The following is a 483,861-nucleotide window of genomic DNA, read 5'->3' as shown; positions in this document are numbered from 1 at the left end:
TTCCAATAGAGCAGATTTCAAACTAACGAGTGCTTGTTGAATCATCTTTCTATCGTTTGCGGTTGTCGAGATATAAGCGTTTAATGAAAATAAAAAATCGCTTGGCCCCCGAATCCTTAAGATTTTGCGCGCTTTCTCGTCTTAATAAACGGAAATAAATAATTGCCGATAATAAAAGTGAGCAATTCTGATAGAGTAGAGCACGATCTAAAAAGTGCTTTTTGAATCATCTTTCTATCATTTACGGTTGCTGAGATATAAACGTTTTATGAAAGTCAGAAATCATTTGGCGCCCAATCTTTACGGCACTCGCGCGCTTTATCATGTTAAATAAACGGAAGGACGTAATTGTTAGTAATAAAATCGAGATATTCCAATAGCGCAGAGTATAAACTAAACAGTCCTTTTTGAATCATCTCTATATCTTCGATGGTTGCCCAGATATTTGCGATAAACGATAGGGAAAAGACTTTCTCGCGCCAAGCCAGCGACACATGGCCTTGACCTACTTGAGCGGCGGGCGGCGCGGGCGGGCGGCGGGACACTTTTGTCACGGGCTGTACATTGACCTACTTTCTAAATTGGCCTTGACCTAGATCGCCGAGTCCGGAAATGCCAGCGCACGCCGCGGCGCGCACGGCACCGTCTATCGTAAATATTTTGATGTTTTCGCTAACTGATTTTTAAAGGTTTATTTTAAGTAGCGAGTGACCTGCTTCCAAAGCAGCGTCGTTTACGCTGTCACACCTTCCTCCCTAATGTGAGATGTATTATTAATGATATTGCAATCATATTAGCGCTAATTACAATATTTTATGTTGTTTTTGAATGATGTTTATATCTGCCTAGGTTGCTGAGATATATAAGAATTTATCGTTGGCTATGCATTATGCAAAAGCATTTTATAACTTTTTATCGTTCAATCTTGTTCGAGAGAGCATGCCTCACGTTAAAGGACGCATAACAATAATAAGATGAACGTATTTCTTGAGATTAGTCCCGTGTCGTTCGTCGCATTTCGGACCGTCTTCCTGCCGAGCACGAGCGACGGCATTCGTAGTTTCTTTTTTTTCGCAGGCTAGCATTATGCTACAATTTTTTTAGACTTTTTATCGTTTAATCTTGTTCGAGAGATCATGCCCTATATTAAAGGGCACATAACAATGTTAACATAACGTCATTTTTTAAGAATTCTTTAAAATTTGTATGCTGATTTAGGAAACGTTTCTATTGTGTTTTTTTTTATTCAATAACGTTTTAAAACATTTTATTTTAAAATCTTTAAATCGCATATTGTTTATTGGCATAAAGGCATAAACAATGTACGTACTATTAATATTTTTAATATATCTTAACCAAGATCCGACGGTAATCACTGACAGGATATTATTACATCAAGGAGAAAGCAATTGTTCGTATACTTACTGATCAAATAAATTTTGCATTATACGAAGATTCTCCTGATTATAAAATAGTACCTGCAATATTTAATTTGTGTTTATTAATCAATGAAACAAACTGTTTTCTAAAACCACAAGGTATACTTTGTTAGATAAAACATTCATTACAGTTGATTTCAATTTGTTATCATCTTATTGTTAATCTTGCAATATACACATATATCGCTTATATACGTACGCGTGAATTATACGTACATATGTATCACACAACACAATGTATTGACACAAGTCGACACAAACGTCGTTCTATCTTTCTTTGCATTCAATGAGTAACAAAGACAGAACAACACTTGTGTCGACTTGTGTCAGTGAATGAAAAGCGCCCAATAAATCAGCATACGATTTTTAACGAATTCTTTAAAAATGAGGTTATTTTAACATTGCTATATGTACCCATAGGGCATGATCTCTCGAACAAGATTAAACGATAAAAAGTCTAAGAAAATTGCAGCATAATGCTAGCCAACGAAAAAAAGGAAACTACGAATGCCGTCGCTCGTGCTCGTCAGGAACACGGTCCGAAATGCGACGAACGACACGGGACTAATCTCAAGAAATACGCTCATCTTATCATTGTGTTCTTTAATGCGAAACATATTGTATCAAACATGATTAAATGATAAAAGGTTTTAGACTGTTGTTGCATATATATAATGCAAGCCAGCGAGAAAAAGGAGCTACGAATGCCGTTGTAGTTCACTCGGCGAGAAAGACAGAGCGTCGAAAATGCGACAAACGACACTAAACAAATCTCGAGAAATACATTCACCTTATCATTGTTATGTATCCTTTAATGTGAAATATATTCTCTCGAACAAGATTAGACGATAAAGAGTTACTCGCAATTATGTACTTTCGTTTATTAAAGCAATAAAGCGCGCCGAGCTGGCCAAAAGAATCGCGCGCCTCGCCGCATTTATCATTTTCATTAAACGTTTATATCTTGGCAATCGTGAAAGACAGAAAGATGATTCAAAAAGCACTTTTTAGATCGTGCTCTATTCTATTAGAATCGCTCACTTTTATTATTGGCAATTATTTATTTCCGTTTATTAAGACGAGAAAGCGCGCAAAATCTTAAGGATTTGGGCGTCAAGCGATTTTTTATTTTCATTAAACGCTTATATCTCAGCAACCACCGCATATATAAACATCATTCAAAAACGACATGAAATATTGTAATTAGCGCTAATATGATTGCAATATCATTAATAATACATCTCACATTAGGGAGGAAGGTGTGACAGCGTAAACGACGCTGCTTTGGAAGCAGGCCACTCGCTACTTGAAATAAACCTTTAAAAATCAGTTAGCAAAAACACCAAAATATTTACGATAGACGGTGCCGTGCACGTCGCGGCGCGCGCAGGCATTCCCGGACTCGGCGATCTAGGTCAAGGCCAATTTAGAAAGTAGGTCAATGTACAGCTCGTGACTCGTGACAAAAGTGTCCGCCGCGCCGCCCGCCCGGCCCGCCGCTCAAGTAGGTCAAGGTCATGTGTCGCTGGTTTGGCGCGAGAAAATCTTTTCCCTATCGTTTATCGCAAATATCTGGGCAACCATCGAAGATATAGAGATTATTCAAAATGGACTGTTTAGTTTATACTCTGCCCTATTGGAATATCTCGATTTTGTTACTAACAATTACGTCCTTCCGTTTATTTAACATGATAAAGCGCGCAAGTGCCGTAAAGATTGGGCGCCAAATGATTTCTGACTTTCATAAAAGGCTTATATCTCAGCAACCGTAAATGATAGAAAGATGATTAAAAAAGGACTTTGTACTTCGTACTTTGCTCTATTGGTATTACTCAATTGTACTACTCGCAGTTATTTACTTTCGTTTATTAAAGCAATACTTAAAGCGCGGAGCTGTCCAAAAGAATCGCGCGCCTCGTCATTCATCATTTTCATTAAACGCTTATATCTCGGCAACCGTAAATGATAGAAAGATGATTAAAAAAGGACTTTGTACTTCGTACTTTGCTCTATTGGTATTACTCAATTGTACTACTCGCAGTTATGTACTTCCGTTTATTAAAACGAGAAAGCGTGCCAAATCTTAAGGATTCGGGCGCCAAGCGATTTTTTTATTTTCATAAAACGCTTATATATCTCGGCAACCGCAAACGATAGAAAGACGATTCAACAAGCACTCGTTAATTTGAAATCTGCCCTATTGGAATTAGTCATTATTAATACTGGCAATTTTACAGTTTCGATTACTAAGACGAGAAAGCGCGCAAGTTCTTAACGAAACGTGCGCCGAGTGACTTTTTATTTTCATTAAACACTTATCGTATGTAGTGTATTTCGGTAATCATAAGTGATATATAGAAAAATGATAGAAAAACTAGAAAAACACTTCAAAATGGTTTTAGACTTTTTTTCTCGTTTATAATGTTTTTTTTTAAAGCTGATTTTATGGATTTTTGTTAAGTATTTTTGCTGCGCGCCGACTCCGGAACTATATCAAAATCCGAGTCATTTTTGGCTAAAATTAGGTATATGGAATAAATATGTTCTCGTCAAGATATAAGGTAAATTTATATTATTTGTTTACTGTCGTCAAAATCGCCAATATACCTTAATATTGTCAATTTTTATAGTGTCGATCGTGAAACTATATGCTTTTTATCGTTACGGTTAATTTAACGGCAGTCTTCAAAGTATATATACGATTGAACGGTATAACTTTTCGGGACATTGTCTCATTTCTAAGATTTCGAGATTATGACAATATAGCGCATTGTCACGTTTCGTCAATTTTGGGATTTTGACCTTTCGGGACATTGCATGTCCACCAGTTCTACGTCTGATCGATCGCTTAAAGAATATATATCTGAGTAGTACACCTACACCTTGACCTCTCTTTTCCCCATTTTTATGACGTCACAATGCCTTACATCGGCGACGTCATCGAAAGCTTACTTTAAGCGAGCGTTGCTCGCTCAGTAGAAATGGTCATAATGAATATGGCCGACACGACGCGGCTCGCGTGTCGGCTATTTGGTCTCCTTATCACATTCGGCGGAACCTTAAAAACAGCAGTTTTTCTTTAATCAATTTGTATAGCCGGAAATGGTGGTATTCAAATCACACGCCACCTACGTACAGCCACATTTTTCGTCTGCCCATATCACGAATAAATGGCCTAATCATTTGGTCTCCTTATCACATTCGGCGGAACCTTGAGAACCGCAGTTTTTCTTTAATCAATCTGTATAGCCGGAAATGATGGTATTTAAATCACACGCTACCTACGTACAGCCACATTTTTCGTCTGTTCATATCACGAATAAATGGCTTAATCATATATGTTATGGCAGTTATGGCATAATTGCAATTAATAATCGACTTAGCTGCCTAGTCACTGCGATCGAATTAACAGACTACAACGTATGAACAGAATGATATTTTCTATTATCTTCTTTTATTTTCTAAAATAATTTTTTAAATTTTAACACAAAAATAATATATTTGTCGGAAATTTTTAATTTCTGTAACACATTTTCTGTCAAAGAATGTTATTTGTAAGTAACAACAAACAGTACAAGTCACTCAGTTTTACAGAATAGTTGTGTCTTTTTATTATTGCAAAAAGTCTCATTTTCGTCTCAAATCTAAAATAATTTACTAGAAAGTATAAAAGATATGATTAAAGGAAGTCCCATAGACACAACGTTAGTTGCACCACCTGGAAAGAAGCACGATTTAATCAATTTATTATTCAAGTTGGCCTGAATAGTGACAAAACGGGAGGAGGTAAATGACGATAAAAGTAGCTTTCATCAGTCAAACGTAGCTTAGAAGGCGAGTGCTATTTCTATCGTTATCGATTTTTACGCGATAACAGAATTCACGGCAGTAAACTTATTTCCGAGATTGTGTGCTCGAGAAATAGCAATGTTCGATAGAGCACTGCTTTTCACACTTTCTATGAGAACGAGCAAAAAGTCTGTTAGATGGGTTACGTTATTGTAGGCACGTCTTATCGATGCTAATCGCAAAAATTACAACACAGCTCTCGAACTGGCGTGCGAATGCGCGACTCGTAATTGCGAGCACATTATTCTGTCACATAAAAGGGTTTTATGCGCACTTGAGAAAAGGTTCCCGTTAATCTACATACATTGCTTTCAGGTAGGCGGAAATAAAATGCGGCAAAAATTTTCTATTAATTGACGCTTAACTGAGTCAAGGTTACTTACCCCTAAAAAAGAATTTTGAATGTTGCGAATGTTCTACACAGACACTACTGTTCAACTTCATGTAGCCCCAAGTGCACGCGCATTTCCCGTTTTTGCAAACTATTCTGTTCTGATTGCAGGTTTCGTAACATTCGCGCAAATTCGTACAAGCTTCTCCAAGAACTGCGAGAATTTAAATAAAAGAGTGTAAATGTCTTAAATGATTTTTACGAAAAATTAACTCAGCATAAATTATTTTGTCTTACATCTCTCCTTATAACATCCTCCGAATCTGTAGGTCATATTACTTGTTTTGTTACAGATACACACTTTGCTTTCTGCTACCGTTGACGATACCATTACATCTGCAGTATTAGTTTTGTTCTTCTCAACGGTCGCGTTGCAAATTGCGTTTACTGTAACGGCAGAACATTGAGAGTCCGCTAAACAAGGCTCGCCAAATCTTGATACTAGAAACATATTAAATCCGAACATTAAAGTTAACGATAATATAAATATGAAATTTTTAGCAATATTTCCTATAGACCAAACTAAGACAAATACTTACCTGGCATGCATAAATCAACAGATACCTCCGCGTAATTCGGTTTACAAAAACATTTGTTTGAAATACATATGGAATTCTCTGGCGCGCAACCCTCGTCATCCATGCATTCAGCATTGATACCTAAAATTCAATTGCTGCATCACGTAAACGTTATTTTTGTTTTAATAATTAAATTTTAGTTACGCGTTACATCAATTATTTCTGTATTTCTTAAAATCCGTAATTTGTTCAGAAATGTTAATATAAAGTATATAAACTATTTACTTTCATGAAAAATTGATATTTTTATCAGAATTAATAAGATATTACCTGGCAAACAAAGCTTGTGTGATTCATAATAGTTCTTGGCACACGTGCACACTTTTTTCTTTTTTTCACAAGTAGAATGCGGAATCGTTGCACAATCACTGTTTTTTTCGCAAACGTCTCCAATTTCTAAGATTTAGTGCAAAAATTTTGTCAAATATCAAATCAATCAATTTTGTTACATAATGAACTTTATAAAAAAGTAATAATAAGATAACCGTTTACCTGTTGGTCCTATACAAGTTATTTTGTCCTTGCTTAAGTGCGTGCCCTCAGGACAGCCGCATGTACCATTGCATGCTAGATTGCCTTTGAAATCTTTCACATAACAGTCTCGGTCTCGTTTGCAAGTTTCACCGAGCCCCGTGTTTCCCCAGCAAAAGAGTTCATTCTCCACATAATGGGAAATATTCTCGTTGCATATACATGTATTATTATCACATACAGCATCCGGACCAAAGATATAACACTGTTCGTCCAGCTGGCAATTTCCCATATACTCTCTGGTCGCTGAATGAGATAAACATATTAAAAATCAATATAATTTTAATGTATAAAATCAGAATCCTTTGATACATTCCAGCGCGTTAATTTTACATTGACACCATAAAAAGATAAATTTATCAAAATGGTATGTTTTAGCTTTTTAGTTAAAGTTACTTACCATTAAGGCATTCGCGATTATCTTTAGATGCAACCGTGCCTGTCGTACAACTCCATCTCCCTTCACGACAAATAGAATTCTCGATGTAGCTGTCGTCGTCCTTGTGACAGGGTTCTCCAAGTTCTGCCGACATAAGTGCCTGAATATTATTACCTGTAAAATTGTGTCTGGGATAGTGTCATTAATATTACCTGGGATACATTTGGTGCCTGTATTCGATGCGAAATGTGCACGGTCACAACGGCATGTCCCGGTAGGACCGCATATGGCATTTCCCATTTCTTTGCAGTCCTCGTCGGTCTTACAATTACTGCCCACTTCTAATAAAAACATACACACATATGGACGCCCTTACAGTTTCATCATTTTATCATTAAAAATTTTTAAGGATTCTACATTTATACTATCATACATTTAATTTGTTACTTATTGTTCATATACTAACCTTTATCAAAAATTTCTTTGGTCGAAATGACGTCAGACCAAAGTTCGACAGTTTCATCAGCTTCGGATTTTATAGCGCATACGAACTTACTACATGTCGCATTACCGAAAGTACAATCGATATCAACTGTGCACTCGTCGCCGACGGCTGCGCGAACAACATTAAATAAAGTTTTACAACACAATATTTCAATGTTGTGTCATAGCATTATAAATTTATGTATTTTGTCCGTGTAATATTGTCGTTGTAAGCATCTTTACCTTTCCCCTCTCTCCGACAAGTGCGATATTCACGCTGATAAAAACCAGGACTACATTTGCAAATCCCTGCATCGCAAGTGCTTGCTTCAAAGTCGGCGTTCACATAGCAGTCAATATTTTGCTTACACTTCTCGAATAAGCCTACATATTAACAATATTTTTTATCATTAACGACTTGAAAATACATAACAAGTAAAATAACAGAAATCACTCACCGACGTGTCGATTACATCTACCATGTAGATAGTAGTAACCGGGACCGCATACACAGACATTTTCCACACATTTAGCGCCGCTGAGGAGATAAGCCGAACACTGTATTGTATCCTCACATAAATCATAAAATCTAGTTGCAACTGCGAAAAGTAGCGATAATTTCTTTGTTCATGTGCAATCAATAATTATTCTAATTGTAAGAAAGCATGGCAATGAAGTTTGGATGAAACAATGTTACCTTTAACGCAGGCTGTCATATCAGCGTTAAAAATAAATCCGGACGTGCACTGACACAAACTGTTATTGCACACACTATTTTTCGCCGTACAATCATTATTAGAGCTGCATTCCCATTCATTAATCCACATTATATCATTTGTATCACTAGTATCGCTTGTTTCTTTCGATGAAATGTCGATGTTAAATGTGAACACTAAAATATTTTATTTCTTGTTTTAATCTTTATCTGAATTTCCATCTTATATGTATATTTAATAATAATTTATTATAAATAATATGTTTAATTATATAAAAGCACACTTATGTATAATAACAGCTATTTTAAAGAATTTTTGCAAATGTACTGTACAGTGGATCAAAAAAGTATTTGCACACCCAGTTTTCTTACAATAACTTTATTTAAGGGAATAATACATAATTACGAATTGTGTCTATAAGTAATTTATTACATACAGTATATAAGTAATAAGTTACTTGTGGACACAATTCGTAATCATGTATTATTCCTTCGAATAAAGTTATTGTAAGAAAACTGAGTGTGCAAATACTTTTTTGATCCACTGTATACATAAAAATGTAAAATTTATTGTTATATCCTAAATTCTTGTAAATACTTACCATTGTGGACGAAAAATTGTAGATATAATAAAATGTATACAACTTGCTGAATTTGTCGCATCTTTAGAACATGCGAGTATTATTGTAACGTCTTCAATAATGAAGTTTAATCAGAGACTCGCTTCTTTTATCAAATCTAAGACCAGTGCCGACGCTAAACAAAGTAATATAAAACGCAGGAATTCAGTCTCATAAATTTAGAAAGTATAATAGTAATTATTGTAATATCTTTTTCTTTTCATACAATATTGTACTCTTTCTTTCAAATATTATTTTTAGGAATTAATTATTTTTAGGATGTCTCTCTCTTTTTTTATATATATTCTATCATAGCGTTCACTATATTTTATTTCCGTAGCTATTTCTAACATAATCATGAAAATTTTCGTCTTTATTTCATAATATGCACTTATGTATGCATTATGTTATAATAAAAAAACATTCAAAAAATCTCATTACCTTCGTAAAAATTATACTGTCGTTTTTTATTTACTTCTTATTAGAGTTATAACACATTTGACACTTGGTTCTTTGGAATATACGACCGGCACTGTCTTACGATATCATCTCGATTGGAACACCTGTTCTGTTATCGTAAGAAAATAATCTTTGGAGTGATATGTGTTATTTTAACTTATGTTCAATATATTATAAAAGACGGAAGTAATACAACATACACAAAACATTTTTTAAAAATAAAAACTTGTTTATATTTTTTGGTTTTAATGTCCAAAAGTGATCATCGTTTCATAAAAAAACGCTTATACAACATTAATCTCAAAAACAGATATATAACACTTAATCATTGCAATTTGTTATAACATAATTAAATATAATTTAATTTGATTTACTACAATTGTTTAAATCCAATCAAATTAGATCATTACAATAAATTACAGGTAATATATCAGGAATCAAACGGTGACCAAAAAATACAATACGATATTAATTCGATACATGCAACAAATTATATCTTATTTGTTGTTTTCAACTTGTTCATGGCGTGCAAAATTGATCTTTATAAATGCAATTGAATTCAATCTGTTTCTCGCTCAATATATTATATATTTTTAAAAATTTTTTACAAAACATTAAAAAAAATAGAATCTATTTATATTTTTTTAATTTCTGAAAGCGATAATCGTTTTATAAAAATGCTTATACAACGTTGATCTAAAAAGTAGATATACATTTAATCACTTCTTCTGATATAATTAAGATAATTTAATTTATTGCAACTGCTTGAGTTCAATTGAATTAACAATAAATTTTAGATAATATATCGGCAATTATGAGCAAAAAATACAACATCCGATTAATTCAATGTACGCAAAAAGTCGTATTAAATTTATTGTTTTCAATCTGTTTAAGGCGTGTAAAGTCGATTTTTATAAATGCAATGGATTCAATGTATTTAAAAAAATGTTTTCTATGCTTTTTATATTAAATTAATTTCAAAATTAAACAAACATATACATGTAACTACGAGGTAAGTTTCTGTTGACAGCGAGACATAGTCATCAGCTCTGTTGACCCGGGAAAGATAATTGATGACCCGATCTACGTCTTCCTCGTACCTAAAAATGTGGAAGGGGACAGCTTTTATCTCGACCTTCTATATGCTATTTTAGCAGGTCGAGATTAATTCATACTACTGCGAATATTTATTACGATCTCGCGTCTCAAAGGAATGTTCAGTTTACGATTATTCGCTCATCACGAAGGAACAGTGGAGCATTAGTGACAGTGAGCAATATTACTCGTGTTTTTATGTTAAATATAAAAGAGTGATAATTATTCGCGTTAATTATAGAAAATTTATTAAAACATTGTTTAAAGTAACTAAAAAAGTTTTACCGTGCTTCTGTTATATTAATATTTTTATTCTTACATTTTATTTTTTTAGTCTTATAGATTAATTAGGGCATTGTATTGTAAAAAATCGTTTTGTATATCGTTTTTGAATTTTGATTATATAATAAACACATTGTGTTAAGCTCTTTATCTAATATATTTATTTAACGTTTTTAAATAAATATGTTCATTAATAAACATTTAGTTATTTTGTGAATAAAATGCTTAAATAAAAATTTAAATTTACACAGATAAAATGCAACTCGCAGATATGGAAGAAGGATTATATCAGGAAAAGCAAAAGTACATGAAGAGGATCGAATATAAAACCAACTGTTGCATAGGATGCATACCCTATCTCAGACTGATACTCTTATTAGAAGTAACGTTGTTCTTCGGATGGGGCTGTTACATGATCTTGCAGAATTATCGTCCCGGAGAAATAAAAAGTGAGACTACGAGTATCACTATTGAGAGACATCCATCAATGATTGAATCTGAATCATTATCTGAAATACAGAAGTCCAAATATCCAAATACAGAGATCCCTGGGATATTTGTCAAGCCTGAGGTCATTATAGATAAGATAAATAATCTTTTAGAAGACATGAAATTTGCGAATGATCAAGATTTAATGGAAAACAAGGAAACTGTAACCCTGGTAACAAATGTACCCAGGATGATGCAAGCAAATATGCAAAATTCTAATAACATGAGAAGTAATAATAACATAGGAATAAATGCCATCGACAGATTATTGTCAACACTATCATCTAGAAATTTAGATAAGAAGTTTACGAAGAGCTCAGTACCCCAAATATTATTTTCAGTTGAATACATTGATAAAAATACTGACGATAATATTGACAAAGACGATGAATTTTTCCACCCCGCACTATTTTTTGAGAAACTACGAAATATAAGTAAAATAAAAGCAACCAACGATTTAGAAGAAATCGAAAGGAATGATTTTACTGAGAATGTTAATCGTTTGACATTAGGAAGTCAAGAAAAACATGCGTTAGATGAGTCCAACAAGCTTGATGATTTAGAATTAAACATTGTAACAATCTTAAATCCTGAGAATTTTATAGATCATAGTGAAGATCTGATAAATACTTTGCAAGATTCGGAACAGGAATTTTCCGATTCAACCAAAGAAGCGACACAGGACGATCGTGATAAAAATTCTTTATTTGATGATACCGATAAACGAGTAAATGCACGAGCTGAAGAACTAGGTATTGTGGTATGCCCACCTTACGAGTCTCATGAGTTTTCTGATATGTTAACAAAAGACTCGTCCATAGGTTCTCCTACTTCTCAGCCTCTATTAGCACAAGAAAGTTCAGAACAAATCGAAAATGGGTCAAGCGATGATATTGCTGAAAGAATTGAAGATAAACACGATATAAAAGCTAGCGATATGTCGGCATTTACGTCCGGAAGCCAAGATCGTTTTGATTTATCGGGCATCACTGTGCAAGATATAGAAGATCTATATTCATCCGAGAGTCTCGCAAAGATGAAAGAAGATGAGAAATACGAATCAACGGAGAATACTGAGAATCCTTACAAATTATGGTTTTTGCGACCAAATTCCGAGATGATAGAATCCTCGACGCCAAATGTTGATAAATTCCAATGGTTTAATGGGCCCCCTTCCTTTGTAGATCTTGGATTGGGAGATATACCGAAGTCAAGCGAGATACATCATCGAGATAGTTCATTATTGTGGAATACGAACGAGGACATGGCCGTCTATGTTGACGATGTTAATCCAGGAAGTCAGTGCGAGATAACAATTAAAATGGGTATTCTCAAAGTGAATTGTCCCGCTATTAAGTTCGATGAAGAATGGAATTTTACCTTGCCTGAAATACCTCCAACCGATGTTCCGAAAGTCACTAATTTTGGAGACATTTTGGACGCTTATTTACGTGAGTGTGACGAAAATGCAAATGAGAAATTGGAGGTTGAAAATATTTCTAATGAAAATTCTGATAAAGAAGTTACGGCATCGCGGAATGGCGTATCTAAAATAATCAACGCGATTGAATCACAAGAAAGCACAAGTGTGAAAATTGACGTGTTACCGGACGATGCGTTACCGGATTTATCTGATGCGGCTTATATTGATCCTTTCGATGGCGAAGAAATAAATCACGATTATGCATTTTATGATTCTTTATCTTATGATTCAAGTGCGGACAATGACAAAGTAAAACAAGTCACGACAGTACCATCCTCTATTCCTGAATTCGATTCCAGTACCATCGATTCAAACGAAGGACAGAATTTATTTCTTGATATTTCCGGTACACAACAACAAGAACAATTAGTCAGCAAAGAGCGAGATTATTCAGTTTCTGATAATAGCGAAACTTCTTTGAAAGATTTCGAACATTTTCACGCTTTGGAAAAGCAGCTAACTTCTCTACTTAAAAATGAAATGTCAAATATCATGACGCGGTATTTACCAAAAAGTTCTTATAAAAATAATTATCGGAATAATATTTGCAATACTCTTCGTTATATGCGTTCCATATCCCAACATCCATGGCGTGAACAATACGCTGCTTTAAGGAAACTTTTGGAATATGAACGAAATTCCGACTATCCACACAGTATGGATGATTCTCATTATCGAAGAAAACGAATGACTGATGATCTTACATGGCAACAGGGTATGTCAATTATTATATTTAAAAAATAGATTTGTTAATATATTTTATTTATATTTTTCAGCATATTATTTGTCAAATTGCTTTAAAAAATTATTCATTTTGTTCTTTAATTAGTTCTTACAATATCCTTTAAGACAGTAGTTGTATTACATAAAAAAATACATCTCATTATTAAATACATTTCTTCATTTGACATTTTTATGGTAAATATAAATTAATGCAATGTAACTTGAGATATATATCTTTGCTGCTATTAATTTATTTAAAATAATGTTGCATTATTACAGATCAGATATCAAATACGTTAGAAGAAGATGAGAAAAACGTGGACTCGCTAGAAAATTTGAAAAAAATTTTCCAAAAAATGGAAATTATTGCTTTCTGCATTGACAGACTTCATGAACGATATCTTCTTACCAATAAGCTTGATGACGATTACGCTTCGAGTGAATTTCCGATTGAAACTGAAGAACACCGCGAATTATACACATCGAGAATTGTATAAGAAAAATAAGTGAAAAAAAGAAACATAAATTTCTCTTTTTTTCTTGTTCTTCTTATCTCTCTTCCTCTCTTTCTTTCTTTCTCTATTAATTTGATACAAATAATAAATAAATGATTTGTAAAGATATTATAAAAGTTATTTATATTGATTATCACATATTACAGGAACTTTTATATCATAATAAGTACGAATATACAGCGTTGAAGCGCATTTTAATTGTTTCTATCGCAATGCGTTAGTATACGTAATATATAATGTGCTCACGAAATTTGTTCGTAAAACCTGTAGGTATTTGACAAAAGCACGCCATGGAATAATTAGTGCGTTGCTCATATGCCTGCGCATAGACCTTGAACTTATTCATGCTAATTTCTTACGATTTATACGTAGCTGCGTTAATGCGATAACGTCTCATGCGTTGGCTGAGTGACGATTGCAATTGGTTGTTCGGTGATTATAGAATTGGAAAAGTAGGTCAAGCTCATATATCTTGAAAATAGGTTCTTGATTATACTGAAAGTGCATAACCTTTGGCTACTGTTTCCACTTTAAAGTAAAATTTTAAATTGACGTAATATTTACTGTAGCGAGCAGCTCTTTGCATATAAATAAAGCAACCAAATTGTTATTTATTGCTCATTAATTCAACTGTATCGTTAGTTTATTTGAATTTAATGCGTTGTGGGTGCTGTCAGTCAAAAGGATATAAAAGAATATATTTTAGTAAATCGCACAGTATCGTGCACAGAAGAAATCAGTAATTCATTCAGCAATTTCAATATTCAAACTGATCGTAAACAGAACGCTGCAGGAATTGTGATTTATTCAAAGTTACGTAAATGGAAATTTTAATAAAATATGATTGCTGATCTTATCAAGTATGTTGTTGAGTTGATATAGCATATAGCGTTGCGCTTCTTTATTAATGCCAGCACTTGTCAGCCAATCACGGGCTTAATCGCGCGCTGACCTTACACCTTACAGTTTTCGTGAAACATGCAAGATCGGCCACGACAGTTCGATCAGTATATTGCGATCGCCGGACGAGCATTCCGGTAAATTGCCTTGTAAATTACGGCACGTCTTGTACGCGTCTTGTTAAATTTATGAATCACACGCGAGCCTTCGTGATCGACGATCGATGGGGAGCTTTCCCCGTCGGAACAGAAGGCGACGCGATAGCTGTAAAATCGTCACGACAATCCGACACCCGCCTTCCTGCTGCTGTAGATGTTGCAAGGCGAGGCGCGATGCACTTGGCGTGCGAGCGGACACGTTTCTACGACTGTCTGCCTATAAAATACTGGCAACAAGGCGATAAATTTTCGGTCGCTTTCGTGCAAGAGCAGCCGGATGCGCCTCCTTTGTAACTTGCGTAGTTAACATTTAGAACTCGATAAAGGCTCTCGAGTTTCGAAGAAATGTAACGTCGTGATGTCGAGCACATGATAACGGAAGAACTAAGCTAAATAATTAAATGAGAACTGCGTGAGAAAGCCTTAATAATAAATCTTATTCTACAGGAAAAATGCTGCTAAATTCTTACACTTACATTTTTTATGTTTCCTCATTTACTTTTAAACGTCACTAAAGAAAATAAATGAGAATATAATTATACTTTTATACTTGTACTAATGTTGTTAAATATATCGTGCGATACATATTTCATGATAAATGGGCGGCGATGATATTAAATTTTCTTGCGGTAGGTTGCTCCTGTTTAGAAGCAATTATACAAATAATGAAAAAGCATTAATTTAAAATTATCGTTTTTGTATCACAAAAATAACTTAGTTTTACTTTCTTTTTTTAAAACTATTTTTTAAAAAGTTTTTATATATTACCTATTCTTTCCTCTGTATTTGAGTTTGTAACAAATAGTTCATTAACATAAAGAAGATTACTGCAATTATTGAATAAGAATTATTGAAGTTATTAAAAACGATAATTATGCGATAATCTTTCTTTGATGATGGCAATCATTTTCTTTTGTTCTCAAATTGTTTGCTGCAAACTAAGAAACAGAGACATAAAAAAATAAAAAAAAACTTTCAAGAAATTATTTTATGGAAAGAAAATGTGTGGGTGAATAAAATGAACAAAACAATTTGCTTTTTGTACAGTGATTTCTAAAAAATATTAATTTATAAATAAGTTCTTATTATCTTGTATGAGCGATAAAAATTCAAGCGAATATTTAATTTAGTGCATGTAGGTCGATTAAAATAATTGCGGGGTTTTCAGATGAGGCATGTAACCCATATTCGGCGGCAGCGTGAGACCAACTTTTTACTTCAATAATCTCGTGCTTGCAATATATATATGCTATAAAAAAAACTCAGCGAACATTCCCGTAATTTTCTTCGAATAGACGGGAGAAACTTAATCAGATCGTTGATATGGCTGCAGTAATTACAAAAGTTTGCCTCAGATCAGACATGTAACTTTATAAAAAATAAAAGTTAGTGTTATAATCAGATTTATGCATAGTTTAATCATATAATTGTGTAGAAATTTTTAAAATTTGCTATTAGTATATAAGAATTTATATTGAGAATAGATATAGAAATAAATGATAACGATGCAAAGTAGAATGTTTCATGAATTTCCGAGTGATACCCTGAAAAGGAGTCAGATTGTATGTGTTAGATTTATAAATTGTGCTGGTAATGCTCAGCAATGGCTCAGTAATAGAACATCTAGCCGCGTCTTTCGAGGCGATCGAAGTTCAGCCGGCTAGCTTCGTATTCAGATCTTAAGAAAGGTGGTAAAGGTAACCACCCTATGGCAGAGCATTTTCTGCTTCAGTAGTGGCAGCACGTAGGAGGTAGTGGGGGGTGCTTCGAAGGCTTAAAAGGCCTTCCAACGTCCTTGTAACACGCAGTCTTGGAATCAAACGTACTAGTATTCCGCGTAAGATAGATCAAAAGTGCGAAGAATAATCTCGCCTAACTTTGCCGTCACGGGTTCCGTCAGACTTCCATCGGAGTGATCTGGTGTATCCGAGATTAATCCGTTAAGAAGATAAGAGGAATAGTTTGGGGTGAAAGTATCGAAGTGAAGAAATTAAAAATCTAATCAGGAAAGGAAGTGATTTTTTTCCCTCGCAAGTCATCTCTTTGATAGAGCTTGGATTCGTGATTTGTGACCACAAGTGGTAATAATTAAATATTGTTTGCATAACAATTGAGAGATCATGAGAGACGGAATGGGTCTTCGAATAATTATATCCATCCTATTGGTCATATCAATCTTTTCGCCGCCGATGTCCGCTGCCCTCACAACTTTTGGGAAGAGCAATCCACAGAATCAAAACCCGAATCCACCGCCGCCGCCTACACCAAGTATGTAATAAACGAAAATTCAAAGATTATATTGTTAATCTAATGTATAATGTTTCTAAATAATTATAATTTGAAAATAATTATTGAATGCAATAATTTAATATGTTCTCATATTAATTTCACCATTCATAAAGTACAATCCAACTTTATTTTAAAGCAAATTTATGAGTAGCAGACAAACATCATAATGCATGTATCGATTCTGTTATATTATTTTCTAATGACTTAATATTAAGAGAACGACGAATGTACGATTGTACGAATTTATATTACTCTATTATAAATAATATTTGTATATTTACTTTATGTATACAAACTTAATTACATCGTAGATTATATAAAATGTAATTTTATTAAGCGTGATAACTACTTTAATGCGTAAATTATGATACTTATTTTCGGTAACTTCAAAACAAGATAGTTATGGATTTTCAGTAATTTCAAAAACAAGATAGTTATGGATGTGTTTTATAACATCAATCATTTCTGTGCATTTCTATGACACTTCTATAAATATGCAAATTAATGTCTAATAAATCAGTCACAATTTAAAATTGCGTAGATATAAAAATCTGATGTTTAAGTGTCAAGGTTAAACTGAAGTGAATACTAATGCTCTGCTGAATGTCAGAGTTCTAATCTGCATAGTTTTCAACGATTCTAATGTTTACATTATTTGACATTATATGCATTTGTACAATTAAGATTTTATAACAATATTAAGACAATTATAATTTAGCGAAAATTGTATTACGTACTATATTTTATCTTTGTGATGTTTCACCGGACTCGGTAATAAAGAAGAATAAAAGACGAAAAGATTCTTCGAACATTTAAATATCAAATATGCATTTATGATTACTGCAAAATCTTAGTTATTACCTTTGCTTTAAATTCGCAGATTTAATCTCTAGTTATATGGCAAAATATAATATTGCATAGATTTTTATGAGACTAAGAACACATTAAACTAGTTAAAGGTCAAATAAAATTACGGTTTCTTACACAGAATGCTAGTACATGATATAATACAATTGCAGCTGGTAAAGCTCGCGAGTGTAGGATGGAAAGTGACTGTGCTGGAATTCAAAATACAACGTGCATGGCGGATCCCCGGGATGGAAGAACTCGATGTCTCTGCGGTGATTACTCGGCACCACTTAATGGTGCCTGCGCTAACAAATTCAAAGGTAAACCAATTTTAATTAGGAAATTAATATCAAATATCAAATTTTAATTTATAGGTAAATATATCTAAAATATTTTTTGGTAGACTTCAGAAATATAGGTACTATATAACATGTGATATCACTTTCTATTTAATATTTTATGTACGTGCTTACATTCTCAATGCCTTGCATATCTTTGTTATATTTATCGTCTGAATTTCTTGAAATTAGTCAAATTTGGAAAGTCGTTTTAACTAGAAGGCGGTAGAGATTTGCATATACTTACGTGCTATATTGCAATATGTGAACACACACGTGTGATAGTGTTCGTAGCCGGTCTATGGTTATCTATGCAAATTGGTACGGGTAAAGGAGTACCGGCTCGACCTACCTTCAGTAGTTACGCCCGATACAACTCGTTTTTCTGTAGCTTCGCTTCACCGCAAGAAAAGGCGTGAATGTAGAACGGCAATAACAGTAAAAATAATAGCTCTCATATTACATTGTGTCAATAAATTATTACATTAAATATTATCTTTTCAATAAATTATTAACCAAAGTGATGGCAATAACCGTACCTGGTACGATGCAGCAAATAAATTTTGGAACTTTGGAAATCGTATAACGTGTACCAAGCAATTTGTAGTTCGATACGTAATATTAGAGGTTCGTGAAACGACCCGGAAACTCGGCAATTTCATTTGATTAGATGATCACTATGCACGTTTCCTTTCTGATCTTTGGCAGAGTTGCCGATGATTGCCTCGAACATTTTAAGGGTAATTAATTGTGATAACGAATCGATCGCTGCTTGAATTATGCTCACGCTCGAAAAGTTAAATGGGGTAATTACTACATATTTATAGTAATTAAAATCATATAAGCTCACATAAATCGTAAATCGTAAAATCCCAGGCTCGTTAAAAATAAATTTATAAATATAAATAATTATTATATCTATTGTACATATTCGGACTCCACTTTTGGAGATAGTAAGATATTTTTAATAAAATCAAGAAAGAATTCGCGTTTTGCTTTTTACAGTCGTCTATGCAAATTCTTAAGTTATTTTAAAAATTATGTTTTTGTCTTTCAGCACTACATGCAACCTGCAATTCTGACGTAGAGTGCATAGAAGATGCTCACTGTGTACAGCGTAACGGTACGGGAAGACGCTGTTATTGCCGAGAAGGATTTTACGAAGAATCTCCATTATTTTGTAACGGTAAATATTATTTCTCTTTATATTGCAAGAATTATCGTTAATAGAAATATATTATACACATTATACATATTATAGAAACATATTATGCATCTAACTGTATGGATAATGGATAATGTCAAAGTAACTTTTATCATTACTGTATTAATAGTATGGTTCAAAAATAAATTATTTTTTCATAAATATTTAAGTAAAATGTGATAACTATCATTAAAATAGTAAGTAATAATTAAAGTGAAACTTTCAATGTCTGATGAAAAGAGTTGATTAAAATAGATTTTTTTTTATTTTAGGTAAATTATACAAAATATTCACTGCAAATCCAAGTGTGTTATTTTAACTGAAGCTCTTTTTACACATTTCTTGCCGTTTTAAATGACGTCATTTAACACGGTTAAACGTATTAATACGATTAAACGTGTTAATTTAACACGGAACAAAACATGCAAAACGAACTTCAGTCAAATGTGTCATTTTTAAACGTTTATGGGTGTAGAAATAACACACTTGGATTTACAGTGTTCTATTCGGTGACAAAATACATTCTAAAAGTTTTAATATAAATATGTCATATAACATGTCGCTATATTAATTAGTATTTAATAATACTAATTAAAAATTTTGTTTTAAAATTGATATTTAGTATTTTTTCTGCCTTCTTTGAAAAACAGGATGTTTCAATCTATATCTACATTAAAAATTGGTAAAATATGATAATAATATTCTTGCAAAATACTGCTTATCTCATCTTTAGGATTATAGGAAATCCAATGACGCAATAATCTCGCGTTCAGCTACTTTAAGATTTGCTATCATAAACATGTGTTGCAACAAATAAAAATTTGAATTTCTTTCAATAATCTATGAGATAATTGAATATCGCCTTTCATGTGCAATGTATTAAAAAATTAGCTTAAAATATTTACATTTTTTGTAGGTTGCTCATCCATCTTCACGTTGTATACAACGACACTTCTGGCTGTTTCGCTCGTGCTTGGAAGATTTAACTGCATCTAAAATATTCAAGCTTTAAAGAATTATCTTGATAACTCCTGAGTCTGTACGATAACCTACAGTAGAAAAACATAATAATTCTTCGAACCAACGAATCAAAAGAGAAGTCGCCTAAACCATACATTTATCTGTAAAAGTATCCATTTAGGTTTTAATGAAAGCGTTTAAGTAAAATGTTGTACGTACGAATACGTTTGAGTTTCAGAATGGTAATGCACATTTATGTGTCAAATAACTATGAACTACGAGAAATGTTCACCGGATATAAATTATTTCAATAATCGCGCACTTTTCCTTCATTATTCTTTACAAATTTTTTAGAGAGAAATGATTTTCTTCTTCAACGAGAATTTGCTTAATCGCCATCTTACTAGCAAATTTCTGACAAACGATTATATGAAATAATAGGATGTTTACGTATCTTGTGTAAGCTATTTAAATTTTATAATACTATTTTATAATACTATCATATTTAATATCATTTAATATGAAATACGATAGCACAAAGATTAATTTCTTCACACTGAAACAATCGTTATTATTTTTATTTGTAGTTTGAGAAAAATACGCGATTTCTAGAAAAGTTTTATGTAAAAAAATGCATTATATGTTGCAAATATACATGTAAAGTTTAGTATTTTCTTTTGATTCCTTTTAGACTAGAGAAATGATCTTCATATCATCTTATAGCTAATATATCAATTTATAATCGACAAGTCTTATACAGCTGGGCTATAAGATGCATAAAATATACTCAATTTAAACTATTAAAAAAACTTAAATATATTCGAATTATTATTCTTATTTTCTGTAAGAACAATGAGTGGTTCAGAATTTCCAGTTGCTTTTAATTTAAAAAATCCTCGGAAATAAATAATTTTGTCGCATCTGGATAACTTTTATTCAAACATCATCATTAATTATATCTTATATTATTGTGCGGACAATATAATTTAATTATGAATCTATAACTTGGATTCGTAATGCAAAATTAAAGAAATAAACGTTAATTCTGAATCACTTTGTGACTATAAATCAATCGTAAATAAGTAAGCGATCTCGCGATTCTTCGTACTCGCCTATATTCTTACAATTAGTACAACGAGTGCTTTAAAGTTATTACAATTAGAAAAAATTGTTATAGTTGTTATAATGGCAATTAAATTAGGATAAACACCAAATTCATTATTTTATATAAATTTTTTCGTGTTTGATGTGTGATCATAGTCTGCCATTTCATTACTATTACGATATTCTTATTCTGTTATATGTAATGTTATATGTAATGATCATAACACGAGTGTGAAAGACTAAAAGAATATATAACGTATTTCAGATAAAATTTATTAGATATCGAATTTGACTACTTTTAGAGTCTGAAGTAACAGAATACATAATGCTTTGATAGTAAATTTTTGCAGTGTACATGATTGAGCTTCGTATTTTAACTGCACTCTAAAGGATAAAAGCATTCACAAAGATGCACGTATTAATATATTTATAGTTAGTATAATTTATTCTTAAGTCATATTCTCCTTAATGCATGAAGTGTATTAAAAGAAAGTAAAAAAGATCTATTAATAAAATGTTCACAAAATTCCTACAAAGTTGCACACCACATGCAATTTTCTAAATATTTTAGAATTCTAATCTTAAAATTCAGTAATAATTAAATCGTTCATCAACCATTATATCAATTTTATCTTAAATCTGCAAATCGATTTGAATGTGCGACATCGAAATAAGTTCTGAAAAAGTTGTGAAAAATATACACTTTTGCTAATTATATATAATAAATGCATTCGATAGATAATATGTATATTTATTTCTCCGCGCTATTTTCTCTACATTTAGTAATCGCATATAGATTAGTCGCGTAGTTTAATTTATCATAATGTAAGTATCTTTTGTATAAACTTTGTAATGTGATAATGGTCAAGAAAACGTTATAGTACTAGATATTAATCTCACTGTCGTTTTATGTACTTAAATATTTCTTGCACAAATAAATTCTTGAACCTTTTCACAATACTTATTTATTCTTTAAAAGGAGTATTCAGTGTAAAAAATGAAAATCTCTTCATAAATTTAACACAATTATTTTATTTATCTCAATGTAATCACTTTTATATTGTCACTTTTTTCTAAATACCAATTGTGTTACAGTGTTTCCCTTCTGTCCACCAAACTGGAAGGTATCCGTAGGAAGTTCACTATTGAGTTCGAAATCTGCGAACAATAATCACATTTGATAATGTACATACATCCCAAGAGATTATGTTCGCAATATTTCCAAGATAATGATGCGAAAGCGATAATTTCTTTTACGAGAACAACACCTGTCTTTTGATAAAATAATCCAAAAAATTGTAAACACGTCATCGCACGCGCGCGATAAATCTGATTGAGGGAATATTGTAATAATATAAATAATAATATATAATTAATATTTTAAATTATTATTGTAATTAATATTTTGTTTAATATTTACTTCAAAAACAGATACTAAAATTTTAATTAATAATAGTACTAACGACTCGCAAAATGCTTCAGCAGTTCCTCTTTGGTCCAGTTACAGGATGTCAAGACGAAATATCCATCTGGCAAAAGGATGCGGTATATATTTTCTATATATTTCTGTCGCTTTGCCATCGGATCTTCCGGGTTTAAACTGATAGCGTCGTAAGTGCCTTTATCATGAACGACTTTAAAATCATGCGGCAACGTGTTGTTGAGTATGTCGCAGATCTCGATCTTTACATTCGGCAAATTGTTATCGTTCAGCACCATGCGGGCCAGATCCACCCCTTTCTGTGAGTAATCCACCCCCGTCAAGTTCGTGAATCCCTCTTTCGCGAGTTCCACCAAAGTCATCGCATTACCGCATCCTACGTCGATCATCTTATCGCTCTCTTTGTTGAAATCCAATTTCGTGGCGATCCATCTAGAAAATGACTTTCCTTATATCAGTTTTGATATTTTTGAAGCTCGTTACCTTACACGTAACGATCTTCATTCGTTTTATTTGCTTTTGTCTATTTTAAACATCTTCAAAAAAATAATGGAATTTGTTTTCGAACAGACTGAATTTCAGGAAAAATTAATTATTCCCCTTTAGTATGGAGTTATTTCCTCTATATTGTATATTACGTATTAAAGATATAAATTGTAATATAAAGAATTTTGTTTATTTCACGCACGTAGTAAAATTATACTAATAAAATACCCAGACTGCGAAATTTTACACGATTTTTAACCATTCTAATTATCTCGAGCTGCGTGAAAAAGAGCGGACGAATTATTTCAAGGAGCACTAAATCATAAATATTTAATATTTCTAAAATATTAATTAACGCAAAATATTTAAATACTAGAACTACCAAAGTGGTTAAAATGACAGGTGAGTAATATATTTTTCATAAAAATTATTCAAATTTGTAACGGTGCATTTTCTGAGAGTTTCCACGACTTTTGCTGCAATCTATAAATGATTAGATGACTAACATTTCAAAGATATATAATATATATTTAAATAGTAGAAATAGGTATACGTTAATCGTCGGTAGTTCTAGTGCCAGGAAGAAAAAAATAAACGGCCGAAACGAGCAAAGGATGTAAAGATTAAATTAAAAATCCCGTTTATTCATATTACTTATTTATATCCTATCGTTGCTCGTTTTCCTTTATCATATAGCTTCGCTTCTAACGAGTGGAAAACTTTAGTTTAATTAGAAAATGATAATTTTTAATCCGACAATTGTGAATTGCGAATATTATTCATGTAAAGAGTGGGCTTACGATTATCCGCAGTAGAAAAAGGTATCGCGGGGCCGACGCCGAAACGCTACCGACGGAGAGGACGGGACGCCGCAGGGTCTCACAGATGTCGCCACTAGTAGCGGCGCGCGGGGTAGAGTCTCGATCGCGGCTGTTTGCGTTTCCGCGGGAAAGAGTTTATCGATTTCTACCGCGGTGTGCTGTTTACTCCGCGGTGCGAGACGCGTGCTCGCGTGCCGGCCCTTGGCTACGCTTACCGTACGACCTTGCGTGCGTTGGCCGCGCCGAACCATATCTCGCCCACGTCCCCGTGGTCGCGGAAGTTGTCGAGCTCCTGCGCGTACGCGTTCTCCCAGCTGCGGCAACAGAGAGCGGGGGCAACAGAGGCAGAGGGTCAGAGAGAAAAGCGGCGAGTGATGCACAACGGGTGTCGCGCGGTCACGGTACGTATTTACTCACAACTCGAGAGTGCCCAGATCCGACGACGTCAGCTCCTCGCTCGCCCGCTCTGTCATTATTCCGCCGCGGCTTCGCCTGACGAAGTCGAATGCGACGATGCCGAGATCCCTGTCGGGTCTCGCGACGCACGAGGGATCTGCTCGGGCGGTACCGGGTCCGACCGCGTAGACTTTTAATGAGTAATCGCGATCGCTCAACGGGTTGATCGCGTTGTCGTAAAAAAATGGAGTTAATTGGGAGTCGGACGCAAACTTGACAGGCGCGAACTGTCAAGTTTTATTCACTCACGAACCGGTCCGACAAAATCTCAACGTGGTAGGATCTCGTTAGTTCGAAATTTCACGACGAGGTGGTAGCACCGTTTAGATATTCTCCGCGACAAACGCACGTTGCTTTGCTAATTGATAAATAATTAGAAATGCGCGCTTGCTAAAGCACGATTAGAGCAAATTATCGTTAGATTAAGTTAATATAATAAAAGCAACGAAGATAGAGCTCTTTTGTAGCTTTACTCAATTGTGCATATTTATTTGAAATACAAAAAAAAATTAGTTTGTTAGTAGTCCTTCGCGAACTTTTCTTTTTAAACACAGCAACGAGGTCCCTTGCTAACTCGATTGCGTACCATTAGACAGTCCTTTGGACGGTCCTTCGCTAATTGGTCCAAATCTTAACGAGATGAATCTCTATGATTTCTTTTGGACTTGCTGTTATGTATTGATTTCTTAGACATAATGATTTACTAAATGTGGGATTTTTTCAAAACAAGGAAGGAAAGAAGTTTGGTTTATTTTTCTCTTAACTATCTAATTGTTCTTGACATTTTTTTTATATGTTATATTAATATTTTGTAATATATTGCACGGCTAGTGCAGGTGTTTAAATTTTTACTGCGCTATCTGGTAGCCATAACGCTAACTGCAGAGTTGTCTATTTCAGACTATTTTATCCACGTTGCGAAGGAACACTCTTCGGTTTTTTACTTCGAGAGAATTTACTTTAATAATTTATTTCAGGAAACGGATGCATTTGCCAGGAATAATATAATATAATATTAATATGATTGTGCAATAAATATGTGAAATCGAATGTGTAACGTTTAGTTTGTTTTGTTGTGTTTAAATAATTTCTGTTCACGTGGAACTGTCATTATTTATCTGAGGAAGCAAATTGCGTAGGATTAAAAATCTTGATTGATTGTATACCGAATCGTTTACGCACGATTCCTACTTATACGCGATTACATGTGTATTTGCCTGTGTTACGTCGAACCTAACCTAGTCACGAGGATTTGACTTATTTGCTGTTATCAAACGGTATAATTTGCACTGTCATCGTGATAGTGCACAACTCACTAGTCTCATAACGCTCGTCGTGATAACCTCTACGTTGCAATTTTTAATTTTTCAGCCTTCAAGGTTATTAAGTGCTATTTAAATATGAGCATTAACAGTATGTTAACGAGCCTGTTATGTTTCGGTAAGTCAATAGACCCCGATACTTTAAACCACCTCTTGCAGAAACAATGAAATAAACCTGTCAAGTAACAGCAGTAGAATGTTAATGATAAATTCTCCTTTTATCGCGCTCAACATTTAGAATTTTATTAGCCATAATGTGAACGCCGAGAATACATCTCACTGTTTAAAGTGGCACGCAAATGGGCTTTTTTAATATTACAAACTTTGAATTTATGAAATCTATTATATTTCATGAAACGGGATATTACTGTAAGCTATAGTTTGTGCAGTTTTTCTGATTTACATGTGGAATAGTTTTATGTTTTGCTTCATATTCGTGATTTCCATTTGTCTTTGAAATTTTCTTCCGTAGAGTGATGAAATAAATACTAGATAATTGTAATATAATGTTGTACAGGACGACAGTGCACAAAATCTGCTGCTGTAGCACGATGCTACGCTTCTGTTGCTGCAAATCCAGTGGACAAAGACGGTGTAAAACCAAAGACTGGTATAGTAATGTTAAATATGGGTGGTCCTAGCAACACTGATCAGGTCCATGAGTATTTGTTAAGAATAATGACCGATCGTGACATGATCCAACTGCCAATTCAAAGGTTTTAATTTTATAATCTAAATTTGATAGATATATCATGATATAGAAGCGGATATTATGTAGGAGATATCTTATATAGAAGTATGTTGCAGTAAATTAGGTCCTTGGATAGCCAAACGACGTACTCCGGAAGTACAGAAAAAGTATTCTGAGATTGGTGGTGGATCGCCAATTCTAAAATGGACGAATAAGCAGGGCGAACTTTTATGCAGGAAGCTGGATAAAATTTCGCCTGAAACCGCACCTCACAAATATTATGTTGCCTTTCGGTACGCAGATCCTCTCACAGAGGATGCTCTTGAGAGGATACGCAAGTACGGTTATCATATTTTCTTATTATTAGATAGATGTAATGTAATCTAAATATGTGCAGCGTATAAACATGATTGTAGAAACATGAATATTAGATAATTCGAATGAGTTGTGCTTTTTTCAGCGATGGAGTACAACATACTGTACTTTTTTCTCAATATCCTCAATATAGTTGTTCAACTTCAGGTTCCAGTTTTAATGCTATATACAATTATTACAAGACTAGGTGATTATTATATTTAATCCATTTTTAGCATAGATAAGACTAATTATATATAGATCGATATGAAAGATCATTGTTTTTGTTATCTATTTGTTCACATATTTCTCATAGCCAGATTTATTCAAAATTAGAGATGCAGTGTGTGTTCCGTATGCTATTGTTGAAATATATTTGCAATACATACAGAAAATATTTACATTATATAAATAAAATTATTACCTCTATTGTTTTAATGTATAGGATATAATAATTAAGAATAAATAGAAAATATAGAATATGTTGAAATATATACACAGGAAACAAGTAGAAATTACTTTGCAGAGAGTCACCAAATGGCATGAAATGGAGCATAATCGATAGATGGGCCACGCACCCGCTTCTTGTAAAAACATTTGTCGAAAGGATTAAAGAGGAACTTGCACAATTTCCTAGCGAAACAAGAGACGATGTGATAATTTTATTTTCAGCACATTCCTTGCCATTGCAGGTTACGATCACCGATCACGAATCAATGTGTATTTAGTTTTATAATCTTATTTAGAAATTAGTCTGATTTGTTTCTTTTCCGTAATTAGGTTGTAAACAGAGGAGATTCTTATCCCGCGGAAGTTGGAGCCACAGTTGCATTAGTAATGCAGGAATTAAATTACTGCAATCCATACAGCTTGGTGTGGCAATCGAAGGTATATACATAAATGTACATGCTGTAAAATTTCGTTAAAATTTAACGAAGTTTAGCCGGCTTGGAGAAAGTATTGCGTTTAGCGCGTTATGTATTACGAAATATATGTATATATTTAGGTTGGACCTACGGCATGGCTAGGACCCTTTACCGATGATGCGTTAAAGGGTTACGTTAAACAGGGCAAGAAAAATTTTATTTTGGTACCAATTGCGTTTGTAAACGAGCATATTGAAACCCTTCATGAATTGGACATAGAATACTGCCGAGAGCTCGCTGAGGAAGTAAGAAGTGCTGTCACATTTTACTGTCTAATATAAGGAACAACTAATATTTTATGTTTAATCATTCTAGCTTGGTATCGAGAGAATACGAAGAGCTGCCGCGCCTAACGATCACCCTATTTTTATCGACGCTTTGACGGACATTGTTGTGTCTCACCTTAGATCGAAACAATCTGTAAATCCGAAATTTTTAACACGATGTCCCCATTGCGTAAATTTAAGTTGCGATGCCAGCAAAAAATGGTACGCTCAGATCTGTAAAGATTAATGGTATTTGCGATAACGCGCGGGCGAAATAATAATTATAAATATTATATTATATTTAAATATTAATAATGATTATTTGTATAATCTGGCATATCAATTATATGTAATGTTATATAATGGCTTGTTAATAATTGAGTGAAAATGTACAGATCCAATGGAATGTACCTATATATTATATTTGGAAACCGTGCAAATAATATCGAATAAATTATGATACTTGTTTTATTTCGTAAATCCCTCGCAAAATTCCTCTAGAAGTTAACAGTTGAAGCAGCTGTGTTAATAAAAAGTTTTTATTTTTTTCTTATACGAACATATCGCTAGAATAGTTCTCATTTATCTTTTCGCTCCCGACTGAATCATTTCAGGATAGCTGCAGTAATATCTAGTTTCCATTAATTTTTGTTTGGTATATTTTGTTTGAATTCACGCATTCGGTGCATTTTACTTTTTTAACGAAGTAAAATCATAATTATACATCAGGTGTGCAATCAGCGATCTCGATGTTACGCTTCTCCTTTACTTGCTTATACCGGCTTCGTCTTGTAAAAGCATCGCGACAATCAGACCGTAATAATTCTATTATTGCTATACAAGAAAATTACTGCATGTCAAGCTTGATAGATCAGACCGTAATAATCCTATTATTGCTATACGAGAAAATTACTGCATTTTACATATCAAGCTTGATAATTTTCTTTAGCTGCACAGTTGCTCACAAGGTGCTCGCGATTTTGCGAATATTTTTCCATATATGGTTCTGCACATTTCTTGCATTTGCATGTAAATTTTATTATTGATGAAACCTTATTAAAATTTTGACTATTTATTTTTAATCTTTGAAACTTTTAGATAAACTCGAGAGGATAATTATATACGACATACATTTAATAAATATGATATATTACAATACATTCTTTGAAATAAGATGCGAGACAGCTATAAATAATTTTTTATTTTGCACTTACATTAATTTCAATGACTATTATAGTTTCGGTAATTGTAATAAAGTTATCGACAAGAATATCGCTATGATTGATTATCTTTATTATTTGTAGAAATTTTTTTTAAAAGATATAAACTTTATTGTATGTACAGCTCGGGATCTCTCAGAGTTGACTCTAGTCGAAGCTTCGTCAGCCTTATCATTCCGTATAAAGCAAAGAATATTGTCACTAACAATATTATTTTAACCTCTTTGAAGTGACTTTCTTTGGTCACGTGTGTAAAAAGAACAGGATTCAGGTTCTTTTCGAGATATTTAACGCACTAAATCGGCTAGCGATTGTTCGACGGATTTCAACATGCTTAAAATGGAATTTATTAATTTTTATTAATTAATTAAATTTTAAAAATGCGTTATGAGCTCTTGAATTATTTTTTTATGTATTTCATTTATTTTATATTTTATGTTGTATATCGGCATATCGTAATGTTTACTCCAATATTCAGTAAATTATTCTGACGCATAAGTACCGGATTATATATCAAATTTTTTTCATTTTTCTCGCATTTCCAAGCGCAAACATGAAATACGATGATAGATACAAAAAACTCTCTCGACCTCCTTCTGATCACGACGGTATAAGGATCAAATTTCTTGTTCCGTCAAGATAGGTATGACTAACTACGACTATCGCGAACGACGGTGGTATAGTAAAGGTCAAGTTACATCAAAGAATCGAATAAGTTGATTAGGATTAGTGATTGGAGCTATTTGATTTTAATACTCAATCACAGATAAAGGAAAAAGCGAATTTAATATCATGCTGATATTACTTTATATATCTTACGATGTGTAAAGTAAATTAATCTTTCCTTTGATAAATATCTATATAATAATACGATATCTATGGCATGTATCTATACGATACCGATTTTTTCTGGTATTGAGTGATTCTGGCACTGACGTTACTTGATATTAAGAGTATTGATAGTAACAAGATTACAGATAGAAAGTGATCTCAAAATGTATACTTATTTAATTATTTGTATTGATTTATTGGGAAACTATTATTGTTGTTAAGATATCTCTTTTCTTTCTGTTGCAAGTTATATTGAAGAGTATTAATTCTTATGAAGAAAACTCGACTAAAGGAATTTGATTTTATCTAAAATAGTTTGTCTAACAGATATTTCAGGGTAGAAAATTAAATGTTTTCCAAAAGATCCATGTCTACATCTATATTCTAAAGTTAACTTTCTTCACTCGTATATAGAGTTACGCTAAATATTTTTGAAAATTCTGTGGATAGGTATATGTTTCATCACTGGAAAAAATAAATAATTATTTTTAAGAATATATGAACGATCGAAAAAATCGTATTCGTTATTTTGAGAATGTAGAAATATGATATCTAATATTAATTTATTAGTCGGTATTTTCTTAAGTCGTGAAAGCTTAAAATATCGTTAAGGTAGTTCGTCCGTGACAGTACTGTCAAAAAGTTAACGATAGACAAATGACATATAGCCTATAGGCTGCGTTCGGAAACTTCACTCGCGTGCACACCAGTGTCGTTCTGTCCTTGTTCAATTTTTAGTTAGTAACAAAGATAGAACAATGCTGGTGTGCACTCGAGTGAAGTTTCCGAATGCAGCCATAGTATTTGGCTGGGATTGTCCGCGTTATGCATGTGTGTGTGTAAGAATCTCATATGTACATATATATAGATACTAATGTGTGCTATTAGATCTTCAATGGTTGGTTGTAGATCTTGAAAGGTATGCATCCACCGCTGTCAGAAATTGTGTACTTTACGTATCAATTGCTTCGAAAGACGGTCAAAGGTCTTGTATTTTTGTAAGAACATTCTCGTAAGTCTCTTTTTATCGTCTTCTTATTTTTCGTTAAAACCGTAAGAGTAGTTTGATCTCTACAATTAGAAACGTGATATCGGAAGACGTTTTCGTCCTGTGATACATGCAAAAAGTGCTAATTTTGACTTCCATTATTTCAACTTCGGTACGGTCAGTCTTTTCAATTGCACATGTGTGTAGAGCGTGTTTACATTAATATGCTGTCCAAATTTTACAAGATTTCTAAGAAAATGAGTTTACGGACGTACTACCTTAAATATTCGAATCAATCATATAACAAATGAATCATGTAAATAAAAATAAAACAAATACTGTATGCAAATGATAGCATTTTGTTTTAAAATAAAAAGCATACCTACAGTTAAAGCATATTTTACAATTCGTACACTTAACACGAATAATCTTTTGTTCGGTATTCTTTTTAACGTTATCATAACAACACACATTAACATCTCGAACATATGCGAATACATACTGTAAAATACAAATTGTACGTTTTATTTTTATAATTTAAATACTTCAACTAAGCAAATATTAATATATAGATAATATAATTCCTTTTTGCTTCAACTTTTTACAGTATTTGCTTCGACAGGGGTGTGAGCGAAGACGATTACTATTAGTTTCGCTATTCATTATTAAACGGCGAATAAAAGCTGCGTCGCATTAAATTTAAGCTTTATACCTCAGCACGTCGTACAAGCCCTTCGATTTCTTCGCAGGTTCTTTACGACGAGGGGTTTATCCCAGCGACAGCGTCGTCGTCGTCGTCGTCGCTGCCGCCGTCGCTGCCGTCCTCGTCGTCGGAGTGCCGTCTTCACCACCACCACTACCACCACCACCGCTGCCGCCGCCGCCGTCGCCGCTGCCGCCTCCGCGCTCGGGGTATCGAACGTGAGTCGCGCGGCGCTGCCAGCCGCGGCGCCAGCCATATAAATGCGTGGGGCCGGCGGGCGCGCTCAGTATGTGTCATGCTCTGCGAGCGCGCGCGTCGTCCGTGATGGCGGCCCGAGTGCGGTTGAAGATGCGCCGCTGCACCGGCGTGTCGCCGCTCGCCGTTCTGCTCGCGGTGTGCGCTGTGTTGGCTCCTGCCAGCGGGATGTTCGAGCACCGGCACTGCGATCACCAGCATCCGCGGGCGCACGAGGTAAGTGCCGAAAGCGTTCCCCGGAGCGAAGAGGGTCGATTCTAACCTCTCTCTCCGCGCTCTCCTTCGTTTCTGCGCCTACGGCGTTACTCCTCTCTCACTCCGCTTTCCTATCCGCGTGTATATACGCGACATCTCGTATCTCTGCGTTGCCTTTAATCTTCGCTGTATATTTTCGCGTCCGTCGCGATCGCGCTTCTCCGTTTCCCGTCCACACGCCGAATGAGTTTTTATCTCGCCGAATGTGTGGAACGTTGGGCCGAGCGCGACGGATCCAGTCACCGTTACTCGCGGTAGTAACGTCGCGTGCGTTCGCACGTGTTCGCTCCGTCTCTCTCTCTCTCTCGCGCGCGCTCGCGTTGTGAGACGGTAACAGCTGATCGCGTTTAACGACAGTCTTCAAACATTTCGACCGCTTTCTTTCGTTGCACAATCTCTCGTAATATCGCTAAAGTGATGTAAATGGTGCGCGGCTCACTGTTACTGAATTCGTTACGGTCTTCGAATTCTTATGGTTATCTTCTCGAGACACAGAATTGGTCGCGGAACGATTAAAGACGTGCGTAAATGTTTCGTTTTCGCGCGACGTTTCAACGCGCCATTCATACGTTGCGCCGATAGAAGGAAGACTCCGGTGAGTGTTTCCATGCGCGGCGGCGGGAGGGGGGAAACACGTGTTTTCGGAACAGCACGTGCTGCTGCGGGATGTCTCGGCGCGTTGACCTTCCAACCGACGCGACGCGTCGCGCGTTTCACGAACGACCGGGCTCGATGACGCTTTACGGTTTATAGCTATTGATATTATTGAGAGACGGAGTATCGCTAAAATCTCTAAGATATTTTAGAGAGTCGTTAAAATCAACCGCGCGGGTTTCGTCAATACTTTCCATTACCTTTCCCGTTTTTCCGCTTGATCTCGCGTCGCATTGACAGTATACTGTCTATAGATATCTATAGAGATGTGAGGTTCGCGTAAACAGCGCAAGATATTGACTAACTCTTGTTATAAGATATTTTAACTCTTTGCAGTTCTACTTCTAGTTCGATATAATGCTCCGCGACAGCTTATCGATGGTTCTTCAAGCATTTAAATTTGCCCGTATGTGACCTGATTGTAATCGGCATATTATATTTTTAAAACTATAAATTATTTCAAATAATAAAAATTCTTTGAATTATTAGACCCGTCGTTTAAATAAAATTGAGGACAGAATATTCGATTTTGGCTTATTTGTGAAAAATAATTTTAACTGCAAAGGCTTAATATATAATTTGGAAAGACATTGATTTTATTTATGAACAACAAAGGATTTGTTGATTGCTATTTGAGGTACGAAATTGTTGCAGTTGAAGTAATTTTATAATAGTGTATTTAAGAACTAATGTGTACCTCCATCGTTTATTGGTTTACGCAGATTGCGTACCGACTGTCTGCATTGTCTTTTCGAGGAAAATGGAATTATATTTGGATGAGATATATATTGCAATATAATGATTTAACTTTCTATATTACACGTTTTCGATGTGTGCTGTACTTTGGAGATCATTTACGTTCTATCGTAACGGATATCGTTTATCTCATTAAATCCCTATCACTCGCTAATAATATGCGTTCTTTAGACTGCGCTGCATAATATTGCAGAACGAACTTCGCTGATATTTGATGCTTAATGAATAATTCATAATTATTGTAATAATCATATCATCGATGAATATTAATTATATTCGTTGCAAATATTAATTACTATGTCGCAAATGTTCATTGATCTATAGGATATTCCATTATCTGACGCCATTTTCTACTATTGTGGGTAAACTTGTCAAAGCAGAAATAGTTTCGGTAATTAGCGTCTATAAATGAGAAGCCGTTTGCTTTCTAATTCAGCTGCAAATTGAAATTAAATCTTTTAATCGATTTTGTGATATTTTCTGTTTTAACAGATTGATTAGAAGTTATACAACAAGTTAATACTGAAGTTGTATAACAGTTAATATTGAAAATTGAAAACTTACGAGAAAACAGTTATCAAGCTTTGATTAAAGAAATATTCATTTCGCTTTGATCAAAGAGTCTGTATGAGAGAACCGCGAGATTGGTGGGAAATGTTATATCGTATGACTTGTATCGTTTATTGGGTACTGTAATAGTTTTGCGCAAATTTTAATTTCGTCCTTTTGAACGGCGGACTATTTTTCGTATGACAGAAAACAATCGACAGCGATGTGGCACAAGTTTTAAAATCGTGAATAGGCAGACAAGCCGGTCATCCGTTTCCTTTTCCATCTCGGCCCCTTTTTGCTCCCGGAAAAATAGACTCAATTTTCAGGATTGGAACGATTGGTGTACGGATGATTTTCTATTCGCAGAACGAAGTAACTTGATTGACTTTTCACTCGGTCAGATTTAACAATTTTTGCTTGGAAAAGTCAACGTAAAAATTCCCTTAGAAATAAAAATGCAACATTCCGTAATTTTTAAGATTTTCTTTCACGCGGTAAGAAAAAACGAATAGACTTTTATCGTTATCAAACATATATATTAAGCTTTTATAAAAACTGAATTTGTGATGCGTGAAATAAAAAATTTAGTGGCGATTTTTTAATTTTATCTTCAGCCCTTTTTGTTAAGCTATGGTGCAAAAGCATTGTATTTTCGCCACTTCAAAATACAAATCCGGGTCAAAAACATATTTTTCTCCAGGGGGCCGGTTATTTTCTTGCGAAAAAAAACAGGTTTTTCCATTTCGATATGAAATTGGGTGAAAAACCAGGATATTTCGATGGCACAGTGTTGTGCCCATGGGCGCAACTTCAGAATCTAACGATTCTATTGTCAGCATGTATGGTACGTGAGTTTACATATCATTCAAAACAAAAATAAAAAATGTTAACATTCAATGTTTCGCTCGGAGAAAATGAAAAGTAAACGTATTCCATCGCGGCGTGCGTTAAAAATACATGTCGGAACAATGCGATTATTACGTGAATGTGCATTACGTTATTATTAATCCTCAAAACTTTATAACAGCGCATTGAACGAACAATTTTTTGAATAGTTGTCGATAAATCAATCTTTTTCTCAGTCTAGGAGGAAATAGTAAGGATTTATATTTGCGGCGTAACTTATTTCTTATTACAGACTAACCAGTTTCTAACGTTTCGGCAAACGAGTCAAAGTGCTTTTAGTCGAAGTGCACGATGGCGGTTTTATACGTAAGTGCAGTATTCGTTTTAAGGATCGTTTCAGTGAGAATTTGTATGCGAATGTAAAAGTTTACGATCGTTCCACTCGTGCTTATGGCACCTTGTACTAGTATTCGGGGAACTTTTCTGTTTGGCGATCTCACTGTCATCACGTATCAATTTTGCGCTCTCCTAAGGACGTACATAAACTCGTCTTTTGGTAAGATCGCCCTTTATTCCGTAGCCGTAGGGTCTGACGATAAAAGAGACATGGAATTATGCGAACTGCCTGTCCCTCGCTGGCGATCAGCCAACTGTTTACGAGCTACTCTTCAAACTAATAATACGGGAAAGTCGGTATTATGCGTAGTGTAAATTTATTTTCCTTCAAATTTGGTCATATTTTTCCTCTTCGTAAGAGTCGCGTAATAATTTATGTAACTGCCAGAAATTTTTTCTTCTTAACCGTGATTTTAATATTAAAACTGTACGAGGAAAATTAATTATTCCGAATTAAATGTACGAACAGGAAAGACGGATGAAATTTGAACCTTTTGTATCAAGTTTAAATCTGTTTGACGCGACGAAATTGCACTCGTAACATCTATAAAAGGGATAATTACCACGTAATGTCTTGCAATTTGTTCGCGCCGCGCGAAGTGTCGAGTTTTTTCATTACGATTGTCTCCGTAATTTTCCTCGTCTGCGAGAAGAACGCACGACGCCGAGTGTCAAGTTTTCATTACGATTATCGAAAGTACTTTGCGCTCGCTTACTGTCGCGACGAGAATAAAAGTAAAACGAAGGTCGCACGATTTCGTAGGAAAAACTTTTCTAGTACGTGCGCTTCAATGAAAGTGTAATGCGAGTGGAATTTCACTGGAGCACACGTAGGCGCGCGCGCGCGCGTTCTCTCGCAAAATCCGGTATTTTTCTTTGGCATTGATTTATTTACGAGGCGGTCGGCTGAAATCTCGTGTGCGGAAAGGTTATTAAGAAACTCGATTCCCATCGAAGTTTATGGGCTTCGTGAGATGTGCAACGATATATGTGACGGTGAGGGGCTTAAGAGGGAGGACATCGTGGAAACCGGACACGCGAGCTTTACGTATTGCATTTTTTTCGACGATCCCTCGGCTCGGATCGATCGATCGAGGGCGTTAAGACCTGTCTGCGCCGACAAATTATAGATGGTATACAGAAACCGTGATGGATTATCGATGATGGTTACATTCTCATCCGGGGAATCGGTATTTACGCATATCTCGTTCGAGAAAATTTTATTTCTCAAGCACGCTTTTCCGCGGTGAAATATTTGATAAAATTCTCGATATGGACTTTTAAACATACAAACATATTTAAATGCATATTTATTTAATTCTGATGGCAAAAAAATTCTGGTTGAGAAATTTTAATGTGGAAATATTCGTTTTTAGAAATTAACGCTTATTTCTGTGCGGACTTGCTAATTTTTTAAAATTTAGTTTAAATGATATAGTTAATTATGTTATGAGTTTACATGTTAATTAAATATTTTATCTGAAGAAGACGTTTCATACTGTATCATATATGTATAATAATTCAACGTACTACATTTTAATTAAATTTTTTAATTAAATATTACTGTCACAAGTCTAACGGTATTAATTTTATGCATAATGCATAATGCACTAGAAGTTAGCATTTAAAATCCAGCCATTACAAGATTAGTGTATAATTTTATTTCAACAATTGTTTTAAACAAGGTTTTAAACTTGATTGTTGGCAAACTTAATGGATTTATTCAGTTTTAAAGAGAGAGATGACAAAATTGATGAAACGCGACATTAAGCTAAATAGCGAGCTAAATATATATTCTGGAATATATAAATACGTTTACGTTATTCCAAGCGTGGACGTTGCAATCTTTCGAAAGCGAGTTAGCACGTTGCAAAATCTTGTGCTCAATGTAACGAATCGTCAAGGATACTGAGAAACTTGCTGGTATAAATAGAATTATCTGTATATATCTATGTATATAATACATATGTAAGTGGTAACAAAGAACAATGAATCCATGATTGATTATAAAGTGAGAAATATTTTTAAAATTAACGGAGTGAGTGATTCATATAGATGCATATATCTGACATCGACAATATGATATTAATTAGTTATAATTACAGAAAAAATATATATTTATATGATTGAATCAATTAATCATAATTACAAAAAATATTATATTATCAAGTAATATTATATAATCATTTTACGAACATATTCTAATAACGCAGAAAGTATATGTTACATATAAAAGTTTGTGTTATAGAGTTGCAACATTACTACGAGAAATGCATATTTATAAAATCTAAATTTTATAAAGTTGCTTGTGTGGGAAGATAATGATTCGTATGTATAGTTTTGTAATCCGGCCATCTGGCACCGGTTAATTAAGAGGATCTTTGTAATATTCGCACGCAAACGCTCGATTAGGTACTGACGTGTACTGCTATGTGTGTCTTTACATTTGATAGGGAATAATACTTCACGCAATAAGAATCGTAACTAGAAAATATCTCTCGCAATCGCGTGAGTTTGCCGAACTGTAAAAAGTGAAACGAGACGATAGATCTGAATCTAAAGATAGAGTGCAATAGTATCGTTGATAACAGCAATAGTTTTGTAGCGATTCGTTTTGTTAAATATGCAATTTTTTTATGCATTTATTAAGTAAATGTTGGATAAAAAATATTTTAATATTTGAAGCATATACAAGAGATATACTATCTGTAATTTAACACTCCGCAAAGTGATAATATAATTAAACAACATTAATTTGATATTCTAATTAGTTTATTTTTTGTGCTTTATCTCGCGATATTGCAATATGTACATTACACAAGTGGAAGTTAAATATAAAGTTTTTAACTTATTGTAAATCTAAAGCAAGATTTGTTAGCAATTAAAAAGAAATTTTTATAGCATTTACCATATGAATATAAAGTACATTATTCGATTTATCATGCGTATATTAAAGTTTTGTTCGTGTAAAATTATGCAATGTATTATAATATATTCAACGAATAAGGAATTAACGTATATAGATTACGATTTTCTGCGAACGTAAATCCAGTTCGAGGATTTAAAAACTCCAGGCACGTGCGATTTAGCCGCGTTTTATCCCGACCGAATGTGGAAACATATGCAAGCTGTGCTTCGAAGCACTTGCGCGCCAACCGCTTTAACATACCCGTATTAACTGTTAATCAGGTCGGGGATGCAACACTCCTCATTAGTAGCTTCTGATTACGCGGCCTACTTAAATCAGCGCGCAACAAAGCTTTCTAAATTGTTGTTTGTATATTGTATCACTTCCGCGCACGTCGGGAGAGGGAGGATTTGATAACAAACGTATCACGTCTATAACCAAGGCCATGCATTATATCCGATACGGTATGTTACAACGGGGGGCACGTTGAACGGGCAAATTAAATTTCATCTCCATAACGTTTGTAACAATGGTGATCTGGTAACGCCGCGGCTCTTATCAATGGGTAATGATTATTGCCCGCGCAGTTTCGCGTATGTCGCTTCGTATGTCGCTCGTAACACGCGCTTCATCCGCCCTCGTCATACCAATCATTTCATCAAAACATCTACGCGGCGCATCCGTTCATGTTATTTGCTGTCGCTATCAGTAATCAGGCGATGTACTCCGCGGTAGCAAATCGCACGTATCGCGAGAAAGCGCTACGCGATGAAACAACTTTCACATAACGAACATCTTTCAACATCAATAAGCTTTCTATCGCTAAGTATATACATATATGATTCTATACATGATATAGGTATGTAGCAATTTTGGAAAATTGTTTTTCCATATGATGAATATTTAATAATTTCACTTTCACATGAAATCAAACTGGTTAACTCTATGAAATAAAAAGTAGAGAAAATTGAGAAGATTATGAACGAATTATATGTCCCGATAAAAAATTAAAAAATGTACAGTTGTACAAATGTGGAGTTGATCAGATTAGCACGCTTCCGAAAGATTAAAAACTCACTCTTATACTTTGAAAATTATTCTGTATGATTTATTTACACGCGATGTTAGAGTAATATTTTATCCCGATAATAAATTCTATAACAATTTAATTATATATTGCTTTTAGCAGTTAACGATACAGTGATGTATGTTAGTCGAATAAAGTAATTACATCGTACTATTACGTGATTAAGAATCAAACTGAAATTATGCTGTTTGCTTCATAATTTGATAAAGATATTTGTATGCCTCTGTGTGCCTAAGGCAAAATATCGTGATAGCAATGGTAGGCAACCAGAACTGTTAACGAATGTCGAAATAAATCCAATTTTAAACTCGACGGTTACAAATGATTGGATGAACGTGTTCCGGTAGATAACTTCGATGAAACGTTCCTCCATTAATTGAACTTGCAATCAAGTCGAATTCGTTTAATCTAGACTGACTCCGGGCTGAGATTAAACTTTTTACGTTTGCGTAGAACGTTGATTGACCTCGAACGATGAACGGAAGATATGTAGTTGCGAGAGATAAATTGATTTGACGTAACGGATATCTCTTCAAAGAAAATAATTCTCATTTTACTCTTCCGATGCGCTCATGAACGGGACGTTCTCAAAATTCTAAACACGAAAAACGCGAATCTCGATTTATTGAAAGAAATTTCATTGCAACCGGTTCCTGGATGCTTTGGCACTTACCTTGTATAGCGAAGAATGGCATTCCGTACGCGTCCGGATAATTATCAACTCTGTACGAACAAAAGCAAATTAAAATGCTTCTAGAGTCGCTTTCCACGTTCGCTGTTGCTGGAAAATGCAAACTTTCTCCTGGCAGGCTGAGAATTTAATAAAACGAATCGCTCACTCGGGAGTAGTATAACGGTGTAACCTTAACCTCGATCAAAATAGTGGGACGTGAAATTGGCGGAGTCGCGCGTCACCGGAGCCGGATTACGTATTGCCTTTGCGGCCGCTTTGAAAGTTTCGGGGCATCGCTTCTCGAATGAAAATGGATGGCCGGTCGCTCTTCGTGCGGCGCGACGGTTCTCTTTTTTTCTACCCCTTTTCTACCGCTACTGCGCTTGTTCTCGTCCTTTTACGTCTCGTTTTTTCGCCGCTTTTTGCCCGGCCAACTTTTGCGTCCCTAGGGACCGCGCGAATTGCATAGCCATGCATATTCGGAACTTTCTGCCGGCGTGGCACCTTCGGTTCATCCTTTCGTTAATAAAGAACGGCCCGTTTGGGACATCGATTCGATCGGAAAAACTGCCAACTAATTTCTCGCGTATAGGCATATCGGAATCCGCTATCGCTTGTCTGTCCGAGTAAAAAGAGGCGCGCGATGCGATTTGTCCGTAAGATAATATTTCATGTGGCCGACAACATGCGAGTTTATTGATATAACAATCAATTTTCTGGTATAAAACTGATATTTAGCGCAAATCTGCAATGTTTGATACTTTCTTTATTTTAGGCACACACGCAATTTCTCTCGCGGTAATTAAATTCACGCCGTACGAGTTTCAATTATCTCCAATTGCCTCTCTTTATATTTACATCCGACAGATTAAGATTTATCCATTGAAATTTGAACGATCTTACTATTATTGGAATTAATTAAAGTTAAAAGAAAGTTTAAAGAAACTTTTATATGTTGAGAGAAGTACATTTATTTCGTACGAGCCAAATAAAAAATTGTTGGGTTCTTTTAGATCACAGTGTATCCTTTGAATGTGCATGCTTTACAGCAATGTGTGTAGAAAAAAATATTTCTCTCAGATGAGACTTTAGTTAATTCTCTTATTAACAGTTTAGAGTCAATTTTCAAGAAAGATCACTTATGTATTCTATTCATCGTTTAACTTTCAAAATTCTTCGATTTGCGTACTACAACACCCTTACCGTGTTATTAAGGGAACTTTATTGGCATAAATCCCGCAGTCAGACCGCGTGAATGTGGTCGACTGACTGGCCCGTCTGTCCAACGACAGGTTATAGTTTTCGCAGGAAACGTTCCGGATTAATCACGGCGGATTGTTTGAACAGACAATGGCAGTCACGGGTAAACTCGAGGTGTAGATGAATATGGTTCAAAGCAGCAGGGTACGAAACATTTCGGGAACGTCACTACTGCGCTAATTAGTGGACTATTCGCAGATGAGCTTAATATTCCATTTCCGCAAAGGTGGCCGCGTTTCACATTTTCTGCTACGCATACTGAAATATCGCGTCTCAACCGCTGTCGTTCTTTCGTCGCAAGTTTGCCGGTCCGTTGTTGAATCTGCCCGTTTTTCCGACAACGCGGTCTTGATTGCGAAAAATTACGCTATTCTTGTGAACTTTGGCAACCGTGACGAAGTCTTTTCATGGTTACAAACGGTGCGATTTCTATTATGAGAGAATGAAGGATTTCTGTACCGATTTGGTGTCCCAGTGCACATGATAGCAACTGGTATAAAGAGTAAATATAATCTTTCATTAAAATATCCGAGAGAAAGCAATAATTATCTGCATATAATTTAAATAGAATTCGAATGAAATAGTTGAGAGTTATAATTGAGAACTATAAATATTTTTGCGCTCATCTGAAGTTGGCAGATATACTGAACTGCTTAAAAAAGTAATTAAACTTTCAGAAACTCTTGGAGATATGAATTTTTTTCTATTTTTGCAAAGCGTGATATTCCATGACATCTTTTTTCTTGATCAAGTTTTACGATAGACGCTAAGTTGTCAACTCGCCGCAGTTGTTGAACTTATTATGTATTCCACGTCCAATCGCGACTCCCGCTTCCATTATTTATATCAACCGCCAACTTGTCCTATAAAATAGTATTCTTCTTGACCTGGGAGGAAGCGTTCGCGTGTCGGCGTCTCCGCGAGGCACAATTTCTTGGCGGTGCGCCAAGCGTGACCCTCTAGACTAGACAACGTCACGCCCATCTTCACAAGTGTTGTAATTCCGGTGCTCTTGACGAAGTCGAGTAACGAGGGGATCTTTGGAGTGGACGCGCGAGGGGGGAAGGCGGGTGGAAAGAGTACGCAGGGATTTCTCGCGAGCGAAACGCGGGAGATTTTCGATGGTAGATCCGGCACGTCGAACGAGAATCCGGAGCGAAGTGGCCTTCCGAAGTAAACCAATCTGGCCGGGGCTTTACGTCGCTTTCGTTCTTTCTTCGGTAAAAGTTCTCGCGCTTCACGTGGGCGGCCCCGTGAATGCGCCGGGAATGCCGGTGTAAGCGAACAGTGTGCAGTTCGTGGGTGGCCGAAGGTGGGATGAATGAAGAGGCAACTGGAGTTGCGCCCATCGATCGGCCCATTCGCACGTGCACATATGCTGCGTCGTACAAGAAACCAAAGCCCCGACCGAGCAAAATAGGATTTCTTCTTCCTTGCCGATTGTGACATCAATCAGAGATATATATACCATTTTGCTTCGAAAGCAGGGTCTTTCGATTTTCTTATTTATTAATAGACCAGTCGATAATGTTATATTTGGAAGAATATTATTTCAGTTATAGTACAGTTATAGACTGTTGATCAACGCTAATTGTGATTTAATTCTGTTTTTTTTGCTATTATAGTTTTCTATATCAAGTATGAATTTCTCTAAAAATTTAGTACACGTTAGAAAAGAATTGACCTCTACTTTTGAGCATGCGGGCTTTAATAATATTTCTTTAGACTCTTCTGAATGAATGAAAGAATGAAGTCTTTTTCCTTACGATAGTCACAATCTTCATGATATATACACAAGTATGTCATATTGTGAATATGAAAAAAAGAAATAATAATATCTTCATGATATCATGAATTTTTTAATATTAATTTTTCTTATCTCCTCTCTCTTTTTTGATTCAGGTAAATGTATTTCTATTTGGCGTTTCGGTATTTTTCGAATGTATTGTTTCGCAACGAATATTTCAATTGCGCTTCAGTAAATCTGCCTGTAAAAGATTAACCGTTTGAAAATATTTAGGCACTCGTTTAATTAACTATGGATTATTGCAATAGCGATGAATTGTGCTAATTGTAAGCGGTTTTACAGCATCGCGTAATATATAGACGTTCACCGAGAAATTAAAATTCGAATTGCCTCATTTGGTTTAAATGTATCAATATTTATGAACAAATGGTTCTCGGCGATTAGGGGAAAGCGAATGTTTGTACGGTAGAGTGGATTCGATGGATTAACGCGAGACGAAAATAATGGTGTGCCTTCATCCCGATGCTGCTAGCTATTAATTCGCCCATAATTAATGATCGATTTAGATCGAAATCGAAATCAAGAGCCATGACGTCGCGGTTGATGCGGTTGCTTTAACGCAAATATTTGCCGCAATCGTGCTGCAGGGCGCGAGGACTTAGATTAAACTATTAATTATTCAGCCATTGAGTGGCGTTTACAGACGACGACGTTCAGCGTAAGTTCTATAAATGCGGTTAAGTTGCACAATTACATTTTCGATACAATTGCTCGTTTAATTTAGCGATTGTTCGTTCGGAAATAAATTAATTTACGTCACGTTGCCGAGTTATTTTCGTTTACTTGAACTGTCTACGCAAATAGTCGTATCAACGGTTAGTACTGAGTAGGTATGATCAATTTTATTTAAAAATAAATCGATTAAAAATAAAATTAACCGAATAAATTAAGTTAAAATCGGTTTCTCATGTTGACTTCTCTAGTTGAAAGTGTAAGAATTGGTTGTTATATTATATTTTATTACATTATATTTTTTTTATTTTTAAATTTTATGTATTAAATATTAATTAAGATAATTTTATATTAATATATAGTACACACATACCTATATGCATACACACAAAATTGGTAATTAAAATGTTCGAGTTTTTATTTTACTTTAATGTAATACACATGTCTTCGCATGAAAAACTTAAAAGATATACTATATTTGTCCAATTAATCATCCGTTAGCCGTTAATTTGCAATCGACGTGCCGGTGCAAGAAGCCAATTCGCACTGGTGCATTATTAAGTCTATGGGAATATATTGTACAGGAATGCACAGATGATCTCTTACAGTATACGGTACGGATAACAATGTTAATGAATTATATCACCGACAGCTAAAGTACTTGAGAAAATCTCGGGTAATAAATCCATACACATGTTGAACTTGTGATATATTGATTCATGAAAGTCTCTTTGACATGGATCTGTCCGTAAAACAATTTGGAAAATTTTTGGAAAATCAACTTGATACATGCGCGTAGTAAATTTCTTATATCGCTAGTGCTATTAAAGCGGTTTAAGGTCGAAGCGCGAAACCTACTTTCAAAGAACTTTTATTGCGCTGCACACCGTACCGTGCTTAACAGAATATTTATTGGAGCTTGTCCGTAGTTGAAAGCGTGAAGTTTCTTGGCCGCTATAATACGCACATGGTCATCCATGGGGTCATATCCGGAAAATTGGCGAAATTATAAACAGCTCATACAATGGTACCTGCCGTTACACTGCGTTGATAAGAATTACTCGATCTTAATTTCACGGTTCTAAAGACGTAAGAAAAACCGTAATAGCAGCTATAAACGACGAAAAACATTCCGAGCGAGTTGAACTATATTTATAAAACTAATATTTATTGAACGATATATGTCCACTGGTGTTTTTCTTTTAATCCAAACGATTGTGTAAACTTTAACTGCAAAAAAAACACAAATGTTACGCGCCCAGCTTTTAATTTTCGCGATTAAGGCCATGTAGCAGGTTTTAATAAGTTTTCTAAATTAAAAAAAAATCATTACTGCACAAAATGTTTAGTAATCATGACAAAAGAAAAAAAGAGAAGGTTAGAGAAAAAAAGAAAGAGAAGATGGAGAGAGATGCAATTTGTTTATTTCGAAATATAATATATTTAAATAATAAATAAATGGTAAATGTAATATGTATAAGATGAAAAGTTATATAGCTTCGCACAAAGTAGAGTTTCCTGCAATATTTCACCTTGTGTCCACGACTACATCCGTGATCACGATTGTACTAGTTATGATATCAGTCGAGAGGTAGAATCACGTCAGAAGCTCATTGTATTTCATTGGAATCATGGGCGAGTTCAAGCCGTGAGGTCAGGACACAACTGACTTTGTTGATTCGATGAGATTCGCCCACTCGGGATGCGTTTCACGGCACGTCTTCTCGGACGAGGTCGGAGGGCGCACAATCTCTGATATCTGCGAAGGACCGCTAGAGAGGGACACGCCACGGCGCTTGATTTTACAACTCGAGAAGTTGCCCGCGAAAGTTTCCGCTGAAGAGTTCGGAGTTTACCGCTTCTTGTGCAAATAACGTTTCGTACGCTAAACTTATTTCGAGGTAGAGGTTGCCGCCTATGCGCGCGCATACGCTGCAGATGAAACTTTTGCCTCGCGTTTTCCTACCGTCTATTCTCTTTTGATATAGCGCACTTCCGCGCCCGCGTCAGATACGCACTCGATGCTTTGTAGGTATTGCGTGAAACAAAGAGCGAATTTAGAGTGCGCACTTTTCGCAAATCGGAACTTTCTCGAGATTAAAAGACTGTATCTTTTAGCGTTTCTCTTATGTGTTTCGCCTGACATAGTTTGCTTTGAAAGATGTGAATTATTTTAAAAATGTCAAATGTAATAGATACTTTATAACATATTAAAGGAACATATAGAGGAAGAGAACACGCACACAAATGTGAAAAAATAATTTAATGCTTTAAGGGAATTGTAACCAATTTTTACCTATAATTATAATTTGTAGTATAATTTTTATATCAGCAACAACCACTTTGATATAACTTATTATCACAACAATGACTAGGCTTTTACCCGTAATATTTCAGACATCATGTCTGACGTTGAATGTGTAATTACTTCTGTCACATAAATGGAAAAATATCTGATACCTTTCCTATGCAAACTTAGAAGCGCGTGGCACAAAATATTTTATAAAGCTTATCGCAGATCCATTTCCCGTCACGCATAACCGCATTGTAATTGCCCCGGGTTCTGCATTAATACAAACGCGATACTCGCGTATTAACTCGTAGGCACGAACGGCGATTGCATAGAAGCCATTTGGCAACTATGTAAAAACCGTTCTCTCACAACGACACCGACCTGCGATGATGATTCCTTTAAATACCGCGTTTCTGTAGTGAATGTGAGTTGCGCTAATTACAACCGCAAAGTATAACCGCACAAGCAAAAGTGTTCCTGTTGTGTCGCTTTTTCCTCACCGCCTCGTTATTACTAAATGCATTCACAATGCAGCATTAATTAAAAGGTCAGTTTCTGCAGCTTGCTGCTATCCTGCTGCGTGCACGATGAAACTTTTCTAATTAAAAATTTACAGTAGTCATAAGAATACGGCGACGCGATGTAACGTAAAGGTCTCTTTAATTAAATCGAAGCCGAACTGATATTTTCTATAGAAAATAATATGTTTAAATTGAAACTGCTGAACTTGGGAATATACGGGAACAAATCATGGATCGTTTCATCGTAATATTTATACATTATTCATAATAGGAGAGAAGAGACGCATGAATTATAGCATCGGACATATTGATTATTCTCTGCAGGGGGTTTGCATTTTGAAAAGCAATCATTTGGTCTGTAACAACCGACGTAATTGATTTGATTTCAATTATGTATTATCCATCGAAACTAAATATAAGGAGCATCAACATTAAATTTTTTAATTAATCATTAACTGTTCGTACGAATTAAATAAATGTTAAGATTTTTATTGATTAAATTATGTAGTGATATATATTTTATGCAGTTTTTAAGTCTTTTATCGTTACACAGATTATTCTGTAAACATCTAGTCGTGATTATTACATGAATCGCTAGTAAGTCTCTTTTAAGTCTGTAAATAATGGAATTTCTACTTGCGAGAGATTGTGGAGATACCTAAATAAAATAAAGCTTGTGATATACTAACAGTTATTATTTATGTTAAATTTATGACTTTAAATGGCTCGTCAGGAATTACATGACGATGAAACAAACTGTTAACAGCTTATGTTAATATATTTATGACGATGTGACAATGATAAAAATATTTCGTGATATAAACGTTAATCCTGAAAAACATTTTGGTACTTATCTTTTTATTAAATTTTCTTTTATTTTTTGAAAAATAGGCTACTTGTGGCACTATGTAAATATTGAACATATAGAGAGTGTCTCGGTCTTTTAAATCTTCTTAAGAATATTTCTAGAATTTATTATTGATAATTTAAATATATAGGATTTAATAATATACGGAATATTCTGAAATTATTAATGGTATCCTTTTAATGTAATAATAGTCTCGTTTATATTTGAAACAAGGAGTGACGTTGCGATGTAATTATGCAAGTCAGTGACGTGAACAATGCTTATAGAGTGAATGATAAGGTAATGGGAGCACCAGGAAAAATATACAGTCAAGGCTGTCAATCACGTTGGATTTTCGCAACTATTGTTTACAAACGCCGCAAACGTACAGCTGGTTACTTACTTACTTTCTGAAGATATCCCTGAGTGCAAGTAGAAATGTATGGGATTGCGTGCATTTCCGTAACCATTTTCCCATGATAAAATTTAAACTGTTATATGTGTCAATAAAAATTCCACAAGCTGCATTAGATGGCATGCACTTCAATAAATTCGCTACACTTCCATCTACGAAATCTACCAAACTTTTCGATATATTTCCGTAGCTTTCAGGATATCGAGTTCACGATCACTTGCTTCTATTCGTCTATTCCTATTCGCCTCGTGCTGGGAAAAAAATATTTAGTCGTTTATTTAATGTAGAACTTTCACAATCGTGATATGTATACACATGTAAAATCGACTATTTTATTTGTATTTTAATCGATCAAAGTAACGAAAATGAGAACTGCATATATTTCTATTATCACGACAAAATTTATCGTAAGAAATTCGAGATATGAGATAACTTCACATTCTGGCAGATTTAACATATGACGTTAGAAATCGTGAGATACGGGACACTCCTACATGTACGCGGAACATCAGGCGAGACCACTTCATGTAAGAGATGTAACTTAAACATATCGATCACGTTACCGGTCTAGCCGCGTTCCTGTATACACGCGACGCATTCACGTCGACAGCCGTGATTTGTCCCAGGGTGCCCCGAGGAAGCAACTCGGCTCGATAGCAGAGAGAGCACAATGCACATGTACTCAAGACGGCCGCGGGTATACACACAATGCATGTAGGTGCCGCATACGCGCGCCTTAACGGCGACTTAGAGCCGTGCTAAATGGTACCCGAACCTTGATACAGCTCAAAGGTCTGGTATCCCTGCCCCATCAGTCTCAGTGCACAACAACGGGCTCACCACCGTTTGCTGTGATCTAGGTGAGTCTCTGTCTCAGAATGCAACGGGGATGATGCGAGCGGAGTGATGGTAGTATGTAGACATAGTGGAGCTGTATACACATACATACACACACACATACACGTATACGTATGCACACGAAGAACGGTCGGCGGCACGTAACCGGTGCGAATTCGAGATCCTGAATTCGAATCGACTGGTTGGTTCCCTTGGTTGGCCGCTCGCTCGTCTAATCAGATCGGGTTTGTAGGCGGGGCACGATCCGAGACCTCCACAGGCTGGAAAATCGAGGGTGCGCAGCGTATATATCCCAGCGACCTGGGCTACACCGTCGGAACAAAAGCTCGCTTGTAGCTACCACGGATGTGAATTGACTAGAAGTTGCTTTTTCGGTGCGCGTGTTGCGCGGCGTTTCCGCAAATAGGAAGCATTGAAATAGGCTTCAATCGGTTTCACAATATAGTCGAGTCACCACATAATATCGATCGATTCCGTCACGAGAATCGTAAGTTGCAATTATTGAATATTTTTAGGTTCTGTATCTATTGAGAAGTATGAAATTTGTGAGCAAAGAACATTCCGTTTGCGTCGTTTAGATACCCACATATTATAATATTGTCGTATATATCTATAGTTCGAATATCTGCTTTTCTTGGGTTTAACTTTGAGTTATTTAATTTATGACATGATACGTACACGTTAGTAATAAGCGTATTATTTGTTGGACGACTTCGTAATAGGGGGGCCCTAAAGAAAGAAATCCACACATATTGCAAACATATATGTGTTATGATAAAGTTTGAGCTTTATTACGAAAGCCGTTATATAGTATGTTATCTCATAAGATTGTGCTAATTTTATGCTACCATCTATTAAGAACTATTGACTGATCAACGAAAATTTTTTGCCATGAAGCATTACTTTTAAATATACTACGAAAGGTATAATCACAAAATCGTAACAGTTCTTCGCGTGAAAGCATCGTTGGTTTTGAAACGGCGCTTTCATTTTGCGCAAGACTGCGCATTATACTTTTATGTGTATCGAAAACGATGTGCCAATTTGTTGTTAATAATTTAGATGATGTAATGACGACGCAAGAATTATTGATTGGTGAAAGCAAAATTTTTTTCTTAACATCGCCGATGATTGACTTGTATGTGAGGTGAAATTGGACATGCAGATGGAACGAACAATTGCAAATTGCAACGCGCGTTAATTTTATATAAATGCACTCTATGCATTTTGCAGAAAAAATGTATCACTGAACGATCTGTACAACGAACATATTTCTTTTCGGTTTTCGTATACAAATGTGTGTGCAGTTCCGAAAAAAAATTTTTTACTGTAATATTATATCTGTATCACGATGAGATCGTGTGTTATTGTATATATATATATATATATATATAGTTTTAATTTAGTTCATCGGATCGCGTGGAAATACTGATGTGAAACATCCAGTGAAGCATCAGCCATCGTCACGATTGCGAATCGATCTTTGGTGCCGTATATTAGGCCGCCGCGCCGTTTAAGTATTCCTAAGCGGGAAAGCTACGAGCTCGTTCGTGCTGAGAATTTCGAGCCAGGTGCTATTAGGCCATTTTGATGCCGACATTGCATACCGATAGTCCGACAACCCAGTGGCTTACATATGGCGTCGGAAAGCGTGCTCGTAGGCGTTTCGCGAATTACGACCACTCGGCTGCGACTGCGATAGGAATTTTATTATATCGCGCGGAATCCGGCCCGAATCCGGAACCGCGCCTGCTTTCTGAGAGCTTGGCTACGTTCCGGCGTGATCGGAGAACTCGCTATATTATCGGGCGACGTAGGACGATTTCCACTATATATCGATTGATTTTATTGTCTCGGAAGATTGGCCGTAAAGCGAACGAATATCCTTCTGTGTCTCAGGTACGAGACGACTATGAGTCCTGTTCTATCTGCTTTCGTCCCACTTATTTCCCTGGGCGATATCGACACCTGAAAGCGCGTTGCTTTACTCCACCAGTTTCAAATTTTCATCAGCCGATTCCGGAAGAGAAAAGGCCAAAGATCGATATCGATGTCTCCCTCGCGAAGCGTGTGTTGCATTTCGTTTACATTACCGTCCCTGTGGGGTATGTGATATTCGAATTCGACTAAATAAAGAATGTGCCCGACGACAAATGAAAGCTCGATCGTCTTTTCAATTGATTTGCTGCAGTCTATTTCAAATATAAGAGAATATATCGTATCAATCTGAGGATTTATGGAAGAACAAAATATCTTTCTTTAGACTGTCGCAAGAAATTCATGACGTAATAATAATTTTATTAATTTTCTTAGCGGATACTAAGAATGAAATGTTTATTAAATTGATGAAATCCCTTTTTGTAATATGTGCAATTAGATATTATATACCCACATTTCGATAATTTCTTATTCTCTCTCTCTCTCTCTCTCTCTCTCTCTCTCTCTCTCTCTCTCTCTCGGTTTGTAAAATGTTAAATTTTAAATATTAATTTCTTACGTCTTCTTTACACATTATCAATCGTCTCGTTAATCAATTTTCTTTTATGCGAAGTTATTGCAGAGCATAATACTGTGTCGTGTTGTTCCGCACCTATTTAAATCTATGTACTAGTTGGATACATAGTCGCGCGAGGCGAATACGAATGCATCGACGTGTATTGACACGGTACATATAGCATTGTTACTGAAGTATCAATAACCCGGTCGTAACGCAAACCACGTGCTTAGTGAATGAATTGTTCAGTTACTGTAAACATTAAAGAGTTTACGACGTATATGCGGAATCGTATGCAGATTGCCGGTACTTTACGTCGACCGCGTGCATGATAATGCGGATGTGTGGTAATAATGTTACGTATCGAACTATAAACCAACAAGCGGTATGTGATATTTGGAAATTAGCGGATGCACGAGTGGTAAATTCAGGGTATTTGCTGCAGCAGAGTATGCTAAATGCAAGTGTTTAATGGTATAGTCGATAAAATGTTGAGAATTCTCTTAATCGTTGAACTAATGAACAACGCTTAGTGCGCAAGTAATACACTCTTTAAAGACGAACGAACGGATCTCGATTTTCGCAATTAGTAAACTTTGCCTTTACGATTATTGCAATTAGTAAATACTTTTCTTAAGAATCTTCTTTCCTCACTCAATGTGCTTTTCGTATATAGAAAAAGATACATTAACTAGAAGAATTTTAATAATTAATAGAGGCAAATAATGTTTTATGTAATAGTAAGACCATTACCGAAGTTTCTTTTTTAATTAAAACTGTTAAAAGTTAAACTGTTCCATTAATATAGTTTAACATAACTTTGCCACTTTTCGCGTATGTAATAATAACAAGTATTGAGTAGAGCATTATGAAAGATTTTCGTGAAACTAAGTATTGAGGTTCATGCACAAGAACTACTTGAAAAAGTAACAACGTGGTGAGAGGTTGAAGTTACTCAGCATTATTAATTTCCTAATGTACGGGAAGATTTCTTCGTGCATGCTACGATGCAACAGTCGTGAATATTGTATCGTATTTCTTCGGAATCTTGCAAGAAACACTCTTTATATTGTTTTCCTCTATGCATAATATCAATTGTAGATTTCATTACTAACAAAATGGAATGATTTTGCAGGTAATATAATTAATTACACTTAATATCAAATTGTTCGAGAGCTTCTAAGTAAAATTAAATATTTTCCTTGAGTCTCCCAATTAATCTTGAATAATTTCTTAAATTCTAATTTTTATGCTAATTTGTATAAATATTTTTTATTTGTTTATTTTTTAAAACTATTAATCAATTTTGCTTCATTATGTTTTCCATAGTTTTCTGAAATGAAATATTTATATTCTGAGTGAACGTTTTTGTTGCAGAGAAACTTTTTACTCGACATAAATATTGTAGGTATATGAATTGTGTTAACGTAGAAGTGACAAAGTGTATCATAAATGCGATGTCATGGAAAAGGAAATATAATGAAATATGCAAAGCAACCACGAGCTTTTTGAAGTTTTTGCTGGAAACTGTGGTGATATTAATTTGCGGTTACGAGAATTGATAGTCGCAAATTGAACTCTATTTTGTTTGTTTTGTTGTCAATAATAAAAATACTATGGGTTTACTGCAAGCAGCAGAAATTGTAGATTGATACGAATGATTACGGACATGAATTCGAATTTATTTCAGTTGAATTTTCCGGCCAGGGTCTAAAATAGTCAGATTTACGATAACGATCGCGCAAAGATTCTTCCTACTCGTTCTCGATGGTTGAGAGCAATCTCTCTTGTGCTTTCAATTTAGCAATTTTGCTTCCTTGCTCCGACGAAATGACCATCGGAGACCCTTCCGTTTTTCACCGTTCTTTCTTTCCCTCGACAGTCAAGATTGGAGTGACGAAGGAATCCATTCTGCCCACGAGAACCATCGATCGCGGGAATTGAGAGGATTAATCTTAACGGCGCATCTATCGTTCTTAGTTGCGCCGTTTTCTTCGTTCATGAATTAGGATGTCTCACTGTTTGGGGGCGATGATAGATGGTCGTTAGGGGCGTCAATCTACATGGCTGTACGAATCTCCGTGTGAATACAATACAAAGAAAAAAAAATGATTCATATCAGTATTTTCCCCAGCACTGTTATATACGCGTGACATAAATAGAATGAAGAAAAATATATCATTTATTTTTTTGTGATATAAAACGACCATGAACCACGGTGCAAAAAGCCAATTTGCGAAGAAAACTCAACATTTCAATTGCTAAAAGATGAATTTATTGAGAGGTTTCGTAAATATAGATAGTAATTTTATACAATTATCTTTTTTTAATATGTTCTTATTTGGATTTTGCGATTTCAAATTTGGAAAGTGGACTTTTTGATGCAAAAAGTTCTATAACGGTTTATATTTGCTGTATATTGATATGATTTATAATAATAGCTCGCGAAGAAACTAGAACGAAGAAATCATTTTTTGCTTTCATGCGTTTATTCCTTTATAATAATTTTGCTTAATTTTCCATCTTGAATTGAGAGACGATGCTTATTTTCTTTCTTCGACGATTCTCTGTTACAAGGATTGTTCATTTCTGAGCTCTTACTCAATTCCAGGTATTACTGACGTCATAAAACACGCCTTGTTAAAGGAAGAGTATATAGTTTTCCTTTTTGATACTTTATTATAGTCTCTTTATTCGGCTATAATTGGTTGCCTTTCGTGAATATAGAATGTTGATTGCACAGTATGATACGTTAAGAACACAAAGTACAATATACGTATTTAGAAGAATCGCGGTGATACCATTTATGACGTACAAATCTTATTAGCCATGTTTGTCGTATTAGCCGTAATATAACGACCATAAATGTTATGATGTTGATAGTTTATTATAAAGGCATTATCAACAATCAAGTCGTTTTAAGCGTTTAATCATGTTTGCTGATTTTTATTTGACATTGTATCGACAAATCCAGTACGCTTAAATTAGAAATAATGTTTTTGATACAATATAAAGGATTTTTGTTCAATGCAAATTACCTACAAAACTGCTTAATAGAATATATGATTGTCTTTTTCACGAGCTTTTGTAACACGCTATAAATTGCAATGTACATTAGATACGACCTGATGCAAGTATGGTGTAAAGTCGTTGTCAGAACTTTCGATGCGAAAAAAAAAATAAACGCAAATTGTGGCAAAAAGTAATAAATTTTAAATAAATAAAGGAATATTATACATAAGTAAAAATAACTGTATTGAGAGAAAAAGAGATGGGAGAGAGAGGGAGGAAGGTGAAGGGGGATAGAAATATATTCTTGTTTTTTTCTCACTTTTTCCAAATAATATCTGATAATTTCTAATAAAGTATTATTGGAAATTTGCTGTTATTTTCGTTTTATTTCAGCCAAATAATAATTATAATTGCAAGTAATATCGCATCGAAAACGAATATTTTTATAATCACAAATTTTTATATAGATATTTTTGGTGTGTTTAAAATTTTTAATATGAAAATGCACAAAAAACATTTCCTACATTTTGATACATAATGCTTGGTATTTATATATGATACGGAGCAATATATTATTTGTTTGGGATGATCTATCGTAAATTTTTATGTAGAGAGTCTATTAAAGCTAATGAGGCTAAAACGGATAATTGGGTATAATTATTGTCATTTTATCCAATATGTAAGTGTGTAAATATTTATGCGACATGTTTTTCAACGCATTACACATGCGGCTCATAAAGCATTTGTATTAATGTCAGAATCAGGCAACGTGCGCCATGTATGTGTCATCTCCAAAAGTTTGCCGCCATATATATCACATTATTTGAGTAAATTATATCCTCACTCTATTCTAGTCCATCAACTACGTATATCAGTTTTACGTATATCAATTTTTCGAGTTTAATTTGGCTCTCAAAAGAAATATGCTCTCAAAGATAAACATTTTGATTTAAATCGAAATGCTACTACCTGTGATAAATTGTGATAAATTGAATAGAAAAACATTAATAAACGTGACGGTTACAACAATATTTTCGAATGTGTTTATAAAAACTGTGAATTTACACTAAAAATATAAAACCATGCAGGTATATATATGTTTTTTAAAATTTAAATAACAATAATATTATACAAATTAAAATTTGGAAGTATACAATAATAAACAGTATGAGTAAAAAGAAATAAAATACACGTTTTACATGTATAAGTTTTTGTACATTTTGATCTGAAAATTAACATTGACGAAATACGAGTCGCTGTTACATTTAAGACTTAAAATATACGCTTATATGTATAAAGCAACAGAAATGAAATAACAATGTCAAACTAAGGTAAAGTATGTTAGTCTAGTTTCATTAACTTTTATGACTCGACTAACGATTTTCATAACATCTTTATCAAAATTTCCCGCGGACAATTTATTCTGTCGAGCGTTTTAGTAGTCACATACGCCTGCGCGCACATAACAAAGCACGGAACTTTTTATGGTCGGCTGTTTCGCGAGGGTATATTACAGCGGCTTACGAGGCGCGAGGGTGAGAAGCCTTTCCGAGTGAAATGTAGGCAATCACTATACAAGGTTAGTGCGTTTAATCGAAGGGGTAAATGACTCTTACGTTCGAAAGAATTCTTGACCATAATCAAACGTGACTGCCGTTCGAACGAATCTACACGTGAAAGCCGTTGCCCGAGAAAGTTAACGAGCCGTGCGTCACGATCGCTGCGTAATCGTGTATGATGTACATAAAGATGCGAGAGACGTGATGCGGGCTAAGACCTAAGGCGGTGTTATAAAGCAATGTTTAACTCACTGTACACGGAATTCTCGCAATCGCTACGATTTACGAGTCAAACTCGTATGCGATATCACGCGGTATCAGTTGTGTTTCTTCCAATTGAGGTTGCCGGACGTTGTTTCATTTGACATATGACTAATGCATTGCGCGATACATCTCTATAGGTAGTTTTCCCAAAGAGACGCAGATTTGGACGAATCCAATTTGTCCGCTTGCCTTTGCTCGCGTTATTGCCAGCGTAAAGTTTGGAACTTGATTTGCAAGCTTTTGGGCGAGACATTCTAGACATAATTCTTACGTTCCACGTTTCAAAGGAATAGATAATATGGCCTTATCGGGCGCGTCGTACGACACGTTTCTCTCAAGCGGGGTATTGCACCGAGCTGTAGGAGCCTCGTGTGTACTACATTCGGTCGTTGGTTGTAGCGCATCGGAGTATTATTGCCATTGTGCGATGTCAGTCTCATTTCCCCGTATCTGTAATGAAATCTTCGCCGTTGCTGCTGCCGGTCTTCGCGCGCAGCGGCACAGTCGAAACCTCATTGTCCTAGGCTAGCCGTATCTCCGCGTGTTCTCTCTAATGATATATACATAGCGGGCACGTTCTTGCGCCTCGCGTCTGCGCGCACATTCGCAACCACGGATCCAGCGCGCATACGAGTTAATGGTACTTCCGAAAGTCGTTGTTGCGGGACGTTAAGTGCGGTTAATGATCTCCCGTCGAGTTTCCTTCTCGCGTCCGAGGGGAAATAATTACATTCTCGTATTCGGGCGCATCTTGCTGCAACGCACGATCGGCCGGCGTTCGCGCGCGCGCGCAGGTGCCAACTGTGAGAGGAACGGGATGGAACCGGCTAAATCGAGAAGATGCAATTTGGCCGAAACGGGCACGTACGCATTTTCCCTGCTGCATCTTATTTACAAAGTGAATAGTAATAGAGTTCCGACGCTTGTTCGACGATTCACTGGAAAATTCCACTGAAAAACTTGATATTCTTTTATCGCGATCGCGCGCAGAAATATTTCGAATCAATATCGGGAAAGGAACGGGGGCGATATCGGCAGCCGCAGGAGGAACTTCCCCGGGCGCGAATCGAATGAAATTATACGATTCGACGAGCCAATTTTCCATACGACGTCCTTAGACTTCGTGTGCCTGCTACGCGTCGCGGCAGTACATCCGCGCGTCTTCCGTATCGCACACGTAACCGCGCAATGAAAAAGTCATTTCTGCTCGATTCCGTCGCGAACACACGCGCGATCGTACACACGTGTGTGGGTGGCATGGTGTGCGAAAAGGTCGTACACATACCTCAAGCCCGCCGCTGCACGTTTCTGCGGGTAGATACCGACATCCTTGAATTCCATGAGCGCGGCGAGGCGAGCGCCGTAGGTCCGACCATAAATTTCGATTTCCATCGCGACGGGAGACCATTCGATTCCACTTGGCGATCTATATTCGCGCAAGGGTAACGTACGTGCGGCAGATAGAGCCGGAAAATCGCGCGCATGTGTCTTGGAGATCACGCGAGGCTCCTCTGCGGCGTCCCGTGGGTGTCTCAGCCCATCTATCGAGTTCCTTGACCAACGGGTCGTTGCCTCTATCGTGTATACTTAACCTTTGGACACCGAATCTTTATTTATTCAGTGGTAATTTCAAATTTTTCATAAGATGCCTCCACGTAACTGTAGGCCTTTCATAAACTTTGCTGGTATTATCCATTTGCATGTATTATACACGTAAGATCTAATTTGTCGGGGCGATAGTGTGTAAAGTAACTAGAACTTGTTTTTTTGTGCTTATGTTGCATTCCACGTTTTTAATTATATGGCATTTTCTTGTTTATAATTTTTAATATTAAATAAATAGATTATTTTTGAGAAAGAAAATTGGAGACTTAAAGCATATAATTCTAAAGGTCCGGCCGCATTTATTCACTGTACGTTAAACTTAAATAGTTCGTTACACAAGTTTCACCAACGTCGCGATGCTAAGCGCTGTCCGCGCTTTCACCTATCTCCTCTTTCTGATATCATTCGTTCGGAATGTATTCACCGTGCCGCTGCTGCGCGGGTCGATATTCGTGCGACAACATAGATACAGCGATCTCCGTGTTATTCCACGGCGCGCGTATATACGTATGTATACACAACACGACTTGTGACGTACTACACATTGCAGATTCTCGTGGAAAGAAGGATGCTCCAGATAACTGTGATTCTTAGTTTTCGCATACCGGGAACTTTATCTTCATCGCGACCGTGGAATACCTTTGAAGTTCATAGAAAGCAACTCTCTTTGACTTTACTAGAGAACTATACTTCTTTGTGAAGCTCTGTTGTTTCTCCGCGGTTATCGTTCTTTTTGCAATATTCTGAAAGCAACGACCCGTAGCGAAACGCAGTTAAAATGTGTTCAGTAACATAAAAACAAATATTAATGTCTAGCAAAATCTTTGCGAAATCTTTGAAACGAGAAACGAATGTTTTTTCCCCAACACTTATTTGAATGAGCATTATGAAATAATATACACGTTACCTTTCACGTGGCAAATATCGCGCGAGGTCATTGACGAATGGTGGAGAATCCGTCCGTGCTACGTCCCGCGGAACTCGTGTGCCTGAAACGTTTGCGATTCCTCGTAAAACTGTCTTATGAAGACGTCGCAGGAGCTATGAGAGCGTAAGGCAGGAAGACCTGACGTAACCTGCAATATCGTTTATCCGACGGAACTTAGCTTAAGAGGTTAGCATAATCTTATGCACTTTGCCCTGATAAACTGGATTACGGCTTCTCTGCCATCCCACGCCAACTTATTCGGCCGTTTATCCGTTCCTCTCCTCTTCTGTCTCTTTGTGTTTTCTTCCTTTCTCTTTCACCTTCTCTTCTTCCTGAAGTTTTTTAAAACCCTTCTCTCATTTGTCGCTCCTCTTATTTGATGCCCTTCCCACTTTCTTTTACACACACGTTCCCCGTCCTCTCTTTCTATTTAATAATTATGGTTTGCGTTTTACACGCATTTACTACTCTCTTTCTCTTTCACGTTTTTCTTACTCTTTTTCTTCTCGTGTAGTATAGAGAGAGAGTTTTGCAGTTTACTACTATACGCTTACATATTATCTTCTCATTATTGCATAAACTCATCTACTTTCTAACTCTCCTAGCCCTTCAAATTCAGCCCGGCGCACTTGACTTTATAGCCCCATGGATCCTGGCCGGTACCGCGTTTATCGGAGATTGCACACCGGGAGCATATACTTTCGCGCAACCCATCGATCAACGGCGCTGAAGCGATTCGTATCTTTTTTGAAATATATTTTCACATATCGCTGTCTTCTACCTTAATTACAGTTTGTACAGAGGACATTCTTACATATTTACAGAGTATTCTATATATGTATATATTTCATTTTATCCGTTAACTACTCGTGCGTTTACAAAGACCAAAGATAGAGATTTGTCTATAATAATAAATGTAAAAAGATTTATTTATAAAAAACTCTTGGAGTAGTTGGAGCTTTTTATCTTGTAAAATGAAATGAGATTGAGAATATATATGACTATGATGCAATCGTTTTATAGAGAACTGATTTCGCTAAGTACACATCGAAGTGCTTATCCATCATTTGTGGCGTGCACGATAACGTGCATTTCTTTGCTTAGCTATCCCCGTTTGAAAGGGAAGGAAGTAATCCGTTGGTGAGTTGTGCGTAAATACACCTTTAGCATCGAGTAAGTAGCAGATCGTTCGCTGATAGTAGTCTGTATGCATCGGAGAAAAGAATCGGGAACATTTCGTCGTTGCATAAAGTATAAATCGTGCCAAGAATTTTTGCGCATGACGGCCACGCGTAGAAATCTCAGACATATGTCGATGCCATACATACGACAAGAGCAAATACGGAGAAATACGTTTTGCAACGTATGTCGAAAGCATAAATTCTTTAAACTGATAAGTTTGCATTATTTTTGCGTCCGGAGATACGGGCAATCGAAACAGTCATTGTTTTGTATATCTTTATTCTGCTCATCTTTGCCGCAATCTATAACTGGAGCGAACGTGCTTACTATTACGATGCATTTCTAGATCAATGTCTTATGTATCTCAGTACGTCAGACACAGGAAAAGAAATGGCAAGGCCAGTCGCGCGCGCGCGTGTAAACCGGTTTCTTCTCTCTTCACTTAGAGCATCCATACCACGTCACGTTTCGTATAAGCGTACATTCTAACGATATATGTGCTAACAATACGTACAAAATTTCCACGCTATTCATAGACTATTTAAACTTTCTTGTCACGCGTATATACCTTCGGAAAGAATCTAATAAAATTCGATTTTATTTCGCTTTATTAAATAAGTAAAAAATTAAAGGCAAAGATAAAGTTTGAAACTGATCGGTCAATTTAGATATCAAAAGTTAACAAATGGGCAAATTCTTGGTTCCGCATGACTTTGTCGCCACTTTAAATCACTATATTACGGCAATCTGGATAATTACAGTATGCCCTCGTTTCTGCATCGTAGATCTGCAGCGAGTCGAGAGGAAGTGCGTGCCGAGCGGACATATGATTCGTATCGAGCGTGTCAACGTTATACGTTTCGAAATATTTCGTAGTGCGAATTCACTCAGCTTCCTCAGAACTTTACGATGACTTTGCAAATCGGTTTTTGCGAGTTTCAACACAGACTGATATATTATATTTATTATATATAGTTTAATAAGGTTCAAGAACCCATGCTCCGTCGAGCTCACGGGGTGAAAGATAGCATGCATCATATAAATTATGGCCATATTTCATTATAATATCGTCCAAACGTTTTGAAATGAGGACGAAGGGTTTTAATGGTCCACTCATTTGCATGTTCGTGTCTAATTTCAACGCAATCAATATTTTATTATATATCTATATTTAATATCTTGTTACGCATATATATGTTTATTTATTTATTGAATTGATTCATAAATAAGTTTCGCTATACATATTTACTGAATTACTTCTCTCTTCTGAGAAACCAGTATTACCTACGATATCTATAAATTATTTTAGTTGCTGCAAACAGTTAACAGAGTGTATCATTTCGAATCAGAGAAAGAGAGAGAGAGAGAGAGAGAGAGAGTATTTATACTGTTATGTTTTTTAAATATAACAATTTAGTTTGTTAAGTAATACGAACTTATTTATGAATTAATTCAATATATATTATGTTTGCGTTTATTATTTATATTGTATAATATATTTATATTTAAACGGTGCTTTACTCTATATCACGTGTGTATTACGTAATGCACTTGTTGACAAAATAGAGGCGTTTTTTTTAAATGCATCTTACCATTACGTAAGCTGCATTGAGAAACTTGCACGTTTATCAATTCACGGTGCAAAGAAATGTACGCGTAATAGTTCGCTATATAGAATGACAGGTCGGCTAATGACGTGTAGCAGGGGAGAGGTAGCATGCAAATTACCGCTTGCATACGATTTTCCCGGTAGCGGCGTCATGGCGTGTTGCTATTAAACTCAATACACGCTCTGGAATTGTCGCACCTCCATCATGCGCCATTGTAGAACTTGTAAAGTTCCCGCGTGGCGAGAAGATTTTGTCATTAGCATGATTGCGGTAGTTCTGCCGCGAAGCATTTACAAGTGATCCTACCCAGTTGCATGCGCGTAACAATAGGCGGGAGGGGGGGGGGAGGATGAGGGAGGAACGAGCATTTACGCGAATCGATAGATACAATAGCTGCCGCCGCATCGATCTTTAAAGCGACGACGCGATGGCAATTCCGACAAATATTCTCTTCCGTATTTCGCCGTCATCTCCTCTAAAGAAGTCAATCACTCAAAGAGGTTGCACGTCACCATCGTTGCTCTTTGCGCTCGCATTAGCTGACATGCGCGCGATAGCCTTTCATCTCGACATTGCTTCGTAATGCAGCAATGCTTTGCGCTTTGTTTCCCGCGTGTAAAGCACAGCGTGACACAGAATGCCCTTTGAGTACTCGCGATTTAACATTGTTTGCGTATTATGCATTTACATTACGCGCAGGTACGTGAGCAGCACGTGAACATTGACAAATGGTTCGCCTTCGGCGGGTTGAAGTTGGGCTTCTATATATATAAGTTGTAAATCTGACAGTTTTACTAACAAGAGTTGTTCTTAGAGAGAAAAACGCTTAGCGGATTCGGAGTTATTCATACCGCAGTATGTCCACTGGAGTAATTTATTATGACTATTTGCTCGAAATGCATAAATCTACAAGTATAAGATCAATTTCATTAAGAAATTATTGTACAATATTTAGCTCTACTCTGACAGAATTGATTCTGAGTTCATTTAGAATTTTTTTTTATTTTTAAAATGTAATTTTGTAAGAATAAAAGAAAAAAAATAGATAGTATTTATACCTTTTCAAGTTTCATAATTTTATATAATTATATAATTTTAATTCTTTACTTTTTCATATAAAACATATTAAAATATATACATATAAAAATTTATTATGTCATCATTAAATTTGAATGCATTGAAAGAGTTTGTAGCAAATGAACGAATTAACAGGGTCAAGTGTCTAAAGGATACTTCGTTAAGGGAGAGCGTAGGTGATCATTTATGTATAGGCAGGGTTTTTACGAGGTAGATTTTCTTTTTATTATATGCGTGCGTCATTGTCGAAAGGTCATGTAAATTGAGGGAACAAACAAGGTCAGGGCACCGGTTAGTCCGTGGTATTTGACAATCAAATTGTACGCCTCTGTGGCGCCGTCTTTCGTGGCTCATAATCCAATATGCGATGCAGAAAATTTCTCGCATAGTTTTGCCCATCTCCCCATATGCTGCACTCGTTTAGCAGGCAATACCGTTCCACCGAGGTATATGTAACAGAATTTTGGAATACCCGACGTTGTACATTGTGCATGTGCAGAATCACTTTTGGCATGGAAAAATAGATTTTTCGTTTACCAAATTTCAGACCCGAATTTCAGTGACCATGTAACGCTGCGGACGGTAGCTTATGTAAAATACATAGCGGGGAACTGCTGTTGCAATCGCTGATATAATCGCTGATACAATCGCTTATGTTCTGAAATCTAAACATTAATGTACATTTTGTCATTATCACAATATTGCCTCGTGTGCTCGCTATTATCATAATTTGATATAATCAGTATTTACGGTTTCATGGGTATGCCTCGCCGAGTACCATTTAATGGTTTTCGTAATAAACCAGAATTTGTGTAAATTGTTTGCGCGTCCACGATACACTATAGATTTATTTATTCGTTCTAAAAGGTAAACATAATATACTTTCTAATGATATATTGAATAATTGTTAAGCAATCAAATATACACACATATAAATATGTTTTTTGTTTTGAGAATAATGATCGACTAGAGCTCGTTAAATATCCTAACAAGTTAGATATTAAGTAATTGCCTTTTTTCCTATGAAAATTACGTATCATAGACCACAAGCTAATATATTTAATTTAATATATTTTTGTGTTGTATTACAGTTTATTTTTCACGTTTTTTAAGGAAACCGCAAGAATATATATATAATGTATAAAAAGTTATTATATTACATCTAAATTGCGATTATATCGAATTGATAATAGCATTTCTCATATATTGCATATGCTTTTATTTTAATTAAAAATACGAAAAATTTATTTTTTTTGTATTGGTAATCTTAAGTAATACGGTAAAATATTTTTACTCTATGGGAATGAGGGACACGGACATACTTATAGGCAGTTCCAGATAGAATCTCGCGCTTTTTTGTAGATTAGTAGCGGTACTGATGGTCGTTGTAAACTACATTCGGTTATCAGCTTAATCCCGGCGCATCGTGTTTACCTTCATATGGTTCGGAAGCAAACCGTTCTCGTCATGTTCCTCACCGTCCTCACATCACGTTTTGCTCGCCTTCAACCGCGCATTAGCGACATAAATCAAAACTTAGAACTCGAGTTTTAGTTCTCCATCTGGTTTCGGTACCGTTCTGCTCCGTTCCATTCCGCCGAAATCCGCCGCCCCGAGCGCTACTTACTTACGGGGGAGACGCAAGTTACCTGGGCGTAATACGCTCACGTAAGAACGTAGCAGGTTGGGGATGTGGAATATCAGCAGTTTACTGGGCTACCGTCGCGCGACGGGTCCTTTCTCCCCGGCTTCTGTACCGCGCGCAACTTTCCGGTCGAAGAACCAGTTACTCGGTATATTTGGTTATCTTCCCGACTGGCTCTCATTTAGCCATTTACTCTAAAGTATGTGAAGTTCACGAAGACATTACGAGGTATAACTAAGCACGTTGCTCAACTAATAAGAGCGTGATTCAATTACTACCGAAATCGGCGAAATTGGAGTTAATCAAGCATCTGTTGGACAGAAATTAGCAAATATATGACAATTTATTCCTGCGCTTTTCGAATAAAAGTGTTTTTTTGGCGTTCTAAACATATTTCTTGTAATTTCTTTTATTATTGCTGGATTATCGCCGTTTTTATTAGTGCTGTACAAATATCCTTTTTTATATCCATTTTGATTTGATAAAACTAGGGTAATTTCGTTTATTAATTGAATTCAATTTGAAGAGTAAAAGAAGACACATATAGGTAAGAGATTTATAGAACATTATTGACAAAAACATCGCAATTTTATCGTAGCAAGCGAGTGAAAATTAGCATTGACAGTGTTCTTCAAATGTATAATTAATTATTATATTTGATTACTTTGAATTTCGCGTTTGTATTTATAGCGTTTGACTTTTGACGATTTTTTATAATCAACATCAATGTATGTATAGATACTTGTTGACAATAAATAATGGAATGAATAAGTTAAACTTAAAAGCTATACTGTGCGCGCGTTTGTACAAGTTTATTATTTTTGTTTATAAATTTACGACCAGCAATTTTCAAATAATTGTCAAAAACGTTAAATTTTTAACTTGAAAAGTAGAATGTGGCAAAATCTCCCACATAATTCACTTGAGCCAATGTCGAGATTTTACGAGTTCTCCAATATTCCCGCAAGAGTATCAAGATTCTCCAAAATCTCATCCCTCATTGCGGTTCCTCGTCTTTACGAGTCTACAAATCATAAAATCGTGTAAAATCGTCTTTATGGCCACAATCTCATTGGTCCGCATCATTGATCACTAGTGTGTAGATTCCACTCTATATCGCGGAAAAAAAAAACAGCTCTTTTTGTCTTATTACAAAATAATTGACATGCATAATTGTGGAATTGTTGTATATTTATCTTCTTAGCACAATTAATTTTTTACTTGAACATTTATTTATTAGCCCTGAACAAAATTAGCAAGAGGCAAATACTAGATTAATTAATATTTGCATTTGAATATTAACATAGACTTTGACAGAAACCGTTATGCTACTAATTATGTTGAGATTGGCAGCATATCAAATGATGCATGGATAATTACGAAGATTGAATTACATGTAGTCGTATGCACGTTATGAATCGATCGATCGATTTTAGAAATTATATAATAGAGTTTTGTCATGATAAAGATATTGCTGTGATAATAATAAAATAGTGAATAATGTATATAAGAATAAGAAGAAATTTCATCAGAATAGTTATCCAAGAAATTGTTTGACTGTTTTCCTTTTGACGAGAAGTCGATGTTTGAAAAGCTTAAATAAATATAGGTAGATATTAAACGAAAGCGTTCTCGATTTCGAAATGACGGTCTTTGGCGACGTTCTTTATGGCAAGTTCTCGAGCGTGAGCATTCGTTTGAAAACGGTCTACTTTGGCAAAAGAGCTTTAATTAATCGCACCATGGTTTACCGATTAATTCAGTGCCTTCGCTTTGGACGAAGAAACGCGGAAAGAGCGCGTTGATGAAAAGGGCGTGTCTCTCCAGTAGGCAACAAACACGGAAAGGAAAACATGGGGAACGGCGATGACGGAGTCGCTACTTCATTACAGAGGATTTCAATTGGGTCGCTCTAATTATCGCTGAAAGCCTCTGAAATCGCGTGCTCGCAAGCCAGCAGTAAAATAATCCGACGATTCATCCGCCTTGGCATTTATACACGCCCGCGTGAAAAACACGACCGTGCGAATGAAGGTGTAGTTCCTAATTAGTGATAAACTCAGCTTCACGATCATGATATATTCATCCCAATGGTATTTTTAATCTTTGAAAGCCGAGAGATACTTATAATGAGAGAAAAAAAATTATAACCTTTAACATATCTCTTATGTATATCTTTAAATTCGGAGTCTGTACTCTATTTGTAAAAGCGTTGTACAGTACCTTTTTAGAAAATTTTGGAAAATTTCGGTGTCATCTTAAATGGTAGGTCATTGGCATAATTTATGTGAATCAATTTTGTCTTGATGCAAATTGTTGAAATAGCCTTTGCAAAATTTCAAAGAGAGCTGTGTCTTCACTTGGTAGATGATTTATGAATTATTTATATTCGTGGAAATAAATTTTAGATGTTTGCATGAACATCCCAGTTATGGAGATATTCACATTAGCCTATTTCTCTCGGAGTCGTATGAAACATTAAAAGAATGATGTAACATGACGGAATTTATATTTTTCATTTCTGTCTTGCTTCAATCGCTTTAACATCGTGCAATCGGAAATATTCACGCAGCGAAGATATAGATCCGTCGGCTTTAAGAGATGACGTTTATCGTGCTTGAGGTAATATAACGTCGAGTTTCTTGCTCACTTCCATCCATCTTCCGTAATTCCTCATTTCTCTATCTATCTATGAGCATCCTTGCTTCGCGAGATACGTCTGGCAGATCCGACATCACATTATACACCGCTCTACGGCTTCTTTCGGCAAATTGGTTTCTCGATACAGCTTGCCGTAAAATAAAAATTAAAATAAAATCTTTTATTTTTGTTGCCCACATTGAAAGAACGGTTTTGCTGTAGTATCTAAAAAATTAGCTAGATACAGATCTGGAAATAATTTTGTTGCACTATCAAAATAACTATAGGTCGCTGAAGTATGATAAATAATGCTGTAAAAAATTTTGACATTTTAGCAATTAATTTGAGCGTTCTACATAATTATTTTGATGGTGCAACAAAATTATTTTCAGATCTGATAGTTAAATTTTTAAATACTTTAGCAAAACCGTTCTTTTCGTGCAGAAGTATTAGTGCAATGTGTCAATCATTTCCCGATAAAAATTAGGACGATAGATGGAAGTTTTCTTTTTTCATTCAAAACTTACTTGAAATTAATTAAATATATTGTTGAAATAAAGTAATCTATTGTGTGGCAGATATTTCGAGTGACTTATATTTCACTTTACTCAAGTTAAAAAATAATTCGTCAATATCTCGGATATACTGCACGTCAGTCAAGTAAATGCTCTAAATAGTATTGAACTACTTTCTCAATTATTTTCGCGCGAGCACATTAGTCTCTTGCTAAGACAAGAAGTAGTCCTTTTCGCTATCTTTGTTGTCGTCTCACTTTACGTGAAACTGCAAACTACAAATAGCCCTTAGCAGTGGATTTAATTAAAATCCTCCTACGAGCTTGCCGACCTGCATGGCTCCAAGCCTTCCGATGCCGCCTCTTTCCGACGTTACAATTTCTGGCAGTGACGGTTTCTGGCAGTCGACCAAAATCAACCGGGGATTCACAACATGGCCGCGGAAAGAGAAGACGCGCCGAGCCGAGATAACGTAATTAAGAGTTCGCTTTGAGATAGCGATGCACCTGGTTCTTTCCCGTTATCGCGAACCGGCTTTGTTTCCGCCATCTCGTGCTCGCGATTTCTATCCCCGATTTTTAGCACGTTTTCCAGAAGACGAAGCGGAATCTTAAATTTTTTTGTCTTGCATTACCGGAGGATTTGCGCGCGTGGGAAACGTCTGCCGCGATTCGTGAGATTTCTCCGAGATTTGCGCCGGATGTCTTCATGCTCCGCTGAATCGTCCACCAAGTTAGTCTTATTCGCGAAATACATTTTAACAAGATTATTCAACGAACGTAGCCTTCTCAGTCGGGGAGATAATGGCAATATTTTATGCCGTATCTCTCGCGAAACTGACAACGGTTAAATCGACCGTTCTCGTCCGCGAGATACGTGAATTTGAATATTTCAGAGCTCGGCAATGTATAATTAATGTTTCCCGTATCGGCGGCACGGATAGATACATGCTTTGCGGACGCAATGTAGAAACCGGTCCGCCATTCTAGTTTTTATCTTTTAATTTACATTTATATTTTCTGCGGCACATTATTTTCATGCACTAACGCGCAATATTCGTATTGTTGTTTCAATAGGAATTTGCTGCTTTTCTGTTCTGATTATTATTGAGAGATACGGGACCGATATATTACAGTATAGCTCAAATACGTGGAAATTGTCGCTCGGCACATGTATATACCGCTCGTATTGCCGCGCTGATCAAGCGACAGACATTTCCAGCAATTCGTGTCCTCGTTTGTTTCGCGGTAACTATTCCTAGGTAGGGGATTGCCTCGTCGACGAGCGCGAATTGTCGTCTCCAGTTATACATGGCGACGAGAGGTGGGAATGGAGAAACGACGGAGGGTAGCGAGCACCACGAGTGGAACGTGGATGGCGGGGGAAGGGGTCGAGGGGAGGGAGGGGTGGAGCCTTTAGCGGTGGTGGAAATGCAAGGGCACTTTGTATCCTGAGATTCATTGTCCGCCACAGCTCGAGCAACCTACCAGCTTAAGCAATGCATTATGCGGGGCCACCGACAAGACGCCATTTAAATGCTCCGGAAGGTAACCGCTCCGCTGTCAGCCCTCATCCTGCCCGCGGTCGTGGCTGTCGTGTCGCGTGTCACCGTACCTTAAACAATGCCTGCGCGCGTGCAGAAGCGTGCATGTCGGTTAGACGAAGATTACCCGTCTGCGAGATGCACCGCGCGCGCTTCGATGTCGCGGCTTCGTGTATATGTTTGTTGCGCGCATTAGATCATTCAACAACAGTTGGCGAGATATGATAAGTATCCCGGAACGCGCGCGTTGCGGGCGTAACGGCGTTATCAGGGACAGGAAATTTTGATCGTGTCATCTGGAAGCAACGGCGTAATTTATTGTTGCGAGGAATGAAATATATGTAAGTTAAAGGAAAGGTTAATCTCATTCGATTGTGCGCGTTTTAAAAACGCAACGTGTCGCTTTATCAATCAGCGTCAACGTACTTATCGCGATGCTGTTTAATTATTTCATTCTATCTTAATCAGATCTTGGTTGTTGTGTTATTGCATAATTTCTATCCTCCCTGCGTGCCATTCTCCGATAAAATAAACGCCGCAGCTGCACGCGTATAAGTGTGCATACGTCTAATAATCCGTCTTCGTAACGCCGCGCCGTCTTGTATTTTCTCGCTCAGACTGCCGCGCGCCGCCGTATCAGGCGGCAGAATACCGCGCGTTTCGCGGTCGAATCCCAAAGTCTTTAATTAATCATCGCTCGCTACACAACAATGCATTTCGCGGAATGTACTCATGACATGGCTCGGCGCAGTTTGTGGATAGCTTGTCAGTTATCTCCACGTAATTACGTATTCATTTATTGCATATTAAATAGACGGTTACGTTTATGTTTCCCACGGAAGATAAACAATATTTTTCACGATGCGTATCGATCGATGCTTCCAACTTTCTATAAGAGCACAAAAAATTTCAAAGGAATCGAAGCAGCCGGTTTTTTCTGCTATTGACAAATGAAATGTCGATGGTAAACGATGTTCTTTTCACGAATATTTTACGATGTCAGTAGTGTTTAATTAACCGATTGAATCACAAGGTATCAGTATCGGTGCCTTTGTTTGAGATTGATATTTTATACAGAGAAAATACATGCGTAATATTCCGTCCACGAGTTCTTGGACGCTTTATCCATCATTGCGGAAATATTGCGCAAACGGTGTGTGTATGTATACACGTGAAGCTTGATGTGAGATACATGAGGGATGTGTTAACATGTTGTAAAGAGGACGCGATTTCTCTTCGTCTTTCCCCATCTCACCCATGTTTCTCTTTGTCGAACCTATCTCATTCTCACACGTGTTTTTCCTCTTTTCCACATTCACCAACCTCACTTTTTATCTGCCACCCTCGCGCGCTTAGAATTGTGCTCAGTGATAGGACGCAAAAAAAAAGAGGAGGACAAAGGGGAAAGAAAGTGTCGAGTGAGGGAAGTGGATGTAAAAAGCAGTACACATACTGTTGACAATCACGAATTGCGTACAGTGACATATATATTCGAGGATTATTTCTAACTCAATTGGTGCAATCAAATAAATGGTATACAGATACTTAGCGCTATTTTGCTAATTAATCCGATTATTATTAAATACGCTTTTTAAATCTTTTATCGTTTCTTTTATGTCAAATTATATTTTACTAAATTTATTTAAAAAATATTGCAGGCAATTAAAACAACACTGCTGCAGTTGATAAATACATGACGAACAAATAATAAATGTTTCAATGTTAACGTTTTATTTCGAAGACTATTCTTTGCGTTATTTTGCAAAAATAGCTGAGTAATGCTGACACAGTTTTCTGAGAGCAACGGTCAATCAATTTTCAATAACCGAACGGTTCAATTACGGCGTATCACTATCGTCACTATCGTTTCCGTCTATCTTCCTCGACGTTTTTGAATTGGATAGGTCAGACACGCACCCCCGTTGTGGCCGACATTAAAAGCGCCCTTCGTACGGCCGGAATCGCTTTCTGACATGCCGGCGACGCGCTTCGGCCCGAATGATCGCTCATTACGTCCGTCGTTAATCGTCAACGGCATCGGATGCTCGTTTAGCGCGCCTGTCATTGCCTGACATTAGCCGAGCAGGATGTTTCACCGCGTTTTCCTCGCGTTTTACGGTCGTGCTGTTTCGCCGTGAACGACAACGTTGCGTGTCATGGGAATGGTAGCCGCGAAACGATATCCCCTTAATCACGACTATTATGTTCGTCGAATTAGTCACAAACGTGAAAATCGATACCGTACCGATAATCCATCATCCGAGCGATGGCATCCACACGTCGTTGTTGTCGTTAGTGCAGCGATTAAAGCGTCGTCAGACGTCCCTGCGTGGTGCCGCGGTGCTAGATTTACGGTCGATCCAGATTTAAATCCAGTTGATATTTATAAGCGAAGAATTTGCGGAATAAGTAGACAGAATTTTATCCTATTATTATTACATTTGTCGTTTTGAGTCGCGACGCTAGAGATTTAATTTCTGCGACTGCATCTTCGATCTTGAATGAGATCTCGTTTCGATTGGATATTAGCTTGTCGCATTGGTGACTGATTTTACGAAGAATTTTCTTACGCTAAATGGGCTTTAAAACCGTTTGAAGAGTCTTTTTAAGATAAGAGCTTGGCTCGATGAGGATCTTAAAGCCCCCGTCCATTTCTGCCCCTCTTCCTAGACACGTAGCTCCTGTTAAGAAAGAAGGAGAAGAAAATAGCGAACGGATAGCACTCGTTAAAATCACGAACGATGTAACGGTGGAACAAACCTGCATGAAATTATGAGCGGAGTTTATTTTCCTCTTTCTTCCTCCCTTATCTTCCCCGTCAGTTTTATGCTGATCCATCATGCTTATCTACTGCGCGCTCGAATATTTTTTACCTCAGCTTATGGAGTAGCCATTGGTATAATATCTTTTTCGATTTTTAGATATCTCGAAGATAAACGATTATTTTAATCTCGAATGCGTATTTCTATAAAGGAGGCTTTTTTTTAATTATTTCGCAATAGAGAGAAAGTGTGAGAGACACCATTCAGGTTTCTTACGTTTCGTAAATGACCGTGCGATTCCACAAGCTGCTTGGAGCTGGAAATTACCCAATTAGGGAGATCTACTCTGTTTATGCACTCTCATAAGGAGTCTTACAATTAGCAGTTTTTCCTGGACTTGAGTCTTGAGAATCTCTCTAGGGGATTCTTGAGATGGAGTCTCGAGGAGCTTACTGGGCGGCGAATCTCATTTCTTCGCGCTCTGCGAAAAGGGCAAACAAATCGGACGTAAACGATAATCATTAGAATAACTGCTAACTTAGAATGCAGCAAATCGCCATGAAATTGCTATCATTTCCTTCTCCTTTTTTTTTTTACGTTAATTAGCCGCTTGACAGGTTCATGCATATCCCCTGTTCGCTTCCGGGATGAATATAGAATGGCGTTGTCCTTGTCTCTCCTCTCCCATCTCATCGAGCGACGGTCTTATCTACTCGCCGTTCTATTACTCGCTTCTACTCGAAACCCGATTTCTCTCGGCGAAAGATTCACGAAATCCCGACCTCTCTCTCTCTCTCTCTCGCTCGTCGTCTTCTTCTGCTGGCTGCTGCGTTCTTCTCCATCGCTGAGCATCCGTCAACGTCGCGGCAGGAAGTTCTCTGGAAGTAAGCGGTCTGTGAATTTACGTACGCCGTTTCTGTGTGCATCCATGTCACAGTTCTTGCATTCAAAAATGCGGCAACCGTGATATTCTACTCGTTTGTGTGTCGCTCCGAGGTACTTAAAAAAAAATACGTTTGATGTTGAATATTTTTTACGCTCACCGAAAGCAAGAAATACTTAGCTTGAATATTGTAATAATAAAAAAATGTATTTTTAAAACATTTTTTTGTCTTTAATCGTCGATTTATTACGCCGGAACCAGAGAGTGGGAAGATTATTTTATGCAAATCTTACGTGAAATCGTGCAGAAATGTTTGCAATCGGCGCTAAACATATACAAAGATCATTCGCTTGCGCTTAGGAGAACTATTCTAATTTAAAGTAAACGCGGCGTCTGACGGGGACACCGAGATAACGCTGTGCATAATCGCGGCCGAAGCAATTTAAATTGGAGCTTTAGTTGCTTGTCGGTTTCATATCTTACGGCGAAGACGGTTTTGCGCGAAATACCGTTGTTCGTTTCCAACCCCAGCGCGCGCTGGGGGATGCACCTTTCGCCCGCCTATTCTGCCTTATTCGAGTTCAACGTTAATCTTCCATCTTACACAGAAGAAAGATGTCTTCCGCACTTTTCTCCCGCTTTCAGACCGAACCTCTTTGATGCGTTTTTATCGGACCACTTTATCGGCGTCGTTCACGCGCCGACTTCTACCTGTTCTCATCCCCTTCGCCGGTAAAACAAGTTTCAGCGTCGTGTCGACGTCGTTGTCGCCACTGAAAATCTCTTACTACGGATGAGAATCGTGTATAAAACGATTCTAAAATAATATGACAAAAATTTGCAGACGTATTTGATTATTGTTATTCTAAGCGAACACTATATACTAATTTGTTTATTTATTTATTATTCCTTAATTTTTAATATTAAATGTAATTTGTTAACAAACTAAAACTAAATCAAAATTAAAACTCTATTAAAGTGAGAATAATTTGAAATTGAAAAAGACAATTTTTACTATTTATTAACATTTTATATTTTTAAATTTTTCATTTTTAATCGTTAATATAAAAATTAAATTTCAACATTTTAAAATTATATTTTTGCTAAAGAAAAACTTAAATTGATGAAAAACTTTAAATTGATGAATGAATGTTTTTGTAATTTTTGTGATTTTAGCATCGTTTTTGCATATAAAGATTGCCAATTTCAGTCGTCTTTCATTGACGATGCAGCGATAATCGCGTGGAAATTAAATTTATAATAAGAGGGATTTGTATATTTCTCACACGAGGCTACATTTGCATCATATAATGCATTGTTCTCGCTAAAACTCATTTGGACATGCGTTATTTTTAAAAATAATCGATACTCTGTCGCTCCTAGCATATTTCAAGCTGCTGCATCAGTAACATCAACTCTAACTCTAAATGAGTAGTTCATATATATGTATGTATGTATATATAAAATATATAGGTGTATATATATATATATATATATATATATATATATATCATATATATAATGAATATAACGGGACAGAGAAAAGTAGGAAGTAAAAAAAAGCGGTTGTCATATTTTTGCGCAGGAACAAATAAAATTTGTAACTGTAGTAAAATTTAGTAGTGAAATATTTCGGCGACAGCAACTAGGGCGTAAATATGTCAACGACGCAATCTCAGAATAGGTATGTCGTTAAAAATTTAATATAGTTGGACATTTCCTCGTTTTGTTCTATTGTTTTCAAAATCTCATTACATAGATAATATTTTTTATGTTATGTTGTTGCCTTCATGTTCGTTTTTTCTCATTAATTTATTGATACGGGATGAAGAGTATAACGTCAATTTTTATATTTGATTACACTGTTGTTTACCTGTACTTACAGTATTTAAAGTAATGCATTTGGATTACGTTTAAATAACGTATATAAATTTATTATATTAATATATTTTAAATGAAATAAATGGTACGATTAATAGAGAAACATCTCGTGGATTATATGTCTATATGCTTATCAGTCTTTATTTTATGCATATTTTATAACGGAAAAGCATTATTACGCAAATCTCTTTATGATCTTTGTATTGTGGGTGCTAAAAACCTAATAAATCATATCGCATGAATAATTTGCGTCATCGTACGCATAGTGCATTAGTCATGTTACTAATAACGCTTCTGCGTTATCATGATACCGCATAAAATTCAAACAGTTTTATTTATCTTTCATCATTCTGATCCGATAGAAATGTATTTGCTAAAATTGTTGGATTTTTGCTAATAAGATTTTTGCATAATGGGATTTTAATTATATTTCAAAATATTCTTGTTATACGTGCAAGGGAAGCCAAGTTTAAATGTGCAAATAAATGTTACGTAATGTAATATTATAATCTCTTTCCCTTTCTCTTCTTTTATAAGATTTTTAAACATTTAATTAAACTTCTCTACATTTTCTGTTTTCTGATTGCTTATTGTTTAAAATATGTACACAATGTTTTAATGTTTATTTATTTTTGAAAATTATTTATCGAAAATTCATTAAATTAACCTGCTGCGAATAATGCACGTTTTAACAGAAGTACAGTGTATCTCAGAGCTATTAAAATTACAAATTACAAAAGCATCTCATTAAATTGAAAATACTAACATTTATGTAACATTTCAAACGGGCATTCAATCCTGATTGCGAAAGTAAGCAAAACACATTAACCAAATTAATTGATGGAATTTACATTACGAGTTGAACCAGAGTGTTTGAATTATGTTAAATGCCATTCCTCTTTCGTTAAAGTAATCCGTCCAATCTCACGCTCGGAAATAGTCCAAGAAGTTTCTAATGGAATCAAGTAGTTTGCAAAGTAGTGATGGCTTTGAATTACATTGTCGAGTATGTCAAGTTTATAGTTTTAGTTGTAAATCTTTTGCCTGTTTTTATTTATTAGGTATATTTAGTTTTTAAGTATATTTATGGCGTATTTTAAATTGCTTGCAGCATTCAGTACTGCATATAGAGTTTATCACTTGCTAATCCCAGAGCGTTGCTCTTGTTTTATCGCCATTTTGAGACGGGCGATGAGACGACGGCGTGTCAACTATGCGAGCATTCAGCAATAAAAGTTGTGCCGTCTCCGCGCATTCGCACGTGTACGTAATTTTTTTCACACGGCGAGAAATGCAACTCACTTTGAGCGAGTGTTAAAGTATCCGGAAAACGATAGGACAATGCTTCACATAGACCTTTACGCGGCAATGAAATGTAAGCCGCGGTAATACACCCGCGCGGGCTTTTGAAAAAGTAGCAACACGAGAGCGTTCATTATATAACGAGTACGAAACGCTTAACGCAACGGACATGTGCAGTAAACCGAATGCGTAATCGGGGCAGCATGAGTTTTGCCTTTTAACGTTGGTTTAACTTGGTGAAAATTATTTGCTTGGTGAAAACATTTTATCTGCACCTCGCGTGTGAGAAGGACGGAAATTTCTACTTCATGCTACGTTCTACTTCATCATAATCTGATGGCCACGTGAGATGTGTTAATTGACACACGATATTTCACGTTAGCTGCGCCGCGCCGCGCCGTGGGGAATCGCAACTCATTCCGACGAATATCGCCTTCCGTCATTAATCACGCGATACGTTCGGACTAATCGATTGTCGACAATACTTCCGCCGCGTATCGCAGGAAATAACGGCGAGCGAAGCGTACGGAAGCATCGCGAGAGTGGCTCGTGTCGTTCGCTATCGCGCCCGTCCATCCCGTTTTATCACCGCGGCTTGAAGAGTGCGAGTACCTCGCACAGAGAGTTAGTCGTGCGCACGAGTATTTCGTGTAGGGGCGGGGAGAAAAAAAAATAAAATTCTGTACGTCCACCCGTTCACATGTATACGCGCGGCACTGCGCGACGTGAAAATTGTAATCTGCACCGAGCAGATAGCTGAAGTGTCCGGTAAACGCCGAGAAATACGGTTCACGCGCGAGAGGTTCATTCGGCTATACTGCGCGCTGTGTCACGTTATAACCCAAGGCAAACTACGAGCAAAACTGCGAGCAAAAACAAGATTTTTGACGCGCGCAGAAAATGATGAAAGATCTACGTGAAGCATCATCGTAAGCGAAATGTGTTTTACTATTGATTGGTCAAATATATTTTGGGCCTCGAATTAACGAACGCAAAGAAACGAATTCTTATTGTAATGCATACACAATTGACTGGCATTCTTTAAATGATTTAGTTAATTGTAGATAAACGAGAATACGAGGATTGCAAATTGGCATTTTTCTCGAAAATTTATTCTCTGAAAGCGAGATATATACTACGATAATTTATAGCGTAACTTTGTTTATCGATATTATCATGTTCCGAATATTAAATGTTATTGTATCAGCTCGCATCTGCTTGTTTAAAATTGAATTCACAATCCGCGTTCGTAACGAGGCGTATGTCGTTTATCCAATATCAAGCAAACGTTGACGTTATCTCTCGGTTCATCGACCTGCAGTCTGTCGCTGTCTTTTTCGTTTAAATGCGTTTCGGTGATGGATGGTTTCGAGAATATAACTGTCGGGCTCGGAGCTTTGTTGGAACTGAATGTGAGAAGCGCTTGCGCGTAATCTGAAGGCTAGAAAGTGAGATGTGGCGAAAGTCAAAAAGAGACCGTTGGGTAAGAAAAAGTTACATTGAAGAAGAACAATGGAGAGAGGGAGAGACAGAGAGATGGAGAGAAAAGGAGAGCAGATAAGCGAAGAAGGGATGGAAAGAAAGAAAACGAAAGATGAGGGGGTGGAAGGAGAGAGACGGAGATAGAGAAAGACTAGCTCCTTCACGGCCGAGCGACAACGCGAATCATTTTCCCTTAAAGCTCCCTTTTGCTCCGGGGCAGTCTTCCGTTTCGAAAGCAATTTGCCCTGCCGAGCGCCGTGCTACGTATATCTACCTACGCGGATCCAACGGACCGGCAAAAAAAGGCTCCGGACTCGTTACGTTTCCCGAGCGAGGTAAATTCAGGGTGCGAAGCGTAGGAGGAAAACAACCAGAATTTTCTCTCTTTCTCTCTCTCTCTCTCTCTCTCTTTTTCTCTCAACGTAACCGCGAGAGAAGACGGCCGTTTTCCATTAGGCTTTCGGATGTGCCGGATGCAATAACTTTCTCCCGATGCGAGCGGTAAAAATTCATTTGACCGCAATTCGCCGCTCCTATGAATTATCAGTATATTGATTTATTGTACCACGATGTTGGGCGACATTTTGATGAAATGTCCGATCGTTAAAACCACTTTTAATCGACTTGGCTCATGTCGCTCTTATATTCAGTATTTTAATATTTCGGAATATTTGCTGCGGTCACGAAGATATTTCTATTATCTCTGCGCTATGCTTGATTAATTTACGTAATTCCTCCTATTGACAATATTTGCACGTTAAACTCGTTTACTCTGTTTGCAGAGGAGGCATTGACCTATTAACAGATTTCTAATTAGCAAGGTAAATTAATGAATAAATAATTATTAATTACAATGTGTTTATTTTATGTACATAATAAGATGCCAGATGCGCTCGATGACATTGCAAATTATTCTTGGAAAAATTTTTACCGATTTGAACCCACAGTTAAGCACTTTAACATTTTGGTTAGTGCCCCTTAAGTGAAAATTATCTTTGCGTAACTGAATATCGATAGAACTAATTGAGAGAATTGACTAGTATAACTTAAAAATCTTTGAAATAGATAGAATAGCTAATCATGATTTTTAGTTACGCGGTGTTATTTCTAGTCCAAATACGTAAAATTAGGGTTACGATATCCAAATAATTTGATTACTATAATCGTAGGCCCAAATTTTTCCCAGAGTAAACAGAACACATGGAGTAAACATATGCCAGCGTGTAATTTTTGTTACCCCGTAATTATTCGTCCTCTCAAATTCATATATGTATATATTTTAAGTGTATCGACAAAATCGTTAAATATATTTCCCATGTTTGTCTGTTCGTTAATTATGACAGATTCAAGCGAGGATAATAATTTGCTATAGATCACGCAATCTGCACGAACAGATCACGCGATTGCAATGAGGATATATAAATGTCAGAGAAAGCTGGAAAAACCAAATTATCAAATGGCAAAACAAAACTGTCGAAAAAAGGTTTCTATGTTTGTAGAAGGTTTCAATATTTGGGTACGCCGTCGCGTCGTTAATTTTAGCTAGTTAGCTAATTTTATGTATACGCGTGTGCGTATTTACTTTATTCTCTAAACAATTATTTCAAATCGTATTTATAGAAAAAACTTTTTTCAAATTTATTATATTAAATCTATTTAATATTTTTTAAATCTAAAGAACAAAAATGTACTAGAAATAGATTTATTGCATTTAATTTGCAATTAAAAATAAAAAGTGAAATTTCCGTGTCGTCACCGCACTGTGTGAACTAACCATCATTGAGGCAACGCGATAAGATCTTTATTATCTTTACGTGCGGTACGGTTTTTTTTGATGCCACACAAACGCAACACAGAACTACTGTTGAAACGAACGTGATCTCAGCAATCTACGTTCTCACGACTTGCAGATTGCATTTCCTGCTTTCTTCTATTTGAGCGACAGCAACGCCCGAGCTTGTTCCGATTTTAACGTTCGACGAAGTGTATTTTCGCGCGGCGAACAGTGAGCTCTTAGATGCGCGCCTCGTATGCAAAATAGAAACGCGGGAACAGAAGAATCGGTTTTACGTTGGTGATCGATAAATCCATTCTCTCTCTCTCTGTCGCGTACGTGTGTTTGCTCTGCCAGCAGGTTCCAACACGACCGTTTCCCATCCGCGTCCTGTTCGCAAGACCGTCTGCGACGTCGCGATCGACGTTCCGTCCGCCCTCGTCGGAATTATTTCCGTGGGGCTTGGCAAAGCGAGATGACATTGCAGTCGCCGGTTTCCAACTTCGAGATTTTGCATGCAGAAAGTTGGTTGTCTCCGAACTGTTTGATATTCTTTTTTCAGTCTGAAAAACCGGCGAGCCCCACTAGTCTGCACCACCGTCCGTCGACGTCGCGAACATACGTAATACTCTTTTTCACTTCGACGCTTTTTTGCGTTTGTGCTGAATCTCTTACTTCGATATGTAGCTGATGTTATTTTCGTATTATCATATTATTCTCTATCAATTTGCATATCATATATTGAATGCTATAATTATATCAGAAGATATAAACGTACATATAATACATATAAATTAAATTATTTAGGTAGGAAAAAATTGTGGAGAAGAGATTGACTTATTGTTTTCCTATAATTTCAGAAATATTATTTTCACCGCTTTAGCAATATAATATTTTTAAAGTTATATTAAGCTGTATTAAACTTATATGGAAGTAACTTTTTTAGAGAGAAAAAACTGATAACACAAGATATTACAGTAATAACAAATGTATTTTGTCCTCAAAGAATCTCCACTTGTTCACCATAATTGTTAACACATATTCTTAACGTTAAAATCTTCTCCAGGTGATCTTTAGACCCCTGAGACACATTTCTTTATTGTTTATTTCTGGGTATTGTTGCAATCACATTTGCAATTTTCAAATGAGAAATCCGGTACCTATACTAGTATATTAGACATTTCCAGTTGGATAGTGCTCCACCCTACTGTGACTGTCTGTACTCACCTTAACAGGGAATTCGGACGGAGATGGATTGGAAGAGGAGGGCCTCTAATGGCCAGCACGTTTCTCCTGACCTCACGCCGTGTGATTTCTGGCTGTGGGGTATGGTAAAAGAACGTGTTTATGCTACGAAGCCAATGTGCAAGATCTCCGACAGACAGTTGCAAATATGATTGCAAAAATATCCAAAGAAATGTACCTCAGGGCTCTGGAGATCACCTGGAGAAGATTCCAAGAATATATGTTGACAATGATAAACAAGTGGAGACTCTTTGAAGACAAAATATATTTGTTACTATGATATCTTGTGATATGTTATCAGTTCTGTTTCTCAAAAAAGTTACTTTCATATAGGTTAACATTTTTCTAAAGCACCCTGTTGTATCGATGAGTAACGTAGAATATAATTATTTATTTGCTAATTGATTATAAGAAATATTTTTCCATCGTTTACTAACGGTTGTGTTATTTAATGCAAGTCGATATTATTTTTCATTTAAATAATATCAGATCATATTTCTAATTATACGTCGGAAAATACGTCAATTTCATAAATGACATACGTCTAATTGATACGGATGCATTGCATGGATACTCATTATGTGCCAGTCTTATCATGTAGGTCGAGCTAATTGCAGCGAACTGGGATATGCTTCAATTATAGTGGTAACAATGATAAATGATGCACGAAGCTTGACAACTCGAAGTATCCAGTTTCATATATACGTTGCTAATTACGTTCCACTAATTATTATATTTTTCTCGATATGTCTTATCTCATGCTGTTAGCAACGTCAGGCGAATAACATGCAGTCTGTAAACAAAATACTGTAGAAACTTATATGTATATTGGAAAATCGAATCGTGATATAAAAGTTAAGCATTATATCTTACATATGATACGATCAACTCATGTCATTGAATAATTACTTATGGATCATTAGCCGTGTCATAAATAATAACATCGTGAAATAACAAAATGATAGAGAGTGCACTGCAAATCCAAGTGTGTTATTTTAACTGAAGCTCTTCTTGCACATTTCTTAATTGCCGTTTTAAATCACGTCATTTAACACGATTGGATCGTATTAACTTTTAATTTAATACGATTCAACATGTTAATTTAACACTCAACAAAACATGTAAAACAAGTTTCAGTCAAATGTGTCATTTTTAGACATTTGTACGTGTAGAAACAACACACTTGAATTTACAGTGTGATAAGAACAATAGAAATAATATAGAATTTGCGCATTTTACAAACTACTGAATATCCATAATGGATAAAAGCGGACGTGGGGATGTGGCGCCGAAGGGTGCCGAAGATGAAAACGACGCTAAAGAGGTTTACGAGTATCGATCAACGCTATTATAGAGATCGAAAATGCCTAAATAAATTCGCTACACGTATAATGCGCTTACTGATATATTATCGGCTTTATAAGAACGAGCGAACTCGTTAGAGAATATATATGACAATAAAAAAAAATTACCGATATTAATTATCATTAATTCCTGAAAATATTATGGCTGATGCATATATATGCATTAATGCAATGAAATACGACGTAATACCGATTAATGGAACGATTGGTTAAGCATGCAGATATAGCAATTGCTTATCTTTTTTTTTTCACTTTTACGAAACTTCCTCCATTTCAAGAAAGGAAATTTATCGATCTGAATAAATAGGTCTTATTGTATTTTGATAATTATTTGACATAGAGCTGTACTTTTGTCAGATATGAATGATCTTGTGTGATACCTCTCGGCGATGAAAGTAAAATCGAACATTATATGTACTTAGTATAGATGAAACCAGAACCGGTCCGCATCTTTCAATTTGAGCAAAAAGTAATCACGTCTAACGAGTTTGACATGGATTTTATCCTCGATTAGAATAGAGAGTATGCGAGAATCAGATTAGAACGTCCTACTTTCCTGGGCTTTAATTTAGATATTCTTTTGATAAGTTTTTTAAAAATATACATATCTTACAATTCTAATTGAGGTATGACTTTTGATTTGACATTATTGTGTTTATTTCGAACGCATTTGAACGATTCATAATGTATTACTTTTATTTAAATTACGATTAATAAGTGGACATCGTTCACTTACTGTTACAGCCTCGCATCTTACAGCTTGCCATTTATTGCTTGTCAATGTAACACTTTGCGGGTGGGGAAATGTGAAACTGAAGAGAATACTGAAATTACTTTCTCGTTAACGAATAACGCGATTCGGCAGAATAAAGCGTCAAATACGTTTTAACGATGGTATAGCAGCGCTACTTTCGCATATACACACTCTCAGTCTCTGCGTAAATACAAACAAATGCAAATTTCCATAACGGAGAAGTACTAATGCTATTGCGTCTGTATCGAATGGCAACGACGCTCGATTATTTTCAAAGCTTTGCCGCAGTTTTACTTCCGTCCGTATTGTAAAGCTGATTGCTCCGAGGACTTTGTCAGGACTGGCTTTTATATATACGTTTCGACTTTACAATTCTCATCTCTCTATAATTGCAATACAGATTATTCGTTCACAGAGTTCGAGTTTACTTCATAGTCTGCGTTAGTCCATATAATAAATGCCTAGTGACTTTTTGCTTTGATTACGGCAACGTTGGAAATCTTTTTATATTGGAAATGTTCGCTTCGATCGTATTTTGCTTCAAATATTGTTTTTGTGTAAAACAGAAAAGATAATAGATTCGGAAAGAATTCACTGTATATGTATATCGCAGGTCGAAGACTGCTGTGGTGAAACAACGTGAAAAGAATTCCTGTCGGAAGTATGCTCGACAGTGCTTCTTCGGGATGTTTTCTCTTGTGTATACGCGACGGCGTTTCTTCGATCGTCGAAGAAACGCATCTTCTGGCTTGGCGCGACTCTGTGTAGCTACCTGACAGTCGTCAGAGAGGAAACACGTCCAGGGACCGATCAGGAAAGGGAGCGCGGAAATATCGCCGTTGATTGCGTTCGCGCCTTGGCGCGCTGCCGCGCCGCGCCGCGGCGGCGTACAGGCTCCCGCGCCGCGGTATGTCAAAGCGACTGGCATCGATCGTACGGCGCTCACCTTGTTACCCGTTTCATGGCTCACCTCGCGATAGCTTTGTGAGGGAAAATCCTCTTCCAACAAAATTCAATATCCACCCGGCGGCGCAATACGCTTTGGAACAGCACCAGAAGGGCGGCGCAATCCGAGAATCTGCGTGCGTCTTATCGGCGGAATTCTTGACATTGCGGAGAGAATTCTTTCGCAATTGAGGCGCGCCGCCTGTTCTCGATGCAGTTCGATGAACTTTCCGACAGAAAGTGTCGCGCTAGGGAGAACAGATTGAGAGGATGCGAACTGCGTATGTTACTTCGAAGGAATAACGCACTATCATCGTTATTCGTTTTCTCGATTTTAGTATTTTCTGACATTCGGGCTTTCAGTCTTTAGCGACGTTTAGCCTTGTGTTTATCACAGCAACATTTGTTTGCTCTTAAAATACGAATAATCGATAGATCGGTCTGCGTCCACGTTTCCATTGCTCTCGCCTACTTTATTCGTTGTTTGCTTATACGTAACCGTGTGCGATTTTCCGGTCCGTATGACGTACTCTCAAGTGAAGAGACCTTCTCTAAATGCTAATCCTAATTGCTACGCATGTAAACATCGCGGAGACTACTTGAGTTTAATCTCCTGTCGCGAGACAAGGCTGGCCTGCCTTGAGATCTCGACGAGTGCGCCTACGCGCTGCATATCGATACGACGAGCTTTCACTCTAACGCGCGCAACATTGCATGCGAGCGCACGCGCGTCGCTCGCATATCTGTGTATAAATAATAATTTCCCTGAAGGGAAAATGTAACTAACAGATGGCAAATTTTCTCATGTCTAAAGATTCAACGTTCTATTCCAGCGACGTTGGTCAGTTTTGTTTCGGCATCCATCTTTGGAAAACATAATTTTATTTTCAGTTAATTAAAAATCGTCGAAGAATCGTCATTCTATGCCGTTGCGAATGTTATATTCATCTCTCTTGAATTCCGCGATTTCTTTTCCACAAATCTATATGCGCCTAGTATTCGCAAGCATACCATTTAATCTTCCTTTTGTCGAGCGAGTTTCAATATCTCGATATCATTTAAACGTTCGACCTCAACTATTATCTTTTAATATTCGACTTCAGTCCCCGTGGGTCTGCCGTCGCACGACGTAATAAATCCACTATTCTTCTCTTTTCCCATTATTTCCGCTCTTCTTTTTCTCTGTACATATATCTTTCTCTCTCTTTCACGCGGTATATACAGAGTCCCAATTCTATGTTACATAATACAAAATTTTCCCTTCCGCCATCTTTCGTTCCGCCAGCCGTCGCCGTCGCCGTTACCGCCGCCATCTCCTTGTCGGTTCTTTTTCCGCTCTCCTAATACCACTCAAAGCCAATATACCTTCCTACTTGCCCTCGTAATGGCCCATTTGCCAAAAAGGGCATTTTCCTCGGCGCGCAGCGACGACGTGCTCTTAACACCTACTGTAATCGACTTTCTCGCGTAGCCCCACGGCACGGTGTAATTTTTCGGTAAATTTAAAATCCAACGTAGCGATACATCATATTTCAGCCGCCGTCGCTCTTACTGCATTGTCGTCTTTACCGGGCAGCATTCCTTTTGTCTTGTCTAGCGTAATTTCGTCGCGATCTTCGGTACGACGTACGTGAATATATATTCGCTCGAATTTATCATCGCGCGCGTTTCTTACGGCGCGCCGGAGAACGAGGGAAGAGCGAAACGAGCCGGGATAAGGCGAGAGGAAGTGTCCGACGTTATCGCGACGGACGAAAGTAGAGAGAGGGTGGTAAAAGTGAAATTATGACTGCGCTAAGTCCGACTCCGCTTCTACGGCGCAACTTCCCTACGCGACCCGTTTCTATAATGTAACGATGTGATATACGTGCTCTCGCGGACCGGAGGCCGGCAAAGGCCGAGGATGAGTTATGAAGGCGGTGGGCCTGCGGACTCTTCGCGGAAGAAGCTAAAGGTGCATCCGGCGTGTTTAACATCCGAAAGAGCCTCGGAGTACGTACTCGACACGTACGCCAGGTTGAAAGGATCTTTGCGCCCGGTGGAATTAATATATCGTTGAGACGTGGCGTCAAATTCCTTCCTTCTGAAAGCTGAAGCTTTCCGCCGCTCTCTTATTAATTTGTTGTTAATTAACAGTATACGTAAAAATATATGCCCGTGTTTTTTTTGTGGTCTTTAACATGGGAAAAAAGGATTAGCTACCAAATTTAGGGATAACTAACATTTTTTGCAGCGAGAGCTATAATTTAGCAATGGCAGTAAAACCTTTTGTTATAGTTTGCTACTATTGTTAAATTATAGTTCTCGCTGCAAAAAATGTTAGCTGTCCCTATTTTACAACTAAATTTGCTACAGTAGCTAATTCTTTTTTTCTGTGAACATTCAGTATGATGTGTATTCGATAATCTCATTAAAGATAAGTTTTGAAATCGTAAGAGAAAAGGTATTTAGAAAAGGTATAAAGATTTTCTATTTATTTTTTTTACTAGATTTTATAATCAAACTCAATATTGAAGAATCGGGAAAATGTAGAAGTTTGGAGAGAATTCAAAGTTCGATTCTTTATTAAATCAGATGTATATGCATGAGATGGTACTGAAAAGTCTAAAGAATTTTATTAGATTACAATAGAAACTTAACGAAATTAGGAATTGATAAGATTGTAGAAATTATGAAAAATTGTACAAAGATTAAATCCGTATTTGTAATAATATATTTGCTAATAATGGCATTAGGGATGGCAACGTGTCAATTACGCATTTTTTAATTTCCATTGAAATAACACGTCGCACGTTATATTCGTATTGTTGGATCTCACTTTGCTACTGTTTTCTTGCGTGACTATTCCCTGCCGAGAGAATACTTTGAGAAGATGAATACCTTGTGACTGCTATGAGACATGCCGGGTTAATGAATAATAAACACCTCGAGTTTTACCTTAGGAAAAATGATCGTGTCGTTAAACTTAATTGAAATATTTTCGCAATATATTAACCACATTTATACTACTGGACGTATTATATATAGGTATTACCAATCCCGTGGATTAATAGAATATGAATAAACAAATATAATACTTTGTATATATAAGGATACATTTTTAAGTGTATATTATTTACCAAAAAATCTATCCTTTTATTTTGAAATAGACGTGTGAATTATCTTTTATAATCGACATGTAACAACAAATATTAATTTTGAATTATAATAAGAAACATATGACGTAATCTCTTGTCTTTTATTCTCTTAATTTTTTCGAGTTTCTCTCTATTTGTCACCTTCTGCACTTCGCTAGGATGCTTTCCTCTTATTATCAGACCACGAGCGTGCTTTCTTCGTTGTAGAAAGCGCAAAATCGTCATGAATATTTCACGAAAGTGATGGCGTAGAAATAAAGGGCAAAGTGGGCGGGATTTCATCTCTCGTCGCGAATATTAAAATACCGAAGCGAGGTAAATGAAAGGTCGAGTGGCGCGACGTTCGATGCGGAAATAAATGGCGGGATAGCGAATGAGCGTAATCGAGGATGAAAAGCCGATAAGATCAGCGTCGCTTGATGAATGCTGGTGCTACGGGAGGACGTATGACGCACAATAATCGCGTTGCGCGGATTAATCTCGAAAGTGGTCCAATAGTATCCACAGAAATCTGACGGAAACCAATGACAAGCAGGATACCGGAAGCGTCGCGTCGATACGGCGATGCACTGCTTAAACAGACAGAATCTCTGCTTAGATAGTCTGAACCATAATCCTGATTCTATTAAGATGGTGGCCCACTTGCCTCTCAAATCTCCGTCCAATCGGGTTCCGCGTATTCGCTCTATTTGCTATGCAGAGTAGCTGCTAGACGTGATGGATATCCTGCTGGGTGAATTTCAAAATCCAAACTCATCGTGCCACGGTATAAGCGCCTTCGTTAAGGTTCCTTACATTATCTCCTTTGGTTTTAAGGAGAGAGCGAAATATTGGTTAATCATGAATGTGTGGATGCTTAATCATTGGGCGAAGACAAAGAATGGAGAGAAGTGTGTATGTAACAGCTATTAATTATATAATTTCAAGGGGACATATTTAAGAGTCTCGATTGACAATGTGCTTTATATGTCGTTTAAGAGAAAAGTATAGCATGCTTATGCTCACAACTTTGAAGTAATACAGCGAAAGGCAATCACGCTTGAAATGACTTTTTTAAGCGCGCCAGAACATTTCCTTTGTACTTTGCCCACCTTGTTCCACGCGCAGATTATGCTTCTCCGGTCGTGATCGGAGCCGAGTTCACGTGCATACGCATGTTATCGAGTGGAATGATCTTAATTCCCTACTGTGATTCGCGATTGGTGTGCCTGTGATATCGGTGGCACTTCAGCAACGTTCGCGTGAGAAACGCGAACCAATGAAACTGCTCCTCGCATTATTCACAATGATTTATCCGTAGAACGACGACGGCTCGGAGGCTACGTCGCGGATTCTCTCTCTTTCTTTCTCTCTCTCTTTCTTTCTCTCTCTTTCTTGGCTGTTAACTGTAAAAGTCCACCCGAGGATTAACGATCGATACGTTTGAAGCATGGCTCGTGTTCTGGCACGAGCCTCAAAGGGATTCCATCTCGATCTTCGTGCTCTCGATTCTTCAAACGGAGCGCATTATCCTTCGTATATCTGGAAATGCATTAAGCTACGTTCCGTGAATTGCTATAAAAATTGGTTTCTACGATCCTTGTACCTTCGCCGGCATAGATTAAATCTTTTCTCTGAGAGTACCGGGATTATTTCAACGTCAATGCACACTATCGAATCTATCAGTCGATAGCTACTTTTAAAATAATCTCTTGAATTTTGAACGCGTCACTGCTTATTTATCTCTTTCATACTTTGTTATTCATTGTCTTCTTTTCTTGATGATGAATAAAAGAGTTTCTTATCCTAAATCTCATAAAAGATTCATCGCTGTGCCATATTGGAAACGTGCTTACGCAAGCAAGAGACAAATTGATCGGATATGTAAAAATACTAGAAGCGGTGCTTTTACATTTTCACATTGTCGCCTTGTCTTAAAGTAAAGCGTATTGCTGTTTTTCTGGCGCTGGAGAAACTAATGACTAATGGATCAGGCGGAAGCTGAGTTACCGTAGGAAGCGTTAAGAAAATGCCAGGGTCGAAAGTAAATACCATCCACTTCAACTTATGGTTAGCGTAAGTGCACGGAAATTTATATTTTACTGCGAGATTTTCCGTGTTCGCGATAATACAACGCGATGTCTATAAAGTATTGTATTCTTAGAGATATCCTTAGAGATATTTTTAGAAGCTTATCTCTTATGATGCAACACCGGTTGTTCGCGCCTTAATATTAAAACCTAATAAGTAAATCTTAGCGCGTGGGTAATAATCGTTATTTTTTACTTGTAGCTGCAATTATCTGCTTAAAAGTTAGTAAATGTCGTTACTTATTTCTATAAAATTACACTTAAATATGTCTTATAATTTATCGCTGTGATTATTTTCTATTTTACAAAGACTATGTGAAAAATAGTTATTAATGATGTCTGCGTAAGAAATTGCTTGAGACGGAAGTTACGCAGGTCCCAGGAGGGGAACTTACGTGGGTCTCTCTCAGTGCCAATTTCACGGGGAGGCACTTATCCCAAATGGTAGAAAATGACGGGGAATTATTTACAGTAGTAAGGTGAAGTAGCGAAAATTGGGCGCAGCCGTTCTAATTTCATGCCAGAGTAACGATCTCAAGCGCAAGCCATTGACTGAAAGGCTGCACGAGTTACTAACCCACCTCAGCTGCCGTCTGCTTTCTCATCCTACCCTGTATATGCTTCATCCTACTTCTATACCCCTCCTCGAACATCGATGTAGAGCTCACAAGTTCTATGGTCAAATTTCGCTGTACGGGTATACCTATTGCATACGGGTGCGCTTATTTAGCTACTCCGCATTACCGCGTGCTTTGAAATTCGAGCAATATGCGGCATTAACTTCTTCATATTTCGCCTTGAATAAAAATTGAAGAACCAGGCATAGCTGAGTTCCGTCAAAAATACAAATAAATTGATTGGAAGAAACCGAACACTTTTTGTTCTTTATAATAAAAGATTATTACCGATAAAAAATTAGTATAAGACCTACAATATGCTTAGCTTTAAGACAAGAAAGATAAAATGCAAAGGTCTCTCTCTCGACCTAATTGCTTTCTCTTCTTGGTTCTATAATTACTTTTTGCGTGCCGACTGTGTCGAAAGTTTTACTGTCGCTATGAAAACTTTTTATTTCTATCGTGTATTTTATCTTAAACGTGCTATACATATTTATAAGCAATATTTACTGGTACAAAACACAGACCAAATTATAATCCCAAATGTATTTACTGTTGGAAAGAATATTCGCATATGCTTATCAATGTATGTAGAAACTAATGTTTTTTTTTTTAAATATACTTAATGTTTTGTATGTTTAAATAATCTCACAAACGATTTAATGCTGTTTCAGGTACGTTATTTTCACAGCATTCTACCCGATGGTTGCTCTTTAATGATATTCTGGGAACACGTCCATTGCGCCGATTGATGTCGGTATGTAATTTGACTCACATCGGTTGCTTGGTAATGTTCGATACTCAATTTCCGAATGTTCTCCATCAGTGTCTGCTTTGATATTGATCCAATTTGAAACGCTAATCACATGTTGAACGATTAAATTATTGCATTAACATGGCAGTGCCTGCATCGCAAAGTGTTTTCACGACGCGCTTCCGACTTTGAGAATATAGTGCGATCGCGATTATTACATCGAGATATTACTCATACTTCTGACAATTAGATGAGCTGGATTTGTCTCAGTTTGATTTATTACATTTGTTAAAGCTATGAAAACTACAACAGGATTATGCCTGCGAAATCAGATATATGTCCATATTCGTCGCGCTTCTATTGAAAAACTTGTTAGTCGAAATTATTATAGAAACTGTACGATTTAATAAATCTTGAGCTTGAATGTCAGTTTGATATTATGTCATATTTGCATTTATATATATAGATTTGCAACTGTAATTTAATTTAGGAACTCAGAAGAACTGTCTTGACTGTCAGACTGTCTTCAAGTACATTCTGAATTTTATCTTCAATCATTAATTCGTGAGAGGTAATGTATATATAAGTTAATAGTTTTTAAATCTTGTAATATTTTTCTGTCTTGCAAAGAAAATGATAACTTATGCAAAGAACCTGACTTAGAATCCATCAAAAATATATTCTTAAAGTATTAAAACTCAGAATTATGAAATACTATCTTTTTATATTGATTAATGAGGTAGCAATATGCACGTATTTTAATTTATTTTATTTTTACTGTTTTTCCAAATTTGATACGAACATATTAACGACATATGGACATGCTGGCGACCTACTAAATTTAACATTTATTTGAAGAATAAGCTTATCTATGTTTTAATTGAAAAAGGATTTATGAAAATTATTTTATTATTAAGTTGTGACATTTTTGTGGTATTTAACTTGATTTTTTAAATCACTACAATTGTTTAATGTTATAATGTTAATGTAATAATGTTTGATTTAAGAAATTTATATAATTTACTTTTCTCTTATAACATAAATCTGAAAGTAATAATAATAAATTGATTTACATGAACAATTTTTTTTTAAATTAAAATAAAGATAAATTTTATTTTTCAAACAATTGATTTAATAATTATTTTTAAATAGGGTAATCAATCATTCAAATTATTATTAAAAGAAAGAAATAATTTGCATGTAGTAATTAAAATATGCTATTAGTAATATACATTTGTATACAAAACAATCAAGTTGCGGCAAATTCTCTCATCAATTAGAATTTAAGTGATAATATTTCCATTTCAAAATGCTGTTTCCATTGAATGGAATTAATTGTCATCTTAGGCAACGCTAACGAGCCCACAAAACGTAAACCAAAATGTACAGTAATATCTTCAATGTTATCGGAAGCTTGCGATAAGAGACTGTTTTTGTTTTTAAGATCAACTATTTAAACGCATGTCAGAATCAAAGGGGATATTTCGTACCTTGAATAATGAGCGCGCGAATTCAGTCAATACCGTTTCAGGATAGCGTCGCTATATCAAGTCCATGTAATATCCTTTTGTATTATGCGTAACGCGTAAACCTCGCTTCTATCGATCGATCTCGTTCCACCTCGCTGATTCCGTTGATGTATCTACATATGGATTCATATATAGATTCGCGACGTGTTACAATCGCGCTGAGTTATCGCAATTTGCATCTCACGCATCAGCGAGATGGAAGGACTTCGAGAGTTCATAGAATAGTAGAGGGTGACTGAAAAGGAGAGCTTGCGTTCCAGTTAACGAGTTCGCTCTTACTTTGATGCATCAAGAGAGAGAGAGAGAGAGAGAGAGAGAGAGAGAGAGAGAGAGAGAGAGAGAGAGAGAGAGAGAGAGAGAGAGAGGGGGGGGGGGAGCAATCATCCTTTGTACGAAGTAATCGTATGTCAGCTATGCTAGGTACCAGTAAATTATGGCATACGCGGAAATTCAGAAAATTAGCGCAGAAGTTTATCGATCTATCGAGTCTAATTAAAATCCTTTTTGACCCTTCGCACATTTATGGATTATAAATTATAAAGTAACGAACGATCGTTATATAAAAGGGCGAAATTTACGATGCGCCTCAACCGTTCTGTATAAAGAAACGTGAAAGAAAAGCAATTATTCTGATATTCGATATGCAGCTGCATACTTAGTACATACGTATAACGAGGATTCGCGTTATGAGGATTGCAGAGCATGCGTTACAATTTTGTCGAATGGAATGCGCACTAGCGAAAGCACGTGGTTTATAACAGAAATTCGTAGAATTTTCAATGAACTGCGGTTGTTTGCTGGCTATAACATTCTCCACCGCTCAAAATTTTATCTTTCTCGTTCATGCCGCATTCATCTACAAGCATATATAAAAGGATGAAATATTTATACTCTAAAACATTGATTTAAACGTAATTGGATGGCTCTTGTGCAAAAAAATTAAACTGCAGTTTTAAATTAGAGACATTTCGAGAAGTTATATTGTCTAATCTGATTTGTATATATATTAAAGCCAACATTTTTGCTTTCTAGTAACGTATACGATAAGAAGTAAACAGTCAAATAATTGCTGCTTTTCTTTCTGTACAAATATAAATTTAGATATCAAATGTTATCTGATGCATAGATAATACAGATCCTACATGTAGAAGGGTCACGACGCTCGAAATCGAACAATACGATTTAAAAGAAAAAATGTTATAAATTAATTAATATAAATTTTAATCTGTTAAGTAGATTAAGATATTTATATTACGTTCTAATTGTAAGTTATTCTTGCCTTAAAACAGTATATCATGCTCTTTATAAAAATATCTAGAAGTCTGTTTTTTAGTATTAATAAAAATATTTGTTGTGCGCCAGTGAATATATTGCTTGATATTTTTTATGCAAAAGCTGTCTAAATATTTGTTCATGAATTTATTCGCTCTTTTATTTACAATTTTCATTGTCCGTACGTCGTTAATATAACAGCTTATTCTTTATAAACAATTTATATTTATATATAATATTGGTTGCCAATATCAGTAATTACGAGAATATAATGAAATTTATCGAACTATTGTTGTGAATGTTTGATATAGAGGATATTTTCATCACACAAAAATTCATGCATTAGGTATTGATTGAAATATTTTTACATCTTACTAGACAGATTTTATATTTTAAGTCATGCTTAATGCTGAAGAAAGTGAATATTGTTATCGCAGAAAAGTGAAAAGTGAAAAAAATGGGATAATTGAATTAAGCTACATATTCTATTTTTGCGATAAATAGTAAAAATTATAGGTCAATGAAATATATCGAGAATAACGAGGATAAAGTCGAAAATGCTTGATGGGCTTTAGACGAAATGCACTTAAGATGCATTTATTGTTGATGCATTATAAATATTTTCTATTAATTAATTTTTATAAAAATAGGCAACCGATCTTCGAACTCGCGTATCTGATTTTACCTTACCTTTTTTCTATGTAGAGCCGAAATAAAGTCACCGATAGGCGTTCTCGTTTCAAGATTGATCGTTGACCTCCAACATTGCCTCGTGTGACCGCAGGGGATCTTCCTTTAAATTTTCAACGTTTACGACACGTCGAGTCATCTTTGTGGGCGTGAACGATCCTGAAAATACGTTCTTGCGAGATTGCGACCTCCGAGGAAGATCTCCCGTCCTATGTATACCTAGGTGAAATCTCTGCGAGAGAGAAAAATCTCTCTCCGATAGTCCTGGCGCGAGCGGGGTCTCCGAGAAAGTTGATCGGATTGAGCATTGTAACTGGATAAGGGTATCCAGGTATATGTGCAGACTCTCTGAAGACGCGCGTGCGAAGGCGAGGGACCTGTGGCCCTAACAGCGTCTTCGCAAGCTGTGTCCACGGTGCTTTCTCGCCGGCCATTTTGCTTGATCTCCAAACAAATTTAATTAAACCGGAGACGCGCGGTGCCGTGCTCGTGGAAATTGAAATTAGACGCGCGCGCGACTCGGTATTTTTTTTACTTTTTTTTTCATCCTCTCTCTCTCTCTCTCTCTCTCTCTCAATTTTTTTATACCGCAAAGCACTTGTACATCATCTCAAGTTCTTCCCACTACATCGCGTGGTGTTTTACGCCGGTTTCGCCGCTTTTGTGATCCTTCTCTGTACGCGCGTAGATCATGCAGTCGTTGCGTTACTATGGCGACCTTAATTGAAAATTTCTTTGTGCGTGCCCGCAAAGTTTATGCACAATAATAACTTACGAAAGTAATCACTTTTTAAGGTCATCATATATATTCTCTTTTTCTTATATCCCTTTTCCAAGACGCAGAATTTATATATATTGTATATTCCCAACAACGTATTTCGTATGCTACGCAGGCTATTCAAATTCTGCTTAATACGCAAATTTCGATATTTATTTTTATCGTTGATTTTTTAAAAACAAAAACAATTATATAGATATGCACTTATTTATTTTTTCTATACAATTGATATGATTGAACTTTAATTGTTCCGTATCAATCAAATTAAATTAATTATAAATGCCATAAATACGGTGATAAATATAATGTTACAGCTTGTAACTCTTAATTGCTTATGTTTTTTTTGTACTTGCGCGTTGAATCATGTAACAGGATGCTAACAGAAATTATAGTCAGAGTAAACTGGATCTTCATAAGCCGCTAAATTCGCTGGGATGTTTAATACAAAAGGGATTAAGGATTACTCGGTATATCATCCATATATATGTTACCGTTGATTACGATAGTTAGACAACAGAATCAAACATGATTAATGAAAGATTTACAACAAACAACTACAAAAAAGCTACGCGATATGTAGATTAATATTATTTTTTAGTTGCGCAGTGTATTTTATAGCACATGTACTAATAAATTAAAAAGATATCAGCTCTAAAGCAATGACACAGTAAATTATGCGAAAGATTTCGGATGAAATGCCCTTGGCACAAATTGTTCACGTAGACGAGCTCGCATCTGGGAGACGCTGCATTTGCTTCAAACTCCGAGCGAGAGAAACAGGTTAAATCTCAATCGAAGTCTTGAACAACGTCGTTTGTGGAGCGGCGGGTCACGGTGAAAGCGTTACCTATATCGAGTGTAATTCACTTCGGAGAGGCTCGACGCGCATGAAGTTGTACCGATCGCGCGAGGATAGGAGAGTACCGGCTGCGAGTTGAAACCGTCGTTTGAGAGGCCCTTTAATTGCAACAATACAGAGGAAACTCTAGAAACTTTGGGTATTCGGGGCCCGCAAAATGTTGTGACACGGAGCGAAGCGTAAATACGGTGGGGCGACCGGGGTGCGGAGCGGTATCGCGACGCTCTTCTGATGGCCGATCTCTTAGCCCCCCCCCTCTCATCTCAGAAGAACTTCCCGTAGAAGACTCTCCAAAGTGGCAAATAGATCCGTGAGTTTGCAACGATCTCGCGGATTAACTTCCCGCTCCTTCTTGCCGTATCGGGTCAGCCGCGGGGCATTCCATGTTTCATTTTGCCGTGAGTTTCAAATATAACTGAAGTTTACGATCATTTCGATTGACGTAGCTCACACAGCCTCGTCTGATTCCATTTCTCGAATCCCCGATAAGGCGAAGTTTATTTGAGCCGCGAATTGGCTCCCGTTTAATATGATAAATCATCGAACTTTTGCTTTCGCAATTTATTCGTGGACATTTATTCGCGTGACTTTTGAGCGAAGTGCCAGAATATCAAGTTATTTTACATTTTATCTTTATCGTGAAAAAAAAGTCCTATATTTATTTCAATGATTGTAGCGAAGATTTTTGTTATCGTCTCATCTTTTATGCATAGCGATGGAAAACATATCATAAAATTCCGTTACTTTTAAAACTTTGTTTTATTTTATATTATAAATTAAAGTATACGTTTGTGTGAATCTAACAAGAAACTTTAAAAATATGTCTATAGAATATAATTTTATTTTATTGAAATACTTTTGTGAAATATTTATAATATTATTTAATTATTCGTATCTATTTCGGAAACGATGTATACTTACTGTATAGTTATATTAATTAATTGTAAAAGGATTATTTCGTATTGAATGAAAGAAGAACGTGCGTAAACAGAACATGACAAAAGATAAACGAGGATAGTCGATTTGTCACGAAAGAAACAGCAGTCATTTACTTAGCCCTGATGAGTCTATAGACATGGTACTTCCACGGCATATTGTATTAGAGCTATAGACTGATAGACTGTCAAGATGTTTATTAAAGAGACTCCCGCGCATTTCTACTGCAATTTATCCCAGTCTTTTTTTAAAAGCGTAATTACGCAGTGAACAATAGGACCTTATTCGTGTTCTTAGCGCATATTTCATTGCTTGATGTAGTTCACGAGAATTATATCGCAGAACTAATGCGAATACTTTGTCTACATTATATGTTTAAGCATAGTTAAAAGCGGTATAGAACGGATTACTTCAAGATTAGGTGATGTAATAAAATAAACTATATTTCAACTTCACAAAGAATTTATTGAATACGTTTGTGACATATAAATGTCAAAGCCGGAGAAATGGCTTTATTTAAATTTTGGTCGCGTAAGCGATGGGCTTAATCGAAATAAGAAAAATGCTTAGCTTTCGTTATGATATAGAATCATCACATATATGCGAGTATGCAACCAGTGAAGAAATAATAACAAATCTTTCATATCATAATTCAAACCCGAGAGAGGCGAGTGATTAAAAACGTGAAATACAATCGCGGTGAAGCGCGCAACGAAGGTGAAGTTTTGTATAAACGTGAAGCCATTTGGCCGATCTCGATGGGCAAAATTTAGTACCTTTGCGAGCAGGATAGATCGATAGCTGTCGAGTTGGCTTTATTAAGTCCTCGCGCAGCTTCATATTCTACGGCCGCGGTGCAAAAACCTCTTCGCGTACCGCTGGAGAGGTGAGGTCGGCCGGTTGTTAATCGATAGGGTCGGGTGTGGTATACTTGCGTGACGACTCGATAATTAATTGGCCCCGAATACATATAGCGGGAATCGTGCGCGCATTTTTGCGATCGTCGTATAACGCGGCGGAGTTGCGTAATCCGCGGCGGCGTCATTTTATGTTACCATCGATGGTGATTTATTGTAACGTTCGACTTTTCCGTGAAATGGATATTTCAACGACAAGGAATAATTCATTAAAAGCGCAATTGATAGCTACGTCGATGCGCTCTACAGCGGCGATAACGAGCCAGTGTGCAATTTGTTTCGCTGGAAAATACAACAGCGAAGGGATTACAGTCGCTGTGCGGGAAAAGCACGTTCCTGCGAGGTTAAAAAAGGAGTCAAAAGAGAATTTTTCTCCAGAAATTCTACCAGAGAGTACGTATGTCATGAACGTATGTAATGCAACATGCGTAATTACTTAAAACATCCTTTTTTTACTCTTCTTGAAGGTATTAAAGAAATTTCGTTACTGTTTCCGTATATGTATAATGATTTTTATATTGTATATATGTCAGACACACTAAAATATACACGCATTAAATATTAAGAAATAATGTTTTGCAATATCACATTTGATGTATCAGTTACGATATATTGCAAAACACTATTCTCGCAAAGTATATCGACTCCCCACATTTTTCGTGTCATAATGATAAATCATACGACGTTAAATCATCGCGATAACAAGTTTTGTTTAAACATATATATCTTTCTATGCTGCGCACGCGTTCGTGAAAATTTTCTGTCGCCGACGCGAGATACATTGCGGACATAATGTGTCACGACCAAGCTACGTGGTCGTGAAAATCTTTCGCGCTGACGAGATTGCGATTCCACCGTGGAAAAAGTGTCCCTGCGCCAAAGAATCTTGTCTTTAATACCGTATCCGATGATCCTCGCGTTCCCGTTTTTTATCTTCAGCTAAAAGAGCGAAAAATCTCGCGCGCCAGTTTATTTGTCCGGCACCGATGGTCTTATCGGGTTGTCGCTTTCTCATTGTTATCCTCGGGGATGATGGTTGCCTGTACGACTCAACTCCATTCTTCTCGTTATTTGAGGTTGCCATTTGTGTTGGGTATTTTGTACACAATACCTACAAATGCAGCGACTTTTTCTCTGTTGGTTTGAAATTCGGAGTAATACTCGCTCGATTTACCTTCCATTGCGAAGTAAAGTTTGAATATGGATGCAAAGCAGCCGTTAATTTTATATAATTACTGCGGTTCTTATATTAGCATATGTATTAGCAGAGTATCCAACACTTTCTTCAACATCAAATTAAATTACATTAACCAAGTTTGCGTTAAAGTAATGAAAAGATTTGAAGTTATTCGATATCAATGAAATTAATCAACAAACATTAGGAATTAATGAGTTGGAGATAACAGCTTTTCTCATATTAAATGATAGTCACAACATCTATTTACTATAAAATTACTATATATGAGTAGACGCATTTTCTTCTACGAAATTTTTCTCTTAATGCTTAAACGTTATTAAACTTTTGATGTTCGCGTATTCGAATATTCTCATAATATCCACCGATAAAAAGAAAATGTTATTGATCCAGAACGTGAACATAGAGATAGCGCTTGGCATGGATATACACATTCATGGCGGAGATAGCTTCAAAAAAATGTTATTAGGATGGCGTCGCCATTGGGAGTAAAGAGCAGCTTGCCGCTCTTTGTTTCTAAGTAGCACTTGATGCGGTGCAGCCAGGTGCATTCAGCATTTGATGCGTCAAATGGTTCGGAAGTCAATGTCTCTCGGTTGAGGCCGTTGCGAAATTGCATTTAATTTAATTTAATTTAATTTAATTTAATTTTATTTTTACGTAAAAAAAGACTGTTTTTATGAGTTGCTAATTATTATCATTAGGACGTAGAAGTTTATGTTGTGATACAAAGTTTTACTCTAATTATCCGAGTTTCATTGTTTGACAACGCCAATAGTAGAGTAGAAGACAGATTTTATTTAGATTAAGCGACATGCAAAAACAATCGTACGTCAACCGATTTATCATTGTCAGGAAAAATTTACCGCGGAACCTCCCAGATTTCCGCGCCATTATCATTTATCTTGAAAGATTTTGAATCTTTCTATTCAGATTTGTCATTTTGTCTTTGAAATTATTATATTAGTTACAATTTATATTGCGAGAAAAGCCTGTTTTATTTCACAAATAAATTCTGAACTGTCTCTTTATTTGTCAAAGATTAATTATGACATTTAATTTCTGAAACATCTTTTTAAAACGAGCTATGGCACGAGCTAATGGGTGTACAGTGCTCTATATGTAATCCTAATCCAGATTTACTCCTGGTCAATGTACCCGTTAACGTCGTTCGATCAATACGACGGCATTCAATGCTCAATGCTAATTATAATTGGTTTCAATTCGCCTCGGGCATGACATTGAATCGGTTCGTGTCGAAGACGCAAGTATTCCCAGTGCTGCGACACTATTCGTCAACGGATAATAGTACTAAAAGGACGAGGCTTGAATGAATATGACAAAATGCATTTTTAATCCTCCCATTTCATTTAATATTGATATGAATTGTCGCAAGATATCTTTTTTCCTTTTAAGCAACAACATAAGCAGATGATAATGATACTTTAATAATAAATTATATTATATTATGTATTAAATATCTCTCGCGTTACATATTAAGTTATGTTGTAATGTTTACGACCCTGCAAATGAGATATTACGACTAATGGACGGAGCTAATGAGTATCTCTGGTACGTTGTCATACCTAATGGCAGCAACTGTTGCTTACGTTTGCACGTAATGAATAAATAACAGAATACGTAGCATATTTATCATTAATAGTCCTTAATTTATAAGTTACGCGATCATAATGAAATTTCTGCTACCGGAGATATGATATTGGCGTACAACGTTCATGTCATGTATTTTTAAATTACTTCCTTATCAGATATATATACGCGCACGATATCCATCAGGCAACGGAAACATGCAATGAAAAATTTTTATCGCGATGAGATGCACGGATTTTCTTTTTATTTTGGGATGTAAGTTCGTGCTAATATAGATAACATCGATGGATTTGCACGTTGTTTGTGTAACATTGTTAGTTCTCAAACGATGCGTCCGAGAACTCGTATAGTTTAAGGGACAAGAAAGTTCTTGTTTGAAAGTTAATTTTAAGATCTTATATCATAAATTCTTAATTGATTATTAATCCCGTGTTGATTTATTGCTGAACGCGCTACGGGGAGGCACGTAAGTTTCTGAAACATTACAAAATGAGACACGAAACTGAAAGCTTTGGGAACCTCTGATGTATTATCGATAATCGAAGCAAACCGCGTAGAAGTAGTTGCGTCGGGGTTTATGCGATAAACCTTGTTCTCTCGTATCTTCGTGAAAATGAGGTTGAAGACATCGATCGAACGGAGGCAGGTGTTCCAGCGAGATTAGAACTGATCACGATTATATGCATTTAAGTTTACTTGTTGGAATAGATCGAGCGTGTTAACTACGTAGCTGCATTGTCGGAAATTAATCTATTAAATATTAGAAAATAGTGACAATTGTGAAAACCAGCTCAATATTTAAAATGTAAGAATTAATATTTACTTATTATGTTTTATTATTTATTATTAGTACAGTAAAATTCTATGTAATAGATATATTACTATATATCATTAAATTACTACTAATATTATTCACATAATTTAGCAAAACGAAATTTTGACGTATAAAATGTATCCTAAATTCTATGGTCACATAGATATCGTACAAAGTATTTTAACTTGTTATTTTTCTTTGTCTCGATCTCTCACGTTGTTGAAATACACGAAGTTGTTTTAAACGGACTCGATATTCCCGATCGAATAGTTTCTGTTGTAGAGAAGCAGATTGTAATTTCGAACAGTTGGCTTTGAGAACGCTCATTGCGGAAGCGCGATACGTGACATCGGGGGTCTTGCAGTGCACATTGCAGTAACGGTATCTTTCGCACGAACACGCGTGAACTTTGCATTGTGGTACGTCATAAGGCGCCTATCTACCGTAGCGTCCCCGGGATTCTAGTATGGAGCGGGAATCGAAGGAAATTAGTTCGAAGTTCCACTTTCCAAATGGGGAATCGGGCGTGCTATCCCGCAGCGACGCTCGTAAAGCGCGAAACGAAGTTTCTTACGACGGCGATAGGATAAAAGACTTCGGAAAGCGATACAGGGGCGCGGCGTATTGCACGGCTAGCAATATATAGTTAAGCAACATGGATAGAAGTAGACTGTTCTTGGCGAAAGTTTTTCTCAATCAGCCACGATACTTTCTTCCGCCCGCGCCGGTGCTATTTCGTGCGGCTTACGATCCCTAGAGACAATTAAATCGATTCCACGTGTGATTTATTTCTATTGTTCTTCTTATATAGAGAAGTATATAATAAAATAATACATAGATGTTGATAAATGATATAGACTCATAAACGTAAATAAGAAATTAGAAGAACACAATTTATGTCAGGAACTACGGCGTTAAATTTATTAGAATGATTAGAGCAATATATTAGCCTTTAGAAAAAAAATTATGACAAAATTCTTACTTAAGAAAATTGGAACATTTGCTTAGACATTTTATTATTATTTTATTATTGCTACTTTTTATTTATATGTCTGGGGTTAAAGCTTTTTTTTGTATACACATGTATACAAAATAAAATGCAAAACAATACAATAAAAACTCATTTTTCAACTAAATTTATTTCCGATTAAATTTAAAAAACGAATAAATTGTCTATGTGGAGAAATTTTCGATGCAACAACCTGCAAACACTTGTTTGCTGCATTATGCGATTTTCTAAACAATTGGACATCATATAATAATATTATTATTATACTGCTTGTAGTCTGTGTGAACTGAAGACGTTCGCGCAGGAAGTACAATATAGGCGATCTGATGAATAGGTGACTTAACTAGATGACCTACACTGAGGATCATCGAGTGAATCATGTTCGGCAGATCGCGGGCATCCTTCCCTGAATATCGTGTCGCACCATTCCGGATGCCTAGGATGCACACACCAATTAGCGAGATAATCTTGTTGTTTAGATCGATTACATAGCCGCCGGCGGATCTAAGTGTTTCGTTAGGCGAGCTGGTGATTAAGTTTGATTAAACAGAAACCTACGAGTGCATCACCATCGGCATCTTCTACTAGGACTTAATCTCTTCGTTGTAAATGCATTTTAATATAACAGTAGCATGTGGGGCGGCAGTGTGGTCTAGTGGTAGAGCGCCAGACTCGTAATCTGAGGAACCAGGTTCGAGTCCACTAGAGCCATGTAAACATGGAATGTTTTTCCGAAGCTGCGCCCCTCCGTGCAAGATAGGCTCTTGTGCGGAGCAAACTGGGCTCCGTCTTTCGGAAAGAGACGTTAAGCCGTTGGTCCAAAAGGGTTAAAGTGAGAGGAGAAAGGGTAGTAGTGTAAAGGTTTGGGTAACGTTCCTTATAAAAACGACTTGCAAACCCTGCGGGGATAAGCAATAAAGATAGTTTATGAGTTTTTTTATAACAGTAGCATGTTTACTCATCTCTGTTTACAAGATTAATTTTAAACGTATATTTTGTTTAAATATTTGTCGTAACAATTTGATAATATTTTAGTTGATAATATTAATTACTGCAATACAAATTTAATGTTTTAATAGTAATCAGAGAGGAATGCTGAAACAAAACATAGCTCCGAAAGTCAATACTTTTGATGTAAAATGAAATTATTAGTTTCAGCAATACAAATTGTTTATTATTATTTGTCACTAACACTGGTACATTCAATGGCACCACTTTATTAATCAATGCAATTGATGTAGATATCTAAAATATAAGTATATTAATTTAGTGAAGTTATTAATCAATGATATAATTTTATAAAATATAGATTCACATTTATTGTTAAAAAATATATTTAGAGAAAATTTATAATTTATTCAAATTTATCATTTATTTATTGATATGAATATATTGCCATACAGATAGCACACATTATGGCAAGACACTCCCATAACATTTCAAAGTATCCAGCTATATTATCTTAAAACTTCCTAATGTGTCGAAAAATAACACATTGTGTTGTAAATATCTAATATGAGTATACAAATTTTCTCACATTCAATATTTCAAAATTTCATATTTTTTGTTTAAAAAAATCTATTTCTTTTTTCTTCTTTTTCCATTACTTATTAATCCAATCCTTATTGAATGTTTCTTTCATTCTATGATTGATATTTCTAGAAATTACCGGGCCGGAAAATCGGACTATTACTACAGTCCCGATGGTATAAGATCTGGTGCTCTTATTTTTCCACAACTGCAAAATCAAGATAAAGTGCTTACATAAGACAGTAAAATAGACACAGTGCGTTACTGTTTAATAAAGGAAAAATGCTTTATCGAGCACATAAGATTTTCATAATAGGTTATCGCAGGAAATCACAGCGGGGAGCTTATAATGCTATGTAATATCTAATATAACACGCGTATTGATCTTGAACAAAAAATGTGTGTGTTTATTAAAAAACATAACGGAAGTAGCATAGCAATAAATATCGCGTCTAAAAGATGTCATTAATGTGTAGATTGTAGTGTATATATTCATTATAGAATTCTATTTTATTATTTGAAAGCGTAAAATTAAAAGAAAGGGAGAGAAACCCTAAATTTTAAGAGTCCGTTGATATTGACACTATCGCGCGCTTTAGTTTTATATATACTGCGTCACGACTATTTTAATCCGAGAGGAGAAAATTCTCGACTACATGTGGAAGCATTACGTTATCTCGAAGCAGCAGCGTGGTCGTTTCTGTGTAAGCGGTATTACATAGAGCGCTATATGCATGCAACTAAGGATAGGTAGGTATTTCGTGGGTTCTCCACGATATACGCGTGAATTGTCGGTCGCGGATCCGATTTATCGCAGCAGAAGCAACGTTGGTACCAGCACGCGCTTTCAAGCGGCGCGACGCGGTGCGGTGCACGGCGCCGTTGATTAATACGATTCTCACGAAGAGTCAGAGGAGGTGCATCAATCACGGATACGTCGAAACGGTCGCTCCTAGTGAAGAAATATGCGGCTGCGCTATCATTCGCGCATGCATGGGTATGTCGGAGTGTAGCGCACGTATCGCGTGCATGGGATGTCTTTAAAGTAATCGTAAAGCGAACCAAGAGCCTCGCCGGTCGACCGTAAGAACGTGATCAGCTCGAAAAAATTCCCGGCGCCTTTGGAACATATTCGCGCATCGAGTCTCTCTTCTTGCCCCTTTCCTGCTGAATTTTGATGCAGATTACCCCTGATTTCTTTTAACTGCTGATTTTTCGTTATCCCGTATATGAGCCTGCGCGCTCACGTCGCGTTTCATGCATATGCAGAGGCACATGCATACATGCATCTATGTATGAGGGATATATCCCCGCATCTCTCGCGACGACAATAGCGTCGATAACGACGGGCTATCTACACTGCACGGAAATATCGCGGGGATAATTCAATTGAAATAAAATAATTGCGCTGCAGAATTATATAACCAATTGTTTTTTGTTTTTACTGCGAACGGATACGGTTACTATTCGATTGTAGGGCTTTCGAGTGTACCACATATTATTTTTTTGATACGTGAAATTGTCCGTTTTTGAAAGAATGTAACAGGTGTTATCGGAGGAGCTTTCCTTTTGTTCGTACGTACACTTTTGAAGAACGAGACGAATGTACTTACTCATGATTAGTAACGCGAACGAAGAATATGATCCGTCGGATCGTAAATTCAAACGGCGATAACTATTTTTTACAGTTAACAACGAATACATATATCTTCTCTTCTCAGGCGCGTTTTTATTCTGATGTAACATTATCATATATAACTGTGTGAGAAGAAGAGAAATACGTGGAACAAATAGACATCTCTCTGACTTTTTCTAAATGAGTTGCTGGCTTAATGTGACATCTAAAAAGCCACGAAAAAAATCTCAATATAAATGGAATATTTGCGTTTTTAATTTAAAATAAAAATTAATAGAAAGTTAAAGAAATATGTATATTAAAAAATTGCGATAAAGTTAATGCGCCAATAGTTAAAGACTAATAAAATATTTTAAATATTTTAAAGAAAAACTATTTGCAAAATTATTGAGAGAGAGATTGGAGGTATTTGGATTGAAAGATAATAAAAGAAAACTCTTGCAAGCATATGCTATATATTATTTGGGTGGTGACTATAACAGTAATCAGAGAGTATTATTTGTATGACTTTACATCATTTTCAACGCTTTGTCAATTATCTGATCAGTTGATTGGATATCTATATATAGATTAATTACATAAAATCGAATTTCTGAAGTACACACCCCGGTTACCATAAAAAAACTCGAGTAGGCTAGTATCAATGACCGATAAAATAAGCAATCGTATCGTTGGATTACTTTGGCGCGGTCGGTTTAGCGCACCAATGCAGCTACTAAAGGTCTCCATTTTTCACTTTTACCACACACACACACACACACACACGCGTTCGAGAAACATCACCAACTAGCGTGGAGGTGTGCTCGCGCGTTGTTATTCCTCGGCGATATTCCGGGCACGTGAGAAACGGCGGAGTGCCTTATTTTTACGCCTGCGGTCCTACGTGCGCCCGGCTCGACGTTGAGTCTTACCACTCGGTCGAATCCGTCTACTCGCTTGGTACGTATCTTGGGCGACAATAAAAGCCGATGGGCGACGTTGTTGGAGCGCGTCGAGTTCAACCAGGTTGGATAGGGCCGCGGTGTTAGGAATAGAAGCGTAGTAATAGAGAAGCGGGGCATTGCTTCACGAACGTGCGGGTTATTACGGCTCTGCTGAGGCACGTATATAAAATGCGGCACCTGACGACGTAAGACGGAAATATAGAGTCCCTTCCGGTCGATTACTGATAACGGATGATATATTTCTGATGTCGCATCGCTGATTGCTTCGACAGGAATCACGTAGGAGAAATATCATGCATAAATCTAGGCAAGGCAAGGCAAGGCAAGGCAAGGCAAGAAGAATTTTTCGCGAAAATATTGCTTTTGAGATATGTCCATAGTCCATATTACGCGGAAGATTGATGGTTTTGATATATCTTCAAGTCGCATATGGCAAGAAGCAATTCTTCTTAGCTTAATAGCATCGTTTATACACGACAAAAATCGCTCGCTATTGTAGCCCTGAAGAGAATTTATAGGATAAGTGCGCAATAAATTGTCACTTTTGTATAAAATTGTAGTTATATATTCTCTTATATATGCAGAAGATTTAATAAGAAGAGATTTATCGCATGCAGCATTAATCTTGGTAATAATTATGCGATACCCCTCGACCATTATTTTTTAAAATAATATCATTGTTATTCTGTTTTATTAAAATTTGTATTATATTTTTGAATGTTATGCATGAAAGTTTATATCTATCTCGCAAGTAGAATATTAATTAATGTAATGGATCCTTTGATGCGTCCATTACCAGATTAGTTGGTCATGGTACTTCTTAAGAGCATCAAGTTTGAAAAGAGCATTAAGCTTGATATTTCTGCTGGTGCGGCATTTTGCATTTATAAGTGCATAGAAGTGAAAAAAATTCTCATATTGGCTTTCATCACATTCTGTCCTTGGTAGGTAAAAATGACGTAAGGAGAAGGTTTTATTCCTAGTTTAACTGCTATTTGCCGGCATTTTATGTCATACAAGACATACGCGTGTACAATTTCTTTTGGGGTGTAATGTGACGTAACGTGCATGACGCGTAATATCTACTGCGCTGTAATACACTTTTTAGTTATTGCGAATATGTTATATACGTATACGTGTACTTACTTCTGCATCTTCTTCTTTGAATGATGCTTCGTAAAACGAGTTAGAATGCAACATTACGAATTTCTCGTTTTGAGCGAGTTCAGGAGCGCAATATTCTGCAGTTATAAACGAAAATATTTCACAGAACCACGGCATCGTCCGCGTCTAAAATTAAATTCAGATTTACATTAAATATTTTTGCGAATGAAAGAAATATAAATTTCATTAGAATTTATGAATATCGGCGGATGGTGCCTGTCCTTATTATCAATTTACATATTGAATCATATATGTATATATTATACATTATAGATTATATCTACATGAAATATTATTACGTTTTTGTTGCAAGAAATATCTATATATCTCGATTTGCAAGTATGGGATATATTTTTACCTCGTAGTAATACGAAAATAGTGCATTTATATAAATTTTTGTTGAATGAAGATACGAACACGGTTTAACTTTCCTTTTTGAAATTATTTTAATCACGCAGCCTCTGATGTTCGACGGATACACGAACGATACAATTGATGCGTTAACTCGAAATGTGGGCTTTTTTTAACGGATCGTGTATTTCGGCGCATATTGTGCGGGCACAGAGAAATCGGTCGGGATTTGAACGATCAGATCTGTGCATGCAATGTCGCTACGAGAGAGCGAAGGGAGACACGTATCGTTGACCAGAAACGGAAGTTTTCGCGTGTTTGCTAACCAAGAATCCCGCAAACGCATCGGACACCGTCCTGGATGTTATTCGCGGCGCCTGCATTGCGCAACGATAGTCGGGGTCAACGTCGGGCGCGAAAATCCGCGATCGCACAATCCGCGGTCGCGCAATCCGATCGGGAGTATCCCTGTGTGTGCCGCATACCAAAGCGCTCTCGCCTGCGATATAGGCTTTCATTCAAAACTCTGAATCTCTCCTCTCTGCCGCGTTTTCTGTCAACGAGCACACCCTTGCACCTATAGCGGAATTCCATCCGCAATAGCGGTATATGCGAGATAGATTCAGACGTGCGCTTTGTCCATTGCTAATACGGTTCACTATACTATTATATTCTTGCGTTCATTGTTGTCACATACATTATTCCTCACTTATTTGTACTCTGTCTCTTCAATAACGCAATCTGTGTTTTATAGTTTTACCTATATTTCTTGTTAAATTTACTGACAGTAATATAGAAAATATTAAACAATTATTTCTGTTTTATTTCGAAAATTTATCTTTGTTTATCTAAAATATATTTCGTGGGAATAATATTTTTGTAGAGCGAAGTATAAATACGACTCTTTCGTATTAATTTCAATAAATACGTCAATGGAAGCATATTCATCAGTTTATTAAATAAATGAGTTACGTAATACTCTTTACTTTAAAACAATTCCTCATATAAATTATATTATATTAATTCATGGATAACTCACGATATTTTTATTATTGCTAAATGTATTGTTCTGACTTAAATAATATTTTCAGCTTGTATTTTTGCGAAATAAATGATTAAGGCAATGTGTTTAATAACAGATCTATGTATATACTTTGTAGATTTATATCTCTACTAACGACACAAGAATGACAGCCATAGCGCTACCGTGTCATAGCACTGAGAAATAATATGCTTTCTCGATAATGAGGGTAGATATTGAATTGAAACAAAGGCAGATGTATATCTAGACAGTTACATTTATCTTCGTTGGCCGCTGTAATCGGCTTTGCAATAAGTACGTTTTTTTATGCATATCCACAATTTCTTTACTGTTCATTATTCGTATACGTTTATACAATTTAGTTGAATATCTATTCATATACATATCACAATGTAATTAGATGTCTTATTTAAATTTATAATTATTTATGATTATTGATTTCCTAATAATGTAGGTAATGTGATAGCAGTTTACATATAAGATTGAGATATATGAGTTCAGAAATGGATATAATAATAATAAATATATTGTTTTTTTCAAAGTATATACATATGTAGTTTAGAAGATCTTGTTACACGGCGCGCGATTTATATTTGCACCATAAAGTTTATGATGTTTTAAAACTAAACTTACATTACATTTGCAATAAGCTCATATATATAGGCTGTGTTCCAAAGTTCACTGCGCTGGAAATCTATACCTACTATAGATTTTCAGTGCTGGCAATGAATTTTGGAACGGCCAAATAATCTCTGTCGAAGTAAAACAAAATTATTTCGATATGACAATTTAAAAAGAAGAAATTATAAATATATCTCGTTAAAAATGCGCGTTTATACTAGAAGTCTTTTACGGCTATAGATTGAAAATAGTATCTGGTGTGTTTATACTTTTTGCTGTAGTGAATGCCGCCGATATTCTACTTTTTCTTGCTATATCTACGGATCTCTCGGATTTCACCGTCGATGGAGACGGAAGAAGTTGACAAATGGTAGCGATTGAAGTCACTTGTAAGGTCCATTACGGCGCAAGACAAGTATACACTGCGCTCCTTTTAAAATCCGAAAACGTTTATCGGCTAACGCTCAGTCTTCTCATGTCTGCGCCATCGAATATATCCTCTAACTCCGATTGCCCTTCGGTTCAAATAAGAAAATTAAATTCAGTTTCACGAGGCCTCTCCATCTAACTTTCTGCTCGACTTTTCGGATGGCAAATCAAAAGCGGTTAATAGAATTTAGAGGCGTTATGCTCTCGTAAAGTGATATCGAAACTATTATCGATAAAATATTGTTAGAAAGTAATGTATAAACTTATTATGAAACTATTATAAGTTTAGTTTTAAAACATATACAGATTAAAATATCTGTGATTTTATCATAGGCACCAAAATTATATATCAATTTTAAATTAAAAATTTTAGAAAAAATGCTTGTTCTAGAGGGATTAACGTAATCCGTTTCCCCATCTGTGTCTCACGTATGTGTGTACTGCTTATAACGAAATTGCCAATAGAGCGGAGCCAGAATTCGAAAAGGCACTTTGTCAAAGGTCAGTGTGCGTCGTTGCGTTTCTGCGGGAATTATTCGTTTCGTTTGTCCGACTCGTGGGTCAAGTACGGGGAGGGCCGAGCAATTCCGGAATCGTATTAATCTTCTGCCGTCGATTGGCTGTCCGCGACACTGCCGGGATGCTCGCGAATTTTTCATTCTCCAACCTCCGCTCCTTTTGCTCCGTCGCGACTTCGCCTCTATCGTTTCCTCGAAAAGAAAGAAAAAAAAAGAGAGAAGACGATCTCTGTAGTCGATAGCAGTCTCCTATAATTTATTGTTTATTGCCGAATAACTCCGCTGAATAACTCCCCCCCCCCCCCGATTCGTTGCGTGCTTGCCGTAATTGCTAGCGAGATTAATCGTTGAGTCAAATAGCGTGCTCTTTTCTCCGGAATGCTTACGCATGACCGTCTGAAGAAAATCGATAGCGACGCATATCTCTATTTTGAAGCGTCCGCGTTGTTACGTGATATATGCGGACAATCGTGGGTTAACGCGTCAACCTGGAATTCGATTAGTTAATCAGTCGCGTGTGGCACGGAATTTTGATACAATTTTACTTAATCGGCTGAACGATCACCATGGGATTATTATGCGTAAAACAGAAAACAGCTCGTCGTTTTCATCAATTATTGCGCTAGTGAATAATTGAACAAGAACTGACGGGCCCGCATTAATCAGTTACGGATTAAACGATTCATAAATATAATATTCAGCGGACGAGCGTGCGTATTATCGTTTTAATTCAATTTCTGGTCTAATCTTATCGACCTTTGATTTCATGGAAATTATTTTGTTTGGTGAGTTTTATCGTCTCGCATTACCGCACGTGTCGCGTGTGAATATTTATTTTGATGTATGTAGTACGGGATTAATGAAAGTGTACGAGATATTATAAATTAACATGGATTATTAAACAAACATCGTGAAAAAGCGTCAACGTAAAATGCTGCTCAGAACCATATAAACGATGACATTAGAAAAAAATGTTGAAAACACGAACCAATAATCTCGTTGGACAAGTTGATATTTCGATACAATGGATTTCGTATATGACACACGATAAGAATGGTATGTAATACACGAGATTTCACATAGTGTTTCTTTTCGGTTATACTGACGCGTAAATATACACTACGAAATCTGTTGTATCCACGAACCGTAAGAATCACGACGCTTCATGAATGAGTCAGTTTCCGCCGCGCTGACAATGAGTCGTATTTATCGCGTTCATTGAGAACGTTTGCTCGTAGCACACGACGGCGAATTAAAGTCTATAAAATCCAACCGAATACGCTGCGAAATATCCATCTACGCACGGACGGTACGAATCGAAACGTATTCGTCCGCACAACACAACGGCATCCGTCCGACAACGAGTGTTATACGAAATCACGGGCTCGTAAACGAATCTGTCGCCGGTTCTGCGCGACCGCCCGATTTTATGGCATCGTATCCGAACAGTTCGACAAAAGCTTGCGGGCGCTGCGAGTTACTCGAACTCTATCTTCGGCCGGCTTTTGCCGCTCGTCAAGCGTAATGCTGCTGTTTTCGTTTTCACCCGTCGCATTGTATTGCCGAACTAGTCTCACGTATCACGCTGTGTGCACGCTATCTTGCATCAATTCGGTGCCACGGTACGCGTTTTGTTCTAGCCGGCAAGGACGGTGTCAAAGGATGCAGTTGTGGTTATGCAATAAAACTAGGACGATCGACCTCGCAACACGCGACAATTCCCTCAGAGTATTATATCCCGATCTTCATTGAACATTATTGCGTCTCGTCGTCCCGCTGTGTATGTAACTGTTAGTAGAAGCACATTGCATGACACATTTGTACAACGATGGGGTTTCTAAATTTCGGTTCTGAATCGAGTAACGTAGCGTAACTCGAAATAGATTAAAGTGACCGCGACCGATATTTTGTTACCCGATATCGAGTTCCGCTACGGTTAAAATGCTATGTATATATACTCGAAATTGTGCTGAATTAGCTATCGATATAGGGTACATAGGATAGCATGTAAATTCTGTAAATAGCTTGTTACAGGTCGACTGAGAACCGTTTGATTTAATTAGCAGCATCTGTACATTGGGTAATCAATTAATTTTGAGAATCAATGATCATTATCATAAGGATACAGATATATGTTGTTATATAGCGATGCAAAATAACAAACTAAATTTGCGATTTTAACATTTTATTATTGTGAATTAATGAGAGAAGAAACTTCAAACTGCAGTTTCTTCATTAATTCATTAAAAAAAACACCAAATAGGAATTTCTTCATATTAATAACAATATTAAAATGTTAAAATCAAGTTTAATTTCTTATTTTGCTCTATAACATTTTTCTATAAATTTCGAACTTTTGATTTTAATAAAATTGTATTTGCCTAAAAAGGTTTTTCAGATATTTTTTCGATATTTTTAATTAATATGAAAAATGACTTATTAATTGATTACGTTCTGCTATAATAAATATATCTCGCGATATTTCTAGCTATATTTCCCTACATTTTTCTAGAGCCAACTTTAATAAATAAATCGGGTAACATATCAATATTGTAAAGAAACAAAATCGGCATTGATTTATTTGAAGTTTTTTTTATCGCTTTATCTTTCAAAGTCGTAGAATATACGTGGGGCGAAGTATTCGCTTGAATCCGAGCCTGCAGAAAATGCTATACTGTGCACTCTGCGAATGCTCGAAAATCGCGCTCATGCATAACGCCCTAAACACCACCCGTGCAATCCTCTTGATTTACGATTTTAGCGAAACGACCGGTTGGGTACCGACCCATAAAGTCCCCGCTTTTACTTCCCTCTTTCGTGTCAACACGCGCGAACTTGACGTTGATATGCAGAGCCCGATAAGTCGCTATGTAACCGCGCGTTTCTGTATAAAGTTATTATCTTTATCGGATTGCCAATCGCACAGCACCGGTATACCTCAGTCGATGTAAGACATTGTGTCTTCAGATAATGTCTTCTTTTTGTTTGACTAATGTATTTATTGTTAATATTTCATTATTCAAATTAATAATACATATATTATTATTAAGAGAGAGGCCTTCTCTCCCTCTCTCTCTCTCTCTCCCTCCCTCTCTCTCTCTCCACCCAAGAACTATAAAATCAAAGTTTGTAGAGAATCGGATTGATTATGTAATCATGAAAGTGACTTACGAAACTGTAAGTATTGATTAAATACGCTATCGCGATTATTCGATTGCATAAACTATTTATTGTGACTATTACATTTAAATTATCATTGTAGCAAGAATTTCGAAGCAAATATTCCGCATTATTAACTTCTCGTTTAATATCGTCGTCGTTCTGTTTCCATTGATTGCGTTAACGTCCAGTTTGACGTGAAATCTCATTGGTAAGTTTTCGTTAGGATGTCGAGCACGCGCGCACGGAGCATGCGCTACTCCCCTCGCTCGCACGTCTCTTCGCATTTTTTTTCTTTCTTCACCTGTACCTCGAGGGGTATTTTGCGAGCCCTCGGAGCCCCCTCCCCCAACGGTGTCAGTATCACCAGGTTAGATAACGCCGGCGTCATCCTCTCCTGAATCCCAAGTACAATATCTCTTCTATTCGCTTAAGGCGTCCTGTCCAAAGATCAGCGGCTTTTCAGTCGCGTGAGCGATAGATCTCATGCCTCTTAAAATTCCAACCTCGACCACCATCGGTATCGTCCCGTCCCTCCTTCTCCTCCACCTCCTCGATTTCACGAGGACGCGTCGCGAATTCTCCAGCAAGAGAACATCATCGTCGTGCCTGTGCTATATAACCGTAGTCCGATTCGTAATAAAGGCAGAAACGTCTTTATTGCGTCGCGCAAAAAGCGACGCCGACGTTGTGTTTGACCACTTAATGAAATTGGTTTAATGATTAACCCGAATAAAATGGAGAAGGTGTACAATAGAGACATGGCAGTTAGAACTAAGTTTCTCTGGAAAATACTTTGGCGGAGATAAAGTGCAATCCGAAGTCTCGATGCTGTCGCGCGTAATTTTTAAAGTATATCTATACTTTAATTAACGACTGACTAGGATTGGGAAATTGAAATCATGCATATAATATTACAAGTTGTATACTTTTATTGTGAGAAACGGTGCTTTTTTTGGAGAAAACACGCTACTAAAATTATATGTGTAGATAATTGTTAACTAATTTCACAAAATTTAACAAAAATAAGCTTAATTATTTAAAGTGGCATATAAATATTATAATATTTTCAACATAAGATTCTTAGTATCTAAGTTATGAAATCTTTTGTTATTGACATAAAAACACTACACATTAAAATGATCTTTAAATCTCAAATCTCTTTACGGAGCCAGATTGTTAATCCAGATGTTTAAGCAGCGAATCAAGAATCTTTTTACCATATAATTTTTTAGCGACGCGTTTACAAAGATACTTTATGCTTTCTACACTGATTGTAATCTTCTTTTTTTTTTGCGGGAATTAAAATCTCCCATTTGGAGAGTGAAGACACGTAGATACTCTCACTGCAGTGTACTATCCTCCAGGGGCACGAGTAGAAATATAATATCCTGGAGAAATTGTGTCTCATTTATTGCGTCTCTAATTTTTGTCGTTGTCTTTTTCGTATTACGCTTGCAACAGTGTTATACGCTCTATATCTCGCCAGCAGCGTCATTTTAATCAACGATCCACCATACCTTGCGACTATTATTTTTTTCTTATAAAAAAATAACAGGGAAATAGCACCAAACTAGAAAAATCAAGAACGGCACGAATTTTTGTATTATTATTTATATATCATCTTCACTATTTTTATTCTACGATATTCTGTACACAGGTACATAAATTTTTATTCCACGATATCTTCCGTACGGAGGTACATTAATCGACATATTTTCCGCGAAGTTCAATCAAATTTTAATAAATACATCGAAGTTTTATGTATACCAGAACTGCTTATATTTTGTTCAAAAGTTCCTGGCAAATACGCGCTTATACTTATGATTTGCATATTTTACATCACCCTCTCAGAAAAAATTCTGATAACGAGACAAAAATATTCTTGACATATTTAATCTTATCACAATCTCGTGCAGTATAACTTAATGCTTAAAACAATATTAAAATTAAATCAATAATTTCTATTCTCCTCTCTCGAATTTAATAAGCTTGACTTACTCTATTTTGAAATAAGAGTAACATATATGTATAAGCTTATATATTCTTGCGTTTAGAATAAATCTCTACTCGATGTTATACATGAAGCACGATGTTAACGTCACAATAATATTTGACGCGAAACCGATACGTGCTACCGTCTTTTGACGGTAATAACGTGATACACGAGGAACGCGTCATGCCTGGGTATATGATGGATTTCAAGTAACCCTACAAGAAATGCTAAAGAATACAGAGATGTCCTATTTCGAATCTTATATTTCTCAAGTATACGTATACATATTGTGATTCTAATTATTAATTGATGCTAATTGAATCAGAATTAGGATGTTCTATATGACCAGTTTCGTCGAATATATTTATCAGATTATACACAGATTAAATATCATTCATTTGCTTATACATTATAATAATATATTAGGGTGGAAACGTGAAAAGTAAAAATTTTTACCATTGAAGTTAATGGAAAAATTTCTCATTTTTCACGTTTTCACTCTTAGGGAAAAAATCAAGATCAGTGTCCAGGTTTTATTATGGTCAAAATGTTTATTAATTTTATTTATTTGCATGCTTATTAGTTTTATCAATATTATAATATCGATTTTTATAGCCTTATTTGTTTTAACTTAACATTTTTTTCTTCTTTTTCAGACAACGGTGTGGATATTAATACATTTTTAAATTTAACTCCAAGTCAGATTCCTCTTCTTTTTCCCCACTCCATCTTTTGCTAGAGGGGATTAATTAAAGTTATAAGTATACTTCTTTTATGGTTTTAAATAAACTTTTAAGTACATGCTCTTTCTTTTTCCTTTTTGGTATATTGAAGGATAATATTGTTTTATGTATTGTGTGTGAGTGTGTAGATCACATAATATATGTATTATAAGTGTAGAATCATTATATTTATTTTAAATTCATACACTCACATAATATCACACAGGTGTGAATCCAAAATAAATATGATGATTGAATCCACATTCATGCGCTACATCGGCTACATAATTGTCTGATGTTATTTAATTTAATATTTTAATATTTTTGGTATTTTAAAACTGAAGAGGGAGAAGACCGAAATGTTTCAATACATGATCATAATAAAACATTAATCAAATAATCTGTGTTTTCGTTCGTGAAAATCTTTATTTTATTCCATTACAAAAAAAAGATCTTGAATCGAGAATAACATAAAGTTCCTGATTCTACATACAAATTTGTTTTTCATAAGAATAGAATAAGATTTACTTCAGATCGGTCTATTGTAAAATGAAGAATATTATCAAATTGCCACAAATTTCCATCTGAGAAAATCCTTCTGAGAAAATTAACGGGATAGCACCAAGCTCATTTCATTCTAGATTTAAGGATTTTCCATATTTACGACTAAAATATTCCTTTTTCAATAATAAATATAATGTCCCTATATCGATCTTATTTTATGATAGATTGAAGAGTAATAGCATTGAATCTGGAAATCTTTTCTGTGAGTGCATCTCTATTTTCTGCGAATTTTATGTTCCAGTGGATATCGAGAGGATATCGGAAATATTAATCAAAAATTAATATTAATTTTTTACTTAATAAAATATATACTAAAGGAAGGATAAAACTAGTTGCAGCAGTTTAAAAATTTACTTCAATCGATTATTTCAGAATAATATAATTAGCTTTAAATGTGCTTGTACCTATTTGATCTGGTTTTGTATCTAGTAATACTTATATCGGTTATCCTTCCTCACCTTCCATATGCGGCAAAGTTTGGCGAGGTTTATGCAAATATGTAAAACTGCAACGTGAGTGAAATTCTCTCAGATTATGCGGACGTTCTTGCTGAGGCAGGTACATGTTTACAAGAAGCCGACGAAGATCGTGAGTTTGCCCGAATGCGCGATGTATCTTCTCATGGAAGCGGGTATCTCCTTTTTTCCTCTTTTGTCATTCGATCTGCATCTCCATCCGTCATCGTTTCACTTTGACGTGAATTTTGAAAAAGTTCCTTTCGCGTAGCTTTTGTAGAGAAAAGCATGACGTTAGAGCAGATAGATTTCGGTAGCAAGATAGTAATAAATGACACTCGTAAGGAAGATGTATTACAATGCAGATTACATTACCTTATGTGGTGTACCCTAAAGCTTTATAATACACAATGTAAGGGTACACAACGTGAGTTTGTGCATTTCTAAGATCATAAATCTAGCTACACACGAGATGATTAAAAAATTATGCACGCTACACGCTATCTTTATTCGTTTGGAAAAAAGACAATTTGAATGGAGTATATCTTTTTATATGAAACATGGTCACACATCGATGAAATAATTTCCGTTTCCCTTTTCATATCAGTCGCGGAAACCGACTGCTTTGCAAGATTGACTTGCGGGCAGAAGCTTGTCACGTAGCTTGAAGTTCAGAGTCTCTCGAATGGGTAGCAAGTGAAGGCTCAAAGATACGGACTAATTGTCAGTAATGTTTGCGACTGAACCGAACGCTACCGTGGTAAATGTTTGCGGTGCGCCAGCGGTACAAGGATCCCCCGTAGTCTGACCACTGACTGTTTTCAGAAACGTCCGCTTTACCCGGTAGTGGAAATGCACGCTGTAACTATTTGGCCAGACCGACGGTCAAACTTCCGGCTGCGAAATTCGACAAATATCCGACAAGTACTGTTTACTGCTTAGGAAGTAAGACGCAGAACTTCCTTACGACTTTCGTGATATTGGCAACGCGTTAAGCAAAAGCAAGGTGTTGCTTGTTGTGGATCTGATCAAATTATATATAGAAATTATCAAGGCGGGACATTCGGATGTACAATTTATAATTTTATTATATGTATATATTATGTGACTCATATTAATTTTATTTCTCCAAATCGATCAATTCAATTTTTGAATTTTAATTTTTTATATAGACTGTTCTGAAATTCAATAAAGACAGACGTTCGCTGAACTCATTTTATTTGATTTATCGACAATGTAATTTCTTTTACGTTAAATGTTTTCCAGAGTTCAACATTTTTAATAAATCAAATACGTATAAATTTTGAAGTTAAACTATTCAGTTATTATTAGCTGTTTTATTAAATGTTCTAAAAGTTTTAATAATGCAAGTATATAAACGGCTTATATTTACAGCTAATTCTAATTACTGTCTTTCTGAAACAAGCAGCTTCTCTCGACACTGAAAGCGCCCGATGTCAAAATATGATCTTCATGATACGACCTTAAGAAAGCTTTTAATGTCGCGAAGCTGAGCCATATATTACAAGCAATTTAACGTACGAGAGGCAGCTTCCTTGCACCGGCGACGGCGGCGGCGGGCGGCGGCGCGCACCAGCGCTTTTATTAAAACGGAGGAAGACACGTTTGCCGCTCTGGTGAATCGTTTACCCGCGTTTGAGAAATTACTTTCGAAAGAAAAGGAGGTCCATTCACGATGATTTGCCGTTTGTAGTAATTCTCTTTCTCTGCGTTCATGCAAGGCATCTCATTGCCACTGTAAAATTAGATTTTCGAATTGCCGCTATGTGCAACATCATAGCTGTTGTTATGCATTTTCGCTGTGACGGATGGCTAAGTATAACAGAGTGAAAGGACATTTATCGGCATTGCAGCCAGCGGTCACACCGCTGTAATTGTCCACCCCTAGTGCACATGGCGGAACTCAGTTCTATCGATTTTCTAGATATGATAAGCAAATCGTGGCGAAGTCGTGCACTTTGCGAAAATTGCGAAAATTCTCGGCAATATATGTTTTATTCTTTTAACGAGCTTGAAAGAATTTACTTTGAATACGATATAAAAGTATATAATATATTTATGTGTGTGTGTGTGTGTATGTGTGTGTGCGTGCGTATGTACATATGATATATACACTGCATATATAATGCTGGAAGGTATGGATTCACAAGTCGAAAATAAAATTATTTTAGCGATTCTTACTGGATAATAATTTAAATTTAGATTCGTATCAGATAGATGCGATATAGAGATGTATTTGTATTAATATCCATGTCAATGAACAAATATAAAGTAACATATGCATATATAGTGCTATTGCATATGATGTTAAATGGCAAGATTGTAAACAGTACTTACTATGCATGTGCACAAACATCATAATAGTAATTAAAGTTGAATCAAGGGATATGGTTTACGAATACTCGAGACAGCTATGAAAGTTTCTAGGGCAGCTTTTGAATTATATAGAGAGGAAGATACGTAATTCATTGCCATAAACTCTTGAATGCTATTAAATGCGATTAAACTCACGATTTGTTTCCTCTTCTCTTTCGCTCTCTTTCTATTTCATTGTTTCTTTTTCACACGTTTTTGCCCTTTAATCTCTTGTATAATATATTACTGACACTGCGGCAACTTTTATTTCTGTAGTTTTTATGCTTGTTATGTCTGACATCCTGCTACTTACTAATTTAATGTGATCACAATTCTGACTTGAAGCTATTTTTCACCGAAGAACAGATGTCAGAATTTGAAATTAGCTCATATGGCAGCCAATGATAAAAACAGAAAGAATGGAATATTTCTTATTTTTTCTTAACGAAGACATCAATATTTTATCGTTTATTTATAAAATTCCTCTTCTAAATCTTACGATACATGATTCAGTTTATGATAATTTGATATCTTATCTAAAAATTGAAAAGAAATTAAAAGTAATATAGTTAAAGCTTTATATATAGCCGTATATATTATGTAAAAAATCAGTAAATCAATAGCCATCAGTTGCATACATGAAGAAAGAATTGGACAGAACGTACGGGTTTTAATGCGCTAAAGGGTTTACGTGTTTCGACGAAATAAAATTTGCATAAGCATCGTTAATTTTGCACGCTTGCGGCGAAGATTTGTAAATCTCTGGTTTTATCTCGGGGCAACGGATGGTCAGGTCAGGGACAGCATTATGCGAGTTCGCAACTATTCACAATGAGACAAATTGTTAGATAAGCCTTCTACTAACCCGTAATATTCATTTTCCTCGGTCGCTCGGCTGAAACTCTTTCGCATCGGACCGAGGATTCGCGTCTTCGGACCTTTTCCATTTTCCGGCAAATCCCGCAGCGAAACGTGCAGCTGCAGGACGCCCTGGCTTACGTTTTCAACTTCTCCACCTTTCCTCTTTCCTTGTACGATATGTCAGTCGTAAAATCTGTTTGTTTCCGCCGCTATGCGTCTTCATGCGAAGGGACAGGATAGTCGCAACAGAGTCATGTGTCAACTAGCAAGCTTTTTCTTCTCCCTGAATTCGTATAATCATTGTATAACATATACACAGACATCGACTACGTAGTCGCACCGTATTACCGTAATTTCTTTCTTGCGATGACATTTTGTCAGTCACTTACATTCATTAATATTACAGTCGGCTGTGTTCAGACGCCGTGTTTATATTTGTTAAAAGTAGGTGCTCTCTCTCTCTCTCTCTCTCTCTCTCTTTCTCTCTCTCAGTTATTTTTCTGAACTTAAAAGATTGACTTGTGTGAAATATATATAGGCTTATTTGTTTCTAAAGCATTTTGATTTCAATTCAACACATAGTAAATGCATTACGTACATGCATACGACGTGTCTCTGCCTTCTCCTCTTTGCAGTACAGTTTATATAACATTTATTTCTAGTTTAATTAATGTCCCATAGCATAAATCACATATTCATCTTAAAATTATAATTTTCCGGTCGAGATTGAATTTCAAAGTGTCATGGAAAATTAAGCGGACCCGTCGAGTTTTGTCAAGGACAGAATGGCATGTTTCCCCGAGATTTCCTGCAGATTAGAATAACCGTGTGATAGAAGGTCTACCTGCTGTTTGCGCAGTTTCGCTCTTCCCTTTTCTCTTATCTCATACATACCTAATCGCGCAGCTATTCCGGTCGCGCTTGTGCAAAAACAGGCCAGTCGTCAAGTATTCATCGCTGCGACACTCTTGCGCCGTTTTCGTTTCTTTGCTCTCGCTCGCTTGCCACCCAATTAGCTGAGCCCTTTCGTACATTTTTTATCATTATGCTTCTTAACTTTTCTCTTTCATTAACTGCCGCGGGCACGCTTGCTGAAGTTTAATTCTATCCCATCCACACTATTGATAAATAGAGATTTCTTTTTGGGCGACACGATGCTTTTTTTCCCTATAAAAATATTAATTTCACAGCTAAATGGAGTGGAAGCACTTCCCACTTTGGACGCTCACCCGTTCTCGGTTCATTATTCCGATATCCCGTCACTGCGTTCAAATGTGTTTTTATTCTGCCTGCGCATATTAAATTTGCACGAACGGAAATGATATTGTCGCTATCTACGCGCGTCCGAGCATCACTGGGAACATTTTTCTGGACTTTTGTTTCATTTTATCAAAAAACGTGGCATGCATAATGGACATTGACGTTGCTCGATAGAAGAAATATGATATAAAAGAGATATTTCTGTTATATATATATATATATATATATATATATATATATATACACACACACACACGATTCTTTACCAAAATTAAATTGTTTATCTTTTAAACTCGTTCATTTCAGTAATTTATTATCTTGTGTAATTTACGTAATATATTTATGCACGCGTCTGACGGAGGAAGTTTCTCTGGCTGTCTTGAAATCAGCAAGATTTATTTCACGACGCGCCACGATAACTCCTCTCTCGCCTCCGTTTTTCAGCAGCGGAAAAAGTGACAGTACTAAATGACCGAAGATGAAAACCGTGCCTAGTCACGTACAGAGCGTCGTGTAGACTGTAGAGCGTTGAAGTTCTTCGTCCGCTAGGCGAAAATTACTGATGTGTAAACCGGCACTTTGGCGTGCGCTCGTCTAGATAATACGCTTGAAACGTTAAAACACAACGAGAAGCTCGTCTGTTTACGCGAGCGACTTTTACGACCGTACGGCCAAAGTATCGCGGCATGCATAGCGTGTCGAATTTAGTCTTCCGTACAACTGTGTGCGATTTCATCGACGGGTTTCGGACGGGCTATCTGTATCTTGCGTCGCGCCTAGGATTGATCATAAAAGCGTTTACATTTGACTAATAGATTTTCTAGTTGTTAAAAATTTCCGTCTTCCAAAATGTAAAATCTAAATTCAATTTAACACCATGTAGATAAATTAGAAAAGTATTCTTGACGTTATAAGTTCGCTAATTATACTATACGTTATTTGAGTAAAATTCAAATTACAATAATGACGAGTTGCAAATAAATGAAGATTTCTATACTTTGATACATAAAATAATACTGCATTACCTATTATATTATTTTTTATCATTATTATATAAAGTCAATAGTTCTCTATCTTGCATGATATACATACTGTATCTGTATAGAAATAGAAGAAACTTACAAACGACGAAGATCCGATTGGCACTTATCTTTAATATCTTTAAGTCCTTCGTTAAAGTTTGTTCGTTTCTTACTAAAAAGAGAGTAGAGAGAAAGTTTGATAAGAACTTTCTTGAAGAAAAGAAAATCGAATTTTGCGATTAAAAAGCCCATTCCTGATTCTAACGGTGCAAGCTACTTCACGTGGTAAGTGAGAAGGATTCGTGGTTTCGAAGTTTAAGGCGTATCTGATCCTGTATCGGAGAGTCGTTCCTCGAAAGTGCTCGAAACCGATAAGCCTCGCGAAAGATTCGCAAGCATCTCGGTTTGCTATCTATCTCTTCTCTCTCTATATATCCGATCTTCTTTCTTCATTCCTCCAAAACTTTTAAAGCTGTGGCTTTCAACTTTTCGATTTTCCTCCGAGTTTTCCAGTAATATCCGGTATTTTACAACCGCGTAGCCCCGAATATCGGGCACGTGTTCATTGTTAACGGGAAAAGTCGTGATGCGAATGTTAAGCTAATTAGCGGAAATGTAAGAAAGGCGGAGCACTCCATTGCTCCGCATCAGCGGCGAATTTATTTAGCATGAATGCAAGACGGCCATAGCAATTCAGCGCTGCCGGAATCCCTTAGCAGGGAACGATTTCGGCGAAACGTTCCAGAAAGTCGTAAAGCTCGCCAGCCACGAGAGAACCTTTAACTTGGCATCCTTCACGGCAACATTGCGAAAACCATACATCACCGCTGGCCGCGGACGCGCATTAAGTCCGCGTCTGTCCCGAGTTTCTCCGTGCGGCGCGGCGCGGCGCATTCGTTGACACGTTGTAATTTTATCATCCCGAAGACGAATAATTTTAACGCTTTTGTCGGCGAAGTTCCCGGCAGTTTGACCAGGTCGGAGTATACATGTACGCCGTGGTCAAAACTCTCCGCCGTACGTTTCGCAGGAAGTTGGGAATATATTTACATATTTACGTAACTTATTTGCATCCTCGATAGCGACCTTATATACGCGCCATCGTTAAGAAAGCTCTCATTAACAATGTGGTTTAGGACCTCGAGTGGCGGAAGGCAAGAAATTCACGAGACAATGTGGTAATTAAAGAAACAATAACTCCACTTGGAAAAGATTTACGATGGCGAATGTTTATGCTACTTCTCTGTTCCATCTCGGCCGACTTTATTTTCATCGAAATGGTTTTCTCCTTTGGTTACCTCGAACTTATCATGCCATGGCTGGCGATTACGTGGGTCTGCACCTTCGTCTGTGTCCCGTAAAACTTCATACACATTTATGCGCCTTCGTAAAGTGGAATGGTTGCTGCGTCCAAATCGCATTTGGCGCGTTTCATACAAATGTACCGTCTGCGTGTGCTCATTTATCATGAATATTGCGGTATCCGGGAAAGGAAGGCAAAAGGAGGAGAAATTTGATGCAGAAAATCAGAAGAGAAAGGAAAGAAGAAAGGAGCGCAGAATCGGAAGGTACTTCGGTGTAAGGTGACAGCGTAGTTGTGTAATTCTAGCTCGCTAAATGACAGTTTTGCAGGAAATGTAATATATATCCGCGCATCTGCAAAAATCCCTCGTGAAGGAAGTCACAACGACAATGTCAAATTACCGTGTAAATATTTACCGAAGGATGCAATATTAATAGCTCGTAATTAAATCCCTTTGCATAATTTGCGAACCGTGATGGATTACAATCGTAATAATTTCATGCTCATGTATGATGGATTTCTCTGTACCACCTATTATCAATACAATTTCTGGATCAGAATTCAGCAACGGCGAATTATATGCAATTTGCTATGATATTAACGATGCACTGTTGACGAGTACATAACGTCGGTACATATAGCGTATAGCCCAATTTCATGGAAGATGCTAGAGTTACGGTTTGTAGGCACATCTGTGATGCATTCGAAAATATTCCACTGCGGTGGAAGTGCATCGTAAGACATATCAAGCAATTCTACACTCGGGAACATGCAACTGCTGCAAAGTAGTTCATCTTTTATTCAATACGCGTTCTAAATATGAGTAATGCAAATTTCACGTGTTTGAAAGCATTTGATGAACACTTTAACCGAACCTACCGATGCGTATTAGAAAAATGGAAATCAATTGTACGTACTGTTTTGCGAATTGTGCAGATGTCGGAAAAAGAGGTAAGCCGCATACGTTATAGTTTACATGAATCTCTGATGCCGCAATACTAGAAAATAACGGTTCTGACATGAAGCGATGCTTAAGATTTTCGCTTAGCGTGCCGTGCATTCGCTGCATTTTGCGCTGAATGGACTGATGCGATACGAGCACATACAGATATACGCCAGACGCAACAGCGCCCCCGCAATACGCTACGCTACGGTACGTGTACGGTATTTGCTTAACTTGATTGATAAACAGTCCCTCGATGGCGTGGAGTAGCTGCGCCACTCCCGAGTTTCGATCTGGGCGGACCTCTGGGGACCCGGAAACGTTTACCTCGCACGTCACGTATACGTCGTGTGACGTAGATACTTTACGAACCACTAGTTCTCAGCGGTGTCATTCATGCGTTACATTTGTCTGCTAGGGATGATGCGGGCGCACGTACCTACCTACCTACCCTACCGTTGCACTAGCACCGATGAACCGTGCGGCAATACGCGCGGGAGTGGATATATAAAAGAACGGTCCCGTTTACACATCGGTAATAGAATCCTGTTTGCGCCGTTTGGCTGACGTTACACGATAGAATAGAATTTCGCGGAATTACGTGTACTATACGTGATCGGACTGAACCGATCACCTTTGTGTAAAAAACATATGGCGAAAAAACAATACCGTTGTCGGTCGTTCCCCTCTTTTTCTCTCGAGACGAATTTTAATCCCTTTAAATGGAGACGTTATATTCTGCCTGTTGCATTTTCAATAACATTTTAAATACTCATTGTACATTTGAGATCGCTAATTGAATTCGTCCGATGTTAATGTACCTAGCGAATTATTCAGTTATGCACGATCGATTTATCATAGCTTGGCACATCTGTATTGGGTGAATAAGCGCACCCAAGTACACGTATACGTCTAATATACGTTATATAATTTATATAACATCTTTTTATAAAATTGTTATGGTTATAACCGTATTATGTAGAGACTTAAAAGAGATTTTTAAAAAATTTTTATATTAAATCACATATTGCAGTTTTTATGCCTATGAGCGGTGAAGTGTTCTACCGTGATCTAGAATTAGAGTCCGAAGTTTGCGGGCTTTCTTGCCGGCGCGATGCATTAAAATTCAATCTTCGTGGCCTAAAGCGTATCCTCGATCTTTTTTTTTATTTCGCGAAAAGTAATTAAAGCCGGCTTTGCCGTTTTGCTCCTCGTTGCCGTAGCTTGCGGAGACTGCGGGCAAAGGACGCGAAGAGAGGACGCAAAGCCGAGATTCGATTTACCCACCGTTTCCTCCGTAGCCGAGCGTCGTAACACGAACGGATAAAAACCCACCCCACACGCGCTTTCGTTCCGAACTTTTTCTTCCATCTCGACGTCATTCTGTGCCTGCGGTTCGCCGCCATATCCCCACATATTACGCCGACGTCAAATAATGCCGCCATCGAAGGTGAATTTATATCGAATACCCTACCAATTTCGGCCCAACAAGCGATAAAACATGTTGGAAACCCTCTCTACATACATAACTCAGTCTCTCGCCAATCACGCGCCATGCATTTTCCTCGGCCTCTCCACTCCGCTCTCGGCTTTTCTTCTCCGTAAATGGGTACGGGGAGATTGCATAAGAAAGGAGAAAAAATTTAATTTGTCGCACCAATTTTGTGCGGTTGCGGCGTTTTGGACTACGCTATGTATAGGTACGTTCTCTGTGGTCAATATCGAGCGAAAGTAGAAATCGTTACGTGATATCATGTCGCGCAAAATATACCGATTGCTTTTGTATCATGCTAGCATGTGTTAAGTTAGATTCAATTTTATGGACGCGATGGGTATGTCTCGAAAATACGCTTGAATATTGTCGTTAACAACATATTTAACTGTCAGACATAACAGGAGTAGATCTGTGATAGAAATAGCATCCTGAGAATTTGATAATCATTCAAAGTAGTGCTGAATATGGTGAAATATAGTGGACCAATATATCGAAATTTAAGTGTAACATTTATCATCGTCTCATATGACTCGCATATCTACGATCCTTTGAAAGTTTGCATTTTTTTACCGTAATACGGCGAAGCTGTTCGAGCTAAATGATGAATGTGGGGAGTATAAACGTTATTCACAAGGGAGAAACACAATGTGGTTATTTGCGGGCTTGAAAAAATGGACTGTTAACCCCATAAATAACTTCGCGATACGTGACGCATGGTAAACATGATACATAAAGCAAATCAAATGTTTTGTTGGGATAGAAGACTGTTTCTGCGGTTGGGAGTGACCGGAACGTTGTAACGCGAAGGGTGTGTTTGGGCAAACCAAAGTGGGCTTGAGTGTACGGGTCTGCCTCTATAATCAATACTTGCGTACGTGAACGGGCGGAATGTAATTTACGATGTGCCAAGCGCTATGCTCGGAAATATCTTGTGGAACTTGGAAACTATTTTAAACGCTACGGCGGACGCGGTATTCCTGAAGAGGTTCCGTTGTTGAATCACACTTTTTGCCATTGGAAGCAATTTACTTGCTCAGCAGAGCAGCTAACATTCGAAATAATGTTTATTGCGCTGTATTTCAATGATTATTAATTTCTGCCTATAAATTCAACCGCAATTTTTCTTCCGCGCGAAATAGACGTTTTTTTTTTTTTTTGCGAAATTCTTCCTCCTTTTTACATGTCCGTTCGCGACTTTTCGTTTCGAGGTTTCTATTTTTCGTAACTTTTCTCGACGCATTTGGGTCACACGCGAGTTGTCTGCAGTGGAAAATGTCTGTATCCGTTATTGGACACATAGCTCCGTGATTTTACCATCTAGTATCTTTTCCACGTTCGATGAACTAGGACACCATATATAAGGATGGTTTGCACGTGCGCAAGGCGGTTCGTAGATCGCTGCACGTAAGGATCGTATGTGGGACCGTCCGGATGATTGGAAAGGGTTCTTGCAATAGAGAGAGATATATATATATATACGTATATATACGTGCAAGCATTGCGACTCGCCCAGTTTCGTTTACCCAAAGTTAGAATTACCGACACGTTCGTAACGAAAACTGGGAAATAGTTTGTTGTTTCTTACGTAGCCTTATGTATTTTAGAGAAAACAATTCTAAACTCTCATTTTATTTGATAGCTATTCGTATTTTTACAACGCTTTCGAAACAGACTGTCATTTCAAAATTAAGTTTTATGTGTTCTAATATTTTGTTTTAGTAATATAATAATTAATTCCATAAAAATAATTACTGTATTTTTTCTATAAAATTCGATGCTTTTTAATTATAATCTAAATATTATTTTTTTGCACTGTAAACTTTTGACATTTTCAGATTCAAGTTTAGACTCTAAAGTTGCAACGTACGAATATGCACGCGGAACTCGACGGGATAACATAGAATAATTTACTTATACTATGTTAAATTGTTTCAAAATGTTATTTACAAGATTTGCGGTGAAATTAATTCTGTATTTTTTGATGTTTTTTTCTCGTAGTAATTAAAGAGGATACTATTTTTTCGGAAATTTTCATTAAAATTCCGTTGAAATCGGTTCGACAATTCGGTTGGAATTTAGGGTTCTATCGATGCAAGCATATACACGTATATTCGTACACTTTTCACAATAGCCAATATACGTTATGAAACTGGCGACTGCCTGTAGGTAACACGCGGGTATGTATCGAATATAGGTCATATAGCAGAAGTGACTGTCAGAAAAGAATTAAATTCACTGACAACATTTCATTTGTACATTTATATCTGTGTCTGGTGATATATGAAAAAAGTCTTGCATAATGCCATTGATATTGAGTGGGAGAAAACGCGACGGGGAGATACTTTCGTTACAGAATAATATATCTACGTTGAAGTGGCGGAAAAGTTGGGAAAAACATCGGAACATATGAAACTCTCTCGCACAACCATGCATCATAATTCTCGTGGCAGTTTGTAACGGTAAATTATATAGATCTTTGGCATTTAAGAGCAAACTTTAAGATTACTGAATGACATTATTAGATTTTCAATTAAGATGGAAAATTCTTATTTCATATTTCTACTTAATAATTATATAGGAACATAAATATCTAGACTTAGATGAAAATATGCTATCTAAATTTTAATTACCCTTGTTCTTTTGTGAGATTTATAATAGATTTATAACTTGCATTAATATTGCACAACGTAGTTGTTTTTGTCTCACGTCGAAAACAGTTTGTTAGAAAAAACTTCTTATTTTGTTCGATATTTTCGACTTATTATTCGAATATTTTTGGCATTCTATTTCCATTTCGTACTCACGAAATTAATCTCTCGTCTCGCGAAATGTAATGCAACGCGTCGAGCTATTTGTCACCGAACAGTTTGATAATATACCTACGCATATCCGGCTGTCGTGCAGCGTGGTAGTGAGAATCGGGAGACCTGATCCCTCCAGATATACAAAATAAAAACAATAAAATCGAGGAAGAAGCTGGCGCGGCCGACAACCATGCCGGCAATAAATCTGTCAGCGGGATAAAATATGCATCCGGGGAAAACGGGCGTCCCGCGCAATCAGGGTGCGAGCCTGGAACAAATGTACCCCACCAAGCGAGTGTCGGTCGTTATCGGAAAATAGTTTTGCGGCTGCAAGCCACGATGGTCCTCGTTGAGAGCGCTCGAGCCGCGGCTGTTATCTTGCAAGAGTAATACCTCACTGAATGAGTCTCGCCGTAGCTACTTCTATTCTCGATCTTCGATTGTAGAATTTAGGATCCTATAGAACCAAAAAGGACCACTAATGTTTCGAGATGATAGCGTTTTTTTTAGACCAAGTGGACAACAGTCGGTCAAATCATAAAAAATACTCTCGGTTAATTAATCATCAACGATGCTTTATACGAAGAGTATTATGTTCGAATGCTTTTGTTGGATTCCACGGTGCATTTTATACGTGGAATATTACATTTTGAGATCGGAAAGGCTTTTGGATCAATTTTTATTCTTCGTGGAACTCGTAACTTCAATCGTTCCAGAAATGTGTCATTACTGAATTATTGCTGTTTCAACGAAGCATTTGTGATTGGTCGACGTAGTTCGTGGGAGTTTTGCATTGTCTTTCTTTAAATCTAGCTCCTGTTTGATTTTATTACAATATTCGTGTGATAACTAAGCATGGTATAGACTTTAAGTTTGTGATTTGAATAATGTTACTCAAATTAGAGTATTACTTAATTTATCTTTAGCTCAATTTGAATTCGTATGAGTTAATAATTTTTGAAAGATAATTTATATTATAGTTTAATAATTATTACTATATCCGCGAGTCATATTGTTATATGTCATACTACAAAAAAGTGTTTGCACACCCATTTTTCTTACAATAACTTTATTCGAAGGAATAATACATAAGCACGAATTGTGTCCATAAGTAATTTATTACATGCAGTACCTATATGTACAATGTATGTGCAAATACTTTTTTGATCCGCTGTATGTGGGATTTGCAGGATAACCAAACGATCGAAAGCAGAAATAATAACTGCACTGTGTAAGAAAAAGGAAGAGGGAGCATGTTTATTTTAGTCGCGCACAGTATACTCTATCTTCGAGCTCTCACTACGTCTCTTTTTTTCGCGAATTGTACAAACAGCGGAATTGTTATGGAAGAGACCGCGCTCTTCTCATTTGAATCTTGCAATACCGCGAAGGATTTCCAATATCGCTAGGACGTATTTAATTAGTTTTTGCACGGACCGTTATTACCGGTGTGTGTCTGCGTCAATGCATCTTTCGCCTTTCGATTTTGCGCGGAATCGGCACGACTATCGATTATTCGCTCGATTCTCCGTTGCACGTAGCCCACGGGCCACGGCTCGTAGTTTCGATTAGGGATTCTATAGCGCGAGGTTCCGGAGGGAGCTTTTACTTTGTTTCCGCGGTGATTTTCGACGAGGGACAGACTCGCGCGTTCGCTCGTCGTGCCGGACGATTGCCGAGGGCTGACCACTTGAAACGGGAAGGGAATGGCGAGTGAGAAGACAGGGAAAACGAGAGGTGGGACAAGAGAGGCTCCCATTTGAATAGCCACCCATACCAACGTACACTTATGCGGCCACTGCACCGCCTCGCGACGTTTCCTCTCCCTGCTATACCCTTTTCCACAGCGTACTTTCACCCTTTGCCATCCGTCGGCCTCCTTCCTCCGTCTACTTTCCCAAATGTTCGAATTGCGTCCTGTCCGAGCCGTCGATTAACATCCCTCTCAACTACTCTGTCGCTCGACGCCCAGGGGGGATGCAGTAACTTTTTCAATCTCATCGTAAAGACCGACAAGAATCGTTAACATAGTTGTGCAGCTTGAAATTTAACTGAATAGATTTTACGTGCTTTTGTACATTTGCTCATCTTTTTTTCATGAGATTGTTTTGCTTTGCCGTCTCTTTGTGCTTCTTGTAAAAAATAGTTCGTACAATCACAAGAAATTTATAAAGGGTATTAAACGAAGCGTTTATCTCTTCAAAGCTTCGAGTTGAACAGAATTTGACGTAACTTGCTCGCAAAATGTTGATAATATGGAATGGACTATTATTGTGTACATTTTACAAGAGAGAAATGACAATTGCGGAATTTCAGAATGCACATCTCTCCTAAAACATCGGATACTTGCATGTAGGTATATAAATATTAACAACTCGCTCTTTATTAAAAATTTATGTCCCAGTTTTATTTTATAGCGCAAAATGATTGATATGACACATAATATGCATCGCACTGCATATGGACTTGCATGCACCAAAAATAAAAAAAAATATACATGTCTGATACATGTATTTTACACTATACACTCAATTTTTCAATAGAATTTTTTATTTAACAAAGTGGAGTCTGTTTTTAATATATTTTTTATAGATCAAATAATTGCTCGCTGTTACCTTATTCGTAACGTTTACTGGAAGGTACAGTCTTAAATAAAGACAGCATCCGTTTTTTTTATTGGCTGGCATCTTTTAATCATGAATACTCAATCGAAGGAAAGTCATGAGTTTTTTCAGCTGCGGACAATTCATATGCGCCGACGACGAATAATTATTTAAATATTATTCCCGTTCTTCGGCGGAGAATCGGAATTCCGAATTCGGAAGAATCGAGACTCGTGGTTCACCGCTCGGCTCATTAATAATGTATTATCAAAATCTCCGGGAGAGTCTTCCGGGTGGCAGATGGAACGCGAGCGTGGGATGTCAATGTTGGTACCCGGGCGAGAGGGTGGGACACGCGGGAAGGTAGGTCCGTGGTGTATGCCCCCTCGTAAAAGGCGTCCCGACGCCACGCAGCGGCGGGTGGCGACGGCGTCGGTGGCGGCTGCATTATCGAGTACACGGCAAGTCGCGAGTTTACAAGTTAATGCATGTTAAATCGCTCGAGCGGAATCGACCGGCGTGCATAATGGAACGTAACGCAGTCCGTGTGAGGCCCGCAGGGTTGTTTCAGGCGCCGCCCTGTAAGCGCCGCCGGTGTCAGGGGTGCCGAAGGGTATGAGAGGGAGAGCTCAGAGGTCGACCTGTGACATTATTAACAGATACGACGTGCATAGACGGAGAGTTAACACACATAACGAGGCGGAGTGAAGCAAAATGAGGCTCTGCGACACTTGGGGGAGGGGTATCGCTTAAAGTGGAGTGATCCTCGAATGCAACGAATATTTAATAAATTAATTTACATTTACATATATTAATTAAACATAAAACGTAAATTTATTCACGGTTTACACGTACAGTTGTCAGATTTTTTAAAGCAAATACAGTTGACATCATAACATGCGATATTTGCTTTGTCTGACTCTGTTTAGCTTTTACTACTTACGTTGGATATTTTACAATGTAGTTTCAGGAGACGACAAGAGAGAATATCGACAATCATGCAATATTATATGTTTCCACAGTAGCTAAATATCGACGGTCAATTAACGAAAATTGTTATGCAGATTGTTTCGCTGGTAAATTTCGATAATAAATTTATAAGCGAAGAGCGAAGCAATGAGTTCGCTATGCATTGCGTCACGCATTCGGTCTCTTTCATACCATTTATAGCTGCAGGGAATTTCAAGCGATATCCTCATGCGTGCGCGGGATCGGCCAGGCGGCAGAAATGGGTAGATTGTTTGACTAACGACATTCGGCCTTCGCCGTTTCTACCGCGCCAAATTTCATGTCTAGAACTCGTGAGCGCGCGTGACATGCAAATTGCTTTAATTTATACGGGATCTGGAGACTGTTGTTTGGTCAGGTTGGCGACTACCAGCCAGATTGGGGTGGTCTGGGTTCGGCGGACGTGCCTGAGCATCGATTGCTACGCTTGCTTGGTACCGTGCGAGTCGTATTCCGTCATTTAAAAGCTTCATCTGCAATAAAGGCAACCGAATAGTGGAATATAAATAGGAGTATACTACGAAGTAGGATCGTTATAATCAAGGAATATAAAATTCTTCCTCTACTCCGCGAATATGCTTTGAAAATACGCGCACAAACAGACGTTTAGTTTGAATCCTTTTTTTCGGATGCTGAAATTGCAAGAATTTGTGCTTTATTGTAATCTACTATATTGCTTCTTTTACCGGGATCAAGGAACAGAAAGATTTTATGTTTTGTTTACAATTTCTATCAACAAGAAGTATCAAAAATATTCATATTAATTACAAAAAAACAATTCTCATAAAAAATACATATTTTCTTTCTAACTTTAACACTTCGTATATGTATTACGTAAGAATAATTGCGAATATAGATGTATTGCTCGTGTAAATACAAATTCACGCAAAGGTGCGTGCGTGCCAGACACGTGGACGACAGTATACATAATTTTTTCGCTCCCCTGGCTGTAATCGATCACAAAGGAGCGAAAGTGTGTTTCGTACAAATTTCGAGTATGGTGAGTGACGTGATCTTATAACTTCGCTGATCCATGCTTAGGTCGATATCTCATAGAAACGTATCGCGATAATGGGGATGAACAACCACGATAAAAGGTTTTCGATGTACCATGCCATTCATCCAATAAACGCGAATGATTGTCAAGTCATGTTTGATTTATTAATGTTGTGTTTCTACTCTGATATTGTTATTAGCATAATCACGTTGATAAATAAAATCGTCGCAAAGTTTAATATAGATTGTGGTTAAATGTTGATAGATTTATATATTTTAACGAAGAGAAACTTGTGTGCGTGGCTATGCAATTATCGTAGTTATTATTTCAATTGTAATTGCTTACGCTAAACTCTCTAATGTTCATATTATTAGTTTTATTAGAAACATTATTCGCTTAATTATTATATTTTTTGCATGACATTTTCACAGAATACAAGAATATATAATGAAAGTTATATGTAATAAGGATAATATATATATACACGTGGATTAATTTAAAAAAAATTTATTATAACCATTATTTGAAATAGAGAATTAAATAATATTAAAAAAGCTTATTTGGTAGCATGTGATGTTATTGTGATGAACAATATTAAGATCAAGAAAATGCTTTTTAACCGATACTATATATTCTAGAATTTTGAAAAAGGGGGGCCAACTTCACAGACATTATTCTAACCTATTTATTTAGAAGCTATATTGAAAATAAAAATTTCAAAGCTCTCATTAAATGAAAGACACGGACTTTAATATTCACGTATGACTCTTATTAAATAATCACAATTTTTGTATGTTATATAATTATTTAGTACTTGATGAAATCCAATAGTAAAGAATGCAAAGCGATTTGTTTAAAAATGTCAGCCGTTTCTCCCTGGGATATGGGATCAAATTTTACATCTCTTATGTTGATAACTATATTTTGGGACCCAGGTGGACTTTACCTGTTCAGTATGATGCAAGATTGCTGTGCGAAAGTGCATCTCATCGCAGATCCCGCAATAATGTGGTCGTAGAGCTTTTTATCGTTTCTCCGTTGGGCGAGCTATAAACTCTTACATAATTCATAGCATAAACAGCGCCAGTGAGCCGCGAATTAATCGGACGGGCAAAGATTCATAATATCGGAGATGCAACGCAAACTTGAAAAGACACAGTTAGGCTTTCCGCTTAAAATCGACTAAAGATTGCTGTGGTTTTAATGGGTCGGACGAACAAGGGATGGTATCTAATGGTTATTATTAATTTTTATATACGCATAATTTAAAATTTTTATGAATTTTATATGAATTAATTTTATGAATTTCAAATTTATGATAAACGTTTCTCAGATTTGCCACTGACACGTTTCGCAAGTTCGAAGGGAGCAACGAAGTTATTTTTTTACTCAGATTTTTATCATTTTTTCAAGTTTTCTTTTATACTTTTACTTTTGTAATATTCTCATCTTCCCTTGTTTTAAGTATATCTCAACACTTATTTAACAGCGCCATTTATTTTTGAAATTAAAGCACGAAGCAAATGAATCCATTACGTTCTATTTTAGACTCACTGGATTGAATCACGGAACTTAATTACCGTAAATCGGGTTTGCCTAGCCCGAAAGAAATTTCAGATTTCGGTTAGTTTAGAATCAAGAATGATGGAATTACAAAATCCAATTATCGTAAATCTTGTTTTTTAGTCGGCCGCGGAAGAATTTCAGACTCCATTTGGTCTCGAGACAGGCGATCGATCTATGTGGGACCATAAATTTTGTTTTCCGTGCTGGCCAGAGAGGAATTTACGGTACTATCTAACGTTTGATTAACTCTCTAACTTAACACATCGAACGCATCGCCATCGGCGGGATTATATGACTGGTGGTCATGCCATTATCGTACGCTAGGTCAGTTTCTCTATTCTTTTTCGTTAATCTGAACGAGCGACTCTCTATCGTAGCACTGATCAGCATTGGGTTACAAAGTTGCGAATATTTATATTACTCGTGCGTATATAATTTATATAACACCTGCTTTTAATAAATATTCATCGATGCATGTGACATTTCGTGAATAATGTTATTAATTCATCAAATAAATTGTCGCAGCCGTGTGTACTGATTGAGTTGACATTTATCGATGTAAAGATACCTGGATGCGCTGACATAATCTTTGTCAATCCTAGGATCCCGGATTGACCTAGGCTACCCTAAGCTACGCGAGTATAACCCAATCTGTAATGCATGCGGCGAATTAGTAAGAGGATTATGGTCGCGTGTACGATCGATGAGATATAGGATTGGCCAAGATTGAAGAGATGTGCGGTCAACGTAACACAATGCCCGCTTTTCATGGTGCATCAGGTTTTTATTCTGGGTATAGCTACTTAGAAGATTAAATTTATGCGCATTCGTCGAGATTAAAATTGGTGAAATATATTCTGTTTTACCTATTAGAGTTTTATGTCTAATAATCTAGGGGATTACATTAAAAATTTTTATTACACCTTTACTTTAAGTCCTTGGAACTCGTAAAAGAATACGCGTAAAAAAGAACTAAAAACTATATTTATTAAATGTTAGAATATCACACATTACTTGTATGGTTTCTATTGTTATAATATTTTTTTAATATTGAGTTTCTATGCTGAATCGAAAGCTTTTTAAAAGCAGGCATTTGTTCTTTCTAAAATAAGTTCTCTCTCTGAAACAAATCAAGGAAAACACTAACCGAAATAGCTCTGCTGTTGAACGTGACATGCACGTACGATAAAAACCACGAGATTTGTGGGACATTCAAGACGTCGCGCGTCGGCTAGATGATATAAAAGTCGCGTCCTAATATCTTTCCAATTTTCTTATTGTTATTATGAGATTGTTGGCCGAAACAAAATAAAATTCGTGACGAGATTGCAGCGCTTCGAAATCTTTAAGACGTGTCACGCTATGCTGAAACTGATAGATTTACTTGCATTTAAATTACAGCTTTGTTATACAATCAAATCGAATACTATCCAATGTTAATCCGCGCCGTCTTGACAAATGAATACTCCCGTTTCATTCGCCGCGTCGCGGCGGCGATGTGACGTTGCCTGCCCAAACACTCTCTACCTCGTTGTCCACCTATAAATGGTCACTGGCTACGGGGCTACTTCAACGATTGCAAGCACGAGCGGCGCATGGTACCGCCGTCTCGATTAGGTGAAATGGCTCTGAGAGAATTCACGGCATGTGGCGCAATATTGCCACGTGTAGATCACATCGTGCCAGGTCGAAGAAGGCGGAGGTGGCGGTCAGGTTGTCGAGTGGTGGTTTAATATACGCTATGAAAGACGCTTACTGTATACTATATACACATACATATACACACGATATACATGTAAAGCGATACCATACATTACACTGAAAATCTCATAAATTTTATACGACTGAATTCGTGCTTGCGGTGATAAAGAACACTGTATCGTAGATAATGGGATTATTTTTTACCTTTTAGTCATTTCTGTATTTTTTAGTGGTTAAAAGAAATACCATTGTAATAATTATTAGGCATATTCTTGTTCATAAAAAAACATGATGATACTTTCAAAATACAATAATATTTATTTTTAAAAAATGTGCTATTCAAGATGCTTTATTCAAGATTTATTCATAATTTATTATGTGATTTTAGCCAATTAATACATTTGCAGAATAATAACCTCTAAATACATACTAGGTACTGCTAATCAACGGACAATTGGCGTGTCATAAATCGTTACTAGACATTAAAGTGGATTGTCCTTAAGCGGATAGATACATGTGTCGGATAGAATGTGCGGGTGTTTCATTGTTCAACAATTATACATGACACGTGTATAACTCATGATTAAATCGCTCAGGAAATCTCTTACTACCTACATTGATCGCTAAAACATAACTGCATATAATTCCATTGATGAACAACTCGACGTAAAAGAAAACTTTAGTTTAAAAATTTCTATATTTTTATACTTCTGCATATAGCTAGATTTTACATGTCTAGTTTTATACGTTTATCTTCTCTTTTGTTAGATTTAATTTAAAAATAATTAGCACATTCTTAGAACATTTACTTTAAAAGAATTATGTGTTATATTACAAAATTATATTACAAGAAAATGATCTAATATATATAGTGGTTCATCGAACACTATCAAATTAATGATTGACAAACAGAGAGACGCTTGCAAATTGAATGAACCGGTTACCATTGTACGTAGATCTTAGTTTAGTGAAGCGCACATCTCGCGCTTGACTTCGAAGCTCGCGGGGACGGCGCAGCTAGACCAAAAGAGCATCTGCTCGAAATACCTTGTAACATTCTCTAGGAGCGTATGTACACCGACACACCTAGGTACATGCCTGTAGAAATTTCCTGTCGCGTTAGAGTACAAAGCCCCACGACGCGAAATTTATTTAGGGCCCGCGCTGCACAATTTGCTGCGAATTTGCCGCGACGCGTGCGTCTGGAAATTTACCCTCTCAGCAATAAGGTGAACTAAGCGAGATTAACCGAGCCAGAAGATTTTTCAGACGACGCAAAATGTTAAGAAAAGATCCGTGAAAACAATTATTACGGCACATGAGAAATATATTAAATTGTTATCGATGTTGTATCGATGTCAAGCTCAACTTTTCGAGATACATTAAGAGATATTTATCTTAGAATAATTTTTCTTCAACAATACATTACATTTCATTTTACATAAATTATAGACAATGATGTATTATTGTCTATTATACTCTATAATAATGTCTATAGTAATCTATATATAATATTATCTACATAATATATTGTCTATAATAAAAATATGTAGATTTCAATAAGACAATTTTTATTCTCGATTTCTTTGAAAAACACGTATATATGAGAAACCGTAGAAAATGGATTCTCAAAGTTGTCTTTTAAATCTTTCTAAAAGTAAATGTTGAACCCTCAGTTGAATCATTGTGCTTTCAATCTGTCGATTCAATTTGCTCTACCCCGGTTTATACTGTCACGCAAGATCTGATAACTGTTTGCACTGACAATAGGGACGTGTACACGTCCAATGCAGTTTTACCCGTGTCCTTCCTTATCCCATCCTTATGTCTCTCCCATTTTGCGCGACGTGCAGCAAATTAGTTCGTTAGGTGCGGGTTGCAATGTCTTGCATAATGGATTCCCGACGTGAGCAAGGCCCTTTCATGTCTATAGTCAGTTCAGCCATCTACTCGACTAATTAGCTTGCCTTGACACAAACACGACAGTTGCGTAAATTATTGCACCAATACAAATTGCGCCCGATAGAACTGACCAAGCATGAAGAACTCTCGCTTTTGATCAGCTATCTTTAACATTTGGGGTTTTGTGATACTGCAAATTAAAATACAATAAAAAACATGTCAAGGTTCTCTCTTTCTCTCTCTTTTCTCGTTAAAATTTTACTTCCATTATTATTTCGTCTAACCAATTTTTTACATGAGCATCTCATTATTTTTTAAATAATTTTTTAAATAAAAATCTTACTCTCCTCTTCATCTTGAAATATATATAAACTTAAGTTTGCATATCATTTGCAGTATTCATATAGATTTTCTATAGCTGTGCAATATATGAAATATGATTTATCGTCTGAAACACGGCTGCGAAATATAGATATCTACGTTTGTCGTCCTATCAGATTAGAACGCAATTGTAATATATATAGAAACCGTGTGTCTTTTTTTGTAATGTTCATATTACTACGCAGAAAGAAATTAAAATATCAAATCCATTGAAATGTGTGTTTATACATGCTATCTATTATACATACATCACTAACATTATGTATTAAATCCAAACCTCGAAAGATTCACGTTAATACAAATGCAGCGGGTCCGACAAAAATTCAAGGGTTGATTCACCCTTAGGCTTATCCGTCGTATTGTGCATCGCGCGCCCATGCCATGCCATTCGTACATTATGCATGCCGGCAGTATGGTAAGGTCGGGAACACGGTTGATCGTACCGCGGCGTGTAGACGTTTAACCGTTGCTCCGTATTCGTATGTGCGGCTTTGTGTCAGATAAGACTCGAGCACGCATTCGATCACAAATGCAGAGATACGTGTGTGCGGTACGTATCTTACTATCAAGGGTAATAAACGTAACCGAACCGCCTGCGGAATCAATTCGCATAAGTCGAACCAGAGCGGCGTCTTGCATTCCGCGAACATCCAAGAATAGTATATACCGGAGCGAATTCGCTTCGCGTATATAATTAGCATTTGCCATCGCGCCACGAAGCACCCATTTGATCTTTCTGGATGGTAATTCGAGGATTCAATTACGTGTGCGCGCATCGATTCCGCGCCCCGGAAACTGATATCATTTCAATGAACGTCATGCTCGTATTTTGCGGCGGTATGGCCCGCATGGGATATCTCGCATTTACCTCGGGTGGCGGTTTACGTCAGTATGTGAAGCGGGAGAACATGACTGAGAAGAATGGCCGGCAAGTTCTCCGCTGCGTATTTGATTTCCCGTACTTTAATTAGATTTTTCCTCATTTTGTTCCACCGACGTTTTCCCGCAGAAAAGCTCCTCGATGGAAAGATTATATATTACCACAGCTAAATGCGCGTATATTTTGCTTGTAGTAGTTAAAGAGCAAATTTCACAGAATTAACTTTAGCATGTGCGTGCATTGTCTATTGTTATTACATTTCCGCCGTTCTCTCTTCATTGTTAATGCTTATCTAAAAACTGTTACGCATATGCTTCAGATTTAAAAAAACATTGAAAATTCTATCCTAAAAATAAAAGTAACATGCAATTTTCTGTCGTTTAAATAAGTATTCAATTTTATAGCGATATGTTAAAGGGACTTTATGTGACAGAAAATATTAAACAGGCGACACGTCCGACTGTCTATACATATATAGTCGTGTGCGCGCTTCGATATCACGGAAGCGAGCCGTCCTTTTTTCCCCTAACACGCTACTATATAATGGATATACAAATCATATTAACGTCAGGTGATGGCATAATTCAGTTTCTGTCGAAATTCCGGGGTATTCTTTTTACGCCGATACTACGCCGATAAGCATTATTTATGAGATCTTTATTTTAAAAAATTGTTTTTTTTATTAAACTTTCTGAAACTTATTAAGATAAAAGAAATAGCTTTCTCTAAATTTTCTTTGAACATTTTTGATAGGTATGTGTACTTACCAAATCGAATATCTAACTTAACAATTAATTGAATTTTCTGGGATTTTAAAATAAATTTATAATATAAATGAATTTAATATGTTTGTACTTCGACAAACGAAATTAAATTATAAGTAATTACATTTTACATAGAAAAGAACTAGGAAGAAGGAAATTGTATCTATTCATTACTTAGTACATTTACTCAATTAAGAATATAACTCAATTTAGAAGTGTGATTTAGTTTGATAGATTAGATTAACTTATATTTTTATACTCCGATTAAATTTTTCAGCTTCAAGCTTATTGATTATGCTACTTTTACTGAAAACAAATATTGATTTTTTTATTTCCATTGTCAATACACTTTCTGGTAAAAAAGATTTTTGCGCTTTTGAATCGAGAGTTAGAGATATTTTTAACAAATTGTATTGAAAATTGCGGAATATAAACAGACCTTTAATTGCTCCATATTGTTTCGTGAACTACTCGTAGCTCTGGCAAAAGCTGGAGACCTGCTCTAATGATTTTGCATTTAAGCAGGATGGTAGAAACAACTTTGCGATAATGGTTCCTTAAGTAGCGTTTTAATCGTCCAAACATACGTTTTGGCAAAATATACTACGTCTTCGTAATTTCGTCAAAAAGTTAAATGCTTTGCGCGGTGGTAATTCTAATGTTAATGCTTCTATGTTGATACACTGTTTCATGCTAATGCGCGAATAGTATTGTGCAGTAGAAAGAAAAACAGGTTTTGTTTATGTTAACGTGTTTATGTGGGTTATATAGTACCTCTATCGCTATTTGCGTGTAATATACGTTAGTAAATTTGTATGAACAGCAAATATGTTCAGATATGTTCACATTACTTATCGATATCTTTGCCAAGCAATGCCCTATCAAGATAGCCCATTTTGCATAACTATAGAAATTGCTAGCTATAATTCTGCAGATAACAATGCAGCTGCATATTCATGAAGAGGCGCCATACAAAATGCAATAGCCATTTATCTGTCGTTATATAGGAATCCAGAATTTCCAATTGCCACGATTCCAAAAATCGCAAATATTATCGCGCCGCAACCGTAATGCGCGCAGATTGCTCGCTCCGAAAGTTGGTGAAATTCCGGAATAAAATTTAACAAAAGATATACTCGATGTCTATTTTTTTTTAATACGAAATATTTAATCAATCGCGTGCGACCTCGCGCTTCCTAAATAAGCTATGACTGCGGAGAATCTAGTTTCGCCGGGATGCTTTTACATGATACCCACGTTCTGCAGACACCGGCACAAGGGGGATTCCGAAACGACGCCTTCTCCCTTCCGTATTCCCAATAGTAGAAGATTCCACGTACAACCAATCGTGTCTGTATACGTATAGCAAGCTCGGTAGCAAGTGCATAAAACTGCTGGCTTTAACCAAATGCGTGCTCCAATTTTTTGCTGAACTTAATATGAAATGCGGAGACGAGAGTTCGGAAAGATCGAGGGTATTTTGTCAAATTTGGGGCAAGATTTTGTGTTCGCATGGTATACTAATTTCGTATGCATAATCGATGAATATCGATGAACTCTTTCGATGGCGAAGCTTATAAGCATAAATTAAACTTTGATCATTTTCGCAATATTGACGAGCTTGTAGCTATCGCGGTATACGTGCCCTATCCCAGAAACCTTGTTGCAAAATCAGAGGATGATATTTCCATGCAGAAAATGTAAACTTGGTTTTATATATGTGTTACTTTACTATAGTATCAACCTATGTTTACAAATAATGAAACTTGAAACTTTAATGTTTCCACTTTTGATCAAGTTCTCTTTGTTATGAAAGAAATACTTTGGTTTGAAAGACGGTTTTACAATATATATTTCGTTACTTTTCCCAATAGCTTCGCTTATCCAATGAGATAATTGTACTTGCGCTCGCCTAGCTCTTTCTTCTGTAACTGTATTTCTTAAAGAATACAGTTAAGCTTTTATAATTTTAAACTGTATTAAAGTTTTTCAAACTACTGTATTTTGCGATTAAAATATTCGCAACAATTAGATAATTATACCGCACAAAACTCTCGGTGTTTTTTTTTTCGGTTTCCGTACTGTATTATTTTCTTTCAGCGGTGAAGCCTGGCACATCGAGTGCGAAAGTTACACGCTTAAACTGCATTCTGCGAAACGTGTGATTAAAACAGGTAACACGATACGTCAACCGCGGCGTATTTCACAACAATAAACTCTAGAGATTCGTTTTCAGATATGCCATATCAAGTGACACCCGAAACTACTGAACACGTATTTCAACGGGGCGCGCGATATCGTATGGCGCGTATATTTTCCCCGAGCTAAGTGCTGTTCGCAGTGTAAAAGCGGAATTGATGTATTATGCCGACTGGCACGTTCCAATTCGTGCCGTGGCCACGGTAATGCTTGCGGTGTTTCGGACAGCTCCCACTGCACCAGCATTATGATCATGACAGAAACTCGAGCGCATAATTCCGCGTACTTGCGCGTCTTGTCTGGCGTCTGGTATTATCCGCTATCGGACAGCCCTGATGATGACTGATGGAAGTCGGCCTATTCGATTTGTCGTGACGCGAAGAGAGGGAAGAGGAGGGGGTGGTGGAACGGGGGTGAAAAAGTGGAGTGGATCGCAATTACGGGGCTTCTGCCGCGACGACGTCCGTGGCACGAAGCGGGGAATTACCTCGTCTCGACCGACAATTAGTCCGGTTTCGAACTCTCTGCCATGCCGCGCCGCGCCGCGGCCGTAACCGCCCTCCATTGTACGAGGAATCTTTTGCCGAGCCTGCGCGCGGCAGAAATAGGATTACCGTTTCTCTCTTCCCCTCGAGTCCCTTAAATCTCATTTCGAACGGACATGTCTTTTCCTCTATTTTCTGTGGCCCAATCCTCTGCCGAAGGGAGTTTTGTGGCAAGAGCATTAACCCGCTTCGATGTTGAGCCACGGTTCTTACATTCTAATCTCTCTTTTTATATATGAATAGCTCTGTGTTAAATGTTTAACTTTTCACGCTGCTTTCTCTCGCCGATATCAATTATTTCGGAGCATGAATCTTCGTCGTTAATTTCTTGTCAACGCTAATGAATTTATGCGCGACGGAGTTTTATCATTTGCAAGACGCACATTGAGATATATAAACGACGAAGTTTATTTCGCTGTTGACGGCACTGCAGCACGGAAGCTATTCTCCAACGTGTTTTCAAAGTTTAGAAGCTGGAGCTGTCTTCTGACAATCAGAGTAAACGGATGGAGGAGTCGGTGCGACCGGCAAAGATCCTGGCTGTTCGAGAACAACTAGTTGCAAATGATAAAATAACAGAGTTCATTGAATCTCTCGTTCGTGCGTTCCGTTAATTGACGAGAATCAGCATTGTTTCTTGGTAAGGTAAACTTCGACTATTTTCCTTTCTCATTCGCGCTTGTTAGAAAAGGTAAACAGTCCATTTTCGTGAATCATTTTGCAAAATTACGTTAATTACACGTTTTTAGTATTAATATTTACATTATTTTTTAAATATTCGACTTGTATATATTCAAATCGCGATGTATTATTTTTGCGAATTTTTAATTTATTAAATTTCCACGGCTTAAAAACTTTGAAAATATAACATTTTTACTGGCTCTAGATAGTAAGAGCACTTTCATAAAGCATTACATTTCAAATAGATTCTGATTGAAATAAGCAAATTATTATACTAATTTCGGTATAATAAAAACGTGCAGTTGACACTCTATACTTTCAGACATCTATTTTTTAATCGCTAAAACTTCTGAAACATATCATATTCTTTGAAAAACAAGCCGAATTCTATTAATTATATCCGCATTTTTAAAATGCTATGCGCGTTAGCTTCACAGAAGCTGTACAACTTTGCTAATTATCCGTAATTAATATCTGTATTGCTGAAATATCGCGCAACTGTATTGGTGAAACGGCAAAGAATTTAATTAAGGTTTGACCTTCTTGTAACAATGCGATCAATCGTTGATGCTCGAAGACTATATCCGGTTAATTAAAAGCTATTAAAATGGAGGACTCGGAATAAAGGATTCCGGGAATCTCGAGAATTTGCTCGCGCTCTTCGGTTCATTCTTCCGCGTGGAATTTGTTTTATCGCACACGGCTAAACTACTCCCATAAATTACTTTCTCCATGCGATCAGATAATGTCCTCAAATTCACGCGCGCAACTTCCGCCGTAGATCAATCTCTTCCCCAACCTCGCTGGTTGAATGGGCGACCGAGCGACTCGCACTACTTCGAGAAACACCGTAACATTACGCCGGATTTCGAAAACAGATTGTTTCGAAAACTCGCCGGACAGATTCGCGCAGATCACTTATAAATCATGACTTTTTTTCAAACAAATAAAAAGTTGAAAGACAATTTATTATCGTTAATAGAACCGTGGACTGAAGTTTTATGTATATTAGCACGATGTTAGATTTATCTTACATATCCTATGAATCTATAATCAGTTTTTTAGATGCTTTTGTTACGTTGTGCTGTTATAGAGGCATAACACATTGCACGTACTCTTGTGCAGCCATCGGTCGTAAAAAATTGAATTTTAGATTGACTAAAGCTTTAAAAATTGAACATGGAATGGATATGAAGCTAAATTATGCATCATGCAAATGTGTCTAAATGGAACGGCGTTTGAAAATAGACGATACCACCGCGGTTCGGTATATTCGTGGAGATGATAATAATGAACAATTCATCTCTCGCCGTTTGATGAGGCATATATGTCGGAAACCTCGAAGACGAAGGACGAGCAATCGATGATCGGTTATTTACGTTTCCATCGAGGGGGAAGGACGAGCATAAAAATGCTACAAAAATGCAGTGACATGTAGGAAACACAAAATTTCCATCGTGCCGCGTGTAAATGCGGTACGGCCGGAAAGAGACGGGTATATCACGGTAGACGGCTACCACGGAAATTGCCCACCTGCCCAGTTTCCACGATCTCTTCATCCCCCGATCCCTATTTCAACGCGTAGATATATGATAAATCGAAGTGCATCGAGGCACTTTCTCATCCAGAGAAGGAGATACGGCCATGCAAACGTGTACTGGATATTTTATCTCTCGTCTCATTTTCGCAAAATATATACTTCCGTAATTAACAATTGTTATTAAATGGTGTATTGTAGTAATATTATAATATATTTACATCGTCCAATAAAAACAACGGAAGTACGTTGTTATTGTTACACATTTTCGTTGTACTACGTTTCATGTGCTTTCTCCTGCTGCAGGTAATTTAATTCTTGAAATGTTAATAATGAAATGTAACTGCTGGAATATCACTTATATAGAAATGAATGGATGAATAAATACGGTAGCTTCTCTATTCCTCCGAAAATAACAGACAAGTTTTTCCTTTGAAGTAAATTATGAACGACCAGTCTTTTTACCTTTCCTACCCTTGATCAATATATATGTCATCGCACAAGATTTTAAAGACAGATATCGATAGGCGATCTTATCAAATAATGAATATGCAATAGCAAATTTTTACTGCAAATAAAAAAAATTAATTAAATGTATTTTTAGACTGCGATAAAGCGATTGTAATATAAACACTTTTTCAATTTTTTCGCGATTATGTGGGAGTACAATTCTAAAAAAGATATAATTATTTTAGTCTATACGTTCATTGTTGCGCAGACATGTATATTTGTTTATGCATATTATCTTTTTTCATCTTTTAATTTTATATTCAAGCAACACTTTCTTATTCTCTGGTTATTTTAGGAATGATATTTCTCAGACTATATATAACGCACCACTTTAATAATATCGCTTCATGCAGCTAGTAACGTTTCCATTATTACTATCTTTATACGACCAGTGGACGTAGCACTGGAAAATATCGATTCTCCGTGGAAATCATCTTAATGCCGACTGGCTGGTCTTGAATTAAGGTCAATAACCAAGATGGATGAGGCTTATGGAATTTCTCTGCGGGATATTTGTAGACCTCTATCTTCTTGTTTTCCACCATATCACATGAACTGTCCACTTGCTTAATCTTGGCATTTCCTTTCCATTAGTCCGCAAGTAATTGCATTGATGGTAATGCCATTGTACTAAATACATTTATTGAATTCGTTTTTAACGTAGATGTAACATATATGCGTATAACAGGATCGCACAATTAATATTTTACTGTGATCACCATTATTAATAATTATGTTTACATTATCGTTATCTTATGAATATGCGTATAATAATGTATTTTAAAACTTTTGTAGACACTGTTAACTCAAAGTTTAATTTAATTTAATAAACATTTAATTTAATGAACATAATTTAATTAAAATTTTCGTAATTAATATCTAGTTTAATTAATTTTAACGAAAATATATTTGACATTAAGGACTGAAATTAATTATGTAAAATTTTTTAATTTATTGATTTAACACCGCGCGGACACCGTGTTTTTGAAGCACTCACCCGGCCACCTTGGTACTTTTAAGTCCAAAGGGGTTTCGAAAGCGTTTCTGTGTTACAAAAAATTTATAAAAATTCATATATCATCTTTAAGGTTTCAAAAAGTGATTTCTATACTTACATAGGCCGGAACTGTTGCAATTTCTTTTTTCTCCATTCCCGTGGGAATCAAAAATGTGAAAAATCGATTTAGGCCACGGTGTCCGCGCATGCAGTGTTAATGCACATACATGTACTTGTACAATAAATATACAGATTAAATATTTGAATAGTTTAGCATAGCGGTAGAAAGTCTATGCTATATACAGTTAGTTCTTGGTCGAGGGGTGTACATCGGCACGCGCATCCCGTCGTATTACTGGATAGACCATGGGTATAAGGATAGAAATTAGGAGCGGTCTAAAGTTTGATAATTAAGAGAGCACTATTCGCTAGAGTGGTTTGTAAGTTACGATGGAGTGCGCGTGGTTTAGCTACCGTTATCTTCTATATACGTGATACTCGAGCGCCGCTGCATCTTAACTTCGACCTTCGATCCGGTATTCGTGGTCCTCTCTGCGCTCCTTGGCTGGCGCAGTTAATGCCACTCCTATCCTCTTAAGATATCGCATTATCACTAAGAAGCTTTCCGCGCAGGACGCAAACTCTCCGCAAGTATAAAAGTGGATCGGATTAAAACTTAACGTGGATCTTCGCATAATTGCATTTCTAACAAGCAAGCCCATTGCGACGAGGCAACGGTGACCTTTCTCGATTACACGAGAAACACGGGGCTCTATTAAACGAAATGTCGAGCCCATTCCGCCAGTCAAAGTCCCTCTTGTGGCGAAAACTCGTTACAAAGTGCCGAATTAATCGATATATCAAACCGGTAAATTTGTTCTTTTAGCTTATCACAATTTTATCGTATTAAATAATTTGATTTACGATAATATATAGATTTATCGTTACTTTTTGCATTCTCATAAATAATTAGAACGAAATGTCAATGTACTAATCGGTGAATTCTCGCTGTTACGAATTGCAATGCATTTCATTGAGGCGCGCGTCACTTTGTTCAAGTTCTCTTCACGTCCATTTATCTATTACCTCCTCTCGGTTCTACGGCTCTATCGTTCGCAACTTCTGATTGAAGCCCGACGGTGTGTTGAAGTTAACCAGAACTTATAGCTAGTTTATGCACCTGTCTCTTCCCTCTTATAACCTCTGTAAACGCGGCTGCGGCCTTTGCCGCAAGCTGCTATTCCTGCGAGCGCGAGATTGCAGCCGCCTCACCGTTAGAATTCGCAACCTGAAGCACCGTCGAAGAGCGTATCAGTTTCACGCACCGCTGGTATCATAATACCAGGCACGATTCAATATAGTTAGCACATCTTCTATTAAGATCTGTCAGTAACGGGCTCAACTTTCGACGATCAATTATCGCGCGGGAATAGACTTTAATGTGAGCATTCACGCGAGTCTCTAATATCCATACCAAATTCTGAATTTTGTGAATGTATAATAAGATATATCGCGTCTTTTTCTGATCGTATACGAGTCTATCTTTAGATTTACATTCCACGTGCCAAAAAAGGAACATGGCATATATATTCTAAATAGCCAGAGGGTCATTCCATAATTTAAGATATCAGGGATTGAAATTAATCTGCTATTTGCTTGGCGTATTTTTATTACATTTACTGGATTGATTTGAGCATAATAGGAATTTGTAAAAGCAAACTGACATTCATCAATTATAAAAACAATTATTCGTTCGTGAATGAAAATAACGCCATATCAGTGAAATAAAATAGTACACCAGAATATTTCTTGTAGTAACAAATACATCATTTATAAAAATATTAATAACTTCCTATAAAAAGCTCGATATATTTGATTCCAGGTATATGACGAATTTAGCATTGTGTTCATTTTAATTCACCACGTCACTGACACAATTGTAATTATATATATCTCGAGTATTGTCGCGATTTAAACTGCTTCGCATTATTTTACAATCTATTAATATATATTTATTATAATAAACTATGAACAAAGCTCTTGAGTTGCGCGGTATTTTACATGGTATTTCTGGTATTTTATGTAAACTCTAATCAAATTCCGCCTTTGTTTTCCAGATAATTCACGGCGTACACATCGAGCCAGCGCACGAAGTAAAAAAACGTAGCATCAGTCAGCCAGTACGCATTCTGTTATCTTACGACGAGAGCGTCTTTAGGTAAGTTCGTACACATATGTGTTTCCACAATGTATTCAACGATATTTGTCGACGGCATGAAATTACGGAGGAGTTACGGATCGACTATATCAGGATATAAATCGAGTTCACCTCGCAGCGCAGCGAATTGCCGCTAACTATCTTAAGCGGCAATCTCCTGCGAGCAATCGAAAATAGAGGAATGTTCAGGTCTAATTTGATTTATCCGCGAATTTGGATGCTTCCGATTCCGTGTGACGTGGAATATTTATCAAGATATTAAAATGAGAGAGAGAGAGAGAGAGAGAGAGAGCGCTTTAAAAAATTTTTCTTTTTGCATCTTAAACATTATAGGTGAAAAACGGTTAGAAATCAATGTTTCAAAGTATATATCCATGAAAATAATGCAAATTTCTTAATATATTTTAATTCAGTACAATCTTATAATTTCTTGGATTGTAACATATTATAAGATTACATTACAGTCGTGGAGGAATAGTTTTTCCTGCCTGATAAAAAAAATTCGGCATGTAATGAGGTTAATACACTCCGTAATTTCTTCTTGTGATGATTAATCTTCCATGCGCGCTTACGCTCGCAATTCACTCGAATAAATACGGTTTTTACGGACGTCGTCTTGTCGTCACGCTTACAGTGGGTGTGTCCAATCCGCTACGCATTTTATACAACGCACAATGGAATCTTTTGCACGGAGCTAATTTAGTAAAGTGCTCATAAATATTTTCTCTGCCGTTTAATTTTCAAATGGTGGCAGAAATTAGCTCGGCCGTCGTGTAATACTTCCGTTACTGCACGACGCCCCCGGGTTACCTGTCACTTACTCGCGTCGTGAAAAGAACAGTACAATTCACCACTCTCGCAGGAGGATAGTCTCTATCCGTAATTGCCGCTCTTGCAGACGTTATTTCTAATCCGCGCGAAAATTACTGTAAGGTGCTCCTCGAGGTGCTCCTTAAACATTTACATCGCGAATATACGATCGCGTTTGCCGTTTCCGAGGGATACTATTCGAATCGAGAGAGGTATATGGTCTAGCGCGAGAGCTCCACTGCGAGCTTCGATATTACCGGGTAATGTCTTCAAGAGCTACAGTAATGTAACTCCAGATGGCGAATTTTGCACAGTTATTATTTGTATTATTTTCTGTAAAGTACTGATACTCTTACCTCCTAGGTTATTTCTCGAGATACCATCCCGGAAATTTAGAGAGCTAGGTTGCAGATAATCTCTACTGCATCCCTTTAGTGTCTTCTGCCGCAACTGCGGAAGGTAATGCGTTAAGGCTATAATAGCTGGAAACATGATAAGCAAAGATATCGTTACTGCTCCAAACGGCGATTCCGTAGTAGCTAATGTGAGACATAATATCGAGATGGTGTATAGCTAGTATAACGTGATATTTACACATTAATAAACGATCGCTTATTGACTTGAATCGCAGTATCATATATACGCTGTTACGACATATTTTACTTGAAAGCAAAATATTTAATCATATCAATCTCATAAATAAAAATTTTAAAATTTTAAAATTTTTTCAAGAGATCTTTTTAGTTTACTCTTCTTCTTTTATAAGCTTTCTCCGCGATCGTATTGTGAGTCATCTATTTTGATATAGGATTATTGTTACGCAAACGGCAAGTGTCTAGGGACTTATAAAGCAATTATTTTTATTGCCCTTCTCGCCCGTTACTGCAAAGCAAATAATCCTGCGTCAGCTATCCAGTGACAATTTCTGAAACAATCGTTTCACTCGTGTATAGCGCGCATGGAAACGCGTATAACGTCGCGCAGTTTCGATAGTCGCATATTCTCAAAAACCGTTTCCGTTCTCGCGATCATCGGATAACTCGGCGTACCGGCGTGTCACGAAGTGCAACGCGGCGACGTAACCGTTATGAAACGACTATTGCGAACTCCTATCTTGTCGGCGATTCACAGACCATTGACCCGTACTCCAAGTTTGATGCGGCGCATATATAAGCGACGCTCTCTTTCTCTTTCTCTCTATCTCTCTCTCTCTCTCTCTCCTCGTGTTTTGCCGTCGCGAACGTATAATTATATCCCAAGGATGACGCATATATTAACGATTCGCTATATTCCGTGGTAGCCCGGCTGGAACACCGTCGCATTACGCCAGTTATGGTAGGGCAGGATTTCTATCGCTCCGCTGGGTTTGCCAAGATTTCTTAGCGTGTGGTTTTTTTGCACCGTGCGTGCACGGGAATACATGAGTTATGCGGAGCGGAAGCGCAATCCGGATAAGTGCGCGATGTACTCGAGTTTCATTATACCGAAATTTCACTACCGCTTTTCGCGCGGTGGAAGGATTAACGAAGTGCTTCGTTAGGATACTGTAAGAACGAAGTGCAACGTACAGATTTTTATTCGAACATGAAACACGAAAGATAATCGAGCAATGGCTGCGGAGAACAGATTGAAATAGCTCGGGCAGAAATAATCAGAAGCCGAGGGCGGACATCCGAAGTATGTCATTTCGCACGGTGATGACGTGAATTGCATAAGATTCAGTTTAAAGTGTCGACCGCGGCGACAGAGCAACTTTTATAACTTTCGAGACTGAAAGTTCAGCAGTTGTTAAATGCCTCCGTGGCACTCGGCGAAACTTTTGGAGTGTCGGCACCCGTACTTTCTACGTTGCATTAACCGCGCGTCTTGTTCCTTGGACGTGTATTCATCTGTAAACAAGATCTTAGCTATGCATAAAAGATTTTTCATTAGTCAGCTTCCGTATAAATATTGTAATATGGGTTCAACGACGTCGTTGAATATGTCAGTTGCGGCAAATATTTAAAGAGTTTTTCGGTTTAACAAAGTTAAACCGTACAATCAATTTTGGTAACAGCTCAATGTATACTTGACACTTTTTGACTATTCTTTTAGTCTCGTTACATTTTTTAATTTGTATTCAATAGACCCTGTTTCTTTTATTTTCAAGCTAATGATATTTCCAATTTCGAGATGTCATGTTAACGAGCGTTCAAAAGCCGTGCTTGGGCATGTGCTTGAACAGCTTCAAAAGTTGAAGTGACACATAATCGCGTCGCGCTGCAATGGCGTGTATGCATGTAAAAGTCAGACCAACACTTTCCGCGAGATAAGGTCATGTCGCGCTGTACAGGTGCGCGACACTTTGTCATTATGCACCTCTTCCTGTATGCCATTATACCTGCGACCTGCGCATCGCGACGGAATCTTTTCTATTCGTGCACGCGTGGAGGAGCGTTGACCTGTAACAGCGCGTCTCGTTGATTTCACTTTTCACGTGTGGTGTGCAGGGTGTGCTCGTCGAATATTTACGATGTTAGTTAGTTACGCGTTATCGCGGTAACACCTTCGATATCTGCGATCTCGTAAAGCGAAATACAATTTCCGGGGATGCATTTGTTGCATTGTAGCGGAATAATAAGACTTATCTCCTACGAAAGCTTTTGTTCCGATCTACCGAGCGAGTAATATAATTGCATCGGGTAGGAAGTTAAAGAAATATTGCAGCTGACGTGAATTTACGTGCATTGACTTCCGTCGTTTTAATTATGTGTGAATTGTAAAATCGTGTTAAGAAATATTTATACGAAATAATAAAATATGTGTATTCAAGTGAAGAATTTATGTTAGGCATTAGGTATGAAAAAATTTTCGTGAGGTTTTACATCCTAGATATATTGCCGGGTATAAATATTTTAAAATCTTTTTTAAATTATTTTGTTGAAAAATTCTGTGACACGTCCATGCATCGTTGACAATATTACATGCATGCAGCAGCTCTTCAAAAAGAGCTAAACAAATAAATCCGCAGGATTTTCAATACTATTCATCTGTGACATTTCTCATTTTTGAAGGATTATCCTCAGGTTTTGAAATATCAGTCATAATTTTCGCATATCACACGTAATTATGTGCATAAAACCTTTGAACATATCGTCGTATCAAAATTAATTCTAAAAACTGTTTATATTTATATATATTACGAGAACAATCCACTATATCAAACCTATCACGCAGATTGAAAACTCTCATTTGATAGGATAACATTTTTTTGTTACCGTGTTCGCGTGTTCCTCGATGCGGTGTTATTAGCAGATTCGCTCGCGAACTGGATGAAAAAATTGCGAGCAGCATGGAATAATAACGTGCAGCGAAAACAGCAAATTAATTAACGAGTGAGTCGGGAGTTAAAATGTGACGAGATGGATGGTTCGAAAAAAAATTACCTTTTCGCGCGGGAGCGCAACATGGAGCAAATTTAGTGACTACTGCATTTGGCTGGGTATAATAGTTACATTAACCTGCGCGTGTGGCATTTTACACATGCCATTTTATCCATCGAAACCGTGCTGCCAGATTGAATATATATTTTTCTTTTACTAGCGAATCGCTATTTTATCATGCGGCATCGCGTGATCTGCGCTTTTTCTCGGTTTCACTCGATAATCTCAATTATTAACTCCTCTGTTTTTCGTATTCGATCGCGCTTGTTATTTGCGGGATCGATTCGGTGAGCGATATCTGTGTCGGTGATTATAATCGGCAATATTTTTTGTACAGCGATACAGTTATATTATATTGATAAAGCACTTGCGAGTATTGCACTATCTCCCGCTACGGACTAGTGACTAGAGTATCCGCAAATATAGTTGAAATTCGCGACCGTACGCGTGCGTGCATTTTCCGTTTCCGAATATATTACGAGCTGATTCGATCAATTTCTGTTACATCTGCTTTACATAAATAGATGTGTGGACAGAAATATATGCTTCAGCAGTTAATCCTCTCAAACATTTAAGCCTATGATGTGTTTACATCTATTTCCTGTTACAGATATAAATGGTTGTTGTTTACATTGGATTTTATTTAAGTATCTAACAATAAGAGAGTTCATTAAATGCTTAATAAATATCGAGCTAGAAGTAAATTTTGTGTGTCGCATCTTTATATTTCAAGTTCTTTCCATTGGTTTATTTTTTTTTAATGTTTGGGATAAGATTAATCTTATCACCGTGTCTCCAACTGATTGCTCCAATTTTTTGACATAAATCTTTTAGTACCTTCGCTTTGTAATTTCTCCTCAGAAATCGCCTTTTTGACTTTTTTCTACGTTTTTATATTGATCTCTTTCACTCACTTCCATATGTTGATCTCCCTTCCCTCTCCTTGCTTTATAGTTTTTTCTCTCTCTCTCATCTCCCTTCTGTCCTCTTCATATAGATAACATTGCAACAGCAAATGTTCTAATATACTTTCGCACTCATACCCGCATTCGCATCTGTCATTATCTACTATATGTTCTTTCTTACTAGCGATTCCCCTAGATTGAAATGGTTGGTTCTTATTCTGTTGACCATTAACCACTCTACTTTCGCTACATCACTAAACCGTGGTTGACTTCTTTTCCTGTTATATATTTCTCTGAGGAGAGTATTTTCTTCCGTTATATGTTGCCTTCCGCTTTTAGGTATTCCCTTGTCCTTCCTTTCATTTCTTCCTTAAATATTTTCCTCATGTCCATCACTGGTATCTTTATTTCACTTTTATGTTCTTCTGTAGCTATTTTGGCCAGGCTATCTGTTTTTTTTTTGTTCCCTTTATTAGTTCACATAGAAACCTTGTTATGGAAGTTTTAAGTCGACGTTTAATTGAGCGAAATGTGCTCAATTTGCGTCAAATTGCAGCGCATTCGAATTTTGACTGTCCTTGTGCTTGTCTCTTGTAATTAATAGCGGCTCCTCATTGCCGATAATTAATCCCGTATCGCCCGTATACGACTAAATGGAAAAAAACCTAGAATTAACTGGCGAAGAGAGATCTATTGATATTGTCGCTATCCGACCGTGGGGCGATTCCTCTCGGGAGATCATAGCTGGCGTACCATCCCACAGAAAGCGGCGAAATTTTCGCCGTGTAGCGTCCAAAATTTGGCCGCGCGCCAGAGAAACCGCAGTGATGTTGTATAAAAGCCCGCTCGCAGTTACGCGGCCTTATTGAATTTCGGCATCGATATCGACGTTGGAAATGGAGCTCTCAATCTAGGGGTTTATCCATAGCCACACGTATGCTCTTATTTTCCGGATACAATCATTGAATACCGCATTGAATACGAATACTTGATGTCCGTACAAATCATAAAAAGGGTTAAAAGTAAAAGATATATAAAACTACTGAGAATGAAAAGTGGTTGTCTTAAAAGTGATATAATTTAAAAAAGTATAAACTTGTAAGGCAAATTCCGCGAGCACTTTTCAAGTATGCGCAAATCACGGGTTCGCAATTTGTTTCAACTTCAGCAATAACTCTAGATAAAACGAAGTGCTTAAACTTAAGAGATTGCTATTCGTGAACTTCCACGTTAATACTGGCACGCAAGAAGCCATAGTCTTCAATATAATTGCACATATTGGAATTCCCTTTGTAACGCTATACAAAGGCACTGGCGCAGTTTCGGCAGTTTATTAAGCGTGAACAAACGTATCAAGCTTGAAAGTTAGAGATCTTACGTCTACATTATTTGCATCGAAGAATTAATCTTCATCATCAATACTTGGAAAATATATCCTTTCATTTAATTTCCTATGATTATTTCAGTAGCTGCTCTTTCAGCGTGGCCTTTTAACCCAGCTGAACCACACCTGCAATTTGTCTTTCTACTCTTGCATGCAATGGTAGTCTATAACTAGATTGAGAAGCAAGTTTACAGTTCAACTTGAATTCGTTAATAGAGATAAGTTCTCGGAATATAACGAAGTGGAGATCGTAGATTTATTTGCGTTTGAAAATTATATAAACCAATTTGAATGTCTTTTAACGACTCCTTGTCTTGATTAGCGCGCAGCATCCATCTCGATATTGATTATTTCAGATATAGAAAGCTCGGAGAGTCATAGCTGTTTTTGCCTTTGCTTTTTCAATATAGAGTGCCGCGCTTCAATAAGTAGGAAGTTCTAGATTGATATCGATGTTACGGATGTTACTTTCCAAATTAAACTCTGTTGCGACTCATATCAATGTGCAAACATTGATATGACCGAAATACATGGATTTTGTAACTTAATACTCGCTTTCAACAAAGTGAGAAATTAGGAATGTTATAAATTTTATAAAAAAGAATGAGATATTTTTTGTGTATATTCACTCGAGACATTAGCATTTGTTTAGAAAATATAAGATTTTTGGGCAACATAAGCGCAGCCAGGGATACTCTTTTTTATTTATAAAGTAACCTACTGGATTATTTGTTATTGGATCAAGGTAAAGTTGTTTTCAATTAAAGTGATATACATTCCTGCACAAATAACGGGAAAAATGTTTGTTGTTAATTTAATTTGCGTTAATAATTTTCGGTGAATATGTTAAAGCACATTATTTAATTGCTCTTGGCAAGAAGTTGAACATTAATTGTCTTTAAATATAATACTGTGACTAATGTAAGAACTTTATCCGCTACATGATATACAGAAACGTTTGTTCATGTGTTATAATGAATTTGCAACGCGTGTGGCACACAGTCAGCTAGTTTCTCACGAGCGCGCTCATTCGCAATGAAAGTGTAGAAAACACGGTAAAGGGAGAGAGTCTGGTAATTTTGTGCCCTTTGTGCTCGTTCCCATGTGCATATTTATGTGCTCCTGACCCAAGTGGCGCTTCATCAACGGGTCCCAGTTAGCAACAATTTCTGAAACGTTAACATTCTTGCCTCTGCATACGAAAACAAGTACTGTGATACTGATAGTTTGCTTGCTGCATGGCTGGCTCCCTTTATATCCACGTGCTCATCTCTAATTCATGTATAAAAACGGGATAACGAACAAAAAATAGTATATAAATGCGTGCTCTTATATGTATGTATGCAAATTAAACAAAATTTTGTTTTCATATATTTTAAATTTATTAAAAGTCTTTTTACAACGCTTCAAATATTATTATATTTAGTGGAATTATTTTCAAATTGTAACAAATAAGAAAAACATTATTAATTGAATTTTTTCTATCAACGAGTGTTATTTATATGAAATATAACTTTAAATTATAACACTCTGCATGCACTCTTTCTATTATACATGATATATAGCGCTCATAAATACTATAATTATTTTATATGAAGTACATATGTATATTATTAATAAAACGGAAATCAATTGGATTGTTATCGAATAGAACATAAATTTACATACCGTATGCTTGCGTGAGTGCTTTCTATAAGAAAGTTTTTGATAATATTTCTTAGGAAAAACCTAAAGTCGAGAAACTTTCTTTAAGGGTGAAATTTTTTCATAGAACTTTCTATTATAAAGTTGTTCGTTGGGAGAGAACTTTCTTCTATAGGTGCTAATGTGTTATTTTTTAATGTATCTTATGATTTATAAGCTATTTTTTCTCGTCAGCTTTAATTATAAGCTTTATACGAAACTTGTAAGAATATGTTTCTTATTTAAAATCAATATTTTTATTAATCCTCATATCAAATAAAGAATCAAATAATCAAAGTTTTCCTACAAGAAATTTTATTTTTTATGTTTTCTTCCTACAATATAAAAACGTAAAAAATAACAAAATCTCGTTTATTTACAAATTATTTTTTAATACATATAGCTTTTATAAATACACATTTTAACACTTTAGCTTTTTATCTTCTCTCTAATCAATATGTTCACATAAAGTACATATAAAGTTAACAAATTAAATTACTGTTAATGAATTAATATAGCGATAACGAAAACTGATGGTTTGTTGAACCCAGCGCACCAGTTTCATATTTCACAAATCGTAACGCCTTTTCGCGACAGTGTCGAAAATACCGGTAAACCGTGAAAGCCCGGTAATTTTTTGCTTTCACTGTTCGCCACCTATGTGTCTACATATAGCTACGTGCGACAAAGACCGACGCTAGCGGCCATTTATAAAATATTAGCGAGGTGGCGTTTTTTTTCAAAGGCAACCAAGTCCATGTTGGCGCGCGTGCTCAAGCTTTGCCCGTTTCTACGTCAAAGGTCTCGCCCTAATTGGTTGTTTGCATTTGCACGCGTAAATTGTACATTTCTCTCTTTCTCTCTCTCTCTCTCTCTCTCTCTCTCTCTCTCTCTCTCTCTCTCTCTCTCTCTCTCTCTCTCTCTCTCTCTCTCTCTCTCTCTCTCTCTCCCCCTCCCTCCCTCCCTCCCCCCTCTCCCTCCCTTTCTCTCTTTTTCCAGCCCTTCTTCCTAATCCCCTTTCTCTTTTCTCTTCATCAGTACACTGTCTACGCTCTATCTTTCTTCCGGCAAATGTTTGTCTTGTTATGGCTTTATACAGTGCTGCAACAGGCCGCAAATATCTTCGGGTGACATTTGTGTAAATTTACCGATTCTATTTGCCAATCGTAAATTAACCATAATATCTAGATATTTAAATAGGCTTACCGACATGTTCGGTGTACTAATGACACTAAGCTATACAAAAACATACAAAGGACTTTATAAAATAGACAAATGAAAGTGTCGTTTATCGATAAAAATATTCAGATTATATTTAAATCATCAACGCTATGCTCAAGCTAAATTTTTAGCAACAGTATTCCAATTACTAAGTATCTTTTTTTTATGCGCGTTTGTATTTCGTATGATTCGAGTATATTTTACGTGGAAACTTCACGAAGAAAAAAACGAGTTATGGAATATCTTCATAAGCACTGGTAAAATGACACGTGTGTATATAGGTCGATGAAATAATTCGAAATATCAGAATTGTTGGCCGAATTGTTGTAAGTTGCACAAGATGTTACGTTGAGTTACAGATCAAAGAAGCAATAATACCGATATAGCTTTTATTTGTTTCGCAGTATTGGAATTGCGCAACCAATTAGACTAATTGCAGAATAGTAACGGTCAGGCAAGTCTTTGAATAAGTTAGTGTGCCGTAAATTTATCGTATTAATCAAGGGAAATTGATCACCTTGGAATCCATGTCGATGTCACGGACTTCCATCGTTAACCATTTCCTCACAGGATATTGAATTGTGATATACATGTATATACAGTTTGAATTGGAATTTAGAAATTACGTTACTTTCCCAGTTTTCTTCGCGAAACTATCGCGTAGATCCTTATCTATCGTAGAACCAGCCTCGCTGCCTTCTACGCTGCTAATGAATGAAACTTTCCTCTTGCTTTTTTAAACAATACTCTCTCGTTGCTAAACTTCGTAACGAACTTCGGCAATCGCTTTATCCCGTAGACGGGGGGTGGCTGTGTATTAAAAGACTTTTGCGAATACTGAAGGAATGTGGACTGTGGAGGGTACGGGGGAAAGACTCGCTCGGAAACGGAAATACCTTTCGAAGCTTTAAATGTTGAAGAAACGGTGCGGGTCTGAAAAGGAAGTAAGCAGAAGGCATGCTGGGCTTGTTCGCTCGCGAATAAATTTGGTTTCAGACAATATGTATAAATCGTTTGATTAATAATATTATTACTGAATCCACTAAATTGCTGCACTATTATTGAATCCTGCTGGTGTAAAAAATGTGCATAATAGGTTTTACGTTTAACAATCTTTAAATACATATATATATCATAAGACTTTTTTATTTATCTATTGTTTTTTATTTTTCATATATTTTAAGATATCCGATCGCGTGAATCTCTAGTACCTACATTCGTAAAATCATAAGTTTCTTAAAATAAAATTATTTTGATCCGCCGAAACAGAGTAATCCGTGTCCTAATATGTGAATTTTCGTAATTAAAATGATTTTGCAACTTGAAAGACGATAATCCACTTGCTAAATTGAAAAGTTGTCGACCTCTTTCGTATCTATAATGAACAATTTCATGAGTCAATATGCATGCCCTTCTATCTTGATGAATACAAGCGGCGAGTAACTATTCCGTTTCGCTAGTCTGAAGATGTTCACATTTTCTGCTGGCTGGAATATTTATAAGGCACATTGCATACTAATCTAGTCTTTCAGACATGCTTTGTGTTTTGCTTTATAATGTATTTGCATTTGAAAGTATCCTTTTTGTATTTCCACGCGCACAAGGATTCGAATATTTTGAGTAGAGCTTTCAAAAGTGTATTGCATACGAAGCATACATTTCATTTTGATAAAAATAAATGTTACCTATAATATTTTAATCAATATATAAATTCTTTTAAATATATGTATGTACATATACATGTTATTTTCACAAATGGAGATAATTAAAATGTCCCGATAGCTAAATAAAGGTAATTGTTTTAAAAGTCAGATTAGAACATGAACAGATATATGTGTATTACTATTTCTTAAATACATTTCCGAAATCTCCGCAAACGCATCTTGAATCTATCTACGGTCTTTGCATTATAAAGCTCTTCGTACTCGCGCATATCTTGTTAGCGAGAGAATCACGTACGGCCGCCGTCGGCGTTCGTTAATTGCCGTAATTGCAATAATTAATTCGATTCATTCCCAGCTGCGTCTGATTAATTCGGTCCCTTCGCCCTCTGCACGCAGCCATTCGCTCCAGCCGGTGCGTCATCGTCATAAACGTGCTTCGAAATTTCGTCGTTCAGAAATGAGGAAAATGCAGTAACGCACTTCCGTTTGAATTCTTTCGTCATTGCATTACATATGGATGCACGCGAGATCAGAAAGTATTATTAAAAGAAATTAAAATTAAATGTAAAACGTTAAATATCTCTAATCTTGATTTTTTTTTGCGCTTTCAAGTACACATTTACGTAACGTTATGTGTAAGAAGATAATTTCTTTCATTGCGATGTAAAAAGATTACGGTTTTTACATTGAATTGCTTAACGCATGGAAGCTATAGCGTAATTTGCAGCACGGCATAGCGTAGTCGCGTAGTGCATTACGTATAAAGTATCTCGCACGGCAATGAAAGACATATTCTTCGCGGGACACGCTGCATTGACGATTGTTGGGCGTTAACCGCATTTGCCGCTGCGCTTTTGATTCTCATGCCATTCAACTTGACTTTTGCCGCGCGTGAGCACTTTCACCGCATTGAAACGGAGAATGCTCGGAAAGCGCGGGCAGGACGATACCGGTATTACGAAAGTGCAAACCGTCGATAGTGCACTTGGCATCGCACGCGTGAATGCAGCGCATGCAGAGTTCATCGCACGACGATATATGAAAAGCGTTTTTTGAAATAAAATAATTGTTTAAATTGCAATATGTGATGTTAATCGCGATAAATGAGGTTCGTGGAAATGTAACATTGTCGAGATTTGTTATGCAATTAAAAATATATGTTTAATTCGAATCGTTATGTATCTTTCATTGAAATGTTTTTTTTTTTTTTAGTTCCGCACAAATAAGTTGTAAAGATTAAGCGAATGAAAGACGTAAATAAAGATTTTAAATTTCTGGTTTTATTATTTTAATTTGTCCGAATTTTCTCGTTAACATTTCGACGGAAATTATACATTTCTTCTTTCATGGATATGTAATTACGAATGTCGAAATGGAGCACTTGTACGTGCCGCGGATAAATAATTCCAATTCAGTTTGTAATGCGCGCGTTCGCGCTTTATTCACTCCAAACATTAAACGAAGTAGATAACGGAATCATTGAACGCGCAATTAATTTGCGTAGATCAATGAATTTAATACATCATCGCCGCTAAATAATGGCTCATCGTTTAAAATATTAAACTCATAACTTTTCAACATGTGAACGCTAATACAAGGGCCTTACATGGTATCGCCAATATCGGGGTGCACGATTGAATTTTGTATTAATATTTCATAATCAGGCTGGGTATGCGAGATTATATTACGCCACGTTTTCACGAAAATGATACATGATTATAACCGATCTAATGCATTCATGAGTAATACGAGTGACACTGCGTTAGTTACGCACGCATTATAACGTTCCAATCTATGAAACTCGGAATAAGCTTTATATTTACGAGGAAAATACAAACTGTTCGATGCGTTCACAAATAACATGTTTATCTTTAATTCACGATAATTACTGCAGTCTGTTAATACAGTGTTTTCGTAATATCGTTTACGTTCGAGCAATTCATATTGTTAATGCGATCATTTATCCGCTTCATTGACTATTGAAGAACTACATGCTACTTTTGTAAAGTATCAATCTAGAAACGACGGTGTAGATCGCGTGGTTACGAAACCAGGCCAGCTTTGTAGTGTGACATCCTTTCTCCGAAAATGCAAGGGTATACTCAAATGTCAGGTTGCAACAAAGCTTCGGAAAATAATTGGACGTAAAATTGGCGAAAATACGCGCGGGGCGACTGACCTCATGACAAAACTGATCTTGATAAACAAGCGTTTACTGTTACACACTTACCACTTAACCGACAAGTGGCACGCGCGCAAAATTTCCAACTACTTCTTGATGCTAATTGCCGTGCATCAGGGTTAAATGGGGCCATGTCGTAACACGAATTTTCCATATAATGCTCGCACAGCTCTTTCCCGCACTGCTCTCTATCAGAACTCTTGATTGCTAATTATGAAATTTGCCCGTGCCAGTAGTAATCATAATAATGATAATAATATCAATATTGCGGTTTATTTCATGTTTGTAATTAACTCATAGCATGTAGATGCTCTTCCACAAAAATTATCTAATTCCGGTGTAATAAAAGGGAAATTTACGCGTGACATTACCTATTATGTTCCGCTTAATTTAATTAAATCGTTAAGTTCAACATTTACTTTAAAACATTGAAATTTTGTCTTGTACGTTTCAAAAATATATCTTTAAGGTGATTTTTTTTTAATTTCATAATGAATTTTTCTTAACCCAACAATTCAATATTTATTGATATATTTTAATACATTTCACAATTAACTTTCATTATATTTAAAAAATATGCTATTAAAAAATATTTTTGTTATACTTTATCAAGTTAGAATTAAAATGAGCAATGCTTATGTTAGTTTAATGGAATATTTAATATCTTTACAAAAAGAAAATATATTTTAGAATTTTTAATAAAAAAATATCAATTTGTTGCGTTAAATTTTTATCTTTTCAATGCATATTTAGAAAAAATTAAGTTTAGCAAGTTGGATTTTATCTTTAATCGATGGGTCCCGAGGCACATCTCATCTTAGAATTTTTTATTGAATTTGTACGGAAATTTTTCTGACACTGATTTCATTCGATCTTCGTCGCCGTCAGTTTATCATATTACGCGGACTTCATCATACATTTAAACATTTTTGAATATTTAACTTCAAAATTCTATTTCGAGCTATAATATATAATGCTAAATGCAGAATCTTTTCAAATGCAATTGAAAAGAAAATCGTGAATTTCGCATGACCATGAAATATCTGTTGTATTTTTCCTAATAAAGGAATCAAAATGAATTAATTATCAATTTTATGTAAATATGCGAATAAACATACATTTCTGTTGATGTCAGTTCCTTATTTTGCCGAAAAAGGATGGGGTAAAGAAAAGGTCATACAAAGGAGGGAAGCGTGAGTGGAAAGTTTGGTGGAATGCGTTACTGGAAAATCTACCAAGCAACTTGGTTCCGTCCGTGAAAATACGTAAACTCCATCTCAGGTTCACACGTTCCCGAGCTCTCTTTTTCTTTCATCTATATTCCCTGTTTTCTTGCGAATCGTTCTAAAGCGACAAGTTATTTTCTGTGGAACAGATTAAATTGTTCTGCACCGCCACTGTGCTCTTTGGTAATACCGCGGGTGATTTCCTACAACAAATGGTAGCTTACATATTTTTTCTAATTTTTCGCGTCATTTCACAGTACACAGATTGTATCAAGAATCATTTAGATTAATTCGGTCACCTTCAAAATATAGAATCACAACTGTACGGATGTCTCTTTACGTCCGACTTATGTCTCGAACGAGAATATTTTTTGTTGAATTATAATTTTATTAATTTTAATTTACTAAAATGAATATCTTTATATCCTCATATTTTTTAAAATATGAGGATATAATTTACGTAAGTCTGCAATTAAAATATCAGCAGATTACATATCATGAGCTAGAATAATTTATGATGATGATGAGTTTTGTTAATAATATAATTTATCTTGCAAAAAGTTTATATTCTTATTTCGAGTTTTAATATATTTTTTTAAATATATGTATAATATTAAATTATTTTAATTCATATTTAATATTAAAATTTTTATGCAGTATTAAAGACTTTTAGTTGACAAACCATTAGCGATATTATAATCACATTAGATGATCGATTAGCAGTACCTACTAATCACACATTGAAAGAACTATGTTCGACGTCGATTTTGGGTTGGTCGGAAAACGGAGGGAGAGGGAAGGACGGGGTACGGCCGGGGATAGCTGTATAATGCGAAACCTCGTAACTGCATCCCGTGGTTACGCAATAACTTCAGCCCGTAACGATCCGGTTCTCTAATCGTCACGATAATGGCGCGGCGACACGTTCGGAGCTTAACGACCGTGTAAACGGGCGTCCACGTTGTCAAGTGCCGTGTTTTAAGCAGGCGGATCACGCTCGTGAGCGAGCCGGCGCGCTCGCAGCTGTGTCAAGCGTGTTACCGAATGACAAAACATATAGTGCCGCCGAACCGATGAAGGATGTGTCCCTGCGACACGGTATTTTCACGCTGAACGATACATCGAGCCGCTCGCGCAGCTGAGTCCTGGTCGCAAAAAATGTCTTCCCATATTGCGAATGTCCTTGAAATATTTAGCAACATGGATTTTACGTGTGTTCCGCGAAGTTCCATTTTTTACCGATACAATCATGATCGATATATTTGCTGTCAAGGCATTTAATCTCCGTGCCAATCGCGTCGACGGAAAAACGAATTTATCTTCGTCAGACGAATATCTAAATGTTCTGATTTATCCCTCAAAACGAACTGTAATTTTTCGTCAACTAAGCTGGACTCATGCTGGCGCTTTATTAAATAATGTTAACATGCTAAAATAATTCTGAAAATGTTCACGTAAGTTCATTAAAGTGTTAATTAAATGTCCAAATATAAATAAAATAAAAGTTAGCACAGCCATAAAGAAAAAAAGCTGGAAAGTGAAAAACAAAGACGTATTATTGTATAGTGCTTATTAATTGCTTTATTCCCGATTTTGTTACTTCAGCCGTTAAAAACAATGCTAAAAACAGCGTCTGTTTCGCTATAAAAGCTGGCTTACCGAGATCCGCTGTACAAGAATAAGGCTTATTAAAAAATTTAGTTGCTCGTACAAATATGGTGTCGAAATAATCTCTGATTAAATTGCTCTCGAAATATATGAAGTAGAAATTTGTTGCTCCACTTTTAATACAAAAAGATGACTTCGGAATGACGGTTATAGTACCCGCTTACGAGAACCGCTGTACAAGAGTAAAAGTAAATATACTATGAAAATTAGTTTACAGTAAAATTAGTTTTAGACAGTATTAGAAATTAATCGTACTATTTTAACGGCTGGAGTATAACAAAATTGGGAATAAAGCAATTAATGAGCATTGCAAAAATACGTCGTTTTTCACTTTCCAGTTTTTTTTATGGCTAACTTTACAATGGCTGTGCTAACTTTATTCTGAAGCTAGTACAGCCATTGTTTTTAGTGAATCGGCTAGAGCAATAACATCGAGAATGGAGTAGTTAATTAGCAATTAAATAGAACTACAAAAATACGTATTTGTTTTTTAGTTTCCTACTTCTTTTATTTATGGCTGTGCTAATTTTAATCTTAAGCTAGCACAGTCATTGTTTTTAGCGAATCGGGTGGAGCAAAAAAATCGGAAATAGGGGAATTAATTAGTAAAAAAAATAGCAATTAATTTTGATATAAGTCGCATTCGATTATGCTGAAATGGCTGTGCCAGTTTAATAGACGTAAAGAAAAATACGTTTTTCAAAATTTCAATTTCGATTATCAAAAACTAGACTCATATAGGTCTTTCATGCCCACCACCGATTTTAATCAAATAAAAATTGATTGTCAACAAGCTTCTGGTCTTGGAGTATACCCACCATTAACTTTTTATTCATAGAGGTGCTGCCTATAAACTTGTGCAGATTTTCGATAAATCTTTAATAATTGAAATCATTAGGGCATAAAAAATCCATGAGTATGTTTTATTAAATAGAGGATTTAATAAGAAATTTAATTCATCGATTATTATTTTAATTGGTTATATAATCGCAGAACTATTGTTATATATTACAGACTGATTGGATATAATCGGTATAAACAGAATCTCCAGAATATCTATACTATATTATTAATACTATTGATATTAATTATCTATTATTATATTATACGATATTGTTAATACTGCATATTGATATTAATTATTATTATACTTATGTTATTCGATAGTGTCAATGTTATACGAAATCTTTTTTTATAAAATATTTTAAAAATTATTCCGTGGTTGTATAAGCATGTAAACCAGTATTGATGATCCTAAAACAGATCAAGATTATTATTTATTCTAGATTGATTAAAAGTTTCATATTTATGAAAGCGTATGGTTCCCGAAAATAGTTGTCGATTCGTTTTTGATGGCCCGTTAAGCGGATATGATTAAATATTTAAAAAAGAATGAGGACAACTGAATAAAACATTTGCGATATAAAAATTGATTTGAAGTTTCTATTACAAATCTTGATAAAAACAAATTAGGTTAACAGAAACGTCGTGCTAAGAATATGAAAGGATACCGTAGAGAGCGATATCTTAAGGAAAACTGTACTGAGAGTAAATTTGATTCACGCGTCGAGAGGGAAGGTGTTCTTATCGATTTTGACTTCGCAGCGATGTAGATGCCACTTGAAACTTCGAAGCCTCGTTATAATGTTGAACGTCGCGTCTGTGTGGAATATTAGCATAATGGGAAAAACTTGTAAGTCGCCATACACCATAAACGCGAAAGGAAATCATCGTTCTTTACGGCAACCAGGAAGGATCCTTGAAGGATCGCATAGAAAGTCGCATGATGCTGCCGACAGGTTTTCGCGAAATTATTTACTTGCTATCGGGAGACAACCGACTCACGTTTTGTCGTTCTTGAAAACTTCCTCGGAGATCTCAGCGATCATTAATCATGCCGCTATTTACGTGCTGTCACCCGCAAGACACTATCAAGCGAATAAGAAGAAATCTGTGAGATTCCCTACGCAAGAAATATGTCTCCGCAATCGATCTGTATAGTAATTGTAATTAAAATTAATGATTAATACACTCTCGAAGGAGAGTGTAATTGAGAGATATATACGCGTGACATATCGGCATGCAAGTTTATCGTTAGGGAAAATGTTTAAAATGCGCGGCAATTCAGTTCCTTTATCCTTGGATTTATCCTCTTTATACTCCTTGAAATGTCTCGCATATAACGAGACGTAGATATCCGATTCTTTTATGTAAATAAGATAATATTTGTTGCAATTGTCTTCGATTTGCAGTTAGTTCATCGGCATGCTTTCAAAAATTTGCGGGCATTCATAGGTTTGTATATTATTTTTCATATGTATAATTTTTTAGTTACACGACGCGAATTATACATGAGATGTTTAAAGTTTAAAGATTGTGTTTATAGCTTATATATTACGTGACTACGGCACTTTATGCATAATGCCAATTACTTTCAACGTCGTAATTATGCGTATACATATATCACGTGCTAGTGCAACGCAATATATACGTTATTTTAAAAATCAACAGCCTTGTAGGCACGATAAGTACGAGAGTAACATGGAGAACTTACACGCATTATATACTTTATCGTACGATATGCTTAACAACGATTTTCAAATTTCTTATTCAAAATTTCTTATTCCGACAACTTTTTGCTTAATTTGCAACTAATGTTTTACCCGTTACCGTATATGAATATTGAGTATAGATATTTGTTAAATTTTATTTTTATAATATCTGTAAATAACCTTTATTTTATCAGCACAGAAAATGTAGTATATATTCTTTTCTGTGCTGATTTTAATAATAATGTATATAATACGAGGCTATTGAAGATTCTGTTCCTTTCCTGTTAAAGATTTCACGAGGTTTACTTTCGGGAACTTATTATCTTGCCGCAAAGTACCGAATTGATATCAAACGGCAAATGGTCGGACGGGCAAAACTTTTTGCTAGTGCACGTACATATATACCTGGCTGAAAGAGCACTTTCATACTTCCGATACCTTTTTTAATCGTCCATCATATGTAGTCTGTTCACGAGTGGGAGAGCAAACTTCTCCGAGATCCAAACTACTAGAGACTCCCGCCGAAAAGTAATTGAGCGGAAAAACTTTCTGCGCGCGCGATCTCTCTCTCTCTCTCTCTCTCTCTCTCTCTCTCTCTTTCTCTTTCTCTCTTTTTCTCTCGCTTCTCCTTCTGAAGCTTTTGCGCAAAAGAGAAACCTACGAAAAAACCGCCGACTAAGGGCTTCGGCTGTGCGCGGCCGAGAAAGAAATGATGGTAGGTGGAGTTGGAAATATTTTTCACAGCTTCAACAGCGGTTGATCGGGCGATAAAAGAGGTTCTCGTTAACGTGTTCTTAATATAGCCGCCAGCAAGAGACGCGGCTGTAAAACGCGACGAGGAATAATTCGCGTGACGGAAGACACGTTTTAAAAACACTTTACTGTCGCCTTCGTTTTTCGGCGATTTTGCCGATTCCGACACTGTTACGGCTCGCCCTTTTTACACCTCTTTTCCACATAGTTCATTTGCCTTCATAATGGCACAAAAGGATCGGGACGCGCGTTTTCCCCCTTTTAACGCGGTGTAATAACGCTGCCCGGAGTGCCCGGTATTTTAACGAGGCTGTAAAGCAATCCGCAATAATCTCCACGTTCTTGTACTACTGGCGACTGCTATATTCGGCTAACGAAGGATGCCGCGGTAAAAGCACGCCAGTACTTTCCGCCTGAAAAGGGATTGGGCACAGAACCGTAAAGAAAAGCGCAAATAGTCACCTTATTCTATGACTATGTGTTTGTGTTACTTACAGAACAGACGTCTTAACAATTCTTTGTATAGAACTCTTGAATGTTCTTTTACACAATTCACACAATGATCATTGTATCTCGCTTTCTTTAAGATCAATTCGTACTATTGTGACACGGAAATGTAGATAATACTGGAATATTTTTTCTGTGATAAAACTGACACAAGACCTCTGTAAAGCTAATTTTCTAGTTAATAAAATGATTTTTATTGATTGTATTTATTGTTATAGTGTCAGAATTATATTGCTTTATTGTGCAAAATAAATGTTCATAACTATTTTAGTATAGCTTTAAGTTATAATCATTCTTTTTCCTGCGTTTAAAAGATGGAAAGATGGATGGTTTATATTTGCCGTTATCGTTTAAGTCATCGGTCGTTCTGAAAGTACTGTCACGTTTGACCTAAATCGACGAATTCGTCTTCGAAGTCATGCGTGACTCCCTTCATGTTTGTATATCGAACCTTTGGGGTGCTTCGCAAAAAAAGATATCGAAAATGTGAGAGGAATGCGAGTGTGCGGATTTAATATGCAAAGACAGAAATATAAAGAATGGAGAAACGCTTAACAATCGATAATGGAGATTTTATGCAAAGCCGGCTACCAGATAAAGAAACTCCTATATTTAGATTCAGATCAAACAAATCTGGGCAGAGGACTCTTTTTCCAGGTTTAAAATCGGACATCGAATTATCTATGCTTTGTCGACAGTAATTCACTTCGGACATCACTGTTCAACATTTAAACTGCGCATTTTCAAGCAAACGGCGAACGAACAAACATCCGTTTCGTTTAATCTGACAGACGATTTTATTCAACACCCTGCCGTCAGTTTGTCCGGCGTCCAAAGATAATACCGTCATCTGCAATTCGCTGGCGTCATACGCGACGGTGTTAATCGTAGCGACACGTGATAAATGGCGCGCCGCGATTCCCTCGTCGACGATTTACGCAAGTACGGGCGCGATCGCCCATCGCCGGCATGCATAACGGACGATGCATCGCGCGAGCTGTCAAAATTATCGAATGGAATTATTAATCGTAGCGCCCGCGAACCGGCAGACCACCGGACAATAGACAGTTTGATGTACATTACGCTTTTACTCTGTAGTCGTTCGATGTGTAGTTAACACGTCGAAACGCAGTATCAAACGCAAGATAATCCATTGAACTTATCGACGATTGTTCCTCGAATTTTATTGACGAGTAGGGCCGCTTGTTAAGCACGACATAACTACAGGCGCCCTGGATAAATTTGCCTGCGGTAATTTATTTCCAATTCATCGACGCGCTTGATTTTATCGCGCGTCGATTTTTACCGAAAATTTATCCGATTGGATGCACCGATATGAAAATAATAATTTCATACATTTAATGGGGCATCCCGTGATATGCAGAATAAATTGCAACAAATCCATGAAAGCTCGTGATCAAAGAAAATATAAGTTACAAGGATAAAATAACTCCTTTTTTTTCGACATTTATTTTAATTTCACTATTATAACGCTTACATTATACCAAGTGATTATCGATAATGTCACCTTTCGCTTATATTCCAGCATTGTTTTCTTTTTCATCTTGTTTAATGGAATTGTTCAGGACGCAATCGCGAGAGCGGAAGGGCTGTACATTAGTAAGAAATAATTTTCAAGTTGTTCTGCCTTCGCGACAACTCTCTCGAGGTCACGTCGCAGCTGAGCTTGTCGTTAACCTTGTCCCAGGCAAACACCAACTCTCCTTATTACTCTAACGATTCCGCCGCCGTCCTCCGTCAGGTTTCCTCTTTTACTCTTACCGCGAAATTCTCCGTCCATTATCCCTCGCTTCGGTTAAAACCGCGCGCGCGTTTCGAGAGATTTCCCTTCCCTTTTCGACGACGATATATAATTCCGCGACCATGATGAGAAACGACGACGACTATCACGCAGCTTTTGGCTTTTCCAGGCCTGAGCGGCGTTTTTGCGCGAAGTACTTTCGCCCTATGCGCGCGCGTTAAAACGACATAAAGCCAACGGGGGCCTCTATAATATTTATTACGCATAACTGAGGAAAATATAACGTCGCGTTAAAGGATGGCGAAGCTTCCTTCCGCAGGAAAAACATTAATTATATCCGAAAATTCCGTCTTGCACACTCGAACGAGATTTCTTACGGCAAAGGTGACTGATGTGGTTTCAAAGCCTGAAATTAATCATTTTTGCGGGCTCCCAGCGGAATCGTAAACAAGCAGGGAGGCTTTAAAGGAAATGTATCCCCTCCTATCTTTCATAATACATATAACTTCAAGAAATTAGAAAATATTTCTGAGATAAAATTGTACGGCCAAATATTTCCCAAACTGACAACTTACTTCGATAAAAGTATGTATAGTACATATAGTGTTATCTTTTATGTAAAAATGTATTATGTATTATTAAATCGTTTAAAATTTTCGCATATTGTTTAATTTTACTTATATTCCTTTGATTAAAATTTATATTTTTAATTTATCTTTATATACTTATTAGGTAGTTTATATACTAAGAGGAATTATTTCTCTTTTTTTTAAACATACATAATATATTTAAGTTTAAACTGTATTGCGTGTCGCATATATTTGTCTTTCGCGTCGCATAGATTTGCGTTGTAATGCATAGAGGGACATAAATCTCAGATATGGCTTTTCTTTTCAATTTCCGCTGCAATTAGCATTTTGCATTTTGTCATTTTAATCGTCCCATACCTCTCTCTCTTCCTCCCATGTGTTACACGATCCCGGATCGAAATAATCATTCGCTCCGCTGGCAATTGGTTCAGCGATATCACATGCCGGGCTCGCCCACCCGGATTCTGCACAAAAGAGCCCGATTACATAAATACCGTAAATCTCGCGATACCTAGGTGCCAGTGCGGCGTTCGTACGCAACTTTTACGCGCGGACACGCATTTCGTATCTCGATGGTTATCTCTCGACGGTTTATAGCCAGCCGGTACAGGCCACGACCGGCTCAGAGGCCGTGATAACGTTCGTGCCCAAAGGGGGTGGTAGTCGCCCATTATTCGGCGTAGGGAGGAGAGAGAGGCAGGGGCGCGATGTTTTACGACGAGCTGTAAAATATATGCATACCGTGTATATAACGGTGAGGGTGGTCGCGTAAAAAAGAAGAACGGGCCACGATGGAAGAATGGGGTGGATATGGGTAGGTAAGAAGGTAAAGCCCGATGAAGCGCAGAAGATGCGGGGAGGAAGGGCGTATCAAGGGGACAGAATAAAGGATGAAACGTAAGGTTGCTGAAAGGATGTACGCGCATATAGCATGGCGTGTATGGGCCGGAATGATATGTTGCATCTTTCGAAGCGTATATAGACTATTGATTTCCACATTGTTCGGGAAAACCTCGATGAAAAATATAATTAAGTCGTATTTTTATTAAGTATTATAGAGGTATATTCCAACGACATAACTAAAAGTAAGTGGTAATCGCACGTATACAGGCTAATCTTTTCTTGTACGAAATTTATCTTTAATATTTATTACTTTTTTTAATTAAAATCTATATTTGTGTATATACTTGTTGTTTCTGGAAAGATTAAAATATATACATAATCTGAAGTAATTCTCTGTAACATTTTACAAAGATATCTCATTATACTCATAAGCAATGAAGTGGTCAGAATCCATAGAGGATAATCTTTTATATCATTGATCTCTTATTTTATTATTGTATTGGATTATTCAGTTGCCATACATATTTTGATATCAATTTTATTCCCGAATTATTCGCATCGATACATTTAACAATAAGCAGTTAATCGGAGCGTGTATCAAGAGACCGTTATATCTCGAATTAATTGAATAACTACATATATCTTTAGTAATGAAGGTAATGTATTGTTGCAGAGATTAATTAATTAAGTTAATTACGACATTGCATATGAAACGGATGAGGACAACTTGGAACAAAATCTTCACCCAAGAAATATATATTTATCTCGTATGTCGTATATATATAGAATAATTATATTAATGGGATTATATACCTATATATATATACACACATATAAATATAGTAAACACATGTGACAATGTATAATTTTAGAGTAAATTTCATTACTCTATCATTCAATCAGCTTAATCGTCCAATTTTATCAATTAAATTTATATTTGTCAAACATTTGCAAATTACACGAACTAAAATTGTTTTACAAAAATATAAATGAATATTATTTTACGCATTAATGTAAAGACTTAAACTTTAATATAAATGTTAGACATAAATTTTATCGTTCACGATCCGAAATATAACCGTTTCATTTTATTTGCAATCGATACGGCTATCTATTAAGTAATTGGAGGGAAACGGTTTTTATACGGAGTTAAATGATATGTATATGTATACACACACATGCAATAATATCGTTATGGTTTGCGTCCCTATAATATTTCGAGATTAACTGCCTACGATCGATTACCGGATTACAAACTCGTAAAAGCAGGATATCCGATAACGAATTGCCGCGATCCTGAGATAACCGAAAGTTTCGGGTAATTGGATATCTACTTGGATACAGTATAATACCAAGCTCTCTCTCTCCCACTCAGAAACGGCGGTATTTGTGGTGAATCGTAGGATTAATAAGCTTTTTGCAATTTAATTTACTCGTGATTGTAATATGCTAATTACATTTGAGGAATGGCTTGACGGACTGTCTTTTTTTTCTTCTACAAACTAGTTTTGTTTTACTAAATACAAAGAAATCTTCATTATCAATTAGCATTTATTTTCATATTTTATCTTCTTTATTTTTTCCCTCATTTTTATGCAAAATAATCCGCATCGGAATCTTGCGATAATGTATATGCAAAAAAATGCATAGAAATACATAACTTTCTTATCGCTTATATCGGCGAATATAAATTACAATTGTAATTGAACTAATCCGAAATCCATGGCGAGACCGTGTACACGGAGGTCGAACATTTCGAATGACATTATTGGCCTATATTTTTGCGACGTTAAGCACACCCAAAGGGATTAAGTATCCCTCGGAGAAATACCCTTTGAATTATAATCGCACCCATCGATTCACATACGTTCCAGTCTACTTATACGCGTTTTGGCAAACGGGCCAAGTACCGGCCGCGGCGCGGGGCGAAAAAGTTGGGACGAAAAAAGGAGATCGATAGCGCCGCGCGGCGCTAGGTGGAACGTCCTCGAGCGATGTTTTGCATTCGCTGCGTGGCTCCTCCGGGCCGTTGTTTATTTAATCGTGGGAATCGCGATGGCTCAGTGCCAGGCTCACACAGCCCGCCGGTATCCCGCTCCACGCCTGCGCGATCACGCGACACACGAGTCGAGTCATCGCTCGAACACGAGTCCGTATATAAATTTATGATAATGACGTCCCTCCTCCATATATCTGTAACCTACCGCGTTCTTCTTTCCTTCCAATGCTACCACCGCCGCAACCGCCGCCACCGTTGTTTCCGGTCTATGTGTGCACATTCCCGACGCATATACACCAACGTTTCATACTCTCTGCTTTCTACCTTTCGCCGCATTGTATGTCGTGCGCGCCCGACGGGACGACGGCCCGATTTTGCATTTATATTCAACCGTTCGTGATAGTTTGCAAAGCCGTGGCGCGCACGTGCCATGCCACGCTCGGTTTTGCCGAATCGGCAGGAACGACGATGGGCCGCGGTATCCCGGTATCACAGCGAGAGACGCGAAAACGCGTAACGGTGCCAGTGCGCGAGAAGAGAGGTGCGCGCGCACTTTTTTATCTTCTTTTTTTTTTGTTTAATGCGCGTTTCGGCCGGATGCGCCGCGTAAATCTCGTCGCGCGCGTTTAATATCCTGTAACACGAGCGCCGCTCCATTTTGCATTAATTTCGCACCGTCGATTTATTCGCGATTTGCGCGCGCTAACGGCACACGGCGGGTGAAAGCCACCTTGCGAGCGTTATCAAACTTTCACACGACCGGGACGGATTAATTACACGACGATGGAACGCGCGACAATTGAAGGGCGGCGGCGGCGGCGGCGGCGCGCGGTTCCGCGAGACTGCAGTGTAAAACAATTTTTTCCATAGCGCACTCTCCGGCGTATGTATGTACGTTGCTTCGTTATGCGTAAAACTTTCAGGCGCAACAGCGCGCGCTGTTATACCAATGCCGTTGCTGCCGTTCGACTGTCCGGCGTCAGAGCAGACTGACGGATAAATGCGAGACGGGGGTGTTACACGTCGAAAAGTTTGCACGGCGGAATTGGAATTTCAGAGTGAGGGAAAGAGACGAGGAATACGCCGTCACAGTTCCCAGCAAATTATTTATTCTGGCGTTTTACGTTCTCCTTTTTTTCCGGCGAACTCTTGTCTTGCAAGCTGCAACTAGCGCGATTATTTATTTAAGCGTTAGATAGTGGCAGATGGGAATATCTGTTTATTATTACATGTACATGTCCGAGTCAAAATGTGGCCAATTTGCCCATTTTCAATTAAATGAAGTTGAAATAAAGGTTCAATTTCAATAAAAAGGACAGTTTGAAATTGCGTTGCCAATGTAATTGTACGACTAAATTTTAATTAATGAAAAAATAGTAAAATTTGTAATTTGTTAATTTATTGTGTATACTGTATACAATTAGACAATAGAATCATAGACAAATCACTTATAATATTGCTCTGATTTTGTTATTTCTATTATTAGCGACTATAATTTCTCTCATTCGTTCATTGAACCAGAAATTTTTACTGTCTGAGATAATATCACGTGCGTCGTACAATTATGTCAGCGATTTTAATCCAATCAAGACGGAGAGTCTGCAGCTATATTAGACACAATAATAATTGATGGTCTCTTTTGATTAAATAGTAAATTCCTGTTCTCACACACACAGTAGGCGCATGCAATATGCATTATCTTTTATGTGAATCATATTTTCGATCCACATGAAATGCAATAGCGTGTCAGTGGTATCATACGCTTGAGGGAAATACTAAAAAGATGTAGTCTTTCCTTCGACTTACGTGCCAATCACCTTTTAAATGTCGATAACAATATTGTTAACGAATTGGAACTCGGAAGCAAGATTGATTCGTAGGAAAAGTCTTTAAAAATTTTTCAAACATATTAAATATGCGAAAACTATATTGTATCCGGAGAATACTGTCACAACTCAAAAAATTTCAATTTTGAGTTAAGCTCATAAAGAGAGCCTAAAATGTTATCTACATATTATAATAGTGTCACAAGTCTATAAACGAAATTCACTACACGAGACACAAATGTCGTAATTTTTTTAAATCGGAATTGTGGTTTCCTGGATGAATAGTGACATAAGTGAATTGACAAATGAAACACAGCAGACCTCTTCACACACACACACACACACACACACACACACACACACACACACACACACACACACACACACACACACACACACACACACACACACACACACACACACACACACACACACACACACACACACACACGCGCGCGCGCGCGCACACGCACACGCACACGCACACGCACACGCGCACACACAAGAAACAGTATAAGTTGTATTATAACAAAATATCGTAATTGCGTTTTAGTTATCTCACAATTAAAAGAAAGTCAATTAAATTTATTTTTTCTCTTCTGAAAATTCTCTCCTGATTGTACATTTTTGAGTGACAGTGTTCTTCTCGAGGTGCGATGTATACATCTTAATATTAAAATTTAACATTTCAGACTTTGCATCGTAATATCTCCGCTCGTAGGGCACGTAGAGAAAAAATGAAAACACTTTTATTACATAATTTAAACTCAAGTTATTGGTTGAGCGGTTATTGAGATCTAATAATCTCGAGTACACTTGCAACTCGATGGTTCGCGTGATGATGATACACAGTACGGTCTTGCTGCGCGTATACTTGGCGTGAGACACTACCGTGTCTCTTGATACGTGGGAAAGTCAGATTTTCTTAAATAAAACTCGTGTTATTGAAGCGCTTGATCAGGTAAAATCGATCGCGCTTCCTAGCCTTCTCTTTATTAAACCACGATATTCTATCGGACATCGGTGTCATCGGTTTTTTTTTCGGGATTCTCTTGTTACCGCTCGACGTTTGATCTCAGCGTAACGATACAGCACGGCTTTTTGCCGGTGCGCGGAATAGTTGAAAAAACTCCGTAACGAGTTACCGCGACGTATTCTGTTTACAGAGCAAAACCGTCCGTTCGTCCTAGAATTACACGCCGTGCTCTCGCCGTCGAACGGTACCGAAAATATTTTTTGGCCTCGAAACAAGCAACTGTTCCATCATCGATATCCGGCGCGACGCACGGCGAGTTCCGCAACGGAAGTGCGGTAAACGTCGATAATGGACGAGCGTCGATCAATGCCGGGTGCGCGGATTCTCTTTAACGCTGCTGATCCTGTAACAATTGGTGTGAAATAGCGGCACGATCGGCGCATATGTACCGGCTCGCGGCTGGAGAATTAACGCGGATGCGTCAGAATCTGTACACATATACATATATGCATGTGTATATATTCAACTTTTGAGCAGATGTGTCTTTACACACACACACACACACACACACACACACACACACACACACACACACACACACACACACACACACACACACACACACAACACGCACACACACGCACACGCACGCACACGCGACGCACACGCACACGCACACACGTACATGCATTCAAAAATTGCGGAAGTGTAGTAGGCGGGCAGCTAGTCGTCGGAACAGTTGGGGGCACCTGCGGCGAGCACGCGCAGGTATACAGCCGCTTCTGAATATTCATCCGACGGCGTTATCCCGTTCGAAACTTACCAGGGACAATTTAAATAAGTCAACGAACTGGTTCTCCTTGGTCGGAATCCCGAATGAGCGCGCGGCGACGATAGACGCCGAAGGCCTTGTAATGGGATTTACTTTCGATTATATCGGTCAGAACTTATCTGCTGCTACGAGCTGCATTAACGCCGTCGGAACTTCAGCGCTGGCGAAAGTTTCACGCTCGACAAGTTTAACATGTCTCTGTCCGGATATTGAATTAATCACTATGGCACTATATGTAGAAATCCCTCTGGAAGGTACTTTGTTAAAATTCTATGCAGAAGGTGGTAGATTTAATCAGGTCACTCAATTGTCAATCCCACCATTCTAAATTTATCTAGAGATAAATACTTTACACATGCAATGAAATTCGCTAAAATTTTATTTATTATAATTATGTTAGGTTTATCAATATTAAATATCTTGGCATAAAATTCTAATTTTTCTGAAAGCAAATTCCGTTTAAAACTTAGCTTTTTTCATTTAACTATCTCAAATTCGAATGTCGGAAGAAATCAAGTTTGTCGGAAAATATATTTTTGCTGTATGATGCTTTAATAAAATACAAATAATAAGATTTACTTATTTCTTTGCTTCAAATTAAACGTTCTCCGGAAATTCGACACGTATAAGTATCGATTCCAGTCGATAAGTATCGATCACACTTTAATTTCAATAAATAGTCCTTAGTAGGTTTTTAATCCGTCTTAATAAGAATCCCCGTGAGAATGGGAATGTGCTGAATGCGAATGTGCTAGCGCGCGGAAAATCGCCGCAATGTCTGATCGATCAAGAGGAAGATGGGAAATGAGAAAAAGAGAGATTACGTCGCCTCAGGAATGATAAAGTTTCCCGGACGATTTACCGAGGTAAGCGGCGAGGTAAAGCCTCACGGTTGAATCCGTCCCTAGATGTTCCCACCGATTCTCCGTCGTCGAATCGATCAAAATCTTATTCTCATCTTCCGTCCGCTATGCTTCGGAGCTCTTACTTAATCCTCTTCGATAATTTTAATTGCAGCCGTCGATCGACACGGAAGAAAATCTTCACAATATCTGTATTACGAATATATGAAATACTATTCACGCGGTAATTGCGACGTTCCTCTCGGACGATAAAAACTTAATTTAAAATGTTTCGTAAATTGGCCTAAACGAACAGCGCAAATTAAATTATTTAATAAGAAGAAATTGGCTACAGTTGTTACAAATAATTGCTTTACATTAAAACATACTTTATATAATAATATTTATTTGTAATATAATCGCAGTTTTTTCTGTTGTTTTTTTCTTTTTTCGTGTTTTTCGTGCAATAATTGCGCGCAATGCGTCGAAACAAGCGTATACGGTTGATATCTCTTTTTCCTTTTTACACCACAATATCCGCTTGCACTCGTCAGCGCACTCGTTATCTGTGGAGATATTCACGGACGATGTAAAGTTTAATAATTGCACATTTTGACGTGTTGCTGATGGTTGCAGTACCATGGTGGATGAAAAGCGTGAAGAAACTTCTTTATTTTCATATATTTAACAGTTCTTGTTTCCGCATTCTTATCTATTCGTTTAACAACGTCGTTACCGCCAGAATAAGTATCATCAAGTCTTGTAATTATTGCAATTGTTGGTTAATCGTATCTTCACATTTTCAATAAATTTTTCTAAGTGCGTTTTAGAATCGAAATGATTTCTCGCGAAATTGCATGTTTTTTGTGCAATAATTGCGCGCAATACATCGAAACAATTGTACATGGCTGGTATCTCTTTTTTCCTTTTTACACTGCAATATCCACTCGCAATCAAAATCATTCTTTTGGAATCAGAATAGTATAATTGTCAACTATTTTCGTTTAATTGTGAGAATATGCTTGATGCTCCCAAAGAATATAAGGAAAAAGAATCAAAAAGTAAGCGCATTCTCGCACGATCTTTCGCGTTTCACCGAACGTGTTGTTTTAATGACGGCATTATCAGAACGATTAACACGGTCGACGCGCCGAAGGCCCAATTAGTACAACGAAGGCTATTAGTAGCGAGCGATAATGACGGAATTGTGGAACGGATCGGCAGTTTCGATGTCGGATCCTGATCGTGCTTGGGGTAGCGTCGAAGAAATTAAGCCCCGCCGACGGAACGCCAAACGGTGCGGCAACAAAGCGAGGGCGTGATTATTCGACTCTCATCGGCTCTCCAAGCCAGCTCCCGTAATTAATAGCCGTTGCGATTAGCACGGTCATTTCCGAAGATTGCGGTGGCAATGCGGAATCCACGCGCAAATTGACGCGAAGGGCTCGAAGATGACGGTCGATTGGCGCGCCAATTCATCGAGTAAAAACGAACCGTGCTTACCGCGCAAAGATTACCTATATACTGGCGGCGGCGACGGGCTGCATTGTCTCCTATTAATTAATCGAGCACATCGTGAAAATCCTTCTATGGTGCTTATTAATGCGATGACGCAATAATCCGGACTAATGCGCAAAATCCTCCTAATTAATTGGGATTCTTTACATATACATATGTGTGTGGGTACTGGATAAAAACGATCGAGTTTTCCATTATCTATATTCATTGCATCGATTCTGATTGCATGGGTTATTAAAGATATTTACGCTCTGTACTGTATACAGCCTTTCAATCAGCGATTTTCTTGGACTGGTTTCTTCTTTGTGCAGTATATTAACATTTTTTTCATTCTTTTCAAGTAACTTCCGTTATTTTACCTGTTTATTGATTATGAACATTCCACTGCTTGAGTTATGTCATCGGCAATATGATTATTGCGTGCATAAAGGAACAAAGTGGAACAATGTGAAAGAAATTTCTTTATCGTTTATGCTCGTTATATTTCCGACATCAATGTCGCTCGCGAGATAAGATAAAAAAATTGCCTTTGCTTCTTTGATTTTCCTCGTCCATCCGGAAAATGCGCGAGTGAGGGACAGAACGGCTAACACCGGCGGCGGTGCTCCACAAAGGTAATTATTTTTATCGCGTATTTTCTCTGTACATTTGTTCTTTATTATACGCGCGCAAGGATGAGGTTCGCGTTAGTACGTTTCCGGTGCTTTTACGATCCTCCGCGATGCGAGAGCGCGGTTTTAACCGCGGACGGGGGAGTCAGAGCGCTAAATAAAACACGCGCCAGCCCGATTAATGCGGTTAATTAAAGGAATAAATTAGTACGTTGATTTATATGTAACGGCCGCGGAAAATATTAAAACGCGAATCCGCGTCAGTCGTATCTTCTCGCGCGATAACGGCGCGGTAACTCGGACGTGTATTTTACCACCCCCCCCCACCCCGCTCCTTCTCTCTTTTATTGCGAAATAAATCGAGAGAAAATATTATTGTCTTCTCGAGAGCTTACGAACGCGAGATGCACGCTCTGTTGTGAATTATCGCACGTGCGGACGTCCGCATTTTTAATTCGCGCCGAAACAGTTTTTCACTCGTAATTAATTAACTCATTAAACGCTCTGGAGGCACGTATACGTTTCGTGTATATGATAGTTATTTTGTTCCTACGATTATTTCGTGAAATTAATATTTATGAGGAACAGCGGTCTCGCGCGCGTTCTGTTATTACGCCCATCGCGCTGCGGGGTCATTTTGCAGCGTTTCTTCGAGCAAGCGCAGAAATTGCAACATTTTCATCCGTAATCAAATCTGTTGTGATATTTCAGCTGCAGCTTATACGAAAACTATAATAAGGCAATAAGATAAAGTACAATAGAGCGAAATAATGGCGAGTAACTCATCTTTCGTTATCAGATACGCTGAGAGAAGCGTATTATATTTCGATAAGAAGCATTATTATATTATTATAATATTGAAAACGTAGTCGATAAAAGCGTGTGCGCACGGTATCGTGTTGTGTTGCGGGTATATAATAAAGGAAAAGACGATATTTGAGATCAATAATTTAGTTCGCATTACAACATATAATTATTCTACTTTCTTGGTGACATCGCCTTTTACCCTTAATGTAGACAAGAAAATTCCATTAAACTCAGAAGCTATCATTTATCGATGTAAATCAATTAATATCTAGTACGACAGAGAGTAATGATTAAGACTTAAAAAATAAATATTTAAGCTCACCGAGTGTTTATATATTTAGTTTCGGATATTATAATCACTTGAAAATATTAAAATAATTATGGGCTTTGACAGATTCTGTCTGTTCGCTTTTCCAGAAATGGGTCACTCCGATAAAGATTAAAATGCCACTTAATACGAAATGTCGTTTGATGTCGCTTCAAAGTTTCTAGAAAAAGGTAGTGAGCTTTAAAAGTTTTAGTATCTTTATCATTAATGTCCTGTTTCAAAAAATATAGTCTCGACGTCTAGTCTAAAAGACGTTTAAAAATGGTGTTAAATAGTTAAATGATAGTTTTAAGAGTGGAGGAAATTGCTTTTTGATTTTTTTTTCTTAACCGTGCACGCGCAAACGCTCATAAAGAAGGATTTATGTAGCTTAATGAAAGAAATAATAAAAAAATTATATGTTTCATGTATTTATAGAAGTCCATAAAAAATATTATGATGTATTCGTTATTTTCATAGTTGTACTATGTTATCTACGCTATACACTATACATGTAACAACTGCATACGTATGAGGACTTCGCATGAGAGAGTTAAATTTCCATTTTATCTTCCACCTTGATCTAGAGCGTGCCATTAAAGTGTGCCATCCGGTAAGATGGGCAATCGCTGATCAAGGGACGAATCGCCGTATTAAGTAACTGTAGCCCGCTAAACGACCCGACCGTGGGGAACGATGTGGGCGACGCGAGGGAGAGGTCAAGGCTTCGAATTCCGTTTTCCGCAGCGTCATCGGACGGAGCGGAAGGCGATAGCGAGCGGTAACGTCGAGGCCGTTAAGTCCCCACTCTCGGAAGGGGTTTGGTAGATCCGGGGGTTGACGTGCCGCTCCATTAGCGACAAACGAGGCACCCGGATCGATATGAATGTGACGATAAGCGCAAAATGTGGAACAGAAGCTTTATTGTTCGTCTAGAATGCCGACAATAAAAGCGCGTGGTCGCGCCCAACAACGGTGCCGCACGTGTGTGTGGCTCGGTGCAACCATTCCGCCGCCATTTCCCATCTCCACTTCCCACACCGTCGGCGTCGTCCCGCTTAATACCGACCCTCGAGTGCCAAGTACGTAACCGCCCCCCTTTTATCGCAGCGATATCCGGACCTGCGGTGGAACCTCGATCGTCGCCTTTTTCCCCGATAATGAGCTGTTCTTGGTCTCCACAGTAGGGGCTCTATCGCTTTCGATTATTCGTATCAAGCTCCGTAACTTCCAAATCCGAAATAAATTTTGCCGAAAGAGAATTATACCACGCTAAGTTAGGGCTCTAGGATTTCTTGTTGAATGTGGAAAATAAATACGTATTATGGCGATAACAGTTCCGACTTTCGAAAAGCAGAGGTAATAAGAGACAAAAGTACATTTTTTCTCTCGTGCATTGTTGCATTATTATACGACTCGCACTCGAAACTGCACCGGAAAAGGCATTAAAAACGCTGGCCGGCGCGTTTTAATTCCATCATATAATCTTTCAACGAGAGAGAATCGCGTTCGAGCTTTGCTTCACTCGAGAGAGACGCTCCGTTCCTTTCTTCGTGTGAATAAACCTGCCTCATACGGCGGAGAGTCTCGTAGTGAGGGAAACACAGGATTTTTATCTTTCACCGTCCGTTTCTGGAACCCCCACGCGGACCCATCTCTCCTTTTATCCGTATCTGCCGTGCGACGACGCGAGAAAAGGGAGAAAAAAGGGCATGACAACCGCGCTGTCCGCATCTGTCTGACTGTTGGGGAAACGCGCCGGTGCCCATTTGATCCCGGGCTCATGGTACCCGCGCGCGCAACGGTCGCACGGCCAGGATGCAAATGATGCACTCTCCAGAATTAAAGTGTCTGCAGCTACACCTGCCGCCGAATTCAACGATGCGGAAGGGACGAAGCTGTTTCTCGGTTGCCACGTATTTCCGCACATCCTCAGGCGTACTTTTCTTTTGGTCCTTGGTCTTTCCTGTCTTCGCCTTGGTCGCCGCCGCCGCCACTTATTTCCATCGACCGCCGGACAGTTCTCTCGTAATTTCACTTACGCGTTTATCCTTTTTATTTCTGCTGTAAATTACATTTGCATCAACAGTCGAAATGGAAGGAAAATACACGTTGAAAATTAATGCTACACGCGCGCAATTTGTTATTCATCAGTTTTAATTTCGCGGCCAAGTGAAAATGTCATGTGATGGAGTTTGAAATTGCGGCGCACTTGATCAATGCGATTAATCATGTTTATGTCTGTTCCGGACGTGATAATATTACAATGCACGATAAATGCCGCCTCGTAAACCTGCAATGGTCTGTACGGAGCTTCATCTTCTGGGATAATAGAGACATTATGATTATTATCATGTTTGAACATATTCACCACGTGTCTTGTATATTCCAGCTTAGTTGCGGGCTTTGCGCTTATCCGTGTGTTCCTACCCTTCTGTTTCGTCCGTTTTCCCTCCCGCGTAAGGTCTAAATACACCAGTTTTCCCCCTGCATCTATATCTAAACTTAACTCCCGTCTCGCCTTAATAGCGAGTGCAAGTTGTGTTCAAAGGAACTTTTGAAATAATCTTATGCTCTATTATCAATGTATCAACTTTTTCATCGGGTTATTCGACCACGTTTTAAAAACAATTTATCTCATAACTGTTAAAAGCATTGAACAATATAAGTACGATTAAGCAATTGTAATGTTTCCAGTATAAATATAAAATTAATAAATATAATTTTGTTTGAGTACATATATACAATTAAGTATATTATTAAGTAACGGATATATTCGCATTTATTTACTACACTATCGAATTTCTGTTCAAATTGTATCGTTGAGCGGATAGAATAGCAGCATTATCAGAAATTATTGTTACGAGACTTTAATGCGTTATCGATATAAGGAAAACTCTCTCGACTCTCGGCTCTTATGAACTACAGCTTTTCAGCGCACGCATGCTCCAGTTACTACAGCACATGTCGAGCTTAACGTAGGGCAGTGATCCTAAACGTCTCCGGAAATCCGTTGATCGTGATAGATCTACGTATAACGTCCATAAAGTTCCAGTGCACAGTGTAGTGCAGTATAGTGCGAGGTTTATGGTCTCCCCTTAACCCCATGGGAGAAGTGCGTCGCCTCCATATCCTCGTAAGATTGTAAATCACTACCGTATGCTCGATTCATTGGCCATTCCTTGCAGTATGGATTTTCAACCAGGATAACGTAAATCGTTTTCATAATCGTATTGATGAGTTTCCGTTCCAATTTCCTGGCAAAGATTCAATCTTACTCATTATTTTTGCAGATATTCATAATTATGAATTGCATCCGAAATCAAGCTGTAAATTGAAATTGATGTTTCTGCAATATTAACGTGCACTCCGTTCTTGAAGCTTCTCCTTTAGGCTGATGAAAATAGACATTGATTTCGAGCATTATTCATCTTGCATGCTGATCTATAACATCGCGACAGATGATAGATTGTTATTAGGTAATGGATGTTATTACATAATCTATGTCGTTAATTTATTTCTCTCGAATTTAATTTCTTTTGAAACTTATTTATATTATATATAATAGAAACAAATTAAAAAAACAAATTAAGCGATGCGAACAAGTTCTTGATTTTTCACCAATATTGCTTTGTGTAATTTTAGTATTTTAATATGTTATGGAAATTGGTTAATAAATTATTTCAAGAAATTTCAAGAAGTTTCTCGTCGGAAATAAAAATGTACATATTATATATAAACTAATTGTCTTGCGAAGCATGACAATAAGTGACTATTTATAAACTCTTTAATAAGAATATTCAATAAAGTAGGGAAGCGCTGTACTACATACCGATAGGTATTTGTGTCACTCGAACCATACGCCCATTTTATGCACAATAAAAAGGGAAGGTTTTCGCAGTTCTATTCAAATTGTTGCTGTATTATGATCGATTGTTGAAAGAAAAAGTTCAAGCGAGAGACAAGGTATCATAAACTCGCTCTGTAAGTTCGTAGGCGTTATGAAATTATAATTGCTACTGTGCTCAACATAGAAATGGCATGTCTGTTTTGCAAATAATGCGGACAGCAAGTATAATGTACATAGTTGCAACATTTCTTATTTCACGCCATTAGACTTAACAATGGCTTTATGAATATTTATTTGTGACATTTGAGGAATTGTTATATGATTTATTTCTCTTGTCCAGGTACGTCACGTTCTTATTATTTCATTACATTTTCTTTTTGATGACAAGAAATTTTTTTATTTTAGTTTTTTTTCCATTTTACTAATTCCATTTATCGCGCAGAAATTCAAGCTGGATTTCAATTTCGTATTCTTTCGACAGTCGCACATAACATGTGAATAAGTTGCGCGGCTTTCGACGACAAGAGGCTTTACCGATGTCTTTCAGCGGCATGCAGCGTGAACTATGGCTACAGACTCTGTAGCCGCTTCACGTTAAGTTGCTTGCTACGAAACTTGAAGGTATGAGACGCGCGCAAAAAGTCGACCGCGCGTCGGGAAGCCTCGCAGATAATTTCGCTTGGCTTCGTTCGCATTAGAGGCTTCGAAACGGTTGCCAAGTGTCGGCGAACTCGGATGGAATGCCGAGTACTTTATGCAAATGAATACACGTAGGAGCGGTGTCTGAGCGGCGTAGCAATAATTTGTTGCTATGCGCGAGACTGATCGGCAAAATGTCGAAATGGTAATTTCTGCATTCTCAGCGTTGAAAATTTACGAGGGCCTCTCGCATGTCACAAGTATGACTCGCATGGGAAAAGGAATTTTACGGAAATTATAATTATGATTTATATTTGTTCCATTTCTCTCTTGATAGGGATTGTTTCCCAAGGCAAATAAATTATATCACTGTTTTCCTATCCATAAATCCCGTTATTTATCATCTCGTTATTAAATACGTTGTAACAAAGATTGTTTTGCTGTATTGTTTAATATAAATGAATTTTACGAATGCGCTGGCCTGCTTAATACGCTGAAACTCTAAGTTGCGTAGATATATTGGTATAGGAAAGCATTCACCAATGATATGAAATCATCACAATGGACTATCGATACACTAGAAACTCTATTGTATCGAATCTATTATTTGATAGTATTCCCGATGCGATATATAAGAGCTTATATATAATTATATTTTTGCGGATGAATTGAAATACAAGCAAGCGCTACCTATTAGTTTTCTGTGCATTTCACGACTTCTGACATTTCAAGAATTTATGGCGACGCAGCAAAGAAAAAAACACGATCGATCCTATTATACAAATGCGATTTTATACAGAAGTTTCCGGAGCCAAGTAGATCGTAAATAAATAACAAGGAGATAATAAAATCTCATATAACTTTATAAATTCCATGATTCGCGCGAGCCTGTTATTAATTTTATTATACTTGTAGCGTAAGCTATATAAATTTTGTTAGTTTCAAGAATGATTGACAGCCCCGAGGTATTTAATGAAAGATCTCTTACGCAAATAACCGAGTGTTACATAGTAGAATTACTATAATTTGAAAATATTAATCATATCAGTATTTACGCTATTTTATCGATTTTGGCAAAAATATTAAAATATATTAATAACTTTTCGTAACTGCAAATAATTTTGCTTTCTGTAAATCAATTGTAGAAGCAACTTGAAATTTCTGACGTCTCTTTAGCTCGAGAAAGATGCAGGAATATATCTTATAACTATTCCGTAATTGTCAATGCAATTGTAAGGAAAACAGTTGTTGTGCGTGCAAGGGAACCACGGATGTTTCAGTCCATAGCGAATCCACGCGCAAAACGGGAATTTCACTTTTGGACCGTGATGATATCGGGCCCTCGTCCGCGTCGTCACTTGTGCCCGATGCACAGACAGAAGTAGTCAGTCGTGTTTCCGATGACGTTCATTTGCGGGACGCGATGCTGATTCACCCGATGATCCCCGGATCGGTCTGGACCGGTCTGGTTCAGGCCGGACTGTCCGGCCAACAATCGCCCTGTCCTGCGAATTACGGTCGCGTCGTCATTATCGACGCTTCGGCGCGACATCGGGCTGAATGTGTAAGCGGACGAGCGTTATCGTTATACGCGTCAACGTAAACAATGCCGCCACATCGATTGGATCGCCGGATAACGAACGCGCAGGTGAGACGGGTGGGAACGGAAGAGAACGAGGCGCGGGAGTGCACGCGAGATCGGCTTGGCGGTCGTTCGAGGTAGCAAAGGCGAAGCGCTCGTAATTCGCTCGATTGTACAAGCAAATGACGCCATGATACATCAGCACAAATTGATTTGGCCGCTCCAACTGCGCCAGGCTGCCCGTACTTTACAGCGAAATGATCGGGTACACGGGCGCATCCACGGCCATCAATTAACTCGCGATGGCTCTTCCCCGGACCTCATCGTGGACGCCCGTTTTTCGGCTATTAATTCATTTTTTTTTTACGTCGCGTGACAGGACTGCGCGCCTAAAAAAAGGTACTCGTGTAAAATAACGCGCGCCGTACCGGAACATGAAATATTGGACGGGATCGGTTAGTGCTTGATTTATGGCTAAATAAAGAAATCTTTCGTGTGCTGGAATTAAGTTGGAACGAAACGAAAGTGCCATGCTGCGATAAAAAAAAGTGTTGAGATTACGTTCGATCGGTATAATTACGTCGACCCACGAGACGGCTATCAATTAAACCGAGATGGCTCTCTCGGATCTCGTACTCCGGAAGCACGTTTTTCGAGGCTACACTCATATAAAATATCGCGCTGTGTTAGGTACCTACGTGACGTATTGCTCAGGACCACTGTTTACTTTATAGGGAAGTAAAAAGAGACGCTGCAGGAATTAAAGTTTGGATAAGTTTGGAAGTATATTAAAAGCTCTGCGTGTGTGTGTGTGTGTGGTGTGTATACTTACGTCGAAACGAGAATTTAGTCGATATTCCTGTTATATCTTTGGGCAAATTTTATGAGTTTTCATAAATACTTACAACTTTTTTCTTATAAAACTGAAATGATTAATTTACTTTAAGGATGATGTTTATCCTACTAATATGAGAGATCCTTTGATATTTTCCGTGAAGATATAAAATTGTATTAAAACGTAAATTGAATACCGCAAGCGACATATGCGGTAATGAATAACGCATGGTTCGTTAATGAATTATTTAATTAGAGTGTCGGATCATATTATTTGGCGATAATACCGTTTATAGGTCATATGCAAAAGCTTGTTTTCGAAATGTAGGGAACTTGTTTTCGAAATGTACATTTGATTATGCGAATTTCAAATCTGACACGCGAGCCTTTCGTGTGTTATATTAACGAGGAAATTAATTTGTAATTGTATTGTGACGATAATTGCAATGCTATATCTACGAATAGTAAGAATTATTTATAAATCGTAATAGATACTTAAAAATTCACAAGTGTACTCTATTATTATTAATCAAAAAATGGATGGGATATGCAAAATATATCAATTCGAATGATGGTAATAAAACAGGCGACAGCGTCAATGTGAACAATACAATAAATAATTATTGCATGTCGACTGTGTCCTTTCATCCGTGGAACCGGAAGCATAGTTCCAGCAGAAAATGGGTATATGCGTTCAGTTCTCGGTCGGCGTAGATTTGACAGCCCAATTTTTGTGGAGCTGAACGAGACGGGGCCATCGCAGTTGACGGGCGTCCACGTGACGTCCCTCAATTAATATCGACGGTATCGATGTGCATACGCACCAGCGAAAAAGAACGAGCCGCGAGTTTCATGCACGCCCCGTCACGAACCGACGAGATAAAACGCACGCGTCTGCGTTATTTCGGTCGAAGAAAAATCACTGACTATGAAATGGCAAGCTGATAATTCTATGCGGCGGATATTCATTAAACGAACGCGGGAAATCGACAGAAAATTTGTTTCGATTATGTATGCGTGACACCTGTTGGGCATTTCATAAACAGGATGTCTCGTCATTTCCATATCTGTTAACGATTCATTGACGAGGCCATTAGCGATTTTTCTTCAGTGATAATTCAACCTTTTCATTACGGAGTTACTTCATCATAACATAGACATAGAGACATAGACAATGATATTGATAGATAATTTCAAGTGTGTAAACGAGCGACGAAATTTAGGTCTGTGAAGTTGGTATCCCGAAATGCGAATTTTTACAAAATTGATATGGCATTTGATTGTCCACAATTTATCCACATTTGCCCATAAATAATCGTTTTTGTCCATTCAGTCGACATGCAAAAAAGTTAAAAATAAACAAAAGAATTGAACAAATTTTATCATAAGTACTCGTGCATTTTTTTTTAAATTATTATATATACATTCCATTATTTGTCCATATTTGTCTATAAATAATTGTTTTTTATCTACCTTGCAAAAACACTAAAAATAAACAAAAAAGTTGAACAAATTTTATCATGGCATGAAGACCCCTAAGGGCGTTTTTTTTAAATTATGTATGAAATTCGATTGTACGCAATGTGTACACAATTTTATCTATAAATAATTGTTTATTGTCCGCCCTGTAAAAGGAATGATAAATAAACAAAAATTGAACAAATTTTATCATAAGTATCTTTAAATGTATTTTAAAAAATTATGTATAGGATTCGATTGTTTAAAATTTTTTTATAAATAAACGGTTTTTAACCATTTTGCAAAAAGATTATAAACAAATGAAAAAATTTAGTGAACTTTGTAATAAGCATCTCCGATTGCATTTTCTTTAACAAAATTGTGCATGTTTCTCTCTCTCTCTCTCTCTCTCTCTCTCTCTCTCTCTCTCTCTCTCTCTCTCTCTCTCTCTCTCTCTCTCTCTCTCTCTCTCTCTCTCTCTCTCTCTCTCTCTCTCTCTCTCTCTCTCTCTCTCTCTCTGCTTATAAACTTTTTATTGATTATATACGAACACCACATGCCATTTAATTACTAAGTATTGATATAAATTACATTTTGATTTTACAATTAGATTTATTCAAACGGGACAAAGGTGAATAATCTAACAAATAAAAAAAAATAAATGTTAGATAATATTTTATTTACAATTAGTTGAGGAAGACAAAGTTGCTTAGGGGTCTTCGTAATGAAGTTTGTTCAACTTTTTTGTTTATTTTTAATTTTTTGCAAGATGGACAAACACGAACAAATGGTGGACAATCGAAATCCATATACATATAATTTTAAAAATACACTTAAGGGTGTTTATTATGAAACTTGTTCTCCTTTGTTTAAACTCCTTCGTTTACTTTTTTTTGCAAAGTGGATAAAAAATCGGTTATAGACAAATATGGACAAATTGTGATCAATCAAGTGTTATATCAATTTTATAAGAATTCTCATTTTGGGGTGCCAACTTCATAGACCTACGAAATTTTAGCTTTTAAGTAAATTTAGATGAATATAGACCCGATGCTTGCACCTGATTATGTTCGGAGATGAAAGGAAAATCTCTTATGTACCCTTCACCATCGTGTTCGTGTCTAAATCTCTATTGTATACGAAGAACTCTTAATGAGCATCTTGATAATGTGCAGTATTGTCGTACTACTTTCGCAGAGAATTATACAATGAAAGTGCGAGTAAAAAGTCTCTGCGGCCTCTTGTTCCCGCTGAAGAACATTCTGAAGTCCCACTAATGATGCTGCGCGTATGATAAACACGCTGTGCAAGCAGTCCTGTGTATATCTTTCCTCAGAAAGTACCAGCACACTATTTGCGCTTGCATAAATATGCGTCCTCATTAACGACGCTTTACGCGCAACCGGAATGAAAAAGGAGAGTTTTCTTTCCGACAGTTTTCTCGCAATGTTACATTTACGATGTTATACTGATTGTGCAATATCGTCGATAATGATCGTACGGAAATATATTTTATACGCGCATGTATCCTCATCGTTATGGCAAACAATTAATAAATGTATTTATTTTCCTCGGAATACCGCGCGCATTACCTCCAATTAATTTTCCGCCAAAAATACAATGTGAACGAAAATAACCGATATCGATACACAAATTTTCAATTAATTTAGAATAGTCGGACAAATATCTGACATATATATATATATATATGTCTGGATACGCGCATTGGTATTTAATAGTGGTTAATTTTGAAATATCACGCTATTTGTTTCTATTATCATGTTAATTTTGATATTGATCTTTTTAATAAATATTTACTAAACCGCTCGTTGAAATTAAAACCATGTCTGTCGATCCGTGTGACTTGAGATTCTCCTCTGTGCAAGAAGCTCGCGCTATTTCGTACTTTTAACGTCCCAGTGCACACCGGCGCGGGCGCGTAACTCAAAATCCTATATTTCACGCGATATTCCGTTTCCTCCTTTCCCTCACGAAGATCAGGTAGCTCGATCTCCTTTAACGAAGCCCGGAAAATCCCCTGAAGCAGTGATTTATCTCCCACGTGGACACTAATCCTTCCTCACGGACGAAGAATCTCTCTCAGGACAATGTTGTCATTTTTTTTCCTTGTCTTCCGGAAGATTATACATGTTGGGTCTACGTTCTTCTTCTGTGTCGTTCGTTATCTGCGTTAATAATTGCGGTCTGATCTAAGCTGCCATAAAGAGCTTCGTGGATGTACCGAAACACAATGACAACCGAATGTTGCCTCTGCATCGTTTTGCCGGAGTCCTCACGGTATTAAGTAATGCCATACGTATCTTCGCGGATGACGTTGACTTTGCCACACTGGCGAGAAACCTGTTGCATACGCAATTGAGGGTGTGTATGTGCATGTGAGAGTGTGTAGATGTGCAAATGCACGCGGGAATGCGTAGAACAGAAGGCTCCGCAATATCTACATGCACGAGTGCACGCCCGAGAAATGCTGCTGCCGCTTATGTATATATAATGTGCAGTAAAGTTGCAAGCAAATATTTAAATTAGATCGTCTCGAATTAAGTGAAAAGCGGTGAAGCCCTTTAACTATTACGGTCTAAGAAGATTGAAACAATCGTGCAGGTAAAACAGCATCGCGCTTCTTCTCTCTCTCGTGAAAACCAGACGAAGTAGACGAAAGATCTGTGACCTATAAAGTGGTTTCTGTTGAAATTTAGCACGATCAAAAGTTCAGAATAATAGAGAATGATATTTTAGGAGGCTGAACGATACGGCGTATGATAGATCTCTTCTCCTAATTCAAACCGGCACGCCGCGTGACAAAGGGCATCCCGCGCGGCGGATTTATCGGATCTAAAAGTTGCAAGCGCGGATAGAGCACGCTTCATAGGTCGCGCACCGGACTCGTTATTCCCCTCGTCGTCAGCGGCAAGACCCGGCCATCCCTTAATCCGGGATGAATCCCGACGCTTTAATCTGGCGATTAGACTCCGCGTCCCTTTGATTTCTTCTGGTTTCGAACTTTGCTGCTGTGCTCGCGCGTATCCTCGCGCTGAGATTTTAATCCGTTCTGAGCGTAACCGAAGCTTCTATCTGCCATCAGTATAACGAGATATGCCTATATACATATAACTAACATTTGCCGTTTCCTGAATTTTATAGGCTAACACTAACTTTATGCGGGAAATAATTTATTTTCTAAAATTAGAACGTTAAAACACTGATATGATATCAGATTATCGAATGATTATTTTAATTTAGGATTCTAGAATAAAAATTTATGGCATATTGAAATAAGACTGCTTTACATAAAAATAAATGTAAATCTGAGTGTTATTTGTCTCAATCTTGTGTATAATTACTTGGCGCGAGACGTGTTTCTTGATACTTCTCTATTAAATATTAAGAATATCTAATAATTAAATATAAAAATACATCATGGCCTTAAGATTCGTTTAGATTTAGATGTCTTTTTACTAAGTAAGCTGGTTTGCATGAGAATTATAAACCGAACGAATAAGGAGATTCACAAGAGGTTGCTAGAGCACAAAGGCCATACTGTTCCCAGGCTGTTCCCACTGTCGTTGTTTGTAATCGAGGCGATTCACGATCCACGCCTATTGTGCGCGAATCGTGCCCGAATATGCCGGGCACAATCAAAAGGTAACTTAGTAAATTTATAAAAACAATTTTTACATTTGAGTTTGCAATGCAGTTTTTTACGGAGCTTTTAACGCTTCGTTTAAATTTTATGATTGTTCCTTCAAATAATTCAAATGTTTACTGATTTTATAGCATAGCAGATTCGTTGAAATAATATATTTATTGCATTTTATAATCAACGTTATACGCATTAATGTGCCCGGCTTACGTTCAATATATTTATTTATTGCCGATAATTACTAATTACTGCTAATAGATGTTGTTTCGGATTAAATGGCAAATTATTGCCGCTAAAGAAATATGCTATATATTTATAAAGTTGGTTTGTTAATTATGCAATTGAATTTATTATGTATTAACGGAGAACGAGGACTACCTCGTTAACGGATAAAACATTGCCGGACACCACGTACATATTTACATCAAATGATTAAATGTCGTATTCACGTGTCTGCTGATCGATAATCACGACTCGTTAGTATATTAAATCAAGTGATTATGGCGATTATTGATTAAATAAATTATCACCATGAAAATAACTTTTATTATTTATATAATTAATGGTTGTCCTTTTTATCACGCCTGAGATTTACTTTTAGTTTTACTTTTACATATTTTTAAGTGAGCAATTATTTGATCGCATTATTCATTTGGATAAGTTCGCGTCAGCTTGAAATATCTGGGGTATTGGCTCATTTATATATACGGACGATAAATTGTAATATGTTATATCTGCTAAAAAAAAATCTATGTAAGTTCTGATACAGAAAGTGCACAATTGCGACATCAACTAAAAGAAAGCGGGAATAAAATTATTCTTGATTGTTTTATATTTAAATTAAAAAGAATTGCGAAAAAATAGAGTTTTTCGTTAGATTAGACATTGTTATGATTTATATGCTATTTGACAAGTTAGTGTAATAATTTGTACAATAGCAAAGTGAAGAACATTCGAAAAAATAAGATATTATGTATTGAAAATATAATTTGCAGATATTTTCATCGATTTAGGAGTTGTATTCACCAAGCATTGATTCGTTTGTCGATATCCAAGCAATCTACGAATCTTTTAATATTCAAATGCAATCATCAGGATGCTTCTCGTTATAAACTGAAAAAGCTATGTGCTTAATGAATGGCCCGTAATATCCCGTAGACTGATAAACGATTAGAAGAAACGGTAGGGAAAATTGCGTTTGCTTAAAAATAGTTCTCGAAATTATCGGAAAATCGAGTTCTTCGTGCAAGCGACTCGAAGTAGAGAGTTCATGTCGATAACGGGAAGAGTAACGATCATAATGTATGCATTGGACATGAATGAGACGATTTTATTTGCCTATATACGAATGGATTGTACTACTTTCGTGAATATGTACCGAGGAATATGACCGTTCGTGAATCGAGTTGTAATTTTTCAACGTCTTGTCTTTTAAGAGTGAATTAATCGTTCGTTTACATGAAATATATTTGCAATTATAATCATATTAATTACAATGTGCAAAGACAGTTGTTACGTACGACAAAATTTTAACACACACATATACATAGGTATATAGATATATATTATTATTTAGTATTTTTAATAGTATATAACATTGATTAGAATAAATAATATGTAATACACAATGATGTGTTATCTTTTATACTACTTTTAACTATTTCAGTTTTGAGCGCAAATTTTACATACACGTACATTGCACTTTTTCGGAATGCAAGGCGAAGGGATTGAACTGTTGAATGCACGCACCACGCGATCCTCTATTGGAGGCGCCGTGCATAACGCAGGTCACCGACGTTCATAGCGCGGCTGGCGTGGCTTCCGGTGTGCGGTGGCCGTAAGGCGTTCGCGAGTGCATTCTCGGGCGCATTGCACTCGCGTGCCTTACGAGTCAGGCATAACGGCGATCACGCGACCGCCGCTGTTTCATTATTGGTACTCTCGTGACAGCAATCGAGAGATTTTCTTCGCTTGGTTGAGAGTGAAAGGTATCTTCTCGTCGAGACGTTTTAGAACGCGAGCAAAGAGGTGAAGAGCACGAGAGGACCAATAATAAATAAATGTAAGAAAAAAAACTGTAGAAATGGTTATACATTGAAAATAATCATTGCATGTATAAATAAAGATAAATATATAATAAGTATGTGTAATAAATATATGATATAAAATATTAATGCTATCATTTTCTAAAAACTCATATTGTCCATAATAATCTTTTGTTCCATAATGAAGATGGAAATTTTGTCTTTATGCATTTGCTTTAATGATAATCACTAGGCGTGTAAATCTGCTCGATAGAGAAAGCGAATTATAAAGACAGTATTTATGCGTAATAAGCGTTTCAATACAGCACGTACAAGAAGGAAGAACAGGTGGTACGTCGCTGAGCGGGAGATGGGGATAGGCAAGGTGGCAAGCTTTCAGCAAGTGTTACAAGGCTGTTCTCTTCTCTTCGTGACCGCTAGCACGTAGCGTTAAGTACTTGCGAAATTACACGCATAGATGCTCGCTACGGCGAACAATGGCGGATGGTAAATCCCACGAATACACCTGACCTCGAGAATTGAACGTTGAACTTAAGCGCCGCTCTTCGACATATTAACCTAGTGACATATTCGAGGAATCGGAAAAATAAAAATTGCCTATTTTCCTCGGGATACTTATCGCGTGTATTGCTATGTAAATCGTTCGTCTTCTTCGAGCCACGTTGTTATCATAAGATGCAATAGAAGAATAAATAATAGCTTAATGGCGTGCTGGTTATTATTATTACGAGGCATCCTCTCAGCATTGCGCAAGATCTTTTTTATTATCCATCGACTTTTGTGCGAATCCTTCTGTAATTCGATTTTCGCAATGTTTAATGAGGCACGCTTTGCATGACTGTGTTATTATATCTGCCGTAAATTGAAAGAATTTGTTATTATTAATCGAACAATTATTAATACGTGGATACTGCTAAAAGCACTATTAGATTTCAACTTTATTTAAACTGATTATAGTAAAATTATTCGTACGTTTGACGCCAACTATAAGTAATGAATTTTGAGTTCAGTTTGCTTGTTAGATAAATTGCATCCAAATTCCAATGTTGACGCTGACATGAAATGCAAATCAGAAGTTTAACATTCCACGATAAGTACACGACGAGAGGGATCAAAGAATCAATATAATTTTGCTTAATTGGCGGAAACAGTTTCAATGTAATGATGACTAATTACAGATTTTATGTGAGCACACCTATTTTCGCATTAATAATGAAAAAACACTACGATATTGGCAAAACTTCCGTCCTCGTTACAAATGCATGCACCTACCCAATCATGGATTCTGCCTCACGGAAAATCGTCTGTGGGAAAATGATCTAAGTGCAAACGTAATCATCGGCGGATCTCTCTCCGGTACACGAATTGCTTCCAGCTGCAATATTCCAGCTTTCGTTGAAACGCGAGATGTCAACCCGAATTTCCGAGAAACCTAATTTGGGTTAGAAATACAGAACCATTGTACGTTGCCGAGTGAAACAACGGCTTTTGCAAATATGGATAAAATTGCGTTCTACACCGCGGCGATAATTGCGAATCTACATTGTTGCGTGTATGAAGTCGCGGCAAATCTGCGAAATTTCATTATCATTGGTCGCAATGTTTTTCTTGTCATTATCGAGCAACAGGCAACGCGCGGAACACCGATAATTCTTCGTGAACGGCGATATTGTTTGATCGTATCATGAAACTGGATTATTGTTTACAAATTTAATTATTCCATGCGAGCGTGGAATTGGTCGAGCTGAAGAAAACAATGATTTTACAATATTCGATTATTTTGATGTTTCTAACGGTTCAATCCCTTTTTTGCGTATCCTAACGTAAATTTTATTGAGGACACGCAAAAAAGGGATTGAACCGTTAGAAACATCAAAATAATCGAATATTGTAAAATCATTGTTATATTTAACTTAAGTGGATATCATTCAATGGCATTTTACTACACTTATTCTATTGATATGTTTAGCCCTTCCCGTCAATCTACAACATTACTTATTATTTTTTTCTTGTTATCATCCAAACTTAATATAATTATATATAAATAATTTCTGACTCAATAACAGTACTTTTTTATGTTAACGAGAGAGAAAGAGATGGTTTAATTAAAATCAACATGAACATAATAGCAAATTAATTTTAAACATGTTATATTATTCGGAGAATACATAATCAAATGCTGCTGTTACCGAGAAAGACATATTTTAATGTTTATGATGTCTACAATGTTCTCGAAAATAATGTAGCTCATATATTCATACAAATTTAAGTTTCTCAATAATAACTGGGCCAAAATTGGATTAAAATATGCGAAATTTGAGCATTCGCAATGAAGATACATATGTAATGTGCCATCCAAAAATGGACAGTGATAAAAAGAGTTTCACCGGGTGTTAAAACAAACCGATAGAATCAGCCGAAGTTTCACAAAGTGTTCGTGTTTTGATTGAAGTATATTCACGATTTTCACAGAAGTGGAGCAGAAGTAACACGCTCGTCGATTGTCCACGAAATTGGAAAAGTAAATCCCGTGCGTATCGAGCGCAATCAGATCCGCGCTGCGCACCTGCGCCCGCCAGGAATTGATCGTTTCGCCGATAGCGCGGCATGGCAGCGACTACAGAGCGACGATGACGGGGGACGACGTGGTATTCATTCCGGACAACTTCCGCGAGAAGAGCGCGCGTAATTACTCTTCGTTAAGTTTTCAAGAGCTACGGACGTACCGGAGACTTATCGAGGAAATGACTCCTCACCGGTTCGCGCGCGCGCGCTTCTCTTGTCTCTTTCTTCTCTTCCCTCTCGGCGAACCTGTTGCACGTCTACGCGCTATTCGCAACTCGTCTTTCTCATCCGAAAGCGTCGCCGCGGAATCGCGTTTCATCACGGATGCCATAGCGTTCGACCGCGAAATTGTTACGCTGCAAAGCGGCCAAGCGCCAAGCGTGAGAGATTAATGAAAGATTAATGAATATGGTGGCCGCGATTCGTAGCGCGAGCGAATGTTAGATCAAAGCGGAAATGCAACCAGTTAACGGAACCACGAGAATGCGTGCGAACTGCGAAATTTATTGACCGACATGTTAATTATTCGCTACAACGCGAAAAAAAATTAATGGTACCGCAGCACGTTGCTGTTGGCTCATCCGTTTTAGAATCGTAGGTAACGACGTGAGATATAAAGAGATGCTACCAAGCAAAATTAAACAATTACGAAAACTTTGATGATTTGGTAAACTCATACAAACGCATCGTTTGGGGGTATTTCTCTCTATAGGATAGAAACTTTTGAAATATTAACCACCTTTTTTCTTCCGCGTAGTATTTCTCGTTCATATTCATTTCTGCGGCATAGCAGTTTTCATTACAACCACCTGCCATCCTATACTAATATAAGCTAAAACAATACAAATATTAAATTTGCGATATTTCGAAGTCTGTATAAACAATATACGCGCTTGCAACAATAACAGCAAAATTTGATGTTCGATTTAACAGCTCGTAACTTTGCAAATCGATTTTGTACAACGTATTTATTCACTTTGTTTCAATAACATTTAACAATCGTGGATGATGCCTTCAATTTTTCATGTCTTTTGTTTTCCAATTGCATGTGCAACAATTATTATATAAATATATTCATATATTATATAACATGTATGAAAATTGTGCAAATGAGAAAATAAAATGTTGCATCATTTATTTTATATGGATGTTAATAAGATAGAACACGAGGGCTGCGAACTCGACCAAGGTCACCGATGTACTTGGTGCCTGTCGAGCAAACAGCCATCATGGTAGCCGTACCATATGGAAATTAGATTTGAAGCCGTAGTTGCGAGGATGTTGTTTGATAGCGCACGCAAGACTGTATCCGAGCAATTCCGAGAGGAATAACCTGAAATTGAAATTACTGAAGTTAAGACCGACGTGCCGGGGACCACCGAGCGTGAACGTGAAATGTAGACCGAGAGCGACAATATAAACGCGGATGCAAATGCGGAATCGTATTTGACTAGCTTCGGATTTCTTCGGAATTTTTCTTCCCGTGTGTCTCCTTCTCCTTATCGCTGTTTCCTCTTTCTCGTATTTTTCATCAGAAAAATGTTCCGCTGCGCTGCAATCACTATTTTTCGCAGATGCTTTTAGCGAAATACATCGGTGATAAACTACGTGAGATCGTTTATTTATCCTTAGCGTGTATTGTCTCATATTAATTCGTTTAAAATTTGATAGCGTTCAGTTATGTATCATTGAAATGTAATAGATGGTTTGCAATCATTAATGCCGTTGGATAACAATGGTAATTAATATTAAACAGATCAATAGTTTTAGTTGGTAATTTTGATGTATCATGATTTAACGAACGACTATGAAAGTGTCATACAGTTTTGATTGTTATATTTAACAGTTGTTTCGCAGGAATTGTCTCTTATTAATTTATGCACATGACACTGTTATTTTAGATTAATTAAGCTTGGGTATCGTGACTGTCAATAGCAAACGGTTTTGTTTATGGATGCATCGCTATAACAAATTATAATCATATTATATCTGTGTACCTATGTTATGAATGCGATTCATAGAATTTACTATAATTGTTCTTGGTAATTGTGGATTAGTCTTTTGTATTTATACAATATCAATGCGAAATACGATTCGTATATCCTAATTCTCGGGGCACGCGCTCCGCCTAACCGAGTAAGTAAGGAAACGATGAAAGTAGTGGTATTTCACCGGCGCGCCGGTGAAATACCGCGGCGATGTTGCCATCTCCCACTTATGCTACACCTCTCATGTCTCCTTACAGTGCCAGACTAGAGTCAAGCTCAACAGGGTCTTCTTTCCCCGCTAATTTTTCCAAGCCCGTTCCCTTGGCAGTGGTTTCGCTAGATAGTAGATAGTAGATAGTAGATATGTAATAAAGAAATCTTTTAAAAGCACATTTTAATGTAAATCTCTTAAAAGTAGGATATTGTGATAAATTTTTCGTTTAATTTATATATTATCTATTAATATGTGCCGATTATCTTAGAAACCAGACTTTATCTATATACAAATGTAACCTCTGGCGTACCGTATTAGGGGTAACCGTAGCGTCAGCAACTTCGCTGTCGCGAAATGAAATCTTCGGCGTTTATCGAGTTTCGAAAATAATCTCGTTTAGCCCGATTTCATTTCGCGATAATATTAATATCTACGGTAAACGAGTTTTTCAGCGCGAGCCACGCGCATACTTTCTGAGTTTTTCCCGTGTCCCATCTCCGCCTTGTCGTCCGCTGATGCATAGAAATTTCCTCCGTGTCTAGTAAAAAATTCTATGCATCCGAGAGTATTCTCAATGTAATGGGCAGTTGTGAAACCCCAGAATATTCCCCTGGATTGTAACAATGATGCGAAACATTACCCAAATAACAGTTGATCTCTTGCCTCATTCCCGAAACAATTCAGAAAAGCAAATTTACTCGCGGAAAGTTGCAGTTCGACGCGCCGGCTGCGCTCACTTCTTGCGCACGAGCAATCTTTTTGTCATGAAATGCATTGTTAATTTTTCATATTCCTTCTCTTCCGCGTCCATGTTTGCACGTAAACTTATGCAATTCACTGCCGTTAAAATTTCTTCTGTTATTTCTACTAGTGAAATTAACTGCGTAATATTCGAAACGATAGTAAGCAACTTTTTACAAAAGTGTAAAGAAATGGGGTCTACTTTTAAAATGATGACCGCTCAAGAATGATATTATTGCTGCGTGATTGTAGGATTATAATGTGTACCATATGCAATATAAGATCCTGTTTATATGATATATTGTACATAGTTTATACATATCATGTATATTGTAAGTTCTACTGATCGGTTTCACGATTGTGTTCCCGTGAAACCGATAGGTGGAATCATATTGGAGAAACATTGTTGATATTTCGGATAAAGAGTAATCGAGTCCTGATCGTCGAATATATTGGACACGTTGTACATACATATGACTATATATGAGAGAATGCGCGCATTGTATACGTATATCCGGACATGTAAGCGCTGTACATATGTATAGACTATACATATATACATATTTATATGTATATAGGCATGCATATGCCGATAGATGATTTTGAGGATCGCAGCATCCAAGAGAGAACAAGGCAGGCGAGACAGCGAGTACCGCCGGAAGGCACACGGTGTGGAAATCAAGAGAAAACCGTCGCAAATCGCGGATAAATTTACCCGGCAGGCAACCCGATTAAATTGACTTCGATCCCGCGGCTGTGTTGGTGGTAAATACTCTCTCTGGCTTGGGAAATCTCGATTGTTAAACGGCACCGGTGATTCCTCGTCTCCCGGATTTTTGCTCGGGTTATTGGATTCTTGAGTTCGGTTTCTATCGTCGTTGGGCAGCGACGACGGTGGATGCCAGAACGTCGCGTCGCTGAAATCTCTCGTAGAATATAGTTCTTTTTCAATCCGATTACGTATACACGTGTTTCACGACTGGGATTCTCAGCTCCGACTACGTAGCTTCTCAACTGGTAATGCGATTTATCCTGACTGTTCTTGCTATTCCTTGCGTCTGATTGTGAGAACGAAAACGAACGGTGGATTGAAATGTTTTCGTGTTAAATTTAGTTTTATTTTTGTTTCAAATTTTTGAGATTATTTCTATGGTAGTCAAGTTCGATGAATTATTTAACTGATTTCGACACATTTAATATATAATTCGCGAAATTATTGCGAGCAATGAGAGAAAGCTTTGAATAAACTTTGCAATTTCAATTTAACTTTCATATTAAAATTATACCTATATTATTATAATGTTACGTAATATTAAAAAATACGAATTTAATAAAATGCATGATAAAAGCCCTGTTTAATATTTCAGTCATTAACACGATTCAACTTTTTTATTCGTCTCTCCCACGAGGAACGCTAGCGTTAATCCTGTTTCCTGGCTTAAAGCTAGACTCGTTTAATTTATAAAATTCCATGGATTTGACAAAGTTCAGAATGGATAGATAGCACAACTTTTTCCGCTTTTGTACATCTGTGTTGCCGGGCTCCGCGTACATTTATTCATATATATATCCTTAAGATATTAAATTACGTAAATCCTAAAGCGAGATTTACGCAACGAACGCAAGAACAGGAGCAGCGATGTCATTTTAAATGAAATTGAGCCGATTATGGAGTAAATTAATCAAAGTTCATTCCTTTAATCTCCTTACCACCAGCATATCTTCTTACAAGCCGGGTACTTTCAGCTCGATCCTTACCGCAGTATATCAATTTTATGGTTGTTACCATCTGGATACTAACCACGGAAATCTTTTGAGAGAGATTAGCCGCACTTATATCCGCAGGATGATTACGTCTCGCTGAGCTTGGCAGCCGTGCGAAAGCTCTGTCCGCAAAGAAAAAAAAGCACCGAAATTAAAACTAATTAAAACTCGTATTTTCTCACGAGTCGCGCTGAACACCACCGGAATGTTCGTTAAACGAACGACTTTCATGTCGTATGCTACCGAGGGAAACAGAAAAAGGTACAAGGAAACGACTCCGGAGACAAGAAAGACGCTAATGACTCTCGCAGAAAGATACTGAAATACGCTAGTACGAAGCAATATCTGGACAAATTCTGGACGCATCGCGAAAGCCATCAACTTTAAAACGTTCTCAATTATTTAATTTAAGCATAACATATCAATTCAGCACTTTCTCAACGTTTTTCCAATATCTTAAATAAGTTTCGCAAATCTTTTCTGAATTATCTTGCTATTTTTATGGAGAAATATAGATGTCAGAAAAACTTGATTTACCCGTCATTTAATTTAACGTCTTCGAGGCTTTGCATAATTTATTCCTGTGCAATATCTTGAATTTCATACTTTATCAATAGCCATACACTACCTACAATTGTACTTTCGGTAATCGCTACTTCAAAAAAGTGGTATCCGAATAACCATATTAGGAACAGCCAGTGCCCGCTTAATCGTGATTTCAGCATACGTACTGGAACGTATTTACACACTTATTGCTCCATACATTAAAGGGTTGCCGTATATGCTCGTTGGAATTGGACGTTCACAAAGATCAGTTTATCTAATTAGGTCTAGCGCGGGCGTCGCTCTGCTCCGCTTCGTCGCCACTGATCCTCGTTATCCCGTCCAATAATTGGCGCCCTTCCAGAAGCATTGCCACGGATTTGCCAATTTATCGGACCGCGTCGGTCTGGCGCTTCTGAAATTCGATCAGCGCATAAGAGGAGTAACTTTGAAAGCTATTAGTTCGGCAAGCCTAAATGGACAGAATTAAATCGGATCGAGCGTGAAAATCCAATAGAGCATAAACGTATCTTAATAATCTCTATTCGCATAACGGAACGTCGGCACCGCGGAAAATTATTATGCGGTATTGTAATCTCGTTCCGCGGATATAAATGGAATTTACATGGAGATATGATCAACGCACTGCCGCAATTATGATAATCTATGCATGGGCTTTTCTTTTATGTACGTATAATCATGTCCTGTTCCCAGGAAAGCCTTTCAGAAATCTGGAATGACGATATTTATTGGTATACATTGTATACAATACTATCGTTTCTATATGAAGCTAATTTTCCTTTGAAATTTCTCTCATATAAAGATGTAATTAAGAAAGTAGGAAATAATTATCAATTTCTTTCTTCCAACAGTCACATTCTTTCTCAAAGTCTACATGTTTAATGGATGATTTGAGATGGAATTTTCGTTATCGAAATTATTAAATCTGAATGACATGAGTTAAAATATGTGGTTTTTATTTTATTTATCATCGTAGAATAAAAGTAATGGTTGAAGAAGTGACACGTGATAAATAAAGGTTGCTATGTGATCTCTCTCTTTCTCTCTCTTCTTTTCTCCCTCTCCTTCTTTACCTATTTATCTATCTATCTATCTATCTCGCGCTCGTCTCAAGTGTCGATAGTGAATTAAAGTTGCGTGACAAGGAATTTATTTTGCGGTGTCTTGTCTAACTTTGTTAGAAACTTCGCGACAGCAAGTATACGGTTGTGCATCCACACCGTGACGTAACATTAAGAAACTGTCGCCTTGCGATTAAAAACTTTGCGTTTGACGTGCCCAAAGTTTCGCTTTATCGACGTGTAGACTCACAGACTGCATCTTAAGTTCAGTTTAATTGATCGAAGATATCTCTAAGCCGTGCTTGCATAGTCTGTATTTGATTTGCGCGGAATTTTCTATATAAGGATATCTCTTCGTTAGAGCGTGCATCCTCCGTTGCAACTTAATGATCGATTGAATTCCGCCGGTAGCATCACCCGTTCGCCAAAATTATCTCCCCAGGCACGTCGAATCTGCAACGGCATAAGCCAAATACTTCATCATCGCCGGCGAATTATTACCTTCCTCGGGAACATAACTCGATAACCTTCATTTTTCATCCGCCGAGCATGTAGGCGGGGGGGGGGGGAGTTTCCGGCCGTGACGGTCGACCCAGGAAGCCACTGCGATCCGAAGGGCGAAAGGTGCATTCCTAGGGCGCAAACTTGTGCAAAACCTGCGACGCGGAAAGACCTTATTACGATAAATCACGTTTATCGAACGCTCTGCTGCCCGACAGCGCAGGTAGTATGGCTGGCCTAGCCTCGTATTTGACTTGCAAAGCCTAGAACCTGATTCAGCGATCGAGAAAGGAAGAGAAAAAGGATCGAGCCGCGCGTCGCGTCGTTAGGTCGCACGCGATTAGATTTTCGTTTGGGCGGGTTAACACGCCCTCCTCGTTTCCGCGTACGTTTAATGGACTAATCGCAGTTCTCCAATAGAGTTATTTCGTTTGGTTTGTGTTTACCGGCTGCTGTGCAGTAACGAATTTCGCGGTTTATGACGAGTAACGTTCGGTTATAAAACAATCCGACGAATGAATTCTCTTTCGAGCTTATAAATTGAGCCAATAAAATGAAGTGTTCGATAACTGAACAAGCGAAGACTTCGTAGACCGCAAAAAGCCGCTGAAATTTTTCAAACTGTACATGACCCGGATGGATTCTACGGTTAGCAACAATTCAATTTTCCAATGTTTTAATCTGCGAACGGATAAGCCATATTGCTGAAAAATCTCGATGCTTCTCCAATATAGAGAATTGGATCAGTCTCTAGCATACGTGAAAGACGTATTTCCAATTTATAAGTTTTGTTTTTATAAATGCTAAGCCACACGGATGAAATTTAGGAAATATTGTAGATATATGAGCCAAATATGAACATTGCAATTGAGAAAAATCTTTTCGGACAATATTTATTTTACGACGGAGAAAATTCATTTTATGTTTCTACTTATAGACAATTTTCTTTGACATCATCTTGATATTTGAGAAGTTAATGCAAGTTTTCTTATACTGAAGTTCTATTATTTGACACAAAAAAAATCACGATTTCTACAGCTAACGTATGCATATGCTTTGATAACTACGCAACATTTCCCGACAGCCAAATCGATTTTAATATTTGCAGTACGGCGAATACACATTTAGCTTTCCCGTGAACGAAAACGTTATTGATTCGGTTTAGCATATGCAGTCAGCGGCAGCTGCAGTTTTCACAGAGATACGGATCCCAGTTTCGAGAAGATTGTTGCAGAAATCTCGCACAAAGCGAAAGATTGCAAAGGCGAACTGCTACCCGGTAGTCTAGGGAACTTGCGCTTTGTAGAGTTACGTCAATGTCCGTCCATGTTCTACCGTTGTTCCATTTACACGAAGCAACCGAGTAAATAGCTCCTACCGTATATCGGCAAACTACTTCCATATCGATACAAAGTACAGAGGAATCGGATTAACTTATCTGGCAAAAAACGTATATGTAACGCCTGGTTCACGTTTGAATGTCAGCACAAGTGTACGCAGTGATGCGAGAGAGTAAGCGTAATATAACTCCCCAGTGAAATGACTGTCGATCGATATCATTTGTTTTTATTTTATTATGCAGGATATTTGAGTAAATAAATATGAAATAAATAATTGAAATATTCTTGTATTTGCGTCATAAGAGGGAACTACCCGAACTACTGTCAATAAGTTAAAAATCTCTGTAGAAAAATATGATTTTAATGCTAATTCTGCTCTAAACGTATATTTATATTATTGCGAATTATATTATTTGACATTTTGAAGAAATAGTTTTTAAAATTACTTTTAAAAAATTTTTTAAACATTTAGTTCTTCGTTCAAATATAAAGTTACCTGATTTTTTTCACGAGCAGAAATTTCTTTATTGCACGAATATTTCGTTTTTAATGCTTACATTTTACCGAACAAAGCTACGTGTGTTTTTAAAAAAGGCACAATTGGCAATTAAAGTCTAGTCTGGTCTAAAAAAAATTGCATTCTATCTTTTAATTAAAAAGCTAAAAAAATCGCAATTTCCCAGTTTCTCTTGACATTAAAATAAAGCATCGAAAGATTAATGGTTCGTTTACATTGCTTTCACAAAAAAGTAACATTTTAAATATTTTTCATTAATTTGTAACATTATCATGAAAATATTTTCCTATAGAAAATTATGTCAGTTAAATATGTGGCAATGCACTTTGTCACTTATTTAAAATAAATTATATTTAGGTTTTGAAATAATAGAAAAGCGAATAGAATACTAAAAGAAAATTCTTACCGCCGGATAATATTAAAGATAAATGTCAAAATAATATTTCAATTTTATTATTTTTACATTCAGCATGCATATTTATAAAACATTCTCTTGGCGATATTTTTCTGATATACTGTGACTCGTTACTTACAAAGTTTGCGTCTCAGTATTTTATCACGCTTAGTTGACATTGGCCGTATTCTGAATGCATTTTTTATCGATAATTGCGCGCATTTATTTTTGAGATACTATGGCCCATATTCCGAACGCACTTTTATCGATAAATGTGCGCATTTAGCATGTAATTTACGTCACATATACTACAGAATTTTAGAAATAAATGCGCGCATTTATCAATAAAACTGTGTTCAGAATATGGGCCGGTCTACGTAAGCAAATGTATTTAAGATTCCTGCACCAATATATATATATAAGATATAATGATAAAAATCGACGAATATAGCGACCACCAGGCGACTTAATAAACTTCCCGCGTATTATATAGGCGTCTCGGTTGTTAAAGTAAAAGGTCGAACCTTGACGGAAGTGAGTCGTGAGGCGAACAGCGGCGACACTTATTTCCGGTTTCGTATATTCTCTATGGTCATTCTTGCGCACCGGAAATTACAAGGATATTCGACGGTCGACTTGGGATCAACAAGGACGCTGCCGTATCAGGGGAAAAACGTGAATACGAATCTAATAATCTCTTGTTTTCTTGACAGCTATATAATAATCGAAGATACGAAATCAGAATTTTATGAAATATTTGTTATTGTCGTGATGCGTTATTTAACTATCATCCTTATCATCATATATTTTGATTACCATATCAAAAATGCCATATAAATGGAGACTGACTTTATGTGTGCTATTTATTAGTATCAAATTTAAATGAATTAATGGGTAGAAAATAAATGGAGTAATTATTGTTTATTGATAAAATTGATAGCTATTTTGGAATTATTATAAGGAATAATAAATGTCTATATATTATTAAGTATAACATTTTTATCATTCAAACTTATTACGTAACTCTTGTGTCGTATTTGTATCTTGTGTGTAGCTTTGCTTTTATTAAAATTAAAAGATAAATTAGGATTTATTTTAAACTTTATATTTTTACAGTTAGATAAATCTTGATAGATCTTCATCTCTGTATAGCCATACATATTTTACCTATGTAATAATTAAAATCGACATTATAATCGGGAGATATCTTACAAACTTAACAGTACTTCTAGTACTTTTAAGTTTTTGTATATATATATATATATATATAACGTCTGTCATACTGTGTTACATCAAATATTGGATGTTGAAAAATGTAAAGATATGTTATCAGCAATTTCATGGGTGGTATCAGTCGATGTTATCAGTCGCGTTATGCTTTTATGACTTTATGTCATACATCATGTATATTCTTTTACCTTTTAAATGGTTTGCAATTTATAGGTACACTATTTGAAACAAAAATAACGGGACTAGCAATGAGAAATGAGTACTTTAATTTATATTTAACTACAACTATAATGACGTATAATACTACGTACTATTACGTTCTTTGGAAACGACAATGTAATTATTTATTATGTGAATATCGAGAGCGAAATAATCAGAGATTTAATCATTGACTGGTGATTGCTTATTCATATATGCATCTACCAGCTCAAGATTCAATTTTATTGAACCGTTGCTTGCTCGAGGACTACCACCGAAGAGCCGGCGTTTCTCGGCTTACATCTCGTTCGACGTAAACCAATCCGTTTCTGTCGGTGGAGCTAGTCTGCTGAGGAGGTCCGTCTCACCTCGTCTCGTACCCCCGTATCGACCTACCGGCTGCGTAAACCTTGTTCCGGATCATCGTCGAATTTCTCACACCGCGGATGGCCTCAGGCCGAACCGGAAATTTGATTTGATGCGGGCGAGGGCGGGAATGCGATTTATTGAAAGGTCGTTACGGGCGTACGATATATTCGTTATTCCCTGGGTGGTACGGCAAATATTCCGAAGAGTCGCGAGCGAGAGGGTGAGTTTGCGCTGTCGGTGGTCGAACAGTGACCGCGGCTAGCAGTGGTATCATCGAATTAGGTTGCCCGCCGAGCGGCGCTAATGTGAAAATTACGACCGCGGAAAGGCTCGTCGGTTTATAATCGGATCTACGCCGTTGAGCGGAGAAAAGCTGAATATTTGTGCGCGATCCGAGAGAGACACGGAGGGTTTTATAGTCGGTTGCTTCATTACGGATTCCTCGAGGTCGTGTCTCCTCGGGAATCGTATTGTTTATACGATAATGGACGGTAATAATGAAATAACCGCGCAATTTTAAAAGAATCTTTCGCCATAATAGTTCATAATTTCATAATTTCATAATTCCTCGATGCAGCCGTTCAGACTAATAACTCTCTTTAATTCGTAATTAACGTCGGATAAGCTGCGCGTTTTTCCGCTATCGTTATTTCTTATAAATCTTTGCTTGTAGTCGTACATTTTAACGTTTTGTAGCTCTTTTTTTAATTACTTTATTCTAATATTTGATGATTTGTTGGCTGAATTTATTATTTTAAAAAAATTAATATTTTTTAGATTATACACGGAGAGAATTTTATATTAAATTTTACTATGCTGCCGCACCAACTGCGGACCATCAAGACGCCACAAGTTTAAATGCTATGAACATAGCATTTAATCCTACGATCATAGCATTTAATGCTATAATTATAGCATTGAATGCTATGTTCATAGCATTTAAACTTGTGGCGTCTTGATGGTCCGCAGTTGGTGCGGCAGCATAGTAAAATTTAATATAAAATTCTCTCCGTGTATGTTTATCAAAATTTTTACAAATGTACAGATGATATTTATATGTATCTTTATATGAAATTTGATTTTAAATATGTCTATTAATATTGTATCGGTTTTTTCTTTAACATTATTTAATAAAGTATCAACGAATAACTAAATAAAGATTGGAATTGATATTATTGTAAATTTAAAATTGAAATCTTATTTACGAACTTCAGACGCGGATCGTATACGGTTACATGAAACTATTGTATACAGTACAAACGAAAATATCTCGAAGGATTAAATCGCTGAGAGAAGGATTAAAGTACATCATCAAATTTCGTACATTCTTTGTCAAGCAGCAAACAGAAGAAAAACGAGTCATACAGAAAGGAGTCGGTCTCGAGACCAGCGTAGCGTCAAAGGTAATACAGAAGAATATTGGATTCCAGAATGTGAATTTTGTCGTTGCATTGCGCTTGGCGCAGGCCGGCACAGAGGCAAATATCATCCATTAAAGCCAGAATAAAATATTATTTCGTGCATTTCGCTGTACCGTCTTAAATTTTAATATAGCGGGACGATGCGACTCGCGTCCTACGCTATATCATGCGGCGAATCGTTAAAGTGGAAAGCACCAAATTGTGGTATCGTAGTGCATTTCGTCTCCGTTGCATAGAGTAGTGGCGCGAGTACATTCGCAGCGTTAAACTAAGCATGAAATTATGACGAAGTGCCGGTGTTATTACGAAGCACGTACGAGATTTGGGACTGCGGATTAAGTTGCATATTACGTAAGCCATACTTCAGAGGGGCAGGGGTTACGTCTATGTTACGCTGGACGTAACAAACATTAAATTCTACTCAGAGCTGGTAGCTGCAACGTTGCTCAAAGCATGCAAAGCCCAGAGGATGAAAGTTCAAACAATATTTATCACAGTTCGCGCAGCGACGTTTCACCGCTGTCCCTTGATGTCTGAAATTTGCGATTTAATCATATAAGCATTATATCATTTTTGTGACAGGTAAGATCGCGAAACAGTTAAATTTATGCAAATTTGCAGCTATATGATTGATGATCTATTAAAATTATCTTTAAATAATACAGAACTACTATACAAATCATGTAACACGTGAACAAAGAGATTTTATTTTACTGTTATAACTGCTATTTAGAGAAGAGGTCAGAATCAATAACTTTTATTTGTTTTAATATAACTGCTTAAAGCGAAGACGCTGGATATTAAATCGCGAGCAAGAAGAATCTCATGCGCTATATCGCGACGCGTCCCTGCGGGTCGCGGAGAAATTCCTAACTTTCGAGACGTTATAACTATCGCCAGACACGAGATTTAGGGAAGGATTAAATCGAACATCACGCGATGAGTTATATCGCTAGATACAGGCGACGACGGAATACCAAACTAGATGAACTGCCGCGTGGAGTTAGATGAGACCACAGGACATAGGCCAAGTCATGCACGCGCGCGCGAGGTATCATGTGTTTTCAGAATTCCGTGGTTACGCTGCACGACGGACAAGTATCTTAACCGGCGCGGCGGCGCGCCGGCGCGGCGTGGCGAAAACCCTGCAGCGCGTCTCCTCGTAGCCGTCAAATCTGTTTAGCGCGTGTCACGAATCCAAATGGATCGTCGTCGCGGTCGTAGCTTGATCTTCCGCTCAGCGGGACGCTTTGAATGCCACTTTGTGTGCACGACCGTCTCACACCTGGGCTACATAAATTCCGCATAACAGCTAGATCTGAATTGCCGTATATCCATAAACGACAGTAATCTTAGCGTCGCTGCAAAACGTTTTTCCCTACGAAGAACAGAGTTCTTTTCGAACGCTTTCCAGATACAGAGATATTTTTCTCATTACGATTGCAAATATTTTATATTTAACGAGAACTTTTAATACAAATGATAGAATTTTAATAACAACTTCTTTCATAAATCTAAAATCGATTTTTCAACGATGGATAGTTGGCATCATTATTCAAAAATTATTGATAGCTCTTCATTGGGATAAATGTATCTTAATATATTGAATATTCAGTTCTATATTGAAATGAATTTAACATTAAATGTTACGTAATAAAGTACAATTTACAAAGAGTGAAGTATTCACTCTTGATGTTACGCAAGCAATATTTAATGGTTCTTGATAATTTTGATTACAGCGATAGAGCACGTTTTTATTGATCTACAATTCTACATGTTGCACTTGTAGATACACTATACTATATACACATATCGCATACCTTACTAACTTATAGCTCAGTGGAATTAAAAGAAGAATAGTTAAGTGACGATCTTGCGAGACGTCTCTCATTGCGCCGGTGGAGCTTGACGAGAGCATGCTACTCTCCTCCTTCTTCCTCGCTTCTACTCTTTCGCCGAGGGGATAAAGAGACGGAAGGAAACGGTGAACTGTATGGGAAGAGCTCCGAGAAGGTTATATCGTCACGTAGGATTAAACTTATACGACCAGCCGTTGTCTCGCGGGCGTATTTCAAGTACCATCGGTGCTCTCTTCCCCCAATCCTGCTCTCGAAACGTCTGCCGCCGCCGAAACTTCGCGTCGACGTCTCTCTATGGCAAGGCGGCCCGTGTTATACGCGCTTCGCGACGAGCAGAAGAACGAGAGAGAGAGAGAGAGAGAGAGTCGGAGAGGCAGACAGAGATTGTGCCACATCGGATACCAAGCGGACGCTGAAGCGGAGGATGTGACGTTCGACGTAATCTCGGGGCGCAATTCTGACGGTACCGCTGCCGTTGGGAGCCCGTTAACTCGTGCATACGCGTCAGCCTTTCAACGTGAAACAAAAACTATATATGACATCGGCGAGATTGGAAAAGGGCAGAAACACGCGTAGCGATAGGCAGGTATATCCGGCAAGTCAAGTCCGCGTGCATTTTTCGTACATCTCGTATCATAAGGAATGACGCCGCTGGGGATCGCCCGTAACATCTCGGCTCGCGTAGTCATTGCACTCGTATATATTCCGTTATTTTACAGTCTTACATCTTACCGATGTAGACCATAATTATGGCGCAGCGAGGAAATATTTTTTCCTTCCTGCATACAAAACGCGTTATTTTCTTCATTATTTTAGGTTCTGATTTTTTAAAATAATTTCGAGGAAAATTTTTTATAATCATAAAAAATATTTGTAATATAATTTTGTGTAGTCATCGACTGAAACAATCCTATAACAATCCGTTCGTGAAAAATCAGGCAGATCATGTTCTATCAGAAAAATGAAAAACACATTCCCTTTTTTCTCTAATGCCCTTCAACATATATGACTTTATACGGTTGGCTTTACACGGAGCATCGTGCATACAATGTATAGGAATAATACGAATTTTCACAAACGTGGATTTACCGGATTTCGAGCGTGAGCCCATGCAATTATTGACCGCGACTATCGTTATATGCGCATCGCAATTTCCGATAAAGCAGATATCTTGTGTCATAATGAAATTAATAAACGAGAGCATGCGTGCGTTTATTAAATCGCAGCCCGTACTCTTGGGGTGGCCGCGTATCTCGGACCACACAATTCCTCGCATTTTCCAAAGACAAATGGGCGAATATCTGTGACGCATTTTTCGTATAACGGCCACCTATTACATGGTAGTAATTTTACATCGAGGCGTCGTCGCACGTAATTTTGTCAGAACCATAAATTCCAGCTTAGTTCGTTAATCCGGCCGTGCTCTTGCCGTTTACATCGCGACATAGTTCCTGCGCTAATACTTTAGCGTGGAGCATAAAGCAGCCCTCCAGTGGCTCGTTGCACGCTCACGCGAATGGAAGGTGCGATCAGCAACGTTACAGCAAATTTCTATCCTTCCGCGTGAGGTTTCACCTCGACGCCGCAAGTGGCTGGTTGTGCGATGCCGCAAGATGCGCAGGATACGTTCGCCGGTGTGCTTAATTAACTCGGATAACTCATTACTGACACCCCTGCCTCGCTGTTTCGGTCTCTCGCGATATGACGCGTCTGCTTCGCTTATCAAGTTATCAACTTCACACGAGAGACGTCACGTCGTATTAACGCACGGAATTTTGTCAGTTTCGTTAATCCTTCGCTACATTTCATTGCGTATAGGTACGTTGCAGCCATTTAAAAATTCTGCTACATGTTGATCGCGTTTTAAAAAATCTCATTATATTTGTGATATTTTTAATATACATGGTATAGCGGTGTATGTTATAGGTACAGATAATTTTTAATCCCAAATAATTGTTCCATACTATTTCTTTTCAACAATACTGTTAAACAAACAAAAATTCCAGATGATTATTATATATTTCTATTAAATGGAACAGAGATGAATTTTGTCTAACTATTCTTATTTAAGTATGTCAGAGTTATTATATCATAAAATGACATAAATAAAATTTAAACCTTTTCAAAAAGAGAGTTTTATGTGCCAAGAATAATATCCCTATAAAACCCTAAAAAAAAAAGAACATCACTGGCGAGGAAATTCACGAGATAAAAGTTGAATAGAAGCTATATTTCCACTTACATTTTAATAAATAAAATATGAGTAGAAAAATTTTATGTTTATTAGCATTTATCATCTTTCTTTATGTCAAGTCCTCGATTTAACTTTGCTACTTTCTTCGTAGTAATATGACGAAACGAGGCAAAAATGCTCTGCAAAAGACGTCACGATAGAACGTCGCCCGTAACATTCTGTTGAAACTTTTTTAGCGCTATCGTCACGTATGCAGCTGCGCATCTTCTTCGTATGCCAATGGCCCATCGATTACGAAGCAAGAGTGTACAGGCGCGAGACGCGCGGCGCGGCGCGGCGATGAATAACGGCGAGAAGAACGACGGACGGGCCGGGAGAAAGACGGAGTACGGAAATTTCGTGCGTTCCTCCCTGTGACGGGACGGGCATTAATACACGCTGCTGTGAATTTACGATGCCGTGGAAAAGCAATATCTGTCGCTCCGGGGGCGTACTGCTGCGTCGGGGGGCCCGACCGAATGTTCTGACAACCACCTGGCAATCCCTTCGATTATTCGTTCGTCCGCGTCGCAATAGCGTGCACGGACCGGCGGCGCAATCAAAGTCGGCCTCGTAAACCCGCTGGTTTTATGCCAAATCCGCCGGATTCACCGTACTGCCGTCAATCTCGGACACGCTGCCCGTCACGTCACGTCCGCGCGAATTTCACCCCAACGTGTTGTTGCGCGAAAGAACAAGTTTAATTCGCGTCGGCGTATCTAAGTGTGGTGGCTTTGGACCGAGCGAGAGGTAAAAGGCACTTTATATAATCCGACATTAACGTATATTAATCCTCTTTCTCTGGAGACACTAGTGTCTGGTTTTGTGTTGTCTTTTTATTATGTTTTTTTTATTACATTATTGTTTTACTCATAGAATTATTCAGTCTAATACATCAATTTTTAGTGCTTATCATGTGACATACATTTTTCAATGTATCATGTACATTTTTCAAGGTTTTTAATTGCGGAAAATGGAGTTTCCAAGATTCTACAAAGTTATTTCTTGCATTTGACTATATGATATGCTGACTACGCGACATATATATTCATGCTATTTTCAAAAATATCGGGATTATTTAATTTTAGATATAATATAAGGAATACGAAAGGAATACGAATATGGATGTTTTATTTTAACTCCTCAAATCAGAATGCTGTTCTGTCAAAGATAGGAACCGTGGATTTCGAAAAATATAACATATATATACTGCCGAAAATATCATTTTAAATATTAAAAACGACTTTTCCGAATTTAGAAGTCAAACTTTGTAATCGTATTTATACAATCTAAATTTATTAGTTTTGGATTTATATAAGACCGCATTCTTCGTTGCTTATTTTTGTCCTGCTTTGTGGACGCAGAAATATTCTTGAAATATTATTTTTAAAATTGTATCTTCAATAAATTTTAGTTTATAGAATTTTTTGCAAGCAGTTGTCAATGAAAAATACCAGAACTACGAGGAACAGATACACGAACAAGTATGCGTTGTATTTCTAAAATGTATGTTACATCTACTTGCTGGAAAATCATAAACTAACATTATATTAATATTATTCTTATACCGCTCGACAAATATATTTCTTCGTATTTCTGTTGAACAGAGTTGAATTTACTTTTCTCAGATAGGGAGCTTTGTTTATTGAACGTCGAAGAGCAGAACGCTTTTGTCACGTCGTGTTGCTTTGCCTTTCTCATCGTGTGGAGAAAACAGCGGCGTCCCTAAATTCTCAAATTTCCGGCTAGTAAATCGAACGATATAAATTTTCCGATCTATTTCACCCTTGCCACTTTATCTTTCGTGTTTGTTCTCGCTGCTTTATCTCGTGCCACAGAGTCGCTAGATTCGATCCTGCCGTTGAGATTTCTGCGGCACAATCGGGAAACGAAGATAAATTCAGCGTGGATCCAGCGAACGAACTAAAGTGTGGAACGTTGGTAAAAGTGAAGCAAACTGACTGTTAACTGGGGGAAAAAAAAATCTGTGGATACGTGACGTCACTAGTAATCGAATCGGCTCGAGCCAGGCAGATGGAATCTTTTTAGATTGCCTGTTAAAGAAGTCATTTTCGCGTTGTCTCTGCGCCAACGACGCGACTTATGAGCTGGTTATAAAGGATCTGTAATCGACAAGCCTAATGATCCGCGAGCAACACGATTTCTCCCGCCTTCCTTTGTCGGAAAGGCAGATTTTCGTGATAATATCGCTATCATCGATCGACCAAGTTGCGTTTGATCTTCCCTTCTCGATCTTCTCCATCGCCCTATCTGTTTATCCATCTTTTGCCCCCTTCCGTGGCAATCCTCTTCCCTCCCCCTTCCTCTCCATCCAGGATCTCGCTTGATTCCTCGCGCAGGAGGCATGTTGGTCGATAATGCTGGTAGGAATCGCAAACTTTGCGACGAGAGAGAAAAAGATGTGACGATAAATCGTCGTTCTTCGTAAGAAACTGTTGCGAAGTCGAAAATAATACGTAACATATATATAACATGTTTCGTATCATTTGAAGTGGAAGTGAATTAACTGCGTGTCGTAGTAAAATTTGCATGGTGCAGCTTACATGGAAATCACATCTATTTTTTAAGAAAAATGTTATCTTTTTGAAAAGCAATTTGGTGACAGTGAAATATATATTTCTCATACCAAGAAATTCATATTGTTGCATCGTTCTTCGAGAAATTTTTTTACAGTTAACAAAAAGATTTAGTTTTCCCATATAATTATTTGATCAAATATTCTTAAACATAAATGAAAAAGTTTTAGGAAAAAACGAACGTTACGAATAAAATTCATAGTTTTTTTGTTTCTAAAAGAAATATGCAGATTACTTCCATTATTCCAAGTGATAATTAAGACATGTGATTTTATATGAAAGTCTCTCTATATCTTTATTTGTGTTTTAATTATACATGAGTTAAATTGCGAATCATGCATAAGCTTTTTCCGATATCTTTAACATTGTAAATGGGTTTTGATTGCATAAAATAATTATTACATCGAACAATCACCTATTGATTATGAAACAATAAACTTAATTTCTCTCTCTCTCTCCCTCCCCCCTTTTCTCCTGCTCTCCTGTATATACGCACGTTTGTACGCCAAGAGCTGAATTCTAATAGATAGTAAACAGAACATACACCCAGCTGTAGCGTGAACGCAATCAGGATGCGCTATCTCATGCAAAGCCTCGCTGGTCATCTCTACCTCCTTCTCTTCTACCACCTCCTCTTACGTGTTTCTCTCTCTTTCTCCCTCTTTCTCTCTTTCTCTCGCCCTATTCCCACTTTCGAGCAAGAGCTCGCTTTACGCTCGAATTTGAACCCTCGAGAAAATTATAGAGGTGGGTTTGCGGCGGTGCCGGCCAAGCTAATCCCACCGTATAATTAACCACCGGCAACCGTCCGAGTTCTCCCTGCCACCGTACGCCATTACTCATGGCTAAGCTTCCACGAATGTGTATACACATACGCCAGTCCCTCGCGATCCCGCCGATTCCACTGCCCGCGTACAGGTACAGGTAGGGAGGAGGGGGGGGGAGGGTCTACCCGTCTATATCCGCAAAAAGAAGTATACGCGCGTCCGTATAGCCGGTGTATAGCGCCGCGGCGACACGTATGTACCTGCCGCACGCCTCTCGACGGTGGATATCGATTCGACGCGGTGGATGCGGTTAGACCGCGAGAATGGTCGGACGATCGTCTTTAGAGCGTGAAGCGTGTCGGAGGGCTAGGGAGTAATCCCTCATTCTCTCGATCTCCACGATATAGCCGAAAAACCTGAGGAGAACAGGGCGCGCTCCGATTGTAATTGAACCGCGGAGCGTAAAGCGAAGCTCCGGCAGGTCGAATGGACCATGGTATTCTCACGCCGTCGACTATTCTACTTCCCGGTCGGCAATCTATGTTAAAGCTGCGATCAGTGAAACATCGTATAAAGGCTACATGGCTACGTAATTGCGACTTTAACGTTTGATGCTTGGATATTAGCAATAATAAATTATTGCATATTTTATGTGCCCTAAATCTGATAGTAATATATTTATTTAATCGTCTTTATATTTGAATATTGCATGATTATTTATATATTTTATTAAGAGAGGAAGCGCTTACGATTATTAATAACAATGATTAAATAATTACATTGCATTAGCACTTTTATAATCGGTGATTGTAGTCTAGCAAAATAAAATTTTACGATTTCAGTAGTAAGAGTCAACGATATGTTTGACGATATATGACTGCTCTTATACAAAGCTGACGTGGCTGAGCGTAACAATCCGTCACTGCTCGTTTATCCTACAATATGAATTAAGATGGATTTGATATTTTAATAAATTAAATTAATTATTTTTTTATGTTGACTCTCTATAAATTTTCTCTCTGTATGAACGATATATATTATCCTATATTTTTAGCGATAAAATAATTAAAATAAACTTTTAAAATCTTTATATATTCTCTGCAGAATATATAGCACCTATTAAATATTAGAAATAAAGCTAGTGTTAAATTTTAATGAATAAACATCTCGTATTATAAAATGTGTACACGTACTGCAGACCTACTAAACGGGCCACTTTGTTATATTTACTATTTAGAACGAACGAATCGATACATTGATTTTCTGCATAAGACACAAAACATTCCGTTACAAAGCGTGAAATGTTTGTATGAAATATCGACGAAGCGATACCATTTACCTGTCGTTTTAATTGCCCGACATGTTTTACGAGAGCTGTACTACTAGCGGACTATCCGGAATCGTTTCATGAAAGCACCGGAATAGTTACCATATCGTCGCTGTTATCGGCATTACGACTGCGTTGGCGCGAGGCCACTCTCGTTATTATCGTGTTTAAACGGACGGAAAAGTTCGTCGTTAAGGTCGACGGAGAGTCGCCGTCGCCTCGGGCGTTATTAAATTACTCGCTGACTTTCCATGCCAGCGATCACACGATACGTTCTCTCTCTCTCTCTCTCTCTCTTTCTTTCTTTCTCTTTCTGTAATCGTGGTAATACGGCTATCTTATAACAATATGATATTTGCTCGCGACTTAGAGCTCGCAGGTGCGTGAGCGAGACACTTTTCTACATCAGCAGTTCTCAAACCACCGTGGTTTAAAGCTAAAAAGATATCCGGAACTGAAAAAGCTTTGATAACCGTTGGTTCTACCCTCTTTACACACGCGTCGTGCGATAAGCTTTAATCGGCCTCGGAAGGCATTTGCGATCGAATGGGTGTCTCGAGACTGCGACAAAATACACTTCTACAAGTGGAATACGATCTATGAATAAATATAAAATTGAATGTAGTGATATCGCTTGGTACGCGAAACTTTTGTTTTACAGCTATTCTTTTATAATCGTATTATCTGAGATAATTATATATGCTTAAAATTTCGTACCCGTATATATTAAGCGTACTTTCTCGATTTTACGTTCTCGTGTTTATTATGCGTATGACTCAACTTTTCTACTCCTCTTTTCTTTTTTCTTTTTTTTTAGCGCAGCGAATTTACATTTCCTGGCGCTTTTGTATAGGAGCTCACTGCAAAAGTCATATAAGCTGAATTAAATGCTCCGTAATAATACTAAACAAACGCATCGTGTAATGAAATATGACATAGCTAGAAAAAACAATAAAGTCGTCAAAATGTCATGGGATTGTCAGAATCTGTAGGAAAATAATTGGAGTTTCAAGCATAAGTGCATTTATGCTTCGGACTGCTAACGGAGTCCGCTGTTATGCGTCCGGAGCTGCGTTAAATGCACATTTAAGTTACTTGCGCTTTTCACGCAATCTTCACATTCGGGATATTTGCGGATTTTTGCGGACGTAAAATAATAATTCGCGTTGAACGAAGAGTTGGTGATAGTTTTGCCTTATATCTGTCGAACAGCAATATCTTCTAACTCGTCCAGCGAGCGTAATGAAGGAACACAGTGGCTCTAATGCACCGTCAAATGAAGTTCGTGATTTCGCTGAGTCGATTCGCTACGGACGAAAATAACACAGCTGCGCAATAAAAGAAACTTTGAAGAAACGCCGCCATTATGATGGCCGCCGCCGCGAAAGAAATACTTTAACAGAGCAAGCGATCGATCGAAGTTATCGCACTTCTACGGCCGGTCCGCACTAACGACACGGTCGTTATCTCAGAAAGTTCTTTTTTTTCTAATTGAAAAAGAGCAACCCCTTTAACAGAGAGTACACAGAGGGGGCTGAGCGATGCAGCTTAAGCGATCTCGGTAATGGATGGTGGAAAATAGTCTTCGTTATCGTTGCCATGACGGATGGTCTCCGTATCGGGTAAACGATGTTTCGCCTGTATAACCCGCCCCGGCCATTGCCGATTCCTTAAGCTGTCCTCGGAAAACGCCGTCATATCGCAACGCTAAATCTCCGTCGCCGAGGGTAAAGCGTAGCGGCATTAGCGCGACCCGACGCGACGGCGAGAGCTTTCTCCGTGGAAAATGTAAGGGTGGAAGATCAAGGGCCGGCCTCGCGATGAAGGAAGTAAATTACTAGCGCTCATGAATTTTTTATGGGCTGTCGCGAGGCCCGTCATCGTCGTCGACAAATTCTCGAGCGGCCCGGTTTAATGAGGCCGATTAAAAGTCTGATATCAAACGCGCGCTCGATCGTCAAACGAATGCATAATGCAAAATCGCTATACTAACGAAATGCCAATTCTGCGAGCATAGCCGACGTTGAAATACTTGTCCCCCTCCCCCCCATCGTCGGCGAAATGAAAATCTCATTTAACTGGCTGTCTCGCGACGGTGAAGTGTTGCCGAAGTGATTATGGATAGCGCCCGTAACGCACGGCCGGCGAAATAACTTTTTCTTCACGGTGTGTCACGTTTCCGCGGCATAAAAAGTGAGACGACGCGTCCACGTGCTTCCACGTGGAACAAGATGGTAATAACGCGGTAAAGCGTTTAGCACACACACGGCGGGACCCGTTGCACTTCTTACGCGCGTTTACGGTGTGCAGTCAGTAGAACGAGCGAGAGGCGATCTCGTGCGTCAGACTGCTGTGGCATTAAGTCCCGCTCGTGATCTTTATTCACGGCGAACTGTTGTCTTAAATATAGAACGGTCGCGAGCGCGGCGGTCGCGAGTCGACATTGCGCGACGCAGTCCATTACGACCGCATAAAACGAAGAAAGATTACGACGAGCAGGAATGATTCCGGAGATTGTTGCGATCGTTGCGAACCAGGTTCACGCACGAGTGACAAAGGCGCACACATTTCCCCGCATATTATGGACCAAACTGAGGTTTAATTTTAGAAAAGCTATGAAAAGTGTCTCTGATTGACTTGCATTCCATTTTAATGAATATTACACGAGCATTTCAAATTTACATTCTAGAAAACTATTATAATTTCATTATTTTTCGGTATGAGATATAGCTCAAGTCAAGTATCCATGATGGGTCATTTGGATCAGTCACTTTAATATTAAGACTGTCTAATAGCAAGACTAATAATATAGTAAGACTAATAATAGCAAGATTATCTCAATAGTGAGATATGCAACTGTGTAAATCTGTAAATAATGTATTTGTGCACTGTCTCATGCAATATTCATATAGATCAGATTCCCAAATATATATGTACACAGTAAAAAATTTTGTGTCAATGGAAGTCCACTCTCAATTTTGTGTTAAAATAACTTATTTATCGTGTTATTTTTGACATTTAGAAATGTTATAAATGTCGATATAACATTTCTAAATGTCAAAAATAACACGATGAATGAGTTATTTTAACACAAAATTGAGAGTGGACTTCCATTGACACAAAATTTTTTACTGTGTACGATTAGTGTCTAGAATAACAGAATAGTCCAGTGTCCAATATTATATCGCGTGTTTTGATACAACAAAGATTGTTAATCGCGTTATCGCATTAATAATTTGAGAATATTACGTTATTAAGAAAACAAAGTTCTCTCCCGCGCTTTGCGCTTGCATATTACATGCAGACCGCATAAGTCGATAATCTTAGTAACGAAAATTTCGCATTTATATGAGCGCTTCTACGTCGTATGATAACATGCAATTCGAGTTCAAGTTAATTCGAATAAAGGCTGAATGGGGTACTCTTGAATTTAATAGTCACTTGCGAACAATAGAATCTCCGATTTGCGTTGCGAATCGTCGCTCGACGTAGACTAATCTTGGAAGCTAATAGTCATTGTGCTTGCATTTCATAACGAATTATGCACTTACATAAATGCAAATTGTGCGCGCGCATACGTCGCCGAGTATGTAAATTCTTGCCCACGGATGTTCTGGTTCGTGGTCTAGCGACAACCGCGCTATGATGGTTGTGTGCTCGTACTTTGAATTTACAGGAAACGCATTTTGAAACGTTCTGTTTACACGGAGTATAAAGCAAATGTAATATTTTTTTATCAGATAAGCAAACAAATCACAAAATCGTCTGTTCTTTTCGCCCCGAAATGATAATGGAACATTGATCGTATACCTACTGTTTGAAAGAAAAAGGTCTGATTAGCACAAGGATAATTTACATCTTTCTATTCCACTTTGATATAATGAATATTATAATATATATTTTATTACCTATAAAATCAATACTGCAAAATGCTAAACATCAACTTCAACATGCGCGGCTTTCGTGGCATGTAATTATCACTTTCCAAGCGATAATTAATTTCTCTCTAAGTTCTCCAGCATTTGTGGTGTAGCTGTTTCTATCGCAATAACAATTCTGGTCTTTAGTTTATTGGTGGATTCGATCAGTATCTTCCTGCGAAGTACTTTCCACTCCTTTTTGATGCTGAACATTACCAGTCTCTTGAAGTTGCTTTAACCAACGTCGGACAGCATAATCTGAAGGTAGATCTTTTCCATACTGACAATAAGTTATGTAACGATGTTACGTTGTGATAACGGACGAACCAAAGTTTCGAAGAACCAAAGTACACACATTGCTTTCTCTTGAACAGTTACCATTTTGAAATATGATATATTATCAGACATCAATGCGGTGAGTATAGCGTTGTCAAATAAAACTTTTGGAGTCACACTTTCATATTCTGTAAGTTTACTTGTTTCCGGTTTGAAAATACTACATAGGCCACGAAAACCCCAACAATAATTTAGAATTACATATACATATATGCATATATATAATAATTTATATATGACGCAATTTATATATTGTACATTTTTCGGGACAAGAAGAAAGAAATTGCTTGCTAATCTGATAACTGCAATAAAGGGCGTAGAAGTTTGTGAAATTTCGTGATGAATCTTATTCTTAGGCAAATGGTACAGATAGGTTTAGTCATCGCTTAATTTGAAAAAAATGTTACTTCTACTATTTTAGCATCGTTAGGAAAATGATGAATTTCGCATCACTCGCGTGAGACGGCTCAATATAAAATCTCATGAAATTTCCGCGCCCTATATGTTAACTGCTTGATCATTGTTTCTCGCATCGTAATCATTAAGGTAAACGTGTTTTTAAGTAAGTGTTTTAAGAACGTGGGAAATGTTTGCTACATTTTCACGTTCCTTATATCGCTATTTTGTCACGTGCTTTACTGGATATTTTATCTCGCGTAAAGGGCTCTTTTGCTACGTAAAGTTTCCTTTTTTTTTTCCCTTTACGCGACAATAGGCGGTCTTGAAAGCGGAGATACTGCGATGTAATGGCACGACAACGGTAACGGGATAGACAACACGTACGCTCATGGTGCCCTTGCTCGAAAAATCTTATCACTTGTTACTTGTACACGCTCTCAAAGACTTTGAAGAGACGAAGAAGTGTAACTGTCGTTTAGTCTCTCGTATTGTATGCCATGCACCTTCCTTGCATCCTAATGAGGACTTTAGACGCGGCACTTGTATCTATCTCTCTTTCTCTCCCTCTGTCTCTGCCTCGCTATCCCTCGACGCGTGAGGCCGTTGCGACCGACTGCTACTTTTATTGCGGCATAAAGCGTATGTTTCCTTGAGAAAATGAGAACGTTTAAAAGGATTTTATGCCGGGAATAACGACGTAAATTCAGCAGATGTGGATTTACGTGGATAGAGCGCGCGATTACGCTGGGAAATGTTCTTTTAGTGGCAACATGAATTTTTATTCCCTAAAAGTCGTTTTACCATCCTCACGCTGGCGAACATATATAGACATAAGAAATTATAGATAGCGATTATATACGTACAATGTAATATCGTCTTTTTTCACGATATTAATAAAAAGCTAAAATACATATCAGATATGTGAGACGTAAAAATAAAGATAACCAATTGTGGGTTTTTTTGCTGTTCCCGCAATGTGCGTTTTATCTAAAAACAGATTAACTTTGACAATTTATATCGTACACCTACCAGCAACGCACTCGCCAATTGCCAGCAGTATTTCGCCTTGCATTCCTTGCAGTAAATAGCGAATAGGCGATATTTCGGATCGGCGGGCGCGTTAAGCTCGAAACAATCGCATAGCATTGCCATATTTATCCAAGGCAACGAATGACCGCGGCCCCATTTGCAGATCGTAAAGATAATAGAGACGCATAGTCGTAGCCATTCTGCGTCATCAATAATCCAACACCGTAACGTGGCCTGCAATTTGCAGGACATTAGCACCGCGGTCAGATTTCGGTGTTCTGTGCTACGAATGATGACTGATTTCGTTAATGTAGCGAGTACACGTGCATACCGCGCGGTTTCTGTGTCCTGTTACGAGGTAGCCGAAAGATAAGACCGCGAGTAATATGATTTCGCGACCTACGTGACTTCCAACCGCGACGAGTACGTGATAAAAGTTACACGAGTTTTTGCGCTGCAAACATTTTTGTTTTATTAGTCCAGAATTAGGGTAGAAAAATATCTCAATGGAAATCAAGAGATAGGAGTTGTTATCTCACAGCTTAGAAATTATCATAATTAACATATTTTTACGTATTTCAAATTATTATATTATTATTCTTATCGATTCTTTGATGTAATTCTTTTGCATGAATGTAGTTCTTTTCAGCACAATTTTTTGAAACTGAAAAGGCTATTTCGCCTATATAAAACAAATTTATAAAAATAGCAATAAAACTAAAAAAATTTGAAGGTATTATTTCTCAAGTTTAGTATTTATTGTAGCATATTTATTATTTTTTAATTAAATATGTTGCGAATTTTCAACACAACAGTTTATAAATATGGTTTAAAAAAATCTCATATATATATTCAATTATATATGTATTTTAAAACAGCATTTGCCAATTATTTGCCAATTAAGTCGAAATAATTAGTTTTGATTCTGTATATGTTCGCAAGCCTATTAGGCGCACCTATTACATTTCTAGACTCAGTAATTAGTCGTAAGAGCCTACTCAAAATTCTGCTACTGCGGAATATCACGGATGTTATAACCAGATTCACACTCAATTAACACGCTCGCGCTTACGTTGCGCGCGACTCCGCGGTGAGGCGACATTATGGATTTTATCGCGGCGGCCGCTAATTGCTACTGAAATTTATCTGGCGCCTCCATATTCTACGGGATATTACTACAGCGCTGCAGTAGTGCTCGAGATCATAACTTACCGTCCTAAATCAACACGCTGTTCTCCGTGGCGCTAAAACGCGAGAGTGGTGTCTCGTTTGATTTTGCTGGGTAACTCGCTGAGTAACTCGCTAAATCAAGTACATTTGTTTAAACTTTTTGTCTCCTCTGTGCAAAGTTCTAGACTATCGCTGCCAAAAGATGCAATGAGATCGAATCACGAGTAACAATGACATACTCAATAATAATGTTGAAAAAATCTTTCTTCTTTATTTAGATATACCGTAAACGACAAATTAAAAAAAAATCAATAGCTTTTATACAAGCGCAATACCACGATTTATATAAATATACATATATTTATATAATAAACTATTAATTGATTATTTTTGTCATTTGCTAGCTAATACAAAATTATAACATAAAAGCTAATGCGATAGAGGATATGATAGAAGCTTTTTTGCAACTTCAATTTAGATGATGGAGATTGAAGCTAAAAGAGATGTAAAAGATATGCGCTAGCGCGACATGTACAGGAAATTACATGTTGTATGTAAAATAAATAGTGCTATAAGACACGGGAGAGAAGAAGTAGCCGCGTGAAAGAAAGAGAATGAGAAAAGGAAATAGGGGGTGGAAATACTAACGGAAGATAGAAGGCGATATGGTAAATGAGAAAGAAAAAAAGTAAAGAAAAAAACAGGGGAAACAAAGAAGCAGAGCGATACGAAGTGAATGGAGAAAATAAAAACTAGAAAGATTTTGGACCGAGACGGAAGACAATGAGGAAAGGGGCGAAGGGATAAGTTGGATTAGCTGAAACTATCCAGTATAAGAAAAGGCGAAGGACAGAGACTCGATGAAGGAGTAGGCCGCCGCCCACTCGCGCGCACAGATTAAGCATCTTAATCGCCTACGAGCAAAACTGCAAATTGCGCACTCGGGTGAAATGAAAATGACACCGAGTATACGTACGCTTGCTTGTAAGAGAGCTTGCACGACGCGTTTAAAACAAAAAAAGTTCAACGGGCTTGAAGCACAAGCGAGGAAAGGACATGGAGCTCGTGAACGCGGAAGCGAAGGGTGAATGGTCATAGAGGAAGGGTCGACTAAAAAGTCAAGACACAGGAGACATACCCGATTGAATTGGAGACGCTTTGAGTGAGTGAAAATGGTGTGAGTTACAGGGCGCTTACCAAGAGTGCAGATAACTTTTTTTTTAATCAGCGACGCTATTAAATTGCCGCTTTAATCTCGGTCCTGCAGTTTTAACAGCAGCATTCCCTATGATTAAAAACGAGCCGGTTTCGAAACTATGCGATTGCATTAACAATACAATTTTCCGCCGCGAGAACTTTGTTTCCTCCGCGAGCTTTTATTTTTGCGACCGCGTTTTACTATTGTAATTTAAAGTGGATATTTACCAAACTTGTAGGAATGTGTGTTAAATGCTTATAATTAATAAAATATGAAAGATATTAATAATTTTACACAATTCCTTCTTCCTATTTCATTCTTCTTCTGGATTTATCTTCGAATATGCACTCCTATAAATTTGTACGTCAAAACGGATAATATTAAGTAAACTGGCGTGGCGCGGCGCGAATATATTTTGCTGACAACTAAGTTAATCTACTTTTATGCAGTAATTTTTGTACATACGTCGCCTTCATTAGAGCAGGTCGCAATCTCATCTTTTCTGGCATTTTGCTTAATAATGTACGACTTAGCGTGGGTGGTTATATTACCTCAACGATGAAAATTTATATTTACAGAGATCTCACTTCTCGTGAAAAACGTAATATTCGCTAATGCGGAAAATTTATTTCCATCTCATTTTCGAAATGTTAAAACAGCAAGTTGTTCTAACGTTTATTCTCTCGAGATATATTAAAAATAAACAGTTAAAACAGAATTTTGGATAAAACAATGCGAGTTATCACAATGCCTTGCGTTTCAACATAAAATAGATTTAATATCAAAATATTGTCATATGCAATAATACCAACGAAATAATAATATCAATAAAGTTTTGATAATTAAGAACACACTAGGAAAACCATGAAATGATGATCTGCAACAATTAAACAGACAATACTGATATTTTATTATTCATAGAGGATTAAAATCAGCATAATTTCAATGAATACAGATTTTGATGTGGGTAGACGAAAACAAATCCCTCTAAAATTATTCTTGAAAATTTACATAAATGCGCGACTAATGCGAAACAAATTTTTTTTCCGTATCTGCATAAGTGTATGCGTTTCACATATAATTTTGTATTTCTGTATTTAATACGTCAAAAATTAAACTAAAATAGAAGTTAATTTCAATCCCTATTTTTAACAAAGCCTTGTTTTATTATGATGCCGACGTTTCTTTTTTGCTGCGCAGAAAGTGAATTAGCGCTAAATAACGCTGAGCAAAGAAGAGCTTTACAACGTTTCTAATCGCCGAAGCTCCTAAACTCACCGGTCGCGAAACGCGTGACGTAGAAAACGGCAGCTCGTCAACTTCTGACATTCCACACAAAGCGCCGTCTCGCGAGAGTACTCACCGTGAAATCGCGTATCGTCGTACATACATACCGCGCACCTTTTTGCCCCTCACTGAGATTAAAGTCCTTTGCGCTTTGTCCACAAGAGTGTCTGACATCCTCCGTCCTCCACCTCGTTTCGCGCAACGTTTCTCCGCGGGCGGAAGATAGACGCCGACGAATAATTTTCTTCAACGCATATCAGGCCGAGCAAAATTAGTCTTGAGGATGAAATGTGGAGGGATAAGAGCAGTGGAGCGGGTGGGACTTGCGCCACCCTAACGAGACTCTAATCTTCTTCCCTCGTTGAAGCTTAGGGCAGCTCGCTCAAACTTTCGCCTCGTACACCGGGTAATTAAAATGTTAATCGAGGAATTAGCCAGTTAAGGAGAAGGTTCGCCCCGGCGCGGCGTATACTTTGGTTTTGCCCGCACGTCGTCTGTCTTGGTTAACGGAACTCGGGAGTCGAACTTTGATCGAATTTGACGTGAACAGAGCGACACCCAGAGGAGGTAGTGACAATTCTGTCTCATGAGAAGTAGATATCGATGTACCTCAAAAATTTAATAATGATTTCTAAAGTTATTTTAAAATATGTATAACGAGATGTGTATGTATGTAATATAACTATAATAGATTGAACTTTAGATATAGCTTTATTGAAATTGGTATTATATGTTTATTTTCCAAGTAGTTGCAATTCATGAGAATTATGTTAATTATTTCCTATAGTTTGTATTACAGTCCAATTGGAAATTTAAAGTTTATGGATTTATAAGAAGTGTCAGAGAAATAATATGCATAGAATTGAATAAAATGCCGATTCTGTCTATATATACTTCTACGCGTCATGTGCTGCGAACGTAATCTCTCGGTCATCTACCAGAGCGGTTTGGGATTCCTATTTTGGAAATTAGTTGGAAAATTAGTTTTGGCCACCAGTTTACTATGAACTTTTGAAATTGGTAGGTTGGAGGACTGGCATGACCGGGGAACATAGTTTTATGTCGTCAACGAGTCACCCCGTACATTGTCAAGTTCTAATGTTATTACAGTTCATTCCGCGCGGCATTTCAACGCGCGCGGTCAGCAATGAAATGTCGACAGGAAATTGTTAGCTTCCGTTACATCTAAAAGACCATCTTTCACTTTTTGTTGCAGGTTGGACGACGAGAAGTTGGATCTCATTAACGTAAGTAATTCCAATAAGATGAAGCATTACCTTTTACAACTTTAATTAAACGTCTCGCTCGTGGAACAATGTAGAGCAGAAATTATATTTATCTAGAATCTGAGACTGAGAATCAAGTCTTCTATGAAATATATGCAATTGCAGAAAATGCAATATTAAAATAATTATACAAAAATGAAAATAAGAGCGATATTAATAATAATTTAATTGTCCAATTTAGTCTCTAATAAAATAATATTTTTAGATAAAACAGTAATAATAATTTCAAAGAAATAATGTAAGAAAAATGTTAAATAGTAGATGTCATTTATTATTAATACGTTAATTTAATCGCTTTAATTTCAAGAAAATATATAAATTAATTCAAATCATCCGCACGGATTTGAAATTATCATTTTGCAGCTTAGTCCTCTTTGCACTGGATCGATTAAAAGCCCCGCGATATTAGCTCTCTGTAATCGCGTAAGCCTCCGTACGATTTCGTCGACGTTGATCGACGTCGATATACGGGACGCAGCGGATGGAAATGGACCATGCAGTAGAACTACGCATTCCACGCCATATCAAACGTTGCCGGCGTCATGGCGGCCTAATGCACCGCGTCGCAAGCATAACTGTATGTGCCAAATAACCGGAAATTACCGGGCGCATTTCAATCAGAACCGCCCGGCAATGTCCGTCGCATGGACCATCGTTTGTTCCGCATAAATAGACGCCTAGCTTGTATGATAATCTCTCAAATCGAGCCGGGAAATCTCGGGGAATTGCTGGCTTCTCTCTGGAGAACCGCTTTTCCGGTAAAGCTACAGCGAATGATCTCTATATTCAACGGAAAGGATCGCTCGTTTATCATTCATATCACGATTATCATTCATATAGTTATTTATCGTTGCTAATATATCGGTAAAATGTGGAAATTAGAAATATATTTTAATTTCTTTAATAATTTATTTTTCATAAGTTTGGCACCAACTATCTGACACAAATTTACAAAGGTTTAATTTAAATATTACTGGTATTAAATATTGAATAGTGAATGAATAAAATCGGATCATTGTACGGATTCGAAAAATAGAGTTTTATGAATATGAATAAATAATAATATTTTATATAGGTATTAGTTAATTCTATTTTACTTTTTGTATTTGAATAATTAAGCTAAAATTGAATTTCTAAAAGCACTCAATATAATCCCTTTAATTAAATTTTCGTTATAAAAAAATCAAACGCAGACTTAATTGTCGCAATGTTCCAATTTCTCAAAGAGCGCAATTCTGCGTAACCCTTACATTCTATTATACCTACTATACAAATACAATGTATTTAATATTCATGTTTGCATAATATGTACATTTGAACGGCAAAATTATAAATACGACAAGCGCGATAATAACGATATTTCGAAGTTCGTCTTTTTTCAACATATAAAATGGAGTGTAAATTGCAATGGAATAGAAACAGCAATCTGAACAGTACAGAGCGATATTATATATTGTAGTCATCACTGAATATTGAAAATGATTTTCCTCCGTTTATCCTACATCATATTGCGTGCATCCGCTATGAAATTGCGCACTTAAGCAGGATAGAACGCAATATCGTGTAAACGCCCGCAGATTTATCTCGATCGTACATTGCTGTATTTACCAACGTGTTCCAATTGCATTAGTTACGATACTTCACGCGTAGTACAGCAAAACAATCGTCTTTGACTTGGATGAAGCCACGTACATTTAGCTTGTAAAGTGCAATTGCACTTCGCTAGCGATATAGGAGCGCAACTCATTAAATCTGCCCTGCGGTCGAATGTTTCAGCGAACCACGACACCCTAAATAGCCTTTTGATAAATATAAATTAAACGTAAATGGTGTTCCGTGTAGCATGCTTTAAATTAAATGTCTTGAATAAACATTATGTTGCAGTAGCATTTTTTTTTATATTCTACTAAACACTTCTTGATACATAAAGGATTTTCAAATATATGTATTTTTTCCGTATTTTATCTTCGTACAAGAAAACTAATAAAAATTAGTTTTACTATTTTTATGTAATTATTAAAAAATAATAAAACTAACCTTTACATAGCTGTTATCTATATGAAAGTTAATTTTATTATTTTTACATATGTATATACAGATAATAATTTACACATTAATTGTACACACACATCAACTTTCAGCTGTTTCAAGAATTTCCAATTTTTTATCATGTTTTCTATGTTTTCTATCATCGCGTCTTAGTGATATATGTTATAGCTGGTTGTAAGAGGATCAATTGAAAGGATACATATTTTGCAATCTTCTTGGATACCAAGATACCGAGAATCTTTATTCCTCCTCTCTTTCTCTGCAATGTCAGTATCGAGCATGGAGTACCAACAATCTCAAGAGAGTGCCTTTTACTCCACAATCTTCCGCTTGCGTTTTATTGCCGGGCTACTCTCCTCTCGCTTGTCGAACTGCTCTCTTGATTTTTCTCAGCCACTTGTTTTCATCGTTCTCTTTTCTCGGACATTCCCAAGGGTGCTTCTTGTCCCGTAGAAATCTTGCTTGGTATGTGTGTGTACACGTGTATGTGCGATTATAGACATACGTTCCCTAATATATCACATTAATCGAGGTAAATTCTCGAACAATTCAATGACTCGTAAATTAAAATAATTAATATTCGTAGTAGATTAATATTAGTTAACTCAATTTTGAAGCGTTGTAATCATCGTGTAATTTATTTTTTTCGTAGAAATATTAAAAAATTTTAAAATTATAATAAATAAAAATGTATAACAATAAAAAATTTATAATTACGAATTTACCGAAATTTCATTTAAATAACTAATATGCTCTATATTTTTATTATTAAAAATGCATGAAATGCATTTTTCCGTTGGGATGTCATGTAGCGCAAGTCCTTCCATTTGCATATCATTTTACAGTATATGCGATGGTAATCTCAGGGGAGTGTCCACTCTACAATCTTCCGCATATGTCATATTGCCGTTGAACGACAATCCTGATTGTTCCCGTGGAAAAAAGAATCGTTCTTTTTCCTCTTGCTTTTTCTCGAATGATCTCCCTTACGAACGATTTTATGTAATTCTCATCGTTATTTGTAATGCATACGACAGGATGAACAGACATTGATGATCAAATTTTATTCTGTTAAACCTCGTGTTAAACCCTGCTAGCAGAATTACTGTCCTTCGATTATTGTATTTGATTATTGTATTATCTCTTAATTTTATAAATATACGGAAGTAAAAAGAGCATCTATTTTTATTCCATTAATGTAATGTTTTATTATTAAACATAATCCGCCTCCCATTTTGTATAAACCGAAAAGTAATTACGTTATAAAGAAATCTCTTGTATAAAATTTTTTATTGGATAAAAAATATAAAATTAATTGGATAAACTTATCTCATATATATTGTCAAAATATATAATAAATATTTTATTGTAACATTTATGTTAAATGTTTCATGGCATATCATTTTTTGTCATTATGTCATAACAACGATGACATATAATACATAAATTTTACTATACTATTAAATAACTACATAATACCTACGATTATGTAGTTAATACGTAGAAAAACTTTCACAGAACTTCTGTATATTAATAAACGCAACATTTTTTAAATTATAATACCTGATGCTCTTATAATTTAAGCATGAATCACACTTTATAAGTTATTATGTGGTTTAAAGATAACCGATCATGCGATCATACGACCATAACTTTTTAATTAATTTTTTCGATGTTACCCAATCTCGCAGCATTCTCGCGTTGCTATTATTGCCGGTGACAATTTTGCGAAGTACCCTCCATGAATGGAAACTTGTTAATGAGTTTACTCCTCGTAGATGCGATTCTCCCGAGGTGATTTAAATTAAAGCGTTATTGTGTTTCGTTATTTATTCGGAAATGAAAGGGGAGACGACCCATTTATAACTATTATCTTATATCAGAGAGGCATACACTGATAGAAGGAGCTCGGCGAGAGAGCACTCAATGGCGGATTTTACAATGGTAAGATCCAGTATAACGATCGTCTTTCGTGCAAAGAGTTCAATCATGGAAACTTTTGCCGAAGCGTGCGCACAAAGAAGGCATGCCTTTCTCGTGGCGTGGTTTCTTTTTTCTTGAAAAGTACAAAAAAGAAAGTTCTGCTGGGGCGAAAATCTTTACCCGACTCGTGAGACAATGGCAATGGTTTTTCCTTTCGCGTTGAGATCGATGAACATTACGGAGAAAGATGGTGCGATCATCCTGTCGCCCCGTTCTATTATATATGTTTTGTCACGATAAGTTTTTGCGAAGACCTATTATATATTGTACTGTGACACATTTATCTCGAGACTCTTGCAATTAAACGCAATAAATAAGCTCAGCTTATTTCGTAGAGCTTCTGTTTTGCTACGCACGTGCGAGTTTATTGTCCCAGTAAATTTACACATAATTATTGCGCATATGTGAGAAATAACAAAAGTCTTGATTTTAACATATATGTATATATATATATATATATATATATATATGTATGCATGTATGTATGTATGTATAATTAAATTTTGTCACTATGAGACAAATCAGATATCATCTCAATAATGTGAAACATTTTCATAAAAAATATAGTAAAACTGTAATTATAGGCATAATCTGTCCACGCATATCTATACATCTAAGCTGTGGACAAAAGACACTGTTGGCTTCAACTCGATTTAGAATGGATCAGGGAACAAGTTTCTCTCGCGACCGAATTCTAAGGTTTAAAATGAAAAAGGGACATTTAGCGCGGTAACTCTACGAGCCAACTACGCCGTTTAAATTAATTCCTCCACCGCGTTAAACGCTCGCCTACTTCTGGCTGCTGCATTTCCGCGCCTATCACCTCGCGATCGTTGTCGGACGAGTCATGCACACACCAAAGCAGCAAAACAGGGTGTCGGGAACAGTTGTCGCGACAGATACCCACCACTTTGTACTCTCTCACGTTTGGCTCTGACATTAATACGGCGAATTATATTGCGAATGAGTTTCGCGAGTGTGAGTGCGGAAACGGATTTAAACGATCCGTATTAGCGCAACAGTTATATTTCATCAGCGAATGAATATTCATAATCCCCGTATCTCACGTTTAGCATTATTGTTACACCTCTGCAATACGTTATCTTGATATTAATGATTAATTATCGGTATTATGTAGATACGTTACATCATAACATAGCTTTGAACGGGAGCAACCTATATTTCCATATTGAACATGTTCCGCCGTTTCCCTAAACGATTTATTATACTTTCTATTTATATTTCAGAGAAATACGATTGGCAATATTACTATTATATTTAACAAGATAATAATTTAATTATCCAGCATGTACAAAGTAAATGAAATGTAATTAATATTAATATTTCCGTGAAAGTTCTCGCAAACAATTTGACAGTAAACGCGTACTCATAAATGAATCTACAGGATATGTACAAGATGTTCCATACATCTTTGAAACAGATTAGAGATATAAAGAAAAATTGTAAAATAAAATTGAATGATAATGATTATGCTTTTACATATCTATAAATGATAAATGCAATTTATCAGTTTGTAGAAATAATACCGGGTTCGCGTCAATAAACGAAATGATTTGTACTTGAACAATGTATTGCAGCTATATATACTTATTATAGTTTCTTCCACTATTGACGATCAGGTACGAAATCGACAAATGCATGGTAAAGCGTATTTTTATATATTGCCACATGTACACCTTCTACCTTTTAACGCGCGGGCGTCCCTCAATTCGAGCCTAAAATGGATTTGCGGAGTTAAAGCACACGTACACGAGTTTGCCTTTAAATTCGTCATCGAGGGTTGCTGCATGTCTGCCGTCCGTGCTCGCTTCTAAAGGAATTGCGTTTTTCGCAGACCGTGTTTTCATCTGTTTCTCCGTTTATTGTATTACCCATATGCCTTTAGTGATAAAAGCGCAATTTTAAATTAATTTATTGCCGTTGTTACGTACAATAAGATTAAAAAAGGAACGACATACTGTAGTACTTATTAGGAATTTAATATTAGAAATTTAATATATTGAAATCTATATGTAAACGAGAGTTTTCTTAATTTAATTTCTACTCGAAAGAAAACACTTGATCTTAAGTATCCTATTATACATAAAATCAACGGTTCATGAGACATTTTCACATTTTAAAAGTAGCGATTTTTCACAAAACGCCGTGAATGATATATTTCCACAGGGTTAGGATTTATAGCTGACAATTGTGATGAGTTTTGGATTTTGGCCAACGGAAACGGAAACGTGTAAACAAGTTGAAGCATTTGCAAGCAGGTGTATCGATTCGTCACACACTATCGAGACATATGTCATACAATATTCTCTTTCGCGCCTATGCATCTCGAATGCATATATAATTCAGTCAATATTTTAACAAATTAATTCGTGCATAAATGAGTTTTTTCCCGGTATTTATCATTATTGCATTGCGAGGGTTGGCTGCAAAATTAATTAAAATTTTTTGCGATCTGCCGTAAATATAGCATGCGATTCGTGACATTTAATGAACATCAGGTGCAGTGAAAAATGCGAGTTAATTATATTGATGTAAAAAATTGAATTTTTATCCAAGTTACAAGCGCCAGCGATAATTGAATTCAAACTGCGAGTTTTGACGATGAGTTCGCGACTTTTTGCCATATAATAACAACAGCGGTATCTCGGTGACGGTAGATAGATTAAGCCGCAACAAGGTAAAATTAAATAATAATTTGCAACCAGGCGAACCCGTGAATATGTTACGCACGTGCTTGGCGTACAGGCGCGTCGCGTATAATATACTCGCGACCACACATCCCCGATAGCTGTATCCCTAAAGTATACCCCTTTTTACCTTTATTTCTGTCCTGTTGATTTTATTTGCGAATACGCGTTGCGAATAAAACAACACGAACAGAGAGTGCGCGTTCCTGCTCATACACTAGGAGCGGCGGTCGGGTCAATGGAAATAATTAGTCGGATAAAAACGGCAACTTGACGGTCCAGTCCGTTGTGTAAACTGCCCGGGTTTACGAAAACTCGTCAACAAATATATTCCGAAATAAATTTTGTAAATTGCACGACGCGTTAACGCGATGGCAACTGTGTATTTGCAATTTGCTAACGGCGCGAGCGTATATATAAAATAGATAATGACCTCGGATAAATAGATAGGAATGAAAATCAGGATTATCGTGTATGCTCCTTCATTTTATGTATCCACTTATCTTGTGATAAGTGTTGTATTTTTTTTATTTAATTGTTTTCATTTATAAAATAATTGTAAAGAATTTTTTGTTACATATTACGTTAAATTTTTGGATATACTTATTATCGCTGAGTAATATATGAGTGGTTGTCGTCATTATAATTCGCGTATGCGTGCAATGATCTTACTAATATATTTATTAAACCTGTAATTTAATATTTATCAATATTCTCTTTGTATATATAGAGGCTATCAGTCTCGTTTACCTCTTTACCCTTGCGCCGCAAAGCAGGCTCTTCTCGTAAAATACAATTTCCGATATCATGGGAGGAAAACCGTTTTCGCAAAGGCAAGCAAAGTCGTGCTCCTCTCGAAAGCTCTTTACCGTCTTGATAGCTGATACTATTAAGAGGATCATACGCGCACACGTACACGTATATATACGAGATACCGGGTAACTCGTTGTAGAATGCTATTTTCAATTGTCCAAAATATTATTTTGTAATTTTGTAATAATGATAAATATTATGCAATGGAGAGTTGTAAGAAATATTTATTATTGCAAAAGATACTTATTTATTATCGTACAGTGATTTTAATTTGAAGCTTATTACGACGGAATAATACGTGGTTCAAAGTCCACGTATACGAGGTTTATTAATCCGTGTACGTGGGAGAACTTGGATAGACAAATGATGCTGTTAAAACTTAGGACAGCTATCGGTGGTTGAGGGAAACCAGATCTTAATACCTCGCATGTATTTAATGATGTGCGGTTGCAGACTGTCACGATGTGACGTCCGGAACTCCAGCGAGGGAGAGTTGTAATAATATACCGACTCTCACCCTGCAATATCTCCACCAAATTCAACTTCGTGTCATATATGTATGTGAATATTATCTCCAGACTAAATATCCAGACTAAATATCCCATGATAATATATTTATATTATTATGAAGGAGCTTCGTTATATATGTATAAGAGCGAATATTATTAACAAATATATGGAGGGGTAAAAGCCATAGTGGTGTAAGTCAATATTTTAAAAAATTTGACTGTGTCACTATGGCTTTTATCCCTCCGTATAATAAGCAGTTTTATGCAAGTTTACATTTGTTTTAAATCTCAGATTTTAACACGTTCAAAATCTTCTGTTTAATTAATATCTTCCTCTTCACGTTACATTCTTCGGTCGAATCCGCATTCACACCAATTGCCGGTGACAACGGGTCGGAGCAATTCGTCTTCCGACATACGTTATTTTCTTTCCCACCGGCCGCTACTTAGTCACCAGAAAGGCAACGAGCGTTCGCTCCATGAATAAAACGCTAGTTATCGAGATCGTAAATCGCGAGGAGCATGCCGCGGCCGTTTGCAGTGTTTGCACCCGTAGCATCAAGTGGAAACAGCGTGCGCGAACGCGCGCGCGCGAGGTCAGCTGTGGGATCGCCCGGCGCTTGATTTATTCAGAAAATTTTCACCGCGATACGATTCCCTCCTCCCCGCTGCCAACTTTGCGCGGTAAGTCGAATAATTGCCACCCCCGGGAGAGTAAATGAATCTAATTGCATCTAAAATTTAAATGGGCGTTTGGCATTTGCATTTAATACCGACGTCTAACTAGCTGTACGAAGCTCGATAAAGCAAGACCAACCGCCCATCCTCAACGTGGCCACAAGATTCGACGTCCTAAACAGGTCCCCTTGTAAAGGTCCACGATCATTAAGTTGCGCGGTTATGCCGCTAACGTGTCACCTGATCGCACGACATGCGGATACATGTTGTAAAGCTAATCGTTCCATTAACGTCTTTATCATCTCTTCGCGGAGAATTAAATGTATATTTTTGATAGTTTTTTAAATACTTTACTTTTAAGGGAAGATATCAATTTATTTAAATTAGAACTGAAACATGCTTAACTTGAATAGAATAATTTTTTCCACATGTATCTGCATGGTGTCAAAATGCGCGATATTAATATGGAACTTGAGAATTCTCGTAGACTTTTAAAAAACATTTATCGCAGTGAGAAATCTTGCCCGAGTACAGAAGTTTAATGCGGTCAACTTCGAGCTCTCGCACAGTTCTAAACAATGTTCCGGTCGATGTTTAGCAAGCGGCAGCGCCGTTATACTGGAAACTTGCCGCTTGATTGCTCGCACGCAGATACGCTTTCGAACATGACGCGAAAGGAATTACTTCATCAACGACGTAACATCAAACTTTAGCCTGAAAGCTGTCACTAGGTGTCCCAGTACGAACGACTACTTCGATTGCTTCGACGACGGTATGTCAAAGCGCTGAAACAGAGTTGCTGTAACTTACGTGATGAAAAGAGGAGAAGGTAGTAACAGCAAGGTAGCAACAGTGCTAATTTATTCTACTATATAGTTAACGCTAGGAATATCTAAAGTAATATATATTATTTTATTACGATATAAATACTTATTTTTGTTCTAAGGAAATTGCATTATTATATTCTTTAACACTGTTGCTAAAAACTTTGAAAAAAATTAAAAATTAAACAGTTAAAATTAAGTAAATCACTAAATGATTTATTTAATCACTAAATGAATATTTCAGTCTCAACCAAATTTGTAGGACATATTATCGATTTTTCGTATTTATATCTCGATATTTCTCTTGTGGCATTATAATGCTGTCAGTTAGCTCAATGAATAATATAACATGGTTTGAATTTGATGTGCTTATATGCATATATTTTTACATCGATCGAAATTTAATCGGTATATTGTAATTAATATATAAGAAATCTCGGAGAAAATAGTAAGTAACATTTATTTATTATTTTGTTCCACTCAATTACCTCAATTAATGTCATATCTATATCAATAAATAGGATTAAAACTTGTGAAGTCTAATTTTGCTTTCGAACTTTTACTATACTCGCTCAAAGGTACTTTCTTCGAGCGTCACCGCTCGTCATAGCTCGAGTTGTGACTTTACGCGTGCAGATAGTACCCCTTGCAGGAAGCTACTCATCCTTGCCTTGACGACGGAAAAGGCTGGCAACTGATAAGACGGCGGGAGTTACGCAATATTGTGATAAAGGCGAACGTCGTCCCTCCTGTGTGGGGTGATAAACGCGACGCGGAGACTCGTAGACGCGCGCGGCAGACGCGGAGAGAAGGACGCTCGGCATCCCGTCGCGCGATGCGAGGAACGCTCGACGGGACATGGCGAGGCACCGGGAGAGAGGAATGCCGGTTAACGAGGATAAAGGGCATGGCGTAATGGACAGTGTGCGCTGAAATTCATGCCCGGCCATAAGAAAAATTGGACCCGCCGACGCCGCCACCGCCGCGCTTTTCCCACCGGAGAATTAATTCGTTGGAACTTATAACACGGTTCTCTCGCGGCGTGTGCTATACACGGTGGCCGATAAAGCGCGGACGTCGTTAGCAGGAAGAAAGAAATTCCAAGTCGGAGGGTGTCGACTTTCATTAATGAAGTTTCAAGATAAAGAACGTCATTGATCGCAACTTTGAAATTTTTAACGTAAAATTATCAAAGCTTTTTTCTGCCAGATTTCTGTTGAAGTTGAAGCTGCTGAGAATTAGACTTCATAAACGTTTAAATAGTTGCAAATTAAATTACGAGATATGTTTATTAAGAAAAACACACATATGTCTGATATACTAATTCATCTTTTCAGAGTTCATGCTATATGTCCAATGGAATATTGTGGAATTTTTAGGCGTAAAATATTTCGCGGATTGGCGACGTCGAATGACGATAGAATTTTGTCTCTCTTTTTTTTTTTGGTGACGAGAGAAGTTCCCTGTGTATATATCGAGAGATAAAATAATATTTTGTTTTGTGTGTTACTATCTACAGAGCGATAGTGCGAGAGTTTTGACAGGTGTATCTTGCCGTGTTTATCCACGTTACCGCAGAATCCCATCGTAACGGATAAAAATCGCGCAAGCGATTTTGGAGAAGATGCGATCTCAGCACGGATTATTTTCCTTTCCGCTTCAATCCGTTGATGTGCTCGGCTAAGATCACCTTTTCTCTCTTTTCCGTTACTGTGAAAAATCCTACATGTGAAACTTTTCAGATGTACAACATCGCAACATCGAATTGTACACGTATAAAATTTCCTAGAATGTCCATCATTTTTCCCGCTGTCAGAATGAGACAGGTCGAGAACTGACGTCGCGAGCTAGCTAATAATTATCACGGTCGTTGGCTGAGCTCTCATTTTTAGAATCGTATTTTTCCGAAACGGTCGGGACATATTACGCATGCAGGATTCGTGAAATAAAATTCAGCAGGCCGAATTAATCGCCCGCGATTCTACGATGGAACCAGCTGGCATTCGCATACGTTAAATAGGTCGTTTCCAGGGACCTGCGAGCGCGCTACCATCCACCAGCAGCACGGCGGCAGGACCCGGATCTGCGAATCCGAAAAACCAAGAGAGAGACCGGGCCTCTGTTGGATCTCTCCACCGCCCTTTCAGCATCCGTCCTTCTTGCTGTTCTCGTTTCATCTCTTCTTTTTTTCTAGTGAGCGTTGACGCAACGCCAAATTGAATTCGGCCTCGCGCGACGGTTCGTGAATAATTCTGCGAGAGCACCCGCGTGTCGTCTCTGTCAACAATAATCGGCCGGTTGTCGCGCATTCCTCTTCCCATCTTGCATGCTGCCTCTTTTCGCTGTGCGCTGCAGCCGCAACTGCAACCGCGCGATGAGGACGCGATGAAAAAAAAAAATATATATAGACAAAAAGAGAGCGATGCCGCCAGTCGTGGAGTCGGGGGTTTTTCTCTCTTATATTTTATCCGGCGCGCGCGTATCGATTTATTCATCGCGGAAATCGAGCGTAACGAGGCGCAAAATGCCTCCAAACGTCGGACCCTGTATCTGTCCGCGTCCAATTTTGTATTCCACCCTTTCCGCGTTCTTGCGGTCACTTCTCTTCGCCTGCTTTTTCCTTAAGTAAGTTACCATCATGAACAGTTTCATCGCTCAGTACAATTTCACTCCTCCGCAAATTCGCTACTTGTCGCTGTTTAAATACACCAGCCAATTTTCCCAACACGCCATCGTTATTATTATAGCAGCCAATTAAACGTGACGAAAATGAATTTATCATAAAATTACATTTAACCGTTCCGCTTTGCAAAGAGAATTAATTTATCAAAAAGTTTAAAGTTTTAATTTTCGAAGAAATTAATTTTTCTGAGTAGTTTATATAAATACAAAAAGTTGTGCAATACAATTTCATCAGCAATTAATCGATGTATAAGGCATAAAGATGAATAAATAAGTTGTAAATTAATCGCAACCAATTAATGAAACTCTTCTTTATACGTTTCAACATGTTAATTATAATTGTAAAAATTACTAAAAAGATATCGGTATAATTAGTTTATATTTAGAAGTAATTTAGGAATGAGATGATGAATTTTGGCAGGTATTAGTTATATCTTAAAATATAGTTTAATATTTGTGATAAATAAAGCCAAAAAATACATTTCAATATTTTACGTAATAAAATTTATCATGATTGGTGATGATTTAAAACAGGCATATTGCATATGACGTGTGCTAACAGAAATCTTTTTTGCGTATTTTAGTTTTTGTTTATTTCCGTGGATATTGGAATGTATATGTCTGTCGACTCTGTCTCGTGAATTTTATTTTACGTTTTTTCTGACAAGGTTTATACCCTGACCATCATACTGCTGTTTAAACACTATTCACATTAAAATATTGCATTTTGCCGCGATAAAATCTCTCTGTTATTTTCTGAAACGGCTTTGTGTTATTATCACAAATGGAATATCGGTTTCGAATCATAATTTCCTGGCGATGCGACAGTTTATTTTCCCTCCCAGTGCCTGTAGATAGAAAGAAAATGTAATGGAAGGACACGAGATTGTTAACGGCTCGTCTCCTTCCACGATGCAATCAGTGAAAAATAATTGCAGACAAAATTAACCGCTTACGCATTTCGAGTCTGTTTTAATTATCAAGCGCTCGCCACTACGCCGATATTAATGGTGTGCATCTGTTCGAACGTAAAGTTTTCTCTCTGCGCGTGCCGTTGGTTTAATCGCACGTTCTCAGGCGGTAACGATCATTTGTTTAAGATAGTCGAAAGTCGAAAGTAATGCGCCCCATTTCTTCCTTTCTTCTTCTTCTTCGACATATTTTAACGAAATAAGGGGTCCGTTCCGTTTCACGCATGATGCGCGCATTGTCTATAGTAAACGTTACGTATGCTATAGATAAATGCACGCATATGCGTGAAACGGAACGGACCCAAGGAAACAGCGCTGGAAAGAAAAGAAGCACCGCGTTCATTGTATTGATTTTTCTAATAATATGAAAAATACATCTTTTATGTTTATTATTATTCTAATTTCATACATTACGGATGTCTTGTGATTTCAACGACGAGTCTTACAGATGATATAGGTACTATTAATATTTTATTTTTATTTTTGTTACTTCCATTAAATTATGTTAGATTGACTTTTATATTTTGCGTTATGTCATTTTATAGTTTACACTTGATAAGGGCCCAAACCAAGGGCTGAAACGTCGTGATTTTGTACAAAATTGTGGCCAGTTAAGTCGAAAAAATTGAAATATGTATATTCGTTAATCATCACTGGCAAGTTACGAAATTGTTTATGTTTATTATTCTCCTATCTTTATCTGAAAGTTGAATTCTGTGTTTCATGGCAAGATAATAAGGCCACTGGCCACTTTGTATCGAAATTACGTATAAAATATCTTAAATAGAGAGACTATATAAGAGGATCAGAAATTTATAAAACTTGTAAATTTTCATGGTCTTCGAATATTTTATTCAACATAGAGGGCTGTGATTACTGATTACTCATTGTGTGTAACCATGATAAATGTGTAGAACAAAGGGACGTGTTGCTCTGGAATCGACGTTAGACTTTTTACGTCCGACATGAATTGTATAGTGGCGAACGTCGGAATTAAAAATCGCGCACAATCCGACACCCTTGGCCAGGATTAACTCTGAAAAGTATTGCGTTCTCACAAGACCGTGATTGCGCGTACATTATAGAAGGGCGCATTATAGAAAGTAATTTTGTTGTTACATGCCCGCGAAACTTCATAAAATCAGACCGGGCGCTTTTTCCATCTGCGAGCTTGCATTATTTCATTCTTTCGGTGTTTTTCATCGCGTCCATTCCGCTCGTTCGCTGTACGCGATTTCGTCCGCGTTATGTTTTCGCGGTCTTGCTTGGCCACAGGCGTTTCGCAGACAGAGAGCAGAATATATATTAAATACAGAATGTTGCGTAATGGCTCTGTTATCATCATTCTCTATGCAGTGATAACGCGGTCAGCGATGATATTTTTCGCAAAAAAGATTTTTTTCTTGCTGGCACACACTTCTCAAGCGAAGATGTTTTAAATTAAAATTAGTTGTGTACATGTAACTCGCTTATGTACATTTTTGTTTGATTTGTTCGATTGTTCGATGTATCGCGTATTTTTCTGTCTATTGGATGTTCGACGTGTCGCGTAATATATGCATAAATCCTCATGTTATTCAAAATTTGTCTGTCGTTTGATTTCAGAATACTATTTTACCCGAGGCTGTGCACTTTTGGGAACGAGCATTGATGGTGCGAGAGACAAAGAGCACCATTAGATTGAACAGGTAAGGATAATTACTTAATTATATATCCTATTTCTTTTTACAGCCGATCGCGATTTTAATTAGACAATGTTTCGCTTTTCCTGCTTATACTGAGTGATAGTTTTTCAACTTGAATACTTATCATAATGCTTTAGAAGAGGACATTAAATCATTATATCATTAATAAATAGTTACTATATTAATTATATTATTTACATTTATAGCTCATATTTTTCGTTCTTTGGGAACATTTATTTAGACTGCCTTCCACAACCACGCTCTTAACGCTCAAGCATCGTTCTATCTTTGTTACTTACAGAAAATTGAACAAGAACAGAGCACGCTTATAGCGCTAAGGCCCGGTCTACAATCAGTCGTATGTCGGAGTCGGATGTCGCAACGTAGCCGATGATCCAATAAGAGAATTTCTTTTTCGGAAACGAATTTTCCTCATTGGACCATCGGCTACGTTCCGACATCCGACTCCGACATACGACTGATTGTAGACCGGGCCTAAGAGCGTAGTTCTGGAACGCAGCCTTAGTAGGCAAAAAAAATAGAATATTAATATCTTAAATACTTTTTCAAGAGACTTCATAATTTGTAACTATTTTTCATAAGGCTTTGGGCAAGTATAGTTTTAGGCAGAAATTATAAGTGTATTATATTCCGTTAGGTATTAGTAACAAAATATTAATGATTGAAAAACAAACTTTTTTAAGACAAAGAAGTAGCGGAAATAAAAGGAAATGAAGGAAGAATATTAATGCTAGATAGTATAATCCACCGAAGACCGTTTGCATTCTTTTATTATAACATGTTCACGTACATGGCTGCAGTCATAGCGTTTATTTGCATAGATACCAAGATGCTAAGCTAAAAGCGTGTGAATATGTATCGCACGTATTTGCGTGTTCGCATAACCGTTCGTCTGATTTACCACTGTAGAAACACGTACTAACGTTATTATGGTCTTGCAGCATTGTGACGTGCATACTTGTCGTGATCCAATATGTTGCTGCGATAAAATGACGTTCGTTTCGAAAAGTGATTGTTCGACACAGCGATGAGGAGTAAATTGTTCAACGTTTAATTTTAAATTTTTCTTTGGAGAGACTAAATCGGATTACTTTTTTTATTTTTCTTTATTTATATTTTATTATCATTTATTATTATAAGATTTTAGTTCTCTAAAAATGCAAATGTCACCTAAATTGAATTCGTCATATCCAAAAATGCATAGAAGATATGAAATTTCCCACACATGAATAGTTGATATATTCGAAGTCTTTTTGCAGCAACGTCGGCATCGGCTGTGTTGCTAGACACATCGGAAAGAGATAAATGTTCGCCGTTCGTTCTAGACCCTTTTCCGGACGCGGTAGCCAGCGTAGTAGTTTGGCCGCAGATACGCTAGCAACCTAAATTAATGCATCCGTGTCCGCCGACCAGATAAATAGAACACATGGAAGTGCATGGACATAAAGTCGCGTGCGTGTACACATAACTGCATAGTTATGTGGTTTTCTGCGCTTGTAAACAGGCTCTACATTCCTCCCGTGTTTCTAACGAGGCATGACTTTTCGCCACGATGTTGGCACGTATTTCCGAAACCACGTGCGAATTGTCTCGCGTGAACAGCCATTCGCGAAGACAGTGTAGCTATGAGTTTTCTGTGATTACGGATTTATGACCTAGCATGTGGATGACTTACAATTAGTGCAAAAGTGTGTAGCTCAAGATACTAAGCTTTCTTGCATCGGGGATATCACTTTGCTCTCGTAAATGGAACGTTCTCATAACAGTAAAGCAACAACTGTGTTGCGGATTGGAAACTTGAGGAAAGAAAGAACTTTATATTTTTGTAACCTTTTCGATGTTTTAAATTTAAGATATTTATCGGCAGAGATATGTTATAAAACAATTTTTATGAAATAATTGTTTTTTTTATTGTGTATGAAATTAACTTTAAAATATCTTTGCAAATTTAGCGATTTAATTAAAAATAGTTAAAAGTATAATTTAGTATAGGTAAGATAAATTTATAGTCAAATAAACAATGTGTTCAGGAATTTATCCCGTTTAGGGTAGAGCGGGGTCAAAAGTAACGCGGGGCGAAAGTAACAACTCAAATATCTATAGTTATAGGCATAGATGCGCATGCGTCTGTTGCATGGTTAACGAATGAAGCTGAACAAGCTATAACGTGTCTCAGAACGCCTCGGCCTGGGTATTGAGTATAAACTATAGATATTAACTATAGTGTTAAATATAGATATTTGAGTTGTTACTTTCGCCCCGCGTTACTTTTGACCCCGCTCTACCCTATCTGTTTAATCTCTTGTATATGATTTCTTGATTTCCATGTCATTCATTATTATTATTTATTATAATATAATATTATTGCGCGCGATCATCTTATTCTCGACGTATTAAATTCATTGAGTATTGCACTTCCTCGAGTATATTTTTTATCGCAACAGATCGCGTTCATACATATTCATTCGCATTTCTTCTTCTATTTACTACCTCTCGCTCTTATTCCTTTCTCTCATTCAATGTGAAATTATAAAAATTGCTTGTACATTAAATGCATCATTTCAGCCTGAGATCAGCGCCGGTATAGACAATACTCTTGATAATGGAGCGATTATTCCCCCATCTAAGCCTACGGATATCCCGGACAAAAAAAGCTTTACGCTTCCGGTATTTACTGCTGCCGCAAGCAAAGGGTGTTAAGGGTGAAAATTACGCGAGGGATAGCCACCCTCCGCTTAAGCTGTGGCCAGTGCAAATTCGATCGATCGGAATGGACGTGCGCAGCACGACTTTCTTTAGTTTATCGTGCTCAAGCGTATATTTCGTAACCTTATAGTGTTGACGTTCAGAGAATAAAAGAGAAGAGAGCTTACGAGAGATACGTCGAGGCGCAAGCCGGGTGCCGGATATAATACAGAGAAATGCGTGAACTAAAATAAGACAAGAAGAAACGTGGGTTCGATTCTAGGGCACATACATCAATCTCTTGCCAACTTTCGTTTCTATTGCTGCCAATAAAAATCCAGGCGGGAACTCGTGGTAATCTTCGCGTGTCAGCTGCCGCCTCGCGAAAAACTTTGCACGTTTATCGATCTTCTATGTATCATTATATACTATTTCCCGTCACGGCTGCGGTGCAAACCGGAGATAAGACATTTGCCATTAAAGTACGTTCAATAGAGTTGATCGAGTATCCACGCGAATGGAGATGTCAAATTCCGGAAAACCGAAAGTGCGAATGACGTCGTGCTTTACGCTAGTCGTGTACACTACATTTTTGATGAAGGGAATGTATCTATATAAGTACAATAAACTGGGAAAAAATTGCTTTAGCAGGGTTAACTTTGCGCTACAATAAAAAAGGAATATCGAACAGAGTATTGTAATTGTACACAATAATGTGCCAGAAACGGTTTATATATATATTTCTAGTAACAATAGAGCTGTAACGATTTCTGCCGTAACAAAGGAAGGTTGTAGAACCATGGCAAGTATCAGAAAATAATATAAGTATCAATAAGATACGATGCCGTTGACATGGACTTTAAAACGTTTTTCATCGACAATGTTGAAAATCTTTTCTCTCCTTTTATTTTTTTTTAAACTTTGATATAAGATTAAAGTAGTTGCAACAATTTCTCAAGTTATTCCATCTAAAAGATATGATTTACAATAGAACCACGGAATAAGAAGCAATTTTTCATGGACATATCTTATCTTTATATAAAAATTTAACAATCTTTTAGATGCAAAAATCTTTTTATTAAAAAAATTTTATTTATGAAAAATTTGATAGATACTTTATTATTAAATTTAATTGAAAAACTGCCTCATTGTTAATTATTCCTGAGCCTGAATATAATTTTTGCACGATTTATAATGTAAGTTGCTACAAAATTTTTATAAAATTATCTTCAAATAGAACTTTTTTTTTATAGAACAAAAATGAATATATTACAAACACGCAATTTTTCATGAGATGTTAAGAAAATTGCATTATTTATTTGCAATTCCCTTCCTTCCAAAGATTAATCGCGTCGAAATATCGTGTACAATGTATCCCAGATTATGGACGGGCAGCACATTAATTCGTGTCGGTCTTCACAAAAGGTAAATGTAATGCCTGTCGCTCAGAATGCAGAGTGAAATCGGATCAAATGAAACCTGTGCACAGGGGCGCCCACACATACAAGCGCAGGATTGCGTCGGGCACGCGTCAAAGGAGATTCGATTTGAAAGAGAGAGAGAGAGAGAGAGAGAGAGAGCTGGTGCTGGTTGCGTTTAAACGGGGCGAGCACGCGTGTAACGTTTATCGGTCGAATGCGCGCTACGATATGGTCGGTAAGGGGCAAGGATTGCGGAGGATGATTCGCGGGTCGTTTACATAACGCGATATTACGGCATAACGACTGTAACGCTTTAATGCACTTCCGGACCGTGCATTGAGTTGCCGATTGAAGATGCTTTGAGAGCCTCTTTAGCCGCGTTTGCATGGGAAGCGGTTTAGCTTGCATTCTATCTCTCTCTCTCCTTCCTTCTCCCCCCCCTTTCTCTCTCACTTTGTGCTTTGGATCATGCGAGCAGGATCTATCCGTATCTAAACAATGCGCACAAATCTGAGTACTATGGTCTTCGATAGAGACATTACCCATTGTCGTTCGAAACATTGTTCAAGCTTTCGCATTGCTATGTCTAACCGATCAATATCGTATTTTCTCTTAGTTGTTTCTGCATTTAGTCTATCTGAAGTATAAAATGTAGTACATTTCAGTGTGCTATATGTAGGAATGTCTTTTACAATTATTAGTCATAGAATAATGAACTTTTATCAATAAATTTTTTTTTTCGAAATGTGAAGCTTTGTTACATGGCATATTTAAAAAATATATATGTAAAACGTAAAACTATATGTTGTCACATATGCAAAACACATTTAGAGCAGTTAATTTATATAAAATGAGATATTTCGCTTTGTAAAGTACATTTTATTAGTACGATATGTATATTATTCATATCTATTAGTAATAGAGATAAATAAAAAAGAAAAATGTAGTGGTGACCACATATTTATGTCCATCCAACACAATGAAACAGTGGTAGTAATTTTATATTTAAGGCGGCTGTATTTAGGCTAGTATCTAGGGAACCTGAATCCTAGCAGCAAGCTGTAATTACTTCGCGTCGAACATAAATCTCACGTAACGATGGAACGCGTTAACGTCCGCTAATAGCATTAATTAGAATGCCCCTGCGGGCGTACGCGCTAACGCGAATTGTATATCTTGCAATTAGGGCAATTTTTTCGGTATTTCCTACTTTTTGTGTGACCGCGTACTATGCACGCTACTAATTATGTTGTCCTGATATCATAATTTGCATTTCTAAGAATATTGGACTATCAATCATTTTTTAACACTTAGTATTGTTCGAAAAAATATAAGCTATAAATTATAAATTTTATAATTTGTTTGTTATTATATTTCTTTAGACAAATTCACAGAAAAAAAGAATTGTTAAATCAAGACTTATATACTTGTATATAAGCAAGACTCTATAATCTTATAAGAATTTCAACTTTTTTATTTCAACTTTTTTTCTTGATTAATACAAATACCTTTATTCAAACAAGTTTTCTTCGTTTAACACAATTTATATCTCATTTCGAGATTATAGATTCTTGCTTATATACTAGTATATAAGTCTTGATTTAACACTTCTTTTTTTTCTGTGTCTATATTTGTATTGACGATTCAACCGATTAACTTTCATTTCCATATTATCAAGCGTAATATAATTAATCAAGTCAATCAATCATAAGTCATAATTGGCAAACTATTTATAGATAATTTATTTGCCTCATTTAATCTGACAGTTGGAAATAGCGTGTATGTAACTGATATAATTTAATGTACAACGCATTAAATAATCAAATTCTAATAACTGAATTTATTGTGTAATTAATAAAGGATATTAATATATTCCATTGCAAAGCTTCTATATAATAAATAACCTTCGAAACTCTATGTGTTTCACGAGATTATTATATATTCACAAAAAATATGCTGTTAATTTGTACGTAAATATTGACTAGTTAGAAACGAAAACTCTTTAAGCAACAGTAAAACCAGATGATATCAATTAACAAAGCAGAGTAAAGTGCGGTATTACACTCGCTGGCTTGTGTACCGGTTCAATTTAAAGGATTTATTTTTTTTTTTAATACGGATATCACGCGCCGCAATCAGGGTATTGTGCATTTCAGCTTGTATTGGCTCGATTTCCGTCAATGGCTTTGATAATCGCGCGTACATAACATATCATTGAAATTTCTATGGGAATGTTGGCAGTATAATCACCTGGCCATACAGTCAAGCGTCACATATTTATACACGATATGCATGCCAAGCAAAATATTCTATATTGCCCGTATCTCTAACTGAATATGAATAATAACGTAGAGAGAATGTACATAGATATGGCAAATATTATATTTTTAATTCCATTTTAATTTCGTATAATTATACATGTTCAATTTTACGTTCAATATGTTAATATTTTGAATTTAATATCGTATTTACGTACTACTCGTACTAGTAATATATAAATACGAATTTTATAGATTCCGTCAAAATTTTCCTAGCATTTATGTTCCAAGTTGAAATTATATGCATCAATACTTTGAAGCTTTATTCACGACATCGTGCATGTTTTTTAAATATGATTTCTTTTTCGGTAAGATTGCGACTACTGTTGACAAATATCATCTAATACATTTTTTACACTTTGGGCATTATGAGCATGGTGTCGCTTATTAATATCCAGGAACTCTCTCTCTCTTTATTGCATACCTGCATCGGTATACGACCGGCTTCAGTTAGCCGTGCAAGACCGTAATTAATTTTAATGATCTCCCAGCACGACAATAGCGCCTAACTGCCTCTCGGTTCCCGGTTCTCCCTGTACCAGAAACGCGTACCTATCGTAATTCGGTCGGAAAGTGTGAGTGAGAGAGAGAGAGAGAGGAGAGAGAGAGAGAGAGAGAGAGAGAGAGAGAGAGAGAGAGAGAGAGAGAGAGAGAGAGAGAGAGAGAGAGAGAGAGAGAGAGAGAGAGAGAGAGAGAGAGAGAAAGCGAATCAAATTTCAGCGAGCGCGACGTCGCGGTCGTTGTACGAGCTTCAAGAATTATGGTAATCGTTTTGTTTTAATCCGTGTAACCCGGTAAATCACGCCGAGGCAATCAGGATCGTCATAGTTGAAATGCGGAATAGACGCGCGCCACGTGTCCGCGGTAACGATTTCAGTTCGTATCGGCGATCACGGGAATCCTGGTATTTTCTACGACCATATGACCGGGCCTCAGGTAATCACATCCATTTACAGCTCGCGCGTGCGACACAGAGACATTTTAAGCCGGGCTTGCCGGAACGTTATGGATATGCCAAACGACCTCCGGCGGCAGCGTAATTGAATTTGATGCGATGACCTGCAAAGCGCATGCTTGTTTCAGGACGACGTTGATTCTCGTTGCGACGCTTTAAGGCTCGCATCTGGATATTCGATCTCGGCTCTCTCACATATTGATAAAATTCAGTAGCCGGGTTGCCTCTCTAGAGCAGGGTAGTGCAATGTAATTCGATGATATAACGCGCCGCGCTTTTCGATTTCTTTTCGCTGTACGCTTTTCTTTCTGGTTGAAATAGGAAAACATTTTTGGAAACGTAAAAAGAAATCGTGATACATTTGTGTGAAGGATGAAGAAATACCTACTAATGTAAGTCAAGAATTCTATCATTGTATAATTATCTTCTCTTATAATCATATCTCTGAAAGTTATGAAGATACAAAAAATGAAAATGGCTTACAAACTTACATAACAATTATTGCAGTATATAATTGTTAGAACCATAATGAAAGATTATTAAAATATTCTGGTATGTTTAACATTGTTAAAAGAATCTATTTTATGAATAGATTAATGTATATAATGATTTACTATATTATTCTCTAAGTGCAGTTAACGGAAGAAAAGTTTTACCGTATAAAGTGATATTGGAAACTGTGTCAATGTATCTGTGAGATTTGTATATAAAGCATTTCGTTGCGAAGCAATAAAAGTTAACAAATTCCTTGCGCTACGTTTGCTTTTAACTTAAAAAAAGAACTTCTTTCAATTAGATCTCCGTATCTGATGTCAGTTTTCCCGATACTTTTTATTATGTTTCGTCTGCCTTACGTGACATAGATCTTATGTTCAATGCTTTCATTATTTCCTGTTCCGATCATTCCATTTGTGTTCTCGCGTCGTAAGAGTCACGGAACTTTTTCATCAAAACTTTCGTCGGTACTCTCTGACCGTCGAATCCCGAAGAAGGACGTTGCCTACATTCTTCTTTTACTTTCTGTCCATCTCTATCTCGGATTTCCGGATCTGCTTTATTTCTCTGGCTCGCCGTTAGAGCATTTCTCGACAATAAAAGTTTTCTTAAATGAACAAGAGGAAGAGTAAAGCAAGAGGATGAATACATCATATAGATGATTATTATTTATGATATCATCAAATATATAAACGTGAAAATGAGAATAACAACACAATTCGCGTGTCAAAAACTTCACACAATGATAATATAAAGAATAAAAACGATTTAACATACACACATGCACGCACGCACGCACGCACAGTAAATTAATATAATATATGTAATATATTTATCTCTGTCATTATCTTTGTAATAGGATAAAAAATAAAAGATACTATTTGAAAAATGTCTCATCAGATATCACGGATTAACAATTAAATAATATTTTTGCGTAAAATTTTAATAATTTAATTATCAACATCATTATCTACATTTTGTTAACGAAATTGCATAATTCGACGGCTCGGCTTTATCGCGCAAAAGCTATGCTAAATCACTCAAGTGCCACCGAACACGATCGCGGACTGACGAGGTATTCGGTTAATTGGGCGAATCGTATCTACCAGTTGCTTGTCTCTCGAAATCGTGTTTCCGTGGTTATAACTAGCTGTATGTAGCGGATGTTTCTGTTCTGGCTTATTTGGCTCATCTGTTATATAACTCGATTGTCACACGGAACAGATACGGGATATCCTCGTGAACGATAGATCAGAATACGGGCAATTAGTTTTGTAAATACTAGTGTTCGCGTTCTCGGTAACAACCGTTTTTTGCGTTTTTTTTTTGAAAAAATTCGCAAATTTTATTCTATTCATATTATTAGTTCAACTATATGTATATTCTATATATTTTTTGTTATTGATCTTGTAGGTGATGATCCCGGAAAGTTTTATTAATTTTTGAAGCAAATATATGCTTTTTTTTGTAATTCATATATTTAATTTTAATACATTAATACATTAAATGTTACATCTCATTATCGAACTTGGTAGCGGAATTATTTTATCATCTCATTCTCGATATGTATGCAGAGAATGATTTAACACCAGAACTGAAAGACTGAAGTATTTCGATAGAATCTCATCTTGCGGACTTTGGATTATAACCACAATACTGGCTGCCTAGATTGTCTGTTAACGAACGGAGAATATCGCTCCGTTGGGATTTACATAGGTATTTACGGACATAGTTGACATTGCAGGTGAAATTATTGAACACCAAATATTTCTCAGTTGACGCGACAGTACAAATCTTCAAGCGTTGTCAGAAGCGAACCATTTGACGCGAAATATTTATGCCATTATATTTATGCAATATTTACAAATGTGAAGCGAAAACGTCCTAGTAAACTACTTTTACAGAGAAGTGAATTTTATGATATTGAGGAAATGCATATTCTATAATGTAGGAAATTCGGTTTTCACACATTTCGCTTCTATTCTGCTCGTTCCAAATTGTTTCTTTTGTGATCTAAATTTCGATAGAGCAGTACTTTTGATTTGGCCACCAGAAATAAAAACGTACAAAGGTTATAAATTCAGCATCATATTTTATACGTGCACAGAAAATCGAGATCAACTAACATCGAATGGAAAACCAAATTTGAATTCGCCCTATTTCATAGAACTACATTCCATATTTTTCCGTTATTATGCTTGTACAACCACCCGGTATTATGTACTCCAACAGCTGGTGATACTTTATTATTCAAAATGAAACTTTCGGTTCGAATATAGGTCGCGCACATTTGCTTCGCGAAAAAGCGGAGAGGGCCATCGTGTAGAGAGGTAAATGTGAATTCTTTACTTGTTTATAAATTATTCAATCCATACAAGTTAAAGAGCGAGGTGCCATAAAGTGGCGTTAATTATTCCCAGAAGATTAAAGTTAAAGAGAAATAAATACATTTACAAGTTAAGTTTTATAATTTATATAAGAAAAATAATGAAAAAGATAATCTTTTTACTTGGCGTTAAAGTACAAGTTATATTTATATAATCTGAAAAAAGAGCTGTATACGAAATGTTATTACATTTAGAAAAGAATTTATTATTACATACGAAAGAGATTATTTTAAATTCTGCGAATTAATTATCGAAAATATTAAGCGTCTAAAATTTACTTGCAGCTCTACCAAATTTGTAATGGACTTTTTATCGAGAGTTTGTGCGGCGTTCTATGCTCGACAAAGCTTTCTTAGACAAGGAAGAAAGCAGACTTCCCACTTGAAAGCCCGGCTTCGGTGAGATGGGCAGGTTCTTGGGTTAAAACTTGGTAATCCCGCTCCAATTATTTAGGCTAATAGCGAAAGTTTCGTCGGCAGTCGCGTTAATTAATTGGCAAATAGTTGATTCTCGAGTCGGGCCGTTTTTCCGGCTCGGTAGATTTTCGTTCTCGTTGTGATTTAGTGTGACTGGTGTACGACAATAATCCTCTAATAAATGCTTTATGTTTACATTTTTCTTTGTGGCTTTTATTCCTACTAGATCAACATATATGAATCAATTTATACCTATACTTATTTTTTTCTCTCTGTTACAAAATGTATGACATCTTGTGTATACAAAGTTTTAAAATTGCAACACGCACGTCGCTTCAGAGATCTTGATAAATGCCGCTTTATGTGTAAATGAAGTTATGGGCACTAGTTGAACGTACTCTCCTGCCGTGCTTTATCCTAGAATCGTGTCAAAACGCTGCCGTCGTACCACCATAAGTAAACAGTGCATTCTCTATGTTATCCTTTCCTTCATCTCCTACTATGCAATGCATAACAACGGGAACTCTACGTCTCAAGACGCAATTGTTTGCCCAAGGTTCGTTGCCGCAATTTATTTCGCTGTCACCTGTCCATAATTTTTCACAGCATAAAACGTGCCATGTGTCGAGAACAATAAATCTAAGAAAAAAAAACAGTACTAGGGAAGAAATATCGTAGCCGTAATTCCACATGCCTTTTCCGCGAGATGTAATTAATTAACGACTTAGGAAGCGCTCTTACAAAATCTATCATCATTAGGAGCTTTACGATTTTTATAAGTCTTTACTGAAATTTTTGTCATGCAATTAGTGTTGTGTTTTCTTTTCATTTTATTTCATCCTCATATTAGATAAATGAAGAATTTAAAATCGAACGACACATTTAGCATCAGGATTGAAAAATTAGGCTTTATTAATAGCTTGATAAATTCATCGTTGAATACGTTCGCAAAATGTCCAATAGAAGACCGCTTATTTCATTCAAAAAAATTGTAGAAAGTTATCAATAGCATCGGGAGATTTCCTATTTCTTACAGACAAATCAGACGTGATATTAACAGTAATCTCTAGTTGAACGTACTCTGTCCCTGAGGAAGAGACGATCGATGAAGAATAAATACAGCGTTAGAGAATACTGCACACAGCAGGGAAATACTTCCAGTCAAACATGTTCAATAATTCCTGAATCCTTTTGAGATGTACGCGGTAGAATTTACCTCGCTTCGTCTTCTTCCCACTCGCCTTTTCATCTTTCTCGGTTCTCGTGACGTAACGACAGAGGAAGCCAAGTTTAGTCCCGCTTATGTATTCCCTTGCTGCTTATCGGAGCAGCCTCCGCGCCTCTGGAGCGAGAGCTGTAACGAAATCTATGCGTAGAATCAATCTTGCACGAGGCTTCCGGTTTCTTTCACGACTTTTGGCGTTCCCCCGTAGCCTTCGCCGTCACGCAAAAAGACACGAGCGAGGAGAGTGACGCCCGCTCATCCCACTATTCACGATACGAAAAGGAGGACCGTTGCATTATTCAGCGAACGCATACCGAACCGTACCGGATACGGGAAGCATTTCTTATTTTTACAAACTCCGCTCGCTCGGGAGTCCGGCGGCGCGAATTTGTCGTGTAGCTACATGAACGCCGTAAACATCGATCGTGCTATCCGACGGAGATTAAGCGAAGCGGAAAATGCAAGGGACGTGCATTGGCGAGTAACGCTCTGTTTTGAATTTATCGAAAGACCGTCAGACACGAAAACCACATTGAAAGTACGATATGAATATGAATTAATTTTTTTACGGCCTGGTCTGTTTCCGTTCACCGTGATTGTGTCTTAACTAAAGCTGTTACAATGCGCTCAATTTTAGATGCACATAAAATTACAACGTTTTGTTGCAAATTAACAGATTTCTAATAATGCACATTACATAAACTCACGCAACGTTAAATGTAGGATCAAACCTCAATCTTAGTCTTCATAATGTTGAAGCGATATGTAGGTGATTTATGAAAATATTGATATGTTTTCTGTAACTTTCATTGATGAAAGTTGAGAGCACTCTAAAATATACTCCGTAAAAATTCGTCACAATATAAGCGTCGTGTCTCCGGCTTTTACATCACGGAGTGAGAATAAAAAATAATACGAGCTGTTACACTGTACGTATTGAAAAATCGACTGCCATAAAATACTTAAAATGTTTCCCGTATTGGATTGACAATATTGTCAAATTTGTTTAAGAATTTACAACTGACAAATTGCAACTGATAGATTTCACATCGGCATTGAAAATTACTTTTATAATTAACAGATGTATTTTGTATTTTGTATAGTTATGGTTATAGCTATTGTATAATTGTGCACTCTCTTTCGGAGATCCATGCATATTTCAAAAATAAAAGTTATTATCTCTTTCCTCTCTAATACTCGGAAATAAATCGGTATGTATGAAAAACATTTTTCCGATAAGGAACAAATATCCATTGTCGAAGCTGACATGAAAACATCACGTCGTTCATATTCATGTTCCACTGTTTTAATCGAACTTGTCGTGCATGGAACATCAAGCTTCCTGGTTTTACCATGATCACAGGCAACATTAAGGGTATGAAAATCATACAAGATATCATATACCGCACCGCGCAAGAGTATTTTCAATCCTGCATCATGGATTGCGTTTCATGGAAACAGGAGACATCAAACACATACGAAATGAGAAATCAAAGCTTACTGAAAATATTGCAAAAGGGAGAAAATAAAACGTAATTATTGGGGGATATATATTGCTTCCTACTCATTTTAGGGTCGAAGTTTTTTTTATTAATTATCTTCTGAATGACGTTTACTAATAAAGTTTGTGTTTAAAATTACTAAGGAGCACTTTTTAGATCATAAATATCTTGTAAACTGTATGCATATCTTACTAAATGCTTCCTTTATGAGGAAGCAAAATGAAGCGCGAAGTGCTTACTGTGTGATAAATTTACTAAAACAACAAACGATAAGACGATCATATTTAAATCATGAAAATTAAAAACAATGCGATGGAAACTTCTGAATTTTTAAACTGCCGATTATTTATGTAATAATGGCGTAATGCAACATCCGCTATGCTATTCTTCTCTCTACATTAAGATCTTTCTATATTTATTTATTTATATATTAGTCAGTTATTTATAGTTGTCCAATAATTAAAAAGGTGTAATTTATTGACGTATAAAACGGATAACGTACAATCAAAATATTTTTGGATCTTTTAATGTTTTTTTTAGTTACAATATTTTCAATATGTACTTTATATGACATGCTGCGTGACACTAATCCGCTTTTACAAGCGCGATGTATCGATGTGCTCGCACCCTGCGTCGATCCATGCCATATGTATTCCATGTTATCCGCTCAACAAGCATGATCTGTCTCTGCTAAAGACAGATAGATTAGGACAGAGAGAGAGAGAGAGAGAGAGAGAGAGAGGGGGAGAGAGAGAGAGAGAGAGAGAGAGAGAGAGAGAGAGAGAGAGAGAGAGAGAGAGAGAGAGAGAGAGAGAGAGAGAGAGAGAGAGAGAGAGAGAGAGAGAGAGAGAGAGAGAGAGAGAGAGAGAGAGAGAGAGAGAGAGAGAGAGAGAGAGAGAGCGCAGGAGTGAGGCAAAGAAAGAGAGAGACAGCAAGATGCATTAATTCTGAGTTGCGAGACGAGCAGTTCCTGACATTAGTTACCGACATTCGGATCGGTCCCCGTTATTAATCTTAATCTCGATACTATGAAACCGTGCAGACTATTCGTTACCGGAGAACGGACGAACGTGACATTTTCCTCCGCGCCAATCCGTATCGTGGTATCGATCTCGCACAGCCACCACCCTTTACCTCTTCTTTTTTGGATCTTTCGTACTTTGAGGACTAACCACCCCACTGCCGCCGGTACCACCACCACCACCATAACCACCACCTCCGGATGACGAAGAAGAACGAGCTTGTTGCGACGGCGCATTTAAAAAAAAAGACCAAAAGAGAGATACTGGCCGTACCGGTGCAAAAAGACTGGAACAAGGCGTGTCGTGAGAAGGAAAAATCCGATCGAGACAAAGGGATGAACGCAGATGGAGAAAGAAGACTGTCTCGTGAGAAAAATAAGAAAGAATGAAAATACCAGATTTAAAATTATTATTCTTGAAGGATGATCAATGTACTCGTATGTACAGAAGCAAGCAATAACTAGAGATAATCAAGCTAAAGCTAATGTTGCATAATGAAGCGATTACTGATCTGAAAGTGTGCATAATAAAAATGTATAGAGGAAAGTGCCCTATTATGAGATAGGATCCTAATATGAGATGGCGGGGTTTTTTCATGGTGGAATCAACAAATACGGCCTATATAGGGCCTTTTAGCTTAACATATCTTATATTAGGATCCTGTCTCATAATAGGGCACTTTCCTCTAATAAAAGCAATTGGATAAGATCAAGGGAAAAATCGCTTTTAAATTTAAAATTCATGGAAATTATAATAATGACTGGAATAATGACTGGATAACGGTTACTATATCTTTCAGCGATCGGAAAAGTTAGTTAAATAACTTGAAGTGAGCGGAAGTGAATCGTGAGCGAGATTTCAATTTAAAACTGGTAGATATTCATTTTCATTTATCATATTCTTACCACCATCACCTTATTACTTCATGTTATCATATTTTAATAAGAATAAAATTAATTCGGGAATCAAGAGCCGTCAGAGCATTGCAAATCATTGCTTAGCGTTCGCTTAAGGAATCTAGATTAACGCGAAAAGAAGCGAGGGACGAAGAGTCATTGTTTCTACCAACTAGGTAGTAATAAAATTTAACAGCGTTGCAACGTGCTAACTTAATTTTAAAAAAGATATATGCTACATGTTTGTTTAGTATATCATTAACAGAAAAGTGAATAGATATATAACTATCTACTTCTATAATTACACTATATATGTATATATATATTGTTTTACAGATTAACATGAAATGATTACATATACAGGACAACGATAAGCTAAGTTATTTTGTAATACACTGGTGGAAATGGTAGAAAATCACCATGAAGGGCTTATACATTCACTACTAACGTACCTGTAAGGTACCCTCAATAAAGATTTCCATGTTGTACGATCTTGTCTTTTTTGTCATGCACCCTGCTAGACCGTACGAATGAACAGCGTTATCGGATATCGTAGGGATAAAGTGTTCTTGATGTTCTTTTTTCCATTTCCATTAGTATAGTTGACTTCGTTCTCTTTTTATATATTATTTTTGCGATAAAATTTGACGAAGATTATTAATAATCTTATAAATTATGAGAATACTTAAATTTATATAATAATTGTTATATGAATAACGTTTTTCTTACAATTTTTATTATTAAGCTCACAAAAGTAATTAAATGATTTCATGGGTATATCAATGTTCGAACCATCTCTTCGCGACTATTGTATATATTGACGTGTATATTTCATATATGTATGTAACTCATGTTACAGGCATCATTTCGTAAGCGTGTTGCACAGTTACGTAATCGGATAAAGCGTATTGTGTAAAACGCTATTTTTGATAGTTTCGCGGTTACGCGCAATAGATCGTTTCAAACGCGCCGCACTAGAATACTTTTTACGATTCCTGTTATGACAAAAATTACCATGCTGTGAGTTTTACGATCTTCCATATGGAGAAGATTATAACGTCATGGGGGAGATACGAGATTATAACGTACGACGGGCATTCGAAATTTGTGGTTATACTTCAGTTGATGGATACTTTACTGCGACGGAGTGTAACTATACATTATTGTATTCTGTACTGTATACATACAGTATTGTATATATACTCTCGACAAAATAGTTACGGATAAGATTAGTTACTCAAAACATTCTTTGACTATATCATCGATCACAACAAATAGATGCCACGATGAGTTAGCAGAAATGTGTAAAAAATAATAAGGACGGAAATCGATCATCGCTACGGGCTCGGCACAACATTGTAAGCGTGCCTAAATGACAGTCTTGTCTGTAACAATTATGTTATAAAATCAATCTAAAAGATATAATTAAATTATCAAATAATCTATATTATAATCTTTTTCATGATAATTGAGGAAATTATGTCATCTAGTCATTTTGAGTGAAATTAAATAATCACAAACTATGCTCTGATATATTTCCTTTGGTCATTTTTAAATATCTTTATAATAATAACGTTTTATCGTTATCGAGGAATAACGCTTAAAGTTATCTTCTTTATGCTTGATAAAGAACAAATTTCTTAAATTTATATTTCAGATATGTTGTAAGTAACAAAGCTATTAAGGAAAATGTCAATTGAAATTAGACATTGCCGATATATGCATATAAGTCCACGTGCCATTACTTTACAAAATTTCATCATCGCTAGTGGTGTCATGAAGTGATAAAGTCCACAGACACTAATGGGAGCATCAGTAGTGGTCGCATTATCGCGGTCGTATCGCTAGCGAGACCATTTCGGAAATAAAATCAGCGGGGGTCCGAAAATGGTGACATACTCCGCGAGATTAACAGCTTCTGCCGCATAGTGGGTAGAAAATAGGACACAATAGAAGATATGAAGTGCATATGACGAAACCTTTGACTCCCAAATAACGTAATATCTTATGTGAGGTTAAATCTCATTTTTTCAACTTTCCCTGAATAAGCGATAATACAATTGAAAGTAATCACATAATGATTTTTATTAAAAATGTAATTATAGATCAGCATTATATCACAGTCACAGTAGTTAACTGATACACATGCTCCTGAATACTGTAAACAGCTATCTTTAAAGCATTAACTCGCTGGAAAGAATATCAATTCGTATATTTTCATGTCTGACCATATACGTCATTTTCCCTTGCAAAGTCAGAGCGAGTACGCGTAACGAATTCGCACGCGTAGATACGGGCGCTCTTGCGATATCCGGAGCACGCGGAGATCTTTGTAAAAATTCACGGAAGTCCGTACCACGTTCGATACTGGCCGGGTACTCTAAAATCCATTACGAGAACGCGTGGCGCAAGCGCTCAGTTTCGCCGCGGCTAGTGGGTGCCCGTTCAAACTTTTAATCGGATCACTTCTCGGCGTTTATTTTTGTTCCGTCTTCGACTCGTCCCATCTCGTTCCCGTCGCCGTTGTTCTGCCTGTCATTCTCACTTTCAACCGCGCTAAATCGCTCTTTCCTATGAACGTCCCTTGCCAATTGGCTGGAGTCGTGCAGAACCGAGCCTGAACTCTCTTTCCTCGCATGAATGGCATAAGAGACGACGACGAGAATTATTGGAAAGAGCAAGCGCACGTCGCTTTGGCAAATTGTCAAAGAAACCTTGCCGTTGCATCGCGCAATCTGCTCGCGTTGCGTCAAATCTGGTACAACACATACGTCGCGCCAGTTTTGTGACTGCGATCGAACATTCTTTTACTAGAATACAGTCTATTCTCCAGTAATAGACGTAACATTTATATTCATCATAAAAATAGCAACGTACAAATAATTATGAAAGCTCTATTAATAGTTATATTAATATTTTAATAATTGTGTTGTTTACGAGATATCTCGAAAATATATACGTCCATTAAATCATGAATATGAAAAACTTCAAAATAGATTTCAATGTAAAAGTACGTACGTTTTTGGATTTTTAATAATAAATTTGATAATTGTACGACGTATCTAATTTTAAAACATGCTGCAAAATATTTGATATCGATCTCTTTTTCTCTCTATCTATTTAGCTGTCTATCTCATAAAATTAGGATTTATTCTCAAACTCGACCAGTCGCGACCAGTTCGATTTTGCAGAAGCTTAGTATATGCATTCAATAAAATGGCTACGCTACCATGGCATCAGCGTAGAACGACAACGTGTTCGAACGGCCTATAGCACGGTTTCTCTTCTACGCCATACGGTTTTCCTTTATCAACCTCGGCAGATCCAATAGGGATTACGGGAGACTGGATGGGATAGCGCCACGGGATAGGATGGGATAGCATCTCCTGCAGGATTTCCGGGGATCCTCTTCCTTCGATTCATAAATATCCCCCAGCTATAATACCCCGCTGAAAAGGCTCCCGTGAGTATCTGCGCGATACTCGCTATCGGTACAAGCTCCCGGCACCGTTGATGCAGCCCTCCGCTCTCGCGAATCCATTATTCGCAACAGACGAGCGCAAAATTTACTTTCACGTTGTGTTCCGATAACAATGATCTCCCTCTGTGTAACGTTTCAAAAAATTGACGAGGGTTAGAGGCGGTTCAGCCGTAGTGACATTCTAAATAACTCAAACCTGCTCCGATTGTTGCCGTGTAGAGAATTTAATAGTATAATCGTTTACTTTATTTTCTTATTCAAAGTGGATTTATAATTTTAATTATTATTAGTTAAATTAGCACTAGACAAACGGTTTGAAATTTAATCAATTTAAATTTAAAAAATCTTTCTTTCTGTGTTAAATTGTCACATCGCATTTTACTTATATACCGCAATAAAAATGAGCAATAAAACATTTTCGTGTAGGTACTGCTCCTTAAGCGCAAATAAGTTCTAGATTGATCGAGCTCGTTGCTAGAATCCCTTCGAAGCGGCAAGTAATATGGAAACTTTGCTTTCGCCTTACGTCTCAGTAGGGTGGCAAAGTTCTTGGAAAATGTTACGGTAGACAAGTTTTTATCTCTCTTGGAAAGTTGCGCTATAAGCAGCCGATATCCATTCGTAGAATTCCTATTAAAAGGTGTTCTGCGAGCAAAAGTTAATATTTTCATCCGCGAGATTTTACGGCAAGCGCGTAACTCGCTAAATTAATTTTCGATTTATCGAATAATGAAACGTCGCTAAGTTGCTATATACTAATTTAGGAATAAATAATGACCGTATTATTTGACTGGGACGTGGTTTTACTCAAGCTAATTAGCAAAAAATATCAAAGGTCATCAACGTATCAACGTCGACAAAGATAAATTTAGCAAGCTATCAAAGAGATTTGCGAGAAGTTTAAATTAAGAATGGCTTTAGCCAACCTTTCTGAAACGCCTTCAAAAGGACATCTTATGCCTCGTAAATATGATCGTTCTTACTTTCACATTTTCTAAGACGTTCGCGCCGGAGAAAACAATGTACTATTGTCTCTTTGAAAGGGGTGCGCTTTAATGCCAGCTAATTAACGAAATACTATATATTCGGTATCCGTGCTACGGCGCGATCTTTTTTAAAGTGCCCTTGTGTGACGTCGCTACATGAAAGAGCTTTTTTCGTTGTCACGTCGACATTGCACGAAAATTAATTATTAGCTGGCAGCTTTGAAAATTTTTCTTAGCGTCGCGCGTCGGCTACACTTTAAGTATGCGGTATCAAAAGGTTACAGGTTACAAAGGATAATTAGTGAACTTCGAGTGCGTTAACAGATCACATTGTAATTGGATCTCCCCCATCTCTCGCACGTTGCTTGAATCATCTTAATTATATTCGTTCGTAATGATATGACTTTTTTTAGCGCAGATTTTTATACTGATTGGCAATTTATATCGAGCGTTTGAGGATATTTTAATTAATGCGAACGAATTTTGGATATTAATTAAAACTTAGTTTACTTTCTAATAATACTTATCAGTATTATTTGTTATCTATCGAAATAAATAAAATGATTTTTCCAAAAAATACTCCGAATTTTTTTTATAGAATATCTCTTATCCATTCTGAATATGTAAAAAAATTACTTCATAATGCGATATGGATTATCATAATAAAATGAATAAGTAATATGCATATGTTTTCATCTTGTTACGATATTTTTAAAGGGTTTTAATCTGAATCTTGTGTTTGAAATTCATATAGTTTGTTCGGAAATGAATGTAAGCATTTTGACAAAGTTGTGTGTGCCTCGTCTACACGTGTCTACAAATACGAGGGTTGGTACGAAAGTAATGCCTCCTAATTTTTTTTTAATCTGGCACCATAAAAAATTTTGCGTTTCACTGAGTTGTTACTTGAAGTCTCTAAGTTGCATTATGTTGAGTGGCATTGTAATCAGTTACGTGACTATGTCACACTAGCAGTTCAAACTGGTATGTGTTTTAGACAGTAGAATGCGTACCAAACAAGAGCAATGATTGAATTTCTTACCGGAAGAAATGAGTTCCAATGGCTGCATTCACCGGAGAAAACAGCTCAATGAGTGCGCAATGATTCTTTATGATTCGTTTCTACACACGGATCCAGGGAAGAACTAAAGGCAAGGATCAGTCATTTAAAAAAATCAGATTGCACTGAAGTGTTTTTTCTGCTGAACGCAGCCATTGAAATCTGTTTGCGTCTCAGAAATGTTCATGATAACACCATTTCTGAAATGTGAATGGATTTCAATAGGACTCATTTCTTCCACGGCAAGAAATTCAATCATCGCTCTTGTCTGTTATACGCATATTTGAAACACATACCAGTTTGAATTGCTCGTGTGACACACTACTCACGTAACTAATCACAACGTCACTTAACATAGTGCAACTAGAGACTTCAGGTAACAATTCAGTGAAACGCAAAATTTTTTATGGTGCCAGATTTGAAAGAAAAAAAATTAGAAGGCATTACTTTCGTGTATCGACCATCGTTATAATTACATTAAAGAGGCATAATTAGAAGGGAACCAATCTATTCTTCAAGCTCATATACTGGCGACGTCACGTCCCCGCTATTCGTAACGCGGAATATGCAGACGCGATAGAAACGAGAAACGAGAAACGCAGGCTACTGAAAAGGGATAATACTGCTCTAATTAATGTCAACACTCTTAACTTCAGCCGCAAACCACGATGACTCATTAACGTTATATCTACTTATTGCGGTTTTTTTACATGATACCTGCCAACAGGCGTATATAAAAAAATTTCAACGTAAGAGTTTTAAATGGGTAATGAAGTGTATAAAACGAAACTGGAGCATGATATTCTTGCGTCAATGTTTAGAATTGTAGCTCGCTAACAGAAATATGAAGTTCGTAATTGATCTTCGGATATATAAATTTAAATTGAAGAATTTGGACGAATAATAAAAAAGAACTTTTAAATGTGATTTTATTGATTTGAAAATTGATTATTGTCTTGTCTATAATTTGCAATCTCTATTCTTGGAAGAGAAAACTTGAACATATAGCAATCTAGCAGCATTTTATCGATATTTTCATTTTTATTGCGTGTATTTAATGAGCACATTACTATTATATATTTATGATATTTGGTTTTTTAAATATAATTACGATATCAAATAGATGTGATCATAACACTTGATATATCCACAAACTTCTTTCATTACGTTGCGCTTTAGTATTCTCTATTACAAAGAATAGTAAATCTTTGGTGGACAATAGACACCATCTATTGTTGTACATTTTTTTCAGCCTTTCTTTTATTCCAGCAACAAAGGGATTGCAAATAGTTATTGCATTCAAATTGCACCAGGTAGGGAAACTCTTGATTTCACTAGTAACATCTCTTTACTTTCTAAGCATAATACAATTGACAAAGTAAAAGGCACGCCAGATATGAAAATCTTATCGTTATTGCATGAAATCGATCGACAAAGACTTTGCGTTTTTCTTCTTCCGCTTTTTACGTTTTTTTACTTAATGTTTCAGTTTTGCCTGCTATCGAGAAAACTATTGTCGTTTCAACAAAAAGTATGAGATAATTGACGAGTCGGCATTAATCTCTTTGTTTCAATGAGTCTGTATTTATCTTATTTATTTCCATCCTTTATCACTATCACCGGCAGCCTTTCTAATTATCCGTCACTTTCGACAATCAATTTTGAAACGTTTTTGGAGTTAACTCATTACCAATTTAATCCTCGTACGAAGGGTTGGAAGGGTTTTCGAAAATTAATAATGTACTCAGTGTTCATATTGGTAGGTTTACTTTAAGGTGGTCTTTAGTGGTCAGTGTTAACGCGAACTTACCTACCACAAGATTGGAATCCGCCAACATTTACCTAGTGGTATAGGCTGATCACGTACGAGAATACACTACTTGACCCGTAGGCCGCAGTAGCTTGTTTTGCTGTTGACTTCGGTCACGCGCGCGCGGGCGTACTGCGTGCTCGGCCATATCTACTTCATCGTCAATGAAGGATCTGTACGCGCAAGTAGTATGCCGCTTTATATGTCAGACGGGCCAGGTGTGCCACTCAGAGCGATGACTACCCGCCGTTTTTGGAGAAGTTTCTCTCTTAAGTACTCTTCGTCCTTAACTTCTTCGTTACTTTACTATATATCTGTGCAAAATTTACGAGTACATGTAGCAGTGTTCGAGCAGTTATACTTTTACATGGTCAATATATGGCGACTCTCGAGTACATCGTCATATTATTATGAGTTCGATAAAATTTCTAGTCTCACAATCTCGTCTACTGAAATTCGAATTAAAATTGCACGACGAGTACACGTGAATGATCCATTCCCAGCATTTTAACAGATAGTTTAATTAACATAGACATCATAATGTGAACAATATATGAAAGCGCGACTGTAAGCCGTTACGAAAAATTCAACGAATATAAATACGAATTAAATTAAATTTTCGCGGAAAAGAGATGACGCGGTTACACATTTACTAAAGTAGCTTTAGAATTGCATTAACACTCTTTACTGCAGCAACGAAGGAGAATATAAGGTACTATTGTGGCTGAAAGGATGCAGGAAGAAGACGAATATAACGGATTTCCGTTTTCAAAGGAAAATGAGCATTCTCAGTTACATATATATGCATATATACAGTTTTACATATAACGTGTACATATAAACTGCATAAGGCGCATATAAACGCCTTCTGCTTTTATCTCTTGCTATGTTCTCTACAAAGGGCTGAGCGCTAAGTGAAGAACATTATCACTTGAATGCCGTGAGAGCTTGCGGTTGCGCGTTATAATAGTGCCAATGAAACTTATATTATTTATTAAAAATTAAAATTAAATTTTGAAACTTTTATATTATATTATATTTGGAACGAGTATATCTTTAATCATTTTGAAATCCTTTTTATAAGCTATAGACAGTTAAAGATTTTTTTTAAAGAACATAAAAAAATTATAACTCTTAAACATAGATATATTTGGAAACAACACGTACATCTTTATAGATCTAAAAATCGTGTTAATTTTTATCTGATTTTTTTCGTTCGACCACATGATAACTGTGAATCATGTGGTTTCCACCAGCTGTTATACGTCTTCCGAGGAACCGAAGGATGTTGGGTTGGTGTCGGTACCCAACGAGCTCTTGGTAATGCAGAAAGCGTGTCACTGCAACAAATCCGTACTCACGGCATTACGTGTTCCGAGTAAGTGCAGCGGAGTGGTGCTTTCAAAGTGCTCGGGACTCCTTTAAGTTACCTGAACGATAAAGTTCTTTAGAAGTCACCATCAGCGTCTTCGTCCTCGCCATCGCGCCGGAAAGTATTCCCGAATTTCGAAAATTCGGATATCAAAGAAGCTACGGATAGTCCGACGACGACTTTATGCTTTTAGTATAAAATCGCGTTTGCATGATCAAACACTTTTGCAATCTATAATATTTATATAGTATAGATGTCATTCTTAATTAGCAAGTTAAGTTTGGGAAAATTTCAGCATGATAAAATGCAGAAAATCTCGGATTTAAAGGGAATGTTATCATTCTTTCGGTAGCGTTAAAGTTTTGTCACATTTTAATAATTTTGATACTAGGAATAATATCAATATTAATTTTTAAAGCAAAGGTAAAATAAACTTTATATGAACTTTATATAAACTTTATCTATAATAATTGTATAAAATATTACGATATGATTCGCGTTATATATATATTTCCGTTTGTCAATATAACGTATATCGCTGATTACCGTAGCAGAGAAGGTTTTCGCTTACTCATCGTTTGTACATATATGTGTATTTAGATGGGATCGAACGTCATTTTGGTGGGATCAATCGTCATCCCGAAGGGATTAAGCGCTAACTCTGTAAACCCGCGCTTCCACGTTGGATTAAATTTGCACGTTAGGCAAATATGAGGCAATTATTATGAAATAAATTGCTACCGTTTCGAACATGAAAGAGAGAACACAATAAATGCGCTTCAAATAAAGTTTTAATAAATGAGCATTAGACATGATATGATTATACAAAAATTATTTTTGTCCCATATCTCACGTATAAATTAATAAATTTGTATTACGAAAGAATTAATTATTTTACTTTTCTAGTCTATTATTGTACAATTACACTTTTTCTAAAGAATAGAATCAATATCAATATTAATAAGTGAAATAAGTGAAAAGACCGCTACGATATACAATCAATTTAGAGAAAACGCCAATTTTGATCAGGACTTCGTAGCCTAATAATATTATTCTCATACATTTCTTCGCCTTAGTATGAGAATAACCTAATAATATTATTCTCATACATTTTTTCGCCTTAGTACGAGAATAACCTAATAATATTATTCTCATACATTTTTTTGCCTTAGTACGAGAATAATATTATTAGGCTACCAAAATCCAATCCTAATCGAAATTCGATTCGACCGATCAATATCGATTTGAGATTTTAAACGTCTCTTTGAATTTATTTATAATATAATTAGCATGCAGACTAAAATTTTATTAAACTTTACTCTATAAATTAAATGATAAATATTACTTTATTTCGCTAAAATTTAATTTAGGAATTTTTGTTCATTTTGTTATTTTAAAGAGATCGAATTATATTAAATAAAAAAAAAATTATCAAGATAAAAATAAATTTAATATTTTGTATTCATCATTTCATGCTTGCCATTATAGGTAAGTAGACATTTTGAAGTATTTTACTTCCCTTGGGAAAAGAAAATGCGAATAATTTTCACGAAAAACCAGTAGCGAAATCGAGCCGACTTTGCGAAGTCCCCGAAATTGTGAGATTCTATCTTGACAAGAATGTATCTCGCGTCGGCAATAGAGAAACGGTTTAAGTCGCACCTTCGTTTTCTCTGCGAAGATCTTGTACCTTCCTCGGAACGAACACAAGAAGAAGAAGAAGAAGAAGCCAGAGGATACTCTTAACGGAACAGTAAATTGCTTGGAAACTGCTGTACTATTTACGGACAGCGTTCCTTCTTATATAGGACTACGTGGTCGATTTCGAAGCTCGGCGTTACATGAGATCGAAATCATAAATTCCAAAAAATTGAAAGACTTATACATCATGATCACGAAACACGAGAAATATTTTCACTGCGGTGGATGGTATATGCCGGATAGCTTTTCTCTGAAAGTCTCTCGAACAACCAAATGTCCCTATCCGAATTTGGAATTTCTCGGTGAAATTAGAAAATTGTTTTGTCTTACGTGGTCTTACTTAAATCAGCTCGGCCGGAGCATGATCCGATTAGCGACTTATACGTTTGGCATGCACCTCTCGAAACCGTAAAGCCCAGGTTTAGTAGACAATTCAAGTCTTTTGGATTTACACGTAACGTATAGTACGATTAACGATTAATATGGTTAACGGTTAGTGAAATTACTGGAAAATTAATCTCTTTTTCTCTTTGTATAAAACAATGCAAAACTTGTACGTCAGCAAGTTACATGGTTTACATTACATAGCGCTTAATAATAGATATTTTTCTCACTATTAATATGACATTAATTAATTCCCTCGGTCTTTCATTCAATTTGCAGTGATCAATGTCGCATAATATCGGACGCTGACGTTATCCGCATATTGTTCGGTGAAAATTAACCAGTCCGTTCATGATATCAGATCTGGTTAATCCCCCCCCCCGCCCTCCTTTCCCCACCTCTCTTATTATAGCTTGAAATATATATTGTGTAATCATTTATAGTAAATTTAATATTCATAATATTTTCATGACTTTGATATTTTATGCGTAATGTTGTCAGAATATAATTAATGCATCTGTTTCAACAAAAATATCAATTAAACGAACAAAAAGCATACGTATCCATAAAGAATATTTGCATGAAAATCGTTTTTAGATAACACGTTATTCTCTATTTAATCAAGCTTGCGATATATGTAATCACGTATATTCTTTATTACATCCTGCCAGAATTTATTAACAAATTTCCATTTTTACGAAGAAATACACTAGCGGGTGGTGCATTATTATTGTTCCTCTTTTCAATTTTAATGCAACATCAACGAGAACGTCTTCTTACCAGAGACGTCGAACATGCTTGTGTCACAACGTTTATTTAGCGAAGTGCACCTTCTCTTTAGTGCTCACCTCTCTCTAGAGCCCTCTTTATCCTTGCTTGCTGGTAACACCATCGTATCTGATATAGTCGTATCCACTTTTACCTTATAAAAGTATATACTAGTGGGTCGATATCGTCCAGCGTCGATGGACCATCGTTGTCCTACGATAGCCATTTCAGTTCTATCGGGATGTTCCGAAGCAGCTGCTTGCTGTCGTGCTCTCGTCAGATAATCCTTTCTAAAAAAAGGCATGTTAAGTCGATAGTCGAATTTATTGTTGCCGCTTTTCCGCGATGCTGATTGGTTTTCTCGCTGCGCTTACTTCATTTGCAGCTGTCATCGTATATTTTGACAGTTGTGTGTATCAAGAAATTAATAGTGTAATAGTAATAGCATAATGTTAAAGCTAAATAGCGCGCGCGAAGCGCGCGTCTGTGGTGCTAGTACCATTAAAAAACGCGAGGGTATATAGTACTTCGGAAAAAAGAGAAGAGTGTGAAGTCTATAGTCAGCTTCATTGTAATACCACGTCAATATTATCATGCTGTATTAATTTACATAGCACGTTTACACAAGACCTAATTTCACGTACTTAAACTTTAATAGAATATTAATCTGAAGCTCTCTTTCATTTAAATACTTATTGGCACGTGCATGTATGAAAACGTTTTCACACACAGGTGCATTATTTAATTAAATTACATATTTGGAAATATATATTTGAGAAATAATACGGATGAGAGAAGATAATATAACGTAAATTAATATTCGACATATAAAAATGTCCGTAATTGAGTTAGTGTTACTATATTCCCGTTAATTTAAGTTAATCTTCTCCTAGTTAATCTGTTTTATGTAATGCGGATCTTTGTAAATATTTTATGTTCCTTTGTATTTAAAACGATTCCATTTTTTTCTGGTTTTCTTTCGTTAATATCCGTAATTTCATCCGACTTCCTCAGGTGCTTTCGTTTAAGTAACGGCTAATAATTCCGCGTAAGTTCTTGCAGAAAGCGTGTCCAATAGAAAGAAAAAATAAAATTTTATTTCTCTCACTTGTAAGGCTTGATAGTTATTTCCCCCTTCAGAACAAGTTGTATTTATGGAGAGATCTATGCGAATACAATATGAAACATTTTTACTGAAGGTATATTGAAAAATATATATATAGAGCACATTCTTATGGGAATTTATGTATATTGAAATTTCTGTATTTGCAGAATATAGAATGTTTGCGAAATAAATGTCCCATAAGAAGTCAAGTTAATTTACATCAAAAATTTATATTAAACAACGTTGAACAATTTCGTTGCGTGTGTTGAGTCTAACATCGCGATATTTTATAATTTTATTCCGACAAACTTTATTTCCATGAGCAATTTCCGGTATTTTAGTGCGCTTGCGGAAACGCGATATTTCACAATCTAATTCTGACGAGCTTTATTTCCGCGAATAATTTCCGACAACTCGGTATGCTTGCAGGAAATGTGAGAGTAGTCAAGTTTTCGTCAAGGACCACCACACACACTGTATAGATACTTGCCGTCCTGTTACTATGTGCGGTGAAGTACGCGTCCCGGAGGACCATCTTGACGTAAGTAATTACCCGATAAGTTGTCTAAACCGAGTTAAACCGTGCAATAAATATCGGAGCCAGTCAAAGAAGTAGATCGAACATTGGCATTGGTATTTTGGACATTGGGGAATCACAAGGAAATGACAATTTATTTGTCTGTTTACGATGTAAAGTGGTTAAAAATCATAATTATATTTTAGAAAAAATTTTATTTTGTAAAATTAATTTTAAATAAACATTTATTTTAATATTTAGTTTAATATTCCACAATGAAAATTGTAAGAGAAATGACACCCATATAAATTCTTATTAAAAGAATAATCGATTAAAAATCTGCTAACGAATTCATAAGCTATAGAAAAATAGGATGTGTTTTTGGGGATATTTTGTATTTCATTTTCTCTGTCTGTACATATACGTACTATATAACCATTGAATGATTTATTTTTGACAATTTACGTTAAGGGAACAATTATTGTGATCCCATTTGACAATTATTTAGTGTAAGAAACGGGAATTTATATTTAACATTAGTGATTACATTATATGTGTATATATGTGTGTGTGAATTTTAATACGTCAGTATTTATTTCATTTGTATTAAATGATTGATGAGCAGTAATAATTTAATTTAGGACTGAATTTGATAACACAAAATGTCAAAATTAGACTAATATAAACGAAATAAATCCTGAGAGATACATTAAGAATTGAACATTTTTCATTATTTATTCGTTGGATATATATATATATAAATACAGCATCGGATGCTTTTTCAATCCGGAATTTTTAATATTGAATAATATTTTAATATTTACTATCAAAATTTGTTATAATTATTTTTAGAAAACTCCGATTTACTAAATTTATAATTATCAGAATTTTTAACAATACTACAATGATGTACAATATATATGTAGTTTATATTAGCAATTATAATTACTATAATGAATCTACTCGTGTATAATTATTAGTAAATATTAACTGCGAGCTTAGTGCTCATAATATATGAAATAAAATTTGGTTGAGAAAAATTTTGTCTTTTTATGAGAGAGAAATGACAGACTATAATTGCGACAGTTGACAGGATATCTATATTTTTACGTAAATCACGTATATTCGAAATAAGAGATACGATATTTCATTGACACCTCATCTTGATCGATTACCGAGACTCGTACTGAGGGGATGTGCTTTAACGACAGCAGCCTGGAAACGAGAAGCGCTAATTGATGAGTAGCCCTGAGAGGCGAATTGGTGTCGGATAACTTATTAGGGCGAGGGCGTCATCACCCTTGTTGTTGACGGTATTCGCTGACGGCGTAAAATTATTTACCTCCTCGCCGAAGGTGTCTTGACGGTAATGCGATTCTGCTCCGGTTCGTCAGCGTTAATGTTTCCGGATACTTCGTCGCTTATAAAATGCAATCTTCTTTACAGTATTTTATCTGACATTCAGATAAGTAAGGTTGTTTATAACTTCATTTTAAAATTCTTGACGTCAACGATCAAAAGATTCGAAATTTTTTTTCATATCTAACTGATAATTATTCCGAAATCAAAAATTGCTTGATTTGCTTGATTGTTTGATCTCTTTAAACTTTAAAGTAACAACAGTGCTTTCACTAATTACGTCTTTTTTAAATGTGCTCTTCTATATAGGTTTGCAGAACGTGCAACGGGACGGGACACAATTGCGGAATAGCTGAAGGGAGTATAGCTGGTCCGGGAATCGACGGTGCCGATTTTGTCTTTTATGTATCCGCTATGCAGACTGAGAGATGTCATAAGGGTTTAACAGTAGCTTATGCTGCTCATTGTCAACAGGAAGCAGCCTTAGATCGGTACGTCCGAATTATTAGTTTAATTAGTCAATAGAAACAATAATTAACTATTTTTTATTAGATATACCTATAGTAGATTTAATTAGTACTATAATATTCTTTATAAAAGTTTTATAAAGACACGTTATTGTCACTAATATTGTCATTAATAACGAAGTAAAAAAAATACAAACAGACATTTTAACAGAATTACGAGTTCATATTGTATAAATTGAAAAATATATTTATCACCATTATTTATAACCATTATTAGTAGTAGCGTGAATTTAGTTTTCGCGATATTTTGTGATACGATATTGGAGAACGTCATTAATAATACATTAATACATTGAATAAGTGCGCGTCATGATTGAAACATGTGCAATTTTAGCTATTTGTATGAACAGAGAGGGTAGAGACGAAGGCAAACACCATCTGGCATGAATATATTTCATGAGAACGTCGGATTAAATATTTGACAAGATTTATAAGAGAGGTTGTTTGTACGAGGCGAGCGATTTAACAATGGCGAACTTTCATATTAATGATTTTAATTAAAACGATATATTTTATTTTGTTTACACAGCGAATTATTTTTAAATATCAAACGGCTCGTTTATTTAAATTTATCTTTGTTTTAAATTGTTCTAATCCTGTTTCTATACATATAGTTGCTACAGTCGTATCGATAGCATTATACGTAAAAAACAGATCCATTTATTGATTAGATCTCAATTATTAAATTATTGATTATTTAGAAGAAACCGTTTGCAATTGAGGAAATATTTTACAGAACCGAATTTATAATTGAAAATTGCAGAAGCAAAACTCGACGCTCTCTGATTTGACGTCTAACTTTATGACTCCGCCGAAACGTGAACGCATATTGAGTAGATTAAATTTGTCTGTCAAGTACATACGTCGCGCACGTCGTACCACGGTCGATGTAAATGGCGTTGCGCGAATTTTATTATTCGCACAACGTCTGATCGTGATAGATCGACGATATTCGTGCGTTCCGTTGCCGCTTGCTTATGGAAAAATCCTTGGAATATTCGAGTGTAAAAAAACATTTTACGTAACATATAGCATTACACAGCTTTAATATCGATCTAGATATCCCTCGCGGAAATTATTCTCTTGTGTCTATATGCAAATTTATTTTTCCAGTGTCTATCTTGCAAACATCTTAAAGAATTCCTGTATATTTTTCAAGGAAATAATAATGGAACTAATACAATTTCTAGATTATACCTTATAATTATAATAAAGAAGATTTCGCGGTGGCTGAAGCGAACTAAATTGTTTCCAGGCCGATAGCTGGTCATGCCAACCTATGCCCGGGAAGCATCAGCACGAAACCGCAGGAGTTGGAAACGTTGCTCAGCACCGTTAAACACGAGATCCTGCACGCTTTAGGATTTTCTGTGAGCTTATACGCTTTCTACAGAGACGAGAATGGTGAGCCCAGGACGCCTAGAAGAAGCGATACTGGAAAACCACCCCTTAATGAAAAGTACGTTCTGCCTTTTGTCTTACGTAAAAATTCCTTTATTACCGCGCATAAAAGACGTGCAAATTATATTAGTTCGTTCACTGAGCATGAAATTTAATTAGCCCGTATGATGAATAATTTCTCGAATATGAGAAATGAGGATATACTTCAAATTTGATCGCAAATACAATGAAAGTAATTAACGGTAATTAAGGGATGTACTCTCTGATACTCTCATTAGAGTGACATCAAATGTCATATCATTTATCGATTATCTTTATATAAATTTCTACCAACGGACAGAGTTTAGCATAAAGATAATATTAACGATTCCTCGAATAGAAATTAGTATTACACAAATATTGAGTACCTAAATAAGAAATAACCTGTTTTGTCGAATAAACTCATATTTCATACTTAATGTAATTGTTTTCACGCGATAATTTTTATTTATCGATACAATTTTCAATTAGCGAATTTGTCTCTTTGATAAGTAAATATTCATATTATATATTATTTATTATGAATATTCACATATATTATAATATTCATATTATATTCTACTTCTCGAAGATAAGTGAATATTTTTTCATAAGTAATTTTTTTATAAGTGAATTTTTTACACTCAATTTTGCAGAAATTGTTACGCCGCTTCAATATAATGAGAAAGAAAGAGAGAAACAGATACTTTGCTTCGTTCGTCATTTTATCACTCGACTACTATGCGTTAGCCATTCTTCTCTCTCCTACCTTTACGATTGTCTGACGGTGTATCTGCCTTTAAAATTGGAAAATTCCTGGTATCCCGTTCTATACGAGTCGACGGACCGTAACGAACTGGCTTCTATCGTTGGCAGATGCGAGCCTCTTCCCCATACGATCTTTCTTCACGCGTACCCGTCTGTCTGTTTCCCCCGTCCTCCATCCGTTACTTTTCGCTGCTCTTGTACTTACTTCTCATGTTCTCTCCCAAACTCTCTTTCCCAATTCGCTGTCTCGCTCGGGTCTATATCCAAGTGGTGAAAATCGACGTCTTTCCACTTTGAATCACGAAATTCCGGCAACAGATCCACGGCATTCTGGACTATAATAGATTATTTTAGGAATGACTTTGGCGTTCTTCACAAGTCTCTTCCTAATGCTTGCTCTGGCGTATAATTTTCCAGTATGTTCTCGGCGCGTTTCTCCAAGTGTGTCTGGTTTCTTCAGCTGATCTCATGAATTATCGCGTTGATTTGCGTTTTGAATGTTGGTGCAGATAGAATTTCTTCTATTTCTCTTCCTTTAATAGAACATCACTCATCGCATTGCATAGCATTAGAGAATTATGAAGCCACTTGGTAATGTATACGGGACTTCTTAAACTCTCAGGAACTTTCTGCCAGAGAATTCTATGATTCTTTCTCGACAACGTCCCAATACTTAAATCGAGAGACTGAGATTTTTGTCGGAAATAGCTGCTCGTTCCCTGTTCGTCACAGCCCTTTTTATCCTCCGTCTTTCGCTACCTCTCATTTCTACCCATTCTTTCCATCTATTTTTGCTCCGTGTCACAGACTGCGCATTCTCTGTTACAAATTCCAGCGTTTCTCTTCATCTCCTGTTATCTATCTGCTCGTGAGTTCGCGCGTTCTCAGCCTACCGCACTTGAATATCTCCACGAAGATCCTCTTACGTTTAAGGTTTACATTAATCTGCAGCAACGCACGTAGAGAGGCAGAAGGATAGAAAGGGAGAGAGGATCTTGAATGTAATCTTGGATTTCAACATGATACAGACCTTATAACACGATGCGGCGATATGAGATGTAATTGTTTGTGAAAAAAATAGAGGTACATTTGTCTTTATCTACAGAATAAATAATTCATTATCATTAGTTTCGCAATTGTTAACGACTGCTTTCTTTGACATAATTGGGAATATCCCAATACTATTCTTGTCTGACACAATTTGTTTTTATTGAAGGATACCTATTGAGAGAGAGCTTTTAGTGCTAATTAATTACACATTTACATTGGTTCTTATCCGTTCTAATTAGCTATCTATATATATAAAGGAAAATGTCCTGACTGACTCATCAACTGACTATCAACGCCCAGCCCAAACCCCTGAACCTAGAAACATGAAATTCGGGTAGTGTATTCCTCTCATGACGTAAGCACCCACTAAGAAGGGATTTTTAGAAATTCGATCCCTAACGGGATGAAAAGGGGTAAAACGTGTTTCACGGATACCGTAGCGAAGCACGGGTGTATCAAGCTAGTTTTATATAAATGCAAATTATTCGCATTATTCATACATTTGAATTTGATCTAAATGGCGATATATCACTACTTTAAATTGTAACAACAAATTAACGTATAAAAAAGGCAACATAAATATACTAATCGATACTTTTACAGCTCGTGCGATTTGTCGCGAATTAATTTCAAAAAGCTTTTCGATGAGATTTAAAAGCGTGCGCACAAACAAGAAATAAAGTTTACAACACGTTTAATTTTCTTTGTTATTTCATTATGCGAGATTGACACTTTTTTCTCACGGTCGACACGTTACATTCGATTTCTATACTCGCGTTCTATCACAGTATACACCGTTTCTGTGCCTCTAGCAATTGTGTACATGAGATACGCTGAGCGATTTTGTATTGAACGCTTGAGCGTAATAATATTTTTCATCTCGTGCTCGCGAGTCCCTGGCAAAATGGCCATTCGCAAATTCATCCGTCATATTGAAATCTGATAGAGGAGGGACCGCTCGCGTTGTCGAAAACAGCGTTTCACTGACGTATCACATCAATCACTTTACACAGGAGACAGACGAAGAGAAAGAAAACGCGCCCATGTGAGAGAAAGAGAGAGAGAAGCACTAGAAGCAGAGAAATTGAAAATAATCGTATTTATCTATCGTGCGCAAAATCACTAAGATATTCAACATTGTCACATAATAAATATTAGGTAACCAAAAAAGTTTGTGCGGTTTTCGGTAAAGCTCACTGCAATGAATTATTTTATCTTATATTTGCAGAGCGCAAGTTTTTATGTACGTCATAAGGCACATATGTCAATCAACCGGCGAACTTTGACTTAGTGCGTATTCTTTTTCTGTGAGTTTAAACCTTTTTAAAATATCAGTTGAGCCTGATGTAATTCAGGCTTGTTTTCTTTATGAATTTAAACTCGGTTCGAAGACTGCAGAAGCGGCTCGTAAGATATGTGCATTTGGAGAAGATGTGGTAAGCGAACGTAATGCACAGAAATAGTTTAAAAAACTTGCTTCTAGAGATGAATCACTTGAAAATGCACCACTTTGTTGGTACAGGAAGACCCATTACATGGATAATGAAGAATTATGTATCGCGATTAAAAACAATACGAGAATAACGTTTAAGAACGTTCTTAAATTTTTTACGTGAGTGATGAAACAATTCGTTTACATTTGCATCAACTTGAAATTTTTAATTAAAAAATCATACGAACTTTTTTGATTACCTAATACGTTGCGGACGATGATTGTCTCGTTAATATAAATCGAGGCGCGAGGGTTTAAAAAAATAATATATGTTATTGTATAGAAAAAAAGCATAACAAAAAAATAATCGAAAAAATATCTGAATGATTTTGATAAAAATTTCGAGACTATGGTTCAAAGTACATGCAGATTTTGAATTATTCTATGACTTTCTATTTTGTAGCAAGTTAAAAACTCCAATGGCAAAGAGTTTCTGCTATTCTGTTTATTGTTTATTGTTTGCCTTTTCGCGGATGGTAATTTATTCAAAGTCTGATTCAATTGCGAGCGAGATACATTCGCGAATGCACTCGTATGATATATGATGTCATAGCGAAGATATTATTATACTGGACGACAGCAGTAGCTCTCGACTACCAAATCAGCATATGCTAATAACGTTCGATACTCGTTTCGGGCAGGTTACAAACGCACCAGTGGAGCGAGAACACGATCAAAACCGTGGTTAGGCCTCGCTGGCAAGTGCACGGCGGTTACGTGGAGAGGACCATGCAAATGATAGTCACGCCTCGGGTCCGCGCCGAGGTTCAAGCGCACTTCAATTGCCCGGAACTCGAGGGCGCGGAATTGGAAGACCAGGGCGAGGATGGCACAGCCCTAACACATTGGGAGAAACGCGTGTTTGAGGTGCGTAATGTTGAATATATATGTCGTCGATTTTACTCTTCGCCGCACATGCGGTGCGCACTGCGCGCAACGATATTCGACCAAGAATTTCAAGCTTCCGTGGTAGAAAACAAAATAGATTTTTGCATTATTTCAATTTTTAAATCGATTATTAATAATAATAATATAAATTAAATTGATTAATAATAATAATAATAAAATTATATTATTATTCTAATACTAAAGTATGATATATTTACTGTGTAAAATCACATGCTTTCACGTTTGAATTTTTCAATAAAAAATTTTTAAGTAATGTTTGCTATCATAGATTGGTTTTTCCGTTTATTCAGAACGAAGCCATGACAGGGACGCACACGCAAAATCCAGTTTACTCGAGGATAACGCTTGCTCTTATGGAAGATACTGGTTGGTACAGCGCCAACTATTCGATGGCGCAAGAGCTAGGTTGGGGGAAAAATCTGGGATGCAATTTCGCCATGAAATCCTGCAAGGAATGGATATCCACTAAATCATCCCTGTTGTCGTGAGTACACCGAGATATTTAGCAAAAATAAACCGCATATCGAAATGATTATATGAGAATATTTAAATATTTCAGAGGAAAGTCGATACATCCTTTTTGCAACAAAGTGAAACAAGATCCATTGCAGACCGAATGTACGGACGATCGGAGTTCAGTGGCCTTGTGTAACCTGGTGAAACATACGCAACCGCTACCCAAGAAATACCAAGTAAGAAATATCTAGTAATCTATTGAAATTTTAAAGCAGATACGCGTACAAACAGAATGTCTACATAGACGATGTTACATCGACAGCATGAGAATATTCGTGGTATGTGAAGAATCTCAATTGACGATTTCTTCCATTACAGAATTTCGATTCAATTCCCCACGTACTATCGGGAGAAGAACAATACTACGGCGGGTCGGTATCTCTGGCAGATTTCTGTCCTTACATACAAGAATTCACGTGGAGAGCGCGGAATATAGTAGTCAGGGGTTCTCACTGTCTTTACGAGGAGAATAATCCGCGTAAGTAACACACATCGCATGCGCGTTCCAAAGAAATAACGGAATTCACTTGAAATACATCCTTCTTTTAGACCCAGACAAGAATTTCGCATTAGAGAAGTACGGTCCTCATTCAAGGTGTTTTGACCATACTAATGATATGTGGGAAGAGAGAACTTGCAAACAAGCGCGTCAGTGGCAGCACTGGGGTTCCGGTTGTTACTTGTATAAGTGCGAAGCCGGGAGACTACACATTATGGTCAGTTTCTTGCGACGCAATATTACGGACGTTTTATAAGAATTCTCATTTTATAAGAATTCTCGTTTTATAAGAATGCATCTAAATATGAATAAATTAAGAGACAATTTTATCATTTTCCTCAGGTTGGCAATTATACGTATACGTGTTATCACGCTGGACAGGAGATTATTATAAGAATTATGCAGAATGGTTGGTTGCATAAAGGTGCTCTAATTTGTCCCCCCTGCCGAGATATCTGTCAGGTATGAATAGATTTATCTATTATAATATGTGAACTGCATAATAGATATAGCCAGATGTAATTTGATAACCGAATTTGCTTAATGTTAGGCGGAATTTAAAGCACGGGACGAGTGGTGTAAGCCAGGGGACGAACATCCACCTTCCATATATTATCACAAAGACTATCTTCACTGTGCGTCCGCAGATAGTTTTAGCCTAAGTATATCAACGCTTATTATTGCAATCTTATCCTTCGTCGTTAGATGATAAATTATATTTTTTAGTTAATGTTTTAGCATTATCTAAATCTAGATACATAGATATATCATTTATTGACCTATGTATCATGTTTTGACAGCGATATTTTCAATGTGGTTTGGAAATATTCTATTTCTCGCGATAGCGTCTATTCTAGTTTTTGTTATTGAAAAACATAATGAATAATGGCCGAGGTGACAATCGTAAATAAACTCGTTATCTATATGATAAAATGTTGGCCAAATAATTTAAAAGAATAAAGGAATTATCGATTGACTTTAAATATGTTAAATACGCGCGATGAATATATGTATTATATTTGGATTTAATGATCCGTGGTGATAACGTGACGAGGCATTTTTAGGTGCCAATTTCATATTATGCATGCTTCATTAATCTAGGTTACGTATTTAGCCAATTTGCTAATTTTATTATTGCATATATGGTTTATTATGATTAATTCTGACACACGATATATTTTGGTCATTAGTTCATGTGCGTTGTCTGAGCGAACATGAATAATCTCGGTCATCGCTCAATTCAAGACGATGAATAATTATACTGTAGCTGATAGATAATTACTATTATCTGACTAATGTGTATACACACGGACTGCAACCATCATTGCCGATATAAAAATGATATGGAATTTTATGACGTAAATTAGTTGTAGAAATTAATAAGTCTAACAAAGAAACGCTATACATTGCTGATAAATGACAGTGTAAATGACATATATTTTGCATGATATGACAACGCAAGTAATAGTGCGTAGAAAAAGTAGAAGTATGTATGTATCAGATATGTATGCTCTATTTACAGTTCATACTATTTGCGAAACATTACAGTTAGTTTTGCCAGTAAAGTATAGCGAACTTTTTTAGGCATTACGAGTGATCAAGCTCTGATATTAATGTTCATGAAAAAAAGTCAACTTTACATTCCATTGAGACTGCAATCTTTTTTAACATTCTGGTTTATTGACTGCATTGTTAACAAATTCGTAATATTCCTGATGACATGTATGAAAGTTCGTGTGAACATATGCACGTAAGTCATATCGAACAATATACGAATAAATGTGAAAACTAAAGTGATTTAAGAATATGACAAACCAATTTATCAAGGATTGTCGATTGTTGTGAATCTTGGGTGGATATCATGAATGTATGTGGTATAAAAAATAAGTCGTTGTACAGTATAGTTCCAAAAATGCGAAGTCTAATAATGCAATAGATTTACGACATTTCGTATAACATAATATCCAGATCTTACAATTATTTGCATATAGCATATTATTTGATAACTGTATTAATGTAGATGATATGTTGCGGAACAATTTTTTAGTTTCTTATCACTTAAATTATATGTTCAATGCGTGCAATTTTCGGAAAATTATTTTCACTATAGTTTTAATTTGTATGCAGTTTGTAATAGATTTATAATATATTTTATCTATTTTATGTATGATAAAAATTTGCTATTTACGATTTCTTCAATGCTTTACTATGGATATAGATATATCAGCGCAATGATTTGCGCAGATTAGTCGTAAATAAAATATCTAATAATTTTATCTTACTGGAAAAAAATGGCGAACGATAAAGTCAGCACATAGATTGTACATGTATTAAAGTCTGTATAGTAATCATTTTTAGAATATAGCTAATCCGTTCTGTATAACTAATACAATAATAAAATATTAAGTACTTTTTGCAATTTGTGAAAATAGCAAATTTGATATCACAACATTTTTTTAGGCATTCCAAAAAGGTTATTTTTCATGAAAAATGCGTTCCATGAAAAATAAAATGTAAATTTCATTCTTATAACACATATTCCAATTTGGTACATTCGCAAGGTTGTAATGTGTAATGTATGAGAGTATTTAGTTTAATTTTGTACAGAGATGATTAATATTTAACATATATATTATACTTTGTAAAGAACTTGAAGATATCTCAGTATTGATCAAATATACTGAGATGTATATTCGAGAACATTTCTCGCAAATTCCTGCTAATGTCGTTGCTCGACATAAGAACGGATTAAATGCGTTAACAAACGCTATCCGGTAAATGTTAATATTGAGCGCGTTAGCTATCAATAAGTGAACATAGAAGAAAACGAGTATGTTTTAGTAATTCTGTAAGGCCCAACTATGAAAATATCGCAGGTATATGTATAAGCATGTATGAGTGTGCGCGGTTATCTGAATACATGTATCATAGATTGTTCTCAAAATTCTGAGCTGTTAGTCTGTTAGATTTTTATGAAAACGATTACAAACTCATATGAAGTTGTTGGAATGTATGTTTTATATTAATTTGTTATTTAAGTTTTAATAACATACTTCGTCATAATAGCTATTACAAAAAATATATTACGATTTGAAAAATTACAACTTTAATAAAAGTTTATATTATAATTGTGTGCAGCTCAGAAAAATTGTACACATAATTTCAAACTTTTTTCTTTTTAATTAAGTACACGCGCGAACTGGAGGTTACAATATTTACGAATATATATTTAGCTACTATCTTAGAATATTTTATAATATATATTATGTCTCTATTAAATTGTTTTTAAAAAATTTAAAGCGCATTAAGTGCGCAGAAATTAATAGAAAAAAAGTGTGAATCAGAAACAGTTTTTAAATAATTGTATTAGTTTTAATTTCATTTAATATTGCAAATATCTTATGATTTAATTCACTACAAGTTTAGTAAGTAATATACTATTACTTATTAAACATAAAGCAGAGTTAATAATTTAATTTTACTTTTATGAGTAATTGTGCCATTATTAAAAATACATACTCTGTATATTTTATGACAAATTACAGGAATACAATTCCTTTTATTATTGAAAACAACTCAGTTAAGAAATGGTTAATATCGACGAAGATTATTTAATAAAAAATTTAATAGTTAAATAAGACTTAAATACATATTGTAAGCTCTAAGAATATGTTTAAGAAGTGATGAGATTATTTTTACAGTATCGAAGAATTAATGTAACGATACAGATATGTATACCAGTTTAAATATATACTTCAGTTTAATAACGAGAAATAATAACTGATATAGCTAATAAGTTTTAATATTAATACGATTGTATGTGCAGATTTTATCGCAAAATTGATGCATTTAATCCTCCTCTTGTGGGTTTTATTAACGTAAGTGCTGGTAAATATTTTCCTGTAATCTTACAAATATATGAACTTTGGATTTTTATAATTCTGAAAATATTTGGATTGGTATCCCAAAAAAATAATTCTCCATTTTATATGACTCTACAAAAACGAGCTTATAACTGAGATAAGGAAAAATATTTAACCATATCATAATAATACAAACGTTATCACAAAGGAGGATTTATGATGTCAATCTTGCATTATATAGCGTTAATTTTTTTCCTAATTAAAAATGTGCAAACCTATAGTATATAACAAAATTATTTGAATGCATTTCGAAATTTACTTTACCTAGGTCACTTAATGCAAAATGTCCCTAATCACCGATAGAGTATTTAAGCCAATTATTTGCATCGTAGCACATAAAAAAAGTGCTCACTACCTCGGCTACGTTAAGCAATCTGTATTTTATTGCAATCGTCACAAAAGACGTATATAAGAAATGTAATATGAAACTCTCCTAGTACTTTGTTTTTATGAGTATAAGAATTCTGTACACAGATTAATAAACAATTAAAAATTTAGAATATAAACGTGTCGTTGAAGTTTTTTCTTAAAATATGGTTTCCATCGATTCACCACTTTTAATTAAAATGAAAGCTAACTCACAGTACGTAGTAGAGAAATGCGTAGTATTATATTTTTAATATAAAACGAAAATAAAAACACGATTTTTATACCAGGCATTTGTTTTCAAATATGTCAATAAATGATTTATTACGCGATATTTATTTATTGATTATTAACTCGTAAAGCCTTAAAATAAGGAACAAGGACATTATCGCCGCATTCAGTAATCTGTTCTAGCAGATGTAATTTATCCATCACGAGGCAATGGATCTACGAGATATTCTAATTTTTTTTAGATTTTAAATAATTATATATAATCGTAGGAATAAATAATACATTCAGATATCAAACAGTTTACAAATATAATTATCAAGATATCTTATTGCAGCATTTATTATTCTTGAAAATTTTATAATATTTATATTCCAATAATTGTCGCAGGAAAGAATTCTTATATATTTCTAATATATTTTTGATTTATTCTTTTTTCATAAATCCATTACCTAAATACCAAAGTAAAAAATAATTAATTACTTACCGATACGATGCGCAGCAGCGGAGTTACAGTACACAACGTTGATCTATAACAAATAACATAAACGTATTTAAATTAAAACAATGTTTAAATCAATATGTCGAAGAGTAATTATTGCGCACGAGAACTTTTTTATTCGTAATTTCGACAAATACATAATAGAAGAATTACCAAATTTAAAAAAACAAATACTTTCTTTGATATAAAACTTGCATAAAATGTAATAAGAAAAAATTTACTTCTGCAGAGATATAATTTAAACAATTCTAAATCTTAAATATTATATATGTATATATATATATATATATATATATATATATATATATATATATATTTAACTGTTATAAATACTTTAATAAATATTTTGGAAATCTCAAAATATCTAAAATATTTTATATGTTAGACAATGTATATTATGTGCCGTACACTAGCTATTATATTATATATAATGATCCAAAATAGTGCATTTTACTGCGCCAACACCTACTTCTATCAATAACAAACAATAAAATAAATTACGAAATATGCTCACCTCGCGGTTGCTCTGCCCGACGCCGCGACGCCTCCCTGGCCTGCTCCTCCTCTCTTGTCTCCTCGTCGCCGTTTCTTCGTGGCACTCACACAATACCTGTTCGCGAAAATAGGTTAATTAAACGCGCATCGATCACCGGCATACGACGTTCGCGCGACACTTATTTGTACGATACTTTCGATCGCACGCAACGCGTATACTTAATCATATTGCGATAGCAGAGAAATAGAACAGCACGAAATCACGACACACATTCGCGACGTTATGAAGCACGAACGTAACGGAACGCGAAAGGAATTCGTAAATCGCGCGGTTAACTTCACGCGCCAAAAGTGTTCGTCGCGGCGCCGCGGCGACGCGGCGCGACGCCGCGCGCCGTTGCTCCCAGCTTCGCGTACTGCGTACTTGCCTATCCACATCCACGTACGAGTTTGACTCGCAAGTCCGGCTCGGCAAGCTTGATTCGCGAGCCGGATTCGAACGTTTATTCATACCACACACGAAAGGAAAATATACGAATTTGGCTCGATCGTCTGATGCCGAGCCCGGCTCGTGACATCCCACCCACGAACGAGAAACCGAGCCGAACCGGATTTACGAGCCAAACTCGTACGTGGATATACCCTCTTCAACAGCAAGTGATGATATACGCTAATTTATGGCAATTGTTATTTTATATTTTAAGATAAAACAATAAATATCCGCGGCAGCCGAATATTCGCGATATCTTGCATTGTTACGAAGATACGTGTCTATCGTTACTTTGTCGACTACTCTATAGATTCTTCGACCGAATGAATCTTGCGTTCTAACGCGAGTATCAATGCACGAATATCGAATTTATATTTCGTTATTTAGATATTGTAGTACAGGATTGAAAGTAAAGTTAATAAAGATTTTACTTCTTAATCAATCGCTTAGCGACGCCACTCGAAGCCGATCCGTCCACCATGATCTATCGATGACGAATGACGACGAATAACTCGTAGAGAACGGCCGAGTCGGCCGGCAACGGCGGCAACTTCACTTCGTCGCGCCCGTCGCGGTATTATGTATGTACGATACAACGCGAGTCAAGTGAGCGAGTAATCAAAACGCGATCATTTAAAAACGCAACTGAAATTGTGAGTGAAGTACACGTGTTAATAAACATCGAGCGCACATCCTCGGAGTATATCATTTATACAAAAACACACATTATTAATAAATAATATGTCGTATATAGTTGACTAAAAACTAACGTAGTCCGCAAGGCTCGGCCGCTCGGCGCAGTGTTGCATACGCCTAACGCCATACTGCGACCGACGTTCATCGCCAAGTTACCTCGAGGCGGACAAGGTATATCCGAGACGGTTTTATTTTATATCTAAACACAGCGTTCAACTTCGGAGCGTCAACAGACGATAGGCGAGCGGCTTTTGTGTATGTTCTTCCGAACGTGCCGCGCGCACACGATGTACGCAAGCAGGTCACCCCACTCACCGCGCAGATCGCTCACCGCGCACAGCGCTACGCATCCACGCGGCGAAGCTCGAGCCGGTAGGCAGCACTGGGCAGCACAGCGAGACGCTCCCTCCCCTCTTTCCGCGTCCCTCTTTATCGTTACGTTATTATCCCTCGATGTTACTCGAGAATTTCTTTTTACGAGCAGTTTGCGAATACAGTCGACGTATTACCTAACTCTCGCGGTTAACGTTTCGTACAGTGCCCGTCAATGATTTCTTTCCAGTCCGCGCCCGCGTTACCAACTGGAAGCCTACGGGCACTGTACATGTATCGAGGCGACGGCTATTTGTTCAGGCAGATACTTTGAACGATTATCCGTTAGAAGCAAGAACCGGAATAATGGGAAATCAGGTAGACACTTCGTTTTATAATCGTATTATTATCTCTCGATGATTTCTTTTTACGAGCAATTTGCGAATACAATCGGTGTTACTACTAATTGAAACGCTATCGCGACAAGTATTGAAAAACAAATGCGATTATTTTCTACGATTATTAATCCATGATTTATTAACAGTCGTAATTAACGATTCGTAAATCAAGGGCCAAGGCCAAATAATATTTCACGCAATGCAATGTACGAAGCACTAGATCGAGTTATTCAAGTAATAAAACTAATAAAGAATTATCATATATACATATACATACATACATATAAAGAGACATTTTATCGTACATCTTAACTTCGGGTGTGTTGCACAGTGTCACGCGCGACCGTAATTATTTCTCGTGCATAATGAATGCAATATTAAAAGAAAGATATCTAAAAAATCGTACAGACACTAGGAGAAACTTACCTCTAGCATCTTTTCTCACATATCTGATATATTTCTTAAGCAATTTATTTAACAAAAGATATGTAATTACTTTAATTAATCTATTAAAATTATCTAAATTGTATTTGTGCCATAAAAGCGTGCTATAAAATTAACAATTTCGATGTTGTATTTCTTAATCAAGGAGTATAAAAGTGTTTGATTTTTATATCATTATAAATGCGAGAGCGTGCATTTTTTAACGCAGTTTGTTTTGTACCATTACATTCTTTCTGAGCCACATTGTAATTTAAACATACGATGATTTCTGCTTTATGGAATTTTTGAGACAATATCAATTTTATTTTTGTAATTGATGATATCTCGCAAACTAGTCGCCTGAGATAAATAATTTTACTTATTAAAAACGCGAAAGTTTCAGCTTTTAAGATCAGTTCGCTACGATTTTTCTATGCAAAGATAACAAAAATTATATTGTGATCTAGATAAAAATTTTTAGATAAAACTTACGTTAAAAGGCAAAATTAATATTATTTTTGTAATTAATCGACGATACCTTGCAAACTAATCATCCAAGATGAGTGATCTTTTGTTCATAAAAAAACGATGAAGTTTTAGCTTTCAAACAAACTTAAGATTATGTCGCTGCGATTTTTCTGTGAAAATATTGGCTGTTACAATGACAATCTCGTAAGAACAAATCTCGAGCTTTGAATTTCTCGTCAGTTCAAGCGTAATTATTGAATCATAAGCAAAGTAATGGTACACGAATAAGTTACGAATCGTCGGATCAAGAAAGATTGAAGAAAGGCGCGATTAATTATACTTTAAAATAAATAAAAAACTAATACGTATTTTATAAATATTATTTCGTAAATATCTCTCTCTCTCGACATTTAATATTTAAAAGTAATTAAATGTTAACGCTCTATTGACGACAAAAATTATATCGAAAAATGTAAAAATTTCTCACAAATCGAATATGTTGTAATAGACCATGCAAATTAATTTATAATGTAAATAATATTTTACAGATATTTTTTTATATGAAACGTTGAAGTGGAGACGTGCTTGATGAAACCAAATATCTTCTGATAGGCTTTATAAACGGGAGTGCCGTACAGTATCGCGCGAAAGATTTTTATTGATAATTAGTTTGTGCGCGGATTGTAGTCTATTATCCGCGAGTGTCTTGTGCAACGAGAGAAGGAAGAGGAGAAGGAGATTTGACAACCCAAACGTCCTGAGAGGAGGAGAAGGTCTGGCAGAGACATCAGGCCCCGGCGGAGCAACCTTGGGGTGAGTATCGTTTCTTATCTGCAAAATTAATAATATAGTTCTTTCTCATTTATTTGGGCCGTTTTATCTCGATAAATTAGAAATAATTAGAGAAAGAAAAATTATCTAAAACTTTATAAAAATTTATTTTTGTAAAAATCTTTTTTAGAAATAGATAATTGTATTAATAAATATCTGATTGAAAGACGAATTAGACGCGTATAAAAATTATTATATTTTTTGAAGTATTGATCATTTTGAGCACCTTTTTAATTTGAATCTTATATTTGTATGTTACAGTATCATCGTAGCTATGTGGCTGAAAAACTCCGCCCGTTGCGCATCGGATCGGTGAGTCAGAAAATTTTTTATTGAGATAACAAATCTATGATTAATTAAATCAAATATAGAGCAAATGTATCTCGGTATACATATCGAATTACGACAGTAAATTATTATATAAAAATATTTTATCTCATAGATTCGTTGTCTGAAAATGGATGGGCTAAAACTGATTACGGCAAATAAATCTTGGCGTCATCTGTTTATCGATGTATTTTGCGATTATGTCGCAAAAAGAAATATTTGCACGCACGCAAATACTTTACACGCACAGAGCTCGCAAAGTAGAGCTCATTATTCTTTATCGAATTATGTCGACGTATCGCCGCGTCTTCTGTATAAATTCTATAGAAATAATTTTTAAATAAAGTTTTAAGTTTTAAATAAAATAAATACAATAATAAAATATTTTATTAAAATATCCGAATTTTATTTCGCGAATTTAAATTTTCGATTTTTTTTTACATTTTTTTAAGTTTTGTGTAATTTCTTTATACATTAATTTTGCTTAATATAACAAATATTTTAGAAAAACAAGAACTAGAGTGATACTATAATAAATGAACTAAATATTTTTGAAATATAAGATTTTTATTTAAATTTCTTTATAAAGAATTCACTGTTAGCTTTAGACTATTAGTTGGAATTTTTCGAAGAGACCTTAAGTTTATTCAGTTATTCTTGTAAATATTTTTTTGGGAATAAATAATTGTATTAATAAATATCTCGCTGAGAAACGAATTATTTTTTAAAATATTGATTATTTTAAACGCTTCTTTAATTGAATTTTTGTATGTGACAGTGTCATTGTAGCTAATGATCTTATCACACAATTAATTTATTTTATAGAAAACGCAAAAATGGCCAAAATGGTCATTAATTATTAAAATTTATGTTAACAAAGCGCCGATTTTACCTTAATCTTTTGTAGCCTATCCATCTATTTTTAATTGATAAATATTGGCTTTGTGTTAAACAAAGTCAAGTAAAATTTTAAATATTTTGTCGAGAATACAGTGAAATTTTTTACATTATGTTAGAGTTGATTATATAATACAATTCAATTTTGTAATAATATATATGTATTATATCAAAAATAATTTTGATAATAAATAAAAAATATAACGAGATGTACTTATAGCCATACGTACATTTGTAAAGATATCCATATATTATTCGTAACAATACAATTAATTAACTATAATTATAATATCCAATTATAATATCAGTACCAATCGTGCGGAAAGTTTCTTTTTTCCGGAGATGTCACGTCATTTATTCTATACATATGTACGTAATATCTTGATACACTTTCGAGATGCGTATCACAGGAACAACATGCATAATCATGCATCTTCGTATTTTCGCGGTCGGTATTCGCGCGCACGTGTGTCGAGAATTTTTCTATTATTAATTTTTGAATTTTGTTTACATTAAGAATTTCAATTTGTCACGGGATATAATAGACGTGATTAATATATATACATATAACGCGATAATTAAAATTTTATCTATACTTGAATACTATTCCGAATTGAAAGAACGCTCGAGTTACGAAGAAACGGCCAATCAAAATTCTGATGAAACAAATAATGGAATTAGTGAAAACATTTTTGATCAATTTTTACGGATTAATATTCTTTTTAAATAACTTCTTATTATCATGCATTTTTCGATACAATTGACGCTCGCATGTAAATCGAATCGAACGTTATATTGTCTGTTGGCGATGACGAGCGAATAATAGAAGGAGTTTTTTCCTTCCTATCGATTTCTGATCGTAATGCGATCAGACTGGTATATGGCCAGGAGCAACAAAAGGTAGGTCCAATTTGGCCTAAAGAAAGAATGTATTTGACAAAGTAAGTGGCCAATATTGGCCACAATGATAGAGTACGTAACATAACGTACAAAATGATTTAATGTGTCTATATATTTATTTGTAAGTAGAACTATCTTTCTTGATATTTTCTCGTATATATATATATATATAGATATATATATATATATACACACGAAATTGGAAAGACCCCAATTAAATCCCTGTCGCGCGCGTATAGGTAATTACAACCCCCAATTCGTACATATTCCTCATCTCGGCTGTGTATGATCGTGAGTTCCAGGTGTTCCAATGAATTAATCAGTAAATCGGGCTTCTAATAAGTCACGTTTTGCATCGCGATTTTAATTAAAGATTTGTGTATTAGGTTGAAACACGCGGAGTTGGTAGGAAAATGAATAGGAAAATGCAATATATGGATAGGTAGGAATATAGATTGTGTAAAAATGAGGTTCGGCGGTTAGGTAAAGACGTGGGGACATAATCGAATAGTTAAAAAATTATAGAAAAATCTTATTAGGTTGAAACGGATAGGTAGAAAAAGAAATAGGAAAGATATAGGTAGATAGGAATATTGTGTGGAAATGTGGATAAATAGGGATTTGGGTAGGTAAGGATAAGGATAGAAGAACATAATCTGATATAATTCGATAGTTAAAATAATTGTGTTAGGGATAATATTTCGAAAATATCGGTTGACTTTAACACTTCTTTTGCATCATGTTGTCTTATAAGCAAGCCGCAGTATCATTCGTACATAACATTCGAACGCGTAGATATAACAACGTTAATCTACTGTCGCATTACTTTTCGTAATGCGATTATTCTATCATTAGAAATGTTTATTATTATCGGGAAAATTAAGCATCTTGAAGCAGCAATCGCAGTAAGTACTTCGCGTGTTTTGTTAATCTCAATTAAGAAGCAAAATAAGAGGGAACTCAGAATTATTATCGCGATCTTTACGCATGATGCTTGATTAAATATACATTAACTCGATTGTATTTCGAATAGCTTTTCCACATCTCTAGAAATAATTGAGACTTTATTATAATGTGATTTACAATACCAACAACAATCAATGACTTAATGATAATTTAAATACAAATACAAAACGCAACTATTGTACTTAAATGAATTATGTCGCTCAATTCTTATTTACTCTGCAAGAAATGGTCGAATTAAATACATTATTTCAGCAATTTTTTGCAGACCAAGTACAATATTTGCTTTTTTCTTTCAGTCTATACTGCCGATTTATAAAAGGTTCTTTGCTTAAGGCATTTATTCGGTGGTATTACTAAATTTTGGTGGATTATTAAAAGTCTCACGTTTACTTCAATAATCTAACTAGTCGCCATTTTGCTTTTGGTTAATAATCTTATCTAAAATTCTATCTACATACGTATCGGTATGTGTCGAATTGTTGAATACAAAAAACGATTCGCATTCGATTCGATATTTAAAGTAAATCATTACATCGTCGCAGACAACGAGCTATCTCGTGCCGATGATAATTATTTGCAGGCAGTGTTTCATTTTTACTGTCTTTTCCAATCGAAAACCTTCACATCGATTTACTACGTAAAGGGGCGAGGTAATGTCTCCTTTATTTACATCGCTTTTACATTGCGCTAATATGCTAAGTTTGCATTTGAATTTTATCGCGTTGAGAGATTTTAATGATCATTTTAATGTTGCTCAAAATGATTTGTGCAGTTTTGATGGTATGATTCGTCGCGGAAGTACATGTACGTATAATTCTCTAGAAATCTATTTTTTTTTCGACATATTGAATCGTTAATAAAAAGTATCAGCAGATTCTATAAGATACGTAAAAGGGTTTTATCTCTATACGTTTGAAAGTCTCGAGGAATAAAGTTTGTAAAACTTTATACATAAGACGTCCAATACGTATAATTAAAGCGATAAAGCTTATTATAATTTCACTTGCTTAGTTCGGCCCAATTTAAGTTTTTTTGCATTAGCCTCTTGCAGATGTAATGCAAATATATTTCAAAATATATTTTAAAAAGTAAGTATGCCTTCGCTTACTTTTTTATCGTGTTTATTTTGCATTACGTCTGCAAGAAACTAATGTAAAAAACTTAAATTGTGCCGAACTAAACAAGTAAAATTATAATAAAGTTATATCGTTAATTATACGTAGAGAACGTCTCATATATAAAGTCTTACAAACTATTCCCCGATAAAACCCTTATACGTGAGGGAAAGTATACTTATTTTTCAAAATATATTTGCATATTACACCTGCAAGAGACTAATGCAAAAAACTTAAATTGTGCCGATAAATCTTTTTACATCAGAGCGATGCGCAATATTTCTAATTATAAATTCAAAATATTGAATATATTTCGAAAAACAAGTATACCTTTGCTCACGTCAAAGAAATATCGTCAATCCCCCACAAAAGTACTTGGAATAAACTTAAGTTTTCTTCTAAATGTACAGCTTTTTCGACAATATCTGCAATTTTTTTATTTCTTGTTATTTGCATTTATCGATAAATAGTATGACTATTCTTGATACATTCAAAGAGTAGCATGTGCTATCTTTTGTTCCATATATATATATATGTATATATGGTTTAATCGCTCATATACGTTTATAAGTACGTATAGATTCTTAATCAAGTAGACATTCCAATTACTTTTTTTACATATACAAATAGGAGGTTCTTTTGTTAACCTCTAATGGAATCTTGAACGAAGAGGAATAAAGCTTTTGAAACGAATGCTTTAAAGAATCTTATATTGCCGTTTGAGGCACATGCTCGGACATTATAGGATTTTGAAAACAAATAATAATCCATCGGGCTACATATTAATTTAAGCGAATGAAATTGGTGGATTCTATTGTTTTAAAATACGCGAATAATTGCTTTATGTATGTGAGCACACAGTTAGCAACAATAGCATCAATTTTTTGTTATAACGTGGCTATTCGTTAAAAAATGTTCCTTGATATAAATTCTTGAAAAACTTACTTACTATTTATCATGGTCTAGCGATATACGCAATTTTATCTCACTAACTATATTTTACGGCACGAATCAAAATTATCGTAAAAAGAATTTTTTATAATCTCAATTCTCATAACATTACAAAATAAATATGTTGTGAAAATTAAAATTGTATGTAATGTTAACAAAATTTTAAAGGTTTAACGTTTTGAAATGTAAAGTAAATATATTTAGATGTAAATGTAACATGAGACATTGAAACACTTGAATGATGAAAAAATGAAAGAAAATTTAAGGAAGATTTTTGGTCAGAGATCTAAGAGAGGGAAATTATAATATTATAAATATAAAGAGAGATAAAAATTAATCTACATCTTTAAAACAACGAATTTTAGCAATTGGATAAGCTGTATAAAGTGTTACTTCACATATAAATCTTTTTACATCAGAGCGGTGCGCAATATTTTCTAATTATAAATTGAAAGTGTAATTTTTTCACACATATTAAAGTCTTGCGAGAAATCGGATTCTCTTTATAAGAACAGTGCATATGAAACGGCGTTATCGGTCTCGTTAGCGTTTCCACTCTCAATCATCTTGATACCTTCTTTCGCTAAATAGAAAATTCTACATATCAGTGGAAAATAATTTCTTCTTACGTACAAGAAAATTCTATTCCACCAACACGTAACGCGCCAAATTAATTATATGCATCGATTCCATGTTTCTTGTTTCAAAGCAGAAATGCCACTTCAGTTTCTTGATTATTCCAGTGAATTCTTCGATAATATTTAATGTGGCTTTATGTAAGTCTTCTAGTCGCTTCTGTATTTAAAAATTTCTCATTTCTGTATAATTATTATTTTCACAATAATCCAAATAAAAGTTTACACGTATTTTACAATAAATGTAATATGCATACAAAAAATCAGTACATATTATTAATTCAGATTTGTTGTAGTTAACTTTACAAGGCCGTTTTTACATTATTCTATCTGCATTATGCCAAATAAAAATAATGCGATTAATTAATTTCCCTTACTATGCCAGCGTTGAAACAAAAAGTTTCTTAGAAAATATCGCAAATAACTTATTTCTAATAACGATTCGAGATTTCGGAAAGAAATGAGAAATTATTGAATAAAATGCATTTTTTTTAAATGCAAGAAGAACGTTGCTATTATATCTTTTATCTGTTATTATTTATATTGTATAAAACTCTGCGATATTAAAAGAGTGAGCTCGGATATCTATATTTATTGTGCATTCCTAGGCTTTTTTTATGAAATGTATGTAACAATGACGTGAATATATATATTTAAGACGTTACACATTGATCTTCGTATCAATGAGCTCTTGAGTTTGAGCAAACAATTGCAATTTAAACGTATATCCTTCTTTCTCACAAAATACATATTTATTCGACACGTAGTGTTATGTCCTAAGTATATCGCACATTTTGGAGTAATCTTGACAAATTATTTTAAAACGTTCAAGTAAAATTTCTTTAATGATGACTTGACTTTGAAAGTTAATTTGTGAGTGAAAAGGAATACTTCAGTTTGGATTCTCTGCTTTCAATATCCGGATTCAATATGCATTTATATATCCGGAACAAACTGTAAAGGAAACTACACAAAGTTACACGCTCAAGATTATAGCGCGAACACTCACGCTCTCACGCTTGAATAATTAATCGTGGAAAACTGGGTTGGATGCGGGCGCGAATGACGTTAACATTCGCAGAGTGCTTCGCCGTGATTAAATATCTACATGTATATCGTCGAGAGCGGCGCGATTAGTATCCTCGTTGGTGCCGTAATTAATTTCCGTAATCGATCTCGTCGCGACGAGAGCTAATCGCGGTGTGTCGACACACGTTTCGTGTACGCTCGCCTCGGAGCAATGGAATTCGCGTTTGCCTGCTGTCGCACCCATGGTGAGTTCAAACTTTCTTACGCGAATCGAAGTAATGACGGCGACAACAGTGATGTACAGTGATGAACATTTTAATTTGACGACGTGCTCGTTAATCAGCGTTTTATCACGGTTCCATATCTCGGACGAGATCTGGCAGGCTTTTAAAGTGCGTGAATTCAAAGCGATTCTGTCGATCGTGTCGATGATAATAGCTTGTTCTTCCGTCTGTCGTTACGTCGTCGCGATTGTCCTCCTCCTCGATGCGCGAAACTCGCCCTCGTGCCAGCGAGGATGCGACGTGGTCTCGCAGATATCGGTGCATAGACGACGGATATTGTGCCCGATAGTTTTGGAGCATCGGATGCCGGCTTGCCGCCACGCTGTACTAACTGGCGTCGTCCGGAGATCCGAAATCCTCCGTCTGCGTGGCGGCATCTTTAACTGGAAATTACCATCGACATTTATTATAAAATTAAAAATAAACTGGAATATATTAGGTGAAGAGTTCGCGTGATAATTGTGAAAATCGATTCAATTTTAAGATAAAAGCTTTTCCCATTTTTCTTTAACTTAAGAATAATTGATGCATATGCACATTTTCGTTAATGGAAAGCTGTTTGCAAATTGATTAAAGATATTAAATTTTAATACCATAGTGTTGTGTGTTGACAGATTCTACATAACGTAGAACAACATAGATAGCAGTGAATAATAGAGTAAAAGCATATATTTATGCGGTGTATGTACCTCACGTGGATGCTACGTCACCATGTGTTACATGTCCGGTTTCCCAAGGGAGCGGTGGTGGCGTATTCGCTAATGATAACGAGGAACAACGCGCCATTGAGCATCGTTCCATTGAGCAACGCTCCAAACCTGAAATAAAAACTCGAACGATAAATAAAAGTCTCCCTTACTGATTACGATAATATTCGCTATTAACGGGATTATATTATATAACGTATAATAATTACTACGCGCAGCGTAAACTACTGTTTTGGACAATAAATTCGAAGCGAATGTGCGAGCTAATTCGTTTCGGCTTTGCACATTTTGTTTCAATCGGATCGATAATTAAATATCGCGACTAAATACCTTAATGCGATATTTGGGGGGCAATCATTGCTACGATAGAACTACAAAAGAATACTATTTTTTTTTTCAAGTGAAGATAACGCGTTTATTCTTTTTATTTTGTGTAGATTAAAAATAAGCTTATTATTAGAAAGAGAATAATAGAATTTTCTAAATGTAATGCACTACTCTCTTTTTTTCTTCTGTGCAGCTGAAAATTAATAACACTGTTTTATTTGATATTACGAAACACAAAAAATTGTGACAAAAATTAATTTATAAAATGTTCCTCTATATTAATTTTTGCTCTAAGATGTTAATACGTATATTACTTGATATTAGCATATTAATTTTAATACACTCTCTAAATCTGAATCAGTGAATAGTCACTGATATCAGTGACTTTTAGTCAGTTTAGTCAGTTTAGTCAGTTTAGACAGATTTAGAGAGCATACAATGTAATACAATTACTTTGGTAATGAAAAGAAATTTGACAACTTTGTCTTTCCAGCTTTTACTTCAGTTCAAAACAGTAAAAGTTAAGAACTTTATCTAATAAGTAATAAAAAGACTAATAGTAATAAGAATCAAATTATGCCAGATCACAAATGATATTATGCTTAAATGTTTCGCAATAGTACCAAATACGAGTGCCAAATACGTTATAGAGTAATCAATAACAGCAGTCATAAGTACGATACGATATGTGATTTTAAACATGATTACAACGCAGTTCGCATTTATACGTATATGATGACGCTGATTATCCTAGCGATCACATTAAATCTTCGTTTATGGATGTCACATAGAGCGCGAGAATCCAGTTAATGTTGATAATGGATGCCGTCAAAAGGCTGATTCCCCTCGGTTTAATTAGCACAAAACACTGATTATGTTAATCCCCTCGCTGCCGGTAGGAGATCATCAATATGAAGGCAACCAGATGAATTTTGTCGTAATTAACATGATAGGTAGGTTCAAAGAGTGTGGGAAAAGCCATTGTTAAGGGATTATTTTTTATTTTATAGATCTAATCTTTTTTATTAAAAAAAGATCGCGTAAATAAATTACAAAAATGTTTTAAAATTTTCGTTAAAAAAGTGTTTTTAAATTCAAATATACATTTCTATTGCTAATTTATATTACTACGCAATGCCCGTACGTATGAAATTTATTGCGTAGAAATTTTTCGAATTGACTGACTTCTTTTTTAACGCGATATGATATTCGTTTAATATACCTGATAGGTCGATGCCCGCGATGCTGCAAACATCTAAGCCACCGGTGCTAGTGGCGCAGCAGTGTTGTTTCGTTCCTAACGGCTTAGACCTGCACAGAATCTGCATATAAAAAGGAAATTAAAGTTATCCGAATTATCAATCATGACATGCATCGATGGTTGAATAATGCTTGTCAGTTTGCGAACGATAATAAATCAATCGCCTCAAGTAGGAATAGATTTTATAAGCTTTATTGATTACCTGTGTGGTAAGGTTGAAATATTTCCCGTGAGAATGGATAATAAATAGTCAAGATATCTTAAAGCTTCTTCTTGGAAATCGAACAGCACCACGATGTACTCATACATGCATTTCATTTATCAGATTAACGTAAAGTAGTTTCTAATTGTATAAGCAATATACATTGCTGCGCTTTCATAAACTTTGCGGTACGATGTTTCGGAATAGAATGCTTGAAATGCAACGTTGGTCCTCAAGGAATACAGCTGAATATGCAAATGTACATTTAGCAAACTATTTCCTACATATATAGTATTGTACCGTGAGTTAAAACAATATATCAATCGTTTAGGATGTTGGAATTTATCTGTTTTATAGCAGCATATTATTAAAGTGTTACTTCTCTCTTTTTCTCTCATTCATATTAAAAATAACTTTTTTATAACAATCTTATTTTTATAATAATTTTTCTGCAGGTTAGAATCTCTCTCTCTCTCTCTCTCTCTCTCTCTCTCTCTCTCTCTCTCTCTCTCTCTCTCTCTCTCTCTCTCTCTCTCTCTCTCTCTCTCTCTCTCTCTCTCTCTCTCTCTCTCTCTTCTCTTTTTAAAGAAAACAATAAAATTTATATAATAATTATTGTTTAATAATTATTGAAAATTATCTTTACATTTTATAAAGTGATGTAAATTCTGTTTCGTTATACTAGTTAACTTATGTATATTTTTTACATTATAAGTCCATGCATTATACGCAAAGCATATGTTTTATGTTATTCCAAATATAATCGAAAAAAATATATATTGAACAGTACTTGCGATTCGTACATCTCTACATAAATTATTTTATATAAATTTCATAGGCAATATCTAAGCCAGTAAAAACTAGGATTTAACCGCAATATCCGACAAATTCCCAAGGTACTTACTTTATTAAGAGCATACTCGAATCTATGTAAAGCGATTTTCGTAAACTGGTCGATCTATTGCTTTACCAAAACGTTAACACGTACAGGATATTGCAACTTACTATCATAAAATAGATGCCATAAATAATGAAATTATATGTATATATAAGAGATTAGGAGGTATTTGTATAATTCTTTAATTCTTTTTATGTTCTTTATTATTCTTCAATTATAGTCACTCGCATATATCCGTTAATAATAATAAATTCTTTGTCGAGTGTAAACTCGATTTGTCTTAATTAAAGCTTCAAGCCAAAGTATTTTTGTGATTTTTTTTTAACATCAGACATTAATTATTTGTAACAAAACCTGATATTAAAACCGAAAAAATAACATATAAAGATTAATTAGTATCTGCAAACAATTCTAGTACTGGAACTTAAATGTGCACTTAATTGTCATCTCGCAATTTCGTAATTTTACTATTCACAATAATCCGCCGATTAATCAATTTTTTTGCAAACACAATGAGCAAATCTTTGATCTATGTGATATACAATACTCTAAGCGTAGTGATTTTTACTTCGAACAAACAAACTTATTTGTTGTTTGCCAATCGAAAACCTGCGTAAGCCAATTGTAAAGAAATATCAAACGTGCTGTACGAGTATATTTTACTGTACTTGCATGTAGTTCTCGCATCCGGTGAACGTAGAGAGGAGGCCGCGGTGCACTTCGCGCGGCGATTAAAGATTTACTGCACGCCGACAAGCTTTTCGGAATTCATGACCTGTAAAGTCGAAGCGCCAAGATCTATGTGGCCGCGGCCGTGCTACGCGACGTACCGCCGTTCTCCCTCGTTCCTGCTGAATCCGAAAAGAGAATTCAGCGAAGAAGAAGGGACCGACCGCTGAATCTGTCGCGGAAAGTATCAGACGCGCTGCGTAACGCGTTTTGCACCGGATAAATCTTGTTTTCCCGGCAGGTGCTGTCGCGTTCCATCGTGTTTTCCTGGGAAGATCGCGTTAAGTCATTCGTCTTCATTCATTCGCCGGCGACATGAACCGCCATCCTCTTCGAGAAATTTACTGATTCTGTTGTAACACCGAGTGCACGATTGATTTCGCGGAATAAAAGAAGTCAAGCATAAAATCGGAAGACGGAAAATGCGGAACTGTGATGTAACGAAAAGATAAAACGAATGGAAGAAAAGGAATCGAGTAAATAAAAGAATGCGTTTGCTTTACGAACTTATTGAATCTTTCTAATCGTATACATTTTCCATTTACCGTACCCCCTTTTCTCCTGTAGTTCATATTCCGCATATTGCTATCTTATTTTTTTATTCATACTTTGCTATATCCAAATTTATTTGAGTTATAACACGAAATGCTGCATTTTTAGATGTAAAACTTTTTATCAATTATAAATTGTTAATTATAAATCACAATTATTATAATAAATTATTATTAATCATAAATTATATAATTATTATACTAATACGCATTCTGATGCGTGAAAAAGATTTTTACCTTATAAGTCTTGAGATTTCTTTTATGAAACAGAAAGCACGAGCTTTTATTCCACTTTTGTTCGGTTGGAGGGAAAAAATTATTTGTGAGTTGGCAAGTGCTGCACTAGGTTCAACTTTAATGGACGTTTGAAAACACGCATCCACGAATTTCCACTCTGATATAACAAGGTTTACGCGAAGTGTTTACCTTGTTCGTGTAAAATAGCGTTGGCTACGTTGTAATAGTCTAATGTAATTCACAAAACCTAGATCTAATCTTTGGGTTAGGTCGAAGAAGCAGAAGCTAAATAAATTCGATTCTTCTGAAATAATGAAACAAAACCATAAAACTCGCTTTTTATTTGTATTAGAAAATGAAAATTTTAGTTACACTAGGATACAATTCTCTCTCGATTTGAAATTTTACGTCAAAAGACAAATAAAATTTTATGATTGCATTTTATTTTTTATAACTCACTTTTTTATTGCTTTGTTCGTATTTCTTTTTCAATATTGTATTTTACTTATCATCGTGATAAACAAAGGGCTCGTTAACATTAATTAATTCGAAATGTAAACATTTATACTTACCTTAGTGTAAAGAAGCTCTCTCGAAATTCGGCGGAAATGATTGTTGAGCAGCCAATAAAGGAAAGGATTCCAGAAGCTGTTGGAGAGAGCCAGCCACGTAGCCAGGAAGTCAAGAAACGGTGGTGGCTTGCTTCCGGTGCAGGCTGCAACAACTTCCTGAATCGTCCATGGCGTGACCATGACGATGAAACCTAAACTCATTGCAGCCATTGTCCGCGAGGCCGAGGTCGACAATCGTCTCTCGTGAGCGACAAGCTGAAATATGTAAGACGTTTTCTCTGTAGTGTTTTCACTTCGTTTAGAAGTTTAGATGACGATCTAGATAGACCATTCTTCGCGATAAAACTACTTTCCCGCAGAGATGACTGATGCGCAGTCATTTGAGCGAACCTACGGACTCAAGTTCAATGCACTGTGAATACTTACATACATTTACACATCATATATGTATATTCACAAACACATGTTTTTGTAAGCAAGGAACATTTCAAGAAAAAGTGGAAGCAAGGCATAACCTAATTCAAGAATATCTTTTAAATGCCTTATGCAATCTTGCCTGTAAAAAAGATATTTCTGATTCGCAGAATTGGAAGGCGGCGTAATATTTTAGCTTAATAACATCTTAATTGGATATTTTATGATACTACTAATTTAAAATCCTTAAAATCCACTTTTATAATTTGTGTCAAAATTCAGGATAGAATTCTACATACATATAATTTGATATATAAAAAAACAGAATAATTAGAAGTATATATACACGTAGAATAGAATATATATTAAAATGAGAAGCATATAAATCGAAATACGGTGAATTATAGATCGTTTAAAAGGGGTTTAAGTATGACGACACGATCTTGTCATACTTAAGAATATCAAGATCAAATAGAATATAACGGAGGAATTTATTTTTAACAGGATACCGACATTTCATTCTTCATTAAGTATTCTTCTCAGAAGGTGGAACTCATCTCCTTAATAACTCTTTCGACTGATGAATTTTTGAATAGAAAGTTGAGCTTAACGTCGCGTACCGGCTTGATTACTGTCGAGTTTCAGACTTTGGCGCTCATATTTAATTACAGCGATCATACCGCGAATGATATTTGAGTGAAAGATTAAACAAGAGTATTTTTTTTTGCTTATTAGGGGCCCGAGAAATGTCACAGAAAACTTAACTTTTAAATTCTACTTCCTATCTTTAAGTATCATTATGACCTTGCAAATAACGTTCTTAAAGTTCAAATTTTATTCCATAAAGAAGTTTTAAGTACACGGTACGGTAGACGTCTTTTACGATCACTATCGACATCCCAAATCTATAACGCCCTATCTTTCGATACTCGCTAACGCAATTGTTCGGAAGAGTAACGGCCGCATATTATCGATATTTCCTTAAAAGCCCGCTGATCCGTCTCGAGAACTTTTGTGTTTCAATTACTTTTACAGTTCCCTAGATGATTACATTTCACAGTCGAGTCAGATTACATTTTTTTTTTCAATAATACGTTGTGTTAATTAACACCATTCTAATAAGAAATGAAAGCACGTTTCCGTTCATTGTGAAGCAAAGTGACATTCTCTGGGGAAATAAAAGGAGAAAATTAAGATATCTTTGAAGGCTGAGGGAGCGACATTTACAATTGAAGAACTGCATCTACAACAATAAAATAAGATTTTTGTAACTCAAAGAAAACGTGTGACGCTTCGTCGAGCGGTAAATCTCTCGCGCCGCAGTCTCGGGGCTATATAATCTCGAAAGCAGACGTAATGTCAGAAAAGATCCGTACGAATGGCTCTTAACGCGCGAAAGGCTTGCCGACGCGTCTCAGTCTCGACTCGTCCTTTAGGCCGGCTTGACACGGTTACGAAAGTCACTAAGCGCTAAGCTCGTCAGCATCAAAGCCTCTCGTCGTGCGGCAGTAAAAGGATTACGAATCTGCTCGTTTAGCTGGATTCGCGTCCACTCCCTTCTGCCTCTTCTTTTTCCCTCCGTTCTCTTTCGCGTCCCCTTCTACGCGGCATCTTCTATATGTAAGCTCTCTTCAAAAGTTTCGGGATTACAACGGTAATGGACGGGTATGAACCCGGTAAATGTAGAATTTCTCAAACGTCCGTCGAAACCGATCAAAAAGATACGCTTGTTGAAATGGTTTCGTACTGAATGAATAAAATATTACTACTGAATGTGTAAATTACTTTGACATAAAGAAAGAAATATTATAAGAATCACATCCCTTGAGTAATATTCCCTAAGGCTAAAGGCACTTTGTCTTATTCGTTAATAGTTTATCATTTTCTTTTTATCTGAAAGTTGGAATAGATTAAAGCAGAGGATCGTGAGACATACTCGGGAAAGGCGGGGAAGAAGAAGACAAAAATCTAGACGGAAATGCCGTTCGAGCCATTAGCATATCATGCCGGCGGCGCGGTGCTGGCAGCGGAAAGGCAAAGCGCGAGACAAACTATTCGGTCGAAGTATTAGCATTCCGGTTCGATTTATCGTCCTAACTTCAGCGGGCAGGAAATCCCGGTACTCTCTTTAACGTGGCATGTATCTCGTACATGTGCCGTACCGCGACTATTCTTGCTGAGCTTATAACTCGTTAAACTTTCACTGTTACCACCGCTCTGTTATAATGCAATAGAACTTTCGCCCCAATGGAATAAGAATCTTTACCTCGAGCTATCAAAACTCGGAATCGACTATTCAGCACGAATTGTGCAAATGAATGCAACTCTGTTAATGTAACCCTCCCTTTCTCATCACGGTATATACATACATACATATTTTAAAGACATTTTCGAGCTTCTCTTCTCACGGATTTTATGATACAATTTACGTAAAATAACTTTTAGAAGAATTCAAAAGTCTTGTCTATGCTGATGCTAAATATTTACTCCAGAGATTCTTATCCTTAAAGTAAAACTATAAAAAAAGTATATCCTTTGATATTGTTACGCGTAAAGCATGGACCTTCAAAAATAGATTTTGTAGAATTTGATTTTAAGCCAACTTAAACGGACTATAGTTTATCTGCTACGAATAGGATTTATAAGGCTACAAAACACAATGTGCATTGCAGAGATCATGATAATACTACCATCATATTTCACATCAAATGTTTTTCACTTTATCAAATTTGTCAACTATTTTATCGATCTATATTTCTCAACGTTATGCATTTCGAATTTATGAGTTTCCGCAAATATGGAAATTATCTATCATTGTTATATAGTTTCAGTAGAAAATTGATAGACCTTTGTTTTTTTTATAATTAGCATAATGTGTAAAGTACAAAATATGTTAATTTGCATCTCAAAATCTCACGCTTTAATTTTCTTTTTATATATCGATGATATAACGAATGAGAAATTGCAAGTTTTATGCTATATATGTCAATTTACATTGTTGTAGTGCATAAGGGGAACATATGTAAGAAAGCCAAAGATTTATGGTTTTAAATAAACAAACATAACAAAATAAATAAGCTTTTAATGCAGTTTATAATCCCAAGAATAATCACATTATCACAGGAGATGGCGCAACATAGTGTGCAGTGTTAAATTTATATATCTCTCCACATGCCATTCGCAGAATGCGCGCATTTACAACAATGCAGACATTGTTTCCATCGTAATTATGCAAGGTGTTACCATTTTGGGGCAATCCGCGTGATATGTGGATGTGCATTAAAGAGATTATCTACGTATCAAAACGCTCGCATATTATCTATTCTTCTTAGATAAAATCATTTAAAAAATTGTTCTTTAAAACATTTTATAATTGTATTAAGCCCTTTTTATTTTCCGAATATTACATCGTACACATAAATATAAATAATAAAATTAACGTTCCTGAATTCTTATGTGAATTATAGGTCGTGAAGTGTTAAGATTTATGCATGAGGTAAAAAATGTAGTATTAAAATAACGTATTATTTAACAAGAGAGAGAATCAGTATTATGTACATAGTCCACTTTTGAAACAATCATTATCTAATAAAACAAATTCGAATAAGAATGGTACTTACATGTAAAATGATTTTACGTTTATTACACCGATATTTACGAACGTTCCAATTAAAATCTAATTATCAAACGTATTATTTAGTTACTACGTATAGTTGGTGCACCATATAGAATTTTCGGACGTTAAATCAGGAACAGCAGCATAGGAAATAATTACGCTTGATAATTAAATACACGTTAATGGGGGTCGTATGTTTAATGAATATAACGTTCGATCTCTCCTTTAATGTGAAATAATGTTTCTACAACAGATTACATATTGTTGATATACTTGAGCATTTAATGTTGCGCGAGTACTTTAAAGGTAAACAAACTTTACAAATATTATACAGCTTGCCGCTTTTTAAAATTTTCTTTCCTTTCTACAGTGCGCCGTTATAGTAGGAATTTTTCCCGCTCGTGAAAATATTTTTGGTAAAAATAGAATTTTGATTAAATAATTTTGGCGGTAATGGTAAACAATTTTATTAAACACATTTTATTCATTAAAAAGATTGTAAATGTAGCATCTAAAAATATTTATTCGCAAGTGTTACCTTCTGTCACGTGTCATTAATTTTAAACAAAATGTAAATATATTTTGCTTTTGAATCTCTTCGTGGACAATTTACCTCTTTAAGTTTATTTACGCGATATCACTATCATGGAATATTTTCCGATGCCGAAAATGAGTGTTTCCGTTGAGGTCCTTTCTACAAAGTTTCGAATATATATTCGCGCCGGCGAGACTTACGAGGCACTTTCCAGGTAAATTGCGCTTAAATTACAAGTAAACGATGTGGATCAGGGTGCGAGTGGGTGGAACTAATAAAGGACTCCAGCACACTTGTTCCTTTTTTTTGTCGTTGCTGTATTGCGATGGAAGTAAGCTGACGGTAGCTCGTGGGTGCGCCGTTCTTATCGCCCTATTAGAGTCTCGGTGGTTACGCACGAACTCTCACCGTCGCAAGGGTCTCTCTTCCTAAACGCGCGAGAAAAAATTAATAAAATCTCATAAACGCCGCTCCGAAAAACATTATTGCTGTTGGTGCACGCCGCCTCTCGGAAAAAGGATTTTAAGTGGAAAATGCTTTTCCATCGCGAAAACAGGTACCGGCACCTTGACACAAAGATTATAACATCTCCCGCAGGCGCAATCTCCTTGCAAAAATCTATCTTGTCCACACTGCAGGAAACACGTACCATAATGTGTGAGAGGAACTTTTGGTACTTTCCATTTACTTTCTGTAAAACTAGAAATTGCATTATATTCTGTCGCTGAAATGCTCTGCTGCTGGAAACATCTAATTTGCTAAGTAATTTAAAAAAAAATTAAATTACATTTTTTAAAATTGCGTACGTAATTCACGCAAATAAATATTGAAGGCACATAAGCATTAAAAATTTAGAGTAGATTAAAACTAATTAATTAGTTCTGATATATTTTCAAGAAGAAATTCAGCTTGCTTACAAAAAACAACGTAATACATTTAATCGAATTATACATGCATTTGAGATTGCTGTATTATGTGAAACGATTTTCTTTTGGTGTATGTACATTAAAATATATCACAATGCGTCTCGCATCGATAATATATACTTATATTCGTGGAGTCTCCCCTAGGGAATTCCTTAAGTGATTCTTTTCTACCATTCTACCGCTTATAAATTATGCATTTGCTTAGAATGTATAGCATATCTATTCAATAAAGCGCGAGAAGGAAAGAATTTTTAAATTAATCTTTTTATTAATAGATAATAACAAACAGTTATCAGGAATTTCAAGTATCTGCATTTTAACAAAGATTGATTGAAAGATGTTCTAATTAGATATAAATTAGGAACATTAAAAACTATTTAATAATTCCAACAACTTATTTACATTCTTCGATTTAGAAACTATATCCTTGATTAATCCGCTTTCATGGAATATGATATGTAGAAAACGAGGAAAGTGCATGTAGGACATAACTTATTTAAAATATCATATACCGTGGTAAAAAGCGGATAAAGTGAAACTAATAAAAGTGAAGCATTAATGAACGGGGTATCGATGTAGACGAAGAGAAAGGGCAAAGACGGAAAATCATCGGGATGATCTTCGACGCGGAAATCCACGAATTCAATCTGGAGTCTCGAACCCATTCGATTCCTCATCTGACTCGTTCCACCTCGTTATCTCGCGATAAGTAGGAGCACGATGAGGTACGAGAAGAATAAGTAAAATAGGATGAAGAAATTGAAGGCGGTTTTAGAACCCTTCGAATGCTCGGTGACCGTATGATATCCTTGTGAATTTCAAGTGACCTGTTAGATTCGACATCGTGGCCTGGACGTTATCCAACGTCGAGTTTTAATTCCTCGCGTGCTTTTTTATTCAGATCAAAGATCGATTACTGATAATTATCGTTTAAATCTGTAGCTTTACTGAAATGCCAAACTTTTATTCTGAAGGAGCACTAACTTTCTTATATATAAACTTGTTAGAACAGTTTCTAAATTGCGGGTAAATCAAAATCTCTGCGCAATTATTCTATCATATTGAAAACTAATTTATCAATTTTCATCGTCGGACAGGGTGATGCATGCATGTTACTTTAATGGTTTCCTTTAACGCTCAGTCAAACAGTAATTTCTCCAAATGTGTGCCTTTTTATTACGGCAAAATGGCCATTGAAACTATTGGACTGTCGCTTTTGATATACAGTCCTCGACTTTGCACTCAGCTATAGTGCCCCGCGATGATTCGATTTTGATTGAAGTAAGTGGTCACTTTTCTTGTTGCAGAGCTTAGAGAAGTGCAGGAAAAATTTATAGAATAATAGTAATTTTCTGCAATTTTTTCTGTGATCATACATATATCCTCTACAGAAATTTAATACTGTAAGTGATTATTGGCTATTGATTAATTATTTTATATATATGTTATATATAAAATTATCCCCTTTTAATACTGTAAGTGATTATTTGGCTAGTGATTAATTACTTATTTTGAGTATTAAAAGCACTGTTTTTAATACTTTTAATACTCAAAATAAGTAATTAATCACTAGTCAAATAATCACTTACAGTATTAAATTTCTGTAGGGGATGATTTTATATATAACATATATATAAAATATACATATGTATAATACATGCATATATATAAAAATCTTTCCTATTTTTCGTTTCTCTGTTCTTTCCGAAAGTCTTACTAGAAAAGAAGTTTAAGAGAGATTCACCTCCCCAATAAGTAGATTAGTTTGTTTCCCCTAACTGTATAGTTATTTTCTTCCGGCTTTAGGCCGCAACTTATCATCGGTGAAATTTTGTTCTCTCGTAGCCTGTGTATCCCGAGGGAACAGCGGCAGGTTGGTTTGAGAATTGGACGATATCGTCTAGGACAATAACGTCTAGGATATAAGAACTCCGCATGTAAGAAAGTCGTAACGGTACAAGGAATTATTGGAGAATGTTATCGCCATGAAAGTAAAAATTGGTATATAGCAAACTCAAGACATGCAATAATTTCATTATAATATAGAACATGTAAAGTAAAGAACATAATAAGCGACGTAAGTAATTTCACTCGTCAGAGCGGCTCTTGTAGGTTTTTTAAACTCAGATACCTGTGCCAAATGTTAGAAAAATTTATGTGGTATTACCAGTTCATATATTAGTATGTTATTTATCTTGACACATGATAAAATCATTATTATACTCATTAAAGCCAACTAATCTGCTGATTAATTACATGCATTTGTCTCGGTGCTTGTTGACGAACTCAGGTATAACGGCCTTCGCGCGTTTTTATCCCTCTCGAATAAGTGGGGTATTGTTCTCCTTTTCTTTCTTTCGTGCAGAAAATCTCTCACACGTCGACGGAGAATACCTTTAGAAGACATTCCCGGATCCATTGACCTACATCGAGATCACGTATCGTAAAAAACGAAGACAGATGATATAGGCGCGGCTGATGAATGGCGAGTTTACTTACAAGTAAGCCGACTCTCACATTTTCCACTAACTACAACGACCATTGGACAGTAACTGTTTTTCTCGAAAAAAAGAATGGATTATGATTTCTTTATATGCTTTGTCAACTGATCGAAATAATACGAAATACAGAAAAAATGAATATAATAAACCGACGCGATCTGACGATGCGGCGGTATAAAGAGCTTGATTCTAAAAGTTTAAACAGTACTAAAAAGTTGTTGCCACGAGAGAAGTGGGTCGCAGGGATGTTTCGCGTAAAATAAAGCAAAATGTAGTACAGAACGAGTTCTATTTCATCTTAATGAAGATTTACTCGCGTTGGCAAATATGAAATTTAAGTATGAAAGAATTAATATTCGAGTTACTGTTTTAAAGTTATAAATAAAAAAGGCTAATTTTTTCATAAAAATTTGTTAAGAAATTTCTCTCTATTCTAAAATTGATATTCCATAATAATTTATAACTTTATTACTGGCGAAATAATTTATTTGATTAATTATTAAGCTTTACCAGAGTAGTATATTATCTTATTTTAAATTATTAGCTATATCGCAAAAAGATTTGTATTAATTGTATTAACTGCATGAAAAAAAGATGGTGATATGTGTGCAGTTATTCTATAATACCAAGATTTTCTATTTTTGATATCTATTATGTTTATGTTTGTTATCGCCGTAAAATACATACAAAATACTACAAATATATAAAAATATTGTTAACTTTTACTATATCATAACAAAAGCAGCGAACTCTTTCTGACATTATTGCGGTAGCGGTGACAATAAAAGCTAGAAATATTATGAACAAAGAAAAAAGTGTACTTGCGCTGCTTGATATACAACGTGCGGTGCATGAGAGACATGTCTGGTGTAATATTTCTTTACCTTGTACATTTCTCTCTTTATAACTCTTTATACCTTGCAATCCGTGCGACGCGAGATGCAGCAGTTCCAGCGTTCTCCTAAATTGCACCAGGAAGTCTGAATGACCAATAGTTTTCGACCCTAACAATCGCAATAATTTGTTTGAAGGACGCAGAGCATTTGTCCCGGTACGTCTAACCGGTAATTTCGGAACATTAATATCGCGCGTCGGAGTAATCGATTCGGCGCTGATTCATTAATATCGTAAACTCGCACGCTGTCGACAACGGTCGACGGACGTTGACCATGACATAAAGCATGAACGCCGCCCACGGAAGTGGTTTCTGACCGTCGAGACTTCGTCGTTGGGGGCCGGGGAGAGAAAGATTCCCACCCCGCCCTCGGCCTGTAATTCCTCGTTCTGCCATCATGCTCGCGCATACTTAACCCATTTTGTCTCGAGATCCTGCCTACCCGGAAAATGCGAGCCGGCAGCGGGAACGAGGGGAGCGTAACGATCCGCGGATTCCCGACTGATTACGGACCATTTTGCGATGGAGTACGGAAACGGACACACACTTTAATGCGCGCTGTAATGCGCGCGCGGAGGGACGATTGGAATGATCTTTCGGTCGAGAGACGCGATGTTTCAGTCTCGTGGTATTCCTTGTTGGATGCGTTTAAAGTTTAAACTGGTCCAAACCACGGCTCGCATTACTTTGTTATAATGACGCGTCGCACGGGCCAGGAATTTATTGATGTGCAGCAAATGCGCCATTAGCCCGCGTGTGAAGGAAATTGTCTAAAGGAAGAAATGGGTAGAATATCTTGGCGACGGCACAGTAGAAATAGTACACGGTGCGACCGCTTCAGGGATCGTCACTTGAACTGGGTTAATGATCGCAGCGAGATAATTTATAATGATTAAGCCGTCACACGTTCATGTACTAGAAGGTAATTTTTCAATGCTTCAACGGCAGTAGATTAGGTAAAGCAATAATTCCTAATATCGTTTTTTTTTTAGTTTGCATTAAAATGTTAAAATCGCTAAAGGACGTGACCCGAATTGCACGAAAATGCCTGAGTGATTCAGCACTACCGCTTTTTATTCATACGACAGGTCGTTTGATGAATTAGAATCGATTTTTCATAGAACGAATCTCCGTTCGGAAGCAATTATTTGTAATCTTTTAATATTGCACGTAGGATTATTGCTATTGTTATAATATGATAGCGATAATATAAAATTTTAGTTAAGAATAAAAATAAATTATAGATTCTGCGTTCTTATTCCTTCAAGACTCTAAGGCCGGTATTCATAGTCAGATCTTATATTTAAGATTGTCTTAAGTTTATCTTTAGATCCTGTACGATTCGTTTATTGGCAACGGAGTATCTAAAGATGAACTTAAGACGATTTTATATATAAGATCTGACTATGAATACCGGCCATAAATCTCTAAAGATTTACTAATTATTCTCGATTAAACATAAAGTATATTAGCCCTTAAGATTTTATCATTAAACGCGCTGTTTGTCAGGAAGAAATGCCAAAAGTTTCTTTAGGAACATTTTCCAGGTTCTGATTGACTTAATCGGCGCGCCTTTAATTTTCTCCATTTACTCAGGTCTTAAACGCTCGACTTCTCAGCAGAGCTCTAGAGAATCGGTGAGGCGACTTACGATGTCGAAACTGGAATCTAGAGTCTGGGTATAGATGGAATTAAAGTAGGATTATTGGACTTGAGTTAGTTAGTTTAGTAGAGGTATCGAAGGCTTCTTATACTGACGCAAAATAAAAATTGCCTTGATTTGGGAAATCGAAAAATATTTCTCTTGTTTTCGATGATTTCTATATAAAAAAAATTGATAAAAATATATATACATAAATAAAGATTATTACATGTATATATATGTGTGTATATGTAAAGATTTTAAACTAAGAGAAAATATTGTAATGATATATAAAAATGTAATCAAATAAATTTATTCTTAAAGTAAGTTTCGCAAACTTAAAACTTCTTTTCGTGGCTTTAAAGATATAAGTAACAGATTTTAAACTTTGTTCTGACATAAAAAAGACATTAGAGGAAATAATTTCGCTACACAGAGAAGATCTTAATTTTTTTCTCATTGGTGTGAGATCACTAAAACAATACGAACGGTAAAACACGGCGCGGAAAAAAGAAGTGAAATAAGCAAGTGCACCCAGTGGGAACAAGGTCGGAACTCTGGCCTCTTCGCAGGATGGTTCTGGCTAATGTCAAGATAAATGCGATTTCCTGGGATGGGAAACGCGGAGCAGGGGTGACGTGGGGGTGCAAGAAGAAAAATATTGTTTGCCGCGAAAACTGGGGCGCACATCCTGAAGAAGGGCGTTGGTAGTGGTTTGACCACGAAAGCGTCACGTGGGGGTTGAGGTGGAAAAAGCCAAAAGCACGTCTGCTCTCGTGCCGGAGTAGCTTGCCAAAATTTCCAAGGCGTAAGGTTCGTTTTTAGAGCGGAATTAAGGGAAGGAAGCTTTTAGAATAGGGTTACTTAAATCGGGTCACAAGAATCCTTGCATCAATGGGAAAACGCGGCGAGGTTGGTAACATACGATCCGTCTCTATGTATTTTTAACAGCACATGTTATTATTTATTCACGAAGATATTTTGAGATATGTTCTTTTTTTTTCATCGGAAATATTACCTCGCATTTTCTTATCTGTTGTTTCTGGTACAAAAGTACTATGAAATATTTAATAAAGATCTTAAAGGAATTCTTGTGAGCGAACGTATCTTCCATTAGTGCAATTTCCTTTAAAATCCGAGCTAGATAATTCTAGCAAAGAAAATTGATATTTTCCAGAGTGCTTCACGTTTGTTTACGCGAAATTAAAAGTTGAAAGTATGAAACATTTATTATTGCAATCTTCAAACTTTTAATGTCTTTAAAGCCCGTATCAGACTACGGATTGGGATTGAGATTGGATTGAAATTTAATCAATCAGAACAGAGAAAACTGATCTCAAGTTTAGTAAACTTTGCTCTGATTGGTCAAATTTCAATCCAATCTCAATCCCAATCCGTAGTCTGATACGGGCATAATAGCTATTAAACTTTTTCGCCGCAGTAGCTATACTAAATGCAAATTTAAAGAAGTGTATATGCAAGCAGCCTCTGATTGTTATCACTTCGCGATGCTCGTCGCGTCGCCCGCGCCGGACAATTATTCTCGAAATATTCACGATCGCTCGTTTATTGAACACCATTCTCCCCTTGAATACACGACAATTCTCTGAATTCCATTTATTCAGTAACCTCGCCAGCTCGTGTTTGCATTCTACTAGGTATTGTTGAGCTTTCGCGACTATTTTCCGGGATTGGTAGATCGACGGATAGAGCCAGTGTTGCCGTCGCGATCGCTCAATGTCTAGCGCATAGCTTTAGGCCAACGAGAACGACCTCAGAAGCTCGTTATCGTGGATGAATTCAATGCATCGCAGACGACAGCGAGCGACAGCGAATTCAAGCGACGCTGGCTTAGCCGCGTTCGGACCATCCATCTTGCTTCGGACGGTTGTCCTCCCGGTAATGCCGAAGATACCGATCCAAGGAGGCATCAGTGCGGCTTCTATCGGCGGAAGTTACGCGTCTTTCCGCGGATATCGATTGGTTTACCAGTCGTTTCTCCTACTAACTATCCTATCATTGCAGATCAGACACATCGATCCGTTGCGTATTTGAATCTTTGGATAAGGCAAATAAGCAAACGAATTAGAATAAACATTTAATAGATATGATCACGACAAGTTACCATATCAGAGATATGCTAGAAGTGCTGCCTAGTAAAAATAAGGCAATACGTTTCTGCAGGATGTGTATCATGCATTCTGATAATTAATTGGGTAGATAAAAGACCTTATTACCTTAAAGAACTTTGTAGATAATACTTTCAAGTTTATAAAGTTATGTTATTTCTTTGTGTAGAAAAAATTTCTCATATAGATACACTTGCGTAATAATAGATGTTAATAATATTCTATGTACGTAATCGATAATGTTTTTAATTACGATATATGGAGCGTCTATTAAAAATATTATTTTGCAATTAATACATCTCGTTTTTATTTTGAAATAAGTAATTTATTACGTGCAACAAGCTATTAATATTAGCTAGATAATTTAAAATATCTGATTATTATTGGTATTTATAATTGATTTTATTGGTCTGTACATTTTATTTAAACCGGCGGTATTCCGCCCAAATCTGCAACATTGGGATTTTCACACTTATGACCCTGCGATATTCTCCCGCCTTTGTTTGGCGAGAGTTCCCTGGCGGTAGGTCTCTGTGACCTCGAAACGAATCTATTTGGCATCTCCGCTTTAAGAGATATATCGGTGGCAAGATTAGTCGATTTTTCCTCATGCCAACTGTCCTCGAATTTGTGTGCATTTATTGCAAGATGCCTTCCATGTGAATCTTCCGTGTTTCAACAAATTTCAACAGATTTAGAAACTAGTTTACGAGTTGCTGCCCTTTCGCGAGAATGCACTTGGGAACCTTACGTAAGTAAACTCTTGCATAAAGTTCTTCGGTATATCTACTACAAGCTTTATAATTTCATTGCGTAATTTACTGGAGAACATGAACTTGACGTGAGCAGCGAGTCGCGTAAAACATAAAGTTTCAAACGTGCCTGCTAAAGATGATCCTATATTATCTGCTTTACAACTTTACACACACATATGCACATGCACACACGCATGCATTGATATAAACACGAATTTAATTTTAAACCTACACTGTAAAAAATTTTTGTAAAATTACAACTATTATAGTGGGTAATTTTGAGACCCACTATAATAGGTGTAAATTTCCACAAAATTACAGTACGGAAGGAAAAAGTAATTTTGTATTACAATTACACAAATTAAAAATGTGTGGAAATTTACACCTATTATAGTGGGTCTCAAAATTACCCACTATAATAGTTGTAATTTTACAAAATTTTTTTACAATGTAATGTAATTTTATTATACATTGCTACTTAATACAAAATTGTTACTTAAAGAAAGAAAAGTACAGATTGCATTCGTGTGATATTCTTTTTAACTGTGACAAACGTAAAAGGCAGTAAGCGATATTTAATTTGCAGAATGTCAGTTTTGCGATTTATGCTGCGTAACGCACTTTGTGCACACCGAATCATTTGTCGATGTAATGTTTATCTTTTACATTTGACGGGATTGTTTTGTTAATTATCTCCAAACGAATTGCTTGTCGATTTGAATTTTATTCACAAAGGGAATAAACTTTGACTTACCCTTTCTATATGGCCGCCATTAACGACCTCCGGCGTGTTAACACAGACAACTCTTTTCAAACGTAGTTTGTTAACGTGGAAGGCCGAGCCGTAGCAGTACATCAGCACCATCGTCGTCGGGAAATAAAAAGAGCAACACGCCAGGATCCTGAAAAAGGAGATACGATAAAGAGCATTTTCCGGTTCAGAAAAGCAGTAATTAGCGCGTCATACACGAATGGGAATATAAAGTGGCGCGGCGAAGATGATATCACGTGAAAGCAATAAAATTATATTCGTACAAGCAGATTGCGCGGAATCTGATGATACATGCGCGAAGTTTATTAATGTCTATAACACGATAAAAACAGTTTCACGACCAGCATCCGCGCGTTTCAACTTTCTTTATTATAAATTAACTTAATTAATATGCTTTGTATTGAACTTTGTGAGGATTGACTCTATCTCGTGTGCATTTAAATTACCTTAAACTTTATTTTATTCGATTTCTCTCCATAGCAACGTTTACAAAAGCCGTGATATAAATGGATAATTCTGTTTGAACAAATGTGGCGAGATAGTTTCTAAACTACCGACCCGATAAAAACATTACGATAGTTCGAAGAGACGGTCTTTCGTAGTTAGCACCGGTTTAGATCAGACTTTAAGCGTACCGGAAGGGAACATTAACGCAGATATATCGCTATCTTTCACAGTTGATCGCCTCAGTTGTTCCCCCAAGGCGATCGACCGCGCGACATCGTTTTCGACATTAAAATTGTAATTGTCCACAATTGGTCACCGGCATGGTGAACAAATGCGGCGGCGGGCAAGATCGTGAAATGTCAGGCTTATCACCGGCGTTCACTATGGCGATACCTAAGGGACGCTCTAGCGAAGAAGGGGTCGCAGGCAAGGAGGCCAGACCCGTTGAAGTAGTAACCGCCTCTGGGGAGTACTAGAACCCCGAAAATTGCCACGCTCGCTATCCAAGTGGTCGACATCACTGCTACGCAGCCCTGCCGCATGTAATACTGTGTCAACATAGACAGAAAACGATCACTCTTTCTCATCTATACGCCGAGCGTTTTATAGATATGGTGTACGTGTGCATGCATATGTGTATTTTGCCTCTGTATTTCTGTCGGCCAGTACCGGGGCTTGTTTGCACACATTCCACATTTCGTAGCGTGGTTTATTCAAACGATTATCATGCACTGTTTTTTTTGTCGGAAATCTCATGGGGGTATTGCAAATCTGCAATTGAACATATGTTTGGACAAAATATCTTATATTAATATGTAGTGAACAGAAGTACTGCAATGTATTTTATCGAACAATAAATACATGTAATATTTAAAACAATGATCAAAGAATATGTATGCAAATAGCCTGGAATTGAATATAAATGTACTACATTGTAAATATTGAAGTAAAACATGAAGAGAAAGCGTTACAGTTCGCCGTTTCTCGAGAATGTGTGTATCTTAAATTATAAATGCATATTCAAACTTTGCATATTTCATAACACTGTCTAATTGCATTTATTAAATAAAAGTGAAAAAAATGCATAAGATATATATATATATATATATATATATATATATATATATATATATATATATATGGTTATTTTTAAGAGTATAAATAAAATTATAAGCATTAAATTTGTACGGTATTTCTGATCAGTATTTAAAAATTCCACAAATGTTAAAAGTTATCTTTGAAAAACATCGATTACGATCGAAAACGATCGATTATATTTTTAAGTGCATTGCATCTTTAGTGAAGTCATTGAACCTTTAACTGATTAAATCGCCAAACAAATAAAGTAAGTTCCACGGACAAGTTTTATCGATGGCACACTTTTACGGCACAAACCCGGTGTGTTAAGTATCCTCGAGATTAACCTCGTTCTGATCCCGAGAAAACGATCAATGGAATGACACTCGACCTTACTGTTCCCCGAGTAGTAAAGATCGACGCTTGTGCGACGTATTTTTTTCCTTATTATAGGTGTGATTTGTTAATTCCAAAAAAAATATTAAAAAATACAAAAATATATTAAAACGCTTGATCATAAATATTTAAAATAAACTACTTTTCTTATGCGTTTTCTCGTCCTTTCCTCATTTAATAAATACAAGATAGCGTTATGAAATACGCAAATTTAATGTATAAATACACTTAACTTAAGACATTGAGAACAGGCAAACTTTATGGTTTGCTCTTAGAGTTTCTCGTTCTTCATGTTTAACTTCAGCTATTTACTATTCATCAGCACGTAAAAGCTTTCATGTATTCTCGTATATGTCGCGCGAGAACAAGTAAATTTTTATCCCTAAAACCAATTAAATATTTATCACTTAAATTATGTATGAATTATACGGTGATATGTATTATATTAATATCACGATATCACGAAGAGAAACTTACAATGGATTGTGGTTACATGAAAGTCACAGCTATAATTATAAATGATTCTTAAAAAAATACTAAAAATACATGAATATGGAACCGTGCATAATATGAACGCCATCTTATAGACTTTACAAGATGCATAGAAGTTACGAGATGCATTCTGAGTTGAGAATCCCTGAAAATACTATCGAAGATATTATCGACGTAAATGGTGTAAGGGCTGATATTCGCCGCGCATTGTGAACATCAGAAACAAAGGACTAAAGACCAAGTTGCTGCGAACTTTGAACTAAATACGGGCTGTATACGACTGAATATTGCATCAAATATGAGTAAAGCTGATGTAACACGGACCTGTATCTGCGAACTAATATAATATGATAAGAGCAAATGTGAAATCAAAATCGAGAAGCAACAGCCTCTATCGATTGAACGTAAAAAGAGACGGAGCCGAGGTCTACCAGAATTCGATGAGCGGCCAAACGCTCGATAGGCAGAAAATTACGGAATGAATAGAAGACACGACTCAACGATTCGTTGGACGTTTTTCTTTTACCTCTTTTTTTATACATTGTGCTCTCTTTCTCATTATAGCAATTGTGCAAATAGCAATTCTATTATTCTATTCTCCACTGTGCGATCGTATTCGATGGTCCATTGTGAAGAAAAAGAAACGAATCAAGATATAATATCATTATTGATTATTTATGATAAAAATGCATTGCTCTTGCAACCATATAAATTGATGAATATAAATTGTAGACAAAATAATACAGTATATAGCAACATATTCACAGATATATTGGTTGTAAATATATAAATCTTTAAATCTTTAGTTGATAAATCTTCGAATATTTTATATATAATAATTGTGTGTGAGACTTAAAAGAATGATATAACTTTATTTTAATAATCGTGTAGAGTAATAGACAGAAGTATTTATAAATAAAATTTATAATCTAATAGATTACAACGATATTGAGATAAAATATAAGTGACGAACGAATTACACATTTTCCGAAACAAAAGGAGAATTATAAGAATGGCGGGAGATATATTGAAAGGTGAACCGAAAAGTCCAATGTGGGTAGTGTTAGAAAATCGCATTCTTTGAAGTCAGTGAGCCCGTCGGTGGTATGTATAGAACTATCCTGCATTCCTTTTGGATACGTATAAATAAATAATTTTTCTTCTATTGACTTTTTCTTTACTCTCTTAATCAAAACAATTAGTTGAAGCGATTAATCACGATTGATTTTTTAAATCTGGATTAAATTTATCATGTTATTTTTTTTCTTAATTACTCGAAAGTCAGGGATATGGATATTTTTGAACCGGTCTGTATTTGTCTTCACTACACGTAAAATTTATCCTGGCTACGCGATTCATCGCTACGGCCGCGGAAGTAGAAGGATAGGTGAGTGACGTGGTAGGCGAATGAGAGGCCGCGATGGCACTTTGCATTCTGATGCGCTTTTAAATCTCCTCCGAAATTAATTTCGGCGGTTAAGCCAGAGTAAACCGACGCGCGTTCGAGCTTCGATAAACCGTAGTGTGAAACCACAGGCGTATTATGGATCGCAGGAAAGGATCCTACTAATATCTCTCGCGAACTTTGCAGTTGCTAGGGCGCAAAAGTTGTTTTTAAAGCGCTCAATCGCTTTTGCTGTTCGTGGAAAGTGATGCAAAATTACTGGATTATATTAACCCGCGGTAGTCGACAGGCCAGAATTTCAGAAGTAATCTAATAGATTAAGAGCTTCCCAGCACACTCAAACAAGTTAGTTTCGACGAGCTTTATTTTCATAAATTTATATATAAATTATATCACATGAAACATATCCAACCCGCAATCCGCGCTGACTTTTAGCATATTCTTTTTCAGATTTTATTTCCTATATAAAATATTTAAAATATTTAAAAGAGAACTAGGAATGGGGAACATACATATATGGACGATATATAAATGCATACCGCGATTTTTAGTTATAAAGAAAAATAAAGTAGATATACAATATTCCATTTATAAAAGCAACGCGAATGTGTGCGCTTATTTGATTTTCACACTCTTTCGTTATGCTAACAAAACAAAAACGATCGCTATTTATTTTTATTTCATTACTGAGTAGCGTGAGATATCCTATATCCTAAAGAGACTAAGAGATTATTTTTTAAATGAAATTTTTACTGTCTATTCTGTTAAGCTTTCAATCTCCTTTAATATTCATTTCAATGGTTTGCACCATTCTATGTATGGTCTATGTATATGTGTGTATATAAATATATATTGTATATATAGTATAATATATGTATAAAGGATTGAGAAAGATGTTTTATGAACGTAGCGTCGAAGCATCGATATTTTATATAGCTGCGCGCCGATATTAAACTTCCAAAAGCAACATATAACGAGAAATATCTTTAGCTTTTAAACTCATATAATTACGAGCGATGAATGATATTGGATTGTCGTATCTTATGAATAAAGTGATTGTAACGTGTAACGAGAAATATTTTTATTCTTCAGATTCATGAATACAAATATCGTCAAAGATCCTCATATTATATTCATGAACGAAATGATTGTATCAATAGCCGATTCACGATTCACGGTGGATTCTATTTTCTCATAAATTTAAACGAATCGAACAAGTTTCGCTAATACCTGTCACTTTCACTGAGCAACGGTTATTTTAACCTGACAATTGTCTGTAATCAATCAACTATTCGATTGTTCACATCACATTGTGTTTAACAAGAGCAAATTTGCTGTCGATAGATCGAATGAATCGAGAGAATTGTCGGGAGAATGAATCTCTGCAGACAGAAGAAATGTTTGAAACGGGTGACATCAAATTGAAACGAGTGACATTGGTACGAAATTTCGTGAAACAATCATAAAAGAATCGTATTCGTTTTTACTGTAGTAGAAATACGAAAATGATGATTATAAAAAAAACTTTTTATTCATATTTAAATCAAAAGAATCACGTTTAATTAACAAAATATGAATATATTGTCTTTTTAAATATTTATAATAGAAATTACGTAACTTTATAAAAGAAAAATAGGAAAAGATAAATCTTTGTTATGCACAACACATCACTCTCTGAAAATAATTAAAATTTTAATTCAACTAAATAACAAAGGGGTTAAGCCGTGACAGGATGTTCGTGTCGATATTAATATCTACGTGAATTTTTATATTCCAACTCAGTGAACTGCGCGCCGAATATTTTTCAGTCTTGTAACACAACCTTAGTTTTGCCGGAATAGTAAATCCACATACTTAAATCGATAATTAATTTAAATCGATGCTAGCATCCTTATAATGTACATACCTCAGTGGTCGAATTGGTACGACACCCTACACGGAATTGGGGAAGTCCCAGGTTCGAACTCTGGCTCAGGTGATATTTTTCGCAATAATTTCTTTAAATTTCTTTATAGTAATTTAATTATAAGGATGCTAATTAGCATCGATTGTTTAAATCGATTATCGATTTAAGTACGTGGACTATTCCGGCAAAATTAGGGCTGTGTTGCAAGACCAAAAAATATTCGGCGTGTAGTTCACTAAAAATCCACACAGATATTAATATTGACATGAACATTCTGTCACGGCTATAATCTTTGGTTATTTAGTTGATTTTTAATCATCAGAGCTTGTATTATTCAGTATCAGCCCCTTGTATTATTTAAAATTTTAATATTTAATGTTAAAAGCAAAAGATAGATGCTTGAAAACGTGAATAATTTACAATAAAGAGTACCTATATTAGAAACATTGCAACTTGTTACAATGTTATTATAATATCGACAAGTAATATCGACGAATAAGTGTGTAAGAGTCCATTAGCAGTTAATAGTTTAATAGTTAATGAGTGAGTACAGACAGCAATATAGCTTACCCTTTTAGAAGAGTGCTTGTGATAGCGATGAGGGTGCAGCATGCAAACATAACGGTCGATTGCCATGCAGACGAGGATAACAGCGCTCTGTTGAGTCAAAGCGCCCCTAAGAAGTGCCTGGAACAGTAAAAGTTTCCGAAAGAGCAAACGAGATTCTTCAGGTGTCGCGCACTCTCTCTTCCTCTCTCTTTCTCAGTTTTTTTTTTTTTTTCAAATAAGTTATAACTTCTTGGAAAAGTGCATAGGTCGACAAGCAGCGAGACAAGTCAGATAAGCGAGAAGTTTTGATGAGTTGAGAGAACATCGAGAGAAAATCAACTGTACTTGTAGGCAGCGTCTTACAATCGTTACATTCCTTTTAGTTTTTTTTACAAATCATTAGTTAAATTGAACATTTCTTGATTTGTCAAAAGAAGGAGAACAAAGATTACATAAGTATATCTATCAATAATTTATTAATAATAATTTAATAATATAATTATATGCGTATAATATAATGTAAATGTGATTCACATATTAATAATAATAATGTTGCATTTGATTGAATTGTAAATTGATTAGTTTATCCTAGAGATGCATATGGATCTTTCCTATATGAATATAGCAAAATAATCAGGATTTTACCGTTGATGAGGGGCAGCTTGCGGTTTACCGCTCGTGCCGCAATGCTTTGCGGTAATTTTGCATCGAGCACCGGAATTCGCGTGAGAATCGTTATTGCTCTAATTTGAGGGTATAGGCAGAGACAGAATCATCTAATTAATTGCTGCAAATCAACAGTCGAGATTGGCTTAATTAACATTATAGCGCCACTGATTATTTACGCTGATGTCTCACGTAGACGGCGTTACAATTACGTCGCACACATTTCACTGTACGGGGAATCGTTAGTAAGCTCTATAAACCTGGTGCCGAGTCCGTGCTGTAATTAAATGTCACGCTCGAATAAAAAAGGACCGCATTCATCACCGCGCAATGTTGCTTCCGCGCCGTTGCACTTATCTGCCTGTGAATTTTAGTCCGCGATTAAATAGTGTGACGTATAGTTTTTGTAAATTCTGCGCGTGTAGACACTACGGTAAAAATTGAATTTACGCATGTTAATTGCAATAAAATTGTAGAACATGGTTTCGTAAATTCTAGAAATTAATAAAACGTAATTATTATCAACGATGAAGTACAGTTGGTTGGTTCAATTGTTGGGATAAAGTAATTAAGATAAAGGGATCAAATAATATGAATCCGCGTTGGATTTTCTTTTACATTTTAATTAGATACAAGTATAAATTATCTTCTCTCTTATTAAATTGAAAAGTAATATGATAGCTTCTACATTTATCAGAAGAGAATTTTTATCGAAGATTGTAAGTAGCGCTTGAGAAAGTATCGTTATTTACTAATTAACGTTTATTTCTTGATATTGCGCAAGTATTGCGCGATGGTTTATATATAGGTATAGTAATGTATCGATTACGGGCATGTAACGGGTCAATTTCTCGTAATTTGGTCTACGAATGGACTGTCGGCAAACGCTAATTTGTTCTCCAAACGTACATACATTACACGAAACAAGCTGTCAGACGGCGAGCAAATTGCCAGTAGGATCACCGCCAACCCTTTCATCCAATTGAAACTAACTATCTCTACGACTCTGCGGCGAGAGGAACGCAATTACAACTGCAAATTAACGTGCATGACACTTCGAAAATTTAGAAAATTCTATCTTTCCTATTACTATTTTTTATAAACGTTCAAATTAATTTTTAACAGTTTTAAAAATTGCGATAAAACACAAAAAAACATATTGATTTAACTCTCTAAGAAAAGAATTTTTAAACATATATATTATTGTCTTCATAAGCTTGTTAAGCAATAAGTTAGCATTATATCGAGATACATCTCAAAAAAGATTTTTATCTGTGAAACCTGTCAACTATTCTATCGATTATTTAAGCATTTATCGCGCATGCAAAAATATTTCTTAGCTATGTATTATTGAAATCAAATAGATTTTAGGGAAATAAAAAATTATCTACATATTAAAAATTTATCTCTGAAAGAAGTTATTTATACATAAATTTATAGGCACAAATATATAAAAGTTGAACATTTTATGATTCTTTTTTGGTTCTACTAAAGTTAATGATAAGAAAAAAATAGACAGCATTCTGAAGCAAATGCCGTATAACATATCCGTCTGTAGCGTATACGTTCAACCACATATTGAGCAATCTCGTAGCTATCTACTGACATCAACCGTCGTTCGAGTCCGATACGTTGGTCTACTTTGAAGCGGGACAGTTGGGACGTAACGAGATGTACGCTATCGCGATTCGGGACCTGCTCTATCCGGCAGGTGCCGAGGGAGACAGGCGAGGACAGAGGCACGATTCGATCTCTGGGAAAGGGAAACGATCCCAAATACTGCGAGCCGCCGAAGGCGACAGCTTGATTCGATGAATCAGTGACGTCGATGTAGCCGTAAAGAAACGACAAGACGAGGGTACGAGTGTACCAAGTATACGTTTAAGATGGTTACCATGGTGACCGTTGGCGTATGGCCAGGGAAAAGCTCTGATAATCTAAAGGGGCCAGGATCGGTCTGGCCTCGTTTGGAGCCATATCCCCAAAACACTCTCTCTTGGAAGACCTTAACCAAATATTTTCGCCACAAGCTGACTTATCTCCGAGTAACCGCTAACCTTTTGCCATCACCGCCGTCGTCGAATCTCAGCGGAGACTCGGAGATTTTAATGGAACATTGAGCTAACTGTTATTTAGCCGCGGAATAATTGGTATAACGAGTTTGATCCCTTAGTTTGCCATGCCGAGAAATACCGTCGAGAAATAACGGTGAGCGCTGCGTTGGAGTTTCACGAAAATTGCATTTACTCTGGAACGACCTTGGGCCGATTGCAGTAGCGCGTTACAACGCGCATCCTTTTAGCGGAGAACGCTGGCTTTTTGTCGAAATTCAGTGGAGCTTGGGCGAACGCGCGCGTTCAATTGTGAAAATTTCACAACACCAATGTAAACAATGGGAAAATAAAGTTAACAATCAGGCAGAGTTGACTTCTACTCGACAATGGTAGTTTCCAGGTGCCAATGGCAACGATTTATTCCATTTTCATGGGGGTCTCTGTGCACGTACGCTATCGAGAATCTGAAGCACGTCACTGTCACATCACGCGCACAAAACGTGCCGCATCTCTCGTAGAAACTTGCGATCGCCTCTCTTCTCTTAACGTAATATAATTCCTCGCTCGTCGCCAATAAATGAAACGGGCATCGGCACGGCGATGCGCGGCTGGGGCGTATACCCGGAATTGTGGAATATTAAATTCGCAATCGCATTACTGTCGCGGCGGCGCAAGAATTTTTCAGGTCGGTTTACGCCGCGAAAAAAAGAAAGAAGAAAATCGCGGAGGGATGAACAGCGTTAGCGCTTCGGCGACATCGTAGCTCGTTCCGATAAGTAATGACATTATGCAGCTAATATAGGTAGTGAACGTTGAAAAATTTACCAATAGATGTTTTGGAGTTTGTTTTATACCAATGTACCATAATAAGCGAACGAACTTGCAATAAAATACCACCGTTCATTCTAAAGATAATATTGTAAATGGAAAATATTAAATTTTAATATATTAGAAAAATGCAGGTTTTTTTTATTGGTATTATTATATAAAATAATTGTTTCTCACTTATATTATGGAAAATCTTTTTAAGTATAAAAAGATCGTTTCAATTGCATTGAAAAACTGTTATATCAATAATCATTGTATTGTCTGAGGAGCTTAAATGCTTAATGGTATTGTAATGTACTAAATACATTACAAGAGCAGCAGGATCGTCACAACATGGTAACAACATGGTAACAACAGTAATTGTCTTCAGTGATTCTTAGCATATCACCGAGCAAGAACAAGCAGCGTACTAGTTTATCCTAGTTTATAGTTTGGTTTCTAGCGGATATCTGAATACACAAATCCATCGCGACCCGAGGTTATCGCGTAAACCCGAGAGATTTGTTGCCACTAAGAATAGATTCTATGAATATCGAGTGGCTAGACGATTTACCATTCCGGAATATCTAGAAAGCGTGATCTCCGTGTCATTCTCATACTCTTTCCCAATGGAGCAATTGTCAACGCGCTGTAATCGACCCGTTCTCAATTATGTTTCTCTACGGGCGATACTCGATATTTGCACGTGCAGCGTCAAAACTGCATATCTCCAAGTTTGAAGTAAAAGATTTAAAAATCACAATGTTGAAATTTCAAAGTGGGAATTAACAAAGAAACTTAAAACAGTTATTTATCCCTTTTACAGCAAAATCGACCCTCAAAGCGTTTTAATTTTTATATAATAAAATATCTCGCATTATCTTTTCGTATTCCTCGCTATCTGTTGAACATATCGATAACAGGAACAATGATATGTGGTAAACGCATTCAAATAAGGGCAGCGTTTTGTTTAATAGCTCGGATATTACCGCTCATTATTGTCACAAATAGATACGGATGCTGTTTCGAACGACGTTTAAAATGAACGGAATGTAATTGATCGCCCGTTAACACAGTGGAATATTAAACACTATATTAATCTCGGTGGATCAATAAATTCTAATACATAAACTATTAGCTGGTCGCGAATTCGATTCAATTGTACACAGGTGTCGTTGTACCATGATGAATACGGAGCCGAAACTACAAACACGCCACTTTTATTAACTGATCACGTAAAGTTTTACACGTTCGTTTAAAATTTTTTTATTTGTTTGCACGTTCTCTTTTTCACTTGCCAGCGGTCTGGCGCACTATCAACGCTATTGATACGCCCTTGGGGTTAATAGATTCGTAGTATTTGTACGTAGTTTCTCTTTGAGCTAACGGGATGCTTGCTGTGCCTGTGTCGAATCGAGTGCTACTACTTTCGTTCTATCAAGAGTTTTCATGTGTGTGTGTTTACGATTATATAAAATTTCTTTTAGGAGAAAAGAAGAGAAGAAGAAAGAACTTTCAGAAAATCTCGAGAGATTTTAAGAATGTACATATAAAATATGAACGAAAGTGGCGTGCACAATATGAAATATAATAATGTACATGGAATGTTGTATCATATGCGAAAGATGTAACAAGAGCACGAAACGAGACTTCTTATACTTGAGTTTGAAATGTTAACCTTCCATCGTTCGCGCGTATCCATTTGAGAGATGTATGGATAAAGAGACTGTATGTATGAGAAATACGCGCGATATGTCTCCAAGATGAAAGTATTCGTACATAGGAATATTATCCTTATGGTTTTATGAAATTTCTGCAGGTGTCGAGATCCCTGATTTTCTATTTCGACAGTCGATGGTGCTCGTAAAGTTTTATAGGATCGTCCGCAGCATCGAATTTTATCTGAATTTCTACGCGGCTGTTACACATTTCACAATCGTATATGTATTGTACAATCTTTCGAAATATCCGCTATCAAAGTGATATTTTACCTGTATGTAAAAAAAAATCAAAACTTGCAAAAAACGTATTGAGAGAATTATATTTTTTTTTGTGTCGTATTAATGTCAGTAATAATTTGAGAATAATAATATATAGAGAAACATTTGATTGGTAGAAAAATATCTACAAAGATAATAAGAATCTGTATATAGAATGTATATACTTTATATTACATTATTTTGTTCTTTAAATTTCCTAATTATGCAACATATGTTTTCCTAATTATCAGATATCTGTGTTTCGCATCTGTTTATTAATTATTTGCCACTTATCTCCTTCCTGCTTGGTCTTACTAATTATACCACGTTTCCACCAAATTTGCAATCTATTTCCAGCTACACGGGAAGTGCTCTCCACGTTTATTAATTCTCTTTGCTTATAGTCTCTACTTGCTACCACATTATCTTGTATTCTTTTTAGTCACTTACCGTCCTATCGCCCATCTCATTCTTTGTACGATGCTCTTTTTGTGATAGGATCTCGAGAAGTGTTTTAAAAATGATACTAATTATTAATGTTGTAAATGAACGAATCCTTTCTACCTATTTCTAAAGAATGTACTCTTTTTATTTCGTGAACTCTTATATAGACCATTCCGTAAACTATGATTAAAAATATACTAATCTTCTTAAATCTTATTTTGCTATATTTGCTTTGATAAATAATCGTTATACGTTTATTGCAATTGTGCAATACACGTATAATACAATTCTTAACTGCAATTCTGAAGAGTCATTGCTGAGTTCTTCACAAAAAAATGTAAATCTTTTAGATATAAATAATTATTTAATTTTATTAAATATGCAAATATTATATAGTTATTTAATTTTATTTTATTTATAACTTTTGTTTTATTTCTTCCTCAATATTTGATCGATATCTGCTATTCAGCGTTTTGATTGCAGTTTGTATAAAGATGGTCCCCTTTTCGTTCAAGTTGATAACCATATCTTATTACACATTTGCACTAAATTTGCATATAGTCTTGATATTTGATAAAAGTGACGTAGCGTAAGAATCTTGATGGTAACGGACAGTGTTTTGACACAATATTATGCATGTCTGTAGAGATGCAAAGCCGAAACATCGGAAGACATCAACATCTTAGATATCAGAAAGGTATTCCGATATAACGCGACATATACATATCTCTACGTAGTTCAATTCTTATCGGGAAAATGCGGCAAAGATGATTTGTTGTTATGAGTATGGCTATAACTTACAATATTCAGATAAAAGTGACACTGCACGTACCATCTCTCTATTTCTATATTATATGTATAAACGATGATATAATTAATATCTCAGCCTATATTATAACAAATCTGTTGTTTTTCTATTGTTTATTTTATCGATAGGAATAAGCAAATACAGAAATAAATAATGAAAGTGTTTAATTGAACACGACGTTCAATTATAACATCCAGCATCAATATGGTTTTGAGAAAATATTAATGTAAACAAAATTATAACAGATACAATAGACTCATCATATCTCTGCTTAACGAGGAGGTCTCTGTAATGGCTTCCTTGTTAAACTTTCGTTAAATTTCGTTAAATTATTTGCAGTTACTAAAATTAATTATCGCGATATTTTACTACGCAAATACGTTCTACGTTGCCAATACATCGTGAAGTTAATTAACAATCGTTATTATTTAGATAATCAGAGAGCAAAGCAACACAGATATATCACACAACATACCCTATTTTTATCATTGTTAAAGAAAAATAAATTTCCTAACGTACATTAATTTGCGACGCGTGACAAATATTTATTATAAATTGCACAGAAAGTTGTATTTAGTTTATATATGTATAACTTGTGTATACTAATCTCGCGCAAGGTATTACAGCAATTTCCCGTTTCGGCTAGATAAGCAAATACCATGAAATTCGAGATCTGTCGACGAAATGGCGCATTCCCGAGTTTAGCACGTGCGAAATGAAGAAATATACGGTCACAAATCAGACCGTTACTTCAGAAGATGGCGTAGAGGACGAGGAAGGGATCGGGGGGAAAGGAGCAATGCGTAAAGATTATCGCCAGGAACTCCGATAACGTCGCAGCCGCCGACTGGTGGAGGAAATAGCGGAAGAAGTACCGGCTGCCGGAAGCGCAGCCACGAGTTTCAAACGATAATAATTTCCTGCCAAGCATCGCGAACACCATTTCCTACAAATTCCTCGATTTCTGGCAAAGAAAAGCTGTCGAGGTTATTGAACGGCTCTTTAATGCGCAACGCTATAAGTAATATCGTAATCTCCAATGTTATATTCAAGCTAACATTCATTGTGATGCAATATATACAAAAATATAGTATCGATATAAAATATACTGTACGTTCTATGTTCATGTAGAATTAATTAAAGTAAGATAACGAACGTTGATTATTTCTCAACTAAACGGTATATTAACACGACTCTCGCATGACAAATATAAATATTTTAAGATAAACAAAACCTATATAGAAAAAAATAGTGATATACATTGTAAAAGTTACCTGAATTTGACAGACAACTTCGCCATATGGCCAGCATCCGTAAACAGCTGGTAAGAAACCGAAAGGCGTCACTAAAAGGCCAATCGCTAGATCGTTGCTCGCTAAGCTCGTCAGCAAATATCTGGGCTGGAAGAAAATTGAGGAGAACCTGTTGATTGTCTTGGTCAGTGTCAATGAACGTCGTTACCGAAACGGTTGAATTGTTGCGCAATGTGCGCGACATTAACTCTGTCATGAGGCGTAGCGAGGGAAATATCGATTGACTTAACGAAAACTTCTTTTAGTTAACTGTGGGTCATTTCCGTGAACATCAGTTAAGATTAAATCAGCCGATTTAACTGATTGTTTTGTTTAACTTTAAATAACATTTATTTTTAATTAATGCTTATGGAAATTTACGTATATTACGTATATTATTACGCAATAATAAAAGATTTAATTTTCTAGGCCAAGTAAAAAATACATGTCTCCAATTGTTAAAGTTGTTAATGTAGTTTTAACTTTCAATCTTCGCAATATTACTTTCTACTCTCGCTAATAATCGTATGGAAATTTGAAGTTACTTTCCTATACATATTTAGTAGCCTATGTAACTTTTACATATACATAAATTAGATCCGAGAGCGCAGGAGAAGAAGTCGCTAGGTAGGCGAAGAAAAACTAAGACGGAACACCGGAAAGAGCAATACAGAAAAGTTAAACATCATTAGTGACAATACATCTACGGCGTAGAAGATTGTATTTCCTGATAACAAAACGAAATAAAATATTTGTTAGGATAATGATTTCTCGAACAGCATTTAAACTAGGCGTCGCAGCATCGCACAGAATAAGAATATATTTCATGTATGCAATACAGTTATAGAAAATAACCAACCCGTATATCTAACTAACTCTCTAGAAAGATTTACATATTCATGCGGTGAAAATCGATGAATGCTAAAGAACGGTATATTATATACCGCGCTTTAATAAAAATGTTCTCAGTTTTACGTATTACTATGTCAGAAAACTTTAATTAATCGAGTAAATAGAGGATGAAACATCCACTCACTAATGTAGAATTTTTTGCGGGCGTCATCAGTCTCTCTATGGAAACTCGGCGGCACTCATTTAGAATCCAGAAACATGACTGTCCCGTATTCCGTGTAACTAACCATTTCAGACTGATTTACATAGGAAGAAGAGGAAAATGGAGAAAATACCTTCCATCACAGACTATGAGTTATGACACCGACTGAAACCTTCGTACATTCGCGTAACTGATATTTTACCTACCATAATCCTTTCATAAGATACAAAACTAATATAATATTAATCTCACTATTTATACATATCTTGACGTTTTCCTTGATCTCATTAAGTGTTCTATTTTTATCTTTCGAATAACAAGTGAAATTTTCAGAGAAATCTGCATTGCGCTGTTCTTCTCAACACACTCTTTCCTGGGAGTTTAAAATTTTTACAGATTTCGCAATTACTATTATTTTACTATAAAAATAAAAGGATTAACTTTCAAAATTCATATTTAACAAAGTATAAATTTTGTCAAGAGGAGATTGAGAACTTGTTCGTTAATTTCTAAAAAGTTACGTAAATCAAATTGCACGTATCAAATGTACTATCTTACCTGAGCGTGTATATATTTGCTGTACTGTCTGCTATTGATAACACATATCACTAGCAGATTGGCGCACAGGATACCAAGGCTGAGTAGCAGTATAAGGGTAGCTCGTATTAGCTCTCCAGGGCCTGGACCTGTCCAAGCGGCGTCGGACGTGCCGCCTCGCCAACAACTGCTGTTGCTCAGTGAGGGTGCCAGCAGTATCGTCTGCCTGTGTTCCATCATCATCGGTTGCTCGCTTACTTCCCCACGCGATTACGGTGCTGAAACCCCAGACGAGACCCCAGTGTCCCGCTCGAGGCACACGTATTTCGTACGTTTCTGAAAATAATCTTTTTTTAAATGAAATCTTATTATATATTTTATTGTACAATTTATGTATGGAGAAATGTTTATAAAGGAATCTTATAATACTTGTTTAATATTATAAATAAAATCTTCAATACAATTTAGTTATATTGAGTGATTCTTCTAAAGATTATATTCTTCACGCATTTTGTATGTTTTTGAAAATAATCTTGTTTTAAATAAAATTTTATATTATTTGTTTATTTACCTACATATAAAATTTTCAATGCAATTTCGTTATATATTAATTTGATTGTTATGAAGAAATTGCCGATTGCAGAAGATATGCTTTTTAGTATATTATAATAATAATCATAATAAGATTGGATCAACAATGTTTCATAGAAATATCGTCTCTTTTTTTATATAATAAAAAAATTGCAAACTGTTATTTTAAGAGCAACTGTTTTTTCTGTCAATAAAAACTAACATGGAAAGGAAAGGAAAGGAAAGCAAGGCGAAATTGATAAAATCAAATTATTGCAACGTACCTTTCATCCCTGTCGATCGCGAATTTTCGAGGATCCGCCTTGATGATGGCCGACCAGCTTTTTTAAGCACTGTTTCTTCATCATCAAGATCGTGGAGAATCTGCACGATTGCGAACGTTTGAGCGCGTCTAACGACGCACTCGAAAGTCCGCTCGCAACTCACGAGTTGTCTGTACGTATTTGCAAAACGATGTGCGACTTCGACGTGTGATAGGCTCTTGATACGCGATGCATCTCAGCTTGCATCCACAGCGTCTACGGGCACACGGGTGAGAAGACAAGCTCTGAGAAAAGAGAAAAATAAAGCGGATAAGAATAACATAAAATCAGTTTTCTCTGCATTCATTCTTTTGCACGCGCAAATTAAAAAGTCATGGTTATCTTACTGCTTGTTTGCCAAATAATATTTACGATAAGATAAGACAAAACTTGGTAATAATTATTTTATATTTGCATATATTAACTAGATTCACTAGAATATTTTTAAAAATAAATTTTGTGAATGAAAGTAACTAGTGGAAGTGGCGGATACTGAAAAGAATATTTTTGCAGGTCAAGGCAACGAGTTCGAAGACTTTAAGATGAAGAGACATGATAGCAACACATATACTACTTAAAATATGCATACTATATAAATACTAAGACATTATGTAAAATATAAGAATAGACTGGATTCTGTTTTATCTTACATCTATACGATAAACTGTAATTAATTTCTTGTTGGTCTAAATAATTTTTGTTTGCTTTGCTGCCGAATACTCATCGGCATTCCCATTTTACACTGTTACGCGAGAGCTCTCTACGGAATCACAGACTGCATTTGAAACTCGTACGTTTCGAGTTTGCGACGTTTTATTTGCTCTTGCCCGCAATATTTCCAACAATCAAGCGTACGGGCGCATCCCGTTACGTTTCCGGGAATTTTATTTGTACCACGTAAACGAACGAAGTCGTTGGTCCGCGAACTCGACATTGATCGATCGCATGCGTCAATTCCGTTCGCGTTGACGGTGAATCGATGATGCGTTACGCCGGAGCCGAATAGATCCCCGCGAATTCATACGGATCATGCTCTTCCGTAATAAGCTCGGTCTTCGAATTGTGAATTATTAATTGTAAATCTTTTAGGTGCTGGACGAGGAAGGCTACTTTCTGTTTTTGATATATGTACCCCGACTCGCACGTTAATTAAAATTCAGAAGAATGTCTATTTGCATCCCGTGCGCGTCGAAATAGTGGAAATGGAAAAATTAATTGGATATGTGCAGATATCGGGCGTTTCTTTTCACTGCAAATTTCGTTTAGAATCAAAGCCAGTACCAGTTAACATCGCCCGTCTGATTTTCACGTGATAATTAATGTATTGGCCCCACGTGCGAATGCGCGAGCAAATATTGAAAATTAATGTGCTATTAAGCCGCTTACCGAGATGAGCTAAAAGCCTAGGCAGACTTTATTCCATATGCTTAATAGTTGTGATTAAATAAATTGATTATTTGCCTATTCATTATCATTATTATAATTACATATACACATTTATATAAAAGTTTATCGCAACATTTCAGTTTTACAACATTGTGTGGGTGTACTGTATTATTAACGTATAGTTAGTGGCAACAATTTTTTAAAACACGGGGAGCAATATTATACATTACATTTATTTAGGTACAAGAAACAAAAAGATTTTAAAAATGCAATATTCTGTAAAATTAATCGCCTCTCCGCTACGTATAATTTTAAAGCACATATTTTTATAATTTGTGAAAGATTATATGATTTATTCACAAAATGGTTTCTACTTTGCAACAAAACGTTACAATTACGCAAGATGGCATATTCCGCACAGACGTAACTTTTATTAAACCGCACATTTTTATTTCAGTAAAGTAAAGAATCCGAATTTGGAAGAATGGGAATAGAAAAATTGAAGAAATAGGAAACTGTAAGTTATAATATTATTTGCAGAAATAACAATAATTCTTTTTTATTTGAAAATGCTACTATTTTTTTCCTAACTTAATTTAAACATAACCATAATTTATAAACATTATTTATATATTAATAGTTGCGTACCTTACAGTAGCAACATTTCATGTATACATTGTGTGACATACCACAAAAATATTGCAGGGATTATTGTAACATGTTTGTATAATACACGAATACATTTATTCTCCAAGCGGTAGATATATATGGGCTGGCGAAGATGCTTTTTAAAACAAAAAGTTCGAAAAGTATAGTTGAATTCACCAACAGTTCGAGCAGGGTATTATTTACTGCATCCTGAATGGGGGCGCGATGCATTTTGGCGTTCATTATCTATTTACGAGCTTTATTATAAATCACATCGACAATTAACGGCGTATTGATTATCGAAAAATTACGTAACCCGTTCGATTGTAAGATCAAATCACCCATTAATGCGGCGAATCGTGCACAATCAATAACAAGGCTTGAAAAACGAGAAGGTAGCTAACGAGTGCAAGATCACCTTTGTCGATTAGATTTTGGTATAATTAAAAAGTGAGCCCGGGGGGGAACCTATCCCCGGTTCAATGCTTGCCCGGAAATTCCGTTCTTTCATACCTTCACGAGGATTTTCCTCGTTCTTTTCAGTAATGATTCGACAAACACCGTCTCAACGTTAGAGCCCGTTCTATTCACTTACGTATTCGTGTCTATTATTCGCACTTCTGCTTTAGGCTTCACTTCTGCTATTCGTTTTGCATATATTAAAGCAAAGATGCGGCTGACACGTGTGGCTTTATATCGCTAACAATCTTTTCCGTATAATATAATAGCTTATTCGAAGCGAATAAATCACACCAATGTGTCCATTTATAAAAGATTCTATAGAATATTGTTCTATTTAATTCCATTTTATCAAAAGTGATAAATAACATAATAATAATTGATTCCGACAATGCATTTTGATTGTTAGAAAAATCAGCCATTGTTTTTACGAATGGTCACGCTGAATATCGCACCTGGTTGTCCACTTCTGCCTTTTTCACTGCAACTGTTAAATTATTGTTCGCGCGTAAACTTTTTGCATTCAGTGGACCCACCATTCATTCAGAACAAATGGCAACTAACTTGTTTATCGAGAAAACTGAGCTCGCCTGGTTGTTGCACTCGTGCCTTCGATTTAATTTACTTGATGTACAATCGATAAATAATGTTGACTTGCCAGCTTTCTCGTTTTCACGCTTGAATAGAAAGGCGAATGGAATGGAAACGGTCTCACACAATATGTATGTATGTACATATTCACATATATAGACCGATACAACACACATGCTTTTGCATTCTATATGAGCAAGTTTCGCACGATCGATACGTCATATACTTTACGCACACGTGCTCCCTATCGGCGAATAAAGGCAAGCAGCTTCGTTTCCTGCAATTACATGAGCAAACATCGCATGGTTGCTTCATTAAAATAACATGCGAGATAAAGTCGAAATTATTCTCCAAATGGCAACGAATATCTATATTAGTCAAATATTTAACTAATATAGAAGAGGGAGAGAACGTTTCACAGTATCTTAATTTTTCCGACGTGTTAACTCAAACGTTCGTATATTTTTTTAATTTTAGTGTAACAGTGATTTACGTTGATAATTGTGAACGGTCTCGCTAAATTGATGAAGTTGTGTGTAATGTTGCGGCAAATTTTAACGAATCGAACGGGTTTATCCTATAGTACTATTCACGATAATCATAAATTTCAGTAATGCAAAGAGTAAACAAGGATAACGCTTAAATCATGGAATCTTTCATTAACGTAGGTCACTGTAAGCCGATTATTTGTAGCTGGTAGGTATGTAATACAAAAATATTTGACATTCATACTTGTCGTCATCCAATATGTAACCATTATTTTTCCATTCGCCATTAATACCGGATTTTTTTCATAAACGCAATATTGCAGAACCTAATAGCAAACGCGAATAAATTAGGAGCTTCAGTGTGCGCTAAACTGTCTGCGAAAGCATAAGATGAAACTGTTGCAAAATGAATTCAAAAGTTTTATTCTAACTGCGCATACATTTATACATTTATACATTTCTTCTGTTAGGATATGTTCAAACTTTCTCAAGTTCTTCTCATTTGGGGTTGTATATCATTTGCGAAAACAATGTTGGTCTTACATGAAGTCTACGGAATATTCAAGCACCATGACAAAGTAGAATATTCTAACTTTCTGACGATGTCAGCTTTTCCCGCTTTATGTACTAACGGAGATATGCTCAAAGTTATTCGCGCGTCTTACTTCACGAACTTTCCAATATCGTGTCTGCATATGTTTGAACAAAAAAAAAAAAGACGAACAGTGTATTTTCGATTTCATATCTTATTTTCGTCACATTTCTTAATCCTCATACTACTCTTGCACTCTTTCTTATATTTTAAGCTTAATTTATATTTGAATATGTAAAATTGATCGGTCCCGTTAGAAAAAAATTTCGATTACATTTCTGTCGTGTCATTTTGATAAAATATTGAATTTCGCTATTACTCTTCGTCCATTTTATTCTATGCTAATACGCAACAATTCCATCCAATTGTATATAATTCCGACAAAAATAGCAGCAAGTCTGCACCTGCGACGAGGTGACAAGACATAACGCAATATAGACGTAATTTAATGGAAGAAATTTCAGAAGGAATGTAGTTCGTCGTTTTCCTTGGAAACCCCACGGCTCAAGTTCGTTATAGTGAGCGACACGGAACAGATAAGAGCGTACACTGATAAGTCGCGTAAGTAAGTTAGTTGCCGGTACCGATTCGTATCGCGGCGCGGCGGCGCGGCGGTACCAAGACGGCGCGATACCTAGGTACTCCTAAGAACTTCGCCAGCCGAGTCATCGCTCGCTCGCAGTCACTTGGCCGATAGTAGCAGCGAGGCGGAGTACATGCACGACGCGACGGGTCGGTAGGATACAGGGTGCTCTGCAACTGGAGGACGGGGATTAAGTCGGGAATGGCTTTATTATGTCAGAAACTACCACCCACCCGTAACGACGGAACGGAACTCGTTGAGTGCCGACAATTTAGTCGCACCGGCGCCGGATGCATTTAGATGGTGAAATTAAAATTTTTTTTCGCGAATAGTGACTGCCACTTTTCCCCTCCTCCCCTCCACTGATTCTCCGAGGTTTCGAGTTTCGACCGTCTCTGCCGCGTCTGTCACACACGTAAACGATTGTATCCATAGAACTTTTGGTCGACTACGTGCAAGATATGTACTTCGCGAAGTGCATTTTGCGTGGTTCAATCGGCGTACCTATGTAACGGCACACGACGATCGTTAGCTCTAATGGTGGAAGACGAAATCGTACGATAAGTCTTTTTTATTATCTCTCGCAGTGGCTTTTCTATAGCTGAGATATGCCGTCGTTCATGGATTTCTAGGGGATATATCCTTTCGCTCTTCTTGGAGCCATCGCGCTGAATCGGAATATATTACAGTTCGCTCGATATGGCTACGTTCGATCGATTTTACGTTAGCTTTCACATTCAAAACTTTTCATTCTTTATCGTTATATTATACAAGTTAATCGTGTTGAAAATTAATCGCTGATTAATAATTTATTTTTAACGACCCTTCTGTTTCTCATTAAATTACAATGAATATCGTATTAAAATAATTTTGCTCCATTTAATTATGTGCACATCGTGCAATAAAACGTATATAAATCACAATATTGTTATCCGCTTTAATAATGCACATATATTAAGTTATATTAATGGTTTTGTTTTAGAAATTTAATAAGCATATTTATTGACGAGATTCTTCTACTCATTGTCAGATTATTATTTCGGAAGATTTTAATGAACATATTTTTTATTCATCATAAATCTATGATGTCGATTTTCTTGATAAAAATTTGATTAAATTATAATCTGTTTTTGCGCAAGTTTTTTAATTTTCTTATATTAAAACTAAATCTAATTGAAATAAATTCTAATCTCTGAATTAAGACTTTACCGCAAAAAAATTATAAAATTAACAGACATAAAAATTTATCAATATACACTTGTATTTTATTTGTTAAAATCTTTTAATCTCACTTTCTCTCTCTCTCTCTCTCTCTCTCTCTCTCTCTCTCTCTCTCTCTCTCTCTTCAATATTAAATGATTTTGTAATTATACTCGGATTGGACTTTTACAAAGTATTTGTGCAGCTTCACAAAGCATCTTATGTATGTACCAATTCTCTGTTGAAAAATGATATCTCTTATGCAATATCTGTTTTGAATACGAGGCACCTCTATTATTTATGTCTCAATATGTACTTTTGCACGGTAGCATTTTACGACTGAAATCGATCCCACGATACATCAAACGGTACATACGATATCTGTACGTTGCTGCATGCGACTCATGTCGTACGCAATTAAAACTCGTTCATATCTATGATGAGCAAAAAACATGACTCGTTAAAATAAGAGCGCCATACCTCCTGCGAACTCCATCATATCCATCTGCGTTGATCGCCTTTTACGTTTTGCCGACGTATCGACAAGTACCGTGTGCTAACGTAGCCGAGTAAGATATCTCTCATGATCGTCCATAAAAATAGATCGTATAGAAATGTTCGTTTGATAGCAGAATTTTTCTTCCAAAGGAGGGAAACGTGTTGTGCACAACACTTCGTCAATTCGTCACTGTCGGCCGTAAAGCACTCGCTTTGGCCCCATACATCTCTCTTCATAAAAGCAGCAATCGGAAAAAAATCTTACTGCAGAAGATATCCATAAAAGTGTCGCCGAATCCAGCTCCGTGAAACGTTCTACCCTCCTTTTTTTTGCCGATCCCTGGTTAGGAGCGGCCGCGCGACAAAAAGAAGAGTCGTTAGTTCAGCGCGAAATAACCATTTGTTATCTCCATTCGTTTCGCCTCGCGGCCATACTCGGACTTCCTTGTTGACGTGTTTACGTTCGCGGATACTACCGCGATGTTTCAAAGGGACGTTTAGGTATCTCGGAAAGACCATAAGTTTGGGATCGTAGATCGAAAACCAAAGTCCCCCGGAAACTGAAGTTACCCGAGAAATCCTGCGTGACAACTTCGGCATTAATGCCTAATTTTGAAGTTTATGTACCTAGTACTACGTAATTATCTTAATTTCACTCTGTGTCCAGTTCTAACATTAATTATATACGAATATATTACGAGTCACGGTTCACGGGAATGAAAACAGAAAACTTATTTTTGTCGCGGAGTGTCAAATTTAACTTTATAATTTTATTGAAATTTATAAGATTTAAAAAATAAAAATTTATTTAATAATTATAAGATAATAAAGATCATATGTCTTTTATATTATCAAAATTTTTGCTATGACTAGATTAAAAAGTTTTAGGGTTTTTGCTCGCTGAGTTACGTTGTATAAGCGCAAGGACAATCGTGATCAATTTTTAAATACATATTCCAGATGGGAACGTAATAGAGCACGTATCAGGATCGCAGAATTTATTCGCGAAAGGCGATCAACGAGTATTTGTGGTTCTAGGATGACGATACAAGGGAGACGCGAATCGGATTACACAGCTACAGGAAAATATTTGCGGTAGATATGGAGTATTGTTGAGAAATCTTGGAAATATCCGAGGGGGAGCATTGTAGCGCCCGGGTAGAATATCCTCCCGCTTTTATTACGGGGACAAAATACTCTGCTGGTAGACGAAATATTTACTGTAGGTACCGATAAGTACGTGTAAATAGAAATGTACCTGTCGCAATACGAAAGAATCGAGACTCTACATAAATGGAATTACAACTTTGTGCTTGTCAGCGCCATTATTTTAATCAGCGCATTGTGCATAGCTCCCTCTTTCACGTTTACCGTTGCATATTTCGAGAATTCTAGCTGCATCCATTGTTCGGATGATCCGAAATATTTTAGCACAAATTCTCGGGGTGAAAGCCCTTTTATGCGAATATGATAAGAGTAACTCTATTCATCAGACAAGTAAATACAATCATCGCGAAGCACATCTATAAGCCAAATCCATATAGTAAATGTTAAATCGTAAAATCATCGAGAGATCGCGTGATTGCTTCTATATTTGTTTTAAATGATTCTTTGATGGCCACATAGCTTATACCTACGTTTCTTTTATTGGATTTGCTCAATGACTACTGTGTCTCCGCGCATTCCAGAGGGTGAAATAAAAATCTCTGGTTAGAGAGCGTTTGACCATTGTATATCGAGAGCATGATGCTCCGAAATGGATTTTTCTGGTGGAGCGATATTCCAATATGCGGTGCTCTATCGGATCTATAAATATATTTCATGGTACGGTGGTGTCATATAAAAAACTAATCGAACAATAAACGGATTATAGGCCGGATATAATCTGCATATCAGAATTTTAAAATTCTTGCAACAAGAGTTATATTTTTCTAAAAACTTGTTGCCAATAAATCTTGTTCAATATAGGCTATTCCGGTCAAATCGACGTTAATGACCAATATATATTGGTCGAATTATAAAGGCTATTTCTTTTCGAATAAAAGCATTCAGAAAAGTTATTACTCATTTTCTATCCTACATTATTTTAAGCTTTAAATAAAAATCTAAAGTAATCACATCATAAAATGTGAGAATATTAACTTTTCATACAACGCGTAAAAAAATATAAATTACTTCCACATAAAATTAAAGTCATCTAAAAAATAAAATCTTTGTTAAAAATCTGATAAGCATATCTTGAGAAAAAATTGGCCAAATTTTATATAATTTTACATTTTATTTAAATAAAAAATACTTGTATTTACTTTGCAGAAAATTTATATCTAGTTAAAATATCGTTAAATAATCTCGACTCGATTTTAATTGATATATTATAATATTTTTATAGTATAACATTAAATATGAAATTTTAATACAATAATCAAAATGTTATTATTATACAAGTTACATAAAAAAATTATCGAACAAAATTGTTAATTTCAAAAGGAGCAATCTTCCTTCGCTGACTATACGATATGATTATATTATTGTTTGAGAAAGGAACAGGAGAAGCGGTACTCCAATTGTTTCCTGCTACACCGGAAGGCGGAAGGGACCAGAGACGAGCGAAAATTTCAGCCGTGCCGTGCGGTTAAACCGCATTCTGGAAACCGTATGCACGGTAGAATCGAGGTTGACGTTGCGTACTTTCGCGGATAACACATACAAATGTAGACAGTTGCCAACTGCGAATGCGCGGCCGAAACTCCGCGTGTTCATTTACTCTTGACTTATTTCTAAATTAAAATTGAGCAAGGAGCGTTTTTTGATACCGCCGAAAGAATTCATCATAGTCCGAAGCAAACAAACAAACAAAAATTAATATAATTTGACGTACCTAATTTGTAAATAAAAAAAAACATTTTTAATTTTCTTTCCTTTCAATTTTGAAACAACTATTTTCTAAAAATATATATATATTTTTTTTGTTTCTCTCTTTTGAATTTGAAGAAATTTTGCGTGAAATTGCAGCAAATGCGAAATGTTTCGTATACCATCAAAGCGAACACAGAGCAGCTCGTATTGCAAATGCCCTCTTCACCTCTACGGTCTATGAACCTGCAGTATGTGTTACCGCAGGAACAATGTGCGCGCGTTATCAGATTAAATAAGCATTCAGCAATTTTGCCGATAAATTTGCAACTGCAAGCGGGATTTTTTCAGAACCGCGTCACGCCGCGGTCAACGATCTGTAATCGCGAGATTTACGAGCGCACTGAGTAACGAGTCGAGCAGATAGATAAACGAGCAAAGTTCTGCGACGAGAGCGAGAATGAGCGCGTTCTTTCATAAAACACACGCCCAGAATTCGTCTGCGCGAAAGTGGTACATATCGAAAAATCTTTTGAACCACCGGCGCGAACGGGAAAAAAGTTTCAATCGATAAAATAAAGAGCCAAACGGATGTGGAATTGAAACGGTCTAGATCGCCGTTTCTCATGCCATTTCTGTAGCGCATGCCTTTATATACTTCTCTTTGCGTTTCAGGGACAGTCGACGAGGAAACGTCGAAGGGAATAAGATCGAAATTCCTTCTTTAAAACGTAATACATTGTAAGACATAATAAGATGTACGAAACAAAAGTATTTAACAAATTCTTTTTCCGTAGAATATGAAGGAAAATTTCAATTTGAATTAATCTCATATCCTCTTTCAATATGCAGATATATCGCATTACGTGCGTAATGATAATAGCGCGAGATACGGCGAATTCAATGAATACAATGAATACCTTTCGATAGCGAGACTTAACTCAGCAAACCTATTTCAGTCTAACTATGCAATTTCTCTGGAAAGTGCGGACGTATCATAAAATTCTATTTTCTCGCGTGCACGTTTCATGTCCCACGCGAACGTGTCACGTTTATATATGGCACAGATTTTTGCGTTACACTTTTCATTCAAGTCGGGGGGGAAATGTCGTCGAAAAGTACACGTCAGTGCTCGGGACGACCGTTATCCGACGGCATTGTGGAGGAAAAAACGTCGCGATTTACAAATGAAAAGCGGAGCTCTTAACGAACGGGCGCCGCGCCGGGCGCGGTTCAGTATTCAGGACGATAAGTGTTAGAATGGGACACGCGCGGGACATTGTTGGAACGGGTCGCGGGAAAAAAAAAGAATAGATAAATTCTCGTTTCGCGCGTATTCATGGGATATCCTGAGTGCGAAACAGATGCTTCGACGCGGACGAGACATCCGCGGGAATCGTCGTATCCGTGAAAAGGTTGAAGAGCGACGCGTGGGATCGCGCGATAGCCTGGCGGAAAACGGTTATGCCGTTTGCGTCGAGTCAGCGTCATAAATTTTACGAACATCCAATCTGCTTTTCTTGAGTGCTCGTGCGCTTTGCCGACTTCGTAATGCATCGCTTGATGGCTTAAAAGCGCGTAAACGGATTGGACCACGCGTTAACGAAGTGTTAACGATAAATGATGGTGCCACCGGCTGAATGTCTTTTTAGTCGGCACGTAGATTTTGCTGTTCTCTCTTTCGTTTATGTTGCGACACGGAAGTTATGAATATATTATTTATATGACGTACTAAACTCACAGCTTACAATCGGGTTAGTTTTTGCAGATTATGTTGGACGAACACGTAACTCGCACATCGGTGCGCTGTATATATTCTCGCGTATTTATCTCTGTAAAACGTATCTGGGTTTCTAGAATCGAACATAAATCAAGGATGAATAGTGAGGTCGATATGATATCGAAATAGCATGTTTAATAAATTAAGCAAAGTTGCGTTGAACGTTGCGTTAAATTATGTGGATAATTTACGGATGAAATTACAAAAGTAATTTTACGTACGTGGATATTATAATATGTTATAACATATTATAGAAACACATCTCGAATATCGGTAAATAATTATTTTACCGTTGTACTTCTCATCTTACGAATGTAGTCTTCGATCAATGTTGTAAATGGAGTAGATGAGAGAGCTAAGGATTATATGTGTCAAATATCGCATCAATTTAGCAGGAGATGCCTAGGGAGTGCCAATTATGCATATCGAATACATATATATATATATATATATATATATATATGTACATAATCGATTTCGATATGTCGGAGCGCCAGCAAAATATGGAGTAAATGATCGAGAAATGCGTGTCAATATCAATGATGAGAATTCCGACGTGCGAGAGCAAATAAATGGCAGCGAGAATTTATAATGATTAAAGTGGATTGCGCAAACTGATCTTTGTAATTGGAAGACTGAAACTGATCAGCGAGCGTTAAATATACGTGCGCGAAATCGAATTATTGCCTCAATTAAACAGACCTCGATTAAACAAACAGCAATTAACATTTTGTATTTCTTTTTATTTTATCATTTTTCAAATATTAAATAAAAATTCGAAATAGGTGTTTAAATGTTAAGTTAAGTTGAGTAAAGACTGTTCATACGTTTCTCTATGTATTTTAAATATGCAGTAAAATTCTCTCGTCTCGACATCTTCAACGCAATTTCGTATCGTTTTCTCTATTATCTGATTTATCTTTAACCGACAAGCTTATATTATGACGTTGAGTTAACAGAGTTGCACAGGTAAATAGATAAACGAAAGGGAAAAATAAGGGAACAGTTTTTATGTTGCTTTCATGCTACACCGTCGGCGGAAGTAGTAAAGCTTGGCTTTAGTCAGACATGCAAGTTCAACTGCAGGGGTAACCGCGGCTTCTTCTTACGCATCGTTGTGCATGGAAAGAAGATTGCGTTAATATTACGAAATTTGTTTTATTTCCATAATAAAACGGATAAAAAGATATCTATACATCTTTATATATTATGTAAATAAGAGAATGAGCAAAATCTTATCTCCCATTCAACAATAAATAAAATATTAATAAACTAATATCTATAAAAAATATAATAATACGTTATTTACTAACCGATAACTTTTGAAACTTATTGATTATCGTTGTATGTCGCTATCGAACTTTTTATATCTTCACAATGATTTTATATAACTTCGTATAAGTTTGCTTGCAGTCTATAGCTGCCTTATTTCCTTTTTTATATTCTTCGTATATAGTTCGGATATTTCTTGAAAAACTGTAAGTTACTTGAAGAATAAGAAGGTACTATCCTATAATATATTGTTATAGCTCTTCTTATACACATAACTTTCGAATAAACCTGCTCCGCGTCTGAAAGCACTAACTGAATTGACGTAATGATATTTTGCTGTTTCAGACAGAAAATGGATCGTAAGATTAATATACCTTATAAACACCTGCGAATAAAATCAATGTTCCATTTTATTATCCTAGTATCAGGGTACGAATCCCCTGATAACCAGTCCCTATCAGAAATCGTCTCTTTCATGTATCCGATAGCTGTTGTTTCAACAATTTGGTGACTATATAACCGCGCAGTTACGATCGGAAGGGAGATACACACCGTGAAGAGATTGACGCGCCGGCTATGGAAACGAGTGAAGTCTGAGGGTGGCGAGAGGGTGTCTGCAATGTCGTAAAGGGTGTAAAAGAATGAATTCGACAGTTTGCGCGGGTGCGAAACTTTAAGCGATGCGTTGCTCGTAAAAAGCGTAAAACTTTATTCGACCTTTTCCCATATCTTTCTATGGTATTGCTAATGCACAATGACTTTCGCAAAACTTAATAATATCTTTTTATATGACGTAAGTTGTAAAAAATAAGAATATTCGATGTTTATGGTAGAATACTTAATGACAGAAAATCATTAAAGTCGCATAATAAGACTCAGGTTTAGATATAACAAGCATGATGTGTGTGACGGTAGATACCTTTTTCTAAACTACTTTCTTTTGAATTATATATCTTCGTACTGCGCGTGATATTTTTATGCGCAAGCAAACCGTATAACTTGCGATATATCACAATTCAGTGAGATTACCAGAATATATATCTAAGCTGTCGCATCGTTGGCGTGTAAAATTTACGTCGTGGCGGACATCTTTCATCCTGGCAGGAAAATAGAAACTCAAAGGAAGAGGAGGAACACGCGATTCGATCGGACTTTCCCAAAGGTGTCGTATTCGGGGAAGTTCCGCCGATAAATAATGGGACCGTTCTCCACGCTCGTGTTCACGCATTGTCGTATACGTTCGTGCAAGTAACTTCAGCTGTTTGAACGGGACAGACGTCAGTGGAATGAATCGTGAGCTGACATCATCGCTATAACGTGTTACGGGACATCAAGTTTTGGATAAACAGGCGTAACTCTCTCTACTCGGAATTTCTGTAATGTCATTACTTTCCACTATATTTTATTTGAGTCCACTTAATTCATTTTTCATTATCAATATAGATTTGAAAAAAAATATGTAAAATAATGGCCCAATAGCAGAAAGAGAGGAAATATACAACGCTGCCATTTTTTCGTATCAAGAGAGTAACGTATAACATTCAATATACAATATCCAATTTACCTACAATTGCAATGTGAATATCGCTGTTACGATTATTCTATCTAGTTACGTATTACGTGATTAATTCATAATGTGATAATATATGTGTTATAGGGTAATTACATTCATGCGCTATATAAATTCGTAGGAACGAAGAAATTAATTACGAAACGCATTTGTTTACATTAAGCCATAGTACATTTTCTATGAAGTCAGTCAATTAGCGTAACAAACTAATTATGCATATTGTTGTTTTTCTTTATGTTTACTATTCGCCCGTGGTATTTGTTAAACGCATTGGCAAATGGAACGTTCAGATCTCTCCTACGAAATATTTATTGCGAATATGCTCCCGCATATATCGCTTGACGTCGCGCGACGGTAAAAACATATAGCATTGATTAAAAGTGACAATATTTCAGGATTTTATTTAGAACGCAAATAGGGACGCAAGAAATATAGAACCCTTTAAATCTTATTCAGAATACCGCCCGAAAATATGATTTAAATTTATGTAAACTATTGCACTATGCATCACATATCGCGGTACGTTGCAGCGACTACGACGTTATTTCCATTCCTAAATAAACGCAAACGCAATTCCAAATAGATTTGCTCTTTCGTGCGTGTTTGAGCGTATGCGCGTGTTGAAATTGCATTTTGAGCGGCGAGCGTAATTGTTTTCAAAGTCTCTCTACAAGCGACAGACACAACGTTTGGTCATTTCTAGATTATAGCTTAATACAATTGTTCGTCTTACATTTCATTTGTAATGCTGCAAACTTTCATTATTATTAGTAACAAATAAAAACATGCAATATATTTCAGGGAGAAATTCTGTAACAAAAATTATAAATTCTTATTTTATTCGATTTTTTAAAATTGAAAATAAAATTACTATCTCATTAATTTTGCCGTAACGATCAACGACGAAATTACGCGGCTCATTTAGCGGACTTATTAATTAGATATTATTAAAGGCTGTCGTAAGTATTATTTTCATTTTTGCCTTGATGGAACAAAGGAGCAAAGTTTTAATGAAAAACGAATATTACTTTGTGATTATCGCTTGTGTCCTGTAATTTGTCGCGATGATGTTATTCTCCTTTTTTTTCATTCCCTCTTTCTGATTTCTCGTCGAGAGTTCAGAGGACAAGGAGAGCTCGCGGTGGAAGAGAACTCCACTGTTTTTCTCCTCACTCGCGCCATTCGCCATTTCTTTCTATCGCGACTTCCGTTATGCCGCTGTAACGCAGGAAGAACCGAGAACATAAATAAGCCTGGCAGAAATTAATGCGTACGAAAGTTTTTTTTCCAACCGGAAACGAGGTTGTCGAGCACGTTAAAACTTTCGTAGGGGTTCACTAAAAAAGTCCGCGAGCGAAAGGATGAGGAAGCGATGAGCACATGTCCCCTGTGAGCCGCGCTACGATTGCGCTCGAAGCGAAGTGGTTTTCTCATTCATTCCATTCGCCATTTCCAACTCAGTGATTACCAAACTTTGCAGCCAATAATTTCCTGAATCAATCTTGATTCTAATTTTTTTTGCAAATGTCGACATTTCTGCGACATTCAGAGCTGTTCTATTTTCATTGCAGTAGTGTATTTCCTCATTCTTAATTTGTAATTCAATTGAAATTTTTTAATTTCATCGAAACTATTCTATAATCTAATAATCAACTTAGAACAGGAATAGGAAGCAAATATTTAATTAATTTTGTGCATTGCTAATGAATATTATATTTAAGAGCAATATCGAATCGCGTTAAATATAATACGTGGACGCGCGCGTTGACATTTTATTATTTTTTATTGTACACGCATGTGCAAGATAGTGTCTTGATTCTCCTAAATCAATGCAGACTAAATAGCAATAAACCTGTACCTGTTGATCCGGTGAGATCCAAACGTGCGCGACTTCCTCTAAGCGTGAATTTTGAATGACGCGTCTGTCTTTGACTGTCCAACGTACGCGTCAGCTATGTGCGATTTCAATTGTAAAAGCGAACGTCAACTTGATTAACGCGACACTTGCAAAGCGGCATTTCACGCGATAACCAAATGCTTGAAATCATCCTTCAATTCCAATCGTGGTTTCATATTGAAAAACGCATCCTGTAAATCTGTACGGTAACAGCATCTTTAAAATATTGATAAAGCTAGGAACGCAATTTGTCAAATTCAGTAGTTTTTGTCAGGAAAAGCCGAAGAGATTCTTTCCCCATCGGCACGATATTTCTAATGTTTTATATTGCAGTGACAGAGGAAAAGCTTGTAAAACTGGCGAACTTTGGAATGTCCTTTGAACTCTCTGTTAGATACGCCGTCTAACATCCGATCGTGAAAATTTAATACGGTGACGACAGGATCAAGCTTTTTACCTCCTAACGCTATGGGAACCATAGCATTAGGAGCTATTGTCTGTTCTTTTTATATCTTTGTTTATCGATTATTCACATGAGGATATAATAAAAAGGTCGACAGCGTGAAAACGTAGATATGAAAATGGAAAATTTATAGTAAAAATGTTATGCTCCCGAACAATATAAATATATAAAGGTACATATAATGATATTTATAATTCACTATTTATAACTCTCCACTCTGGTCGACAGTATTTAGTATTCCATCCATATAAAGCAAATCAGTTTTACGATAAGCGGATTGCTGACATCTGTCATTGAACGTAATGATTTTCCGATGTGACAAAAAAAACTGCGCGTCTATCGCAATTTCACGAGATGCGCAATATTTGTAGCAATTTGCCAGTGGTGTATCGTATTAATAATCAATAATACATAACGTGCGATTGATCATTATACATAGAATATGGGATAAATAACGTACGTTGTATGAATAGAAAATTAACTATGATTTATATCAGATTGGGAGCATGATTAATAGTTACAACAAATTTAATCAATAATGAAAAGCGCAAATAAATGTACATCGTGAGAGAGCAGGAGAAAGCGAGATTTTAGTTACAAAATGTAATTAATATTTATTTATTTTCTATTAATTTCTATTGTTTCTATGATTTTAATACTAATACTAGAAATGTGCTTACAATACTCTGAAATTTTTATAATTGCTTGCAAAAAATTAGAAGTGAAAGCAAAATGGATATTGAATAGCTGTTATTGCCATGAAAAATTTTATACTTTGAAATTATATGTTAAGACAAAAGAAAGTAAGTGATTTAATGAATATATATTATTTATACATTATCTTTAAAAATAGTATTAAATAATTTCTTAAACTATCAATTGTCATGATTGTCATAAAATTGTATTATAGTAAGAGATCTTATCTTACTTAAAACTCTCTCTCTCTCTCTTACTTATCGTACCTAACGCGGGAGCTTAAAGTACAAAATTGTTCATGGCGATAACGGCTATGCATATTAAAACGTAAAGAGAACGAAGAAGAAATCATTAGTCGGGCACGAAGGAGCCAATGGAAAAGGGGAGTTTTAATCCTCGACCTGATAAAGTACAATCTTCCTGCTAAATTTAGTTTTAACTTTTGTGAGAGCGCTTTTCTATCATCGTTAATGACGAAACAAACAATGAAGTTACTAAATACTTGCCTGTAGAAAATGAATTACCGTTGTGTGTTATTATACTAAAATTGTGTGTAACAAGATATTCCGTGTACGCAGTATAATTTTTTCGCTTCATGTTATATATTGGATGCAATAAAATACAGAATGAATACGAATATTCTCTTGGAAAACTATGCAAACTTATCGCGCAGAAGTGGATTTACACCGGATATCCTATTTGTGTACACACGGAAATTGGAAATAAAACTGTAGCGTTGTAACAACGATTTTATATTCGAATCCACTAGCCGAAAAGTTGAGCAAGGTTTCAATTGCAAATAAACGAAATAGTAGTGAAGTGAAATAGCACGTAAAGTGGGAGTTTTGTTACAATTCCACGTTTGTGATCATCGTTTTTGACTTAAAAAAAAAACTTTATGTCCGCAGCAGACGCAAAATTACGATTCATTGGTAATTCATTGAAATGCACATCGTTTATTTAAACTAATGTTATAAATAAAGTAATTATGATTGATATTCGCGAATGCATATTTGCGGTATATTTATTTAATTATTCCTCATATTGTAATTCGTTTCTATTTATATACAGTTAAATGAATGCCATTATTCATAATTATTCGTTAATAAGTTCTAATTTATTAATTCAACTCATATCAACATCATTTTCAGCGACGGTTATGACCTCAACAAATAAATATGTCGAAGAACCATTCCAGCAGTTAGGATTCTAATTCTTACTTCTCAAAATACAAAATTACATATCATTTCCATATCATTTTGTACACACATCAATCGTAAAGCGCGAATTCCAACATATACGTATGCATTATCTAGTTATATCGCATGAATGTCCACAGACCGCATAATAATCTGCTTTATACTAGTTCCTCCTTCGGCGTACGTAACATCAAAGTACGCGATAGTACCTCTTTCTCATGCAACTGCCAGATTACTGTTTAAATAAATATGAAAACCCGATATAACGATCTAAATATGGTCTAAAGTTATTAAACTTAGTTATTAAACATTCGCAAAGCAAATCTTCACGATGTTTTTTCCTTGCAGTTCCATATTTAGCAAAGTGGTATAAAATATTGCGTGAAGGAACGTGATTTTATATAATAATTGATACTGCAAAGCAATTATTCATGATTGTAGATTTTAAATGGAATCCGAAATGATCTAAATGTCAATATATTCGAATTACAACATGGTTACAGAACCAACAAGATATTGCAAACTGCATCAAACTGAAGTTTAATTCCAATGTCAGTCGTCTTGTCAGTAGCAGACTTACCGAGGAACATGTATAATCGTCTGTAATTTGTATCCATGAAACAGCTTAGAGTTTTATTTTTGTACAAAATTAAACTTGCAAGATCAAGATTAATAAATAATTTGATAAATAATTTAAACAAGAATCAAGAAATGTATGTATACGTATGAGAAACGTATAATATATTTTTAATAAAACTAAAAAACATAAAAGAGGTTTTGATGTTCATTTGAGTATTAAAATAAGTAAAAATAATTTTTCAAGTTGAATAAAGGAATTTCATCATATTTTTTTTTTAAATTTTACATCTAATATAGGCGATTTAAAAGCATATTTAACTATTATTAAGGTATAGAAGGGAGACAAGGGATTCAGAAACAAACGTTCAATTGTAACACACAATAGCATTAATATAATTTTGCATAATAGTATCGTTAGCTTAAATGTTTAAACCGAGTGCTCACTACTACGTGTCGCGATTAATAACCATAGCCAATTAATATTATCTACCTATCGCTGGGCACACACACAACAAATCCGTAAAAACTCGCGATAATCCATTTAAGCGCAGCTCACCGGTTCCAGCCGTAAAAATTATCAGTGAAATACCAGCTCGGAATTCTTCGTCACACGCGTCACCAGCAAGCAATTATATTTCTCCTATCTGTAATTGTACCTATATAATATCGCCATTTATATTACATATTCTTTTATCGTCTCATTATATAAATTCCACAAAGATTTTCCGATATTTGAATTAAGCTAAAAATTTGAAAAATTGCAAAAGTTTTTTTCCTTTATCCGTTCAATTATTTTACGTGCGAAATAATTTTGTATTTGCCGTTTCCTAAAACTATCGATTAGATCCTCTACAATTGCAAATTATTTTATTATTTGTATTAAATGGATTAACATCCAAAGCATAAAAATTACATAATTTCTAAACGAAGTAACCTGATCGTTGTGTCACATCTTACAGATTTGTATCTCTCCATACAATCTTTTTAATTTTATCAGATATGTGTCGTAAAAGCAGCTCATCTATCGAATCCCGATAAGACATATTCTTGGCAGTCTGCTTCCTAGATAGTAGATACGAAGTAGAAGCGTTTCACTCAAACACGTTTCGCGCCTCATAAAATGGGGCTCGTTCCAGGTTTCGCCGAGAAACGAGGTGAAACGACACGAGCGTTTTACGTTAAAATCGTTAATTAAAACGCTTATAAGGGAGCTCGAATGGGTGTATCGTATAAGGGGCTAATGCCGTGATGTACCTTCTGCGATGCAATAATGGAGATTTGCGAATGGCCGTCGTATACGCACAGACGATAACATTTTTATAAGAGAGACAGAGAGAGAGAGAGAGAGAGAGAGAGAGAGAGAGAGAGAGAGAGAGAGAGAGAGAGAGAGAGAGAGAGAGAGAGAGAGAGAGAGAGAGAGAGAGAGAGAGAAGGTAAGAGTAAAAAAGCTGATAATATATGGGGTGTGTGTGTGTGTGTGTGTGTGTGTGAAGAAGAATAAAGGCGATGATATTTTTACACCATTCTTCATATTGCGCTCAAATTATATACTTAATACTGTCGACAAGCCACTTCCGTCGATAATAGTGGAAAAGTGTAATAAATTCTATCGCGCCTCGCTGAAATGGATATCACGCGCGGGGCTTGCGATCAATTTAAAACGACCAGCTCTATCAGCGGCGACGCCGCTGGAAAACTATTAAGGTGAAGCGTTTACAAGTACAAATTGAAGCGCAGCTTTCCGACGAATGCAGTTATTTGCATGTATTGAATTTGTCACGAAGCAGAAATAGAATCCTTCCCCATTGTAATTGGCAAAGTCATCGAGTAACTTTGTCGATTTTTTAGAAATACAAATCACTTCTGATTTACATTAATAATTCGTGCCATGAATGATCAATCGTTTTGAGATTAAAATCTTATTTCGTGGATGAAGATTATTGAGAAATTATATTTACGTCATTTATAGATTTATACCGCGCTTTTTCAATTTACAACGAGATAAATATAAAATTCTTTTTAAGACCAGATAAATAATCTACCAACGCAATAACTTTGTATTAAAACGGAGACTTGTTTTAGTCGAGATCACTTAAAAAGATTCGCAGGATCAAAAAATTGAATTAAGAGTTGCAATCAGAAAATATTTTAGTTATTATTAGTTATATACAAAACAGGATAAAATAAAAATTGTTACAATATAGCTTTATTTATTCATGTCGATTTATCAAATTATTATTTTATTGTTGAAAGTAAAAAAAAATAAACGATTATCAAATAAAAATTATAATCGCTAAAGAAAGATCACTATAGATAACAGGTAAGAAGCTTTTGCGATTTGATCTTCCGTTATATTTACGTATCCCATATCTAAGAAATCGTTTAATATTAAAGATGCTTGCCGAGAAAGTTTTGAAAACTTGGTCAGAGAACTGTGAGTAACAATACGATCAAACTACTCTGTAACCACGGATCTGTCGCAAGCATATCGCTCAGTATCAGCCGAGCTATGGTATCTTGTTTTGTATAGTTTGTATCAGTTCTCCAAACTACATATCCTTTGGATGGAATTATAATAGCGTAGACGTAGAACTTCCGCGTAACGTAAGATCAATGTTTGTCTATGCCACTTATTGTTGTTTTAAGCATTGATGAAATAACATAAGTATTATTTATGTAGATACTATGAGAAGAGAATTATCGGACAATTACATACAACATAATATTAATGTTATATAATATGATATTAATATTATATTTTTTATGTAATATTAATCGTATCCATCTAAATAATATCAATTATAATATTAATATATCGTATCCACAGTTCTATATTCCGTTAATTCTTATTGTAAAAAGGATATAGACAGAAACTTCTGGCTTCCATACAGTTCTTTACGACTTAACACGAATGTAATGTTTGTAATTTAATATCTTAAGTGCAGCTGATGCAGACCTTAATAGCAGTTATAATGAAATAAGAAAACATACGATGATTACTTTGAGCAATAGTAACCAGGTATGTATGACATAAATTGTAGAAATCGAATTTTTATAAAATATGTCTAAGAATCTTTGATCTAATAGGCTAAATACATGCATATTTTATCGAAACTTGATGATAACATTAATTTAATGTTATATATTTTATATAATATTAAATTTGTTAATAGTGTAATAAATAAATTTACTACACATTAAATACTTATATTTACGTGTAATAACAATCGTATATTGTAAATTATGCGTTTTATAAAACTATATTACAAACACAATTAACAATACAAATTTACTTCTTCTTTTTAAGATATATATTCGTGCCATGGTAGAAAACTTGATTATAGAATAAAAACGTTTTTTTCTGAAGCTAACGCAAACGTATCGCCTGTTTTACTCCGCTCCGCACTACACCCTATTCCAAATGGCATGCGAAATAAGAGGATTCAGCTTCAATTGTTGTAATTAGATACGTACTCGGCAGTAGTAAATCCACGAGTGTCGATAAGGCTTGAGTAAGTACGCGACGCTTCGGAAAGCAGAGGAAAAACGCTCGTGCGTGACTTTCGAAGGCGAGAAATCTTGAGTGGCTGGTATGCTCCGCGGTGATACCCGATAGATCACTTGATCGAAACACCAAGATGGATCACGTCTTGGCAAAAACTTCACGATTTGGCTTCCCTTTTCACCCGTTGACACAAGAAGACGCCTTTGCCGTTCCTTTTTAATAACTTCGCTGTAGGAAATGCATGTACTATCGTCACTCAATTTTACTCCTTTTTTTCTCTTTTTGTTCGCGACAGAGAGTTTTTCATGCGGGAGTAATAAATTGCAAACTGTGCTCCCTTCGATATAAAATATGCAATGAAAAGTAATGAAGAAGCGAACTTGCAAAAGATGCACAGTTTCTTCAATCTCCCGTAAATATTACATCCTAAGATAGCTTTCTTAAAAAAAGATGTAAATTTTTTCTCGAAACTTATATATCTGTTTTACGCGCAAAATATTAATGAATTTCTATATTTCTATATTTTAATTACAAATATATATATAAAACATAATAATCTACATTTAAAAAATCTCCAGAAGAAAGAAATTAGTCAAGATGTTTAGACTTTTCTATCTTTTACAATTAATGTAACTCAGCACCTCTTTTTCTTTTATGCAGATCGAACGAAAACACTTTCGAAGTGGTAATGTGTGAAAAAAATACTTGTTTTATTATGTTGTCTATGTGTATTGTTATCGATGGTCAAGTCCGTGTCGCTGGTGTATATTGTAGAAAAATTAACGGCGGCGTCTCTCCCGGGATGGGGTAGTCGGCGGAGCGCGTCGTAGCGTCGCGATGCTGCGGACGCCACCGAAAGAGCCGAGGGAAACGAGAGAGAGAGAGGAGCGTCGCGACGACGCGGAGGCTGACGACGCACTGACTGCCCGCCTGGGTGCTCCCGACAGTAGTCGCACTGGGTGAGAGAGAAAGAGAGTACGAGACAGGAAAGGGTGGGTAGAGAAGGGAGAGAGAACAAGAGAGAGATAGAGACGGAGAGAGAGAGAGAGAGAGAGAGAGAGAGAGAGAGAGAGAGAGAGAGAGAGAGAGAGAGAGAGAGAGAGAGAGAGAGAGAGAGAGGGAGGGAGAGAGGGAGGGAGGGAGGGAGAGTGAATGTGGATGCAACCCTGGTCTCCTGATCTCCTAACTGCACTGACACCCTCTCGCGGTGCCAAAATCTATCCACCCACGCGCTCGTTCGCGAACACCCCCTGACATATCGCCCGTTCTCGGTTGATCGAGAATCGCACGCGTCGAAGATCGCGACACACTTTCGGCAACGCGTCGCGACAGTGATGACGCGAGAGTAGCAAAGCTCAGCTTGAAATTGTGAATATTCCTGCCGGAAAACGGTCTCGTTGAAAATTTCCTTGCCTAAGGACGAAAGTCGTTACAAACGACAGTCGTATATAGAGAGAAAATATGTAACACGTTCTCGGTGTGCGTCTTATATGACGACCTGTGTATACAGAGCCCGTTAATGAGCCCACCTAATGAAGTAGCACTTTATGGCGCGCTTTATATATCTTGATGAACTATGTGACTTATAAAAATATGCATACGCATCTCCATGTCCATGATTGAAATAATATAATTTCTCTTAGTGCTTTTCCCAACGAACGCGTATTTAAAAGTACGACATTTTTTTCAAATTCCAGTGCATATTTTAGTGCACGTTTCATACGGTTACACAATTCTACGTCGAGTGATTTAACGCTAGCGCAAATGAAACTTGAATATTTAATCCAGGTAATATAAAATAATAGGGTGCATACACAAGAATTGTTAAATAAAGACGTAGCGAGTAGTCTGTTTTCGCGAGCGGGCAAATCTCTTTCGCTACGTTTCGCACGAGCAACGAATGGTTCATTGTTTCGAATATAGTTGCGCAAAAGTTCGTATATTTATTTAAACACACAGAATGCTAAAGGTAAATTACGCGTCACACATACGTGTTCATCCATCTTTCGTGAAAAATAATGAGGTGCAAGCTTTAATTTGTGTGTACTCGACATTACTCAGACGTAAGTTTGAAATCGCAATTATACTCTTAATTGCAATAATAATTTAGGTGGGCGAGCTTAGTTTAGACCTTTAGACCGCCCAGCTCCTATCGGAGCTGCAGCGCGATCAATTAATTAACTCGTGCTATCGCTATTTTCTTTTGACATCCGCATTTCGCATTTCCTCGAGTATCTCGGAAAGTTGCCAGCATTTCTCATCGCACTTTCGTTAAAGATTATGTGATTATAGGCAACGACTTGTGAAAGTGTCGTAAATCATGTAACAGCTGATACTTGATACCAATTCTACGAAAAGTTGCAGATTATTTACGTACCGCAATAACATACAGCAGTACTCATTAATAATCGCTCCGGTTATCTACTACTTCTTTTAGTAGACGCTATGATATATTTCTGACCACTTTGCATGCAATAGCGCGCCGTTTTAAATTTCTCTTAATATATCGCGCTCTGCTGTGCTGTGTTTCACGTGAAAGTTGCTATATATCATAAAAAAGGATGAAAATTAACCGTTGTCACAATAAAGCAACGTTTACAAAGTGCGATTCGTATACAAACATAAAACGAGAACGTGCTTAGGCAAGTATTCAAAATATTATATATAATATTTTATTATTATATTTTATATAAATATTAAAATATTCATTACATTAATATATTTTACAATATTACGTTAATATGTATAATGTTATAATTAATAAAAATTTACAGAGAGCGCGTGCAGTTAATTATATATAGAATTCAAAATCATTCCATTGAGATATTCAGAGATAAGAACTATACGCAAGAGAGATCTCGTTATCTTTATTAACTTAGTAGGTTCACAAAATCTCCTCCGGTTATATTGAATTCAGTCACGATATAGTACACCGCAGTGTAAGTATTTACTCACAGCCGTATCATGCAATTAGCCGTGTTTTGGGGGAGAATTGCATCGAGAAGTGGGATGGGAATTACGCGGTACAGCCAATTAAGGGGCCAAAAGTATACACCTTCACGTAAGAGTGAAAGAACCCATTCACTGATGGAAAAGGTTTAGCGCCAAGTGCCCAGTCATTCACCATCGGCGAAAGTAATCTCGCACTTTGTCAGCGCGAAGATTTAGCCGCAGTTGGGCACCGCTGCTACCAAAAAGCCAACCCAATTCTAGTACCACATATACTAGAAGTAACTGTAAGTAGGTAGTTCGAATCTTTGGTTCACCGTTCGTACATACAAGACTAACCGCGTAGAAACGGGAGTTATCGGGCGAAGAAAAGGGATCAAATTGCACGGTGATTTAGATGTAGCGAAAGAAAAAAGTTTTAAATAGAAGTACGCAATGCATATAATAGCGTGATATTTTAAAGCGCATTAACATCGCATTAAACACGTTAATTTCAATCGTAAAATATTTAACAAATGTATTGTGTCTAGAACGTGTTACTATAATATCTTATTCCTACGATATATTATATAGTTTGCAATTAGGTTGCGCACAACGCTGTGTTGAGAGGGAAAAATTGCAAATGCCCCGAAGTTCGTGAAGCTGAGAATTTCGCGAGTATATAAAACTTTACACGTTATAATATCAGAATACTGTTTGTCGAATTAACATTTCTTACTTTGTCTTATACATACCCCACCCGTTCTGTATGCAAGTATGCGTTCAAAGTTTGATAAACTTTTATAATAAGTGGGTAAATTGTAGTCAGAATATGTCTAAAGTTTTTAGAGGGGATTCAGGGAAGTACGTTTAATATAGAAAGACTAATAAAGTTATTTTTTTATTTTTTAAACTCATTTTTAAGTAATTCTCGCAACGTCTTTCGCCATACATATATATGTACGTATATACAATAAAGTCTCCTATATGAATTTCACGACGCTATTTAATAAGGTACGAAGTGGACAGACGTCGGTTAAAATTCCAACCGTTAGTACATTCTTCGACATATACCCTCGGAATACTTTCTAAGTTATTCCGCGAAAATATTCCACGGATATAATATCCGTCAGTAGTTGGGTAGACAGATTCGATGAATTGCGATAAGTTGGTACTTGATAAGAAATTTCAATTCAAGTTTATTACCTCCATTTAATTCAGAATTTCATTTTCGCTCGACGATTTTGTAACGAAAAACGGACAATAAAACACAATATATTCTCTTGATCCTCGTTCTTCAAAGGATTATCGACGACATGGTCGGGCTTAAACTGGAAGCCAGTATTTGTCTCTTCACCTTTTCACAAGTGTGTAGCGAGTGAGGACGTCGAGATCATGAATTGCGGCAAAGCTTGCGCAGAGAATTTATTTATTTTATTTTTTAACTTACATCTTTTTAATTAATAAACATAATTATAAATGTATATATATAAGAATAAAAGCAATTAAAAACTTTTTGACAGATATACATATATAAAATATATTGTGACTCCTTATTATTCTACATTTCTCAGTTGAAATAGTGACCTCATTAATTTTTCTCATTAGCTAACTTTTGTAACAAATTGCGGGAGTAAAAACTTTATCGATATATTTCACTGACTTTTCGTTCGACAGAACTGCAATTTTCCCAGGCTGTTTTCGAGCCGGACCTGTTTTTGACCAGGAACGAAGTAAATTTGTGACCGACAGTAGTGCATTAATATCCCCAAAATTATACCGCATAAAAATAAATCTACGGCCAACAGAACATTAACATCTCAATAAACTTTATACCACACAAAATAAAATAACGCAGGTTTGCATTAAATGAGAAAATTAAGGTCATATTAGTCAATGTTATGTATCGAAAACTATGCAAAAAATAATTTCCATTTGTAAAGTACTACCTAGAGTTTATTTATTGCATGTGAAAGCGACCACGTTGATGCCTGAGTCAGCGATTACACACCTAATTTAGTGGAAACTCAAATGTTGCAAAACATTTTTCGATGAATAAATGCTCCTGCAATTTGCACGATATATTATAAACTACCGCCAACTTAACAACTCTGCTTTACTAATTTATTTATTTTGCAATTATTCCCAAGAATATTGTAAAATTTATATTATTTCAAATACGTTAAACACAGTGCGTTATCGTAAAAAGCTTTTATAACATGTTTTTATTCTTTTAATTTGGCATAATCCAAATTAAATATATCGTTGCGTTTCTGTACAATTTCTTAATCTTATACTGTATTGTGTGACACCGTTTTTCTTGCTCGGTCAATCCCCAATCTAACTTATTGTCTCCGTAGGGTTCGACAACATCACAATACACTTGCGAGGCTTCGCGGAAGCCTCTACAAATGCTGGAAATGTCAGTCTACCTGCAACTGCGATTCGATAAAGACGTGACTGTTGTCAGTGCCGATTATCGCATGGAGGAAAACGTCGGAAAATGGCGATGCCTCAGCGGAAAATGACTGTAATCCAAGGCATGAACATTTTTACATCTTGCTTCCGTCTCTCCATCCGTCGTGCAAAATACGGGTCTAATTTTCGCAGAGATACCGCGTCACGACGCTTCTTGTTGAAACGCTTCGAAATTATCATTCTCAGAGAGGTTTGACGTGAAGGAGTGCAAATAGAAGAAGCGACATTCTATTTTGAGCCTTGTGTCGACAGAGATTGTAGTGTCTCATAAGGATTTAAAGCTCTCTCGCTTGTGCTGTGTAATTTTCAGTTGTAATGTTTAAACGTCCTCCATCTAATTTTGAACGCCACTACCATAATGAATTCGCAGAATATTAAAGGGCATTGCCACAATGAGGAAATGCAATTTGTTACAAATTAAGTAAAATTAAAATGAGAAAATCCCTACAGCGATAATTTGCCAACAATGTTAAACAAAATTTCTTATACGTAGCCAATTTTAACATCGCGGTTAAACTATTAAAAGACAAAAGCAACACGTATAGTATTATACTTTTTTTTAATGCGCAGATTCTTTTTAACATTGTCGTAACGTTATCTTCATTTAAGCGGAATGTAAAGCGGCGAATGATATCCGGAGAGCGTTAGTTGGAATTTCAGTTTTACCGCCACTTAAACGCAACATGAAACAATGCAATCCGACTTCAAGTATCGTGGAAAAATATAAAAAATGAAGAAGTAAGGAAGCGTGCAAAGTCGCTCAAGTTCGTGGAAACGCTTGGAGAGATAACAGATTCTTTTGTACAGTTCTGATTCTACATGTTAAAATAATTGCCACAATTTATAAATCGTCAATGCCGAATGGATTTTTATCGTCGTTCCAATTTGCGCGCGAGCGGCAAGGCGACAATATTGTGTAAGATCCGCTTCTCTAAAACTTGCAGTATTTCTTTTGCTCGTCGCAATCTCGAGGGCGTACACGCTTCAAGAGTCGGTCTCAACTGATTCGACCCCGAGCAGTAACAATTGCTCGACCACCGACAGCTTCCTCATTCTTCGTTCCCGAAACGAGGCACGGGAGGGCGAGACGGACACGATGACGGCGGACGTGCTCGTGGACGGTACGAAGAACAACTCGAACGTGTCGCATCCCAGGACGTTGACCTTACCCAAGGACTGGGACGAGAAACCGAAACTCAAGTTCCCGAAATTCACCACGGAGGAGCGTTACAAGATGATGAGTTTGCATCTCGATAAGGGATGGTTCGCCTTCGATTTCCTTAGAGGCTTCTTGCCTTTCGTGCAACCTTACGACATACCGGCTGGTACGGTTTAATGGAGATCGCAAATGTTTTTTCGCGTGATCTCTTTTTAGCGAGCTCGTATAAGATTTTAAAATACGTATGTCTCGACAAATTCGTTTTCGAATCAAATGATCAGCGTTTTACGACGCGTCTATAGCTATATAATTCATACGCAAGCTGTTTCAACTAGAAAAAAAGAAGAGCAACATTTTGCACGTGTAAAACGTACGCTACGAAGCATGACTCATGCATTTAACGTCTGTTCGTTCAAACGTATCTTCGTTTAAATGCTTGAAATTTTATAGTTTTTATTCCTATGACTGATTTTTCACAGATGGCTGCGAATCGCAATTAAAAGATATCTTTCACTTGTATATGGAGTGACATTTATACGAGAACAGATCGATAATCATTGGCACAATACGATCGTATAGAGGAAGCAAAATTCTTTTTATTTATTTCTCAAATATTACAACATATTACCAACGTGCGAATTTATTTTTATCGTATTTTATCCAATGGTTTAATGGTTCTAGGTTTAGCAAGTAATTTAAAAGCTTAATAGAGTTCTCAGGCTCTATCAGACTATTATCGGTTTCCTTCCAATTAGCGATGCATAGAGAAAATTATAATTCTTCTCGCTCGTTACAGATTTACTAGCGGACGCCGTGGAAAATCGCATAAGCACTACTAAATTGATCTCCGAGGTAAGGCAAAATTACGCTGAGAATTCAGAAATATTTAACCGGCGAACGACGAAGTGGATCATTAAAGAAAATGCAAGTCTTCATTAGATCCTCGCGACGGAACCTCCGATATTTCCGAGCGTTTCGTACTTCTCGAAGAGAATTTCTTACGACGTGCGACGTGCGCGATTCATAATTTTTGCGATCTTAACCGTCGCGCGAATATTGCTGCTAGAATTTCTCAAAAGTATCATTCTTACTTTTACAGTCTATGCACGTGGAAGCAGCTTTCTTGGGCTTAGTAGGCATGTGCTGCGTACTGGCCTGCATAATACCTGGCACGGAACTTTGGCTCGCCTGTCGTCCAATCAGAGAGGATTACAAACCTCCTCGGCATCCCGGTGTTCTCGCATTTCTCCTCGCCGTTCTCGTCTTTATACTCGGGTAGGATCTATGACGATTCTCCGTTCTTAGAGACGACGCTCCGAAAACTTATTACCTTCACTTCCAACCCTACCCGTGTTCCTTGATACTTCTGTCCTTCTTGATTACACTTCGCGAGTACATAATCGTCGCGAACTTAGCGACGATAAAATTCCCACGATTACAAAAAGATTTTAAAATTAATACGGAAGATTCTTTATTACTTTGCACTTGATATAAATTACAGTTACTTTGTTTTGTTTTTAATAATTTTTAATAGAAAGATAGATAATTGACATTTATAGAATACCTATTAAATATGTACACAAATATGTTAATCATTTTTTGATTTACATTTGCATTTAAATAATTGTAATACTATATTAACATTAGAGCGATATGAGTCGAGAACAAATAAAGTTAGTTGGAAGAGAGAGGAGGTTTAAGAGTAGGCAATTATTCGTCTTACGACGTTGGAAAACCTTTTACCTAAAGCAAGCATTCGCTACGTTATTCATAATCCTTAGTGCGTGGCTTTCAGGTCTTGCATGGTGACAATGATAATATGCAACGAGGCAGTTGCGGTCGGGATCGCGAAACTCCCTATGACAGTAGAGACGGCGTTGCAGGATTTGAAGGACTATCACGCGGACACCACATCACAGCTGCGAAAGTGCCTCACGAGAAGTTTAGACGTAGCCAGCGAAGCGATCCTCGCGGATCTGGACAGTGAGTGAAATTTTCTTTTTAACAGTATTAAGACACTGGACCGCGGGAAAGTTCCTTCGGGTAAAAAGAGCGCATCAGTTTATCGCGTTCAACGAAGCGTTCAACGAAGACAATGTGCAAAACTATACTTTTAACCATAGCCGTAACTATGAACATGCCTGAGATGCTTACCGAATGCTCTTTCCTGTTAGCGTGTTGTACACGAACATAACCCAGTTACTATAATTGCGTTCTGTCTTAAATGTGCTGGTTTTCCAGACTTTCTACCTTCGCTCGTTATGACAGACGTGTGAGAAGTACCTAACGGGCACAAACAAGCAAAAAATAAGAAAAAAACGTTAAAATTATATATATAGAGACTATAATGCGAGATCTTTATTAAGCGCTATAATACACGAAATGCTTAAAAGACGATCTAAATAAAAATTTATAATATCTTTGTAAAACATTTTCGCATTTTAATATAACATATTTTTCGCACTATTTTTTTTTGCTTTTGCTTGAGAAAAAATCCTTTTGTTCTATTGAGAGAGAAAAGAATTTTTCGTTACCGCTAATGGCAATAGAAAATACGACTCACGGCCGATTAACTAATTTCCGGAGTAGAGTCGAGTGCGGAGAACCGCTTGCGGTTCGATTGCTCGCTTACTTTGATGCAACATAGCGCTCGGTTGTAAGCGACCCTCCGCACTTGATTCTTGAACGAAAGCCGCAAACTGGCTAATTTCATCACTAGTAGGCCCGCGTTTAACGTTACAATCGTCTGCACGTTGCCGAATTTAATCGATTCTATCGCATGTTTAAACTTGACCGCAAATGTGGTCGGACTCAAACTGTTTAACATAGCTTAACAATTTAACAGTGCGCGATAAACTGCTAGAGCTTAAGCAACTTTAACCTCCAGTATAAAAGTGACGCATTTAAATCCAATATTTAAACATTATGAATTTTATTATAATTTTAATAAGATTTTTAAGACTAAATTTTTACATCACTATTAAAATTAAAAATCACTAAGTAACTAATGCACAGAAAATTAAATGATGTGTAATATTTTCGAAACACGAGTTAATATGCAGCAATATGAGAATATACATAAGTAATGAGGAGCAATATCAGATTATTGAATTTTTCATATTTGTGGCTCATGAGCTCCAACAAAGGAGTCAAATATAAAATTATATCAATATTTTCAAAAGCTTTTGTTCGGTTTGATTATCTTTATTCATTTTATGCATGATATCAAGGTACTCACTGACACAGGGTAATTTCTTGCCATATGCCGCAACCAGAAATATTTTTAGTTAAATGGTGTGTAACGCTTGTGAATTATATATACATTTACATTTACGGTACATCCATGTACGTTTGACGCATTTGCTGGCAGGTTGGAATATTTTTAACCGCTCTCTCTCTCCCTCCCCCCTCTCTCTCTCTCTCTCTCTCTCTCTCTCTCTCTCTCGCAGGGTGTGTGGCTGCTTGCAATATTTTATGTTCTGCATTCATTTCGCTTGCGCTCATGATAGATTCATTTGCATGATAAATTCATCTGTTAATGGTATAACGATTTAGTTGATTTGGCTTGCGTCCACGGCAAGAAATGCGCGAGAAAAAAGCATGTGTACGCGATAAGGAAGCATTTAATTTTGGTAATTAGAATAATTCTATCTTATTCGAAAGAGAGAACACCATGTTAGACACGAACATCTCTTTCGTACTTTTTAGGTACTGCGCCATTTCCATTTTATTTGAAAAACAAAGTGCTTTAATTTCCACTTCTGACAGAAAGACTATAAATCTTTCACACGTTTATTTTTGTAATGCATAAATGCGATGATGGTCTACCTTTTATTTCCAAACGGTGAATCATATATCAAATAATATTCTGTTGTAGCTCGTGATATGGAACGAAAAAGAAGACACATTCCGACCATTAACTCATTAAGCGCATCGTACTGAGCTTGCTTCCAAATTGGGAACATTTTTAAATATTTATATAAACTTCTTTCCCGGCGATTCTGCGATGCGATTCGCTTCAGCAAATTCCGGTTATGATGGGCCCCCGAACGCATGAATTATCAAAGTGCCGATGTCCGGTGCCGTCGTCTAATGACGTTTCTCGCGACCGGAGAGACGCATAGGTGTCTAATGAAAGCTATCGACAGTCTATAATCGTCGTGTAATGGATCCATCGCCACTGGCACGTTAACTACCCCCGAGCAAATTGAGCTCGTTAGTGCAATACAACCACGGGCATTATGCACGTTGGCCAGCACAAAGCATACACGCGCGTACACGCCGCCAAAACCCGTCTTGATTTCAGATCACGTACCGTGCGCCAAGTGGAACGACAACGATACGGTTTATCGACAACGTGACTACGTCGTTTCTTTCGGAGTCTATATACTGAAAACGTATATCATAAGAGCCTGCCGTATCGCACATACATCCCCATGATCGATACCGCAAATTAAACTCGAGATTCCAAAGTATTGGCCGCTATAAACCCATGCACGCCGTTTATCTGCGTTTATCGGCGAATATTGATTTTCTGCCATCTATCTTTGCCAGAAAATCCCATGCAAATCTCTCGTACAAGAAATGGGAATACATTTTAATTGTTATCAATTCAAATCAGAAATTTTGTGTTACCGTCAAAGACCTGCATTATCAAACCACCTGCGCCGGTCCAAAATTCCTATCAGATCGCGATAACCGACGCGGATACAGGACGGATAAATTATTACAGCCACGCACCGACGTGACGGGATTTACAATGTCGCTCGCGTTTATATACTACATGAATTTCGCGTGTTCGTTAGCCCGAGGCGATCACAGCCCATTTTTAATGTTCATCCCATCGCCGCTCTTTATGGTCTCGTTCAATATTCTAATGATTTCGCACTTTTGTCGGGCCTTCGGAACTGTGATCGGCGGAAATCTTTTTGATAGAACGCCAGCCAATATATTACCGAAAGTGACCTACAGAATATTAAGTGGTCTATGCTTGTGACATCGTTTATCTTTTGTATATGCATGTGCGATATTTGTATATTAATGGAATATATCTGTTAACTAAAAACAGAGAGACTCACGCACTAATATTTCGCTCGTGTTTTACAGATGTCGAGGAATTATTGGGCAAACCTGTGCAGGCCGAGCTCTCGGCCGAGACTGGACTTGACGTGGCACTGGATGCGCTCGTTGACCTGGGAAATGGTAAAAGCTATAATAAAAACATATAATAAAATTTTTTTAATAAAAAAAATAGGAAGCAAAGTTTCATACAATGTCAAAATCGTATGTCAAGCGCAATTTTTCCGGCTATTTTTAATTTCTGGATGTAATTTCTGTAATTAATGGTAATAATTTCTAAACGCTAGGAATAATGCATTTTGCGTCGTAATCTATTCCACGAAAGTCTATTGGATATTATACACAGCCGCAAGAAATTACGGGACTGGGATTTCGCATTTTGCAGCTGCATATATTGATAGTCTAAAGTAGATAAAGGCTCTCTTAACTTATTACTACATCCTGTAACGTGAGAAATTAGTTGCCCTTTATTCCGACCGCTATATCCGATATGGATATTGCCGAATATTCTGTACCAATATTTGTCGGAATGGCAAGGTGGCTGTACGCCGAAATGTTTGCATATTCATAACTGCCACACTGTTAGAAGTGGACCTGTCACACATGTGTGAATATTAATGCGTCACACGTGTGTAATGTATGATTTTTCAAACGTTCATGCACTTGTGTCTCAATGTGCACGCGTGAAAAACAGGGAAACGCACTAGGTTATGTGTATAAAACACACACTTCAACGTGTGAATTTAGTAAAACATCCACCAGTGTATGAAATAGTCAAGCACCATAGTATTCACACATGTGTAATGTTTCTATGTGTGTGAATATAATACATTTGCGGGAAAGTTACACACTGAGTATAATAACACACTTACTAGTCACACACTGACCAGTCACATATAATGCAGGTACGCATCAGCAACGCTTATATATGTGATGAGTTAGAATATATAAATTCGAAGTGTAGGCTCAGTTTGGAAAATCCAAGTAGAGAAGACCTGCTAAATAAGAGCCATGACGCTGTTGATGGTAATAAAAACTTGCGCACCATCAACAGCGCCATGGCTCTTATTTAGCCCGTCTTCTCTATTTATAGAATATAAAAGCTATATATAAGCGCCACAATTCAAAATTTTATTACTCTTTTTAAACTGAATTTGTTTCTTAAGATGATTTTTGAAAAATTATATATTTGCGCTGGTTATGACATATGTAGACTATATATAACACTTACATCAAATTAAGAAGTAGTCTACCACGTAAGGCAGTTGGCTCACGATCCAGAGGTCCCGAGTTCGAATCCCACCAAGGTAAGTGTTTTTTCAAATACGAGAAAATATTTATAATCATAGACTGCATCTTAAGAAACAAATTTAGTTATAAAATAGTAATAAAATTTCGAAATAAATAATTTTTTTTGTCGGGTAAATATTCGTTTGATTTGTAAGAAGAGGAGATTCCTCTAGCATTAAGAGGACTGCAATCACACACGCTAATATAATCAAACACTTATTCGTGCGTGAAAAAGTAACACACTTACAGACGTCTTAAAACGGCGGACACACATCACACGCGATAAAGTGTGTGATATTCACGCACTACTTCTAACAGTGAATATCTACACAACGTACTCGCGTTCTACGTATAATAATTTATACGTCGAATTATACCTTTCGTGTGGAAGAGCGACCACGTCGTTCACTCATTGCCTCACGAACGGATCGCGGTCACAATAAATCTAACGACTTCTGTGGTTTCATCGAATTCTGCAGTGCATCACGCGATCATTCGTCGCGCCATTTACTCATCACTCAAGATTTCACGTTTCGATAGAATAAGAGTCGCGCGTATCGAGTCACGTTTATTCAAATTTTATTAACTCTCTAAATGAATAGCTTTTGTAGAAATGGAAGACGCCGATTTTAATTACTTCGAACTTAATGCTTTTCTTACGTTAAGTTTGCTTGTACCCCACGTTTATATATTCAATATCAACGCTATTGAATATCTAATACTGTTTAGTTAGTCAAGCGTATGTAATTAAGATGCCTGATGTGCAACGTACAGATGTAACATGCTACTTTTGGGACCGCCAATTTACCCGACGTCACGCTGGTTTAAGTTGTTTCTGGTAACGTTATTCGGTCTTCAAGTGTACTCACCGCCGTCAAGTGACCTTCTCGACCTGGAATGTCACTTAGTCACGGTACTAAGTTACTAACAGTGTACTAACTAAATTAGGAGGCACTACCGCAACTACGGGCCTCTCACTCTTGCCATCTCCTTTCGAGCAACTCCTCGCCTAATCACTACACGTGTATCATACTTACACGCTATACTTAGTACTCTGTATCGGGTGTTCCGAAATAAACTCGTAATACGTCATTTGCTTACAAGAAAATGTTAATAAAAGTCACGCGAGAGTAAATTGTTTTTTAAAATAAATTAATTATGTTTTATTCTGCGGAAGATTTGCTTCTATCAATAAATTTTTATGCACAGCTTGTCGAGCAATTAAAAAGTATAAAAGTTATGTGGCTTTAATATAGCTGGAGATAATGGGAAATATATATATGAATCTCTACAAAGTAAAAGTCGAAGTAAATAACAGGCTGCCGATATTGAGCCAACATAAATGAGAAAGGCAAAATCACACACACCATCCGAGCTAAAAAGTTTTAATTAGACAAAATTTCCACTGTGTGTGCACAGAAGAAGTTCTCAGAGACTTTGCAATTCAAACCGTCGCATGATAATTATTATGTTCACATTTCCAAATGTATTATTAGTTAGCGTCTACATACTTTTACGTGTTATAATAGATACATATATAATATATGTGTATATATGTGTAACTATAATAACTATTTTTATTATTACGATTTCTTCAACTCTTTCTTTTCTCTGCGCAGTATTGCGATGATGTATTAATTCGCAGCACACGCCGTATACTTCGTCTGGAGATGTAGCCACGGGGCAAAACTGTAGGATCGCTTTTCTTGATGGTGTGCGTTCGTAGCGAATTAATTCAAGTAACGAAAACCTGTTACTGTGGCAAGTGCTCGGAGACGTGATATCGTTATCGTATATTTCTCATCAGCGCAGACAAAGTCTAATACGTAAATAGCGAATATATAACGGCGTCTTATAAATTGCTTCGTTATACCGTGCGTTATTACTTTCGGTTGTCGCGGCTAATAGTTTGATAGCTTATTCGAGCATCCAGTATGTTGAAAGTTCGTTCCAAGATTATTAAGTCCATCGATGTGAGTTATTATCAGACGCGGACGAAGATAAATGTAGATAGTTATTTAATTAGAACGAAGACTTTACATCAGCGGTATAGTAGGTTTGTATCTTTCACACGATGACATCCAAAGTTTATCCCTAATTAAGAAACAAACATTCCGCGTTCATTAAGTGTCGATGCTAGTGGCACTCAATTCTGTAATAAATTGAGCCAGATATTATCCAGATGCAGAGTTCGATTTTCTGTAAACTTAGATGATTTCTGCACTAGTTTCTGATAAAGGTGTTAGGCAAACGAAGGTAAGAAACAAGTGAATACAGGCTTTACACATCGTTAATGGTATCGTATCGCACGTTTCAGCGGCGCAAGAGTTATCCGCCAGAACCGAATCTTTGCTCAGGGAGGGTGAGAGAGCTCACGAACTCGGATTGGAATTGAGTAGGGAAACGGACGAGATACGGCGGGACTTGGAAGGTGCGGTGAGAGCATGCTCGGGTCCAGATCGTTCTCTTTGTGCTGTCATTGACTCTTCGGGGATTCGCCTGGATCTACGGATAGAACGGGTGAATAAACTTTACGATTGACGTTCGTTCGGGCTAACGCATTCCGGGGTTCGCTCGGTCGGGATAAACGATTCGATTCGCGGCAACATTTTCATTATGGTTCTCCATTTTATTTATATAAAGCAATGAAAATAGTAAAATAAATATTAAAGGATAAAATGCATTTATTTAATAAACAATCAAAATTACAGTGGTTAACGTATGTATATAATTCAAGAGCTATAACGATATTTATCTTGCATTATCTCTCAGAATTTTAATTAAAATTACTCTCTTTCTCTCTCTCTCCTTCTCTTTCGACGTTTACGCGTGACTGAATTAAAATGTTTTACATGTGTTTCTATCCTAATAGGTTTCATTTTTCCCTCTGCTTACTTCACATTTTTCATTATTTAATTACATATATTATGCGCTGTAATTGTGTGAGTTTCATAGCAATAGTAATGTTTATATTTTAGTACAGTATTTTTAGTGTCACTTATCAATTTAATTTTGTTACACATTTCAAAAACTTGACATTTGAAAAATATTAAATTGAAAAATGATTGCTTAAATCGACAACTTGTATCAAAGTACTGCGCAGCGGAAACTTTTCAAGGGTCTCTCCATCTTTCATTAGTCACGAAGCCTCCTTACACACCTCTTTACATACCTCCTTGCATGTACATATATGCAAATACATATAAGTAATACACTTCCAGATTCAAGTGCACCCATATGTTTCTCATTGTTATTAAATGAATGCAACTACGTTACACAATAACAGCAAATGTTTTTCTCGCGCAACTTCCGCTTCTCCACCTCGATTTATCATCCATTCAATGTTCCGAAGTTTTTCCAAGTTAGAGATTTACCTCGATAAATTCCTATTAGTGAAAAATACACAACTTTATTTGTTTCTTAAAATCACACTGCCTTCGCATTGTTTTACAAAAGTCCGTTACTTCGTGAAAAATATTACAAATTCACTATTTCAGACAATTCGTTCCACCGCCGATTTAATATCGATGCATTCTTTACTCTCCGTATGAGTAACTCCATTCTTGTCTGTCTTCATATCGGTAGTTTCAGAATAAACAAGTCAAATTTTAATAGCAAAATAGAAAAATTTCAATTAAAAGAGATAAATTGTTTATAGCAAAAGATATGAACAAAATTTCTTTATCTTTATCTTAAAATGTACGAACTTCAAAACTGCCACTAGATCTGTTACTAAAAGTCGTTTTGCTTTTGAGATACCCTCTATATTTTCTATCGCAGCTACTAAGAGACGATCGTCTTCTGCGTCTACGGAGTACCAGTCGGGAAAATTTGACGGAAGCGGGACGTCAAGTTCGCGGGGAATACCTCCATGTACCGCATCACATCGCTCGGATCACGCTGGATGCTCGCAACCGTAGGTAGAATATTCACGGTTCCATTCCCCGAATTGATATTATATCGGAAAAAAGCCACGAGACCCGCATTTTCGATAGGGAGCTTTTTTCGATACAAACCAATTGCAGCCGAGCCGAACGTGCGTTCGGAGAATGTGGACTCTACAAAATTTAGTTGAGCATGCAGCTATTTGACTAAGAAAAGGTCGAATGCGGGAAGGAGGTAGGAGACGGAAGAAAGTGATGTGCTATATAGCGACAGAAAAGTTTCTGACATTGATGCCATATGTATTATGTATATGACGTTATGGCACACGCGACGCCACGCGGAGATCGCAACGGCACTTGAGCGTAGAAACTTCGCCGAAGAGCTCGCGTTCTCGAAGAAAGCTAAATTAGTACCGTCACTGCCAGGTTTCTGTGGATGTTACGCGAGATGATGCGAATTAAGCTGGATAAATGGCTAACAACGTTCCACTGGCAAACTAACAAATGACACGAACAATTATTATTTCACGGCATAACTCGCATAATTTACAAACGCGAAGATATACTGGATACATATTCCAAGTTTCTAGTACTTTTTTGTACTTACATGTTGTTTAATTAACACTGTAAAAATTTGTCCTTAATATAAATTTGATTTATTAATATTTTATTTTAATATTTTATGTTATTTTTATAATGATTTACGTTTAATTACGTAATAATAATGTAAGAAACCTGGATTTTGATAATTTTATATATAATTACTAATACAATATAATTATATATATTTGTTGATAATTATATATAATATAATATAATATAATAATTTTTTAATATATAATTTGAATTTTAATTTAATAATTAAAACTTAAAAACTTATAATAATTACAATACTAAAATGTCCGTTAGCTTTTGATTAATTTCTCAGTATTGTACGAACAAACGTGTCAGTTCCCATCGCGTGCAAATTCGAGCGGCAATCAAGAAGGAACGCAATCTACAGCCGCAAATAATAGAAGAGAAGGGCGAAAAAAAAAGAAACGCGGGAATATGGAAGTAACATTTGCCGCGATTAAACCGTAGCAAATGTCGATAGATCTTGCTCTGATTGGTCGCTGCGCGAAATGCGTCCCGCGTATTTCGACTGCCTTAAAGAATGAAGTCTTACGGAGTTTCGAAGAAAATAAGTCTGATAGGTTTTGCGGCGCGAGAATTATTTCTATCGTGCAGGTGCACAGACGTATAGAAATGCATATACTTGTTTCAACATTTTGCAGCAGACTCTCGGAGTACTTTAAACACTAATATCAGTGCGTTTCGTATAACTTGAAAACTTTTGCAGAGGGAATAACGGCGAGGAAAGCCGACTTTGATAGAACAAAGAATGTTAAAAATAGATTTCTCATATTATGTGTGTGTGTGTGTGTGGAGGATCCGATTATAAATGTTTGAAATGCTACTTTGAAGCAGACAATATCAAACTTCCAAAATCTTTTTTTTTTTTCCACTTTACGCGATATTTCACAAACAATATTTCGACATAAAGTCAATATCGAAGAACCAGAGATGCAATGAAAAAGCAAAGTTCCGAAGAAAATATCTTTTTGTAGATTCATAACGCTCACGTTATCTCCGCTGAGTGTTCTTCTTCGATATTCTCCTTTATCTATACTATGTATCCTTGTCTATACATCATGCTAGGAACCGTGATATATTTAAGGCATATTATAAGTTTGAAGGAAAGTAAACAAACCAGACTGAGCCAGATCACGTTTTATCGCCAACGAAGTTGAGAAAACACAAACTTGTTAGTTCTAGGAAAGTGCATTTTGATGTTCTGATAATTAAAATACTCTGAATCGATGCAATCGAAAAAAAAAGTCAATGCAAATGCAACATGTGTGTTTATGTTTTTCTTACATTAACAAAATTTATATATTTACGTATAATTTGTTTGCACATTACGAAGACTAGAATCCCTCGGACATTAATTCTTCATCATCTTTCAATCATCTTCAAAGCACGTAAGAACGTAGTACAGCTTTCGCCAAGCTTTATAAAGAATATCTTATTTCAGATTCAAAGCTTAAGTCTTCCGAAATGTTGACAGCTTCCAAGAAATATGTAACGCATGTATTAATTCTGCGGATAGAACGCGCATGAATTTCCAGCGTGAAATATCCCGAATACATATTCGTCGCAATAGATTATTTCCAAATGGAGGATTATTCCAAGAATAATTTACAATCACAAAAGCTATAATAAAAATATAAAATAAAATTTCTGGTTACTGCCTGAAGGTATTCTATTTATAATAATTTAAAAAATATTGAAATTTTTTTCTCTATATAGCAACCAATAATATGGTCAATATTTAAATGTATGGATTATTTCCCATAAATGTTATGTGTTGCGTGCATTTGGAATTATACTTACAAAAATTTTAGCCTGATAAAAAGAAGCTTATAAAATTCGCATGCATGAATCATCTTTTGAAAAGATTCCCCTTTCCTCTATATTCTTCCCTGCTCTTTAGACGAAGTCGTTTAGCGCGGAACGTCGCGTTTCTCAATAGCAGTTTTTACGCACTCTTCCTGCTCTTTTTCCACGTCTCACTGTATAAACGATATTTCGTCACGGGCCGAGGGGAATTTCGCGTCAGCGTTTCTGCCCCGGAGTGCGATGAGCACGAGACCGTGCGGCGGAAAAGGGAGAGTCAGGAGACTTTATCCTTAATAGACAAACGAAATGCGGTAAATGCTTCGAGCAAACATCTTCGTGAACCCCGCGATCATGCTATATATCTTTCTCGAGACACCCGTATAAACTTTCGCGATGGGATCGGTGATTGATGCTAAGAGAGTCACGCGTTGACGGCTTGTCGCGTCGGACAATATCACGGATCTATTCTACTTGCTGTTTTATTAGATGCCGACATGTGTGCTTTGCAAATGTATAATAAGATAAATTTGAAAAAGAATTTATAATATATAAAAATGTAATACGTATTATAAATGTGTATATACATATATATGTATATGTGTGTGTGTGTGTGTGTGTGTGAGTGTTTGTGGACGTATAATCTTATATATCTATAAATATCAATCCGTTTTTTACTAGTGTAGATATTTGAAAATCGAAATACTCTATATCATTTTTAGATGAAATTCTAAAGGCGCAGAATGAAATTGAAAAGTTAAATTAAATCAGTTTAAAGGAATTTCCATGCAATCAAAATTATATATGTATTTATCTTTTTTTCTCGAACTCTAAATCTGTTCTGTTTTTTATTTTTTTTTATTTATAATTAATTTTTACTGGCACGCAGCAGTCTGGTTTGAATGACAGTATTATAAATTGTCTATCACAATTTATTATTTCTTTATTAAATACCTGCGATGAATAAAATACGTTAATTGCATATATTGGATAAACACGTATATTTGCCAGCTTTATATTTTGAAATATTCGCAAATAATAGAGGTGACATTAAACATGCTGTAAGAAGTCCGTGTTGTTGAAGGATGGATATTGCTTTTTCGATTAATAAAGCATAAGAATGCGTTAAAGGAAATTATTAATAAAGAAAATTGAGAAGATTCCCGAAGGAACCTGGGATGATGGATGCTACAACGCTGGAATGCCGATGAACCGAAACGACGTGGACTTGTACTCCTGTCGACTTCCCTCAACTCGCCATCGACCAATAATGCTTGTCGCCCGCCGCCATCCATCGGCAGACAGATCCGATAGAGAGGTGACGGTCGGCATCTAATGCGAAATCCATATCGCATTAATATTACTATGTGAAAAGAAAAGTCGCAAAAAAAATTTGTAAAGGTTCGTCCCATTGCTGTGACGATAAAGTCGAACAAGCTCAACGTCTGTCGATCGCAGGTTGTTACCAAGCAGTTTCTGTATGTACATTCGCTCGATGAAGACTCCTGATTATTACGAAGAAAGTTTGCCGTTAGAATAATGTATTCTATGGCCGGTATTCATAGTCGGATCTTATATTTAAAATCGTCTTAAGTTTATCTTTAGATGCTGTACGACTCGTTTCATTGGCTACGGAGTATCTAAAGATGAACTTAAGACGATCTTATGTATAAGATCTGACTATGAATGCCAGCCTTTTAGTGTTAGTATACAAGATAAACGATCAAATGATTTCGATGTAAAATTCCGTCATGTAGAATTGACTGTAAGTAGTATAACTTGCACTTCTTTTTAAGAAAAGTAAGATATTGCAATTGAGTTGTTCGCTATCTGTCTTCTATTGTTTTAATAATATTATCAATTGATGTGAAAATTACTACTTGAGAAACTTAATTGTCCTCGCGGAACAGTAAAATATAATATTATGAGAAGTATTATCGAATTATCTTGAGACTCTCGTTATTATATTTGACGCAGTAATTATGTTAATTGTAACTTTCACAGATATCACAAAGTTTATATAACTTTACATTAGAGATAAAATTAATGGAATTAATAGCTTTAATATTAAAGATTAGGTATATCATCAAAATTCAACGTATTGGGATATATATCCTTTCTTTACGAAGACATTCATGATATAATATAAAGAATAGCGAAAATTATGAAGTAACAAATAAAAAGATTCTCTATATTTCCATAGAAATTCGACGCGAGATCGATGCAGCACGTGCCAGGATTGTCGATCAAACGCGCACTGCGGAAACGAACAGTTTCGAACTTTCAAAGCAGCTGGATTCTGCGAGAAACATCACGGATTACGTTGTACCTCATGTTATTGCTTTTGAGCATATCAGATGGATCGTCGGAACAGGTACGTAAAAATTTCTCAAGATTACATTGCACATTCTCCCGTTATTCACCGCGTTGGTATTTGGAAAATGATCACGGGAATCGTATGAAGCATTTTCAAGTGAGTAACGGATTTAAGAAGATAACTCAATAACATTAAAGTTATATACATTTTTCTACGTGAAAATTTTTTCTACGCGAAATAAAATACATTAGTATTTTATCGTTTCACGTTTTAAATAGAATTTAGGACTATTTATTCGAATCCCCCCTTCCCCGCCATTTATATAATAAAATGTGCCTAAAAAATAAAAGTAATGATTAAATACGACAAATTAAGTATAAAAAGAAACAGTGAAATAACATCAATATAACAGAACATATTTTTTAAGACTCAGAGCACGTAGCTGATGGAATATAATATAATATAATGTTTTTATTTATTTGTGACATGTGCAGCTAGTGCTCTATGCATTTTACCGGTTTTTTCATTGCTGATTGGAGCTTTATGTTGTCGCTGCGGATCATCCGAAAATAAAGTGCGTCCAACTCTTTTGTGGCAAGTATTATGAAATTCGTATAAATCATAGTAGAAGCAGAAAATTCTGTTATACTTTCAGTAGCATCCTTGTTATTATTGCAGAGTGTCATATTAGAGGTTTGCTATTTTTTATACCTTATGCTATAATCGTCGTAATTGCATAACACGAAGATTTGTATAATAATTATTTTATTTATTGTATCGTGAAAGAGATATTAGTAGCTGTAAAATTATTGAGTAACATCAACATAGTGTATAGAGAGATATATTGTAATATACATACTACTTCACTTATGCACTCTCTTTACTTCTGTATATTATACTTATGTATACGTATATATATTGTAATACAACACACTACGTAAGTATGCATTATAAATTAGTAATAGCAAATTATCGATTATATTATATAATCTTTATATTAAACACTGTAAAATATAATACATTAATAAATTATTTTTATAAGATGCTATTTAGAAAGAAAATTGTATATTTAAATTATTAAAGTTAATTGCTTCTTAATGTATATGTATATAATAAGCTTGGCGTAGTATAATTAATTTCTCTCTCTTTCTCTAATCCTTTTTATATTACTTTATCTTTTCAACAAAAGAACGAGCTAATAAATATTGCGTCAAGTGCATCAAGGACTATAATATTGTTTTTAGAAGAGCAATTTTATTTATTTTGCAAGTTTTTTTGGTAAATAAACGATTTTTTCCCATTTTTTACTATCTTTTTCATTATTTGAAGTTTTTGCTTTCAAATTGAAGGCAATTTTATCATATTAACTGCATATGTACTTTATATAGCGATATTATTTTGCACCATTAATAATGTAACAGTAACATTTTCGATAATATTATACTATGCAAAATGATATGATAAAACAAGCTCGCAAGTTGCGTATATATATCTCTCTTAAATAATCTTTTCTATAAGATATATATTTTTATATACATACATATTATAATTCAACCAACCTTAGCCGAGATTTATGAAAATACTGTGTTATTGATACTTAATAATACTGTGCTATTATTTATTACTTTTTTGTCTTGTCAAAAGAGACGAACTACTATATATAAAGATAAGATAACATAATTTATTACCAGATGTCTTATCACATGGCAGCAGGTATTTATCATACAGAAGACAATATTGCAACGTAAATATAAATATTTATATTATAATAAATTATCATTTAGTGAGCTCTGACAACAGAGAACTTGATCGGAGGTAATAAATCTTATAGATCTAATAAAACGGATCGCCAGATTGAGTGTGTCGATCGGATTTCAGTGGTGTGGCCACGAGCTGTTTCGTCTCGATTACACTATGGGCAGTGTTCATGGTCGCTTTGGGCATCGCCAGCCATACAGAAATGTTGATATGTCGACCGCTGTACGATCCTGACTATCGTACTATAGAAGTTGTGCTGGAAACTCGAATGTTTTTAGGAAGAAGACTCACAATTCCTCTCAAGGAGCTCTTTGAGTAAATTCCATTATCTTAATCAAGCTAAATAAATAAAGCTTTATGATATTCAACCTCAAACCATAGGTTGTATTGAAAATTACGAACTGGATACTATTAAAAGAGTTATTGATTAAAAAATACATATATTTTTTTAATCAATATCGCAATTATATTTTCAATAAAATGAACTTTTTTATTGTTTGAAATATAATATTCCACAAATTTTAATGAAAACATGGCACCGTTGAGTATAATAAAAATTTATATAAAACATAGTTCGAGTATAGACTGCAGTTTGAATATAAATTATATTTTTCTACTTATATATTTTTTATCATATATATATATCCCTCAGGCTGTAACATACAGACATAGCGAATGGTTGCAATGTGTGTTACGGCTTTCAACTGCAATATTTATTTGCAGAAAATGTCGAAACAACGAGGCAGCTTATCCCGCCTTCGGCCTGGAAAACGTGATGAAACTGGAACATTTGACTGCGCATTGGGCATGGCCAGGCCTGTCTAGAGCAATCTCAAATGTCAAAGTCGATTTGAAGGGCCTACAAATATTAACCCCGAATTTACGACAACGCCTTCAGGATCTCTTATATGCTTGTGGTTTGAACCTCACCGCGCATAGAATTATGGTACCTATTCATTTATAAACGTTTATTTGTTACGTTAGATATACTTCAACTTTTTATTCTTATGTTCTTCCAAGTGAACAACAAAGCCTTTGTATTTTAAGATAAAAGCAAAAGTTTTTACTAGATTTTAATAACTTGATTAAAGCTCGAAATTACTCAAGCTTTGAAGAATTTTTTTGACGGAAAAATCCACTGGCATTGAAGGAAAGTAACAAATTGCGCAGCTGCATCACTACGTGATGCTAGACGGCTACTATGATAAACGACACGGATTTCACAGCGAGTTATTTCCGTGATTATATGGTTTAAAGGCACTACTAATTAAAGTCTATTTAGCTATAATAACTACGCTAATTCATCAAGTGCATAACGCACACATGTACATTTATTTTAATATCTTATAATCTTTTGTATATGCAAATTATTCGCATAATTAACATAGCTTTCCTATTGTTTTATTGATGATACTTTTAGTTGCAAAATTTGGCAAAGAAGAATATATTTTGCGGGAAATCGACTCTTTTATTCCCCGGTAATTTCAACTGCTATTTTATATCCTCTCGTAGATTCAAGGACCGATTCTGAGTAAAGATATAAGTACATTGTCTGACCAACTGGACAATGTATCCCGTCAGCTCCAGGATCGAAGTACTGTCAAGGAACTGCAAAGCATCGGGACAACAATGCGGGATCTAACATTGCACCGAGTGAAACCGCTAATGAAATTACAAGACGATCTGGTCTATCGTCTTGCTGTTCTTGAGTTGCAAGTGCAACCTCTTTGGCGTCAAGTCAATCAATCGATTTCACATCTGAGGACAATACAATATTATATAGATCATCAGGGAGAGAAGATTGCTCAATTGGTGAATAATGGTGTTGAAAATTTCTTCTTTGCAGATTAAAAGAAATTCAGAAAAAAAAACATCACAGACTATTGAAATTCATCGTTTAATAATCGTTTGCAGAAAACAAAATTATACATGGACCGACTATCGAATTACCTAGATCAATGGCGGACTCACGTATTCTCTGAGATAACCACGGAAGTATCTAAGTGTCGACCCTTGTGGGACATTTTAGAAGGACTGAGATACTTATTATGTGCTCACATTTTAAGCCCTTTTGTATGTGTAATTAAATATGTCAAATTTAAAAGGTTATTTTAATCAATCAGATTGAAATAAACTTTTAAATTTTTGACATCTACTATTTCCTCGTTTATTGGCCCTTGTTTTTTCATTGTTTGAGACACATGGGAGAGATCCTTTTAATTATTATGTATAAATTAAATATTAAATAATTTAAGTATATATATAAATAAAAGAACGAAAGAAAAAACAAATATTCAATGGCATGAATGACTAATGCAGTAAATAATCTCGCATTTGTCATAAAATTTCTTACACGTTTGCGTTTTTAGAACGGTTTCTGGTTTGCTACATTCATATGCGTAATCGTCATGATAGTCGGCACACCAACGGCTCATATTTTGTCACTGGTATACAAGAAACCGTCTCGATTCGTAGAAGATGCTAGCCTACTGTCAACAAGAGCGTTAGTATCCCATTCTTAATTAATTAACAAATTTAAAGGATTTAAAACAAACTATAAAAATAAAAATATATCTGTCTTTAGTGCAAGTCTCAACTCGGATGACGATAGAACGTGGCAGATGCCAGAGTAAATTGATATTAATTTTTATCTTGTATTTAGATAATTACAATATATTAAAAGTGTGTTATAAAATTATGTTTTATTAATAAAATTCTATTTATAACTGTAATTATATATTTTAGCCCTCCGCCACCGCCACAAAACGATTGGTAACAAACGAGGACGAAGGACGAGGACTTCGCGTTGCAGGCAGACTCAGAAAGAAGTTAATATAGCATCAAAATTTAATATAGCAAAAACATTGAAGAAGCTTCAAGTATAGATAAGTATACAAAATAAGTTTTACTTGTATCTAACTTATCGCAAGCAGATTTCTAAAAGTTAACTGCCGTTTATACATTTTTATGAAGTCTACGTGATCTCTTAGAATAGTGTCATTAGTGCGAAGAATTCTTCATGCGTCTGTTTGTTAAAAAAAAATAATAATAATAAACCTTCCAAATGTATTAGTTTGCTCGTTTTCTTTTTCGTTGTATTCGTACACACAGAAAGATAGTCTCACAAGATAAAAGTACAATCTCACTGCATGGACACGAACGAAGACATGCTTGCTTCTCCTACGGAATTGTTAGCAATACAATGATACATCCCAATGTGTTTTGCATCCAGCCGAGCCAATTGCATCCAAGATGTTCGCATAAGGGGCTCTGGGCCCTCGCTCGTATGTACTGTCGCCTCGTGCTCCTCTCCTATGAATAAAACAAATTACTAAATTCTGTAACATGTCATATTTGTATAATTATCCAGCAACACATAACGCGTAAGTTTTAAGACAAATTTAAATACTATTGCCAGATGTATTTTAATCTTGTTCTATCGACATTCTATCAATTATATGTAGAACAATTTGATTAATTTGTATATTTTAATCCGCGCAGCACAAAAAATACTTTGTAAAATATTTTACTTCAGTACTATTAATATTGTATCATTTTACCTGGCAATTTTGTCACTCTTCTCCCATCAGCCGAATGAAATTCCCAAAAGATATCCGGCACAGGGAAGCCCTTTGCCTCGCAATTGAGTGCGACACGTTGACCAAAGGATGAGACAACATCTTCCAAAGTTGACAGAATCCAAGGTCTACTTTCACAAGGACCGAGGTGTTGCAACCTCAAGGAAGATGAGTTCCTGAGTTTCATCGCTTCTTCGTGCAATGCGCACGGCGTCGGGTAAGTTTCGTTATTGCTACCGCACGCCGGGCTCTGTTCCATGCAGACGCAGGTTGCTTCCGGAGCATCCTGCATAAAAATTCAATCTGTTCGTTTCTGTTAATTACATGCATCGTTACCCCTATACTATAAAGGTCTGTCCAGATAAGCATAAGAGAATTGATTGGTCCATATACATATGCATAAGGAAATAGACCAATCCATTTCTTTATGCATATGCTTATGCACCTATGCAAGTTTGTCTGGATAGACCTTAAGACGTTGTTATCGCCATTTTTCTTATTGCTACTGTTTTCCCACTTTACAGACAGAAAATGGCCCTCATCTGATATTCGGAGACAAAACAATTTTCCCATTTTACTACGGAGAAGTTAAATCGTTTGTAGTTGGTAAAATGGTACTTTCTGTGCCAGCACGACGTCTTTGCTATATCTTGAGAATTTCTATGGAACTGATACAAACACCACAAACAGATTTCGCGCGAATTATCTTCATAGATAGCTCGCTTAAGGAAAATAATTAGTGATTGTTTAAATAGTTCAATGTAGAGTTCAATGTAATTAAGTAGTTGATGTAAAAATGATTAGGTATTCATGCAGTTACCCGGAACGACCTTTGAGAGATGTTCCGGCTATTTAAATACGGCTCTCCTACCCCCTTTAAGACCATATAGCGAAAAGTATTCTTATCCAGCTCGCGTCTATCATAAACGGTCTGCCTGATTGTTTGATTGCATGACGTGTGTGCGCATATATTCTCACAATGCGATCACGGCCCACGGTGCACAAGACGAAATTAGATGCGAAAAGGCCAGCGCGGAGCGGGTCAGCGACCGTAAGTCGCCGGTGGCTGCAATCTTGGAGCTACGTTAGATCTGACTGACAACGTAGCACAGTGGGTGGATGATATACGCGGGTCTACGTTAGATATCGTTTGCGCAATGACGCGCGATTCCCATTTTTGTGTCGAACTAACCCAGAAAGCCGGAGCTCTCATTGCCGAGCTCATTGAGACCGAGTGATCTAGAACGTGATCCCCTTAAATCTAATTGGGAAAGTGAATTTATCACTTACGGAGGTGATAAATATCGCCCGTGATGACTCGCTTTCTTAGCTTCGTGCAAATTCAACGAATGTTCTTTAAAGGAATCCGCTCTTTAAAGGACTCTATTACGACAACTTGTAAATTATATACATGCAAAATTTATTGAAAGCAAATTGATATATAATAAATAATAATTCTGTGATAAAACAACAGGTGGAATGTTGTATTGTTTTTGTTTAAATTAAATATCAGACTAAATTCTATACTATATACTACATGGACGATTACATTAAGTGTTGTCAGTGACAATGCCACGCACATTCGTGTAAGTTACTGTTGGACGATCGTTTCGAGACTGTGCGAAATCAGGTATAATCACAACACTAATGAAAAACTGTGCACGATCCAAACACGTGATCAAAACAGTTGTCGTACATAGGTATGTACCGAGTCCTTCTTTAAAATTCGATAATTCAATAATATAAACAGTTATGTTTAAATTTGCTTTGTTCATTTAAACTTTAAAATGAACAAATTAAGCAAATAACAAGCAACAAATTCTAGAAATTCGTCTACGCAACTAAATTGAAAATTTCAGAAGTGACGCAAAACACATTCATGACATGCATATTCTTCGCGGTATTGTGGAAAACGACTTTATAAATTTTGCTTCTCGAATATTAAATATTAAAATAAAATTAATCGTGTGCTTAAAGATCTCATTCAACTTTTGTAAGCACGAACTGCATTTCGTACCGTACCGTTTCTTGTAGATCGGAGCGCAACTCGCATAGATAATTTCTTGCGCAGTATCCGTCGTTACGGCTCTTTGAAGATAAAAGAGGGATGCTCACGTTCCAGCATGGTTCGCCAAGGAGACGGGCGCACAAACCGGTCTCCGGACAACATCCACAAGGATCAGGTACCGAGCCCAGCAAGCATTTTCCAGAATTCTCTGGACATCTATATACGTACAATGAACAATAAAAAATATATTATGATGTCTACCTATATAAACTTAAAAGTAAGCCCTATGGCTTACTTTTAAGTTTATAGTTATAATTTAAGAAGAAAAATGGTACTTTCTTAAAATTATTTTAAAAATTACTTCTAAAGAATACCACTTTTCTTCCTAAATTATAATTCTGTAATATAAATTAAGAAAAAAATATAAATGGATATATACACAGAAAAATTGAAACTTTAGATAAGGCATTCTTAATGCTGAATCATTATTTCCTCTGCAAACACCTACAATTCCTCTATATTACGCTACAGTCTTCGATTATATCCAGTTTTTTCTGCGACCGCGTGTACCTGTAATATCCACACTCAATGCAACCCTCTGGTTGCGCTTTCTCAGTGACACTCTTATTTTCGATAGTTCCTGCGACAGCAGGAGCACCTCGTCGGAATGTTGCACAGAACACCAACACCGTCAAAAACGTGAACGGAAACGCTCTCCGGCACGTCATTTCGCCGACTGACAGAAAGCGCGAGCGTCATTCGCTATGTCACTACCGATGTGATGGGGGAGGTTGAAGCGTATATATCGCGTATATTAAAAAAGAAAATGTTCGCAAGGGAATTATCGCTATACATACTTTACGAGATATTTTATTTAATAATCAATTATTTGTATCTTATAGATATAAATCGCCGAAAAAATATCCTAAAATATGATAAAATAAATCTATATTGTTAAAATTAATATTCTCTCCTGGGCGGTTCGATGCATTCGTTGATATATCATTTATTTATCGTTACACATTGTTTTACATTCGATGTGTATTGCATTGTATCATGAGTTTCGTATTTGGAACAAAGCGTAGCTTACGGGCTATTGACCAAGTTTATATTTCGTGCTAACTTAGATTGCAAATTTCTAGAGTTACGTACAAGTTTTCGCTTACTTATATGTGCGTGGATTTTGGTTTATCAAATTTTTTATTTTGTTTTATTTTGTCACAAACCCAAGAGAATTTCACATAATTATAATCTCAGATATTTCCAGCAGATTCTCTTGCGTAACAAGTAACGACGGTAAAAGGCTGAACCGGAGGACCAGGTAACGGCTAGAAGAATCAGTAGAGCGAAGGATATTAGTGCCAACGGGCTTGGTACGAGAGTCGAATAGCCGATGCCACCAAGATTAGAAAACACATCGCAGCATGCACTCACGCTCTTCTTTTCATTTGTATGCGCATATGCGCTCAATGTTCCCTCCGACGTGCAGCTGACACCTACTGGATGCACCACACCACGTGTCACATTGGTCCTTTGGTGATAACATAAGGTAGAGTCAACATCAGTCTCTAGCATATTACACAACTAAATTAACAAAACAGATTTCCTGAGTTCTTCAACATTTTTGAACATATATAGAGATTTATTTTTCTGTGAATCTCAAATGTGTAGGTTGTTGAAATTGACATAACTAAATAGTTTATAATTTTATAATAATGTCTCCATTTTTTAATAAGCCACATAAGTAAATTTGTTTAAAATATAAAATATAAAATATAAAATATAAAATGTTAAACATTATAATATTAGGTGTACTTGCATAAAATATATTAAAATTTTTGTAAAATCTATTTTTCTTTAACGAGGTCTCTGTAGAGAAAAAGAAAGCTTATTGATCATCAAAATACTATAGCTCATCATTTTTTGAAATTGTCTAAATTTATTAAAAATACTTAAACTAATTAATAGCTTTTCTCTGTATTAATTATAGAAATATCTTATAGATAAATATTCTCTCGAAATTTAAATTCACAATTTTCTCGTTTCTATTTATCGTTGATTACTTTAAAATATAACAAACACGAACGGTAATTTCGATTTACGGAGTGAAACGGGTAAGTTCCTCGCTAGATGACGTAGGTGAGGAAGATTGAACAGTCGCGAATCGTAGAAGACGGTAGTTTTGAAACGCGTTCAATCGTATTACGCGATTTTCCCAAGGTAAACTACGAGCATCTGTCGTATCTTCCCTCAAGGCTCCACCATTCCTACGTTGTCTGTCGATCCCACGTGTCGGTGTGGTTGCCAGGATGCTTATTGAAACCCCCGCCAACGGTTCAACACGTGCCTGCGGAGCTTCGCGAAGAATAACACGCTACGTCGAAGCAGCGTTTTATTCGTATAAATTCTTTACCCGACTAAATGATTTTATACGACTCGATAATCTTGCCAAAACAAGATTTCCAGACACGTTTCTGCCAGTGGGCGGATATTCCTCCTGGAATGCATAATAATCGGGCTCCGTACCGCTGTTGGACGAAGCGGGGGTAGGTGAAGTGTACCAAGAATCCTTCGAAGATTTTTCGATGGTACATTCTTCAAGAGCCTCCGCTGCATTTTCAAAAGCGGTCCCGTCTCTTACCTCCGACACGTACGAATCGGGATCGACAGGCTTCGAAGGGTTTGTGGTCTCCGACAAATTAATAAACGTCTTTGACTCTGAATTCTGATGCGTATATCCCTCGTTTAGTGGTAAATTGCGATTTTTATCGGTGCATTTGGATTCAATCTCGGATCCAATGCAATCCGCGTAACAACAGTCACGATCTTTCTTATTGTGTAACTCTCGTCTCTCATTGCCATTTTGTTTACTACCGATGCTACTCTCCGAGCTCCTATCGCCAGTAATCCCACGCCAAGACTGACCTGTACAGGGCGAGGAAGGTCGACCGCCACGCTCGGTGCAGAACGTCAGGTTTCTGCAAGGTGTCGGAGTAACACGACAAGGCGAAGCGGTCGAAACCGGCCGACAAGGTGGGCAGGATGGGCACGGCGAGCATAGATCCTTGAGTGGAAGGGGTCGTCGACACTTGGCGGACGTGCATGGACCGCAGGGTGGCGGCGGACACGGCTGACAACGCGGGCAGTAACACTTGGGACTCGGCGGTAATCGAGGGGATGGACAGCAGAGACGCGCGTTGGGACACTTGGCCGTCGTTTTTGGGAATCTTCGTTCGCTGGGTGGACAGGCGCATTCCGGGCTGGACGGACAGTCGCAGGAGCATTCGTGAGCAGCGCGCGCGTCCACCTGAATCGGCGGCGGGCAGTTACAGCCGCGCGGCATCGGTTGGCACAGGCAGCAGCGACTCGCATTATTACACTGGCAACAGCTGCGTTTTTTCAGGATAGATTTCCGGGCACAGGGCTGAAGACAGTCGGACGCCCGATGCGGCGAAGCTTGAGGATATCTGCATTGCGAGGGGCAGCAAGACGAAGCGGTCGACGCGCAATCCGCGTTCATGGGAGAATTATAGCGGGTCGATGGACGGCTACAGTTTGGCGGCGGGCAACCACCGCCCGCTTCCCGTTTCAGAGATTCGGGTGATGGCGATTTATCTGCCGGTGCCACTTCCGATTTGCTTGCCCCGCCCGCTAAACGACGGCTCCCACAGCATTTCTGTCGAAGATAGAGGAATCTGACGACAGTTACAAAGCGAGGCGCGAACTTATCGCGCGAACCGTATAGCTGCCGGAATCGGCGTCTTAAAAATGCTGTCCGTTTGTGAAAATTGCAATGTAACACGACGACGTCTTTTAAATCGCGTCAAGATAAATGTAACGAACACGTAATGGCCGCGCGTATACATTAAAGTTACAGCAGTCAAGTTTAGGTCGCATTTTAAACGTCCCAATTACTGTGCCATTAAAGTCTGTATACAAATTAGTTTGGCCAACTTTACGAATTTTACCGAATAATTAAGAAACTTTGAAACGCTCGCCTACTTCTAACTATACTATACTAATTTACATAAATCGAGTACGCGAACTAACCGCGCTTGAATTAAATCCTTGCGACCTTCCTGTCAAATTTAATTAAAACGTATACAGGATGTCAGAAGCATTAACTATGCAATTGTATTGTTCATTCTGCACTGCTTAATCTTGCTACTCAGTCTGAGTTCGTCATGAACATCGACTACGTTTGAATTCAAATGGATGATATTTTTAAAAATATTTTATTCAAATATATTTGTTCTGCATTAGATGCTTCGGAAGTTAATTATTAATGTTGAAGTCATTACTAAAATTATTATTAATATTAGAAACAATATTTTTAAAGCAAGAATTGGGTAAAAATTGAGCAATCTTAAACTAGAATAGCGGGATTAAGTAGATCTTTTGTTTTCTTTGCGCCGACATTTACTTTAATCTCCTCTCGCAGTAAATAGTTGTAAAATTTACTACCTCAAAGAAATCTCAAGCATTTTAAAGCGTATCTCAGCAAGGAATCTACCTCGGTGTGTACCTGACAGTCCGACATAAGTAAAATGGTACCGGAACACGGGGCCGTTGGTGAAAGACACGGTCGGCACGAAGCGACAGTTCTGCTGCGAACAAAATGCAACACGGCACAAAATAAGGAAATCTAATAATTCTTTCAATATCTCTGAAAATAAATATATTCGCTTAGCTATTCATATTCATTCGAGAATTCTTTCCCCGTGAAGAAAAATAAAAAAGAGAGAGCAACAGCGACGCTACAAATGGACAGTGCTTTCACGAAAACTGAGATAAGCACTAGCTCCAATTTCCTCCAAGCAGTTCACCCTCAATAAGTTTACCCTAAAACATCGCGGATTTCGCACACAAGCAACATTTTTCTTACGCACACCAAAAACAGCCAAAAGCAAAGGCTGTTGAATTTTACAACGTGCCTTAATACAGAGTGTTGAAATACCTCGGAACGAGAGTAACCGATATCGTTTTGTTATTCGGAAACGAGAAAAGCGAGCAAGTGTTCTGGACTGATGTAAAACGTTCATTTTTATCGTCTCGTCACACGCAGGACGATGTCGGTTTCTCGCCCACGTGTCCACCCAAGATAACCGATATGCTGGACCATCGTTATTTGCCTACCACGATTGTCTGCAGCCGCGGCACTTGTACGCTTGCTGGCGACCGTAGTCGCTCCATTGACGGCGTAGCTCGGCGAAGTTATTCAACCATCGGCAATTCGGTTTAGGTGGCACGTTACTGTTCCAGATTTCCTCCTCGACACACTGACACGGGCCAGGACACGCGCCCGTCGCGGCGGTTCCGGTCGGCCGCAGACCACTGCAAGCGACGCAATCCGGGCATCCTACGTTACTTTGGCAATTACACGAAGATATGCGCGTCTCACAACCGCTCTTGCCTGATGCACAACTGTTTCCTGCATCAAAATATTGCCGGCTAAAGCCATCCATTTTCGGGATATATACGAGTTAGGGATTAGGAGATATTCAAGAAAGAGGAAATAAAATGTTCTCAGTGATTTTAGAATCTCTCAGTATTCAAAGTATTTTGTTGTTAAAAAAAGGAATACATTTGCTTAGTTATAAAGTGAATCTCTTTGAAGAATATCTTTCACAAGCAAAATGCACGTTTTCGAATCATGTACATACATTTTCGGGATATATACGAGTTAGGGATTAGAAGATATTTAAGGAAGAAAACGAAACTCTCTCGGGGATTTTAGAATCTCTGCGGGGTTCAAAGCACTTTGTTGTTACAAAAAGGAATACATTTGTTTAGCTATAAAATAAATCTCTTTGAAAGATATATTTTGAGATATATTAAGCTGCACGGTTTTGAGTAATGTACGATACATTAATTTGTTAACTAATTTTTATTGTGTTAATGATTAGCTTTCATGACAACTAAAAATCATAACTTTCATAAAACAATTCAGTAAAATGTGAATAAATTAATGTCACTGAATGACTATTAATGAAAGCTATTAACATTCCTCTTTGCTTATACATAGTTAAATTTGTAGTGTTAATTATACTCAATTTGAGTCATTTTTAACCATTTCTATAAATGGTTAATTTCTATAACGCCACTGCTCCTACTCAATAATTTAACTAAAACAATGTTAATTTAACTAAACCAATGGAGTTAAAATAATACTATTTTGTATTAAAGTAATAAATTTCGATGGTGGTTAAAAATAATAAAATGTTATTTAACTCAAAGGTATTGGTTTAAATTTTATCTTTTAATATTTAACAATAATAAGTAAATAATAAATACCAAGTTTTATCAATATATATTAATTAAAGAAATTAATTAAAGATATAATGACATATATATATAAACTATTGTTATTATTTTAAATTTTTGAAAAACTGAAATCGCTACCATTTTTCTTATGATATTGGCTATTTAATTTGTCTATACTAACCACAGCAACCGGTGCTAGAGCATCGTCTCTTACCATCAATTTCATCACAGAAGGACATATTGATTTTTCTTCGAGATGAAATCTAGTTTCCCGAAAATGAGAACTTCGCGCGGGTATGCCATTTACGATTTGGAATAGGTAATACAATCGACAGGAACATTTGCACCGTTTTGGCTTACATTTTTGAATGGTTTTGAATTTTATCTCGCCGTTTTTTGGTTTATTAATTTATCGGTGACAAAGTGTGCTTCAACATGTGACTGAAGGTGTGAAGATCAACGAAGATCGATTGCGAGAGATATGAAAATATCCACTTATCATCATCATGTTAACATAATTTCTTTAGTTGCCATAGAAGCAAAGTGTGAATTATTTCTATAATGTCGAATATAATTTATGAATTATTTATATATGACAGATTAAAAGATTTCTTTTTCACCTACTTTTATATAAAATTATATTATGAAAAATGTAAGTAGGTATTATGTAAAAATTGAGTAGATTATAATCCATATGAATTTACATGTAAATCTTACATAAAACAAATATTTCTCGCAAAGCACATACACAAGTACAAGGTAGATAGCGTTAATAATGTATTAATTAAAAATTATTTAAAATTAAAATATATTTTTCTTTTTTGTTTCGTTGCGTCTGCAGTAACGTTATCTACATTATTACAATAAGATAAGTGCATAACCCAGTATTATCGACGATTTTTGTGCACAGAGTTCGGTCACTTCGGCACTAGATGACGAATGTGCACGGAGTCACACAGCTGGGCACAATGGGCAGTGCCGTCGTCGAAACGTCAACACAACGATTACAAGCCATTGCAAGGTGGAACGACTGCTGGCAGCGTGGCAGCTGGCAGAGTCGACGATACGAAACGAAAAGGAGAGAACGTGCCAGCGATGACAATTCATAACTTGTACATCTTTTCGAAAACCGGCACGTTGCTGTACTATGCCGAGTGGAACAGATTAAACAAGTCGGGGATAACGAAGGAGGAGGTAAACATGCGTGTTGTGTGTGTCGATTAAAGAAACTAATCCGGTGTGTCAACAATGTTATGACACCCGCAGGGATGACTGAGCCGCACAGTCATATGGGCTTAGCAAACCCACGGAGCCGAGCTCAATACACTGGCTCCGTAGACAGTCACTATACATACGCTTTTGTGAGGATAGCACAATGAATGGTTGAGGAAGAGTCAACGTAGAAGTAGATATAAAATTAAGAAATCTATCTGTGTACTTTGTTAAGTTGGACAGGCTTAAGAAAGTCAAAAACTTAAAGAAAAAAAAATCTTGTTATGACAGATAGCGACTTATTTGTTGCCATTGTATTAAAATTTTCTAAAAAGTAAACCGATTGTGTGTGAAAGAGCAAGATGTGTACAAATGTAAAAGATAATATATGTCAATTAGATATTACTAAAATTTACAAGGTGACGATTACCAGAAATGTATTTACAATTTAGGAAGCGAAACTAATGTATGGGATGCTGTTTTCCATAAAATCATTTGTAAGTAAAATCTCACCGTTGGATCCCAAGGAGGGGTTTCTGTATTACAAGACGAGCAAATATACGCTTCACTACTTCGAAACGCCATCGGGTCTTAAGTTTGTCTTGAATACTGATAATGCAAGTCAGAATGCCAGAGAATTGCTGCAGCAATTGTACAGAGAAGTAAGATCACGTACCTGTTTCGCCTGATAAAAACGCAGGTTTAGGTACGTCTACGTAATCGCATATTTTTCATTTTAGGTCTACTTGGAATATGTAGTAAAGAATCCACTCTGCCAATTAAATGAACCTATACAAAGTGAATTATTCAAAATAAAGGTAGATGAACTGTTCAAAAAATCGCCTCTATTTCTAAGTCGATCGTTGTAGGTAATAATAAAGATATAAAATTTTTATATATAAAAACGAGTTGAATTTTTTTTAACAATGAATCAGATAATACCAAATATCACCTAACGTATTCACTCTTTAAGTTTCAAGAGTTTATGTTGCTACGTCAAAATACCAATTGGGACAATGGTATACATAAAGCTATGCGTTAAATTTCAATATTAAGTTATAATGATGCTCAATGAATTGTAAATTTTGAACGCAATCTTGTCTCAGTTTTCTTGCAGCAGTTTATTTTACTTTCCAGAGAAATATATACACTTGTTACAATGACGTGTAAAACGATATAACAGTGCTTATTTAAAAGATATTTCTGTGCTGTACAATATTAATGACAGGCAAGTACAGGCAAATTAAATTAATACAGATTTATATATTATTTGTAGATGCCAGTACTCTAAACATACTAAGTAATAATCCTAATTAATATTTACGGTTTTTGTATGATAAAGTATGTAGTGCAATAGGCATTCGGAGACTCACAGATATTTCAGCATCTTAAGCAATATTATCATTATTATATATGTCATCATCACATGTTTTAATCATTTCAATAATAAAAAAAAAAACTGTTGACCGATAAAAATATATAGCAAAATACTATGATACATAGTTAGTAAATATTGTATAATGTATATTATATATTTGCAGAAAAAATAGCATTTCTCGAAACTGTAATTATTCACAGTCCAATATGAAATCATGATCATTTTTGTGCATATTAATACAAAATTTTTATAAAAACATAAACATAGATAGAAATCCATATTTATCTTGTTATAAGAATTGATTATAATATATTAGTAAGATAATTAATGAAGATACTTAGTTAAAATATAATATTATTTTGTATTAATTTTTTAGAAAAATAAGGACTTAATTATTTTATTTCTTGAATCAATGATCAACATAATATTTTATAAAAGTATATTTTTGCTACCTCTTCTATATGCAAAATGTGTCAATGATTTCGAATATCTACGTCTGTGTAAATTTCGTTTAAATATAACTGGTGCTGTTTGCGTATGTATAAGATGCGGCAGTTTGTTATAGTTCAAAATTCGGTTTTTTCTAGGTATGCGTATACAAAATAATTTTTTTTTTTTTTTTTTTTGTAAAACTAATATATCGACTAATATATTTTATTATTTTTTGTTTTATAAGAGAGTAAAACTTAGAAAGTAACCAGTACTTTTGAACAAAATTCTTTTTACAAAATTAATATGCATGCATATTTGAATTTGTTGTATAATTACAGATAAAAAGTTACAAAGGAAATTAATTGATATAAAGCATTGGTATAAAGTCTTTTTTTAATTATTTAATCAAACATCGGTATCAATAGTCAATTGACTCCTATGATCTGACAAATGCAAAAATAATATATAAACCACAATTACTATTTTGATAAATTAATCGAATAAGTTTACGGGATAATTTCTAAAACTTATAATAGGCTCTACATACATACATATCTATAATATAGGTACAACATATACATACTTTATATAAATATATATATATATATTTATAAGTATATATATATATATTTTTTTTATTTACATATTTGTATATATATATATATATATATATGTATATGTATGTACGTATTGCATACTATATCTTCCATATATGAAACTGCAATCTTTTCCATTTCAGTATAATATAATGTAAGAAATAGTATATTATTTGAAATAAAACTACTTGTCGTATTACATATATTTTCACACAGCAAGGAAAAACATATTTTTGAAGAATATTCATATTTAAATATTCTTAATCGATTACATTAAACGAGAACGCGTAATACTTAAAGACGTAATGAGCAGTATTTGACTTATAAAATGCAGCGACAATCCGCGACGTTAACTTTCATCTTTATAATTCTTTTTCTTAGCTTGTATTGTCCACCTGTTTGTTACAAACCGGATGTCAAAAGCTGGAGAATAATCTAGATATAAGTAATAGGATTATTTTCTGTTATAATAACGATCATATTCATTCATAAAATATTGGCGCAAAAAGAAAATTTTATAAACTTTTCTTCATTGTTTATAACGAATTGGAGGCCAGTACGTGTACATATATGTGTGTGTGTGTGTGTGTGTGTGTGCGTGTGTGTGTGTGTGTGTGTTTGTGTATGTATACATTCACAAGTTTCTAATAATCACAGCGCAAATGCACATCAGTAAAACTCCTTTACCACATTTTTATCTCTTCCTGTGACATTTGAACTATACTGCGTGTTGCGTGTATGGGTATGTACAACCTTCGCGTTTATACTTACGGATTATAATTATGTAGTTTAATACATATATACACACTCAAGAATATGTATATACGCACATCGTAACGTTTTGAGAGACACATGCATATTATGACGTCCATAGACTCAGTCTTAATTTTCTTAGCATTGCAAGCTCTCGTCCGTACTAGTAGGGCTCTGACTCTCGTCGTGTGAAAGCGAGAAAATCCGATTACCAGAAGTGTGCGACACAGTCGGTATCGGTTCTTCTATAACAGACAATCGTTTCTCGCGATCCGTAGATATCGCTGAAGTGTGAAAAAATACGTTTCTCAAAGTGGCTACGTTGACGCGTTCCCGCGAAGTGTCGTCCACAGGACTCTCGGCATTTAATTCACCGTTTGAACTCCTAAACAAACATATTATCGCAATAATTTCGCAAGCTTTCCTTTTTGTAACTTAACACTTAGATGTGCGATTCGTACTTAGATATCTTTTGAACCTCCATTTCTATCTCTGAATCCTTGTTTCGCTTCCGCCCTCCTGCTGAGCGATTATTTACCGCGCAGCCTTCCAATTTGCCACCCACAACTCTCTCTTGATCTGCTTCGATTACGCTGACGTGATCGTCGAATCGTACTCGTTCCGAACCGCCGTCCTCCCCGCACATAGTCCAACTGCTGGAATCGCTGCATTGACGGTCAAATGTGAGCTTACGACGGATACGTTTTGCTAAACCAGGTGCCACCTCTTCTAGCGAGCTCAGGGAGGTAGCTTGTCCAGCAGAGTCCATGTGACCACCGTTAGCAGAGCTAGCTGCCTGTTCTCCTTCTGTGCTTCTACCACCACTGATTGAACTGCCATCCATCTATATAAATATGTAAAAGACGATGATAAAAATAATGATATTTAGAAGTTATCTTGTATATTTTTTCAATAAAATATTTTAATATTACTCATTGTCAGTAATTGAAAAAATAAAAAAAAATGTCCTATTTAATATTTAGCAGGACGGAGTAAATACCTTAAAGTTAAGAACGGAACCTGCCAAGGCTCTCGTGGAGGCCGCGCCATCGTCCAGAGCGATAGAAGCGTTTACGGATTTTTCAGAAAGGCTAGTAGCCGCGGAAGCCGTTTCGCTACATAAACTGAAACGTTGTGTAGACGTAACGTCAGCCTGGACTTCCAACCTGTGCACGCACGTAATCGGATATATCAGTGAAAAACACATTATCCGGTCTAGCGAACGAGAAACGAGTTAATACCTTTGACCTCCGGGAAGCACGCTGGAGGCTATACTCCCCGCGAGGCTGGTGCCAGCGAGGGCCACGTTGCTGGCGCTTTCGCGATCATTTTCCCGGCCCAATTTCTCCAACTGACTGCCGCTACCCAGTGAAAGGGAGGCCTCCCCTATCGATGGATTGCCACCGCGGTGACTCGCGACGTCTATTGATGCCGCGTCTGTAACGTGACGGTTTTGTAATGGGGGTTTCGATCGCGATAGTCCGACCTCGATACAGGGGTATGAATAGCTGCGGCACACACGTGGGTAAGATTGATTTAATCGAGCGGAACGTGTGTGTTCGTGGCGCAAATGCGCTCGTATTTACCTCCACCGTTGCGAACGCCCAATGCTCCCATCAGCTCGTTCTCGTCGTCAAATTCAAATCGCACCCCGGTGCCGCTCGTGGAGACGCCACAGCCTCCGCTTCGGCAGAGAGATACCGGGACCACGCCGTAGACGTAGAACAGCAAAATGGGTACGCCGATACCTACAGCTAATCCTGCCAGCACTGGCGACACTAAGACCTGTGGAAGCCATAATGATAAATTAATAAAGGTCTTTCTTAAATAAAAAAAAAAAAACTTATATCCCTCATAACGCGTCGCTTGTCAGGACAACAAAGTGTCCTGAGATAACGCTGCTGCATGGAGATAATGTTGCTGGCGTCTTTAAGGCTACCCCTCGCTTTAAATAATGCACGCCCGTTAACACCTGTTAAGTAATATAAATAGGAGCAGTCTCACAATCAGATACACATCGAAGGTCACGACGTAGTTATACGAAGTTATAAGAAACTCCGATAATGAAAGTTTAATGCTCAGCGTCGCTCGGCACAGCCGAGTAAATCATGTTCCCGATAAGTGAAGATAATTGATTTAAATCAATGATTTCCGTTGATATTTCTTGTGTTTCACCTATATCTCAAAGCGATAGCCAATCTTATCTTATCCAGAAGTAACAAGGGAATATCTAACAAGGGAACCTCGCAAACCTAAAAATTCTAACTTTTATGAAACTTTACACACATGTAAAGAGAGGGGGTGGGGGGTAAGTAGACAAAGTTAGAAATTTTTATTGTAGTCTAAGGGAACCCATTTCTCATATAGAGCGGCTTTTTGCTTTTCTAGATATATCTATCTCGAAAAGTATTCAAGATATCAGAAAAGTTTCATAGCAAAAACATCTCTATTTACCCACATTAATAATTTTTTAATGCACCGAATGTTAGGCCTGTTCTTTTCAACTGAACTTCTTATACAGTTCATCTTTTCCCTTTTTCTGTCCAACGTGAAAAGAAAAGGAGGAATGATGAACCGTGCAAGAAGTTCAGCTAAAAAGAACAGGCCTAGTCTTCTATATTACTAACAAGTTGTAAGTTAAACGTTTCTTAAGTCAGGATTTTGCATTTTCATTACACGTTCATCAGCGTGCTACATTTTCATGCGTGCGGAACGATCTCGCTTATTTCTCTTGTCCTATGATCTTGAAGGAAAACAGAACAGCTACCAACTCGCACAGTCATGTATTGATGTAACAAGGACGACGGCGAGTCGGAGGTGCGTTAGCGCGCTCCGATTTTCAGATTTCCTGCGAGAGACATCGCGAAACGGAGTCGGCGGAGTCGGCCAAAGACAGGAGAAACCTGAGCGCGTGCACGAGCGCATGTGGCACGTGTACGTGACTCTTTCTTTAGTATGCGTGCCCCCTTCCGCTCGTCTTACCAGCGAGCCACGGTGCCCGTGGCCCCCCTCGAGTCTCGCGACCCGAATCTGACATCTTTGGTGGGGAGGGGATCCGGCAGGAGCAGAAGGAAGAATATTGATCGAGGGTAGGCATGCGCCCGAGCCGCGTTATCTTCCTCGTCCCACCCAGCGTCGGCAGCGGAGCACCAAGCCCAAGGTAGGCGACAATGGAACATGCGTCGCGTTGGTCAGTACTCTGAGGTCCACGTCGCCGTGGCGATTAAGGATAACGCGCGCTCGGTGCGCCTAGGTCAAGGAAGAAGATTCTGGTCGGTCGGTCGGTCGGTCGGTGCTCCAAGCTCCAAGGGCGTGTCGATTAAAAAGACAGTCGTTCCCTCCACCCACGCTGGGGCATCGAACTATGGCCCGCTCCGAATCGGCGCAGAATCTGCAGCGGCGGCGGCGGACGTAGCCGGGAAGAGGCAGCGGCACGTAACGAGGAGGGCTCATTCAGCGACGGTGATTTCACGGTGGCGAGCACACACGGACGCCCGCCGTTAATATATCAACGCGTGTTACGCGTGTGCGTGCGTGCACATTACGCGTGTGTACGTGCGGTAATTTAGACGCGTAATATCGTCCGCCGCGGTAACGGTGGGGCGCATCGTCATTCGGCGGAGCACATGCCTCGTTAACGCCGTCCGAGGCCAGGCAGTTGCGCGCCGAGCGAGAGGATCACCGGGAGAGGATCGCCGAGCCGCGTCGGCGGGATATCGGCGAAGAGAGATAGGAGAAAAGCTGAGAGCTGCTGAGGAACGAGCCAGAAGGAGTCATGTCCGACCTGGACGACGAGACCGACACTTCCTGCGGGGAGGAGCAAATTGTCTCGGATTGGGAGGTCCGGAAGGAGTGGCTCGAGAGCATTCTGTCCAAGCACTACAACGGGAGAGCGGTTAGTCATGTAGACGAGTGAAATAAATATTTATGTCGATGCCCGGCGTCGGGGCATCGTCCTAAATACGTACTAATTGATACGCGTTAACATATGATTCGTGCACTGAATGGATTTTTATTTAGGTCGAAGTCGTGGAGTTTAACGTAAATCCCGCATACGCGACGAGCGAGAGTGTGCTGAGCGCTATCACCAGCGTTACGGTACACTATTTAGCAGCAGTTACGTCGAGTAAGCCGAGGGATAAGTGCAAAAGGACTCTTATCGTAAAGCAACTCCCCAAGGATCCGTTTAGCCGCTTTTTCGTTACGGAGGGCCAATTCGATCTCCGAGAGATTAAGTTTTACACTCAGGTAAGGCGACAGGTAATCGAATCAGATTTGAGATCTCTCCCTGTTTTTGACGAATTCTTAATGCTGTGCATTTGTACGTCAGGTAATGCCGGATTTGAAGGAATTCAATAAAAGACAGCTAGCGACGTCGCAGGAAAGAATTATCCTACCGGTTCCGGCTTGCTATCATGCTCATTACAGCCCTGCAGGCGGAACTGACGACAGCCCAGTACCGCCGGAATCGATGCTAGTATTGGAAGACCTGAGCGACGACGGTTTCCAGAGCGTTAAGTTCTCGGAAGGATTAACACTAAACGAAGCGATGGCAGCGTTAGACGCCATCGCCCGCATACACGCCCATTCCCTGTCGATGAAGGTCGTAGACGGGCAATCTCTCTCCGAGCGTTATCCGTTTCTCTTCCAAACGGCAAAAGCAACGGATTCGTACCAGCAATTGGTGGAGCGCGGTTTACCGCAGCTGGCGCACTTCCTGGAGAGTAGACCAGGATTGGAGGCGGTCCTCGAGACTCTACTAGTTCTACGACCTCGCACTAAAGACATCATTTCGGCTCTCCTTGCTCCGGAGGGCCCGCTGGCGTTGATAACTCACACCGACTTCTGGAGCAATAATTTGCTTTTCCGCGAGGATCATAGCGAAACCACGTGCTACATTCTCGACTGGCAAATGGTCACTTACAGTCGGCCGACGAACGATGTTGCATTGTTATTGGTGAGTTCAGTGCCCACCGAGTTACGGCGCAAGCACACTAAAACGCTTTTGAACAAGTATTGGGACAGGCTGAACTGGACGTGCTCGAGTCTTGGCCTAGACATTCCCAAGGATTTAGGTTACACCAGAAATGATCTCGACAAGGACTACAGGAAGTCCCAACTGCTGGCGCTTTTGCTTTGCATCGGATCGGTGGACGTCGCACTCGGTGATCCCCTCACGGAGCAACGACTGATCGACGTCCTCGAAGATTTATATAACGATGGCGTACTGACGGACGAAGCCGTCGTCGCGACGAACGAAGCCGAGTCTTAATCACCGCTGCCACGGTTAGCATATACACCGAAGAATTAATATTTCTGTCAGGGCTGTGACTCTAAACGAAGAGTTTCACATGAAGCAATAGATAGCCCGTTTGTAGTTTAAAGACACAATCTTTGTGTTCCCAATCCAAAGGAGGCTTAAGTCAGTAATAACATGCCGACACCGAAGAAGATAACTGCAAAGAAGCACGATTCACGTCGGAAGAATACGGATGGTGGACGTTAAAAACTTGCACTATTCGTCTCTTTGCGACGAGATACTAAGATGAGCGGGACAAAATGGATCGAGATCGATATACTTAGACACAATAGATGTCTCAGTTATATATTAATGTAAGCTTTGAGAACCTATCGGCCATTACTCCTTAAAAGTTACAATATTTTAATGACTATTCACGCAAGACTCGCTTGCAATTTAATGAAAGTCTCAAAAAGTAAGATAAAAGCAGAAGCAAATTGTTTAGGAGAAGCTGCGTAATAAAAGTATTGATTTACAAACGTAGGTTTCTCCAATGTGTGGTTTTATCAATTCGGTTTTCTGCTCAGATACAAATTGCTAATGGACGTCTTTAATGCGCTGTGCCAAGTCGTTAAAGTCGTTAAAGATCTAGGCAAGTAGTTGTGATACAATTATTAAGACGGAATCAACTAGATCCATGATTAACGATATAGGACATATATCTAAGTTATAGAGTATTTTCGAGATATACATGAAACATAAAACAATTACGTTCCATTTGCCTGAATACGTCCCGTGATAAACTTCTTCCGATAATTATTCCAGCGAGCGCGCTGTTTTGTTAACGCTATATACAATTATTGTACTATCCATTTTCTCTGTATAAACTATATGGATAAAATATACTTCGATGTTATCACGAATAGTAAACAAAGTTCCTGCTATTGATACAGACTCACGTTTCTATGTTCTTTTTCTTTCATTTCAGTTCGTAAACAGAATTTACACGATCACTCGTCCACTTTCCTCGTGGAACGAGAATTATTAACGAAACGTTTAGAATAAATAACACTTAATCGCGAAAATTTAGATGCAACCATACTGATAAAATAATATTTAAAAAAATATTTAATAAACTTACTGATGCAGTGACTCCTCCTGCGATAAAGGCATTTCTCTTGTGCTTGTTGGCCTTCTCGTATCTCGTATATAATTTTTGTCCTACCCACACAGGTATACCTTGAACACAAAATATACAATGCTTATAGTAACACATTTTCTTTTTTTTCAGTGCAGTTTCAATGTTATATCTTTCTATATTGTCGCAATATAATTAATTTAATATATTACAACACACCTATAATCATGGCTGGAAATGCTATACCAGCGACGAGACCAATTCCAATTGGTGCTCCCACCAAAGTTCCAAGTTGCCAAAGAATCTTTTTCTTTCTGGACCACGGTTTTTTGCCCCAAAAAGTGCAGCCAGAAGGACTATAAATAAAATTAAAAAATGTTTAAGTATATTCATTTATATATTGTATGCATTCATAACTTTATTCAAAATATAATTGGACATACCTGAGATAATGAAGATCACTGATCTCTTTCATACAAAGCCAACAAAATTCAGCGCCGCAAACTGCACAAGTCATGTGATTGCAACTTCCATCGTCCATTTTGACGATCAAAACTTGGCATCTGGGACACGGTTTTATGTCGTCTCCTAAACACATCACGGATTATAAATATAATTTAATGTTAGTTACATAAATGTTAATTCGTAACACTTACTGTGTTGAGAATCAGTTTGACTGAAACTTAGAGAGGAACTGCGCTCGTAATATTGAGATCGTTGTGCTCTCGCAGCATCACACGTTTGATTAGGATGCCACCGTGCTTTACAATGATAGCAAAAGTACGAATCGCAACCTGGTCGCTCGCAACGTAATTTTGGACATGAGGCGCAACCACTAGCGATTACAGCAAAACTGCAATCCGGAGCGGGACACCATCTTGCATCAGGCTCTACGGCAAGCACTCTTCGAACCATAAAATCTTCGTACTTCTCTAGCTGCGTTTGGTCATTCAGAATCATCCGAATATCTATATGTGCAAAAATGTAACACAAGATGATGAGAGATAGCAACTCGTAAATCTTATGATAATAAGCAAGATATATGATGTTAGAACAACGTAATTGCTTTATATACTTGTAATGTACTCACCATTTGGATGTAGTGGTTCTGAACACTCAGGGCAAGCGATATTAACTCTGGATTCAGAGATTTCTACTTTCAGATATTGTTGAAAACAATCGTAGCAACTGCGATGATGGCAAGACTGTATAGTAGGAAAGAATTCTACTGGCAGTTCGGCCAAACATAATGGACATTCCATTAATCCATTCTCATTACTCTGAAATAACAAACGTAAACAAGATTTAACAATGATAGCTTATCGATAAGAAAATCCGTGGCTTTTGCTCAGTTTCTTTTCAATGTAAGTGTTATCTCGCCTTATTAATACCTTTCCTGCAGAAGAAAGCACGGAGCCTTTGCTGGAAGCGCGCTGTAGATCTATGTTGTGAAATTGGAAATGGCTCGAACCGTTGCTTACTCTGGCCTCTCCTTTCTCAACATCCGTCGCTCTGCCGCTTGCTTGATCTTTAGCTGTAAAAATATTTTCTACTTTAAAAAATTATGCTCGCTTTCAAGTATCACACACAACATCGCATCTTAATAGAAAATGTAGAAGTTACCTTTTGTATTCCTATTACTTGCACTAGGCGTTCTTGCTATGCGACGGCCAATAAGCGGACTGGAATACAATAATCTTCGCAGGGAAAATCGGGGAAATATTCTCCGAGGACGAGGTGGTGCACCGTTGCAACCACCCACGCCATTTTCGCTTTCCTTAAACATTCTGAGAAAAGTATTGAGAAACGTTGTGCGTTGCTAAAAAGTCATACTTGGCCTCGTAATGTTCAGAATGACACGTTCTGCAATCAAAGCGAATAATTGCAATTAATCAGGATACCTTAAAATCTTCACATAAAAAGGGAATTGCAAATTTTTAGGATACCTTAAAATTTTAATTAATGTGCGAGTTATTAATAAAAACTTTATGATAATATAATATAATATAAACTGCAAGCGTTATATATTACATTAACTTGTAAAAGAAAATGATACTTTTGATCAAATTATTGCATGCGGATTAAATTTATACAGAGTTCCCGATGAACGTGCACATCTGTTCAAACAAAACTTTATTGAGATATTATACCGATTAACATGTTGTTGCGCTTTTTATGTGTATTATATAAATACAGTGACGTAAGCGACGCACGGTATATCGGACCTATCAATCATATTATCATATAGCGTGAATAGACCGACAAACTTGGGATTGCGCGCGTGACCGCGGCAATAATAGATCTCGCTTATTCATTGTCTCTCATTCAAGTGATTCACTGCTGAGATAATTGAGAACCTGACGAATATCACGTCTCGAGAGACTCCATCGCAGACAGATTCACGCTCAGGCCGCGTTATACTTATAGGTGCGCGTATATCAAAGCGTTACAAAAATAAAACCGACGTTAGAGTACAATAAACCGAGCGTATGAATAAATCGTCCAAATTAAAGCTGCCTTTGCCGAGACGAAAATTTCGAAGGATAACATATTCGTAATATTCTCAAAATAAATCACATATTCAACACGAAAGTATGCACGGTCGGAAATGTTTTTGAAATTGTTCCGAAGACCAGACTATACGCTCCGGCAAAAAAGTCAACGGAAGCGCCGTCACCACCTTCGAAAGAATGACCGAGTCTTTTTTTACTCCCGCTGCGATACTGAACGATATGTCACGTGCGCTCGGTCATGCGGTATTTTTAAATTTTCGAGTTTCTGTCAAAACGACTCGCCGCTTTCTCCGGGAAAGGATTTCGACCGCAAGCCGAATCGCACGACGGTCATCGGCGATTTCACCGTGTGTCTATGGGACGCATAAATTATATCGGCGTGTCGCAACACACTTAAAAATCATGCAATATGCACGAAATTTCGACACGCTCGATTTGCGCGAAAGGCGAGATCGTGTTTCTCTTTCTCTCTCGATCGCGCTCTGCACGAGGTATACGCATATTTTGTGAGATTGTATCAACCCGTTATCTTTTAAACCGACCCTGCTGATACAAATGTATTGTCGTGCGCTAAGCACGAATTGTTTTCCTTGTACCGTCTTACGTTACACGATTGAATGACGCTTGGCAGCAGAATCGAACGGCCGCTAAAGCAAGGTCTGCTTGAGAATATTGTTGAAAAGCAAGACTCTCTATTATTCATTTGTTACGTGCACTTATAATTTGATTTATCAAAATCTTTCCTAAACTCTAATATTGAACAAACAAAATTGAGCGCTTAATTAGGATGAAACACAAAAGTGATGTAAAATAAATATTAATTATGTAAATAAAAGTAACATCAGATATAGATAAGATCTCACGAAAAGGGAAAGTTGTCTCCAACGACGACGATGACGTCATCCTTACATTTTCCTATTACACGAGTCGAGTCGACACGGGTCACAAAAATTAAGCCAGTTTTATACATCAAGCCATATTTCTATATCAAAATCGTGTTCGAGACCAATCCCGGCTGGATCAATAAAATCAAAGGCTAATTCGGAGAAACTCTCGGCGATTTGTTTGGCAATCAAAATTAACAGCCGCACACAGCCGTCGGGTCGAAATTAGGCACGACGCAGCAGCTCGCGTCCTCGTCGTCGACGATTTGAACGTGGTGGCATCGTCCATCGCGGGATCACGGCGACGAGAGACGGACGTCTCGGGGACTACCTCGCGGACGTCGGGACGTCGTCGGGCGATCGCCACGTACCACGTCGCGCGTATACGTGCGTCGTGCGAACGTGCGTGACTGCGTGCGCGCGGCGGACGGACGCGGCGAGGAGAGAAAAATGGCCAGGCCAGGACCCAGGAGTCGCACCTTCGACTTCGACGCGGTTCTGTTTACCCGCGGGACGCACGTCACGCTCGTCGAAACGTGCGTCAACGAGCGCCACGGGGCGACGGACGATACGCACTTGTGTTCTCTTTTCCTTTTCCCACCGATGCTCGAGATAAGGCGCGGCCGAGGAAAACCCTCGTGTCTTATCACGGGGTCGCGAACGCGCCTCGTGCGCCGATGACGGGGCACTCCGCGGATGCGACGGTGCCGAGAGACGATGGCGGGACTCGGGTCTTCCTCCGCGAGGCGGGCGAACGTCGCCGAGAGGGAAAAACGTACCTCCGTGGCCGTGGAACGTAGGCCGGTCGTTCGCCGGGATAGGCACGGGCTTGTCGCGTGCCACCGAGTCGTGCGAGGTACTGGCCGAATGCCGAATATCCGCGCAATTTGTTGGTTAAGGATGTTTCACTTTGACACAACAGCTGACTGCTCCGATTACGACGGTATTGCGGGAGGACTGGGAGGAGTCCGCGAGGTAGATCGTAGATCCGCGACTCGGCAAGCGCGCCAGTGGCGCCGGTCGGGCGGGTTACGCGCGAGCGACCCGCGAGAATTTAAAACTGCTGAGGTAACGCGAAATAATTAAGTGTATAATATAGAGCGTTTAAATAAGCAACGGATATCGTCTGCCATTGAATGACTATAATTAGGCGTAATTAGGTGTAATTGGTATAACGAATCCCATTCGATATTTGTAATAACGATGAAACGATCGCGTATAAAAATTAGTTAGATTGCATCAGTAAACCGGTCTAATGTAATTTGCATTGATAATTTGCATCTTGTTTTCTTCACAGGCAAAAAATGATTATCGTCATAATTACCGGAAGAGATTGTGCATCTTAGTTCACACAATTTGCAATTACGTGCGTAGCAAATGAAATGTAGTTTTGTTTTGGTCGGAAAATAAACACGTGGAACTGGTATCGATACGAGACTTTACGAGAGCTAACGTAACAACTGGTCGCATTTAATTAACATTTATGCAACTGTATACGCACAATTTTCGCTTTACATAAATATTGATACGACGACAGATTTGCAAATTCACGATATATCGTACCAGCGTGCATTTTTAGAATTACGTAAGGTTCTGTGAAATGTATTTACAGGAAATATCGCTATCTGCGATATTCTAATTTCTCGACTTACGTCATATGAATCACTAATAATACCTAATATATGATAATAAGCTGGAAATAAAATGGAGATAAGTATACATATAAGCAGACGGTATACATAATGAATCAATACCGATTTAACACAAACATAGTGAAAACTCTTATTCAATTATATTATAACAATATAAATGTATTAACAAAATGTTATTTTCTTATTTATCTACAGTAGGTTTTATATAAATTGTATTGAATATTTATATAATGCGTATTATTTGGGGGCTACACGCATTAAGATTGAAATATCTATTTATTCTTAGCGTCCTTGCCTATTGCATCAGTCACAGAAGAAAATCCATTAGTTTCAAGTATTTCACACAATTCCCTTTTGATCTTGCCAACTATTGGTGGCCCGTTATATATGTACGAGGTATAAAGCTGCACCAGCGAAGCACCAGCTCTTATTTTGACATAAACATCCGCTCCAGTGGAAATACCGCCTACGCCAATAATTGGAATGCTGCCACGCGTTCGTCTATACATGTCAGCTATCATAGCTGTGGAAATATCTGTAAGAGGTGCACCGCTGAGGCCTCCGCTCTCTTCCTTGTTCGGATTAGTCAAGTTCGGTCGCGTAATCGTGGTGTTGCACAAGATCAAACCGTCGACCCTAGATTTCTTATTTAAAACCACATCAGCCACATCTTGCCGCTCGGAATCCGACAAATCTGGAGCCAATTTCAGAAGCAGCGGCTGTTTGCTGCCCGCCGATTCCCTCGCTGCATTTATCCTGGTCAGTAACTCCTCCAGATTCTTCTTGCTTTGCAAGGTTCTTAAACCCGGAGTATTAGGACTAGATACATTAATTACAAAGTAATCCGCCACATCCATGAATCTTTTTACGCCATCAATGTAATCCTGAGTCGCGTCTACCGTCTCTTTGTTCTTCCCTAAATTCACTCCAAGAATGCCGTTGAAATCTTTGCTCTCCTTCAATCTCTTAAGGCGTTTCCACACGACATCGTGACCGTCGCTGTTAAATCCATATCTATTTACAACTGCATTATCCTCCGGCAATCTAAAGACTCTGGGCTTTGGATTACCAGGTTGAGGCTTAGGCGTAACGGAACCTGCAAGAAAGCGATATAGGATAATTATCTTGTTACATTTGAAAAATCCTGTCTACACTCTTGCAATAGATTTTACCTATCTCTACAAAACTGAAACCAATCTTGTGCAGTCCTTCTACCGCCTCTCCTTGTTTATCGAATCCCGCAGCCATGCCAATCGGATTTTTGAACTCCATGCCCAGCACGGTCGTCCGGAGCAAGCTGGGATCCTCCGTCCTCTGCTTCGGCACGAGACCATATTTCAGAGCTTTCACCGCGAGTTTGTGGGCGGTTTCCGGATCTATCAGTTGCACCAGAGGTACAGCGACGTCACTGTAAAATCTTTCGTTGCCCTGATAGAGAGATATACCGCCAAACAGAGCGACTGCGCTACTCGTCACAGTGAACAACGATTTGAGCTTTGCCTTGTTGCTTAATCGCCGAGCCATTCCAATTGCGATGCTTATTCGAATTTACATGAGTTAATCCGAGCTATCGACATATGTGCAAATACAAACTTCAACCTCGTCGAGAAAAAAAACGGAGCTCACGTGCTCGGAACAGATAGGTTAGGTTAAATAACAGTTACATATTATATCTCTATTTATAGATCGCAATTGCGCACCAATATATACGCATAATTCCGTAAATGTAATCGTAGCCATTTTTAAATAATTATAACAGATCACTACCGAAATATTTCGGATACAGATGAAAACAAATGTGTGAATGCCGCGAATTGCACGACCAAGCGCAAGCTGTCGGCTTCTCTCTGGTGGTAAAGAGACTCGACCTGTTCACCTGTGATATCGCCTTCATCCTCTAGCAATTCGTTTCTTGATAAACAAGATAATTTAGCATTTGAATCTATATATTTATTATTTACCCGAGTAGCCAAATCAAAGTAGATTTTGCAAAGTACAAATTTTCTTGGCAGAGAACGCCCAATAAAAACATAACAGAGTTTGTTAGCAAAATATGATAACAGATCGACTGCGAAAGAGCGAAAATCGAGCAGTATCTGAACCATTTAAATCATTTATTAGTGTTTGTTAGCCGGACGAATCAGTTGTCATTAAAATCACGTTCGTCTTTTAATTTTATTATTGTCTTTCAATTGTATATTAACTATATGTTAGATTTAATCTTATACTTTTTGATGTCTGTACCACGGCTTTAATTTGTCAATTTCACTTTTTTTTTTATTGATTCAATTGACTTCACTTCTCTTTGTCAGTTATGATCCAACTTTCATTTCCATTTCCATTACATTTGCAGAGACTATGAACATTAGTAAAATTTCATATTGCCTCGTAGAAATTACTGTGCGTCTTTGGTCCATTCTATATTTAAGTGCTCACCTGTAAACTGTAACTGTGTAAACTGTATCGTATTAGCAATTAAAGTTTACATAACGTTAACTCACGCACAGTTAACTGCGTTTGATACTCAAAGGCCACCTTTCTTTGTTATTTGTTAAATTATTAATTTCATTATTGAGAGTCTTTAGTTAATTATCCATTTATTATCCATTTATTTAATTTAATTACGTTACAAAACGATGGTTACGAAATGATTAATTCTACTCGATTTCTGGCAGCAATCTGCTGTCAGACTATAATGACAAAATCTATTAGTGGAATATGAGTTTAATGCAGATGCAGTTGCTCTGCTGTAATAATTTGTTTCATTGTTGGCAAGTTGCTAGCATATTGCTAATATTTTGTTAGACTGTTATCGAATTATATGCAACGATTGCATTTACGCAATCGTGAGTCACGCATTATTGCAAAACTTCTTAAAATGGTGTGTTAGAGTGATATACAATATGTTTACAAATGTAATAAAGAATTTAATTTAATTTTTTGATTATTCAGTTCCAGACATATCCATCATCGTGTAACAAAATAATATTGCCTACGTGTGTGTACAAATGTTATCTTTTCGAGTTTTTCTCTCAACAGATACCTTACGCGTCCATCATCACTCGTAGGACAGACAAATACGAAAGCGAGCTTTTTAATATAGTCATATAAGTCTTGATGTTTACGGCAAAAAATCTACCTGCTAATAGCTGAACAGGTTGCTGCGATCGTACGATGACGAACAAAACATTCTTCATCAATTTCGATGGCAAATTGTACCAATTGCAGCTGAAGATTGAGTACGCAACTTCTTCCATTTGGCACTTCAGATAATCGCCCACAAAACTATAGAAAAACAACTGTAACAGGAAAGCGCTCAACGCCGTTGTAGTTTTAGTTACCATGCCTGCGTCATGTGCTTTCAATGCTGTAATAAGTTGGAAACCTGAAATCACACAATTGCACTGCATCCAGAAGTCAACTTTAAAGCATTACTGACACAATAATTTTGACAGCTTTATAGTATAATTTTATTATGTTATTAAAATGTCACACCGGATATGCAGAGTGTTACCTAAGTAAGTACACAAACTTGAAGGGAATATTTCTTGGCTTATTTTAAGAAGAAAAAGTTTTATATAGAATATGTTTTAAACTGCTTCATTTTCAAAATGCAGGGTGTCAAAATTGTGAAAAAAAATGAAAGTTTCGAAAATCTGGAAAACGTTTAAAGATATCTTATTCAAATTTGGTATGCGTACATGTGGTATTAAGAACTATTTTCTAGTACTGATAAAACATTTTTAGGTCCACCAGCGTGTGCATCTTTGACACCCTTTATTTTGAAAACGAAGCAGTTTAGGATACATGTACAACCTTTTCTTTTTAAAATAAGCCAAGAAATAACCCCTTCAAGTTTGTGTACATACTTACTTAGGTAACACCCTGTATAGGATCAGAAAAGATCTTGTGGACATTTGATAAAATTAGAGCTTTGTAACGTAGTTTTGTTTTCATTACTGTACAAATTTACTATTCTAACGGTATAATAATGCTTGTATCACACAATCGAAAAAGTATTGAAATCGAAAGATATTTACCCATTAAGCAAATAAGAATAGAACTAAACAGCATTTGCACAAGCAAAACGAAACTTATTGTGTCTACCAGAAGTTCCGCATGCTCTATTAGATAATGATGTCTTGATGCCAATACTGAAAAATCTTCATCTATGTTTTTGCTTTTAACGCCGTAATTGAACAATTCAATTTTTAGGATTTCCATTTGTCCGCAAATATGAAGAGTAATTGCGAGGAAAAGTGAATCATTTCCTTTACAAATATATTTTAGTCTTGCGTTAATATAATTTGCATTGAAAGTTGATAATAATAAAAAGATTATCAAGCAAGAGTGGTATAAAAGAAATCAAAATGTTATCGCATTTTGCAATTAAGATGGCTATAATCATATATTAAACAAGAACATCTATTTAAGAACTTATAAAAATCCAATATTTAATACTGATATAAATAAATATCTTAACTAGACGTCAAGTTTTATAGTTTGTAAAACTAAATAACTGCTAATACTTAATAAAATTGCTGAATGTAAAAATGGAAAAATTGGGAATTTTATTAATATTGCTTAATTTTAGTACAATAAAATGTTGCCAAAGTAAAATTAAAAATAAAATAAAATTTTATAATTAATGCAAATCTGCTCAATATTAATAATTAATTTATTACCACAATTGCTGGTGCAATTGATTATCAGTATAACATATTGCATCGTAGACATCAACCAGAATAAACTCGTAGGCATATGCAAGTCTTCTAAAAGTGTTAAAGGCACGGGTAATTCCAATGCTTGATTCTTAATGGATACATTAACTTGGACGTTCTTATTGTCTGCTATCATAGGCGCCAGCATGAAAATTGTTGAAGCTAAATAGGCAAAAAATAGAGTACTATAGCAAATCATCCTTCCCATGTAAGCGTGCCGCCGCATGATCGTGTGCTTCTCCTCAGTGTCGATTGCATGATAATCGTTCACAGCAGAAGAATAATTGCGAGTCAGATTGTCAGCGTATAAGCGGAATGACAATAATTTTAGTACAGCGAGAACGTTGCACACCATGATCATAAGACCATCGACTTTTATGTACGCATCACCACTACCGAAATTGAGTTCGAGGAACAACGTGATCATCATCGCGGTCTACACAAACAGGAAGGACTGTTTATTATAAAGCTTTACTGTTGTTTTTCGTTACTACTGATGCTGAACTGAACACCTCACTGTCGAACTTGATACGTCGAATATACAAGTGGCAGAGAAATTTATTGCGATATGAAATATGAAAATTGACAACGTACCATACCGATGCCGCACACGATAGAACGGACTAAAGAAAATATATCATATTTTTGTAATGGCCAAATGCCTAATGGTAGAGTTAAGAGTTTGAGGGGAGTCATAGCGTATGCCACATCGTCATTCCATGATATTTTCGTAGTCATATTGTAGAGCTGCCACGTTGCACGATACTCAATGATATCTTTGTCCGTAATACGAGTCGATCATCGACGATGGTTCGCTTTCACGTTCATATTTCATTCAAGTTGCGCAATTGAACACTTACTATGTAAATTTAACATATGCTAATGTACCTTGTTATTTTCCAAAACACAGTTATTTTATGAACTGGAAGAAACAATTTTTTATATTTGGAAGCAGAATATAGCAAAACCGGAATAGGAGGGTCGATGTTTTATTTTCTTTCCGATGCACAGTCTTCAGTCATCATTCGTCATTGATCGTGTTGCAATGCAATACTCCTTTTATTTTGATACTATTTTTTTTATCAAAGGTACGTTTAATTAATTTGGAATTTAGTACATCAGTTTCTTAAAACTCACAAGTGTTAGTGAGATCAAAAATATTCTAATACATTTTATCTATGCAAATTGTTTGCAATCTGTCGGACGTACTGCCAAAATCTGCTAATAAGACAAGTTTAATGTGAATGTAATTAATGGCAATCTGCCGCAATATTCTACTTGAATCTGTTGATAAGTTATTGATATATTGCTTACTTGACAGTTAACAAATTGTATGCAGCAATCGCATTTTCGCAATTGCAAATCACACGTCGTAGCAAAATTTGTTTAAGTGTTACTGTGTTACTGTGATGTATAATATATTTACAAATGTAATAAAGAATTTAATTTTATTTAAATTTTGAATTACAGACATATTCTGCATCATTGTGTTTTGTAACAATTTTACAAAATAATATTGCCTACGTGTGTACAATGTTATTTTTTTTAGTTTTTCAACAAATACCTACGTCTTACGCGTCCACCATCACCCGTAGGACGGATAAGTACGAGAGCGAGCTTTTTAATATGGTCATATAAGTCTTGATGTTTACGGCAAAAAATCCACCAGCTAATAGCTGAACAGGTTGCTGCGATCGTACGATGACGAATAAAACATTCTTCATCAATTTCGATGGCAAATTGTACCAATTGCAGCTGAAGATTGAGTACGCAACTTCTTCCATTTGGCACTTCAGATAATCGCCCACAATACTATAGAAAAACAACTGTAACAGGAAAGTGCTCAACACCGTTGTAGTTTTAGTTACCATGCCTGCGTCATGTGCTTTCAATGCTGTAATAAATTGGAAACCTGAAATCACACAATTACACTGCATGCAGAAGTCAACTTTAAAGCATACTGACACAATAATTTTGACAGCTTTATAGTATAATTTTATTATGTTATTAAAATGTCACACCGGATATGCAGAGTGTTACCTAAGTAAGTACACAAACTTGAAGGGAATATTTCTTGGCTTATTTTAAGAAGAAAAAGTTTTATAAAATATGTTTTAAACTGCTTCGTTTTCAAAATGCGGGGTGTCAAAATTGTGAAAAAAAATGAAAGTTTCGAAAATGTGGAAAACGTTTAAAGATGTCTTATTCAAATTTGATATGTGTACATGTGGTATTAAGAACTATTTTCTAGTTACTGATAAAACATTTTTAGGTCCACCAGGAGCGTGTGCATCTATGACACCCTGTATTTTGAAAACGAAGCAGTTTAGGATACATGTACAACCGGTTTTTTTTATTTACAAAATAAGCCAAGAAATAACCCCTTCAAGTTTGTGTACTTACTTAAGTAACACCATGTATAAAATCAGAAAAGATCTTGTGGACATTTGATAAAATTATAGCTTTGTAACGTAGTTTTGTTTTTATTACTGTACAAATTTACTATTCTAACGGTATAATAATAATGCTTGTATCACACAATCGAAGAAGTATTGAAATCGAGAGATATTTACCCATTAAGCAAATAAGAATAGAACTAAACAGCATTTGCACAAGCAAAACGAAACTTATTGTGTCTACCAGAAGTTCCGCATGCTCTATTAGATAATGATGTCTTGATGCCAATACTGAAAAATCTTCATGTATGTCTTTGCTTTTAACGCCGTAATTGATCGATTCAATTTTTAGGATTTCCATTTGTCCGCAAATATGAAGAGTAATTGCGAGAAAAAGTGAATCATTTCCTTTACAAATATATTTTAGTCTTGCGTTAATATAATTTGCATTCAAAGTTGATAATAATAAAAAGATTATCAAGCAGGAGTGGTATAAAAGAAATCAAAATGTTATCGCATTTTGCAATTAAGAGGCCATAATCATATATTAAACAAGAACATCTATTTAAGAACTTATAAAAATCCAATATTTAATACTGATAAAAATAAATATCTTAACTAGGCGTCAAGTTTTATAGTTTGTAAAACTAAATAACTGCTAATACTTAATAAAATTGCTGAATGTAAAAATGGTAAAATTGGGAATTTTATTAATATTGCTTAATTTTAGTACAATAAAATTTTGCCAAAATAGAATATTAAAAATAAATTAAAATTTTATAATTAATGCAAATCTGCTCAATATTAATAATTAATTTATTACCACAATTGCTGGTGCAATTGATTATTGAAATAACATATTGCATCGTAGACATCAACCAGAATAAACTCGTAGACATATGCAAGTCTTCTAAAAGTGTTAAAGGCACGGGTAATTCCAATGCTTGATTCTTAATGGATACATTAACTTGGACGTTCTTATTGTCTGCTATCATAGGCACCAGCATGAAAATTGTTGAAGCTAAATAGGCAAAAAATAGAGTACTATAGCAAATCATCCTTCCCATGTAAGCGTGCCGCCGCATGATCGTGTGCTTCTCCTCAGTGTCGATTGCATGATAATCGGTCACAGCAGAAGAATAATTGCGAGTTAGATTGTCAGCGTATAAGCGAAATGACAATAATTTTAGTACAGCAAGAACGTTGCACACCATGATCATAAGACCATCGACTTTTATGTATGCATCACCACTACCGAAATTGAGTTCGAGGAACAACGTGATCATCATCGCGGTCTACACAGACAGGAAGGACTGTTTATTATAAAGCTTTACTGTTGTTTTTCGTTACTACTGCATGATGCTGAACTGAACACCTCACTGTCGAACTTGATACGTCGAATATACAAGTGGCAGAGAAATTTATTGCGATATGAAATATGAAAATTGACAACGTACCATACCGATGCCGCACACGATAGAACGGACTAAAGAAAATATATCATATTTTTGTAATGGCCAAATGCCTAATGGTAGAGTTAAGAGTTTGAGGGGAGTCATAGCGTATGCCACATCGTCATTCCATAATATTTTCGTAGTCATATTGTAGAGCTGCCACGTTGCACGATACTCAATGATATCTTTGTCCGTAATACGAGTCGATCATCGACGATGGTTCGCTTTCACGTTCATATTTCATTCAAGTTGCGCAATTGAACACTTACTATGTAAATTTAACATTTGCTAATGTACCATGTTATTTTCCAAACACAGTTATTTTATAAACTGGAAGAAACAATTTTTTATATTTGGAAGCAGAATATAGCAAAACCGGAATAGGAGGGTCGATGTTTTATTTTCTTTCCGATGTACAGTCTTTAGTTATCATTCGTCATTGATCGTGTTGCAATGCAATACTCCTTTTAATTTGATACTATTTTTTTTATCAAAGGTACGTTTAATTAATTTGGAATTTAGTACATCAGTTTCTTAAAACTCACAAGTGTTAGTGAGATCAAAAATATTCTAATACATTTTATCTATGCAAATTGTTTGCAATCTGTCGGACGTACTGCCAAAATCTGCTAATAAGACAAGTTTAATGTGAATGTAATTAATGGCAATCTGCCGCAATATTCTACTTGAATCTGTTGATAAGTTATTGATATATTGCTTACTTGATAGTTAACAAATTGTATGCAGCAATCGCATTTTGGCAATTGCAAATCACACGTCGTAGCAAAATTTATTTAAGTGATGTGTTACTGTGATGTATAATATATTTACAAATGTAATAAAGAATTTAATTTTATTTAAATTTTGAATTACAGACATATTCTGCATCATTGTGTTTTGTAACAATTTTACAAAATAATATTGCCTACATGTGTACAATGTTATCTTTTTGAGTTTTTCAACAAATACCTACGTCTTACGCGTCCACCATCACTCGGAGGACGGATAAGTACGAGAGCGAGCTTTTTATAATGGTCATAAAAGTCTGTAAGTTCACGACGATAAATCTGCCGGCTAGGAACTGAACAGGTTGTTGCGACCGCATAATGACGAACACTACATTTCTCATTAATTTCAATGGAAAGTTGTACCAATTGCAGCTGTAGATCGAGTCCGCTATTTCTTCCATTTGACACTTCAGATAATCGCCCACAATACTGTAGAAAAACATCTCTAACATTAGAGCGCTTGTTACAGTTGTCGTTTTCATTATCATTACTACGTCATGTGTTTTTAATGCCAAGATAAGCTGGAAACCTAAAAAAATACACAATTACACTGTAGGTACAAGTCTCATAGGCGTTACAAGTACAAAAATGTCGCAAGCTTTATTGAACAATTTTGTTATTAACCCTCCGTCAGCAATTATTCTTTTACTAACGCCGTTAGCAAGCTGGAGCTTTTAACCTTTAGATTGCCAGCATTTTTTCATTAAAATAGTATCCTTTTTTTCCCCAAAAATGTTATTATTTTTGTTACTTATATAAATTATAATTTATATAAATATCATACACATTGCGCAGAATTTCGAGATTTGTTCGGAGCTGCAAAAATAGCTTTCCTGGCAGTCAAAAGGTTAAGTTCACTTCATGTTATTTTTATGTTCTAGGCTTTCAAAAAATCCAAAAAAATTTTAAGTTACTTTTCAACATCTCTACTACAATATCCAATAGGTTTTAAAACCAAATATGAAACCGAATTGTTTATGCAAAGCGAAATTTGAACATAAATGGGAAAAAATTGAAATTTGTTAAAAAATTTATAACTTTGCAACAAATGAATATTAAGAAAAATGATTGTAGAGTATTGTAACCATGACCTTTCAAAAGAATGTAATCTTATTTGGATCGACTTAAAAATAAAAATGGTGAAATTTTAGAGAGATTTATTCATGTACATACTAAATAGGGGAGACCGGGGCCTAACCGTCACTTTTTTTTGCTTAGAAATAAATTTTTATTGTAAAAAATTGTTCCTAATTATGTAAAATCTCATTACAAATATAAAAGAAAATTATAAAAGAAAAGTAAAAAAGTATTGTATTGTTCGACGTTTTTCTCCATTTTGTAAATAATGCTTTACTACTACTAATGATAAGTGTTTTAATTAGCAAAAGCTATTAGAAATATATAATAGTAAAAAAACAAAAAAAAACATTTTTTTACGCCGGTAAACATTAACGCCTGACATCAACAATTTGGATCGTTTAGAGCACAGGTTTAATTCGTCGCCTGGTCGTTGTTCGAACATGCATTGATGGGAACTAACGTCATCGCGACAGCGAAACCTCTCTACTATTTTGAAGGGGGAGGTACCAAATACTGCCTCCTCTCCACGAAAAAATTCAAGAAAGAAGTTTCGCTTGGTTCATAAAAGACTGCTGACGGAGGGTTTTAAAACTACGTGAGGTAGGACTAGAAAATATGCTGCTGTGGACATTTGATAAAATTTTATCTTTGTAATTTTTTCTGCAGAAAAGATTTACAAAATACTCTAATGGTATAATGCTAGTATTAATAAAAATAATCTGAGAGAAGTACTGAATTTAAAAGATACTTACCCATCAAACTAAAAATCAAGCAACTGAGGAGCATTTGCACCAGCAGAACGAAACTTATTACATCTACTAAAAGTCCCGCATTCTCCATTAGATAACGATGTCTTGCAATCAGTATTGACAAATTTTTATTTTCTTTTTTCATGCCGTAGTTACTAAACTCAATTTTTAGAAGTTCCAATTGACCACATACATGGAGAGTAATTGCGAGGAAAAATGTATCGTTGCCTTTATAAATAAATTACATTTTTGTATTAAAGTAGTTTATATTGAAAGTTTTATAATATAATAATAATAAAATCAATAATCTGTTGCAAGAGTAACGTAAAAAAATCAAAACATCGCATTGCAATTGTGAAATAGTTACGTCAGGCATTAAAAAAAACATTTATTAAAAAAGCATATAAATTTCAATATTTAATACCGATAAAAATAATAAGTATTTTATTTAGTTAAACATTAAGTTTAGTTTGTATATGGAGAACATAGAGAGTGAAGATCGGTGAAAGGATAGAGGAGGGAATGGACCGAGTGGAGGGCGAAGAGAAGAAAGCGGAGGTGAGAGAGCGGAGAGATATGTAATAAGAAGGTAGAGAATGGAGTAAGGAGAGCAGAGAGAGGACGAGGATTTGGCGTGGATGAGGAACTAGAATGACGGGAAAGAGGTAGAGATGGTGGCAGAGAAGGTCAGCAAGAGGAAGGGGGAAGGTGAAGTGACAGGAAGGGTAAAGTAGTAATAAAGCGAGGGTGAAGAGGGGCGAGAGGGTTATAGCAAGACAGGTAGGGGAAGAGAAGAGAGGAGGTGCCGCGCGGTGTGAGCTGAGAAAGAGATCGGTCCCCGCGGGACGGGGGTGTGAATAAGAGAGCTGAGGAGGAGAGGAGACGAGAGAGAGAAGGGGAGGGCATCTGACAGGGTGAGAGGGACGGTGGTGAAGGAAGGGAAAGGGGAAGAAAACGAAGAAAAAGAGGAGGAAGAGGGTGACAATAGGAGCGGCTGGGTGGAGGAGGTGGAGGGAGATGAAAGAAGAGGAAGACGAGTAGGACAGGAAGGAGAAGAGGAAGAGAAATAGGGTTAGGGGAGAAGTAGGTCTAAAAGAAGGCGGAAGAAGGGCGGAAGGGAAGAGAGGAGGGAAAGGGAGAAAGGCTGCGAGGAGTTGGGAGAGGGTTGACAGAGCGGTTTGTAAGTTAATTTTTGAGTTTCAGAAGGAGGCGATGGATAGGAGAAAGAAGGGATAAAGAGAGGAGGTGGAGAGGAGAAGGAGCAGCAGGGGCAAAGGAAGGATGGCAGAAAAGGGGGGAAGGAGCACAAAGGAAGAAGGAAAGGCTAGGGGAGGGGGAGAGGTTGGTGGTGGACGAGGGTGCGGGTTCGAGGGGTGGGAAGGTACCAAAATGTAAAGGATCGCTGACGGCCAGGACGGGCATAGGGGTGTTATTAATTTTTTGTGAGGGGTTTGGAATCGTTCCCCGATTAAAAACGCCTTTGTAAATCTTAAGGGGAAACAAATAAACACATACAAGTTTAGTTTGTATATGATAATAGTTAATAAAAGTGCTGAAAATAGAGATATAAAAATTAGGATTTTTGTTAATAAATTTTATAAAAAGTAAAATTTTTAAAAATTAATATTTTATAATTCATGCAATTTTCAAATAGTAACGATTAGCTTATTACCACAATTGCTGGTAGCAGTAAGTACCAGTCCGATATATTGTAACATACAGATCAACACGTATAAACTCGTAGATACATGCACCTCCCCTAAAAATGTTACGGCCACGGGAAATTCCGATATGTCATTGATGGATACATTAACTTGGACTTCCGTATCGTCTACTATCATAGGTATCATAGGTATCAGTATAAAAGTTGTCGAAGCAACATAAGCCATAGATAAGATACTAAAGCACATAATCCTTCCCATATAAGCGTGCCGCCGCATGATCGTGCGTTTCTCCTCGGTATCTATCGTGAGATAGTCGTCCACAGCAGAAGAGAAATTGCGAGTCAAATTCTTGGCATATAAGCGGAAGGACACTAACTTTAGTAGACCAAGAATAATGCTGATTATAACTTCAAAATTATCGACCAGTACGTACGCATTGCCACTGCCGAAACTGATTTCGAGAAACACCAAGATCATCCACACGGTCTACACAAACAGGAAGAATTGTTTATTATAAAGTTTTATCGCTATTTCTCTCGTTTTCTGCTACACTGAACGCCTCACTTGAACTGACGAACTTGATATATCGAAAATACGAGTGGTAGAGAAATTTTATCGCGATATCTAATATGAAAATTGAGAACGTACCAAAATGGAGCAGTACACGATATAACGGACTAAGGAAAATGTATTATATTTTTGCAAAGGCCAAATGCCCATTAGCAGAGTGAACATTTTAAAGGGAGTAAAAGCGTACGCTATATCGGCATTCCATGACATTATAACACAGTCACGTAGAGCTGTACGTTGCACGATACTCAATAATGCCGCGCGGTCTTTGTCTATAACACGAGTCGATCATCGGCGATAGTTTGCTTTCATATTTTATTGAAGTTACGCAATTTAACATTTACCATGTAAATGTAACATTTGCTAACGTATCCTGTTATTTTTCAAAACACAGTTATTTGATACACAAGCTGAGAAGGACAATTTTTTGTATGAAAGTATTAGGATATAGCATAGACCGAATGAGGAAGTGGGGTGTTCCATTTTTCTTTCGAGACAGCGACTTCAGTTATCATTTGATCGTGTTGCAATACACTTTATTTCAATCTATCTTTTTATGAAAGAAAAGTTGCTAGCGTAGTGCTAATATTTTTTTCTTGTTCGACAGTTATCAAATTGTATGCAACAACACATTTTTGCAATCGCGAGTCACGCATTGCTGAACTTGTTAAAATAATGTGTCAATGTGATGTACCGATTATACAATACGTTTATTGATATAACAAAGAAAGCAATTTTATTTACATAAAGTTAAATTATTCAATTTTAGACATATCATGGTGTTTAATAGAATTTCTTATAAAATGATATTGCTTACGTGTACAGTGTTAGCTTTTCAAGTTTTTCTCTCAACAAATACCTACGCGTCCACCATCACCCGTAGGACGGATAAGTACGAGAGCGAGCTTTTTAATGTGGTCATATAAGACTTGATGTTTACGACGAAAAATTGGTCAGCTAGCAACAGAGTGCGCAACTTCTTCCATTTGACACTTTAGATAATCGCCCGCAATACTATAGAAAAACAACTGTAACAGGAAAGTGCTCAACACCGTTGTAGTTTTAGTTACCATGCCTGCGTCATGTGCTTTCAATGCTGTAATAAATTGGAAACCTGAAATCACACAATTACACTGCATGCAGAAATCAACTTTAAAGCATACTGACACAATAATTTTGACAGCTTTATAGTATAATTTTATTATGTTATTAAAATGTCACGGGATATGCAGTGTTACCTAAGTAAGTACACAAATTTGTAGGGAATATTTCTTGGCTTATTTTAAGAAGAAAAAGTTTTATAGAATATGTTTTAAACTGCTTCGTTTTCGAAATGCGGGGTGTCAAAATTGTGAAAAAAAAATGAAAGTTTCGAAAATGTGGAAAACGTTTAAAGATGTCTTATTCAAATTTGATATGTGTACATGTAGTATTAAGAACTATTTTCTAATACTGATAAAACATTTTTAGGTCCACCAGGAGCGTGTGCATCTATGACACCCTGTATTTTGAAAACGAAGCAGTTTAGGATACATGTACAACCATTTTTTTTTATTTACAAAGTAAGCCAAGAAATAACCCCTTCAAGTTTGTGTACTTACTTAAGTAACACCATGTATAAAATCAGAAAAGATCTTGTGGACATTTGATAAAATTATAGCTTTGTAACGTAGTTTTGTTTTTATTACTGTACAAATTTACTATTCTAACGGTATAATAATGCTTGTATCACACAATCGAAGAAGTATTGAAATCGAGAGATATTTACCCATTAAGCAAATAAGAATAGAACTAAACAGCATTTGCACAAGCAAAACGAAACTTATTGTGTCTACCAGAAGTTCCGCATGCTCTATTAGATAATGATGTCTTGATGCCAATACTGAAAAATCTTCATCTATGTCTTTGCTTTTAACTCCGTAATTGATCAATTCAATTTTTAGGATTTCCATTTGTCCGCAAATATGAAAAGTAATTGCAAGGAAAATTGCGATTTTTCCTTTACAAATATATTTTAGTCTTGCGTTAATATAATTTGCATTGAAAGTTGATAATAATAAAAAGATGATCAAGTAGGAGTGGTATAAAAGAAATCAAAATGTTATCGCATTTTGCAATTAAGATGGCTATAATCATATATTAAACAAGAACATCTATTTAAGAACTTATAAAAATCCAATATTTAATACTGATAAAAATAAATATCTTAACTAGACGTCAAGTTTTATAGTTTAAGAGTGTATAAAGAACATACATACATACATACATACATACATACATACAGACATTCTATTTTATATAGATAGATTAACTCGGGAAGTACGTACGGAAATTAAAAAATATCATTTTTTGTAAAAATGGTGCACGTTTGAACAAAACGTTTCATTTTTAAACAATAGTGCTAGAGTGGCGTTACCCCTTAATAAAATTGATGAATGTAAAAATGGTAAAATTGGGAATTTTATTAATATTGCTTAATTTTAGTAAAATAAAATTTTACTAACATAAAGTGAAATATTAAAAATAAATTAAAATTTTATAATTAATGCAAATCTTCTCAATATTAATAATTAATTTATTACCACAATTGCTGGTGCAATTGATTATCGATATAACATATTGCATCGTAGACATCAACCAGAATAAACTCGTAGGCATATACAAGTCTTCTAAAAGTGTTAAAGGCACGGGTAATTCCAATGCTTAATTCTTAATGGATACATTAACTTGGACGTCCTCATTGTCTGCTATCATAGGCACCAGCATGAAAATTGTTGCAGCTAAATATGCGAAAAATAGAGTACTATAGCAAATCGTCCTTCCCATGTAAGCGTGCCGCCGCATGATCGTGTGCTTCTCCTCAGTGTCGATTGCATGATAATCGGTCACAGCAGAAGAATAATTGCGAGTTAGATTGTCAGCGTATAAGCGAAATGACAATAATTTTAGTACAACGAGAACGTTGCACACCATGATCATAAGACCATCGACTTTTATGTACGCATCACCACTACCGAAATTGAGTTCGAGAAACAACGTGATCATCATCGCGGTCTACACAAACAGGAAGGACTGTTTATTATAAAACTTTACTGTTGTTTTTTGTTTCCACTGATGCTGAACTGAACACCTCACTGTCGAACTTGATACGTCGAATATACAAGTGGCAGAGAAATTTTATTGAGATATGAAATATGAAAATTGAGAACGTACCATACCGATGCCGCACACGATAGAACGGACTAAAGAAAATATATCATATTCTTGTAATGGCCAAATGCCAAATGGTAGAGTTAAGAGTTTGAGGGGAGCCATAGCGTATGCCACATCGTCATTCCATGATATTTTCGTAGTCATATTGTAGAGCTGCCACGTTGCACGATATTCAATGATATCTTTGTCCGTAATACGAGTCGATCATCGACGATGTTCGCTTTCACGTTCATATTTCATTCAAGTTGCGCAATTGAACACTTACTATGTAAATTTAACATTTGCTAATGTACCTTGTTATTTTCCAAAACACAGTTATTTTATAAACTGGAAGAAACAATTTTTTATATTTAGAAGCAGAATGGTGGAGACCGGGGCGAATTCGGCCCCGGGGCGGAGTCGTTTTTGCAATTATCTCGAAATCTGTATGTTGTGTGAACTAGCCATTAATACTGTAAGCGCGGCTTATGGTGCCCACGTGACCAACGGAGTTTAGTGAGATTACGTGCCATGTTGTGATTTTTATCGAAGCAAACGTGTTTTCGCAGGTCGAAAGTAAAATTTCTTCCGCGTCGAAAGTTTGTAATATCTTAAGTATTATTGTCTCTCCGAATCTCAAAGTAAGCGATTCTAAAGAGTAATGCATGCTGAACACGAATCCAGTTCAGTTTTTTTATTTTTATTGATTTCTATTATTTTATAAGCGACCAAACCTAAAACTTGTGTTCGGGGCGAAGTCGTTTCCAAGCCAAAACGAAGTCAAGAAAGCTAAATAATATGTGCTGCGTATGCTCGGAGATAATAGAAAACATAGCCAATGAAAAACAGTGCATTTCGTGCAGGCGTAAGGCGTAAGGCACACAATGAGTGCGTGTGCTCGTCAGACTCTGTTTTGACATGCTTTAACTGTTAGCGAAAAAGAAAATTGATTTTCTTGAAATTATTTTCCGCTTTCCATTTTTCTACTAAAAAACAATAAATAAAGTGTATTCTATTATTTTTTATGATCAAAATTATGTATTTTTATTTAAAATCCAGTCTGAGAATGAAGACACGACTCCGCCCCGGGAATTTTGACTTTTCGATTTTTGCACCTTTGTCGTTTTTACTATATACCGGTTGAACAAAGCGACGTAGACCAAAAATGCCTAAATAAATTTTGTAGCTAAGGGTTCACTCTTTACAATGGTATACTATATTTCACTAAATTTATTTTCTTGTTAAAAATCGGTACCGAAAAAAAAGACCGACTTCGCCCCGGTCTCCCTTATAGCAAAACCGGAATGGGAGGGTCGATGTTTCATTTTCTTTCCGATGCACAGTCTTTAGTTATCATTTGTCATTGATTGTGTTGCAATGCAATACTCCTTTTATTTTGATACTATTTTTTTTTATCAAAGGTACGTTTAATTAATATGGAATTTAGTACATCAGTTTCTTAAAACTCACAAGTGTTGTTAGTGAGATCAAAAATGTTCAAATACATTTATGTATGCAAATTGTTTGCAATCTGTCGGACGTACTGCCAAAATCTGCTAATAAGACAAGTTTAATGTGAATGTAATTAATGGCAATCTGCCGCAATATTCTACTTGAATCTGTTGATAAGTTATTGATATATTGCTTACTTGACAGTTAACAAATTGTATGCAGCAATCGCATTTTGGCAATTGCAAATCACACGTAGTAGCAAAATTGTAAGTGATGTGTTACAGTGATGTACAATATATTTACAAATGTATAAATAAAGAATTTAATTTTATTTAAATTTTGAATTCCAGACATATTCTGCATCATTGTGTTTTGTAACAATTTTATAAAATAATATTGCCTACGTGTGTACAATGTTATCTTTTCGAGTTTTTCTCTCAACAAATACCTACGCCTTACTCATCCACCATCACCCGTAGGACGGATATGTACGAGAGCGAGCTTTTTAATATGGTCATAAAAGACTTGATGTTTACGACGAAAAATTTGCCAGCTAGCAACTGAACAGGTTCTTGCGACCGCATAATGACGAACACTACATTTCTCATTAATTTCAATGGAAAGTTGTACCAATTGCAGCTGTAGATCGAGTCCGCAATTTCTTCCATTTGACACTTCAGATAATCGCCCACAATACTATAGACAAACAACTGTAACATTAGACCGCCTAACACTGTTGTCGTTTTAATTATCATTACTACGTCATGTGTTTTTAATGCCAAGATAAACTGGAAACCTAAAAAATACACAAATACACTGTATGTACAAGTCTCATAGGCATTACAAGTACACAAATTTTGCAAGCTTTATCGAACAATCTTGTTAATAACCCTCCGGCAGCAATTATTTTTTTACTAACGCCGTCAGCAAGCTGGAGCCTTTAACCTTTAGATTGCCGGCATTTTTTCATTAAAATAATGTCCGTTTTTTCTCCAAAAATTTATATAAATTATAATTTATATAAATAACATACACATTGCACAGAATTTCGAGATTTGTTCGGAGCCGCAAAAGTAGCTTTTCCGGCAGTCAAAAGGTTAAGTCCACTTCATGTTATTTTTATGTTCTAGGCTTTAAAAAATCCAAAAAAATTTTTTGAGTTACTTGTCAACATCTCTGCTACAATATCCAATAGGTTTTAAAGCCAAATATGAAACCTAATTGTTTATACAAAGCAAATTTAAACACAAATGGGAAAAAATTAAAGCTTGTTTAAAAATTTATAATTTTGCAACAATTGAATATTAAGAAAAATGATTGTAGAGTATTGTAGTTATGACCTTTTAAAAGAACGTAATCTCATTTGGATCGACTCCAAAAAGTATAATTATTTTTACAAATAAAAATGGTGAAATTTTAGAGAGATTTATTCGTTACAGAGAAAAATACAATACAGAGAAAAATAAAGTTGACTTTCTTTTGCTTAGAAATAAATTTTTATTGTAAAAAATTGTTTGTAATCATATAAAATATCATTACAAATATAAAAGAAAATTACAAAAGAAAAGTAAAAAAGTATTATATTGTTCGACGTTTTTCTCCATTTTGTTAATAATGCTTTACTACTACTAATGATAAAAGTGTTTTAATTAGCAAAAGCTATTAGAAATATATAATAGTAAAAAAACAAAAAAAAACTTTTTTTTCGCCGGTAAACATTAACGCCTGACATCAACAATCTGGATCGTTTAGAGCACAGGCTTAATTTTTCTGGTCGTTGTTCGAACATGCATTGATGGGAACTAACATCATCGCGACAGCGAAACCTCTCTACTATTTTGAAGGGGGAGGTACCAAATACTGCCTCCTCTCCACGAAAAAATTCAAGAAAGAAGTTTCGCTTGGTTCATAAAAGACTGCTGACTGAGGGTTTTAAAACTACGTGAGGTAGGACTAGAAAATATGCTGCTGTGGACATTTGATAAAATTTTATCTTTGTAATTTTTTCTGCAGAAAAGATTTACAAAATACTCTAATGGTATAATGCTAGTATTAATAAAAATAATCTGAGAAGTATACTGAATTTAAAAGATACTTACCCATCAAACTAATAACCAAACAACTGAAGAGCATTTGCACCAGCAGAACGAAACTTAATATATCTACTAAAAGTTCCGCATGCTCTATTAGATAACGATGTCTTGCAGTCAGTATTGAAAATTTGTCATTTTCTTTTTTCATGCTGTAGTTACTAAACCCAATTTTTAGAAGTTCCAATTGACCACATACATGGAGAGTAATTGCGACGAAAAGTGAATCATTGCCTTTATAAATAAATTACATTTTTGCATTAAAGTAGTTTATGTTAAAAGTTTTATAATAAAATAATAATAAAATCAATAATCTGTTGCAAGAGTGATGTAAAAAAATCAAAACATCGCATTGCAATTGTAAAATAGTTACGTCAGGCATTAAAAAAAACATTTATTAAAAAAGCATATATAAACTTCAATATTTAATACCGATAAAAATAAGTATTTCATTTAATTAAACACTAAGTTTAGTTTGTACATGATAATAGTTAATAAAACTGCTGAAAATAGAGATATAAAAATTAGGATTCTTGTTAACAAATTTTACAAAAAATAAAATTTTTTAAAATTAACGATTAGCTTATTACCAACATTGCTGGTACAAATAAGTATCATTACGGTATATTGTAACGTAGAGATCAACACGAATAAACTCGTAGATATATGCATCTCCCCCCAAAATGTTATGGCCAAGGGTAATTCCGATACGTCATTGATGGATACATTAACTTTGACTTCCGTATCGTCTGCTATCATAGGCACCAGCATAAAAGTTGTCGAAGCAAAATAAGCCATAAATAAGATACTATAGCACACAATCCTTCCCATATAAGCGTGCCGCCGCATAATCGTGCGTTTCTCCTCGGTATCTATCGTGAGATAGTCGTCCACAGCAGAAGAGAAATTGCGAATCAAATTCTTGGCATATATGCGGAAGGACAGTACCTTTAGTAGACCAAGAATGTCGCAGATTATAATTTCAAAATTATCGAGCTGTACGTACGCATTGCCACTACCAAAATTGATTTCGAGAAACACCAAGATCATCATCACGGTCTACACAAACAGAAAGAATTGTTTATTATAAAGTTCTATCGCTATTTCTTGTTTTCTGCTACACTGAACGCCTCACTTGAACTGACGAACTTGATATATCAAAAATACGAGTAGCAGAGAAATTTTATCGCGATACCTATAATATGAAATATGAGAACGTACCAAAATGAAGCAGCACACGATAGAACGGACTAAAGAAAATGTATTATATTTTTGCAAAGGCCAAATGCCCAGTGGCAGAGCGAAAGTTTTAAAGGGAGTAAAAGCGTACGCTATATCGGCATTCCATGACATTATAACACAGTCATGTAGAGCTGTACGTTGCACGATACTCAATAATGCCGGTCTTTGTCTATAACACGAGCCGTGTCATCGGCGATGGTTTGCTTTCATATTTTATTGAATATTTTACGCAATTTAACATTTACCATGTAAATGTAGCATTTGCTAACGTACCATGTTATTTTTCAAAACACAGTTATTTGATACACAAGCTGAGAGGGACAATTTTTTGTATAAAAGATGAATATAGCATAGACCGAACGAGGAAGTAGGGTGTCCCATTTTTCTTTCGAGACAGCGACTTCAGTTATCATTTGATCGTGTTGCAATACACTTTATTTCAATCCATCTTTTTATGAAAGAAAAGTTGCTAGCATAGTGCTAATATTTTTTTTCTTGTTCGACAGTTATCATTGTATGCAACAATCACATTTTTGCAATCGCGAGTCACGCATTGCTGAACTTCTTAAAATGATGTGTCAACGTGATGTATTATACAATACATTTATTGATATAACAAAGAAAGCAATTTTATTTACATAAAGTTAAATTATTCAATTCTAGACATATCATGGTGTTTAACAGAATTTCTTATAAAATGATATTGCTTACGTGTACGGTGTTATCTTTTCAAGTTTTTCTCTCAACGGTTACCTGCGCCTTACGCGTCCACCATCACTCGTAGGACGGATAAGTATGAAAATGAGCTTTTTAATATGGTCACATAAAAGTTTCGATGTTTATTACGAAAAATCGACCAGCTAGCGACTGAACAGGTTGTTGCGACCGCATGATGGCGAACACAATATTCTTCATTAATTTTAATGGAAGGTTGTACCAATTGCAGCTGTATATCGAATTTGCTACTTCTTCCATTTGACACTTCAGATAATCGCCCACGAAACTATAAAAGAACAACTGTAACAGTAGAGCGCCCAACACTGTTATCGTTTTAGTTATCATTACTACGTCATGATGTTTTAAAGCCAAGATAAGTTGGAAACCTGAAAAATATAAAATTACGCTGCATGCACAAGTCAACTCTATGACATTACTGACACAAGGGTTTTGGCAGCTTTATTAAATAATTTTATTATGTTATTAAAATGTCACGGAATAGGCTTAAAAATGATTGTGGAAAAAATCTTGTGGACATTTGGTAAAATTATAGCTTTTTAACGTATATTTGCTTTCATTATTATACAAATTTACTGTTCTAGCAACATAATAATGCTTGTATCACACAATTGAAGAACTACTGAAATGGAGAGATATTTACCCATTAAGCAAATAAGAATACAATAAATCAACACTTGCAAAAGCAAAACGAAACTTATTACATCTATCAGAAGTTCCGTATGCTCTATTAGAAAACGATGTCTTGATGCCAATACTGAAAAATGTTCACTTAGATTTTTGCTTTTCACGCCATAATTGGAAAATTCAATTTTTAGGATTTCCATTTGCCCGCAAACATGAATAGTAATTGCGAGGAAAAGTGAATCATTTCCTTCATAAATAAATTTTAATCTTGTATTAAAATAACATATATACATTAAAAGTATTAATAATGTAAAGGCTTTATCAGTCAACATTTGTTACAAAAATGATACGAAAAGAAAACATAATTTTATCGCATTGCAAGATGCAACATATATTTAAAAAACCAACATATATTTGAAAATCAATTTTATATGTAATATCGATAAAAATAATTTTTTTTTTATTAGACACCAAATTTAGCGTGTATATTAATATTTATATAACAAAATCTCTGACAGTAGCAATCTACACGGAGAGAACGGCCGAAGTATCTAAAAATTTAGCTAGATACAGATCTGAAAATATTTTTTTTGCACTATCAAAATAATTATGTAGAACACTCAAACTGATTGCTAAAATGTCAAAATTTTGTATAGCATTATCATCATACTTTAGCGATCTACTATAATTATTTTGATGGTGCAACAAAATTATTTCGCTCACGAGAAGCCTGAATTTCGCTCACGAGTAGCTTCAAGCCGAAGCCCGTTCCTTAACGACGGGATGTATTGATCTGCGGATTGACACGACCGTGGATTGACAACAACGACTGTCAGATCTACGGGGAGACTCCGAACGTTCGGACGTGTTCTCCACCTGAAACGCTTTCCTGTATTGAGTTCCTAATAAATCCTTGTGTTCCTTTTCTTACTAACAAAAGGTGTTCTCTCTTTACGCGAGTCCGGGAGTGCGCGTCGCAAACACGAGTGTCTTTGAGATTGCGGAGCGCAGCGCAACAATATAATAAAGAAAGCAATTTTATTTACATAAAGTTTATTATTCAATTCCAGACATATCATGGTGTTTTACAGAATTTTTTTATATAATGATATTGCTTACGTGTGTGTACCGTGTTATCTTTTCAAGTTTTTCTCTCAACAGTTACCTGCGCCTTACGCGTCCACCATCACCCGTAGGACGGATAAGTATGAGATTGAGCTTTTTAATATGGTCATATAAGTTTCAATGTTCACAACAAAAAATCTGCCGGCTAGCAACTGAACAGGTTGTTGCGACCGCATGATGGCGAACGCAACATTTCTCATTAATTTTAGTGGAAGGTTGTACCAATTGCAGGTGTAGATCGAATTCGCTACTTCTTCCATTTGACACTTCAGATAATCGCCCGCGAAACTATAAGAGAACAACTGTAACAGTAGAGCCCCCAACACTGTTGTTGTTTTAGTTATCGTCACTACGTCATGGTGTTTTAACGCCAAGATAAGTTGGAAACCTGAAAATATAAAATTACGCTGCATGCACAAGTCAACTCTATGGCACTGCTGACACAAGAATTTTTACAGCTTTATTGGATAATTTTATTATGTTATTAAAATGTTACAGGATATACAAGATTAGAAAAGATGTTGTGGATATTTGATAAAATTATAGCTTTGTAACGTATTTTTGCTTTCATTATTATACAAATTTATTATTCTAGCGGTATAAAAATGCTCGTATCACACAATCGAAGAAGTACTGAAATTGAAAGATATTTACCCATTATGCAAATAAGAATAGAACTAAACAGCATTTGTACAAGCAAAACAAAACTTATTACATCTATCAGAAGTTCTGTATGCTCTATTAGAAAACGATGTCTTGATGCCAATACTGAAAAATCTTCACTTGGGTTTTTGCTTTTCACGCCATAATTGGAAAATTCAATTTTTAGGATTTCCATTTGCCCGCAAATATGAATAGTAATTGCGAGGAAAAGTGAATCAATTCCTTTATAAATAAATTTTAATCTTGTATTAAAATGACATATGCATTAAAAGTTTTAATAATGATAAAGGCTTTATCAGTCAACATTTGTTAAAAAAGTGATACAAAATGAAAACATAATTTTATCGCATTGCAGGATGCAACATATATTTAAAAAACCAACATATATTCGAAAATCAATTTTATATGTAATATTGATAAAAATAAATGTTTGTTTTTTATTAGATACCAAATTTACTGTGTATATTAATATTTATATAATAAAATCTCTGACAGTAGAAATCTACACGGAGAGAACGGCTAAAGTATCTAAAAATTTAGCTAGATACAGATCTAAAAATAATTTTTTTGCACTATCGAAATAATTATGTAGAACACTCAAACTGGTTGCTAAAATGTCAAAATTTTTTACAGCATTATCAGCATGCTTTAGCGATCTACTATAATTATTTTGATGGTGCAACAAAATTATTTTCAGAGAGATCTGTATCCTATATAGCTAAATTTTTAGATACTTCAGCAAATTCGTTTTTTTCGTGTAAAAATTATGAAACTTATTAATAAATGTTATTAAAAATAAAACATTTAAAGTTTTAAAGTATATTAACATACAAGTGTCTTTAAAATTAATAATAATTAGCTTATTACCAACATTGCCGTTGGCATTGAGCATCAGTAGAACATATTGCACCGTAGAGACCGCCAAATATAAACTTGAAGGTACAGAAGAGTTTCCAAAAATGCATGTTAAGGGCATGGGTAATTCCGATGCTTGATTCTTGATGGATTCATTAACTTGGATATCCTCACCGCCTGCTAGTACAGGCAATAAACCGAAAATGGTCGCAGCAAAATAAGCGAAAAATAGGATACCGTAACACATCATCCTTCCCATGAATGCGTGCCGCCGCATTATCGTGCGCTTCTCCTCGGTGTCGACCGCAAGATAATCGTTCGCAGCAGAAGTAAAGTTGCGAATCAGATTGTCGGCGTATATGCGGAAGAATACTAGCTTTAGTACAGAGAGAATGTTGCAGCTCATGAGCATAAGAGAATCGAGTTTTACCGTTGTATCGACGCTACCGAGAAAGATTTCGAGGAACAACATGATCATCATCACGGTCTACACAGACAGAAAGGATGGATTGTTTATTACGGAACTTTAATCCCTCTTTCGTTTCTACTGTGTCTGTACTAAACATTTCACTTGAACTGTCAAACTGAATATGTCGAAAATGAAATAGGAAGAGAAATATTATTGCGACATATAAAATGAAAATTGAGAACGTACCAAACCGAAGCTGCATACGAAAGCACGTACTGCGGAACATATATTATATTTTTGCAAGGGCCAAATGCCTAATGGCAGAGTTAAGAATTTATGGGGAGCAAAAGCGTATACCATATCGTCATTCCGTGACATTATCGCAGTCATAGAGCTGCACGTTGCACGGTACTCAATAGTATCGACCTTTTTCCACAGTACGAGTAAACCATCGGCGTTCGCTTTCGCATTCATATTTTATTGAAATTGCGCAATTTTAACATTTGCTAAAGTACCTTGGTATTTTCCAAAACACAGTTATTTAAAAAACAGAAGAAAACAAATTTTTTATGCGAAAATGTAGTGGAGCAAAGGTCGCGTTGAGAGAGTGTTTTATTTTTTTCCAGTGCATCATCTGCCGTTGATCGTGCTACAATACTTTTTATTTCGAAACCATCTTTTTATCAAAAACACGTACAATTAATTCAAAGTTTAGTGCATCAGTTCTTAGACAACACGAGTGTTGTTCGTAGTGCTACCAAAATTGTTCAGTTACATCTCATATTTTGCTATTGTACGATATTTTTAATTTGGTTTGAATAGAGAAATGTATTGTAATTATAATTTTCACTTTTATTCAAAATCTACTCTATATATATATATATATATTATCTATAAGTTCTCTAAATGTGTTTATTAAAAATGTTTATTATTTGCTTTCAATATTTTAAGTTTCCATCATCACGCGTAAAACAGACAAATACGAAACAGAAGATTTTAAGATGCTCATGTAAGTTCCCAAGTCCACCACAACGAAATTTCCAGCTTGCAGTTTAATCGGAAACTGGGTCCACATCATGATAAATACTATATTTTTTGTCACTTTTGCAGGAAGATCATACCAAACGCTCTGATAGACGGACAGTGCGACTTCTTCCATCTGCGTCTTTAAATAATCTCCGACAACACTGTACAGTGTTAACTGTACCAGAAAAGCGCTAAGTACCAAGAAACTTTTTGACATCATACCAAAGTCACTGGTTGTTAAGGCAATGATAAACTGAAATCCTGCAAAAGTAAGCCCGATCAATGTAATGTTTTATAAACATTTTATAACATTATATATATATTTTTTTTTTGTTAATGCGCTGTGTCAAATTGATGTGTATTCACCTACTATAATTATAAGCATACTGCTGATAAAAAGTTGTACCATCAAAACAAAGCTAATTATCTCAGCGAGCTTTCTGGCCATTCTTATCAAATGATTATGTCTCAAAATCAGTGCTGTAAAACGTTCATTGACTTTCGGACTTGTAACGTCAAAGTTCATAAAATTCGCCTTTAAAATTTTTAATTGGCCGCACACGTGTAATGCGATATGAAGAAATACAGAATCACTCCCTTATAAACATTATGATTATAAGAACAAACAAGATGTCCAAAAATTAGATTAATAAACTTTGGATGGTTATAAAGAACATCAAAACAAGCCAATTTTGTCAATAAACCCAAATGTCTGCATAAGGTATGATAAGAATGACGACGATGAGGATATCTCTTCATATAAGCATGCAACTTCTCTTTCATTACATCTTTCTTCCCCATAAATAAAGTGCATTACGGCGATAATATTCTTTATAAGAAAACTTGTCCATTTTGTAAATAAAATTTGATTAAACTCATTAAACAATAATGAATCTCTGTTCTAATAAGGAAATTAGTTTTTGATTCACTTTAGTGCTAAAACGGCTCATGGGTTTATTGATAATAAATGCTTGTTATAGTGTCCTTTATAATCACCCGAAGTTTGTCGGTCTAATTTTGGGACACGCTGTATAAAAATGCAAAACACATAACTATCGATTATAAAGAATACTCATACGTAAAATATGTAATACGTATTAATATTTCAGAAATACTAATAAAACCTAAATTTAATATTTGGAAAACTAAATATTTTATTAAAATCGATTATAAAAGTTTGCTTTATGCACATTTGATAATTAAATAAATTTGCATTTAAAATATATATAATTATATGCATACAAAATATAATTGCATTTAAAATATAATTCTTGGATTAAAAAATTTATTAACAAATATTTACCAGAAACATTTCAAAACACGTTAAAAGTAATTTATATACAAGACAATTAATATTTTATAAAAATAATTACGCAAACAATAACTGACTTACCGTGATTGCTAATGCACATGATTACTAGATAGATATACTCCAGCGCGAAAATCACCAAATATGAGCTCGTCGTAATGTGAAAGTGCGCTAAGGTACATGTCGACGGAATAGCATAACCCGCTTGATGGCCTAGGATAGATATATTAGCTTTAGCCTCCTCGCTGCTTATTTGTGCGTGTCCCACGATGAAGATCACAGAATCGACGTAAGCGATCAACAGGGCGATAATGCAGATTACCCTTCCCCAGAAAGCGTGCTCTCGCATGACGATGCGCTTCTCCTCGGTGTCGATCGCAAGATAATCGTTCATGGCAGAAGAGTAATTGCAGGTAAGATTATCAGCGTATATACGAAACCATATTATTTTTGTTAAAGCGAGAATACCGCATGCAAAAAGCGTGAGAGCATCAAGATTCGCGTACGCGCTGGTACAGTTGTAATAGAGCTCGAGAAACTGTACGATCACCACTATGCTCTGCAAAGAAAATAAGAATTTATCACGAAGTTGCTTAACTCTTTGTTTCTACCGTGTACAATACTATTTTGCAGTTCGACCATTATTATCAAATTCATAATATCGACAATCAGTTTATTAAGCTTTATACAACAGACGTATATAATAGAACATATATGCTATCCTTTAGATCTTGCCTACATCTCTCCAATGGCAATGTTATCAGTCTATTACATATGTCTATGCTTTATATATCGAAGACACAAGCAGAAGAGAAATTTCCACGGCATTTGCGATATGAAAATTGGAAACGTACCAACCCAAAACTAGACAAGATATAACGCAGCAAAGCGAACTTATCATATTCTTGCAAGGGCCAACTGCCTATGGGTACAGATAAGTGTTTGACGAGGGTCATAGCGTACGCCGTATCGGCATTCCATGACATTATGGCAGTCAAGTAGAGAGACACTGTACTCACCAATGCCAACCTTTGTCCATAATGCGGGTCGATCATCGACGAAATTCGCGTTCGCGTTCATATTTTATTGAAATTGCATTTATTGAAGTTGCGCAATTTTAATACTTATCCGTATATTCTGTTATTTTCTGAAGTACAGTTCTTTAGAACAATTGATGTAATATCCTTTTTGTGGCAGTAGAAAAGGGTGAAGAGTAAAAGATAAGAGAGGGAGTTTTAGTTTTGTTTCGAGTTTAGTTATGTTTTCTGTGGTACGTTGCTAGTGCAGCTATACTTTTTATAAAGAAAAATATAAAAGGCAATACAGTTTTGGATTTAATGTATCCGTGTTCTAATCATCAGCAGGCACCAGGTGACATACAAATTTTTTCATGTTAATGTTTATATTACGGAAGTGTTAGTTATTTAACAATTTGCTTAATAGTTAAAAAATAAAGATTCTTAACTCGTTCAGGTTGACAGATTTATAGTACGATATAATTTTCAATTTGATAGAGAGCTGTCTTTACATTTTACATCGTAATGAAGATTATGTCTCTTGTCACATTCATAACAAGTGCTTCAAAAAATAAACAGTCTATAAACCGGTGAAAAAGAAGACACATAACAAATACAAATAAACGTATATACATACGTAACAAATATACGCGTTGATCAAAAAAAGTAAATTGTAAAATACTGAAATATAATTATATTTTATTTTAATTATCTACATATATGTGTCACTTTTTACAAAGCAAGAGTTAATATATTGTGAGGATTCATTACTCATTAATTGTCACCCGTAAGAACGATATATATGTTAAGGTGGTTCTCAAGATATCTGTCATAGTGTTTCGCGTAAGATAGAAAAATTTTCCGGCACTAATTCGAAGAGGGGTCTTCATCCTCATCATAACAAAGATCAGATCTTTCACCATAATGGGCGACATTTCATACCATGCAGAGTTGTATATGGTATAAACAATCGACTCGCTTTGAGTTTGCAACGTATCACCGGCATATGTATACAAAAAGGTCTGTACTAAACAAAACTGCATGGATACGAACATTTTTATCATTTCCTCATAATTTTGTTGCTTGATTGACAGAAGAAGTCCTACTCCTGAAAACCGAAATTCTTTGAATTAAAATATTACATTAGATTTTTATGCTGAATGTATTTTATATTTTGAAATATTTGTAAGTTTTATAATGTTTATTCCTATTTTATTATTTTTTACTGTTTATATTGGTACTTTGCTTTTTCTTATTAATTTAACATTTTACCACAAACTTTAAAAATAACTCAATAATTTAATCTAATTATATAAATGTACTGTAAAACCATTTTTGTAATTTTTATCGTCTTTGCGCAAGTTTCGAGATATAATTTGGTATCTTTGTAAACCGTTTCGAAATGGGCTAGGCCAATATAAAACTTGTCAAAAAGAGTGAAATATATACCTGAAGCTGCAATGACTACGCTAATTATTAAAAGGCGTAGTAAAATGTTGATATTAAAAGCATCTTCGATATTCCTGGCTAATGCTATCAGTTGGCAATGTCTTTTGACCAATGGCTCCAAAACATGACGTTCTCCATCGTAGCGTTTTTTACTGATCTTCGTAAACTGTATTCTCAGAAGGTCTAACTGACCGCAAAGATGCATAGTGATGCTAAAAAAGAAGCTATCGCAAGCACATTCTGATATTAATACTACAGACCCCTGTATTATTTGCATTGCAAACAATATTTTATACGTGGAATATGAAACCCCTTTGTACAGACATGTTGATGGAAGGACAAAATTCCATGCAGTTTCAGTGCTGTTACCTATAGTTGCAGCCTGTACACATAGGGGACATTTATTTTTACAAAACAAAATATTCTCTTTATTAACAAAACATGATTAACTTTCACTCAGTAAATTTAATACAACCTTTTGCTTATTGCTGAGGAAGACGGATGTGAACCATAAGATGCCTCCTACTGCTCCAACGACCAAGTGAGACAGGGCGACCAGACGTCCTGTACGTGCATACGCCATCATCACTACACGTGACTCTTTTTTCAGAGTCGAAGCCCAGTCATCGATCGCAGAATTGATATTAACGGCGATCTTTCTCATGTAAATTCGCGGGAAAATCATGTTCAACCACCCATGCATGGTGCTTTCTGCTAAACGAAGAATTTCCAAACCGTCTCTGTCAGCATCACAGCTTTTGAAAGCTTCTACCAGCACGTTGATCATTGTAAGAGACTGCACAGTAACAAATATAAAATTGCATTCTCAGGTGAGGTTACTCTATATCAAAAACAGTAAATATTGAGAAATAACGTCCACACACAAACCATTTATTAAATTCTAATCGTTAATTGCTGTTTATGCTTAAGTTGTGATAAATTATTGTGCATAATATATATCTTTTAATATACTATATTTCATACATTTTAAACATTTTTTATACTTGTATACAATGTTACAGAAGTTATTTCAATTACAGATAAGTAAACATTTTTTTGCATAAAAATTGCTAATAAAATTTTTATATAAAAACATGTATAATGTATATTATTATAAGTAACATATATTTATATACGTTATCTTTATCTTATAATCGTATAATCGTATAATCTCTGTTCGTACCTATATGCCGGAAAATAAATAATTAAAAAATTAAAAAATAATTATAAAAATAATTTTCGCATTGCTTCTTATGAACAGTGAAGTTTGAAGAAATGAATTAAAAAATTGTCCATATATACATAACATACATATATATAATAAACAATTGTATATGAAGTATAATTCAATATAAAGTATTGTATCCAATCGTAATCATACTCTTTATATAAAAAAATAATGCAAAAATTATTTCTCTAATTATTTTTTAATTAATCTTCTTATTATTTTTTATATATACAGACAGAAGTTAGATAAAAGAAGAACCGATATATTTTATATATTTATTTTTATATGAAAATTTTTTATCGGGTAGACTGAATTATTCAATAATTTAAAGTTAAACTTCTTATGATTTTGAAGCTGAGTGAAAAAGAAGCAAATGCAGTGCAGCTATTTACCTTGTTATCTTTTACTAAAAATTTGCATATTATTTTGCTCTTACCATTACAAGCAGCTAATTTCTACATTGCACGTTATCTTACATTATGTTACGTTATTTTACCGCTGCTGTGAACATTATGAACCACTGAATTGTGTAAACTACGTTATTCCGTTGCAAGGGCCATAGACCGAGTATCCACGTCATCGATTTTATCGTAGAAAAGCCATAATTTATACCACTGTTCCAATTCGTCTTCATGTTCAGCGATGTATTGACTGGTTTCGATTTCGAAAAGGAAAATTGTAGTTGTGCGTGACGGGTTCCTCGGGTCGATGCCTTACTTTTACCCTGAAGAAAATGATCGTCTATACGCATCTACTCCTTCCGCAGTGACCAAACTTTAGGGTGGTAAGATAAGTGATACGACAAATTTATGCCTACCGCGCATCTTTGAAACGTCCGGTAATACATACAATTTTCAATGCTGTTGTGTCAGCGCATAGATGCTCACGATCAATTACGAATTGAACGATGATATTCTGTATAGCAGGTCTGCGTTTCTTTCCGCGAGCAAAATGTTTCTTTTTTTTTACTGTTATATATCATCTATTCGAAGCGATATAGTGAATAAAGTAAAGAAAGTAAAGCTATCGACAGTAGTACATGCAGACAAAGTAGAAGAAGCTACGAGTAACGTGGTTGCAGAGGAAGTATAGTGAGTTTGTGGACACGGTTTAGAGATCTGGAGGAGCGCTAAAATTCTGGTATTTACTTGATCACTAAAAAGAACTTTTTAAAAAAGAAACTACATTAAGGTTGTAATTTTTTAAGCAAGACAGCATACCTTTTTCAAATACGCATATATTTCTGAGAATTTCTTTATGAGTAGAAATAACGTTTGGCACAGTAAAACGGTTATGTTATGATTGTGATTAGCAATTTTATAATTAGTAGTTGATCAAAAGAAGTTGAACGTAAAATATTGAAATATAATTATATTTTCTATTTCTTATTTACATATATATGTCACTTTTATAACGCAGAAGTTATCGAGGGAAATTTTTATTCATTAATCAGTGTCACCCGTATAAATGATATATATGTTAAGGTGGTTTTCAAGATATCTGTCATAGTGTTTCGCGTAAGATAGAAAAATTTTCCCGCGCTAATTCGGAGAGGGGTATTCATCCTCATCATAACGAATATCAGATCTTTCATCATGATGGGCGATATTTCATGCCATTCGGAGCTGTATATGGCATAAACAATCGACTCGCTTTGATTTTGCAACATATCACCGGCATATGTATACAAAAAAACTTGTCCCATATAAAACTGAGTGGATAAGAACATTTTTATCACTTCCTGATAATTTTGTTGCTTGATTGACAGAAGTATTCCTATTCCTGAAAACCGAAATTCTTTGAATTAAAATATTACGTTAGATTTTTATGCTAAATGTATTTTATATTTTGAAATATTTCTTTATAAGTTGTATAATTTTTATTGCTATTTTATTATTTTTTACTATTTATATTGGCACTTTGCTTTTATTAATTTAAAATTTTACCGCAAACTTTAAAAATAACTCAATAATTTAATCTAATTATATAAATGTACTGCAAAACCATTTTATCGTCTTTACGCAAGTCTCGAGATATAATTTTGTACCTTTGTAAACCGTTTTGAAGATGAGTTAAACCAATATAAAACTTGTCAACAAGAGTGAAATATATACCTGAAATTGCAATGGCTATGCTGATTATTAAAAAGCGTAGTAAAATGTTGATATTAAAAGCATCTTCGATATTCTTAGCCAATGCTATCAGCTGGCAATGTCTTTTGACCAATGGCCCCAAAACATGACGCTTTTCATCGTAGCGTGTTTTGCTGATCATCGTAAATTGTATTCTCAAAAGCTCTAACTGACCGCAAAGATGCATAATGATGCTGAAAAAGAAGACGTCGCAAGCACATTCTGCTATTAATAGCACAGACGCTTGTATTATTTGCATTGCGAACAATATTTTATACGTGGAATATGAAATCCCTTTGTATAGACATGTTGATGGAAAGACAAAATTCCATGTCGCAGTGCCGTTACCTATAGTTCCAGTCTGTGAATATACCCATAGGACGTATTCATTTTTACAAAACAAAATATTCTCGACTTTATTAACAAAACATGATTAAAGTTTACTCAGTAAATTTAATACAACCTCTTGCTTATTGCTGAGAAAGGCGGATGTGAACCATAAGATGCCTGCTATTGTCCCAACGATCAAGTGAGTTCGGGCGACCAGACGTCCTGTACGTGCATACGCCATCATTATTACACGCCACTCTTTCTTTATAGCCGGAGACAACCAGTCATCGATCGCAGAATTGAGATTAACGGCGATCTTTCTCATGTAAATTCGCGGAAAAATGATGCTTAACCACCCATGTGTGCTGTTTTCTATGATGCGAAGAATTTCAAAACCGTCTCTGTCAGCATCGCAGCTTTTGAAGGGTTCTATCAGCACGTTGATCACTGTGAGAGACTACATGGTAAATACAAAATTGCGTTCTCATGTGAAGTTGCACTACATCGAAAACAATAAACATTGAAAAACGACGTCCAAATTATTTATTAAATTTCAATCGCCAATTGTTTTTAGATTACAGTTATGCATAAATTAATGTGCATAGTATATGTATATCTTTTAATATACTATATTTAATACGTTTTTAATATTTTTTATACTTATAGACAATGTTACTGAAGTTACTCTAATTACAGATAATTATAAATGTTTTATGTAAAAACTTTTGTAAAAAATTTCTTGTATAAAAATATATATAAAAACACATATATAATTATATATAAAGTATATGCATATATGTTTTTTCCTCTTGTATAATTTCTGTTTGTATATACAGGAAAAATAATAAGAAATGGAATTAAAAAGTAATTACAAGAATAATTTTTGTATTGCATTTTATAAAAAGTAAACTTTGAGAAAATGAGTAATAAATTGCCCATTTATAATTATATGTAAATGTAATAAATAATAGTATATAAAATATGATTATACATAGAATATTGTATAATCCAATCACATTTTACTTTCTGTATAAAAAAACAGTGCAAAAATTATTTTTTAAATTATTTTTTAATTATTTTTTTTATAATTTTTTTATATATACAGACAGAAGAGTTAGATAACAGAAGAAAACATATATAGATATATTTCATGTATATTTTTATGTAAAACGTTTTTTACCGGGTGGACTTAATTATTCAATAATTTAAAGCTAAAATTATCTCTCTAATTTTGATTTTGAAGCTGATTGGAAAAGATTTAAGCAAATACAGTGCATTTTTACCTTGTTAACTTTTACTAAGAATTTGCATGTTCTTTTGCTCTTACCATTACAAGCAGCTAATTTCTACATTGCACGTTATCTTACATTATGTTACGTTATTTTACCACTGTCATGAACATTATGAACCACTGAATCGTGTAAACTACGTTATTCCGTTGCAAAGGCCATAGACCGAGTATCCACATCATCGATTTTATCGTAGAAAAGCCATAATTTATACCAGTGTTCCAATTCGTCTTCATGTTCAGCGATGTATTGACTGGTTTCGACTTCGAAAAGGAAAATTGTAGTTGTGCGTGACGGGTCGCTCGGGTCGATGCCTTACTTTCGTCCTGAAGAAAAATGCTATCGTCTATACGCATCTAGCCCTTCCGCAGTGACCGACCTTTAGGGTTGTAAGATAAGTGACATGACAAATTTGTGTCTATCGTGCATCTTTGAAACGTCCGATAATGCATACAATTTTCAATGCTGTTGTGTCAGCGCATAGATGCTAAATCGATCAATTACGAATTGAACGATGATGACCTGTATAGTAGGTCTGCGATCCTTTCCGCGAACAAAATGTTTCTTTTTTTTTTTACCGTTATATCATCTATTCGAAGCGATATAGTGAACAAAGTAAAGGAAGTAAAACTATCGACAGTACATGAGACAAAGTAGAAGAAGCTACACGAGTAACGTGGTTGCAGAGGAAGTAGTGAGCTTCTGGACACGGTTTAGAGATCTGGAGCAGCGCTAAATTTCTGGTATTTACTTAATCACTGAAAAAACTTTTTAAAAAAGAAAAAGTATATGCCAAATATATAAAAAATATTTAAAAAAGAGTGAGCATTATTAAATAAAAACTTTACAGCTCAGAAATAGATATGTAATTAATTTAATTAGCCAAGTACTAGTGAGATAAATTTAAATCTTAAAAAACGTTATTATTCAAGATACTACATAAGTAAGTACGTATATGTTTGTCCGAAAATATTTTAATTAATTGTATTTACGTTTTTTACATAGCATAGACAATTTTTACGTGTTAACTTGTTGAACACATAACTTTTATGTGTTCAGCAAGTTGTGATTAGATTATTTGATACTTTTTATTAATCTCTCAGTGTTACTCGCAAAACCGAAACATATGAAGCTGCCGTCTTCAGAATATACACCATCGCCTCGCAATTAGCGTAGAAAAATTTTCCACCGGTGAGACGAAACGGATAACTTGATCTCATCATCGCGAAGTTCAAGTCCTTCATCAATCTTGCAGGAATCTTAAACCAGGAAGCCATGAACATTGCATGGAATATACCTTCACTTCCTTTTTGTACAAAATCACCGCCATAGCAGTACACCAGCGACTGTAGGAACATGTAGTTCAAGAGTACAGTACTTTTCGTTAATTCGACATAATCGCTGTTTTTTAAGCAAACTATTATACGTAATCCTGAAAGATGTTTCAAACAAAGATGGAAATTTAAAAATTAAGGTAATATCATACAATTAAATGTTTAGTCGTAACATAATATGGTACATTAAAATGTCTTGATAAAAGGATTCATTAAGCTCACAATAAATTCAATTAATATAAGAAGTTTGTTATACGATACCTAGTAGCGCGAGCATAAGCGTTACTATAATAAGTTGGAATAATATAATCAGATGGAACGTATCTTCTATATTCTGATTGAGCTCCACTAATTCACAGTGCCTATTGACCAAGTTAATAAATTGCTTTCGATAATTAATCCGAGCGTCTGGCTTGCTTGCGAAAATTTTAAACTTTGTTTCAAGCAGTTTAAGTTGACCAGTGAGGTGTAGAGTAACGCCAATATAAAAACTGTCCGTAATAGGTTGCAATACACATATCATGAGTAATTCAACCATTTGAAACATGATGACCATCACGTACTGTAAACTGGTAATTTTATCACCTAACTCACCACATGGCACTATAAACATCCGGTCTTTCGTACCGATATTATCTGCAATAAGAATACAAGTTTTAAGTTTTAAGAACAATAGTAACGTTATTTTAATTAATTAATATTAAAATAAAACAGTTAAAGATAAATAATAAAACAATATAATAAATGTAAATATAATAATAAATAAAATAATGTTTAGTACTTTATTTAAATATTTTTAAGATACTAAAATACAGAAAAAGAATTTTAATCACAGATCAGATTTATTTTGTAAAGTGGAAAGACCATAAAGGAGATAATTATTTGCACGATTGCATAACATACTTTTTATCTTCATTTCTCAGTGTTTGGACAGAGAGTTTAATATAATAACAAAAAATTTTGAAAAACAATGCATCCTTAATACACTGGAAAATTTAGGCAATATGGATTCTCTTATTTTTTAGTATTTTTAGTAACTATTATTAATGTTCTTGCGAATGTATTTAAAGAGCACTTCTTATTAAATAATAATTTAACAAGTATTATAGAAATATTACATTACCATTTGATACGTTCACCACTTGACCTGGTAAAAATAGGTCTTTTAAGTTTATAAGTACGACAGAAAGTACATAAAGGGAACCACATGTGAAAGATGAGTACAGCATGAACAAAGTACATAGTCTGGATTTAAACGCATGTTTCTTCATGATCTTGTACGATTCCTCGTCATTCTTTGCAGACGACCAATCGGCGATAGCAGAATTAATATTTTTTGCCATCTTACTTCCGTTAGCATTAATACAGATGTATTTCAAAGTTAAGGACAACGTGCATGCAAAATATAACATGGCTTCTATATCTGTACCAGCATCACGATTATTTCCAGTGAATTCCATATACAGGAAGATGAGTGGTGACAACTAATAATGATCCCGTTGCCTTAGAAAATATGATATATGCGTGTACAGCAACGAGTATAAAATATATCCGTATTCGAAAAGCTCGAACTGCATTTACGAAAATATTTGGTAATTCTTCTATACGTAAATTCTTGGGCTTAGAAATTGAGAGAATCGTCCCGGTATACTTTTTCTTTCTCTCTGTTGTAACGCGTTTCTACAATTTCTTCCCTCCCTGTCAACGTACTGCCAACGTACCTGTATGAATATCATTACGCTCCATTGAACTATCATGAATATCTTCTTCTTCTGTAGCGGCCATATACCGAGTATTTGCATAAGTGTTCTTTGAGTGGAGAACTCGTACGCGATATCATCGTTCCACACATCATCCGACATTATGGTAGTTGCACAAACTACACGGATGACTGGACATTCGAGACTGATCGGTTGTTACGGGTGCAATTTTCTATATCGCACAAATTCAATGTTGATTTGCGTTGTCATGAAACATTATCATGGAATATCAACCGCGAATTAGACATTATCTCTATTAGACTCATATTTTATTAGCTCATGCAGCGTATGATGGATGGTAGTAAGATAAACGTGAAAAGAGACAGTACAATGTCTTCTATACACTGCGGCATCTACCACTATGTCGCAGTCATGAGCGCGATAAAAAGGAGATCGCGTGAGCAGTGATGACGAAGAAAACGTGCATTGTGCAATATAAATGATAAATTAATTTAGAATTTGAATATAATTAACGGAAATGTAATTTTGTTCAATCTGATGTCGATGTATTCAAGGGCAAGTGTTTGTAGTGCAACCTAGCCAAGACATGGATTTTTGAGTTTTAATTGAGTGTTAAAAACTGAGCAATATACATCGTGACGATGCTACGCAACGATTGAGATTGGAGTATTCGAGATTGGAGTAAAAAGCAATAATCGGTATGTTTAGATTATATTAGTAAAGTATGATAATATTGCACAATTATTATGATGTAATATCTCTTTCAAAATGATGGAAACGAGTTTATAAAAGTATGAACATTGAATTAAAAAAAAAAAAAAAAGAAAAACAGAAATCATTTTCTTGTAAAGGTATATGAAGGGTACAGGGGAAAAACGCGATCAATGTCCATCCGAAGTAATTTCGAGAAAAACGCTATTTTAAGTTCAAGACATTAGATACCTTAGAAAGCTATTGAAAAAAGTACTGGCAATGAATATCGGAATGCATAGTGTTTACTTAGTGCTTACATTGTGTGTTGGACTCTGGTGATTTTTCCTCAGCACGGTACATCTTTCGGCCTTATTCCTTATTTTTAATGAATAGTAACTGCTCTTGATCAAAATGGATAAGAATTATGAAGTACTTTGAAAATGCCATAAGATAGCATGCTCAGATCAATTTCGACAAAAAGCGGACTTTGATCGTTTTTTCCCCTATACCCTTCATATACAATGAGTTAAGGTCGTAATTTTTTTAAACAAAACAGTATACACACACCTTTTTCAAATACGCGTATCCTATATTTCCGAAATTTCTTTATGAAAAGAAATAATAGATTTTTGGCACGGTTAGATATGGTTATATTATAATTTTAATTAGCAATTTTATTAAAATTATAGTAAACTTTTGTTTCTACAGAATTCTATGTCGCCGAACATAATTCCGAATCGTAAATTTATAATTTGTGAAATATTTTTATCATGGGCTTTATATTTTATGTTTCTATCATTACACGTAGCACAGATAGATACGAAATAGAAGTTTTCAGGATACTCATATAAGTTGCTAGGTTTACCACGATGAAATTTCCAGCCTGCAGCTTGACGGGAGATTGTGTCCGCATAATGATGAAGATTAAATTTCTCGCCAACTTCGTAGGAAGATCATACCAGATGCTCTGATAAATGAAAAGTCCAACTTCTTCCATTTGGGATTTCAAGTAATCCCCGACAAAACTGTATACGGATAATTGTGTTAGGAAGGTACACAATACCATGCAGCTTTTCCCCATCATGACAACGTTGTGCATTTTTAACGCTAAGATAAATTGAAACCCTGAAAAAAATTATTTATCTGCTTAATATAAATTCTTATAACTTGTAACTTAAATACTTTGCAAAACCTATTAATGCCGTAAATGATATAATATTCACCCATTATACACAACAATATGCTGCTAATAAATAACTGCGTCAGCAAAACTAAACTGATCGATTTAGTTAGTTCTTTAGCCAACGCTATCAGATAGTTATGCCTCTGAATTAGAACATTGAAACGATCATAGACCCTCGGGCTTGAGGCACCAAAGCCGATGAAATTGGCCTTTAGAATTTTTATTTGACCGCACATATGCAGTGTAATATTGAGGAACAAAGAGTCATTACCTTTATAGAAAAGAAATATGATAATACAGACTTTATTTCATTAGTGTAGTAAAAAACATAATTTTGTATTAAATTTCTTTGTATTATTTCTATCTACAGAATTACGTATTTAATCTCATTACATCTTTATATTTTTTATGCTGCTATATTATATATTTCACCATATATATGTAATTATCTTTAGAATTAACAACAAGCAGACAGTTAATAGAGTTACGTTAATAGAGTTAATAAAAATTCTGATATAATTGTCCATAGTATTACATGATACGAAATGTAAGAAAAACATACAAATCAACAAATAGATATTACCGTGATTACTAGTACACGTAAGTATTAGCACGATAAATTCCAAGAAACAGATAATTCTATACATGCTTGTTGGGACATGCAAGTATTCTAATGCGCATCTTGATGGCATTGGATAGTCCAATACAACGTCTTCATTTGTTACGTTAATCCGGTTATCTTGATCATTAGTCAGATCTTCACCCAGAAGAGGAATTAGCGAATATATCGTCACGCTAAAGTAAGAAAAGCACACCATGAAACAGGAGACGGTTCGTCCCATAAAAGCGTGTCTTCGCATAATGGCACGGTGCTCCGTGTTTTCAATCGTCAGATAATCCTTCAGGGCAGAGCCGTAATTGTCAGTTAAGTTTTTCGCGTATATGCGGAAGCATATAGTCTTCAGCACTCCGAGCACGCCGCAACAGGCCAACATGAGACCGTCTATGTTCTGCTCCGCGTCAGTGCAGCCCATGTGAAGCTCCATGGAAGGCAAGATCACTATTATGCTCTGTTGATATGCGTAAATGGTATACTTTCTCATTCAAACAGCTTTTGTGTCTAGAAAAAATATGTCCCAATTCCAGATCGATGGATCTTTGAAAATATTAAAGTTTAATTATAAACGATGGTCTTTAAAACTGGAGTAAATGACGCTATCTCAGTCCTCTGCGCATAAAGTGAAAAAAACATTAAAATTATCTGACTGATTTAAAGGCACGTAAAATTGAATGCCTATAAGGAATATCAAGATAAACTTAAAATAGTGAGTAATATACATTTTTGAATAATAAAAAAAAATTAATAGATATCAATGAGAATCTTTTTCCAATCTTGTACGTATTATGCATTTAGATTGTCTTTCTTATGATACGATCTACCCTTTTTGATACGTTACTATCAAAAAAATTTCATATCGATGTGATTCTTGTTAGACACGAATGATAAAATTACAAAATAAGCGACATAGCACCCCCGACATGCTACCCCCGGAATTTCTCAGAAACAGTTACGCTACCCCTCAGCATGAACAAGAAATAAGCCGTATGTTCTAAGCAGAAATGTCTTCGTTAGTCAATTTGCAACAGTCTACGGTTGTGTATATATCTACGATATTTTCGATCAATGAGCTGCTATCCCTAAAAAAAGAGTCAATAATATCCATCGTTTAGGAATTTAAACACTTGGTACTGTCATCGACATCGAGAAAGTTTTATTTCAGAACGCTGTGATGTCAGCGTAAAAGTTATTCTCTACGTTTACAAATACACGACAAGGATCGTCGTAATCGAACTGAGACGATGCGTACCATGCAACAAGTTGCCAAGATGCATCGTATTAGCGAGTAGACGTTATAAACTTGAAGTGGCCAAACGCCGATGGGCCACGCTAACAGCTTGAAGGGAGTCATCGCATACGCGACATCCTTCTTCCATCGTTCGCTTGCCATCGGGTCGGACGTAATGACTGTAACTGATGCCAATAACCAATAATGTGCCCAGGTACATCGGTACACACAACGCAGGTATTACTATTCATTTTTTATTCAGTTTGAGACGTATACCCGCTTATCAACCCGCCTCTACTTTCTTAGCGCATTATCAGAAAGTACAGAAGATTACGCTTTTACGCCAAATTGTCGTTGGAGAATTTGCGTGACCGTTTCTTCTAAGTTGCTGCGGATGTCGAACGACTATATCCTTTACTGCCATGCACGCAGAGGAGACGTTTACTTGTACAATTCAGTCGCTATGTTATTCTCCGAGTGTACGTTTTATTTCGCAATTTTTGTTCGCTACGTTGACGCTCGGTCGAACTTTTCGAATTTTTCTGTTTGAAAGTGATACAACAGGTAAGTTACATTTGTCTATTTTCTACTTTGCAAGTCATTCCGAAAAGTAAAAAGCGAAATTAAGATTTTTATTAAATATATATTTATATTTCAATATTTCTGACAATTTTTATTGAACAAGCATAATTTGTAATACAGAAAAATAAGAAGCCGAGAGTTTTAGAACATTTCTGAAACTATTAAGATCTATAATATAGAATTTACCCACTTTAATGCAAACGGGCACATTAGCACGAGCTATTATAAAATATATATCTCGCACAATGCTTGTAGGCAAGTCATACCATTTACTTAAATAAATCGCGCGAGAAATCGCTTGCGTTTTTAACGACAAAGTTTCCCCCATATAGCAATATAAGAACAGCTGTATCATTAATATATTAAAAGAACCTATGCATCTCGTGACAAGAAAATAATCATGGTTTGCCAACGACACAATGAGCTGTAATCCTGAAAAATATTCGATATTCAACAATCTGTTTGTCGTAATAATTAATTTGTAATAATTAATCTTATTATTCTTTTCTAAACGATTGATGAATTGGACATAACACGAGCGCAATGTGCGATTATTATTAAGAAGTTATGATATTAGAAAAAAAGAAATATACACTATCTGTCTTAAATTTTAATTACCTATTAAACATATCTGCGAAGCGTGGAGGATCAGTTGAGCGATCAAAATGATATCGAGAGTATTAACGATGTTTTGAGCTAGATTCAGAAGCAAACAGTGCCTCTCGATCAGTGTGATCATTTTAGTTCGTTTCCAATAACCGTTCTTCTTCTCTTCGTGGAACCGCAACATTTCTAGACCGAGCACTTCCAGTTGACCACAGAGATGCATGCAAACACCAAAGAGAAAAACGTCGCTGCCAATATTCCCCGTGGCTGTGCTGATCAGCTGGACAGTCTGAAGTATATATATACCGTAGCAAACGATCGGAGCATCAAACGGACACATCATCTGGTGAGGCAACGCTATAGCTCGCATCTCTTTCTCGGATTTCGCAGTTAGCGTGACGTTCTGTGAAGAAAGCAACGTTGCAAAGGATAGTAGTGGTCCAAATATCAACGGCATGATGACAAAATATGAGGAACCCATCTGAAAGAAGAAGACAAATCTGCCCAGATTGGCGTAGCTAAACATGACTTGCCGATGATCCGGTTTTGTGATATACGCCCAATCGCTCGCTGCATTGTGTAGATTCTTCAACAGATTGTCGCGATGCAACCGTATCAGCGCTATCTTTATGATGGTCAGAATTCCGCATGAAACTAACATGAAGTGATCGATGACCATAGCAAAAGTGGCACTACTGTGGTAACCAATGTCCACACTTGTGTAAACTACCATAATGGCCTGCCATATAAAATAAGTACGAAAATAATATATTTAAAGAATATATATATATTTTTATTAGAAAATTTTATTCGTTTTATATGTACGTATAAGCAACAGAATTGATTATAGCCTTTGATCTTAAGAAATAGGAAATAGGAATGCTAAAACTCAAAATATGTTAATTTACAAAACAATACAAAAGTGCGTGTTCATATTCTTATCTTCCACAAAATCAGAAAGATTTTTTTGTATGATTTACTTATATTTAAACAAATATAATAATAAATATTAATATACAGCACTTCATATATTATAGAGCAAACTATATATTAATAAATTAGATAATTTTACTTTTAACAAGGTAATTTTCAATTGGGTAACTTTGAGGTTTATATTATCAGAAACAATAATTTAGGTAGTTCTTAAATGTAAAATGTTATGAACTTTTGGACTTACCTGCGTGACTGTAAGGAACAGCGCGCGTAATTTTGCAAAGTTTCTACCACGATCCACGGGCCATGAACCAAGCGGCCACATTACTCCCTTATACAGGGAAAATTCGTGAGACATTTCTTTGTTCCATATTTTGCATGATGCCATCCTCGCATGTTAAGGGTTACGGAGTCATCGAGCGTAAGCACAAGCTAACGCAGCTCGTACTTTCATTCATTATTGATCGGAGCGCATTTCGCTATGCACCCCAACGTTGAATGTTTCTATGGCCTTGCGCATTTGCAGCTCTTACGCATGGCCGGAAATGGCTGTTCATCATAATTTGTAAGAACCTAGCTCTAATATGTGTTATTGATCTAATCGCTTGATGATAAAGCACATGTCAGTTTCTCATATATAGGGTTCTTACTTTTATATATAGAGTCCTGACCCTCATATGTTCCCGTTGCGAAAAAAACAAGTTTTTACTTTCTATCGTCTCAGAATTCATGTCTAGAGATCCGCTGAAGATCCGAGAGAAATATATTCGCCAAGATAAATTGGATCAAGATAGCAAAAAAATATGAGTAAGTAATTCATTAATTGTATCAGAAATCTCTTTTCTGAATTGTAATTTAACATTTAATTTAAGTAGAGTTTCAATCGTAATTAAGTTCTTTATTGTAATTAATTTTTTCATTAAATTAATACATTTACTCGATACGTAGTATTATCTAACGTGTTAAATATATCTCGAATAGTATATCTAGAATCTAAAATAGAATATCTAAAATAGAAAGGAAAATAATTCATAGACTATTATGTTTCCACCATTACGCGAAGTACAGACAAATACGAAATAGAAGCTCTTAGGATACTCATGTACGTTGACAAATTTATCACAATAAAATGTCCAGCTTGTAACATGACGGGAGATTGTGTCCGCATAATGATAAAGACTAAGTTTTTTGTCAGATCCGCAGGAAAGTTGTACCAAGCATTTTGGTAAATTGAAAGTCCAATTTCTTCCATCTGGGATTTCAGGTAGTCCCCGATAAAACTATATAGCGTTAATTGTAATAGGAAGGTACTCTGCACTATTACACTTTTTCCTGCCATAACAACGTTGTTGACTTTCAATGCTAGAATAAACTGAAAATCTGCAACAGAAATTAATGGATTCATTATAATATAACTTCGTGTTTTACGAAACAGTAAATGATAAAATATATTCACCCATTATACATAATTGTATACTGATAATGAATAACTGAATTAGTAAAACAAAATTAACTGTATCGGCAAGTTGTCTGGCCATTCTTATTAAGTAGCTATGCCTTTTAATTAGCGCGATAAAACGCTCATAAACCTTGGGTGTTGTAACATCAAACTCGAGAAACTTGGCTTTCAAAATTTCCACTTGACCGCAAACGTGCAGCGTAATGTTGAGAAACATACAGTCGGTACCTTAATAGAAAAGAAATTGATATATTATATTGTAATATTATGTTAATATATGAAATGATATATTAATATTTAACATATTTTTTAAAAGATATTATTTATATAATTATTTAAAATATATATTTATATCAAAATGTATGCATCTAATAATTTTTTCTTTTGATTCTACATTTTTATAATTATATGTTCTTAGTTTCATTTCTTATGTATTATATTTTTATAAATATATTTCTACATTTTTATGATATTAAGTTGGCTCATCGTCAATTTCCGCGTTCCAAAAAAACATTAATTTCAGTATTGTAATAATATTGGTTGCATCACATGAAAATTAATAAAAGATTCTGATGCACGAAATTATATAATTTTGCGTTTATAAAATTTCTTAAATGATATTATATAATATAAAAAATAAGCAAAAATATCAAACAGTAAATATTACCCTGATTAGCGTTTCCTCCTAAAATAAGTGAAATAGTTTCGATGAAACATGAGATTCTATACATGCTTGTTGGGACATGCAAGTATTCTAATGCGCATCTTGATGGCATTGGATAGTCTAATACAGCGTCTTCATTTGTTACATTTATCTGCTTATTTATATTATCACCCAGAAGAGGAATTAGCACAAATATTATACAACCAAAGTAAGAGAAACCCAGCATGAAACAGCAGACAAATCTTCCCATAAAAGCATGTTTTCGCATAATGGCCCGCTGATTTGTGTTTTCAATCATCAGATAATCATCCACAGCAGAGCCGTAATTGTTAGTCAAACCCCTTGCATAAACACGAAACCATACTATCTTCAGCACACCAAGTATTCCGGCAGAAATTAACATGAGGCTGTCTACGCTTTGGTCGGCATCAGTGCAGCCCATATAGAGTTCGATGGAAGACAATATCACCACTAGGCTCTGTTGGTATGTGTAAATCGTATATATTTTTTTACATAAAATTTTATGTGTTTTAAAAAGATTTGTCTTGATTCTATAATATTTTAATGAGATTTTATTAATATTAATTGCAAATAATACATTTTAGAATTTTATACAAATAATACGGCTCATTTTTGTCTACATAAAGCATAAAATGATGCTAAAATACATATGCCAGGTTGATTTAAAAATGCAGAATAGTACATAATTATCTGTTTAAAGATTTAACTAAATATTTTTCAAAATAACGAGACAACAAACGATATTAAGGGGGAACATATGAGTAGACCGCAAGAAAAGAAGGTGAAATTCGGGAATTTTTATCTTGGAAACTATTAATTCGATTCGATCCGGGTTTTTTTTATTTAAAAGTATCTACATTGAGGCACGTTCACAAATTTTTTTAAGGGAATTCATTCCCTCGGAGCGCTGTTCTCGTGGCCGGCGTAAAATGTGTTCCTGTTCACGGTTCCCAGAATATCTCGAGAACGGCTGGACCGATTTGCTTCAAATTTATACAAAATGTTTTACGATAGTTTTTCTCGTTTCCATCGGGAGATTTTTTGAATTCCCTTAAAAAAATTTGTGAACGTGCCTCAATGTAGATACTTTTAAATAAAAAAAACCCGGATCGAATCGAATTAATAGTTTTCAAGATAAAAATTCCCGAATTTCACCTTCTTTTCTTGCGGTCTACTCATATGTTCCCCCTTAAAATAATAAATGATAAAAATGATAAAAATTGTGTGTAGCATTAATTTTTCCGCGCCAAAGTATAAAACACAGTTTAACAAAACTCGATATCAATGCTTGCTGTTCTGTCTCATGTCATTCAACTAGTTCGTTTCTCTCACACGAAGTATGAAATAAACAGTATAGGTCTAGAATGAGCAAATTATGCTATATTTAAGTATGAACGGCAAACAGACACGAAGATTTCAAGAAGAGAAGTTTTTGTTAGTCAAAACTTCCAAGGGCTTACGATCGTGCTTATTTACGATCCACTCGATATGTGTTACTATCCCTAGAAGGTAATATTTCACTGTTCACGTTGTCAATAATGAGACATGTATTGTCCAAAAATTCAAGCACTTCGTATTGCCGTTGCGAAGTTTTATTTAGAACAACGTGATGTGAGAAATGTTTTACGTATGTCTTCGGGCTATCACGCAACAAGGATCACTGACATCGATGAAGATGCGTACCACGCAACAGATGGCAAAGATGCATCGTAATAGCGAATAAACGTTATAAACTTGCAGTGGCCAAACGCCGATGGGCCACGTTAGCAATTTGAAAGGGGTCATCGCGTATGAGACATCATCTTTCCATCGTCCATTCGCCATTGAGTCGAGGTAATAACTGTAACTGATGCCAATGACTGATGATGCGTTTGGTACATAGACGTAATGCCTCTATTTCGATTCATTATTTATTCAGCTGGAAACGTATACCCGTTTTTCAACCTGCCTCTATGCTCTTAACACATTATAATAAAACATAGAGAATTGTGCTTTCACGCAAAATTTACGTTATTGTATAAGAATTTACATGACTATTTCTCCTAAGTTGTCTTTCATCGAACTACTTTTTATATTGCACAAACTGTTAGATAGAGCCGTATATATTTCGTTCACTATGTAAGCGATTGTTTCACATTTTATTTTAGTTCAATATTATTTTTGTTAAATAGTATGAATTTAATCTATCCAAAAATGAGAATACGTATTGTGTAAATAATTTGTTTTCTTTACCTTCTTTCACAGACTATTAAGATCAATAAACTGATAAAGGATTATGCGCTATGAATATGTAAGTCTCTATTTCAAAAATTTTCTTTCTTTTTTATACCGATATATTAATTTAGTATCTAATAATAAGTTGAAGGCTGTATATTGTTAATAACGAACGTAACAAATTAATTTAACATAAATATAACTATAATTGTTATAACGAGCAATTTTATTAAAATAAAATGTTCATTTCAATACACTCTTTTTTATGCATCCAAGTCGTCATTCGCTTAAATTGTACATTTACAATTTATGGAATAGTTATTTTTTATTTATTATATTTCACACTTTTACCATTACACGAAGTACAGACAGATACGAAAGAGATGCTTTTAGGATGCTCACGTAAGTTGCCAGATTTATCACGATAAAATTACCAGCTTGCAAGGTAACTGGAGACTCTGAGCGCATAATGATGAAGATTAAATGTCTCGACAGTTTTGCGGGAAAGTTGTACCAAGTGCTTTGATAAATAGACAGCCCTATTTCTTCCATTTCGGATTTTAAATAATTCCCAATAACACCGTATAAAGTTAATTGTGTCAGAAAAGTACTTTGTACAATTACATTTTTCGCAATTAGAACAATGTTATTTTTTCCTAGTTGTAGTATAAGTTGAAGTCCTGAAAAAAATATTTGTTTGCTTATTATAAATTTTTATGATATAATTTATATGTTTCGCAAAACAATGGCCGCGTTCAGCAGACACAACTGTTGAGTGTCGTCTCATCAACACGCTATGCTGATTTGTCGGATAGGAAGAGCCAATCACGTTTGATTGCTACTGAGCGATTTGTTCTGCTGAACGCGCCCATTCATAAGTGACATATCATTCACACACCCATTATGCACAAAAGTATACTGATGATAAATAATTCTATCAGCAGAACGAAACTAATCATTTCGGCAAGTTCTCTGGCCAGTTTTATTAAGTACTTGTGTCTTTCAACCAACACGTTAAAACGATCGTAGATATGCGGACTTTTGACATCAAAATCAAGGAAATTGGCTTTTAAAATTCTCACTTGGCCGCAAACGTGTAATGTAACGTTCAAAAACAATGCGTCGTTACCTTTATCAAAAGGATCGAAGCACATGATATATACAGCTTTCATGGATACATTGATATATATATGTATATATATACATATATACAGAATAATATTGTAATTGAAATGATGAAAGATATATGTATATTTTTTTTGTTATACATCTTACACACACATATACATATATATAAAATGTCTAGTAATTACCGTGCCACTTCTCGTGAGTAGGTAAAGCGGATTAAACTAAATAAAAAAGTCCTTTACCGCTTTGCAAATTTCTCAAAAATTAATGAGAAATTAATAAATAAAAGTTTATGTGATTAAGCGTGCATTCGCGCGATTCAGCCCTGAGTTCCGTAAAGCGCATATGCGAGCATTTATCTGTAGCATACGTAACGTTTACTATAGAAAATGTGTGCATATGCACTTTACGGAATCCAGGGAAGATATCCCAGCCCAGTGTTATATGTTGTTGCTAGACGCATGCTTCTTTCAAAACCTTGTCGCGTATTATAACAATCGCAACTGTATGACGCTGGGCTGTCTCTTCTCATCGAATTACGCGGGTGCACACTGATTAGCAGATCTTTATTAATTACAAATTAATTATCATTAATTTTTAAGAAACTCACTAAACAGTAAAGGACTTTTCTATTCAAATCAACTCGCTTTATCTACAGTAAATAAATGGCACGGTAATTACCAGTACATTTTATAATTTTACATTTGCTTAAAATAAATAAAGCAAAACTACCGAGTTTTAACAATATTGTCTATAATCGGCAGACCATAAATAATTTGAATTAATAAAGATAATAAGACTTTCTTATGCATGGAATGTATTTCTATATGTGCGGTGCATTTTAAAATAAAATTACTATAGCAATAAAAAATAATAAGACAAAAAAAACGTCAAATAACAAGCTTACAATACCATGATTAGCAGTACTCGCTAGTAATAATGCAATAGTATCGATAAAGCAGAAGACTTTATGTATGCTCACTGGAGCATTCAAGTACTTCATAACGCATTTTGATGGTATTGGATACTCCAGCATGGTACCCTCATTCGTTATATTCACATGATTATTTTCATCCAGAATAGCGATTAGCCCGTACATCACACAACTAAAGTAAGCGAAGCCCAAAATTAAACAGCAGAGAATCCTTCCCATAAAAGTATGTTTTCGCATGATGGCACGCTCCATTGTGTTTTCAATTGTCAAATAATCCTTCATGACAGAGCTATAATTGTTAGCCAAATTTCTTGCGTAAATGCGAAACCATACTGTCTTCAGCATACCAAGTATCCCGCAACAGATTAACATGAGGCAGTCTACGTTTGTCTCCGCGTCAGTGCAGCCCAAGTAAAATTCGATAGAAGGTACGACGAACATGAGGATCTGTTGACACGATTTCACGTGATATAGCATCAAACAGATATCAATTTACGTTGATCTCGAAAGATCATGCGTCACTCATCGTCGAGGCTGAACTCAGAAGGTGCATACCGCGCAACAGATGCCCAAGGTATACGGTATTAGCGAAAAAACATTGTGAACTTGAAGTGGCCAGACACCGATGGACCAAGCCACCAATTTGAAAGGGGTTATCGCGTATGCGATATCGTCTTTCCATCGTTCACTTGCCATCGAACTATAAGGTAATGACTGTAACTGCTAACAATAACCAATAATGTGACATGCTATCGATACGACGCCGACGTCTGCGTTCCGGCTCATTATTTATTCATCTTGAAACTTATATCAACCTGCCTTTATGCTCTTAACGCATTATCGCAGAATATATAGAACTATGTTGTTACACAAAATTATTCTTCAATAAAAATACATAATGTATAGCCTCAATAAGAATTTATTGTGACCACGGTCTTACACACATTGTGACTATACTATATTTCTTAAGCTGTCGCTTATCGAACAATCGCTTCACACTATCGTACATGAACTGGCAAGAAGAGAACTTTACATGATCCGTTCATACTACCGTATGTTCTACTGATAGTATTATATTTTATTTTGTCTTGACTCCTTTATTTTATTTTAACTGTGAATGTTGTAGATTTAATTTGTCTAAATATAAAAATATGTAGCACGGATGAGTAGACTTTTTTTCTTTAAAAGAAGTTGCTTTGTCAAAGCGGATAAAAATGTTAATTTTAGACAGAAAAATATTCTTATTACATAACTTTTACAATTAAACTTTTCTATATACTTTAAAAAGAATTTATAGGATATTATCTTATTTCCTTAATAATGAATAAGATTCAAAATAATGAAGTTTTTAAATAATTTATTTGCTTGTAATATATTTCTAATAATGTTAAGTTTTGATGTAATATAAATTGGAATTATATACTATTCAATTAGGTTAAAAATTTCGCATCGCTATAAATACTCTTCTTAAATAATGTGTCACATAATATATAATATGAAAAATTTATTAGTATCTATTTGTTTATTGTTTTTCAATCATAACACGTAAGGCGGATAAATAGGATACTGCAGTCCTCAGAATGTCCGTGAAGGTAGCACGTGTAACGTAGAAAAACTTTCCGGCGGTCAGACGAATGGGTATATTCGTTTTTATCATAATAAACGTCAGGTCTCTTATATCATTGGGTGAAAAATCGTACCAGTTGCTGTCATAAAGCGCGAATGACAAGGCTTCGCTTTGATCCCTCAAATTATCGCCCGCGTACGAGTACAGGAAGCATTGTAGCAACATAACGATCATTATCACAATGCTCTTCATTATCATAACCATGTCGTGAATGTGCCAAGATACAATAAGTCCGAAGCCTTAAATTAATACATTTTATTCTCCGTGACTGGTTCTCTTCAAACTATATTATATTAAAATGTTTGATTAAATCCCCATATATATAGCTGATACTATGTATGTATATAGAGGAATCCCCAATTTATGGCTTGCAGGCCAGATCTCGCCCCAGAGGATGAAGTTATATCCGACTCGTTATTGTCGTTATAATAATATAAAGAAATTTAAAAAAAATATATTATTTTTATATAATTTTTACAAAAATAAAACTTATCCGATCTTCCAAACATTACACAAATTTTAATATATGGCCTTTTTAATAAAAAAAATTTTGAAAACCTAATATAGAGCATACTGATATACGATTCAAAAAGCTATTAATGCATCAATTTTCTTACAATATGCAAATTTGTCTTTTATTTATACAAAATAATTGTTAATATAATATAGTATTTTTTTGTTGATATCCAAATGCAAATTATACAATACTGTTACGAATATAATTTTTTGAGGAACTTATATAATAATCCTTGTATATCTCATATTTCTTTTACACAATTTTTACGTATTAAATATTATTACGTATACAAAATTTTATTGAGATTAATAAAAAAATATTTAAATTATTTAAATTGTATATCGTTGAAGTAATAATTAAATATATATTTCTTTTGGATATCACAGACTTTCTTATACGTGAAGAGATTTTGAAAATAACTCATCCGACTTACCTGTTATGCATATCAAAATAGCGCTGGTAAAGATCTGAGTCAAAATAATTATACTGTAAGAATCATCGATGTTTTCCGTGAGTTTTAACAACTCTCGATGTCTAACAACGAATTCTTCAAAGATGCTGCCTCCTTTGCGCTTGTGCTTGCGATCGATCTGCTGAAAATCGATCATCAATAGTTCGAGCTGTCCGCACAGATGCATCGTGACACCGACGAACATTCCCTCCGTACAGCAGTTTCCAGCGTATGTGATCAACAACTGAATCATCTGGTAGAATGTAATGAGGACGTACTGGAGATTGGAGACGGACTCGAAAAGACAGGACATTGGGAGGACATATGTCCTTCCGTTGGTGGTCGCGTGTGCAAAGGGCAAGAGTCGCAACATATAAAATATAAGGGCAATAAATCCAGAGTAAAACAGAGACAACGAAATTATTCTCGCCGTGCGTGCGTACTGGATCATGATCTCGCGCGACCTCGCATCTTTGACGCTACACCAGTCCTGGATAGCGGAGTATAAACTGGTTGAAAGGGTGGATCGCTGTATCTGCAACAGGGTGAGTTTGACAATTCCTAACATTGCACTTGAGGTCACCACGTACGTATCAATCGGATCTGCTGAGGAATTGTCGCAGGCGAGATATACATTCATCAATAGTGTTGTCATCAGCCAAATCTAAAATAATAGATTGTTGCGGTAAATAAAAATGTTATCTAAAATTTTTGATTTGTAACCTTTACGCTTGCAGGTAAAATTTAATTTTTCTTGCTTTACAAAACTATTTTTCTCTATACTTACTTTAAATGACAAACTAATTTTTCTAAATTCTAATCACGTCTCGATTAAAGTACATTTCTATATTTATGTAAAACCACTTATAGTAACATTATATGAAATATTTTTACATATTTTGTATCAATATTAAGGGTGAGAAATTATTCCAGAAATATATTCAAAGACGCATCGATCGCTGTATCAAATACGAGATAGATATAAATATACCTTAATGCATTTTTCTACTCAATACAAGCAATGCATTTTTAAATACAATTCTACATACTTCTATATATTTTTACTTGTCACTGAAAATTGTCAAAAGCAATAAATAAAATGTATATACGTTGTTTTCGAAAATATCATTACATTCAATTTTATTATTGTCTATAATCTACAATATTAATTATAATATAATAGTAAATTAATAATATAATGATATTATTAAAACAATATGTACATTATATGAATATACACATATGTGTATATATCTAGTATATATGGAGGGGTAAAAACCACAGTAGTGTAAGTCAAATTTTTAAAAATATTTTTTTGTGTGCATAGATGCAATTTATATATTGTATATATTGCATCTATGCACGCGAGAAAAAATTTAAAAAAATTTGACTTACACCACTATGACTTTTACCCCTCCATATAAACTTAAAAATTAAAGTTTCTCTCACCTCGCTTACAATCGCAAAGAAGTAACGTATCTTCGAATAAAAGATGTCGTTTTCAATTGGCCATACTCCTATAGGCCATGCCAAAACTTTATAACTTGACAATGCATAAATAGCATCCTTGTTCCAGTACACCATTCTCGAAGCGATGCCAAACTGATTGTCCAGATGTACAGCGCATAGCAGAGTAATTATGCATTAATACCATCTTTATTAATCGATTTGCCACGCTGACAACACCACGGCACTCGGACATATAACATCTCTTCTTCGCCCACATCTTAGCTCTCTCATATCCTATAACTATTGATCGAGAGAACATAGCAGCATTGGAACTACTCGCACATCAGACCATATGCATGTTTAAAGATCATGCACAGTGGGTATTTGCTCGATGGCAAATTGCTCGATCATCGAACAATATTATATTGCCTTACAATCCCCTGATGTCCCTTGAATTGTCTAGCGTACATCAAAAATATCGGTGAGCAGAATTTGCAGTTTATGCAATTTATTAATTTTCCAGGAAACGTATCGCGTATGTTATTCGGTACTCTTAGAAGTAATGCATATACTTACAGGTAAAGAGAGAGACCACCGTGGAAGTTTAACTTATAACAAAATGTCCATGTGGTAGGTGGTAGATGTACTTTAGTTTCCAGTATAGAATAATCCGACGTTTCGAATTGTGTTGAACGAGACAATAATGGAAACGTACTTTATATTTATTTCTATGGACGAAAAGGTGACGGTGCATCCATTCTGCACGCTGTTACATTACTTGACAATGCTAACACACCGGTATACGTTTGTGAAACCAACTGTTTTAGAGAATGTAAGTAATTTTAAAATAATTTATACTTTTGACACTCTATACACTAGAAAAATAAAATAAATATTTTTTTAATTAACTTATTACGTCAAAATGAACTATATAACAATAATAATATTGCTTAAAACCAAGAGTTGTATATAATTACAATTAAGAAATATACACTATGTTTTAGATTATACTTTTAAAAATATGCAGATATAAATGTACGATGCTTAGTAATTAGTAGACTTATTTATTTAAATTCTTTTTAAATAAATTATTACATGTAATTTTTTATACAAAAATAATAAATAATATTTCCTTGCATAGTAAGCATTTTTAATAAAATGTACAACATGTAATCACTTGTTCATAAGAAACTAAGTAGTTAACTTAAAAAAAAGAAACATAAATATATTATCTAAATAAGCAATTAAAGTACAATTACATTTGAAGCAAAAAGTGTAAAACATTTTTAAACAAGCATAATACTAACAATTCTATGTTGTAAATGTTTGAAAAACTTGGCAGGAAAATGCAAATATGATTAGAAAATATAAACAGCACAATACACTGAAATATATAAATATATTCTGTTTCATTTATCTACACGCTATTATTTACATGTGATATGGCATAATAAACAAACAATTCCATACAAAAATTAGATTATTCTTCCATTGTCACTCGTAAAAACGATATGTATGTCAAGGAAGTTTTCAAAATATCTGTTGTAGTGCTTCGAGTAATATAAAAAAATTTTCCAGCAGTGAGTTGAAGAGGGGTCCTCGTCCTCATCATAATAAATATCAAATCCTTCACTATAATAGGCGGCAATTTGTGCCACGATGTGCTATATATTGCCGAAACGATTGATTCGCTTTGTTTCTGCAAAGTTTCACCGGCATGCGTGAACAAGAAGGATTGTACCATAAAGAACTGAACAAAGATCATACTCTTTACTATATCAGTATAATTCTGATGCTTAACGGACACAATAATACGCATTCCTGTAAAAAACATTTTTTTCTGTTTTTTTCTTTATCCTTCATTAAAGTTTCAACATTATTAATCAAATTTGTGTAAGTCTATTGTATACAAAAAAAATTCATTTTTCATTCTCGTAATAATTAAAAATTTTGATCTCGTCAGTAACAGAGGAAACGGAATGGGTATTTATGATATATAAATACCTGAAATCGCAATCACAATGGTAGTTATTAACAAACGAATTAAAATATTGAGATTAAAGGAGTCTTCAATATTTTTAGCCAGTATTATTAGTTTATAATGCCTTCTAATCCAAGAACTCAATATGTTGCGATAATTATTCTTCTCGTTAGCTCTTCTACCAACGAGTTCAACAAAGCGAATCCTCAGGAGCTCTAGCTGACCGCAGAGGTGCATGGTAATAGCAAAAAAGAAGCTATCGTTTGCGCATTCTGCTACGTAGAGTATAAACGCGATAGGTATTTGCATGAGGAAAACTGCTTTGTATGTAGAATATGAAATCCCTCGGAATAGGCATGTTGACGGAAGAAGGAAATTCCATAAAGTTACAGTATCATTACCAATAGTTACGACCTGTTAAAACATCTTAAGATGTATTATGCAATTTTACAATAGTAACAACAAGTAAAAGACACGTGACAAACAGGTGAAAATGCAATATTTGTAGAAAAAAATGTTTATATCATTAATAATAGGCCTGCATAATTTTATTCCTTATTAATAAATTTAATAGGTTAATATATTATTTATCGATTTATGCCAATCATAATATTCTTCACGAACGAATTTTTACGAATTATTTTTATTATAATTGCTACATTGTATAGTGTCAATGACAGTTTAATGTAATTAAAGTAATTTATGTCACAAATAAAATAGCACCTGTTGTTGATTTACGATAATAGCGGGAAGGTATACGGCACCGGCTAGAATTCCAATTATCAATTGAGACACAGTGATCACTCGACCTATTCGTGCATATCCCGCCATTATTAGATAAGACTGTTTCTCCGTCAACGAGGACGACCAATCGTCAATTGCAGAATTCACGTTGACGGCAATCTTTTTCATATAAATACGCGCAAAAACAACATTTATCCACGAATGAAAACCAGTTTCTATTACAAGAAAAATATCCAGAACGTCTCTGGTATCACCGCAGTTTTTGAAAGGTTCCATCAGCATGATGATCACTGTGAGAGACTATATAATAACAAAGATTCAACCATTTTGAAAATAAGTATGAATTGTACAAGGTTCTTGATAATAAAAGTAAAACCTGATAATAAGAGTAAAAAAAACTTTGTCTCGCAATGCGTAAATTTAATTTAGATTAGACATGGTTAATTAAACGTTCCATACTTTCTTTAAAAAAATTACTCCTATAATTCCTCAAAAATTTAAATTAGCTGTAAAAAATTGATTAAGTTATTATTATTAAATTATGATTAGGTTAACTTTCAGTAAAAAATTTGTGTATCAACTAGATATGTCTTTGCATTTATCATTACTTTTTTCATCTAAAAAGGAAAGCAATTTTTGCACTTTGCGCTATTTTGTCTTACCTCAACAATAAATATGATAAACCAGCGAAGTGTGCAAACCATATCGTTCTGCTGCAAAGGCCATACACCGACTATCCACATCATCTTTCTTACCACTGAAAAGCCATAGTCCATGCCACTGTTCCAATTTGTCTTCATGTCCGGCAATATGGTACTTTCGATCTCAAGGAAATTGTGACGGTGTCATGCATGTAAGAACGTTATTGTTCAATTTATGCAATGTATGGCTTCGGAAAGAATTACTATAGTTGGACGTACCATTTGTTCATCGATCAGTTTTTATGGTAGTAAGATAAGTAGCACTAATGTTGGGTGATCATACATTTTTGTAATATATCCATGTTTTTCCATGAAGTGCGCAATTTTCGATGTTTACGATAGCTTTACCATTCCACATTCGACATTCGTGAACGATCACGATTGAGACAACGACACAGTGTAGGTATTGAATTTATGATATCTGACAATAAAGTTCGCGAATTCGTCACGACACATATGTTGTTGCTGATTATCACTGCGGTCCCCTTCAAAGTAGTCCCCCCTTGAGAAGTTTAACATTTGCCTCACAAAATATGTGCCTCGTCCAGATGTTTATGTCTATCGATTTCTCTGGGCGATATCCCCATCTGATGAAATCGGAGAGCCGTCCAAGTAAAGCCAAAATCGATATTCTTTTGTCCTCGGACGAAAGACGAAGAAAAAGAAAAGGGATGAACGAAGAAAGAAGTTCGGTTAAAGGAGCAGATCTTTTTGTCTCAATGAGAGTGCAGTTGTCGCGAGAAGCCACTAGACTAGACGGCTAGAGAACGAAATTCGACTTCGTTTCTTTCCTCTGGATCTTCTATAACTAACTTCGTCATCGCAACATAGTAGAAGGTTAATTATTATTCTCATTAATATTTGACATTTCTTTATAAATGTTATTAATTGTTCTTCTCGAATATATTTTAATATTCGGCTTTGTATCAGCAATTAAATGATTTTTTTTATTTGTTTTTTTAATATTTGTTTACACATTTTATAATTATTCTTTTTATTTGTATTTGATATTTGTTTTTGCGATTTTGTAATTATTCTTTTCATTTATATTCTGTTATTTAGTTTTGAATAATTTTTATAATTGTTTTTTGTATTTATATTTTGACATTTGTTTTATGCGAAAACTATTGATTTTATTCAAAATTATCGAGATACGAAAAATGTTTATTTAAATTCGTTCAGTCTGAAAATGCAATAAAAAAATATAGGTTTTTATTTTTAAAAAATTAGATTAACCTGGTTGTGACATTGACTAGACGTTATAAAATCAAACCCGGGTCAGCATTGTGCAATCTTACAAAATACTTTTGTTCAAAAAGCCTTTTTGCAAAATTGCCTATTTTTGAAGTATTTGCTTGTTAAGATTAAAGTGAATCATCCTGCATATATCTCCTTAGAACCAAAATACAAATATGATTAAAGAATATAAACAGTACAATATACTGAAATATATAAATATATTCTGTTTCATTTATCTCCACACCATTATCTACATGTCATATGATATAATACACAATTCTATATAATAATTAAATTATTCCTCCATTGTCACCTGTAAAAACGATATGTATGTCAAGGCAGTTCTCAGAATATCTGTCGTAGTTTTTCGAGTAATATAAAAAAATTTTCCGGCAGTGAGTTGAAGAGGTATCTTCGTCCTCATCATAATAAATATCAAATCCTTCACCATAATGGGCGGCAATTTGTGCCACGATGTGCTATATATTGCCGAAACGATTGATTCACTTTGTTTCTGTAAAGTTTCGCCGGCGTGCGTAAACAAGAAGGATTGTACGATATAAAACTGAACAAAGAGTACGCTCTTTACTACATTCGGATAATCTTGATGCTTAACGTACATAATAGCATTCAATCCTGAAAAGAACATTTTTCTATTTTTCTTTAATCCTCCATTTTCTACATTTAGATGCAATTGGTACTTCATTTCAATATATATTGGCATAAAAAATAATTTTGTTGCAGTTTTTTAACAACAGCTTTTATTAATTCAAGGCAGTTACTGTTTACTGTAGATGCATTATGACTTTTATAAGTTTCAACATTATTAATTAAATTTCTATAACCCTATTATATTAAAAAATTTAGTTCTTTATTTTGATAAATTATAAAAGATATCGATCACGTCAGTAACAAAGGAAACGGAATGGGCATTTACGATATATAAATACCTGAAACCGCAATGACAATGGTGATTATTACCAAGCGAATTAAAATATTGAGATTGAAGGTGTCTTCAATATTTTTAGCCAGTATTATTAGCTTGTAATGCCTTCTAATCCAAGAACCCAATATGCTGCGATAACAATTTCTTTCGTCAGTTTTTCTTCCAACGAGTTCAACAAAGCGAATCTTCAGGAGCTCTAATTGACCGCAGAGGTGCATGGTAATAGCAAAGAAGAAGCTATCGTTTGCGCATTCTGCTATAAAAAGTATAGATCCCATTGGTATTTGCATGAGGAGAAGTGCTTTGTATGTAGAATATGAAATCCCTTGGAATAGGCATGTTGACGGAATAAAGAAATTCCATAACGTTACTGTATCATTACCAATAATTACGACCTGTTAAAATATCTCAAGATGCATCATACAATTTTATTTTAAAGGTAAAAACAAATAGTTATGCGATATTTGTGGGAAAAAATGTTTATATCAGTAATAATAGACCCGCAGAATTATCCTTTATAGTATTCTTTACGAATTTCAGGCAAACTTCCGTAAACCATCTACGTCCTATTTACGTATTCTTTACTGAAAATGTTAATAGTGTCACAAGTCTATTATATACGAAATCCGCTGCACGGGACAGAAATGTCTTTATTCTTTTAAATCGGTTATATTGTGGTTTCCTGGATGAACATAATGCGTCATAGTGAATAGACAAGTAAATCACAGCAGACCTCTTCAAAAAATAGTATTAGTCTGATTATAACAAAATATCATAGCTGTAATTGCGTTATCTAACAATTCAAAAAAATTGAAAAAAATTTATTTTTCCTATTTTCTGAAAATTGTGAATTTTTGAGTTGTGACAGTATTCTTCTCGAGATACAATATATGTACAAACATCAAAGCATGTAAACATTTAAAATCTATTTTATATATGCTAAATATTGCTAATTAGTTTAGGATTTTGAATAAAAGATTTTTCAAATATTATATGGCTTTAAACTTTTATCGGTAAAAATCCATGTAAGGATACTAATTTTGAGGTCATTGAAAACAATTTTACTGAAAAATATACGTAAATTGGGAGTGTGTGTGTGTGTGTGTGTGTGTGTGTGTGTGTTGTGTGGATGGTTTTTGGAAGTATATCCCGAATTTTTACAAATTATTTTTATTATCGCTACATTGCATAGCATTAATGACAATAGAATATAAATTAAGTGACAATCTTTGTCACTAATAAAATGTCACCTGTTTATTTTCGATGATAATAGTGGTAACGTGTATGCCACCGGCTAGAAATCCAAGCATCAATTGAAACACACAGATTATTCGACCCATTCGTGCATATCCCGTCATTATTAGATAAGACTGTTTCTCCGTCGACGAGGACGACCAATCGTCAATTGCAGAATTTACGTTGACGGCAATCTTTTTCATATAAATACGCGCAAAAACGACATTTATCCACGAATGAAAGACGGCCTCTATTAAAAGAAAAACTTCCAAGGCGTCTTTGGTATCACCGCAGTTTTTGAAAGGTTCCATTAGCATATTGAACACTGTGAGAGACTATATAATAGCAACAATTTAATGTTCCATTCATAAAGGTTCACCATTTTATAAATAAATATGAATCAGATAGAAGTTTCTTGATAATTAAAGTAAAATAAAATAAAATAAAAAAAACTTTGTTTTGCGGATGCGTATATTTAATTAATATTAGACATAAATTAATTAAAAGGTTCATAAATTTATTTAAAGAAATTGCTTCTTAAATTCCTCAAAAATTTTAAATACCTGTAAAAAAATTGATTAACTTATTATTATTAAATTATGATTAGGTTGACTTTCGGTAAAAAATTTGTGTATCTATATATGTAGATTTATCATTGCTTTTCACATTTAAAAAGGAAAGCTACATTTACGTAGATGGCTACGCTTTATTTTACACTATCTTGTCTTACCTCTGCAATGAATATGATAAACCAGCGAAACGTGCAAACCATATCATCGTGCTGCAAAGGCCATACACCGACTGTCCACATTATAGTTCTTATCACTGAGAAGCCATAGTCCATGCCACTATTCCAATTTGTCTTCATGCCCGGCAACATGCTAGTTTTGATCTTAAAAAAAATTGTGACGGTGTCATGCATGAAAGAATGTTGTTCAATTTATGCAATGTATGGCATCGAGAAGAATTACTATAGTCGAACGTATCATTTGTTTATCGATCGATTTTTACGGTAGTAAGATAAGTAGCACTATAATGTTGCGTGATCGTACATTTTTGTAATACGTCCATGTTTTTCCATAATGTGCACAATTTTCGATATTTTCGATAACTTTGCCATTCCATCGATATTTGTAAATGATCTGAAATAGCGACACAGTGTTTTGAACTTACGAGGTCTGACAACAAAGTTTGCAAATTTATTATCACGATACATATCTTATTTCTTGTCTTACTGAATTTATCACTGTGGTCCTCTTCAAAGCAGTCCTCTTGAGAAGTATAACATCCGCCTCGCAAATTATGTGTTTTCCAAGTCTTCCAAGCAAGGCCAAGATCGATATTCTCTTGTCCCCGGACGAAAGACGAAGAAAGAGAAAAAGGATGAACAAAGAAAGAAGTTCGGCTAAAGGAGCAGACCTTTTTGGATGGATTGAGAGCGCGGGCAGTTGTCAAGAATCCACCAGACGACTCCGTCTCTCTTCCTTTGGATCTTTCATGTTCAACTTTGTCATCACAGCATAGTAAAAGGGTAATTATATTACTCTTATTTATACATTTAATATATATATATTTTTAATATTATTAATTGTTCTTCCCGATTATATTTTAACATTCGGCTTTGTATCGGCAATTAAACGATTCTTTATTTGCGTTTTAATATTCATTTATACAATTTTATAATGATTCTTTTCAATTATATTTAACATTCGTGCGATTTTATAATTATTCTTTCCATTTATATTTGATATTTATTTATGCGACTTTATATAATTATTCTTTCAATTTATATTTAATATTTATCTTTGCGATTTTATAATTATTCTTTTCATTTTTGTTATTCGTTCTTATATAATTAAATGTTTAAAATTTTAAGGTTTAAAGCATAGAAGCATAGTGTGGTAGCTTATGTATGTTTATATTCTTATATGTGTATTCGTACATGTGTATTTTTAATATTACAAAAATTGATTTGGCACTACAGACGATTGCACGTTATGATTATAATCAACTTTTTTATTAAAATGATTTTCTGTTAAATTCTTTCTTTACAAATCTCTGTCTTGCAAAATTTTAAGTCCGGTTTATAGTTTTTCTGCATAATTCTTTCACCTTTATCGAGTATTTCATGTTTCAACCATTACTCGAAGTACAGACAAATACGAAATAGAAGCTTTTAGGATACTCATGTAGGTTGACAAATTTATCACAATAAAATGTCCAGCTCGCAACAAGACGGGAGATTCTGTCCGCATAATGATGAAGACTAAGTTTTTTGTCAGATCCGCAGGAAGGTTGTACCAAGCATTTTGATAAATTGAAAGTCCGATTTCTTCCATCTGGGATTTTAGGTAGTCCCCGATAAAACTATATAGCGTTAATTGAAATAGGAAAGTACTCTGCACCATTGCACTTTTTCCTGCCATAACAACGTCGTTGACTTTCAATGCTAGAATAAACTGGAAACCTGTAAAAGAAATCACTTGCTTAATAGATCCTCATAATATAATTTCGTGTTTTACGAAACAGTAAGTGATAAAATATATTTACCCGTTATACACAATTGTATACTGATAATAAATAACTGAATTAGTAAGACAAAATTAATTGTATCGGCAAGTTGTCTGGCCATTTTTATTAAGTAGCTGTGCCTTTTAATTAGCGCGATGAAACGCTCATAAACCTTAGGTCTTGTAACATCAAACTCGATAAACTTGGCTTTCAAAACTTCCACTTGACCGCAAACGTGTAGCGTAATGTTGAGAAACATAGAGTCGTTACCTTAATAAAAAAGGAACTGATACATGATGCTGTAATATTATGTTAATGTTTATTTATAGAAGATAGATATTAATATTCGATATCGCTATTATTTCAAAAATATTATTTTTACAATTATTTAAAATACATATGCATCTCTCTTTTTACGCAGTAGATACGTTCCGCGTGACTAAAAATCTGATTATTTGAATAAGTTGACTCATCGTCAATTTTCGCAAAAACCGTGTCAATTTCAGTATTATAATAATATTGTTCATAATAGAAGAAAAGCTATATTATTAAACAACGCATTATTAAAAGATTATTAAAAGAAAATTAATAAAAGATTCCGATGTGCGGAATTATATGATTTTGCATTTATAAAATTTTCTAAATAATTATATTATATTTCTAAATTATATAACACAAGAAATAAGCGAAAAAATAAAACAGCAAATATTACCGTGATTAGAAGTACTTGTTAGAATAAGCGAAATAGCCTCGATGAGACATAAGAGCCTATACACGCTTGTTGGAGTATTGAAATACTCCAAGGCACATCTTGATGGTACTGGATAGTCTAATACAGCGTCTTCATTTGTTAAATTTATTTGCTTATTTACATTATCACCCAGAAGAGGAATTAGCGCATATATTATACAACTAAAGTAAGAGAAACACAGCATGAAACAGCAGAGAATTCTTCCTCTAGAAGCATGTTTTCGCATAATGGCCCGCTGTTTTGCATTTTCAATCATCAGATAATCATCCACAGCAGAGCTGTAATTGTTAGTCAAATTCCTTGCGTAAATGCGAAACCATACTGTCTTCAGCATACCAAGAATTCCGCAACAGATTAACATAAGACTGTCTACGTTCTGCTCGGCATCAGTGCAGCCCATATAGAGTTCGATGGAAGGCAATATCACCATTAGACTCTGTTGGTATGTGTAAATTATATATTTTTAATGTAAAATTTTGTGTGTCTAAAAAATATTTGTCACGATTCTATGTATAATTGTACATAGAAGTATTACACAAATACTTTGATGAGTTTTATTAAAAAGATGCTATATAGAATAAACCAGCCTGATTTTAAAATATAGAAAGTACATAATTATATATTTAAAAATTTAACTACATATTTCTCGAAATAACGAGACACCAAACGATATTAAAATAATAAATGATAAAAATTGTACGTAGCATTAATTTTTTCGAGCTAAAGTGTAAAACAGAGTCTAGCAAAACTTGATATCAATAAGAATTTGCTTGCCATTCTGAATCATATCATTCATCTAGTTCGTTTCTCTCGGACAAATTGTGAAATAAGCGATATAATATACATCTAGAATGAGCGAATTATGTTATATTTAAGTATGAATGAACAACAAACAGACATGAAGATTTTAAGAAGCACAGTTTTTGTTAGCCAAAATTTCCACGGCTTACGATCGTGCTCATTTACGATCCACTCGATGTTTTATTACCCTAGAAAGAAATGTTTCACTGCCTACGTTGTAAATAATAGGACATTTACTGTCCAGAAATTCAAACACTCGATGTTGCCATTGCGAAGTTTTGTTTTCAGGACAATGCGATGAGGAGCGCGGTTGGAGACGTTTTACTTATGTCTTCGGACTATTACGCAACGAGGATCACTGACATCGAAAAAGATGCGTACCACGCAACAGGTGGCAAAGATGCATCGTAATAGCGAATAGATGTTATAAACTTGCAGTGGCCAAACGCCGATGGGCCACGTTAGCAATTTGAAGGGGGTCATCGCGTATGAGACATCGTCTTTCCATCGTTCATTCGCCATTGAGTCGAGGTAATAACTGTAACTGATGCCAATGACTGATGATGCGCTTGGTACATAGACGTAATGCCTCTATTCCGATTCATTTTTTATTCAGCTGGGGACGTATACCCGCTTATCAGCCTGTCTCTATGCTCCTAACACATCATAACAAAACGTAGAGAATTATGCTTTTACGCAAATTTTACGTTATTGTACACGAATTTACATGACTACTTCTCCTAAGTTGTCTTTCACCGAGCAACTACTTTTTATATTGCACAAACTGTTAGATAGAGCCGTATATATTTCGTTCACTATGTAAGCGATTGTTTCACATTTCATTTTAGTTCAATATTATTTTTGTTAAATAGTATGATGTGTATGGTTGATTAAAGGTGTCTTCAATATTCTTAGCCAGTATTATTAGTTTGTAATGCCTTCTGATTCAAAAACCCAATATGCTGCGATAATTATTCTTCTCGTCAGCTTTTCTTCCAATGAGTTCAACAACATTCGAATCTTCAGGAGTTCTAGTTGACCGTAAAGGCGTGCATATAGTAATAACAAAGAAGCAGCTATCACTTGAGCATGCTGCCATTAAGATTATAAACCTCATAAGTAATTGCATAAGAAAAATTACTTTATATATGGAATATAAAATCCCTTGGAACAGGCATGTTGACGGAATAAATAAATTCCATAGAATTACTGTATGATTACCAATAATTATGATCTTTTAAAATATCTCAAAATGTTATACAATTATAAATGTACCATACTGACATTATTTTGCTTATTAATATATAATTAAAGTAAAATTACGCAATAAAAAATAAAAATATCTTCTTTCCTGAAAGAATTCCCGATCACGTTTCTAGCATTACTCTTAATACGGATAAATATGAGGCGGAAGCCTTCAGAATTTCCTTAAAACTCCTGAAATTTATTGCTAGAAATTTTCCTGCGGACAACTGATGAGGATGAGCTGCTCGAAGGATCATCAATGGTAAACTCTTGATCACGCTCACGTCAAAACTATACCACGATGAGTTGTAAATCGCCGAAGCTAATCCTTGCGATTGGAATTCCAACGTCTGTCCGGCGAAACAGTAGAGAAAAAGTTGTATCAGCAGAACGGCGATGAAAAGAAGATGTTTCATGGCAGCGTATGTATTGTGCATCGAAAGTGTGAGGATTAATTGAAAGCCTGAAATACATACAATAACGAACATAATTATCGATAAGTTTAAAACATCTCTTGTGCAAATTTTTGATAAATTTTGTACTTTTTTTACTTAACTCTATACCAAAAGCGAAGGTGTTAAGGAAACGTTTGTTTCATATCTTTATCTTTTAAATGTCATGGAAATTATTATACTACATAATGTAGCAATATTATATTACTCTGTTTCAAGACTTTTATAAAAATGTAAATTGGATTGCAACTTATTTGAAATAAAATATACCTTCGACGCATAATAGAATAACACTCATTAGAAGTTGTGATAAGATGACAAAACTGAATGCTTTTTGCAGATGATGCGCCAAATATATGAGGCATTGATGTCTCTTCAACAAGACACCAAGTCTGTTGCGACTATGCAATTCCTTGCTATCTATTCGAGAGAAGTCCACCCTGAGAACTTCGAACTGTCCGCACACGTGCATCGTAAGATTGAAAAAGAATCCATCGTTTCCACACTGCGAGATACAGTTGACAAGGATTTGTAATGTCTGCAGCACTTCAATAAAGCAGTAGGCAAAAACTGTATAACTCCCGAAGACGCAATAAGCTGCTAAAAGCAATCTCCTCTCGCTCGTTTTATTGTAAATCTGTTCTTCAGAGGTCCAGAACAGATTAAAATTGGCGAATATAAAGGGCGAGAAGAGAAACACGCAAGAAGCACATCCAAAGTAAAAGAATACCACGGAACCCAGTCTACCAATGCGCGCGTATTTCAGCATAATATCGCGCGAATAAGGATTTTCCACGAAAGTCCAATCATTGATAATAGATTCCACCAAAATTAATTTGTGTCTCCAATTCACACGATGCAAGATTAGTTTTGCCATACTAGTTACTGATGTGGACATCGATAGAAAAGCATCCAATGCGTCCTCATGACCACGACAATGACGGATAACTTCCAATGACAAGCTGATCGTTGCACTCAGCTAGTTGACAATAAATCAAAGATATTGAGACAGACAGAGAGAGAGAGAGAGAGAGAGAGAGAGAGAGAGAGAGAGAGAGAGAGAGAGAGAGAGAGAGAGAGAGAGAGAGAAAGTTATATGTAAAAATACTTCATTTTTATCAAACTGTATTTTATCAAGAGACACGGTAGTGTCTCGCGCCAAGTACATATATATATACATGGAAAGAACGGCTTTGTTAAAGTATTTAAAAATTTAGTTAATAAAATAATTATGTAAGACGCTCAAGCATGGTACTAGAATGTCAAAGTTTTAACATTCTAGTAATTAACTTGAACATCTTACATAATTATTTTGATGCTCCAACAAAATTATTTTTAGATCTGTATTTACCTAAATTTTGAGATATTTTAGCAAAACAGTTTTTTCCATGTAATTTAATATTTATAAAATGTTTCAGCTTAATTGATGTGATAAGATATTATCGAGATTAAACACAATGCGATAAGGATAAAATGTATTATTACAAATTATACGATAAACGTTATACGCATACAAGAAAACAAAATGAAATTATTAAAAAATAATTCTATGTAAATTTATACTCAAATAATGTCTGAAAGTATAACTTACTTCTATTATCGTCGACATAAGCCATCTAATTCTTGAAAATATATTTTCCTCATCTAGTACCCAAAGTCCAAGTATTCCAAGAAAATATTTATAAAGCGTTAAAACGTATGCAGTGTCAGCATTCCATTTCACAGACGATCTCATTCTCAAACTTTAAAACTTCAGATCGCAGCAATTCTTCTGACTTATTTCATCCGATGACAGTTACAATTATATTATATTGTAACAGTTATCGAGTTTCTCTTCAGTTCCGCGCTTTTTTTCAAAAGCGAAGTAGCGTAGTCCGTTTCACCACGATAACTGCATAGTATGTGATACTCGATAAGTATAACCCGCATTTGTTTCGCTGCGACAACCCCTCGCGAATCGCGTTTCCTGGATTTCTTTCTGATTTATTATTCATGCCTTCAGTTCTTACCGTTTCCTTTAAGAACGCAGGTAAACCCTACGTTTCCATATGTATTTATACAAATAATATGGTTATACGCGATGCGACATTGTCCTCGATAATACTTACTTTGTCTTGGAAATGATAGATTTACGGTCGCTTAGGGTGTATCTGTTGATAAATAAAAGATCTACAGCTGCAACAATGAAACGTTTTCTTAAATTGTTGCTCTAGCATTCTCTGAAAAGAAACGATTTATACATTATTTTCCAGGTAGGGAAAGATATTTAATAAGATATATAAAAAAGAAGAATGTTATGTATGGAGATAAAACGTAATAGAAGAGACTGTAGAGAAAATGTGATATTTGAATATAACATTTTTACGCAATAAACTAAACTTTCTAAACAATAATAACAAAATATTTTTTATAGTACATTATTAATAATAATTCATTAGGAAGCGTTTTTTATGTCTTAGAATTTTTTCGGTAATATCTTCTGAAAAAGTGGGAAACTATAATATAATCTATATAAAAGAAAGCTGCAACAAAGGAGAAACATTAGATATAATAAATGGTCGTAAAAATAAAAAAAACCATTGTGAAGAAAAATCGGCAATATAAGACTAACTGAAATAAACAATGTACATACAATTTTAAAACTGTGTTACATTTGATAAATTATATGTCTTCAATATAAAGAAAAACATAATAATGTAAATTTGTCGAGGCCAGAATTCATGACGAACATTTTATGGTGCGTTAATTGTTCCTTATAATTAACTCTTTCAGTGCTAAATACTTTTGATGAATGGATCGTTAGTGCGCGAAATATCATAACTGTAGCACGTGTTAGCGCTAAGCTTTTGTTTATTTTAAAATTTTATTAAGACTGAATTCATCACATAAAAATATATGCCCATAGCGCCCCGATTCAGCGAATGCATAAACTAGCCCATAATCTTCAGTGTGTTATTTGCCAGATGTGTTTACATGTCCATAGCACTAAAAGGGTTAAACAATGTATCTTAATGTAAATTAAAAATATATTAAATTCCAAAATTAAATCCCGCGAAATCCAGTTCTTTTCTCGATTGATATGCGACATAAACGTTGTGAACGATTCAGTTTAATCAAATAAATGGCATCTTTTTTCTTTACTGCAAGCCAAAGTGAATAGTCTCAAAATATTTTTAATCCATATTTGCACATAGTATCAGTTTGTCATAAGATCTCTGGAGAATTTTTAATCTCGCCATACGTACGCACATACACACGACGCATATACGCACACATGAATGCTACTGATTATATGACTTTCTTATCGCTATTCGTAAAACTGAAATATACGAGGCCGATGTCTTGAAGATGTACATCATTGTCTCGCGATTAACAAAGAAAAATTTTCCACCGGTTAAGCGAAACGGAATACTCGATCTCATCATCGCGAAATGCAGGTCCTTCATCAACGTTAAAGGAAGGCTAAACCAGGAAGTTGTGTATAACGCATGGAATATGCCTTCGCTTTCCTTTTGCAGGTATTCACCACCATACGTGTATACTAATGATTGCATTAATAAGTAGTTCAAGACAAGAACACTCTTTGTTGCTTCAACATAATTTTTCTCGTTCAGGTATATATTTAAACGTAATCCTAAAAATAAACATTTTATTTTAACATATGTACGAACGTGTTCAACGTTTTAACTGTGTGAGTGTGAATACTTGAATTTTTAATAAAATATATTATAAATCTCTTCCATAGACGTAGACGCATTATAGACGTGGCATAAGCTGCCACTATGGATGAGGGAGGCCTCCGCACAATGAAAAATATAAGGGACAAGTAACAGATATTAGCGATTAGGACTAAGGAATCAGGATTCAGGAATAAAGTTGGATGCACTATGAAAAACACAGGCAACAGAAACAGGGAATAACACAGGCAATAGATTTTTAACCTATCGGAAGCCGTGTATTATTGCTACACTAGCTTTATTCCTGATTTCTTATTTCTAATCGCTAATATTTATTCCTTGTTCCTTATATTTTTCATTGTGCGGGGGCCTTAAAATTTGGCAGGGAAGAGTCGGAATATCCAGGCCTATACTTTGGTCGTTTACGACTGCTTTCGGCCGGTTCGGCTTACATCAGTGCTGAAAGCATCGCTATATCTTCTATCCTTTGATAGCCGAAGTATAGGTATGCTCCCCTTACCGCGCGAATCTGTCTCCACCGCTGAGCTTATGCTCCGCCTATATAATATCTATGGTCTCCTCAATTTTCATACAAATATGTCGTGTGTGTGGATTTTATATAATATATTGCATTATATAATAAATACGAAATAAATATTCGATATACATTACCTATCAGTGCAAGCATAACTGTTGTTACCACAAGTTGAGATAATATAAGAAAGTGAAAGCTATCTTCCAAATTTTCATACAATTCCATTAGCTCGCTGTGCCTGTTAATCAAGCCGACGAATTTCTTTCGATAATTTGCCTCGGTGTCCGGTTCGTTCGCAAAAGTTTTGAATTTGTTTTTAAGCACCTCGAGTTGGCCGGTGAGATGTATCGCGATATTGAAGAAAAAGCAGTCCGCGATACATAATAAGACGGATAATATCGTTACTTGAACGATCTGGATAGGCAAGAGTATTGCAAATTGTGAACCCGTGATCAAGTTACCCAATGGACCAGATGGATACATGGGCACCCAATTTGTTGTATTAACTGTAAATTAGGAGAAAGGAAAATGTCAAAATAATGTTACAATAATTTAGTATACAATTAAATTACAAAATTAAGTTAACAAGCATATATAACAATAAATACAATCAAATTTTACCATCCACTAAATTTTCGTCCGTGAAGAGTATCTTCAGATTTATGAAAATGACGACTGCTATATACATGCCACAACAAAAGAATAGTGAGTATAATAACGCAAGGGTAAGTATTCTAGATCTATCTGCATGTTTCTTCATAATCTTCTTAGTTTCCTTATTATCTTTAGCAGATATCCAATCATCGATAGCAGCGTTAATGTTCGTTGCCAATTTCTTTTGACTGGCGGTAAGACATAAACCTTTTATGATTGCGACCGTCGTAGACACAAGGTATGTTACACATTCTATATTTGAGTCGGCATCCTTACTGCCCCAGAAGAAATCCATTATAACGAAGGGTAGTATCATAAACTAAATAACAAATAATATCTGCACAAATACTAATAAATATAAAGAAATAATGGTAGATGCAAATAACTTTTTCATGTTTTATTGCAAGTATAAATTTGTTAAACGAAAAAATAAAACGTTAAAAGAAGAAATTGTATTCCTTCAAAATATCATTGCGCTTTTAGAAAAAAATTGCTCACAAAACTACTTCGCAAATTTCAAGACCTTTTCCTTGACTATACACATTATACTAGCCATCCCTCTTGCATTAACGTACCTGTGCAATCATGCAAGAGCCCCATCGTATCTTCGTGAACACTGTCTGCGTTTCCAATGGCCACAAACCGTATACTCTTAGGAATACTCTATGAGTGGAGAAAACGTAAGCGACGTCGTCGTTCCAACGTTTACCCGTCATTCTGGCGAACGGAAGAATTCGAATGACCGTCCATTCGAAACTACTTCGTTCAGTTGTTACGAACTAAATTTTGCCAAATTACTATATCGATTTACGATTGTTCGATTCTTATCGGACATTATAAGTTTCCAATTGCGCCATATTAACTCATTATTTCATTGAACTCATGTTTTATTAACTTGCGCAGAGAACTTTTCTTGCCAGCAAAATAAGTGCGAAAGGAGATCGGTGTACGTGTCTTTACACTCCTTCCCTGACTTCCGTAGTCATTCCTAACGTAGTCATTCCTAAGGAATAGCGCGAGCGGTGCATTTGGTGAAGCTATTCACTTCATTATTCCAGGTAATATATTCACACACATTCATTCCTTCACAGTAAATAGTAAGTTAATAAACACTATGTGTATATAATATTACGCTTAATTACTGTATTACAAATTTTTCTTAATTTTTATTTGCACCATTATACTTCAACGTGGTTTTATATATATTCTTAATGTTTTTGTATTTATACAACTCCCTATAAATATAACATTAATGCTATTTTGCCGTTCCGTCAAATTACATACTTTTATTCGTTATCACTTACAGAAAAATGCTTGTCAATTAATTACAATTGCACTGAGAGATAAATTCAGGTTTTTCCGCTCAAAATAATTGGATAATCCATCTGAAAATTAACAAACGGATATTACGGATCTTTTCAATCGGAATAAAAAACTGATCAAAGCCAAATTATTGTCTGATTAATGATATACGTCAGAAAATTCCGATTAAAAAACATTTGATTCAAAAATATTTGCCTGATTATCCGCTCTCTCAGCCGGTCACCCATCCAACTTACAATTAATACCGCGCCCGACGTTGCTTGACTTCAATGATAAAAGATGCTAGCAGCAATCTTCTAGCTCTCTGATGATGCTCCCTTCTTGCTTATATATACTCGTATACAACACATATCTTCATAGTGTTCAAAAATCTTGAAATTATTTATTAACTGACAAATATTAAAAACAATGTAACAACAGCACAATGATATACAATGTTAATATGAGATTCGTATATCAACACAATATAAATACAACATTAAATATATTTTAGAATTAAATATGTAATAAAGTTAATGAGAATAATGAGGACGCGCTACCTGGACACAAGGTGAAGATTTTATTTCATGAATCAAATTAAAGTTAAAAACAATTAAGAATCAAATTTAGAGGAATGTAAATTTAAAGAAACCTCTTTCTCTATGTGTGTGCATACACGTCATTACACGTACACAGGGTAAGTTTATGGGACAAATATATTTCTTAATAATGAAACAAGTAGATAAACTGCAAGTTATTATATTTTATTGTGTAAATATTTATGTACAATGTTGGATAAAGCATATTTAATCGGACGTTAAATGTAATATCGGATAAAAATTCAGCTCGCTGACATCATCGGATAACTTTTCATCGGATGTCACTCGATTTCATCGGTTATTATATTTCGTCGGAAATTTTTTTCATTGAATATAATATATTACATCGGATGTTAAGCTTGGTCGGATAAAAAAACTCGTTTTTTTTATAAAATCAATTTCCGAACAGGTTATATATTAATAAAAGAAACAAAGCTAATAATCGAGCAAAACAAAAATTATTAATAAATCAAAAGAGAAAATACATAGGAGCGTTTCAACTACACCGAGTCTTCTTCAGCCATAACATCATTTAAATTAAAATACAAATAAATAAGACAATACAAATACATAGAAATAATAAGATATATAAAAGTATAGAGAAAGCGCTGAGAGAGGTTACCAATAAAATTGACATGGGATCCACATCACG

General features: G+C 35.9%; 30 protein-coding genes, 1 long non-coding RNA gene and 2 pseudogenes across 43 annotated transcripts; 8 read left to right on the top strand and 25 right to left on the bottom strand.

Annotated features, from left to right (window-relative positions):
* Positions 1 to 4,937: 4,937 nt before the first annotated feature.
* Positions 4,938 to 9,093, bottom strand: LOC139769288 (uncharacterized). Its single transcript, XM_071700210.1, has 13 exons — positions 8,968 to 9,093; positions 8,348 to 8,542; positions 8,109 to 8,249; positions 7,894 to 8,034; positions 7,634 to 7,780; positions 7,380 to 7,508; positions 7,189 to 7,311; positions 6,750 to 7,034; positions 6,528 to 6,653; positions 6,219 to 6,338; positions 5,917 to 6,120; positions 5,672 to 5,833; positions 4,938 to 5,157 (listed from the first exon to the last, which is right to left on the bottom strand). The coding sequence occupies exons 1-13, from the start codon at positions 9,026 to 9,028 to the stop codon at positions 5,084 to 5,086; spliced, it is 1,908 nt and encodes a 635-aa protein (XP_071556311.1). The 5' UTR covers positions 9,029 to 9,093; the 3' UTR covers positions 4,938 to 5,083.
* Positions 9,094 to 10,574: 1,481 nt separating this feature from the next.
* LOC139769282 (uncharacterized) lies at positions 10,575 to 14,139 on the top strand. Its single transcript, XM_071700198.1, has 3 exons — positions 10,575 to 10,713; positions 11,073 to 13,508; positions 13,796 to 14,139. Exons 2-3 carry the CDS (start codon positions 11,078 to 11,080, stop codon positions 14,011 to 14,013), a joined length of 2,649 nt encoding a protein of 882 aa, XP_071556299.1. The 5' UTR covers positions 10,575 to 10,713; positions 11,073 to 11,077; the 3' UTR covers positions 14,014 to 14,139.
* Positions 14,140 to 16,760: 2,621 nt separating this feature from the next.
* On the top strand, positions 16,761 to 22,793 carry Sosie (oogenesis-related potein sosie). Its single transcript, XM_071700208.1, has 4 exons — positions 16,761 to 17,357; positions 18,398 to 18,547; positions 19,623 to 19,751; positions 20,686 to 22,793. Exons 1-4 carry the CDS (start codon positions 17,210 to 17,212, stop codon positions 20,763 to 20,765), a joined length of 507 nt encoding a protein of 168 aa, XP_071556309.1. The 5' UTR covers positions 16,761 to 17,209; the 3' UTR covers positions 20,766 to 22,793.
* A 52-nt stretch (positions 22,794 to 22,845) lies between these two features.
* On the bottom strand, positions 22,846 to 25,302 carry LOC139769285 (EEF1A lysine methyltransferase 2). 2 transcript variants are annotated; one of them, XM_071700206.1, is made up of 3 exons: positions 24,999 to 25,302; positions 23,297 to 23,706; positions 22,846 to 22,991 (listed from the first exon to the last, which is right to left on the bottom strand). In XM_071700206.1, the coding sequence occupies exons 1-3, from the start codon at positions 25,052 to 25,054 to the stop codon at positions 22,897 to 22,899; spliced, it is 561 nt and encodes a 186-aa protein (XP_071556307.1). In that variant the 5' UTR covers positions 25,055 to 25,302; the 3' UTR covers positions 22,846 to 22,896. The 2 variants fall into 2 exon arrangements, with proteins under 2 accessions (XP_071556307.1, XP_071556308.1); XM_071700207.1 differs by lacking the exon at positions 24,999 to 25,302 and adding an exon at positions 24,561 to 24,768.
* Fech (ferrochelatase, mitochondrial) lies at positions 24,631 to 29,056 on the top strand. Of its 3 annotated transcripts, none has more exons than XM_071700203.1 (9): positions 24,631 to 24,982; positions 26,409 to 26,477; positions 26,877 to 27,075; positions 27,167 to 27,388; positions 27,511 to 27,612; positions 27,931 to 28,096; positions 28,185 to 28,292; positions 28,411 to 28,575; positions 28,646 to 29,056. In XM_071700203.1, exons 1-9 carry the CDS (start codon positions 24,646 to 24,648, stop codon positions 28,841 to 28,843), a joined length of 1,566 nt encoding a protein of 521 aa, XP_071556304.1. In that variant the 5' UTR covers positions 24,631 to 24,645; the 3' UTR covers positions 28,844 to 29,056. The 3 variants fall into 3 exon arrangements, with proteins under 3 accessions (XP_071556304.1, XP_071556305.1, XP_071556306.1); XM_071700205.1 differs by lacking the exon at positions 24,631 to 24,982 and adding an exon at positions 25,887 to 26,314; XM_071700204.1 differs by lacking the exon at positions 26,409 to 26,477.
* Invadolysin (leishmanolysin-like peptidase, invadolysin) lies at positions 24,847 to 287,361 on the top strand. 2 transcript variants are annotated; one of them, XM_071700201.1, is made up of 15 exons: positions 24,847 to 24,982; positions 32,385 to 32,809; positions 149,630 to 149,730; positions 230,895 to 230,925; positions 245,787 to 245,869; positions 274,306 to 274,417; positions 276,062 to 276,243; positions 277,535 to 277,738; positions 281,650 to 281,875; positions 282,208 to 282,401; positions 282,477 to 282,609; positions 282,752 to 282,911; positions 282,983 to 283,149; positions 283,275 to 283,394; positions 283,483 to 287,361. In XM_071700201.1, the coding sequence occupies exons 2-15, from the start codon at positions 32,627 to 32,629 to the stop codon at positions 283,639 to 283,641; spliced, it is 2,055 nt and encodes a 684-aa protein (XP_071556302.1). In that variant the 5' UTR covers positions 24,847 to 24,982; positions 32,385 to 32,626; the 3' UTR covers positions 283,642 to 287,361. The 2 variants fall into 2 exon arrangements, with proteins under 2 accessions (XP_071556302.1, XP_071556303.1); XM_071700202.1 differs by lacking the exons at positions 24,847 to 24,982; positions 32,385 to 32,809; positions 230,895 to 230,925.
* On the top strand, positions 255,206 to 256,759 carry LOC139769287 (uncharacterized). The gene is made up of 2 exons (XR_011717510.1): positions 255,206 to 256,091; positions 256,433 to 256,759. It is a non-coding gene; the product is annotated as an uncharacterized lncRNA (long non-coding RNA).
* A 7,872-nt stretch (positions 287,362 to 295,233) lies between the features above and the next one.
* On the bottom strand, positions 295,234 to 358,817 carry LOC139769280 (trace amine-associated receptor 9). 6 transcript variants are annotated; one of them, XM_071700194.1, is made up of 12 exons: positions 358,544 to 358,817; positions 357,872 to 358,239; positions 335,605 to 335,888; positions 334,772 to 335,086; positions 333,142 to 333,267; positions 325,131 to 325,247; positions 319,678 to 319,832; positions 318,820 to 318,967; positions 304,653 to 304,907; positions 301,425 to 301,524; positions 299,858 to 299,986; positions 295,234 to 299,551 (listed from the first exon to the last, which is right to left on the bottom strand). In XM_071700194.1, exons 4-11 carry the CDS (start codon positions 334,991 to 334,993, stop codon positions 299,859 to 299,861), a joined length of 1,251 nt encoding a protein of 416 aa, XP_071556295.1. In that variant the 5' UTR covers positions 334,994 to 335,086; positions 335,605 to 335,888; positions 357,872 to 358,239; positions 358,544 to 358,817; the 3' UTR covers positions 295,234 to 299,551; position 299,858. The 6 variants fall into 6 exon arrangements, with proteins under 6 accessions (XP_071556295.1, XP_071556294.1, XP_071556293.1 ...); XM_071700193.1 differs by having other exon boundaries at positions 334,772 to 335,097; positions 357,872 to 358,130; XM_071700192.1 differs by having other exon boundaries at positions 357,872 to 358,130.
* Positions 358,818 to 363,991: 5,174 nt separating this feature from the next.
* Prom (prominin) lies at positions 363,992 to 384,106 on the top strand. Its single transcript, XM_071700116.1, has 17 exons — positions 363,992 to 364,016; positions 364,253 to 364,633; positions 365,264 to 365,319; positions 365,567 to 365,742; positions 366,263 to 366,450; positions 369,574 to 369,669; positions 373,154 to 373,356; positions 374,617 to 374,752; positions 379,363 to 379,533; positions 379,971 to 380,070; positions 381,355 to 381,549; positions 381,958 to 382,180; positions 382,747 to 383,046; positions 383,149 to 383,307; positions 383,604 to 383,737; positions 383,819 to 383,863; positions 383,980 to 384,106. The coding sequence occupies exons 1-17, from the start codon at positions 363,992 to 363,994 to the stop codon at positions 384,008 to 384,010; spliced, it is 2,619 nt and encodes an 872-aa protein (XP_071556217.1). The 3' UTR covers positions 384,011 to 384,106.
* LOC139769279 (insulin-like growth factor-binding protein-related protein 1) lies at positions 383,918 to 387,560 on the bottom strand. Its single transcript, XM_071700191.1, has 4 exons — positions 387,391 to 387,560; positions 386,835 to 387,036; positions 384,795 to 385,098; positions 383,918 to 384,546 (listed from the first exon to the last, which is right to left on the bottom strand). Exons 1-4 carry the CDS (start codon positions 387,546 to 387,548, stop codon positions 384,377 to 384,379), a joined length of 834 nt encoding a protein of 277 aa, XP_071556292.1. The 5' UTR covers positions 387,549 to 387,560; the 3' UTR covers positions 383,918 to 384,376.
* Positions 387,561 to 394,039: 6,479 nt separating this feature from the next.
* Positions 394,040 to 395,201, top strand: Bet5 (blocked early in transport 5). Its single transcript, XM_071700190.1, has 3 exons — positions 394,040 to 394,278; positions 394,749 to 394,958; positions 395,037 to 395,201. Exons 1-3 carry the CDS (start codon positions 394,180 to 394,182, stop codon positions 395,163 to 395,165), a joined length of 438 nt encoding a protein of 145 aa, XP_071556291.1. The 5' UTR covers positions 394,040 to 394,179; the 3' UTR covers positions 395,166 to 395,201.
* Positions 395,202 to 395,393: 192 nt separating this feature from the next.
* Positions 395,394 to 408,173, bottom strand: LOC139769275 (E3 ubiquitin-protein ligase RNF19A). Of its 4 annotated transcripts, none has more exons than XM_071700184.1 (13): positions 407,209 to 408,173; positions 405,456 to 405,695; positions 405,224 to 405,366; positions 404,923 to 405,112; positions 404,489 to 404,800; positions 404,276 to 404,420; positions 404,052 to 404,188; positions 403,836 to 403,933; positions 399,042 to 399,240; positions 398,697 to 398,892; positions 398,456 to 398,621; positions 397,917 to 398,299; positions 395,394 to 397,840 (listed from the first exon to the last, which is right to left on the bottom strand). In XM_071700184.1, exons 2-13 carry the CDS (start codon positions 405,616 to 405,618, stop codon positions 397,594 to 397,596), a joined length of 2,379 nt encoding a protein of 792 aa, XP_071556285.1. In that variant the 5' UTR covers positions 405,619 to 405,695; positions 407,209 to 408,173; the 3' UTR covers positions 395,394 to 397,593. The 4 variants fall into 4 exon arrangements, with proteins under 4 accessions (XP_071556285.1, XP_071556286.1, XP_071556288.1 ...); XM_071700185.1 differs by having other exon boundaries at positions 407,709 to 408,173; XM_071700187.1 differs by having other exon boundaries at positions 407,806 to 408,173.
* On the top strand, positions 400,550 to 403,648 carry LOC139769276 (uncharacterized). The gene is made up of 3 exons (XM_071700188.1): positions 400,550 to 401,350; positions 401,476 to 401,703; positions 401,786 to 403,648. The coding sequence occupies exons 1-3, from the start codon at positions 401,231 to 401,233 to the stop codon at positions 402,725 to 402,727; spliced, it is 1,290 nt and encodes a 429-aa protein (XP_071556289.1). The 5' UTR covers positions 400,550 to 401,230; the 3' UTR covers positions 402,728 to 403,648.
* Positions 408,174 to 408,986: 813 nt separating the features above from the next.
* Positions 408,987 to 410,848, bottom strand: Dhod (dihydroorotate dehydrogenase 2). The gene is made up of 2 exons (XM_071700189.1): positions 410,054 to 410,848; positions 408,987 to 409,977 (listed from the first exon to the last, which is right to left on the bottom strand). Exons 1-2 carry the CDS (start codon positions 410,403 to 410,405, stop codon positions 409,154 to 409,156), a joined length of 1,176 nt encoding a protein of 391 aa, XP_071556290.1. The 5' UTR covers positions 410,406 to 410,848; the 3' UTR covers positions 408,987 to 409,153.
* Positions 410,849 to 411,231: 383 nt separating this feature from the next.
* On the bottom strand, positions 411,232 to 414,341 carry LOC139769242 (odorant receptor 10-like). Its single transcript, XM_071700115.1, has 5 exons — positions 414,168 to 414,341; positions 414,120 to 414,126; positions 413,567 to 414,038; positions 412,922 to 413,152; positions 411,232 to 412,266 (listed from the first exon to the last, which is right to left on the bottom strand). The coding sequence occupies exons 1-5, from the start codon at positions 414,338 to 414,340 to the stop codon at positions 411,926 to 411,928; spliced, it is 1,224 nt and encodes a 407-aa protein (XP_071556216.1). The 5' UTR covers position 414,341; the 3' UTR covers positions 411,232 to 411,925.
* Positions 414,342 to 415,136: 795 nt separating this feature from the next.
* Positions 415,137 to 417,613, bottom strand: LOC139769226 (odorant receptor 10-like). The gene is made up of 4 exons (XM_071700103.1): positions 417,456 to 417,613; positions 416,822 to 417,293; positions 416,176 to 416,406; positions 415,137 to 415,514 (listed from the first exon to the last, which is right to left on the bottom strand). Exons 1-4 carry the CDS (start codon positions 417,597 to 417,599, stop codon positions 415,174 to 415,176), a joined length of 1,188 nt encoding a protein of 395 aa, XP_071556204.1. The 5' UTR covers positions 417,600 to 417,613; the 3' UTR covers positions 415,137 to 415,173.
* A 675-nt stretch (positions 417,614 to 418,288) lies between these two features.
* Positions 418,289 to 422,513, bottom strand: LOC139769225 (odorant receptor 2a-like). Its single transcript, XM_071700102.1, has 4 exons — positions 422,382 to 422,513; positions 421,742 to 422,219; positions 420,073 to 420,297; positions 418,289 to 418,769 (listed from the first exon to the last, which is right to left on the bottom strand). The coding sequence occupies exons 1-4, from the start codon at positions 422,511 to 422,513 to the stop codon at positions 418,429 to 418,431; spliced, it is 1,176 nt and encodes a 391-aa protein (XP_071556203.1). The 3' UTR covers positions 418,289 to 418,428.
* Positions 422,514 to 423,162: 649 nt separating this feature from the next.
* On the bottom strand, positions 423,163 to 425,741 carry LOC139769223 (uncharacterized; annotated as a pseudogene).
* A 1,516-nt stretch (positions 425,742 to 427,257) lies between these two features.
* Positions 427,258 to 430,433, bottom strand: LOC139769222 (odorant receptor 10-like). The gene is made up of 4 exons (XM_071700101.1): positions 430,259 to 430,433; positions 429,628 to 430,096; positions 429,047 to 429,271; positions 427,258 to 427,743 (listed from the first exon to the last, which is right to left on the bottom strand). The coding sequence occupies exons 1-4, from the start codon at positions 430,388 to 430,390 to the stop codon at positions 427,403 to 427,405; spliced, it is 1,167 nt and encodes a 388-aa protein (XP_071556202.1). The 5' UTR covers positions 430,391 to 430,433; the 3' UTR covers positions 427,258 to 427,402.
* A 665-nt stretch (positions 430,434 to 431,098) lies between these two features.
* LOC139769244 (odorant receptor 49b-like) lies at positions 431,099 to 431,841 on the bottom strand. The gene is made up of 2 exons (XM_071700117.1): positions 431,658 to 431,841; positions 431,099 to 431,382 (listed from the first exon to the last, which is right to left on the bottom strand). The coding sequence occupies exons 1-2, from the start codon at positions 431,839 to 431,841 to the stop codon at positions 431,099 to 431,101; spliced, it is 468 nt and encodes a 155-aa protein (XP_071556218.1).
* Positions 431,842 to 432,583: 742 nt separating this feature from the next.
* On the bottom strand, positions 432,584 to 435,071 carry LOC139769221 (odorant receptor 10-like). Its single transcript, XM_071700100.1, has 4 exons — positions 434,940 to 435,071; positions 434,297 to 434,771; positions 433,421 to 433,651; positions 432,584 to 433,154 (listed from the first exon to the last, which is right to left on the bottom strand). The coding sequence occupies exons 1-4, from the start codon at positions 435,069 to 435,071 to the stop codon at positions 432,814 to 432,816; spliced, it is 1,179 nt and encodes a 392-aa protein (XP_071556201.1). The 3' UTR covers positions 432,584 to 432,813.
* Positions 435,072 to 435,591: 520 nt separating this feature from the next.
* On the bottom strand, positions 435,592 to 440,367 carry LOC139769241 (uncharacterized). Its single transcript, XM_071700114.1, has 7 exons — positions 439,969 to 440,367; positions 439,494 to 439,875; positions 438,830 to 439,152; positions 437,093 to 437,587; positions 436,716 to 436,746; positions 436,086 to 436,316; positions 435,592 to 435,980 (listed from the first exon to the last, which is right to left on the bottom strand). Exons 1-7 carry the CDS (start codon positions 440,278 to 440,280, stop codon positions 435,640 to 435,642), a joined length of 2,115 nt encoding a protein of 704 aa, XP_071556215.1. The 5' UTR covers positions 440,281 to 440,367; the 3' UTR covers positions 435,592 to 435,639.
* A 1,502-nt stretch (positions 440,368 to 441,869) lies between these two features.
* Positions 441,870 to 443,260, bottom strand: LOC139769220 (odorant receptor 85b-like). Its single transcript, XM_071700099.1, has 2 exons — positions 442,836 to 443,260; positions 441,870 to 442,503 (listed from the first exon to the last, which is right to left on the bottom strand). Exons 1-2 carry the CDS (start codon positions 443,110 to 443,112, stop codon positions 442,160 to 442,162), a joined length of 621 nt encoding a protein of 206 aa, XP_071556200.1. The 5' UTR covers positions 443,113 to 443,260; the 3' UTR covers positions 441,870 to 442,159.
* A 2,068-nt stretch (positions 443,261 to 445,328) lies between these two features.
* On the bottom strand, positions 445,329 to 451,412 carry LOC139769240 (uncharacterized). Its single transcript, XM_071700113.1, has 8 exons — positions 451,272 to 451,412; positions 449,987 to 450,473; positions 449,444 to 449,674; positions 449,010 to 449,345; positions 447,528 to 447,685; positions 446,930 to 447,290; positions 446,068 to 446,442; positions 445,329 to 445,904 (listed from the first exon to the last, which is right to left on the bottom strand). Exons 1-8 carry the CDS (start codon positions 451,410 to 451,412, stop codon positions 445,564 to 445,566), a joined length of 2,430 nt encoding a protein of 809 aa, XP_071556214.1. The 3' UTR covers positions 445,329 to 445,563.
* A 461-nt stretch (positions 451,413 to 451,873) lies between these two features.
* Positions 451,874 to 453,838, bottom strand: LOC139769218 (odorant receptor 85b-like). Its single transcript, XM_071700097.1, has 3 exons — positions 453,616 to 453,838; positions 452,451 to 453,177; positions 451,874 to 452,264 (listed from the first exon to the last, which is right to left on the bottom strand). The coding sequence occupies exons 1-3, from the start codon at positions 453,757 to 453,759 to the stop codon at positions 451,924 to 451,926; spliced, it is 1,212 nt and encodes a 403-aa protein (XP_071556198.1). The 5' UTR covers positions 453,760 to 453,838; the 3' UTR covers positions 451,874 to 451,923.
* Positions 453,839 to 454,410: 572 nt separating this feature from the next.
* Positions 454,411 to 457,342, bottom strand: LOC139769219 (odorant receptor 9a-like). Its single transcript, XM_071700098.1, has 4 exons — positions 457,199 to 457,342; positions 455,498 to 455,972; positions 454,828 to 455,058; positions 454,411 to 454,751 (listed from the first exon to the last, which is right to left on the bottom strand). The coding sequence occupies exons 1-4, from the start codon at positions 457,337 to 457,339 to the stop codon at positions 454,411 to 454,413; spliced, it is 1,188 nt and encodes a 395-aa protein (XP_071556199.1). The 5' UTR covers positions 457,340 to 457,342.
* A 595-nt stretch (positions 457,343 to 457,937) lies between these two features.
* LOC139769215 (odorant receptor 13a-like) lies at positions 457,938 to 460,493 on the bottom strand. Its single transcript, XM_071700095.1, has 4 exons — positions 460,347 to 460,493; positions 459,770 to 460,238; positions 458,628 to 458,858; positions 457,938 to 458,409 (listed from the first exon to the last, which is right to left on the bottom strand). Exons 1-4 carry the CDS (start codon positions 460,485 to 460,487, stop codon positions 458,069 to 458,071), a joined length of 1,182 nt encoding a protein of 393 aa, XP_071556196.1. The 5' UTR covers positions 460,488 to 460,493; the 3' UTR covers positions 457,938 to 458,068.
* An 801-nt stretch (positions 460,494 to 461,294) lies between these two features.
* On the bottom strand, positions 461,295 to 464,308 carry LOC139769217 (odorant receptor 2a-like). The gene is made up of 3 exons (XM_071700096.1): positions 463,836 to 464,308; positions 462,369 to 463,050; positions 461,295 to 461,657 (listed from the first exon to the last, which is right to left on the bottom strand). Exons 1-3 carry the CDS (start codon positions 463,968 to 463,970, stop codon positions 461,314 to 461,316), a joined length of 1,161 nt encoding a protein of 386 aa, XP_071556197.1. The 5' UTR covers positions 463,971 to 464,308; the 3' UTR covers positions 461,295 to 461,313.
* Positions 464,309 to 465,215: 907 nt separating this feature from the next.
* On the bottom strand, positions 465,216 to 467,360 carry LOC139769272 (odorant receptor 4-like). The gene is made up of 4 exons (XM_071700180.1): positions 467,223 to 467,360; positions 466,540 to 466,860; positions 465,840 to 466,230; positions 465,216 to 465,656 (listed from the first exon to the last, which is right to left on the bottom strand). Exons 1-4 carry the CDS (start codon positions 467,358 to 467,360, stop codon positions 465,316 to 465,318), a joined length of 1,191 nt encoding a protein of 396 aa, XP_071556281.1. The 3' UTR covers positions 465,216 to 465,315.
* Positions 467,361 to 468,199: 839 nt separating this feature from the next.
* On the bottom strand, positions 468,200 to 471,550 carry LOC139769271 (odorant receptor 4-like; annotated as a pseudogene).
* A 1,029-nt stretch (positions 471,551 to 472,579) lies between these two features.
* Positions 472,580 to 475,267, bottom strand: LOC139769274 (odorant receptor 9a-like). Its single transcript, XM_071700182.1, has 4 exons — positions 475,127 to 475,267; positions 473,906 to 474,380; positions 473,233 to 473,463; positions 472,580 to 473,149 (listed from the first exon to the last, which is right to left on the bottom strand). Exons 1-4 carry the CDS (start codon positions 475,265 to 475,267, stop codon positions 472,809 to 472,811), a joined length of 1,188 nt encoding a protein of 395 aa, XP_071556283.1. The 3' UTR covers positions 472,580 to 472,808.
* Positions 475,268 to 476,058: 791 nt separating this feature from the next.
* Positions 476,059 to 478,437, bottom strand: LOC139769273 (odorant receptor 4-like). Its single transcript, XM_071700181.1, has 3 exons — positions 478,034 to 478,437; positions 476,713 to 477,421; positions 476,059 to 476,453 (listed from the first exon to the last, which is right to left on the bottom strand). The coding sequence occupies exons 1-3, from the start codon at positions 478,175 to 478,177 to the stop codon at positions 476,113 to 476,115; spliced, it is 1,194 nt and encodes a 397-aa protein (XP_071556282.1). The 5' UTR covers positions 478,178 to 478,437; the 3' UTR covers positions 476,059 to 476,112.
* Positions 478,438 to 479,184: 747 nt separating this feature from the next.
* LOC139769214 (uncharacterized) lies at positions 479,185 to 482,024 on the bottom strand. The gene is made up of 4 exons (XM_071700094.1): positions 481,884 to 482,024; positions 481,276 to 481,627; positions 480,792 to 481,160; positions 479,185 to 480,076 (listed from the first exon to the last, which is right to left on the bottom strand). The coding sequence occupies exons 1-4, from the start codon at positions 482,022 to 482,024 to the stop codon at positions 479,724 to 479,726; spliced, it is 1,215 nt and encodes a 404-aa protein (XP_071556195.1). The 3' UTR covers positions 479,185 to 479,723.
* Positions 482,025 to 483,861: the final 1,837 nt, after the last annotated feature.

The sequence above is a fragment of the Temnothorax nylanderi genome, unplaced genomic scaffold, assembly GCF_030848795.1.
Source record: "Temnothorax nylanderi isolate EJ_2023f unplaced genomic scaffold, tnyl_v1.0 TNYL_tig0021_pilon, whole genome shotgun sequence".
NCBI lineage: Eukaryota > Metazoa > Arthropoda > Insecta > Hymenoptera > Formicidae > Temnothorax > Temnothorax nylanderi.
This window is presented reverse-complemented; position numbering and strand designations above follow the sequence as displayed.

Bases quoted from the DNA above. Each gene is read 5' to 3' on its own strand.
- LOC139769288 (XM_071700210.1), bottom strand. From the start codon at position 9,028: ATGCGACAAATTCAGCAAGTTGTATACATTTTATTATATCTACAATTT. The intron at 7,312-7,379 runs GTAATATTAATG...TTATGTCGGCAG, and splicing joins AGGCACCAAATGTATCCCAG to AACTTGGAGAACCCTGTCAC. The intron at 5,834-5,916 runs GTAAGACAAAAT...AAATTCTCGCAG, and splicing joins AGGATGTTATAAGGAGAGAT to TTCTTGGAGAAGCTTGTACG.
- LOC139769282 (XM_071700198.1), top strand. From the start codon at position 11,078: ATGCAACTCGCAGATATGGAAGAAGGATTATATCAGGAAAAGCAAAAG. The intron at 13,509-13,795 runs GTATGTCAATTA...GCATTATTACAG, and splicing joins TGATCTTACATGGCAACAGG to ATCAGATATCAAATACGTTA.
- Sosie (XM_071700208.1), top strand. From the start codon at position 17,210: ATGAGAGACGGAATGGGTCTTCGAATAATTATATCCATCCTATTGGTC. The intron at 17,358-18,397 runs GTATGTAATAAA...ATACAATTGCAG, and splicing joins ACCGCCGCCGCCTACACCAA to CTGGTAAAGCTCGCGAGTGT. The intron at 19,752-20,685 runs GTAAATATTATT...CATTTTTTGTAG, and splicing joins ATCTCCATTATTTTGTAACG to GTTGCTCATCCATCTTCACG.
- Fech (XM_071700203.1), top strand. From the start codon at position 24,646: ATGTCGCCACTAGTAGCGGCGCGCGGGGTAGAGTCTCGATCGCGGCTG. The intron at 26,478-26,876 runs GTAAGTCAATAG...AATGTTGTACAG, and splicing joins AACGAGCCTGTTATGTTTCG to GACGACAGTGCACAAAATCT. The intron at 28,576-28,645 runs GTAAGAAGTGCT...TAATCATTCTAG, and splicing joins GCCGAGAGCTCGCTGAGGAA to CTTGGTATCGAGAGAATACG.
- LOC139769285 (XM_071700206.1), bottom strand. From the start codon at position 25,054: ATGACAGAGCGGGCGAGCGAGGAGCTGACGTCGTCGGATCTGGGCACT. The intron at 23,707-24,998 runs GTGAGTAAATAC...GTCATTTTCTAG, and splicing joins GATCTGGGCACTCTCGAGTT to ATGGATCGCCACGAAATTGG. The intron at 22,992-23,296 runs GTTAGTACTATT...TATTGTTCGCAG, and splicing joins GCTGAAGCATTTTGCGAGTC to ATTTCGAACTCAATAGTGAA.
- Invadolysin (XM_071700201.1), top strand. From the start codon at position 32,627: ATGTGTCATGCTCTGCGAGCGCGCGCGTCGTCCGTGATGGCGGCCCGA. The intron at 32,810-149,629 runs GTAAGTGCCGAA...TTTGTTTTCCAG, and splicing joins AGCATCCGCGGGCGCACGAG to ATAATTCACGGCGTACACAT. The intron at 149,731-230,894 runs GTAAGTTCGTAC...TTTTTGTTGCAG, and splicing joins TACGACGAGAGCGTCTTTAG to GTTGGACGACGAGAAGTTGG.
- LOC139769280 (XM_071700194.1), bottom strand. From the start codon at position 334,993: ATGATGATGGAACACAGGCAGACGATACTGCTGGCACCCTCACTGAGC. The intron at 325,248-333,141 runs GTAACTTTTACA...TTACTGTTCCAG, and splicing joins AAGTTGTCTGTCAAATTCAG to GCACTTCTTAGGGGCGCTTT. The intron at 318,968-319,677 runs GTATCGCCATAG...CTCCTTTTTCAG, and splicing joins TTCGCTAGAGCGTCCCTTAG to GATCCTGGCGTGTTGCTCTT.
- Prom (XM_071700116.1), top strand. From the start codon at position 363,992: ATGAAACAATGCAATCCGACTTCAA. The intron at 380,071-381,354 runs GCAAGTATTATG...ATCGGATTTCAG, and splicing joins GTGCGTCCAACTCTTTTGTG to TGGTGTGGCCACGAGCTGTT. The intron at 382,181-382,746 runs GTACCTATTCAT...ATCCTCTCGTAG, and splicing joins TCACCGCGCATAGAATTATG to ATTCAAGGACCGATTCTGAG.
- LOC139769279 (XM_071700191.1), bottom strand. From the start codon at position 387,548: ATGACGTGCCGGAGAGCGTTTCCGTTCACGTTTTTGACGGTGTTGGTG. The intron at 387,037-387,390 runs GTACACGCGGTC...GTACGTATATAG, and splicing joins ATTGAGTGTGGATATTACAG to ATGTCCAGAGAATTCTGGAA. The intron at 385,099-386,834 runs GTACGGTACGAA...ATTTTTATGCAG, and splicing joins GCTCCGATCTACAAGAAACG to GATGCTCCGGAAGCAACCTG.
- Bet5 (XM_071700190.1), top strand. From the start codon at position 394,180: ATGACAATTCATAACTTGTACATCTTTTCGAAAACCGGCACGTTGCTG. The intron at 394,279-394,748 runs GTAAACATGCGT...TTTACAATTTAG, and splicing joins CGGGGATAACGAAGGAGGAG to GAAGCGAAACTAATGTATGG. The intron at 394,959-395,036 runs GTAAGATCACGT...TTTTCATTTTAG, and splicing joins TGCAGCAATTGTACAGAGAA to GTCTACTTGGAATATGTAGT.
- LOC139769276 (XM_071700188.1), top strand. From the start codon at position 401,231: ATGTCCGACCTGGACGACGAGACCGACACTTCCTGCGGGGAGGAGCAA. The intron at 401,351-401,475 runs GTTAGTCATGTA...ATTTTTATTTAG, and splicing joins AGCACTACAACGGGAGAGCG to GTCGAAGTCGTGGAGTTTAA. The intron at 401,704-401,785 runs GTAAGGCGACAG...TTTGTACGTCAG, and splicing joins AGATTAAGTTTTACACTCAG to GTAATGCCGGATTTGAAGGA.
- LOC139769275 (XM_071700184.1), bottom strand. From the start codon at position 405,618: ATGTTTAAGGAAAGCGAAAATGGCGTGGGTGGTTGCAACGGTGCACCA. The intron at 404,421-404,488 runs GTAAGTGTTACG...TGATGTGTTTAG, and splicing joins TCAAACTGATTCTCAACACA to GAGACGACATAAAACCGTGT. The intron at 404,189-404,275 runs GTATGTCCAATT...TTTTATTTATAG, and splicing joins AGTGATCTTCATTATCTCAG to TCCTTCTGGCTGCACTTTTT.
- Dhod (XM_071700189.1), bottom strand. From the start codon at position 410,405: ATGGCTCGGCGATTAAGCAACAAGGCAAAGCTCAAATCGTTGTTCACT. The intron at 409,978-410,053 runs GTAAAATCTATT...GCTTTCTTGCAG, and splicing joins TTTCAGTTTTGTAGAGATAG to GTTCCGTTACGCCTAAGCCT.
- LOC139769242 (XM_071700115.1), bottom strand. From the start codon at position 414,340: ATGACTACGAAAATATCATGGAATGACGATGTGGCATACGCTATGACT. The intron at 413,153-413,566 runs GTAATAAATTAA...ATATTTGTAAAG, and splicing joins CAATTGCACCAGCAATTGTG to GAAATGATTCACTTTTCCTC. The intron at 412,267-412,921 runs GTAAATATCTTT...GTGTGATTTCAG, and splicing joins TATTCTTATTTGCTTAATGG to GTTTCCAACTTATTACAGCA.
- LOC139769226 (XM_071700103.1), bottom strand. From the start codon at position 417,599: ATGACTACGAAAATATTATGGAATGACGATGTGGCATACGCTATGACT. The intron at 417,294-417,455 runs GTACGTTGTCAA...CTGTCTGTGTAG, and splicing joins TCGTGTGCGGCATCGGTATG to ACCGCGATGATGATCACGTT. The intron at 416,407-416,821 runs GTAATAAATTAA...ATATTTGTAAAG, and splicing joins CAATTGCACCAGCAATTGTG to GAAATGATTCACTTTTTCTC.
- LOC139769225 (XM_071700102.1), bottom strand. From the start codon at position 422,513: ATGTCATGGAATGCCGATATAGCGTACGCTTTTACTCCCTTTAAAATG. The intron at 422,220-422,381 runs GTACGTTCTCAA...CTGTTTGTGTAG, and splicing joins TCGTGTACTGCTCCATTTTG to ACCGTGTGGATGATCTTGGT. The intron at 420,298-421,741 runs GTAATAAGCTAA...TTATTTATAAAG, and splicing joins TACTGCTACCAGCAATTGTG to GCAACGATACATTTTTCCTC.
- LOC139769222 (XM_071700101.1), bottom strand. From the start codon at position 430,390: ATGTCATGGAATGCCGATATAGCGTACGCTTTTACTCCCTTTAAAACT. The intron at 429,272-429,627 runs GTAATAAGCTAA...TTATTTATAAAG, and splicing joins TATTTGTACCAGCAATGTTG to GCAATGATTCACTTTTCGTC. The intron at 427,744-429,046 runs GTAAGTATCTTT...TGTATTTTTTAG, and splicing joins TTTGGTTATTAGTTTGATGG to GTTTCCAGTTTATCTTGGCA.
- LOC139769244 (XM_071700117.1), bottom strand. From the start codon at position 431,841: ATGGAAATCCTAAAAATTGAATTTTCCAATTATGGCGTGAAAAGCAAA. The intron at 431,383-431,657 runs GTAAATATCTCT...TATATTTTTCAG, and splicing joins TATTCTTATTTGCTTAATGG to GTTTCCAACTTATCTTGGCT.
- LOC139769221 (XM_071700100.1), bottom strand. From the start codon at position 435,071: ATGTCACGGAATGACGATATGGTATACGCTTTTGCTCCCCATAAATTC. The intron at 434,772-434,939 runs GTACGTTCTCAA...CTGTCTGTGTAG, and splicing joins TCGTATGCAGCTTCGGTTTG to ACCGTGATGATGATCATGTT. The intron at 433,652-434,296 runs GTAATAAGCTAA...TTATTTATAAAG, and splicing joins CAATGCCAACGGCAATGTTG to GAATTGATTCACTTTTCCTC.
- LOC139769241 (XM_071700114.1), bottom strand. From the start codon at position 440,280: ATGATCAACGTGCTGGTAGAAGCTTTCAAAAGCTGTGATGCTGACAGA. The intron at 437,588-438,829 runs GTGACAATTAAT...TTTTCTTTGCAG, and splicing joins CATATATATCGTTCTTACGG to AGCATAGTGGTGATCGTACA. The intron at 435,981-436,085 runs GTGAATACACAT...TTACTTTTGCAG, and splicing joins TATGCTTATAATTATAGTAG to GATTTCAGTTTATCATTGCC.
- LOC139769220 (XM_071700099.1), bottom strand. From the start codon at position 443,112: ATGCAAATAATACAAGCGTCTGTGCTATTAATAGCAGAATGTGCTTGC. The intron at 442,504-442,835 runs GTATATATTTCA...TTCGGTTTTCAG, and splicing joins CATAGCCATTGCAATTTCAG to GAATAGGAATACTTCTGTCA.
- LOC139769240 (XM_071700113.1), bottom strand. From the start codon at position 451,412: ATGGCAAGCGAACGATGGAAGAAGGATGTCGCGTATGCGATGACTCCC. The intron at 450,474-451,271 runs GTACGCATCGTC...GCATATCAACAG, and splicing joins TCTTGGCAACTTGTTGCATG to AGCATAATAGTGATCTTGCC. The intron at 449,675-449,986 runs GTAATATCTATT...TTTTCTATAAAG, and splicing joins TACGTGTACTAGTAATCACG to GTAATGACTCTTTGTTCCTC.
- LOC139769218 (XM_071700097.1), bottom strand. From the start codon at position 453,759: ATGGCATCATGCAAAATATGGAACAAAGAAATGTCTCACGAATTTTCC. The intron at 453,178-453,615 runs GTAAGTCCAAAA...TTTATATGGCAG, and splicing joins TGTTCCTTACAGTCACGCAG to GCCATTATGGTAGTTTACAC. The intron at 452,265-452,450 runs GTAATTAAAATT...AATATTTTTCAG, and splicing joins TTCGCAGATATGTTTAATAG to GATTACAGCTCATTGTGTCG.
- LOC139769219 (XM_071700098.1), bottom strand. From the start codon at position 457,339: ATGGCGAATGGACGATGGAAAGATGATGTCTCATACGCGATGACCCCT. The intron at 455,973-457,198 runs GTACGCATCTTC...ACATACCAACAG, and splicing joins TCTTTGCCATCTGTTGCGTG to AGCCTAGTGGTGATATTGTC. The intron at 454,752-454,827 runs GTGAATATATTT...TTTCTGTTGCAG, and splicing joins TATACAATTATGTATAATGG to ATTTTCAGTTTATTCTAGCA.
- LOC139769215 (XM_071700095.1), bottom strand. From the start codon at position 460,487: ATGGCAAGTGAACGATGGAAAGACGATATCGCATACGCGATAACCCCT. The intron at 460,239-460,346 runs GTATGCACCTTC...TCGTGTCAACAG, and splicing joins CCTTGGGCATCTGTTGCGCG to ATCCTCATGTTCGTCGTACC. The intron at 458,410-458,627 runs GTGTGTGAATGA...TATTTTTTTCAG, and splicing joins TATACTTTTGTGCATAATGG to GACTTCAACTTATACTACAA.
- LOC139769217 (XM_071700096.1), bottom strand. From the start codon at position 463,970: ATGGTGTACTGGAACAAGGATGCTATTTATGCATTGTCAAGTTATAAA. The intron at 463,051-463,835 runs GTGAGAGAAACT...CTATTATTTTAG, and splicing joins TCTTTGCGATTGTAAGCGAG to ATTTGGCTGATGACAACACT. The intron at 461,658-462,368 runs GTAAGTCGGATG...TATTAATTTAAG, and splicing joins TATTTTGATATGCATAACAG to GCTTCGGACTTATTGTATCT.
- LOC139769272 (XM_071700180.1), bottom strand. From the start codon at position 467,360: ATGAAGACAAATTGGAACAGTGGCATGGACTATGGCTTTTCAGTGGTA. The intron at 466,231-466,539 runs GTGCTATTTTAT...ATGTTTTAACAG, and splicing joins TTATCGTAAATCAACAACAG to GTCGTAACTATTGGTAATGA. The intron at 465,657-465,839 runs GTATTTATATAT...TGTTTTTTACAG, and splicing joins CATTGTGATTGCGATTTCAG to GAATGCGTATTATTGTGTCC.
- LOC139769274 (XM_071700182.1), bottom strand. From the start codon at position 475,267: ATGGCGAATGAACGATGGAAAGACGATGTCTCATACGCGATGACCCCC. The intron at 474,381-475,126 runs GTACGCATCTTT...ACATACCAACAG, and splicing joins TCTTTGCCACCTGTTGCGTG to AGTCTAATGGTGATATTGCC. The intron at 473,464-473,905 runs GTAATATTTGCT...TTTTTTATTAAG, and splicing joins AACAAGTACTTCTAATCACG to GTAACGACTCTATGTTTCTC.
- LOC139769273 (XM_071700181.1), bottom strand. From the start codon at position 478,177: ATGAGATCGTCTGTGAAATGGAATGCTGACACTGCATACGTTTTAACG. The intron at 477,422-478,033 runs GTAAGTTATACT...ATTGTCAACTAG, and splicing joins TTATGTCGACGATAATAGAA to CTGAGTGCAACGATCAGCTT. The intron at 476,454-476,712 runs GTATATTTTATT...TATGTATTTCAG, and splicing joins TATTCTATTATGCGTCGAAG to GCTTTCAATTAATCCTCACA.
- LOC139769214 (XM_071700094.1), bottom strand. From the start codon at position 482,024: ATGACGGGTAAACGTTGGAACGACGACGTCGCTTACGTTTTCTCCACT. The intron at 481,628-481,883 runs GTACGTTAATGC...TTTGTTATTTAG, and splicing joins GCTCTTGCATGATTGCACAG to TTTATGATACTACCCTTCGT. The intron at 480,077-480,791 runs GTAATGTATATC...GTTTATTTTTAG, and splicing joins AGTTATGCTTGCACTGATAG to GATTACGTTTAAATATATAC.